At 45.7% G+C, this 576,716-nt stretch overlaps 2 protein-coding genes across 9 annotated transcripts; both read right to left on the bottom strand.

The window, feature by feature from the left end:
- Positions 1-143,374: 143,374 nt before the first annotated feature.
- LOC138299052 (zinc finger protein 419-like) lies at positions 143,375-377,161 on the bottom strand. Of its 5 annotated transcripts, none has more exons than XM_069237005.1 (7): positions 376,933-377,161; positions 345,596-345,716; positions 268,386-268,496; positions 219,956-220,066; positions 179,063-179,176; positions 174,206-174,313; positions 143,375-148,935 (listed from the first exon to the last, which is right to left on the bottom strand). In XM_069237005.1, exons 1-7 carry the CDS (start codon positions 376,972-376,974, stop codon positions 148,193-148,195), a joined length of 1,350 nt encoding a protein of 449 aa, XP_069093106.1. In that variant the 5' UTR covers positions 376,975-377,161; the 3' UTR covers positions 143,375-148,192. The 5 variants fall into 5 exon arrangements, with proteins under 5 accessions (XP_069093106.1, XP_069093124.1, XP_069093143.1 ...); XM_069237023.1 differs by lacking the exon at positions 376,933-377,161 and adding an exon at positions 370,926-371,036; XM_069237042.1 differs by lacking the exons at positions 345,596-345,716; positions 376,933-377,161 and adding exons at positions 246,441-249,557; positions 249,774-249,937 and having other exon boundaries at positions 268,386-268,467.
- A 111,312-nt stretch (positions 377,162-488,473) lies between these two features.
- LOC138299037 (zinc finger protein 436-like) lies at positions 488,474-576,450 on the bottom strand. 4 transcript variants are annotated; one of them, XM_069236992.1, is made up of 9 exons: positions 576,372-576,450; positions 531,891-532,017; positions 526,389-526,499; positions 515,087-515,200; positions 514,642-514,755; positions 506,240-506,353; positions 505,840-505,944; positions 505,467-505,562; positions 488,474-492,173 (listed from the first exon to the last, which is right to left on the bottom strand). In XM_069236992.1, exons 2-9 carry the CDS (start codon positions 531,922-531,924, stop codon positions 491,425-491,427), a joined length of 1,437 nt encoding a protein of 478 aa, XP_069093093.1. In that variant the 5' UTR covers positions 531,925-532,017; positions 576,372-576,450; the 3' UTR covers positions 488,474-491,424. The 4 variants fall into 4 exon arrangements, with proteins under 4 accessions (XP_069093093.1, XP_069093065.1, XP_069093073.1 ...); XM_069236964.1 differs by lacking the exon at positions 576,372-576,450 and adding an exon at positions 575,555-575,751; XM_069236972.1 differs by lacking the exon at positions 576,372-576,450 and adding an exon at positions 575,555-575,751 and having other exon boundaries at positions 505,840-505,938.
- Positions 576,451-576,716: the final 266 nt, after the last annotated feature.

The following is a 576,716-nucleotide window of genomic DNA, read 5'->3' as shown; positions in this document are numbered from 1 at the left end:
CATGCACTACATCTACATCCACTATTAGCATCACTACACCAAACAAAACACACACCACACTGGCAGACACCCCCACAACATCCATGCATGCATCCCCTGTGTCCTCTCCCACCATGTCTGTCCCACCCCTCCTAAAGGACACAAACGCAAGCAGTCAGACACCCAACAGCAATCCACCTCACATCAGCATACAGCCCATGCACCTGCACCCAAATCCAGCAGACTTACACCTCCAACAACCACTCCCTCAAACTCAACTCCTATTACTCCTCCCTCCTCCCGCCCCAACGTCCCTAAAAAGCTTTACCTTGCCCAACTTGACCTCTTCCCTACCTCTACACCCCCATCCTGCATGTATGGGCAGGGTCCCAAGGACACAGCCCAGCACCTCAGCCAAACAGTCCACAAGGACAGTGGTAGCACCCCCTACTTGTGCTGGTAAGGATACCAGACCTACGACACTGAAGGGGGGGATCCACTACACTCAGGAATGATAGGGAAGAGTCCTGCACCAGCTATGAGGAAGGGGAAGGGACCTGCACCAGCTGTGAGGAAGGGGAAGGAGCCAGCACCAGCTATGAGGAAGGGGAAGGAGCCAGCACCAGCTGTGAGGAAGGGGAAGAAGCCTGCACCACCAGGCAGAGAAGGAAAGAGCCCATCCACCCCTGCCAGGAAGGGTAAGGAATCCCTGACCCATGAACAGGAGGAGATGAGGCACTCTACGCCAGAGGAAGCCGTCAGGCAAACACTGCCACCACCAGCTGTCACGGGGCCCCCACCACCAGCTGTGGAAGTGCAGCCATCAGTGAGTGCAGGGGCTGCCTAGGAGCCTCTTTCAACAACCATCACCATGCAGCCATCAGTGTGTGCAGGGACTGCCCAGGAGCCTCCTCCAACCACCACCACAGTGCAGCCATCACCGCCGGCGGACGCCATGTAGTCCACCCTCCAGGGGCTACTGTGTGGTCTGCCCTCTCCAGAACCAGTGGGCAAGTCACCCACTCGAGACACTATGGGCTTACACTCCCCAGGACAAAGCAATGGGCATGTTGCCCCCTCCAGAACCAGTGGGAAAGACACCCACTCAAGAGACTGTGGCCTTGCACTCCCCAGGACAAAGCAATGGGCATGTTGCCCCCTCCAGAACCAGTGGAAAAGATACCCACTCCAGAGACTGTGACCATGCACTCACCAGGACAAAGCAATGGGTGTGTTGCCCCCTCCGGAACCAGTGGGCTTGTTCCTGCATCCAGCTGAGGTGCACCCCCTCCCCCTGAGGTGCTTGCCTATTTACAAACTGATGCCCCTGCAATGTACTATCTGGATGTGGTCAAGACTCGAGTTGGGCCTTAGACTGTGCCCTGTGGCCATGTGGCCCTTTGAAAATTGGACTGGGCAGTGAACCTTTGTGTACATGTGTACATATCTGTTTCATTGACAAATCGAATTATTAATTTTGATGTTGATCTGTTTACAATCACTTTGGTCAATTCCTGTTGTCCTTGCAATATTCTGCCATTTTTTGGGACAAATTGATTTTCTTATGTAGCTGGTTGTGTGTATGATATGTGTGTGTGTCGCGTGTGTGTGGTGCATGTGTGTGTCACTGTTGTTTTCCTCCCACCCTCCCTTGTGTGCTAGGCGGCCGAACTTACCGTCGTCGTCTTCGTCAGCGTTGGTGTTCCAGGTGGAGCACAACGGTGAAGATCATCGGAAAAACATGATGTTCAGGTTCGTGGTTCTTCCCTGTGTCTTCAGTGGTGAGTCCTTTCACTTCTCAGCTCTGTTTTCGCCAAGCTTTTGTTGGTGTTGGTACCGCCCCAGAAAAGGTTGCGGATTCCTGTGTCAAAATATGGTGGGCGGTACTTTGTCTTCCGCCTGGCTGTTGGTGGATACTGCTGTGGTGGCTGTTGTTTCCGCCGTGGCGGTTGGTGTGGTACATTGGCTGTCTATGGGAGTTATCACTGCCATGGTCATAATTTGGCAGATTTACCGCCAGCCTGTTGGCGGTATTACCGCCACTTTTTCACCCACCGCCAGGGTCGTAATGAGAGCCATAGTGTGCACAGAGTCCAGGGGTTCCCCAAGAGGCTTGACAGAGGAAATAATAGATAACACTGATGCTATATTTGTGGTAGTGTGGTTGAGAAGTTAGACTTATCAGAGGGTGGTGTTAAGCATTTGTTGTACACAGACAGACAAAAGTGGAAACACACACTCAATGACAACTCCAGACCAATAGGATTTTTATGTAGAAAAATATTCTTTCTTAATTTATTTCTAGAACCACAAGGTTTAATTATCAGGTAAGTACATTAAATGAAATGTACTTTGCATAGTTATACTCAGGACTTTGAATGGAATCAACAATGTACACGTTTTTTCTTAAAATGGCAAAAGCTTTTTTTTAAAGTGGACACTGCAATTTTCAAAAGTTCCTTGGGGAAGAAAGTACAGTACAGTTTTGGAGGTAAGTAATCAACTTACAGGTTCAGTCTCCAGGGCATAGGTAGCCCACAGTTGGGGGTTCAAGATTACCCCAAACACCCAGCACCAGCAGCACAGAGCCAGTTAGGTGCAGAAGTCAAACAGGGGCCAGAATAATGTGGGCCCCTATGGAGACAGGGGTACTCTGGTTCCAGTCTGCTTGTCCCTGTGTTGTCGGAGGGCAGACCAGGGGGGTTTAGAGGAGCACTGGGAGGCCCCAAGTAGGCACCAAACATGCACCCTCAGCGGCAGGGGGAGGTCAGGTGCAGGGTGCAAACAGGGCATTGGGTTCCCAATGGAACTCAATGGGTGGACCCTGGGGGTCCCCTAGGTGCTGCAGGCAAGGCACAGGGGGGCTTCTCAGGCAAGCCACCGGAGGAGGGCTGCCTGCTGGTCACTGCTGCAACAGTGGTCAGTTTCTCGCTAGTCTGGGGGCTGCGGGTGCAGTGTTTCTCTAGGTGTGGGAAAATCTTCGTCCCGGGCAGTCGTGGTCAGGGGGGTCCTCGGGATTCCCTCTGCAGGCATAGCATGGAGGGGTGGAGAGGTCATCCCAGGGTGGACACTTGATCAGAATTGCCTGGTGATCCTGTCCGGATAGTTGGGCCACCTGGACACGGGTCATAAGAGTCGGGTACAGAGTGGTTTTGGACTCACGCTTCTAGAGTGAGGTGGGAGTCCCTTAGAAGTAGTTTCCTCTTCTTCTTGTTGGACAGGTCTGCTGTCCATGGGAGATTCTTGGTCCTCGGTGATGCAGGCAGTACCTTGGAGGCTTTTAAGGGGGTCACTGGTACTGTAGAACGCGTTGCTTTTCTTGTGCAGGGTCTTTGAAGCAGGAGACGGGCCAGTAGGGCTGACTCCGAGTCAGATGTTGTCTCCTTCTCTTCTTTGCTGGGTTTTCAGCTCAGCAGTCCTTCTTCTTTTCTTAAGGTCATCAGGAATCTGACTAGCTTGGTTCAGGGAGCCCTTAAATACAAGATTTAGGGGCGTTTGTAGGGGTCAGAGAGCATAGCCAATGGCTACTGTCCCTGAGGGTGGCTAAACCTTTCCTGTGCCTGCTCCCTTTGGGCAGGGGGGCACATTCCTAACCCTATTGGTCCCTGTCCCCCAAACCAAGATGGAGGATTCTGCAAGGAGGGGGTCACTTCAGCTCTGGACACCTTAGGGATGGTCCTGGCTGAGGTGGTGACTCTTCCTTGTTTTTCCTAATTATCCCTCTGGACTTGCTGCTAAAAGTGGGGCTTTGTCCAGGTGCTCGCTGCCCTGGCGCATTGTAACACGAATGGAAATCTTAAATTCAAATATACAACATACAATATATTTCAATTTAGATATTTATTATAGCTAATTAAACATTCAGTTCGCACATAATATAATCAACATAGAATCAACCAAAAAAATATATAATACAACCCCCTTCCCTAAATGAAACATACATATATGAAAACATAAATAACATAACAGTAAATACGCAAAAATAAACAAATAACACAGAACCAACAAAATCACAAAATAGTATACATACAAATTTACAACCGCCTCATACATGAGAGGATATTTAAACAGCACAATAAAGTTACTGCTTTGATGCTACAATTATGCGTTGTAGTTTGGATTGTATAAAATTCAACATAATAACAGCCAATTCTAGGTTATAATTTCCTGATTCAAATTCTCGTGTTACAGGCCTGATGGTAGCCAATCCTGGTCAGGGCTTCAAATTTGCCAATTTCAAACACTTCATGCCAATGTTCAAGACATGCCAATTTACAAGCCGACGCGCGTTTCGGTGAGTGAAGAAAAATATAAATACACCTTCATCAGGACTTTATGATTCAGTATAATTGGCATACGTACATCTTGTAACCTGCCTTAGATATGAAAGAACTTAGATATCCCTTACAGGCTGGATTAAACACTCTTCAACTTCAAATTTGTAGTCCAAAATGAAGGACCAACACATGGATATAGCTAAATGAAGCTATGCTTTCTCACTCTACAAGTTCACATGGTTTAAAAAACGTAATCCACAGGGGAAACCCACAAGGATACCAAACTGGTAGGGAACAACTTGCTAACAGTATCAGCAGGATCCAGGACATATGACCAGCACGATGATCTCTCGAGGACCAATTTTTTGGTTGATTCTATGTTGATTATATTATGTGCGAACTGAATGTTTAATTAGCTATAATAAATATCTAATTTGAAATATATTGTATGTTGTATATTTGAATTTAAGATTTCCATTCCTATGTTTGCTATGTTAATGGAGAGTAAACTACGTTATACTCATAGTATTGCTTCCCTGTGTGTTACTCTCTGTATCTAGCTCAGGGACCCTGTTTAGATACGAGGCATTGTAACACAAAGCCTGAGCCTTTGAGGCTCACCACTAGGTGTTACACTTCCTGCAGGGGGAGGTGTGAAGCACCTCCACTCAGTACAGGCTTTGTTTCTGGCCCCAGAGAGCACAAAGGCCCTCACCCCATCGGGTCAGAAACTTGGCTCTCAGTGGCAGGCTGGCACAGACCAGTCAGTCCTACACTTAAGGATTGGGTAAAATACAGGGTCCCTCTGTGTGCATTTTTTAATACATTTCACACAGGCATCAGTGGGGGTTTATTGTTCTGAGAAGTCTGATACCAAACTTCCCAGTATTCAGTGTAGCCATTATGGAACTTTGGAGTTTGTTTTGACAAAATCCCAGACCATATACTTAATATGGCCACACTGCACTCACAGTATCTAAGAATGGACTTAGACACTGTAGGGGCATATTGCTCATATAGCTATGCCCTCACCTGTGGTATAGTGCACCCTGCTTTAGGGCAGGAAGGTCTGCTAGAGAGGTGAATTATCTATGGGACAGGCAGTATTTTGTGGGCATGGCACCCTGAAGGGGATGCCATGTCGACTTTGCCTTTTTCTCCCCACCAAAACATACAATCTGCAGTGGCGGTGTGCAAGTGTTAGGTGAGGGGTCCCTTAGGGTGGCACAACACATGCTGCAGCCCTTAGGGACCTTCCCTGGTCACAGGGCACTTGGTACCGCTGGTACCTTTTACAAGGGACTTATATGTATGCCGGAGGTGTGCCAATTGTGGAAACAATGGTACATTTTTAGGGAAAGAACACTGATGATGGGGTCTGGTTAGCAGGATCCCAGCACACTTTGAGTCAAGTCAGCATCAATATCACGCAAAAAGTGTGTGTGGGGGGTGTAGGTGCAACAAGGGCCATTTTCCTACAATGACAAATTCACAATGACCAGAAAAATGACTGCCGTAACCTATTTGAGCTTCCTCATCCTACATGGGCTCTGCAAGATATTCAAATGGCTCCCCACAAAAACCAGACGCAAGGCCACCAAGGCCCTCATCACCAGCAGACTGGACTGAAGCAACAAATTCTATGCCGCTGTCTTGATCCAACTCATACAAAGACTGTAGACTACTCAGAGCACCGTCACCAGACTCATCCTCAACATGTACCACAGTGCACACACCATGTCCCACCTCTGAACATTACAATGGCATTCCATCCAGAGGTGCTGGGAATTCAAACTGCTCATTCACGCCTACAAAGATCTCCACAATGCTGGACCTGCCTAGCTCAACCACTGCCTTAATGTCCACCATCCAATTAGACAACTGCACTCAGCCACACTCGGCCTCGCATAGATACCACGGTTCCGCCAAAGTAAAATAGGAAGACACCATTTTTCCTACATTGCCGCCAAAACCTGGAACAGCCATCTCCATCACTCAGGATCTCCCCATCTCTACTCAAGTTCCACAAGAAACTGAAAACCTGGCTGTTCACCTTAGAGCTCCGATTGGCATACACATCTGCTCTAGCGCCTTGATACTCCCTAAGGTGATAAGTACGCTATACACATCCTCATTCCATACCATAACATATGGGCATAAGGTATCTTATAGCCTGGGTTTGACAGAATTCCGAGGCAGTTCAATGCATAAGTTGCATCACATAAAATGTGCAACTCATCTCCACTTTCCAGCCCTGGACAATCTCTGCCAGAGTCAGGGGCTTGCCCTTTTGTTATAGATCTGCCAAAGTAGCTATTTCAATCTGAAACCATCTACCAAACCCTTTATCTGCTAAACCTGGAAGAAAATCTGGGCTGTTCAACTCAGATGACATAGTAAAGGTCTGATTTCACCTTGGATATTCTAATACTAGCTGACTTTTGATTTCACAATCATGGTAGGTACCAGGGGAATATGTGGATTTGCTTGGCAACAAATTCCGTTTCGACCTGGACCCCGAGTTTGGTTATGATGATTTGTGAGAGCTATCACAGGATGAAGTTGGGTGCCTGGACATAACGATCGATCAGTGGAAAAAGAGACCCCCCCCTTAATTTTGTTTTTACTAAAAAGAATTCCCTTAGCGCCGCATTTGCGTCATGTTTTAACGCAAAAGCGGCGCAAACTCACAAAATACAATTGGCCCGTATTTATACTTCGTTTGCGCCGAATTTGCGTCGTTTTTTTTGACACAAATTCGGCGCAAAACTAACGCCATATTTATACTTTGGCGTTAGACGCGTCTAGCGCCAAAGTATGGGCAAATTGCGTCATTTTTTGGCGTGAACGCCTTCCTTGCGTTAATGAGATGCAAGGAAGGCGTTCCCGTCTAAAAACAGACGCACATAGCGTTGCGTGGTATTTATGCTCCAGGGCAAAAATCACTCCCGCGCGGCAGGCGGCGCAAAAAAATGGCGCAAAGCACGAATAACGTGAAATTTTAACGCCTGGGTCAGGGCAGGCGTTAAAATGGGGCAAACACACCTGTACTTAATCAGAACACACAGAACAAACAACAGAGCAGCAGAGCAGCAGAGCAGCAACAGGGAGACATGGAGGTGCTTTTTCTTCAACGTGCACGTAGACGCAGAGCCCTGCAGCAACAACAGCAGCCACAACAACAACAGCAGGGACCCCAAAGACAGCGCAGAAGGCAGGAGAGGATATTCCGCCCAAGAACAACCCTGCATGGCCTCAGGGAACGAGACATCATCCAGAGGTACCGGTTGAACTGGCAGGCCATTCAGCAGCTGCTGACAAATATTGAACAGCAATTGGCCCCCACTTTAGTGACTCCACGCACTATCCCAACAGAAACAAAGCTGCTTGCCGTACTTCACATGCTGGCAAGTGGCTCCTTTCAGACAACTGGTGCCCTGGTTGGTGGAATCTCACAACCATCTTTCTCCGCATTCCTGCCTAAAGTACTGGATGCCATCATTGGACTGACACCCCGCCACATCTGCTTCCCTAACACACTGCAGAAGCAGCAGGAAACAAAACAGGGGTTCTACGCCATCAGTGGCTTTCCGCACGTCCTTGGTGCAATCGACTGCACACACGTACGCCTTGTGCCACCTGCTGCGAGTGAACACCTCTACCGCAACAGGAAGCACACACATTCCATCAACGTGCAGGCCATAGTCGATCACCAAGGACTGATCAGCAACATTGTGGCCAAATATCCTGGGAGTGTACATGACGCATTCATCTTCCGTCACTGCACCATCAACCAACACTTCCAGGATGGACGGTATGGCAATGGACTACTTGTTGGTAAGGAGTAAAATCTACTTATATACTCACTGCACAGAAACCCTCTAGGATAAACAACACATACACCACAATAGCAACACCTAGACAGGGACACACTGAGGTACTCACATCACTAGCCATGTGTCACAAGTCACCATTGAACCTCTCACACATTTGAATTTACTCCACAGCTGAGTGTGAAGACATTCATGACTGTGGTTGCCTAAATGTCACCTTGCAAATTGGAAGTCTCACAATAACCTGTACACTAATACAATGCATAACTTTTAAGGGATGGGATGGCCTGGCTATGTTCATATGGACGTTTCTAATACCCTTTCATGTTTCAACTCTGCATGGAACTATCATCACACCCCCAGTGAGGACACACGGACACCTGTGTCACAAGTCACAATGCAAGGGAGGGCACACTGTACTTGAGAAACCAATACATCCTGCTGACAAACAGTTAGACAACAAACACTTGCTCAGCCAAGGAAAAAAAACAATGCCAAAGTTTCCACCAACAACCATAGGTTGTCACATTAGTACACAAAATAGTCACAGACAACACAACTACTGCCATCAAAGATACGTACAACAGTGCCTCCTACGTCTAATTGATACCATTCTGTGTTTCTCTTTCAGCTGATCAGGGGTATGGCATCCAGCCTTGGCTAATGACACCATATGGGAACCCAAATACTGCTGCTGAGCGGGCATACAATGACGCCCACAAGAGGACACGCAGCATTGTGGAGAGGACCTTTGGGATCCTAAAGTCAAGGTTCCGCTGCCTTGACATCACTGGCGGAAGCCTACTATACTCCCCAGAGATGGTATGCAAAATCATACTCACTTGTGCCATATTACACAATATTTGTGTACAAAGGAACATTCCCCTCCTTGAACCGGACCCAGACATGCCTGAGGATGATGATGAGGAGGATGCTGGCCTGCAACAGGAGGGGGAACAACCTAACACCGCAGCAGGAGTGCGTAGGCGCCAACAGCTTGTGAACAATTTTTTTACTTAAGTCATTATAATCACTTGTATTCCACACTTGTAAATAAACACAGATCACAAACACCACATCATGCTTTGGCCTATTCATTTCTGACCACCTTTAGTTTGAAATAGCTGAAGATGAATGTCGTCTCATTGATCAAGAATGCCATTAAAATTCATCACACCAAAAATAAACATCACAACTGTATGCACAGAGGGTAGGATGTGACATGTTACATTACCATACACAGAGCCCAACAAGAGTACAAATGTGACAATTAGACATGCCGGATCCAAACAACTGAAACAGTCTCTCATCCAGCCCAAAATTGGAGATCATTTGAAAGTCACATCACACGTGTTCAGAGACAGGGTGGGACCATCCATGTGTACGTGAACATGTCATCAATGGCTTCTCTCAAGTGTATGATGTGAGCAATACACAATTGGAACAACATCAGCTGACACTAACTCAGGAGGAGACCTTGAAGTTACAGTGACAACATACACACAGACAGGTCATACTGGATCCACATTCCCACACACATGTACACATATGTCATACAACCAACCTAATATTTGAAAGTAGACCATCACAGTTGTGTCCCAGTTTGAACCGAGCAGGAAGATTGTAACATGACACTAAACCAGTTTATGCAGAAAGGGACACAGACAAGCAAAACAATCTTCGCATTATCACATCGTGAACGCTGAGAGTCTTGCAAACTTAGGGGGTCATTCTGACCCTGGCGGTAATTCCCGCCATGGCGGAGGTCGGCGGTAGCACCGCCAACAGGCTGGCGGTGCACCGATGGGCATCCTGACCGCGGCGGTTCAGCCGCGGCCAGAAACGGACTTCCCGCTGCCCTTGAGAATCCGCCATGGCGGCGGAGCGCGCTCCGCCGCCATGGGGATTCTGACACCCCCTACCGCCATCCTGTTCCTGGCGGGTCTTCCGCCAGGAACAGGATGGCGGTAGGGGGTGCTGCGGGGCCCCTGGGGGCCCCTGCAGTGCCCATGCCAGTGACATGGGCACTGCAGGGGCCCCCGTACGAGGGACCCACAAAGAATTTCAGTGTCTGCTTTGCAGACACATAAATTTGCGACGGGTGCAACTGCACCCGTCGCACCTTCCCACTCCGCCGGCTCCATTCTGAGCCGGCGTCCTCGTGGGAAGGGTGTTTCCCGCTGGGCTGGCGGGCGGACTTTTGGCGGTTGCCCGCCAGCCCAGTGGGAAAGCCAGAATGACCGCCGCGGTCTTTCGGCGGGAACCGCTTGGCGGGCGGCGACCGCCGCCCGCCAAGCGGTCAGAATGACCCCCTTAGTCATATGACAATGGTATGCAACTTAGCTCCAAATCATCAATACTGCAAACGTCAAATGGGCTAATGAGATGAATGAATGGTCAACAGTCATTCATACCATATGGCTTTACATTCGCCCGCTGCTGCAGGTTTGCCAGGATATGATAAAAATACTCCATGGATACAGTAGCTATTCTGGATGGTCAAATCCTAGGGTGCTGGGGGCCTAACTCCACCTCTACCACCCCCAAAACATACAGGAATCATGTACTTGTGAACTAAACACATGCATAAGGCACATATGTGGCCTCCATGTCACAAGTCCTACACAAATATGAAACACAAAATCATAATGGGACATGGTCAGCCCCCTAAAAACTGAAAGTGACTCTCCCACTCCCTGTTAGGACTACAGATAAAAGCATCCCCATCATAAAGGTGGGGACATTTTGGAGACGGAATACATAATGGTATCAAAAACCTCATTTCAAAATAGCCATCAGCAATTACACCAAATATGTTGTCAAATATGGTCAATACATTAGTTAACGTATCCCAAACATCACAGTGTGAAGGCCGTCTATACATAAAAGTAGGGACATTTGTCATATACAAACACAAATGTGTCTCACATCACACCGTTTTACCATGACAAATCACCTTTCCAAAGCTAAACACATGAAGACATTTGGATAAATTTGCTCCATATTCGACGCATACAGCATGGCCGTCATAATTTGTTCATGTACATGAGTGCACACAATGCAGAGTCAGATACAAATGTATCCAAAAGTGTCTTGATATTTCACCTTCAAATTATTATTTACATCCACAATATTTTTGACTCTGCATCATGTGCACTACTGTACGTGTAATAAAAACCACACACATGATGTATGCGTGGTCAAAATGACGCTATATGCACAATATATTCCTCATTTCATGTACAGTATTAATTATTAATATTCATACCATTTTTTTTCACTCCGCATCATGTGCACCACTGTACGTGTAAAAAAAGTGACGCCCATGATGTATGCGTGGTCAAAATGACGCTATATGCACAATATATTGCTCATTTCATGTACAGTATTAATTATTAATATTCATACCATTTTTTTTCACTCCGCATCATGTGCACCACTGTACGTGTAAAAAAAACGACGCCCATGATGTATGTGTGGTCAAAATGACGCTATATGCACAATATATTGCTAATTTCATGTACAGTATTAATTATTAATATTCATACCATTTTTTTTCACTCCGCATCATGTGCACCACTGTACGTGTAAAAAAAATGACGCCCATGATGTATGCGTGGTCAAAATGACGCTACATGGACAATATGTTGGTCATCTCATGTACATTATTAATTATTAATATTCATATCATATTTTTTGACTCCGCATCAGGTGCACCACTGTACGTGTAAAAAAAACGACGCCCATGATGTATGCGTGGTCAAAATGACGCTATATGCACAATATATTGCTCATTTCATGTACAGTATTAATTATTAATATTCATACCATTTTTTTTCACTCCGCATCATGTGCACCACTGTACGTGTAAAAAAAACGACGCCCATGATGTATGCGTGGTGAAATTGACGCTACATGCACAATATGTTGGTCATCTCATGTACAATTTGAAATATTAATATTCATAGCATATTTTTACACTCCGCATCATGTGCACTGTAATGCGTCAAAAAAATATGACGCACATCTGTGTATGCGTGAAAATATGACGCATTACGCGAAAATAAAAACGGCGGCCATTTTATGCAGGAAGTGATGTAATAGGATATCCTGTTTACCAAATCTGTACTGGGAGTTGACTTTCACTTTCACTTTGCAGTCTCAGAGTTATCTAGACTGTGTGGTTGTGTGAAAGGTGTTGTCCTGTGTTTTACTGCTTTAGTGTCCTGTGTGCCTTGTATTTTGTCTTTGTGTCAATCTTTTATTGTTGTCAAACATTGTCTCAGTCTGTTTAGTGTTGTTTTGTCTATACCTGTGAGAGTTTGTATTGTCTGTGGGAGTCTGTTGTGGGTAGCATAGTTTGGGGGGTTAGTTGGGCTATTTTTCTCCTTCTTCTTTTTCTTTCACACCTCTACCTTTCCCCATTTCCCACTTTTTCTTTCATTTTTCTTTGGTACTTTTTTTACACCTCGCATCATGTCAGGTAGGCCTCGCCTGTCCAGGATGGGTGAGGACGAATTGGGGGGCTTCATATGGCTCGTAAGCCATTTCCTCCCACTGATGCTGGAGGCTGGGGGCCGTGTGATACAGGGGTATCACACGGAGGCGAGGAAAATCCGTTGGGAGAAGGTGCGCCATCACCTGGTCCGGGTCTACGGGATTCTGAGGAATATCCATCAACTCAAGCACCGCTGGGCAGATCTGATCAGCAGGGAACAGGACCTGCTGGACCACCTGGGACTCCGGATTGGTGGCTATGTTGGTGAGTAATAATCAATTACATGGGAATAATAGGAATGTGTGCGTGAACATGTGATGATTGGTAGCCAATCTGCAAAATAAGTAGCTGACTGCGTGTTATACTAGGGAAACCTAGGCCCATGGGCATACACATAAATCCCCATTTTTGCTACACATGTACACCCAATAACAGCAGTAAAATGCAACATCTATTTGTATTTTGCTAAGTAGCCCCCTCTCTGCGTCACAAAATGATGCAAATGCTGCGCTACAAAGGTATACATATGTGTCCAAATGTGTATTTGTTGCCGGGTGTGTATGAAGACCTATGCTACCAGGCCGATGACTCATTTTTGCAACACATACCAGATGGCTGTAGCTGCATGGAATGTAGTGTTGCATTTGTGTCTGAAAAGCAACACGTGAACTGCTCTATTTGTACTCTACTGGTCATAATGGCCAGTGAGTACGTCATATAGAAACAACATACCTACATATGTAGACGCCATAGCTAGACCGAAAATTGCAAACACATGATGATGCAACACCTGTGTGTTGCCTTCACGTCACATGAAGTTAGTCATGTTGTCCACACATATGTCACATGTGTGTCTGGTTGCTGTGTGTTGAACCTGTCCACATAGCCTGTTTGATTGTGAGTGGTCATGCAGTCCTCAGGGAACCAGTTGTGGAATGTTTCTCTCTGGGATGCACATGCTGAGATGTATGGATCACATGATTGTTCGGGCCTACTAATGGAGGAGTAACTTGGACGACACATGACTGTCCTGGCCACTGCATGAGTGTAGTAGGGTGTGTCACTGGAGCAGGAGACTCATCCAATGATAATCTAGAATACAAAGTCAGCCAGGCAGGATGAGCATGTGTGAAAGTGTATCATTACCATGTAATATTCACACACTGTCATTGTAACAGAAATTATTTGTCTGTTCACCCAGTCTGAGAATAATCTTCCTTTCATGCTTTACAGGTGGACCAGCCCTGTACACCGTTGGTGAGGTAGCCCATTTTGACGACCCCGATACCTACAGTGAGTGTTGCCTAAGTGCTATTTACATTGTTTGGAAATGAAGCAGGATGGATTACTGTGTCTTCAGGACAATTCATGATATGATGTGCTGGCCGTTCATTGGCTTTGTTGTTTTGGTGTGATATCAAATTGGAATAATGTTTTGGTAAAGCAATACCTAGTCATCTCTCAGATTGAGGGGCAGTAGGTCATTCAATTAGTGCGACAATTGGGAATAGCATGACTCATTTTGAATACACTGGTCAATGTTAGACTTGGTCAGGAACTTGCCATTAACTGAGTCAGCATATCAGACTGACAGTCTCCCAGATAGCTTAGGCACATGGCTTCGATGACAAGTGCTTCTTCCTAGTTGAGGATGGACTGTGTACACTGTAGGTCGGATCTTCCGGGGGCATGTACTTCCACAAGGTGACCTCGAAGTGTGTGTGACTTGAGTGCAATGGCCTAGGTGTTCTGTTGAATCATGTGAATGGGTGTTCTACCTCCTCTGTGTGTGTTGTAAAACATGCCTCACTAATAGTATGTTATGTTGGGCTAAGTCATATCATTTTGACATGTGTGGACCTGGGATGTGACAAGGTTGGGCTGACTCCAACGTGTTGCTAGCCCTTCATAGGTGTTGTGTGTGAAGGCACATGCTTGTTGAACTTTCTGTACACTCCTGGTTGTGCATTGATCATGGGATTGTTGTTTGTTCTTCCCACACCACCCACAAAGACTGGGATGTTACTGTGAAACAGGGTACCTAGGACTGTAGCAAACAGTATGTTACACGTACTTAACACCTTTTGTGACTTGAGTTTGTACCTAGGTCCAGATGTAGCAAAATGTCTCCACATTGCAAATAGCATAATTTGATGTTAGTGAGTTGCAAACGTCTGTTTCCTAATCCAAAATGTTTTTGGTGGTCATGTACATATTCGCAAAATGCTTTTCTAAAGTAAAAAAATAAAGGAGTTTACCAGCCCTACTTGCAAATCACAGTGTTAGGCAATCCCATTTGCTAACGAGTACGTGGTTGCAAAGTGAGTAGCTGTTATCATCCACTTGAAGTGGCTGCTAACCAACTTGCTGACTGGAAGGGGTCCTCATTGTGAACCTTCACCTTTGTGAGTGGACCAAAATACTCCTGCACAAAACAGCCAGTGGTCTAGGGGAGCAATAATTATTGTGTAAATTACGAACAATCAATTGTTGTGAATTTAAACAAATCGCAGCTCATTTTCCTTTCAGATAAAGGGCCTACACTTGGTGAAAAATAACTTGCTTCATTTAAAAGCAGTCACGTCTATGGAGTTCTGCTGTTCCCAGCAGGCCTCCATCCCCGTGAGTGCCCATAGTTGCTAAGGTGGTGCAAGTTGGAACCCACATCATTGATGTTCATGAGGTGGGATTTAGGGACCCCATAGTGACTCGCAGACGGTGTCAGAGACACCGTTCAGCTTTGCAATTTGCTAGTTGATTTCCCATCAATTCCTACATCTGGCCCATAGTGTCGACATATGATTCATGGCCAGGGGTTCAATCTTAGCACACAACTCTTTCGAAATGCCATTGAGTGAGGAGTGTGATTCTTATCACATAGAATGACATATGTAGTGAAGTCAGTATGCGGACGAGCTGGTGCCATAATGTATAATGGCTTAGGTATGAATTGTAGGAGTAGTTTAGGGTGATGTCATCCATCATGTAGAGACATGGATATGCTATATGTGATATGCCCTTCAGTATGCATGATTCACATGTACTTCCTCTGAGCCTTCCCGTGAACTATGTTGTAACAATTGCTGCAACCAATACCTTGCTAGTAATGGACAAATTACCCATTGTGGTATTCAACCCACTGTAAATTCTATGCTCAATATTTGCCTTTTCCCTTCACAGCTGCAAACCTGAGTGCCGCAGCTCGCAACCAGTTTGAGCGCCGGGCAATGAGGTACAGACACATCCTGCAGGTGGAGTGTGGGTTTCGGAGGATGGCCCGCAGGTACAATTCGGAACGGGCCTCCGGGGCGTGGTATGCCACACCACAGGCTCCCCCAACAGTGCCCCCAACAACCCCCGCCACTACATCCACCAGGTCTGGCCAAGTGGACTCAGCAACGGACCAGGCATCCTCATCCAGACCTGGACCCAGCCGTGTGGTGGGAGCAGGGCAGTCCCGTGCCCACACCACTCCACCAACACAATCCACCTCCACCGGCACCCAGACCTGCACTGACCCGCCGATCAACCCAGCGGACTTCCACGCATTGTCAAGGAAATTGGACAGGTTGATTGCAAAAGTTGACACCCTGACGGAGGACATGGCTGAGGTGAAAAAGAAGGTGCGCTCCATCCGGCGAACAGTACGGAGGCAAAATCCGTAGACATTTTGCCCTCCAGAACTTTTACCCCTCCCCTCTCACCTCTTTCCTATTTCATACTGTTAGTTGGGTTTGGGGGGTTAGTTATAGGATAAGTGTAGGTAATTAGCTTAGTTAGTGTTAGGTAAGAGGGTGGGGGGTCCTTCTTCTTTATATCTTATCTTTTTGTGTGGGTGGGTGGGTGGGGGGCAATGTTGGGATTCCTGTTTAAAAAATAAAAAATAAAAAAAAAGTATAAAAACAAAAAAAATACAAAAAAATATATGTTTGTTTAGGATAGTGTAGTATGTGTGTAGGTTAGTAAGTGTTGTCCTGCATGTGTCTTGTCTCATAATGGTGGGTGGGGGGTTGATGTTTAGATCGTTTCGTTACATGTGTAGAGTAAGTTTAGCTTAGGTTAGTTAGGGACAGTTGTGGGTTAGTAGTAGTCAGGTTAGATTAGTGTAGGTTTATCTTTCCCTTAGTTGCCTCTTTTCTTACTTATTGTAAATAAAAAATTTGTTAACCCTTTACCTGATGCGTTAGGTGCTACCTTTTCATGGCCTTGACATCAGTGTAGCAGAAAGTTTTAGTATGACATTTGTGTCCTATGCTCGCTATCCCCAGGCTATTGAGGTTTAACATGCCAGCTACCCGTGTGCTAACTTGGTAAGTATCCACCGTTTGGGAGAGCCACCATTGGTAGTGTGCATAGATCATCAAGATTTGGGGTTGGTATGTATCCTACTTCACAAAGAGTGCTTCCAGAGTTGATTTTGTAGGTAAATAGATAGGTCGGACAGCATTGTGAAGTTCAGGGAGAGCTTTGTAGATGAGTATTTGTTCACACTCTTGTCTTGTTGCTGTCATTGCTGACCTACATCATGTGTGTACTGCTTGAGCATGACTTTCCTTCATGGTAGTATACGCTGTAAGGGTGATTGATGCAGTGTAATTTGGTTATCATTCCTTTCATTTTACAGCATAATGTATTGTTTTAGTATCGCAAGGTGCCTACATTTCTCATCCACCATTAGTTGTCTCGAATGGCTATGGATGGGGCCTCATTCTGTCCAACACAGCATGATTGTGTGTGCTTAGTCCCTACATCAGTTATTTTCCTCAGTCTAGTAAAGCTATGATGCAATCCTGGCCACTGCACAGATGTTTCAGTATACATGAAATCAGGACAGTAGTATAGAGAATCAACATGGTTGCCACACAGCCACTTTGGAGTTATGTACTGCACAGTTGAAGTGTGAAATGACACAGAGACACAATAGGTGTGCAAGTGATATTTATTTTTAGGTGGAGTAGTGCAAAAAGTCCATTGACAATGTTAGGTGAGTCCGTTCTGGTGCATTCTTAAATGGTGATCCTATTTACAGGGTGTGGATGATGCTCCTGACATGCTGGGGTGATGTCACAGACGGTGCAGAGGAACAGGAATTGCCAAATGGTAGGAGAGAAACATTTACAGCCAATGTGGACAAGTTAAACAGTAGATTACCGAACAGTCATTGAGGGTAGTTGGAGTGAGGCTGGCATGTGTCAAAACGTAGGACCTTGGTCAGAGTGGGGCATGGTGCAGGGACTAGGGCTTCCGGGTACTCTTGCGAGTGAATGTTATCTGTTCCATGTCTTCTTCTTCTGATGTGTGTGTTGCCTGGTGTGTCCTTGTTGTTGTTGGTTTTGAAGGGGCAACACACACCTCAGTGTCAGAAGACATGGAGGCAGACATCCCGGGGGCTGATCCCTGTCCAGTTATGAAGGGCAGTACTGCAGCAAGGAGAGCGTGCTGGTTTTTCAGAATGGCAGCCACATCCCGATGGTAGGCAGCCAGGTCTGCCCTGAGGGGTTCGATGTTGCATTCGTGCACACGCTGACTGGCTTGCTGTTGGAGTTGTTTGGTCAACTGGATGACAGCTGTGCAGATTGCCTTCTGTGTTACTAAAAGTTCCTCCAACAGCGATGTTCTGGCTTGCATTGCAGCTGCCTGATCAGCAGTTGACAGCATGCACGAACGCACCCCCTCAAGGCTGGCTGCCATAGTTTGCATCCCCACCCGCACCTCCTTGGCCAGCTCCCGCTGGACCCCAACGACTGTTCTTTCGAAGCTGGTGCCAGTGTCGTCAGAGTCCTCAGCTGTGTTGGAGCTGGCAGGTCTTACAATTGGGGTGGCGGGTGGTTCTACTGTGGTGGCTGCTTCTTCTTGGCTCCTCCTTGTTACTGAAGGGGGGGTTTGGAGGCTTTCGAGGACCATGTCAATGGTCTCTTGTGTGAGGTTGATGTTCTCGTCATCCATGTCATCAGGGAACTCATGGACAGGCATATCGGCAGGAGATACGTGTTCCTCTGCAAAGAAACAGGGTACAATTAGTGTGTCTGTGTTGAGATCATTTAGCACTAAGATACAAGCCTTTGGATGCCTTAACTTTGTACTCTGATTTTGTCTTGGTATCTGCTGTCTGTCATAGGACATTGTTGTAGGCCTATGGCCCACCTGTGTGTCACATACATGATATGGAGCTATCAGACATGCCTGCCAGGTCATCTCTAGGTGTTGATTTGTAATTATTTCGGAATATGCATTTTTTTGTCCTACTCCTCCCTCGGTGTTTCACTATTGTTAGGGAGGGACATTTGTTTGGGTGGGCTCTCATTATCCTACATGTGATTCTTGGCTTTCTAGGCAGCAGGATAGCTAATGGTGTGGGGGACTAAGTTTGACCCACTTGTAAATAACTCGGTCACCCAGATATTCTATTTAGCTCAGACAGACTAGCAGTGCCTCTGGTCTCCCACAACAGAGGAATGTTTAGAAGTCCAAGCCCATGACATCTTTGGAACTTCTCAGGGAAGTGGTGGTCACTCAGGTCCTACACATTTCTATCTTTTCCGGTATGTTCCCATACACAAATGACACAGACAGTATTTGTTTGATATGAGGTTTCATTGTACAACTGACTTGTAGGAATTTAGGTGTGAGCCCCAATAACCAAAACAATACACACAGTTAGAACTGAAATAGTCCGCAGGAGAGTAATACATTGGTACACAGCTATCATGGTGCCTAACAGTCTCTACTCTCCCTCTGCTTGTTCTATATATAGCACAGCATGTTAAGTTTGGAGCTTGGCTGTCTGAATCACAGGGGAGACATCATCCCTCATATCAGAGGAATGGGCTGGGATCTGGTTGTGCATCAGCAGCAAGGCAGGCAGCATCTAGATGTGATTTTCTGTTTGTAAACTCCCCCATGCGTGTCTTGGGACGAGGAAGTGAATTTAAAAGACATATGTCATTGTGATGACAAAGTTTCCCTACGCAGGAATGGCAAACCTTAACCCCTACCACATCTATCATCAACGAACCAGACGGTATCCTTGACTGGGGCACAGAGTGAATATGTTCTGGCAAACTCCAGTGCAGAAGTAGGCAAAACAGGGTGATTTGACTAATTGCCAACAGCTTAGGACTGACTATTTGCTACATTAACTGATAGGAAGGGCAATGAGATTCATTTAGTGCAAAGTGCTCTGAGGCACTTAGATGTGAGCAAATGAGTATCAGTACATTCAGGGTAAGATGCACAAAGGCCTCCAGCCTGAGGCTATTGCGCAAAGTATACGTTTCACTTGCCACGCTACACTTTGACTGACTGTGGGTGTTGTGACTGCCCTGCCAGCACACTTGCCTCACAGGCCCTGCACCATACACTTTTTATTCACATTGCATGATCTGTACATGTTAGGGGGCATGACCTATGTATGTCAATGTTAGGATGTGGTATGGATGTAAACATTGTTGATGTTTGTATCTGATGGGGTCTCATGTGTGTCTTACTGGATTGGCCTGTTTATCGTATGAATGTCCTATTTTTTGGTTAGACTGTGCAGATGTGTTTCATTGACCAGTTGCCTGTGTCCCCTTGTCAATGTTGTTGTCTGAGTAGTATGACATTTGTGATGTAGCATTGTTAGGCAGGCACGTGAGGGACCCTGACGTATGCAGCATGTGTGTGTCGTTAGTGCTGTGTGGCTCCTATTGCTGTTTACTTAGGCTTATGTATTTGTCAGTTATGGACATTCGGCATTTAAGTGTACTGGTACCTTTGTCTTATTTCTAGGAGTAGTTGCAGATGTCATCCTCACCCCCTAATTTAGGAATGTATGTTCCAGGGTGGGGTTCCTGCCATTTGGTACTATAGCTGCCCAGAGATGAGAAGTGTTATTGTCAACTGTGGTGGCAGTTAAGTTGCAGTTGTTGTATTTGCTACTGCATTACAGGTAGGGACCTAGTTGATGGGGAATAGTTTGTGCAAAACAAGTGCCTGGATGTGGATTCAGGGTAGTGTCCTTCCCACCTGTCACTGGTTTCCCTTGGCTCTCTTGTTGTAATTACAGGATGTCCCCATGGGACTGTAGTGGTGGCAGTATTTTGTCGTGCCCCGGCTATGGTCAGTACTGGGCATTCCCCCCTGCCGTGCCCCTTTCCCCATGCCACTTCATATATGTGCTAAGTTACATGCATTGTGTAGTAGGTATCCCCCCCCTGCTTACAGTCCCCATTATTGCATTGTAATTCCCCATGCGACTTACCCTGCATGTGCGTTGTGTCGTGGTAGTCTGCGCTGTCCAGTCCTTGTATCCCTGTGACGATCTCCTCCGGGATGACGGCTGCGACCATCTCCTCCATGTGGTCCAGAGCCTCCTGTTGTGCTGGACTCCCCCCTCCAGTCTGCATTGCTGCCTTCCTGTTCCTGGCCATTTTCTCTTTGGTCCTACGTTTACAGTCATGCCAGCGTTTCTTACACTCTGTGACTGTCCGGCGTTCTTCAGCCACACTGTTTATCTTGTCCACAATTTCTTTCCAGATGGCCTCTCTCCTACTGAGTGGCAATTTTGAGGATATGAAAAGTTGGTGCTGGTGTTCCGTCACCTCTTTCACCAGGATTTCCTGCTCCTCTGCACTGAAGCGACACTTTCTTTTTTTCTTTAACATGTCCTGGTTCCTGTATGCTTCCTCCTGGCTGGGTCCTGGTCTGCTCTCATCCTCCTGGGGTCTGTTGGGGCATCTGGGATCCATTTTGGGTCTCCTCTCCTGCAAGTGCAGTTTTCGCGCTAAAATGTCACGCAATAGCGTGAAAAAAACGGCGTTTTCACGATTGCGCTGTCGTAAATCGACCCACAGTGATTTGCGTCCCTTTTACGTGGGTTTCCCTTACGACAGACTGACGCTGTTTGCGTCACGAAATAATGACTCCCACCTGTTGGTTGCGCCGCCGTACGTCAAAGTATAAATTTGACGCCCGAATGGCGCATCCAAATGGCGTTAGACGGCGCAAATTTTTTTGACGCAAAACTGCGATAGCGCAGTTTTGCGTCAATTGTATTTTGTGAGTTTGCGCCGCTTTTGCGTCAAAAAGCGGCGCTAATGCGGCGCTAAAAAAGTATAAATACGGGTGTTTTCCCACTCAAGTAAACAAGATAACTTTATTTTTTATGTTATTTATTACTGTCTTGGGTATTAACACTGGCAGGGTTTAGACAATGTATAGTTAGTTATCTGGGCAGGAAGTACCTCTTTATGTAAACAATCCTACTGAATCATGATATTTCCATCCATCCCCGCTTACAGAGTACTTTGAAGAGGATGTCAAGTACGGGGGTTAAAATGGCAGAATACAAGTTATTGGATCAAGTGATTTATCAGAACCAACTTTGTGACCCCCTCTCCCCACAAAACTAGGATTAAAATAATAATTGTAATTTTTGCTAAAATTAACCTTTGAAGGAGCAAGCACCAGGGTTGTCTACTGTCTCATAACAGCTTTGCCTGGGGATTGGAACCTCTAGTCCAGAAAATTAACAGTAATACACATATCACACATCTAAAGATTGTTAGAGTCTATAATTAGGAATTATGTGCTGATGGTATTTATCACCAATTCAGAAATTTCGATTCCTGCCCTTATCAAGGAATTAGATTGCTTTTCTAAAGTCTCATGATTCATATTTAACTACTCCAAATCATCGGCAATGGAATTGCTGCTCAAGAAAGATACATGAACATCACATTTGTCGGACTTCAAATTTCAGGAAGCATCTTGTTCCTCAGATTATTTTAGAGTCACCATCACCACCCACAGAGACGACTTGTACTCATTGTACATCCTATTATAATAGAAAAATGATGCGATATTTTGTGAGCTTGTGTGACTTTACTTCCATTGTTTACATTGGATTTTATTTCTGTTTTAAGTGAATTTGATTATGTAGGCTAATATTATGCCGGCTTTATTTCCCTTATCGTAATATATAGCATATGTCCTGCTCTCTCCTCCGTTAAGAGTTGTTCTAATTATCCCCTGGCTTTATGTAAAGCTCTGTAAGCTTTAGGCGTTCCCAAGGCCTCTTGTTTATTTTTTAATTAAAGTATTTTTAATTCCAGCTCTAACTTTTTAGCTTTATTTCGACTGAAAAACCTGAGTGTGAAATAAGTTCTCTCCGTATGGCGGCTTTCCAGCGAATTGTCAGAGACTGAAGATTCATCGTTTACCGTGAAGGAGTGATCTAAAGCTTCCCTATCCACCGGGTGTCTAAAAGGAATTTCATTCATGAGCCAGGTTTTCTGTGATGGAGGAGTCGCAATCTCTATGTCCCAGGTTACTGCTACCGGGGCATGCACTGATAAGATTTTTGGATCAATCCGACTATGTGATCAAATCTGCAGAACTCCCTGTTGTGTGTAAAACTTGCTGAGTCTCGAAGAAGTTCTACCTACATTAGAGAAAAAGTGTAGTCACTATCATTGTGATGATGTGGCCTCCAAATGTTAGATAAATTCAACTCTTGGAAACCTTCATGGAAGAGTCAACAAGCTGCTCCCTATCTATGAGGCCTATCTTTTTGTAGAACAAGCACCACATTGTAATCGGCTCCCATTAGCAGTATTCCCTCAGTAGGCGTAGCTATATATTTAAAAAGATCTTTCAAGAATTTAGATTTCCCTCCACTAACCAACATTACCATAACTCCCCCAACCTACCCCCGAGTATAGGCAATTGCCCATCCTTGTCCTTGTGAGTGGAAATTACCTAAAGATGAATTCTTTCAAAAACAACATTGGCAAACTTCTAGTTTTTCCCTGACCCAGGGAGTGATAATGTGGGAGATGTCCCTTGACACTAGATGAGTTTCCTGAACGAAAGCAATCGCAGTACACTTAGGCCCAGATTTATAATTTTTTTGTGCCCCGTTTGAGGCATTTTTGGACGCAGAAGCGGCGCAAACTCAAAGAATACAATTATATTTTGGAAGTTTGCTCTGATTTTGCATCACAAAATGACACAAATGTGGCGCAAGAAAAGTATAAATCTGGGCCTTAGTATACAGCCATTTCAGTAGTGTTTTCTTCCCGCCGGTTTTCCGCTGCCCCTGTGAATCCTCCATGGCGGCGGAGCGCGCTCCGCCGCCATGGGGTTTCTGACACCCCCTACCGCCATCCTGTTCCTGGCGGGTCTCCCGCCAGGAACAGGATGGCGGTAGGGGTTGCCGCAGGGGCCCCCGTAAGAGGGCCCCACTTTGTATTTCAGTGTCTGCTTTGCAGACACTGAAATACGCGACGGGTGCCACTGCACCCGTCGCATCTTCCCACTACGCCAGCTCAATTCTGAGCCGGCGTCATCGTGGGAAGGTTGATTTGCCCTGGGCTGGCGGGCGGCCTTTTGCCGGTCGCCCGCCAGCCCAGGGCAAATCCCAAAATACCCTCAGCGGTCTTTCGACCGCGGAGCGGTATTTTGGTGGGGGAAGTCTGGCGGGCGGCCTCCGCCGCCCGCCAGACTTAGAATCACCCCCATAGTGGCATATTTACAAGCCCCTAGCGCCACTGCAGCATCACTTTTTGTGACGATCAGGTGGCCCTGTGCAATGCGCCGTATTTACAAGGCAGTGTTAAGTCACTTTTTGTGTCTTCATGCCACCTTGTAAATACGGCCCCTTAACACGCAGCACTTTGTGTGTAAAGGGCGTGCAATGGGTGTTGCTGTGGGCAACACCCATTGCATTTTGACTCTGCCCAGATTTATGAGATTTCATAAACCTGAAGCAGCGCCAAAATATAACTCCACCCCAGGCGTGGTGTTAGCATGGCGCAACAAGGAGAAATACTTTAATTTCGCCTCGTTTTTTGCTCTTCCTATGTGTGCTGCATTCTGTAGCACACAAAGAAGGAGCAAATCGCCATTAATGATTGTTTTTGTGCAGGAAGGTAGGCCTTCCTGCACAAAAACAATCTCCTCCCCAACGCAGCCATCCTTTCACCATGGCGCAAGGGGGGCTGCGTTGGCACTCTGCAGGTAATTTAGCGCCAGCGCAGGGAGAAACACAGGCATGCGCCGTATTCTTTTAAATATGGCGCATCTCTGCAATTTAGAAGTGAGGCAGCGCAGCACTGCCAATTTTGGCGCAGCGCTGCACCACCTCTAGTAAATATGCCCCTTAGGGTGTTTGATCATTTTATAAAGGATTTTCTAAGGAACCAATTGTTATGCCTCAACATTCCAGCAAGTGGCAATCTTTGGGCAGACAGTGAAATTTGCCTTGAGCCTTCTTTGAAATATCCTCTTCATCTAAAAACCCCATCTCTAGCATGGAAGGTCCTATTTTTTTTATCATTGTCCGACCCTACCGTGCCCTGTCTATCCTAACCTTGTATGCAAGTTTTATTTTTTCTCTATGGACTAATGTTTTAGCTTTGAAGAACAAGTTACTTACCTTTGGTAATACCTTATCTGTTAGAGACCATATCTAGCTGCAGATTCCTTACCTTTGAATTCTCCACAGGCATCACAGTGGATCCGGAAGATTTTTTGTGAGCAGTACCCGTGCACGCCGGTAAGTAGGGTTGATCGGTTCTCTGTCTGTCGGTGTCCGTGCTAGAAATTATATTGTGGTACTTATATAAGCAGGTGGCTGAGGTCAGTTTCTTTTCACAACTTTCCACACCAGAAGCACTTGGCCATAAAGAACACTGACCACTTGTGTGTCAGACTAGGGCCCTGAAAGGGTAAACCCTGTCCCTGAAAAAATGTTTGCAGAGCAGGGAGGATGGGTGGGTCGGTAAGGAATCTGTGGCTAGATATAGGGGGTTATTACAACTTTGGAGGAGGTGTTAATCCTTCCCAAAAGTGACGGTAAAGTGACGGATATACCACAAGCCGTATTACGAGTTCCATAGGATATAATGGACTCGTAAGGGTTATTCTAACTTTGGAGGAGGTGTTAATCCGTCCCAAAAGTGACGGAAAAGTGACGGATTTACCACCAGCCGTATTACGAGTCCATTATATCCTATGGAACTCGTAATACGGCTGGTGGTATATCCGTCACTTTACCGTCACTTTTGGGACGGATTAACACTCCTCCAAAGTTAGAATAACCCCCATAGTCTCTACCAGACAAGGCGTTACCAAAGGTAACTTGTTCATCTGATAGGAACTTCTACCTGCAGATTCCTTACCTTTGAATAGGTACTCAAGCAATACCATCTCCTGGAGGTGGGTCTGCGAACCAATTTCAAACCATGAAGTTCTGGTGACCAAACTGGTAAAGTGCCCATCCCTAAGGACCTGACTGTCCAGGCAGTAATGTTTAGTAAAAGTGTGCGGAGGTACACACGTCGTTGGCTGGCAGAGGTTGAGGATCGGAACTCTGCGTGATAACACAGTGGTCGCAGCTTTAGTTCTGGGGGAATGACCTCATAAACCATCAGGAGGTTGCTTCTTGGCCAGTGCGTAGCAGATCTTGATGCAGAGTAAGACCAAAGAGAGATGATGATTTGCTTCTGCACTACCTGACCTTTCTTTGCACCCACATACCCCACAAAGAGTTATTCATCCACCTGAAAATCACAGGTACTGTCAAGGTAGAACACCAAAGCTCTTTTTGGGTCCAGGCGGTGGAGTCTCTCTTCTTCCTTATAAGTGTTAGACCATGTGCGTGCTCTTGTGGTGACAATACCAAACATTGGTGGTCATTCTGACCTCGGCGGTAAAAGGCGCCTACCGCCGGTCAGAAATCCTCCATAATTCCGCCGCGGTCACGGTAACCCGCCACGGTCATTCTGACCCGCAGCAGCCAAACCTCCGAAAATCCGACAGCCACAACAGACCGCCAGACCAGCGGTCGGCGGAAAAGTGGAGGTGACCAAACCTCCACCGTCACGCCAACAGAAATACGCCCATGCCATTACGACCCACGAATCCACGCGGCGGTCTTTCAAACGCGGTTTTCCATTGGCGGTACACCCCACCGCGGTCAGAATATACACAAACGAACAAAACTCAGCCACATTGGCCGATTTGAATTCCACACACCTGATACACATACACACACCACTCCCACACACACAATACAATATAAAACACACACCCACATCACCCACAAACCCCTACGACCAAAAATTCAGAAAGAAGCACTGAGAGACACATCAGCGATCACAGAATACCATCACACAGAGGCACACTACACCATCACCCACACAATATCCACACACAAAACAACACACACCACCACACTCAACACACTTAACTACACATACTCCACCCCACACATCATACACACCACTCCATGGCACCCCAAAGACACCCCCGCTTCTCAGACGAAGAACTCAGGGTCATGGTGGAGGAAATCGTTCGGGTAGAGCCCCAGCTCTTCGGCACACAGGTCCAATACACCAGCATTGCCCGGAGGACGGAGCTATGGCAGAGGATTGTCGACAGGGTCAACGCTGTGGGACAGCACCCCAGAAATCGGGAAGACATCAGGAAGCGATGGAACGACCTACGGGGGAAGGTGCGTTCCATGGTATCCAGGCACAACATCGCCGTGCAGAAGACTGGCGGAGGACCCCCACCTCAACCCCACAATTTACAACATGGGAGGAGGAAGTCTTGAACATCCTGCATCCTGACGGCCTCGCAGGAGTCGGCGGAGGAATGGATACTGGTAAGTTGAAGCTTCACTACTGCTTCCCCCCCACCTGCATGCCAAATCATACCCCAACCCTCACCCCCATCCTCGAACCCCACCCTCACCCCCACCCCCATCCTCACCCCCACCCTCACCCCCACCACCATCCTCACCCCCACCCCCAGCACACCTATTCCCTGCCAATGTCTCACCATCACAACCCACACATCCCAAAACCTAGGCCTGCATGCGTCCACTAAGCATGGACACCCATCACCAAAGCATGCCCAATGCATATACACATCCCCCCCACAAGCCACCCTCACCAAAGCCCCCACACACGAATGCCAGCACTTGGGGACACGGGAACCCACAGATACACCCATATGCCACACATTGAAACTATAACCATACCTCTATACCCCTGCAGGACCCGACTGTCAACACACCGCCACGGAGGGCCCAGAATTCTCCACCCCCCCCACCCAAGAGGCCGTCAGCGATGACAGCAGCTCTGTCGACCTGGACACTGATGACCAGCCCGGACCATCGGGGACCTCTGGACAGTCGGTTCCCCTCACACAGGCACAGGCCACTACAGACCCAAACCCCTCTGGGAACACCAGCACAGCTCCCACCCAGCGGGCCCATGCCTCTGTCTCCAGGGCGCGTCAATCTGCGGTGTGTCTACCACTACAGGGCACCCAGGATAACCCACCACCCCAACAACAACAGGGACCTGGGGGCAGTGGTAGTGGGCACACCGGCCAGGGGGCAGAGGCCCAGGGAAACAGGGCAACTCGGAGGGCAGCTGTGCGACAGGGGGGGGGCGGGCCCAGGGAACCCACTCTCCACGAGGCCCTCACCACCATCATGGGAGCATACAACCGCTCCCAGGAGACGATGGCGACGGTACTGGCCCGGTTCCAGGAGATCCAGGTACTGCAGGAGGAACACTATCGGGGGTACAGGGAGGACATCAGAGCCCTCACCTCCACCCTGGTTACCATGGTAGGGCTGCTGCAGGACCTCATCAACACCAGGACGGACACTCAACAACAACAAAGGGCCCCTGCCACTAGCCTGGACCAAGAACAGCCAACCACCTCCGCCGGCGCTAGTGGACAGGAGGCCCCCGCACAACAGCAGCCCACCAGACCCCCACCTCCTGCAGGAGAAGAACCACCCCGCAAGAGGGCCCTGAGATCTCGCAAGAAGACAGAGTAGGATGTCAAGACCCCCGCCAGCAAAGGATACCACCTGATGTCATCCCACTGTCCCACATTGTCACCCTGTCCATCCTTGAACTGCCCATGCTCCATCTCTCCACAGGCCTCTGGACAATGCACCTGTGTGACTGTTACTCTGGACTCTGCCATGGACATTCCTTCACCATAGCCCCCACCCACTTGAAACCACCCATCCCATTTTGAGCACTGAAATAAACACCTATTTTGCACAAAACTATCTGGAGTCTGGCTGTGATTTCAAAATATTGTAATTGACATGACAGTGCAAATATGTCCTTGTACATAGTGAAGTCAACAAACAGCTGCCACAAAGCTGTAGTCCATGGGGAAACGAAGCACAGGACTCGTAGTGGGGACCCCAGATCTGAAATAGGGAGGGAAAAGCCACAACTCAGTCATCATACACTGGGGCAAATAGACAGGCAGCAGAGATGCAGGAGAGTAGTTCACATTTACTAAATTATGTTTGAATTGTTACCTGTGTCCTATTGGAAGTACTGTTCAATGATTCTGTCCCTGTTGTCTGTTTCAGCCCCGTCGTCTTCCTCCTCGTCACTCTCCACAGGTTCCACAGCTGCCACAACACCACCGTCTCGACCATCCTCCTGCAGGAAAGGCACCTGGCGGCGCAAAGCCAGGTTGTGAAGCATGCAGCAGGCCACGATGATGTGACACACCTTCTTAGGTGAGTACATTAGGGATCCACCTGTCATATGCAGGCACCTAAACCTGGCCTTTAGGAGGCCAAAGGTGCGTTCGATCACCCTCCTAGTACGCCCATGGGCCTCATTGTACCGTTCCTCTGCCCTGGTCCGGGGATTCCTTACTGGGGTCAGTAGCCACGACAGGTTGGGGTACCCAGAGTCCCCCAATAGCCATACACGGTGTCTCTCTAGCTGTTCCATCACGTAAGGGATGCTGCTATTCCTCAGGATGTAGGCGTCATGCACTGACCCTGGAAATTTGGCATTTACATGCGAGATGTACTGGTCAGCCAAACACACCACCTGGATGTTCATGGAATGGTAACTTTTTCTGTTCCTGTACACCTGCTCCCTGTCTCTTGGGGGAACCAAAGCCACATGGGTCCCATCAATGGCACCAATGACGTTGGGAATATGTCCAAGGGCGTAGAAATCACCCTTCACTGTAGCCAATTCGCCCACCTCAGGGAAAATGATGTAGCTCCTCACGTATTTCATCAGGGCAGACAACACTCTGGATAACACCTTCGAAAACATGGGCTGAGACATCCCAGAAGCAATTCCCACTGTTGTCTGAAATGACCCACTTGCCAAGAAATGGAGTACTGACAGGACCTGCACCAGAGGGGGAATCCCTGTGGATTGGCGGATGGGGGACATCAGGTCGGGCTCCAGCTGGGCACACAGTTCATGTATAGTGGCACGGTCAAGCCGGTAGGTCAGGATAATGTGGCGTTCTTCCATTGTCGACAGGTCCACCAGCGGTCGGTACACGCGAGGATTCATCCGTCTCCTCGCCAAACCCAGCGGACGGTGCCTAGGAAGGACAACATGGAGCACACAGTCAAGCAACCCACAGGTACGTACTCACAGCTTGCACAGTAAACGATTCTCTATGCAGTGAATGGCGTGTCTGAGTGGCTATGCAAGGCCTAGGCCTGTGTGACGCAGTTGAAATTGAGCCATGTGGACCCTCGAAATGGCGGCTGCCTGACCTGTGAAGTGTGACAATGGGATGTGAGGTCAATGCGCTGGCGTGGCACACCGCGGCGGTCGGCGGTCGAAGACCGCGGCGCGAAGCCGCATTGGTTAACATTGAAGCCTATGGGTTTCAGGAGCCAATGGCGAAGGGCGCCGGCGGTGGCGGTACGCACCGCCGCGGTACGCACCGCCGCGGACGTATCTACTTATCCACTTGCGACTTGAACTTTCACAGGAGAGGACCTATACTGCAAGTGTTGCTGTGACCTCGGTCTGGAAGGGACAATGGCTGCTGCGACTGGGGAAAGGGCCCCTGCCTTCACTGGAGAGGAGTTGGAGAAACTTGTGGATGGGGTCCTCCCCCAGTATGCGCTACTCTACGGTCCTCCAGACCAACAAGTGAGTTTAATTCAATATGGATTTGGGGCCACTGGCTGGCTTGGGGGCCTGGCGGGGGGCCTGGCGGGGATGGGGGGCATGTTGGGGCTGGCGGGGGGCCTGGAGGGGATGGGGGGCATGTTGGGCCTGGCGGGGGCCTGGAGGGGGGCCTGGCGGGAATGGGGGGCATGTTGGGCCTGGCGGGGGGCCTGGAGGGGGGCCTGGCGGGGATGGGGGGCATGTTGGGCCTGGCGGGGGGCCTGGCGGGGATGGGGGGCATGTTGGGCCTGGCGGGGGGCCTGGAGGGGGGCCTGGCGGGGATGGGGGGCGTTGGGCCACTGGCAACGAAAATGCAGACAAACTTGAACGTGGTATTTCTCCCTCCCTGTACGTGTCACATAGGTCCGCGCCCATGACAAGATCGGGATTTGGCGTGCCATCGCCAAGGAAGTCCGGACCCTGGGGGACCACCATCGACGGGGCACCCACTGCCGCAAGAGGTGGGAGGACATCCGCCGCGGGACCAAGAAGACCGCCGAGTCTCTGCTGGGGATGGCCTCCCAACGTAGGCGGGGTGCCTGCCGTCAACTGACCCCCCTGATGTTCCGGATCCTGGCGGTGGCCTACCCTGATTTGGATAGGCGCGTGAGGGCAGCACAGCAGACACAAGGGGGTGAGTACAAGCATTATCTACTCTGTTGTCGCGCAGTGGAGGTGTCTGGGTGGGGGAGGAGGGCTGGGGGTCCCCCTAGGCCAGGGCGATATCTGTAGGCTGGGCACCCCCGTAAGCCCCTGTGTCCCCAGCCACCACCCTCAGTAGTGTGTCAGTACAGCCATCCCTGGGCCGTGTCATCCATGGGTGCAGTTGTCAACTCTAGGCGTGTAGGGCATGTTCCACGGAATGCGTAGCGGACCCCAAGTGCGCAACTTAGTGCAGGGGGCATCTGTGTCTGTCATGTCCGCTAACTGTACCGGTGATCCATGTATTCAAAATCTCTTTATTTCTCTCTCTCCCCCCCTTTTTGTTTGTCTTTCTGTGCTTGTGTGCATCAGCATCATCAGGCGGAGGAGAAGTGGCATCGGGGCAGGAGGGAGCTGCATCTCACATGGCCCAGGAGGGCCATGCCACAGAGTCTGACTGGACCAGTGAGACGGAGGGCGAGGGGAGCTCCACAACGGGGACGACTGGACCCTGCAGCGACACGGACACGTCCTCGGAAGGGAGCTCCCTTGCGGGGGTGGCACCATCCGTGCCCCCGCCATTACAGGTACAGCCGCCACCCAGCGCACCATCTCCGCCCTCCCAGCAGCCCCTCAGCGTTCGCCCCGTGCCAGCTCTGCCAGGAAGCCGGGCATCTCCTTCGCCCCAGGCACCTCAGGCCCTGCCCCTGTTACCCCCGCTGCCCTCAGTGAGGAGGTCATTGACCTCCTCCGAACGCTCATTGTTGGGCAGACTACCCTTTTGAATGCCATCCAGGGGGTGGAGAGGGAGGTTCATCGCAGCAATGCGTACCTGGAGGGCATTCATTCGGGTCAGGCTGCCCATCAGCGATCGTTCCAGGCTCTGGCCTCAGCACTGACGGCAGCCATTGTCCCTGTCTCCTGCCTCCCTCTACTAACTCCCTTCTCCCAGTCTCCTGTTCCTCTGCCTGTCCCACCCACACCATCAGACCAGCCTGCACACACCTCAACACCCAAGAGCAGCTCATCCAAACATAAGCACCACAGATCACGCAGACATTCACACAAGCAACATTCCGATGCAGACATGCCAACAGTCACTACCACCTCTGTGACCCCCACCTCCTCGTCTCCCTCCTCCCTCCCTGTGACGTCTACACTCACACCTTCATTCACCTCACCATCAGCCAGTGTTTCCATCACCAGCATACCCTCCACTACAGTCCGCACACGTGCAGTCACCACCCCCACTGCCATTTACACGTCCCCTGTGTCCTCTCCCACTGTGTCTGTCACCCCCTCTTCCACACCACACAAACGCAGCCACCCACCCACCCAACAGCCATCCACCTCACGACAGCCTCCCACTCCTGCACCTGCACCCAAAGACAGCAAACTTGTCTCGCCTACAACCACATCCTCTCCCTCCACTCCCATACCCAATGTACCTACCACTATCCATTGTCCCAAGAAAATCTATCTCTCTACTGCTACCTTCTTTCCTGACCCTGAGCCCCCCCCTCCTTCTCGTCGGGGTAAAAAGAGCACCTCAGCCACCACCAGCCCTGCAGCCCCCTTGACAAGGGTGCAGGGGTATTGGAGCCCACCAGCCCGCAGGTCTGGATCTTCGCCCAGCAGCAAGGGGACAGCCAGCCCACCCCCTGGGAAGAGGAGCAGAAGGCGGAAGGGCCGCCGCCGGAGCCCGGATTCGATATCCCCCCAGGACACTAGCCAGCCACCGTCAACAGCCACAGCTCCAAAGGGAGGAAAGGGCCACAGACTCCCGACTAAGGAGGGCAAGGGCAGCAAGGCGGAGAAGTCAGGCAGCAGGCCTGCTGCCCATGGAGGACCCGTCACAGCTGCCCAGGAGGAGCCCGCAACCCCCATAGCCGCTGCCCCGGGAGGAACCGGCACAGCTGCCCCGGGAGAGCCCACCACCCCCATAGCCGCTGCCCAGGGAGGACCCAGCCCAGCTGGCCAGGAGGGCCCCACCACCCACAGCCCAGGTGGGCATTGAAGGAGCACCATCCCCGCTGCCCAGGAGGGCACCACCAGGCAATGAGCAGTTGGCCATAGAATGTCCGCCGTCTCCAGCACCGCTCCGCCGGGGACCGCCGTCTCAAGAACCGCTGAACTGGGCCCTTCAAGGCAAGAACCGCTGAACTGGGCCCTTCAAGGCAAGAACCGCTGAACTGGGCCCCGCCGTCTCCAGCACCGCTCCACTGGGGACCGCCGTCTCAAGAACCGCTGAACTGGGCCCTTCAAGGCAAGAACCGCTGAACTGGGCCCTTCAAGGCAAGAACCGCTGAACTGGGCCCCGCCGTCTCCAGCACCGCCCCGCTGGGGACCGCCGTCTCAAGAACCGCTGAACTGGGCCCTTCAAGGCAAGAACCGCTGAACTGGGCCCTTCAAGGCAAGAACCGCTGAACTGGGCCCGCCGTCTCCAGCACCGCTCCGCTGGGGACCGCCGTCTCAAGAACCGCTGAACTGGGCCCTTCAAGGCAAGAACCGCTGAACTGGGCCCTTCAAGGCAAGAACCGCTGAACTGGGCCCGCCGTCTCCAGCACCGCTCCGCTGGGGACCGCCGTCTCAAGAACCGCTGAACTGGGCCCTTCAAGGCAAGAACCGCTGAACTGGGCCCGCCGTCTCCAGCACCGCCCCGCTGGGGACCGCCGTCTCAAGAACTGCTGAACTGGGCCCTTCAAGGCAAGAACCGCTGAACTGGGCCCCGCCGTCTCCAGCACCGCTCCGCTGGGGACCGCCGTCTCAAGAACCGCTGAACTGGGCCCTTCAAGGCAAGAACCGCTGAACTGGGCCCTTCAAGGCAAGAACCGCTGAACTGGGCCCCACCGTCTCCAGCACCGCTCCGCTGGGGACCGCCGTCTCAAGAACCGCTGAACTGGGCCCTTCAAGGCAAGAACCGCTGAACTGGGCCCCGCCGTCTCCAGCACCGCTCCGCTGGGGACCGCCGTCTCAAGAACCGCTGAACTGGGCCCTTCAAGGCAAGAACCGCTGAACTGGGCCCTTCCAGGCAGGAACCGCTGGCCCTTTGGCAGACGTGGCAGGGCAGGATCTGTCTCGGGCAGGGCTGCAGGATGTCCTCTGGCCAACATGCCTCCTCCAGTGGCAGTGGAGTCTGTTATGGACTGTTTGGACTGTGGCTTTGCTCTCCCCAGGATGGCCCAGTGGGCAGGCCACCCACTGTATGGACTGTTTGGACTGTGGCTTTGCTCTCCCCAGGATGGCCCAGTGGGCAGGCCACCCACTGTATGGACTGTATGGACTGTGGCTTTGCACTCCCCAGGATGGCCCAGTGGGCAGGCCACCCACTGTATGGACTGTTTGGACTGTGGCTTTGCTCTCCCCAGGATGGCCCAGTGGGCAGGCCACCCACTGTATGGACTGTTTGGACTGTGGCTTTGCTCTCCCCAGGATGGCCCAGTGGTCATGGAGTCCCCTCGTGGATCTGGCGTCGTGTACTCAAGTGGCTGAGGTGCCCCCCCTTCCCTTCCCCATGAGGTGCCTGTCCTTTTTTCTTTCTGATGCCCCTGCAGTGTTCTCTCCGTGGAGTTCTTGTCGTGGGACTGGGCCTTGCCCCTTTGCTCAGGACCCCTGTGGTCCACGGACAGTGGTTGGACTACATTTAGTAGCTGTATATATTTTGTACATAGTTTATTTATTTATTGGGATTACTGCTGTCCATTTTTCAATATATCTGCCCATTTAAGATCTCTTCTTTTGGTCTTTGCATTATTTCGGAAGGGGGGGGTTTGTGGGTTGTGACAGTGATCTGTGGGAATGCATTGATGTGTGTGTTGTAGTGGGTGTGGGTGGGTGGGTGTGTGCCGGTAATCTTTTCCCTCCCCTGTGTCGTTGGTGCAGTACTCACCGATGTCTTCCGCGCCGCCGGGCGTGCTCCTGGTACAGGAGCAGGTATAGGAGTGCGGGGATGACCTGCAACTCGGGTTCCATACTGCCGGAATCTCGCGTGGAGTATGTGGAGGTGAGCGTTTTCCCGTTCGTAGTCTGTTTCCGCCGTGTTTTTATCGGCGGTGCTCCCGCCCCAGAAAAGGTGGCGGATTGGTGGGTCGTGATAGGGTGGGCGGTACATTGTCTGCCGTCTGGCTGTTGGCGGGGACCGCCGCGCTGTTTGTTTGTTCCGCCGTGGCGGGCGGAGTGTTAATGCGGCGGGCTGTGTTGGCGGTTCCCGCAGGGTCAGAATTGCATATTGTGGACCGCCGGCCTGTTGGCGGGTTGGCCGCCGCTTTATCACCGACCGCCAGGGTCAGAATGAGGGCCATTATCTTCTGTCGGGCTCGTACTGTTCCCTGTCAACCTTGGGTCAGGACATGGTGAAAAACTTTGTGCATAATAATAATAATAACAACATTCTCTCACAGAATAGCAGCTGATTAAGACAAATTAAATATCCTAGCTGAAAAGTAAGCTATTCTAAAATGAATAAATGAGAATAGACCATATTATCTAGGTAAAAAGGGCACAGGCTGCAGGCGTGAGTTAGGGTAAAGTATATGTGCCCCAGCAAGGTACTAAAATTAACCCACAACACCCTCCCCATTGTCGGAACAAGAGTGCCAGTCCAAAGACAAAACTAAAAAAAATTCTAAACTAAAAAGATTATGCCTTTAAAAAATATATATATAAAAGAGATAAAATGTCGAAATTGACAAGCCAGGCAGGCCATCAGACAAACCAAATTTAAAGACAAATTTGGAAACACATTTGTGATTTTGAAAAAATTCCAATGGTCGAATGTCAACAATAATTGTGATCCTGCAGAAACGTTCAATGCCAGCAATGGAAATGGAAGCCTGGAAAGATTCCACTTTGGCAGGCGATAAGATGACCAGCACATTAGTCACAGAGCAATAGTGTGCAGAAGCCTCAGACGAGGATGAGGAGGCAACATCCCTCATTGCACCAGATGTTGATGGAGCCAGCAGATCCACAAGTGGTGGCTCATAAGATGCCTCGCGTATCAACCGCAGTCTCAAAGGGCATGTTCGTGAATGAACCCTCATCGAGAACATTAAGAGATCTGTGCCCAAAGAAGGCACAAGCTGTACTACAAGACACACTTTTGCGGTACCCTCGTAGAAGCACCATATGCAATGGAAATTAGGTTGCACACAAGTCAGAACCGGTCAAAATGTCAGTGACCAAGTCAGCTCCAGTTCCTCCAGCAAGGAAGCTCCGAAATACTGCATCATGCAATAACGACACAGCTGGCCTGGTGCTAGCTCCATCCCTCCGCTTTGCTGAGATAGGCCAGCCACCGCGTATCAAAAATAGCAGTAGCAGGATACCGCCAATCAATGCCAAAGGTATTTGATATCCACCAAAGACACTCGAAAATAGTGAATGAATGGCTGAAGGAATAACTCCAAATTCTGTCTGGAATGTGCTGACAAATCCAGACCTAACAGCCTTAAAAAAGTGTACAATTCCTGCAGTGTTAGATGCATTATAAATCCTGTTAACCAATTCTCCAAAGTGTTTGGAGAAGTTGTTATTTAATAGGGACTTTATCTCTGCTGATCACTTTGCTAGATGCAGGTCATATGCCTCTCTGGCTGATGTCAGAGCCACATATTTTTGAAACAATAGCACCTTTGGTCTGCTCAGCTTGTCAAACTATACATTGGAAGTAGTAATGTGCGGCCACAATTCTGTTACTTTTATCTCTCGTGTGGGGGGAATAACACATAGCAGCAGCAAGTTACAATGTGGAAAACCGAAATTACATAGGCAATTTCAGGTTTCATTCCGCAGCAACTTTGATCATTCAGCATAACACACCTTCCATTGGAAAGTACCTGGAATGCTGGGTGAACCAAAGAGACAGAGTACCCTTCAGATGACAGGCCAAATTTGATATGGCTGCATTTCAAGTGCTCTGCAAGGACACCGGCTTATAAATCATAAAAAAACTAACAGTAGTCTCACATTCACTTCCGCTAAGAAAGACCTCTGTTTCGCCATTCAGACATTTGTAATCGAAAGGCAACTCCCACATCTTGTGGATATAACTGTACCCTAAACGCTCAGATCTGCCAACTGCAAAATGTTTTAAGCAATCTGTAAACCGAAAAGTTGAAATGGGCAGATTTATCCCTCCATGTATGAGCCATACTGCTGAGGGAATTTCTGCCACCGTGAAAGGTGACTTTTCCAAATTCTCGATATTAAGCATGTTGTAACTCACTGCTTTTTTAGCCATTTGTTGTTGTTGCCTGATCAGGTTAAATCTGGCAAATAACTCAGTAGAGGTAACCTGCTGCCATGGCACACGGCCACTTTTAAGAACCTGTAAAGCCCAACCTAACTGTATGATGGACCTCTGTTGACTTTGTCCAGGATGTAAAAAGGACATGTCATTCTGAATAATGTCTATTGCAGAAGGCACAATGGTATTTAGGGTGTATATGTGGCTTGACATGGTATTCATACCATTATCAACAACTGCTAAAGCCTTTTACATGATTTCTTTGTCAATCTGCATTAAACGTTCAGCTGGAGGATCATAGCCATTGTTGGCAAAGCTTACCCACACTATATATTGTTATGATACCCGAATGTCGAGCTGTGACGTAGCAAGGGTTTGGTTGGCTTGCTCTGAAACCCCCTTGGGAATTAACAAAACCTGTCTAACAGCCTTTTGTGTCCACTGGTCACAATAACCACCTGCTGGGATGTGAAGGTGAGGAATCAGGGGCCAGGTAGCTAAAAAATTGCGACTCGGAAATAGCGACTCCATGCGAATCGCTATTTCCGACTCGCAAAACCAAATGCCAGAAAGACTCGCCATTCCAAATTGCGAGTCGCAGACGTGTCGCACCACAATTTGCGACCTCCGTTTTTAGCGAGGTCGCAATTTGCGTGAAGGGTGTGATCCGGTGTCGCAAATTGCGACTGACTCGCAAATTGCCTGCAGGTGGAACAAAACAGTTGGAATACCCACTTCCTGGCTCTCGGTGATGACATCAGAACCAGGAAGTCACAAAATAGAACAGAGAGAAGGGAGGAGCACACCCAGCCCAAACTGCAGAGCCACACCCAGGTGAGAGGAGCAGCAGCAACAATGGAGAAGTAGACACCCAGTGCTAGCAGGAAGAGAAAAATCAAGTTCTCTGACAATTTGTTGGAGGTACTAACTGAGGAGTGCTGCCTGCACCATGAGCAGCTCTTTGCAAGACCGCAATGAGTGTCCCTGACCCCCCAAAAATAAATGATGGCAAGACATCCAGGACAAAATAAATGCCATTGGGGTAAGCCACCGCACCCTGGATAAAATTAGGAAAAGGTGGTATGACCTTCGCTCCAGGACCAAGGAGAGGGTTGCAGCGCACATGAGGGAGATGCAGGGCACTGGAGGAGGCCCATCCACCGTTCCACCACCTAAAGCACTGGAAACCATGGTGGAGACAACACTGGAGCTGGAGGCTGTACTGGGCATAGGAGATGTGGACAGTTCGGCGCCTGGAACATCAAAAAGTAAGTACCAAAATATATGCTCTGACACCCACAAATGCACTATACACACAATCCCAGAACACAGCAGCAGGCACCTCCAGACTAGCTCCATTCCAGTCTAGCAACCTCTAGAATAGTGCATTATCGGCAATGTAGTACAGTAGTCCAAATATAGGCAAATGTTTATTATGAGGCAAAACACAGATGTGCGAGACTGACAGTGTATCCCCTATGTTCCACAGGTCTCCCACAAAGCCCCCCATCAGTGCAAACGTGCAGGGAGAGGAACATGGGCCAAACCCACAGGAGGAGGCTGCCACTGACACAGCAGGGCACTGCAGGACACCACCACCCATGGAAATGCCACCGGAGTCGGACGATCCAGCGCTGAATATGGAGGTAGCAGTGGTAGCACCAGGGCCAATGCCTACGGAGAGGCACACACAGCCATCAGCAAGCGCAGTGCGCAGATGCCGCCGCAGACTGCAGTCTGTGCACAGTGAGGATGTCGCAGATGTTGAGTTTGCGGGGCTTGAGGCATCCTTGGTACAGGATCAGGGCCTGCAAAATAGACAGTTGAGGTCAATTAACCGGAACCAAACAAGACTGCAGACCACTGTGACCCATGGGCTGGCTAATGTGGACAATCAGTTCCAAACAATGAATACACATCTGGGGAACCTGACACAATCCATTGACTTATTGGTCAGGGAACTGGTGGCTGACAGGGCACAGACACGGCACAGGAAGCGCAACACTGCAGCCCGTTTCGACAGACTTGCAGCATCCATTGGGTGCCTGGCAGCGAACACAACCTGCCTGTCAAGGCGCACAGTCAGCCTGCAGATAGAACTGGGTCATTTTGCTGGTGATGTGGCACGGGGACTTGGCCGCATCAGCCATGCGGTTGATATCATGGAGATCAGACAGGCTACAAGGGGCACAGGGGATACCTCGCAGGACAGCGAGGAGGGCTCTACAATCAGCAGTGTGTCTGCCACTGATGCGTGTGTGCTGCGGAGTAGCAGTGCACGGCAGGGCTCAGGGGACCCACCTGGAGTGAGCCATGGTGGCTGCAGTCGGAGGAAGCTGTGAGCCACTGACGTGTTATAGTACTGAGGCACATGAAAATAATGTGTCCAATTCAACTGTTTATAATACCAGACTGTTGCATACTGCACATTTCAAACAACATTATAGTTTAGCAATAAAAAGGTTTTGTTTGTTTGACTACACAACTGGGCTATGTGTGTCTGACATTAGTGAATGTGTTCACGGTTGCCACGTGCCTGCCAAAGTATTGGGTTGCAATGTGGTTCAGTCTCTGTCTGCCCTCATTTGCGATGCTTCTATCCCCAGGCTGTCGGTGTGGTAGCTCTTGCTCCTCATCCTCCGTGTCTGTGTCTTCAGGGGTGAGATGTAGCTCACGTCTGGTAGCAATGTTGTGTAGGATGGAACAGGCAGCAACTATCTTGCATGCTGTTTCTGGGTCATACTGAAGTGCTCCTCCACTTTTGTGGAGGCATTCGAATCTTGCCTTTAACAAGCCAAAGGTCCTCCCGACTACAGTTCTGGTCCGCTGATGTGCAATGTTGTATCGCCTCTCGTTCTGATTGCCAGGTGTTAGGTATGGGGTGAGTATCCATGGTCTCAGGGCATATGCACTGTCACCTGTTTGACAAAAGAGGCAAATTTAGCAGGGCATCACAGGGTTACACAGTGACCTGTATGTAAGACTTCAGAGTGTAGTCACCAATACCTAATAAATATCCTTCTACAAACTCCCTACGTGCTAGGCGTTGGTGTATCCCACTGTGCCTGAATATGTATGAGTCATGTGTACTCCATGGATATTTAGCTACAATGTCAGGAATGACATTATGGTCGTCACATACCACCTGGATGTTTAGTGAGTGGGTACATTTCCTTTTGCGGAACACATATTCCAGAGGGGCAAATTTGTATATGTGTCCCGTCCACACACCCTATTACATGGGTGAAGTTGGCAATTCTGTGGAAGTCCAACTTGCTGCTGTTCATTTCTGCCTCATTCCTGGGAAGGTATATGTATCTGGACATGTGTGCGGGTATGGCATCTAGGAAACGTCTGAAGAATCCTGAGAGGGCACTTTGGGATACCCCACCTGCCACTGCAATCACCCCCTGATAGCTACCCGAGGCCAAGAGGTGCAGTGAGCATTGCACTTGCACATGTGTGGGATGGCGCTGCCGCGCATTGTATGTTGTTCAAGCTGAGGTTTCAGCAGTTCAATAATCTCTAAGATAACAGCACTGCTCATTCTATATTTGTCATAAATATCCTCCTCGGTTTGTTGAAATAGTGTCTGCCTGGTTCGGTATATCCTCTCCTGTCTCTGCCTCCTCCTCCTCTGCTGGGCAGCCTGGACTCTCCTCCGTGCAATCACGTACAGTTCAGCCATTTTGAGTAGCCCAGATGCCTTCTGGGTCTCTTTTTATACTCTGGTTCTGGTTACCACCTGCTCTGAATCAGTGGTAATCTGGGTGTGCAAAACTGGCTTTTTGCGACTAGTCGCAAATTACGACTGCCTTTTGCATATGGACTGCGACTTGCAATTTGCGACTTCCTGATTGCAGGTCGCAAAATCAGGTCGCAATTTTTGCGAGTCGGTGCTGGGTCGCATAGCTATTTGGTGATCGGAAATGGGATTTTTGCATCCCATTTCGGATTTTGCGGGGTCGCAAATAGCAATTCAGGCAATTTGCGACTCGCAAAAACTTGCTACATCTGGCCCCAGAGGTACTATTCTAAACCCAAGTAGTGAGCCGTTCTTCAGTGACATTTAAAAATGTTTGCCAATTGTTAAATGTATCCGGTGTAGGGACACTGGGCACATTTAGGGGCAAATTTACCACTATAGTGTCATTTTGTTTACGCTAATGTGGCCCAATGAGGCCAAAATCCTTGCACCACATTTACAAAGTGGCGCAATGCATGCATTGCTCCACTCTGTAACCCTTTGCGCTATATTATGCTTCCGCCAAGCATAATGTATGCAAAGGGGGTGTTCCCCCGCTAGGGGGGGGCCAAAAAATGGCACAAGGAAATCTACCAGATTTCCTTGCGTCGTTTTTTATGGGACTTTTAACGCCTGCTCAGAGCAGGTGTTAAAAGGGGGCTTCCCTTGTGCATAATGCGCCCCTATGTACTCTGCAGGAGTAGTGCCAATATTTTGGCACTACTACTGCAGAGCACATCATTAGTGTTATGAAAAATGACACTATTGCCCCCTACCCTGCGCCATGGTGAGCTGTATTTTATAAATACGACCCATACATGGTGGCAGTAGGGGTGCAGTTAAGAGTGCAAGAAACGTGGTGCTGCACACAGTGCAGCACCACTGATCTCAGATATGCCCCCAGTCCTTTTAGCTTTGTAACCCCAGGCAAGTTGTTTGCTGGATAGTTTCATTCATAAATATAATTTGCTCAGGAATAAGGCATGCTCTAAATAAAGCTTCCCTACCCTGTATTTGCCAGTCGTTCATTCCCTATACACTTTTTAAATCAATCTTGCCAAAGTTCCTAGCCTTCAACAGCAAGCTGGGAAATGATGGAATCTGAATAAATCAATTTTGTATTGGTTAGCAACATCTTTCTCACTTTCTAGGGAGGCAATTTAAAATAGTAGATTGTGACCAGTAAAATATGCAAACTTTTCTACATATGTTTTAGAACTTCCCACTGGTGGAGTCGAACAATGCTCCCATTGCGTGCCTATAATTACAAACTGATCTAGGGGCACTAGCTCGATGCAGAAAGTAATGTCCGTAATGGCGTTAACAGTACATTTCCCCATAATTTGCTGTGTTCATATAAACATCTCTAATTTCAGATACAGTGTAAAATTCAAGCTCAGAAAGCATAGAATCAACTGTTTTAACATCCCAATCATCAGAAACAACCCCAGGTGTAACTACATCACTCATAGAAACTTGAAACACATATGGGATTTGAATGACCGCTGTCGGGCCAAATATATTGAATCCTAAACAATCCCATCTGAAATCGAAACAGCTGAAATGTTCACTATGGAGAAGTCTCTTCGAACCTTATGGGAAGAAAGGTAAGGTGTCAGAACCTCATCCACCTGTTCAACCGCAGAACATTCAGGAAGATAATGACTATTTAGCAGTAGAAAGAAAACAATGACAAAACCAATCCAGAGCAGAAAGTCAAGCAATGTCAGTAATATCCATAGATAATACCATGCACAGACACAAATGGTTATTTTTAAGCCAGTCATATAGCTTACGTGTCTTTGATACTGGGGAAGTTGCAGAAGCAGGGGAATTTTATGAAAAGGCACCTATGTAAACAAAGTAACCAGAAGCAGTCTGTGCAAAAACAAGAGCCGGTGCTGAACTCATAGATCGTTCATAATAAACAATGCCACCTGATTGTGTTGAATTTGAATTGTAGAGATCTACAGTTTGAACATTTCTTGTCGTTGAAGTGGTGTTTTGGGTACACCAGCATATCCTAGAGTTCGATTACAGTAAGATGCTGTTGTTTCAACATTCAGACTTATTTGGGTATATTCATGACACCCTTGAATCTCAGGTTTTCAATAGCTAATGCTTGCTAAATGTCTCATTTATTATAACCCATGCTTGTTGATTATGCACATTGTATCCCACCTGCTAAAACTGTGACTGCCAAAACACGCTCTTCACAATGTAATCTGTATTGAACATGTGCCACAATCAGGAGGCTAATTGCTCATTTCATTAACAAGCAGCCAACTGCCTTTCCACCTGCTTCAACTGTAAATGCCAAAACATGTGCTCTTCGCATTCTGATCTGTATTTCTGTATTGAACATGTGCCACAATCTAGAGGATAATTGCTCATTTCCTTAACAAGCAATCAACTACCAAAAGGCACATGGGCATATTTGATTATTTAAGGATGCTTGTGAGTCTGAGGCCTTGCTTGGCTTTATACCTATTGCTCTGCTCACCTGTTTCTAGTCAAGTCTAGTTCTTTGTTCTCCAGCCTGCCTCCAGTCGAGTTCCAGTGTTCCTCGTTCTCCGACCAGCTTCCAGTCGAGTTTCAGCATTTCTCGTCCTCTGCACAGCCTCCAGTCGAGCTCCGGCGATCCTCACCCTCTGGTCGGCTTCCTGCGGAATGCCAGCTCTCCTCTGTTCTGGCTTCTGCTGACGATCCCATATTTCTTGTAAAAGAGAGAAAATAGGAAACAATGTGCGTTCTTCTGAAATTTTCAAGAAAGTAACTTAGGCCCATATTTATACCTTGTTTGTTCTGCATTTGCGTCATTTTTTGACGCAAAAGCTGCGCAAACTTACAAATATAATAGTATATTAGACCGTGGATTCATCCCCTAACAAGTCCAAAATGCGCTTGCGTATGATGTTCATGAATGAATAGCCTAGGAGTGGGACAGGAGGATTTCTTATTGTGATTGTTTTCATGTTTCATCTCAAGTTTTCGTTGTCATCCTGCGTTGCCTCATCCTGTTCAGATTGGACGTACTGTCTTCTTCATGTGGTCTCCCCCCTCACCTACATCATTGTATTGTGGGTTTTCTCTATGCAGCATATTACTCTTGAATCTTGGGGACATCTTGAACTTGCCTTACCTTGGCCCTCGGGGGACGCCGTGACTGCCGGACCAGGGGGGCGGAGCCTGCCCCTGTAAGCGTGTATAGCGTGTTGTTCTTTCCTGCTACGCGGGACACGCCTGGACCAAGGGTGGGCCCGTCTTACACCCTTCATCGCCCGTTAGAGGCAGGGCTGGGCCACCCCTGGAGTTCCACTGTGGGTGAAACTGTGTTTTAAATTGTGTTCTTTTTTTACTCTTAGTTGTGACTCTCGTTGCTCTTTTTGAGTGAGGTTCCACTATTGCATAATGCGTAGGAAAAGGGGTCAGTTAACTGGCGCTTTGAGTGGTGGCGGTGGTAGACAGGGTAGTGGAACCACCACACTGGACTCCTTCCTCGCAAGAGCTGTTGGGGTTGTGACTAAGGAAATTGATCTGGCGGAGAGGAGGTTATCCATGGAGATGGAGGACTGGTGTCATGTCCCAGTAGTTTGTGATCCTCCAGAGGGCTTGGATGAGGAGGTGGCCTATCTTGGGGGCGACCAATGTGCTGCTGCTGAGCACGCCCATGCTGAGACAATAGAGGGTTCTGGTGGTCCAGGACCTTCGAGAAGAAGTAAAAGGCTTTTGCTGTCCTCTCCCCTGGTTTGCCCCTTGGACAAATGTAGTCCTCCCCCGAGGAAGAAAAAGGTACTGAAGAAAACGGTGCCGAAAACTAAAACATCTCTCTTGGAACTCCCTAAGGGGAGTTCCAAGAGTGGCCCTGAACTTTGCCAGCCTATGGGTTGCGATGTAACCAATCTACTGTTAAATTTTAAGGAAATGATTCAGGGTACTTTGTCCCTTGTTGTGGCGAAATTATTGGCTATAGAAAAAGCAGTTTCTCGGCTATGTGAGCAAGGAAGTCAAGGAAGCCAGTGTTCAGGTGGATGTGTGGCCCGACCTGTCGATCCCAACCAAGTGAGGAGATGATCTTGCAGGAGGAAGCTGCGGGGACCTTGGGGCTTCTGGGGAAAATGCGACAGCAATTGGTTAATCCTGTAAATATTGGGGCTCAAGGTGCTTGTGTCGAGATTGCACTGGCTCCATCTACTGCCCTACCAATGGGCGGGAGGGCCGTAATTAGATCTAACTGTAGCAGGCAACCTGATTCTGAATCTGTGGCAGTTGGAGGGATCTGCCAACAGCTGGATGGGAAGTATGATCAGAACCTGCCAAAAGACAGGTCTCCGTTGGTTTGTTTGGATCTCCCCCCGGCTTGTGCCCCTTATGTGGTGGTGTTGACGTATGCCCCTGCCCTTGCCCCTTGGGCAATTGAGTCTATGGCCAATTAATAAATAAGACTGGATATTGGTTGAGCAAAAATTGCGATTTCGATTGTAAGGGTTTTAAGGACATATTGTTTGCTGGAGGAATTTCCTGGGTCGGGCCCAAAAAAAAGGAGGGGAATGAAGATTGTATTATTATAAATGTTAGATCTCCTGGGCTGACACAACAGCTTCTCTCTACTTATAGCCCTGCTTCTTCAAGAGTAGTAACAATAGGTATGGCCCCCCTGGGTTCTTTCTGTAATCATATGCAACTGGGTGCTGAGTTTTCTCTTGAACTTGGCAGGAATCCCCCCCCAGGTCAGAATGCCTTGCGGGCAACCAGCAGAAGAGCTGTTAACAATAGAAATCTAGACTTGGAAAGGGTGGATTGACAATGCACCAAGACCCTGATCACGCAGGAGGGGGCGTTTCTGCAGTGCGATCTTATTTCATGGAATATTGCGGGGTATGATGCCAAGTTATCTGACCAGGCTTGGGTTAGGTGTCTGGCTAACTACGATATTATTATGCTCCAGGAAACCTGGTCGGATGGGTTGGCTGCGTGGGATGGGTATGATAGATTTGCAGTTCCGGCTGTGCAGTCCTTTGGTGACCACTCGAAAGGTGGCCTGGTTACCCTAATTCGCTTTTCTAAGATAGTGGGTGCATTCCAAATTAATTGCAACCACCAGGGTATATTGCCTGTATCGGTAATTTTTTCTAACAATTTTAATGTTCTGTTGGTAAATTTCTACAATGCTGTTTGGGATGTGGGGTGTCAAATTGGGGCCCTCTTCTCCGTTCTTCAGGTATGTAAGTGTAGAATGGAGGAGGTGGGGCTGGAATTCTGTGCTATTGTGTCAGGAGATTTTAATGCAAAGTTGGGATGTCTTGGTACAGTGGCAAATCCCTTCAAGTGAGACTGCGAGGATTACTCGGCGGATGGTATGCAGGATTCTAGAGGCAGGGTCCTGATTAAGGAACTTAGGAAGATGGGCCTTCAGAATTTCTGTGACATGGAAGTAGTAGATACTTATCAATTCCCAACTTATGTGGGTAGAGGGTGTGGCACCACAATTGATTATATCTTCGTGTCTTCACCTATGGAAGATCTGGTGATCGGAGGAGAGGTGCTAGGGGAGTGTATTAGTGATCATAATCCTCTTACAGTCTGCTTTAAACTCCCAGGGGCTTTACGTAAATCAGGACGGGGTGGGCCAGCATCAGTGGAGATAAGGGATCAGGGCAGGTGGCTTAGTTGGACACAAGTAGATCCCTAAAAAGTTGTAGGAAGGGTGGTGGGGGAAAGCCTACATTTGTTTATGGAAATACTTCTGATAGAGGCTCCTAGTCCTAAGGCAGTTATGGATGCAATAACAGTAGTAAATATAACCGTAAGAGACTGTTTATTTTCAATAGGCAGCCGCCCCAGTAGGCGCAGATGTGGGTGGTTTGACAAGGCCTGTTACGATGCTAGGGCAAACATGAATACGGCCCTCAAGAAACATCCCGGAGATAAGGTCCTTGTGAAAGAAGCAAGGATTAAGTATAAAAGGGCTTTGAGGGATAGTAAGATAAAACATAAAGAAAAAGCTTGGGAAGAGTTGGAGCGCGCCATAGTCCTGAAGGAACCTGGTTTGTTTTGGAAGGTGGTAAATAGAGGTTGTTTTGGAACAGAGACATACGAGGGTCTTGGCTGCAATATTGCCCCGGAGGCCTGGGTAAATTACTTCTGTGGAATTTTTGAGGGAATCCCCCTAAGAAATAATGAGTATGAAATGGCTCCCAATCTAGCAATCAGGTTTTCACTCCAGGAGGTTATTGATGCAATCTAGGGTAGTGTTAGTAATAAAGCCCAGGGTCCGGATTCGGTCCCTATGGATTTGTATAAATCCAGTCCCTAGCTATGGGCACCTATTCTTTTAAATGTTCTTAATGCAGCAGTTACTGTGGGTATTCCTGCCTCGTGGAGATTGGCCTATGTTATCCCAGTATTAAAAAAGGGTGATCAGAATGATCCTAAGTCTTATCGCCCCATCTCCCTCCTTGAATCTTCTGTGACGATTCGATTCTGGGACGGATCATCTTAAGGCGTATTGAGGCCTGGATGATAGAAAATGAAATTTTAAGCCTGGGCCAGTACAGATTTAGGGAAGGTCTTGGCACGCGAGAACAATGCCTTAACCTATTGATGATGATTGGGAAATATACACAAGCTAGGAAGGGCACCCTCTACCTTGCCTTTATGGACCTTAGTTGTGCCTTTGATAATGTAAATCGGTCTATACTGTGGGAGAGGCTAAATCAGTTAGGGATGGATCCTAACATTATAGAGTTGCTCCGGTATCTCCACTCAGGAACAGTTGCAAATGTGAGGGTGGGGACTAATGGGGAATACTCAGAGGCTTTTAAGCTCACAAGGGGCGTTCGCCAGGGGTGTGTTTTGGCTCCCACTCTGTTCCTTTTATATACAAATGCATTGTTGGATTTTCTGATGGAACACTGTAGGGATTTCCCTAAGGCGAATGGTATTAATGTCCCTGTGTTGACGTACGGGGATGATGCGGCCTCATGGCCTGCACTATGAATGGTCTCCATGAAGTAGTTAGAGCTTATGCCTCCTTCATGTCAGTTTTGGGCCTAGAGATTAATTAAAAGAAATCAAATTTTATGGTTTGTGGCAGACCCTTGAGTAGGGTGGGGGAGCTAAGGATTGATGATCAAATCATCAGCAGGGTTCATGAATTCCCATATTTGGGGGTCATCTTTGATGATAAAGGTTCTTGGAAACCCGTTATTACCGGAAGGGATGTGCTTTTCCATGCTACAGTTGGTGCTACATTTGATTTTGCTGTAAGGGTAGGAAGTAAACCTATTAAGCCTTTGCTTGAAATTTACAGGCGGAAATGTCTCCCTGTCCTGTTGTATGGTGCAGGACTTTGGGGATATATGGATACCCGAGCCCCTATTGTAGAAGAAAATTGTTTCTGTAGAAGGCTATTGGGAGTTGGCCAGAATACTTCTGGCTTTTGCCTTCACTCAGAATTAGATCTCGAGTTTGTGCAAGACAACATCCAGCTGGCTCCCCTTTTGTTATGGAGTTCTATTTGGAGTAATGAACATGCCACTTTTAATAGGGAGATTTTAAGGGATTGTGACAATGTAAAGAATATTCCCTGGCTGATGTATATAAGAAAGATGGCCCATTATTTGGGGCGGCCTGATTTGTTTGATAATCCTGAGGGCCTGACTAGTTGTGATAAAAATTGGGTTAAGGATAACTTGTTGAGAATCCAGGGGACCAAAAGAGAGGGGGAGGTTTTAGGGAAAAAATCGGTCGGGGATTTTATTATGTTAAGGATGGGGGTGGGCCCTGAGCGTTATCTTTTAGAGATAATTGATGTGAAGGAAAGGTCTCTCATTACTAGATTTCGTTTGGGGATCATTAGAAGTAATCTATGTTTCCCGTTAGGCCAGTATGGGGACAAATCTATTAGTCCTTGCCCCTGTGACGGGGTGTCCCTGCAGATCTTGCCCCATTTTACATTATTTTGTGTTTTTTATGCACCTTAGAACTGTTTTTTTATTACCTTTGTTGAGGCCCAAGGGTTTTGTGCAATATCGCCCTGCTTTTATGTGGCTGCAAATGGCTTCAGATGCATTGGTGTGGAGGGGGCTGGGATCATTCTTGAAGGGGGCTATTACTTGGCGTAACAATGTAGAGATTTTCTAATGAATTTTTTTTATTTAAATTTTTTTATAATGAGGTTTTATCTGTTTGTATTTTTGATGGATATTTTTATTATATATTGTCTTATTGCTATTTTGACTAATGTATTGTTGTTTATTTGTTTTAATGGTTGAATTATTTCATACCGAATAAAGTCTTCTTCTTCTAGTATTTTGTAAGTTTGTGCACTTTTGCATCACAAAATGACACAAATGCGGCGCAAAAAAAGTATAAATATGGGCCATAATTTCAAGGTAAAGAAAGAGTAATCGCTTAAATGAAACAAAAAGAGCTCTGTCTTTTAAATCATTTATGACAATAAGAACTAACGTGATTTATCGTTTGGGTGGGAATCCAAGATACACCTGCACAGACATTAAGGAAAGACGTATTTCCTGTAACAAACGCTCCTCTGAGAATTAGGAGATTGGAAATAGAGAAAGTTTATCAGAACTAATATTGGCAAGAGATTTGTCAGAACACAAAGAAGCCCTTTAGTCAAGTTGATTGTTTTTGAGTTTGGACTTTGCTTCAGAGACTCTGAAAGTATTGTAAAAACAGGAAGAGACATGTTCAGCCTTATTGAAACATATGCACAATGTGTCAACAATAACTGACATCATATAGTTTTACAATAGTTTATGCAATTTCAATGTATTAATGAGGTAATTCTTTTGCAGCCTAGAATCCTAAAAAAACAAGAACCCAGTATTTTGAGAAACCAGAGGTTCTGACGCCCAGGGTCCAGCAGTCCGCTTCTGCAGTCCACGAAGCAGAAGCTGTTTTTTGTTCTTTTTCTCTTCCCAAAAACCCCTTCCCCCTGAGGACTTGCGAGAGGACAATGTATCTTCATCGCGTTCACATTAGTCCTCAGTGGGATTGGGAAATTGTCACCTCCCCATCAGAATGCCTGGAATTCAGGTGAGTGGCTCACACAGAACAAGTGATGACAGGAATTAACAGAAGCTATTTCTCTGCCCACCCCAAGCTCAGGGCGACAATTGTACCATGGGTACCCGCAGAAGCATTGTTGAGTGCCTGCAGAGGCATTTCCTGTGGGGTAGTGAGAGGGGGGACTACCCAGGAATTCACATGGTCTACTGTGCAGGATTGGCCACATGGTGCAATTTGACATTGTCAATTGAACAAAGCATTTTTCTGTGGAACCAGGCAGCTGTGGTAGAATTGCAATTCTGGTACCGTGTATTCCCAGGTCTGGAACTGGTGCACTATAGCATGGGCCGAACTCTTTTTTTGACAGCAATTTTTTCCTTGAACCAGATCCCCATCTTTAGGAATCCAGCCCATTGATGTTGTCGGCAAATACCTCATTCCCAAGGTAGTGGCATAGGCAGAAGAGCTATCATCAAGGAATTACTGTATTTCCTGTAAAACAGAGACACGGTTATTTATGTCAAAAGGCGTTTCTGTCACGACCGCACCAGGGCCATCAGGATCTGGGACATGCATAGGTATCCCAAATAGGACCTCATGAGGGGTGTGTCCTTCAAAGGACATTCTGGGCAGATTATTTAATGCTCTCTGCACCCCATTTAGGTGATGAAGCCAACTACGGCCAGACCTAATACCCTGGCTGTTAAGGATTGCTTTATCTCTCGGTTCTTCCTCTCCACAACAGAATTTCCCTTGGGATGATACAGGAGGAGTAATGGAGTTAAACACCCATCATTCCCATGGTGTCCCTGAATGCCTGGAAAAAAAGGCAGGGCCATGGTCTAAGTGAAATGCTGCAACCACATATGTTCCAAAAAAGACTTGCAAATCTTTAATAACTGTTTAGGCGTCAGCCGACCATTGTGGCCACACTCACAGGAATCTAGAACATGAGTCAATAGCAACTAAAATATACTTGCATGCACCATCAGGTTGTAAGGGACCGCAATGATCCAGATACACAGATTGTAGTGTTTTGTTGGACAGTAGGAGGTGTGTCTGCGGTGGGCGTTTGATAGAGAACCCTTTAGTTTGTTGGCAAATGTCACAGTAAAGAGCATACTGTTTGGTCTGCTTGTATGGACCTGGCCATCAATAGTGTTTCTATAGCAAGGAAATATTAGCTGCCAGACCTTTATGGACAGATGCAACATCCTCAAGCATTGCTTTAATAAGATCTGGTCTCTGATCTTGGTTGGGGATCAGACAATCACCCACACTTAGAATTTTTGCAAATGTAATGCTTTAGCCACACAGGCGGTAGGTATATTTAGCCGGGTACGCTTTTGGTAGGGGCTTGCCTTCAGCCGAGCCTTTCATTGTAGCCAATGCCTCATAGTCCTCTCTTGTGTGAGAACTAATAATTGAAGCCATAGCCACTACAGATTTAGCAGTTTTGTCAGCCAAAGTGTTTCATGTTCTACATGTTGGTAGCCCAATGTTTGTACTACATGAGCTCTGGGTAGTCTGTCCTTAAGATCTGCTACCCTCCCCCACAAGTTCTGGTGTTTGATGGTGTTCCCTTTGGAATCCCTGAACCCGCTCAGATGCCAATGATTTAAATAATCAGGATATAAGGACTGGCCACAGTAATACGAATCACACACAATCAGTGTTGGATGTGCAGGATGCTCCGGTGCCATGATCAGAGCTATAAGCTCAGCAAGCTGGGCCACGCAGTCCTCTAAGGTCCGCATGTAGGTGTTTTGAGAGTGGAATGTACTATCCCTCATTACTCTGCAAACAGCTGTGCAAGCAATGGAGTATTGGTGTTTGGTACCTACAGCTGGCTGTGCTGAACCATCAGTATAAATGATGATGGTATGATTTTAGTGAGTGAGGGTTATTGAAGCTCAAATTGGAGGAATTATTGTAGTTTGGGTCGAAAACATAATCAACATCAGTGGCAGTCAGTAAGGCTATCTATTGAATCCAGGATGGATGTAATTCTTTAGCGTTTGGAACGCTAGCTTTGGTGACCGCAACAAAGGCAGGCACCGGGGTAATGACAATAATGCATTTCCCCTGGGCAAGTGGTCCCTCCTTAGTGACAGCCATCTGAGCAGCAGTTAGTATTTTTTCTGTTGGTGCAAAACAATGTCCTGCATTGGAGTAAAAATGTGATTTGTATGCTATTGGTACTGTGTCACCCTCGTTAAAAGTGACATAGGTAAACCCAGTGGCACCAGCAATTATTCTGATGACCAAATTTGTTTTATTATCACGTGTGTGTGTGTAAGGGTTGTGCTTCTAATATGTCGTTGCAGTTCTCTGAGAATGCGTGTGTGATCCGGTGTCCAATGTTTATTTGAAAAGTCAGGACGAATCATAAAGAACACTTTTGTGTTGTGCACAATCTGGAATGTATTTTCTGACAAAGTTGAAGAAACCCAGCTATGACTGCAGTTTCTTGATAGTGTTAGGAAGTTGTAGTTGAGTGCATTGTTCTAGAAAGTGTGGGACCAGGCTCTTGCCTTCATCTGATAATTTGTATCCTAGAATTAAGACACTGGAAAAAGCAATTTTTGTTTTTTTTAATTAAATTTGTAGCCTTGGGCGATGGATCCTAAGACAATGTTATCCACCCTGGCTAATTGTAGATTGAGGTCATCATCTGTGAGATAGATGTCATCCACATAATAAGATTGCTGTTACAACCCAAGGCTGTTCTTATACCCTTGAACCAAACAGCAAAAGCACCTCTGAAAGTCAAGTGCACTAAAGGCACTAAGATCCTGACTTTCAGGTGCCAGATTTTGGCAGAAAAAAACATTGGAAATATCCAAGGTTGCTTTGTATTTTTTCAGCACTATATTGTTTATCAGTGCTGTACTGTGTGCATTTTGTGTTGTAAATGTGCGTGTGATTATTTAAATGTCTGTAATCTAAGACTATTCTATATGAATGGTCTGGTGTTGCTATGGGGAATAATGGGTTATTCATTGCAGAGACACAGGGTTTGATTACACCATGATACTCCAGTTCTGTGAGAATTTCTCTCACAGGTGCTTTAGCTTCATGTTTAAAGGGATATTGAGGCTGTATCAGTGGTGTAGATTTGTGGTGTAGATCTGATTGGAATAACATGGCAAGGGGAATCTTTATCTCACCTTATGTGATTGCGGTATAGCGCTGTAGCCTGTGCCAATGTCCGATCAGCAGCATAGGCCTCCTTTACAATGTCTGGAACTAGGACTGAGAAAGAAGGCAAAATGACATCTTCCCCTTGTGGGAGCTTGCGGACGAATTCAGCTGGTCAATCTTTTTCTACCAAGAGTATGTCATACTTTATTGTTAATCTTCCCCAGAATATTACTTTAATAATGCATTATATGTCTCCCTCAAATTGAATTTTCAATTTATAGACCCTGTCAGGTGGGGAGACACGCTTGTCCTCTGTCTCGACTTCAAGAAAGTAATTAGTTGCTGTCACAGTGAGAAGATCTTTAAGATTCTCACAACATATCGTGACCTCTGCCACGCTGTCAAGCAGTAATCGCCCACGACCTGTTCTTCAACAACGTTCTCAATGTGTGTAGCATCATTGATTGATGTCGCTGACACCTTCTTTTAAATTGTAGCTTTTGTTGAGGATTTTTTTCCTCCTTTTCAATGTAAGTTTCTGAAGAATGTTGTGAGTAATTTTTTAGGTTCACGTAGATGCTTTGGTGCTCTTACCATCCTACTCTGTCACTCGGTTTATCCGGTGTGTCCTGAAAGGAACAAGATGGGCGATTGTGAGTACATTGGTATCTGTCTGGAGTTTTTAAAGTGTCTCTATTTCTGAGATTATGGGGGTCATTACAACATTGGCGGTAAAAGCCGCTTACCGCCGTGCAGAAGACCGCCAACACACCGCCGTGGCCGCGGAATTCCGCCACGGTCATTATGACCCACAGCTCGGAATCCGCCAAAATTTAGACACCCACACAAGTCCGCCACACCAAAGGTCAGTGATAAACTGACAATAAGAAATCCTCCACCATCACGCCAACAGGAATACGCCCACACTATCACGACCCACGAATCCACGCGGCGGTCTTTCAACCGCGGTATTCCATTGGTGGTACACAGCGCTGCGCTCAAAATACACACACATTTACAAAACACATCCACATTGGACAATTCAAAATACACACACCTGATACACATACACACACCACTCCCACACACCCAATACAATATAAAACACCCACCCACATCACCCACAAACCCCTAATACGAAAAATTCCGAAAGAAGGCCAAAGAGAGACACCACAATCTACAAACAAGCATCCACAGGCACTCAACAACATCACCCACATAACATCCACGCACCTCACACAACACACCACTAAATATCACCCCACACATCACAACACACACCAACCCACACATCACCCACATCACCCCATGGCACGGCAAAGACACCCCAGGTTTTCTGAGGAGGAACTCAGGGTCATGGTGGAGGAAATCATCCGGGTAGAGCCACAGCTATTCGGAGCACAGGTGCGGACAGTGTTGCCAGATTTTAGAAGCCTTCTATAGCCCAAAGCTGTTGAATGACCAGCCCAAAGTAAGCCCAAATGAACCGGTCCCAGCCCAAAAAGTAGTCCAAACTTTTAACACTGAACTAATGCAATCGTAGGCTGAAGCAAACATTTTAAAGCATAAATCAAATTTGTATTGTAAGGAAATATGTGAAACACACAGGGCCTCATTATGACCCTGGCGGGCGGCGGAGGCCGCCCGCCAGGATCCCGCCCTCCAAATTACCGCGCCGCGGTCAAAAGACCGCGGCGGGTATTACGAGTTTTCCCCTGGGCTGGCGGGCGGTTCCAGTTAAACCGCCCGCCAGCCCAGGGGAAAACGACCTTCCCACGAGGATGCCGGCTCGTAATCGAGCCGGCGGAGTGGGAAGGTGCGACGGGTGCTACTGCACCCGTCGCGTATTTCACTGTCTGCAAGGCAGACAGTGAAATACATTTTGGGGCCCTCTTACGGGGGCCCCTGCCGTGCCCATGCCATTGGCATGGGCACGGCAGGGGCCCCCAGGGGCCCCGCGACCCCCCCTACCGCCATCCTGTTCATGGCGGCTTTCCCGCCATGAACTGGATGGCGGTAGGGGGGGTCAGAATCCTCATGGCTGCGGAGCGCGCTCCGCAGCCATGGAGGATTCCAATGAGCAGCGGAAAGTCAGCGGGAGACCGCTGACTTTCCGCTTCTGACCGCGGCTGAACCGCCGCGGTCAGAATGCTCATTGGAGCACCGCCAGCCTGTTGGCGGTGCTCCCGTGGTCGGTGGCCCTGGCGGCCACCGGCCGCCAGGGTCAGAATGACCCTCACAGTGCCTAGATTATTCATTGCATTACACACTAAAAATGGAAATAAACATGGAAAAATGGTCACTCACTTCTTATGATGAGCAGTAAATTGGAACAAGTAGTAAATCTGGACTTGGTGAGAGACGTAAATCTTTGATTATGTGCACAGCAGTCCTTCTTTGACAAACTTTTTGACATTGAAGGCTGTAGCAGCTACTTTATTTTCTTTTGTTTGGAGACAGAAAGATGAACATCGCTTTGATTAAGTTCACAGCAGTCCTTTTGACACCAGTTTTGTCATTGGAGCCCTTTGTAGCAGGCAGATCATTTTCCTTTGGTTGCAGACAGAAAGAAGGGCAGTAGCCACTTCCTAGGCCGCAAGATGCTTGTTTCAGAGTGTGAGGCATGCACTGCTAAGTAAACATGGCTGGTAAAGTGAAACTGCGAATGGTTTATTCAATCACATACGGTTTGATCCTTTCTAGGATTCACAGCTTTTGGTTGAACATCGCTTTCATCAGCTTCACAGCAGTCCTTTTGACACCAGTTTTGGCATTGGAGCCCTTTGTAGCAGGCAGATCATTTTCCTTTGGTTGCAGACAGAAAGCAAGGGCAGTAGCCACTTCCTAGGCCGCAAGATGCTTGTTTCAGAGTGCGAGGCATGCACCGGTAAGTAAACATGGCTGGTAAAGTGAAACTGCGAATGGTTCATTCAATCACATACGGTTTGATCCTTTTTAGAATTCACTGCTTTTGGCTGAACATCGCTTTCATCAACTTCACAGCAGTCCTTTTGACACCAGTTTTGGAATTGGAGCCCTTTGTAGCAGGCAGATCATTTTCCTTTGGTTGCAGACAGAAAGCAAGGGCAGTAGCCACTTCCTAGGCCGCAAGATGCTTGTTTCAGAGTGCGAGGCATGCACTGGTAAGTTAACATGGCTGGTAAAGTGAAACTGCGAATGATTCATTCAATCACATACGGTTTGATCCTTTCTAGGATTCACAGCTTTTGGCTGAACATCGCTTTCTTCAAATTCACAGCAGTCCTTTTGACACCAGTTTTGGCATTGAAGCCCTTTGTAGCAGGCAGATCATTTTCCTTTGGTTGCAGACAGAAAGCAAGGGCAGTAGCCACTTCCTATGCCGCTAGATGCTTGTTTCAGACTGCGAGGCATGCACCGGTAAGTAAACATGGCTGGCACAGTGAAACTGCAAATGGTTAATTGTAAGGAAATGCCTCCTTGGCATGGTTACCCCCTGACTTTTTGCCTTTGCTGATGCTAAGTTTTGATTTGAAAGTGTGCTGAAGCCTGCTAACCAGGCCCCAGCACCAGTGTTCTTTCCCTAACCTGTACTTTTGTTTCTACAATTGGCACACCCTGGCATCCAGGTAAGTCCCTTGTAACTGGTACCCCTGGTACCAAGGGCCCTGATGCCAGGGAAGGTCTCTAAGGGCTGCATCATATCTTATGCCACCCTGGGGACCCCTCACTCAGCACAGACACACTGCTTGTCAGCTTGTGTGTGCTAGTGGGGATAAAAAGACTAAGTCGACATGGCACTCCCCTCAGGGTGCCATGCCAACCTCACACTGCCTACAGGTATAGATAAGTCACCCCTCTAGCAGGCCTTACAGCCCTAAGGTAGGGTGCACTATACCATAGGTGAGGGCATAAGTGCATGAGCACTATGCCCCTACAGTGTCTAAGCAAAACCTTAGACATTGTAAATGCAGGGTAGCCATAAGAGTATATGGTCTGGGAGTCTGTCATGCACGAACTCCACAGCACCACAATGGCTACACTGAAAACTGGGAAGTATGGTATCAAACTTCTCAGCACAATAAATGCACACTGATGCCAGTGTACGTTTTATTGTAACATACACCCCAAAGGGCACCTTAGAGGTGCCCCCTGAAACCTTAACCGACTATCCGTGTAGGCTGACTAGTTTTAGCAGCCTGCCACACACCAGACATGTTGCTGGCCACATGGGGAGAGTGCCTTTGTCACTCTGTGGCTAGTAACAAAGCCTGTACTGGGTGGAGATGCTTATCACCTCCCCCTGCAGGAACTGTAACACCTGGCGGTGAGCCTCAAAGGCTCATCCCCTTTGTTACAGCACCCCAGGGCATTCCAGCTAGTGGAGTTGCCCGCCCCCTCCGGCCACGGCCCCACTTTTGGCGGCAAGGCCGGAGGAGATAATGAGAAAAACAAGGAGGAGTCACTGGCCAGTCAGGACAGCCCCTAAGGCATCCTGAGCTGAGGTGACTCTGACTTTTAGAAATCCTCCATCTTGCAGATGGAGGATTCCCCCAATAGGGATAGGAATGTGCCCCCCTCCCCTCGGGAGGAGGTACAAAGAGGGTGTAGCCACCCTCAGGGCTAGTAGCCATTGGCTACTAACCCCCCAGACCTAAACACACCCCTAAATTCTGTATTTAGGGGCTCCCCAGATCCTAGGAACTCAGATTCCTGCCACCTAAGAAGAAGAGGACTGCTGAACTGAAAACCTGCAGAGAAGACGGAGACACAAACTGCTTTGGCCCCAGCTCTACCGGCCTGTCTCCCCACTTCTAAAGACACTGCTCCAGCGACACTTTCCACAGGGACCAGCGACCTCTGAAGCCTCAGAGGACTGCCCTGCATCTAGAAGGACCAAGAACTCGAGAGGACAGTAGCTCTATTCACCAAAGACTGCAACTTTGCAACAAAGAAGCAACTTTGAAACAACATGCGTTTCCCGCCGGAAGCGTGAGACTTGGCACTCTGCACCCGACGCCCCCGGCTCAACTTGTGGAGAACAGTCACTTCAGGGAGGACTCCCCGGCGACTGCGAGACCGTGAGTAGCCAGAGTTGACCCCCCTGAGCCCCCACAGCGACGCCTGCAGAGGGAATCCCGAGGCTCCCCCTGACCGCGACTGCCTGCTTCAAAGACCCAACACCTGATAAAGGCACTGCATCCGCAGTCCCCAGGACCTGAAGGATTCGACCTCCAGTGCAGGAGCGACCCCCAGGTGGCCCTTTCCCTTGCCCATGTGGTGGCTACCCCGAGGAGCCCCCCCCTTGCCTGCCTGCATCGCTGAAGAGACCCCTTGGTTTCCCATTGCTTTCTATTGAAAACCCAACGCTTGTTTGCACACTGCACCCGGCCGCCCCCGTGCCGCTGAGGGTGTACTTTCTGTGTGGACTTGTGTCCCCCCCGGTGCCCTACAAAACCGCCCTGGTCTGCCCTCCGAAGACGCGGGTACTTACCTGCTGGCAGACTGTAACCGGGGCACCCCCTTCTCCATTGAAGCCTATCCGTTTTGGGCACCACTTTGACCTCTGCACCTGACCGGCCCTGAGCTGCTGGTGTGGTAACTTTGGGGTTGCCCTGAACCCCCAACGGTGGGCTACCTTGGACCCAAACTTGAACCCCGTAGGTGGTTTACTTACCTGCAAAAACTAACAAACTCTTACTTCCCCCAGGAACTGTTGAAAATTGCACTGTGTCTAGTTTTAAAATAGCTATATGTCATTTATGTGGAAACTGTATATGCTATTTTGCTAATTCAAAGTTCCTAAGGTACCTACCTGCAATACCTTTCATTTGAAGTATTACATGTAAATCTTGAACCTGTGGTTCTTAAAATAAAAGAAAATATATTTTTCTATACAAAAACCTATTGGCCTGGAATTGTCTCTGAGTGTGTGTTCCTCATTTATTGCCTGTGTGTGTACAACAAATGCTTAACACTACTCCTTTGATAAGCCTACTGCTCGACCACACAACCACAACCACACTACCACAAAATAGAGCATTAGAATTATCTCTTTTTGCCACTATCTTACCTCTAAGGGGAACCCTTGGACTCTGTGCATACTATTCCTTACTTTGAAATAGTGCATACAGAGCCAACTTCCTACATTCATTCAGTCACCTACTCTGTTTGCTGCAGGTTGTTTCAAATCATTGGAATGGGCATGCAATTTTTTATGGCAGTACTTGAATGCAGCCTTGATATCAGCTCATTTTACAGGACATTCAGTCCTTTAAATTCAGAAACTGCTACTACTCCTTTTATTATATTGAGCCCACTTGCCCATGTTGCAATAATTAACCTGCAACTGTTTGGCAGCTGGGATAACCTGCTCAATGAATAACTGTCTTGTTGAGGCGACCGGGGACTACCTGAAACTGCAAGAGAAAGTGACCATCTCTACATCTGTACTGGCATAACTGTGGTAGTCCTAGAGCTAATACATGGCAATTGCACTGTCTTCATCGAAGTAAGGAAAGATAGGTTTTCCTGCTCTTGATACGTTTCATAGAGCATTCTTGATGCATACCAGTGGTACACATAGGACATCACAGAAAAGTGTAACTTTTAAGACATCATATATTGCTTGAAAAACATACTTGGCTGATGGTAAAGGGAAACTACAAATGGTTCATTAAATCAGGTTCTGATGCAATTCTGATTTCTCTCCTTTTCTAGCCATTTGATATCGTTTGAAGTGGCAGCAAAAAGGATCACAGACACACTAGGTGCATTGGAATGTGAATGCTGGCGTGTTCGATAATTGTAAATCTCAATCACGAAGGTTGCAAGGAGATGTGGCTGTAAAAGGGTCCATGCGAATAGTTATTCTCTTTCACCTTTAGATAGGAAGCAAGTCCAACATCCATATTAAGACATGTACTTTTAAGTAGACAAAGCTGGTAACGGGAAACTGCGAATGACTCTTGGCATCACTCAAGGGTTGCAAGAACGTTAAGTACCAGATTTGCTCCATTTTCGGTACAGGGCAGCTTTAATCCCATAAAGCTAAGGTAGCCGCTTACAACTGTGTGATGGTATTGACTATAGTTCTTTAGGCACAAGAGCATGGGTTTTCTCCCCCGCCTACTTCCACAGAGCCACCGGTCAATAAAGAGATATCCAGATGTTCCCAAATCTTGTTGCAGCCTTTCTTAAAAATAGGGGTGTCAACCTCTACATCTCTTACTGGCATAACTGTGGTGATCCTAGAGTTAATACATGACAGTGGCAGAGGATCCATTAAAGTAAGCTCATGGAAAGAATGGGTGCCCGCAGCATCAGTGTAGTTATATACTTCCATTCATAAATTTACCAGGTCTGATGTCTTAGCAAATGAGCATAAATTGTTTTGGGACTTCAACCGTAGATAATCTCTACATCTGTACTGGTATAACTGTGGTAGTCCTAGAGCTAATACATGGCAATGGCACGGTCTTCATCAAAGTAAGGAAAAATAAGTTTGTCTGCTCATGATAAATTTTATTACGCATTCTTGTTGCATACCAGTGCTAGACATAGGACACCATACAAAAGTGTAATTTTCAGATATGATGACACATTTCCGGAGCATCTCTCCTGCAGGATATTGTGCTAAAGTGTAATTTTAAGGCATCATTGTTCTATCAAATGCTCTACACAATCTGCCATCACTAGTTCTGCGTTTCGCAAGGCGAAATTAATGTCAGAGACAGGCCTCCATCCAATGTCAGATACAAATACCTGTAGTAGGCCCGGCGTTTTGGTGAGTGGAAAAACCAGTTGTAACTTTCTCTGATCATCAATTCTATATTACTTGGAATGCTCCTTATTGCTTTCTTAGCAATGATCTTAAAGAACTGGTAAATGCAGCACACAAGTTGCAAGGAAGGTTGCTTATCTTTCAACAAGGTGAATGCTGAGTGATGCTTTCCGCACAGGATGGCTGCCCCATCTATGCCTATTAAATTTCCAATCTCAAGGCTACAAGCTTCAAGCAAGTTCTTTACTTCAATGTCTGTAGCTTAAAGTAGGAGAAACTGGAGTATGGTGCTCTTCTAGGCTTGGCGCCACCAGCAGGATTGCCATGCAGTGCTCTGGGATTGACAGTGGCAAGAGCAGGTCTGAGAAAGTGTTCTTCTGGTCCTATCACTAGAGCACTGGCAGGCATGGCTCCTTCTGCAGCTAACAGTGGTGAGGGCAGGTCTGAGAAAATATTCTTCTGGTCCTGTCACTAGAGGGCTGGTAGGCAGGGCTCCTTCTGTAGCTAACAGTGGTGAGGGAAGGTCTGAGAAAGTATTCTTCTGGTCCTGTCACTAGAGGGCTGGCTGTCATGGCTCCTTCTGCAGCTGACAGTGGTCGAGGACAGGTCTGAGAAAGTGTTCTTCTGGTCCTGTCTCTAGAGGGCTGGCAGGCATGGCTCCGTCTGCAGCCAACAGTGGCAAGAGCAGGTCCGAGCTGCATGCATTCTTTGGGGGAGGGCTGAATTTCGCAACTTTAATCATACATACTGCTGTTAAATTTTGCAAGCAATTGCGGGGGGGGGCACAAACTAATAGGACTCAATTACAATGCGTTTCAGTCCAAACTTTCTGTAGAGAATATTTGATAGTAGTTTTAGGCCCATTCTATATCGTCTATCATTTTTCAGCAGCATCATTTGGGAAAATACCCTTTCAACATGAGCATTGGATATCGGGAGTGTCAGCATTTTTATTACCTATTGCAAGCTTGTGAAAGCAATGTTTGCCAGCAGCATCAGTGTAGTTATACACTTCCATCCAGAAGGATTCCATGTTAGAAGTCTCAGAAAATGAACATGGGGATATAATTCTCCACTGAGACTCTAGTACTTCCAATGGGTATGTGAAAAAGGTATGCGGTAAGTCAGTTACAGGAGGTTTGCAATCTGCAAGCACTTTTTGGGGACTCAAAACTTCTAACTTTTTAAGCATGCTTAGTGACTCTGGAAGGTGAAATTGATGTTCACATGCCAATACTTTCAAGAACTCAAGGCACCTTTTCACAATGCCATCCTTTGAAACAGAGGTGAGTTTACTTTCGTCCAGCTTCTTACCGAAAGCAAGTCCTAGATCCACATCCTCTTGAGAAAGATAAATGGCAGAACTTTGTACATCTAGGCTCTGCAACTGTTGCTTTCTTTGCAATGATGTCCAGGGAGTGACAAATGCAGTGCACAAGTTGCAAGGAAGGTTGTTTATCTCGCAACAAGGTGAATGCTGAGTGATGCTTTCCGCACATGACGCTTGCTCCATCTGTGCATATGCCTATTAAATTTTCAGTCTTAAGGTTACAACTTTCAAGCAAGCTTAGCACTGCATTTGCTATATCTTCGGCACAGGCCTGCTTTAATTCTAGCATTCCAAGGAAGGTGCTTACTAATATTTTATGCTTTATGCTGAAATACTTCACACAAATGCAAAGCAGTTTTTTTACTTCAATGTCTGTTGATTCATCAATTAATAAGGAGTAAGGTGATGTTCCAATATCTTTCAGCATTTCGTCTTTGAAGTATGGGCCCAACACAGAAGTAATTAGTGCTGTACATTTGGTACGGTGCATTCGGAAGGCAGGGAATTCATCTTTAAAAAATTTACCATATCCATCTATATTATTTATGGATGAGCAACAAGCAGTTTGTATGGCAAACCTAATTTCTCTTCTTTTCTGGTCATTAGACATTGAAGGAATGGGTTGTACAAAGGATGCCATGGAAGCACTTGCAGAATTACAGCGAGAGCGGTGTTTTGTGGTTGCTGCATGTTGCTTCAAATCATTATAATGGGCACGCAGGTCTATATGGCAGTACTTGCAGGCTGCTTTGGAATTATCCGATCTGACAGGGGCAATCCATCTTTTTAATTCAGGATCCAACTCCACCTCTTTTCTGTATATTTTTTTCATATTGTGCCCACTTGCCCATGGTGCAACAATTAAACTGCCAGGTCAGCTGGGAGCTGATCAATGATGAACTTTGTCAAGATGAGATCACAGGGGACGACCTGAAACTGCAAAAGAAATTGCAATCATTGTCCCTAGTTCACTGATAATCATGTGCAAAGCAATAAAAAAAACACTATCTCGAATTGCCAATGGTTATTGAACATACCTCTACTTTAAGTGTCCAAGGATGTCATGTACTTACTTTGGGGTACAACACCAGTGAATTCAATGGAGATTTTAAGTGGTGTTGTCTCTGCACTGGGGCAAGTGATTTGTTTCAGGGCAGACAATTGACTCTTTGGATTTGTCATGTTTTGAAATGGAGAATGAACCAAAGGATGGCAACTCCCACGTATTCAAGGTTAAATAAGAGGTATGTTCTAGCTTTCAAACTGGTTTTATAATAAAGCAACAACTCACCGATAACAGCAAAAAGTAATACATCTTAATGGACTACCCCTCCTACCTACTCAACTTTTCATGCCGAACTCAAGTTTGTGGAAACCAGACCCAATCATGTTTTCCCTTTGCATTTTACAGTTCAAGTCGTGTTAATCCCAATATAATGTCAGCCCCAACATGCAAAGATAACATTTGCTACATTAGCTCCGTCATTAACCTATGATAATCAACACCCCCCAAATGGATTCAAAGCACAACCTTTGTTCTTTTCACTGTCTTTCAGATGCACATGATAGATAAAGGTGAAATGCAAGTAGCCATCTAGCATTCCCAGTGTGTATCTGTAGTCTGCTCTACTGCTATTCTACTTTCTGGACTTTTCATTAAATGGGCAGCAGACCAGAATTTCACTAATTTCCTGCCTCCTTCAGAAGTACTCAGGGCTACCTCTACCCTGGACAGTGGAGGTCAACAGGGCCCGGCAGAAAAATACATCCTTGTGTGAGGTGAAAAAGGCTGTTTGTGTAAGGCAATAGACACCCTTCTGCATATTGCTACCAGAGGCCAGAACACAGTGACCCAAACTCTGTGAACTTGAACTTACATTATTGGTAAAGGCTAGTGTTTTGTGTCAAATGCAAGCAATGGCTACGCTAAGCAGAGCATGACTACAAGTGATGTCAATAATTTAGGCACTAAGATCATGAACAGAACCATACAGTGAGGCTGAGCACTGACCATGTACCCTCATTTCGCTTAGCTTAGCCAATGAGACCACATTTGTGCTTGCACTGCCTGCAACTGGAGTGAAATAAATGAATAAATCAGCTGAGCACACAGCTCAAAGTGCATTAAAAAAAGTATGGGAACAGTGATGATGCATGCAATGGGGCGGGGTTAAACGTGTGGCTAAAAAATATATATATATATATTCTGTTTCAGGCAGCCACATACATAACTCATGCCTTAAAATAAAAAAGTTAAGTTAATCACTGTATATTATGAAACCTTTATTAGTTAATGCACTGAAAGGTCTGTGTGTAACCAAAAAGCCACAGAATGAAATCTTCACTGCTGCAATGGAGAATTGTGTGTTGTGCAAATGTAAGTCATTAGGTTAAACTTGCATTACTGGCAGTATAAGATAGACTGCTACCAAACGAGCAAAAAGGTTTCAGATAAAATGGTTTAAGTAATACCCAAACTGAATGATTTATTTGTATTTAAATGCCCTGCAAAGCATGCACTGCGCAGCTGGTAACCCCCTTGCATTACGAGTCGAAAACAATAACTCTTTGTCATCACCAACCTTCATGTGATTCCATCCAGTGCTTAATTTGTGCTTGTTGTTTCCGGTGTAGAGCACCAGGACTTATTTTTGAAGACGGCACTCTTTTTTCCTGCCTCAAGCATTTAGTGCGAGCAAAAGACACAGATGGGAAAGACGGAGGAATGCAAAAATGAAAAAGTGCGTCAGAAAGGGAGAGAGCAGAAAGCTGCAGGAGTGAGGTGAAATTGCTTAAATTGGACTAAAAAGGCCCAACATGGCTTCAGGATTACGCTGCCCTAGCATTCCTTGTTTGCAAATTTAATTGCAGCAGCCGCTTGTTTTTAGAGGAGAGCTTTGGACACCAGCACGTTTTTATTTACAAATTAAGCACTGGCTATGCCACTCATTCTTATTCAATCCTTCCATGCTTTAGATCATATGCACTCTCAATCCACAATTAGCCCCTGAATATTAAAAATAAGGAATACATCTACTTACAACAAGTCACAAAGGCAGAAATTGAAGGACACTTACCTTGTCTTCCGCAGCTGCGCACCAACCGGCCGCACGTCAGTGTAGGTATGGGCTGTAGGTAGCACCTACACAACAGGAAGGGGCTAGGGGGTGTCTCCCCTCTCCCGGGTCCCAATCTTGCACTCTGAAGCTGGCTTTAATTCGGGATCCACTCCAAGAGCACAACAGAAGAGACTTTTCCTGGGGGGGGGGGCACCACCACCACACCTGTGCAGGCTGAGGCTTGCGGCGGGGCCCAAGAGAAGAGCCACACACACACCAGACACCACCACGTGCGCAGCAGCCAGTGAGTAATAGACAGTGCACAGTGCACTGCACAGTCACTGACGGCTGACTGACTGTGACGCTCGCAGTGCACGCACGCAGGCATTTTAAATAATGCTGTGGGGGCAGGCCAATAATTTTTAGCTGGGCCATCAATTGGTAGCGCTTTCGCGAGCTACTAGATTGACGGCCCTCTGCCCCAACAATTATTCCCACCATCATCATGATCGTACTCACTGTTTGTGCCACTCTGTGTGGCTCAGAGGCTCTGTGTGCACGGTGCACAGTCGCAGACTAGAGGCAGTAGCCCGCGCTGCCGCACAGGCAGGCAGGCTCAGCCTCAGTGATGATGTCACAAACTAGTGTGACGAGAGCGAGAGCCAAGCCCATCCTCTAAACTCTCACTGGGGGGTGGGGCGGGCGAACGGCGGGCCTGGGGCAGTGCATGTCCGCTGCTGCTGTGGCGGCAGCGCCGCCCCGCAAACATTTTTCCGCACAGTGGGCTAATAATAGCCCAACAATTAGCCTCCCGCAATTGTTTTTTTCCCACACAAATGGGAAAAATATCGCCCATTTGTGCAGGAAATCGCCCAATCTGGCAACACTGGGCTCAACTAGGTTCAAGTGCTGCTTGCGTTCACGGGCGAGCTACTGCCCCCTAGTGCATCTGCTACAGATTCTACCCATACTCAACACAGCAAGAAGTCATAGCTGCCAAGATTTCAGATTGCTTATGTGTGACATTTATATAATCATGAGTGACATGCAACGACTATGAGTGACACTTCAGTTTGATTCTCCCCAATGAGACAAGGAGTGCAGACTCATGTTTCACACGCACTGTAGTGCACAAGATTCAAACAACACAGGCAGCTCTTGGTGCTGCTCTTTCTGCCTCTCGCTCCTTATGTGGCTACATTAATTTGGGTCAGCTAAGGCAGGATCTGTTAAAAAAATTTGGGTTACACATTTGTTTAGTGCCTTTCCATGTCTAGTGTTTTGCAGCAGTTTTAAGATCTTATTAGAGTTTCTCGTTGCTCAAATGGGTGTAATTTCTGATATTTATGTTTCCCTCGTCTTCATTGCTTGAGTTTTGCTCGCGAGAGAGTGTCACTCATAGTTGTTGAATGTCACTCATAATTAACTGAAATTATGAAAATGTCACACATAAGCAATCTGAAACCTTGACTAATATATGCTAATATATGCTAATCTAGAGTGTGTGCAGAGACCTTGCCTGGTACTATTAGGTCCCGGACTTGTCCTGTGACCAGGAAGAGCATGTGAAGCATAACTTAATACTTTGAAAGGGGACTACTGTTCCTGTCAAGGGTTTAGCAATTAGATTAGTGATGACAAGATACTGTGTTTTAAGAATCAACAGTGTGACCTGTCCTTTTCAACTAAATCTCAGAAGGGCACTTTTGATGGCCCATATCTGTAATATTCCACTTCTGTTTCACTTAGCCAGTCTTTTGTGCTAACATCCAGAGTGCTAACTATGCGTTTTAATGTGTGTAGCCTGCCTGGTACATGCATGATGTGTGTGAGTCACTAAGAGTAATGGAGGCCACTGTGATCCTTTTTGGATTAACCTGGCATGGGCTTGCACAAGATTGAGGTGGGGACTGTGCTCCCAGACAGTGGAAGCGTGTTGCACACATTCCTATAACTGGAAGGAAGTGACCTAGACACCTAAGCGGAAGCAACAAACCTAGTCTTTAGATATTTTCTGAAGACTTTTGTTAGCCTGTAGCAGGGAGCTGCTGATCATTCTTCCTAAACACTGCTAGTTAGATGATGGTAATGGTAAGGGATGGGACTGCACACTGTTGTGAAAGGTGGATAAAACTTGAGAGGAGGCTTGCTGTTTTCTCTCCCCCCCCCATTGCTCCTTCAGTTAGGGCAATGGCATTCCAGTGCACAAATCTACATCTGTTAGTGCTGCTTTTGTGGGTGCTCCAGAATGGAGACAACTCTATTGTGAGGATCACTCTACACATTGGTTGAGTCTGGAGAACAGCCTGAAAAACACACATAAAAGGTGAACCACACAAAATTTGTTTTTATAGTTTTAGTGAATGGATCCATGTCTCCTGCATACAATTTTGGTGTAAAAGTAGGACTCGCTCCGCAATTTTGTTGTTCCAGTGCCAAGGCCCTGTGGCCAAGGAAGGGAGTGGTCTGTGGACTACTCAGAAGATCTCCAAGAGGTGACAGGACATCACCTGAAGTGGGGACCTCTTGCTGGATAAGTTATGTACCTGTCCAGAAGCACGTGGAAGACAGAGGGAAAAAACCTGCCAACCCCGGAGGTGGAGAAACTGTCCACAAAGGAGTGAGGTGCAGCACGTCCTTGGTCGCTATGGGGCACCCAGTAGAGCAGAGTGCTGGAGAGTGTGAGGTCTTGATCGTGAGAGGCCCCCCCCCACAAGACTCTCCTGTTGGTTCCGGGCTAGAACCAAGACTTTGCAATGATGTGATTGCCTGGGCTCAGTCGGTGCTCTGATTGTGTAGGACAGCTGCATCTCCTCTAATGTGTCCAGCCCATCTGGGCCCGCAACTGCCAAAGTTGTGACTAACCCAGCACAGGGCTGCAACTGCAGAAGATGGGACCAATGTATTGTAGGACTACAACTGCCAAGTGTTGCAGGACCCTTTTAAGAGCTTCGTTTGTGGCCCAGCCAGCCCAACGTGGACCTACCAGGTTCACAACATTCAACTAACTTGTCCGAGACTTCTAGCTACAGATTCCTTACTTGTGAATTCTCTCCTGGCATCAGTCTGGAGCCCGAAGATTGTTCGTGAGCAGTACCCCTGTGCACCTGAAGGTAGCATCGATCAGCTCTGCGGCCATTGTCGGCATCATCTGTGCCGGAAATGACATTGCAGTTCCTATATAGGCACAACTGAGGTAGGTCAGTTTTTTTATTTCCACGCCAGCCAGTGCTGATCCGAGAGAAGAGCTTCCCCACAGTTGTTTTTTGACAGGCCTTTTTGTAAAGCCTTTCTACGACAGTGCCTCCGGGTGTGTTGAGATGTTGTCACGTAAGATAGGTTTTAAACCCTGCGGATCTTGTCATTGGGCACTGTTGATGACTGATCCACACCTCCTCTGTTTGTGATGTTTGGAGCACAACCATGACCCGAAGTTTGGCTTCGAGTGAGAGGCCATGCATCTGAAGGCTTTGAGGGAGCGGCTCCTAAAGCTGATGGCAGCCCAGCACATAACTTTGCGCAGGTCAATGTCCTGGTCGAGAGGGAGGTCCTGTGACAGACTGTGGAGTCCAAAGTCGTTGTCCTACTCCAAGTCCTCGGGCGATTGGGTAAGTCGAGGCACAAGAAGAAGAGCAAGAAGTCAAACATATTTTTGACTTCTTGCCTGTCGGGATGAGGAACCTTGTCATTCCAGGCCTCGTTCTTCGGATCCTGCGCCTGGGCCGATTCTGCGCCTCCCCGAGCTTCCGGTTCCAGGAGCTAGAGGGACCCCTGCCCAAGTAAAAGAATTTTATGAGGCCATGCGACTCATTTTTGTGCAGTCTGACCCTCTCAGTGCACCTTTGGGCCCTCCATAGTCAGATGGGACCTCATTGGGTTCCGGTCCAGTGCTTCAGCATTGGCAAGATGGGCTCCCAGTGACCCCCTCCTGTATCTAGACTGGTGCTGGTCGTACCACCTCGAACTTCCCCAGCGTCGGACCTGATGCAGACGCTCCCGGGGGCGCCATCTCCATTGTCATCACCGACTCTAGAGTCGGATGGGCCTTACCAGATTCCGATTCCGATGCCGGCAGCAGCTTTGCCTCTTAGATCGGATTCTGAACCCTGCTCTGCTGGGTTAGACCTCGAGGAAGACTTGGAGGGGTGGCTGGAACCTTTAGAATGCCACCCTTCTGAGGAGGAAATGAACTGGCATAAGAATTTGGGTGAAGCCAGTGGACTGGACACATCTCCAGATACTGGTATGCTTTCTCCCTCTAACATGGCTATGGAGGAGGGAGCCTCTTACACAGTGGTCTTGAGAAGGCAGCTGAGGTCCTGTACCTTCAGCTACCCTTGGTGGCAGATAAAATCAGTCTCTTGAGAGAGGTGCTGCAACTAGGAGCTTCTAAATTCGATCACCTGCTCCAGTTCAATGATGGCCTCATGGGCGTCTTTGGGGTACCTGGTCCAAACCCAGCACAGGGGCTCCTGTGAATAGTATGATTGCCTGCCCCCATCGCCCAACACCTGGGAACCCAAGTGCAGACCCAAGTTCTTTATGCAACATCCCACCCCTGACAGCTTGGTGGGTCAAACCTCGACTTTCCATTGCACGTTCCCTATGGCTCCCAGGAATAGGAATCAAAGAGGCTGGACTCATTTGGGAAGAATATGTTCTCATCTGCCAGCCTGACATTGTGGTCTGTAAACACTGCGGGGCATATTTATACTCTGTTTGCGCCGGATTTGCATCGTTTTTTTTTCCGCAAATTCAACGCAAAACGAACTCCATATTTATACTCTGGCGTTAGACGCATCTAGCGCCAAAGTCCATGGAGTTTGCGTAATTTTTTAGCGTGGACACCTACTTTGCGTTAATGATATGCAAGGTAGGCGTTCCCGTCTAAAAAATTGACTCCGAGGCATGTGCGCCGTATTTATACTCCCGGGCAAAAATCACGCCCGGGAGTGGGCGGGTCAAAAAAAATGACGTCCAGCCGCTTTTGCGTCGTTTTTTTGCACCTGGTCAGGGCAGGCGTTAAGGGACCTGTGGGCTCGGAAGGAGCCCAGAGGTGCCCTCCCATGCCCCCAGGGACACCCCCTGTCACCCTTGCCCACCCCAGGAGGACGCCTAAGGATGGAGGGACCCATCCCAGGGAACATAAGGTAAGTTCAGGTAAGTGATTTTTTATTTTATTTTTTTGTGGCATAGGGGGTCCTGATTTGTGCCCCCCTACATGCCACTATGCCCAATGACCAGGCCCAGGGGAGAGAAGTCCCCTGGGCCTGGCCATTGGGCAAGGGGGCATGACTCCTGTCTTTGCTAAGACAGGAGTCATTTCAATGGGGGTTGGGAGCCAAAAACAATGGCGCAAATCGGGTTGAGGCGAAAATTTTGCCTCAGCCTGACTTGCCCCATTTTTTGGCACCCAAGCTCCATATTCCCCTATGCCGGCGCTGCCTGGTGTACGTCATTTCTTTTCACGCACACCAGGCAGCTCCGCCGGCTAACGCCGGCTAACGTCATTGAATAAATACGGCGCCCGCATGGCGCTTCAGAATGGCGTTAGATTTTTTGACGCACAACTGCGTTGGCGCAGTTGTGCGTCGAAAAGTATAAATATGGCCCTGCATGTCTTTTGGGCTGTTATTCCCACACTCTGTAGGACACAGTTGTGCAAGTGCTGCCACAGGTCCCGGAAGAGGCCCAGGCTGTAAACTCTCGGGCTGTTGCCGAAGGGAGAGATGCATACCTCGTGGATCAGGTTGCCATCTTCTGCCCCACTGGCCGTCCATTACCTCAGACAGGTGGGTTTTGCAGATTGTCCAAAGGGGCTATTCCCTCCCCTTTGACAGTACCCCTTCCTCCATGCCACAATCTTACGACCCGATGGCCGAGGATCATCTGTCCCTTCTCCGTGAAGAAATTACGGCTCTTGTGGCCAAGGGATCCATAGAGAGGGTTCTGGTGCCACAAGTAGGCTGTGGTTGTTACCACTGCCTTCTGGTTCCCAAAAAGGACAACGGTCTTCAACCCTATTTTAGACCTGCAGGCCCTCAATCTCTTCCTCAAGAAGAAGAAATTCAAAATGCTCATGTTGGCTCAGGTCTTGTCGGCCCTGGACCCAGGAAACTGGTTGGTAGCTTTGGACTTGCAAGACGCTTACTTCCACATTCAGACGTTACCTGTGGTTTATGTTAGGCCATGAGAAGTTTCATTTCACCGTACTTCCCTTTGGCTTTACCAGTGCCTCTCGGGTGTTCACCAAGGTGATCGCAATGGTTGCAGCTCATCTGCGGAGATCAGGGGTGTCAGTTTTTCCCTATCTCCATGACTGGCTCACCCTAGGCTGTCACATCCCACCTCCAGGCTATAGCGAACCTCCTGCATTTGCTGGGGTTCACTATAAATGTTCAAAAGTCACACCTGACTCCCTCTCAGATGCCCCCTTTCATAGGAACTATTCTGGACACAGTGCAGTTTCTGGCTTATCCTCCTGAGTGGCGAGTCTAGGAAATTTAGGCTATGGTACCGATGTTTCAGCCTCTATCCTAGATTTTGGTGGCACTGACTTTGAGGCTGTTGGGGATCATGGCCTCTTGCATCCTGCTGATGACACGTGTCAGATAGCATATGATGACCAGTGGGTGCAGCATCAGGGGAATCTCTCTAACAAGGTCCAGATCTCAGAAGGAACTGCAAAAGATCTGCAGTGATAGTTAACAAACTGAGATTTGGTCAGAGGCAGATCCCTTTCCCTTCCCCAACCAGATCTGACAGTAGTGACAGATGCATCACTCCTGTGATGGGGCAGCCATCTGGATCTGCGAGAGGTGGAGATCAGAAGAATCTGGTCTGGGGTGGAAGAGGGACTCCACATCAACATGCTGGGGCTCTGAGAGATACGACTGTCATTGAAAGCCTTTCTATCCTCCATCCAGGGAAGGCTTCTGCAGGTGTTCACAGACAACACTACTGCCATGTGATACTGCAACAAACACAGTGAGGTGAGGTTGTGGACCCTTTGCCAAGAGGCTGTATGTCACTGCACATGGCTGGAACAGCAGGGCAAATCCCTGGTGGTTCAACATCTGGTGGGCTCTCTGAATGCCAGAGTAGACAAACTCAGCCGAAAATGCCAAGTGGATCAGGAATGTCATCTCCACCCAGAGGTGACGCAAGATTTCTTTCAGCAGTGGGGAGAGCCTTGGTTAGATCTATTCGCCTACGCCGAGAACGCACAATGTCAGCAGATTTAAGTGTGCAAGTTTTCAAGGCAGCTCTCGCTCGGAGACGCTTTTCATCTCAAGTGGAATTCAGGCCTCCTGTACCCCTTTCCACTCATACCACTCATGCCCAGAGGTCTCAAGAAGATCAGGAACGACAGGGCCCACGTAATCCTTGTGGTTCTGGACTGGGCATGGATAGTCTGATATCTCGAGCTGATGAACATGTCCATTGATCCCCAGATCAGACTGATCTTTTGGGAAGATCTTCTGTTGTAGCAGCATGGGATGGTTCTTCACCTGAACATGCCCACTCTCATTCTTCTTGCATTGAGATTGAGCAACCACAGTTGACTGCTTTTGACCTTCCTCCCAAAGTCTGTAACATAATCTTTGCAGCCAGGCGTCCCTCCACCAAAATGGTATATGCCTTTCGTTGGAAGAAATGTGTGGAATGGTGCACAGACAAGCCTGTTGATCTCCTTTCTGTCCCTCTCTCTCAGATTGTACTTTAAATTATTTTCTTTGCCCAACAGACCTCTGCCTTGGGCACTTTTAAGGGTTACTTATCTACCATTTCTGCTTTCTTGCAGTTGCCTCATCATCCATCCTTGTTTAAATATCCTATTGTACATAGGTTCCTCAAAGTTCTTACTCCTCCATTCCCTCCTCCATTCATTATGTCCCAGAGGGATCTTAATTTCATTCTGACCTTTTTGATGTGCACTCCTGTGACCCTCTTCAAAACTGACCACTTAGGCTTTTCACATTGAAAATAGCCTTCCTTGTGGCAATTACATCGTCCACAGAGTGAGTGAGCTGCAGGCCTTATTATCTAAGCCATCCTACCTCTCTGTCTATCCTGAAAAAGTAGTGCGTTGCACTAGGGCCTGATTTCCGCCAAAGTGGTCACACCTAGACCAATCTATCCCCGTTTATGCACCCCCCCCCACATCCTTCTAAGGAAGAGGAGAGACTCCAGCGCCTGGATCCAAAGAGTGTTGACATTCTAGCTTGATTGTACAAAAGAGCTCTGGTGGACAAGCAATTCTTTGTGGGAAATGTGGGTGCGAAGAAAGGTCGGGCGTTGCAGAAGCAAACCATCTCTCATTAGGTCGTTCTCTGCATCAAGATCTGCTGCGCATTGGCCAAAAAGCAACCTCCTCAGGCTTGCAAACTCATTCTAATCGAACCAAAGATGTGACCACTGCATTAGCATGTGGGGTTCCGGTTCTGGACATCTGTCAGGCAGCAGCGTGTCTACTAAACATTACTTCCTGGACAGTCAGATATGTAGGGATGGAGAAGTTAATTACCTGCAGTACACTTTATCTGGTAGTGACCCCAACCACTATGGTTAGGGCTCAGTAGCTTCTGTTAGCCCCTTTTGCCCCCATTAGGGTCTGATAATTCGCAAGATGCAAGACAATTTTTACATATATAGATTATGTCACAGGTGTGCACTCACATTTTGTATGTATCAACATTTATTTAAAAATAAAAACGAATTTACCATGATTAACGCTATTTTGGTTCCTGTGTATTGTTTCAGGCCATCTATGCGGATTGATTAATAAGTAAGTACAATGATTTTAAATAATAACACAATAAACTCAAACCTAATAACTAACCATAATAAACTTGCCTCAAAGTTAATAATTTTTAAATGGCCAGTGGCTTTTTGTTAAGGCCATAACCTCTATTTTAACACCAAGATCAAAATCACTGACACCAAATACGTTGGGTAGCTGCAGATGAACAACAGTGAAAAATCTAAAAATAGTGAGAAAGAACTGTGAATATAAAAATAGTGAGAAAGAGTGAGAAACGTCTTTCATTAGTAAGATTATCACAGGGAACTAGACCCATTTCGATTGCCCATAAAAAATACTACTACTGTGGTAGATTTGTCATAATAGTAAAAGTGCCAGGGTTGACATGGTTAAACGTTACACTAGATAACACACATATTGTTTGGTTAATGCAGAAGCAACAATGATGTCCCACTGAAGAGACTGGCCAATTCTTGCTTCAACTTGTGCCCAAAAATGTCTAGGCACTGGGCATGAAAAAATATGTGTGAGTGGTGAGCATCATTGGAGTTGCAGGTAAGACTTTTGATATCCGTTCCAACCAAACAATTGGGTTAGTTAGTTATGTAGGCATGAGGATAGTTAGAAAACAAAAACTTCTTATATATATATATATATATATATATATATATATATATATATATATATATATATATATATATATATATATATATATATTTTTTTTTGGTACACAGAAAATAAAAAGTAAATAAGACATAGGAAGCGCAACTTCAGTACAAAGCAAAAAAATATACAACAACCGTACCTGTCAACAAGCAACCCACTCCACCCCCACCCCCCCCCACCCCAACATCTGCTAGCCAATGCATTTGTATTGTATCAAAAGTATTTAGAGTCAATTGCCACGGTTCACAGTATCGTTGTATATCGACGCCCATCATGTCAGGTCTCGGCCCCGTCCTCCGGCGGCTCTAGGGAGTAGAAATGTATACATCTGTTCCCTTTTATATTTTTTACATTAGTGAATGCTTTAGTAATAAGTAAGGGGTGACTGTCCAAAATTCTACCTCCTCAACACATGCACTTTACCCCATCTGTCGGCAAGCTCCTGACCCTGCTTGGCTTTTTTAGATTCTAGGCTCTTCCTCCAGCTTTAAAATGGGGGAAAACATTTATGACATCCCCCTATCACGGGATTCAGAACTATCTGCTGCGAGGAAGATGGGATCCAAATCTCCAAGGTTACCTTGAACGTCCCATAAATCAGAAAGGCCAAAAATATTTGACATTGTGGATACAGTAGATCAGATTCTTAGGGTAGACACATCAGAATATGACCAAATATGGGTGTATTTTGTAGCGCTAGCCCATCACATATAATTTTGGACATTTTACCAAATTAATAATAATGCTCAGTATATTTTTATAAACAAAATTTGGATTGTTAGGTTTCGCCGGGTAACCATCGAGCTGTATTGTAAAATCAGAGTAGCAGCAAACCTAAACTCCGGTTACAAGCATCTAATCCGAGCGATCGAGAAATGAATACGGTGAAACCTCGCGGACCTTATTATTCCAAATAAAGGAGTCAATTCTGGATTTTGAACTTGCATGTTGGACAGTGCTTTAAATGGACCGGTACTGTCCGGTACTGAGTACCAGCACTTTTTTACTTTGAGAAGAAGAGTGCCTGCACGTCTCAGGAAAAACGTAATACTTTTTTATTGGAGAGTATCGGCACTTTTCAGAAACAAGCAGGTACTCTGGTTGCATCTCAAACACTGATGTTGGACTGTTAGAGTGCATTGTTTAAAGTGGCCTTTAAGGGGGAGTTGTGTTATGGGTGAGGTCCTGAGGGCTGCTTAGAAATAGCTGCTGTGAAGTGACCAAGAATTATTGTGTATTTGCGTCATAAAGAAAACGGTAAACAGAGTGGCTCATTTCTTTTATTTGTCAAGCATATTTTCTTGATTTGCAACATTCACAGCCCTGAAAATTCTGTGACTAGCTAAATGCATTGATGGATGTGGTTTGTCGCAGTTATAGAGAATAGTAATCATTTCAGTTGTTGCACGTTTCGATATGTAAAGTAGGGTGCATCTGCGTGCTAGTACAACATACTTCAAACATATCAGAGGTTCCGGGGTCTATAATACATATACATTGCACAAGGTCAGATTTTTGTAACGCCACTGGCAAATTGAATGATTTGCCCATGTTGAATCGAAGCCAGGACTCGAACCTGGTTCATTTTTTTTCAATGTCTGTAGCTTCGGCCACTAGGCCACATCTCCTCTAATGTTCTTTCATAGGCGGTTTTGTTCTCGAGGGCGGGGGAACATCGCCCCCTCCCGCTGTGAGCTGATGCACATGCAAAAATAAAATGACAATGAAAACATTTAATTGTCATTTTATTTTTACCGGCGCAGCACGCACCAGCCCAGTAGTGTCATGTTTCGCGTGAGCACTGGCTTGACTGGACGCGCCAAAGTGCGCATGTCAATTTGGCCACCTGTTTTGCACAGGCCAAAGTGACATGCGCACTTTGAAGCTCTCCACTCAGTTGTCTTAAGACAGCTGGGTGGAGACCCAGCACAGGCCTCTAGGGCCAGGCCATCCAATCCTCATGAGGCTTTCATGCTGGTTAACAGCATGAAAGCAGCGTCTGGTTTGCTTAGGGCAGCTCTTCCAGCATCGATGGAGAAGAGCACCGAGGAGGATGCCCGTGGGTAAGTGCCGTTTTTTTATTTTAAATGTGTAGTGCATGTGTGTGTAATGCATGCAAGTGTAGTTGTTGTGTTTATTTTGTACTTAGTGTTATGGATTAGGGTTTTGGAGGGAGGGGTGGTTTACTTTGGGGTTTTGGAGGGAAAGGGTTTTTTATTATTATTATTTTTTTTGGAAGTGGTGGGTGCACTTCACTTGTCCCATAACTTTCAAAGGGTACCAGCCGCAGCTAGCGTGTGTTTATCAGACACTATCTCTGGCATGGTTTGTGACCTCCCCACTGAAGGGCATTAATACCTCAGTAATACCGCAAACCCTTTTCTGGGTGCACACTGTTTTTGGGCCATGCATTACCGGATGCGACCTAGTGTGGTCTCATTGTGGTGTGGTTTCTCTTCTTAGTGGTGCCAAACGTTCTTCCCACAGTTGTTCAATTCTGAAACTTTCACCTTTCCATCAGCAGTATGATGTTTTGGATCTCGGCTAACATCTTTACTTCACCTATCCAGATGCACGGTCCAGCAAATTAGTCCAGCATAAATGCAAAATCTGCTCACCTACAACTAGATCTATTTTTCTTGGGCCAGGGCATTGGACCCAGTAAACCTATTACCCCAGCTCTCCCTCTCAATTCAATGAGGATGCTTGTATCCCACTCCCAGTATTACACAATAGTAGGACAAGTCTAGGTGTTACATGTATTTTGCAAACAAATAAATTACAATAATGTATAGATTTAATTCTTGGACACTTAGATCCACCTTATTGCTAGCTTCCATCCCATCCTTTCTGAATGTTATGCTCATATTACTGGACCATTTCGCCCTTAGGTCTTCTGAAGTACACTACGACATTTCAAGTATTTCTTGATATAGTAGTGTTACTTTCTTCCTCTCACCCTCACTGCGAGCAATAGGTAAAGTACCCAATGCTTTGGTGTTTCATTTTGACCACATTTACTGGTTAGTCATATGGTTTTACTAATCAACCCACGTGCCAGAAACTACCCACTGGTATGTCATAAACATTCATAATTTGTGGAAATATATTAAGCGTTCCTGATTCGAAGAGCATGCCCACAGTCTCGACACATGTTTTAGACCTGATCACTGCCTGGTGAGACAAATGTATCTCGTCCAACTTGAAAAGACCCTGTATTGGTATGCCTGGTTGTATGTCGCGTTTCTAGCTGGCCTGTTTAAACACCTATCCCTGCGGTATCACACAACCCATAGTAAAGTATGTACTTTCCCTCCCGTGCCCTTTGGTTCAAAGAGTAGTCCAGGTAATATTTCCCCATGTGTTTCCGTCCTGAATGCTCTGGTTTCTGCAGGCAGGGTCCCTGACGGGCACGTAGCTGCCCTGTGAAGCTGTGCCCCCCTCTAGCACTCCCAGCCCTCCCTCACCTAAGGGCAGGCAGAGCTTGTGCAAAGCCTCATTGCATTGGTCCGAGTCCCACATATTTTCAAGCAGCATGGGGCCTTACTCTGCAACATCACAGACAAAATGAAAAGTAATACAGTAATTTGGGTAGCACAGCCATTTATGTTTACGCTGTACCATCACATTAACTGATAAATGAAGCTTCTTCCAGAAGGAGAGGCTACCCCAAAGTGACAACAGTACCATTAGCAAATAGCCCGCAATAACATCTCTTTCTGTTTAAGATCTTGCACATCCAGTTACTGAAACAAAGTATGCTCCCACTTGGGGGCCAGGGGAAGCTTTCTTCTATTGATTATGTCTTCATTTGCCAAACCGGATATACATGATTTGTACCACTTGAATAAATGAATGAATGAAACTTTATTGTCTGATTAGTTAAAATCATCACAAAGTAATACATTAGAGTACATTTACAAGCATATTAGCATATATATTTCCTATAAATTCCACGAATCCTCGAAATTTTTCTTAAGACAAATACACATGAAACTCATCCAGTTTAAAAATAAAACATTTGTCCAAGCCCCCGGAAAACTTGGTGGGTTACTTCAAAAGTACCAAGTGATAATAACCATTAAATGTGTAAGAAGAATCCATCAGGATTCAATTATGTGTCAAAGCGCCATGAGAAATCATTCAGCAATCCAACTAAAACTAATACATGTAAAGTTTATCAGGAAAATAACAAACTGCATTGATCCTATCCCACACAAAACCATACAGGCTGCTTCAAAGTGCCAAGTGCTTGTAAACATGATATACATAAAATCCATCAGTAGAATATGTAGCAAAGTGCCATGTGGTTCAATACAATGTATGCACTTAATTGACAAAACCCATGACCTATTGGGCAGAGACAAATGTATTTTCGGAAAACTGCTGAATGCATTATCCTGAGAAAGTACCTCAACCCAACCAAACTTAGAATAAAAATATTTTCAAAAGGTGTATAACGTATCACAGAAAAACTTTATGATGGTAAAGATACAAACATCCTTTCTACCATGGTCAAAAACGTAATCAACTGACAAATCAGTATGATTGAGGCGCCACTCCCACCCAACCTTCAACGTGAGTAAAATATACACTGCCAGTTGTTGAAATTCCACTGCACAAAACTCTCTTTCATTGTATAGCTTCTAGTGGATTGGATTTTGATGATTGACTGTCTGTCCATGCAGTTTATAATGTTCACACTTTCTTTATAGCAACTGTTTTCTATTTTAGTTCCATCTTTCACTTCACAAACGTATTGGTAATCTTATTTATATTCTGTTGTGTGTTGCTCAGTGTGAATTATTGCAATCTCTTCTTTTAAACTGGGATTGCTCGCTAACAATTTCTCCGGAATATGGAGAATTGTTTTTGCATCTCGGCAGTTGGTCTCGTATGAGAGTATCTCTAAACTCACCTACTTTGCTTGCGTTAGATAATCTTAACACAACAATAAAGCTCGACACTTTCTTGTTCTTCCCATCGAACTCCCCACAAAAATCATGTTCTCCCATAACTACATTCTTTTTTCACCGAAGTTAAATGTTATTTAAAACTGTTTTATGGGTTCTCCACCACCCTCTTCTTCTAGAGGTTAATGAAAACTTTCATAAACTTTCCTTCCCTCCACCCGTATGTTCTGTATCAGTTTGTGTTCAGGTAAAAACAAAATCTCTTCTGACAGCATAAAAGTAGGAATCAAATCATGTCATCCATTGTTTCCAAGGTAGTATTCGTTATTCATCACAACTTAAGAAGAGCGGTGGGCGGGACACTCTTGCTGCACCATTTCGGGCATAAATATAGCAAATTCCTAAAACAAACGGTTGTACGACAGAACAACGCAGGTAAACATATTGCATGCCTTTATAACACATTTTTTACCCCGCAAATGTTTAGCACGCACATGCTTTTACCTCGCATGCCATTGCTACACATTATTAGTCTAAGTATTTGTATGGTAAGTGTAAATATACATATGTTTTTATATACTTAATTTTATCTGTTTGAGGGGTGGCCCCCAAACTCCCATGCTTACCTTAACCACTTCGCTGCCAGGCCTTTTCCCCCTCCTGTGCCGAGCCTTTTTTTGGCTATTTGGAGCAGTTTGCGCTTAGGCCCTCATAACGTTTTGTTCACATAAGCTACCAACGCCAAATTTGCGTCCTTTTTTTCCAACATCCTAGGGATTCTAGAGGTACCCAGACTTTGTGGGTTCCCCTGAAGGAGACCAAGAAATTAACCAAAATACAGTGGGAATGTTGTTTTTATCAAAACATGGGAAAAAAGGGCTGCAGAAGGCAGCTCGTGTTTTTTCCCCTGAAAATGCCACCAACAAAGGGTTTGCGGTGGCAAGATCACCATCTTCCCAGCTTTCAGGAACAGGCAGACTTGAATTGGAAAACCCAATTTTTCAATACAATTTTGACATTTTAGTGGGACATACCCCATTAAAAAAAAAAATTGTGCTTTCAACCTCCTTCCAGTTAGTGACCAAAATGGGTAAGAAACTAATGCTGGATCCCAGAAAGCTAAACATTTCTGAAAAGTAGACACAATTCTGAATTCAGCAAGGGGTCATTTGTGTAGATCCTACAAGCGTTTCCTACAGAAAATAACAGCTGAAATAAACAAATATTGAAATAAGGTGAAAAAACAGCCATTTTTCTACACGTTTTACTCTGTAACTTTTTCCTGCGATGTCAGATTTTTGAAAGCAATATACCGTTACGTCAGCTGGACACTTCTGGTTGCGGGGATATATAGGGCTTGTAGGTTCATCAAGAACTCTAGGTACCCAGAGCCAATAAATGAGCTGCACCTTGCAATGGGTTTTTATTCTATACCGGGTATACAGCAATTCATTTGCTGAAATATAAAAAGTGAAAAATAGGTATCAAGAAAACCTTTGTATTTCCAAAATGGCCACAAGATAAGGTGTTGAGAAACAGTGGTTATTTGCACATCTCTGAATTCCGGCGTGCCCATACTAGCATGTGAATTACAGGGCATTTCTCAAATAGATGTCTTTTTTACACACTGCCTTACATTTGGAAGGAAAAAATGTAGAGAACGACAAGGGGCAATAACACTTGTTTTGCTATTCTGTGTTCTCCCAAGTCTCCCGATAAAAATGGTACCTCACTTGTGTGGGTAGGCCTAGCGCCCACGAAATGAAATGGCTCAAAACACAACGTGGACACATCAAATTGTTTCACAGCAAACAGAAGTGTTTTTAACAAAGTGCCTACTGGTGGATTTTGGCCTCTAGCTCAGCCGGCACCTGGTAAAACCTAGCAAACCAGTGCATTTTTTAAAACTAGACACCTAGGGGAATCCAGTATGGGGTGACTTGTGGGGATCTGACCAGGTTCTGTTACCCAGAATCCTTTGCAAACCTCAAAATTTGACCGAAAAAACACTTTTTCCTCTCATTTCGGGGACAGAAAGTTCTGGAATCTGAAAGGAGCCACAAATTTCCCTCAACCCAGCGTTCCCCCAAGTCTCCCGATAAAAATGGTACCTCATTTGTGTGGGTAGGCCTAGCGCCCACGAAAGGAAATGGCCCAAAACACAACATGGACACATCACATTTTTTCACAGGAAACAGAGGTGTTTTTTACAAAGTGCCTACCTGTGGATTTTGGCCTCTAGCTCAGCCGGCACCTGGGGAAACCTAGCAAACCAGCGCATTTTTTAAAACTAGACACCTAGGGGAATCCAAGATGGGGAGACTTGTGGGGCTCTGACCAGGTGCTGTTACCCAGAATCCTTTGCAAACCTCAAAATGTGACCAAATAAAACACTTTTTCCTCTCATTTCAGTGACAGAAAGTTCTGGAATCTGAGAGGAGCCACTAGTTTCCTTCCACCCAGCGTTCCCCCAAGTCTCCCGATAAAAATGGTACCTCACTTGTGTGGGTAGGCCTAGCGCCCACGAAAGGAAATGGCCCAAAACACAACGTGGACACATCAAATTTTTTCACAGAAAACAGAGGTGTTTTTTTACAAAGTGCCTACCTGTGGATTTTGGCCTCTAGCTCAGCCGGCACCTAGGGAAACCTAGCAAACCGGCGCATTTTTTAGAACTAGACACGTAGGGGAATCCAAGATGGGGTGACTTGTGGGGCTCTGACCAGGTTCTGTTACCCAGAATCCTTTGCAAACCTCAAAATTCGACCAAAAAAACACTTTTTCCTCTCATTTCGGTGACAGAAAGTTCTGGAATCTGAGAGGAGCCACAAATTTCCTTCCAACCAGCGTTCCCCCAAGTCTCCCAATAAAAATGGTACCTCCCTTGTGTGGGTAGGCCTAGCGCCCACGAAAGGAAATGGCCCAAAACACAACGTGGACACATCACATTTTTTCACAGAAAACAGAGGTGTTTTTTGAAAAGTGCCTACCTGTGGATTTTGGCCTCTAGATCAGCCGGCCCCAGGGGGGGCAGAAATGGCCTAAAATAAATTTGCCCCCCTAACCCCCCCAGGGAGCGACCCTTACCTACGGGGTCCCTCCCCCTGCGTGACATTGGCGCCAAAAAAAATTGCCCTGGCACCTAGAGGTTTCTGCACCCCCTGGGGGCAGATCGGCCTAATAACAATAGGCCGATCTGCCCGCGGGGGCAGAAATGGCCTAAAATAAATTTGCCCCCTCACCCCCCAACCTCCCCGGGGAGCGACCCTTGCCTACGGGGTCGCTCCCCTTGCGTGACATTGGCGCAAAAAAAAAATCCCCGGTGCCTAGTTGTTTCTACCCTCCTTGGGGGCAGATTGACCTAAAATCGGGCAGAAATGGCCTAAATACAATTTGCCCCTCCAGGGGAGCGACCCTTGCCTAAGGGGTCGCTCCCTATCTGTAAGACAACAACAACAACAAAATCCCTGGTGCCTAGAGGTCTCTGTCCCCCCTGGGGGCAGATCGGCCTAATTATAGGCCGATCTGCCCCCAGGAGGGGCATAAAAGGCCTTTTTAAAAAATGCCCTCCGGGAGCGACCCTTGCCCAAGGGGTCGCGCCCTTATGACAATTTCATTTTTAAAAACAAACATCCCTGGTGTCTAGTGGACGTTTTTGACAGCCGGATTGCTTTCAATCCGGCTTCCAAAATGCTGAGAGAGACTTCAAAGGGAAGGAAATAACTTTCCTTCCCTTTGAAGCCTCTCTCGGCCTCCCACACGTGATCGGAAGAGAAATGCAAAAGCGCGATGGGAGGAGGCCTTGTGACAATCAGCGCGCGCTCTGTGCCCAGGACGTAATGGTTACGTCCTGGGCACAGCAGCACTGTGCCTCAGGACGTAACCATTACGTCCTGGGCACAGAAGGGGTTATATGCATGGTAAAGGCATGCGTGGTAAAGTCTATACGTGGTAAAAACTTGCATGGTAAAGGCTCTGCGATGTAAAAATCGCATTGTAAATACTGTTTCCCATTCGTTACAGGGAAACATCTCTGTGCTAAAGGTAGAATGTAGCCTGACCCTTGTGATCCCTCTGGAATATATAATCAGCATTGATTGTGCAAAAGCGTTTTTTAAGCTGATGGATCAAGGGAAGTCATTAAAAAGCTAAAAAAAACAAAAAACAAAGCAGTAACAGTGACTAGTAACTTTCCCTGTAAAGAAACAGAGAAGGTTACCATTCATTCTTTTGGGTGAAGAGTAACCTCTGAAGGGCTGATTTACCTACCAAGATTAAACTTGTACTGGACCTGTTTCCGGTTTAATTTGACTTTGCGTTCCCTGTTAAATGCAGACTCTGTGGGGGATGCATTCAGCTATCACATATCAAGACCAAAGTGTCTATTTAGTTCCGAAATTACAAAGCTATAAAGCCTAAACAATTATATTAAGTTGTTTGGCTATTTTGTCTCTCTGTCTTTTTTTAGGTCTCAAGTCTAGGCAAATATTGCCAAACATAATCACAATTCATGGTTTTACCAATGACTGAACATTAGAGTGTAGGCACAGTTAAACATAAGAATTTACAGTAGATGTATGCTGTACATAAAAAACCCACATATTAAAAACACAAGCAAAATCTCTCTACTCTTCAACACAGAAGGCCTGTGTTAGCCACCCAAATACAGTTCTTAAAGTCAGGACCTAGCTCATTGTAGAAATCTCAATGCAGAGTCGGACATCGTTCCCCATAATGTGACTTTTTCAGTAAGGCCTACAAAACAAATTAAGAAACCAATATGAATAGAGGTGTTAAAAGTACTTCCTATTGATTATTAACATCAAGCACAGTTTATTCAGTAGTAATTGTTAGCAGCAGTTCAGTTGACTTCAGTACTTGTCTAGGCATTTTTGTCCTTCAACAATCTTAATACCATAAAGCTCCTCCAAGAGCTGAACACCACAAATATCGATTGTAGTGTTGCCTGACTAACTGGGTTTCTTCTTGCACAAATTGGCTATATTTTTCTTATTTGTGAGAGGAAAAAGATTTACTAGTTGGTTTGCTAATCTTGAACTTATATTTGCCCTGTGTCCTCCCTTTTTTGTGGTGCAGCACTGCCCACAGAAATGTAATGAATGCTGCTCAACAGATGTAAAATGCAGTAGTAAGTGCTCATCATGTGATGCTCAGCCTTCTGCCCACCTCCTCCCGTGTTGTAGGGGTGTCAATCATGCATAGCAGCAAAAGCACTACCTATGACGGCCCTGCTTGAAGCTTGCAGCCTACTCTAGAGCAACTTATGTGTGCATCCTCGTAGCCCATACCTTACTTTTATACTTAAGTCTTTCTTGGACCATCATTGGCACATGACCACCTATGCCAGGCCCATTGACCACTTACTAGTGACACATGGGACCTCATTTACGAGGACTGTGGCGGAGGGCAGCGTAGCAAGTGCCTTGCTGTGCCACTCTGTGCCACCAGGAAAGGGCAGAAATGTGCCATATCTACAATATATGGCACATTTGTGTCCTATTCCCCTGCACTGGTGCACAAATTGCTGCCTGGTGCCAATGCAGGCACCCTTGCACCATGGTGCAAGGATGCCTGTGTTGCGAGATGATTGTTTTTGTGCAGGAAGGGGTACCTTCCTGCACAAAAACAATTGCAAGAGGTGTTTTCCTCTTTCTACGTGTGTTGCAGAATTTGAAAATAGGAACAAATGGGGAGAAATAAAGACATTTTTCCCTGTTGCATCATTCTTATGCCACCCCTGACATGGCGTAGGAATCTGCTGCATTCCCAGACTTATAAATCGGGGAATGTGTAGGATTCCTTCAGGTTCTATGGGTGTTGCTTGGGAACACACCTAGTAACACCCATAGAACGCCCTTTCATGCAGTGTTATGTGTGAAAGGGGTCCATATTTACAAGGCCATGAAAAGCCACACAAGGTGGCTTTGCGTGGCCTTGTAAATATGGGCTGGCTGGACACTCCGGTGGCCCGGTGTGCCACTAGGGCCTCGTAAATGAGGCGCATGGTATCTAGGCTGCGCCAGCGGGACAAAAGTCACACTCTGCTTGTCCCACCTAGCTACGCTGATAGAGTCTTACTGAGACCACACAATGCCCAGCCCCTTGCCTGCACAAAGGAGCTGTTCACATCTTGCACTAATGTGTCTGAGCCCCTTAGCTCCAGGCCTGAGCTAAAAGTTTTAGGATGGGCTCAGAAAATCAAATGCACTTGCTCCGTCCCCTCTGCTGGCTGTGGCAGCTAAGGCAATCAACTTTGTGATGTGCTGTAGGGAGCAGCTCAGTGTCAGAGGAGGCAGGGGCAGATTTTGTTTTATTCTACTTTTGTTACCAGTCATTAACTTCCTTGAGAATTGCAATCTTGAAATCAATAGCTTAATTGGAATAGATATGGATGGGGCAAGTGTGATTTGTGGGAAGAAACATTAAGCATCCACTTGTTCTTGGAGAAGCATCCTTTATTGCAGTTCGTACAGTGCATCTGTCACTCCCTTAATACCATTGCTAAGAAAGCATTAAGGGACAACCCTTGCAATGCGAACTTCATGGTAAGGGAAACGTACTACTGGATGTCCACTCACTAAAGCATCTTGCTTAGTATAATTGTTTTGATCTCATACTCGATGAAAGTCTGCCCGTGAAATGAATTTTCCCATATGAAACATGCGGGTCAGTAATGGCTGCTACATCAATATGATGATTTAAAATTTCACTTTTCTCAGAAACCCCTGTTGGCCTTGGGATGTAGGCAGGTATTGTATTAAAATTAATAAACAAAGTTGATCAAAAATTTGCACTTTTGCACCGCATCCTATGTGGAACATTGCAATGTGGCAAGGTTGCTCGAAGAAATGTATTAGAATGAAACTAACTTACTGCACTTATTTTCTTTAAGGCAGTGCTCTAAGAAAATAAAGATACAATTTTTTTGCAGGAATCTGCAGATGTTCTCCACATATTCTAAGATTTACACACTATATAGCTTATTCACAAACTTCACTTTGTAGTATGTTTTGAAGTAATACAACAGTACTACTCACTTACTACAAAATGCTATTCACAAACCTACACGCGGCGACTTCCACCTCCAATCTTTTCTATATGGAGATTTCTCGACATGTAAGCTTATACTTCAAAAGGGGAGGAACAGGGGAAAGTGGCAGGAAGATGGGGAATACTCATTACCAAATGGGAGGGGATTAGGACGGAATAAGGATGAATTTAGGCGGACGAAGGAGAGGTTTAGGGAGGGACAGACACCCACTTCTTCTGCGCTGCATTTGCGTCATTTTATTTTACACAAAAGTGGCGCAAACTTGCAAAATGCAATTGTATTTTGTAAATTTGTGCCATTTTTGCGTCAAAAAGCGATGCAAATGTGGCGCTAAAAAGTATAAATATGGGCCTAAGTCCCTTCCTATTCACAGACTGCACTTCTAAAACTACTGCAGCCCAAACAGTCCTAAATCATTTGTAAATATATTCCACATCAGACCTGGAGTAACCCCAGCACCACATGTGGCTAACCATTGAAACTGCAACACCTTTCTGTAGAAAATGATACAGGCAGAGACTTAAAATGAAACTCCATATAAAATAATGTTAAAATAAATTTACTTCTTTTTTAAAAAACTTTTTTTCACTTTTAAAAAACATATAGAAACTTGTGTTTCATGTAAAAATATACATCTGATCAAAATATAAATATTTTATTATACTTTTTAATAAACATTTTTAAATAAAATTTAATTATAAATGTAACATAATATTTTGTAAAAAAAAAAAAAACAATTGTTGATAAACTGTTCAGTAAACTCTTTTACTTTTCCCTATACTTTACCATGGGAAGACCTCCGATCTGGTGTTGGAGACCTCTGACTATCTGTGAAAAATGTAAACTTGTAAGTTTTGTTTTACCCCTCTAGCTACAAGGGCAGTGCGAAGTAGAAGTCTACACTTTGGAGTAACTTTATACTCAGAAACGGTGAATAGGCCAAAGTAGCAAGGTTGCATTAAAATGTAAAGTGTGAGGGTACATTTACAAATAAAGCAAATCCACATATGTAGATTTACATTTGTGAATAGGGCCTGAAAAACGTGGTGATGCTCAAAAGGAATGATAAAGGTAGTACTTTCAGCAGCAGTAATTAACAGCATTTGCAGGGCCTTGATTTACTCAGCAATTTATCTTGTGCAAAAGGAAGTGTATTTTGTATTACCTTCCTGTCAAGAGCTAGAATAGAATAAAACTCCCTACTACTACAAAGGCCTGCAGTGAGGAATGGTCTCTGTACTTCAATAACGTTTTGGTAGCTGAGTATCAGGCACTCCTACCATATTAAAAAAATTGGAACTTTTGAGCTCCGGAAAAGTACAGGCAGATCTAAAACCTCCTGTTACTAACTTGCCAAATACATTTTTCACATGTCCATCAGAATTGTTGGAATCACAGTGGAGACCTGAGTCTTCAAACATATTTGCAGACACTTCGGGGCATATTTATACTCTGTTTGCGCCGGATTTGCGTAGTTTTTTTTTACGCAAATCCGACGCAAAGCTAACTCCATATTTATACTTTGGCGTTAGACCCGTCTAGCGCCAAAGATCTTGGAGTTTGCGTCATTTTTTAGCGTGGACACCTACCTTGCGTTAATGATATGCAAGGTAGGCGTTCCCTTCTAAAAAATGACTCTAAGGCATGTGCGCCTTATTTAAACTCCCGTGCAAAAATGACGCACGGGAGTGGGTGGGCCTTAAAGAATGACGCCCAGCCGCTTTTGCGTCATTTTTTAACGCCTGGTCAGGGCAGGCGTTAAGGGACCTGTGGGCTCGGAAGGAGCCCAGAGGTGCCCTCCCATGCCCCCAGGGACACCCCCTGCCACCCTTGCCCACCCCAGGAGGACGCCCAAGGATGGAGGGACCCATCCCAGGGAACTTAAGGTAAGTTCAGGTAAGTATTTTTTGGGTTTTTTTTTTGTGGCATAGGGGGGCCTGATTTGTGCCCCCCTACATGCCACTATGCCCAATAACCATGCCCAGGGGACATAAGTCCCCTGGGCATGGCAATTGGGCAAGGGGGCATGATTCCTGTCTGTGCTAAGACAGGAGTCATTTCAATGGGGGTTGGGCGTAAAAAAAAATGGCGCAAATCGGGTTGAGGTCAAACTTTTGCCTCAGACCTGACTTGCCCCATTTTTTGACGCCCAAGCTCCATTTTCCCCTACGCCGGCGCTGCCTGGTGTGAGTCATTTTTTTTGACGCACACTAGTCAGCTGCGCCGGCTAACGTCATTCAATAAATAAGGCGCCCGCATGGCGCTTTGGAATGGCGTTAGCCGGCGTTACATTTTTTGACGCACAACTGCGTCAAAAAGTATAAATATGGCCCTTCAAGTCTTGAATCCTTCTGGATTGAAGTGTATGATTACACTGATGTAGTTGGAACCCATCACTTTCAGGAACTGGCAATGGGTGCAATTAAAACTTTACCTTTGCCAGTTCACAAATTGAAAGGTTACACTACCAAATTATCCTGCAGAACTTGACAAACGAAACAGAATGAGAATGAATCTACTTGCAGATATAATTGCAAAAAGGTCTAAAGCATATTGGACTTAAGTCTTATTCATTTGTGCCTCTGCAATTCCTGGCAACGTTTAACAGCTGTGTATACAATAAACTTGCCCCAGTCAGACACAGAAGGACGCATTCCCCTCCTGACAGAAGCAAGTCCAGAACACGTTCTCACACCAGGAGACACCACTGTCGGCCCCAGAAGGATGAAATGTGCTTCTGCTAGTCCCAGTCAGAAGAACAGTATCTTTTTATTGAAGAAAAAGACTGTGTCTAAGAACAAAAATACTTGTAAGGGGGAAATAGTAGAAGAGAAATAACTATATAGGCTGAAGTTGAGCCAGTCTACAGAGAAACAACACTTCAAAGCAAAACATGTCAAAGGCCTCTTGTTGGTGAAAATGCACAAGTCGCGCTTGTCAAACAGCAGGTCAGCCCGGACACACTGGATAGCTCCCGTTGGCCAAAACTCTCACATTATGCTTAAGAACAATTCTTATGGCAGGGATGATAAAAGCAGGCAATGTGGGTTTCTAACTGTAGTTGCAGTTATAAATGACTACCTAACAGGATCGCAAGATGATCAGTCCAGTCAGGTATTGTGGTGTGATAAGCCATCTTCTGTAGAGTTGGTTTGGATCCTCTTCACCTGATATAATGTCCTTCCACACTGAAATGAAGCTGTCCCAGAACTGCGTAGTACGTTATTGAGCATTTATTGTAGAAGAGTAACAGTGCCATCACACACCTGGGGCCCGATTACCAGTGTGGTGGTCTCTAGACTGCCACACTTGCTGTGGAAGTCTTGACCGCCTTCAATGCGGCGGGCGGACCGCCACATTACAACCCTGGCAATCGGGCCACCAGGGAACCGCCAGCTCAGCCAGGATCTCAGATTGCGGCGGTCTGGAGGTTGGTGGCGGTCCTAATCTGGGGATTACAATCCCCTTCTCCCCCAGCAGTTTTATGGCGGTAGCGCTGCCATAAAAAGGCTGGCGGAGAACAGATGCATAGGGCCCTTTGTGTCTTCACTGCCTCTGCTCTTGCTGACATATATATATATATATATATATATATATATATATATATATATATATATATATATATATATATGACCTAAAGGTAGGAATTGTGGCATATCCTGATGTTTCTGATGTAAGAAGGACTGGAAGATGTAGCCAGGAATAGTTAAGTATGTAAAGGGCTTTAAGAAAAATATGTACAATTTGTTTGAGAACTGTAGGAACACATTTTACAATGAACCTTTGCATGGTACAGGGAGACTCTTTAGCTTGAACCTATAGCATGTGAAAAATGTCCTATTTAAAGCTTACTGTATTCCATGGAAATGTTGATGGTATAAGTGATTATTTTATAAAGGGATGTGGCCAAGTGGCTCTTCTCTGTTTACTCTGAAAACCGGTCCTCTTATTACCTCATCTGTGTTTTCATTAAAAGCTAACGAAAAGGAAAATCTGTGTTTCATGGACCAAGAAGATTCCTAGAGACAAGCTGCTATCAAAGAGCACCCAAGTGAGTGAGATGTGCTTAAGCAAGGCTCTTACAGTAGTGCTTCAGACCATAACATCGCCCTGCTCGACAGTGGAGAATCCACCGCCCTCCTCCACCTTGACCTGTCCGATGCCTTCGACACAGTTTCCCACCTCACACTCAGCCATCACCTGCACCTAATAGGAATAACTAGTGATGCACTCAGATGGATAGAATCTTTCATCATAGGATGCACCCAGAAAGTTCGCCTCCCCCTTCACATCTTACACCAAGCATAACAACAGCTGCGTGCCCCCAGTGCTCATCCCTCAGCCTCACACTCTTTAACATCTACATGATGCCCCTTGTCAACATAGTTAGATTGCATGACCTCAACATCATCTCCTATGCCGACAACACCCAGCTTATCCTTTCACTCTCCTCCGACACAACTTCAACCAAAAGGAGTTTCCACAATTGAATGAAGAGTGTTGCAGCATGGATGAAGGACAACTGCCTAAAGTTGAACAAAGACAAGACCGAAGCTCTCATCTTCGGCAAATACTTCACCCTCTGGAACAATTCCTGGTGGCCAGAGGATCTCGGCTCCAACCCCCACACCGAAATGCCAATGCCACAACCTCAGCATCATCCTAGACAGTGAGCTCTCCATGAGACATCAGGTCAACTCGGTCATCTTAGCCTGCTTCCACACAAGTCGCATTCTCAGAAAATGTTTCAAGTGGCTCTGCATCAACACAAGAAAGACAGTTACTCATTCACTCATCACCAACCCGCTCGACTACAGAAATGCACTCTATGCTGGCACCTCCACCGAACTCATGCATAGGATCCAATCAGTACAGAACGCTGCTGCCAGACTGATCTCGACCTGCTCAAAAGAGCCCACATCTGCCAGCACCTGAAAGACCTCCACTGGCTCCAGGACCAGAAGTGATGCCACTTCAGGCTCCTCGCCCTTGCCTACAAAGCCCTCCAAGACCAAGGACCCCCCTATCTAAACCAGCACCTGCACTTCCACTACTCCATCAGGAACCTCCGCTCCACACACCAAGCCCTTGCAAAGATCCCTCGCACCTGTTGCTGCCGCGCTGGAGGACGCTCCTTCTCCTATCTCACCGTCAAAGCCTGGACACCCTCCCCTTCCACCTCCGCACCACCCCTTCACTCAGAGACCTCAAGAAAAGGCTCAAAACCTAGATTTTTGATTGAGACCATCCTCAGTGCCTGGATACAGGTGACAAGTCACGCTTTACAAATACTTGATTGATTGATCTGTTGGTAGGTTCTTAATATCCATTTATTTTGTGTTATGTTTTTATCTGCTGTGGGCTGTGTTTGTGATTCTTTTCAAGTTGCATGAGTTTTTTCATAATAAAAGGAAAAACTGATTACGTTAAATCTCATCTAAAAGTATGAATTCATTTGTCCAATACAATCTAACATTAGAAGGTACAAGCGAAGAGTCACTCAAGTGCATCAAGCAAAATGGCTGCCTCCCGGTTAACGTTTTATTTATCCACCAGAACAATACCCTTCTACAGTTGGGCAGGGGTCAGCTATATACATAAATCAAATTAAGTGTGGGCCTTCGTCTACTCTGCAGGATCTCCCCACTCAAAAACACTGCCTCCTCCCTCACAACCAAAGATGTTTTCATTGTAAGGACACTTTTAAGTTACAAATTAGCTGATATGCTGATTCTGTAAAGCATAATGTATAACATATGAATGCAAAATTCCTTGATGTGCACCTATGTACACAAAATACCTCGTGATTCAGCCACCAACCATCAAAATATCCTTGTCAGTGTATATAGAAGTTTGAGTCCTTCTATATATACTGCAAGGACACTGGAGAGAACAAATAATCCCAAATGTCAATTATTTGGCATCAGCCCCTAAACTATTGATCATGTAAACAAAAGAGCTTGATGAAGGAATTCTGCCTGTGTCTACTACAGAGGCCATATTAGTGGTGTTGCCTAAACTGCAAGGAACCTATTCAATGTGAAATCCTACAGAACACTCTCCATGCTGAATTCAAAATATAAAATATTAGGGAATGTCACAGCTAACAGGTTAATGCCACTAACGTAGACACTTGTTCACCTCACCAATGTGACTTTATCATAGGCCACAGCACTCACACCAATTTACACCATCTGTTCTGTGTACTTGTTAAGACCCCACAAGACTCTAAAGATGCAGTAGTTGTCTCCATAGGTATTGGGAAGGCATTTGATACTTTAGTGTGGCAGTTGCTGTTTGAGATTTTACACAAAATTGGATTTTGTCCCGATCTTTCTCAGGTGCATTAAGTTCTATGCCTGCTCACTGGTTAGAGTCTGAGCTGGAAAGTTAATTTCAGCTCAGCTGCAGTACATAGAGGTTTGGACATGGAACTTTTAGCATATATATTGTATGAGAAAGCACAGGAATAAGAGGTGCTACTCAACATTGTATGCACATAGTTTTGTTACACGAAGCTCCCACCAAACAGCCCAATTGAAATCCTAAGGGTGCTGGACACATTTGGTAATATTTGAGAACTGAAAATTAATTAGGCTAAATCCTGCTTCTTCCTGTCACCAACGTGTGGATCATATGATGGAATCATACTGATCCCGACTATTCTGGGAATCGGTTTCATTCACATATTTAGGCATTCAAATCTACCAGTCAGATGCCCAACTGCTAAGAGGTAACCTGAACAGAGTGGTGAAAACAATCTATCCCATTTTACCACGGACTGCCTCCTTCGCCACTTGGCTGAAAGGCAATAAAAGTAGGCTGATATTGCCCAGACTGCTCTACCATTTCTTTGCAATGCCTGTGATATTGCGCAGGTGCTTTTCTAAGGAATGACATAAACTGCAGACTGGCCTGTTGTGGGAACTTTCTGAAAAAGACTTGCAATAGGAAGGGCAATGTGTTCCTGAAGTGTCTAAAACAGATGGACGCACCAAAAAAAGGAAAATATACATATAACTACAGCATTTTGGCTTCTGTCGTCTGGGTGGGTAGTTGGGGTAGGTGCTGTTTTCGGTGCCAGCATGGGCCCCGGAGGCCTTGTGGTAATTCAATGGCCCCCAACATTTCCAAAAGGTGTTGGTGTCCTGGGTGGGTACTGGGGCACCCATAGTAAAATAAAAATGCCAGTCTCAGGCCAGGCACCCAAGTTGGGTGCTGGCTGGGGAGCCAGCGGGGGCTGCTGGGTTCCCCTTGAGACTCCCAAAATTAGCTCTACTAACTATAACTGGTGAATTTCTGTGTGTGCATGTGTTTTTTTTTAGGTCAAAACGTTAATGTGGTCACTGACATATTCACCTAACTATAAAGTTACTTTAACCTTCGATTTTTTCAGTGAATATCTAGTTTTTTTTTCTGTAAAGTAATATTTTATTGCCATAGGTAAAGCCAACACTTCCGCCGCCTATGGCCTTTGGGCATGCGTGGTGGGAGATAAGCCGCAGGGCCTGGCCTGTGACCAGGCCCTGAGGCAGACCTCCGACAGGCAGCCAACCCCATGCTGCACACAGCCTTTGGCTGTGGACATCAGAGATTTAGCTACACGGCCAGGTCTGCAGTCAGGCCCTGTGGCTAACCCACTCAGAAGCAGCCAACCTCAAGCTCTGCAAGGCCTCTCACTGTGCGTGGCATGAGGTTGGCTGCAGGTAGTCACCCTTAGGCAGCTAATGTCGCGGTTTTCAATGGTCTTACCGTCGCAGCTGAGAGGTGTAGGGGAACGGTCCTTGTTCCGACAGGTTCTGCTCTGGCCGAGGTAGGGGCGACCCCTTCCGGTAGCCACGGTGCTGTTTGGTATGAGCGAACCACTACAGTCCGTGCCCTCCAGAAGGAGTCCCAGAGGAAAAACTCCAGTAGGGTAAAAAACCTCCACAGGAACTCCCTGAAATGAAAGGAGGACACCAGGGCGTTAGGATCGAGGATCAGGAAGACTGGAAAACAAGGCAGGACAGGAACAGACAGGATTCGCAGGAGGAGATCAATCGGAGCGTGACTACCACCAAGGAGTGTTGCAACGCAATGGACAAGCAGTTGGAATCCCCTTATATACCCCTGGACAGGAAATAGAATACAGGAAGTAGAACACCACCATCTTGGATTGGGAAAAAGAAAACAATAAAGAATTAGGTATGTGTGTTTAACAATGCATGCTGGGCAGAGAGGAAGTGGTAAGCATGCTGGGAAGAGAAAAAGGCGAGTATAAAGAACCCCAAGTGTAAGGGTTCGGTTTGTCCTAGGAACATTGGTAAGTGGTGGGCAGGAATGACATGCAGGAAAAGTAAATGTTAAGCGCATGATGCGCTCTGTGCAGCCATGCCTGAAACCCCCTCGGGGTTTCAGGCTCTGCCGCGTCTGCCTTTATGGCAGAATTTGAAAGAAGGGAAGCGGCGAGCGCCGCAGCCCCCAGACCGGCTCCCTGGAGCCTCCATGGCTCTCGCCGGAGCCGCGGCAACCCCCGCGACCTGGGCGTTCGCCGCGGCGTCTACCGCGACCCGGCCGCGGCAGAATTAACGTGCCGCGCCGCGGCAACCTGAGCCCGCGGCGAGCGCCGTGGCATGACAGCTAATCCCAGGTCGTGCGTGGCATGGGAGTAGCCGCAGGGCCTGTCTTGCAGCCATTCTCTGCTTGCAACTCCACGCAGGCAGAAAGCCCCACACCGTGCACGCCTTTGGTGTGCGCAGCATAGGGTTGGCCTTTCAGCCCGGGAACCCTATCCCCAAAACATATATTAAGGGGAGAGAGCATGAAGCCCTCTCCTCAACCCTAATTGCCCTCAGGGACCCCAATCTCCCTGCTTTTACACTTGCATATTAAATCACTCATGACACACTCATTGACTAAATTTATAATATACCTAATAAAATTTGAAATGCCATCAATTTTCACCATACTGTGCATGCTGGGGGCGCAAGTTATAGTTACTTTACGTCATAAGTTATAGTTACCTGAGATAACTATAATTTGTGAACGTCAGTGGTTTTCATAGTTTAAAATGGCATGTTCTATGTACCATATTCACCTAATTATAACATCCTTTTAACCTATTTTTGTCAGTGAATTTCTAAGGTTTTATTTTAATGTAGTTATTTTTACAATTCACAACTATAACGCCTCTTCCATATTTGTTATTTTCAGTGAATTTCTAGTTTTTTTTAACATGAAGTAAGATGCCCATCACGATGCACTGTGGGGGTGGGGGGAGTTGAACGCGCGGCCTGGTCTGGCATTGTCTATTGTGCTGTCCCTGTTAAAGCTTGCTGCCCTTGCTTCCCTCCTCCTTCCCTTCATTGTCAAAGTCAGTGTCCCTGCCCTCTCATTCCAGCCATGTTTGTCCGTTATTCTGCAACTGCCCTTCCCGTCTGCCACGCATGTTTAGTTTACTGCCTGTACCAACCTCCTCCCTGCCTTTTGTTGTCGGAGTCCATGCACCTTCCCCCCTCCCACCTGCCGTGCATGGTCCAATATGCGGCCACTGCCCTCCAGTTAGCTTGCGATCCCTGCAGACTCCTCCTGCCCTCCGTTGCCCGAGCCTATGCCCTTATCACTGCCATTCTGCTTGGCCTCTGTGCTTAGCTTGTTGCCCCTACCCTACATCTCCCTGCCCTCCGATGTCTGTGTGCATGCCCCTGCTCCCTCCCTTTTCCCACCATGTTCCATGGAGCTGCAGCTGCCCTTCCTGTCTACTCTTAGTATTCAGTTGAGCTGCCGCTGCCCCTCCTACCTGCCCAGCATGGTCAGATGGTGCTGCCCACACCCTGCCCTCCTTGGTCCATTTTGCTGCCACTCCCTTCTGCCCTACATGCTCAGTTGTGTTGCAACTGCTCCTACAGCCTGCCCTGTGTGTCTGTTATGAAGCCCCTACCCTGTTCTGCCTCCCTCTGATGTCTGTGTCCAGCCCCTACTCCTCCCTTCTGCTCTCCATAGTCCTTTGTGCATGTCCCTGCCCCCTCCCTCTTGCCCACCATGACCGTTGTGCTGCCACTAACCTTCCTACCTTCCATGCATGGTCTTTTGTGCTGCCACTGCCCCTCCTACCTGCCATGTGTGGTCAGCTTGCTGCCCCCAACGCCCTCCCACCTTTCCTGTGGTGCCAGTATGTGTGCCCTTATAGGCTCCCTGTTGTCCTCCATGGTGGATGTGTACTTCCAGTGCCCATCCTGCCTGTTCTACATGGTCAGCTTGTTGCTCCCACCATGCCCCCTTCCACCTGCCTTGTCCATGTGCGGGCCCCTATCCTCTCCCTCCTGTCTTCAACGGTCCCTTGTCATGCCCCTGCTCTCTTCCTCCTGTGCTCCATGGTCCGTTGTGCTGAACTAACCCCCATCCCTGCCTGCCCTGTATGGTCAGCTGCTGTCATTCTCTCCCTCCCTCTGTTGTCTGAGTGCATGGTCTTGTTCCCGGCCTATTGCTTACCATGGTCCCTTGTGCTGCACTGCCCCCGTTTGCCCTGTGTAATGTATTGTGCTGCCACAACCCCTGGTGTTTGCCCTGTAAAGTCAGGTTGGTGCCCCTGCCATCTCCCTCCTGCCCTCTATTGTCCAAGCCGATGTTCCTACACCATTCATCCTGCCCTCCATGGTCCATTGTTCCATACATGCCAACATTTCAAATTTGGTAAGAGGGAGATTTTGAAAAGAAAATCGGGGGCAATTGATTTTCCCCATTGACTTACATTGAAACAGAAGAGATTTTAGTGGGAAGATAGCTAAAATAAAGCCCTTTTAGGCTTAAAAACGTGAGTTTCCTGCCTGAATTGGGTCTGTTGGTATGCATGGTAGTACTGCCACTACCTCTCATTTCTGCCCTCTATGGTCATTTGTGTTACCCCAGCCTCTCTTGCCTGTCCTGCATAGTTTGGTTTACAGCCCTTGCCCCCATTCTCTCACCCTCTACAGTCCGTTGTGCTACCACTCCCTCTCCTGGCTACCCAACATGGTCAACTTGCTGTCTATGCCCCCTCCTTATTACCCTCTACTGTCTTAGTCCATGTCCTTAACATCTGCCTCCCATAGTTTTCTAAAACATTTCCTTTAGAAATGATACAAATGAGGGGGTATTTTTCCATGGGACTTCTGGCTAGTACTCTAAAAAAAAAAGTAAAATGAGGACACATTTTCTTAATTCTCAAATAGCGACAAAGCACTTTTAAATTATTTGCTACCTTTATGTTTTTTAATCCAGTTGATCACTTGATTATTTGCTGTACGTATGGGAGAGGAGGTGGTGTTATGGCCAGAGCTGCTGACTTTGTAACTGGGAAACAAGGTTGGAGTTTTGCCGTAGAGTTTGACCATTGGCTTAACATCCTGTGATTATGGGCAAATAACTTAGGGCCTCATTTAGAACTTGCCAGACAGGTTATTCTGTTGAAATCTAAATCCCATAAGACATAATGGAATTTAGATTTCAGCGGAAGGGATATTCATCACTGTTTTGACAGGGTAACCCATCCACCATGTTCTGAATCAGGCCCTGAATCTCCCTATGCCTAAAACCAAAATGAATGTGTTCTCATATAAAGGATCTCAATACCTTTTGGTCATGTCTGATCTATATAAAACTGCAAAAAATGTAAATAAAATAATTAAGCATTTTGCACACTTCTGTTATTAGCCTATACTTGGGCTACATTTGGGTTGTGTTGGGGCTACATGTGAGCTTGTTTTCCCTGGTGACCATCTCGGGAGACTTTTTTGTTCTGAAGCTCCCTAATTTTCTTATTTACTGCAGTATCCCCAAAAGAAAATTTGTTCAGTTTTCCACTACTATTCCATCAAGATGGCATTCAGATCTGCCACACTTTTGTCATAAATTCAGAAATTTAGCACTTTAGTTGCTCTTTAGAACACTGTGGTAAAGCTGCAGTTGATCAGCAAGGAGTTAAATGGAGGTCTGCTGCTGGTGTTGAAAGTGCTGGAGTGTTTTAATTAAATAGGCGAGGAAGATTTTGGAGAACTCATTTAAATGTGTTCTAATTTTGCTTTCTGCATCACCAACCATAATTTCTATGACAAAAATGAAGCCCCTCATTTTGTTCCTTTCTAACTGAGGTTTTAAGTTTTGTCAATGTATTAGCAGAGTCTGTACAGTTTTAACTTGTTTGCATTAGCGTAAGTGAGGGCTGCTAGGCCCTTTATTTCGTGACTGCACAGAAAATGCTAAATCTTTCCATGAACATTAAGTTTCCTTTCAGACTTCGTTTCCATGAGAAGACTAGTTTGGTGATAGGCTTCCATTGTTTTACACATAGAGCTGTACAAATTCGACCTTGGATGTACACCATCCTGGACAAAGGACTAGCAATTTAAACACTTGTCCAGCAAGCAGCAATGACATTTCAAAGTTCAGCTCCACCGCAATTTTGAAATAAAGAATAATGAATTGGGTTGGAACTGTTAAAGCAAAAGATTGCAAATTCCTTCCTCCACTGATTTGCAGCAAAATATGTCCATTCAGGTGCTGAGTATCTTCGGCTTGGTACTCTCTTTCTCTTTGATCTTCTGTTTACTTGATCTTCAGCATCACTGTCACTTTGACTTGACTCTTCAGTCTCCTCAGCAATAGTCTGAAGCTGTTCTAAAGGTGGCACTGACTGCTCTTTAAGCCAAATTTCTCCTAGTATAGCTCTTTTCTTACATCAACTGGTGCTTCATCAGTATCCGACCTCGCATGAGTCAACTGATTCTGTCTTGACCCATCTGTATCATCCTCTGTTGTTGACTCGCTCTGACCCCCTTTAGAACGCATTTGTGCTGTAGCAGCCATGTTCCAGCCCCAAATGCTTGATTAACAGGTGTTGTATCATCTAGGGGACCTTGATCTTTGAGAGTGTGGCTAGCATGTACTCAGTTTGGGAGACCAGCACACTTCACAGCTGTACTGGTTACCAAAGTCACCAATTTTGCAGGCAGCTGTAATGCATTTAACAGATTGTAAATCTTATCACCATTTTGGATAGGGGATCCAAAGGAGGTAATAAACCCTCTCTGGGACACAACTGTCTGAAATCATGAACAACACCAAACCCATACTGACTATCAGTAAAGACTGTCACTATGAACTGTTCAGAAACACAGCATGCTCTGGTAAGAGCAACCAATTTGGCTACTTGGACAAAAGACTCCTCAAAGCCAGGAGGCTTCAACAACACCTGAGACCATGCAGACTGCATAACCAGTTCTCCGGGTACCATCTTTATCTCTTAAACAGGAGCCATTAACAAACATGGCATAGTCACTTTAAGTTAAGGGGATATAGTCATTTTCAGTTAAGGGGACATCTTGAATGTCAGGTTTTGGTTTGGTGTGCAAGTCAGTCAGATCGAGACCGTCCACACAATCATCAACATTTTTAACAGGATTTGGCAATAATGTAGCAGGGTTCAAAACAGTATATCTCTTGATATTATTATGTGGGGAAGCAAGGGTGATTTGCTCATAGCGGGTCAAAAGTACACTGGTCAAGTACTGGGACTTGGTTTGAGTCAAAAGAATTTCCACTGAGTGGGGAATAAAAACCTTCAAGGTATGAGCCATGACAATGCCTTCGCACTGTTCAGTGCTGATGCTCAGGGTGGCGACTTCCTTTAAACAAGCAGGCAGCAATGAAGCCACAGGATCAAGTGTAGCAGAAATATGAGCCAGTGGCTTGTTCGCATTTCCATGCAGCTGTGTTAAAACTGAGAGAACTCAACCATCCGTCTTAGGGCAAAACAAAGAAAAACATTTGTTATAATCAGGCATTCCCAGAGCTGGGGCTCGGCATAGGCTTTCTCTCAGCTCTGTGAAAGCACATATGCAGTTTTCATCTGATGGTACCAGATCAGAGAAAGCTTTGTGCGTCAACCACTGCAGAGGCTTGGCCAGAAGGGAAACGTTTGGAATCCACGGGCAACAGTAGCCAACCATTCCCAGAAACATTTAGACTTCTTTCTGTGTGGCAGTGGCATTAATTTTCAATCAGGGGGATTTCTTTTCATTATTGCTGAGATTCTTTCATGTGACACTTTCCGTACACCTTTCTCAATGTGGTGACCTAAGTACAGGACTTCTTTCTTTCAATACTGTAATTTTGCTGGGGAAACCTTATGTCCATTCTTTCCTAAATGATTAAGAAGAACAATAGTGTCTCTCCTGCATGCTTCCTGAGTGTTTGGTGGAACAAATAGGTTGTCTATGTATTGCACTAAGACTGAGTGATAGGGCATTTGAAGGGATTCTAGATTATTTTTCAAGATCTGGTTGAAAACTGAAGGACTCTCACTATACTCTTGAGTTTGGCACCATGCCAAAACACGACTGCTGAATTTGAACATGAAGAGGCATTGACTTTCCTCATGCAATGGGATCAAGAAAAAAGAATGACATAAATCAATCACTGTGAACCATTCTGTTTCACATGCAATTTGGAATAAAATCACTGCAGGCTTCGGTACATGAAGACAACACAGAACAACAATCTGATTTACCTTTTTCTGGTCCTGGACTATGCAGTACTTTCCATTGGGCTTCCACAGTCCTAGAATGGGAGAGTTACATGGACTTCCCATTATCTCTTTCAGGATTCCTTGTTTGAGTAAACTATTAATCAGAGGAGTGATTCCTGCAATTGTTTCGGTGTAATGTTATATGGGGGTGTTTTTGCATAAACTTCATTTGGCCTCACTGCTATTTTGATGGGCTCAATTTCTTTGATCAGTCCTGTTTCCTTTCCTGAAAAATCCCAAATCTCAGGTGGCACTGCAGCCCTCATTACAACATTGACTGTAAATCCCGCTTACCACCGTGCAGAAGACCGCCAACACACCGCTGCTGCGGCGGAATTCCGCGACAGCTATTACGACCCACAGCTCGGAATCTGCCATAATCCAGACACCCACACAAGTCCGCCACACCAAAGGTCAGTGATAAACTGGCGATAACAAAACCGACACCGTCACGCCAACAGGAATACGCCCACACTATCACGACCCACCAATCCACGCGGCGCTCTTTCAACCGCGGTATTCCGTTGGCCGTACACACCGCCGCGCTCAAAATACACACACATTTACAAAACACAACTACATTGGACAATTCGAAATACACACACCTGATACACATACACACACCACACACCCAATCCAATATAAAACACACACCCACATCACCCACAAACCGTTACTACCAAAATCTCGAAAGAAGGCCAGAGAAAGACACCACCAGAAACAACACTACCATCCACAGACACATAACATCATCACTCACACAACATCCACGCACCTCAAACAACACATCCCCTCACACATCACAACACACACCACCTCACACATCACCCACACCACATCATGGCACCTCAACGACACACCACGTTCTCTGAGGAGGAGCTCAGGGTCATGGTGGAGGAAATCGTCTGGGTAGAGCCGCAGCTATTCGGATCACAGGGGCAGCACACCTTCATTGCTAGGAAGATGGAGCTATGGCACAGAATTGTCGACAGGGTCAACGCAGTGGGACAGCATCCAAGAACACGGGATGACATCAGGAAGAGGTGGAATGACCTACGGGGGAAGGTGCGTTCCGTGGTCTCCATACACCAGATTGCTGTACAGAGGACTGGCGGTGGACCCCCACCTCCTACCCCACAACTAACAACATGGGAGGAGCAAGTCTTGGCAATACTGCATCCTGAGGGCCTCGCAGGAGTAGCAGGAGGAATGGACTCTGGTAAGTTAACTCTTAACTATTATATCCCCCACCCTACCTGCATGTCATCACATACCCCCGCCCTCACCCTCAACCCCATCACTCCAACACCTCACATATGTCCCACTATCACAACCCACCCATCCCAACACCAAGCCCTGCATGCAACAACAATGCATTGACACCCATCACCATATCATGTCCACTACAGATACCCACACAGACCCCAAACCAAATATCACACAAGGACCTAGACAAGAATGCAAGCACTGGAGTACAGGGTCACTCACCCATTGTACACGATGGCACACACAGATGCAATAATCATGCCTTTACACCCCTGCAGGATCCCTACCCAACATCACCGGACAGGAGGTTCCAGACATATCCAGTCCCCCCACAGAAAAGGCCCACAGTGATGACAGCAGCTCTGCACAACTGGATCAAGATGACCAGCCTGGCCCATCAGGGACCTCGGGACAGTCGGTTCCCCTGACACTAGCACAAGCCACCACAGAGCCTCCCCCCTCAGGAAACACCAGCACAGCACCCACCCAGCGGGCCCATCCCTCTGTCCCCAGGACACGTCAAGCAGCAGTGTGTCCTCCACTACAGGGAACCCAGGCAAACCCACAAACCCAAGAAAATCAGGGCCCTGAGGTCAGTGGCAGTTGGCACACGGTTCAGGGGACAGAGGAATAGGAAAACAGGGGAACTGGGGGAACTGCTGTGCGACGGGGGAGGACAGGCCCAGGGAACCCACTCTCCACGAGGCCCTCTCCAACATCATGGGAGCGTACCATCATTCCCAGGAGGCGATGGCAACGGTACTGGCCAACTTTCAGGAGACCCAGCGGCTGCAGGAGGAACACTAGCTGGGGATCAGGGAGGAACTGAAGTCCATTAACACCACCCTGGTCACCATTGTAGGGGTGCTGCAGGACCTTGTCAACACCAGGAGGGACACTGTGGCACAACAAGGCTGGATGATGAACAGCCCTTCACCTCCACCGGCGCTAGTGGACAGGAGGCACCGCCACAGGACCACGACACCAGCACCACACCCCCTGCAGATGGAGAGCCACCCCGCAAACGGTCCCTGAGATCCAGGAATAAGACAGAGAACATTGCCAAGACCCCTGCCAGGAAATTAGACCCCCTGAATGTCACCCTTCTGTCCCACTTTGTCACCCTGTCCATCCTTCAACTGCCCTTGCTCCTCTTCCTATGCCCCTTTGGACAATGCACCTGTGAAACAAATAGACTGGACTCTGCCTTGGACATTCCGCCAACATCACCCCTCCCCATTTTACAACTCCCTCCACTTATTTGCACAGAAATAAACAAACTTCAATCACAAAACAATCTGGAGTCATTCTGTGCTTTCACTAATGTGTCATTGCAATAACTATGGAATATAGCAATGACAATTTAATTGTCCACATACCGATGAAACACAGCTGTAGGGCAGGAGGAAATATAGCATAGGTCACAAAGTGGGACCCACATCTGTTAAATGGAAAGGCAAAGTGACAAGTCAGGGTCCATACACTGAGTGAAAATGACAGACTTATCATAGCTCAAACAATAGTATGAGATTTGTGAGGCAGTGACATCTTCTTACCTGTGTCTCACTGGAAGTATTGCTGGAAAATGTTGTTTCTGTTGTCGATCTCCTCTTCTTCTGCCTCCTCTTCTTCACTGTCCACATGCTCCACAGCTGCCACAAGACCTCCAGCTGGACCATCCTCCTGCAGAAAAGGCACCTGTCGTCGCAAAGCCAGGTTGTGCAGCATACAGCAGGCCACAATGATCTGGCACACTTTCCTTGGTGAGTAGTAGAGAGAACCACCTGTCATATGGAGGCACCGGAACCTGGCCTTCGGGAGGCCGAAGGTCTGTTCGATCACCCTCCAAGTTCGGCCATGTGCCTCATTATAGCGTTCCTCTGCCATTGTCCTGGTATTTCTCACTGGGGTCAGTAGCCATGACAGGTTGGGGTACCCACAGTCACCTGCAAATTTCGAGGGACAACTGTTAGGAACACACTAACCCATTGGGACAACCCCATACCCAGACAACTATTCACACTGTATAGGGTCCTTGTCCTCACCTATTAGCCACACACAGTGCCTCTGGAGTTGCCCCATCACATAAGGGATGCTGCTATTCCTCGAAATTGTAAGCGTCATGCTCTGAGCGAGTAAATTTGGAATTCACATGGGAGATGTACTGGTCGGCCAAACACACCATCTGCACATTCATCGAATGGTAGCTCTTCCGGTTTCTGTACACCTGTTCACTCCTGAGGGGGGTACCAAGGCCACTTGTGTCCCATCAATGGCACCTATGATGTTGGGGATATGACCCAGGGCATAGAAGTCACCTTTCACTGTAGGCAAATCCTCCACCTGAGGGAAAACGATGTAGCTGCGCATGTGTTTCAGCAGGGCAGACAACACTCTGGACAGCACGTTAGAGAACATTGGCTGGGACATCCCTGGTGCAATGGCCACTGTTGTTTGAAAAGACCCACTTGCCAGGAAATGGAGTACTGACAGGACCTGCACTAGAGGGGGGATCCCTGTGGGATGGCGGATAGCTGACATCAGGTCTAGCTCCAACTGGGCAGACAGTTCATGGAGTGTTGCACGATCAAGTCTGTAGGTGACTATTACGTGTCTCTCTTCCATTGTCGACAGGTCCACCAGCAGTCTGTACACCGGAGGATGCCGCCATCTCATCACCTGCCCAACGGAACATGCCCTATGGACGAGAACAGCAAGCAGAGAGTCAGCCAACATTGAGGTATCCCAAAATGTCATTTGCACACATTTATTAATCCGCAATGTGCCTGTTACTGTGTGTATGCACGGCCTAGATAGGTGTGACACAGTTATGAATAATGCCATGTGGCCCCCTGAAATGGCTGCTGCCTGACCTGTAAGGTGGGACAAGGGGATATGAGTAACTGTGCTGGCGTTCTACACCTTTGCGGTAGGCGGTCGAAGACTGCGGCGCAATCCTGCATTGGTTAACATTGGACCCTATGGGTCCCAGGAGCCAATGACGAAGTACGCCAGTGGTGACGGTACGCACTGCCACGGATGTGATCGCCATTTTCTGTCCGTTCACTCACTTGATACCTGACTTTCAACAGGAGAGGACCTACACTGCAAGTGCTGCTGTGACCTCAGTCTGGAAGCGACAATGGCTCATGTGTTTGGGGAAAGGGCCCCTGCCTTCACTTCGGAGGAGTTGGCGAAACTAGTGGATGGGGTCCTCCCCCAGTACACACAACTGTACGGTCCTCCAGACAAACAGGTAAGTACACTGTGAGCATGCTGCATGGGCAATGCCTGTTTGGAGTGGAGTGGATGGAAGATACATGGGTGGGGGGGGACTGAGGCCTGCATAAGCTGACTGTGAGTGTATGTGCGTCAGGGCAAGGGTGGGAACGTGGGCCAATGAGTATGACGGTCCGGACGGGTAAACATTTTCCTTTTCCCCTGTACTATTCCTCTAGGTCAGCGCCCACCAAAAGAAGGATATTTGGCGTGTCATCGCCAAGGACGTCTGGACCTTTGGGGTCCACCACAGACAGAGCACCCACTGCCGGAAAAGATGGGAGGACCTTCGCCGGCTGGAGCAAGAAGATGGCGGAGGCCCAGCTGGGGATGGCCTCCCAACGTGGGAGGGGTGCCCGTTGCACCATGACCCCCCTGATGTTCCGGATCCTGGCGGTGGCGTATCCGGAGTTGGATGGGCGCTTAATGCCATCACAGCAGCCACAAGGGGGTGAGTACAGTCACATTCAACTGACTGTGCGCGCATTACAAAGTGTCTGGGTGGGGGAGGTGGGCAGTGGGTTCTCCTAGGCCAGGGCGAGCTTGGTAGGCAGGGTCCCTTGTAAGGCAGGTTCAGTGGAACCCCAACCCCACTAGTGGTTAGCGCCATCTACACCTAGTCAGGCTCCTGTGACTTCCATGTGTGCAGCAATTGGGCTTAGGCCTCATACCTCAATGGGTATTTGTTTATTGTAGGAACAATAAGTGCATGGAGTAGTGCAGAGGGCATGCGGTGTCTGTAGTGTCCGCCAACGGTAGTGGTGTTGCATGCACTGAACATGTCTTTCTTCTGTCTCCCCCCCCCTTTTTTGTGGTCTCCCTGTTCTTGTGTGCAATAGTATCATCAGGCGGAGGAGCAGTGGCACCGGAGCAGGAGGGAGCTGCATCCCACTCGGCCCTGGAGGGCGAAACAACGGAGTCTGAAGCCACCAGTGGGACGGAGGGCGAGGGGAGCTCCACGGCGCGGACAGGAGGTGACAGCAGTGACAGCGACTCCTCCTCTGATGGGAGCTCCCTTGCGGTGGCGGGCCCCTCTGTGCCCCCTGCATCAACAGGTACAGCCACCACCCCCCCCTACCAGCACCCCCCTCCCAGCAGCCCCTCAGCGTGTGTCCTGTGCCTGCTCACCCAGGAGGGTGGGCATCTAATTTGCCCTAGGCACCTCAGGTCCTGCCCCAGTCAGCCCTGCTGCCCTCAGTGAGGAGGCTATTGACCTCCTGAGATCCCTCACAGTTGGGCAGTCTACCATTCTGAATGCCATCCAGGGTGTTGAGAGGCATTTGCAACAAACAAATGCATACCTGGAGGGCATTCATTCTGGCCAGGCAGCCCAACAGAAAGCATTTCAGGCTCTGGCCTCAGCACTAATGGCAGCCATTGTCCCTGTGTCCAGCCTCCCCCCTCCAACGTTCTCCACCCAGACCCAATCCCATGTACCTCAGCCTATCCCAAGCACACCATCAGACCAGCATGCACACACCTCAACACAAAAGTGGCTCAGGCAAACATAAGCACCACACATCCCACAGGCACTCACACAAGCATCATACCCATGCAGACATACCAACATCCACTGCCTCCACTGTGTCCCCCTCCTCCACATCTCCCTCCTCCCTCCCAGTCTTGTCTCCACTCACACCTGCATGCACTACATTTTCAGCCACTACCTCCGTCACCAGCACACCCATCACCACACACTGCTCATGTGCACTCACTACCCCACTACCATTCACACATCCCCTGTGTCCTCTCCCAGTGTGTCAGTGAGCCCTCCTACCAAAGTACACAAACGCAGGCACACACCCACCCAAAAGCCATTCACCTCACAACAGCCTCTGGCCCATGCACCTTCACCCAAATTCAGCAGACGTACACCTCCTACAACCACTACCTCTTCCTCCACTCCCAAACACCCTCCATCTACCCGTCCCAGTGTTTCTAAAAAACTTTTCCTGGCTAATATTGACCTCTTCCCTACACCTCCCCCCCGTCCGTCCCCTAGGGCCAGGCTTTCCAGGTCCCAACCCAGCACCTCAGCCACCACATCCCCAGCCACAGTGGTGGCAGCAACTGCAGGCTATTGGAGTACGCCAACCATCAGGGCTTCCAGTGTGCCACAGAGCGAGGGCAAGGACATTCCGCCACCTGCCAAGCTAAAAACGTTGCCCACATCCCGGAGGGAGAAGCAGAAAACACCTGCCAACAAGGGGTCAGGGAAAATGAAAGGGGATAGTGGCAAGACAGCTGCGCCACAATCAAAGGTGGGGAAGGGCCAGAAACTGAAGGGCAGGTCATGAGAGGGCATGGAGGCACCGACTGAGGGACCAGTGTCACACCTTCTTTCCACGTCGACGCCAACCTGTACGGTGGAGAAGACCGCCACCTGCACTGCCACAGACCCCGCCGCCAGCACCCCCTCCACAGAGCCCGCCACCAGCACCGCTGCCACAGAGCCCACCGCAAGCACCGCCGCGACTGACACCGCCGCAAGCACCGCCAGCGGCCCTGCGACATCCTAAGCCAGTGGCACCACCACAGACATGGCTGCCATCTCCAGTGGTCAGTCGTCCGAGGCTGGTGGTGAGTTCCAGGAGCCTGGGCAGCTTCCATGAAGCATCACTTTCAGTGGAGAAAGGCATCCACTACCTAAGTCCTTGGCAGGATGAAGCACTCTGGGCACCAAGCCCCCTCCAGAACCAGTGGAGAGATACATCCACTACCTCAGTCCTTGGCAGGATGAAGCTCTCGGGGCACAAAGCCCCCTCCAGAACCAGTGGAGAGATACATCCACTAGCTCAGTCCTTGGCAGGATGAAGCACTCGGGGCACAAAGCCCCCTCCAGAACCAGTGGAGAAAGGCATCCACTACCTCAGTCCTTGGCAAGATGAAGCACTCTGGGAACAAAGCCCCCTCCCGAACCAGTGGAGAGATACATCCACTACCTCAGTCCTTGGCAGGATGAAGCACTCTGGGCACAAAGCCCCCTCCAGAACCAGTGGCGACTATTATCCACTTGAGAGACTGTGGCTTTGCACTCCCCAGGATAAAGCAGTAGGGAAACTACCCACTGTAAAGACTTGAGAGACTGTGGCTTTGCACTCCCCAGGATAAAGCAGTGGGCAAACCACCCACTGAAGAGACTTGAGAGACTGTGGCTTTGCACGCCCCAGGATACATCAATGGGCATGGAGCCCCCTCGTGGAGCAGTGGCGTTGTGCGTTCATCAGGCTGATGTGCCCCCTTCCTCCTCCCCCTGAGGTGCCTGTATATTTTCTATGTGATGCCCCTCCAGTGTTCTCTCCGTTTGGAGTCAGGTATCTAGTGTGGGCCTCGCCCATACATTTTGGACCGAGTGGTCCACGGACAATGATTGGTGCACTATCCGGACTTTCTGTAGTTGGTGTACATAATAGTATATACTGGATTTTGAGTTTTGACTGATAGATTTTTTTTATTACTATCGTTCAAATCATTTCCTTTTGTCCTTGCATTATTCAAGGGGAGGTGGGGGGTGTATATGTAATGTTGCAGCATATATTTGTGTGTATGGTGTTGTGGGTGAGGGTGGGGGTGTTGCGTGTGTGTGTCACTCTCTTTTCCCTCCCCTCCCCTGTGTTGTAGATGCAGTACTCACCGTGGTCATCGCCGCCGTCGTTGGAGCTCTTGATAGAGGAGCAGGAAGACCTTTGCGGGCAGGATCTGCAGTTCTGGCTCCAAGGCGTCCTGGTTCCTTGTGGGATGTGGAGAGGTGAGTGTTTTCCCTTCTGTGTACTGTTTCCGCCGTGTTTTTATTTGAGTTGGTTCCGCCCCGGAAAAGGTGGCAGATAGCCGCGTTGTGATAGGGTGGGCGGTACATTGTCTTCCCCCTGTCTGTTGGCGGTGTCCGCCGCACTGTTTGTTTCTACCGCCGTGGCGGTCGGAGTGTTAAAGTGTCTGTCTATGTTGGCGGTTTCCGCCACGGTTGTAATCCCATTTTATTTTCAGCCGGCCTGTTTGCGGTATTACCGCCGCTTTAACACTGACCACCAGGGTTGTAATGAGGGCCTGTATCTTTTAAATCTTCAGGCAAATCATTACATGTCAGCATCGGGTAATATGTGACACTCAGGTGCTGCTTCACAATTTTAAAGGGTACATCTTTTTAATTTGTTTGGATTGCAATTCCTCAGGGTGTGCAGTTAATAGAGCAGTTTAGCTTACACAGTAGGTCCTGTTCAAGTAAACTTACAAGACTTGAATCACAGACCACAAATTGCTGCTTATCTTTTAATTAACCATTTTTTTACAGGGACATATTCTGTTACAGGGTTGGTCAGCTGTTTGTTTGCCACTCCCACAATCTGGATTCTCTTTCCAAAAAAGGGGCGAGTTGGTACTTCTGCTGTTCTGACAGTGGAACATGTAGCTCCAGTGTCAACCAAGAATGACACATAGCCCACAACGTTGGCATTTACATAAGGACCACGTTGATCTACTTCTAGGGATGCACTAAAATGCAATCCTCATCATCTAAACTATCAGCTTGGATAATCTCTGAAAATTCCTCATCACTCAAGCCCATTAGGAGAAACTGTGATGCTATCTGATTCACATTTGTGTTTGCAGTTTGATTTAAATTCTGTCAGGGAACAACCATTTGCTGTTGAGTCATCAGGGCTTGTGGTAGCTGCAACTGTTGTTTTGAAGAAATATTCACAGTTTGTACTTGTGATCTTTGAACTCTTTGGAATTGAACTTGAGTATTGCCTTATACTTGAGCAACTGGTGTATTCTATAACTGGTTATTCACATTATGAAAGGGACAGTCCCTCTGCCAATGACCAAACTTCTGCACACGTGACACAGATTAGTTCTCGTCAAAGCCAGGACATCAACCACAACTTAACTCTGATCTACCTGAACACCATGTCCTCTACCTCTAGGATGGACAACATTCATTACCTGCTGTGGCACTCCTTGAATACCACCAGTGTTCACCATCATCTGCAGGCTCTGAGTAACTTTCTGTGCAGCTTTCAATTGCATAACCATCACCTTCTCTTTCAACATTTTCTGTTTCAATTCCAATTTGTTGCTACAATACTTTGCATACCGCAGGATTTCAGCAATCGGTTAGTTCTGCAAACAAATCAAGTGCTGCTGAATTATTTCACTTCTACCTGGCTTCAATCCCTGCACTTATCTGATCACAAAATGAGACATATCTGTAGCTTCTATTGTTTCTCTACCACTATGCTATTTGAAAGTTTGCAGCAATCTTTCATAATAAGTATGAATCGACTCCTTCGACTCCTGGGCTGTCCTGGCAATCCATTGGCAATCAATATCTTTCAGTGACACCTTGTTTTTCAAAAACTCAAGCACATTGTAATACTTTTTCATTACGTCTGCAGATGGTGCACCCGTTACTGGATCTCTTTAAGGTTCACAATCAGGGCAATCAACATTCACCTTGCATTCAGTCCGCAAATCAGTCGGAATCACAATGTCAAAGAATGAGTTCAAATACTCCCACAGGCATTTTGAAAGTTTCGCAAATCTCACTGTCTGCTTGTACCACTCAACTGTTTCTCTCTCAATCTCGGGTAATCATTTGGGAATGACAAAATCTCACTCCTATTCCAGGTTACATGAACATAGCCTCCACCTGGTATTTCTCTCATGGGCATCATTTTTACATTGTCTTCGGCTTGGTTTGCTCCTGCTGAAGGCTCATTTAGCTTGGCTTTCTTCAGATCTATTTTCTTTGCCTATTTATCTTCCCACTTATCTATAGCTCCCCAGGTCTGAATGTACGTGATCAATTCTCTAATATGCATTATCATTCCAGGAAATCTCATTTTGACTATATCCTTTGTGCTGAGCTCCAATCTTTAACTTCTCTTTAGGGGCTTTGATTTCTCCAAATCAACATCATATTTCTCGGCTACTTCAGCTAATCTCTCATAAACCTGTCCTGCACATTGGGTAATATCTCTACATACAAACCTCAGTTCGTCTTCTGTGTAAGTTTCCAATTGGGCCAAGTCTAATGTTCCTAAAATTATTTTATTTAATTCCAATGCCAATCTGGGCACATTCACTAATCTATCGCTCTCTGGGGTCTCTTCTGTCCTTTCACTGCAGTTTGTTACACATGTCGCACCTTGAGGATTCAAATTGTTTAACCACTTATTCAGATGCTGTGCAGTGTAACCTTGTAAGCTGATTTTGTTATTTTGTGATACCTGTGCTCTTAAAGGCCCTACATTCTTCTGCCTCAGGGTATTAAAGTTTGACATGTTCTCTGGTGTGTGTTAAAGGGTACTTCTCCTGGTGTCGCAAGTTACATTCTGCGTCGGGTCAGATCTGGGCACAAACTAAATTGGGGTCCCCTGATGAAACCTCGCATCAGGAGTAAATCACGTCTGACCTGTCATCAGGTTTGGATCTGCAATTCATGTAGGTTTTAACAGTCTAACAAGAGAAGCTGTTAGAATACAGTGATCTCTGCATGGACACCCTTTTTCCTCTCTCTTGTGTACTGGTGACTTATAGTAAGCATCTTGGTCTGTATAGTTGAACTTACCGGTCACTATCAGAGTAGCACAGTTTAAAGCCCCCTTATCGGTGTGCCCACCAGGCATTGTAGTGCCGGCCTGGCGAGGAGCATTTCCCGATGATGATGCTAGTCATCCATTGTGATGCGTGAGGGCTCTTGCTCCTGAGACCATTGGTCTTCTAGGTTGACAGCCTTTTTGGAACAGTGTATTCTGTATTTATTCACTACTGTTGGGAGACTGTACACTGGACCACTTAATCTCCCGGTCCCTCCCCCCCTTTTTTTGTTTAGACTCGAGTTTCTGTACATTCACCTCTAGACACAATGTGGCTTTTCACTGTAGCTTAGGAGAAGTATTTTTTTGTGTTTGGTCCTGATGAAGGGCCACTTGATCTGTATGGACTTCTTAGGTGCGAAACACGTTAACCTGTTGTACGGTTTGAAGGCAGTTCCTTCAACCATCTCTTTGTTTTCTGGGAGAGTGGTTGAGCATTATCTCTTTTACACTCCTGAGTATTTTTTTAGTCTTGACTGGGACACTTCCTTGATCAATAAATTGTAGGTTTTTGGAGGGTCTTGGCCAATTGTATCCTTTTTTCTCTCCTGCTCTCTCCTTATCTGTAGGTTTGACTTCATCCCTACTTTCTTTAAACCACGGTATGGATTACCAGTAAAGATCTCCAGAAAAGAGCCCCTCTGCAGGGCCCGTCAGACATTGCAGCGCCAGTCTGACGAGGAGCAAGCCCTATGATAAAGCATGACATCCAATCGATGTGTGAGGGCATTTGCTTCTATATATAGAAATGCCTAGTGGATTTCTGACCTTTTTTTTTTTAACAGTGTACTTTTGTGTGTTTGTATCATTACTAGGGAGGCTGTACACTGGATCATTCAATCTCCCTGTCCCTCCAAAGATTGTATATGTCAACTAGAGACCCCATTTCTAACATTGGTGATCAGCGGTGAGGATAGGACTTGAGTTTGTACAATACCAAATGATAACTTAGTGGCCACTACAAACCCTTTTCCATTCTCCCTAACTGTCTTTTTGATTTTTTCGCTAAAACCATGGCTCACTCTGGAGAAGCAGCACCTGCAGTAATAGATTTTCAGCTGGCTAGGTCTAAGTGTGACACTGTGCCCAAGTGTAAATTATTTCTGTAAGGATTGTCAAGTGTCTAATAGGGGCTGCACCAGTAAGGTGGAGCTGCAGAATGCCTTGAGAGCCTGGGCAGAGACCCAGGTGGCAGGAGATGACAACCCAGGAGAGAAAGAGCAGGAAATTCCTGAGGAGGACGATGACCTGATTCTGGATGCCAATGTGGATTTTGAACTACCTGAAAAGGGGGCTGACAACTTGCTGGAAGCAGTAGTGTTTCTCAGAGCAGGGATCTGTGTCTCCTCCAAGAACCTGTCCCCAGCAGAGCCGGCAGACAGGAGGGAGGAAAGTAAGTTCAAGTTGGAGCTCACAAAGATGAAACTGGCTCTTGAGGAGAAGAAACTGGCCCATGAATTCAGATTGAAAAAGCTGAATATACGAGCCCCTGCAGCAGGGTCCAGCAACATCACTGGTGGCAGCATACCTGCATTGTCCACTGGTGAGTCAAAAGTCCGGATACCCAAGGATTTGGTGCCCAGTTATGTGGTGGGGGTGACATAGACAAATGGTTTGCAGCATATTAGTGGCTGTAAGAGTGCACAAGGTCCCAGAGGAGTTCTGAGGTGGTGGTTTGTAAAAGTGCATGCCCACAGTGGGGAGGGATAAACTTCTCACAGTAGAGGTAAGGGACCAGACACACTACACTGCTATGAAGACCATACTAATCATCAAGTCTCTGGGCTGACACCTCAGAAATACAGACAAAGGCTGAAGGCCAGTAAGAAGATTGCATCACAGAGCTGAGTGGACTGATTAGACTATGATAGCAAGCCACTGAAGGGCTGGGTGAGAGGCAACAAAGTAGATGATTATTCAGGGCTGTACAACTTAATTTTGAAGGAACACGTGCTTGATCTTTGTTTTACAGAGGTGCACCAACACCTGGTTAATAGTAAGCTTTCTGACCCCAGGAAGCTTGCTGAGGGGGTAGATATCTGGGTCAGCACAAGAGTGTCCAAAAAGGTATCTTGGAGTGACCCCAAGAAGAGTGGGTCAGGTTCCCACCACAGAGTGGGGGAAGGCAAGGGAGACCCAGACAAGTATCAGGTTAAGGGGAAAGGAAAGGATTCCCATGTCCCTTCTGGGAAGAAGGAGGGAGGTTCTTGTGTGTGGTGGCCGAGGGTGCCCCATTTCCAACCCGCTGCTTTGATTGCTCCCAGCTAAGACAGAAGCAGGGGGCTTTGTCTAAACAAACCACCTACTGGTGGGAACTCAACAGGGTTGGCCCAGGTGGCCTGAGGGGAAGGTAGTCCCCAGAGGCAGGAGATAGAACATGTCCTTATGTCTAATACCTGGGAGATAGACTCAGAGGGTGAGCTGGTGATCCTTGAGGGTGGGAGTCGTCACTTCCACCAGGTGGGAGTGAATGGGGTCCCAGTCAGTGCTCTGAGGGACACTGGGGCTAGCCACACCAAGACAGTGGAAGGACTAGTTTCCCCAGAGCGGGACACCGGCTAGGTGCGTAGGGTGACCCCAGCCAATGGGCAGGTTTTTTCTGTCCTATAGCCCTGGTATCCCTGGAGCGGGTGGGAAGGTGACCCAGAGGAGGGTTATAGTTAGTCCCCAGATGCCCATAGACGGCATTCTGGGGAATGAGTTACCCCCGTTGGTAGGAGAACTGGGAGGGGTGGCCCCAAGGGAAGTGCCACTCCTGAGAGGAGGGTACTGGAGCTCAGATGCAGTTGCAGGGTGAGGGAGGACTCACCACTGTCCCATGTTCAGTGTAAGGGTATAGTCAAGGGTTGATAGACCAGTTACATGATACCACTCCTTAACTGGTGGGAAGGAGAGTAGGGAAAGAGTGCAAAACACCTGGGGCTACTGCCCCTCATTCTGAGAAACCACAGAGGTCACAGACCACTGGATGGCCTGGCTCTTGACACTGACTGCTGTCAGTAGCATCTGTTGGTTGCCGTCCTTGTGGACAGTTTTCCTTGGGTTGGGGACAGAAGTCTGATCCAAGGGGTGTAATAGGCCACATCACTTTGTTGGCCATGGTAGTACTGTGTGCCTACTGGGATGCATCTGTGAGCAAGTTAAGGTAGGTGCTGCACAGATGAGGTCCACAAGTTAGGAGAAGGGTTCCCTATGGGTCAGCTCAGTGGCCCCAGGTTATAGACAGAGAGCTCCAACTAGGTTCAGAGAGGCATAGAACTAGCAAGTGCCCATGCAGTAGTGGAACATTGTCTAGCTCTATTGTCCTAAGCAGGGAGGTCCATTAAGGTATTGATTAGTCTACACTGCGTTAGGCTGGAGGGGTGACATGTTGGAAAATGGCCCTCTCTGAACTGTCACCCCAACATTTTGCTTTCCTCCCCTTTTTCTGACCTCGTTTTTATAGGCTATAGGACTCTATGCACTTTATCACTGCTAATGAGTGCTAAGGTGCTTGCACATTCTCCTTAAAATGTGGAAACATTGGCTTATCCACAGTTGACATGTTTAATTTACTTATACGTCTATAGTAACTTACACTATATGTGCCCAGGGCATGTAAATTAAATGATACTAGTGGGCTTGCAGCACTGCCTCTGCAACCCCTTCAAGTAGCCCTTTAAACAGGTCTCAGGCCTGCCACTGGAAAGCCTGTGTGTACAACTTGACTGCCACTCGACTTGGCATTTAAAATCCTTTGACAAGCCTTAAACTCCAATTTTATTACATATAAGTCACCCCTAAAGTAGTCCCTAGGTCGCCTATTGGGCAGGGTGCTATGTAACTAAAAGGTAGGACATGTACTTTTAAGTTTTGCATCTCTTGGTAGTGAAAAACTCCCAAAGTTGTTTTTCACTACTGAGGCCTACTCCTCTCATAGGTTGATATTGGGAATTCCTTAATACAGTTTTAAGCTGTAATTACTGATAGAAAGGAGTATATGTTAGGTCTTATATCTTTGGAATGGTAGTGATAAATCATCTTTCCTTGTAATGTTGGATTTAACATTACTATTTTAGAAAAGCCACTTCGCTGTGCTTACAGCTCAGTGAGCCTGCAGCCTGTCTCCAATACACATCAGAGTTATATGACAGCTACACATTGTGCATTCTCTCTAGACAGCCACACACAAAGGAAGGTTAGGTGTGTCTGAGCACTCATCTGCATTCTGATAGCTATTCCTGGGCAGGAAGGATGGCAGGGGCTGACACACCTGAATAGGCAGTGCCCCTCCCAACACAAAGGGCTGATTACCTCGTACTGATAGACTGAAGTCAGAGCTAGGAAGAAAGGACCTCAGTGCACTTCAAAGACCCTTCTTTGAAGTCATTCCCACTTCAAAAGCATAGCTAGGTGTAAGTACTGGGTCCCTGCTGAGGAAGAGATGGACTCTGCCTTGCACCCCAAAGTGATCTCCAAGGACTTGTTGGCTTGCCAACTGTTGCTAGAGACTTAGGGATATATGTCTCTGCCCCTGCCCCTGGTTCACTGACAGTGGACCCAGACACTTGCACCAGCGAAATTGAACTATCTCCTGCCTGCTGGAAGCAGCAACCAACGCTTCAACACTGTTGTGGGAGTAAAACTGATGCAACACACTTGGAGCCCATGCAGCACCTACAGAACGCCTCATCGACCAATGCATCCCCTGCCTGCTGGAAGCAGCACCCAGCGCATCGAAGAAGCACTAAAACCACTGCATCACCGGCAATATTGAAGGAAAATTGAAGCATCCCTTAAACTGCCTGGAGAAAACTCGCCATCAGCTTCGGGCTCAATGCATCACAGCTCGCCTTCAGAAACCAACGCATTGCCATCAATACATGGGAAAATCAACACATTCCTCAATGGCAGAAGTGTCATAGACGGATCTATGGATGCATCGTCCCTGCATCTCATGCTGGTGACCAGGATCAAGGTACTCTGTTCCCTGGGCCTGCGTGGTTCCTGTACCCGGGCTGCGCTACATCTCAGTAGTCTTGAACTGTTGACTTTCCCCACAGTCGAGCACGACCTCAAGTAACCCCTAAAACGCTATTTGCTTCTAGGATCTATTTTTACACTCATTCTTCTGAAAAATTCATAACTCAACTTCTACTCATTGGATTTTTGTTGTTTTGGTCTTGAGTTATTTTCTAAAATGATTGCCTATTTTTCTAAATCTGGGAGGAGTCTTTTTGTGGTGTTTTAATTGTGTTAACGTGTGTGTGTGTGTTGCACAAATACATTACACATTGCCTCTTTAGATAAGCCCGACTGCTCTGTGCCAAGCTACCAGAGAGTGAGCACAGGTTATCTTTTATTGTGTACCTGACTTACCCTGACTAGAGTGGTGGTCCCTCCCTGGACTGGGTAAATACCCCTGCCAACTAGAGACCACATTTCTTGTTCGTATGCACCCTTGAGAGCCATGGGAATGTTAAGGGTTTTACAGAAGGAGGTAATCAGAAGGAAAAAAAAGCATTGTGCCACCACTTTAAAAGTTATTGGTTATGCATTTCTGTCAGTATTGTAATCAGTTATGAAGACTGCATCTGCAGTAATAAGTCAGGTTGTGAGGGTTACATCTGAAGTATTGAGTTAATTTCTGGAGGAAAAAAAATGATGACACTAGAACAAAGCCATTCCAGAAGAGACCTAACAAGATAGTAGTGAAAGGTGGACTTCAGAATTTGTATTTTAGAGTTGCATGGACCTAATTGTCCTCAATGTGAATTGTGATGAGTGATAAAATGACAACCTTTGCATACTAAAACTAAAATGGGTCTGATCATATTGTGTAGCTGGATGTCGAGCCGGGGCCACTCACCTGAAAAGCAGGATGTCTGCAGGGGAGATGGCATGCCCCCCGACCTCCTGGAAAACCTCTCTGCACTTCTTGGTGGACACAGAAACCCCGGCAGGTGTCCCAAAAGGAAAGGGGAAGTGGAAGAGAAAAAGACAAAACACTGCCATGTCTTGCCGGTCGGCCAGACACCCTGTTTCTTTGGGGGGGGGGCAGGTTGTTATTGACAGAGTGATAGTAGAGTTAGTGCACTCAACATCCTTGAGTCTGAATCACTCTTTCTGACATGGGCACGGGAGCGGTAGAAGAACACCAGGATGCTCCAGCACTTTTCTTGGATAATAATACCTGTTGGCACAATTACTAACACTGCATTACCAAAAACCCAAACTGAGTACCATAACAATAAGTACTGTGACACTAGGACTGGCTTCACCGAGATTCACTGTTGCACACTTCAATTAGAACTGTGGTTGCACTTATCATGCACAAGAAAGACAAACAAGGGCATTCATTATATCACATATAGCTTTCCTGCATGCATAGGGTTAAACTAAAAGGAAACAATCCAACAAAATACAAATGTCCACTCTGGGTTTAAACAGTTAGGGTGGTACAGTTTGGTTTGGTTTCACTGAGTGTGTGAAAAACCCTTCAAAAGGAAATTCCTCAAACCTGAAACACAGGCATGAATGACACAATTTAAATCCAAGAGTTATGCCATTAGACAAAGAAAAGTCACGTAAATGCTCTTTTAAAATTGCACTGTCACTTTTTGTAGTACTTGAGCTCAAGCAGATTTCCTGAAGCACATTTAGGCAAGTAACTACAATAATAATGTAGAATGTTCAGAAATGCATTTGTCTCTTCAAGATTAGCACTCTTCCAAAATACAAGGTCTGAAATACACCAGCTGTTCTAGGAAAGCCCAGCGCTCAAAGAACAAACTCCCTGGAGAATACTAGTCACTTAGCTGCAGTCTTTTACGGAGTGCTAGAGGAATGCCTGGTGTCAGCTGGTACAGGAACAAAGAAAAGAATTGCCTCAAAAGTCCTGAATACAAGGATGACAGCAGAGACTGGACTGCCAAATCAGATGCTGAGATCAGGAAGCAAAACAAAGCCAAGCAGGGAGGCATGCTTCACTCTGCTATTTATAGCCAATCAGGAAAGCAGTTGAGTTTCCACATGTGGATGAGTCACCACACCCAATTAGAAGCACATGTCTATACCTGCTCACATTAGCAAACAAGCATTGGTAAAACAAGCATTGATAAAACCAATTGTGTACCACAGCACATTATGTTTACTTAGAAACATGAAGGTTTAACCAAGAACAGAGATATGATTTAACCCTAATCCCTGGGGATGCTGACAGATAACACAAGAGGCACCTTGGGGATTCCTGACACTGGAGCTTGAGAACTAGAGGTCACGAGATCAGACATGCCGAGGAGACTTAAGAAGTAACATAAACCCTTTTCACAGAAAGGTTAAACGCACAGACTGCTTCAAACCAATAAGATAATTAAAGCAGTTCTAAACGAGACATTGGTTAGGACTCTGGAGACAAGGCGGGCCCCACAGGCAACCCGCTGGCAGCAGGCACAGGAGTCTCAGTGAGGCCCACTTAGCAGACCTGAAGAGGAGTCCCACGGCGCTGGAGCAGCAGGCAGGAGACTGTGCTTTGCAGGTGGGAGTACTGGGGTCGGGGCTACACAGACCCTGAAGATCCCTTGGAGGAGGAACAAACAAGCTTTGGTAACTGCAAGAGTTGCAGTGCACAAGAATATTGTCCTGCAAAGAAAGGCAAGGGCTTACCGTCTCCCAAGTTGAGCAGCTGGTAGAAAGGACGAAGGGGGATCACCCCAGACCGCTATCTTTGATGCAGGATCCACGCAGCTCCCGAGTTGAGAAGATCCATGCAGCCGATCGTCGTTGCAGTTGGTCACTCCAAGGGAGATTTTATCTTACTTCTTGTGCGGGCTGAAGACTCGTCGCCCTCAGAGAATGCACAGCCAGGGAAATGTTGCAGTTGCTGGAAGGGTCCGAGGAAACGATGTTGCAGAGCGGAGTAGTTGCTGAAGTTGCAGATTGTTCTTTCCTGGAGGGTCTAGTTGCAGTCCCAGTAGCCAGAAGATTAAGTAAATGACCAGAGAAGGCCTGCTGAAATCGTGCATGTCAAATATGAGGACCCACCCAAGGGGGAAGACCCTAAATAACCCAAGAAGGGGGACTGGTCACCTAGCAGGGTGACTACCTATCAGGAGGGGGCTGTGATGTCGCCTACCTGATCTGGCCACTCAGATGCTCCCAGGGGCCTCTGCTCATTTTGGATTCAAGATGGCACAATCAAGCGGCCACCTGGAGGAGCTCTGGGCACCACACCTGGGATGGTGATGGACAGGGGAGTAGTCACTCCCCGTTCCATTGTCCAGTTTCGCGCCAGAGCAAGGATTGGGGGTCCCTGGGCTGGTGCAAACCAGGTTATGCAAGGATGGCACCAAATGTTCCCTTCAAAGCATACTAGTGGCTTGGGGAGGCTACCCCTTTCAAGCCATGTAACCCCTATTTCCAAGGGAGAGGGTAATAACCTCCTTCTCCCACAGGAAATCCTTTGTTCTGCCTTCCTCTGCCTGAGCTGGTGAAGCAGCGGGAGGGCAGAAACCTGTCTGAGGGGTGGCAGCAGCGGTGGCTGCCCGGAAACCCCCGAAGACTAGTGGGAGCAATAATGGGGGTTGTAGGAGGCTGGACTGACTTGTAGTGGGTACCAAGGGGTACTTACATCTTGCACCAGGCCCAGGTATCCCTTATTAGTGTAGAGGGGTGTCTAGCAGCTTAGGCTGATAGAAAAGGTAGCTTAGCAGAGCAGCTTAGGCTGAACTAGGAGACGAGTGAAGCTCCTACAGTACCACTAGTGTCATATGCACAATATCATAAGAAAACACAATACACAGATATACTAAAAATAAAGGTACTTTATTTTTATGACAATATGCCAAAAGTATCTCAGTGAGTACCCTCAGTATGAGGATAGCAAATATACACAAGATATATGTACACATTACCAAAATATGCAGTAATAGCAATAGAAAACAGTGCAAACAATGTATAGTCACAATAGAATGCAATGGGGGCACATAGGGATAGGGGCAACACAAACCATATACTCTAGAAGTGGAATGCGAACCACGAATGGACCCCAAACCTATGTGACCTTGTAGAGGGTCGCTGGGACTGTAAGAAAACAGTGAGGGTTAGAAAAATAGCCCACTCCAAGACCCTGAAAAGTGGGTGCAAAGTGCACCTAAGTTCCCCAGAGAGCACAGAAGTCGTGATAGGGGAATTCTGCAAGGAAGACCAACACCAGCAATGCAACAACGATGGATTTCCTGACGAGAGTACCTGTGAAACAAGGGGACCAAGTCCAAAAGTCACGATCAAGTCGGGAGTGGGCAGATGCCCAGGAAATACCAGCTGTGGGTGCAAAGAAGCTGCCACCGGATGGTAGAAGCTGTGGATTCTGCAAGAACGACAAGGGCTAGAAACTTCCCCTTTGGAGGATGGATGTCCCACGTCGTGAAGAGTCGTGCAGAGGTGTTTCCGTGCAGAAAGACTGCAAACAAGCCTTGCTAGCTGCAAGGGTCGCGGTTAGGGTTTTTGGATGCTGCTGTGGCCCAGGAGGGACCAGGATGTCGCCAGTTGCGTGAGGAGACAGAGGGGGCGTCCAGCAAGACAAGGAGCCCTCTCAGAAGCAGGCAGCACCTGCAGAAGTGCCGGAACAGGCACTACGAATTGGAGTGCCCCGGAGCTCACCCGAAGTCACAAAAGAGGGTCCCACGACGCCGGAGGACAACTCAAGAGGTCGTGCGCTGCAGGTTAGAGTGCCGGGGACGCAGGCTTGGCTGTGCACAAAGGAAATCCTGGAAGAGTGCACAGGAGCCGGAGTAGCTGCAAAACACGCGGTTCCCAGCAATGCAGTCTAGCGTGGGAAGGCAAGGACTTACCTCCACCAAACTTGGACTGAAGAGTCACTGGACTGTGGGAGTCACTTGGACAGAGTTGCTGAGTTCAAGGGACCTCGCTCGTCGTGCTGAGAGGAGACCCAGAGGACCGGTGATGCAGTTCTTTGGTGCCTGCGGTTGCAGGGGGAAGATTCCGTCGACCCACGGGAGATTTCTTCGGAGCTTCTAGTGCAGAGAGGAGGCAGACTACCCCCACAGCATGCACCATCAGGAAAACAGTCGAGAAGGCGGCAGGATCAGCGTTACAAGGTCGCAGTAGTCGTCTTTGCTACTTTGTTGCAGTTTTGCAGGCTTCCAGCGCAGTCAGCAGTCGATTCCTTGGCAGTAGGTGAAGAGAGAGATGCAGAGGACCTCTGATGAGTTCTTGCATTCGTTATCTAAGGAATTCCCCAAAGCAGAGACCCTAAACAGCCAGAAAAGGAGGTTTGGCTACTTAGGAGAGAGGATAGGCTAGCAACACCTGAAGGAGCCCAGGAGGGCAGAAACCTGTCTGAGGGGTTGGCAGCATCAGCAGCTGCAGTGAAACCCCGGGAAAGGTAGTTTGGCAGTAACCAGGTCTGAGCTAGAGACTCGGGGGATCATGGAATTGTCTCCCCAATGCCAGAATGTCATTGGGGTGACAATTCCATGATCCTAGACATGTTACATGGCCATGTTCGGGGTTACCATTGTGACGCTATACATATGTCATAACATATGTATAGTGCACGCGTGTAATGGTGTCCCCGCACTCACAAAGTCTGGGGAATTTGCCCTGAACAATGTGGGAGCACCTTGGCTAGTGCCAGGGTGCCCACACACTAAGTAACTTAGCACCCAACCTTTACCAGGTAAAGGTTAGACATATAGGTGACTTATAAGTTACTTAAGTGCAGTGGTAAATGGCTGTGAAATAACGTGGACGTTATTTCACTCAGGCTGCACTGGCAGGCCTGTGTAAGAATTGTCAGATCTCCCTATGGGTGGCACAAGAAATGCTGCAACCCATAGGGGTCTCCTGGAACCCCAATACCATGGGTACCTCAGTACCATATACTAGGGAATTATAAGGGTGTTCCAGTATGCCAATGTAAATTGGTGAAATTGGTCACTAGCCTGTTAGTGACAATTTGGAAAGAAATGAGAGAGCATAACCACTGAGGTTCTGGATAGCAGAGCCTCAGTGAGACGGTTGGGCATCACACAGGGAACACATAAATAGAGGTCACAAACTTATGAGCACTGGGGTCCTGACTAGCAGGGTCCCAGTGACACATAACAAACATACTGAAAACATAGGGTTTTCACTATGAGCACTGGGCCCTGGCTGGCAGGATCCCAGTGAGACAGTGAAAACACCCTGACATACACTCACAAACAGGCCAAAAGTGGGGGTAACAAGGCTAGAAAGAGGCTACTTTCTCACAGGGGTCCTCTAAGGAGCCCCCAGAATGCATGGAATCATACGATCAATACTGGCAATAGTATTGGGGTATGATTCCGACATGTTTGATACCAAACATGCCCAGGTTCGGAGTTAACATTATGTACCTGTGTCCAGTACACGGGTAAAATGCCGTCCTTGCACTTACGAAGTCCAGTGTAATGGAGCTGGAGTTCGTAGGGGTACCTCAGCTAATGTAGGGGTGCCCTCAGACACAGGTACCTGCACCCTGCCCTCTAGGCTAGGAGGACCTACCATAGGGGTAACTTACAGTGACCTGGTGCAGTGACCCGTAGTGAAAGGGTGCATGCACCTTTTCACGCAGGCTGCAGTGGCAGTCCTGCAGACACATTTTGCATGGATTCCATGGGTGGGACAATACATGCTGCAGCCCCTGGTGCCCCAATGCCCTGGGTACCCAAGTACCATATACTAGGGACTTACATGGAGGCACCAGTATGGCAATTGTGGGGTGTGCAAAATCGTTAGCAACCAAACTGAGAGGGAGAGATCACAATCACTGGGGTCCTGGTTAGCAGGATCCCAGTAAAACCAGTCAAAATATGCTGACAGCAGGCAAAACGTGGGGGTACTCATGCCAAAAAGAGGGTACTTTCCTACATATCCCAAGATTGGGAAGCACATATTTGAGACCAAAGTGTGTGTATTTTCAGAATTCATAAGTTGATGTTTGGAAAAAAGTGATTTCCAAAATATATGTGACGCTGAAGTTGGAGTGCTAAATCATGCAATATTGATGATGTTGTTGCCTTGGTGCTGTGAGCATTGTAGTTATGGCTCATTGGCATAACACAAAATAATGCCCCCCCCCCCCTGCAGAATGTGATGAGGGGACCGTTCCTCCCATATCTGAGATATGCATTGGCCTTGGGCTGAATGCCCCCCCCCCCCTGAATGGTTGGGGCCTCTTAGATGGTGAAAGGTCCCTCTACGCCACAGGCCTGTGTTACGCCCTTGCTATGACTGCCATGTATTACCCATGTGGGGGCCTTTCAAATTGGAAAAAAGCATTTTAAGTTGCTGCTGGCAACCTGCCTGATGGATGTTTGCTGCTGGTGTTCTTGAATGAGGTGGGCACTGGTGTAGTCTTGTATGAAGTGATCACTGTTGCAACACTAGAAATATTGGTAGCTCAAGATGCTTTCGTAGAGGACGAGTGGGTCTTGTTACGGAAAGGTTGGAGATCCCAGAAGTGTAGCCAGTCAGAGAGCTTGACAATCCATACGGTACCCCAAGAAAGTTTGAAGGCAGTTGCTGCTTTCAGGAGCGTAAAGGCTGAGAGATATTCAGGCCGTCCAGAACTGAACGCAGTCCAGACAGCAGCATAGGTTTCTTATAGGCACATTTTAGATATGCTGTTGCAGAAAAAAGATGTTGCTGGTTATTGTGGCAAATACTGGACTATTTCGAGGACTTCTCTTAAATATTCTATAAAACGTTTGGCCTTCTAACCTATAGGTTTCTTAAAACGTATCATTAGACCCCGTTTTTGGTTTTTAACCGCTTAGGTGCGGCCGTCGGCCACTGGCCGACGCCCACACACCCTCCCTGGTGCGGGTCACGACCAGTGGCCGACACCAGGAAGGGTATCAATAAATCCTCGGGTGCGTTGCACCCGAGGAATTTTTTTTTTTTAAACCCCCCCCGGGAGACACGGAAGCTTCCGTGTCTCCCCCCGCCCGCCCCTTTGTGACGTCAGCGCGCCTCGCGGCGCGCTGACGTTGCAAAGGTGTTTTCCCCATCAAAGCAGGAAGCAGCCTTGCGGCCGCTTCCTGCTTTGATGGGGAAAACGGCCTTTCTCATGTTCGGGAAGGCCTCGTAAGAAAGGGGAGTGTCTCCCCTTTCTTACGAGGCCTTCCTGAAAGTGTTTCCTGGCCCCCGATCGCAGCACAGCTGCGATCGGGGGCCAGGAAACACTTTCAGGAAGGCCTCGTAAGAAAGGGGAGACACTCCCCTTTCTTACGAGGCCTTCCTGAAAGTGTTTCCTGGCCCCCCGGTCGCAGCACAGCTGCGATCGGGGGGCCAGGAAACACTTTCAGGTTTCCTGGCCCCCCGATCGCAGCACAGCTGCGATCGGGGGGCCAGGAAACACTTTGAAAAGGCCTCGTAAGAAAGGGGAGACTCTCCCCTTTCTTACGAGGCCTTCTCAAACTGTTTCTGGCCCCGGATCGCAGCACAGCTGCGATCGGGGGCCAGGAAACACCACTAGACGCCAGGGATTTCACTTTGGGGGGGCGGCCCCCTCGGAAAACGGGCCGCCCCCCCCCGGGGGCATAATTAATAAAAAAAAAAAAGGTAGGTGCCCCCTGGGGGGGGGGGGGGGGCGCAATCGCGCCCCCCCCCCCCAGGGGATTGTTTAAAAAAAATAATAATAATAATAATAAAAAAAAAAAATGACAGGGGGTCGCCCGTGGGCAGGGTGACCCCCTGTGGGGGCAATTTTTTTTTTAGATGTTGTAGGGTTTCCCTGGGGGCCATTTTGGACCCCAAGGAAACCATACAACAACTAAAAAAAATAGATGTATATATAGATCTATATTTATATATCTATGTAGATAGATATATCTATGTACATGGATATATCTATAGATATATCCATGTACATAGATATATATATATATATAGAGGTAGATCTATATATACCAAAGAGATTTATAAAGTGTGCTACTCACCTGTGAGGGTCTCAAGGCGCTTGGGGGGGGGGGGCGGGGGGAGGGAAAGGGGCTGGGAGGTTCACTGTTCGAAAAGCCAGGTTTTGAGGCCCTTCCTGAAAAGAAGTAGGTTTTGGGTCTTGCGAAGGTGGGTTGTGGGGGCGTTCCAGGTTTTGGGTGCAAGGTAGGAGAAGGATCTGCCCCCGGTGGTGGTGTGTTTGATGCGGGGGACAGAGGCGAGAGAGAGGTCAGCTGAGCGGACGTTTCGTGTGGGGGTGTGGAAGGTGACTCTCGTTGAGGTAGGCAGGGCCTGTGTTGTGGAGTGATTTGTGTGCGAGGATGAGGATCTTGAAGGTAATCCTTTTGTCAATGGGGAGCCAGTGGAGGGATTTGAGGTGTGGAGAGATGTGTTCGTGTCGGCGGAGGTCGAGGATGAGTCGTGCTGCTGAGTTCTAGATGCGTGTAGTTTGCGCTTGAGTTTTAGAGTGGTGCCGGCGTAGAGGGCGTTTCCGTAATCAAGCCTGCTGCTGATGTGTGCGTGAGTGACAGTTTTTCTGGTCTCTGTGGGGATCCATTTGAATGTTTTTCAGTATACGGAGTGTGTTGAAGCATGAGGAGGTGAGAGCGTTGATTTGTTGGGTCATCGAGAGAGAGGAGTCTAGGATGATGCTGAGGTTGCGTGCGTGGTTGGCGGGGGTGGGTGCAGGGCCTAGCGTGGTGGGCCACCATGAGGGGTCCCAGGTGTTTTAGTGTGGGCCAAAGAGGATTATTTCGGTTTTGCTTGAGTTGAGTTTCAGGTGATTGGCTGTCATATATATATCACTTTTGTCAATATGTGTGTGGTTTCCCTGGGGGGAAAAGGGTCCGACTTGTCTAGTGGCAGTTTTAGTGCCATAAAGAAGCGCAGAAGGTTTATATGCCTACTGCAAAGAGCAAATCTGTATTTTATGTAAATAGCTGAGTACATTAGCAAAGTCTATGGAGAGATGAAGGGCACTTTTGCTGGGTGGTAATGAGGGAATCCGAGGAGGAGGGAGTGGGAGCACCAATAATGATTGTTGGACTGGGCGCAGGAGGTGCTAAAGACTGTGACGAATGGTATGTGACAAGGTGTTTTTTGAGTGTCTTGAAAGTACGTGCTTATTGAGGGAAGAAGCGCAGGTAAGGTGGCCTCTACTGTTGCACGTATCTCACACACCATTGATTTTGTGACTGTCTACGTAGGCTAGTGTTTTAGAGCAACAGTTTAGCCAATAGCAGAGATGGCATCTTGATGGATGACTGCTGCCTACACTCGGGTTATAGAGGACCGCTCTGACATAGGATCAGAGACTGAGACATCAGATACTGAGACAGCATCTGAGGGATAGGACAATGGCGCAGACTCTGGGAGTGATTTTTCAGTCAGAGGAGTCCCATTCGATAACTCCTCTTCCAGTACATTATGAGGGAGGTGATGAGGACAGTCCTGCTGTCCCTTCGCAAGCTGTTTGTGCAACTGGGTAATAGTGGGTTAGGCCAACCCAGAGAGCAGGTGAATGCGGCGGCAAGCAGAGAGAGAGTGCTCTCTTGGGAGCTCCCCAATTTAGTTCAGCCCCAAATTCCACCACCCAAATCATATTGTGGAGACATCAAAATTATCCATGGCAAAACAAACTGGTTTTGTAAGGCAGGCACCTGTGTTTTTGGTCCTGGATTCGGCGGCCATATAGAGAAACACACTAAACCCAAACATTTCTGGAAACTAGACATTCGGGGGAGTCCACAGAGGTGTGACTTGTGTGGCTTCCCCAAAGTTTTCTTACCCAGAATACCCTGCAAAGCTGAAATGTTGAAAAAAAACTCAATTTTTCTCGCATTTCTGTCACACAAACTACAGGAATATGCTGGGATCCACAATATTCCTACCACCCAGTGACTCCTCACCTGTCCTGATAAAAACACTATCCCACTTGAGTGCCTACACCTAGTGTCTGTGTCAGGAATGGATCACCCCAGGGTCAACAGCTGCCTCACGTAAGGACCAACATTGACCGTTGTGTGATCTATTCCTGTCGCAGGCACCAGGCCTAACCACACAAGTGAGGTATCATTTTTATCGGGAGGCTTGGGGGAACGCTGGGTGGAAGGAAATTTGTGGCTCCTCTCAGATTCCAGAACTTTCTGTCACCGAAATGTGAGGAAAACTTGTTTTTTTAGCCACTTTTTGAGGTTTGCAAAGGATTCTGGGTAACAGAACCTGGTCCGAGCCCCGCAAGTCACCCCTCCTTGGATTCCCCTAGGTCTCTAGTTTTCAGAAATGCACAGGTTTGGTAGGTTTCCCTAGGTGCCGGCTGAGCTAGAGGCCAAAATCTACAGGTAGGCACTTTGCAAAAAACAGCTCTGTTTTCTGTGATGTGTCCACGTTGTGTTTTGGGGCATTTCCTGTCGCGGGCGCTAGGCCTACCCACACAAGTGAGGTATCATTTTTATCGGGAGACTTGGGGGGACGCTGGGTGGAAGGAAATTTGAGGCTCCTCTCCGATTCCAGAACTTTCTGTCACCGAAATGTGAGGAAAACTTGTTTTTTTAGCCACTTTTTGAGGTTTGCAAAGGATTCTGGGTAACAGAACCTGGTCAGAGCCCCGCGAGTCACCCCATCTTGGATTCCCCTAGGTCTCTAGTTTTCAAAAATGTACAGGTTTGGTAGGTTTCCCTAGGTGCCGGCTGAGCTAGAGGCCATAATCTACAGGTAGGCACTTTGCAAAAAAACAGCTCTGTATTTTGTGAAAAAATGGGATGTGTCCACGTTGTGTTTTGGGGCATTTCCTGTCGCGGGCGCTAGGCCTACCCACACAAGTGAGGTATCATTTTTATCGGGAGACTTGGGGGAACATAGAATAGCAAAACAAGTGTTATTGCCCCTTATCTTTCTCTACATTTTTTCCTTCCAAATATAAGAGAGTGTGTAAAAAAGACGTCTATTTGAGAAATGCCCTGCAATTCACATGCTAGTATGGGCACCTCGGAATTCAAAGATGTGCAAATAACCACTGCTCCTCAAAACCTTATCTTGATCCCATTTTGGAAATGCAAAGGTTTTCTTGATACCTCTTTTTCACTCCTCATATTTCAGCAAATGAATTGCTGTATACCCAGTATAGAATGAAAACCAACTGCAGGGTGCACCTCATTTATTGGCTCTGGGTACCTAGGGTTCTTGATGAACCTATAAGCCCTTTATATCCCCGCAACCAGAAGAGTCCAGCAGACAAAACGGTATATTGCTTTCAGAAATCTGACATCGCAGGAAAAAGTTACAGAGTAAAACATAAAGAAAAATGGCTGTTGTTTTTAGCTCAATTTCAATATTTTTTTATTTCAGCTGTTATTTTCTGTAGGAAAACCTTGTAGGATCTACACAAATGACCCCTTGCTGAATTCAGAATTTTGTCTAGTTTTCAGAAATGTTTAGCTTTCCGGGATCCAGCATTGGTTTCACACCCATTCCTGTCACTAACTGGAAGGAGGTTGAAAGCACCAAAAATAGTAAAAATGGGGTCCCAGTAAAATGCCAAATTTGTGTTGGAAAATGTGGTTTTCTGATTCAAGTCTGCCCGTTCCTGAAAGGTGGGAAGATAGTGATTTCAGCACCAGAAACCCTTTGTTGATGGCATTTTCAGGGAAAAAACCACAAGCCTTCTTCGGCGGCCCTTTTTTCCCATTTTTTTGGAAAAAAATAAATTTTCACTGTATTTTGGCTATTTTCTTGGTCTCCTCCAGGGTAAACCACAAACTCTGGGTACCATTAGAATCCCTAGGATGTTGGAAAAAAAGGACGCAAATTTGGCGTGGTTAGCTTATGTGGACAAAAAGTTATGAAGCCCTAAGCGCAAACTACCCCAAATAGCCAAAAAAGGGCTCAGCACTGGGGGGGAAAAGGCCCAGCAGCTAAGGGGTTAAATGTTTTAGGTGAACCTCCACAACGCTTACTGGATGGTACCTGCCTTAGTTGCTGCACTAGGTAGCTTGGCCCAGTATGGGTCTCATATCTATATAATGTCCAGGGATTCTTTTAGGCCTGGTGTAAGAGTTTAGAAGCAGTTAAGGGATGTGCGATTATAAGGATTGGTGGTGTTATTTGCCATCAATATTTTGCTGCATCTGTTCAATAAAGGGCCGATTGTGGTGCCCCAGAGGTGGTATAAACTAATTTTTAAGGGTGTAGATTTGCTTGTGTGTGAGGACAGGTCGAGAGTGGACAAACGTCAACCTACAAAATTGACTTGCACCAGTTTTTCCGCATCTATGCTATGTTTTCGTTGTAACATCTGCAAAACTAATCTTGGGATGTGTCCCTTTTCAGAAAATTTAGCGAGGAATTTGATACAAAACGTTTACTAAAAACACCCTTTTACAAGCCACAAGTTCACAACGCAACACAAATTGTACTGTCGCTTGCAAATCTACTGTTAAAAAAATCTAAGAGGCATAGAGTCCACCCATTATTTATCATTGGTACTTTTTTCTTAAAAAAGAGAAAAAGTAGTCCACAAACCGGACGGAAAACAGCGAGTCTCGTATGTTTTCAGTACTTTGTCACTGCGCTGGAGGAGGGCTAACCACCGGAAAAGGCATGAAGTATGCATGCCTTCCACTAATGAAGGCAAGCAGATTTTAAAAGGCAAGCCCACAAACCAATGAAAGACACTGATGTGACATGGGTGGCGCTCCAAGCCCTTTTCTAGCTACTAAAGCGTCTCGCAAGCGATACGCATGACCTATCGCAGGCTCGACCCTAACAAGCGATACACATGCGCTAGCACATGCTATCGCAGGCTCGACCCTAAAAAGAAAGTTAATAGGTCACGCCTATGCAAGACCTGTTGTCATTGTCAATGTTTTTTTTGCCATCCACCCTTGCAGAGAAGGGGAATGGTTATCGGTAATCAGTACACCTACACTCAGTTGTGCAGGCAGAAGACAGCCTAACACCTTCAGGAAACAAATATATATTTGCTAGTGCCAGAACAATCTTTCATTCTTTCTAGTAATTGCAGCTGGGACCTTCAACCTGTAATCAGCACCAAGCCATAATCCAACAATCCGAATTTGGCGTGCACCAAGCCATAGTTCCAGCACAGAGACTCTCACATTGGCTCTGCCAATGCACCTCATGTGTGATGTGCTGCTGATCTTCTGTTCCAGTGCCAAGACTCCCACACAGATCTACTGATAGATGTATTTTGTGATATGTAGCACATCTTCTGTTCTTGTGCTGAGACTCACACAGCGCCGCTGGTGCACCTTATGTGTGATGTACAACTCGTTTTCTGTTACAGCACTGAGATTCTCACACAGCTCCTCCGATGCATGTCATGTGTTATGTGCAGCTTGTCTTCTTATCTGCTGCAGAGATTCTCACACATCTCCGCTGATGCACCTCGTGTGTGATAAACTGCTCATCTTCTGCTCCAGCGCTAAGACTCTCACATAGCTCTTAAAAAACAAAAAAAAGAAGATGGCGGGCGCACTTTCAAAGTGCTCTGGATCCCTCCGTCATCCGCCCTAAGTAATCGCCGCACCTAGACAACCTTCGATGGCCACAATCCTCCCTGTGGATGCACCGACCGGCGCTGAAAGGGACGCAGCGTTTGCGACGTCTGTAGCGGCTGCGGAGAATCCCGTGGGGGCGGTCCTGGCAGCAGCGACTGGCATAGCGGCAAGAGGAGGCCTGGGTGATTTAAGGGCGCTCCCCCGCCGGGGATGCTGAATGAAGAATAGCACCAAAGTGAAGGGCGCGTGCAGCCTCTCTGCCGGCGCGCTCCAACAGAACCCGGTGAGAGAGGAACCGAGCGGAGGGATCCCCGGACCGGCCCCCAGAGGGTGGGGCCAACACCCAACAACCCAGAGGCGGATGGCGGCTCGACTACACTGAAAGCGGCCCGGCTTGCGAGGGGCTCTCTGGCCCGTCTGGGGCCCACGACGCGACGCCATCGGGCGGCCCCAGTGGGGAGGTGCACGGGCCCGCGCGAGGTGCCCCCGGGCATGGGCCTGATGGGAGAGCCCCGACACACACGAGAGGAGGTGGGGGCTGGGCGGACCCGCAGGACACTGGAAGAAGGGGGAGGCAATCGGCCACCCCCCTGAAACAACAACGCAAAGCTCCTTGCAGATGGGGCGCCCAGGGGAGTTACGCCCCTCTCCTGGGTTGGGGCCCGACTCGGCGGGCTTCGGCTGTGGGGTCCCTGGGGCTGGGGCCTCCTTCTACAGGGTCCGCCCTATGTGAGACAACTGGGGGTTCCCCCCCCTTGGATTAGAAAAAGATACCAGGGCAGCAGAGATAGGCGAAGACAGGGCGACGTGCCCTGGGGCAGCGAGAGGAACGGAGCCACCTACCTGAACCTGTGGGCCAGGCTTGTGGATTGCTGGCCCGGATTCTTGGCTGGGCCCAGTCTCAGAGTGAAAGGGTGTGATAGCCCCTATTGAATCCAGGGTTTTGGCCCGGGACGGACTGAGGTGGACTTCTTGGGCTGAATACGAGACCCGTTTCACACCCTGGGGCCCGCCGGTCCCCCCTGGTGACGGCGGAGCGGTATGTCTTGTTGCACTACCTGGCGCCCCCTGCCCGGGTGGCCTGAATATTTGCCCTCCTGGCCCAATTGAGGCCCTGGAAATCAGTGGAGAAAGAACTTCAGGAGCGGAACCGCGCGAGGCACCGGTGCAGCGCAGAGGGCCCCCCCATTGAACCATGGGCAAAGATAAAGCATCAAAACACCCATCACCCTCCCAACCAAAGATTGACCAGTTCACAGCGCCAGCCACCACGCGGAGATGCCCCCGTTGGGGATCCCGCCTCGCCAGACGGGGTAAACCCCATCCTACAAGCGATCCAGACCTCGCAACTCGCCGTCGAGACTAAAATTGGTGAGGTCAGAGAGGACGTCGGCCTTATTAGACAGGACCTCAGGAACGCTGTGGGTCGCATCACCACTGTGGAGGCCCGCGTTTCACAGACTGAAATCGACCTGGCCAACCTCCGGACTAAAGTAACCCAGCTGCTGTCCCGAACTGGAGAACTGCACCGACGTGCAGAAGATGGGGAAAATTACACCCGCCGCAACAACCTCCGATTCATAGGATTTCCAGAAGGCGCTGAAGAAAACAAAACATCCGAGTTCTTGGAACAATGGATCAAAACCTGGATGACGGAGCACGTACTTTCACCATGGTTCGCCATCGAACGGGCCCACAGGGCCCTGGCCCCACGACCTCCTCTCCTGGAGGCCCCAGAAGACCCATTATCGCCTGTTTTTTTAACTTTAAAAACCGAGACAACATCCCGAAAGAGACCAGATGGGTCACCAACCTCTGCTGGAACAATGATAGGATCTTAGTATTTCCCGACTACACCAGAGAGGTCCAGGCCCGTCGCCGGTCCTTTGAGCAAGTCAAACAGAAGCTACGGGCGATGCAACTTTCATACATGCTCCTCTTTCCTGCACACCTAAAGGTCATCATGGCCGGCAAAACATTCTTCTTCGACTCGCCTGAGGAGGCATGGGACTGGTTGACGAAGGAGGGGGTCGGGAGCCGGAGGGGCCCGCCGAGGTCGGGCGCCGCTGCCCGGGAGGACCCTGGTCCCCGACTAGCCCCGTGGAGAGGTCGCAAGCGTACCAGGTCCAGAAAGGGGGAGAAGAGGGAGTCCGGGAGCGGGCCGGACGGGATCCTGGAGTAGAGACGGGCCCCCAGTCAGAGGTGTAGGGGGCGGGAGCTCTGGGCTCTCGTTCCCTGGTGCAGACATCAGCCGGTGACAGCCTGAGCCAATCCCCCATACTTGGATAATAATTAATGTCTCTTCGCGGGAGCCTGCTAGGACAGGGCTTCACATGAGGCCACCAGACATACATTGAAACATATAACAGGGGCCGGCCACCGCCCAGCTCTCTGGCCACTGGGCCACAACTAACATTCGTTGTCTAACGGTCAAATAATCCGTCTGCATGGAGGGGTCCATCACTTCTATAGTAACAATCTAACTGGCTGCGTTACTCAGGTTGGGTAGTTGGGTGACAGATGCTTCCAGGGTTGAAGTATGGGGTGGGGGGGAGTTGGGGAGTGTGAAGTTAACAAAGAGACTTAGAGAGATTACTTTATTAAGTTTCCTTTTGCATGTTGTTGCTATTGTTTTTGCTTTTTCTATTATTTTTTGCCTGGGACAACCGAACTCGGTCCCCTTACCGGGTTCCCAATCTCCTGATGCGTTGACAGAATGGAGAATTGGCCTACACTAACTCAAGTACTGTTGTGGAACGTTAATGGTCTGCTGGACAAAATTAAGAGGTCCGCAGTGTTTAACACTCTCTGTAGATATGCCCAGTCAGTGGTCCTGCTGCAGGAGACGCACCTCCTTGGCACTCACTGCCCCATGCTAGCGAGAGGGGGTTATGATAAAGTCTACCATTCAGGCTTTACACGCGGATCAAGGGGGGGTGGCCATTCTTCTCTACCGTTCATTGCCCATAGTTGTCACCTCTACGAAATCCGACCCACAAGTGAGATTCGTGGCGGTGTCTGGACTGCTTCACGGATCTCCCTGCAATTTTGTTTGTGCTTATATGCCCCTGGGCGGTTTCAACAGATTCCTCTGGGAGCTCCGCCCGGTCCTGGCGAACCTCCTCCAGGGTGCCACCCTCGTGGGTGGAGACTTTAACTCCGTCCTGGACCCTTCAATGGATGTCTCAGGGAAGGTCTTGGCCTTTCGAACCGCGAAGCCAACCGCCCTGCGTGGGTGGGCAGAAAGCCTTAGTATGTGTGACGTGTGGAGAACTTGGTACCCAAGCAGTATACGCACACCTCGGCGGCTCACCATTCACAGGCTAGAATAGATATTGTATTTATGCCAGCCCACGATGTGCTTAGCGTCACAGGCACCGAGATTTTGCCACGAGATGTCTCCGACCACTCACCTGTCCGTGTCAGAATGGGAGGGCTGGACCCGACCCGACGCCCAATGTGGCACCTGAATGCCTGGCACCTACAAGAGGACCAATATACCCAAGAAATCAGAGAACACCTCTCCCAATATTATGAACATAACTTGGGTTCTGTGCAATCCCCGGGCACGATATGGACGGCGGGCAAGGCCACCCTTCGGGGATATGCCAAACATCTTGTACGTATCCGGGAACGCGCCCGTGACAAAAAGTTATCAGCCCTGGAAGCCAGGGCATTACGACTCGAACGCCAGGGCTCAGGAGTTTTGCATGCCTCCACACTGAGACGACTCACCAAGATTAGGGAAGAGCTCAAACACCTAGCACTTGAATCTGCAAAACATATCTGGAGAGCAAAGGCTGCCCGTATATATGGCTGAGGAGACAAGAACGGGAAGCTCATACACTGGTTGGCCACAAGACCCCTAGCCAACAGGGTCATCCCGGAAATCCTGGACGAGTCAGGGACATTGGTCAGATCCCCAGAAGACATTGCACATGCATTTGCCGCATACTATGCGCAACTGTACGCGGAACGTCCCAGACCCTTGGCAGAGATGGACTCTCCCCTTCTGATGGATGTTGTGCTTCCTCGGAAGTCTCAGGTAACTAAAGAGGTCTTAGACGCAAACTTAACCCTTGCAGATATAGCAGAGGCAATAACCAAATTATCCTCAGGCAAGACCCCTGGCCCAGGCGGCTTCCTGTCAGAACTTTACCATCGATGTAGCGACATATTATGCCCCCACCTCCTTAACATGTATAAGGAGGCTGAAAGGGTGGGCCACTTCCCATCTGTGATTGACCAAGCCATCATAGTGGTAATTCCAAAAACTCAGCCTCCGTTTCGCAACTGCTCGGCATACCTGCCCATTTCCCTACTCAACACTGAAATCAAAGTGCTGGCAATAGTACTCGCCACTAGACTGAAGCCCGTTCTCTCCTCGTTAATACACTCTGACCAATGTGGGTTCATGCCTTCGTGAGGCATGAGACACTGAATTAGGCGACTGCACTCAGCTCTAGCACACCGCTGGCCCTTCTTCTCTTAAAAAGGCCTTTGATACAGTGGACTGGTCCTACCTGAAACAAGTCCTCTGACGTAACGGGATTAGACCAAAGTTCTGAGGTCTCGTCAAACTACTCTACTCCAACCCGACGGTATCCGGCAGGGCTGCCCCCTGTCCCTGCTGCTCTTTGCTCTTGTGATAGAACCCCTTGCGAAGCTGTTGCACGAAGATCCCCTGATGGGGGGTTGGGCATGGTCAGAGGGCCCTGAAGACAGAGTGGCACTATAAGCAGACGACGTGCTTGTCTATGTCTCAAACCTGGACACAAGCGGTCCCCGGATCCTGGAACTCCTGGGCCTTTTGTCTCAGGCCTCGGGTCTGACACTGAACCCCAGTAAGTCTCTCCTGATTCCCTTACATCCTTCTAGAGAGTGCATCGATTGGCAAAGTGATATCCCGATCCGTAAGAACAACTTCAAATATTTAGGCATACACATAGCCTTGCTGCCCGAACAGACATGGGAACTAAACATCACGGCCGCTCACCAAAAAAGTTAGAGCTGATCTGCAGAGATGGACGAGCCTGCCCCTCAATCTGTTGGGAAGAATAGCTCTCTACAAAATGATGATACTCTGCAGATTCCTATACCTCCTACAGAACTTTCCACACCCAATCCTCCGAAAGTGGTTTGTCGAGGCTGACACAGTGGCTCGTCGGTTTCTGTGGCACGGCTCCCGACCTAGACTGGCCTTAGCCACATGCCAAAGGGACACCTGTGAGGGAGGGCTAAGCATGTCAAATATATACCTCTACTACCTAGCCTCGCACCTCCTAGTGATCAACGTCTGGTTGGGAGGAGGCTGGTCCGACCCTGCCTATAGATGTGAACTCCAGTCACTTGGTCTCTCTGGGGTCTTTGACGCCCTATATGGGGGTTGTGTTCCCCGCGACACTCACAGATGTCACGAAGATAGTACTGTTGGGTTGGCGCGTGGCCCAAAGGGTGACGGGTTGGTGGGGACGCCTTACCCAGCAGACTCCCCTGTGGCGGGGGACCCACCTGAGTGAGGTCTCAAAATTAGAGGGATTCCGAAAGTGGGACATAATAGGGATATCTACCCTTGGGGACTTCTGGGGGGGATTCACACAAGAGATCCTTTCGCAGAACTCCGGGAATCATACTCCCTAAATAACACTCAATTCCACAAATACCTACAGCTAAGACATGCACTCTTGGTACATTCCAAACCAGGGGAAACCATCCCAGAACACAGCCCTATGGAGGCGAGAACCATGATGGGAGACCTAGGTAGGGGAGGGATCTCCCAGCCTTACCGTGCCTTACTCGCTAACACAGCCCCCCCTCTTATGGGTCTTCTGTGGAGATGAGAGGAATGGGTGGGCCCGATTGAGGATTCAGACTGGACAGACGCATTGATGGCCCCTAAGACACTAGCGATATTGTCCTGATTTCGAGTACTCCAGGCACTCTTCCTACACACAGCTTACCTCTCGCCGGTGAGGCTCTTCAGGGCGGGCCTACGACACACCTCCGCCTGCCCCCCGATGCTCCAGCCCGACGCTGACTTCTTCCACATGATTTGGGACTGTCCCGTCATATCGACATACTGGAGGACAATCATGAGACAGATCTCCGGGGTTCTACAGACGGAAGTGGAGGCAGCCCCACTCCCACTCCTTCTGGGGGCTATGGGAGATCTGGACTTAGGGAGAGCGGACCGTAGCGTTGTGGGTGTGGCGTGTCTGGTGGCAAAGAGGGACATCATGACGGACTGGAAGGCGGGAGTAGCTCCCACACTGTCCAAATGGAAGAGAGGGGTTGACTGGTGTGCGATGTGTGAGAAACCCGTATATGAGGCCAGAGGATGCCCAAACAAATATAACAAGATATGGGGGAAGTGGGAGGGCACGTGGGAGGCGGAGACTGCTGCAGAGGAGGGTTCACCTCAGACGAACCCCAGACGGGTCCACGGAGAGGGGGCAACCCCCAGACAGAGGCTCCCTCCGACCCCCTCTATCTCACTTGCGCTAACCCACAGGGCGGGGCAGAGCTTTCCAAACTCAAAACCACACGACACATTGGTCCACGCATACTTTGCATCCACAAAACTTAAACCCGAAAGAATCAGGTCCCTGGTCACACCTCGGTTGTCCCAATCACTATTATATCTTATGCTCCTCACACTTTATAATTCGTACTTGACACTTTTCCATTATATATTGTTTTACGTTAGGTTTATCGTTTAGTGTTAAAGAAGGAGTTCATTTCACAATGCTTTTATCAATTGTAAGTTTCATTGTCTGTTACTTTGGCTTGGTGGTTGTGCATATTTAGGTTTTGTACCTGTTTGAAATCAATAAAAATATCTTTATAAAAAAAAAACTTTTGCCATTACGAATGATGTAAATCGAGGATCAAGAAGAGTTCCATGCCTATCCAAGAAGCACTTAAGCAGAAAAGGTTTATCACAACAGCCGATCAGGTGACTGGAGCAACATTTTTGCTAGCTGGAAAACTGATTAACTTAAGGAAAGAAAATGTTTAATATTAGCTCCATTAAATCAAGTGCTATGGGTGGATACTAATGTTCAGTACTTGGCTCTTGAATCTATGTACTTGTGTGGGGTTTATGATTCTCATTATCTGGCCCACTTGCATATATAGCGCAGGGCTACTGATAATTCCACCTCTTACTGGGCCTTATATAAGGCTACTGATACTCGTAACAAGGCCCCTTTATGCATTTACAGAATTTAACAACAGATACACTTTACTACTCCAATTGATGAATAAACTGTGTGGAGCCACAGGCTTAGGACCTAGTTAAAAAGGTAAAGTATATTATATACTATTTCAATCAGAGTACACCCTATCAAGATAGGGTCAAAGTACATAACTAATTTAAATTTTAATGCAAAAGAACCCAGGTCCCTTCTTCAATCTATTCCTGTAGAATTAGGCTTTGGCAGTGACTATAACAGAGTATAAGCACTTAAAACCTAGAAGACCATTGGCACACACTAAGCATAAAAGGTAAGTAAAAAAGAGAACTGCTTAATCTTCAGATCATCTACAAAGACTCAACTATTCCATGAAGTATTTAAGTCCATTCCTAATGTATTCCCGCAGGGCAAAGCTATGGCACCTAACACAATCACATCTTTCGCTAGATCTGGCTATCTAACCTGGCACACAGACCAATTAATTTAATTAAAAACGTTCTTAAGTTCAGAAACCCTCACCTCCTCGGGAGCTCAATATGGTTATATCAAAATTGATGTAATCCCTTTTGAGCTCACGAATAAAGCTTCCTCTCAGCATCTAGAAATATATTTTAGTAACTTCATCAATTTTAAACCCCTATCCTGGTCACACAGTAGGTATATTAGATCCTATAAAAAACAAACAAGAGTGACAACACATTTTACCAAAATGCAGAACAATAAAAAATGTTGTAACATGGCTGCAGTCATTCAGAATTATTCTACATTACTTTTCCAACCCCTTCTTCATTTAACTAACCTAATCTTCGAACTAGACGGAGTCTATTGAGTTTCTTAGATGGTACACCTTGTGCTAGCATACCATTGAAACACCAGAAGCAGTGATTCCAATATCGATACAGCAGTCTTAAAACTGGTTCTACTGTCCCCGACAGGCTGATAAGCTTGCCAGGAGACAGAATGTGCATTCTGTCACAGCCTTTGACGCAAAAAGATGTTTATCGCTAAGGTCTCGACTGCGTGACCCTCGTTGTTTGGTCTGGTCTGAAGTCTCTAGAACAAAATAACTCTCTAGATAACAATGCATTCCCAAAAATGATATACTTTTGATTGAGCATTGTTCAATTTTGTAAAAAAAATGTTTTAAACAAATCACCGTATGAGCTCCTCTAGGCTTTTACTTACTTATTATCCATGAAACATTATTTCTACGTCAGGGCCAGAGGCGAGGATTATACTTTTCTCTCTTCACTTTTATTAACCAGCAGCCAAGCAGAGAAACAAACTACATTTCTCATAGGCATTTGGGAAAGGAAGAATAACAGTCAACATTCTAAACTTTCCAGCCAATGAGCAATCCGACAGCTCCACAAAGTCCACCCTCGCTGTCAGCGTCCCCTCGTTCTTCCTGAGATGTGACTCCGCTGAATTCCTCTTCATTCTTGTTTAGAGTCCTCAGATCCACACCAATGCAGGCACTACATTTTCAATCTCTGGGAAAGCTGCCCTCACCTTCCATCTTGTGCAATTTTAAACTAGAGACATTTAAAATGCAGACCACTTTGCTTTGTAATTGATGAGGGGAGCCAGACACAAGGATGAACGTCAGAAGATAGCCTCTACAACATTTGAAAAATTTCCTTTTCAATGTTTGTGTCATTAACGCATACACTTTCTCACATTGCTTTGATATTCAGGTTACTGTTTCCTTCGAGTGCAGCCTAATGCTCTTGATATTTTTCTATATATGCATTTAGCCATTATTTTACACTTCAAACCCCTGAACTGATCAGCTGTCTTTGCTGAAGAGGTGGTATAGTGGTAACCTAGCCTAGCAGTGTACAGAGTATTCACCTGATTCTAGTGCCTTTGACTGCACTATCTTCACATGCACGTAATGTTTCTTTCTACAGTGCAGCACCATCACAAATGCATAGAATCTCAAAAAACATCCTCTATATTATTAAAATCCAACATGATGAGTGACCTTTACTTAAGATTTGATTATCATTACTTCTTTTTTCTCTCAAATGGTCATCCCTCCCATCTTTTGCATGTTTCCTCTGACCATAACCTTCTCCAAGTCACATGAATGTTTGCTTTAATCTCTATTTATATATTTCTGCAAACTGCCCACAACTTGTTTCAACCCCCTGCAACCTAACAACACCTACTCTCCTCTCGCTCAGCTATTACGCCCACCAATCATATGCATAAACTGACATACCGACCACTAATGATCACACCAAACTTCTATTCTATGAATTTAATCTACCACAAAGGAACTGGAGTTAATACATGGAATGTTGTTGCTTCAGCATACAAGACTCATCTTAATAACCAGCAATACTGATCACCAATGGACTAACCGCTGACTAAACACTAACCTTGGGTTCCCGAGCAGTGTGCTGCCCAGCATAAAGCACTTCAACACCTCAGAAGGGGTTGTAAGGACTATACAAGTGTAATCGCCACTTTGGTGCATAAGATTAGGGAGATGCAAGCCATTCCTGCCCAAGAATCTCATATGGTTTTCATCCTGCAAGAGTAACCATAACAACTCGTCCTTCTTTTCATCCAAAAGTGGTTCCAGATTTCCTGTTAAATCAGTCTATCACGCTACTGGTAGTTTAAACAAAATTCATTTTCACAGCAAAAAGGACTTTTCTTTTTTTTTTTTTTTTAGATATAAGAGTCCTAAAATGTTTATGTAGACAAGACTAACAACATTAGGAAGACTTCTCAGTTATTCATCAACTGGGGTCATATATGCCTGGCTGTGGCAGTTTCCAAGCAATCTATATCCCCATAGATTGTCTATTTGCATAGTTTTATAGTTTTAGGTTATAAGTTAGCTAACCAGTTATTGCTAGCTAAAACCAGAGCTCATTCAACAAGGCTTAAAGAACCTAAAACTGCGGAGTTATGTAATGTTCTCATATCAGAAACTTGCAAGACTGCAATACAGAAGTGTGTTCATACTTTCACAAGACCTAACTCAGTAGGCTCAGATTCCAGAAAGGCTTCAACTATGGGGCAGTCTACCATGAAAAAGCTATTCGTGTATGGTAGCAATTGACTTTCCACTACATTATCAATATTTGCTGATCTTATCTCAGTTGTTCTGTTACCTTCTAGTCGCAGAGATCTGGCATGAGCTTGATATTCCAATTATATGGTTAGAACTATCAATGAAGATATTAGGGTGCAGAAGGAAATGCTACTAGAAATCCTCCTTTCTTCCTGGCTTTAAGCTACCAGAAGGGGCACTATGGGAAAACTGTCACTAAGCCACGAGGAAACTGGGATGCTGCTGGCACCTTCAAGGAACAGTTAACTAATTTTCAGTATATCAAGGGTCAGCTTATATGGCTGTTTTCCCATTAAAAAAAATTCAGGATGCCTTGGGCAGTATGATGCTCATAATGCGGCAAGGCTGATTTATTTACTCATTTTTTCCATTTGATTACATTTTAAAGAAAGAAAGACACCGGAAATTCGGTAAACACAGCCTTACATAGGTTGCAGTACATGGGTATGCTTGTAAAGTTGTGAGAATTTTACCGTTTATTGTAACTGTTATATATGTGTGATATAAACGTGGTCCGAAATCCCACAAGTGGTTGCTATAATTCTAATGTTAATGACTATCGACAAAGATCCTGCGATGCAAAAGAGGGCGTACCCTGAACTCGAATTCTTTGAATGACAGGGGAATTGATCATGTCACCATTAGAGCACTAAGCCCTTCTGAGGCTCAGTTTATAAAGCACCTACGATACCAAAAGGAACAAATTTGTAGATAGAGAATCTTTTTGGTAAAAGCTAAATGTGGAATAATATTTCCACTATGCTGAGAACCATAGAAGGTCATCTACCCTTTTGGGAGGCTCAGAAAATATTTCCAAATTTACTTACATGCAATCCAGGTGGGTGAAGAACTTAGGCTTTCATTAGTGCTATGGCTGTTTCTAGGGTGATTAGGCAACAGAATGGTTCATGTAGTCTAGGACTATACCACATAATAACAAAACAACTCATTGAAAATTTAAAGTTAAGGTGTTTAGTAATGCCAAAACGTATATAAAAGGCACAAAGCAATTTGTGTAAATTTTATTTCTCGTTTAGATCCTGGGAAGGTTGATGAGAAACAAATTAACCTTGAATTTAATCTGCAGTTCAATAAGTAACCAATTGAATTCACTTTAACATGAGGTGGATGAATTCACAAGGTATTCATTAGGTATTATTTTATTTATACAGTTTTATAAAACTGCATTAGCAACCTGCATGGTTGTACAGCGCTGTGCAATGCAACAAATGTAACAGATAAACACTGGGAACAAAACTAGTATAGACTGTCCAAACAAATGCAGGATACAAACAGAATTAGATTGTAAAGGCAGGAAAAATATCATTGTATTCAAACCTGATAGGAAGGAGTGCTCAAATAGTAAAGTAACGATCGGAGACTTTCAAACTGGAGTAACTAGGGCTCTACGGCATTTTGTGAGTGTTTTACCTTGTTTCAGAGCTAGTGTCTTATCGGAGAAAAAAACTAAATTCCAGTAAATCTCTGAAATAGGCTACAAAAATCAAGAGACCTATAACTAAAAATGCAGTCTTCCATCTAACAGATACCAAGGAAGGCCATAGAGAGTAGTGGTGGTGCGGTGATGCCTTCTAATTCCACATACAGTCTGAGTTGTAGGAAATATTCATGTCTCAAGTGGAAGAAATGAGAGCAGAAGACAGCGTTTTGTAAGCTCAGGACAGACTACAAGAAGGGTTAAGTCACTGAGAGATTGTGTAATGCTGTCATCAAATATTTCATCAATCTATTTTCTTTTCAATAGCCTCACATAGTATGTGTGTATCGGCCAGGCATCTACCATTGAAGGTGAAACATAGACACCTCGTCTTGCCAGCCAAGACTGGGCACTCAATGCGCCATCATCCTGTACACATTTGCTAAGCCAAGATTAAGTAGGCAAGTGAGCAGGAGTGCAGTCTTGCTTGGACTGAGCATCAACGCTGGTCGAGTCAGTCCTCCATAGCCCCTAGATAACATGCATAAATGTAGAGGTGCATGATCCAATTACACTGTAGCATGGAGATGACTACTAACTAATCAGTTCCATACAGGCTCCATTTGAATGCTACACTGCAAACTTGAAAGAATAAATTACTGAAGGACATGTGCAAAAAGAAACACAGACAGGGCTACACTCCACCTAATTCGTTTTCAACAACTGATGTAAACAGATAATCAGGTCACAGCCCTACTCCTGAAATCCATCTAGGCTCCCATTAGTTTAACAAATGACTCACCATAAACTTTATCAAATACCAATACCGTAGAGTATTATTATAACCTGAAACTGCACCTCCTTTATCAAACTGCGGCCTCCTTCTCTGTGAAAACGGCAAATATCACCTGCCATACAGGAATAAAAGGGAATCCTGAAAGTATGAGGTACCATGCACCAAGTAATGCCCACACTTTTGCTCCAACGTCCCTTCTGCATCTCTTTTCTGCAGTGGCGGGAACTGGAAGCGCCATTCAGACTCTTATTAAGGTACCGAAACAGTGCAAGTGTAACAAAGGTTGCTCACTTTGCTTTCACCTTGAATTAGAACGCTAACAATAATTATTATTACAGTGTTTAAAGTCTTGGGCACAGATACTCCATAAATTCACACACATGCTTGTAAGTTGTATGCTCATCTTGCAAGTAACATCTACTACAACAAACAACAAAGTGATGAAAGGAATACTTGAAGTAGCCTTAGCCACTGGTGATCACTCTGGGCAACATTCCAGTCCATGTTTTTTTTTTTACCCACTGTACCATTCTAGACAGAGACTACCCTTATGCAAATCAGTCTTCTTTCTGCTCCACTCGGAACCGTCCAGCAGGAACTGCCAGGTGCCATCCATATGAGAAAACAAGCACCTCACGACGGTTTTAGGCTTACTTAGGCCTGGTGAGCGAAGTATCTTGAGTGCTATGGCACAGTACGGATGGGACCCATGTCTAGGCATACCTGTCACACCCAGGGCATCTACTGCAACAAACAAGAAAGGGATGGAAGGAATACTTAATCTTAGCCACTGGTGATCGCTCAGAGCAGCATTCCGCTGCTTGTGGGAAAGGCACTTAAGAACTGTCTGCTCTGGTGGCAAGATGGACTGGGATTTTACGCTACCAGGATTTTATCAACAGGAAGGAAATGGCTGAGTTATTCTTTTTTGTAATCTCCTGTTGTTGGTGATCTGTTTTCAATAGCCACTGTTGCAGTAGGGGATTTCAAATAAGAGGGCTTGCAGTGTCATGTTTGCTTCACCAAAGACAACCCTGGGGTACCAGAATAGTTAGGTCACGAACAATAAGTAGCCATCTTTGGGTTTTACACTGGTCTCAGAGACATCACTGTGACCTACACTGTCACAATGTCATGTTCAATGGAACGCAGTAGCGAGTATACTGGTGCTGCTGTAGCACATATATTTATATGGGCAACATACACAGAGCACGACATAGCAGTGAAAGGAACTGGGTTATTGTTATGTAACCCATTCTGAAATAATTAATTCAAATCAGATGTTTTTCAGATGTTTTGGTACTGTTACCTTAATCTTTGTAAAATACATAGATTCTAGATTTGACTCCTCCTTAACCACAATCCTGCAACAATCAGTTAATCTCTAAATATAATCCCAGGACTTTGATGGGATGGTCTCCATATTCATGACTTAAACCTTAGATGAGGACCCTCCAAATATGTCACCTTGGGGACATGGACACTGGGCTATTTAGACTTTTGAGAGCAGGATACAGGTCCCTGCACTGAGAATGGAAGGGATGAAGATCCCTTAAGAACATGCAAGCGCTTTTTATCTCAGTATAAGATCACGTATTGGTAACAGCTCGTCCAATTTGGGAAAAGTACAGCCCTTCTTTGGTGGTGCTTTATAGGTCCTCTTGGGACAAAAGCTTGCATGAAAACCTGTTCCCTAGCCCAATCATACATGGTGACACTGAACTAATATAGGAGAAAATATTAGTCTGCTTTCTACTCTCTTCCTTGTACAAGGAGGCTAAATTCAAGGAGTCAGCCAGTGACAGTCTACCAATATGTTTTCCTCCTTCATCCACACTAACGCAAACTCCCAGGGTGTGGGGGTAATTTGTGTTTTTATTTTTCTGAAACAAACTCCTGCTTTAACAGTTTGTTTGTAAAAAAAAAAAAAAAAAAAAAAGTGAAAGTTTAGTGGATGCCCTCAAAACTGACAGCGGGCACCCAGAAAATGTTTTGTAGACTGAAAGGCACTGCCAGGACTGTGGTTCCTTTCACTATACAGAGATGACAGCTGGGCAGGCTTTCATTTTCAAATCTGATGAACGGTAGTCTGTGAAGATGGCAGAAGTACTGTCCTCTGCTACCCTGACAAGAAAGGAGTACTCTGTTAAATTTGAAATCAGGCTCTAAGTTTCTTTTTCTTTTGAGTTTCTGCAATTGAACCGTAAGTTTGAAAAAAGGAGGGGAAAAATCTGGAAACTGTGGCAAGTATCAGAAACAATTGTGTATATGACTTTATATGGCATTCTGGATGTCAGGTTTGTTTAGATTTTAAAAGACATCTTTTGTTAACTTAGCAGCAACTGTAAAAAAAGCGGAAAAATAAATCTTTAATGAGTAGAAAAGATTTGGAGAGGACATAAAATGATAGGACTCCTGAGATGGGAGATCAGACGGAGGTAAAGCACAGGACATCAGGTGGTAACAGAAATGTGAAAAGTAAGGTTGAACTCAGCCACCAGTACAATCCTGCAAGAATGCGCCCCGTTGGTCTGTTCATATATTCAAACTGTTAGGCAGGCAGCCAACGTCCTGTGATTGTATGAAATTGGTATAATACTAGAATGAGATCATGAAAGACAATTCAATGTTGGGTTTCTGTCTAAAAAAAGTGATGCATATAATTTAATTAATAACTTCCCAATAACACTTTTACACAGCTGTCAAACAAACAAAAGCTGCAACACTGAGATTTAACAGAGGCTAAGAAGCAGAAGCCACATGTTTAGAAAACCAAAAGGTTCTGGTTGTTCAATCTAAGTAGGAGGGTTGTATGTGTAAAAGGAAAGATGGCTAAAATGGCTATGGGACTGTCTGATGTGAGCTCAATCACCTGTGTGGTTAGTCATGTATCAGGAAGCTGTATCATGTCCCATTTGAGATGTGGACAGTTTTTGTTGCTGTTTATTATGACTATTTTATTCTCTCATCTTTTTCTATTTAGAGAATACCAGTAACGTCTCTTGAGGGCGTCTGTAGTACCTTAAGTACAAGGACTGTCTCATGGTTCTCTACAAACAAGCTATGTATGCAACAATATATACTACTCCGTTGTTCTACCTGAAAGCTGTACCTCAGTAGAACTACTTTACAAAAGATATGGACAAACCTGAAATATATTCTAGGGTACCAGCATTTATATATTACATTTAAAAAAGAAAACTCTATGGAAACACTATAGGTCTTCGACTTAGTGAGTAGGTCAAAGGTACAATACTTATTTTTGCTTGGTTCCTGAGGTGATGGGCTTGCAGCACATTACATTTTCCGATCCTGCTTTTTGTTCTTACCACACCATCCAAGGGTAAGAGCAAATATGTTTCATTTAGGTACATTTTCACTTCTGTTTTTTCTTATGTTGCTCACAGGCATTTTATGGAACTATTTAGAAAGTACTATATATAGTTTTTCCTATCCAATGTTTACGATCTTTTATTTTTCATAAGAGTCTGTGTATTTTTCATATACATTGAAAATAAATATATTTTAAAACTTTATTTTATGTTCTGCACTGCTCATAGCAGAGCATCCATTCCTATTAACCTTCTGTTGCCCAGGTTACACTTTCAAGCTCTCTGATATGTATCTGTTCATGTCTCTTTAGGTTTGAGGAATCAATGAATCGTCTCTCACATACATTACATACATAAGGTTTCTCTCCTGTGTGCAGTCGTTGATGCTTAACAAGGTGTGGCAACTGTCTGAAATCCTTCCCACACTGACTACATGTATACGGCTTTTCTCCTGTATGTACTCGCTGATGAATGATCAGCGACTGTGACTTTCTAAAATTCTTCCCACATTCTCTACATATGTATGGTCTCCCTGCAACATATTTTTCCTGTTCTTTGTGCAAGTTTGTTGATTCAAGGAACTTCTTTTGGCATTCACTGCATATAGTTTGTCGCTCTCCCTTGCTAGTTCGAAGATGTTCGCTGTTACTTAGTGACCGGCTAAAACAATTTCCACACTGACTACAAATATACATTTCCAATTCAGTGTCCATTTCCTTATGTGCTAAATCTTTAGAACTCTTGCCATATTCCGTCTTAGTATCTGGTCTATGTTCTTGTTTGGCAGCCACAGAGCTTGACCCTTGAGTCATGCCGCTGCGGTATCCAACACATGCATTTAAGGCCTCTTCTTCTTTGATTCTGGGATGGCTGTTGACATCGGCTTTATAACTGCATCTTCTTCCGTGTTCACTGCTCATGGATGTGGCATTGTTCACCCTGCTGCCTTTTCGCTGCTGATCAATGGAGGGTAACGTCTGGGCAACAGCTAAAGAAGGGACAATAAAAACATTCCAACTCACCACAAAATATTCTGATGTAAATAAATCACATAGATGTATTAACTACAGGGCAAGTCAACAATAGCTTTATTCGATTAACGCCAATAAACCATAAAAGCATCACATCATTACATAATAAAAATTGCATAAAAAGTTAAACATCCATATTCAGGTTGTTCAATAATTTAGTTAAAAAAACCGGAATCTGTATGTTAAAATACCATTGCTAAAAAAAACCTGTTAAGGCTCCTTTTTCCTTCAATACATTGTCAAAACCTTATTTCAGCAAAAAAACAAATAGTATACATAGTGAGTGCTTATCACACAGTGCTCAAGGGTTGAGTGAATTCACTTTCCATCACATTCAAATGGTCCCTGGTGCGAAGTACCTTAGGTAAAAACACAGCACCCCAATGGCATCCTGTTAGATCTTTCAAATCATACAAATACTGGAAGGTCTCCTGATGATAAAAAATGCTTTGTTTTAAAAAGAGTTATTTAAGATAGAATTCTCGATGTGCCAAGTAGAAACCACAAAAAAGTGTGTTGTGCTTAGTTGACTGCTCCCACTTCCTATCACAAGAGCATTTCTGATTGAGCGCAACCCACCCTTCCTTCCTAGGAAGTGAATCCATATTATGGAGGATGAGGAGGAGACAAAAACGTGTCAGGAGATACCTGTGATAGGTATTGTTTGTTAACTTGAGATGTAGTTTACATCCGGGCTTCTCATCAAGTGAAATATATCTTCTCACTGACCTCTTATAAGTATCTGGCTGGGCCCTAATCTCATGACGGGCTTTGAATTTATATATTCCCTTAGATCTTTTTTGGAGTACCCAGTGATGATCTCCAGGTGCACCCAAGGGTCCCTTCTATGTGTGTCCTAGACCCCTCAGCTTATACTTGGCGTGTCTAAACCAAGGAAGTTTGGTGGTGTGATCAAGACCCATACAGTCCATGATGATTGATCTAGTGAAGTGTCTCTCTTCCTTGGACCATAGCGAATGGCGTAATAAAAAGGGGTCACATTCCAGAATATCCGTTCGAAAATCAACTCCCAGTGAATAATGGAGTCTAGCATTGACTGAGAAACAGCTAAGAGCCTTCTAAGGAACTTGTTCTCTTGCTTCTGAATAGTTACATTATCACCCACCCCTCAAATGCTTGCTCCATATGTAGCTGGTGAGATGGATTTAGCACTATATAAAGTTAACATTTCTTTAACTGGTTTGGAGTCTAACTTGGTAGCAAATCTAAATATACCTTCGTTATTTCTAATCATGTTAGATATGCAAACCTCCGTATGTTGTTTTCAGTCTGAGCTTGAGCAAAACTGTATTCCTAAACAACAGTTTTAGTGCTTTGCACCTTACTCCCCTCAATATTAAAATATCGGTCTTGCCCCTTATTTGACCACAACTCATAGTAAAGTTTTTTGCTATGTTGATTTTCAAATCGCTCTCTTCCATAAAGTCAGTAAAGTAATTTATCAAGTTCTGCAGAGGAGAATGGGGTCATAACAATAAAGTACAGCACCAGGTTGTGAGACACAGAAAGTGTGGCTACAGTTGATAATGTTGCATTCAGTTATAAACATGGCTTGGAGCTTCTACTCGCAAAGCACTTATAACAAGTCTACTAAATTCTTCCTCACTTATCTCACCTTTGACTCATCCAAAACCCCTTCTACTACTACCATGATCTCCCTAACCTCTTTGTACAGATTCTTTCCTCGTCCATCTCGCCTTTACTTATCCCAAGCTTCATCCAATTACTATAAACTCCCAATTAACACTTCTGGATTCTTCCCTCCTCTATCCCTCCATTAATCTATTCAAACCTACTAACAAACTCACATTTCCGCTCAAATTAACTCATACTAATACTGTACTCATATTTCCCTATACTAATCCACCACTAATTCTTTTGGGTTCCGGAGTAGCGTGCTACTCGCAGAAAAGTGCTTCGACGCCTCATCAGGGGTAGTAAGCGATGTATAAATACACTTACAAATAACCTACAAACCACTCACCAAGTAGTCTTGAAACTCCACACCCCTAACCATGTTCACTTACATCAATATCTATACTTAATGCATCCACGAAACGAGCAAACCAGTGAATCCCAGCATCTAAGGAAGTAGCTGCATACATACGGACATTGGTGCTGTAGCGTGGTTATATGAGAGGGATTCACTTTCCAAAAGAGCTTGCCTAGTAGTTTCACTTTTCGATGCCTAGCCCCAGTATGCACAGAACATGCAACCGGGCAACCATGACAGTGCTGGTACTCAGCTTCACTGAAGTATCTGAAGTCTGTACAAAGTACTGGCAATTGCCTTTTAATTAGTGTTCCAATTCAGGCCCGTGACCGCATAGCCAACTTCTTCTGACCAGCTCGTTTGCCCCCTGGCCAATCAGCCTCTATTTTAGCTTTAGAGCATAGTACAAGGGCCCAATATAATTGATGACACAATGCTGGTTCTTTTGCTTCAGCCCTGGAAGAAGTAGCTATTCCTTCAGTGAGAGTCCATGAATGGAGCCACTACCCGTCACACTGCCGGCACAAGACCTACCACTTCTGTGGCTGGCACTTTTACTGCAGAAACCAATAAAACATCTTTGCCACACTGCCAATGATTTAATCACTCCTTTTCTCTCTGTTTGTTATACCCTCCCCTTGTGCCTCACTTCGTCACCTGAATCCTCCAAGACTCTAGAAGATGATGAACCTTCAGTTTATTACCGGTGTTGGGACAGAAAAGTTCTCTGCATGGTAAAAGACGTGTATTTCTGCCCTGAGTGCCCCACTGTACTGTTGTCTGGATCTCTAATGCTGATTTGTGTTGTCATGGGCAAAAACGGATTGTGTGTGTGTGCCATGACACAGGCATGTCTTACGGCCAGGGTATTGTTGGACCAGGAGGGGTGCCCAAAGCGCTACTCTCATAGTGGTGGAAGGTTACTGCCTTTCCCAACAAGAGTTAAGCAGCAGAAGATCCTTGGAAGCACACTATATAGTGATGAGTAGGAGTGAACTGGTCTCCTGTTTAACCTATGTCTTTAGAAGCCCACAGGCTCTCTCACCTTTTTTAAGTTCAGCTGCTTCGTGCTTAACTCACCCTTGGCACACATCAGTCAGATGCAGAGTGTTGCACAGGAGTTTCTACGCTGGATGTATGAGTGCCTGGTAGATGTACCGAAGATGGATAGAGCAGCGCATGTACTGAGTGTATATTAACCAGGGATTAATATATCACATGACAGATGTAGTGCTGTGTAGTGCGTGCGCAATGAAAGCATGTGCTGGGTGTATGTGTGCTTGCAAAAAATACAATACATGAAGGGTGAAGAATTGTGCAGCCCACATGGTGAGGGTGTGGGTGTGTGCTAGCAGTGTGTGTTTGTAAGTAGAACGCAATGGCACAATATAGAAAGGATAAAGTACTGAGTAGTTTGCAGAGAATGATGAATGTGGGGCTGAATGTAGGTGTGTGTGTGTGTGTGAGGACACAATCCATGGATGTGAAAGTACTGGACAATATGCTTGATGTGTATGTACACTGAGTGAAAGTCTGCCTGCAATGGTACATTACGTGGAAGACCCCGGGTTCAATTTTGAGAAGCCCAGGCCTGCCTGGTAAAAGATATGCAAAGTAGAGAAATCATCCCCCCAGCCAGATTTGTATATTGGTGCATTCATGTGAGCTAGGTGGGACACACTGGAGGAAGGTAGGAAGACGACTCCTGTAACCTTCAAAAGTGTGCTCTTTGAGCCAGCAAAGAATCACAAGTTAAGTGCCCAGGCATCTCAGGAAGGAGATGGGGCTGATAAGGGAATCATAAAGAGTAGCAATGGGAGCCCAGGATTAAGGTTTTGATGCACATATCACTGTTAATGCCCATGGCCTGTGTTGTGGCACTATCAAAAGAACAAACACACACTTCAAAAGAAGGACCCTGAACATAAAACTTCAAAGACCCTGACCCTAAATCACATTTGATAACTAGAAATGGACTAAGGGGGGCCCCAAAATCTATAATCTGCCAGACAGCTAGATGAGCTCTGTGAGGAGGGTAAGCTATACAAGACTACAGCCTGTGACCAGGACTGGGGGCCAAGTCATAATAGTCCCACTGCTGGGTGAAGTAACATCACCCAATGAAACCAAAAACCACCTGCTCTGGAGCAGGGAGCACCAGTGCCTTCCTGCTTACCAAGACTAGTGTGCCCTGTGAGGAAGAGGACAGCGCTGGAGGAAGTGAAGTCCAGTGGGAAGCCCAGCTGAGTGGGCTCTGATTGCAAGGTGTGAGGAGACGGCTGCTGCATGGATCAGGTTGTAGCCCATGTGCAGATTCCAGTTAGAGCCCCTGTATGCCAGGAGGGGGCCGCCATGAAGGTAGCCAGGAGCAGGAGTAGCATGGGGACAAGTGAAGCTGTGTGACACCTGTGAAGGTGTCCGGGTATGCCAGAAGGGGCCACCATAAAGGATATTGCTAGTTCAGAACAGCCGACGCCTCTACTGGGCCTAGTGGCGACCACGTATGCCAGGAGGGACCACTGTGGTACAGACTACAATGTGGTGAGGGGTGACGCTTTGGTCAATGAAGTTAAGGCAAACCCATATGCCAGGAGGGGCTGCCGATACTTAAGTGCTTGCAAGGATCAGGCCGTCGCCCTAGAAATCTGAGCCATGACTCATGGCTCACTATGAAGCAACAAAGATTTGAGCTGAAATTTCCCCCGTGAAAACCGAGGAAGAAGCCATGCTGGTATCGCTGCATCACCGAGCCCCCAGCCAGGAGCACAGGAATCCGATCCTCCACAGTGTGGAAAGCACAAGACTTCCCATGCAAGAGGAGCACCAGATTACCTCCTATCACTGCTGGAGTCAGCTACATACGCTAAGGAGAAAGCCACGTGCAGTCAACTCTCTGCACATGACCAGAGCCATATGAGTGTCCTGGTCCGGGCAGTCGCTGGGACACTGCAAGCATCCTGGCTGATAGAGTGGGTAAGACTGGTTATGGCCCTATCAGGTCACGGGGGGACTCAGTGCTGAGGGTACTGTGGCGCTATTTTCTGAAGAGCAGGAGTGGGCTCTTGACTTAAGGCCTATTACCTCCCGTCCCTCCCTCGCCTTCCTTAGTATCCAATGAGGCCCCTTTGCCTCACTTTTTAAAAGGTCCCCCCCACCCCACCCCAGTCCACTCCAGTTTCTTTTTGTCTATCCCTAGACTTACCTTTCTCTTCTCCTTGGCATTGCCTGGGGAGGGGGGGCTTCGTTTTTCCTCATTGCCAGTTGCGGGGCTTCTGGTGTCGATTACCTGGCTGGGTGGCTGCGATGTGAGGTGTGCGTGGCTGCCACGGTCGGTGTTGCTGCAGCGTCGTCTGATGTAGTTGGTCGGCTCTGTCACGGCTGTGGCTGTGCTTCGGGTCAGCGTCTCGCGGAGAAGGACGGGCAGCCTGATGCATGGATTTCACCTTCTGAGGGGTAAGGCGGGCTTTTGGGCCTGCGTTTTTTGTATCTTTTGGGTTTTTTCCCCGATTGGGGGTCTCATTCTGATGCAATTTGATTGGTGTGTGGGGGTGGTGTTTTCTACCTTTTTAAGTCGTTTGATGGTGGATTTGAGCATTTCTTTTGTTCCATGATGTTGGGCAGAAGGGTGCTAAACGGAGACGTGTTCTCTCTTCCTCTTCATCCCTGAGGAGGGGGGGGGGGGGTCCCTGTTCCATTGCAGCCAGCACGGGTGGACAGGGGTGCTGTAGCCGGAACGGCTCCTATTTATGTCTCAGGAGGAGGTACAAGATATGATTGAGGTGGAGGTATCAATAGCTCTCCAGGCTGGTGCTGTCCGGTCCAGTCCAATCGTCCCTCTGCTGCTCATGCCTCCGTGGAGGCTGCTGGCTCCTCTTCATCAGAGGGGGATGTTCCTTCTACCTCTTCTGGGGGCAAATATGTGTCTCGTGAGGAGATGTGGAACGTCTTGGCTCATGTACGTGACAATCTGGGATTTCCTGCTTTTCAGCCTGCAGGGGAGGAATCTACCTTATTTCCTCAGTATGTTACCCCTTCTCGTTTTGCTATGCCTTTCCAGAGGCCGGTAAAAGACATGGTTTTCTGTGAGTGGAAGGAGGTTGACAAGGCCCAGGTTCTGTGTTTTCTCCAGAAGTTGTATTTGCTGGAAGGGGAAGATGCTCTACTCTCCCTCTGTGCGTTTGGATTCCATGCTTGCTACTTTGATTGGTAAAACCGCTGTCAATCCTGAAGACTGTACTCTTTCTGATGCCACTGACCGGAAGGTTGACTCTGGTATGAAACTGGCTTTTTTGTGCAGGGAATTTGACTCTTCGGGCCGGTATATTTTCTGCTTATTCTGCGCAGTCCTTGGTTCAGGACTTTGACAGTCTTGCTGTGGCTGTGCAGGATGGATCAGAATGTTCTGAATTACTGTCAGTTATGGAACAACAGGCCCGTTTGTTGGCGGATATTTCTTCTGATGTTATCCGCTCCTCGGCTATGGCTTCTGGGGCCGTGTTTGGAGCCCGGAGATCACTGTGGTTGCGACAATGGAAGGCTGATCCTAGGGAGAAGGCGGCTCTCCTGAGACTTCCTTTTGAGGGACAGGCTCTGTTTGGTGATCAGTTACCAGCCATGATTTCTAAGGTCTTTCAGGGCCGGAAGCATGCCTTGCCTTATAAGAGGGGTTCTGCGTCTGGCAAGGAGTGGAAGTCGCATTCTAGGTCCTCTCCCAAGTTTGTTCCTCGGTCCTCTTCTTCCAGGAAGCGCAGGCTTCAGCCTAGATTTTCTCCTAAGAGGTCTGTTCTCTCAGCGAAGGGTGCTCCCAAGAAGGGCTCCTGACAATCAATGTTATGGAGATTGGCCGGGTGGAGGAAGACTGTGGCATTTCCTGTCCGACTGGCAAAGGGATGTCACCGATCGTTGGGTCCTGAACGTTGTGGAGAATGGATACTCCATAGAGTTCGATCTTGTTTCTCCGGATACTGGGATTCGTCCAACCTTTGCCTGTGGAAGAAGGCAGAAGGGGGGCCTTGGTCAAGGGAGTCCGGGATGTGCTGTTGAGAGGAGCCATTTCCAGGGTGCCGGTGGAGGAACAGGGGAAGGGGGCTTATTCTGTTCTGTTCCTTGTTCCGATAATAACTGGGGGTTTTCGTCCTGTCTTGAATCTCACTTCAGGATATTGACCATTCAGGCAATTCTTCCTTTGATTGCTCCACGGGATTTTTTGGGATCTCTGGATCGTCAGGATACTTACCTCCACGTGCCTGTCATGGAATCCTCTCGGAGGTTTCTGCGTTTTGAAATCGGTCCAGACCATTTCCAGTTCTGTGTTCTTCCCTTTTGCCTAAAGTCCTCTCCCAATGTGTTCACGAAAGTACTAGCTCCTCTCAAGGCTCTTTTGCATTCAGAAGGGGTATTTGTGCAACCTTACCTGGACGATCTTTTGATACAGGCTCCAAACGCCGATCTCATGAGGATTCATGTGGTACGTGTCTTACAGGTCCTTGAGGGTCACAGTTTCTTGATCGATTGGGGGAAATCAGATTTGGTACCTTCCCAGGACCTGGTGTTTATCGGGGCTCGATTTCTAACTCTGCGAGGGTTGGTGACTGTATCGGAGAGGAGGTTGCTGGGCCTTCAGGAACAAGTGAACACTGTGCTGTCTCAGGTGGCTCCCAGGGCACTTCAGTGGTTGCAGCTCCTAGGTCACTTGGCTTCGATGATATTCCTGGTTCCTTGGGCCAGGTTTCATCTCCTTTGTCTGGTCAACTGTTTGCTCTGGATCCTTGCAATCTTCTGGCATGCATTCCTGTGTCGGATTCCATTCGCAGGGAGTTGGGTTGGTGGATGGTACCAGCTCATATCCAGTTAGGGGTACTTTTGTCTCCTCCGGTGCCTGTGGTGGTGACGACCGATGCCAGCCTCTCGGGGTGGGGGGCTTGGCTGGGGTCGGAACAGGTTCAGTGTTTTTAGTCTCTCCGAGAGGCGGAGAGGTCATCGAATTGGAGGGAGTTGACTGCTGTTCGGCTGGCTCTGGTGCATTTCCAAGTGATCTTGCGGGCGGCAGCTGTGAAGGTCCAAACAGACAACTTGGTTGCCAAGTCGTATATCAACAGACGGGGGGGACCAGGCCCGATCGCTGAATCTAGTTGCTAGGGACATTATCTTATGAGCTCAGCATTCTGTTCTGTCTCTTCAGGCCGCATACATTCAGGGGTCGGACAATTTTCTGGCGGATCGGTTAAGCAGAATTATTCCTTCCTCCTGGGATTTCTCCCTTCAGTTGTCTCTGTTCCGTTGTCTGGTGAGGAGGTGGGGTCGTCCGGTTGTGGACTTGTTTGCCTCCCCGGGGAATGCAAAAGTGGGGAGGTTCTGCTCCCAGTTTTGGTGTCCTCAGGCGTGGGCATTGGACGGTCGGACTTGTCAGTGGCAGCAGGGTCTTCTTTATGAGTTTCCCACTTTTCAGTTGATCAGATCCTTTCTTGTCAGGGTCAGAAAGGTATGGGCTAGGGTGATTTTGATCACTCCCTGTTGGCTTGGTGCGAATTGGTTTCCTCTGCTTCGGCGGTTGGCCTCCGGGACGGAGTGGGTTCTTCTTCTCCACCCCTCTCCTCTTGTGTTTCCTTGCCTCACCCGGGGATCCTTGCAGAGGCTGTACTTGACAGCTTGGAGGTTGAACGGCGGGTTTGACTGGGCTGGGGGGTTCCTGGTCCTTTGGCTGTGACCTTGCAGGCTGCTAGGCGTAAGTCCACGTTTTATTCCTATGGTCGTCAGTGGAAGGTTTTTTCCTCTTGGGTGTTTGCGGCAGAAGATTGACCCTACGGTAGCTTCTCTGTGATCATGCAGTTTTTGCAGGATGGGGCACGTATGAGGCTGTCTGTAGCTTGGTTGCGTGTGCAGTGGGTGGCAATCCAAGCCTTTAGGGGTCCTTGCCGTAATTTGGAGGATGATGGTCGTTTTATGCCCAATTTTTTTCAGGGTCTGGTGAACTTGTTTCCGAGGCCTGTACGTTCCTTCCCTGTCTGGAATCTCCAGTTGGTGTTGGATGTCTTGCTGGACTCCCCTTTCGAGCCTTTGGGGGACACTGATTTGAAGCATTTGACTTTGAAGACTTGTTTTTAGGTGGCTATTACTTCGGCCAGGCATTTGGGGGAGTTGGGTGCGTTATCCTGCTCTTTTCCTTTTTGCAAACTTTTTCCGGATCAGGTTGTTCTGGTTCTGGTTCCCTCCTTTGGGCCCAAGGTGGATTTGGCTTTTCATGGATGGCAGGAAGTGATCCTCCCTGCCTTTAGTTCTGACCCTTCCTTGGATGAGGAGGTCCAGTTGCATGCTTTGGATGTGTGGCAGTCCTTGTTGTTTAACTTGAAGGTGGTTGCTGCATTTCGAAGAGGGGATTCTTTGTCTGTTAATTTTGGTCCTGCGTGGAAAAGGGAGAAGCCATCTACTGCTTCCCTAAGTCGCTGGATCCGGTCTATGGTGCTGTTGGCTTTTAAAAAAAGAGGGGAGGGGTCTAGGTGAGGCAAAGGGGCCTCATTGGTTACTAAGGAAGGCGAGGGAGTAGGACTAGGAGTAATGCCATTAACGATAAGTAATGGACGCACTAGTTATCATTCCCTGGAGATGGCCACTTAATACTCCCACGTTACGTAGAGCAGGTGGGAGAGGGATTTGTTAAAGAGACACTAGAGCCCCGACCTCAAGGGGAAATGTCTTATTGTTTACATATATATATATATATGTCATAATATTGCTTTGAATGCGTGGAGTTAGAAATAAAATAGTTATTTTTACTGTAAAAATAAGTCAGGGATGTGGAATTCCTATCGCCCGACGCCCGGGACATCTTGTTTGGGGTCAAGGGCAACAAGTTTTTATGTTTACTTTGTCCTTGGGACAAGTAGGCCCAACCCTCTGCAGCACAAACCCTTTGGCTGCCTGTTTACAGAGAGTGAAACTCTCGGCAGTTGAGGTAATGTGTTTCCAAAAGGTAATGCTGTTCGAACTTGTATTTATGGTTCCTTATTTGAAAGCCTTCATTATTAGGGTGAGTGCTGTAAATAAATGTTTTAAGGTCACACTTCACTACTGACGTTGGTTCCAGAACAAAAATAAAAACGTGTATACACATGTTTGAAATGTTTAGGCTATGAGGCTAAGTATAATGCTCCCAGAATGCTCTCTGATTAGATGCAAATGAAGTGTCATTTAGTAAAATGTGTTGATGCATGCTAGTATTTCCCAAAAATATTTCTAATGGAAAATCAGTGTAACCATTTTCAAAACGAATATGGGAAGCATGAAAATAAACAAACACTGACAAAGCCAACTGGTTTGACATATTTTTATAAGTCTTTTAGTTTCATCAATGCGTGTCTTGTTTTGACATGGCTTTTGTAACATTTTATTGTTGTGGGAGCTACCAGGCCCTCAACATTGTAACAAACACTGGCAAACCCCCCCCCCAAAAGTTTTTGAACTCTAAAAGCACACGTTGCCACCAGTGGCATAACAAAGGCCCCGCAGCCGCCCTCCAGGGGGCCCCTTCAGCACAGCACCTGCCTTGAGTGAGTCTGGAGAGGAAGTTCCTCCATGTTCTTTGCAAAGGGGCACCCTCCAGTTTCGTTACGTCACTGATTGCCACTGTAGTTCCTGACACTGAACAAAACTACTTTGTGTGCCAATATGCTCCTTGTGGAAGAGCAGAATGCGATCACTCACAGTAAAGCCAGCCGAAAGAGAGAGAAATAGAAGTTTAATACAAACAAAATGTCTTTGTTAACACCAGACCTAATTAGGGACCAAGACCCACATGTAGGTAGCTGTTTGCAAGTCGCAAACAGCGACTTTCGCTGTTTGAGACGTGCAAAAAGCACATTGCAATGCACAAACCCAGTTTTGCGATTCAGTAACTTGGTTACCGAATCGCAAAACGGGTTTGCGACTCGCAATTAGGAAGGGGTGTTCCCTTCCTAATTGCGACTCGCAGTGCAATGTGAGATTGTTTTGTGACCGCGAACGCGGGCGCAAACCAATCGCAGTTTGCACCCATTTCAAATGGGTACTAACACTTTCGCAAAAGGGAAGGAGTCCCTATGGGACCCCTTCCCCATTGTGAATGTCACTGTAAACATTTTTTCAGAGCAGGCAGTGGTCCTGCGGACCACTGCCTGCTCTGAAAAGATGAAACGAAAACGTTTAATTTTTGTTTCTGTAATGCATCTCGTTTTCCTTTAAGGAAGGAGTCACAGACATGGTGGTCTGCTGTCTCCAGCAGGCCACCATCCCTGTGAGGGCCGCTATTCGCAAGGGGGTCGCAAATTGCGACCCACCTCATGATTATTCACTAGGTGGGCATTTGCGAAGCCCTTGCGAATCACAGATGGTGGCAGGGACACCATCCTACATTCGGATTTGTGACTCGCAAATTGCGAGTCGCTCTGACTCGCAATTTGCGGGTCGCAAATCTGAACCTACCTACATGTGGCCCCAAATTCTTAAAGAAAGTCACAAAAGTGCACCCATGGTATATGTCGTACCCCTATAAAATATTTGTGAACTGTATTTTAGCATGGGTAAATACGCATGTGTAGATTTGCTCATGTGAAAATCTATTGAGCATTTGCAAGTTAATTTTCCCTCCGGCTACTTTCTTCCCAACCCTGGAAGAAGTTCTAATTCTGCCATTGTCAGGAGTAAATGTCCAACCTTTCTTATTATGGGAAAATATTAGAGAGAAGCTGGTGAAAATCTTTAAAACATGCAGGTTAGTAGGTTTGCAGACTCAAAGGCATTCCAGCCCTGGAACTATTGTTTACTGCTTCCTCCAGCCCCAGTATGCAGATCTGCAGAAAGGTGGCAAAATAAGGAAATTGCTACAGTAGGGATTGAAACTGCAAGTATTCAAGCCCTACTATGGTAGTAGCCCTGGCATAATCAGAGAGGCTATTATCAGAGCTCATACATAATGAGATTGCTGCCATAATTCTTCGCCACACTACATGGCACCAAAGGGACAAGTAGATCTTTTTACAGGACAAGTAGATTTGAGAAGCAACCTGTCCCCTGGACAAGTAGATATTTTAATAAATTCCACACCCCTGTAAGTATTTGACTGGACATTAATTTTAGTGACTTTGCTCTGTGCTCTTTGAGTTGTGAGTCGTGTTCACTGACCCGTATTCATGCCCCCGCACCTCCCCTTGAAGGGAGCCTTGCTCTGCTTGACCATTGCTACCACTGACAGTTAAGTGCAGAAGGGGTACTTGGCCCAGTTGCACAGGATCCATAGTATGTCAGGCCCCAGGATATCAGGAGTAAAAGGCCTCAACCCCCACGGTTGGGCTATTTAACACCTGCATGCCCCGTGGCCCTCTGAAAGGGGTTTTCACAACTGGTTATAAGAGTAATACAGATAAACTGCAGAAATGTATCACCAAATTATCCTGCTACACCCCCAGAGCCATGGAACCTTTCTTGAGTCCTCCTTTTTCAGATGCTTTGAGTCATTGGTGTACTTGTGTTAAATATGGTGTGAAAGTGGATTGTGGCCTAGCAGCTACCTTCTAACACATTTCTGTCAGAGGAGCACTTCAGAGCTAGAGCAATGGAGGGTTTCCTTATGGCACACTTGGGCTCATATGAACATTAGAATATGATCCTCACAAATAGGTAATTTACCCTACGATGGAGGAAAATTAAATGCTCTAACCTACAGCACAGCAATTCTGGAGGAAAAAGAAATCAGACTGAAACAGGGGATGGACTATCAAAGTATAGATAGAAGAGGACGCAACTGAGAACAGCTATTGTGTTTATAGATTTAACAATAGTGAAGTGGCAGGAGAATGAGAGCCGGGGAACATCTCCTTCTTGACTGCAAGATTCCTTGATGTAAGGGACATATACAAAACATTAAAGGAACTGAGTAGGAAGATAGATCACCATGGCAAACATGTGTGAGTGGTGCATGGAGGAAGAGTAATGATTTCCTTGCTCATCATAACTGGCAAATTGCTGCCAATTTTAGGTTTTGCATCACAAACATAACATTCCTTTAACTGCTCAGAGAGCTCATCTGGGGCAACAAGTGCCATATTTTAACACTACAGAAACTACAGCTACCTGTGGAGAAGCACTGCCTCAGCACACTCATTTGAGGCTTGCTTCCTGGCAGCCCAACTTCAAAAGGTTTCGTGGTGTCTGGTGCAGGGTTATCTGGCTGTATCCTGTGTGGGCATGGACTCCTTCACCCCCACAGATCTCCAGAGTTTACTGTTAACCAAAGCGACCCCCCTTAGCTGGCAACCACCACTATTAGTGGCTATTGCATACAAATGCATTCGGCGGGCACTAACCCTTACTCACCATGTGGTCCTGTACACTCCTGTTTCCCCCCTGCAGGGTCTCCCACACCCTCCCAACTCTCAATCATCCAGAGAACATACAGCCTACAATGGCTCTCTTACCACTGTGGGCAATTTACTCTAAGACGGCCAACTTCTCACCATTGATCACCTAATTGATGACTTTGCCCTCGTTAGGGGCCAATACTTGCAGTTTCACCAGATGCAGTACATACTTCACGCCCACAATGGGTATACCAATGTACCACCCCTCCCAAACAGATTGCGGTTATTACACATGATCTGTCCCATACAAGATGGCCAGAAAGCCCACTACTCACCAGGGATATGTTTATGGGCATGTCAGGGAGTGGCCCCATAGACAAGGGTCGCTCACCTTTTTTTTGGGGCGCACATTTTGATTGTTTCTGCCCCCTTTGGGGCAGATCAACGATATTTTAGGCTCATCTGTCCCCAAGGGGGCAAAAAAACACTAGATACCAGGGAATGTTTCTGTGTGTGTGTGAACTGGAGTTCGGCTGATGGTCTGCATGTACTGGCCCTTGGCTGGCTTTGTGTGTACTGGCATTTTGCTGGCAGTGTGTGAGGCTTTGTGCTTGGCTGGCGGTGTGTGTGGACTGGCGCTTGGCTGGTGGTGTTGCTTGCGTGGATCCCCCAGCGTTTTCTTATCCAGAATCCCCTGCAAACCTTAAATTTAGATAAAAAGTTACATTTTCATCACATTTCTGTGTGGGAAAGTTGTAGGATCACTGCGCCGGCACAAATTTCCTACCACTTAGTGTTCCCCTCGGTCACCCGGTGCAATTGATACCTCACTTCTTGTGTGAGTGCCCAAAGCAGAGCCAGCCTAAAATGTATAAAAATTGAAAACCTGAGGTGGAACCAAAGTGGGTCCAAAAGAGCACGCTACACGTTTTTGGCCATTCCCTGTTGCAGGCACTTGATTTACCCACACAAGCGTGGGTGGGCCAACACTTTGGTTCCCCCTCAGTTTTTCATTTTATACGTTTTTAGGCTGACTTCACTTTAGGCACACGCATAAGTGTGGGTGGGCCAAGCACATGCGACAGGGATGGCCCAAAAACATATAGATTGTCCTTTTCAACCCACTTTGGTTCCACCCTCAGTTTTTCAGAGTCCGGGACAAAAAACGCAGGTGGCCCAGTATCTAATAACAAAAAGACTGTTTTTTGCAAAGGGGGGGAGTGTAGCTGTGTTTTTGGTCCTGGGCTCAGCGGGCATCCAGGGAAACCTACCAAACCCAGACATTTCTGGAAACTAGACACTTGGGGGAGTCCAGAGAGGTGTGGTTTGCATGGATCCCCCAACATCTTCTTATCCAGAATCCCCTACAAACCTCAACTTTAGCTAAAAAAATAAAAATAAAACACACATTTTCCTCACATTTCTTTGTGGGATCACTGCGTCGGCCCAAATTTCCTAACACCTCTTGACCTCCAGATACAAATGTTGTGGACATTAGGCCCCCCACCCAAGTAAAATACTATTTTTATCGGGAGACCTGGGAGAATGCTGGGTGGAAGGAACTTTGTGGCTCCCCTCAGATTCCAGTACTTTGCATCACTGAAATGTGAAGAAAATGTGCTTTTTAGACACATTGAGGTTTGCAAAGGATTCTGAGTGACAGAACCTGGTGAGAGCCCCACAAATCACCCTATCCTTGTTTCCCCTAGCTGTCTAGTTTTCAAAAATTTACAGGTTTGCTAGTTTTCCCTAGGTGCTGGCTGAGCTAGAGCCCAAAATCCATAGCTATGCACTTTGCTAAAAAAACGTTTTTTTTCAGTGGAAAAATGTCCATGTTGCGTTTTAGGGCATTTCCTATCACAGGTAATAGGCCTAACTAACCAAGTGAGGTACCATTTTTATCGAGAGATGTGGGGGAACACAGAACAAGTGTTATTACCAACTGTCCTTCTCTGCATTTGCGTCTTCCAAATGTAAGACAGTGTGTAAGAAAGATGTAATTTTGAGAAATGTCCCGTAGGCTAGTATGGGTACCCCCAAATTCAGAGATGTGCAAATAAGCACTGCTTCTAAACTTTACATCTTGTGCCCATTTCGGAAATATATAAGTTTCCTTGATACCTATTTTTCACTCTCTGTATTTTTTCAAATGAATAGCTGCATACCCTATACACAATGAAAACCCATTGCAAGGTGCAGGTCATATATTGGCACTGGGTACCTTGGGTACTTGGTGAACCTACAAGCCCTATATATCCATCAACTGGAAGGGTGGAGCTCATGTCACAATTTATTGCTTTTGAAAATCTGCCATAGCTGCCTAGGCAGAAATGGCTGGGTTTTTTTCAACTCAATTTCAATATTTTTGAACTGTTCCTTTCTATAGAAAAATCTTGAAGGATCGACACAAATGACCCTTTGCTGAATTCAACATGTGTCTATTTTTCAGATCTGTATAGCTGTATGGGTCCACCATTGGTTTCATACCCATAATTATTTCACTAGCCAGATGGAGGCTGAAAGCACAAAAAAAGGAAAAATACGGTATGTCCTAGTAAAATGCCAAAACTGAGTTGAAAATTTAGTTTTCTGATTCTAGCCTGACTGTTCCTGAAAGCTGGGAAGATGGTGATTTTAGCACCAGAAGCCCTTTGTTGATGCCATTTGCAAGAAAAAAACACAGATACTTTCTTCTGCAGCACTTTTTTCCTCAAACCCCTAAATTTTAATTTAGTATTTTGGTGAATTTCTTGGTCCCCACCAGGGGACTCCAAAAACGCTGGGTACCTTTAGAATTCTCAGGATGTTGTGAAAAAAGGACACCAATTTGGCATGGATAGCTTTTGTGGACAAAACGTTCTAGGAGCCTAAGTGTATACGGGGGGAAGGGTTGTGATTGGGGTGGGGCAGTTATAGCAGCAGCGGGGTTAAAAAACCCTAAAACACTATATTACCTCTTCTCTTAGAGGCCAGTGAACCTATCCCAGAGCAATGTAACACACCAGAGTCCCTGAAAGTCTACCTTGAGGGCAATGCATGAAGCACCTGACATCATTCAGTCTGGGAAAACGTCTGTTCCAAACACTGGCTAAAGGACAGTCTACTGATGTCTTCTGGTGTTCTCAAAGTATGGAGGCTACAACCTCTAGCTGGAGGCATCCTTCTTCGACCCGCACCTCTGCCAACTAAGAAGTTGCTGCCAGAGACTAGTCTTTCAGCTCAGGGTCTGTACCAAGAGACTGATACCTTGCCTACGAGTCTAGCGCACAGTTCACATTAACCATGCTTGAGTCTGCCTTAATCAGATATTCTGTTACCTGTCTCTCTGATAGCACGTCCAGAGAAGTGGTCTCTACAGATAATCCCAAGGACCTCTTGTGGCACTGAGGTTTTTTTTTTTTCAAGATTTTTAGTGATTTTAGTGAGGAAGGGAAAAAATTTAATATCATTACATTAGTCCATAAGGATAAGTTACTTACCTGTAAATCCTAGTTCTCTTCCAGGGGTATCCTCATCAAAGTCATAAACATTGAATAGTACCGCCTTTGTGCGGGGACCCCGGAGCATATATAAAATACACACATATAAAGTAGGAAATATGCACGAAAAATATATATAGCATTTTTAGTAGACAAATTTTCATACTAAACTCATATATACATGTGTAAAACAGCAATGCAGGCTATAATCATAAACAGGCTAAAATGCTTTATTTCTATGGAGTTTTTTTTTTTTTATTCTTTACAAAATTACAATAAGAGAAAAAATATTTCAACCAAAACCCCCAAACTGGGCCTAGGGGAATAAGCAGTAGTAATCATCAGAGAAAAAGAGAAAAAACTACATTGAAAAACAATGGAGCATTCTTAGCCAATAGGCTGCATGCAGGTTAACACAGGAGAACCATAAAAACTTTGGCACCGTGCCTTTAAGACCCTGAGCACCTCCAGTATCCCACCATGCCTCAGGGGTGAAGGAGAGGTGACAGTTGGTTCACAGTTAGGTCAGTACTTGGTGACAATCTGTGTAGCCGATTCAAAAGATAGTCTGTCCTGCACTTCTAGGAGACGTGCGTCCGGGGAGGAGGGTGGGTTGTTTATGACTTTGATGAGGATACCCCTGGAAGAGAACTAGGATTTACAGGCAAGTAACTTATCCTTCTCTTCCAGGGGATCCTCATCAATAGTCAAACACTGAATAGATTAGCAAGCCCATCCCTTGACTCTGCGGACTGTCTAATAGAAATGCAGGAATAGATATGCATCATGCAAACAAATTTCTCAGAGAGGCCTGCCCAACTTGGGCGTCTGCTCTTGCATCTGAGTCCAAACAGTAATGTCTAGTAAATGTATGTACAGACTTCCATGAAGCAGCCTTACAGATTTCAGAGATTGGAACATTATTAAGGAGGGCAGCAGTAGCCGCCTTTCCTCAAGTGGAATGCGCTTTAGGTCTAGCAAGTAGTTGTTTGTTAGCCAACTGGTATGCATTAACAATAAAATAAACTATCCATCTTGATATGGTTCGTTTAGATGCTGCCTCTCCTGTTCTCAAATGACCATAATTTATAAACAAGTGGTTGGAATGTCTAATCAGCTTAGTTTTATCCAAATAGAATTTTAGCACTCTTTTCAGATCTAGGGAGTGCAACGCTTTCTCCGGCGGAGTCTCCGGATTGGGGAAAAAAGTTGGTAGAGAAATAGTCTGATTGATGTGGAATTCTGACACCACCTTCGGTAGGAATGATGGGTGAGTTCGCAGAACTACTCTATTGTCGTGGAAGACTGAATTTCACTGACCCTCCTTGCGGAAGTAATGGCTACCAAAAAAGCCGTCTTCCACGTAAGGTGTTGCAAAGAGGCTTTGTGTATAGGTTCGAAAGGAGGGCCCATAAGTTTTGATAGTACTATGTTCAGCTCCCATGGAGGGGAGGGCTTCCGAATGGGCGGAAAACCTTTTTCAAACCTTCTAAGAAATCCTTGACTACTGGTTTCGTAAAGAAGGATTCCTGAGAAGGTGACTTACAATTAGCTGTAATGGCAGATAAATGTACCTTAATAGATGATACCTGTAGACCGGATTTTGCTAAATGGAGTAAGTACGACAGTATGACCTCCTCCTGAGCCCGTATGGGATTCTGACCTTGCTGACAGCACCATATGTAGAACCTCTTCCACTTGAACGCATAAGAACGCAGCGTGGAAGGTCATCTGGACTCCTTCAAGATGTTCATGCACTCCTGCGAGAGCCCTAAGTGCCCATACTGCAAGAATTCAGGAGCCATGCTGTCAAGCTCAGAGAGGGTAGGTTGGGGTGCAGTACCCTGCCCTCCATCCTGCTCAGAAGATCCGATCTGCACGGCAGCCTCCTGTGAGGTTGTTCCGATAGGTTGAGGAGATCTGTGTACCAGAACTGACGGGGTCATTGCGGAGCTATGAGAATCATTCTGGTGCTGGATCTGTAAAGTTTGTTGATCACTGCCGGTATGAGGGGGATCGGTGGAAAAGCGTAGAGAAATATCCCTGACCAGTCGATCAACAGGGCATTCCCTCGAGATCCCGGACAGTAGAACCTGGACGCGAAGTCTGGGCATTTCCTGTTTACCTCGTCTGCAAAGAGATCCAATTGAGGCCGACCCCATTGAGCGAAGATGTCTTCGACGACTTCATCGGTCAGGACCCAATCGTGGGCGTCCTCTAGGTGTCTGCTCAGGAAATCTGCTTCCACGTTTTGTTGACCTGGTAGGTGAACCGCTGTAAGCGACATTCCTCTCGCTAGGAGCCAATGCCAGATTGTTTGGGACTCCCGAGATAGGGGTAGGGATCTCGTTCCCCCTTGTCTGTTCAAATAATACATTGTGGTTGTATTGTCCGTTTGTATTAGGAGAGATTTCCCCTGAATCGATGGAGCAAAAGACTTGAGAGCCAGATGGACCACTCTGAGCTCCAGCAGATTGATGTGGTACTTCCTTTCGTTGTCGGACCACAGGCCCTGAGCTTGAAAAGGACCCAGATGAGCCCCCCATCCCTCAAGAGACGCATCCTTTACCAGAGTGTCGGATGGAATTACCTGGTGAAACGGAGCTCCTACTGACAGGTGAGGTCTGTGCATCCACCATTGTAATGACTGACGTGCTGCTATCGGCAGCCGCACTCTGTCCTCCCAGCGACCTGTCCTTTGGTTCCAGTTGTTTTCCAACGCCTCTTGGAGGGGCCTCATATGTAGCCTGGCATTCGGGACAATGAAAATGCATGATGCCATGGAGCCCAGCAGAGATGTCACCTGACGGGCCGTAGGTGCGTCGGATTTTAACAGGTCTTGACACTTTTTCTTTATTGATAATAGTCGTTCCTCCGAAGGATACACTCTTTGGAGCTCTGTGTCTAGTATTGCTCCCAGGTAGTGGAGGTTCTGCGTTGGAATCAAGGTGGACTTTTGGTAGTTGACTTGAAGACCTAGAGACTCGAAAACCTTGAGCACAATGTCCCGATGGGTTCTCGCCTGCTCCGGAGAGGAGGCTTTCAGTAGCCAGTCATCTAGGTATGGGTAAATGAAGATTTTTTGTTTTCATAGATGTGCCGCTACCACTGCCACGCATTTCGAGAAAACGCGGGGGCAGATTTCAGGCCGAATGGTAGTACCTTGAACTGATAGTGCTGTGAGGCTATCTGGAAGCGCAGGAATTTCCGATGCTTGGGAACTATCGGGATGTGAAAGTATGCATCCTGCAGGTCGATGGAGCACATCCAGTCTCCCCGATGTAGCTGAGGGAAAATCTGGTGAAGAGCCAGCATCCTGAACTTTTGCTTTTTTATGTACGTGTTCAGTAGCCGTAAGTCCAGAATTGGTATGAAAACGCCCTCTCTGCCTTTTTTCGCTACCAGAAAATAACGGGAGTAAACCCCCTTCCCTCTGTGCGCGAGTGGAACCTTTTCTATTGCCTTCTTTCGTAAAAGGGCGAGAGCCTCTTTGCGCAATAGGCTGATGTGAGACGGATTGCATTTGGCTGGTGGCAAGTGCGGTGGAGGTTGCTGGAAAAGAAGAGAGTAGCCATTCTCGACAATGTTGAGCACCCATTTGTCTTTTGTTATAGCACGCCACTCGTGAATAAAGTCTGTGATACTTCCCCCCACCGAAGTGGTGCACAGTGCTAAGGGAAGTGAGTCCTCATTGTTTGGCCGGCGCTTTGGGTGTGGACTGTTGTGGTCTACTTGACCCTCGTTCCCTCGTGGCCTTACGAGACTGAAAAAGCGGGCGTCCTTGCCTCTGCTGTGGCTTTGAACCCTCTGCTGGAAAGGGCGCCTTTCATAAGGCCTATACCTTCGCCTGAAGTCCTTCTTCCTCTCCAGGCCTACTGCCCTCATGGTGTCCACTTCTGTCTTCATGCGCGCCATTTCTTCGTCCGTATGGGTACCAAACAGCGAGTTCCCGTTGAACGGAAGATTTAGGATACGCTGTTGTGCTTCCTGTTTTAATCCAGTCAGTCTCAACCAGGAAGACCTTCTTGCACAAATCCCATGTGCGTATCCATGAGCAGCTAAGTCTGCCCCATCTGCCGCTGCGCTGATGCCCTGGTTGGAGACCAGACATCCCTCTTGAAGGATCTCTTGGAAGTCCTGCCTGTCTTCTCTAGGTAATTTTTCTGTGAACCTGGTCAGAGAGTCCCACAGTGAACGGTCATATCTGCCTAGGAGTGCAGAAGCGCTGGAGACCTTCATCAAAGATGCCGCCGTGCCGCACATTTTTCTCCCCAGAGAGTCTAGATGTCTGCTCTCCTTGTCCGGTGGAACCGTGGAGGATGATGCCACTGAGTGAGTTTTCCGGGCTGCGGCCAATATGACTGAGTCCTGCGGCAGATCCGTTCTGAGAAATAAAGGATCTTGTTCAGGCGCTTTATATTTTTTTAAAATCCTAGCAGGAGCCGATTTGAGGGTGGCTGGCGCTAAAAAGGTGTCCATGGCTGGTTGCAACAGACCAGGCACTAGCGGCAGTAGCTTTTTCGAAACCACTCTATGCTGTAGAGTCTCAAAAATGACGGATGAGGAGGTTGATGGTTCTGGAACCTCTATGTTTAGCTTCTGTGCTCCCCTGACAAGCACCTCATTAAAAGTAGTGATGTTGTCCACCAGTGAAACCCTAGCTGGTGGAGAATCTGTTAAGGTGGGGGAGTATCGTCTGACGGATGACCCTGACGATGACCAAGAGGGCGACCTTCTGTGTCTTGATCGTGACCTAGATCGTCGCTGGGAACGTGACCTGCTGCGAGATGCTGTAGCAGAGCGCCCAGGCCTCGTGGGCGGCTGGCGAGAAGCAGAACGAGCCCGTCCTGCCCGTCGGTGATGGTGTTGTCGGGAGGGAGGCAGTAGGTGAGTACATCCGTGAATACTGCGAGTCCAGGAAGGCCGTTGGTCTATTAAGGCTCTCCAACCATCTTGGTGACAGATTGATGGGTGAGACATGCCCCGACGATGCCGCTCTCGACCGAGATGAACCACTTCTTATGGAGACCACTGGAGATGGAGTGGTCTTATCTGCTGGCGGAAGCCGATGCTCTGCTCCCTGCAAGACAGGTAAAACCTGCATCGACAGCCGTAATGACGTTGAAGGGAGCGCCGCCGGTTGTTCCTGTCTCGACATTGAGTGTCTTGACGTCGAACTGCGATCTCTGGACCGAGGCCTGCTCGCCGTCGTGTGCCTCGACGCCGAGCGATGGGCAGCCGACGGCGGATGTCCTCGCTCTCGCCGTTGGGGCGATTTCGACGTCGTCTTTCTTGACGTCGAGGGGTGCGAGGCCTTCAGCGGCGAATAGGCACGCCGGTGATGGCTCGACGTCGATCGGTGGGTTGCCGTCGACGGAGATCTACCCCTGCGGTGGCCATGTTCCCTCGACGTCGTATCCTTCGACGTCGGTCGTGTCGCCGTCATCGGCGATCTATGGCGGTGAGATGGTGGCAGCGACGACGTAGACGGGGAACAAACAGGTATCTTCCTACCTGCTGACGTCGATCTAGCCTGTCTCTCCTGAGAGTGGCTTGTTGGCTGCCTGGGAAGCGAAGAGGATGATGTTTTCTGCCTCTCGTGAAGCCCATGAAGCCTGATCTTTTCCCTGTCCTTCAGAGTCCTCTTTGACATGTTCTTGCAGTGTTTGCAAGTGTCAGGGCAGTGCCTCTGAGGCAAGCAGACAATACAGAGAGTGTGTGGATCTGACTGGGCCTTCTTCTTCCCACAGGAAGGGCATTTCACAAAATGTGAAGGCATTTTTCAGTCAGGAAAAAACTTCCAGACTCAGACAATGATGTTAGATGTCGAGTAAAGTAGGAAAAAACGCTTTTCTATAGTATTTTTCTAAGAAAAACTCAGAAAGACTGAGAGCTCAATGCTCCAGGATCCTTTCAGAAGAAGCCGGAAAAAAGAACTGACCTAACTGTGAACCAACTGTCACCTCTCCTTCACCTCTGAGGCATGGTGGGATACTGGAGGTGCTCAGGGTCTTAAAGGCACGGTGCCAAAGTTTTTATGGTTCTCCTGTGTTAACCTTCATGCAGCCTATTGGCTAAGAATGCTCCATTGTTTTTCAATGTAGTTTTTTCTCTTTTTCTCTGATGATTACTACTGCTTATTCCCCTAGGCCCAGTTTTGGGGTTTTGGTTGAAATATCTTTTCTCTTATTGTAATTTTGTAAAGAATAAAAAAAAAAAAACTATATATCTTTTTCGTGCATATTTCATACTTTATATGTGTGTATTTTATATATGCTCCGGGGTCCCCGCACAAAGGCGGGAATATTCAGTGTTTATGACTATTGATGAGGATCCACTGGAAGAGAACAGACATTTTCAGGTGTTACATCATCCTTTCCACTGCAATGTTAGCATTTCAAGTTCAGTAACATTGGTTAAACATTAACAAATAACAGACCGCAGGAGGGCAGGGAAGGGCGGTGAATGAGCCATACAGTAGGAACTGCCCACATGGTGTCAATGTTAGGCAGAAGTCGTCTTCATCACTGAGGGTTGAACCCACATTGTACCTTTAACTCTTCTCTTGGGCCTCTTCACCTTAATTTAAGGGTCAGTTTTTAACGGAGATATGAGGTTGGTAAACCTCGTGATCACACCCCCATGTTCCCCTTTGGCCTGTGGCAACTCACTATCACAGATGTAATTTACAGGTAACTGTAAGGAAACAGCTAAATTTTCCAGCCAACCGACCCGCTTCAGTCAAAGGTAACCATGACCATTAAGTGGTTCTTCTGCCATCCTATGGACATTCATTATGCTGCAGGTTGTACCTTCCAGATATTGCACTGTGAAAAGTAAATGTTCTATTATCAGTGTCTTTTGGCACAGGTATCCCAGAGTGCAGACACTGGTACCATCTTCACTAAGGCATCCTAGAAGTACTTTTTAGAACCCGCATGAACCAACTTCTGAATTGCAAGTCACCTCCCAACTAAGGGACACAACGGAAAACTACCCCTTCCTCTTCTGGTCCAGAGAAGCCCTAACTCTAGCCTTTATATCCCTCTTTGTTCTTTATACCCCGAAGCTACTGGAGGCCAGTTGGTCTGATTAGAAGAATCTTTTCCTGCCATTCAATACAAGTTGCTAGAAAAAAAAAGGCCGAAGTCCTCTCCTTTAAGAGACAGCGGATTCCTCTGCTTCTGATCTTCACCAAGTCCAGCTGAGTCCTAAGCTAAGAAGCTGGCTGTGGGAAGATTTTTTAACAGTTGTAATGTGTCAGTAACTGGTGCTAAGTCACAACCCATTCCAAAGAAAATTCCCACAATCCTGACAGGTCAGATTTGCTTTTACTGCAAATAATCACAGAACACCCTGCCATGGTGATGTCTTAAGAAGGCAAAATCCCTATGTCAGTGTGCAGAACACTGAATTCTCTCCCAGTGCCATTTTTGTGTAATGAAGCTACCTCGGAAAACCAACCTGGGCTGATTCTGAGCTGGTGTCCCCTCCTGTGGTGTGCAGAGAGATACTGACCAAGAACAGAGAAGCTTTAAAGGCAACACTAACATCACAACACTTTTTACCATACACATGCTAATCTGGAAGGCTCCTAGTCGTTCTCTGTAATGGCCATAAATTGCCTCTCCGACATTCAAGGTTACGCAGCCAGTAATTACATCTCTCTGCCTTCCTGCCAACAGGCTAATGCCGTTTCTACCTTCCCGGAAAGATAGTTCACAATTGTTCAAAGATTTAATTACTGTCTGGGGAGAAGTGAGAACCTGGCAGAGTTTCATTAACTGCTGCCCTTGTTGTCAGCAAGACACAAATCAGTTTTCCTAAAATTATCTTTGCAGTATATGTAGCAAGATATGCATTCAGATACGTATTGCAACAGTGTGTAGATGATTTTTGTAAGAGTTTTCTAATCTGATTTATGGACATGATAACATCTGTCCAAAGGTAGGCTTTTACTATAAGAAAGAGCTATCACAGTATCGCTGCAAAATAGCAGGTGTATCCTGTCAAAGCGGCTATACATCAGACTCAATATTTACCACGTCCCGGTTTTGCATAATATGCACCCAGTCTAGTCGTTTCAATGTTGCAGAGGAGTGACTCAGCTAAAGTTAAAAGTTGGCTGGTAGGCCAGAACTTCTTTGTTGAGGGCTGATGCTGTTTTTAGGCTAAAGCTATTTGGCACCTTACCCACATGCAGCACTGTGAGGGACAACAACCCAGCAAGAAATAGCGAGGGACATGATGCAGGACTACGAGACGTTTACAGAAACGTGTGATAGTAAGTAAATGTCTAAACATGGCCATTTGCAGCGGACTGAAAGAGGTAAACATACCAGATGCTGCTGAAAGAAGACACGCGTGCTGACCAAGTGTTTTACTAAAGTGACTGTTAACTCACCAGGCAACCTCTTGTTTTCTCTTCTTTCAAAGCATCGCAAGCCCAAACCATGATTCTCTTCCTCTTTATTTAGTTCAAATGAAACAGCTGCTTCGATGGTCTCATGTTCTGTGTTTAAGGAAACAATTAAAAAAATAAACAACATTCAAGATGGCAGTGGCATCTGAAGTTTCACCATTCTAAATAAACCTGAATATTGTTATGTATGATATTTATGACCCTGAAGAATAAACCAAGTTAGGAATGAATGGAGTCACTCATGTGCCATGATCACTCCACCGCATGCGTTCACCCCTCCTCTTTTCTGCTGAATGTTTTACTCATATACTTATCTGATATTTTCAGCCACTCTGTGTAGAACAAACTAAATGAAATACCGTAAATTCTTGTAGCCCGGGAACATCTTGGCTTATGTGCAATAAAGTAATTAACTGAACAGAAGGAAACATTTCTGAAAAAATACATCATCCCATTATAGTCGTATTTACATCAAGAAAATTCGTTTACATGATTATGGGATAATGCTAGCTCGACAACTTGACCCTGGTAAAAGATTAAGGCTGTACCACATGGTAAGCTAATAAGTAAACTGGGACAAATAAACTAGGAAGTAGAAATGAAGTCATGAATAAATGTGATTAGCCCATCTTTAAATGGTAAATATAGACAGGGAGAAAGTTCCAAAGGAAGCCATTACGTACTTGAAACATTCTTCTGAATTAACAAAAGTATATTGCGTTAAAAATGTGTAATTCGTAAACCTTCAAAGTATCATTGGCTACTTCTTCAGATTACGACTGATTTAGAGGGAGTAATCCAAAGGTATATTGTACAGGCTGTATATGTTACAAAATAAGATAAAGGCCAAGGAACAAAGGAAAACAGAAAAGACAGGCAAAATAAATTCAGACACATACCAAGATGGGCTGGTTTAAACAGTTTAAGATTAAACTTGCATTAAATCACGTACGTAGGTTGGAACTATACAGAAGCAATTTGATTAGACCAGTTGATAACAGTACCCATTTGTTTACATCACCCAAGCATATCACCTGCATAGGGACCCTTAGTCGACGTAGAGTCTCCAAGGGACCCTTTCAGATACCACCAGCATTGCAGAGAGACCCATACACATTCACTTTGCCTGAACCTTGCCTAGAGGTCAAAGATGCCATAACACGACTGAAACACAGCACACACTGAACGTAATGGGATAAACACAGCATTAACACGTGAAGTCGTTTCAATCATTTAAAAATACAATTTACAGAAAGGCGATTATGAGATTATAGCAAAAAAATAATAAGTGTGTAAGTACTTTAGGCAAAAGGTTGTAGGAAGAAAGACAACTGTTTGAGAAAAAATAACATAATATGGACCTTAAACCTTAAAGCCCCAAATATAGAGCAAGAAAGTGTCAAGAAAAAGAATTGCTAGGAACGCTAGCATCGTAAAACACCCGGGGAGATCAACGAGTTACAAACCCAAACTGTAGGTAGGCAACATGTAGCACTATAAATATTGACTGGGTTAGGCTAATTTATTTTTTTACACATATCAATAAATACACATCTCTGAGCATGGCTGTGAAATAACACAGCATTTTATAGGCTATATTCAGAGACATGTAGCAATGTAAACAAAACCACTAATTAATAATGGAAGACAAAGCAATCTACTGCTGGAAATGAGGAGTGACCAACACTTAAATGAACGTAATAATAATAATGACTTTCTTTTAAATTGTGTTAATCACTGCACTTTTGTAATTGTGTAGCACTGTACATAATGGAAGTAAATAATACTCTTTTGCACGGGCTTGAGTTCAACCTTGGAAGGAACCAAGGCGGTCTCGGCCCTGCTCGATCATGTGACCCGCAGACCACATACAGAACTCCGCACATTAACGAGCAATAAAGACCAGAAAAGCCTTGCATACCTAAGCAGGGTAAACATGTGCAGTGTGCATAAAAAACCGGACAAAATGTTTCCCCAAAAAAAAAGCGAAGCCAGCTGGAACATAACTACACTCAGCTGAGATTGCCTGTTGTTCTCCAGTTCTCATTCTTCTAGGAGCTACATTATACACAACTAGCACCGCGGCACCACGCCATGGTTCATCCATACTTGAGGGGTCGGGGTCAGTGATGTTCCCCTGCCGGTTAACTGAAATTGTCTTTCTCGCATCCTTTCAGTGTGAATGCGCTGGCGCTGAAGGGAGGCATAATGAAGGCTGCCTGGCCGCAAACCGGTGCAGCTCACTGCAATGGTGCTGGGGCACTGTTCAGAGTGGGGGTGCCGCCATCAACGTTACATCACTTAAATCACAGGGACTGTGAAAAATCCAAGCGCCACAGTGTAGTACGGGAATGGTATTAGCCAGTGGTACATTTTGGAGCACACTGTTAAACATACATTACTAAAGCATGCTGTGTATAGGACACTTTCATTTACAGGAAGCACATTTTACATTGAAATGGCCACAGATGCAGTTTTACTAGCTGAATTATGTAATACACACTCTCATGGAAATCTGCATCACTACTGCGAACGATACACTTTCTTTGGAAACTGTCCCCCGAGGAAGGGATAAGCCTGGTGACTCGAGAAGTATCTAGGCAACTTGCATCTTAAAACTCATCATACCAGCTGTCATCGGTATTTGTTTAAGCAAGTTTTCTCCCTTGTCATAATGCTCACTACCGGAATCTGTGCCCCAATGACTGTGGATGATCTGGGCCCTTCCTTGAGGCAAAGGTTGTGTATCAAAGTCCAAAGGGTTGTCGGAAACCTGCGGCCCAGTGGGATCGGAGTACAGCCTCGGACGAAGAGGAACCGGCGTCAGCCCGGAACTGGAGAACGTATTTGTTAGCCTTCGTGGTCCAGCATAGTCATCGAGGTTGATGCTCCAGGGTCTGGTGCGGGTTGTGCTGTCAAAACCAATATCATCATTGAAGCTAATGCGGGGCCTCAAAAGGATCCAGAGGTTCGAGTACGAACTCAGAGCTTTCCAGGTCGAGGTTCTTGTGGTTCCCTGGGGCTCAGATGCGTGCTAGAGAGAGACATCATGCAGAAGAAACGCAGCAGAGCTTTGCTGAACACATGGGTCTGCTCAAAGGCACGTCGAGGGACACAGAAATGTGGGTTTTCCGGGCAAAAGTCGAAATCTGTTCGTTAAGGATCAAGTTCGGGAGAGAGACACGTTTACGTGCTCACTCCTTCTCCGGAGTTCAAAAGTTAGGGACTTGGACTTCCAGTGCTTTTTTTTGGACTTACCCGAGGACCTCACTCACAATGAAGATCTGCTGTGGGAAAGGGACAGTAACTTGGGCCCTCGGATTCATCAAACAGCAGTTGCTAAAGGTCTTCGAGTCGCGTTCCCACTCCAAGCACCGAAGACAAATCTAACCGGGATCTGTCACAGACGTTTGTTTGCAATGAGCCAAACAAAGTTTGAACCCTGTGGTTTCAGGGGGTGACATTTCCACTGCACAATTTGTAGGAAACTATCTTGTGAAGGATGTAGAGTAATGAAAGACAAATTCTTCACAGGCGAAGCGTGATAAATAATTCCAGTGCAAGGTTTAATGAGGGATCCAACACAGGCAAAGAAGCGACTGAACAAGATGAAAGTCAGCCTCCAACTGCTCCACAACAGAATACAGAACCTTAACATAGGAGTTCTGTTAATGGAACGGAATGGAACTAACAGAGTTAAATACTAACAAAAGGTAAAAGAGAAAAGAGGCAATAAGCACAGGCAAATACAAATAATACATGAATACAAATAAATAGCAAATAATAATAAATATCAATGCTACAAAGGAACAAGAGGTAGCTCCTTGTCTGCATCTGGAGACACGAAAAGGAAGGAACTGATGTCCGCGTGCATGGGAGACGCACATACGCTGCTCCACACGTCACTTCAGGAGTGGAACGTCGGCGGGGAGCCGCAGGACGACGCCTACTGGCAAGCGGGGGTAATGTTAACTATTTTCCAGATTCAATCTGAAGGCCTGGGCAATCTACAGCTATCAAGGCAATTAAAGGGCCGGAACAGCTGCTGAATTTGCACTTGGGGGACTTTCTCTACAAAGCTACAGAGAAATGCCAAGTTAAATATCAAATGGTAATTAGTATAAACCGCAAGTTCATTTTTAAACTGCCCCCTACACACTCTCTTCCTCGGTGCTCTTCCAACCAAGGCTAAGGTTGCATTCTGCCTTCAATGACAGTGGATAAAGCGGATACTTTGTTTTCTTGTACTTTACTCCGTAATTGCGTCAATGTGTACAATGTATTAAACTGAATAATAACGGGCAGTTAAAAACTCAGAATAATCTCTCCCACAGGAAATGGTGCATCACTGACAAATAAAAAAAAATCAACCCAACTCTACAGTATGTTCAATTTATTTAACATGGGGATAGCTAGACATTGTAGTGGCTGTCCCCAGTTCGCTGTGTGGAACTTTTGTGATTTAATTAATATGATTATCTGGATGTTAAAAGAAAGTATGCTTTGGTTAGGTTTAGAAAATGCACATCTGTGACTACTCTGCTAATTCAGATTTGGAAGCTATTTCCTTTCCTTTTACATGTAGTATACAATATATTTTTAGAAACTTTGTAAATCTACCAGAATCTAAAGGCCAGTGGTGCCATTTTCTTTGATGTCCGTGGGTCAAAACTCATGTGAAGTCACTTGCTGTAATACAACAGAGACGTCAAAGGTCCGACAATCATCTTCTGCTGCACTAGCTACTTTACTGAAATGGCTCCAGTATATCTAAGCTGAGATGAATAAACTATTAATTCCTAACAACAACATAATAATACAAAGGTTTGGTTAATGTACCTGAGTGCAAACCAATACTCCTTTCATCACTTCGTGAGTCTTGATCATCCATAAATATGTCTTCTTGTTCATGCTCCCTCTTTGAAATGATGCCAGTCCCAACAGACGATAATCCTGTTGGATAAAGCAAAAATGGTTGATTGAATTTTAAATACTGACTTTAGTTTTAAAGTAACAAAGGCATTTCTTCTATGATGAGCAATACATTAAAAAGTATGTGTTGACTACTATAGTAATCAATTAGCTCTTTGGTGGATAAAGGTTTTGAGCCTAGCCAGGAGTTATGTTTTTAATTGGTCTTTATTGAATTTCTTGTTATATCATCTTACATACCGACCCACGTCTCACTGCACTCATAGTACATCACATATAAACATCAGATTACAAAGTTGTATAAGTCTAGCATATGCGGTCCATGCAATCACTGCATTGTCAGACCAGACACAACTAGCTATGCATATCCGAAACCAAATTAACAAACCCCAAGTAACATAAATGGAACACATTCACACGTTTTCCAGTCATTTATTAGTGCATACTGCAGGGTTGGAACTTTTACCAAAATGTTAACTATTCATGGGCAGTATGAGATCATATCCAATACCCTTAGGTATGATGTCTTCACCTATTCATATCAAAATACGTAACAAGTCAATCTAGGGCAGTTTTTCGTCCAAACTGTGTGCCTTAGCCTTTATTGAACTGTCCCTGCTCAGCCCTACTGCCAACCTGTTAACCAGTGTGCATATGTGCTCTTGCCTGTGCTTGTGCATATTTATGTACTTCAGCACGCCATCTCCTGCAATTCTGTACCTGTGGTGATCTCCATCTCATGGATTTGACTCTCTTCACAAGGGCCACAGCTTTGGAACGGACTGAGAATCTGCCTACCAATCCAGTTGCTGATGTGCTCTACTTTTGTATCCCAATAACACTGTCTCCTATGATATGCCCACACCATGTGGGCCCATTCTTTATCTAACAAACCCTTACTCAGGTCAACTTTCAATTTGGATTTCAGGGCGGTAAGGTCTGTTCTGGCTTCTTCTGATGGTTTAGTACAATCTGACTATTATTTGGTGATGTTTACCCCCATATAATGAGCATATCCAATGGTTTATCTGCATCAAGCTCCAATATTCTAATCCCTGAAGTGCTTAACCGCTTTCGCTTGGAGTGCATATATAAGGAACTGATTTACTGGGATGATATATGCCTTATTTAACTCAACAAGCTACTTGGGTGTGTCCTTGTCAAATATGTGTCCCACTGTACTGACCCATCTTTCCACCACCTGCTAGAAACAGTGCAATTCCAAAAGTGGCATCTCTGGACCATAAGGCACATTGCCTGCACCCTTCCTTAGGCAGCAATTCCAGCAATACTTTGCTATCTTAAGAAGAACAGAAGCCGACCTCAGCGATGTATATGTGTGTTAATTAAATACTCGCTAATGTCCAAAAGTGTAAGTTCCTCTTATATGTCTACCAGTTCTGATTCTGCCCGGAGCTCAAACAGGACACCAAGCATTGTAACTGTGCTATCATTTAGTGGTATTCAAAATCAGGAGTGGCTAGCGAGTTTGCATCTATAGGCAGGTATAGGTTATTTAATTCCACCTGTTGTCACCTTGCACCCTAGATTAGATCCGTCTGTATCATTATCAGATACTTGAAGAAAGCCCTCTGAAGTTGCAAATGTAGAGGAACCTTGGATTCAGTACCATCTTAGACAATGATATGCGTCCTATCTCCGACAGGGGAAGCTTGATCCAGAATGCCATAGTTGGTTGCTAGATATGAGCACTCTTCCAAAGTTCCCAAGGGTAGTGTAGTCTGCCTATAACTAAAGCACTTCCATGTACCTTCTTCCTCTATGTCCAGCATAAAATGAAAATGTTGCCATTTAGCATCCTAATTTAAGGCTGCGGTGCTAATTACAATAGAATGCAACTTGCACCGTCCCACCATTAGAGTTTCTGGCTAACACAATTCCCCCCAAAAAGATACAATACAGCCATGGAGGAGTAACGAGTCCGGGTGCATTGAAGGAGTTGGAAACTGTCAAGAGAGTGCATGAGCTACAGTGGTCAGATATTGCCTGAGGGAGCTTAACCCGCCGAACAAGCTTCATACTTTACTCCCGAGCTCTGTAAATTACAGGTGCTGTTATTATGCAATCTTACTGATACTCAGTTTGTCTCCTTTCACCTAGATGAAGTAAAACTCGAGACATGAAATTCACAGCAAGTTTCGGCGGTGAGCGTTCAACTCATCAAGCCAGCCTACAGCCAAGCGTATGCACCTCTTTGTAGGATGTTTTGTAATGCTCAACTTTGCTGTTTGGGGTGCTTACAAAAACCTAGACTAAATGAGCCACTCACTGACAGACCTAGGAAATTTGTGGGCCCGGGCAAAATGTGTTCTGACTTGCAGTGTCTTTGCTTTTTGAAGTGGAGGACGATCTTGCCACTCCAGACTTAAACAGCACAAAACAAAGACCTCTGTGGGTCAGAAATTGGGTTACAATATGAGTCCATGCCACAAGGACAATTTGTTTCTAGTCTTGAGATTTCATAAGCCACAGGAGTGCATTCTGGGTCTTGTAGTTGGGAGTTAGTTGTTCTGTTGGACCCATTGAAAGATCACACGTAGAACAAGGATATGTAAAATGAAAATTCAAGGTTTGGAAAATGTGGTTCTCACAACATGACTCATATAGTTACTCAGGCGCAAAGAACTAAAGGAAAAAGAGTGAAAGGGGTGTAAATGCCATATATACCTGAACTACTTGGAATCAATACCTCACGGCACATTATTTGCAGCATGTTTCGTTATCTTCCGGTACCCCTGAGGCGCATAGAGTAGAATTGTAACAACTGTAAGCGATTCTTTAGTCACAAGTCACTCTGCCCTGTAAACAGTGTCACGTAAACTTTAAAAATACAAACGGCCTCGTTCGGGGTCATCGGGCAGCTGTAGTGAACTGCTTTATTCCTGCTGGTGGCTGACAGGTGACCAGATACAACCTGTCTGTGGCTCACAGCTCGAGCACGGGTGAGGATTCCCTGCAATGACATCCACACTGCAAACAAAAATCAACAGCAGCTCTGGAAAGGCAAAGCGCAATGGGGCCTGTCCTTGACATCTCTAAATGCACAACAACATCGACCAGAGAACTCACACTGGGCGCCTCGGCAACACCAGCCCACAGAAGAGCACAGCGTGCATTGCGGCCAACCGCTACCAGAGGGCAAGGTGGCACTGAAACACCGAATGATTGTAACCTGGGACACATCCACCACATATGCAAAACATCACCATATTGACCACAACCTCTCCAACACAGCCCATCTGCTGTTTCATAGACTGACTTATAGCTGTATCACCTGTCTCAGTAATAGAGAACACAAAAAATGTAACTCTGTCCAATTCGCTAAATAGCAATGAAGGCCCTCCCTTGCATTACCCGTTTACTGGAGCATGTCATCTGAGTATAGCGAGATTGCATGTATGTAACCACTCACCTCTGTCCCAAACTGCTCACCTGACACGCCAAGGGTTCCTTTGCCAACACAAATAGCAGCTGTGACAGTAGGCAGGCCTGTCTTGTCCTCTGCTGCAAAAGCTGAGGTCAGGTCAGATATCGTTTTATCAGAGGTGAGCTGTGGGAGCCACGTATAGCGACTGCACCCACTTCAACTTGTTTTTACTGAAACCAGTGTTTCACAGCACTGCTTTGAGAAATCCCCAGTCTAGGGCATCAAATGTTTTCTCTATATTAACGGAGGCCACTGATGCCCATTTTGCCTACTGTGGGATATGCCTTTTAGCATCCTCAGCTAGATAGATCAGAAGTGTAATCCTCAGTATATCTGCACCATCAATTTTCATTTTCAACTAATTAAGGGACACGATCAGCTACATCAGGCACCATTTGGGACATCCTTATTGCAGGTTTTTTTATGATCAGCTCTTAACAAGCTTAAGTCCAATGCAGCCGAGTTGATCTGTTTTTCCAGGACTGACTTGGTGCCTGTAATGGCCTGTGGAATTTAAATAGAGTTTGTCTACACTGTCTGTACGTGTTGGGATGGTACTCGAGTGAACTAGCTCCCATCTCGGCTTGTCAGGCTGCAAACCTAGTGCAATCTGGCACATTTTGACCTTGGACTTTTTTAAACATAGTTTGCTGAGGCTTAGTTGACAGTGTATCTAACTCTGGAAGTCAGTCCATTGGTATGTTCTGTTCACATCGCTCAGGTGTGTTTTTGCACTTCACTTTTCACCTCTTGTGCCTCTATATTCCAGCATGTCATTTTTTGTTTGCTTCTGAATGAACTGTTTATTAGAGTTAGCCACCCAGAAAGGCAATCGACATACACAGCTTTTGACCACAGCCACAGGCCGTTCGTGTACGGGAAAGCAAGCAAACAGCATAAACCAATGTATCCCTATAAAACAGCCGCTCCCTCCAACCCCCTGCATAAGATACTACTCTACAAATCCGCTGCCTTCCAGCAATCCTTTCGGGGCTGATGGAGAGGTTCATGAGCCCTACACCCTAGTGCCAGGCGTCGGTAGCCAATTCAGTAGGTGAGGGCGAAGGTGGGATCAAATGCAACTGCCGAAGATATTTCGGGCAAGCCAACTCACTGATTTCAGTAGCGAGAATGTTAATGAAGGAAGCCCACAGCTCTTGGTGGGTTATCTTGTTTTGACTCTGTTGCCAAAGGCAGTTTCTCCATTCCCAAAATGTACCACAACTTATGCAACCAAGCTGTATACTCAGGAGCTTTGTCGCAGGCCCATATGGAAAGTTCAGCCTGGTGAGCGGCGCAGAAAGCCAGTGCCATATGTCTCCCTCTCATCTACTTTAATGCGTTTGACAACTTGTTAGAGAGCCCGAGAACGGTATATGCGGTAAATCTCGGGACTTGGGAGTTAAAAGCCTTGCCTAAATCAGCCAGTACTTCCCCCAGCACCTGCCCAACTTTGGGAAGTGCCAAAGTAGATGCAGTAAAGTACCCGTCCCTCCACAGTCCCTCTCCGGCACCACTTCTGAATGCGGGCAGGAATGAGGTACCAACATGAGTCTATTTTGTAGGCCACTTTCGTGCTAACCATATTATGTACAGTGTGCTTTGTTCTATAATAGATCTCTTCCCAGTCTTTGAGGGTGAATGTTTGGCCTAGTTCAACTTCTCACCTCTTCTGTCCCTAAATTTTGTCATGTAAGGGCACTTGAGCAAGCAGCGTGAAAATCTCTGTGATGAGGAGCTTGTCATCGCACTGAAGAAATAGCCACCTCTCGAAAAGCGTCAAGGGCCATTCAGCATGCGGTTAAACCAAAGGGCGCATTACCCTGTGCTAAACTTTTAAGTATTAGCCAAAGTGAGGGGGGCTTGGTCCAATAAAGAGCAACACACACAACTGCAACAAGAGTTTGCAATGTGGGGGAGGATAGGTAGTAATTAATACAGGTATACGTTGTGTGGGCTGCGGAGGAGAATGCGTAACCCTTAGGAGCAGGATGGAGTTAGCTCCATACTTCATTTAAGCCACAATCTTGTAACCCCCTTAGCTTTCCTGCAGAGAGTGCCCCTGTTTGGTCAAAACATTGGCCTGACCTGTAGATGTCATTGTGCATAACAAGGTTTAGGTCCCCCCACCAGTATGGCTGCATCAGGTGATTGCAATATCTGTGTTAAAGATCCTTCGATAAATTGTTCCCGCTGATCGTTCGAGGCATAAAGGGAGGCAATCGTTGCTAGAAGATACCCCAATAGCATCTGACGGGGGATCGATCTCTGCCAACTTACTCACCACCTCCCCCAGAAAGGTGGTTGAAAGCACTAATGCCACTCGCCCTTTATTGCGGGCCCGAGGACCAATACTCTCGGGGGAACCAAAGGGACCTCATCCTTTATTCATCCCTGGTTAGCAGGCGTGTCTCCTGAAGAAGGCAGACGTCAGTGCCTCTTTGCTCCATAAGGGATAAAACTGCAACTCACTTGGTCTGGTTATTTTAGCCCCTCTCACTAAGGTGGATGAGTTTGACATCCATACCGTGAGCTCATAAAGGCAGTGGTAAGGATAACCCAGCTAGGAACCCTCCCACTGCAGGGAACAGGGAAAGTCAGGGAGTGGCATCTCTGGAGCCCCTACAGGTAGATGCATTGCAGTGCAGGTGCTGGCCATAAGAGGAGGGAGTAACACATATACTCCAAACAAAACAAACAAACAATGCTAAACAAAGGTCCATTAACAATGTTGAACAGCAGACCATGCGTGAGCCGAATTGGCAAGTGATGAGTAGCATCCTGGAAGCAAGAGAGCAAGGACATTCCCCTGCAGCCGCGGTTCATGTCTTTAGAGGAAGGACCCCCCCCCCTCCACAGCTGAGCAATATAAATGAGCCGGGTGTCAGAAGTTCTGTAAAGTCATATAGAGACATTGCTTGTTTTGGAAGACAACTTATCCAACACAGCTAGGCACTCCTGTGTGGTTTCTTTTGGGCCAGGGAAGGAATGCCTTTTTCAGTTTCGACACTTTCTATCAAGGGGACTGATGTGGGGGGGAGCCCAAGGGGATCCTGCCGAAGAGTGAGAGAGAGACTCTCCCTGCATACCCAGGAGATGGCAGGCCTCATCAAGCCTTTTGAGTTGGTGATGTTGGCCCTCCAATCGGAAAACGAGCCGAAAAGGATGCCCCCATCCGCACAAGATCTCATTGGATCATAGGAATTCGGTGACAGGTTTAAAGTCTCTGCATCATTTGAGGGTGAGCACTGCAATGTCTTTGTCTTGGAAAAGCGACAATTTATGTCCCTTAAATTGGAGGGGATGCAAGCTTCTGGCTTTTTTTAAAGGATTTCTTCCTTTACCTGAAAGTCATAAATAAATGGCAGGATATCCAGGGGTCTTGCAGTGCCCCCTGTCCCGGATAGACCCTGTCAAGCTGCAAGATGGTGTCTTCTGTGCAGCCAAGGGTGAAGTGAAACAGCACCTGGATGTCGCTCTGGATGTCTGCTCCCTCAGCATCCACCGGGACCCCTCGCAGGCAGATGTTACTGCGTCGAGATGTGTTTTCTAGGTCCTCTACATGGGGCTGGAGTACAGCCTAATGTTCCTGTAGGCAGAGAACCACCTGCTGCAGCATCTCCACCTCCTTACCCCTGACCTGTTCACTGTCTACTAATGGAGACACTCTATCTCCCATGGAACTCAGATCCTGTTGTACCTCCTTCAGGTCTTGAGACAAGTCCCACTGGAGCTCCTGTATGCCTGCCTTAAGGGAATCAATCAGGGAGGCGAGAAATGCTTGTGTCACTGAAGGGGGTGGGGGATGGGGGGGGGCGAGTCCTGGTCCGCCCCATTTGTCAAAGTCGCCTGTTGGGGTGTCTGCGTGCCCGGCGCAGGCTCCCTGGTAGTGAGGGGAGTGAAGCGCGGAAGCATGTTATGCACTGAAGCCTCTCTCCTACCTGTGGTGGCCACCATGTTGGGATGAGGTGGGAGCAAGCACACCAACATCAAGCCAGACCGTATATGTGCCAGTGAAAAGAAGGGGCTAGGAGCCAATCCCAAACTGATCCCAAGGTGGATGCGTTCGCAGGCACCGTGTGATGGGGGTAATAAATCAGCGTCTACCCACTTTAACGGCTGTAAGGGTGTCAAAGGTGCACAAGGAGAGGCGGGGCGAGTCACACAAGGGGCACCAGACGCAATGTTCAAGCAGGGATGGTGGAGCACCCCATGAGGTATGTCCACTGAGGCCCTCCCAATCCTCGTACTCCCAATTGCAACATGTGCCCCTTTGCCCACCTTACGATAGCGAACCAGTGCCATCAGGGTCAAGCCAGTCGGTCCCTCAGTATTATGCTATCCATTGATGAAAGCCATAGGAAAATGTATTGGAGGATTGAGGTCATAGGGCTCAGCTCATCCCAGAGTGAGCAGCCGACGTGGCATGGGGCAGCCCACTCACAATTACAGACCTCAGCAAGTTACACTGTCCCAGGTGGAGGCAATGGTGGTGACACAGGTAGGCCCAAAGTTCAGAGACCTAAGGGGGAGCAGCCTTGTGACAAAGGGTCACTCAATTTCACTCCACACCCCCGCACAGTGCCTTGGTTCTCAGGGGGGTGCTCTCATATCAGCAGTGGCGTCGGCAATCGAAAGAGAGGCCTGCCATGAAAGGCACCGGTCCAGGTGCGCCCAGCGGAGGTGGGTCACCAGGCCCTAAAGTATGCTAGCCCCCTGCAGAAGGCAGCTGCTGGACTGGAGAGCGCCCAAGGGCTGAGGCAGATTTCAGTTTGGGATGCGCAAGCCACTGCGTCTAAGAACTGCCGGTCTCCCCCAGCACAAATCTGGACACCAACCATACAGGTACAACAAGAAAGTGCTAGGCCCAACAGTATACTGCCCATTCTCGATAACTGCCTCATGGCCACCATTACAATAGTTCACGCCAGCCGTTAAGTCAGAAGTCTGCTACCAACCTGAATGGCCTTGTCGACAACAATGTACTGACAAGGGGTTTCAGAACTCTGCTTAATATTGCATTTGACACACCCGGGGGCGAGCTCATGGAGCGTGTTACCAAGCTGCCATATTGCCCAGCCCCATCACCCCCTTGTCTCCTTTCCTTATCTGAAACCCTCGGTCATCTTCAGAAGGAGGTCGTTGTGCCACAGGTGACAAAGCTCACCGGACAGCTTACCATTGGGGTTTGGAGCTAGTTAGGTAGTTGCAACCTCATATACACCCTATGTCTGTTCACCCTGTTGGCTTATTTCTTTAAAATACTGAGGTAACACTTTCTTGTCCAACCTCAGCCGCTCCTCTGCTGTGTGCAGCACCTTGTCTCTCATGTGGGCCCTGCTGCGCAGTGCACAGATTTCTTACTGATGGACTCAGTATATCAATTTATCATCATTATAGGGCTCAACCCATGTTTCTGAGCTGCTGGATAGTGTTATGCCAGTCGGGACACTCTTCCACTGTTTCAAAGACAGGGAATGGTGCCCACTCCCAGGGCTTATCTCTGGTTGCATGATGTGTCCTACAAAGCATCTTGCTGACTCCCGCTGGTAAGGGCTCAACTGAGTTTCCACGAGAGACTATTTTCTCTTCCTGCTGCTGTCATCACCATATTTCTCTGGGCCTTTTATGGGTAACTTTTTAAATGCTTTGTTAATAGCTGCCACTATTTGTTGTCTGGCCTGCAGCATTCCTTTCTCTCCTATGCGGTACCAAAAGGGCTTTGGGAGCAGCTGACTAGGAGTGTGCAGGGTTTGGGCTACAGTTGGGCTGTACCATGGGGTGCCTTTGGGCAATTTGGGCTACCTGCAGCCATTTTGTGTTAGATAACCTGATGGCTGGTAGGTGCTAGGGAAGGAATACATTTGAACTAAAAATGTTTTTTGAGGCAAGGAGGTAGTTGGGAGGACTCATTGAAGATCAGAAGGTGATGTAGATGGAGCGCTTACTGCGTGAGGCAGGCACCTAGATTTACGGGTGGAGGGCAGGCTGGAGGGCTTTGGCTGTCCGGTTCATTGAGCCTCTGACAGGGTGGCGGCGGTAGTATGGGCCTGTTCCCCACAGTGAAACAGCACAAAAAAGGTGGCAGCAAGTAAGAGGCCTCCAAGGGGCCGCTTATGAGTGCCGTGAGTGGCACTGACAGCACTTATAGGCAGGAAGGGCAGCTCATGAACTGGTGTAACCTCTGGCAGTTGAGTGACGCCTGACAGTGGGGTCATGGTGGGGCCTGCAACAGTGCATGGCCAAAGCGCAATGGTGTGCGGTGGCATCTGCATGGCAGAAGCCCACGGAGTGAGGAACATGACAAAACACGTTAGTGTGGAGAGAGTATGGGCGCTCCCAATTTCAGCAGAGGCAGAGTTAAAGGTGAAGGCTGGTGGAGGCATGCATGCCTAGGTGGCAGCACACGTCTTCTTGAGAGGACGGCGGAGGGGGGTAAAGAACAGGAGGTGGGGTGTGGGGGATGGCGCTTGGATTGCTGACCACATAGAGGGTGGTGGGGAAGATGAGCTTCCGGAGGGGTGAGGCATGGTTGGCAGTTGAGTGGAGTAAGGCACGAGGGAGTTATTGGAGTCTAAGGGAGGTCATACTGAGAAGGGATCATTAGCGGGAGATGTAGGCAGTGTTTTTTCAGGGAGGCTATCATTCAGGGGGAGGCATCCCAGGCAGAGCTGAGGTTCCTGATGGACAAGGGTTCAGAGAGGGTCACTTTGGAGGTCAGAAGTAAGATCGAGTATTAGGACAGGGGTTAAAGTGGCCACTGAACCAGACCTATCCTCTCCTGTTCAAGCTGCAAGGGAAAACGAGGTGGCTGATGGGAGAGCACAGTGTGGCCCAGGTACCTCGAGGGGAAGAGAAGACAGGGTACGGTGCGGCCAGACAGACGAGTTTGTGGGCCATGGTGCTTGCTGACTGAAGACGGTCCAGTAAGGCCTCGTCAGTACATCAGACGTGAAGGTTAAGACCAGCGTCATGCAAACAATTGTACAGGTCAAGACTGCCTGCTCCAGATGAGCAACCAAGTTGGACTGCAGTGCCTGTAAGGGACCATATCGGCCTTACCGCTGCAACCCTACATAAAGGGAGTCAACAGTGGCATGAGCGAGCGAAGCACAGCTTGACGATGGAAGATGAGGATACTGAACATACAATGATAGACTATGTGGAAGATGGCTTGGAGGAAGGGGAGATAGTGGATGGTGCTGTGCCTTTGGAGGCGGAAGCAAGATGCTGCCATCCAAATATGAAAGGGGTGGGTGGGTAACCTTTTTGTGCATATTGTGTTGGAGGTTATGGCAGACAAGCAGGTGGTTTCCAGCAGCACGGAATCACAGAGGTGTGACGGATGCAGGGGTTGGCACAGACATACTGATGCAGGAAGGTAAAATAAAGGGTGGTGTACAGAAGGGGACAAGATGAAAAGAGGGAATGGAGTCAAGTGTGGGTAGAGGTGAAGGTGAGATGGTTGTGGAAGAGTAGCAGGCACCCTCAGAACAGGCGAAGGGGTTTAGGCTAGCTGTAGCACGTTGGAGGGAGGACAAAGAGGCAAGGCAGACAAAGCCTTTGTGGGCACATATGATGCTCTTAGTGAAAGAAAAGACATGGAAGAGGGAAAATGTAGAAAGGTTCACATTGCAGCATCGGGAACTGTGGGCTACTGAGGTGTCGAAAGAAGAGGAATAAAAGTTGTCTAAGAGCCCCTGGGTTGCCAATGACAATCAAGAGTTTGATGGCCGCATTCTTGATAGATGCAAGTGTGTACTGTGAGAAGTTTGCGCAGTGGAGCGTCCCTTTGGAGGTATGCATGGGTGCAGTATGACAACGAGTGACAAGCCAGTAGAGCACTGGACTGGGAGGTAAAGTAGGGATGGCAACACACTATGGGGCCACAGGAATGAGGGAAAGCCATTTTTACGGCTAGCCGTTTGCATATAGTGTATCAGGCCTTTCATGGCTGTCCCACGAGATGGGAGTTGGCGATAACAACAAAGAGCCAAGAGGGCGGGGGTATGCTGGGACTTTATCAAAGGGCTCTGCACAATGGGGTACTGCAAGTTCAAGCATGAATGCTCACAATGTGCCAGAAGATGCGCTCATTTACTGCAAGGTACACATGCACAGCCTGCGCAACAGTCAGGTTACAGAGGGGGATGAAGGGCACAAAGATCTGAGGGGTGGGGGGGATACAGCTCATACACCGGTTCGTCTGCAAAGCTTGGAGAACTGGCTGCAGGTATAAGACCAGGAAGAAGCCAAGGTATTGCAGGACAGGATTCATTGAGGTTTTAAACTGGGGTGTGAAGAGCCTTGCGTAAGAACGGTGGGTGGATAACGTAAAATCCGCAAGGGAGCACAAACAGGTGGTGCATGACAAATTACAAAAAGAAATGGAGGCAGGCAGGATGGTAGGGCTAGTTGCACTTAGCCTAATGATGATTTAGTCCTGTTATCAACTATTGGGATTGTGCCTAAGAAGGAGAAGGGGCAAATTCACCCACAATGTTGTGATTAACTTTTCTTTGTATATCGGCTGCTGGTAAGTTTTCAGGAGCTCATGGGAAACATGGTGGTCCCACTGATACCGCATAAGACAGTGGGTACCGGTACAATCCAGTACAATGCTGAAGTTTTTGGGGATCAAAGTTGATTCGGTGGCAATGGAAGTGCAGCTATCAACAGACAAAACGTTGACACTGCAGTTGCTGTGGGATGCCACGCTGATGAACGACAAAGTACAAGTAAAGGAAGTGCAAGTGCTACTAGGTCATTTTAATTTTGCTTGTACAATGGGGCGGGCGGGTAGAATGTTTTTGGAGGAGGCTAGGTTTACCAGTGTTAGGCCTGAAGCTATCTTATCATTACTTGCTTTTGACTGCAATAGTAAAAGAGGACTGAAGGGTGCGATGATTTTCTTTGGACTCTCTTAATGGCTTTCAGTTGCTCGGTCTCAACGAGACAGAAAGGGATGTGAAGATTTTCTCGAATGCTGCAGGAGGCATAGGTTTCATTTTGTACTTGGGGGATGGTGGTGTGGAGAAGAGTGGCTGGCAGATTAGATGCAGAGGGTAGGAGTATTGCATTTTTTGAATTTTTTCTACTGGTGGTAGTGAACAACTTATGGGAGGGTCGGAATTGGCTTACAAGTAGGGCTGTTTTGCATCAATCATATGTCAGTGGTGTGAAGTGTGAACAGGCACTCGGTCAGGGATGCTCATGTGCTTAAGTTGTCACATGCTTTTGAGCTGAACTGCTTGCGGCATGATGTACTGTTTTAAGCATGGCACCTTCCGGGAGTGGACAATGACATCAGAGAAGCTTTGCCTCATTCACAGTGAGAACGATTGCATGGGCCGGCCACAGAGATGGACATAGTCCACACACCAGTGCCAGAGGAGCTTTGGACCATACGCAACAGGGGGTGGTACAACTGATGGTAGGGTCACTGGGGGAGCGGATGAGGAGGTCTTATATACAGGCTGTGGGGGGGAACACCTGGAATCAGGGGCTTGGGTAGAGCACCGGGTGGCAGAGAACAGAGGATGTGGTACAGTTTATTTTGGCTCTGAAGGAGAAAGGGCTATAGAGGGTTACCATTGCAGGCTAGGTGGCAGGCATAGCGTTTATGGGTAAGTTGCCGTGGGACTATACCCCTTATGCAGGAGAGCTGGGTAGGCGGATCTTGAAAGGGCAGGTCAAGGAAGTGGACATGGCAGATGTTTTCCCAGGGTGATTCAGATTCTCTCAGCAGTTTGCAGGGTTACCTATGAGCCAGATTTATTTACCACTCTGATGGTATGGACGTTCTTGGGGCCCTTCAGGTGTCTGAATTGTTGGGAGGGAGGGGATGTCATGGAGTGACCTGGCCAATGTTGCAAGAAGCAAAGTGTGTTGGTGATCTTGTTACATGAGTCTAAGACAGACGGGGGGCTTTGAGTAAGAGGGTGATGTTGCAAGCTTATCCTCTAAAATCTTTCTGCATGGTATACTGGAGGGACTGGCTGCGAGCTATTACAGAGGAGAGTACCAGAGGAGGTATTTTTGCACAAAGTTGGTCTAGGTGACAAGATTTTCAGCTGCTAGCGGCCTTTAAGGAAGTGATCAAGCGATTAAGGGAAGCCAGCAAAGGAAATATAGTGACACGTTTATTCTGATTTGGGGCAGCTACAGAAGTGAGGAGGGCGGACTGGAGCTGGGCTGATATCATGAACTTGAGACGGTGGTAAACTTATTGTTACAAGAGCTATGTGAATTGCGTCTTAGACAATGTGAAGCCTGCTGGATTATGCGTTTATATTCTGTTGAATGGGGCTTTGGTTGTGATCATGAACTACAATATTTCTTGGGTACATAACATACGCTCGTTCTGGTCCTATCCAGTTTTAGCTGGACAGGATCACCTATTTAGCAATTGTATCGAAATTGTTGCTGTGATGATTATCCAAAGTTTGCATGACAGCCTGTACCAATGGAAAATTGTTCTGCAGAATCAATTTTCATAACTTTAGCTTCTATTTAATGGAATAGACTGATTTCACTCTTTGTTTCGCTCCTACATATGATCCTTTGGAACAACGGGCGGTGCTCTTTTCTATTGCCAATGTGCAACTATGTTTTGAATTGAAAGGGCTAAATAATGGTATATAGACATGGGAATATCAATTTGGCTGCCACTTCTCATGGCTAAACTCATGGTTGGGTATACTTAAGTCCGCCGTCTCATTCTGGCGGAAGACATGGAACAGGTTGTCTGTGGTCCTATGTGGTAGCCAGGTTGATATAATTAATAGAAACAAGATGGCGCTGGGCTAACACATCGATGGGAAACTACAAAGGAGTGCCTCCTCTCTACATTTACGTGTGAGGTATGGACTCACTGTTGTGGGATTTTTGCAATCTTACAGGTAGTAAACGGGTGAGGATATAGTGATTTCATGACTACATTTCAGATTAATGTGATAATATTATTGAAAGGGACGGGGGCATGGTAATAGCGTTGAAACAAATACAACCTTTATTCTAGGTCTTTTAACTGGAAGACGTTATACATGCGTTTACCACACAGGATGGAGTCAGAATTTCCCCTAAATTTGAACTGCTGTGATTTTCAGTAGGAATATAATGGAGTGGGTCTTGACACTTGGTTATTTTTCTATGGGACCTCTTGTGCTCATGGCTATGTTGTTTTTCTCGTAGAAGCTGAACTCGGCATCAGTTTATGGTTTTAGATTCCCACATACTTTACTGATTTTACAGAGGAACTGGTAAGAAAATAACCGCTCATGTTGAGGTGTAGACCTAGATTACTCGAGGTTTAATTCACACATTTACGCATATGCGGCATGAGGACTTTCACAGTTGGTGACAGAAGACTTCTCTCTTTTTATCCCTTTCCTCTTCCACTTCAAGATCTTCACTTCCTGGATATTTCAGATATTTCATGTTTTCTTGGTGTATGTTACGATAATTTGGGGCACTATAAGGAAGTCATGAGACAGAAGTTACAAATGTGTTGTGGATTTTGAGTTAATGGTTTATATATCATGTGTTTGTTATAGCCCTGACAAAGTCCTCATCACATTGCAATTACAACGAAACACGTGTTGGCTACATGATCTGTATGAAGTTAAGGAGCACATGACCTATATGGCTATGTGAGTCACATTTTGGATGCCTTTGGATCAAATCTGAAGAGGACGAATAAAGTCTTATGGAATACTTGGACACCTGATACATATTACATTGGAGTACTAAGATCTGAGACTGGATTTATTTATGATACTTGAAGGGGTAGCTTCGGTGGGGAGGAACTAGGTTACTTGTATGTTAACAGATCTATTGGTAAGCAGTAGAGGAGGTTAAATGCAGAAATTCATTTACAGTAGGATGTAGATGGTTACGGGGTTAGGTTATGTGAGGGGGACATTTGGGGGTTGGTGGTAGGATGACTTATCAGTGACGCATTTTCTATAGTGAGGCTTCAGTTTTATAAGGCAGAATGCCTAGGAAAAGGTGTGATGTGTGCCTGTATCAATAGAAGTGGCCTTTTTCACGCAAAATCCTGTCTGTGCTGTGCCCTCTCACCCAATGCCCTCTCTGTCTTCCCGGCCTTGTCTCTGTCCAGTTGGAGTGTGTTCAAGTATTTTTCAGCACTAAGGCTTTGATTACCACTTTGTTGATGGAGGCCCTGTTGTGCTCTGTGATGCTGCCCATTCTTGCCTTGCATCTGTCCCAAATTGTTAAATTAGGGCTCTGCCACTTCCTGCACAGGAACGCCCTCTCTCTGCTTGCTCAACCAGTATTTCACCACCCACAGCCTCTGTCAGCCAGACCTTCAGTCTGCCGCTGCAGGCTCCTTGCAGACGAGAGCCATATGGGGGAACGCCACTGGCTACCACTCACCAGTAAACCCATCCAGTGCCCCTCCATGCGTATTGGCTTTGGTAGTGTCCTAATGCTCTAATTTCAGCATCATTGGTGCATTCATATTCTTACCATGCTGTTATCATCAGCCTGGGGCCTGAAGGCTACCATCTTGTTTCTAGGCCTGGGTACCCTAATTGTTCAACTACCAGTGGGAAGAAAGCTGAGGTGTTGCTGTAACCGCTCATTTTCCTTGAGGATTATGTCTGAAGCAGGGTGTCTCTAGCAGGAAACTTTAGAGAGCATGTCTCCTTCCACTGGCTCCAAATCTCAACCCTGCCTAGGCTAGAATGATAAAAGGCCGCTGGTATCTGGGGCATAACAATTAAATAATTTCACCAGCAACCAGTACTGAGAGTGAATTAAGAACATTGACCAGGCACAGTTCCTACACACAGTTCTGGACGTGTTTTTAGGTTTCTCCTGCACAGTGCTTGTGCTGTGCTTGAGAAATTTTTTGTTAAAAAATAAAGAAATCTTGAAACGGGCTTAGAACCCGCCCAATACTTACCTGAACTTAAGATTTGTTGATTTCAATGTCACTAATTTGATTGCTTCTCCTTGGCCAGCATGTCGTCTGCTTTCACTTCCTACTCTGCTTTGCCATTCATGCCATGGAGCATGGACCAAGTGTCCTTCCACTAGCTACTCACTCTGCAAGTACTTTTTTTTCATTTACGAACAAACACTCCACAAGAGTGCATCTGCAGGCCGGCTTCTCTTCTCCCCATAGTCTTGCTTCCCTCCTTTGGGGCGTTGTTTGCTGTGGCACACCCAAGCCCCATGCAGTAATTACATTTTATTGCATGGTTCTATGCTACAGTTTTCAGTCTGCAGCAATGGAATCATGCCTGCGAGCCGCTCTCTGCAGCAACTGAATTGTGTGCATGCAGCCAGGCATCCAGCAGTGCAATTACGCATATGACTCTGAGAGGCACTGCAGTCAGGTCGATGGCCCTCACTGTGCAGCAGCGGCAATGTATGCATGTCAGTCTGTTGTACTGTTGTGTGTGCACTTGCATTAGTGTGCAGCAATGCAATTACAAGTACATACAGTCGTTTTTCTGCAATAGAATTACATATTCTTGGTCCTCAGTTTAGGTGCGGGCATTTTTATGGTATAGCACCTTAATCATCCCGTGCATGAGTGCATCAACATATGCATTGTATATGCACAAGCCTTGGTGTTTAGGAATGGAAATCCTCCTCTGTGTCGAGAACGGCAGTTGTTGCTTGTGCATGAACCTGTGTTCTTAACAATCAGCGTATAATGGACCACAAATATGTACTTGAACCTCTTTTGTAATCAGCAAACATCATGTGTTCATACATACCTATGTTCATTACTCCAGTCGCACATGATTCTCCTGCTTAACGGTGCACCCATACACGACTTGTTGGACACTACTTGTTACTTTACAGTCTCTCTGCAGTTACACTCATGTGGCTCGATGTTCAATTATCGCCACATATAATAGGCTTCACCTATGCAAATTCTATTAACATTGTCAATGTTTTATTTCCATATGGCAGAACAGTTGAACTGCTGTGCATTATGGCTTAAACTAAAATAAAAGGGCTATGACATGGACAATATTGGCCATGTCATTGCGATTTTCTTTTAAGCTATGTTGCACAGCAACTCAACTGCTGTGCGATGTGTAAAAAACATTGAAAAAGCCAATAGATTTTGCAGAGATGAAACTTACTGACGTTGCCAATGTTTGTTTTTTATTTACTGCTGCCTAAGTCAGAACACCAAAGATGAAAGCAAATTGAGAAGTCAAATGAAAGGACAGACTTTAGGTAGGTTTAATATTTTGGTCAGCACAGCCACATGGGTAAGGTGAGTGATGTTTGGATGTCTTTGTAAGGCACATTTTATAGAACCAGTTTTATGTTCAAACAAATATTGGGATGTGAGGTGGGTGAATAAAGAGTCCACTCCCAGACCCATCGCTAAACGCGCAGAGAATAGACCCAGAGAAGTAAAGCATCATTAGTCCTGTACATTGAAAGGAGACTTGTGGCTGAACAACAGGTGTGGGAGATTTCTACGAAATCCATAGTCTGCCTTTTTTTTTTTTTAACCAAAGTCAAGGGAAAGCATAAGTAGTATTTGAAATATGTAGATAAACACTAGGGGCCATATGTACAAACACTTTTTCCCATAGACACAGAATGGGGAAAAACCTTTACTACATCTGGCCCTAGATTTTCAGCAGGCAATCAGAATGTGAGAAGTAACTGGTGATAAATGGCTGCACTACAATCAGTTTTGAGTATGCCAGGGTAGTTTCTTATATTCCTGCTTTGTGTGCAGTTGCTGCTTTCTGGTTAGGGTTGACACTTTTTACAGACTGCTGTGTGCCCTCCGCATCAAATGGCAGGGGTCTGGTATGGCCTTGGCTCATTCACACCAACCACTGCATCAATTTGTGATGCTAACAATGATTTTGGGAGAGTCCAGCATGCTCAGCTTTAAATAGCTCTAAAGCAAGTATGCTGCTGGGGCATGGTTTCACTTGTATTCCACCCTGTTACATTAATTATTCATAATTTGGGTGTTATCAATGCATAACTTGCTGTCAAACTTGTTAAGGTCCCCAGAGTTGAGAAAATGCCCAACCCCTGCTTAATTTCTATCATGTGGAATCCTGCAATGGCCAGCCTTCAAATCACTATCCCCCCCACATCTGGTTGACATAATGAACTCCCTCAAAGCATACTCCTTTTGTGGCCTATGTTTTGTTTTGTAAGTGTAGGAGATATTATGTCGATAGTACAATTCGACCTTTAAAAGTAAGAATTGGAGAACATGCTAGAGCCTTGGCTCAGCAGGATATTAGATACCCAGTGGTAGTGCATATGATATATTTTATGTTTTTATGATGACTTTTGGGTTCCAGAAAAGCTTATTAAGAGAAGCGACTATATTCCAGCCCTGAGGAAGTCAAGTGACGAAACACGTGTTGGCTGCGAGGTCGTTGCACGGAATTTGGACATTTTGACTCACTATGGATCTCTACTCGAACTAGAGGTGATGAACGAGTTACTTACCTTCGGTAACGACTTTTCTGGTGGATACATTAGCTACCTGTGGATTCCTCACCTAATGAATACTCCCATGGCGCCAGCATTCGACGGAAATCTTCTTCCTAGTCTCTGCACGTCGACGAGGACGTCACTCTAGCCCACGCGACGCCGTCTGACGTCATACAGGCAATAAGAGGTCCTCGACGACGTGCCGACGTCAGTACCAACATTTTTTACGTGCATGAGAACAACAACCCAATGCAATGAAAGAGCAAGGCAACATCCCACAACATTGTAAAATACACAACATTGCAATAAAATGGCTGTAAATTTAATATAACTCTCTCCTTTTTTTTTTTTTTTTTTAAAACCAACAAATATATGCAAATCATGTATATACACAAAGATATATACATATATATATACATATAAATATACACAAGTATCCATATACACAACATCTATTGCAACCTTGAATACCAAAAGGAGCGCACTCAAGGATTACTTGGTAAGACCAGAAAGGCAACGGGGAGGCGGGTGGGACCGTGAGGAATCCACAGGTAGCTAATGTATCCACCAGAAAAGTCGTTACCGAAGGTAAGTAACTCGTTCTTCTGATGGATACAACTACCTGTGGATTCCTCACCTAATGAATAGAGTCCCAAAGCAGTACCACTCCCGGTGGAGGGTGCCTGTATGGTCAAACCAAGAAATCCTGCAGCACTGACCGTGCAAAATGGCCGTCCCTTCTGACCTCAGAGTCCAAACAGTAATGTTTCGCAAAAGTGTGAAGGGACGACCAAGTTGCGGCCTTGCAGATGTCGACCACAGGAACACCTCTGGCCAAGGCCGTAGTGGCCGACTTAGCTCTGGTGGAATGAGCTCTAATGCCATCAGGAGGATCCTTCTTTGCCAAAGAGTAACAGATTTTAATGCAAAGAACAACCCACCTGGAGAGTGTTCTCTTGTGGACTGCCTTTCCTCTCCTCTTGCCCACGTATCCGATGAACAGCTGATCCTCCAGTCTGAAATCCTTTGTTCTATCAATGAAGAAGCTTAACGCCCTCTTTGGGTCCAATCGATGTAGTCTCTCTTCCTCCTTTGAAGGATGAGGCGGAGGATAGAACGTGGACAAAGTAATTGTCTGGGCCAAATGGAAGGGTGAAACAACCTTCGGGAGGAAAGCAGCCTTGGTCCTCAACACCACCTTATCCGCATAAAAAGTTGTATAAGGGGGTTTTACCGATAAGGCCTGCAACTCACTCACTCTCCTTGCAGATGTTATAGCCACCAGGAAGACTGTTTTAATAACCAAATACCTTAATGGGCAAGAATGCATAGGCTCAAAAGGGGACCCCATAAGGAAAGTGAGGACCAAGGACAAATCCCATTGAGGCATCAAAAATGGTTTTGGAGGATATTTATTTAGAAGACCTTTCAAGAATCTGAGAACAATAGGGGATTTAAATAACAATGGTTGATCTGGAAGACAAATGAAGGCTGACAGGACAGACAAATAACCTTTAATGGTAGCCACTGCACAACCTTTCTGCGCTAGAGACAGAGCAAAAGACAAAACATCTGACAGATGAGCATGTAAGGGATCAATCTGTCTCTCTCCACACCAGATAACAAATTTAGACCACCTATTAGCGTAGATAGATTTAGTGGAGTGTCGCCTGGCCGCTAATATAACATCCACTACATCAGGCGGGAGAGAGAAGGAACTCAGGTTGCCCCGTTCAATCTCCAGGCATGTAGGTGTAGACTCTGGAGGTTGGGGTGTAAAACCTGCCCCTGCGACTGCGAGAGGAGGTCTGCCCTGAGAGGGAGACGGAGTGGAGGGCACAGCGAGAGTTGGAGAAGGTCGGAGTACCACACCCTCCTTGGCCAATCCGGAGCTATTAAGATGACTTGGGCCCGGTCTTGGCGAATCTTCCTCAACACTCGAGGAATCAAGGGTATGGGGGAAACGCGTAAAGCAACTGGTCGCACCAGGTTATCAGAAACGCGTCCCCCAATGCTCCCTGCACCGGATACTGGAGGCTGCAGAATAACGGACAATGCGCGTTCTCCCGAGTGGCAAACAGATCTATCCGAGGAAACCCCCACATCTGGAAGATTAAACGGACTTGATCTGGATGGAGACGCCACTCGTGGTCGGCCGAGAATTGGCGACTGAGACTGTCCGCACGTACATTCAAGACCCCGGCCAGATGATTTGCTACCAAGCAAATCTGATGGTCCTTTGCCCAGGACCATAGTCGAAGAGCTTCTCTGCAGAGAAGGTACGACCCTACTCCTCCCTGTTTGTTTATGTACCACATCGTGGTAGTATTGTCCGTCAGGACCTGTACCGACTGACCACGAAGGGAAGGGAGGAAGGCCTTGAGAGCCAGACGTACAGCCCGTAACTCTAACAGATTGATATGAAACCTCTGTTCCTCTGGAGACCAAAGTCCTTTGATCTCCAGATCCCCCAGATGAGCTCCCCACCCTAGAGTGGAAGCATCCGTTATGACCGTGGCCACTGGTGGCGACTGCAAGAACGGCTTTCCTTGTGAAAGATTGTTGCTCGCAATCCACCACTTCAAGTCCACAGCAGCATCTCTGGAGATCTTGACCGCACCTTCTAGATCTCCCTTGTGTTGAGACCACTGCCTTCGGAGGCACCACTGAAGAGCCCTCATGTGCCAGCGAGCATGCGTGACCAACAGTATGCAGGAGGCAAACAGACCGAGCAGACGAAGGACCTTGAGGACTGGAACTACCGCTCCATTTCGAAACATTGGAACCAATTCCTGAATATCTTGAACCCGCTGAGGCGGAGGAAAGGCTCGATTCAATGTTGTATCCAGTACTGCCCCTATGAACAGGAGGCGCTGAGAGGGCTCCAGGTGAGATTTGGGCACGTTCACCGAAAAGCCCAGGTCGAACAACAACTGGGTTGTTGACTGCAGATGATACGACACAAGCTCCGGGGACTTGGCTTTGATCAACCAGTCGTCCAAGTAAGGGAATACTGCTATCCCCTTCCTTCTGAGCTCTGCCGCAACCACTGACATCACCTTCGTGAAGACTCCAGGTGCTGAAGTAAGACCAAACGGGAGGACCGCAAACTGATAGTGCTGCAACCCTACCACAAACCGGATATACTTCCTGTGCGACTTGAGTATCGGGATATGAAAATAAGCATCCTGCAAGTCGACAGACACCATCCAATCTTCTTTGTTCAACGCCAAAAGCACCTGTGCTAGGGTCAGCATCTTGAACTTTTCCTGATTGAGGAACCAATTCAAGATTCTCAGATCCAGGATCGGTCTCAACCGACCATCTTTCTTGGGAATCAGGAAGTACCTTGAGTAACAACCTTGACCCCTTTCCTGCTCTGGAACCAACTCCACTGCGCCCTTTGAAAGGAGGACTTGAACCTCCTGTTCTAGCAACAGGAGGTGTTCTTCTGAACAATAAGATGGGCGGGGCGGGAGGGGGGGCGGAAACTCCCGAAAGGGAAGGGTGTAGCCTTTCTCCACAATACTGATGGTCCGTTGTAATAGTCTCCCACTTGTGGAGAAAATGCCGTAATCTTCCCCCTACAGGAGAGGAGTGAGTGGGAAATGGTGGAAGCCTAAGGCTGCTTTCCCTGCTGCACCCCTCCAGAGGACGAGGAAGAGGCAGAGTGCTGTTGAGAGGCTCCTCTGGTGCGGACCCTACCTCTCCCTCTAAATGATCTATAGGGGTGAGAAGAGGCGGCTTGCTGGAACCTCCCCCGAAAGGAAGAGGAGGAAGAGCCACGCCCAAATCCACGAAACCTCCTGAAAAATCTGGAAGAGGCAGAGGAAGAAGGAGCTTGCAGCCCTAACGATTTGGCTGTGGCCCTGCTCTCTTTAAATCGCTCCAAGGCCGAATCTGCCTTTGCTCCAAACAGTTTGTCCCCATCAAACGGGAGGTCTAATAGGGTCGACTGTACATCCGCAGAAAACCCTGAATTACGGAGCCAGGCCTGTCTCCTTGCCACCACAGCCGTGCCCATCGCCCTAGCCACCGAGTCGGTCGTGTCCAGTCCAGACTGGATAATCTGGGTTGCGGCAGCCTGGGCGTCTGAGACAAAATCCAAGAGTCCCTGGGGAAGCTCCGTAAAAGAAGATGAAATATCATCCATAAGAGCATGGACATATCTCCCCAGAATGCAAGTTGCGTTGGTGGCCTTCAACGCCAAACTGCAAGAAGAAAATATTTTCTTGGATTGCGCATCCAGTTTTTTGGAGTCCCTGTCTCCTGGCACCGTCGGGAAGGATCCAGGCGCTGATTTTGAAGAACAGGAGGCTTGTACCACCAAGCTCTCCGACGTAGGGTGTCTTGAAAGAAAGCCAGGGTCAGATGGTGCAGTCCGATATCTCCTGGCCACAGCCCTATGAACTGCCGAGGAAGATACAGGCTTCTTCCACACCTCCAACACCGGATCAAGCAAAGCCTCATTAAACGGCAAGAGAGGCTCCGCTGCAGCAGAGGCCGGATGCAGCACCTCCGTTAATAAATTCTGCTTCGCCTCTGCCACCGGCAAAGGCAGGCCCAGAAAATTAGCCGCCTTCCTCACCACCGCGTGAAAGGAAGCAGCCTCCTCCGTATACTCCCCTGGAGATGAAAGGTCCCACTCAGGGGAAGTATCCAGCCCACTGGCCGTATCCAGACCATGCAGTCCATCACCCGAGTCCTCAACCTCTCCTTCCTCCAGGACTCGCTGGTACTCCTGCTCTTCCAACAGACGGAGAGCACGCCTCCTTGAATGTAGTCTCTGCTCAATGCGTGGAGTCAACATGGCCTCTGCCGAAGTCGAAGATCGGCGCAGATCTCCAGAAGCATCCGACGCCGCATCCGGCGCCGCAGACAGCTTCGGCGCCGATGAAGGAACAGGACAAAGGGATCTTGGAGCCGATGGACCCACCGGAGTCACAGGACGAAATCCCGACGTCGACGGGATGGAAACATCCGGAGCCAATCCCTCTGAAGCCACTGGAGCGGCCACCGGTGCCGACACCGGCGCCGAGCCCACATTCCCAAAAGGGAGAAAGGGCATAAAGGGTGCCGGCCGAAGAGGCGCAGGATCACCCAATGAAAAGGCCAAAGGCCCCGAAGGACCAGCCGGAGCACCTCCTGGAGCCATCTGCTGAAAGATGGTATACATCGCATTCAGAAATGCAGTACTATCGGCTCCAGGGGCTGGAAAAGCCGGATACTGGGGTGCCTGGGGTGCCTGGATCGAAGGCGACCCCGACGCCGGCCTCGACGTCCGCGACGCCAGAGACATCACAAGAGGCTGCATCACCTCAACCACAGACGCTTGTCCAGGTGAAGTTGGTGACGCCGGAGAGGGCAACGGCGTCGATGGATGCGGCGTGACCGTGGGACTGACCTCCCAAGTCCTCCGACGTCGAGCCAAAGGCGACCTCGAACGAGTCTCCTTGCTTGAATGACACCGTGAATCTCTACGGCGCCGGGAGTCTCGATGACGCCGATGAGACCTTGGCGAGGAAGACTTCTTGTGATGTTTTTCCTTTCTCTTCGACTTCGCCAGGAATAATTTAGCCTCACGTTCCTTGAGGGCCTTCGGATTCATGTGCTGACATGAATCGCAAGTCACAACGTCGTGATCGGAGCTCAAGCACCAGAGACAGTCGGAATGAGGATCTGTAACGGACATCTTGCCCCCACACTCTCGACAGGGCTTGAAACCCGACTTTCTCTGAGACATTGTTACCGCAGAGAAGAACTACGCAGCAGAAAACACACTGTAACCACTAAAGTAACAGTAGCTCCCTCGAAGATAACCGTTTCTAATGCACGGAAAAAAGGGAACTGACGTCGGCACGTCGTCGAGGACCTCTTATTGCCTGTATGACGTCAGACGGCGTCGCGTGGGCTAGAGTGACGTCCTCGTCGACGTGCAGAGACTAGGAAGAAGATTTCCGTCGAATGCTGGCGCCATGGGAGTATTCATTAGGTGAGGAATCCACAGGTAGTTGTATCCATCAGAAAATAAGGATTACAGGAACACTTGTGTTTGAATTAAATGGACTTTGGAAATCAATAGAACAACTCTAGTTCATCCAGTTTACTTGGAAGGAGATGGACTGATGATTTTGGACTTTTGAAATAACCAATTGACATGTAGGGGGAATTTTTAATGGTGGATTAAATGTTAAAATTAGAAATTTGAAATAACAGGAATTCAAGATTTATGGTATTTCTATGATGTGTATATCAAATAATTACTAATTCAAGTGAGTGTTTGCTCTGTGCACATTTATAGTGACACATCCAAGTAACAGAAATAAGAGTCCTTACTTTAGGGAGTTTACTCTAGGTCAACGGGTGCCACAGTAGGTACATACTAAAACAATATGGTTGCCTTTTTATTCTCTAAAAACAGACATTACCCAATTATATATTGAGTTGTCATCACCACGTACAACGGTATACTGCAAAGTTATCACAGTATACCATGGCCCAAAACATAACTAAGGCCTAGCTTTTCTGTTAGTCTGCACACCATAATCTGCAATGCTGTTAAATTTTGGTAAATGCTGTTAAATTTCACAGACATCCATATGCCATGCCTCCGTAGCCACTCCATTATACGCTATTCCACTTAATGCCTCTACTGTATGAAACTACTCTACTCCACGATTTTACACTATACACAACACCACTGTACCTCACTCCAGTCTACATCACCCCACTCTACGCCACTTCACTATACACTATGCCACTCTATGCCATTCAACTGTATGCCTGTCCACTCTAATTTATTCCACTGTATGCCACTCCACACTACAACACTCCACTGTACACTATTCCACTGTATGCCACTCAACTGCGTACTACCCCACTCTATGGCTCTTCATTCTACGCTATTCAATTGGACACCACTCCAATGTATGCCACTCCACTGTATGCTATTACACTCTACACCACTCCATTATACAGCATCACTGTTCGCTATTCCACTATACACTATTACACTCTACACCCCTCGACTGTACAACACTCAACTCTATGTTATTACAATGTACAAGGCTCCACTCTATGTCAGCACTCTCCACACTATTACACCAAATGCAACTCCACCCTATGTCACCTCTGTGTACGCCACTCCACTGCATGCCACTCTCGTAAATGCCAATCCAGTATATGCTATTCTACTGTACCCAATTCCACTGTATGCCACTCCACTCTATGCTATTCAACTGTGGCCACTCCACTCTAGGCTACTCCAGTGTATGCCACTCCACTGTACTCCAATCAAAGTGCTGGGAGGCAGCGGGCATGGGGGACAGAACCATCAAACCTGAAACAACATCAAGCACACTGACTCTTTAACTGGAAACTAAGTTGAAAAGAGCCAGGTTCTCACTTGCTAATGGCCAAGCAAGTGCAAGCTCAAACACCTAATATGACCAGGAAGGGATTTCCACAATCTAGCTGCTACTACAATAAAGGCACGATCAGCCCATCTCACTTACGTGCATAGTAGCACTATCACCCTAAACTGCCCTGTATACCAATTCAGGGCAGACCTAAGATATTGAGACCCATGCAAATAAAAGGCTTTAAGCATCAAAGTGCTTTTAAGACAATGCGCTTTTTAACTGGCAGCCAGTGCAAATATCTCAGACCATCCCTCACAAACCAATGTCTGGGGAGTCCCAGGACCAAACAAGTGGTAATATTCTGTACGATTTAGCATTTATTCAAGATAGTTGGTTGGCATTAAAGGCAGGGTGTTGCAGTAATCTAAACATGAAGTGACAAGAGCCAAAACCACTGCCGCCCTGAGCACTTTAGGAAGAAATCCCAATATTTTCTTTAAAAATCTGATCATTGAGAAACAGCAACTCACTGTTCTTTTAACCACGGTGTCAAATGTCAGCCTATTTTCAAACATCGCACCCAGGTTTTTGGCCGAAGTCTCTGGGACAGGTAATTTGCCATAGTTTTCTGGCCATCAATGATTATTCCAGATAGAGCCATCCATTTCGAACAGCATGATCTCTGTTTTCACCCGTTCATTTTCCCTTTCATCCATCTTCTGACTTCTCCCACACCCCTTTTAAACCTGTAGGCTACCTTCTCACCGTCATCTAAGACAGGCACAATGATCTGGGCATCATCTGCATAGGATGAAACTTGGAAGCCAAAAAAGCATACCAATTTCACCAGTTGGGCGACATACAGATTGAATAAGGTAGGGCTTAAGGGCGATCCTTGGGGAACCACACACGAAAGCGGAAAGGGGCCTGCTCTGTAGTCACCGCAGCTAACTGTAATGGTCCTGTCCACTAAAAATGACTTCATCAGTTTAAGGGCCCTATCCATCAGCCCAGCCTGCCGAAGCCTTCGCCCCAACACAGATAGAGAAATGGTGTTGAAGGCTGCCAACAGGTCTAACAGGACCGGAATAGCTGACCCTCCCTGATCTACTTGCCTACGAATAAAATTGGCAGTGGAAATTAGGGTAGATTCTGTGCTGTAGTTCTCCCAGAACCCATTCTGCGATGGGTCCAAGAGCTCCAACTCACAAAAATATTCAGCCAAATATTTATTGATTTGCTTTCCAGGATCTTGGCTGGGATCGGTAGCAATGATTTTTCAAATCACTGGGATCTCCACCTAACTTCTCCTTCAAAGGGATGACCACTGCCTTCTTCCACTCCTGCGGATACATCTCTGACTGTAGGACCTCAGCAAAGATCTTCTCTAAGGCCACGGCCATATGGTCCGGGACCAACTGCAAGACCCTGGGAGCACATGGGTCATCTGGAGAGTCTGAAGTTGTGCCAAGTAATAAGGTCTTAATCTTAGAGGCAGGCAGCGGGAGAAACTATCTAAGCACCTTGAGCTAATTCATCTAAAGCCCTCCCCTTCCTCACTCTCTGGCAACTGATATCTGGCTACATCAGAACCATCAAACGGGACTTCAAATTCGTCTTGGATAGTCAAGATCTTTTCTTTGAAAAACTCTGCCATTTTGTCACGAAAAATCGAGAATTCTCAATCTCCTGTTGCATTGGGACTGTCCTAAGGGTGGACACTGTTTTAAACAATTCTTTGGGGGCATTTATAGCCGACCTTATCCTCTGGGTAAAAAGTCAGATTTAGCTGTAAAAATTGCATATTTGTACTTATGAGTGGGCTCCCCGAGTTTTATTTTCTCTTCCTGATTTGGGTACAGTTTCCATCTCTGCTCCTGCCTCCTAAAATGCCTTTGGAGCTCCTTGAGCTCCTTAGAGAACCAGATGAGCCAAGGGCTTCTTCCAGTTTTTAGAGATAATTCTCATTAAGGGGGAAACCTGTTCCACCACTGAACTGACCCAGTTATTAAAGTTCTTTACCAGAGGGCCTGTGCCCAGAGGATCTTTCCGCTTGCTATTTTCCAAGTATGCCAATATATTCCACTATATACTACTCTACATTATACAGATCCAGCACCACTCCGCACCACTCCATTCTACTAAAGTTCTTGGACGCCAATCCACTCTACACCATTCCACTATATGCTACTTCACTCTAACTTACTCCACTGTACACTACTCCAGTATACACCACTCCATTCAACGCTATTCTACTCTATGCCACATCTCTGAATCCCACTCTACGCTGTTCCACTGTACGCCACTCCATCCTACGCTATTACACTGTATGCAACTTCAATCTTTGCCCATTTGCTGTATGGTATTCCACTTTACCACACTCCACTGTATGCTATTACACTCTATCCCACCCCACAACAGACCACTCCAGTCTAAACTACTTCGCTGTATGCTACAACAGTACAGGCTATTACATTATCCTCCACTCCACAGTACGCTACTACAATCTACGTCATTACACTGTACACCACGCCACTCTACGCTATTCCACTTTATGCTACTCGACTGTACACCACTCCACTGTACTCTCCTCCACTATATCGCCATACACTCCACTGTTCAAATTTGCACTCAACTCTATGTCCATACACTCTATTGTACAACACTCTAATTCACTCTATGACAGTTTCCAACACTATGAAAAAGCACTCCACTCTACTGTATGAGATGCCACTCCAATTTATAACTGTTACCTCACGCTACGCCATGTCAATGTAACCCACCCCCACTGTACACTAATCCAGCCTATGCCACTCCACTGTACACCACTCCACTCTACGCCATTGCACTCAACGCCATTCCACTCTTCTACAGTCCACTGTACACTATTCCACGGTATTCTACTCCACTTTACCATAATCCACTTTACGCCACTACAGTGTACGTCACTCCACACTACGCCGCTCCACTGTATGACCCTCTCCTCCACTCTACATAACTCCACTCTCTAAAAGTCTACCGCACTTCATGGCACTCTATGATAGTCTACTCTACGCCAGCCCCGCACACTCCACTGTCTAACTCTATATTCCACTCTAAATCTGTACACTTGAATGTGCAACACTCTATTCCACTATACAACACTTCATGCTACTGTATGAGACCCCACTCCGACTTACAACAGTTTGCAACCTATGCTACACCAGTACCCTCCACTCAATTCCACTTTACTCTAGGACACACCAATACATTCTAGTGTACTTTACTCCACCCTACGTTACACCACTCCACTCAACTCTATCAGACTTTACCTCACTCTATACTACTATGCAACAATCCACTCTACGCAGCTTCACTGCCTCACACACTACTGTACTCTACGTAACTTCACTCTACTACAACGTATGCCATTCTCCAACACTTTACCTTTCTATACTCCATCACTGCACTGTGCAGCATGGTACTATACTGTATGTCACTCTACTCCATCATACAATACTCTAGTTCACTATACAGCACAGATTGCAACTCTTTGCATGCCACTGCACCTCCACCTTAAACCACGCTGACACAGTACTGCACTCTACTCCACGGTATGCCAATCTACTCTACACCACTCAATGCTACTCTACTCTTTAACAATTTATACCAATCCACTGTTCTGCACTCTACAACACTGTACTGTACACCACTTCACAAAACTCAATTAGACTGTATGCCACGATACTCTGGTCTACATCACTTTCCAATAAAAATGTAAATGTAGATTTATATAGCGCAGCTTACCCATGTGCATCTCATGGCGATGTCTGCGGGGACAGGGAGATTGTGGGGGTCATTACAACATTGGCGCTCAAAATACAGACACAGCTCCAAAACACCACCACATTGGACAAATCCAAATACACACACCTGATACACGTACACACACCACTCCCACACACCCAACACAATATAAAACACACACCCACATCACACACAAACCCCTATGACCAAAAATTAGAGACGAAGGCCAGAGAGAGACGGCACAGAATAGAGAACACCATCACACAGAGACACACTACACCATCACCCACACAACATCCACGCACAAAACACCACATACCACTACACTCACCACACTCATCAACACACACCACACCACACATCACCTACACCACCCCATGTCACGCCAAAGACACCCCCGCTTCTCTGAGGAGGAGCTCAGGGTCATGGTGGAGGAAATCATCAGGGTAGAGCCACAGCTATTTGGCTCACAGGTACAGTACACATCCATAGCCAGGAAGATGGAGCTATGGCAAAGAATAGTGGACAGGGTCAACGCTGTGGGACAGCACCGAAGAAATAGGGAGGACATCAGGAAGAGGTGGAGCGACCTACGGGGGAAGGTGCGTTCAACGGTATCCAGGCACCACATCGCGGTACAGCGGACTGGCGACGGACCCCCACCTCCTCCCCCACAACTAACAACATGGGAGGAGCAAGTCCTGACCATCTTGCATCCTGAGGGCCTCGCAGGAGTCGTTGGAGGAACAGACACTGGTAAGTCAAATCTTCACTATCATATCCCCCACCCTACCTGCATGACATCACACACCCCCACCCTCACACCCTCCCCTATCACCCTAACTCCTCAGTAATCTACCCATAACACCAACCACCCATCCCAACCCCAAGACCTGCATGACACAACTAAGCATGGATACCCATCACTAAAGCATGCCCACTGCACAGACCCAGAACACCCCCCCAACCATCACCACACAAGCTCCCACACAGGAATGCTAGCACTGGGGTACACGCACACCCAAACATTGCACACCATAAAACACACACATGCAATAATCATGTACTTATACCCCCGCAGGAACCCGAAGGAACGTCACCACACCAGAGGGTCCAGAGAACACCACTCCACCCCCAGAAGAGGCCCACAGTGACGAGAGCAGCTCTGCCCTACTGGATCTTGATGACCAGCCCGGACCATCGTGGGCCTCAGGACAGTCCCCTTGCCCAGCCACAGCCCAACACCGACCTTCCACCCTCTGGGAACACCAGCACAGCACCCACCCAGCGGGCCCATACCTCCCTACCCAGGACAGGTCAATCAGCGGTGTGTCCACCACTACAGGGCACCCAGGCTAACCCACCACCCCAACAACAACAGGGACCTGGGGGCAGTGGTAGTGGGCACACGGTCCAGGGGACGGAGGCACAGGAAAATAGGGGAACTGGGAGGGCTGCTGTGCGACAGAGGGAGGACAGGCCAAGGGAACCTACTCTCAACGAGGCCCTCTCCTCCATCATGGGAGCATACCACCACTCCCAGGAGATGATGGCAACGGTCCTGGACAAGTTGCAGGAGACCCAGCGTCTGCAGGAGGAGCTGTATTTGGGGTTCAGGGAGGAGCTCAGGACCATAGGCTCCGCCCTGGGCACCATCGTAGGGGTGCTGACGGACATTCAAAAGACCTTGAGGGACACCGTGGCACTCCAAGGGGCCCCTGACACTAGCCTGGACAAAGAAATGCCCACCACCTCCGCCGGCGCTAGTGGACAGGACGCCCCGCCACAGGACCAAACACACCAGCAACCCACCACCTGCAGATGGAGAACCACCAAGAAAGCAGTCCCTGAGATCCAGGAACAGGACAGAGCAAGATGGCAAGACCCCCGCCAGGAAATAATACTACCCTGATTGTCCCCCCACTGCCCCACTTTGTTACCCTGTCCATACTTAAACTGCCCCAGCTCCACTTCCTATGCCCATATGGGCAGTGCACCTGTGAGACTAATAGACTGGACTCTGCCATGGACATTCTTCCATCATGACCTATCCCCATTTCACAACCCCCCTACATTTTTATGCACTTCAATAAACACCCTTGAAACCTCAATAATATTGGAGTCAGTCAATGATTGTGAACTTTGTATTGTCAATTACAGTGTTAAAAAAGGTTACCCATTGGAAGGCCAACATACCAATGTCACACATCACAAGCCTTTCAAGGGTGCAAGCTGTTGACACGTAGGTTACCACATTACTGAAACTGAAATGGAAGGGGACAACTCAGTTAACAAATAGGGAGTGAAATGTAGGTACAGGATAGAGGTAGACGTGTGAAATGTAATATTATGTGATACATGAAATTGTACTCACCTGTGTCTCATTGAAAATATTGCTGTATGACTGACTCCCTGTTGTCGTTTTCATCTTCATCAGCTTCATCCTCATCACTGTCCACAGGCTCCACAGGCTCACCCGCTGCAACAACACCGTAATCTGGATCATCCTCCTGCAGAAAAGGCACCTGGCGTCGCAATGCCAAGTTATGGAGCATGGAGCAGGCGATGATGATGTCGCACGCCTTCTTCGGTGAGTATAGGGACCCACCTGTCATATGGAGGCACCTGAACCTGGCCTTCAGGAGGCCGAAGGTCCGCTCGATCACCCTCCTAGTCCGCCCATGGGCCTCATTGTACCGCTCCTCTGCCCTGGTCCCGGGATTCCTCACTGGGGTCAGTAGCCATGACAGGTTGGGGTAACCTGAGTCCCCCAATAGCCATACAAGGTGCCTCTGGAGTTCACCCATCATATCAGGGATGCTGCTATTCCGCAGGATGTAGTCGTCATGCACTGAGCCAGGGAACATTGCATTTACCTGCGAGATGTACTGGTCTGCCAAACAGACCATCTGGACATTCATCGAATGATAACTCTTCCTGTTCCTGTACACCTGTTCATTCCTGCGGGGGGGACCAGAGCTACATAGGTCCCATCAATGGCACCTATGACGTTGGGGATATGTCCAAGGGCATAGAAGTCACCTTTCACTGTAGGCAAATCCGCCACCTCAGGGAAAATAATGTATCTCCTTACGTGTTTCAGCAGGGCAGACAACACTCTGGACAAGACGTTGGAAAACATAGGCTGGGACATCCCTGATGCCATGGCCACTGTTGTCTGAAAAGAGCCACTTGCAAGGAAATGGAGCACTGACAGCACCTGCACGTCAGGGGGGATTCCAGTCGGATGGCGGATTGGTGACATCAGGTCTGGCTCCAACTGGGTACATAGTTCCTGGATTGTGGCACGGTCAAACCGGTAGGTCACGATGACATGTCGCTCTTCCATTGTCAACAGGTCCACCAGCGGTCGGTACACCGGCGGATTCCGCCATCTTCCAATATGTCCCAACTGACGATGCCTAAGAAGGACAACAGCGAAGAAACTGTCAGCATTCCTCCAGGTATGTACCCACAGTTACACACAAGACTACAACAGACAATTAACCCATCCGGGAAAGGTTTTGAGTGTAGGCCTCGGTATGTGTGACGCAGTAGTAATTGAAGCCATGTGGGCCCCTGAAATGGTGGTTGCCTGACCTCTAAACTGGGACAATGGAATTGTGGGGTAACTGCGCTGGCGTTGGACACCGTCGCGGTAGGCGGTCGTAGAGCGCGGCGCAATGCTGCATTGGTTAACATTGGACCCTATGGGTCCCAGGAGCCAATGAACAGGTGCGCTGGCGGTGATGATGCGCACCGCCGCGGACGTCACCACCATTTTCTATCTCTTCAATCACTAGATACCTGACCTTCGACAGGAGAGGACCTACACTGCTAGTGCTGCTGTGACCTCGGTCTGGAAGCGACGATGGCTGCTGCGTCTGGGGAAAGGGCCCCTGCCTTCACTGCACAGGAGTTGGAGAAACTTGTGGATGGGGTCCTCCCCCAGTATACGCTACTCTACGGTCCTCCAGACCAACAGGTTAGTACACAGGGAGCACGTTGTATGGGCTAGGCCTGGGTGGAGAGGGCTGGGTGGATGAGGGAAGGGGGCAGAGTACATAGAACAGTCATGCATGGGGATGAATGGGCCACAGGGATAGAGTTGGGAGGGGGCCAATTACAACGATGGTGCAGTAGGTAATGACTGTTCCTCTTTCCTTGTGCATGTCATGTAGGTCAGCGCCCACCAGAAGAAGGATATTTGGCGTGCCATCGCCAAGGAGGTCCGGACCCTGTGGGCCCACCAGAGACGGGGCACCCACTGCCGGAAGAGATGGGAGGACATTTGCCGCTGCAGCAAGAAGACGGCGGAGGCTCAGCTGGGGATGGCCTCCCAACGTGGGAGGGGTGCCTGTCGCACCATGACCCCTCTGATGTTCCGGATCCTGGCGGTGGCCTACCCGGAGTTGGATGGGCGCTTAAGGACATCACAGCAGACACAAGGGGGTGAGTACAACCTCATCCTATGGACTTTGCGTGCAGTGGAGCTGTCTGGGTGGGGGTGGTGGGCTGTGGGTGTCCCTAGGCCAGGGTGAGTTAGGTAGGCAAGGCCCCTCCGTTATGTAGGCCATGTGGCACTCTACCCCAGCTCAAAAATAAGCCAAATTGATGTATAGTTGCCCCTTTGCCATCCATGTGGGCAGATTTCTACCATTGCCATGTAGGCCATATCCCAGAAATTGCATGTGCAGAGGGCAGGAGCACGGCGTAATGCAGGGGGCTGCTGCGTTTGTCTTTTCCGCCAACGGTAGCGGTATGCCATGCACTAAAACTCTCTTTCTTCTGTCTCCCCCCTTTTCCTGCTCTCCCTGTCCTTCTGTACATCAGCATCAACAGGCGGAGGTACAGTGGCACCGGAGCACGAGGGAGCTGCATCCCACATGGCCATGGAGGGCCACACCACAGACTCGGAATTCACCAGTGGGACAGAGGGCGAGGGGAGCTTCACGTCGGCCACAGGATCACCAAACAGCGACACAGACTCGTCCGCCGATGGGAGCTTTCCTGTGGTGGTGGCACCATCTGTGCGCCCCACTTCTACAGGTACAGCCGCCACCTCCCTTACCAGCACCGCCCTCCCAGCAGCCCCTCAGCGTTCGCCCCGTGCCCGCTCACCCAGGAGGGTGGGCATCACCTTCGCCCCAGGCACCTCAGGCCCTGCCCCAGTCACCCCTGCTGCCCTCAGTGAGGAGGCCATTGACCTCCTCAGGTCACTCACTGTTGGGCAGTCTACCATTGTGAATGCCATCCAGGGTGTAGAACGAGAGTTGAAACACAGTAATGCATTCCTGGAAAGCATTCATTCTGGTCAGGCTGTCCTTCAGCGAACCCTGCAATCTCTGGCCTCAGCACTGATGGCAGCCATTGTCCCTGTGTCCAGCCTCCCCCCTCCAACTTCCTCCACCCAGACCCAATCCCCTGTACCCCAGCCCATCCCAAGCACACCTACAGACCAGCATGCACACAAGTCAACACACACAAGTAGCTCAAGTAAACATAGGCACCACACACACCACAGGCACTCACACAAGCATCACATACAGATACAGCAACATCCACTGTCTCCACTGTGTCCCCCTCCTCCTCTTCTCCCTCCTCCCTCCCAGTGTCGTCTACACACACACCTGCATGCACCACATCTACAGGCACTAGGACTCGCACCAGGACACCCAGCACCACAAGCCGCTCACCTGCACTCACCACCTCCACTGCCATATACACGTCCCCTGTGTCCCCTCCCAGTGTGTCTGTGACACCCCCTCCCAAAGTACACAAACGCCGGCAATCACTCACCCAACATCCATCCACCTCACGACAGCCTCCACTACCTGCACCTGCACCCAAAACACCTAAAGTGACACCTCCTACAACCACCTCCTATTCCTCCACTCCCAGAGCCCCTCCAGCTACCCATCCCAGTGTCCGTCAGAAACTGTCCCTCTGTCAAATTGACCTTTTTGCCCCCCCACCACCTCCAGTTCATCAGTCCTGTCGTAGCGCCTCAGCCAAAAAGTCTCCAGTACCAGTGGTGCGTGTTCCAGGTTTTTGGAGTGCCCTGTCCATCAGGGCAGGCAGTAGGACCCGGAGCCAAGGCACTGTCAGCCCACCCCCTGTAAAGGCTCTGAAATTGGAGAGTGGACGACGGGACCGTGTCAAGACTCCTGGTGGGACAAAAAGTGAAATGGGATCCAAGGCGATTGGTGAGTCATCTGTAACTCCAAAGAAGGTGGGGAAGGTCCCGAGGAAGTCTCCCCAACCTGTTGTGAGTGTCACGGCGGAGAAGTGCGCCATCATTTCCGGCGGTCCAGACACAACCGCCAGCACCGTCGTTACTGGTCCAGAGACCACCGCCAGGGTCACAGCCCAGGAGGGCCCAAGTATCGTTACTGGTCCAGAAACCACCGCCAGAGTCATAGTCCAGGAGGGCCCAAGTATCGTCACTGGTCCAGAGACCACCGCCAGTGTCATAGTCCAGGAGGGCCCAAGTATCGTCACTGGTCCAGAGACCACCGCCAGAGTCATAGCCCAGGAGGGCCCAAGTATCGTCACTGGTCCAGAGACCACCGCCAGAGTCATAGCCCAGGAGGGCCCAAGTATCGTCACTGGTCCAGAAACCACCACCAGAGTCATAGCCCAGGAGGGCCCAAGTATCGTTACTGGTCCAGAAACCACCGCCAGAGTCATAGCCCAGGAGGGCCCAGGTATCGTCACTGGTCCAGAGACCACCGCCAGAGTCATAGCCCAGGAGGGCCCAAGTATCGTTACTGGTCAGGAGACCACCGCCACCGCCGGAGTCACAGCCCAGGAGGGCCCAAGTATCGGTACTGGTCCAGAAACCACCGCCAGAGTCATAGCCCAGGAGGGCCCAAGTATTGTCACTGGTCCAGAGACCACCGCCAGAGTCATAGCCCAGGAGGGCCCAAGTATCGTTACTGGTCAGGAGACCACCGCCACCACCAAAGTCACAGCCCAGGAGGGCCCAAGTATCGTTACTGGTCCAGAAACCACCGCCAGAGTCATAGCCCAGGAGGGCCCAAGTATCGTCACTGGTCCAGAGACCACCGCCAGAGTCATAGCCCAGGAGGGCCCAAGTATTGTTACTGGTCAGGAGACCACCGCCACCGCCGGAGTCACAGCCCAGGAGGGCCCAAGTATCGTTACTGGTCCAGAAACCACCGCCAGAGTCATAGCCCAGGAGGGCCCAAGTATCGTCACTGGTTCAGAGACCACCGCCAGAGTCATAGCCCAGGAGGGCCCAAGTATCGTTACTGGTCAGGAGACCACCGCCACCGTCGGAGTCACAGCCCAGGAGGGTCCAGAATCCCACAGTCCCGCTGGGCAATGATGGAACGTCAAGCCACACACCAACGTCCAGTGTGGAGTTCGTCATGCCACACACCAATGTCCAGTGTGGAGTTCGTCAAGCCACACACCAATGTCCAGTGTGGAGATCGTCATGCCACACACCAATGTCCAGTGTGGAGTTCGTCATGCCACACACCAACGTTCAGTGTGGAGTTCGTCATGCCACACACCAATGTCCAGTATGGAGATCGTCATGCCACACACCAACGTCCAGTGTGGAGATCGTCATGCCACACACCAACGTCCAGTATGGAGATCGTCATGCCACACACCAATGTCCAGTGTGGAGTTCGTCATGCCACACACCAACGTCCAGTGTGGAGTTCGTCATGCCACACACCAACGTCCAGTGTGGAGTTCGTCATGCCACACACCAATATCCGTACCAGAACCACCATGGCAAAGCACCCCTGAACAGGGCAAAGACCGCCATGGTGAAGACCGCTGAACAGGCCAAAGACTGCCATGGTGAAGACCGCTGAACAAGGCCAAGACCGCCATGGTGAAGACCGCTGAACAGGCCAAAGACTGCCATGGTGAAGACCGCTGAACAGGGCAAAGACCGCCATGGTGAAGACCGCTGAACAGGCCAAAGACTGCCATGGTGAAGACCGCTGAACAAGGCCAAGACCGTGTGGGTATGAATAGTCCGGCACATCAGGCATCGTTCTCCCATGTGCAGCTGGGACTGTGACAGGACATGTACTTTCACGGGGAGACTCATCCAGTCTGGGCACCAGACCAACCCAGTACCAGTAGAGAACTGCATCTACTTGCGAAGATGTGTCTTTGCACTCCCCAGGATGGCACAGTGGGCAACCCACCCACTGTAGAGACTTGAGAGACTGTGGCTTTGCACTCCCCAGGATGGCACAGTGGGCAACCCACCCACTGTAGACACTTGAGAGACTGTGGCTTTGCACTCCCCAGGATGGCACAGTGGGCAACCCACCCACTGTAGAGACTTGAGAGACTGTGGCTTTGCACTCCTCAGGATGGCACAGTGGGCAACCCACCCACTGTAGAGACTTGAGAGACTGTGGCTTTGCACTCCCCAGGATGACACAGTTGGCAAGCCACCCACTATAGAGACTTGAGAGACTGTGGCTTTGCACTCCCCATGATGGCACAGTGGGCAACCCACCCACTGTAGAGACTTGAGAGACTGTGGTTTTGCACTCCCCAGGATGTTACAGTGGGCAACCCACCCACTGTAGAGACTTGAGAGACTGTGGCTTTGCACTCCCCAGGATGGCACAGTGGGCAACCCACCCACTGTAGAGACTTGAGAGACTGTGGCTTTGCACTCCCCAGGATGGCACAGTGGGCAAGCCACCCACTGTAGAGACTTGAGAGACTGTGGCTTTGCACTCCCCAGGATACATCAATGGACATGGAGCCCCGTCGTGGATCTGGCTTCGCATTCATCTGGCTGAGGTGCCCCCTCTTCCCTTCCCCCTGAGGTGGCTGTATTGTTTCAATCTGATGCCCCGGCAGTGTTCCCTCGGATTTTGGTCAGGTATCTATTATGGGCCTCGCCCATGCATTTTTGGACTGTTTGTGCACGGACATTGTTGTGTACATATCTGCACTACTTCTTGTATTGTACATTTATTTTTGACAGATTTCGTGATATATATATCAGTATATTTTTTTATGAGTAGTATATTGGCACAATACAAAGTTTGACCGCAATTCACTTTGTCTTTGAATTCTTCCGGGGGGATTGTGGGTTGTTACTGTGATTTTTGTGACTGCATTGGTGTGTACGTTGTGATATGCGAGTGTGGGGGTGGGGGTGTTTGGTGGGTGTCCCCCTAACTTTTGCCTCCCCCGTGTCGTAGGTGCAGTACTCACCGGTATCTTCTGCGCCTATGTCGCTGTTGGTCGTAGATGAGCAGGAATGCAAGGGCTGGGGGTATTTGTAGTTCCGGCTCCATGGTGTCCTCGTTCCTCGTGGGATGTGTTGAGGTGAGCGTTTTCCCATAGCAAAAGCTGTTTCCGCCGTGTTTTTTTCCACGGTGAATCCGCCCCAGAAAAGGTGGCGGATTGGTGTGTTGTGATAGTGTGGGTGGTACATTATCTCCCGCCTGTCTGTTGGCGCTGTCCGCCGCGTTGTTTGTCTGTACCGCCGTGGCGGGCGGTGTGTTAAAGTGGCTGTCTTAGTTGGCGGTTTCTGCCAGGGTCGTAATTCCCTTTTTTTGTCCGCCGGCCTGTTTGCGGTATTACCGCAGCTTTAACACCGTCCGCCAGGGTTGTAATGACCACCTAAGTGATTTGCCCAGAATCACGGGATGTTGCGCCGATGCTCTAACCTGTATCTCCAGCTCCCGAGGAGGTTGCTCTGACCGCTGTGCTACATCCTCTCCCAACAATGTACAACACCCCACTACACTCTACTGTACAATATGTTACTCCAATTTATGATACTTTACTCAACTATATGCTGTACCACTCCACACCATTATAATCCACTCTATAACACTGTACTACACTCTATGCCACTCTACTCCACTCGATGCTCATTCACTCTACGCCACTGTACTACACTGTATGACACTCAACAACAAGCCACTAAACCTTTCTCTACGATACGTCCACTAAATGAAATGGCACGCCACTCCATAACACACTCCTCCACTGTATTCTACGAAACTCCGCTTGACTCCACTCTATGGCACTCTACCTTACCCTACTCCACTCTAAATTCCTCTAATCCACTCTATGGCAGTCTATGACACCCTACTCTACTGTTGGACATGCTATTCCACTGTACAACTCGCTGCCCCAGTCTATGATGCTTGAATTCACTATATGAGACACCATGCCACTACACTGTATAACACTTTACTACACTGTACAATACGCTACTACACTGTACTCCACTAGATTCCAAATCTATAATACTCCTGTCTATGTCAATAGACTTTACAACACTCTCCTCCACTGTAGAACACTCATCATAACAACGCTCCACTTGTAACAATGGACTCTACGATTTGAAACACATTTTTTTATTAAAAGTTTTAAAAAATTTAAATTAAATTACAAAAACAAAAGGTTAAAGCTGAGTTACAGTTAGGAAAACGTATGTTCCCTATACAAACCAAATTTAAACTACACAAACCTCACAAATTATAAAGTTACAGTTATAAATTTAATTTATAATGTATCCCCCACCTTCAAAATGTTATAAGTAACCAACCAGATCATTTTTCCTGAATTAACTTTATCATCAGAATGGCAGCGGGAATTAGGAATAAGAATATTTAAAGCCTTCTCTACAGATAATTAAATGGAAGCTTTCAGGCATCTGGTTCTTCTGAATACAATTTCAATAGATAACACATTCATTTAGTTCTTCCTAACCTGTTGTTTGGTGGGTGGTGCTTTCCCTCAGGTCTACGTCCTGAAGATCCTTCAAGCACTGCTTTTTTTCTTTGCTTTTTTTGCCCACATCAGGATGGGAAGTTTCTGCACCTGAAAAAGTAAACAAAGTTGCCCAATGTACACTCTCACACGGACAGCTTCCCTCTGGCTTTGTTTCTATGTTAAACCATGAACATCTTCCTTCTTCCCTTTTGAAGTTTCAATATTTCTCTTTCTGATAGATTGAACGCTGCACTTTTACCATACGTTAGTCAACTTCAGACCATCAATTATGTTCTTCTGGTTTTGAGTTTACTGTTTTAAATATGCTTCATCTCTATTCACAGGGTAAATTAATCTACCAACTTCATTAGTTAAAAGTATACATAGTGTGTAACTGAGTGACCTCATTGAGGTTATTCTTTAATCTTTAAAATTACAGAAGATCAGAATTAATGTCTGAAAATAAATGGTGATAGAGGCACTTTGCTCACTAGGACATTTACTGTATAATTAATTTTCCATTTAAGTAAAGAATCAACCCCCTCCCAATGTCTTAACATTTTCAAAATTAATTAAATGTCATATTTTTAAAGTAGTCCTGGCAAATTTGCAAGAGTATGATTTTTTTCGATACAGGTAAAAAATGGATTTGGAGTTTCCTTTTAGGGAGGCCCAAAGCAACCACAAATTAAAACAAGCATTTGCAATGCAATATGTCTTGCATTTGCTTGCGTTAGAGCTTGTAAATGCATAACTGGTCTTTTCTTGCCATATAAATTGGTTGACCCTACCGCATGATTTGGTCCTCTCTGCCACAAAATTCTAGTGGCCCTGCATATAACTAAAGCTGTTCAATTTACCTTTTTCTTCTATCTGCAGCAAAAAATGAAAATATTGTAATTATTTATTACGGGGCGAGTTTCTGAGTGCAGCAAATATTGTAGTGTCTTGACTATAATGCTTAAAACAGCCCCTCGTGGACACCTTAATAAAAATAGCATTTGTAAGAAACATGATCATGTAAACCTATAGTCAGCCCCCAGGGGGCACAACGACATGAAAACAAAATAGCAGAAAGTAATGCAGTGTAACTGTATGTAGCCTCTAGAGAGGGTAGTGCCTTACACGTTTTGAGGCCTAACAGGCATACTGCAAAACTATTACAAAGAAGGGCCTTAAAATACAAACTACCCCCGGCTGTAAAACATAAGTTCCAGCCATGCAAGAGCTTATAAAGATATTGAACGGGGGGAGAGGTTACTATGTTGGGGTACCCCCCCCCGCCTAGCATGAGGACACAGAGATGACCTAGAGAGAAAGAGTGCATTGTGCTGAAGGTTTTGATGATGGTCCTATTGTCCTAGGACCACCATAGGTTGAGTTATGGGCAAAAATATTTTCACAACGAAATGTTTGTAAAGCATTATGGGGCGAGTTTCCCAGTGTGCAGTGATTATTGTAGTATTGGCTCTCCCTGTTCTGCAGGGAGAGCCGCGTTGAGGATTTCTGTGTTTTTTACTGTTGTAACTGCTCCAGTTTGTATATTTGCAACTGCTAAACTTGTGATAGTCATGTAAAGCGCTCCACTGATTGAGTTCACGCTATATACAAAACTTCACTGTTATATAAAGCGTGCCTCCAATCGAGTTTGCGCTATATGAAACTCCACAAACTCATGTAAAGCGCTTCTCCGATTGAGTTCACGCTCTATGAACCTTTAAAAAAAAAAAATGAAATAAATGTGAAATAAATAAAAAAGAAACAGCGGCATGCCCAAAATAAGGAAAAGTAAGAAACAACAGCGTGAAGCTGTGAAGCAAAAGTTAAAAAAAATTGTGCTCCACACTAAGGTATCTCTCCGAATGTGCAATAATCCATGTGATAGGGTCAGTCTCCAAGGTGGTAACAAACCAATCTCAAGGTGGGGCAAACGTAAAGCATTTCCCTACAAAATCAAGGGAATTTTGAAAGGCAGGCCCAGGAACGAATGAAAGTGATGGGCGTGAGATGGGCATAGTTAAAGCCCACAGAATAGATTAAGACAGATCGAAAAGACCAGTGCCTGTGCGCTTCTATATTCGACTTAAAATTTTAATTCAGGCTGTCCACACACGGAAACAGAACTGTGCAAGATGTGCAATTTAGTAAAATTTCTAAGGTCGCACAGTCAAGAGGAGCCTCAAAACATGCATGTTTCAACAAATAAGGAGACGGAGGTGGGATGGGGAGGAATCAGATGTACAACAGTGCTAATGTCAACAGTGGTTGATTTATGTATGCAGCTTTAAAAAAAATAGATGCTAAAAACCATGAATGTTTGACATGAAAAGCTTCTGCCTGCAAAGTCTTGCAAGGTTTTAAAACAATACCTGGAAACACACCAGCTCCTTTAAAACAAAGAATGTCACGGCTCCCTGCATTTCCTGTGATCTGTTAATAGCAATTTCACATTGACCTTTCATACCTTTATTTACTATGCAAAGAGGAAGGAATCCTGACAGTGCAGTACATAGCATTGTTAGCGGAAAGAATGCTATACATTTTCATCACTAGTGAATGTTCTTCAAACCTGGAATATAATACATTAATGAATACGTCTCATTTTAGGCAATGGCTTTTGGCCCTAATTTTTCTATATAGGATCTTTGGAAAAAAAAATACATTCTTGGTGTGCCACAATAATGTTTCCTCGTGGCACAGCAATAAATGTTTTATGAACACCTAATAAAGGTAAAAGTATGCCCTTGTGGATCGGCCAGGGAGAACTTACCCACTGAATAAGGGACACCATCATTCCACAGGCACTAGTGATCTGCTTAGGTCTGGTGAGTCTGTCAGTGTTTTTAGCCCTGTTCTGGCTCCCTAACAGTAGTTGAGGTATCATTAGAAATTGATGAGGGCTATGAAGGAAAGTATGGCACACAAGATAGAGCAGTTTGGAACATCCCATGCATAATGGTAAAATACACCTCAATGAGAGGACAGGGAACTTTCAACTATGTTTTGACTGAATACTGTGATGGAGTTGGATATGTATTAGATCACGCACTCACAAACAATTTCTCAGGGGGGAGGGGTATGTGGTGTGACCAAGGGTTGCGCTGGTGCCAAGAGGGTGGAGGCGTGGATGCATGGTGGGCGTAGTGGAAGTGAAGTATGTATATGGCGTGGACAGTGAGTTGTTTGAGTGTTTCATTCCATACTGTCCTGTAAATTAAGTTGGTAGTATCTGGAAGAGTCACTGATTTGACAATCCTGTGTTATGCTGTATCTTGGTTGCTATAACTCTACTGCACTCTAAAGTAAACCCTCTCTGTCTGCTATCGCTACTTTTGGTGACTCAAGTGTACAAACCTTATTAGTTAATTGGGTGAAACAGATCTCCTTATGTCCATAGTCTTCTATCTGTAAACATTAAGAACACTTTGAACCAGGCTTTAATAAAGTATTGAGCGATATAAAAATATATCCGTGACACAGACCCTCCGACAATGTGTACAATCTACGGAGGTGGGCAGGCACAAACACCCAACCTCCCCTACTAGAAATAAGCCAGTGGGAAAGTTTTAGCCATGGCACTATGAGCTTAACATTTAATCCTAGCCTTACCACGTTGATAAAATATGCCAGTTGTGAACTCTGTATTCAAGGTAAGGGCAGGTTTCACAGCACAGTGACATTTCTTAGGTGAGAGTAGCCCCACAGGCTCAACATCGAACTACTCACATCCTGGCTGTATAATGAGCAAAATGGAAACTAAGGAACCAGAAAGCATGTTTTTCTTTATTAATCTCGGTCACCCTGTGTGACAAAATATGCACTCTTTGGTAATCACTTTCCAAATATATTTCACTGTTCCTTTTTTAAAAAGAAGTAGGAAAAACTTAAATATAACTAAACGTTGACATTAAGTATGTGATAAGAAAACTGAACTGTAGCCCAACAATCACTTGATCATACCCATGGAGAAAAGAACACCCGGTTTCATAGTCTACTCACTAAAATATGGTGTATTTGAAAGCTTTAAATCTTGAAACAAGGGGTCCTGCACTGTGGTGTTCGAATTTTTGCTTCACCAAATGTTTGATGATAGTCAACCCATATCCTTATCTGAACCTTTGTCACCTTAATTGCTATTGTGTAACAGAGGTGGGCGAGCCACTGAAAGCTTGAAACAAGATCAACCCAGATTCCTGGCTGTTGCTTAGCTTGAGGTTTTCTAGGCTCCTCAAGCCCAAAATGAGTGGAGCGTTCATGTGGCTTCTGTCTGCTACCCAGAGCTCTAACATCCCACATCATGATTTAAAGATGAAGCATAAACGTTTGAAGTAAAATTAAAGAGAACCAGAAATATCCATCTAGTGGCTGAATTGCATAATATGAAATCAGAAAAAATGGATTCTCTACTTCACCAAATAGTGTGGTTTTAGGTAATTATTATATTTCACTTATTCTCCTTCATGTTCATTATCACATATAAGAACACCCTGACATACATCAGTTCAGGATGTGTGTAGTACAAAATCTTCTCTTGTGTTTGGTTAAATAAACTATAATGCTGTTCCAGTATAACAACTACCTAAGTCACCCAGATGGTGTAAATGACAAATAACCTGTCTCTTGGTTCACTAATAGCATCGTTGTCAAGGATGGAGGAGGAATGAATGTTTTAAAGTGTATGTTTTAAAACAATCATTTTTGAAAAACGCATCTCAATGCAGCGATATGGGGGGTCATTACGACCCTGGCGGATGGCGGAGAAGTGGCGGTAAGACCGCCAACAGGCTGGCGGTCATTTTTTTGCAATTATGACCACGGCGGTTACCGCCATGGTCATCCGCCGCTTCTCCTGGCGGGCGGAGACGACCGCTGGGCTGCAGACCTGGGTCTCCAGCCCGGCGGTCGTCACTATACCGCCGGCGGTATTTGGACCCGGCTGACCGCCATGGATTTCATGCGGTTTGGAACCTATCAGTGCCAGGGAATTTCTTCCCCGGCACTGATAGGGGTCTCCCCCACCCCCTACCCCGACTCCCTCCCCTACACCCCCCACCACCCCTGCCACCCCCCAAAGGTGGCAGGACCCCCCTCCCCACCCCCAACATCACATCACTCATTCACACACAACACGCATGCAGGCACCACCAACACACATACACACACACACCGACATACATGTCAACATCCACACACAGTCAGACACGCACACCCACATTCAAACATACACGCACACAACCATATAGACATACCTACAGACATACACGCACTCATTCCCAAACTCACAACACCCCGCAAGCATACACGCACTCACACCCCCCCACTACATACACAGACGCACACCCCCATGCACGCACACAACACCCACCCACCCCCCTCCCCTAACGGACGATTGACTTACCTGGTCCGTCGATCCTCCGGGAGGGGACGTGATCCATGGGGGCTGCTCCGCCGACACCACACCGTCAACAGAACACTGCCACGCCGAATCACAGGACGTGATTCGGTGGGCGGTGTTCTGTTGACGTGGCGGTGGAGCAACCTCCACTTCCCCGCCGACCGCCAGTATGGATGTTGGAGGCTCTCCGTCCATAAAAGGACGGAGAGCTGCCAACAGTCATAATACGCCGAGCGGAAAACCGCCACCACTGGCGGTCTTCAGAACGGCGGTACGTCGGCAGACTTGAAAAAAGACCGCTGAGGTCAAAATGAACCCCATAATCCGATGTAGTAATGTGAAACAATTCCATATGTTGGAGGAATACCCCTTTTTCAATTTTGAAAAGATTAACACGTTTTTACATATTTGTTGCACAATGTCTTTAAAAATGAAGGTGTTCCTAAAGATAAGTGGTGCAGAACGTCTTAGCTTCTTTTCCTTTAATTCAATTAAAGTGAAATAAATGTTGCTTCTGTGTATTTTGGAGGTCAGACCAGAGCTGCTTTTCCCCAGGGGACTGAATGTAAAAGTCAGGAGGGCCGCAAGCAGCTCTCGGCCTGCATTTTGTGTAACCCAGCATTAGATGAAGATCTGATGAAGTATGTTGAGGGTACTGCTTTCCCCATTGATTCAGCTGCGTTATCGCCCCCACTCTCTTTAATTTATACACAGCTGACCTGGGTGCTGAGTTGCTCAGAGGAAATACGTTTCCTCTGAGGCTGGGGCAATTGGTGCTACCCATATTACAATACGCGGACGATACGGTCTTGCTTGCCCAAACTCGGATTGGGCTCATAAGGGGCCTGGACATACTGCATGACTACAATGAAAGAAATGTTTTAAAAGCAAATGCAGGAAAAATAAAAGTCCTGGTTTTCAGCCGTCAGTCAAAAAATTTGCATAGAACATGGAAACTCGGACCTCTAAGCGTAGAGCTGGAAGATTAATATCACGACTTGGGGGTCTGGCTATCAAATACGGGGAGAACAACACACCTGGCAGCAGCATTGACTTCCAAAGCAGTAAAATTCTCCCACACTTCAGCAAAACTCCATCAACGGCTTAAGGCACCCACATTTGAGCCTCTAGGGAGGTTGATAAGAGCAAAATTGCTTCCCTCAATCACTTACAGCCATTTGGCTTTCCCGGGCAAATTGACAGCCACTCTAGAGAATGCCCAGATGAGAGCCTACAAAAGGATTCTCAAGATCCATAGATCAACGAGGCATGCAGCGATACGTTTGGAACTAGATATAATATGCATGGACCTGATGTGCAAAATGGATATGATAACGGTTTATCAAAGTGTCAGCAGAGCAGTGGCATGCAGCCACAGGGGGGCTTTGAAAGTAATTTTCAAAAATAAAACAAGTAGTTGGGACACCTATCTGACAAAGGCTGAGGAACAATTCAGTTTGGCCCCTTCTTATTCTACAGACCCTGCCATCACGAAAGCGGTATTGAAGAAAAAACTGAAAGAGCTTGGGGTGCAAGCTTCTAGAGCCAAAGATATTTTAATAGTTAGGGATATCCGTGGAGCTGATGGCCTGTGTGAATCGTATGCAACCACCAAAGGCCAGCCCTATCTAAAAGCGCCTCTAGGAGAGCGAGCGTTCCAGAACATTCTGAAGATGCGCCTTTTAACCTTACCTGCTTGGGAATACCGATGGAAGTGGAAATCGTACAAGGGCACATGCATGGATGCACGTTGTGTAAACACCATACTGAATCGATAAAACATGTTGTATGCTGCTGCCCTTGCTTGGTGACTGAACGGCACCTCCTGTTAAAACCTCTGTTCTTGAAACACGGGGTGAGAACATGTAAGAAAAGCTCTAAGCCTTATTTTCACCGCAGTGGTCCCCATGGAACTAGCCCGTTTTGGAAAATTCTTTTGTAAGCTGTGTTTAGCCTTACGCCAGGCAAGGAGTCAAACTAGCATGGATATCCGTGGAGGGAGGGGGGCCCTCAAAGAAACGGCTTTGACGAGATGGCTTCTGCCACCCACACCATCCCTCTCTGTCATCCAACGGCCCTGGATGACGAGCTGAGAGAGGTTCTTCATGCACAGCAGTCCCTTGGCTAATGCATATCTTGTTGCGCTGGTCCCGGGGTTTGTTGGAAACGGGCCTGGGTCAACAGGCGAACAATCAGTTGGTACCCGCAGAAGGTTGTATTACAGGTACCTACTTGTGTAACAGCTGGTGATTAACATTTTAGGACCCCAAGGTGGGCGATTTCCTGGGCTTTATAGTATTTTAATGTGTTTAGCTAAAAGATGCTACGAATAGGCATCCGCTTTGGCATCTGAAGGGTAACCTTTGCTGTTTATTTTATATATATATATATATATATATATATATATATATATATATATATATATATATATTTTCTCGCTTTCATTATTTTAATATGTTGTAATGATTTAAATTAATCAGGCAATAAAGATTCATTCATTCATTCATTGATCCAGCTAACAACAATCGCCTGGACTCTGGTGGAACCTGGGCTAAACTGAGTGTGGGCGCTAAGGAATTCTTTACTGCTCTGACACAGCAGGATCTCTGTCCAGGGAGGATAGGCTTTGTTGTGATTGGTAGTTTTGTTTTACATTGAGGTTTTTTGGTTTGTTTTGTTTGTTTTATTACATGGGGTTTTGGAGAGAGGGCGAGAACATGGACTACCCTGCATTCATTTGACAGATTCTCTTTGAAGAGAGAAGGCAATCTAGCCCCTAATGTATTGGTTGTGGTCAGTAGGGATTACCACGAGATGTCATCTGGCTCAATTTAAAGAGGAGAAGTACAAATCCCTAACATTTATATATGGTGAGGATCACCTACTTTAATGTGCCTTAGTGTTCCGGTGAAAAGTTAAATAGTTTGAAAATCTCTCGGAGCCTCCCAGCCCCATACTATTTCTTTACAGGAAACACATCTGCTGAGAAAGAGATGGAGGGCATTCCCAACAACTTACTATTCATTGACCATGTCAAAACACAAGGGATTGGCCATCAGTCCTTGTTGTCTTTCTGCAGTGGGATAGGCTATGCTGGATGTGGTGCCCAGGTTTGCGCCCAAAAAGGTTGTAGTCCGTGAGGGCGGAGGACTGGACTTTATCCATTTGAGAGTAAGGCCAAGCTCATTGAACAGTGAAATAGATGCCTTTCTGATAAGACTTAGCCTTGACAAGCCAATTACCCAAGCGCGGGAAGACTTGGTGCTTCTGGTTGCTTAAGAATGCGGCCACAGGTGCGAGGCACTTTATTAATATCCTGGGGATGATTTCAGACCAAAGGGTAGACCCCGAAACTGGTAGTGGCTGCCGGCTACTGTGAATCAGAGCAACTGCCTGTGAGAAGGGTGGATAGGGATATGAAAGTACGCGTCCTGCAGATCAAGAGTGGACATATAATCCCTGTGGTTTAGGCCAAGGAGGATATCTTGTAGTGTTATAATGCGGAACAATTGTTTCTTGAGACAGATGTTAAGAGATCTGAGGTCAAAGATAGGCCACAATTCCTTCCGCTTTTTGCGAATTAGGAAGAAACACAAGTAGAATCCTTTTCCTTGCTGGGAAAGAGGGACCCTCTTTATCACTCCTTTTTGAATCATGAACTTCACCTCCAATTTAAGTTGATGAAGATGTTTGGGAACGGGTAAGTGAGGAGTGTTAAGAGGTGGAATCTGGACAAACTTCATAGTGTGTCCAAACTGAACCAGGTCCAGGACCCATTGGTCCGATGTTATCTCCTGCCACCGATGGAGGAATGAGGATATTCTGCCCCCTAGTCTAAAATTTGATGGGAGAGGGATAGGGTTAATGGCGGCGAGTGGAGCCCTTTACCTGATGGGCTGTTCACCCCCTGGGTGCAGGTCTGTTGTATGCCACTTGTGGAGGTTGTCGTTGGGTGTAATGTGGACGAAACTGCTGGGAGGCAGACGTGTAAGAGGGGTATCTGTATTGTTGATAGCCTCCCCTACATGAAGACATTCCAATTCCTCTGGCTCCACGAAAGGAAGACTTCCTGAACTGCAGTGTGCCAAGTGATTTCATTGTTTCACTGTCAGTTTTAATTGCCTGTAGAGCATCATTAACATGCTTGTGAAACAAGGCTTGTCCGTCAAAGGGGAGATATAGGATCTTATTTTGTACTTCCAGGTGAAAGGAAGTAGCCTTTAACCAGTCTTGTCTCCTGAGCCCAGCAGAACCCGCAAGCTGCTGAATTGCTGGAGGTGGTGATGTCCATGGTGCAGTAGAAAATTTCTGCTGATGTCCTCTCTCTCCCTCTTGCAAAAGCTTCTATCTTGGCCTCTTCTGGAAGCTGATCTATGTATGGGGCGATATCAACCCATAGCTCTCTATTATATCTGTCCGACACCGCCAGAGTGTTGGCTGCCCTCACGGTGAGGCCTGACATAGGTGAAAAAAGTTTGCTGATATTGTCTAAATGTCTGCATTACTTGTCAGGAAGTGCAGAAATCGGGGTGGAGGGGTTTTTAAATCGTCTTTGAGCTGCTTGAGCAATAACTGAATTCAGGTGTGGATGACTAGTTAGGAAGGCCGGAGCATCCTCCGGGCTTTATATTTCTTATCAAGGCGTGGGAGAACTGCAGTGACTATAGCAGGATTAGGCATTACCTTCAAACATTCCTCCCATATGTAGTTGACAATAGGCATGAAGCACACACTTTTCTGGAACGGCTCATTAAAGTCATATGAGTAAAAGCCCATTTGCTTGGATGGCATTGGGAATACAAATCTTTTAGCAGCCCTCTCAAGTAAATTATGGAAACCTCCAATATCTTCTGGAGGCGAGTCGACCTTCATGGGCGAAGGAGATAATGGGAGAGGGATTACTTGTCATCCTATTCCGTATGAGCCTCATGGAGCTCTCCTTCCTCCTGTTCTTCCTCTGACATATCTGGGTCGTGGAGCAGAGCTGTGGATGATGTATAAAGTGCTGTGAGAGGTAAAGATGTAGGCCTCTGGAGCAGAGTGGTTGATTGAGGCACTGGGGATCTAGCAGGCGCAGGTGGTTGAAGAGGCATCTCCCCAGTGGGTGGAAACATTTTTTTGTAATACGAAAGCATGAATTGCAAGTCAGAGACTACAGAACTTGGCAGACTCACCATCTACTCCTGCAATGGCTGTTCCTGGGAAGCATAATATTGTGCATCATAGACCTCATTATATTCCTCCTCCTCCTCCTGACATTTTACATTTAACTGGGAGGGACTGTGCGCGATCTTATAGGGCCCTCTGTTATCCAAGTCCTCTTCCTCCTCTAGCAAATAGTTGGTATGAGGGGAGTCACCTTACTAGGAGAGGCATGTTTCAAGGGTCACAGCAACGATTCCTGATGTTTGAGTCTTTTTCGAGTAGTTGACGGGACAGACAACAAGGTCGCTGATGGGGTTGTCGTCAGAGTGATGGAGGATGTATCCATCTTAGGCGGAGTTGTCATCAATGGGTGCGTGGACTGAAGCACTGTGAGTAGCATCGACACAAGAGATTTTGCCAGCGCGAGAAGAGGCAATCTTGAGCATTGATCGCTTAGTCAGGATGTCATCATTGAGAAAGAGGTAGACGTGGACAAAGAAGAAATGGTTGACCGTCATCTTCATCAATGATACTGCTGTATACGTCTTGACCATCAACACTCTCGTCAACAGTGGGGTGCTGTCGACAATCTGTCAGCAGCCGGTGCTGAGGAAGATTTTTTGAAAGTATGGGAGAGCTTACGAGGTGGTGTAGGTGGCTCAGAGAAGGAGTTTTAGACCTTTTATAGGAGGTAGAGTGTTGTTTTCTCTCTTTACTGATGAATGCGACCTGGAACTGTGAAGAGACGTGTAAGGGCTGCTGTCTTTGTAAGACCTTGAGGCGGTCTTTTTGAGGCTTTTTTGGGCTGGTCTTAGGAGGATCTAGCAAGGGATGATCTCTCTATTTCTTGTGGGATCTCCTGGAAGACGGAAAGGAGTCCTCAATGTCAGAGTTTGAAACTAGCTCTTTCCTGGTTTTGAGCTTTTGTAGTCAGATAAACAGCCTTTGTACTCTGTCCTATAACGTTTTTGTAGAAAAGATACAACATACCTTACAGTCCTTCGCAGAGTAATCCGGGTAAAGGCAAAAAATGCACTCCTGGTGCAGGTGCTCAGAGTGTAACCTCTTTTTGCCGCAAGTATTACAGGGTCTAAAGCAGTGGAAAGAAATTAATCATCGGGCCCCCCTCATAATTTTTTATAATTATTATTAATTCATTTTAAGTTGACAATGCTTAAATATGTCTATACTTAGTTAAACATTGCATTTGAGTTCTGTTACCTTTTTAAAAATACAATACATTTTTTCTGCTTAAAACAAAGCATTTTATCTGCATAATGCTTCTTTTGACCAGAGCCTGCCACACCCACTGGGATCACTTGAGGCCCCCCTAGGGGGGCCCGCCCCTCAGTTGGAAGACCCCTGATCTGAAGAGATTTTTCATTTCCACGTCAGACATGACGTTAGCAGTCTGATAAGGTGAACTGTGAGTACTGAAGGTGAAAACATTTACAGCAATAAAGAACAAGCATTTGCAATGCAATGAGTCTCGCGTTTGCTCGAGTTAGAGCTTTTAACTGGACTTTTCTTGCCACACAAATTGAAAATGAAAAGTACAACAGTTGACATAAGCAAGCCAATTCAAAGCGCCACACCCGTGAGCGCGAAGGAGAGATACAACAGGAAAAAGAAGTTAGCTCACAGTCAAACGTATCTGTAAATCTGCAATTATCCATGTAAAAGGGTCGATGTCCACGGCGGTAATAAAACTGCCCCAAGGAGGGACAAGCATAAAACATTTGCCAATTACAACAAAGGATTTCTGAAAGGTAAGCCCATGACAAGTGATAGTGATGGGCATGCCGTGGGCAAAAGCCCACATAAATAGCAAAACGTCGGAAAAGCAGTGCTTGCGCCCTGCTATGCTCGACCTAAAAATGAGACTATAGTCTTATCAAGTATCCAAATATTGAGAAGCTGAGCAGTGCTCAGTGGATACTCCCTAGCATGAAGTGCACTAGAAAATCTGAGGGACTGGAGCTTCTCTTAGGAGTGTTCTTAAGGACACTGCATCCCGATTGGTTGAAGGATAGGTTTGGTCTCTTTTTTCAAATTGACTATGACAGACTGCAAAATTGAAGGGTCTAGGGCCTTCTTGCACTATCTTTAGCATGGTATTACTATTACATGGGACCAGAGACTTCCATTTTGACGACGGGGCAAGATTCAAGCATGTTAATCTATGAAAGTTCCAGTACTGGTGTACATCAGAAATAACCTTTTGGAAGAATGTGTGTATCCTAATTACTACCCTGTTACAGTGGAACACTGTGTAAGGCTTGATGGTCTGAGCAGATGTGATAGCTCCTAAAAATGCTGCTTTGCAGACAAGGTGCTTACATGTAGCCTTGTGAATAGGCTCAAAAGTCATAGAAAATCTTCTGACCAAGCCCTTAAAAGGGCATTGATGCTCGATCCCTGTTGTGGTTGTCTGGATGCAAAATCTTGGCATTTTCTGTTTTGTGTTGTTATGAAGATGTTTAAAGAGGGTGTTCTCCCTTCTTAGAAGACATATTCTAAAAACTGGTCACCCAGGACCCATTCATGGTTCGCATCATAATAGCTGCTGAGAACATTTGCTTACATGGTCATCACTCCTGGGATATGGATCACTTATGTACAGATCCCTGGCTTAAGTCCAAAGCCAAATCGATTGAGCTTCCATTGACAAGGGTCGAGACAAGGTGCCTCATTGCTTGTTAATATAGCGCATGGTGGTAGGGCGTCTTTCTGAATCCTGATTGTTGTCTTCTTGACCTGGGATGGGATGAATTGTTTAGGAACTAGATAAACTGTTCTCAGCTCGAGATTTATGTGAGATGTTCTCTCCCTATTGATCTACTATACTTGAACCAACAGATGATTTAAGTGCGCACCGATCCTATCAGAGATACATCTGTAACAACTGCTTGTAAATGATATTCTTTCTGAAAGGGGACTCCTTGAAGAACACACTGGACCCGATTCACAAAGGTAAACTTAGACCTTAAGTCTTTGGGTCTAAACTAAGACTTCGGGTCCAAACTTAGACTTCAGTTCTAAGTTTATCTGTGGGAATCAGGTCCTTTGACTATTTCACCGCCATGCTATAGACTGAACTGACGCAGAAGTTAACATCAAATGGTCTTCCTCATTGTTCATCTTTTGACACCATTGTTCCCTCAGAATACCATTCCAAGGATCTCATTAGTTGACATGCATGTGGGACAATGTAAACACTAGATGCCATAGAACATAGGAGCAACGAGATTTGTCTGACTTCTAGACAGTTGTTTTTCATTCACAGATGGCATCTGTTCCATATGTAAGATAGGCTCCTTGCCGAAATAAACACTTTTCATTTTATGGTATTTATAATTGCCTATAGGTAGGGTACCCACTGTGGAAGAATGAGGGTTGCAGACATATTTGAATCTTTAATTTGCATAATACAGGACGAATGATACAGAGGTCTTGGTTTGTCTTTTGCAGAATGTTGGCCTACTGAAGCCAGTCATTCAGGTAGGGATAAATGAAGATAATCTTACACCTGAAATGGGTTACTATCACTGCCATAGTTTTCAAGAAGGAGCTGATTTAAAACCAAGCGGCAGAACTCTCATTTGGTAGTGATCTCTTCTACCACTAATCCTAAGTATTTTCTGTACTATGGAGCTACTGATGTATGAAAGTACACATTTTAAAGTCTTTCTCAAACATTCAGTTGCTTTGTATTAGATGCAGATTAATTCAATGAAAGTCCAACCTTCAGAATATCTGTCTTTTAATATATTTGTTTGTGAACCGAAGTTCTAAAATTGGTCTGAGCTCTTCCAATGAACCAGTCTTTTGTACTAGAAAATAACTGAAGTATATACCTAGGCAGATGATTTTTTTAAAATCAGAACTAAAATTTGATACTCAGATAACAGTTTTGTAGGAACTGGTAGTGGAATGGACTTGAAAAGTAGAAAGTATCCATGAGATAAAATTGACCACATATTTGTCTCCTGTAATTGTTACAGTTCCCTCTTCCCAATACCACCAAACCACTGCTCCCACTGGAGTAGGAAACAAAAGGGGGGGGTCAGGGTCAGAAGGATGTCATTGTATGCCCCCTGAAGAATTACTTTTTTACAGGTTGTCGATTTTGAGGGTGTCTTGGGTATGGATAATTGTCTTTGATATGGATATCTCCGTCCCTACGGATATTGTTGTGGCTAAAATGGCCAACTATGAGACTGAACCCACTGCTTCAAGAATTTGTGGTTATTAGTTTTATTCTGCTACCTGAAACATTTTTCTTTCATCATTGGTGCAATGAAAAAAAAGGAGAAGCCCCTGGAAAAGAAAGAAGAATCATCCACTTGGGCTTCAGACTTAAAAATATTAAAACTGAGCCAAGAAATACTTCTGATTGCTATTCCTTTGCATCAGGCACTAGAGCTAATTCAGCAGAATCAGGAGCTAGAAGTGAGTTACTTGGATGGCAATCACTGAGTTTTCCTAAGAAGCCTTGTTGCCAATTTTTGGGCAAATTGTACATGAAGAGCCCTGGGTTGTCCATGTTTTCTGGCTGCTAACTGCCTAGGAGAGCAGTTGCGCTAACGATCTTAAGATATGTCACAGATGTTTCACAGACCTTTCTGCCAGCATCATCCCACCGTTTACTCTTTCCCTGGTGCTGCAGTAGTTTCTAGCCCTGAGGTGTGTCTAAGTCTCACTGATGTTACTATGCTCAAGCCTGGTTTTGGAGAGGACCTTAGACATTCAGAATCCTGTTGAGGAGCCTTATATTTTACCAAAGAAGTAGAGTTGCTGCTTTTACCATAGCAGGCGTAAATAATTTTTCTTCTGCTATGTCTGAGAGGCCAGGGACAAGCAAAAGAAGATGTGTTGTGCCGCCCTTGGTTGTAAAGTTTCCACAATACTCAACATTGTAGAATGAGGAGTTTCTTGGAAGTATCAATAAGAGGGAGTGAGAAGCAGAACAAAAAAGATATTTGCTCAGGTTCCCAAGCAATAAAGAGAGTGAAACCACACCACTCTCGAGACTGGCTCTAACAAAATGGCATCACCCTGGGAGAAGAGGTAATTTTATTCCAATGGACTCTTTCACAGATCTCACCACAGCAAGAGACTCTTCCTCCGGGTGAAAGTAGGATCCGATAATGATGCTACCATCTGTTAGAACATCAGTGGCTAACAACTTACCACTGATGAGGGTCAAAATACAATTTTTAAGAGATATCTGGTCCAGAGATTACTTTGGTTTAACTCCCTTCTAATATTTCTCAATGAGGGATTTGTACAGGCATTTTGAGTGTTTATGAATCTTTGGACAAGACTTCATAAAAAGTTGAGATTTGTCTACAGGTGATACAAGAGAATGGGACACTGCTGAAGATGTGTGTGTGTGTACGAAGGATGAGACTCATTTGTATCAGAACACAGAAATGAATGAGTTGTGTGCCTTTTATTCTTCTCTGGGGTGTGTACTGTATCCCTTGATGAAGACGGAGGACACAAAGTACGTGAGGATGTCTCTTGCTCCTTCCTACCAGAGATACAGATGTGGTTCTGGAACCATACTTGGTAGCGAAAGTTGTAAAGGCTCCAGAAATCCTTGAATGAGATCCTTAAATGGAATTATGGGTTTCAATGGCATTAGTGGAAGAGGATGAGAAGCTGAGCGACAGGCAGTGGTAAGGACTGAGGAGTTCTAGATATGTCTTCTGCTGTTTTTGCTTCTTTGGTGTTTGAGAGACAGAAGACAGAGAAAATCTTGGAGTTGGAATCTGTGGAGGTAATATCAGCCACTACACCGGGCCGGGGGTGACTGAACTGCTATTTTAAACTTTTTCCTTTTTAAATGTTTTAACACAGTTTGGATTGCTGTCACTGCTAAAACTGTTGGGTCACATTTTTAAATAAGGGGAATTATCATTTAGGCACGCTCACTTTCACACCTTTGGAGCCACAATTTTTGCTCCTGACTCGCTCTAGTGTTCTGGCTGGTCCCCTATTAATGAAGGATGCAGTGCGGATGCGGGGTCAGGCACTACACTGGTGGTGTTGAACTGTTATTTTTAACTTTTTCCTTTTGAAATGTTTTTACATTGTCTGGATTGCTGTCGATGCTAAAACTGTTTTCAAAATAAGGGGAATTTTCATTTAGGCATGCTCTTTTTACACATTTGAAGCCGCCATTGTTGTCCCTGATGCACTCTAGTGTTTCCAGCTGGCCCCCTATTAATGAAGGATGCAAACCAGATGGGCAGTCAGGTCAGCCACTACATCGGGGTGATCGAACTGTTATTTTAAACTTTTTCCTTTTTTAAAATTTTATACTGTTGGATTGCTGTCGCTGCTAAAACTGTTGGGTCGTATTTTTAAAATAAGGGGAATTATCATTTAGGCACATGCACTGTCGCACATTTTGGCACATTCTGAGCTGCCATTTTTGCTCCTTACGTCCTTTAGTTTTTCTGGCTGGTCCCCTATTAATGAAGGGCACAGAAGATGCACCACTGATGCGCCAAAGGCAAGTCCATCTGCGCCCACCTGGGGCTAGGGGTTATGCCCCTTTGGTACAAACCAAAGTAAATTACACTGCTTCTCAGCTTCAAGCTCCTTAAACTCTGAGTAATTCTTGTTTACAATCTATCGACCCTAGTCATGATGAAGTAATGTGTGAGCACTGCAGTTTTCATTTCCAATGTGAGATGGGCCAATTCCATGTATCCCCAATTCCCTCAGTATGGCACATGTGCTTAGTAAACTGTCATTCTCTGGCCGCTCACAAATTGGAAATGTTTTGTCTTTTGATGGAGCTATCCCCTGAAGTACTTTTTCTCACTGAAACACGGCTACATGAGAGCTGTGCCCCAGATGTGGTCCAAGCATTGCCTCCAGGTTATTGTATTGCTAGACTAGATAGGCAAGACAAAGAAGGTGGTTGGAGAGCCATTATCTATAAGGAAACTATAAAAGGTACACTTTCCCAGCTTGAAATTAAGAACAGGGAAAGCATTCTTTTTACTTTAACACTCAGTCCAACCTTTACCATCTTTGGTATTTTATTGTATACAACACCACGATCACACATCCATTTTGTGCAATCTCTTCGTGACATGGTCGTGGGGTTATACATAAACTGACCCAGTTTGACTGAACTTGGTGATTTTATGGTTTAAATCTATTTTATTGTTTATAATCAAGGTGTATTACAACATACTTCCACCTACAACCAAAGGCCGGTGTGATTTAAAGGAACAAGATGCAATAACCAGGAAGAGATAAGGAGGAAGGTAGCTGGTACTTGAAGGGGGGAGGGACGGGAAAGAATAGAAGGAGAGGGAGATAGAGGTAAGGGGGGGGGAGGATTCCTCAGCAGCTCATTATAGATGAAAACGGAATACCACTAGTATAATAGGTTATGAGGGCTTAGTAGCAGATGTCCCCAATGCTCATGGAGTTGTATGGACTAGGTGGGTGAGTCCAAGGACTTGTAAGTAGGCCAAGCACGTAACTCTCAAAATTCATCATACAGGAAGCTCACACATCTCACCCAGGTTTTCTCAAAGCACAGTAGCGTATGAGATGCAGTGGCTGTTAATTTATCCACTCCCAGGAGATCCCACAACTTGTGGAGCCAATTCAAGAGTGACAGCTCTGAACCCCAGTGTGCCAGCAGGACCTGTTTTGCCACCCCACGTGCCAGAGTCCCCCTTCGGTGACTTCAATGGGTAAGTGAGCGGATTAGGGTGTACTAAGAGTATGTAGCTGGGGATGTCTGTTTCACATATCTTGTCAATGTCAGTCAGTATTTGCCCAGAATGGTTGCATCTTGGGACAGTGCCAGAGCAAATGTGTTAGTGTGCTTAAATGTACACAGTGTATCCAACAAGTTGCGTCACTGTTCTGTTTCCACTTAGCCACTTAACTGGCATGTAAAACCAGTAATACGCAATCTTAAGCATCATTTTTGCACACGTAACACCACAGGCAGCGGTGTGGGCCCTGTGCCAGATGTCCCCCTATTCCTTGGTGGTGAATGTAAGTTTGCACTCAAGTTTCCAGCGTTTTTGCACTGGGAATTTGTTGGTGGGGGCTCTTGGGGAGCAATGAGGAATTTATAGATGTCAGAGAGTATGTGTTTGTCAGATGATCGGTGATAAGCCACTTTTCAAATGAGGTCAGATGACAGCTCACGTGGGGGCAAACGTGGGGTTGCAGAAGCCAGTGCCTAAGGGCCATGTATTGCCAGGGAACACTGGAGGGAAGGTCATCTTGATTCTGGTGTTGTGAAAAATCCATAATGCCCTTAGTCTCAGATACATCACCCAACCTCTTGCAGCCCGCTAGCAGGAAGTCGGGGTTGCCTATAAAGTGGTCAGGGGCGATATGCATGAGGACTGCTTATGCCGGGTTTGTACTGCGTCCCAGACTCCTATTGTGGCACGTGTCAATGTATACACTGGGGGGCGATGGGGTTTAGGCAGCCATGGTATTTTCCAGGTGTGGATGCCCGCAACCACTTGGTCTATAAAGCACCAGTGTTTCTGCGCATAAGGACTAGCCCATTTCACCATGTAGTCGAGCTTGGCAGCCTCATAATATCTCATTAAGTGTGGGATGCCCAGTCCGCCCTCTAAAGAGGCCATATAAGCTTGCTTTTTCGCAATGTGCACCTTTTTCCCGTCCTAAAGTAATTGATGAGATGCTGTGACTTGCTGAGGGCAAAGGGAGGGAGCTGCAGTGGTAAAGTTTGCATGACATACAGCAGCTTTGGTAGAAGTGTCATCTTGACCACCAGCAGCTGCCCCAGCCACAAGAGTGTCTTTCTTCCAGGAAGAGAGATCAGACCTGGTAGTGGTCATTAGCTTGGCATAGTTGCTGTTGGCAGTTCGGCCTGGTGTCGGAAGTAACTGCAGGCCCAGATAGGTTACCCCACTGGGGTGCCCTGGTGAAGGGGAAAAGACACTCCAGATTAGTCTGGTCGGCCTTAAGCTGGGTGAGGTTAACAATATTGGACTTCGGAAAGTTGATTTTAAAACCGGAGACTGTCTTCAGTATGATCATCACAACATCAGCATAAAGTGACTACAAGCCCCCCAATGCCATTGTTTAGGCATATCTGTTCGGCAAAGGGTTCCATATAGAGGGCAATAAGCAGGGGTGCAGAGGAAAGCCCTGACAAGTACCCCTAGTGATTTCAAATGGCAGAGACATCAGGCAGTTGACCCAGACGGCTGCCCGAAGGCGCCTGCAGCTGAACCATACCCATCTGCAGAACCACCGGCCCAAGCTCATTTTAGTGAGTACCAGTTCGAGATACGGCCAATGTGCCAAGTCGAATAGCTTTTTGGCGCCAACAGAGTAGAAAGGCGAGGGCCTGGGTCCGATAGGCCTTGTCAAGAAGGTGGCACAAATGCTTAGTGTTATTGCTACAGTTGCGTTCTGGTATGAACCCTGCTTGATCAGAGTCTAGATGTTGCATGTCTGGGGCCAGGCGGGAGGGTAATATGCTTGTAAAAATCTTGGCTTCGACATTTAACAGTGAGATAGAGTGGTATGAGGACCAGTGGGTGGGATTCTTGCCCAGCATAGGGCTAACTGTGATGGTTGCCAGTTGCATAGTATCAGTGAGTGTACCAGTCGTGCTAAAAGAGTTATACAGCCGAGTAAAGATGGGTGGTAGGTCAGGAGCCAAGGTCTTAAAGAAAACACCCATGTAGCCGTCCAGACCGAGAGCTTTGCCAGATGGCAGCCGCTGTATAGCCATCAACTCTTCTGTGACTTGGATGTCCTTATCTAATCCTAAGGAGTCAGTCAGGGGAAGGCAGTTCAGGGGTAGTTGTGCCAGATATGATTCAGCGTCCCCTAGAGCCTGGGTTTTGGCAGTGTAGAGCGTGGTGTAAAAGTGTTCCAACGCCTGAACTGTGTGTCCATCTTGGACGGCCATGTGGCCCTGCGAGTCCTCAACCACTAATATTTGCTGTTAAAGGGTCTGGGCCCGGAGCCTATGTGCCAACAGGCGCCCCGCTTTATTAACATCAACATAGTATTTCTGCTTTAGGCGCAGGATAGCGTACTCAGCTTTGCCAATATCAAGAGCTTTGAGTTGCTTGCAGACAGTCGTAAGGTGCCTCCTCACATTGTACGTTTATGTTCTTCTTCTAAGTCCCTCACCTTAGTCTCCAACTGTGACCGCTTATCGCTCCTGTCCTTGTTCATCCGAGCTGCCACTGCTATAAAGCGACCTCGGAGTACTGCCTTTAAAGAACCCCAAAGTAATGCTATGATGGTCTCTGGGGTTTTGTTAGTATGCAGGAAGTCTCTAATGGTGAATGTTATTTCATTGACTGTGTCTTGGTTAAGACACCAAGGCCCTCATTCTGACCCTGGCGGTTTGAAACCGCCAGGGCAGAGGGCCGCGGAAGCACCGCCAACAGGCTGGCGGTGCTTCATGGGCAATTCTGACCGCGGCGGTAAAGCCGCGGTCAGAAAAGGGCAACCGGCGGTTTCCCGCCGGTTTACCCCTGGCCCAGGGAATCCTCCATGGCGGCGCTGCTTGCAGCGCCGCCATGGGGATTCCGACCCCCTTCCCGCCAGCCTGTTCCTGGCGGTTTACACCGCCAGGAAGAGGCTGGCGGGAACGGGTGTCGTGGGACCCCTGGGGGCCCCTGCACTGCCCATGCCACTGGCATGGGCAGTGCAGGGGCCCCCTAACAGGGCCCCATAATGATTTTCAGTGTCTGCTTTGCAGACACTGAAAATCGCGACGGGTGCAACTGCACCCGTCGCACCCCTGCAAATCCGCCGGCTCCATTCGGAGCCGGCTTCCTCTTTGCAGGGGCTTTCCCGCTGGGCCGGCGGGCGATCTTCTTGAGATCGCCCGCCGGCCCAGCGGGAAAGTTAGAATCACCGCCGCGGTCATTTGACCGCGGTGCGGTGTTTGGGCGGTTTCCGCCCGCCGCCCGCTGGGGTCGGAATGACCCCCCAAGTGCGGTGTTGTGAGGTGGGACCCGGGAGGTGCCAAGTGATGGATATGGGAGAGTGGCCGGAGAGTGCAGCCACTCCAATGTCAACTGCCTTAGTTACTGCGGTCAAGCACTGGGGATGAGAAAATATGCTAACACAGGACTGGTGTGCCTCTGAAAAAAACGTATATCTCTTCTCAGGACGGTGGCCCTGTGACCAGATATCTACCAGGCTGATCACTGTCAACACGCCTCAGATCGCGCTCCTGCATGGCCTGACTTCTGTGTGGACCTGCCATGGAAGCATCTGGGACAACATTAAACTCGAGGAAGATCATAATGTCCACGTCCAGAGTAGCTAATATCTGCCCTACTGCCTCCTCAAGGAAGGCCTCCTGACGGTTGTAGGGTGCATTTATGTTGGCTAATGTGAACGTGTAACCCTTTGTGTCAATGTGTATGAACAACAATCTACCTAGAATTGCTACATCTGCTTTCTTTCCCTGCCCGATGGAAAGTACTGGCTGTTGGACCAACTGGAGCATAGAGGCTTCCAGTGTTCCTTAAGGAGGTGTGTCTCTTGCATGAGGCAGACATCGCAATGCGAGTCTCTAAGTAGGGAGAGAAGTCCAAGTCAATTCACCGGGGAGTTCAGTCCACGAACATTAGAAGTTGAAATCTTAATCATTTGGCAGTAGGTGTGTGGAGCTGACATGAGGGTAGGCAAGGGACCCCGTTGGAGCTAGTGAAGTATTTGACTGACTGCGTGGCAGCGATTAGCATCTGACCTGGTATGCGCTGTGAGTGTGAGAAGAACAGGGACAGACAATACAGCTGGGTGGTTTCCTGCCTCAGAAAATTCTTGTGGAGTGAAGTTCAAGGGTCTGGGTTGTCGGCAAAACTCATCTTAAGCCCCCAAAAGGTGAAGCAAAGGGGGCTCTTCCGCCATTGGCAAGAGTCCGTAAATAAAGGAGTGAAGCTAAGCAGAGGGGGTGGGAACAGTCTCTTTGTATGGGGTGAGGGAAAAGAATTTCCAATGAAAAAAGCAGAGCCTCCACTAGTCATTATCTGGATCGGAGGCGCTGTCCCCCCTCTTGAGCTGCTGCAATAGGGTAGCCCGTTACTGCTGATGTTCTCAGGCTGCAGGTTTGTGGGGTGGTTTCTTCTTCGAGCAGGGGATGTATCTGTTATAGATGGGGACAGAGAGTGATCGAGTTGAGTTTCAGAAAGGTCAGCGAGCTGCAAGCTGTCCCCTCCCAATAGTGTGCGAGTTTCCTTTAGAGTACGCAGGCTGTTTTTTTCCTTATTCTAAATTGAATGGGTGTCCCGGTTTATATCTGATCTCTTTCTCACAAAGGATGCTGGTGAGGGTCTGAAGGGCCCTTCTGAGCTGCAGGGTAATAAAGGATAGGTCTTGATACAGCCACACCTTAATACCTTCAAAGTCAATAACGTTTTGTCTAGCACCGCAGCCATGATGGCTTCTTTCTGTTTGTAGTAGTGAACGACCCGCTCTATGTGTGCGATCTAGAATAATTTCCTAATCAGTTAGTGCCGGTGCCACCTGATGGAATAGGCAGAGACACAATCTTCCTACTTCCTGGAATTTGCCTACAGTGGGACACCTTTAAAGCATATATTGCAGCGCTTCGACCTGTTCTCTAAATCCTCCAGTTGGTAGTTGAGGTCAGCCTCCCGTTTTATCCCTGAGAGTGAGAATTTCGTGGCGGTGTTCCTCCAATTCTTCATTGCGTGAGCCGCAAGCTTGTCCCAAGGAATCGACCCTCTGTCCCAGTTCATCCATATTCCTTTTAAGGTCTTTAAAGTCGGCTTCCAGTTCCTGTTTCAGGGCTTCTATGTCGTACCTTAGGGTACTGAGAGGCTTTCAAGGAATGTCCACATGGCTGGAACATACTCATACTGGAGCACCCCCTGAGACGGCAGAAGGAGCAGGCACCTCTGTCGATCCATACCCGCTTGGTTGCTTTTCTTCATAGAGGGCTTGTAAGCAGGTCTTTAATGGAAGAGTCCCTCCGAGTCTGGAGGGCTGTTGACATAATGGCTAGGAAATAAGCTCAGGCCCCGGAAAGCGCAAAGCATGGGCCTTGCTGGGTCGTTCCTCCCGTTGTTAGTTTATGGGCCTGACGTTCCGTACCCAGAGACCTTCTCCCCACTCCCTGTGCTTCAGCCCAAGGAGCATGCAGCAGCAAGGGGAAGGCACCTGATCCAACAGGGCCCAGCAGGACGCCACAGTGCGCTACGGCCCAAAGAGAACCCAGTACTTCACGCCTCTTTCTGGGGGCACCACACCCCAGGTCTACTCCAGGGCGGGTATTTGCCTCACACCCCTGTCCGCTGTGATCAGAAACTCAGTTAATGGAGGGCACAAATGTGGCCACCTCGCATTCAATTAGTAGCCTGTAGTTAGTTCGTAGCCGATGAACAGTGGGGTTTAAGCTGCACTCCGCCATCAGGAGTCTTCTGCTAATTGTTCATGCCCTAGGCAAGCCAGATGTCAGCCGGGGCTGCTGGTGAGTCTCTGCACTATCGATGCAGGTGGTGGGGAATTGTAGGGGGTTAAAATCGGAGCCACACAACACAGCAAACCCGTCAAGGCCCATTCATGGCTGCCATCTTGCCTGCCGCTGCGCTCCACCTCTCACTGAGGGAATTCACACCGTCCGCATCTATCTGTCAGCGAAGCCGTTCCCTTCGCTTCCCCGTGTGCTCAGGAGATGTCCCCAAGTGTTGCGGCGGGGTAGGGAGCCCTTTGCGGAGCCGGGACCGCAGCTGCCAAGGATAACGGTGGCGGAGCTCCGTTAGACATGCCCCCTCTCTGTGCTTGGTGATTTTAACATACATATAGATGATGTTAAAAATGGCATGTCTACTACATGTCATCTGCTACAGGACTTAACCTCGTTGGACCTCGTGCAACTAGTGGGGGGACCTACCGATGACAAAAGCCACACTATTGATCTAGTGTTTAGTAATATTAATAATCTTCAGATGTCCAATCCCTCTCCCCTTACTTGGTCCCACCATTTTCTAATATCATTTACTGTCCCCATCCTATTCTCTTCATCTGCTAGGGAGTCAGTTAGACTGTGAGAACGCCCTTGGACCACGTTAAAGCTGTAGGAGTGGTCAATCTCTCTCTCAACAACCAGACCCTTCCTACCCAATGCCATTAACTCATCTACCAGCCATTTTAATGTCTATTACTGATTCATTAGACACTGTTTTACCTGCAAGGTGGCACAAGACTGCCCACGGAAAAATAATCTCCTTGGTTTAATATGCATTTACTTGCTCTAAAAAAGGACTGCAAGTGTTTGGAAAAAAGCTGGAGAACCTATGATGAAAATAGCAAATTGATCTATAGGAAGGCGATTAGGGGTTATAATGCTGAAATAATAATAGCTCAATCAGTGTATTACTCAGCTAAAATTGAGCAGTCCACCAACAATCCCAAAGAGATTTTTCAGATTCTCAAAACTATTATAGAGCCCAAGTCTGTGGATTATTCCCCAGAAGCTTCAACTCAGCATAGTAATGACTGGCTATCTTCTTTCAAAAGATGATTTTCGATATTTATTCTGCTTTACCGGTGGCTCAAACAAAGAATCATCAGAAATCATTTCCCTCCCAGTACAACCAGAGGGCTCTCTTGAGGCTTTCCAGCACTTCCGGTAAGCCATGTGACAGATTTATTGAAGAAAGTGAAGTCAGGTTCTCCCCTTTACCCCGCTCCACCCTATATTCTTAGTCAAGGGTCTGACAGCATTGCTCCAGTTCTGATTAATCTGGTCAACCTTTCCTTGAATAGTGGGCAGGTCATACGACAATGGAAACACGCTGTGATCAAACCCCTCTTAATCAAATAAAAAAGGGGTTTGATCCTCTCTGTTTGAATAATTACCAACCTATTACCCTATAACTAGGTCCTTCACAGCACCTGGAGAAATATGTTAATATACATATTTCTGCCTTTCTTGAATCAAATTACATCCTTCATCCCGCACAAATGGGATTTAGACCCCCGAACAGGACAGAAACAACCTTGCTGGGGGCAGCTGAGGAACTCGGATATTTGTTGAATCAAGGAGAATCAGAAGCTGTTATCCTCCAGGACCTCAGCGCAGCCTTCAATATTGTAGACCATGCTACGCAAATTCATAGAATTTCAAAAGCATGCATCGTAGGCCATGCCCAGAAATAGATTTCTTCCTTTTTGGTGAACAGAACATTTAAGATCCTAGACTGTTCATGCTTCTCTGAAAGTCTCTCAGTGGGCTGTGGGGTTCTGCAGGCAACCTCTTTGATCCCACTCTTTTTAATATATATGTGTGTGTGTGTACCCCCTGGCCGAAATTGTACATTCCTTTGGGTTGTCTCTTGTCTGTTCTGCCGAGTACACCTAGTTAATGATGTCTATTTCCCCGGATCCCAGGTCTAGTCATTATAATCTATCCCCCTTCCTTCAGGAAGCAGCCAGATGGATGACTAAGGGCAAAATCAAGCTCAATGAAAACAAGACGGAGATCATGTTATTGAGCAATAATTGTATCCAGGAAGTCCCTTCTCCTGTGCCTGATTGCCTGGGAAGGCTTCCTAGCTCTAAACAAGTGATAAAGAGCCTTGGAATGTGGAATGAGTCTAGTCTCACCATGGAGTGATTACCAAGAAAGGTTTTTAAGTCACTTCCCTTAGCTAGGGGACTAAGGTGGTCATTATGACATTGGCGGTGACAGTTAAAGTGGTGGTAATACCGCCAACAGGCTGGCGGTAATTACTGCCAAATTAAGACCATGGCGGTGAGAACTCCCATAGACAGCCAATTTACCACACCATCCGCCAACAGCCAGGTGGAAGACAAGGTACCGCCCACAATATCAAGACACTGCAATCCGCCACGGGCGGTACCAACGCCATCAAAAGCCTGGCAGAAACACTGAACAGAAGACGAAAGACTCACCATCAGTAACACCAGAGAAGAACAACGCCGCCATGGAACTGTAAGTCTTCCCGATGCTCTTCTACGCATGCTCCACCTGGAATACCAACGCTGATGAAGACAACGACGTGAGTACAGCCACCTAGCACACAAAGGAGGGAGAGAGCAAAAGGAGAGTGACCCACACACGCACAACACACACCAGACACACACACCATACACACAACCAGCTGTAGACAAAAAACAATGGCACAGGACACACAACATAATAACGCAAGGACAACAGTAAGGAAGTACTGAGAATGTATTGAATGGGAACAACCACCAAATGAACCAATTGGATAACAAAGAGATATGTACAATTGTCCAGAAAGGGCCAACACCCAGTCCAAAGTACACACATGGCCACAGAGCACAGTCCGAGGCCCAACTTGTTTCCTGACAACATCGGCACAGAACTGTGCAGGGGCATCATTTTGGAAGTGGGCAGGCATCTCAGGGGTAAGTGGGGTGTGGGGCACCTCAGCTGAAGTCGGGAACTTGCCCACTGGTTCTGGAGGGGGCTCCATGGCCATTACTCATTGCTGGGGAGTGCGAGGTCACAGTCTCTCAGGTGGGGTACTTGCCCACTGGTTCTGGAGGGGGCTCCATGCCCATTATCCTTTGCTGAGGAGTGCAAGGACACAGTCTCTCAGGTGGGGTACTTGCCCACTGGTTCTGGAGGTGGCTCCATGCCCATTATCCTTTGTGGGGGGGTGCAAGGTCACAGTTTCTCAGGTGCTGTACTTGCCCACTGGCTCTGGAGGGGGCTTCATGCCCATTATCCTTTGCTGGGGAGTGCAAGGCTACAGTCTTTCAGGAGGGGGCTCCTTGTACAGCAGTCCCTGGAGGGTGGCCTACATGCCCTCTGCTGGGGGTGAGGGCTGCATTGTCTCAGCTGGAGGTGAGGGCTCCATGACCACTGGTGGTGGTGGTGTTGGTACCCTGCCAGCCTCTGCTGGAGATGAGGGCTACAGTATCTCAGCTGGAGAAGGTGGCTCCTGGGCAGCCTCTGCAGGAGGTGATGGCTGCTGTGTCTCAGCTGGGGAAGGTGAGTCCTGGGCAGCCTCTGCTGGAGGAGAGGGCTGCAGTGTCTCTGAAGGGGACAAGGGGCCGGTGCCCACTGGTGGTGGTGGTGTTCGTACCCTGCCAGCCTCTGCAGTAGGTGAGGGCTGCTGAGTCTCAGCAGGGGAAGGGGCCTCCTGGGCAGCCTCTGTTGGAGACGAGGGCTGCTGTGTCTCAGCTGGAGCAGAGGGCTTATTTCTTTTCATGGCAGGAGGTGAGGGCTTCTTCCCTTTCCTGGCTGGAGGTGAGGGTGTCTTCCCCTTCCTGGCTGGTGGAGGGGGTTCCTTCCCCTTCCTGGCTGGTGGAGTGGGATCCTTACCTTTCCTGCATTGTGGAGTGGGATCCTTACCCTTCCTGTCTGGTGGAGAAGGAATGGGAGTGGAGGTTGAGGGAGTGGTTGTTGGAGGAGCACGTCTGCTGGACTTGGGTGCAGGTGCATGGGGAGTGTGCTGATGTGAGGTGGATGGCTGTTGGGTGTCTGAGTGCCTGCATTTGTGTCCTTTAGGAGGGAGGGGACAGACAGGGTGGGAGATGACACAGGGGGCTCGTGGATGGATATTGTGGATGTGTCTGCTAGTGAGGTGTGTGTGCTGCTGGGTATGGTGATGCTGGTGGTGGATGTTGAAGCAGTGCATGCAGGTGTGAGTGTGGACATGACTGTGAGGAAGAAGGAGGAGGGGGAGACAGTGGAAGCAGTGGATGTGGTTGTGTGTGCAACTGTCTGGTGTTTGCGTGAGTGCTTGCGGCCTGAAGTGTGGTGCCTTTGTTTGACTATGCCACTCTTGTGTGGTGTCTTGTGTGCATGCTCGTCTGTATGTGTGCAGGAGATGGGTTGGGGTTGAGGACACTGGGACTGGGAAGTGGGAGTTTGGAGGGGGGACGGTAGGAACAAGGACAATGGCTGCCATAAGAGAGGAGGCCAGAGCCTGAATCGATCTCTGTTGGGCCGCCAATCCACTGTGGATACCCTCCAGGAATGCACTGCATTGTTGCATCTGGGTCACCAGCCCCTGGACGGTATTCACAATGGTTGACTGCCCTACAGGGATGATCTCAGGAGGTCAATAGCCTCCTCACTCTGGGCAGCAGGGCTCACTGGGGCAGGGCCTGAGGTGCCTGGGGCGAAGGAGATGCCCACACTCCTGGAGGAGCGGGCACGGGCAACTCGCTGAGGGGCTGCTGGGAGGGCGGTGCTGGTACAGGGGTGGCGGTTGTACCTGCAGCTAGGGTGGTCACAAAGGTGTCTGTCACCACCAGGGAGCTTCCATCGGAGGAGGTATCTGAGTCACTGTTGTCACCTCCTATCTCCGCCGTGGTGCTCCCCTCATCCTCCGTCCCACAGGTTCCCTCTGTGTCAGAGGACTCTGCCTCCTGGGTCCTGGAGGATGCAGCTCCCTCTGTCGCTGGTGCCCCTGCTCCTCTGCCAGATAATGCTAATGCACACATGGGCATGATGACAGAAGGAGAAATTGAGGGAGGGAGAGAAAAGGAGCACTGGGGCAATTACAGCACCAACACCACAGCTAGCATACACAGTACCTTCACACACAGGGATCAGGACTGAGCACTGCACTGGCATTCAACTGCCTAGATGCCACAGCAACATGAGGGCCAACCACCACCAACTGCACCCCTCCTGGGACCCACTAAGCCCTGTCTGACATTGAATGCAACCTAGCTAGGTTACCTGGATTTGCTATACACCCATTACCCTTGAGCTGGATCACACTGCAATGTCTGACCTGGCATTAAGGGGCACCCACTGACTCACATCCACCACCCGGATCCCATGCCACCTACCAATTATTGTTGTAACGCCCACTGTACTCACCCCCTTGTGGCTGCTGTGATGCCCTTAAGCACCCATCCAGATCTGGGTAGGCCACTGCCAGTATGTGGGCCATGGGCGGGGTCAGGTTCTGACGGGCACTCCTTCCTGGTTGGGAAGTGGGTGCTCCTTCTGCTGTAGACCCCCAGGGTCCGCATGTCCTTGGCGATGCCATACCACAATCCCTTCTTTTGATGGGTGCTGACCTGCAGAGGCGATACAGATGGGAGGACACCATTACACATACAATCCAGCCTGTCACACATATGACCCACCAATCCTGTTTCCATCTCCATTGGCACACACATCGCCCGGTGCCCTCCATGTACACTACCACCAGACATTCCCCCCCGATGACACAATGCTTGCACACACATCTCCATGCATCCTTCCCACATGCATCGTGCCTAGGGTGTACTCACCTGTTGGTCTGGAGGCCCATACAGCAGTCCATACTGGGGTAGGACCCCCATCCACCAGTCGCTCCAACTTCTCTGAAGTGAAGGCGGGGTCCTTTCCCCGGTCACACAGGTCATGGTAGGCTCCAGACACAGGTCACAGCAGCACACGCAGGGTAGGTGTTCTCCTGTGTAAAGTCAGGAAACAAGTGGGGATTTAGATAGAAAATGGCAGTCACGTCCGCGGCGGTGTACACCGTCACTGCCGGCGCTGATCCCCCATTGGCCACTGTACTCCATAGAGCCCCATATTAGCCAATGAGGAATTGCACGGCGGTGCAAGACCGCCTTCTGCCACGATGCCCAACGTCGTCGGAGTTACCTCACTTCCACCTGTCCCAAAATACAGGACAGGCAGTCATCATTTCATGGTGGTGGACAATGATCAGATTATCCATAACTGAGTCACTGCCCAGATTTGCACATACATTGCCATTCCCACTGTCCATCACATTGATGCTGTATGTACACTGAGGTGGTGGTTCCATTGTTCGAATTGTGACAGCCTACTCACTCTTGTGTCCCTTAGATACCTACCGCTGCAGATGAATAGGAGGAGGAGACAACCCCAGTGTACAGACCCTGTGTGGATTTAGATACACTGGAGGACAGGCACATTATACTCATCTATAGACTGGACAGGACAGGACCACAATCGCAGAACTGTGTGCCCAATTGGAGTCCTCCCAGTGTCCCTGTTCCCCTGTCCCCTGAACGGTGTGCCCACTGCCACTGTCCCCAGGCCCTTGATTGTCTTGGGGGTGAGGTGTGGACAGGGGTCCCTGTAGAGGTGGACACACTGCTGATTGACGTGTCCTAGGGACAGAAGTGTGGGGACGCTGGGTAGGTGCTGTGGTGTTGGATACTGATGGGGATGCTCTGTGGTGTACTGTGAGTGGGCTGGGGTGACCGACTGTCCAGTGGTCCCTGATGGGCCAGGTTGTTGATCCAAATCCTAAAGACTACACTGTGATATCATCTTTGATAGGACCCTAGAGGGTGCTGATCTTCATGTGGACAAATGAACACTGGCATCCAGAGTTTATATCTGAATATATACATATCTACACACACGCGTGCACGCACACACACACACACACACACACACACACTCTCTCTTTCTCTGGTGTCTAATTATGCGGAGCAGAACTATTCAATCATTTATGACTATCATTGAATAGCCTGTGATTCTGAAACATCTGATTGGGTAAAATGGGTCTTTTAGACTCCCACACACAGTACAACTATTAAAGAAAAAATCCCTTCAGGATGGCAAAGAGAAATGGTAAATACTTGAGGTCTAAAATTACACCAAGAATCCTGGTGTCAAGTGCTGAAATTCTGATCAAATTTAGCTTCCTTATTTTCATCAGCCAGAGGTAGGGTTGAGCCCTTTCAATAGCCACAATGTCTCTGATGCCCAAAACAATACAACAAGCATCTTGTGTCTTCCAAAAAGGAGGAAAATGCTGAAAGACCAAAACCTCCCAGGAAGAAGAGCAAGGAAAGGCAGCTGTCTGTAGCTGAAGACCAGCACTGAAATTGAGAAGGGAACTTGAAGCAAGCAGAGTATTCTGGAGCAAAGAAAACCCCGAGCTGAAAATCCAGGAACAAGGGACAAAAATAAAATCAGGAGCAAAGATTGCAGTGAAAAATAACTTCCAAATGTAATACAAAGCACCTTCTTTTATAGTGTCAACACAGGAATTATCCCATAAACCTCAAGTGATGCCCAACTGAGGGCAGCCTTCTTCCACTTGGATCAGTCTCCCAACAAACTATGCCCCTTGGCCTTCTGGGGTACTAGGAAATTCATACCAGAGAGATGGACAGCCAATGCAGCCTGACCCACAAACCCAGGTAGTGTGACAAATGTTGGCAGCTAAGTGTTTTCTGAAGTGTGCAACGTCACCACAATACGGCAACACAATCCCACACTAGGAAGCCCACATGTGGAGAGTTTGGTGACTGCAGATTAGGCTACCTGGGAGGGTGGGCAGGGAAGGAAGGGTGAGATGGGTGCCTCAGACAACATGTAAAGATTTCAAAGGTTAACATCCCTGCCTTTTTAGAGGACATTCAGACAGTTTTCGCCATATGGACCCTTTTTTATTTCATAGTCTAGGAGAACAAAATGCCATGTAAAGTAACATATTATTCAGACTTATGTACTTATTTCAAGCCCTTTCAGTACATATAGACAATTACATTTTTAAAATGTACAGAAATATGTGACAAAGCTTATCTGGAATGGATTCCGACCAAAATCTTGTAGTGCTTAATGCACCAGATTAGAAAAAAAGAATGGCACTGCAGGTTATGCACATGTAATAGGCTGTGGAGTAATTGCAAACAGTGGCCAAGTTGTCTAGGCCAGAAAAGGACAAAACACTGGTATACACAGAACATGATTTTGTTGGCAGGTCACCTTAGGACCTAATTTGGTGTGACCTAGACTGAGGTTCCTTAAGGTGTCCCCAAATACCCCTGTTAGCAGTGCCTTTAGCTAATGGGATAAATCAGCAGAGTTGTAAACTGAAAGCAATATCCTCGCCCTACACCCCACCCCCATTTCAATGAGATATGTACACCAGCATCAAGAGCCCTTTTCAAAAATGGACAGGGGAGGTGTAGAATGGTTAAAGACTTGTTTAAAGGGGACAAACTAATGTATACAACATAAGCTACAAAATCCCTTATAACAACAGGAGAGGCTCTGATATTCCCAGCTAAGACACTGAGGCCCTCATTACGAACATGGCGGTTCAGAACGCCATGCCGGCGGTGGTGGAAAATACCGCCACCGGCATGGCGGTCTGAACTGCCATATTCTGAACAAGGGAGGCCGTCAGGCAGCCTGACGATGGCGGATTACTTTATCCGACAGGGCAGCGCTGCTCTGCGGATAAAGAACCCTTGTTCCTCCAGCCTTTCCCTGGTGGGTTCCCCCACCAGGGAAAGGCTGGCAGAAGGGGTGCACTGGGGCCCACTGCACTGCCCATGCACTTGGCATGGACAGTGCAGGGGTCCCCGTGCAGTGCCCCGTTGCACAGGTCACTGCCCGTAAATCGGCCAGAGAAAGTCACAGAAAACACATCAATCTTTGAGCTGCTGAAAAAACAGTGTTTGGTGTCTGGGGGACGTGGGGGGGACAAGGTGGAATTGAGTCAGTACCCATACGCATTGTTGATTAAGGGAGGATTCACACAACACTTTGTGACTCAAAGCTTCTTTGCAGAAAAATAAATTGTAAGGTCCAGGCCAAACATTAGATGCCAGGAGTATGCAAAACATGTGTCTCTACAGCCACACATGGAACAAGCATACGATTTATCAGGATTCCACAGCGCAGGAGTTTCAGAAAGCAAAGGGCATACTTTTAGCAGTACAAAAATACTAATGAGGATACTTCAGTTTGATTACATCCATCTCTCCATCAGGCACTTCGGGACATTGCACAGCAGCCTAGAAAAGCACTGTATAGCTTTAACACTTCAAAAAATAACATGTATCAATTATTAGTTCAAAATAAATACTTGGAACAAGGAACATTTCCTAGAGTATGTATTCCCAAAATGTATTGATGGGGCACTGTGATAAGGGTTTATGAATAAAGGAATGGTGTATAGGGGTTAATGCTATAGGGTTTATAGACTGAGGTACAGTTTTAAGTGTTTGAGGTATGCAGGCTAGGCTTTAAGGAGTTAGGGATTAAGGCGCATGAGTTAAAGGTTAGGGGTATAGGCTTGAAACAGTGTTCCCAAAGTTTGAGGCATGGCACCATGGTGCGCCATCAGAACTCACCAGGGGCACCACACACTTCTAGGGAACACTGAACTGCTTTCATTTTCACACTACCGTACGGCCCCATTCTAAAAATACATCACATTTAGAATGGAGCTGTACAGTAGTATGAAAAAGAACAAATCACAGTGGAAATAAATCGAACTTGTTAGGGTTTGGCAATGTTATGTTGTAAGTTGTAAAACCCATCAAGTTTGATTTGTTTCCGCTGTGAGTCTCTCTTTCATAGTACTGTTCAACTAACAAAGCTGCATGGTAGTATAAGAGAAAGACTTGCAGTGGAAACAAATCAAAATGGATGGATTTTACAATAGATATCGTAACATTGCAAAAACCTAACAAGTTTGATTTATCTGCACTGCGATTCTTTCTGTTTCATACTACTGTATGGCTCCATTCTAAAGACAAGTTACGTTTAGAACGGAGCCGAACAGTTGTATGAAAAAGAAAGAATCACAGTGGAAATAAATCAAGCTTGTTAGGATTTTGTAATGTTACATAGTAAATTGTAAAACCCATCAAGTTTGATTTGTTTCCACTCAGTGTTTAATAATTTATAAATAAAAACATACCTGAAAGCTGTCCTCTAAAAAACACGCAGCTGCTGCAGTTAAATATGCATGCACAGAACACTGAGGCAGCGGTAATCCTAAAGCCATCTTGGGCCTCTTCAATCCATTTACAGCCTCTCCCTGCCCCTTCAGTTCACTCCTGCAGCTTTCTCCCAATGTGAAGCTTTTCCGTCCTTCTCTTCCTTCGTCTTTCCCATATGAATAAGTTACTTACCTTCGGTAACGCTTTTTCTGGTGGATACAGTAACTACCTGTGGATTCCTCACCTAAAGAATTCTCCCCTCGCGCCAGCCTTCGACGGAAATTTCTTCTAGCTCTGCACGTCGACGATGACGTCACAATCGCCCAACTCCACGCGACGCCACATGACGTCATCCAGGCAATAAGAAGCCCACGTCGACGTGCAGATATCAGTTTTCACCATTTTTTACGTGCCATAGAGGCGAACAGGTTAACCTGAAGAGCACACATTCATCCAGAATAGATGAAAATAAAACATTTAATATAAAACTCAATATAAATCACAGTTCTGAATGCTCAATTCGAGATAGAAATAAATATATATATGTATAATTCCAGTCCAAAATGTCCTTTTCACTATCTTAATTTGGAAAGGAAAAGTATATACAATGAATACAACTATATGCATGAAAAAGCTATATACATATATATATATATATACAAGATCAAGGATGCGCACCCAAAGAGATCTTGGTTTGACCAGTCAGGCAACGGGGAGGTGGGTGGGACCGTGAGGAATCCACAGGTAGTTACTGTATCCACCAGAAAAAGCGTTACCGAAGGTAAGTAACTTATTCTTCTGATGGATACACATACCTGTGGATTCCTCACCTAAAGAATAGAGTCCCCAAGCAGTATAACCTCCGGAGGTGGGTGCTCGAATGGTCAAACCAAGAAATCTTGCAGCACCGAGCGAGCAAAATGGCCATCCCTCCTGACCTCAGAGTCCAAACAGTAATGCTTGGCAAAAGTATGGAGGGATGCCCAGGTCGCTGCCCTGCAGATGTCAGCCACAGGAACACCTCTAGCCAAAGCAGATGAAGCCGCTTTGGCCCTGGTGGAATGGGCACGAAGCCCCACAGGTGGATCTCTCTTCGCCAAAGAATAGCAGATCTTAATACATAGAATGACCCACCTGGATAGCGTTCTCTTGTGGACCGCTCTACCTTTCCTCTTCCCCACGTATCCAACGAAGAGCTGTTCATCCTGTCTGAACTCTTTCGTCCTGGCGACGTAGAAGCTCAGTGCTCTTTGCGGATCCAGCCGGTGGAGCCTCTCTTCCTCCTTGGATGGGTGAGGTGGAGGGTAAAAGGAAGAGAGAGTAATTGACTGCCCCAGGTGAAAGGGTGTAACAACCTTCGGTAGGAAAGCAGCCTTGGTCCTCAACACCACTTTATCCTTGAAGAAGGAAAGGAATGGGGTTTCTACAGTTAGAGCCTGAAGCTCACTAACCCTTCTGGCAGATGTTATTGCCACCAGGAAAACAGTTTTAAATACTAGGAACCGTAAAGAACAAGAGTGCATGGGTTCAAACGGGGCCCCCATAAGAAAAGTTAAAACCAAGTTAAGGTCCCACTGAGGCATAACAAATGGCGTGGGCGGATACTTATTAGTGAGTCCCTTTAGAAACTTTAAAACAATTGGTGATTTAAAGAAGGATGGTTGATCAGGAAGGCACAAAAAAGCAGATAGTGCAGATAGATAACCCTTAACAGTGGCAACTGAAAAACCTTTCTGTGCCAAATAGAGCGCAAATGACAAAATGTCAGTAAACCAGCTCTTAAAGGACCTAAACTATTCTCTCCACACCAGCTTGTAAACTTAGCCCAACGATTTGCATAGATTGACTTGGTGGAGTGTCGCCTGGCCGATAGAATAACTTCCACCACATCTGGATGGAGAGAAAAGGAACTCAGATTGCCCCGTTCAATCTCCAGGCATGAAGGTGCAGGCTCTGGAGGTGGGGTGCAGAATCTGCCCCTGCGACTGCGAGAGGAGGTCCACCCTGCAAGGGAGAAGGAGCGGAGGGCACTGAGAGAGTTGGAGTAGGTCCGAATACCACACCCTTCTCGGCCAATCTGGAGCTATTAAGATGATTTGAGCTCGGTCTTGGCGGATTTTCCTGAGAACTTGAGGAATCAAGGGTATGGGGGAAACGCGTAAAGCATCTGACCCTTCCAGGACATCTGAAACGCGTCCCCCAGAGCTCCTTGCACCGGATACTGGAGGCTGCAAAACAGTGGGCACTGTGCATTCTCTTGAGTTGCAAACAGATCTATTTGTGGATATCCCCACATCTGTAAGATATACAGAACTAGATCTGGATGAAGACGCCACTCGTGGTCGACCGAGCTGCGTCGGCTGAGAAGGTCTGCACGCACATTCAGGACTCCGGCTAAATGATGTGCAATCAAGCAGATCTTGTGGTCCGAAGCCAGGACCAAAGTCGAAGAGCTTCTCTGCAGAGAAGATACGACCCCACTCCTCCCTGTTTGTTTATATAGCACATCGCGGTCGTGTTGTCCGTTAGAACCTGGACTGACTGACCGCGAATGGAAGGGAGGAAGCCTGGAGTGTCAGCCGTACTGCCCGCAATTCTAACAGATTGATGTGTAATTTCTGTTCTACTGGAGACCAAAGGCCTTTGATCTCCAGGTCCCCCAGATGAGCTCCCCACCCTAAAGTGGAAGCATCTGTTACCACTGAGGCCACTGGTGGGGGTAGCGAGAACGGCCTTCCTTGAGACAGGTTGTCGACCGCTGCCCACCATTGAAGATCCACTGCAGTGTCTCTGGAGATCTTTATCGAGTCTTCGAGATCCCCTTTGTGCTGAAACCACTGCCTGCGGACGCACCACTGGAGAGCCCTCACGTGCCAGCGTGCATGAGTGACCAACAGTATGCAAGAAGCAAACAGACCGAGCAGACGAAGGACTTTGAGGATTGGAACTACCGCTCCATTTCGAAACATTGGAATCAAAGCCTGTATGTCCTGAACCCGATGTGGCGGAGGAAAGGCCCGATTCAATGTCGTGTCCAATACTGCCCCTATGAACAGGAGGCGTTGAGAGGGCTCCAGGTGAGACTTGGGTACATTGACTGAAAACCCCAGGTCGTACAACAATTGAGTCGTCGACTGGAGATGGCACCGCACGAGCTCTGGAGTACTGGCTTTGATCAACCAATCGTCCAGATAGGGAAACACAGCGATCCCTTTTCTTCTGAGCTCTGCTGCTACCACCGTCATCACCTTCGTGAAGACTCGAGGTGCTGAAGTAAGACCAAATGGGAGGACCGCAAACTGATAATTTTGTGATCCCACCACAAAAGGAGGTACTTCCTGTGCGATCTGAGGATCGGAATATGAAAATACGCGTCCTGCAAATCGACCGACACCATCCAGTCTCCTTCGTTCAACGCCAAAAGAACCTGTGAGAGGGACCAATTCAAAATCCTCAAGTCCAAAATCGGTCTCAGCCGACCATCCTTCTTGGGAATCAGAAAGTATCTTGAATAGCACCCCTGACCCCTCTCTTGCTCGGGAACCAACTCTATTGCACCTTTTTGTAATAGGGATAATACCTACTGCTGTAACAGGAGAAAATGGTCTTCCGAACAGAAGGATGGGCGGGGAGGGAGGGCGGGAGGAAATTCCCGAAAGGGAAGAGCGTACCCCCTCTTCACAATGTCGATGACCCAGGAGTCTGATGTTATGACCTCCCACATTGGAAGAAAAAGGGTAAGTCTCCCCCCTACTGGAGACAAATGGACAGGGAATGGTGGAGGACTACGGCTGCTTTCCTTGCTACACCCCTCCCGAGGAAGAGGAAGAGGCAGAGTGCTGCAAGGTGGCTCCTCTCGTACGGACTCTGCCCCTGCCCCTGAAGGATCTGTAAGGCAGGGTAGAAGCAGTTTGTTGTGGTCCTTGCAGTCTTCCTCGAAAGGAACCACGACCAAATCCTTTAAACTTCCGAAAGCCTCTAAAGGTGGATGAGGCCGACGACTGGATTCCCAAGGATCTAGCTGTCGCTCTGCTCTCTTTAAAACGTTCTAAGGCTGAGTCAGCCTTAGAACCGAAGAGCTTTTCCCCATCAAACGGAAGATCAAGGAGTGTAGCCTGCACGTCCGTCGAGAAGCCCGAGGATCTAAGCCAAGACTGCCTCCTAGAAACTATGGTCGTGCCCATAGCCCTAGCCACTGAGTCCGAAGTGTCCAAACCAGACTGGATCACTTGCGTCACAGCCACTTGAGCATCCGAAAAGAGTTGCAGCATCTCCTGTGACACATTAGGATGGCCCTTTGCCTCTTCCATAAGGGCATGTATGTAACGTCCCAGTATGCATGTGGCATTGGAAGATTTCAGAGCCATACTGCACGATGAAAATGTCTTTTTAGCAGTATGGTCCATCTTTTTAGACTCTCTATCAGCAGGAACCCCAGGAAACGAGCCAGGAGAGGATCTGGAGGAACATGAAGCTTAGACCACAAGGCTCTCCGGAGTTGGTTGCTTGGAAAGAAACACTGGATCCCCAGGCGCCGACCTGTAACGCCGAGCCACCGCTCTGTTGACCGCAGCGGTGGATACAGGTTTCATCCAAATATCCTTCATAGGGTCCAGCAGACCCTCATTGAATGGAAGAAGAGGCTCAGCAGAAGCAGATGTCGGATGGAGGACCTCTGTCAATAAATTTCTCTTAACCTCCGAGGTAGGAAGAGTAATATCCAAAAAGTCCACAGCCTTACGAATGACCTTATGGAAAGAAGCTGCTTCCTCTGTGATCTCTCCAGGAGAAGCTAGATCCCATTCCGGGGTAGTGTCAAGGCCACTAGCTGAGTCCAGACCCTAGAAGTCACCTGAGGGTTCTACAACTTCTTCTTCCTCCAGGTGTTGCCTCGCGTACTCCTCCTCTTCCAAGAGACGAAGGGCCAGGCGCCTTGATCTAAGTCTGGACTCCAAGCCTGGAGTTGACAAGGCGTCAGCCGACGCCGAAGATCTCCGTCGGCGCCGAACCTCGAATTCGTCTGACACCGGAGGCTCCGGCTCCACAGCGTTCTTGGACGTCGATGGGATCCGAGGCGAATCCGACGGAGCCGTAACAGGTGTAGCCATCCTGATCGACGTCGTAGGCATTGGCGTCGCTTCAGACGCAGCAGACATAAACGGGGTGAACGGCGCCGACTTGAAAGACGCCGGAAAACCCAAGTCGTAGGCCAAAGGACCAGGCGGACCTGCATGACTTCCACCCGGCGTTATGGAAGCAAAGATGTTAAACATAGCGTTCAAAAACGCGGCAGGATCCGATCCCGGAGTCGGGAAAGCCGGGTACTGTTGCTGCTGCACCGGCGCCGGCAAAGCTGCTGAAGAGGGTCCAGGTAACTCCTGGCCAGGAGAACCTTCAGGCCTCTGGGGAGGCTCGACCTCAAAGACCGACCCAGGTGACGTCGGGGTCGCCGGAGGTGGAGGGGTGACGGTCGGGCTTATCTCCCACGTCGGACGACGCCGAGTCGACGGAGAGGGCGTTCTAGACCTGGACCGTCCTTTGCTCGATCGGCACCGAGATCCATGACGGCGCCGAGAGCTACTATGGTGATGACGAGACCTAGAGGATCTCGACAAAGACTCCCTCCTATGACGCCTCTCTTTCTTCTTCTTGGACCGGGCCAAGAATAACTTCGCCTCTCTTTCTTTGAGTGCCTTAGGGTTCATGCGCTGGCACGAACCGCATGCCTCGACCTCATGATCAGAACTAAGGCACCAGAGGCAGTTTTCGTGGGGGTCGGTAACCGACATCCGACCCCCGCATTGGTTACAAGGTTTAAAGCCGGATTTTCTAGGCTGCGACATCGTAACCGTCCGTTGGTAACAGTAGCTCCCTGTGAGCCTCGAAGAAACAACTGTTATTCGGGCACGGAAAAAAGGGAACTGGCGTCTGCACGTCGACGAGGGCTTCTTATTGCCTGGATGACGTCATGTGGCGTCACGTGGAGTCAGGCGATTGTGACATCATCGTCGACGTGCAGAGCTAGAAGAAATTTCCGTTGAAGGCTGGCGCAAGGGGAGAATTCTTTAGGTGAGGAATCCACAGGTAGGTGTATCCATCAGAAGTGCCTTTGCTCGCAGTAAATGCCTGATGCAGAAAACTATGGCCCATATTTATGAAAAGTTTGCGATGCATTTGCATAATTTTTTTATGTAAAAGTGGCGCAAATGTACAAAATATAATTATATTTTGTAAGTTTGTGCCAATTTTGTGTCAAAAAATAATGCAAACAGGGCGCAAACTTTTCATAAATATGGGCCTAAGTGCCAGTCCTTAAAAATAAGTGCCGGTGCCCCCCACTGGGATCCCAGGGCCAGATGTATCAAAGCTTTTTGCATTCGCAAACGGCGCGAACGGCCGTTTGCGAATGCAAAAATGCCTTTCAGCATGTATGAAAGGCATTCGCTATGCAATTTGAAGGAATCGTTAAAATAGCGATCCCTTAAAATTGCGACCCCGCTTACAGAATCGCAAATTGCGATTCTCTAAATAAGAAATCGCAAATAAGGAATCCTTATTCGCGATTCCTTAAGCACGTGTATCAAGCCTTTCCCTAATGCGAATTGGGCATCAAGGAATCACAATTACCACCAAATAAAACTTGCTAGTAACCATGTGCAAATTTTAAAAATGCATTTTTAAAATTGACATGTAACGCACACATGCCCCTTTGGCATGTGTGCGCCTTACATGTCCTTAAATAATGTTTTGGGGTGCAGCAGAGGAGGTCTTAGGCCCCCAGCACCCTGGGGTTTTGCATTTCCCAAATTGCTAATTCCAGTTAGGAATTCGCAATTTGGGAAATGCAAAAAATTGGCAAATATGGGCCTACAGGCCCATAGGTGCGAATGGCCTCAGAATCGCTATTTGCGATTCGGTAATAGCATTTGCGATATTTAAGAAATCGCTATTACCGAATCGCAAATATGATACATACCATTTTGCGACTCAGAAATAGCGATTTCTTAAAATTCACTATTAGAGAATCGCAAATCGTTTTTTTGATACATCTGGCCCCCAGTGCTTAATTTGTAAATAAAAATGTGCTAGTGCTCAAAGCTCTCTTTTGAAACAAGGGGATGCTGCATTTAAATGTGCGAGCCTTCTCGGGCCTCTTTAGTCGATTTACAGCCACTCCCTACTCCTTCCTCCCACTCATGAAGCTTTCTATTCTACTTTCTCCGTTTGTGATGCTTTTTAGTTTTTCTCTTCCTCCACGTTTCCCATACATATCTTTTGCTCTTACTAAATGTATGATGCAGAAAACCAGAAAACACCTGCTCAAATTAAGCCCTGCGGAAAGCACTGGCTCAAATTAAGCACTGTTTGCACTGCAATACTTTCTCTTTCATACTACCATACAGCTCCATTCTAAAGATGTTATGTTTGGAGCAGAGCCGTACGGTAGTATGAAAAAGAAAGCATCACGGTGCAAAAATCAAACTTGTTAGGGTTTTGTAATGTGCATTTGCAGCCCTCAGTAACCCATGTGGGAATGCCACAGCTGTCAGCGTCTGGAATCGTTTGGACCAGCGCGTGACATCTTGTCTAATAAACAAAGAGCGTGTCCGTTTAGGCAGGGTCAGGTACAATCAGGACCGTGATGAAGTATTACTTCTGTCCGTGTTCTGCAGCTACTCAGGAAAAGAGGGTAATCATGAAATTATAAAAATGTCAACATTTAAGAGGAAAGTGGGAGATTAAAAAGAATCAGGAGAATGTATTTCTCCCCTTGAGGCCTGAATCAGGTCTATTGTCATATGTGGGACTTCTAAGTGTGGTGCTGCAGGATCTGAGACCAAAAATGCTAATGTGCTTTTTTTTTTTTTTTACTTGCCAGGAACAAGGAGAAAGCGCTATGGCAGGCTGAAAGAGCGTGACAAAAATGGTGTGCACACTATATGCAGCCGCAGATTACTGGCAGTGCATACTCCAAGTCACTAAAGACAAGCCCCTATCGCAGAAGCCCTTTATCGGCTTCATCCCAATTATTTTTTAGGGAGAAAAATGGAAGTGCTCCTGAGTCCTGGCTTACATCCCCCCCACCCGTCAAAGAAAGTGACATAACAGGAGCCCCAGCCAATGGCCAGTAGGTCAAGGGAGCCACGGGTCGAAAACGTTTGGCAACCACTGGTTTAGGGTATAGGGCTTTGTGGTTCAGTGTTAGAGATGAAGTTAAGTGTATAGGGATAGAGATTTGGGATATAAGGTTACAGGTTTAGGGTACAGAGTGAAGTGTTATGCTATAGGGTACAGAGTTAACTATTACTATTGCATTGTTGAGATCACAATCAGATTCTGGAACATATGGACTATGCATGACACAGGAAAGCTGGTTCAAGTAACATCTGAGATGAGACGTGGGAAACCTTCACAGCTTGGGATCAGCAAAAGTAGGTGGACAAAATCTGAATGAAAACCACCACAGGAGAGTTGGTACTGTACTTGGGGGGTTGGTACAATAAGCATCATCATGAAGGAGTAACCATCATCCTGACAAGGGGACAGAGAAATGCCTGAGTGGAAGCCAGTTAACAGCAAACTCATGACAGCCAGGTTAAAAGACAGACACATCAACACCACCATTATCCAGTGCTATGCTCCAAAAAATGACGAACAGGAAACTGTCAAGGACATAGTTTACCAACAGGTGTAAGTTGAGATTGAAGCCATGTGGGACCAAGACCTGAAGATTATAATGGGAGACTTGAATGTTAAAGGGGGAAATGACAACACGAAACATGATCGAGCCATGATAAAGGAAGATTGTTGAACAATGAATGAAAATGGAGGAAGACTTTTGAATTTTGCACCACAACTGATCTGAACTTTTCTCTACCATGAATATTCATAAACTAACTTGGTGCTCACCCAATGGAAGAGAGAGAAAACAGATGGACCACTTGATAAGCAGCACCTGAAGACGCTCAAGGAAAGATGTCAGATTGAGGAGGGGAGCGAACGTTGGAAGTGATCATCATCTAGTGATTGCTTTTGTGAAGCTGAAGCTCAGACAAACTTAACGAAAAACATAAGGACAATAGCTTTTTGATGTGGCACAATTACAGGATCCCAAACTGAGAAGGCATTTATCTTACAAATTAAAAGCTGGTTCCAACTCCTGACAGTATGTGAAGAGCAGCAAGCCATGTCTTGGGATCGAGACAAGGAAGAGGAAAAAACGGATCAGACAAGACACATGGCAAGCTATTGAAGACAGGAGGGCAGAAAAAAAGAATGACAAGAGAAGACATGATGGGCAAGCAGTGACATTAAGAGCAGATTGAATAAGGCCAGGAATGCATTCTGTGGAAGTCATCTAAGTACAGCACCAACACCAAGCAGAGGCCTTGCCAGAGCAACATTCTGTCCACACTCTTGTATGGATCAGAATGCTGATGGATGTCTAAAAGCGACATCACCAAACTGCCAGCCTTCCACACCAGTAACCTGAGAAGAATCTTGCCATTTTTTGGCTGCGAACCATCTCCGACCAGGAACTGCTCACCAGCGCATGGACAACATAAATATGAGAAAGAAAATTAGTTACTTACCTGTAACTGCAGTTCTCCAGTATTGGTATCTTTCATAGATTCACATGCTTGAATCATCCCCGTCGTCGAGGTGGGAGCCTCACGGTAAATTTAAATACATAAAGCAGTAAGTCAGTAAAAGCAAAACCAGTAGGCCCCAGTAGGCCTCATGGGGTATTTTACAGTCTATCCACTTTGTTTTGTGAAAAGACCCAAACTTCCGTATCAACCAATCAGGATTCAGCCCCTCCCAAACACTCCCAACAGAGGCTGAATTCCCTCAGATTTTCTAGTAGGAGTGTGAAGTTTAATATCTGTATAATAGGGGAGCCTCTGAGGGGAGGTGGGTGGGTTGCATGTGAATCTATGAAAGATACCAATACTGGAGAACTGCAGTTACAGGTAAGTAACTAATTTTCTTCTCCAGTATTGGATCTTTCATAGATTCACATGCTTGAATCAGAATAACGAGCAGTTATGTCTTCTTAATTAGTAAATTACATTGACTGTAATTTTATTGTAATTTTATAAGTGATGTGACTCACATTAGTTCAGCTTTATACATCCACGTAAATATCTATATATAAAGACATATATATACATACATATACATATCTATATATATATCCATAGATATCTGAATAGAAGAGCAATAAAAGCTGTGTGGCAGAAAGTCCTGACACAATCTGTTTTGTTATTATTTTGAAGTCTACGACAAGTGAACACAATATAACAAAGCGAATAATCTGAAGCACATAATTAGAGTAAAACACACTGTGATATAAAATTAGATATTAACGAGACTAAGAACCAATATCGAACATACCTCGAGTGTGGTGGTGGGATGTGTAAGAGGCTCACCTTAACGAAATAGATGCCTCAGCACTGCCTGTCCCACTGCTGTATCAACGTTGTTAGTTTCCTCGAGACAGTAATGCCTGGTAAATGTATGCTGGCTGGACCATGTTGCTGCTCTACAGATGCTATGTAGTGGTACACCTGCAAAGAGTGCAGCTGAAGCGGCTACCGATCTTGTAGAGTGGGCTCTCACCTTGGTGTGGAGCGGTTTTCCTGCTTTTGAATGGCAGAATTGAATTGCTAGGCCAATCCATCTTGCTATAGTCTGTTTGGACACCGCGTGCCCCTTTCTTGTTCCGCCAAATGCTACAAATAATTGATCAGACTGGCGGATGGCTTGAGTCTTCTGTAGATAAAACTTTAAACATCTTTTAATATCAAGGGAATGTAATGTTTTGTCGGCTACTGTTTGTGGATTTGGAAAAAAGGTTTTTAAGATGACTGGTTCATTCAAGTGAAACGTTGAGGGAACTTTCGGGATGAATTTAGGATTTGTTCGCAGGATCACACCTGAGTTTGTGAATTGGAGGAAAGGCTGTTTGACAGTGAAAGCCTGAATGTCACTGACTCTTTTGGCTGAAGTAAGAGCTAGCAGTAACGCTGTTTTCCATGAAATGAATTTTAGATCAGCTTTGTGGATCGGCTCAAAAGGAGCTTTCATGAGCTGCATCAACACAACATTCAGGGACCATAGTGGTGGAGGCTTTCTAACTGGCGGGAAGACCCAAAAAAGGCCCTTCATGAATTGCTTGACAATTCTTGTGGAACACAATGAGACTCTGCCTGGTGATCTACGGTATCTGGAGATTGCTGCCAGATGTACCTGAATGGAGGAATATGCAAGTCCTGATTTTGCCAGGAGCAGGAGATATGGATGTATCTGTTCCGGAGTAGAGGACAAAGGATGTATATCTTCTGCTGCACACCATATACAAAAACGTTTCCATTTAAGTTTATAGGTTTTGTTGGTAGTGTCAGCTCTAGCTTTTGCCAAGATGTCTCTACACTCTGGGGAAATGTTGAGATTCAAGTATTCACTGTATTCAGGAGCCAAGCTGACAAATGAAAAGACGACAGATCTGGGTGTCTGACTTGTCCCTGGTGCATCGTTAAAAGAGTCGGACTCTGTCTGAGTCGTAGATGTGGCCGTTCGGAGAGCATGAGGAGCTCTGTTTACCAGACTTGTCTGGGACATCTGGGAGCTATGAGCAGAAGGCGACACCCCTCCGACTTCAGTTTGTTGATGACTCTCGGAATGAGCGGGATCGGAGGAAAAGCGTAGGCATAAACTACGGACCATCTCATCGAAAACGCATTCCCCCACAAATCTTTTTGGGGAAGCCAACTTGCGTAGAACTGGCATTTCTTGTTCTCGAGAGTGGCAAATAGGTCTAGGTTCGGTTTGCCCCATAACAGAAAAAGGCTGTCGAGAGTTTTTTGGTCTAGCTCTCACTCGTGATAAGGAATCACTGTCCTGCTCAGGGTGTCTGCTAGAACATTGGTTTGTCCTGGCACATGCTCCGCTTTGAGTGAAATATTGTGCTTGATGGCCCATGTCCAAATTTGCTGTGCTAGCTGCAAGAGTTGTAGGGATCTCGTGCCTCCTTGCTTGTTTAGATAAAACATGCTGGTTGTGTTGTCTGTCCTGATTAAGACGCTTGAATTTTGTATCTTTGGCAAGAAAGCTTTTGGAGCTAAGTGTATTGCCTTGAGTTCTAGATAATTGATGTGGAGCTGACTCTCTTTCGCATTCCAGGTTCCGCTGATTTGCAGGTCCTGGCAGTGTGCACCCCATCCTTCGAGAGAGGCATCCGTTGTTACTATGTAACTTGGTGTTTGAAGAAGAAATGACAGTCCGTTTGACAAATTGGTTAGAGTCGCCCACCACCTCATGGTGTTCTTCATTAGAGGCGTTATGCGAATCTTGTCTTCGAAGGAACCGTTGACCTGGGTCCATTGTATGTCCAATTGCTCTTGCAGAGGTCGCATATGGAGCCTGCAATCTGGGACTAGCGGAATGCATGATGATATCATCCCGAGCAATGATTTGTAGATGCGGACTGAAACGAACTTTTTTCTGGAGAGCCTGTCTGCCAAGGAGGTTAACTTTTGTTTCCTCTCATGAGATGGGTACGCTTTGTTGCGGACTGTGTCTAGTATTGCTCCCAAGAAACTTAATACCTGTTTGGGGTAGAGCTGAGATTTCTGGTAGTTGACTACAAACCCCAGGCTGTGTAACAATTGAAGGCAATAGGAGATATGACTTGTTACTTGCGACTTTGAGGGTGCCTTTATAAGCCAGTCGTCCAGGTAAGGGAAGACCTGGATACCTGACTGGCGGAGATGTGCTGCCACCGGAGCCAACATTTTTGTGAAGATTTTGGGGGCTGATTTGAGACCGAATGGGAGAACCCGGAATTGGAGGTGCATACTTCCCACTCTGAACCTTAGGAATCTGCGATGGTTGCGATATATGGGGATATGAAAATAAGCATCCTGGAGGTCTAGGGATGCCATCCGATCTCCGATATTTAACAGACGCAGGACATCTTGCAGTGTTACCATCCTGAACGACTGTTTCTTTAGAAACTTGTTTAGTGCTCTCAAGTCCAGGATGGGGTGCCAGTTTCCTGAGGGTTCATCAGACCCTCTACTTCTCTCACCTGTTCTTTTCTGAGGGAGAGAAGTCTGTGATGACGCTTCGCTGTCGTCTGAGGAAGGATGTTCTATGGCTTTCTGTTTTTGCAGCCATAAGAGAAGTCTACCCTCACGGTCTTTGAGGGTTTTTTGACTAAAGGTGCGACAGATTTTGCAGTCTCTCACCTTGTGGTCTGGATGGAGGCAGTAGATACACTTCTTGTGGGGGTCATCAACATGCAGTCTCTTCTTCCCACAATTGTCACAGTCTCTGAACAGACCCTTCTTTGTCTTTTCAGACATGGTAAAGCTGTGGAGCTAGTTTCCTGAGAGAAAACAATCTTCAGTCAGAAATAAGGAAAAAACTGAGCAGAGCTCAGGGAGACTCCCTTCACACGACGTGCGGTAGAAAATCTGAGGGAATTCAGCCTCTGTTGGGAGTGTTTGGGAGGGGCTGAATCCTGATTGGTTGATACGGAAGTTTGGGTCTTTTCACAAAACAAAGTGGATAGACTGTAAAATACCCTATGAGGCCTACTGGTTTTACTTTTACTGACTTACTGCTTTATGTATTTAAATTTACCGTGAGGCTCCCACCTCGACGACGGGGAGGATTCAAGCATGTGAATCTATGAAAGATCCAATACTGGAGAAAATATGGTGATGAATAGGACACACCATCAGAAGAGAATAATACTCATCAAAATAGCAGTTCTCTATTAGACCCTAGAGGCTAAACGGAAAAGAGTGAGGGCAAATATCACCTTGAGGAGAACTGTGGAAACCGAAATCAAAAGCCTAAACCAGAGCTGGGGCACTGTACAGAAAGGTGCCCGAGACAGACAGAAGGGGAGGTTCTTTGTTGCTTCCTTAATACCAGTCAGCATAACAGGCAGTAAGTAAGTAACTTTTGAAACGGGGTTAAGATCAGCCACATCACCATCCTAATACTCTAAAGGGAAGTAGCATGCATTTTGAATGTGTCAGTGCTTGGGTGTCATTTTATGCATACAAAACTCTACATATGTGCAGATGTGGTATTATGGGTTTTTGTCTGTGAAATTTTTGGCTGAAAAAATTACTATAAGATTACTGGTAAATCACAACTCACTTATTGAATAGTTGGTTCTGTGCTTTCTTTCGGTCTCCTGGTGGTTGCAGGAAATGAGTTGTTCCTTTCCTTTAGCTCTTAATGAAAATACAGATGTTGCGATCATTGGACCTGTATTCCATTTGAAAAAGAAATTTTTAGGTTATGTATAACTCCTTAATAATTATCAAATCGACATATATATATATATATATGTAGTACTATAGAAAAGTGGAGAGCTGGAAAATACAGCAAAATGTCTTCTGTACTGTCTGGAATTCACAAGAAACACTGAAATTATATAATTTATTCCAAATATCGTTTCTGTGTGACAAGAGATACCAGGGAGGTCAGATGCAACATAGATGGTTCACAGCTAACATTGCAGTGTGCTATGCCTATGCCCGCTTACCATACCGGATAAGGAAAAACAGTATTGTGAAAAGAGCAAATTCTTTATGGCACTCACAAACCCTGCTCTCTGTGTAGGTTACCTGGAGTTGCTTTATTGGGCTGCTATGCACATCTATGTTTTCCAGAAAACAGGGGTCTCCGACATAGGTATAGTAAGAATAACTATATACTAGATCTTCACAAATTCCAACTAAGTTACATTTGTATAAAATTAGTTCACACAGTAACTCACTGGCATAGTGGTCATCATGAAAATCTGGAAGGACAGGACTGTGGTCCATGGTACTCCCAAGATGTATACCATGAATAAACCATAAATATATAAAACAAAATAACAAAAATATTGCCCCTTTCAAGATGTGTACTTTCACATAGAACGATATGTTCCACAGGAAACACAAAAAAGTACTTACAAAGCTAAAGTGTCTGGCTATAGTGTGCCAATGTTTACAAACAGCATTTGTGATAGCATGTCGGGCCCACCAAGCCAGGCTACTGGTTTTATCGAGTGTCCCATTTTAAGAGCAAGTGTCCCAATTTTACACACTATCTCTATTGCATATGTATTTATCCAAACACATTTCAACTCTAAATCCATTTACCTCGGGGTACAATATAATACACGTGCAAAAACACTAACACTTTACCTTAGCAAACGATATTCAGCTATAGGCTGAGGAGAATTTCCATTCTGCAGTAAATCGTAATATGATGTCCCAAAATGCAATATAACAACGTGCAATTACATGGAAGACAAACCTCTGAAGCTGTGAGGTGGACTTATCGTGAAATAAATAAAGTAGCTCTTGTTGATAGAAGGTGGGCTCGAGTGGTGCTATAGATCAAAGTTGGCGAGGCTTGAATGCCCTCCAGGGGATCATCAAGGAAAATGATGACTCCCAGTCATTGGGATCGGAGTGTGAGGGACCAGTGCAAAGCCTGGGCAGAAACAATAGAACGAGCTGAGTCACATTGTTGTGGCCGGATGGGTTAACGTGCAACAAACCAATTGGAGGACTGTTGGCAGGCTGGCTGAATCATGAGGGGCAGCATTACCCTGGAGGTTGCTGATCACTGTAGGAGCAATGTAAGCCAACATCAGAGTGGGGACCCAAAAGAAATGAAGTTCTTATCTGGAGAAAGCAGAGCCTTTGAATTGGCTCCTGCATGTACAGGATGAAAATTCCTCTGCCTCTTGGACAGGGCACACAATAATTTGTAGATCCCAGTGGAGGAAACACCTACACAGAGAGATTCTGGTCAACACCAACAACACACATGCTGTATCAGTATTACCACATTTGACATTAAAGGCTCTAATGACAATCTAGCTCTATGGCAGAGCCCACAATAAACAGCTGAATCACAAGATAATGCACTGTCACAGGAGTTTAAAAAAAGAAAAGATTGGATAGCTGCGCAAGTCTATATCCCTGTCAACGACCAGTGCATCCTCCGCTGATAATGCAGGCTCCGCTTTAATATGAGTTAGTTGAAAGCACAAGGATGGCTGCACCACAGGGAGTAAAATGTAGAGTGAGCAACTACTACAACCTCACTGTCATCCTGGGACCACACCTCTGAAATAAAAGACTAAATCTATCTGATAATACTCTTGTAAATTAAATCATGAAAACATTATATCTTGGGACCAGACTGGCCATAGTGGGCATTAGGCGTTTTCCCGGAAGGCTAGAGGCTGGTTTTGTTACTGGGGACCTGTTTTGAAATGGTGCTGCAATATCGGCCCCACAAAAGCATCAATCCAGCATAATCCACTCTTGTTTCCAGCCTCTGTGCAGGCGTTGCTCTGACAAAATTGCCAGGGCTGCTTTAGGTTCCCAATCCAGCCCTGCTTGGGCCGTGAGTACCCAAACCTTGGAGGTATAACAGATAATTCAGGGAGCTGACAGACACAAATAACTATCTACTAGAGCCCGAGAAGGACTCTAGGGCTGGTACACCATCAAGAACTCACCAATACATATGGCACTGGATAAGCATTTCTGATGCTATACAGAAACACTGCCTATAAGAATCAGAATACTGTGGCACCCAAATTGAATATACAATGGAAAAACTGAAATCTGCAAGTGGCCAGTACCCATCAAATGGAGAATACTCAGGAACCATAGGTGCCCACACAGAGAATCTCACTAGAACCAAGGGGGCAATACACCACTGATTAGATACTGAGCACTATAACAGAAACTAAAGAGGCACAATAGCAAAATTAATAAAAATAGTCTTTTCAGTACTTGATATACAAGATACTTACCTTTGGTAACGATATACCTAATAGACACATATTCTAGTTGCAGATTCCTTACCTTAGAATTTTCCCCCAGGCGTCATACTAGATCCAGAGATTTTTTCTTCGAGCAATGCCCTTGCGTCGTTAGGTGGCGTTGGTCAACTTCGCAGACGTCGTAGTCGCTGTGATAATGTGGGGAATAGTACATAGATGCCGCCTCAGTGCAGAGATGTCAGTTTCTTTTCACGACTTTACACACCAAAGCGCAGAGGCGTTAAGAACACTGAAATTGGTGCGCCAGAGCTAAGGCCCTAAACGGGAAAGCCCTGTCCCTAGAAATCAGTTTGCAAGCGGGAAGGATGGGTAGGCGGTAAGGAATCGTGGGCAGTAAGGAATCTGCAACTAGAATATGTCTCTACCAGATATATCATTACCGAAGGTAAGCAACTGTGCATCTGATAGAGACTTCTAGTTGCAGATTCCTTACCTTAGAATAGATACCCAAGCAGTGTCATCCTGGGAGGTGGACTGTGAACCAAGATCATACTAGAAAGTTCTGCAGGACCGAACGACTGAAGTAGCCGTCCCTACGAACCTGACTGTCCAGGCAGTAATGTTTAGTAAACGTGTGCAAGGATGCCCATGTAGCTGCCTTGCAGATATCCTGGACAGGAACTCCGCGTGCTTACGCAGTGGAAGCAGCAGATGCTCTGGTGCAATGAGCGCGCAAGCCCTCAGGCGGTCGCTTCTTCGCCAAAGCATAGCACATCTTGATGCAAAGAATTACTCATCGAGAGATGGTACGTTTTTGCACCACCTTCCCTTTCTTCGCACTCACTTTTCCAACAAAGAATTGATCGTCCACCCGGAAATCTTTAGTACGATTGAGATAGAACGCCAACGCTCTTTTTGGATCGAGGCGGTGGAGTCTCACTTCTTCATAAGAAGGATGTGAAGGTGCGTAAAAGGTAGGCAAAGTAATGGACTGGCCTACATGTCTTTGTGCAGGAAGGAAGCTTACTGTGTAACACCACTTTGTCAGAGTGCACAAACAAAAATGTGGGCTTAGAAGATAGAGCCTGAAGCTCACTCACTTTGCAAGCAGAAGTGATGGCAACAAGAAAAACAGTTTTGAAAGTAAGGAGCCATAAGGGACAGTTGTGCATCCGCTCAAAAGGAGCACACATTAAGTGAGGACAAGATTGAGGTCCCACTGAGGCAAGATAAACTGAGATAAACGGATTGGAAGGAAACAAATGGGTGAGGCCCTGAAGAAACCTACTAACAATAGGAGACTTAAAGAGTGAAGGCTGATCAGGCAACCTAAGAAAGGCTGAGATAGCTGATAAATAGCATGAAGGGTGCCCAAAGCAGAGCCCAGCTGGGACAAAGACATTGGGGGTTATTCTAACTTTGGAGGAGGTGTTAATCCGTCCCAAAAGTGACGGAAAAGTGACGGATTTACCACCAGCCGTATTACGAGTCCATTATATCCTATGGAACTCGTAATACGGCTGGTGGTATATCCGTCACTTTACCGTCACTTTTGGGACGGATTAACACTCCTCCAAAGTTAGAATAACCCCCATAATGAACAAAAAAACCTCAGAAAGAGGAGCAGAGAGGAGATCAACAGATTTGTTGGTACACCATGCCACAAATGTATGCCAACCACAGACATATACCGTTTTGGTGGAGGGATACCTGGCTGCCAAAATTATATCACAGACTTCGGATGAAAGGGGAAAAGCTGTCAACTGCCACTGCTCAATCTCCACGCATGAAGGCAGAGATTGGACAGGTGCGGTGGAGAACCGTCCCCTGTTGCTGTGAGAGAAGATCCTCCCAAAGGGGCATTCTGAGTGGAGGATCAGTGGCCATGGTCAGTAGTTCTGGATACCATACTCTCCATGCCCAGTCCGGAGCCACCAAGATTACTTGGGCCCATTCATTCTTGATCTTCTTGAGAACTCTGAACAAAAGTGGTATAGGCAGAAAGGCAGAAAGGAGGCTGGAATTCCACTCGAGATGAAAAGCGTCTCCGAGCGAGTGCCACCTTGGAAACTCCACTGTGCAAAACAGCTGACATTGCGCGTTCTCTGTGTAGGCGAACAGATCTAACCAAGGCTTTCCCCACTACTGAAAGAGACCTTGCGCCACCTCCGGATTGAGACACCATTTGTGATTGGCTATGCATCGACGGCTGAGTTTGTCTGCTCTGGCGTTCAGAGAGCCCGCCAGATGTTGAACCACCAGGGTGATGTCCTGATGTGCCAGCCATGTCCAGAGGCGCAGCGCCTCCTGACAAAAGATCCAGGATCCTACTCTGTCCTGTTTGTTGCAGTACCACATGGTGGTAGTGTTGTGCGTTAACACTTACACTACTTTCCCTTTGAGAGAGGGAGAAAATCCTTTCAATACAAGCCTGATCACCTGGAGTTCCAGAAGATTGATATCGAGCCCAGACCATAGGTGCCCACACAGAGAATCTCACTAGAACCAAGGGGGCAATATACCACAGAAACAGAGGCCTCTGCTCTCCGCCTCTCCCATATGGCCGCCCTATCCCAGAAGTGACACGTCCATCATTATGGATAGATCTGGTTGGGGAAGGAGGAGAGATCTGCCGTTGACCCAATGCCGATTCGAAAGCCATCACTGCAGGTCTTTCACAGTCCCCTCCAAGATCTGGGCCATGTCGGAGAGATTTCCCTGATGCTGCGCACACTGGAACTTCAAGTCCCACTGCAGAGCTAGCATGTGCCATATGGCATGTCACTAGCAAGATGCAGGAAGCAATGAGGCCCTGCAGCCTCAAAGTCATTCTTACTGAAACCCAAGATAGAGGCTGAAAGATCAGAAGTGAATATCCTGGACTCGCTTTTTGGGAGGACAGGCTGGAAACTGAACTGTGTCCAGAACAGCTCAAATGAGAGGGAGTCAGGTGTGACTTTGGAACGTTTGTAGTGATCCCCAGCATGTGCAGGAGGTTCGACGTAGTCTGAAGGTGGTAGATGACTTTCTGGGGCGAGTCGACCTTCAACAGCCAGTCATCGAGGTAGGGGAAGACTGAAACCCCGAACCTGCGCAGATGAGCTGCAACCACCGCTATCACTTTCATGAACACCCGAGGGGCACTGGTAAGGCCGAAGGGGAGCACGGTAAATTGAAAGTGCTTGTGACCTATCACGAATCGTAGGTAACATCCGTGGGAAGGCAGGATGTGAATATGGAAATTAGCGTCCTGCAAGTCCAATGCTGCTATCCAGCCTCTTGGGTCCAAGGCAAACAGGACCTGAGCCAGGGTGAGCATTCTGAATTTCTCCTTCTTGAGGAAGAGATTGGGGGCCCAAAGGTCTGGGACAGGACGTGTTAGCTCTTGTCTTTTTTGGGCATGAGAAAGTAGCAGGAATAACAACCACAACCTACTTCTGGAGCAGGGACCCTCTCAGGCTCCCTTGGCCAAGAGATCCGCGACTTCCTGGCGGAGAAGTGACAAATGATCCTCCGGTATACAGCTGAATGAGGGAGGAATGGCTGGGCGGGATAGACTCAAAGGAGAGGGAGTAGCCCCTTTGAACGATCTGCATAACTCACCTGTCCATAGTGATGGATTCCCAGTGGGGCAGGTGATGGCGAATCCTGCTGCCAACTGGACGAGAGTTAGGGGACAGACTAGGAGGGTTTGGACTGCGCAGACCTCTGGTTCTCTGTCTCACAACCACGTGGGATTCCGCGTCCCTGGCCACGCAGGGGCTGAACAGCATGGGTGACACAGTGGTTTGGAAAGGGACACGACAGGAATCCCCTTTCAGTGGCCACGAAAGGGGCAAAAGGTGGACTCTTGGGGAGGAGGGGCAGTGGAAAGACTGAGGGACCAAGCCGTAGCCTGGGAGTCCTTGAACCTCTCCAGTGCCGAGTCCACCTTGTCTCCAAAGAGACGGGAGCCATCAAAGGGTATGTTCATAAGGTTCTGTTTGACATCCCCTGAAAAACCAGATGCTCGTAACCAGGCTTGGCTCCTCAAGGCCACCGGTGTCACAACCAATATACCCAGAGGGTCGGTCGTGTCTAGCCCACATCGGATAGTGAACTTTGCAGCGTCTCTCCCATCGGTGACAGCTTGGGAGACGTTAGCCCGGGCCTCCTCCAGTAGCCGCGGCAATACTTGAGCGACCGTATACCACATAGAGTGAGCATAACGGGCCAAATGACATACAATGTTCACTGATCGCAGCGCTAGACTGGAGGAAGAAAACTAATTTTTCCCAAATTGTTCCAGCCTTTTTGATTCCCTATCCGGTGGTGCAGAAGGGAATGCGCCAGAGGAAAAGGTTGCCTGGATAACAAGACTCTCAGGCGAGGGGTGTTGGGACAGGAATTTAGTGTTGTTCGGGGTGGGCCGATGGGGGCGTGCGATTGTCCTGTTCACAGGAGCCCCTGTGTTGGGTCTGGACCAAGTACACAAATGTCATCGGTGAGGGCTTCATTGAATGGAAGAAGAGACTCAGAGGTGGAAGCCCCTGGTTGAAACACCTCCGTCAGGAGAGTACACCTGACCTGAACAGTAGGCAGCTCAAGGCCGAGGACCTCAGCCGCCCTACTGACCACCATGGAGTAAGTAGCTCCCTCTGCTGTAGCCACAGTAAGAGGAGACAGCATGCCAGCGCCTGGAGAGGTATCCAGACCACTGGCCTCGCCCAACTTCTGTACCCAGTCCAAGTTAGGGTCATCCTGGTATTCATAAGGGTCCAGGGACCCCTCTAATCCTTACCCGCATTCGAACCCATAAGAATAAGGGTCAGAATCCAACCTGAGGTGAATAGGCCCCATCAAAGAAGGAGATGACACAGGCTGACGCTGGTTCGACTCCGAGTTGTCGGGGATCGGTTCGACATCGATGGTGGAGACCACTGACGTCGGGAGCATCTACAATCGAACCAGTGCTGGGGACGATCTTGATGGTATAACCGGCGTTGGTGTGGATCCAAGAGCGGATCCAGAGGGGACTTCGGTGGCCAGACCGGCTCGGAACCCGAAGAACCTCCAACCGAACCCTTTGTGCCCGAAGGCGCCGTAGCGGGGTCGGACTGCCCAAAAATGAGGAGCATGGCCTCATACAATCCCTTTAATTGGGAAGGCGTCACCCCGGCTCCTGGAAACTCGGGAAGGTGCGGGACGGACCCAAAAGTAGGCACTGAAGACGGAGACCTCGAGCATCGACGCTCTTCCCGCGTCACATCAGCCGAGCGACGGGTTGAAGTCAAAGGATGATGGCATTTCAGTGACTTCTTCTTCTTCTTCTTACCTTGACCTGAAGACTTCTAGGAAGACGAGTGGTGGTGGTTCCGCGACTGGTCTCAAGACCTTCCTCTCGAGCGATAATGGGACCTATGCGAAGTTGTGCGCCGGACCGCCTTAAGCTTGAGGGACTGCTCCCTCAAGGCCTTCGGGTGCATGGCCCGGCACTCAGAGCACGACTTCGGGTCGTGGTCGCACTCAGGCACCACAAACGGACCCAATGCGGATTCATCACTGACATCATGCGGTGACAGTCCTCGCAAGATTTGAAGCTGGTCTTAGGAGACATCCTCAACGCACCAAAAACTTCACAAAAACACGACGAAAGAGTCAAAGTCGGACAAAAATTGACCTAGGGTAGCTCTTGCCAGATCAGCGCGTGGTGCAGAAAGAAAAGAACTGACATCACTATGCTGAGGCGGCGTGTATGTACTACTCCCGCTGTCATCATGGCGACTACGACGCCAACGATACCAGCAGAGTCAACCGACACCACCGAACAACGCACAAGGGTATTGCTCGAAGAAAAAATCTCTGGATCCAGTCTGACACCTGGGGAAAAATTCTAAGGTAAAGAATCTGCACCTAGAAGACTCTACAAGGCTGCTACGAGATGATTTAAGGAAGATAGCAGGGGGTGTTAAGAACACTCAGGAAGTGCTGACCAAGCTACAACCATCATAGGAATAATTGCATAAACAGATGAAAGATATCACGGAGAGAGTATGCTTCCTTGAATGTGGGGGGGTATGCAGAGGCCACTTTTGGCGAAAAAGCAATCAAGCAGTGGGTTTACCAGAATATACCAAAGGTTCATAATATGGTATATTTCATGAAGTGATGACAAAAACAAACAAAGATAGCCCAGGGTCTCTCCAATTAGTGGAATTGTTGAATGAGCACCTAGAGCCCCACACACCCACCACCACTGAGGTCCACTCCAAGACCTATACTGGCCACATTTTGATTATCGTGCTAGAGTCCTGATTTTACAAAAAGCAAGGAAGGGGTCAATGTTATGGTTGAAAATAACAAAGTGATGATACTTTCAGGTTATACAGTGAGGTGCAGACTCAATCTTCCAACTTTTTAGCACAGAAACATAGGTGTAGGGAACCAGGGCTGCATACATGTTCCTGTTACTTGCAAGATTAAAAGTACTGGAGGATTGGAAGTTGTTGTACTTTACTGACCCCAAAGAATCCTGGGAGTAGACAGAACAGCACAGAGAAGGCCCACCTAAGTAATGCGCAGGCAACTGCAAGAGGCCATATTACAGAAGATATTACAGGTCCAAACCTACACAAGCCAAAATAGAATCAGCTACAGAGGCAGCCATAGCGGCACTGAGTACAATTCAAGAAAAACGACCAACCGAGGAGGCAAGAGAGACAAACATGAATTTAAAGTCTTCGGACACTAAAAAGTCACCGGATGTGGGGGATAAATTATCAGATGTCATGCACTGGACTGCTGATTACCTATTATGTATGCTCACCATGAACTTGATAAACACTAAGACTGTGGGCCTCTATAACTCACTATGAGAACTGTACAGAGAGATAATGGAAAGAAGTAAGTCGTTTGAATACATGTAAAAAGTTAGTAAGGTAGCTTCATGGTGGCAACCACTTCCACAGCTCCTATCTCAGAATGCAAAAGATTAAGACAGTATTCAATACTACTGTTTTCTGTTATTGGATGAGAGGTCATTGCCTCATCGCTCTTCAGGCTATAGCTGGGTTTGTACTTGTAGTAGTAGGAGATCCAGAGTATGTGTGCTATATTTCATACATTTAAAAAATTGAAGAACTTTGGACATACAAGCATTTCAATGATTGTGAGACTCCTCAAAGGTGGAGAATATGCCTTGAAAGTAAAGAGGAAATGACTACTATACAGAAATACATCTTTATGACATGGAACGCAATAGGCCTGAATATCATTGCTAAACAGCACAAAGAACGAGTTACTTACCTTCGGTAACGACTTTTCTGGTGGATACATTAGCTACCTGTGGATTCCTCACCTAATGAATACTCCCATGGCGCCAGCATTCGACGGAAATCTTCTTACTAGTCTCTGCACGTCGACGAGGACGTCACTCTAGCCCACGCAACGCCGTCTGACGTCATACAGGCAATAAGAGGTCCTCGACGACGTGCGGACGTCAGTACCAATCATTTTTTACGTGCATGAGAACAACCAGGCAATGCAATGAAAGAGCAAGGCAACATCCCATTACATTGTAAAAATACACAACATTGCATGAATAACTGTAAATCTTTTATATATATATATAACTCTCTCTTTTTAAAATATATATACACATCAAGTATATACACAAAGATATATACATATATACATATATATAAATATAATATATACAACATCTTTTGCACCCTCAAAGACCAAGAGGAGCGTACTCAAGGATTACTTGGTAAGACCAGAAAGGCAACGGGGAGGCGGGTGGGACCGTGAGGAATCCACAGGTAGCTAATGTATCCACCAGAAAAGTCGTTACCGAAGGTAAGTAACTCGTTCTTCTGATGGATACAACTACCTGTGGATTCCTCACCTAATGAATAGAGTCCCAAAGCAGTACCACGCCCGGCGGTGGGTGCCTAAATGGTCAAACCAAGAAATCCTGCAGCACTGACCGTGCAAAATGGCCGTCCCTTCTAACCTCAGAATCCAAACAGTAATGTTTTGCAAAAGTGTGAAGGGACGACCAAGTTGCGGCCTTGCAGATGTCGACCACAGGAACACCTCTGGCCAAGGCCGAAGTGGCCGACTTAGCTCTGGTGGAATGAGCTCTAATGCCCTCAGGAGGATCCTTCTTTGCCAAAGAGTAACAGATTTTAATGCAAAGAACAACCCACCTGGATAGTGTTCTCTTGTGGACTGCCTTTCCTCTCCTCTTGCCCACGTATCCAATAAACAGCTGATCCTCCAGCCTGAAATCATTTGTTCTATCAATAAAGAAGGTCAAGGCTCTCTTTGGGTCCAGACGGTGCAGTCTTTCTTCCTCTTTGGAAGGATGAGGCGGAGGATAGAACGTGGACAAAGTAATTGCCTGAGCCAAATGGAAGGGTGAAACAACCTTCGGGAGGAAAGCAGCCTTGGTCCTCAACACCACCTTATCCCCATAAAAAGTTGTATAAGGGGGCTTTACTGATAAGGCCTGCAACTCACTCACTCTCCTTGCTGATGTTATAGCTATCAGGAAGACTGTTTTTAAAACCAAATACCTTAAGGGGCAAGAATGCATAGGTTCAAAAGGGGACCCCATAAGGAAAGTCAGGACCAAGGACAAATCCCATTGCGGCATAACGAATTTCTTTGGAGGATATTTATTTAGAAGACCTTTCAAGAATCTGATAACAATAGGGGATTTAAATAAAGATGGTTGGTCTGGAAGACATATGAAGGCTGACAAGGCCGATAAATAACCCTTAATGGTAGCCACTGCACAACCTTTCTGCGCTAGAGACAGAGCAAAAGACAAAACGTCCGATAGATGAGCATGCAAAGGATCAATCTGCCTCTCTCCACACCACGCAACAAATTTAGACCATCTATTAGCGTAGATAGATTTAGTGGAGTGTCGCCTGGCCGCTAATATAACATCCACTACCTCAGGTGGGAGAGAGAAGGAACTCAGGTTGCCCCGTTCAATCTCCAGGCATGTAGGTGCAGACTCTGGAGGTTGGGGTGTAGAACCTGCCCCTGCGACTGCGAGAGGAGGTCTGCCCTGAAAGGGAGACAGAGCGGAGGGCACATTGAGAGTTGGAGAAGGTCGGAGTACCATACCCTCCTTGGCCAATCCGGAGCTATTAGGATGACTAGAGCTCGGTCCTGGCGAATCTTCCTCAATACTCGAGGAATCAAGGGTATGGGAGGAAACGCGTAAAGTAACTGGCCGCACCAGGTTATTTGAAACGCGTCCCCCAACGCTCCCTGCATCGGATACTGGAGGCTGCAGAATAACGGACAATGCGCGTTCTCTCGAGTGGCAAACAGATCTACCCGAGGAAACCCCCACCTCTGGAAGATTAAACGGACTTGATCTGGATGGAGACGCCACTCGTGGTCTGCCGAGAAATGGCGACTGAGACTGTCCCACGCACGTTCAAGACTCCGGCCAGATGGTTTGCTATCAAGCAAATCTGATGGTCCTTTGCCCAGGACCATAGTCGAAGAGCTTCTCTGCAGAGAAGGTACGACCCCACTCCTCCCTGCTTGTTTATGTACCACATCGTGGTAGTATTGTCCGTTAGGACCTGTACCGACTGACCACGAAGGGAAGGGAGGAAGGCCTTGAGAGCCAGACGTACAGCCCGTAACTCTAACAGATTGATGTGAAACATCTGTTCCTCTGGAGACCAAAGACCTTTGATCTCCAGATCCCCCAGATGAGCTCCCCACCCTAGAGTGGAAGCATCCGTTATGACTGTGGCCACTGGTGGCGACTGCTGGAACGGCTTTCCTTGTGAAAGATTGTTGCTTGCAATCCACCACTTCAAATCCACAGCAGCATCTCTGGAGATCTTGACAGTACCCTCTAGATCCCCTTTGTGTTGAGACCACTGCCTTCGGAGGCACCACTGAAGAGCCCTCATGTGCCAGCGAGCATGCGTGACCAACAGAATGCAGGAGGCAAACAGACCGAGCAGACGAAGGACCTTGAGGACTGGAACTACCGCTCCATTTCGAAACATTGGAACCAAATCCTGAATATCTTGAATCCGCTGAGGCGGAGGAAAGGCCCGACCCAATGTTGTATCCGGTACTGCCCCTATGAACAGGAGGCGCTGAGAGGGCTCTAGGTGAGATTTGGGCTCGTTCACCGAAAAACCCAGGTCGAACAACAACTGGGTTGTTGACTGCAGATGATGCGACACAAGCTCCGGGGACTTGGCTTTGATCAACCAGTCGTCCAAATAAGGGAATACTGCTATCCCCTTCCTTCTGAGTTCTGCCGCAACCACCGACATCACCTTCGTGAAGACTCGAGGTGCTGAAGTAAGACCAAACGGAAGGACCGCAAACTGATAGTGTTGCGATCCCACCACAAACCGGAGATACTTCCTGTGTGACTTGAGTATCGGGATATGAAAGTAAGCATCCTGCAAGTCGACAGACACCATCCAGTCTTCCTTGTTCAACGCCAAAAGCACCTGTGCTAGGGTCAGCATCTTGAACTTTTCCTGCTTGAGGAACCAATTCAAGATCCTCAGGTCCAGAATTGGTCTCAAACGACCATCCTTCTTGGGAATCAGGAAATACCTTGAGTAACATCCTCGACCCCTTTCCTGCTCTGGGACCAACTCCACCGCGCCCTTGGAAAGGAGGGCTTGTACCTCCTGTTCTAGCAACAGGAGGTGTTCTTCTGAACAATAAGAAGGGCGGGGCGGGATGAGGGGCGGGAACTCCCGAAAGGGAAGGGTGTAGCCTTTTCCCACAATACTGAGAACCCAAGTGTCCGTTGTAACAGTCTTCCATTTGGTGAGAAAATGCTGTAATCTTCCCCCTACAGGAGAGGAGTGAGTGGGAAATGGTGGAAGCCTAAGGCTGCTTCCCCTGCTGCACCCCACCAGAGGATGAGGAAGAGGCAGAGTGCTGCTGAGAGGCTCCTCTGGTGCGGACCCTACCTCTCCCCCTAAAAGATCTATAGGGATGGGAAGAGGCAGGTTGTTGATATCTTCCCCGAAAGGAAGAGGAGGAAGAGCCACGCCCAAATCCACGAAACCTCCTGAAAAATCTGGAAGAGGCCGTGGAAGAAGGAGCTTGGAGCCCTAACGACTTAGCCGTGGCCCTGCTTTCCTTAAAACGTTCCAAGGCCGAATCAGCCTTGGCTCCAAACAGTTTGTCCCCATCAAACGGGAGATCCAACAATGTGGAGTGTACATCTGCAGAAAAGTCCGAGTTACGGAGCCAGGCCTGTCTCCTTGCCACCACAGTTGTGCCCATTGCTCTGGCTACCGAGTCGGTGGTATCCAGTCCCGTCTGGATAATCTGGGTCGCAGCAGCCTGGGCATTTGAAACAAGATCCAAAAGACCCTGGGGAAGCTCTGTAAACGATGAGGAAATGTCATCCATCAGAGCATGAATATACCTCCCCAGGATACAGGTTGCATTGGTGGCTTTTAACGCCAGACTGCAGGACGAAAAAATCTTCTTGGACTGCGCCTCTAGCTTCTTTGAATCTCTGTCCCCAGGCACCGTCGGGAAAGAACCAGGCGCTGACTTGGATGAACAGGAGGCCTGCACCACCAAGCTCTCCGGCGTAGGGTGCCTAGATAGAAAACCAGGGTCAGTCGGAGCCGCCCGATACCTCCTGGCCACAGCTCTGTGAACTGCTGGGGAAGATGCCGGCCTCTTCCACACCTCTAACACCGGATCCAGCAGAGCGTCATTAAATGGCAACAGAGGCTCCGCCGCAGCTGAGGCCGGATGTAGCACCTCTGTTAAAAGGTTTTGTTTAGCCTCCACCACCGGCAAAGGCAGGTCCAAAAAACTAGCTGCCTTCCGTACCACTGCATGAAAGGAAGCAGCCTCCTCAGTATATTCCCCCGGGGACGAAAGATCCCACTCAGGGGAAGTGTCCAGCCCACTGGCCGACTCCAGTCCACGCAGCCCATCACCCGAGTCCTCTAGCTCTCCTTCCTCCAGGGCTCGTTGGTACTCCTGCTCTTCTAATACACGGAGAGCACGTCTCCTGGAATGAAGTCGTTGTTCAATACGCGGAGTCGACAATGCCTCCGCCGAAGTCGAAGATCAGCGCCGATCTTCAGAAGCCACCGACGCCGCGTCCGGCGCTACAGGTAACTTCGGCGCCGACGAAAGAGCAGCTGAAGCAGATGGACCCACCGGAGTCACAGGCCGAAATCACGACGTCGACGTCGACGGGATGGAAATCCCCGGGGCCAATCCTTCTGAAGCCACCGGAGCGGCCACCGGTGCCGACACTGGCGCCGAGCCCACGTTCCCAAAAGGGAGAAAGGGCATAAAGGGTGCCGGCCGAAGAGGCGCAGGATCACCCAAAGAAAAGGCCAAAGGCCCAGCCGGAGCACCCCCTGGAGCCATCTGTTGGAAGATGGCATACATCGCATTCAAGAATGCGGAACTATCGGCTCCAGGGGTGGGAAAAGCCGGATACTGAGGTGCCTGTCTCGGAGGCGACCCCGACGCCGGCCTCGACGTCTGCGCCGGAGAAAACACCTGAGGCTCCAATACCTCAATCACCGACGCCTGTCCAGGTGAAGTTGGAGACGCCGGAGAGGGCAACAGCGTCGAAGGATGCGGCGTAACCGTGGGACTGATCTCCCATGTCCTTCGGCGCCAATCCGAAGACCTGGAACGAGTCTCCTTCGAATGACGCCGAGATTCTCTACGGCGCCGGGAGTCTCGATGACGCCGATGTCTTGGAGAAGAAGACTTCTTGTGATGCTTCTCCTTCGATTTTGCCATAAACAGCTTCGCCTCACGTTCCTTGAGGGCCTTTGGATTCATGTGCTGGCATGAATCACAAGTCGAGACGTCGTGGTCGGAGCTCAAACACCAAAGGCAATCGGAATGAGGATCCGTCACCGACATCTTGCCTCCACACTCACGACAAGGCTTAAATCCAGACTTTCTCTGCGACATTATTACCACAGCGAAAGACTACGCAGCCAAAATACACTGTAACCAAAAAAGTAACAGTTGCTCCCTCGAAGATAACCGTTTCGAATGCACGGAAAAAAGGGAACTGACGTCCGCACGTCGTCGAGGACCTCTTATTGCCTGTATGACGTCAGACGGCGTCGCGTGGGCTAGAGTGACGTCCTCGTCGACGTGCAGAGACTAGTAAGAAGATTTCCGTCGAATGCTGGCGCCATGGGAGTATTCATTAGGTGAGGAATCCACAGGTAGTTGTATCCATCAGAAATATTCTCATTTGTTAGGAGGAGGAAAACTTGTCCTGTATTTCTATGAGAGAGACAAATAACTAGGTCAGAATGCACCAAATAAAATGTGATGAAAAGGTGAGATATTCTGCATAACCTACTCCACTTAACATGAGCTGTGCACTAATATGGCTTAGACCTGAGGTACCATTTGTGATGTATAAAATCCACACCAATCAAGATGGAACATATGTAGAGGAGGTGGTGGAGGAACTGGATGAAGTAGATCTATTACTGACATGCGTGTATGCCTCCAATGTTGATCAACCACAAAGGTTTGATTCCCTGTCAATTGTTTAGCAGAATACACTCACCTGCTAAAATTAATATTTGTAAATAGGAATAGATCCCACAAACCCCTCCTGCCTGTCTCGTCAGCACTGCCAGATGCTCGAGCCCTTGAGGGATGGTTTTATAATTAAGATGTTGTGAATTCTTGAAGGCTATATAAAACAAATACTAAAGGCTACTCATACCTTGGACAGAATCTATTATTCGAGACAGCTACACCAGTCAGTTATACAAGCAGAAAATATGTGCAAAACCACATCTGATCACAATCCATTAAGAGTGGGGATCTGGTAGGCATTCTGTTGGACAGCAATACACAGCTACAACTCACTGCCAGAGAAAACCCAGCATTGCTTGACACAATAAGGGAAGAGATTAAGCACTACTTTAAAGAGAACAAAGAGTCTGCGTCAGACCCAACTGAAGGATGCGAGTCTTTTAAACTAGTCATCAGAGGTATCTGTATTAGGATATCTTACGGGGCTAGAGAAAAATAAAAATATCATTAGATTGAAGAATGAGGGATTTAGAGCTGATAATGCCCACTGACCCCCATCGCAGTAGACAGAATCAAGACAGAAGAGAATGCATATGCAGATGATGGTAGGTATGAGATACCTAGATTATAAGACTTAGATGACCAAGAACCACAATGAAGGAGAACAAGCAGATAGGCTTATACAGTGGGTGATATGATCTGAAAATAGGGAAGCACTAATTATTAGTGTTAGCAAACAAGGAACGGAATGAGATGCACAAACACATTAGGACAGCATTCAAAGCTAGTGTGACTGAGCTGCTGATCATGGCGGCCACAGGTTCGGGGAGCCCCAGACGCAGTCCACTTTATACTGTTGTCACTTCGCCAATGGGGACCCGCTGACCCCTCAAACAGCTGGATTGCCTCTGGGGCAGTGGCCTGAGGCTTCGGGCTATCTGTGATCTCAGCCCTGTTCCCGGTTGGGTGCGGGACCTGTTGCGGTGAATCGTGCAGTGCAGCCTTGTGGCCGGTGACAACTCAGGGGACGATTCAGGGAGTGTTGTGGTCACTAGGCAGGCATCCTCCTGGGAGAGGAGCAGTACTTGGTTTTAATACATACCTTAAGCTTTTCACTAAAGATCCCCCAGCCTTCCTTCCTAGCTCCCCACTCTGCTCTCCAAAGCCTTATATTGAATCCAATGCTCGCAAGCCCTCCACAAAAATAGATATCTCTATGCCCATGCGGTCCCTCTTGAGGGGGGCAGCGGCCTTCAACAGCACTATACCCCTGTCTCACTTAGAAGAATGGGCTGAAAAAGGCATTATCACCCTTGCCAATTTATTTTCCAATGGTGGTCAGTATGGCATTCCTAGTCCAAGACACAGAGCCCCCAATCAATGCAGCTACACAGGCACTTTACAACTTAGGAGATGCCATGCGCCTGGTTCACTAGTTACATACCAAGCTCACCTCCAACATGGGGACCAGGCCCGAACTCCCCTCTGGAAGAAATGGGAGAGAGATATAGACCACCCACTGCACGATTCAGAACGATGCTGCGTCTTGCCCTATCCCATGTGGTATCTCGTAATTCACACTTGAGATATATTCAGTTCATTATTCTGAACAGGGCCATCTTACCCCCATTGTATTTCCAAGATTTATCCAGGGTTCTCCTTAGTTTCCCCCCCTCCTGTCATTCCCTCAACACAGAGCTCCCCATTTGATATGGACATGCATGCTGCTGACAGCTTTCTGGACCGGAATCACTGCCATATTCCACAAAGTCACTGGGCAATCCTTTAGAGATGCTCACGTTAGGCCTCTTCCCTCGTCCGAATTCGGACAGGGTCTCAACTAAATTACTCAATCTGGCTCTATTATTGACAAAACACCACATTACAATGAGGTGGAAGAACCTCAGCAGCATAGACAATACAGTCCTGGGGTGAAGCGACTCCCCGCGGGTTGATATCCGTAAGTGTCCAACTACATAGAGAGAAGGGAGGCGGTTTACATAAACACACCATTGTCCAAGACTGGGATTCTCTGGCTGAGAAATTTTCACATCCGGCCAAAGACAATACACATTGACCTAAGCACTCCACTACAGTCACACTATCTCATCGGTTTATCATCCTTTTGGAAATAGACTGAACCCAAACTGCTTATAGTGAGTTCACAAATAGATTAGATAAGAGTCCAATGCCACTATTGGTTTTGCCTGGGAGAAAGTTGATACTTGTATGGACAGCTAACATTAGCATTCGCAATGGGCAGTTATGTTTATTAATGTGTACTATGTAACATATCAGTATATGATTTACGGATTGTTAGAGCTTGCTTCTGTCTTAAGATAGCAAATAAAAGAAATTTTAAAAGAAAACAAGTGTTTTATACATACTGCTTCAAGCTATATAAGAAAAAAGTATAACATTGAAGAACAATAAATAATTATGTAAATAGGGCAGATGTAGCCTCCTACGTTTGAATAAATTGACCTGTTAGGAACCCAGTTGATGATTCAAGATATTAGGAACATAGTAACTGAACTAGCCCAAGGAGCATCCCAGGATATGGATGGCCTACCAAAAGAGTTGTATGCAACATACACAGAAGTGATAGCGCCCAAATTGTTGAAAATACATTCAACTGTGTGTAATGTAGGAAAGGCCCGATATTCGGTACTCCATTAGGGGATGGTTAATAGTGTACCTACATAAATCTGGCAGAGATGTACAGAACCTAAAATCCTAAAGATCATTATCAATGATAAATACTCAGAAAAGTTATCATTGCTTGCTCCATTCACTACCCAAACTGTTCACACCAATCAGAGTTGATTTGTGTAGGACATAACACTTCTCCTAATATTAGGCGACTCTTCTGAATGATGGAACAAACTGAACTCAGCAGCATACCGGCAGTAATAGTAACTGACATAGAGAAAGCCTTTTACTAAATTGGAAATATATGTTTGATTTAATAAGGAGAATACCTGTGGGAGAGATCGCTTTAAAGTGGCTAGAACTCCAAATTAGTAATCTAACAGCCATAATGCACAGTGGCAAAGAAAAATATTGGATCCTTATTGGATGGAAGAAGGGACGCACAAATGACATCAACTCTCCCTGCGGATCTTCACTCAGATTACAGAGCCACTTGTGAAAATCGTCTGCAGAGATATTGGAATTATAAGGTTAAGTGTGACACATGTGATAACGTAGATTGATTATCTTCTTCATGAATGTGATATTAACTAAGGGATAACACTGCTTGTAGATGAACTGGAACAATGTGCGGCAGTGTCATAAATTGGGAGAAATTGTGGGTATTTTTGATAGGACTGGAAAAGCTTGCTAGACCCTCATTTCTATTACAGTTTTATTAGGAAGGAACAGCATACCTTTGGTTATCTTGGAATACAAATATAGGAAGCGAATCTTAATACACTTTAGGACGGTGAAGATAGAGTTCTGGCCGCACTGAAAGGCATAACCCTTTTGGAAATCACTCCCACTGTCTGCACTGGGATGCGTTCCTCTCGCAAAAATGTTTTTACTACTTCACTTTCTACATCTAACAAACATACCAGTGCAATTACCACTTTGTTCAATGAACTAGACTGTATTGGTGTCTCGGTGATGTGTACCTCTGACAGGCACCGAGTTGTGCCTCATAAAGTCAGAATCCCACTAAAGAAGGGCTGGCGTGGACTACCTGGCTTTTACGTTTATTACCTGAGAGCACTATTTCAGTGGTTTGCTAGGTGGCTAATTGACAACTGTCACCAGAAATGTGGTATGTTTTAGATGACAACCACGAAGAATGGCAATTAGCCATATTTCTAAAGAAAGAGAGGTCTGTAAGGAAAATAAATAGAGTGGTATAAACTGTCAAACACTACTGAAGGAGATGCTTAAAAAAGGTTAGATATGAAAATGACATATGTCCCAAACATACAGATAAGGGATGTGCCAAGGGTAGTGATGCTTGCGAGTAGCCCTGATATACAGATTTCAAAACACGAGTTGAGACCAAGCAGGACTGGTATGTATAGGAGGCAAGCTTATACCGTTTCATGATCTCACATGTTCACATAATATCCTAAAAGTACATTTTTTAATGAATGGCAACCTACCAATGGCCACATGGAAACTATGGGACACAGAAATTGCAGAACTAAGTATAAACTTGATAATCCAAAAAAACGGCATTAGGGAATGGAATAAAAAATATCACCAGATTATATGAATACTGAAAGACTACAAGAAAGATTTCGAAAGGTTATGAATGACAACACAGAAATTTAGGAAAAATCTGGGAGCGAGAGCATGGAAATTAACACTGAACTATACAGCCAATATATCCCGGAATGTAAGGTTTTAATATGTACAATTGTGTATTGCAAAGAACACAGTTCACTCTTAAGGGCGTAGGAAAAATCTACCATAGTGCAAACAGCTGTTGCCCAAGATGTGGTATAGAACAAGTGGAATCATATGACGAGGTCGGGCTCACATTTAGCTAAATACTGTGAGGAGGCAGTAATGGTTATGTAAGATGTAAATGGAAGAACAGGTATGTTAAAGCCAGAGAAATGTCAAATAGGCCTGTTCTCTGTAAACAATAACGTGAAAGCAACCATTATGTTTGTAGATCTGGTGTTAGCCCTGGCTAAGAGAGGTACAGCGCAAATGTATTATGAGGCAGATGTCCCAGTGATAAGAAACGGAAAAAGAGAAGTGGGATACTGGGTAGAACTTTAAAGAATGACAGGATATGGAAAGTAAGAAATGAAATATAGACAGGGTTTGTTCAAACTTGGTAGGAACGATGCAGTCCTTGAAGAAGAGGAATAGTTGTAAAATGCCTAAATAGATTTTTAATTGGTGGGTGACTCGAATAACACTTGCTGGTTTCAGAATGTTTTTCTTTACTGCAGACAATAATGTCCCCCTACTCTTCTTTCTGTTGACTATATAATGTGCACTTTGAAATTACATTACCAATTTATGAATATACCCTATTTGATTATATTGACTGCTGGTACCTGTTGACAGACTTTGTTTCTACCACCAATATTTAGCCTGTGGCACTACTTACTGTTTAACCTCTTCAGCCTAGTGCGGCCGATGCTAGGGAGGCTTTCAAAGGAAAGGCTTGTTTTTTTTTTTAGCTAATGGAAGAGGCCCAAGCAGAAACCTTTCTGCTTCAGCCCCACCCCTCTCTGCCAACCTGTGACGCGTGTGTGCCATATGGGGCACTGACATCACAGCTAGAAAGTGAAACCAGTAAGTGCCATTAGCACCCACTGGTTAGGTCAAGAATGCTTTTCTGACGTGTTTGCATGTATCTGGGCTCTTAACCACACCCACCACACGCCCATCACATTCACTTGTTCATGTGCTTGCTTTTCAAAAATATTTTGTTTTCGTTGGTAACTGCTTTAGGTTTGTCCCTCCTTAGAGCGTTTTTTTTTACCGCCTTGGCCATCAACCCTGTTACATGGATAATTGCACTTTTGCCGATAGCTCTAACTGCGAGCGAATTTCTTTTTCCTTTTGTCTCTGTTCGCGCTCACGGCGGCGCTTTGAATCTGCTCGCTTATGTCAACTGTTTTACTTTTTATTTTCAGTTTCAGGGGCAAAAAAAGTCCAGCTAGGAATTTACAATGCTAATAGCTCTACCTCGAGCAAACGTAAGTCCCACTGCATACAAAATGCCTGTTTTTTTGTTTTTTGATTGGTTCTGGCAAGCATAACTCTGGCTCCCCGTGTCCTATCAGGGTACTAACACCGCGTGTACACAAACTAGAACATTGTGGGGCAGTGTTGTGCCTCTGAGTAAGTTGGGAGAAATTGTGTGCATTTTTGATAAGGCTGGAACGGATTGCGAGACGCTCATGTCTATTACAGTTTTATTAGGACAGAACAGCATACATTTTGTTATCTCGGAATACAAATATATAATGCAAATATTGATATAGTCGGGGGAAATGCAGGTAGATTTCCTGGCAGCGTTGTTTGGAAATCACTCAGACAGTCTGCAATGAGTTCCAAAAGTGGTGGTACCAATTCGCTTTTTATATCTCACAAACACAGCAGTGCGATTCTCACTTTGTTCCATGAACTCGACAGTATTGGTGTCTCTTTGATGTGTGTCCTGACAGCCGCAGAGTTGTGCTATGTGAACTCAGAATCCCACTAAATGAGGGCTGGCAAGGACTACCTGGTTTTAAAGTCTATTACCTGGAAGCACTACTACAATGGGTTGCTGGGTGGGTCTCAGTCTCCCATCACCAGAAATGACGAATAACCCGGAATACACCGGTGTAGAAAGTGAAACCACTGGGTGACATTGGTATCTACTGGTTTCCCTTCCTGATTGCTTCCTGCGAGCATAACTGTGCCTCCTCTTCTCCAATCAGGAAGAGACAGGCAGCGTTGGAAACAGGCCTGTGTCCCCTTTCCAATGCTCTATCTCACTCCTGGATCCCAGAAAGGGTAATTCCCAAGCAGGGTCGCACTGCCTAGACACCAGGAATGTCTTTGAGGTGAGGAAGCAGACCCCAGGACACGAGCCATTGCTTCTCACACTCCTCCTCAGCAATATCAGTCTTTCTGCTGCTCTAAGGGGTGCTTAGGGGTACATACCACCTATTTGTCTAACTGGGGAGGGGACAAAAAGCCCACTACACACTAGGGGAATTATTTAGAAGAAGATGGGGCGGACCACCCTAGGATAGTGCCATGCTCCCACCCTAAATGGGCAAAACAGTCTTTCTACCCACCCTGGGAGGACGTCTGTCTCCCCACTGTCCCCGTGAAAGGGTGGAGGGAGAAAGAATAAAAATACCCACCAGAGACCTAGGAAATTAAAAAAGGGGCCTATCCAAAAGGGGGAACACAGTCTTTCAGCACTCCCAGGGGGATGGGCAGGGGTACATATGCCTAGACTGGACCCCAAGGTGGAGAAGAAAGTCCACTAGACACCAGGGAATTTATTCGGAAGAGTGGGGATGGCTACCCATCACTTAACCATTCCCAACACCCTCAAAGGGGCAAAACAATCTTTCTGTCACTCCCGACGGAGGCAGGTTGGATGGCTTGCCCACATTCGACACATCAGGGATTTTTAGTGTGAACTATCTGGAAGAGGAAGTGGCATCTCTCAACCCAAAAGGGGCAAAAGATTCTTTCTGCCCCACAGTGTGTAAGTCAGTTAATTTGACCCTCAGTGGGTAGAGAGTCCTTCCCCCCGGATCCAGAACAGCCCTCCAATCTTTCTGACTTAAAGGCTGACTGGGGATATACACCAGGGATATTTTTTTGTTTCAGGAAAAAAATATGGGTGTGAGCAAGCCACCCTCGCACTGGGCCTATTCCCCTTCCCTAAAGCTCCCAAACCGTCTTTTTGCCCAACTGGGGTGCAAAACATACCTGTAAGGAAATGCCTCCTTGGCATGGTTACCCCCTAACTTTTTGCCTTTACTGATGCTAAGTTATGATTTGAAAGTGTGCTGGGACTCTGCTAACCAGGCCCCAGTACCAGTGTTATTTTCCTAAACTGTACCTTTGTCTCCACAATTGACACAACCCTGGCACTCAGGTAAGTCCCTTGTAACTGGTACCCCTGGTACCAAGGGCCCTGATGCCAGGGAAGGTCTCTAAGGGCTGCAGCATGTCTTATGCCACCCTAGGGACCCCTCATCAGCACATGCACACTGCTTCATAGCTTGTGTGTGCTGGTGGGGAGAAAATGAGTACGTCGACATGGCACTCCCCTCAGAGTGCCATGCCAACCTCACACTGCCTGTGGCATAGGTAAGTCACCCCTCTAGCAGGCCTTACAGCCCTTAGGCAGGGTGCACTATCCCACAGGTGAGGGAATATGTGCATGAGCACTATGCCCCTACAGTGTCTACGCAAAACCTTAGACATTGTAAGTGCAGGGTAGCCATAAGAGTATATGGTCTGGGAGTTTGTCAAACACGAACTCCACAGTTCCATAATGGCTACACTGAAAACTGGGAAGTTTGGTATCAAACTTCTCAGCACAATAAATGCACACTGATGCCAGTGTGCAATTTATTGTAAAATACACCCAGAGGGCATCTTAGAGATGCCCCCTGAAAACATACCCGTCTTCTAGTGTAGGCTGACCAGTTCCTGCCAGCCTGCCACACACCAGACATGTTGCTGGTCACATGGGGAGAGTGCCTTTGTCACTCTGGGGCCAGGAACAAAGCAAGCCTGTACTGGGTGGAGGTACTTCTCACCTCCCCCTGCAGGAACTGTAACACCTGCTCACCCCCTTTGTTACAGCGCCCCAGGGCATCCCAGCTAGTGGAGATGCCCGCTCCTCCGGCCACTGCCCAACTTTTGGTGGAAAGGCTGGAAGAGATAATGAGAAAAACAAGGAGGAGTCACCCACCAGTCAGGACAGCCCCTTAGGTGTCCTGATCTGAGGTGACCCCTGCCTTGAGAAATCCTCCATCTTGAGCTTGGAGGATTCCCCCAATAGGATTAGGGATGTGCCCCCCTTCCCACAGGGAGGAGGCACAAAGAGGGTGTAGCCACCCTCAAGGACAGTTGCCATTGGATACTGCCCTCCCAGACCTAAACACACCCCTAAATTCAGTATTTAGGGGCTCCCCAGATCCCAGGAAATCAGATTCCTGCAACCTGAAGAAAGAAGAAGGACTGCTAACCAACAAGCCTGCAGAGAAGGAGGAAGACGACAACTGATTTGGCTCCAGCCCTACCGGCCTGTCTCCAACTTCGAAAATCTGCTCCAGTGACGCATCCGACAGGGACCAGCAACCTCTAAAGCCTCAGAGGACTGCCCTGGACTACAGCACCAAGAAACTTCTGTGAACACCGGCACTGTTCAAAACCTGCAACTTCTTTGCAACAAAGAAGCAGCTTCCAAAGACACGTTTCCCAGCCGGAAGCGTGAGACTTCACACTCTGCACCTGACGCCCCCAGATCGACCTGCAGAAAACCAACACCTCAGGGAAGACTCCCCGGCGACTGCGAGCCCGTGAGTAACCAGAGACGACCCCCCTAAGTCCCCAAAGCGACGCCTGCAGAGAGAATCCAGAGGCTCCCCCTGACCGCGACTGCCTGTAACAAGGGACTCGACGCCTGGAACCAACACTGCACCCGCAGCCCCCAGGACCTGTAGGAACCGAACTTCAGTGCAAGAGCGACCCCCAGGCGACCCCCTGCCTAGCCCAGGTGGTGGCTGTCCTGAGAAGCCCCCCCTGTGCCTGCCTGCAACTCTAGAGTGACTCCCGGGTCCCTCCATTGTTTTCAATCTAAAACCCAACGCCTGCTTTGCTCAGTGCACCCGGCCGCCCCTGTGCCGCTGAGGGTGTACCTTGTGTGCCTACTCGTGTCCCCCCGGTCCTCTACAAAACCCCCCTGGTTTGCCCCCCAAGTACGCAGGTACTTACCTGCTGGCAGACTGGAACTGGGGCACCCCTTTTCCCCACAGGCGCCTATGTGTTTTGGGCACCTCTTTGACCTCTGCACCTGACCGGCCCTGAGCTGCTGGTGTGGTAACTTTGGGGTTGCCTTGAACCCCCAACGGTGGGCTGCCTATGCCCCAAACTTGAGACTTGTAAGTGTTTTACTTACCTTCAAAACTAACCTTTACTTACCTCCCCCAGGAACTGTTGATTTTTGCAGTGTCCACTTTGAAAATAGCTTATTGCCATTTTTATAAAGACTGTATGTGATATTGCTTTCATTCAAAGTTCCTAAAGTATCTAAGTGACATACCTTCCTTTTAAAGTATTAACTGTAAATCTTGAACCTGTGGTTCTTAAAATAAATTAAGAATAGATATTTTTTCAACATAAAAACCTATTGGCCTGAAGTATGTCTTTGAGTGTGTGTTCCTCATTTATTGCCTCTGTGTGTATAACAAATGCTTAACACTACCCTCTGATAAGCCTACTGCTCGGCCACACTACCACAAAATAGAGCATTGGAATTATCTACTTTTGCCACTATCTTACCTCTAAGGTGAACCCTTGGACTCTGTGCACACTATTTCTTACTTTGAAATAGTATATACAGAGCCAACTTCCTACAATACCCATCTACACTGCAAGCAAAAGGAAATTTAGATTGTTTAGAATATAGTTTTGACATGTGGACTGGCAGAGTAGGGTTAAATCCAAATTTTCTCCCACTGGACATCGTGAATAGCTGCTCTATTTGGGCCCGTGCTCGCCTCCATCTAGGGAACCCTACTAAACCAAGAAATGTCTGTTAACTAGACACCCAGGGAGTCCAGACTGGTGTGCCTTGTGCGGATCCCACAATATTGTCTTATCAACAATGTCATGCAAACCTCAAAATTTGCCAAAATTACTCACTTTGCTTATATTTCTGACAGAACCTTGGTCTTAATTCTTCCACACCACCCAGGGTCCCCACTTCACCTAATAAAAACTGTACCCATACCCTGGATGGCCTACAGACTGACTAGGCCGGTGAGGGGACAGAGGATGTCGCCCCATAATAAGCACCTCAACGAGCTGCGGCAAGTCTGATCAGTGAGCCTCCCTTACCTGTTAGGGGAGTTGTGGACTGTCAGCCTGTGACAGCATCTGGTCACTGCACTCTTTACACCACTGAGAGTGCGATCTCACAAGGCCCAAGCGGCCTGCATAGAAGAACACTTGCCTGTCCAGGGTAAGAACCATCTCTTGCTGCGTGCTAACTCCAAGCCCTGCGGCCCTTCTAGACCTGTGACATTTGCTCTCCTCAGCCCAACTTGCATGGTCCAAGCTGCTGAACCCTAATGACTAGACACTGCCCACATGCTGGGAGAGCATACCCTCCTCCGAGAACTCAGAGCATAAAAACTAGTGTGGACATATGAGAGGCTCAAACTGCTTCACGTTCCTGCGTGGGGTCCCCTTAGGTGGTAAACACATCTGCTATAGGCCACCAGACTCACCAGGAGCCTTCCGAGAGACTTATGCTGCTCCCCAACACCTGGATTCACAACATATAACTATGAGACTGAGACTGCACACGCCCTAGAAGAGGGAGATTCCTACTTCCATATCACACTTGGGCCCAGTCTTCCAGACAGACAACACCTACCTCGACAACTTCTTGTCTACCAGTGTGAGGGGGCTTATCCACCAGGTGACTACAGTCAGCACCGCCTGGCAGCCCTAGTGAGTGGCCACCCTAGCTGTTCTCTTTGACCCAATCTCAGCATCATGCCCCGCAACAAAGCTGCCAAGGAGATAGCTATCTCCTCCCTACGGCAGAATTCTGCAAATGTGGACATAGAGAAGCCTAATGGGCCACTGGACCTGCAAAATGACGCTCCAACCCCGGAGACTATCCCGCAGGACTTCCTGTCGCACTTCCTACAAGAAATACGCTCTGAAATAGGATCACTCAAAGATGACCTCAAATCCTGTATTAAAGATGTCCACCGAGAAGGTGCGGAGATTGGGGGCTGTGTGGACGATCTTGAGGGCACAGTTGACGCCAGATCGGAGGACCAGGAACTGCTTTGGCGACGGGTAAATGCCCTGGAACAATAGAATATTGCACTGCAATCCAAACAGGAGGATTTGGAAAACCAGACCAAACTTAACACTCGAGGAATCCCAAGGGGACAGATATAGTGGCTTTCAAAGCAGCCCCTCTCCACTATATCAAAGGTGACCCTGAGGCCCAGATACACTCTCTTGACCGGGACCACAGAGTGTAATTTACTCCAGGAGGACCCAATGCCCCCCCTGACATCCTCACGAGGGTCCATTATTTCACTGAAAAGGAGGCAATACTCACTGCGGCACGCAAGCTATCTACCCTTACATTTCAGAGGTACACCTTTAAACTGTACCAGGACCATTCCCCTCTAACTCCTCACCGCAGAAGAGAGTTTAAGCCAATCATGGACTATCTACGTACCTGGGGCGTCTGCTACCAATGGGGACACTCATTTGCGCTCATCTTTGACTGGGAAGGGAAAAGGGTTTCTTAAGATCCCTCACTGAGGCATGAAAACTCCTTAACCTCACTAAACCGGGGAACGATGCCTGCTCTGAAGGGGAAGGCAACTCAACCACAAAACCCCTGAAACACTTCTGGGAAACAGCTGGCCTCTGCCGGAAGAAGTCTCGTGAGGCAGAGGCCTCTCAGCAGAAAGCAAAGAGCGATATTATCCAGCATTTGCAAAACTCGGACCACACGCATTCCCCCCTATTGAGCTGCTGGTTCCCCCTGACTTGCACTCCCTGAACCTGTGGGAGAGTTGAGTGATCTAAAACTTACTTCCCTGTGCCCTCGGCCTGAAGTTTTCTACAAAGACCCAGGCTCGAGGCTCGGAGAGCCCCTACGGTAACTAGTACCCAATTTATCGTATCCTTGATGCCATGACCTGGCCCCCATGCTCATTCTTCCTTGAGGGTAACTCCTATGGAGGGGTGTGGGCACTTTTCCACCGATCTCCAAGGGAAGGGAGAAAAGCTATGCTGTGGTGCCATATTGGCCATTGTTTACTGTTGGTTTGTTTCTTTCTCACAGTCTTCTTTTGCAGGTGTATTCCTGCAGCACTAACACACAGATTTGGGGGTTCATACGACATCCTATGACGCTTCCCTTGATTGTGGGGTTACACGCCTCCTATTTACACTACCCTGTCCTACAGGTCCTGACACTGGTGCTCTCTGCATCATTATGCGCCCCCCACCCCTCTGATACATGCTATGATGTCACTTCTTCAGGGAGCCCAACAGCTTGCCATTAACATACGAGGCCTAAACTGCCCTAACAAATGCAAACAGGTATGGGGTACATACTCCGGCACAACCCTGGCCTTATTGCACTGCAAGAGAGTCATCTCCGGGGAGTTGATAGATTTCGCATGGTACACCCACGATACCCTGTCCACCACTGGGCCTACACGGACACTAAAACAGCTGAGGTGGGCATTCTTTGTATGGTACCTTTTCGGCCCCACATAATCCAAGAAGGCCACTATCTCACCCTGCATCTTTCCATGAAACAACATAAGTTCACACTCCTGAACATATACACCCCAAACACTGGGCAGGATACCTATATTCACAACATCCTCTGAGACCAGTAAAGTGGAGTCACAGGTGATATTGTGGTAGGAGGAGGAGTTAATTTAGTCTGGACCCTAGGCTGGATCGATAGGCAGCTGCCTATCAGGGGGCTGGTGCAATGTCGGCCTACTTGAAGAAGGAGATCCAGGACCTTGGTTTAGTAGATAAATGGCGGTAACAAGAATCTCAAGACTACTCCTTCTTTTCACATGTACATGCTACATACTCCCGCACTGGCTATGTCTTCCTCACTCCTGCCCTTCTTCGTCACTTGGATCGCACAGAGATATCAGACATCTCAATTCCAGACCACACCCATATAGCTCTGACGTGGACCCCTTTGCCGGACTCCGAATGTTGAATGAACTGGCACCTTCCACAGCTCTTTTACGAGACCCAGCTGACATCAAGGATATTGGTAAAGTTATACAGGATTATTTTGCCCATAACATGCAAGACAGCACTTCTCTCCACACCATATGGGACGGGTTCAAAGCTACGATACATAGAGTGTTCACAATGATAGCTATAGCCAGACAAAGGGAGACCCAACTAGTAGAGGACACACTTACTGTAGACATTCGCTTGCTAGAGCAAGACGAGGTGCATTCCAATTGCGCTCACCAGAGGGGGATTCAGTGACCAAGGAATGTGATAAATGCAGAGCATTCCACACTTTTTATCAACACCTATACACAGGCAAGGAAGTTCCACACACAGTAATAGATGAGTATCTGACTGCCTGTGAATGGGAGCCTCTCCACACCTGCCATGCAGCTAAACTAGATGCCCCCATCTCACTTGCCAAGATTGCTAAAGCCTTGCGGGCCTTAATGTAATGATATGTGTTTAACCACTGACTCCATTTTGTGCTTAACTTAGCTTCAAACACCGTTACATTGTGCATGCAGGTATTTTTCCGTGCACAAGTTTTGCAACTTTATTTTTTGCTCACGTTTTCACTTTTCGTGCTCTTTCTCACCAAGGGTAAGATAAGGATGTACCAGGAGAACGTATATGGTATAGCAAGGAACAGTTTGGTCTTGAGAGCGCTCCTTGGGATGTGGCCAGTCTCTGAAGGTGCTCTTTCAACACTGATCTGATTTGAACAACTCACTGAATGGGAGGGGGGATTTCTAGAATTCTCCTCTCCACCTTGTTAAAAGTATATTAGAGGAGGAAACTAGACGACTGTGAGTTTGCCCGCCTTCACTCCCATTGTGGGCAGTTCTCTCTTTAAGGTTGACTGGGTTCACGACCTGTTGCTGGCAAAGTGATGAAGGAAACAAGTCCCATGGTGATTTTTTTTTAATTCTTATTTTCTGCTTTGCATTGTGCATGAATTGATATATATATATATATATATATATATATATATATATATTTATATATATGTATATATATATGGAAAATGTCACTTACCAGTGAACATCTGTTCGTGGCATGTTCCGCTGCAGATTCACATGCTCTGCATTATACTTCTGCCATCTAGTGTTGGGCTCGGAGTGTTACAAGTTGTTTTTCTTCGAAGAAGTGTTTTCAAGTCACGGGATCGAGTGACTCCTCCTCTTCGGTTCCATTGCGCATGGGCGTCGACTCCATGTTAGATTGTTTTCCCGCAGAGGGTAAGGTAGGAGTGATAGAGTATATAGGTGAAAAGTAAAGAGATGTCCATGCTAATGCAAATCTATATATGTATATACATATGTACAAGTGTTGTTAACTTAAACGACTACAGGCTACCGGGGAGGTGGGAAGGTGCATGTGAATCTGCAGCGGAACATGCCACGAACAGATGTACACTGGGTAAGTGACGTTTTCCGTTCTGTGGCATGTGTAGCTGCAGATACACATGCTGTGCATAGACTACAAAGCAGTTTGCCCTCCAATAAAAGCGGTGGTTAGCCTGTAGGAGTTGAAGTTGTTTGTAATAATGTTCTGAGTACAGCTTGACCTACTGTGGCTTGCTGTGTTGCTAAAACATCTACACAGTAGTGTTTAGTGAATGTATGTGTTGACCAAGTAGCTGCTTTACATATTTCAGCCATTGGTATATTTCCTAAAAGAAAGCCATCGTAGCACCTTTTTTCCTTGTAGAATGTGTTTTAGGAGTAACTAAGAGTTGTCTCTTGGCTTTAGTGTAGCATGTTTGGATGCATCTTACAATCCATCTAGCTAATCCTTGTTTTTAAATGGGGTTACCTGTATGAGGTTTTTGAAAAGCTACAAACAACTGTTTAGTTCTTCTGAATGGTTTTGTTCTATCAATATAGTATATTAGTGTTCTTATAATGTCTTATGTATGTAGAGCTCTTTCTGGCAAAGAATCTGGCTGTGGGAAGAAGACTGGTAGTTCCACTGTTTGATGTATATGAAAAGCTGATACTACTTTTGGAAGAAATTTGGGATTTGTTCTTAGTACAACTTTATGTTTGTGTACTTGTATGAACGGTTCTTCAATAGTGAAGGCTTGAACTTCACTGACTCTTTGCAATTATGTAATTCCGACTAGGAAGGCAACCTTTCATGTTAAGAATTGAATTTGACATGAGTGCATAGGTTCAAATGGTGGGCCCATAAGTCGCGTAAGCACTATGTTTAAATTCCAAGAGGGAACTGGAGGTGTCCTGGGTGGAATGATGTGTTTTATGCCTTCCACGAAAGCTTTAATAACAGGAACTCTAAATAAAGAGCTGTGCTGTATATTTTGTAAATATGCTGAAATTGCCGTAAGATGTATTTTTATGGAAGAGAATGCTAAATTTGATTTCCGTAAATGAAGTAAATAGCATACAATATCTTGTATTGATGCTGTAAGAGGGGCAATCTGTTTAGATTGACAGTAATATACAAATATTTTCTATTTGTTAGAATAGCACTGTCTAGTAGTGGGTTTTCTTGCTTGCTTAATCACGTCCATACATTCTGATGGTAGTTGTAAATATCCAAACTCTATGACCTCAGGAGCCAAATCGCCAGATTGAGTGTCTGGGGTTTGGGTGCTTGATCTGCCCTTTGTTTTGTGTCAACAGGTCTGGTCTGTTTGGGAGTATATAGTGTGGTACTACTGACAGGTCTAACAATGTTGTGTACCACGGTTGACGGGCCCACATTGGTGCTATGAGTATCATATTGAGTGTGTTTTGTTGACTACAAATGGAATGAGTGGGAGAGCGGGAAAAGAGTAAGCAAATATCCCTGACCAACTGATCCATAGAGCATTGCCCCTGGATAGGGGATGTGGGTGTCTGGATGAAAAGTTTTGGCATTTTGCGTTTTCACTTGTGGCGAACAGATCTATGTTTGGTGTTCCCCATTGTTGAAAGTACTTTTTAAGTACTTGACGGTGAATCTCCCACTCGTGTGTTTGTTGATGATTTCTGCTGGGAACATCTGCCAATTGGTTGTGTATCCCTGGAATGTATTGTGCTACCAGGTGAATTTGGTTGTGAAATGCCCATTTCCAAATTTTTGGGGCTAGGAGGGAGAGTTGGGACAAATGTGTCCCTCCTTGTTTGTTTAGGTAATACATGGTTGTCATGTTGTCTGTTTTGAAAAGGACATTCTTCTGAGTGAGAAGAGGCTGAAAAGCTTTGAGTGCTAGTAAGACAGCTAAAAACTCTAAGTGATTTATGTGTAGCTGTTTGTGTTCGGCATCCCATTGTCCTTGAATGTTGTGATTGTTGAGGTGAGCTCCCCAACCAACCATTGATGTATCTGTTGTAATTATGGTCTGAGGCACAGGGTCTTGAAATGGCCACCCTTTGTTTAGATTTATGGAATTCCACCACTGAAGGGACATGCATGTTTGGCGGTCTGTCAACATTAGATCTTGAAGTTAACCATGTACCTGTGACCATTGTTGTGCAAGGCACTGTTGTAAGGGCTGCATGTTTAGTCTTGCGTGTGGATCAATTGCAATACATGATGCCATCATCCCTAAAATCTTCATGACAAATCTGACAGTGTACTGTAGATTTGTCTGTATCTGTGTGATTATGTTTTGGAATGCTTGTATTCTTTGCGTATTTGGACATGCTAGCGCCTTTTGAGTATTTAGTATTGCACCCAGATACGGTTGTATTTGTGAAGGTTGTAGGTGCGACTTTTGGTAATTTATTAAGAACCCTAGCGTGTGCAGGGTTTGTATCACGTAATGCGTATGGTTTTGACACTGCGTATGACTGTTTGATTTTATTAGCCAATCGTCTAGATATGGAAACACATGTATATGTTGTCTTCTTAGGTAGGCTGCGACTACCGCTAGGCACTTTGTGAATACCCTTGGAGCTGTTGTTATTCCGAAGGGTAACACTTTGAACTGATAGTGTTTTCCTTGAATGACAAACCTGAGATATTTTCTGTGCGCTGGATGGATGGGTATATGAAAATATGCATCCTTGAGGACTAATGTTGCCATAAAATCGTGTTTTTGGAGTAGTGGGATAACATCTTGAAGAGTTACCATGTGAAAATGTTCTGACAGGGTGTAAAGATTGAGGGTCCTGAAATTTAATATTGGTCTTAGGGGGCCATCTTTTTGGGGAATCAGGAAACATAGTGAATAAACTCCCGCCCCTACTTGATCTTTTGGCATGGGTTCTATTGCTTGTTTGAGTAATAGAGATTTGACTTCTTCCTGGAACAGACTGATGTGTTCTGTGGATAGCTTGTGTGGTTTTGGTGAAATGATTGGGGTAGTCTGTATCAGTTCTAGGCAATAACCATTGCAGATAATTGATAGTACCCAACTGTCTGTGGTAATGTTTTGCCAATTTGTGTGGAACTGTTGTAGTCTTCCCCCCCACAGGAGAGGTGTGGAGTGGAAGGGGATGAAGCAAGTCACTGCTTAGAGCGCTGTGGAGTTTGCTTAGAGGTTTGAAACTTCCCTCTATTTCTGGGATACTGCCCCCTATATGTACCTATAAAACCACCTCGTTGATATTGTGGTTGATAGGTTGGTTTTGCCTGCGATGTGGATGCCTCTGCTGTTTGTGTTCTAAATCTACCTCTAAACTGAGTTGTCCGAAAGGATCCCCTGTATGGTGTGGAGTATAGTGCACCCATTGCTTTTGCGGTATCAGAATCTTTACGCAATTTCTGAATAGCTGTTTCAACTTCTGGGCCACAATGTTGTTTTTTTATTGAACAGCATGTTTAACACCGCTTGCTGTATTTCAGGTTTAAAGCCCAAGGACCTGAGCCATGCATGCCTTCTTATGGTTACTGCAGTGTTGACACTTCTCGCAGCTGTGTCTGCTGCGTCTAGGGCAGATCTAATTTGATGATTGGTGATGCTTGCCCTTCGTCCACTATTTGCTGTGCCCTCTTCTGATGTTATTTGTGGAGATGCTGAATTATGTCTTGCATCTCATCCCAATGGACCCTATCGTATCTAGGTAACTGTGCCTGTGAGTTAGCTATCCTCCACTGATTCGCTGCTTGGGATGCAACTCTCTTCCCTTCAGCATCAAACTTTCTGCTTTCTTTGTCTGGTGGGGGTGCATCACCTGATGACTGTGAGTTTGCCCTTTTTCTGGCTGCGCTTACTACTACCGAATCAGGAGGAACTTGTTGAGTTATGTAATCAGGATCAGAGTGAGGTGGTTTGTATTTTTTCTCCATCCTGGGCGTAATTATTCTTGCTTTAACTGGCTCATTAAGTATTTGAGCAGCGTGTTTTAGCATGCCTGGTAACATGGGGAGGGACTGATATTTTGAATGTGCGGAGGAGAGTGTATTAAACAAAAAATCCTCTTCCAGCAGTTCAGTGTACATGGTGGCACTATGGTATGCTGCAGCCCTAGCTAAAACCTGATTGTACACAGTGCTAACCTCAGGTGGTGAAGGCTTAGAGGGATAGCAGTCAGGGTCATTGCTGGGAATGGGATCTGGATCATAAAGATCCTATGGCTCTACATTGTCCTGTTGTGAGTCAAAAGAGTGTGATGGTGACTGCACTTGTGTAGGACTGGTAGGAGGAGAGGTATGCAGGTGTGGAGAGTGAGGAGGAGAATGAGGAGGAGAAAAATGAAGAGGTGGTGGTTTCTCTTTCAGCTTTGGCACTTTAGCTGAAGGCTTCATAGTGTCCAATTCCTCCTGAAAGGCTAGCTTCCTCTTAGGTTTTAGAGGAGGTGGTGTTAGGATTCTGCTGGTTTCTTTGGGGATATGAATCCTGGCTTGCCTCTTATCCATTACTTCAAGTATTGGCTGTACTTGAGTCTCCTCTTCAGAGGATTTGTGGCTTTCTTTTAGTCTTTTTGAAAGTCCATGTTCCTCTGTGTATTCTGCTCTTTTCAGTTCCAAAGCCGGCTTTTTCCGTTTCGAAAAAGATGGTGTAGTGGATGTTCTCGGCTCCGAAAGGGATTTCAGAATTTTCGATTCCAAAGAATTGTGTTTGCTCGAGTCGGACACGGAGCCTTTTTATCGACTCCAATGGTTTCGGAGGAGTGGCCTTTTTCGGTGCTGAACTGGCAGTTTGGTCACGGATGTCTTTTTTCGGGTCGAGACATGGCCTTCCGGCAGTGGCGTACCCAAGGCCTTATGTTTCGGTCTTTGTGATGGTACAGGGGCAGGCGTACTCACATGTTGTCCTGCCGTGAACGGTCTGTCTTCCTCGGATTCCTGGTAGGAATGGGAAACTCGGACGGCGACTGCTGTCTGCATGATCTCTTCCTCTTCGACGTCGAGTTGTTCGGAGCTTCTGGACGCCATCTCGAGTCTTCGTGCCCTCGTGTCTCGAAGCGTCTTTTTGGACCGGAAGGATCGGCAGGCCTCACAATTTTCTTCCTGATGATCTGGGGAAAGGCAAAGATTAGAGACGAGATGTTGGTCTGTATAAGGGAATTTCGTGTGGCATCGAGGACAGAATCGGAATGGAGTCCGAACCATGATGCTTCCACGCGGTCAGCCCGACTAGGCCTGAGTTGGGCGTGCGCGCCCCGTAGAGTGAGTAAAGTTTTCTTCTCCGACGGTACCTATGTGTCGATGGAAGATGTAAACCCGATCGATACAATACCGACGAAAAGAAGGCGTTTTTTAAGTTTTCCGAATCGAACTTTCAGAGCGAAAGGAAGCACGTCCGAACCCGACGGCAGAAAGAAAACAATCTAACATGGAGTCGATGCCCATGCGCAATGGAACCGAAGAGAAGGAGTCACTCGATCCCGTGACTCGAAAACACTTCTTCTAACAAAAACAACTTGTAACACTCCTAGCCCAACACTAGATGGCAGAAGTATAATGCACAGCATGTGTATCTGCAGATACACATGCCACCGAACATATATATATATACACACTTATAACCACTGTCGACAGATATACATATATTATCCAATGTTGAAGTAGTGTGATTTCCTTACTATCTTCAAATGTGCACTCGTGTTGTACATAATTGACTTCCTTCTTCGAAGCTTGCAAAGTGCCTTAATAAATGCATTTTTCAGACTGAGAGTGTTGCACACCAGAAATTCCTTTCAGGAATTGTGTTTCTCCTCTTAGTCTGCAGTGAAGCAAAACACTTACCACTTGAGAAGACTCCAAGGCCAGACGGCCTTCCGATCACCTTCTACACGATGTTCTTCCCCGAGCTTGGGGATTTCCTCCTCTGTCTTTTCAAATCCTTCACCCAAGACGTACGCTTTACCCCTAATTATGCCAATGGCTGAGATTGTGCTAATTCTCAAGCCGGGCAAGGACCCCACCTCTATCATATCGCCCAACAGCCCTGCTCCACACTGACACAAAGCTTTTTACCAAAATATTAGCTCAGCAATTGGAGTGCTTTCTCCCCAGCCTCACAGATCCGGATCACACAATAGGCAAGGAGCAGACAATGTCAGAAGGGTTCCACATCTTGTGGAAAAGGCCAATGCCACCAGTTCCCGACCTTTCTCCTGTCATTGGACAGAGAGAAGGCCTTTGACAGGGTCAACTGGTCCTTCCTAAGATCAGTCCTCCTTGAGATTGGATGGGGTCCTAACTTGCTCATCAAGATAATGGCATCTTATGCTGTCCCTTCAGCCACAGTCCGGGTTAATGGCCACCACACAGTCTCTATTCGCATTGGAAGGGGCACTAGGCAAGGGTGCCCTCTCTCACCGTTGCTATATGCTTTAGCTGTGGAACCCCTAGTCCCACACTGTGCATTACAAAAGAGGTTGTGTGTATCCCTTTTGGACGGTGAGACCACAAAGTTGGCCTCTTTGCGGATGACCTGCTTCTCACCCTCACACAATCAACTGTTTCCCCACCAGAGGTTTGTTAAGGCTCTGTTACATTTGCAGCCGTCTCTGGCTTCAAAGTCAATTTGTCCAAATCCTCTGCCCTAAACCCTACGATTTCAAAGCAAGACATATCCCACTTGCAAAGCTTGGCACCATTTAACTGGGAGCCGGACATGATCCAAAACTTAGGCCTTAAGCTTAAGGCTACCCTCGATACATGGACAGCTGCAAATTGGCCCCGCTCTGGAAGGGCATCCTAGAAGATCTCAGTCATTGGCGGTCCCTATACATCTTGTGGTGGATCAACATAATTAATGGGAGCGTCCTGCGGAGGGTCCTTCCTATACATATTCCAAACCCTGCCTACACCCATCCCACAGGAGGATATTAACAGACTGCAGGGGGATACTAGTTCCTTTATTTGGAATGCCTATAGCCTCAACTACACTTCTAATGCAGCCACGCGAGTGAGGGGGCCTAGTGCACCCCAACCTCTTACAGTATTACTGGGTGGCTCATCTCCATTACATCTCTACCTGGGTGGCACGCGAAAGTGAATGCCACTGATTCCACATGGACTGGGCAGTGGCCTGCAGACCCCTATGGGACCTAGTGTGGCACCCAAAACATGCTAGGCCACGAAGTGCATACTTAGCCACCCCAACTAAGACAGTAGTGGACATTTGGGATAGAGTGGCAGTGAGTCACATCCTCACCTCCTTCCCCTATTCAAACACCCAGATAGCTTGTAATACGGAATTTATCCACGCCCTCTCCACACAAGCATTCAGAGACTGGACTGAAGAGGACTCCAGGACAACACAAGATCTCTTTACGGGTCCTACTATGAAGACCTATGCCTAATGTAGGGAAGAATTTGGCCTCCAGTGCTCGGCTCGACTACAGTATCTACAATTAAGGCACTGGGTGCTATACCGATCTGTCTACCCGGCAGCCATGCACTCTTTTACCTTGTTCGAAATGCTAGTAAGCACTTATACAGGATTGAAAGGCCTTATTTCTAACACCTACTGGGTGCTCCAATGCTCTACCCCTTTTGAGCCCCAACCATATCAAATAGCATGTTCTTCTAAAGCGGACGAGATCTCCCTTAAGCAATGGGAGACGCTTTGGCATGACAACCCCAAAATATTTTGCAGCCTCTCCCTCCTTGAAACTGCTTATAAATTAATGTATCAATGGCATTATACTCCTTCTCGGCTGGTGCGAATCTACCCGGGGACCTCAGTCCTGTGCAGGCGATGTAAATCTGGCCAGAGCAAATTCTGCTATATTTGGTGGTCTTGCTCCTTGATCACGACGTTTTGGAAATAAGTCCTTAGCCACATCAAGGAGGTGGGGGATACCCCCTCACAGCCACGTCACATTGTAATATTGGATCTTCGCCTGACTTCACTGGCTGGCATGACATATGCAGACTGGACACGAAGTACAAGTTACTTACCTTCGATAACGAAATATCTGGTAGAGACATATTCTAGTTGCAGATGCCTTATCTTAGAATTTCCCTCAGGCGTCAGACTGGATCCGGAGACTTTTCTTTGAGCAATACCCTTGTGCATCGGTAGGTGGCGTCGGTCGACTCCGCGGGCGTCGTTGGCTCCATAGTCGCCATGATAACATCGGGAGTAGTATATAGACGCTGCCTTCGCGCAGTGATGTCACACGACTTTCCACGCTAACACACAGAGCCGCTAAGAACACTGAGATTGGTGCGCCAGAGCTAAGGACCTGAAGGGGGAATCCCTGTCCCTAGAAATCAGTTTGCAAGTGGGGAGGATGGGTGGGTCAGTAAGGAATCTGCAACTAGAATATGTCTCTACCAGATATTTCGTTACCGAAGGTAAGTAACTTGTAAACTTCTAGTTGCAGATTCCTTACCTTGGAATAGATACCGAAGCAATGCCACCCTCGGTGGTGGGCTGCGAACCAAGATCATACGAGAAGTCCTGCAGGATCGAATGACCAAAGTAGCCATCCCGACGGACCTGACTTTTCAGGCAGTAGTGTTTAGCAAACGTGTGCAGTGATGCCCACTTAGCTGCCTGGCAGATATCCAGGACAGGAACTCTGCGTGTCAACGCAGTGGAAGCAGCCGTTGCTCTGGTGGAATGAGCACGCAAGCCCTCAGGGGGTTGCTTCTTGGCCAAAGCGTAGCACATTTTGATGCAAAGAAGTACCCATCAAGAGATGGTACGTTTTTGCACTGCCTTCCTTTTTTTCACACCCACATACCCTACAAAGAGCTGATCGTCCACCTGGAAATCTTTAGTACGATTAAGATAGAACGCTAACACTCTTTTTGGGTCCAGACGGTGGAGTATCTCCTTCTCATGAGAAGGATGTGGGGGTGTGTAGAAAGTAGGCAGGGTGATGGACTGGTCTACATGAAAAGGTGAAATCACTTTTGGAAGGAAGGAAGCCTTAGTCCGCAACACCACTTTGTCAGGGTGCACAAACAAGTATGGAGGTTTGGAGGAAAGGGTTTGAAGCTCACTCACCCTGGGAGCAGAGGTGATGGCAACAAGAAAGGCTGTTTTGAAAATGAGGAGCCGTAAGGGACAATTGTGCATCAGCTCAAAAGAGTACACATTAAATAAGTAAGGACCAGACTGAGGTCCCACTGAGGCATGATAAATGGAGTGGGAGGAAATAAATGGGCGAAGCTTTTCAGGAATCTACTCACAATAGGAGATTTAAAAAGTGAGGGCTGATCAGGTAACCTAAGGAAGGCCAAAATGTCAGATAAATACCCTTTAAGGGTGCCCAAAGCAGAGCCCTGCTGGGCCAAAGAAAGAATTAACAAAAGAACCTCGGATAGAGGGGCAGAGAGAGGATCAGCAGATTTGTTGGTGAACCATGCCACAAATTTATTCCAACGACAGGTGTATACAGTTTTGGTGGAGGGACGCCTGGCTGCCAAGATAACATTGCAGACTTCAAGTGGAAGATCAAAAGTCTTCAATTGTCACAGCTTAATCTCCACGCATGAAGGAGGAGGTTGGACAGGTCTGGGTGAAGAACCGTCCCTTGTTGCTGCGACAGAAGATCTGCCCGAAGAGGCAGTCTGAGTGGAGGATCGATGGACATGCTCAATAGCTCTGGATACCAGACTCTCCATGCCCAGTCCGGAGCCACAAAGATTACTTGGGCCCGGTCGTTCCTGATCTTCTTGAGAACTCTGGGCAGAAGTGGTATAGGTGTAAAGGAGGCCGGAGTTCCACTCCAGACAAAAAGCGTAGCCGAGCGAGTGCCGCCTGGGAAATTCCAACACACAGAACAGCTGACATATCTAACCAAGGCTCTCCCCACTGCTGAAAGAGACCTTGCATCACCTCCCGATGGAGACACCATTTGTGATTGGTTATGTATCGACGGCTGAGTTTGTCCGCTCTGGCATTGAGAGAACCTGCCAGATCTTGAACCACCAGGGTAATGCCCTGATGTGCCAGCCATGTCCAGAGGCGTAGCGCCTCCTGACAAAGGGTCCAGGACCCTACTCCGCCCTGTTTGCTGCAGTACCACATGGCAGTAGTATTGTCCGTGAACACCTGCACTACTTTCCCTTTGAGAGAGGGAAGAAATGCCTTCAACCCAAGCCTGAACGCCCAGAGCTCCAGAAGATTGATATGGAGCCCAGACTCCACCAGAGACCAGAGGCCTCTAATCTCCGTCTCTCCCATGTGGCCGTCCCAACCCAGAAGTGACGCATCTGTCACTATAGATAGATCTGTTTGGTAAGGAAGAGGGGTCTGCCGTAGACCCAATGCAGATTCGAAAGCTACCACTGCAGGTTTTCGCAGTCCTCTCCAAGATCTGGACCATGTCAGAGAGATTTCCTTGATGCTGCGCCCACTGGAAATTCAAGTCCCACTGCAGAGCCCACATATGCCATCTGGCATGTGTCACTAGCAGGATGCAGGAGGTCATGAGGCCCAGCAGCCTCAGTGTCAGTCTCACTGGAACCCAAGACAGAAGCTGAAAGATCAGAATCATAGCCTGAATATCTTGGACTCGCTTTTGGCAGGATAATCCCGAAACTGCACTGTGTCCAGAACAGCTCCGTTGAAGGGGAGCGTCTGAGAGGGAGTCAGGTGTGATTTCAGCATGTTTATAGTGAACCCCAGCGGATGCAGGAGGTTTGCCGTAGTCTGAAGGTGGGAGACGACTTTCTGGGGCGAGTCCGCATTCAACAGCCAGTTGTCGAGGTAAAGGAAGACTGATAACCCTAACCTGAGCAGATGAGCTGCAACCACTGTCATCACTTTCGCGAACACCCGAGGGGCGCTGGTAAGACCAAAGGGGAGCACGGTAAACTGAAAGTGCTTATGACCTACCACGAATCATAGGTAACGTCTGTGGGCAGGCAGGATGGGGATGTGGAAATAAGCGTCATGCAAGTCCAATGCTACCGTCCAAGGCAGACAGAACCTGAGCCAGGGTGAGCATTTTGAATTTCTCCTACTTGCGGAAGTAGTTTAGGCCCCAAAGATCTAGGAAAGGACGTAAGCCCTTGTCCTTTTTTGGCACTAGAAAGTTGCAGGAATAAGAACCATGACCTACTTTGCGCACAGGGATCTTCTCTATAGCTCCCTTGACCAAGAGAGCTGCGACTTCCTGGCAGAGAAGTGCCAAATGATCCTCTGGGAGGTGGCTGATTGATGGAGGCATGGTTGGTAGAGCAGATTCGAAAGGGAGGGAGTAGCCCTTGCGAACAATCTGCAAAACCCACCTGTCCGTAGTGATGGATTCCCAGTGGGCCAGATGATGTTGAATCCTGCCACCAAATGAATGGGAGTGAGGGGGCGGACTAGGAGGGTTTGGAGGCTGCAACGGGGGCAGAGGTGGTTCCCTGTCCCACGCCCATGTGGGATTCCACGTCCCCGGCCACGCAGCGGCTGGACTTCAAGGGTGGCACAGTGGCAAGCGGAGGACGCAACAGGGAGCCCCTTCCGTGGCCACAAAAGGGGCAAAAAGCGGACTGCGGGGGCGAGGGGCAGAGGAAAGACCAAGGGACCGAGCCGTAGCCCGGGAATCCTTGAATCTCTCCAAGCAACCGATCTGCCCAGAGAGTCAGTCGTGTCCAGCTCACAACGGATTGTGAACTTCGCCGCATCTTTCCCATCACTGACAACTTGGGAGACGATAGCAAGGGCCTCCTCCGGTATCTGCAGCAGGACTAGCGCAACCGTATCGCACAAAGAGTGGGTATAGAGGCCCAAAATGCATGCGGTGTTCACAGACCGCAACATGAGACTGGAGGAAGAAAACAACTTCTTACCAAATTGTTCCAGCCTTTTTGATTCCTTATCTGGGGGTGTGGAAGGGAATGCACCTGTAGAAGGGGAAGCCTGGATGACAAGGCTCTCAGGCATGGGGTGCTGGGGCAGGAATTTAGGGTCATTCGGAACGGGCCGATGGTGGCGTGCAATAGTCCTATTCACAGTAGCCTCTGTGTTGGGTTTGGACCAAGTACCCAAAAGGACATCGGTGAGGGCTTCATTGAACGGCAAAAAGGGTTCGGATGCGGAAGCCTCTGGCTGAAGCACCTCTGTCAGGAGATTGGACCTGACCTCTACAGTAGGAAGCTCAAGGCCAAGGACCTCAGCTGCCCAACTGACCACCATACCATAAGTTGCTCCCCCCGTCGTAGCCACGGTAGGAGGAGACAGCATGCCAGCGTCTGGAGAAGTATCCAGACCACTGGCGTCGCCCAATTCCTGTGCCCAGTCCAAAGGTGGGTCATCCTGGTATTCATAAGGGTCCAGGGAACCCTCGAATCCTTCCCCGAATTCGCACCCATAGGAAAAAAGGTTTATATCCGACCTGGGGTGAATAGGCCCCATCGAAGATAAAGGCACCGTCGGCCGACGCTGCTCCAAATCAGAGTCGTCGGGGATAAGGATCGGGTCGAAGTCGATAGTGGCCACTACCGACGTCGGAAGTGTTGACAATCGACCCGGTGCAGGGGAAGGACTTAATGGTGCAGATCTGCGAGTGGATCCGGAGGGGACCTCGGTGGCCGGAGCCAAAGCCACTAGTGCGTAACCCGATGGCCCCTCAACCGAACCCCTTGGGCTCGAAAGTGCCGTATCGGGGTCGGTCCGCCCAAAGATGAGGCGCATGGCCTCATAGAATTCTTTAAGTTGGCCGGGGGTCACTTCGGCTCCTGGAAACTCGGGGAAGCGCAGAGCGGACCCAGACGCAGACTCCAAGGACAGAGGCCTTGAGCATCAATGCTCTTCCTACGTCACGTCAGCAAAGGCGACGGGGCGAAGTCAAGAGCAATGGGACTTCTTCGACTTCTTCTCTTTCTTACCTGCACCCTCAGATTTTGAAGACAAAAAGTGGTGATGGCTCTGCGAACGGTCTTGAGACCTTCCTCTCGATCAAGACCGGGACTTATGCAGAGTCGAGTGCCAGGCCGCCATGAGTTTGAGGGATCGCTCCCTCAAGGCCTTCGGGTGCATGGCCCGGCACTCGGAGCACGACTTCGGGTCATGGGCACACGCAAGACAGCATAAACAAACCCAATGCAGATCCGTCACCGACATCATGCAGTGACAGTCCTCGCACGGCTTGAAACCGGTCTTTGGGGACATCCTTGACGCACCAAATATCTCACTAAAAAAGTTGACAAAACTGTTGAATACCGTCAAAAAGAGACCAGGGTAGCTCTCCCCGGATCAGCACGTGGCATGGAAAGAAAAGAACTGACGTCACTGCACGATGGCGGTGTCTATGTACTACTCCCAACATCATCACGGTGACTACGACGCCAACGACGCCCGCGGAGGCGACAGACGCCACCTACCGACGTGCAAGGGTATTGCTCGAAGAAAAATCTCCGGATCCAGTCTGAATCATGCGGGAAATTCTAAGGTAAGGAATCTGCAACTAGAAGTCTCTATCAGATTTAGCTATATGCTCCATGCAGCCAGACAACTAATTGCTGTGGCATAGAAGCAGACACCTTGTCCATCCATCGCGCCGTGGTTCGTACGACTATGGCATATGTTAGCCATGGAAAATCGTTCCTACACTCTGTCTCACATGAAGTACAAGATCCAACTGATTTGACGCCCGCTGACTCTATGCCTGTCTTGAATGGAGTTCTCTTTCTTCAACTAACCCAGACTGCGAGCAATACAGCTGTTCATCTAACCACCCTAATCCTGCCACTACTCAAAGGACCCAACACCCACCCATCCTTCAGCTCCCTGAAGAGATCTACCCCATTACCGACACTACTGGCACTTATGGCCCCCCTCCACTTTTGTGAACATTTCTGAGTGAGATCTGCACTCCTGCCCCAGTCCCTCATTACCCCCTCAGTCTTTACAACTTCACTTACTTATTCGTTCGTCCAGTCTGGAGGTACACTTACAGTTATATGATGTTGGTTATTTACATTCACTTCTTATGAAACACTTACTACTGTCCAGGAGCACGGCCTGAGCGATCACCAGTTGATTTCAGTTGTTTATTTCCAATAGTGATACGTGATATACTTACCACATGTTCCTAATTGTCTACTTTTGTAAGGCAGACCACTCCGAGCTGATACTGCATGTATCTATTATTTGACTGCACATTGTTGTCACTTATTTACTGTAAAACCCAATAAAGAGAGTTCCCACAAAAACGGTACCCCACTCGTGTGGCTTGGCCAACCACCAGTGACAAAAGAGGCCTCAAAACAAAACATGGATTCATCGGAAAGAGGAGTACCTGCAGTAAGGAGGCCCAGGCTCAGCTGCCACCTAGTGACACCTACAGACCCAGGCATTTATGAAAACTGGGCACCCGGGAGAGTCCAGTGTGGTGGGCCCTGCGTGGCTCCTATGAGGTTTTCTTAACCATCATGCCCTGCAAAGCTCAAACTTTGCCTAAAATGAACCATTTTCATCACATTTCTGTGACAGAAACTACTATATCTACAGGGATCCATACAATTTTAACCACCCAAAGCTTGTTCCTGAAAGTTTGAAAGATGGTGATCTTAACACAGAAAACCTTTGATTGAGTCCATTTTTAGATAAAAAACAAATACTTTCTCGTGCAGCACTTTTTTATCATTTTTCAGACAATACACAAAACTTAGCTATACTGTCACTGCTTACTAGGCTCACTCCAAGAAAATCCCCAGGATGTTGGAAAAAAGGATACAAATTTGGGGTGGATGCCTTATGTAGAAAAAAGTTCTGAAGACTTAGTGCAAAGTACCCTAAATATAAAACAGGGCTCTGTGCAGCGGGCAGATACACCTCAGCAGCAAATAGATTAACATTTTCACTTTCCAGAGCTTTTGTAGTTAAACAACTTTGACTGCAGATTTATGGTAATTTGTATGTCAAGATGTTGATATATATATAGAAGCATAAAAACCATTGTCATTTATTACATTTGGTAAAAAATACAATAAAAATGTTTTGAAAATATTGCTACACCAGTGTTTCACATTCAACAGTGGATCAGACAGACCATCCAATACTTATGGCACCATCCACTAAACCGGTTTCCTTTTTACATCTTCCACACTTTGTCTCAAGTCTGAGTTTCTTTTTGGGTCTTGCATAAGACCGTGCATGTGCTGACTGTTGGAAAACACACTGTCAGCTTATAGCAGGCTTAAAGCCTGCCCACTGCTTATCACTGGTTGGCTTTATTGTCACTCTCATGTGCTTGCTTCTTAATTGTCATTTTCCCTTCGATTTCCTTCCTCCTCTGGTGTTTGTCCCTCCCCTGTAGCAAGGGTGCCTTACTTGCATCCTTTCACTGCTCCATTTTTAGGGACTACTTTTTAATATTCTTTTTGTTTAGGAACTCTGTAAGAATACATGTGTTTTTGAGCTGGTTCCCTTGTGTACTTTGTGTTCCTCTTTCTTACCTTTGTGGTTCTCCCCTCACCCTCCCTCTCTCAGTTGCCCTTCTTAATTCTTCTCCACCTACCCACCTTTCGGTTGGCATTCTTGCCTGTCCAACCCTCTCTGTTGTTCACTGCCTTCCCCATATGTTGTCTGTGTGCTTCCTCACCTCCACTCGCCCACCATCAGTTGTCAATGTGCTTCCCCCAACTCCGCCAGCTCACCCTCTATTCTCTGTGTACTTCCCAATCAACACCCTCCCACTCTCCATTTTCCGCAGGCTCCCCCGTCCGCCTGCTGTTTGGACGCTTCCCCATCATGAACAATCTGCATGCTTGTCCATTGTTGTCTCCTGCTTGTCCTTTTCTCTCCTCATCAGCAGCCTTCTCTTCCTCAGCACTGCAACCTACATCTGTTTTTTTTCCTTAAATTAAGAGCTCATACATCAAAAAATCTAAATGTGTGTAAGTTTATTTACTAATTCATGATGGATTGCTAAATAAAAAGAAAAAAAATGCTCAACTCATTTTGTAGGGCACATCTGTGTTGGAGCGCTCCTACTAAATGATATGGGGAAGGCGTCATTGAGCTATTTTGTGAAATAATTTTTTGGTCATGTGAAAAGATGTCACTGGATCCAGGCAGGTGACTCTAACTCTTTAATTCATCTGTCAACATCAAATAGAGTCCACACAGTGTTCCACGCAGGGAACTATCTGAGTTATCTAATCCCCACCATTCCATAAGCGTGCCCCAAACACCAACACTCATCCCATCAAACCCCTCTTCTTTCGCAAAATTGCTAAAAGAACTATGAATAATAAAAAAATGAACAAATAAAAACAAAGGGATAGCTGAAAGAAAACATAATACATTAATGGGGAAGCATGCACCCAAGGACAAAAGGGGACAAGAATACAATATATGTACACAATGTATTCAAAACGTAGAAAAAACAAGCATTTGCAATGCAACTGGGCTCGCGTTTGCTTGAGCTAGCGCAATTAGCATTGTAAACTCCTAACCGGACTTTTCTTGCCACATAAATTGAAAATGAAAATAAAACAGTTTCACATAACTAACAGGACTTTTCTTGCCATATAAACTGAAAAGTAAAAGTTTCACTTAAGCGAGCTGACGCCCGCCATCAGTGCAAAGCAGACACACAAAGGGAAATATAAGTTCACTCGTAGAGAAACCTATTGGTAAAAGTGCAATTATCCATGTAACCGGCAAAAGTGCAATTAGCTACGTAACCGGCAAAAGTGCAATTAACTATGTAACAGGGTCGAGGTCATGCAAAGCGCTCGACTTCTGCCCAGCGATATCGAGCTGCGAAAAAGAGAAAAAGTAGTCCGTCCAGAAACCGGACAGAAAACGTGGAGCCTTGTAGGTTTTCAGTACTTGGTCACTGCGCTCAAGGAGGGCTAAACATCGGAAAAGGCATGACTTATGCATGCCTTTCACTAAAAAAAGCAAGCAGATTTTAAAAGGCAAGCTCACGAACCAATGAAAGAAACTGACGTGACATGGGCGTGGTTTGAAGCTCAAAGAGAGATTACAACACGGAACGGAACGCTTTGCGCTCGCCCGTAAAAATTACATGCTAGTACATACATCTTTGAACTTTTACTGGACTCGATTTCACGCTGCACGGAAACCTCCTATTGCAACACTTTTCATCTGGCTTAGCACTGGTTTGCACCCCCATTTCCTCATGCCCATGCTCAGACTTGGATTCTGGTACAACTGAGACACAACACTTATTCCACATTTTATCATTTTCCAGCACAGCCACATGATCTTTTACCTTCTTCACATGGACAGGTGCAGAAAAAGGTGCAACACTCTTGCAAACAAAACCTGGTTTCTTGTTTCTTACCCAACCCCCAACACAAACTGTCATGATTCTGTGTTGTTTGTCTGCTGTACTATACTTTTTCTGTACTGCAGCTCTCACATCCATCATACCCGACATTCTTTCTAAATCAACAGCTTTTCTGCACATCTATTGTTTGTTCAATTTGGACTCTGCAACTCCACCTCTGAGTAGTGTAAAAGGAGACATACCTGAACTAATTTGGGGGTTGTTCTCATAGACCACAGCGTGTCATCAATCACCAAATTCCATTGTAATCCATTTAACGATGCAAGCTGGAACTGGTCCTTGATAACATGGTTTACTCTCTTGACTAAACCATTGCTGAGAGGATGGTGAAAGGAAGTTTGTATGTGCTTTATGCCTGACTTCTCTAGAAAATAATTTGTTTCCTTGGACACTACCTGGGTGCCATTATCAGTCACCAGTTCTTCCGGAAACTCTTCCCTTATAAACATCTCCCTGAAGAATTTAATGACCACTTGAGAATATGCATTCTCCATGAACTACTGTTCAGGCCACTTAGTCATGTAATGTATCAAAACTAAAGCATAGTTTGGGTTACTGTCTATGACTCCGAAAGATCCTGATACATTGAATGCCACCTTATACCAAGGTGAACTTTTGTTAACAGGAGAGGCGGGAGAAAGGCATGTCACTTTGGATTTCTCACCGAGGACACATGCACAACATTTGCAAACATAATGTTCTTCATCATTATCCACACAGAGCCAACAAAAATCCTCTTTCACTCTTTGCTTCATGGCACGGACACCAATGTGACCTGTGTGGGCCAAATTTATAACTGTTCTATGAAGGCACCCCGAGACCACTAACTGTCCACCTCTGCGCATAATGTCGCCAACTGTGGATAACTCTTCAGAAACTCTCCTATAAGGAATTTATGCTGCAGGAATATCTTTGTTGACTGGCCAACCATTGGCAACAAAATCTGCCACATTCAGAATTTCTTAATCATCAGATAGCAGCTCCAACCTCTCTTGTTTAGATAGAGTCCATTTCACAGTGCCAACAATCAAACTTACTGCACACACTATCTCCAGATTATCTTTTGCTTCCTGTAGATCTTCTCTTCCCTCCAGCGACGATCTGGACAGACAATCAGCCACAAAGTTTCTACATGCTCCAATCTGTAACTGAACTCTTGCAGTCTGTATTGCAATTTGGCAACACAAACGGTAGCTCTTCCCCGCCCCCTTTATGGTGAACAAATCCACCAACATTTGTGATCTGTCAATCCAAATTCATTGTCCCAAAGGAAGTTCTTAAAATATTGGACAACCCTCACAAACCTAAAGCTTCTTTTTCTATAGTTAAATGTGGAACCTCAGCCCCTTTCAAGGTTCTGGAAGCTAATGCAATGATTTCCTCACATCTGTTTTTTTGCATGAGTATGGCACCAAGACCCACATTACTTGCGTCAGTGGAAATGATTCACGTAATTAATGTCAAAAGGTTTAAGGGGTCGAGCCTGCACAGGTTCTCTTTTGATCAACTCAAAATTAGTCTCACATTCCTCATTCCGTATGTACTTCACACTTTTTTTGAAAGCTTGCATTAACATGTATTCTTGATAGCAAAGTTATAACCAAACTTAGCATAATACTCCACTAAGCCTGGAAATGAACAAAGCTGATCCTTCTCTTAAGTTTTAGCACACTAAGAATCGCTTTTAGAATGTTCAATTTCGAATCAACGCTTCTGCTAGATATATGGGGCCAGATGTACAAAGGCCTTTTGCATTTCCTAACGGGCTGAATCACAATTTTTCCCCGATAAGAAATGCAAACCAGCATTTTCCTATGTACAAAGGCAGTTAAATAGGAAATCACAAACAGGGATTTCCTATTTGCAATTTCTTGGCACATGTACAAAGCATTTCCTAAATGCAAAATGAGCATTTAGGAAATGCAATTAGCAATAACTTCAAGTTGATGGTAACCATGTGCAATTTAAAAAAAGCACCCGAAAATGTTTTTTGAAGTGCAATAAAGCACACACATACCCCAAGGGCATGTGTGTGCTTTAAATGTGCACCACTTTTTTTAGGGTGCAGCAAGGGGGGCCTTTTGCCCATAACCATCCTTGGTTTTGAATTTCCCAAATAGCGATTTCCTAATAGGAAATCATTCTTTGGGAAATGCAAAACCGGAACATTGTCTCAAATGTCATAGGATTTCTTATTTGCGATCTTCTAATAGCGATTGCTACTTTGTAGGAATCGCTATTAGGATATCGTTATCACTGTGCATAGCATTTTGCATTTCCTAAATAGTGATTTCTATGAAGTCACTATTTAGGAAATGCAAAACTACATTTTAGTACATCTGGCCAAGGTGCCCTAATTAGTCCACCCCCTCCAGAAAGAATTTGGACTTATCTTTCTTCAATGTTAACCCACTAGATTTGATAATTTCCAAAACACATCTCACTCAGTAATCAAGCTCAGTCTCGGTCTTTCCAAATAATAAAATATCATTCTGGAAAAATGTGACCCCTGTAGTGTTTTTTAAAGAAAATGTTCATTAACTGTTGAAACACAGCTGACGCTGATGCCAAATGTCAAGCGGACATAGCGATATGCTCCTTCAGGTATTAGGACTGATACAAGATGTCTCAAATCAATGCTTAATTCAACATGAATATAGGTTGAAGAAATGTCCAAAGAAGTGAAGAAAACAGTCTCCTCCCAATGTCCCAAGCTTTTCGTTAATATTGGGTAGGGGTTGGTGATCAATCCAAAAACTGGAATTTAGATCCCTCAAATCTTCGCAAAGCCTTAAGGACTTATCAGCCTTGTGCGCCAGAACTATGGGGGCAAGCCACTCCAACCCTACAATGGGTTCAATGATACCCATGGAATATAACCTTTCCAACTCAAGTCTCTATTCATTTCACAAACTCAATGGCACTTTGCAGACTTTTTGGACTACGGCTTTTAGAACTGTGCAGGGCTGGAAACCTCTGAGTTTTTCCAATCTTTTATTCAAACCCTCACAATACTCACCAACCCACTCATCGGCATTCATGTGGCAAATCTTATTGCACGTGATGTTATACACTATCAGTTGGGCACAATAGGTACTTTAACTTTCTTTCTGGATAATACCATATCAGAGTGTCTTGGGTCTAAAACAATCCCCAGTTCCCCTTGTTCATCCCAATCCAACAAATTGGCACCACCCTTAACTATGTATACTGGACCCCAAACAGACTTCCCTTCAAATTTTAAACTGGCATCAAATCTACCCATGATTTCCAACCTTTCCCCTCATACGCAAAGATTTTGATGCAAGGCGCGTACACTTTAATGTCTAAAATCCTTCATGTTAATAAATGTGAAAGGAGACCCAGAGTCCGCGATGAATTTTTTTCAAAGTAATTGCTCATGACAGGATTTTCTTTTTGCATAACCCAATCATGGATGATATTTCCACCATACCACTCCAACTCATGTTCTGAAGAAGATAACCTTAACACAACATTATTTTCCTCATCCGAAATTACCACAGCTTCATCAATGGTTTTAAACGTTTGCACGGGGATAGGTTTTAGTCCCAAGCAGGCTCTATAGACACGTGCAAAATGACTTATCTTGCCACACTTAAAACAAGTTTGATTGATAGCAGAGCAAAATTTGGCATTTCTCAGGTGTGACTTGCTGCCAAAGCGAAAACATGAAATCTCACTTCTTTCTCCCCTTGCTTTAGAAGGAATAATCTAAAAACTGCACAAAACATTAGCATTCACCCCTCCCTCTGGTTGTTTTGTATTCTGTTCCAAGCCTCATTTCACAAGATTTAGGACAGTCATTGATTTCTTTTATACAGAAATAAGAATGTTCAATACTCCTTGCTAGACTTAATGCTGTTTCTAAAGGAGGGTCCTCTGCGGATAAAAGTTTGTCTTGAACTTTCTTATTGTGCATTCTCTCAATCAGCTGATCCCGGAAAATGTAGTCTTAAAGTTCCTTATAGTTGCACGTTCGGGCAAGTGTTCTGAGACCAGCAACAAAATCATCAACTGACTCTCCAGGGATTTGGGCATGTTGAAGAAACTTAAGATATTCCAATACACTATTTTTCCTAGGATCAAATCTTTTATCCAGCGTTTTAAAGATGGATGCATAGTCATCAACTACAACTGCGGAACCACAGACTTCTCCACCCCTAGTGTGAACATTACTTCTAAGGGTAGAATTTTTAAAATGGCACTTCCTTCATAACCTAGATTGCATATTAAAAGTGCTTTTTCTTTCTTTTTTAGGGTCGAGCCTGCAATAGCATGCGCATGGCTAGCAAGAGGCTGTTGTAGTTAGAACAGGTCTTGGAGCCCTCCTGCCGCTTACCATTTTTGGCTTGCGTGGCACTCTTCTTTACAGCCTCATTATTAGTGACTAGAGGCCATATCATAATTTCCATTCCCATCCGTGGAGCAGGTACAAAGCACTGCTTGATTTAACTTAATCAGTGCCTGTCCGCTGCTCTCGCCATGACTGAGATACTATTTTCTTTTAACTTCTATTGCCCTGCAAAAAGAAGGCATGTAACTGGCAAAAACGTGCCCAGCAGGACAAACAAAATTGTGAAGTTGTATTTTCTGTAGTCAACTTTTTTTTGTTTTGCCATTTCTTCTTTTCCCACTCTGCACTCATGTATTTTTTTTTTTACTTCTAGTGCCTTGCAAATTGAAGTTGCATGCGTGGCAAAAATTTGCACAACAGGACAAACAAAATTGAAAAGTTTTATTTTCTATAGGTCATTTTTATTTATTTTACCAAGCTTTTTTTTCTTACCTTGCATTCATATTTTGTTTTTGCTCGTTGGCGCTGTTCTCAAAAGATGACTATTATCTTGTTCTAAATATTTTAAAAGAACATTGTTTCTTTCTTATGTGTACATTTTGAAGCTATACTTTAACACATAATCGTGCAGTACGCCCCATCCATCCTGCTCTAATCCAAACTAAACCACTTACCCAAATCCACTCCAGCCTACCACACTACAAGTCTCCCAACCCACCTGTTAGAAATGGGGTCTCTAATTAGCAGAGGTCTAATTATACAATGTTGTCCAAGTAGGGATCACAATCCTAGTCAAGGTAGGTCGCACCTAATCCAAATTATCCTGTGCCCATCCTCTGGTAGCTTGGCACTGAGCAGTCAAGCTTAAATTAGAAGGCAATGTGTAAAGTATTTGTGTATTAAATCATACAGTAACACAGTGAAAACACCACAAAAATACATCACACATGATCAAAAAAATAGATAACATTTATCTAGTTAAAGTAAGTTCAAAATGATAAACATTCAATAAGCACAAGTTGATTTTGGAGAATTAAAAATAGTCTCAAATCTTAGAAATCAACAGTTGTCCCCTGATTACACAAAGTACACAAAGCAGAGGAGGAGATGCATGGAAAACTAAGCTCTGTGTCGGATTTTTGGTCACAGCACAGACGTTGCATTATTACTTTCAACGCTGCAAGGGGCTTGTGTCATTTTTCAGCACACATTCTTGATTCCTCACTGCGATGCGGGGATCTTTTTGAAGCCCAGGGATGATGCGGGGAAATCCTGGGTGCGCTGGAAGAAGTCATAGGCATTGCTTTGATCCAGGAGGGCGATGCATCAAATTTTCTGTCGCACAGCAGGTGCTCCGTCGATTTTACACTCTGGGAATTGGCTGTGCCATTCCGGTTCGGCTGTGCATCGATCCAGCAGGGCGGTGCGTCGAATTTTCTGTTGCAAGGTAGGCGATTCGTCGAATTTCCACTCGGGAAGTCAGGCTGCGTCATTCCGGTTCGGCTGTGTGCAGATTTCTCGGTCGCAGGGCAGGGTGTGCATTGTTTCCGGCAACCTGTGCGTCGATTTTCGGCGCACAAGGAGTATCCCAAAGAGATTAAGGGGGTTATTACGACCCCGGCGGTTGGTGCAATAGTGGAGGTATTAACGCCAACAGGCTGGCGGTACATACCTCTGCTATTATGACATTGGCGGTTTGGCTTTAACACACCGACCGCCACGGCGGTAACGACCGCCAATTCATTATGACCCCACCCACCGCCATGGTTTCGGTGGTTTCTGTACCGCCACGGAAACCATGATGGTAGGCACTATGAGTGCCAGGGAATTCCTTCCCTGGCACTGATAGGGGTCTCCCCCACCCCACTTACCCTCCCCAGAGTCCTCCCCCCCACATATACACACATACATGCACACCCATACACACACGCATACACACATTCACCCACGCAGGAATACATTCATACACACTCACACCAACACTCACACCAACACTCACGCACATACATCCAGGCACACACGCAATCACACGACAACATGCACGTACACACACACCCACTCATGCACAAACGCATTACACATGCATGCACGCATTCACACACAGTCACACCCCCCCAACACACGCACACAACACCCCCTACCCCCTTCTCCTGTCGGAGAACCCGACTTACCTGCTTGCAGGGGGTCCTCCAGCAGGAAACGGGGCGCGGCACTGCTGCCAGCAGCAGCGTCTGCCAGCAAAACACAGCCAGGCCGTATCATGGAACATGATACGGTAGGCGGTGTTTTGCTGGCATGGCGTCACCTTACCACTGTTCGCCGCCATGACCGTCGCTGGAATTCCGCCAGCCTTCTGAACCTTGGAAGGAAAGTCTGGCTAACATGTTCAAAATAAAGGTGTTGACCCACACGTAGGCCATCTTTGGAGTAATACTACCTTAAATGATCCTGACACTATAAGAGCGGTTAAGGAACAGTATTAGGACTATAAATTGGGAAATATTTGTAGTGTCAGAGCCAGTATCTTGGCAGTGATCTACATAGATTACCACATAGATGCAGGGTTTGAACACTACCTTGATTTGATTCAGCCTGAAAAGAGGTGTACCTTATATATCAAGTTCAGTTTAGGGACTGTTCCAACTACAGTACAACAAATGGTAAGTTACCACTGGTACACGAATACTCTAACTGTAAAATTGGGGGAAAGATAAAGCAATGCGCTTTATGCTTCTCTACACAAAGACACTATTTGTAAAAGATGGCTTTTAACAATATTCACAACTCTTGGTCTAAACATATCTGGAGGCTCTAGAACTTTGCTACAGATCACATATACCATTAATTTACTGTAAAGATGTTTCATAATCGAGATAAAGCTTGCCCAGTTTTAATAGTGGGATGGATAGATTTTATGCCATTACTTTATCTAGATGGGTTGAACTGAAATGTTAATTACTGTATTGTTTTAGACAAAAGTATTTTATTGAATATATTATAAAGCATGTTACTGGTTTTGGTACGCCCAATGTGTCAGTCTCAGAAGAGTACACTGAGACATGAATTCAGAGAATAAGAACAGTGCATGTTACAAGCTGAAGAGGGAACAGAAAGGAAAGTTGAAACACAGAAGCAGAAGGTCATTGATCTAGGAAGACAGAATTACTACAGCCATATGGTCTGTACAAAGAGTGAGGGGGAGGTGAGACTAAAGGGTGCAGAGGTAGATTAAGAAGAAGGGTAACCATTGCATGAGAGACCGGAAGAAATAGATAGGAGGAGCGAGAAGAAGGTGGAAGGAGGACAGGGCTTGAGAGACTGTGGAGACACAGGAAGGCTAAGAAAGACTGGAGGAAAACAGAGGTAAAAAACATAATGCAGGAGTATTTCAAACATTATGCCATGGAATGTTCGGGAAGTGAATTCCCCAGTCAAAAGGCATAAGATATGGAGAGAGGTAAAGCAAATTCTAACAGATGTGGTGTGTCTTCAGGAGACACACCTTTGTTCCACAAACGTTGGCTTTACGAGACAACTGTTTCCCATGCAATTCTTAGCAACCACTAATAAGAAAAGAGGGGGAGGAGTCATGATTGGCTTGCCCAGGGTCTTCCTACTATACAAGCTCAAAATAGTTCAAGACACAAAAGAGGAGCAGTTTCTTTATTTGGAAGGACAGAAGCCGGATGGGTACTTTCATATTCTTAAAGTATACGCTCTAAATATAGCTCAGGTATCTTTTTTTTAGTCTAGATGCTACATAAAATTAAACGTTGGAGCCCCCACAAGCTATTGTGGGTTGGCGACTCTATTGTTGTACCGAATGCACATCTAGATCAACATCCACAAGACTGGTACTATCAAGGAGCCATGTTCCATTATTTACTGGGTGAATTTAAGGGAGGTGGCCTAACAGATCTGTAGCATGACAAGTTCTTTACAGCATAGGAATATACACACTTCTCTCATCTGCACAGATCATACTCATGCATAGACTTTGTTTGAGACACAAACAGATGGGTTAAGCGTATACAAACACACACACACACACAGGATATCACTTACAGCAATTATGGATCACTCCAGTGTTCTAGAAGGAGGACAGAGTGGACAGCCCACAAAAATGCAAAATTAGAGGTACCGTAGCTGCTCAATCTATTTTGGAAATAGTAAAAAAAACTTTTTTTCGGAAGAATGAAAACAGAGAGGTCTTTATAGGCACGCTTTGGGATGCCACATAGGCAGTTGTTAGAGGCCAGCATATCTCAGAAAGCACCACATAACACTGTGCACAAAAACTGCTCCGAAGTAAACTAGAAATTGAGTTGCAGCCGGGGAAGACTTCTTCAAGATGTCGGAGACCTTAAAATCACTGCGCATCGTGACTCAAACAAGAGGGTATCTGGAATCGATGGCCACAGAGGAGACAGAAAAGGCCTTATTGTGCCTATGGCAAAAATGTTATGAAAAAAAAACAAATAAAATGCATTCTCTCTAGGCCCACAAGCTCAGGTGTGCAAAGACAATCATGAGACTCTCTAACATGAGGGGACCCAGAGGTGAGCCCATCAGCGGGGAAGAAGGAAAAACTTTGATAATTCAGAAAATATTATTAATCATTCTATGCAGTGGATCCCATGGACCATCAGTAGGTGGGCAACTTTGCTAGATCAACAGGCATACCAAGATTATCAGAGGAGAATAGGACACCAATAGACTTCATGAACTCAGATTTACACCCCATTAAATCCCTTAGACCTGATTGGTTGACAAACGCATTCTATAAGCACTTCCACACAGAAATGATGCCATGATTAGTTTCGGTGTTCAATTCTTTTTAGAAACTGGCACGGTAATACCTGCGATGACTGAGGCACATATCATATTCATTATAAACGGGGTAAACCCCCTGAATACTGCGACATAAAGGATATTGTCAAGGGGACCAAAAACAAAACGATCCACTTGTTCACAGATGACATGCTATTGGCAGTCAAAGTTCCATCCACATTGCTAGCAATCGCTATAGATCTGATAAAAATACTATGGTGCGCTATCTGGTTTCAAAGTTAACAAAACAAATTTGGAACTAATGGGAATGAGGTTGCTCATGGCTGAAGGGAGGATTTAAACAGGCAACTTCTGTTCAGATGGGCTAAATACAAGGTAAAATATCTGAAGGGCCTATGTCAGTCCCAAGTTGCAGGACTAATATACAGCTAATTCTCAGAGGATGTTCAATGTAGTCACTGAAGATTTGTAAAAATGGTTAAATCTTTATATCTTGTGGCTTTGCCAGGTGGGTGACCGTATGCACTACTGGCAGTTAAGACATTGGACCTTCCACCCGACTAATGAAATGGCAGCCACTAGAACTCTCACTAACCAGGAGAAGCTTTTCCTACGTATCTCCTAGGGGACATGTATCAAAAATGTACTTGTTGCTGATGGCCAGCTACAGAGTAGGGCAATGGTTTTATATAAAGAGATGGTCACACATCCTGCAGCGTAAAATCCCGCTGTGCCGGCTCTTCGAAACAGGCCCTTAATAAACTTCAGATAGTCCAGCATGCAGCTGCAAGGGCAGTGCTTAAATTACCGACGAAAGACTCTGCTTCTGCGGCTCTAAAGTTTCAACACTCCATCCATCATACTTTTGTGTTGCTAAAGTTGCCCTAAGTGGGAAGGGTATGCCCAGGTGTGGGTCCCTTGCTCACTGTGCCAAAGGATTCAAGCTAGCCTGACTGATGAAGGTTGTTACCCTGAAACCGTCCCCAGGATGCTTATTTCTGGTCCAGGGAGGACTTGGTCTGGCAGTTTGGGCTGGACTGTTCCTACGGGGAACAGGGTCAAGACTGATTTGTATATGGCTGAGTCCAAACTGGGGTGCCATGGTGAGCAAAAGAACAATGGATTAAACCCAGAACTGTGACTGGGAGTGAGTGTTTGAAAAGTTTCAACATTCCGTCATACATTTGTGCTCTAAAGACTCTATGTTGGCTGCTCATCCACAAGAGAGTCTTGTTTAAAATTCTGTTGTTTACTTTTAGAGCCTACAAGGGAATCAGTCCAAAATTTCTCTCTGCAAGGTTTAAACATTACCTTATTATTAGACCATTGAAATCCTTGCATGCCAACCTACTCAAACTTTTCTATTTCAGGTTAAAAACTAAAGGAGGCAAATCATTTACAGCGCCAGGAGCAAAGGCTTGGAACTCCTTTCCTAGTCAACTAAGGTCTATTGAGGCCAAATCGGTATTCAGAGAACACCTGAAGACCTGGGTGTATGGGATCTCAAACTCTCTCTTTTATTCTTATATCTTGTAAGTTGGCCTAGGTCGCCCCTTCTAGGAAGGTTACAGACAAGATCTATCTCAGCTTTACCGTACCAGCTCCGTTTTTAGCCCCAAGATACTCCCTAGGGAGCGACAGTGTGCTCTATAAGCATCAAATCAAATCCCAAAGAAACAATGGAAGAAACTTTGGTCAGGCATCCCTTCTATGAGCAGACGTGTGCAAAACAGAGAATCTTTTGACAAGTATACGACACTGTGGTATTTAACCCTGATGAAACTAAAAGGAAAGTATCCACAGACTTCTGGGTTGTGTCAGGGGATGAAGTCAAGAGGGAGATGACACGCACATATGGTGGTCTTACTCTCAGATGGAAATGTTTTGGAAAGAGATACTGATTCATATGAAAGGGCTGTTAGGCTACCCACTTCGGCCAAATCCAGCTATTATTTTGCTGCATTTATGACCCACAGACTACAAGATGCTTACTAATGCAGACTGGAGGATAGCCATTACATGTTTCTGACAGCAAAACAAACTACTGCACAGCAATGGAAATCAACCTCGACCCGGCAGTATGGCCATGAAAAAACATAATTGGAATCTACTTGATATGCACAATTGTTAAACCTGACAGCCTTAGGGTGGTCTTCCCCCAACTTCTTTTTTGCCTACCTGGCCTTTTTTGCTGATATTAGTACTCAGTGCACTTTACCACTGCTAAACAATGCTAAAGTGCTTATGCTTTCTCAAATGGCATATTTAATTTACTTGCGTGTACCCAGTAAAGGACACTACATGTGCACAGGGCCTGTAAATTAAATGCTGCTTATGGGCCTGCAGCACTGATTGTTCCACTCACTTAAATAGCCCCTTAATGATGTCACAGGCCTGCCATTGCAGAACCTGTATGTGCAATTTTACACTGCCATGACAACCTGGCAAAATAACCTGCTTGCCAGGCCCAAACCTTCTCTTTTTATACGTATGTCACCCTTAAGGTAGGCCCTGGACAACCCAGAGAGCAGGGTGCAAAGGAATATGTGACAGAACAACTAGGTCCTAAACAACTATAGCCTAACCACTACTGCTAAACAAGTAAAACATCTCTACAACTAAGTACTGAACAACTACTGTCTAAACAACTATTGGTCCTGAATAACAATTGCCTGAACAACTAATATATATATATATATATATATATATATATATATATATATATATATATATATATAATAACAATTGCCTGAACAACTAATATATATATTAGAAATTTGAAATCCAGAAGGGCTAGTTTATTAATAACAACTTGGGTTACAGTGCTGATCAATGCTGAGTTATGAGCATATATATTGAACACTTGTCTTTCAGGGAACAATCAAGTTGACCTTTTACAAAAGATAAAATTTGATATAAGGAATATATTTCCCTAGGACTATGTGCTCTTTTCAGAGATTCAAATACGCTGTTACAGTTGAGAGGGAGTAAGACATATAGATTTATTTTGGTTATACTCACCTTGGCTAGCATCTTATAATATTGTTGGGATATTAGTGGTAGGACATGGCGTCTGCTTTGAAGGTACGAAGAAAGGAAAAATCTAATAAACTTTTTTTCTCCTCTGCCAACAATGAGAATACACGTAGCAATGATAATGGAAGTATCAATCTGGGCATGAAATCACAACTATTATGCGAAAAGCTGGAAAAATTACATATAAAAGAACTCTCCAAATGGTGGAAAGCAGAATCCCTACAAAGATATTGTGATGTTGAGAGAGTTCCAAGGGGTCTCAGGATTTTTACTATACCTACTTATGACGAACCAGATCCGATGATGTTAGAAGAGTGGGCAAGTAATTTGAACTGCTGCTCACTAAACATGATGAAAATTCTGATTAAATATGCCATTAAAGACAGAGAGAAAATCTTGGACGAGATTGAAAAACTTACAACAGAATTAGTAGCCACAGTATCAAAAGAAGTATATGAAGACTTTATGAAGAAATTGGAGATTAGATTGGCAAAATTAGAAGAAGAAATCACCTTGAAGAAACAACGCAAATTTATACGTGATTTTAAAGATTATAACTCAGGAAGAATTTTGACTTTCCATTGTATATTTGACCATATGTATAATGAAGATTCTAATTTACAGAGAGAAGTGCAAGTGGGTCATAAAGTTGTGGTCTCACATGATACTAGTGAGAGTGATGTCTCGGACAGTAATCTATCAGATGTGTTTGAAACTACGCTATCTGCCATCAATCAAGGAGGACAATATATGGATAAATCTATTTTTTTTTAACAATTTCAAGTATTACACAAAGGCAGGACAGAACAACGAGGGTCTCAGCCCTCACAAAGAGGAAGGGGGAGGGGAATGAGAGGAAGAGGGAGAGGAACAGACAAGCAAAGGCGAGACGTAAGAAAAGAAGAACAAAAGCCAATGGGAATGACAACCAGAGCCAAAAAGACAACATTATGAATGTAGTAAATCTGTCTAAAAGGGCGTTAACTGTTACTGAGCACAAACTTCTCTCTTTAAGCCTCTCTTTCTGTCCCTCGAGCAATTTTGGCTATACGCAGACGAGAATGGATTTATTAAAATTTGTGAGAAAATTAAAACTAAAAAAATGGTTTAGCAACACAACTCAATCAAGTAAGCCTGAGAGTATCTTTAAACCTAGCAATTTATGTATCAGTGATGTTGAAATTTTACATACTTTGGCCGAGCTAGATGATGACATAACAGCTCATCAAGATCCTTTGATCAACCTTGATGTTTTGGGGGTAGAGGTAGATAGATCATGCTCTGGACCTTTCAAAGCAAAATCTCGATTTTTACCTACAATTCAATGTGATTCAATAGAAGTATTTGAAAAGGATGTCATTAAACAACTGAGACAGTTGAAGGGTAAACAAGATGGCAGTAGAAAGAACAATTTGAATACAGCAGAGTTTCAAGCATTGCAGGAATTGAAAATGGACAACAACATTGTTATCAGACAGTCTGATAAAGGAGGCAATGTCGTTGTCATGGATAAAAATTGGTATATTAAGGAAGGCTTAAGACAACAGGGGGATCCCAATTGTTATATAAGATCGAATTACGAGTCGGTAAGACAGTCCGACAATACCATTAGAGATAAATTACAAAATTGGAGAGAGCAAGGGCTTTTGGAATGGGACGAATATTGTTTTCTTTTATGCGAACATCCCAAAATTCCGGTTCTTTATCTACTGCCGAAGCTGCACAAGGATAAGAACAATCCCCCTGGAAGACCAATTGTGTCTGCTTTAGGATCATTGTTGGAAAATACGTCCAAATATATCGACTTCTTTATTCGTATCTTTGTGGAGGGATTACCCTCCTATATAAAAGATACAACACATATTCTTAAAATCATAGATGGAATTCACTGGGAACAAGATTTTTTATTAATGACACTAGATGTGACCAGCCTCTATACGTGTATTAAACATGATGTGGGTCTGGCTGCTATAAGACATCACATGAGGGCAAGACCAATTTCCTACTTGCTACATAGTGAAATGATATTAGATATGATTGACTTCTGTCTAAAGAATAATTTCTTTTTGTTTGACAATAACGTGTATAGACAACTACAGGGGACCGCGATGGGCACCTGCTTTGCCCCCAGCTACGCGAACTTGTTCATGGGCTGGTGGGAGGAGCAGATGTCCGTCAGTTTGCCTGAGTTTGAGAAACATGTAGTGCTATGGTGTAGGAATATTGACGATATATTTGTCATCTGGAGGGGTGACAGGATTTCAGGACATGATTTTATATCTAAATTGAATGTGAACAATTGCAATCTGGTTTTCAGTGGAGCAGTCAGCAATATTGGTATTGAATTTTTGGATTTAATGATCACTGTAGAGGAAGAGAGACTTACCACGAAGCTGTATAGGAAAAAAACAGCAGGGAATAGTCTCCTCAGTGCACAGAGTGCGCATCCGGGTAGTCTTATACGCACCATCCCTTATGGGGAACTACTTCGGGCAAAACGAATATGGAGTACTGCCCTAGACTTTGAACATGAACAGAGAAGTATGTGTAAAAGATTTAAAGAATGAGGTTATAGCGAACATCTGGTTGCTCAAGCAATAGATAAAGTCAGTGGAATCACAAGAGAAATCCTGCTCTTTGACACCCGTAATACCAAATCCATGGAGGAAGAAAGTATAAGATTTATTACTACTTTTTCTAAACAATCAAAGAAAGTTAGATCCATATTAAGCAGAAGCTGGCATATTTTACACACAGATTCTGTGTTGACACAATACGTACATGAGACACCACAAATTACTTTTAGGAAGAGTAAGTCCTTGCGAGATAATTTGAGTCACAATATGATTACAACTAATACCTATGCTAGTGGTAATGACAGTATAGGTTTTGTGTGCTGTCTGAACTGCAAAGCATGTGGTAAAAGTGAAAATTCTAACACCCTTATGATAGGAGATAGACATTTTAAAATCAGAGGTCTTTTCAACTGCAACACTGATTATTGTGTCTACTGCCTAATTTGCCCTTGTGGTAAGTTGTATATTGGCAGTACAATCCATCGAGCAAAAAAGAGGGTTCTCGAACATATGAGAGCCATTAGACACAATGATCAGAAGTACCCGGTGGCAAGACATTTTCAGATTATGCACAATGGAGATGACAATAAGCTGAAATTCCTAGTGATTGATCAGGTGAAAAAGGATCCACGTGGGGGTGATAGAGTTGTAAAATTGAGGATTTTTGAGTCAAAATATATTATTGATTTTGAAACCCTTGCCCCACAAGGATTAAACCTGAGTGAGGAATTAGCTGTGCACTTGAGAGGAAACTGAATTCATGTTCCGATTTTGATACGATTTTAGATCAACAAACTATCAATTGCATACAAGTTTACGTTTGTATCTCATTGCTGGGATGGTGGGGTCAGCAATGAATATGTGTTTTGTGGAAATATGTATAGCACTGGTGTTTTATGATTTACCAATTTGTAGATTTATTTATTCCTAGACTTTTTAATATATTTAATATTTATATATTTAAATATATTTATTCATGTATTGATATTTATAAACAGCTTGGATATTATATCAGGAGTAGTTTTTTAAGACATTATTTTTAAATAATGGAACAATATGATGATAAGATGGATTGGATAAAGACATATGGGTTGGTATTTAGTAAGTTTTGTCTAAGGGTTGTAACTAAAATATTCTGGCAATTAAACTTGTATTCTTTGGGGTTTTCGTATTTTTGGAAATTTTTCTTTAAATTGTTTTTTTTTTTTCTTTTGGGATCTGTTCTTATAAGTGTAAATAAGATTTTAGATAAGAGTAGACGCTTTGTGACTCAAACAGCAGTTCAGGTGAGAAAATTGGAAAAGCAGGTATAGTGGATGAGCTGGCAGTTTTGCTATTAATGAATTAAGGGAATCAGAATATTTTCAATTTAAGATTTAGAAAGGGTATTGATTTCACAACATTGTATTTAGATATTAAAAGTCAATAATTCGAAGTTAATGAATTGATATGAATATAATGGTTAATACCTTAGGATAAGTTGCGGTAAACATCATGTTATTTTCGAATATTATGCTATGTGAATAGCTACACTCCAAAATGGCTGCCACATTAGCCCATCCTGGTGAACCTGTCTTCGAAATTGGTCCTTTGACCATGTTCTTTGATTTAGGTTTATATGTGATTAGAATGTATTCGAATGGTATTGTGAGCAAGGCTACGGCCGAAATCGTCAATAAAAATAAGATTGCATGGCAAAAAAATAAAAAAAATAAGATTGCATGGCCATGGTGTCCGGTTTTCCTTTTCTGGATTGAGGAAATTGCTCTAAATTGATATATATATATATATATATATTTTCTAAACAACTGATAAACCATAAAACCAAAAAGAAAACCTTACCTTAAAATTAGTTGTTCAGGCAATTGTTATTCAGGCGCAATTGTTGTTTAGACAGTAGTTGTTCAGTACTTAGTTGTAGAGACTTTTTAGTTGTTTAGCAGTAGTGGTTCAGGCATGTAGTGGTTTAGACCTAGTTGTTCAGGATGTTTCCCAGGTGCAATGTATTTAACAGGCAGGGCATGAACTTTAGAGTTTCACATGCCCTGGTAGTGAAAAACTCTCATAGTCGTTTTTGACTATTGCAAAACCTATCTTGCCTTTAGAATAACATTGGGATTACATTATTACATCTTATAAATGTAATCCACAATCTGAAATAGATAAATCATTTGAGTTTCATGTCTCTGGAATCACAATTTAAAATCATAACTCATGGTGAAGTCGGATTTTAAATTGCAATTCTGAAAAAGCCACTTAAAAAAAGTTGGAATTTTCTTACCTCAGCCATTTGGTACCTGCTGCCTGTCTCTGACCACTTGTCTGGGGTGGATGACAGCTGGGCTTTATGTATTCCCCCTAGGCAGCTACACACAACGGGAGTTTAGATGTGATCCGATGGGCCATCCTAGGAGGATGGGAGGGAGGAGCTGGGCACAGCTTCACTTACACCTGAATAGGTTGTGTCCTGCCTCACATTGCATTACCCCCTGTTGTGAGCCTGGAGCCAGGGCAGAAAGAGCAAGACCTCTACACACTTAAAAGGCCTCTCTCTGAAGTCTCCCCACTTCAAAGACTCAGCTGTGTATACATACTGCACCTCTGACACCACCACTTCAGTACAATTCTGGACCTGTGAATACTCTGCCAGGAGGAAGCACTGCTGTGCCACAAATACTGTCACTCTGCTGCTTTGCTGGACTCTTGCCCTGCTGTGCTGCCCTGCTGCCTGCTATTTCCCTGCCTGCATGAGAAGAACGGAACCTGCATCACTTGAAACCAGAGTGACCACAAGGACTAGCTGGCTGGCCTCCTGATCTGAAGTTGCAGGGACATAAAAGACTTCCAACCATCCTGCTTCTGCACCTCGATTCTGTCTACCCTGCCAAGTGGTGCCACCCCAGTCCTAGACGCATGGAAGTGGGCACAAGGTTCTTTATAAGCTGAACTAATGCATCTTCACTGAGACGCATCTCTGAGCAGAACTGATGCATCTTCTTGGCTGAATGGTGCATCTTTGAGCAGAATCAAAACATCACCACTGTTGCAAGGACTGGACCTCTCGCAACAGACTCACATTTCTGCAGCAACCTCATCTGGGCTCAATGCATCAGCTTCAGAACTGCCAGTGCGCAACACCTTTCCCGGTGCAAGCTACTCGCATCTCTGCTTGGCAGCAGCCTCAACGATGAGACTCCGCATCATAGCTTCACCGCTCATCAGAACCGACACATCAGCTCGAATGTACACCACCTCCTCAACACCGGCCTTCGCATTGTAAGCCCCGTCGACATGATACTCGACGTCAACGCAACAGGACTTAACATCACAGCCTTGCCGCATCTCACAACGGACACATCACCTTGACTGCGCAACAGCTTCAACAAGGATCCACACAACACTCTGTAACCATGATTGAAGGTACTTTGGTTTAGTGGGCCTAATTAGGTCCCTGTAGCTAGCCCGCGCTTCATCGCTGTCGGACCGAACTTTTGACTTTGTCCTGGTCCGGCGCAAGCAGAAATCCCCACTCACCCTTTCTGCTTCTAAGCACTATTCTTACTTAAAAATTTGAAATTCGCTATCTCCAGTTCTACTAATTGGACTTTTGTTGTTTTGGTCTGGTTTTATTTATTAAATTCAGATCTGTTTTTCTAATCTTGTATGGAATCATTTGTCTGGTGTTTTTCACTGTTTTACTGTTTGAAGTGTTGCACAAATACTTTACCAATTGCCTCTTAGTTGAGCCTGACTGCTTTGTGCTGAGCTACTAGAGGGTGAGCACAGGTTAATTTATGGTTTGCTTGTGCCTTACCCTGACTAGAATTGTGGTTGCTGCTTGTCCAGGACTTGCATCCCAGTAAACCAACAACCCAATTTCTAACAACAATATCTATGAAACAACATGGGGACCCTAGTGGACTGTCTGTCTACCCAAATGACAAATATGGGATGTCCATTATTCCTGAAATCCTTGAGAATGGTCAATAGATATGATTTACAGGAGGAATGTGAATCTACAAGTTAAGCATAAAAAGGGTGCGCTTTCAGCTGACGGAAATTTTTTTCTTAAGACGCAATGGACTGGGGGAGAGCTGGTCCTGTTTAAAACCCAGCATAATATATATATTACAGTTGTTAGAAATGGGGTCTCTAGTTGGCAGTCGGTTTGCATCCTGTCCAAGTAGGGATCCTCACTCTAGTTAGGATAAGGGAGATACCCGCTCAGATAACCCCTGCTCACCCCCTTGGTAGCTTGGCACGAGCAGTCAGGCTTATCTCAGAAGCAATGTGTAAAGCATTTGCACATAACACATAGTAATAAGTGAAAACACTACAAAAGGACACCACACCAGTTTTAGAAAAATAGCCAATATTTATCTATATAAAACAAGACCAAATACGATAAGAATCCAACATACAGTAAGAAAAATATGAATTATGCAAGATTTACTCAAAACTACAGTTCTTTGAAGTCGATAGCTCCGCCTGGGGCTAACATGGTGTCGTGATCAACAAAAACAACAGTTCAGGCCGGCCGCGGCGTTGCAGGCCAGCTACGGTGTCGGGAAGACCCGCAAACAGTACCGTGGATTTGCAGGGCATCGTGATCCTCGCAGTGAGCTCCGGAGGGCGGCGTCACTGACGTCGAGGTGTCGGGTCCGGAGTCGGTGCAGGAGTCGTCAGGCCCTTGAGGTCACACGCGTTGCAGATCGAACTCCAGGCTGATGAAGTCAGGTGCGCCGGCGTGGATGGCGTCGGGGCTGCGGTGCGAAGTGGGACGATGCGACGTGCGGTGCCCACAGGTCACGGTGCAGGCAGCAGCTCGGTGACAGCATCCAGCGGCGTCGGTGAAACCAGGGCTGCGGTGTGAAGCGGGGTGGTGCGACATGCGGTGTCCACAGGTCACAGTGCAGGCAGCGGCGTCGTTGCCGAAGCGCTGTCGTCGGTAGGCCCAAGCCAGCAGTGTGGGACGGGACGGTGCTTTGTGACCCTCACGAGCGGTGTCCACAGGCCACAGTGCAGGCAGGATGTCTGGTGACGACACAGTCGATGGTGCTGGCGTCGGTGGACCGGGGCTGCGGCCCGGGTCGGGACGGTGCCTTGTGTACCTCACGAGCGGTGTCCACAGGCTACGGCGCAGGCAGCGGTGTCAGCAGGGGCGGCGTCGTCGGGATGCCCAGGCTGCGGTGTGAGCAGGCGATGCCGGAATGCGGGACCCACAGGTCACGGTGCGAGCAGTGGCTCGGTGAAGTCGTCCGATGACGGCGTCGGGGAGACCAGGGTCGCAGTGCGAAGCGGGGCAATGCGACTCCGTGTGGCGTCGGCAGGTCATGGTGCAAGCCAGCGGCATCGTTGGCGGCGTCGCGGTGGGTTCTCCTCTTGAACAACACAAAACACACAGTTCCCAGTGATGCAGGTCGAGGAAACTGAAGTCTTTGGTGTCCCTGATACTTCCAACAGGAGGCAAGCTCTACTCCAAGCCCTCGGAGAATTTTCTGAAACAGCAAGGTTCACCTTTTGCACTCTTTTCAGGCAGAAGCAGCAACTGCAGGCCAGTCCAGCAAAGCAGCACAGCAAAGGGACAGTACTCCTCCTTCAGCTGTTCTCCTGGGCAGAGGTTCCTCTTGATTCCAGAAAGATTCTAAAGTCTGTGGTTTTGGGCGCCCTTCTTATACCCAATTTATCCTTTGAAGTAGGCCTCCTTCAAAGTAAAGTCTCTTTTGAATTTGAAATACTGCCTTGCCCAGGCCAGGCCCCAGACATTCACCAGGGGGTCGGAGATTGCATTGTGTGAGGACAGGCACAGCCCTTTCAGGTGTAAGTGACCACTCTTCCCCTCCCTCCTAGCACAGATGGCTCATCAGAAAATGCAGACTACACCCCAGCTCCTTTTGTGTCACTGTCTAGTGTGAGGTGCAACCAGCCCAACTGTCAAACTGACCCAGACAGAGAATCCACAAACAGGCAGAGTCACAGAAATGGTATAAGCAAGAAAATGCTCACTTTCTAAAAGTGGCATTTTCAAATGCACTATATCAAAATCAACTTTACTGAAAGATGTATTTTTAAATTGTGAGCTCAAGAGACCCCAAACTCCACATGTCCATCCGCTCCCAAAGGGAATTTACACTTTAATCAGATTTAAAGGTAGCCCTCATGTTAACCTATGAGAGGGACAGGCGTTGCAACAGTGAAAAACGAATTTAGCAATATTTCACTGTCAGGACATATGAAACACATTACTATATGTCCTACCCTAACCATACACTGCACCCTGCCCTTGGGGCTACCTAGGGCCTACCTTAGGGGTGTCTTACATGTAAGAAAAGGGAAGGTTTAGGCCTGGCAAGTGGGTACCCTTGCCAAGTCGAATTTACAGTCAATACTGCACATACAGACTGCAGTGGCAGGTCTGAGACATGATTACAGAGCTACTTATGTGGGTGGCACAACCAGTGCTGCAGGCCCACTAGTAGCATTTGATTCACAGGCCCTGGGCACCTCTAGGGCATGTTACTAGGGACTTATTAGTAAATCAAATATGCCAATTATGGATAAACCAATCCACAGTACAATTTATATGGGGAGGACTTGCACTTTAGCACTGATTAGCAGTGGTAAAGTGTGCAGAGACAATAAACCAGCAAAAACAGAGTCCAAAACCAGGAGTGCAGAAGGCAAAAAGTCAGGGGAGACATGCCAAAAAGCTGCCAGGTCTAACAACAGTTAACTGCAGATCACATTGCAAATAATGAGACAAGTGCTGAGCTATAGCTCTCCAATACAGATCTATATGTATGCAGCAGGCGAACATGTGGCCTATGTACACCACATGTAGCCCACATCTTAGACAGCTACTCTTGTTACTAAATTTGTTAGTATCGCAGTTCCCCATTCTTTCTGGAGTATAACAGAGCATACAGAAGGCTCTAAATTGTTTTAACTTCAGGTTGACCGAAATGACCGAAAAGTATATTATTTCACAAACATATTTAACATCCAGTGATCTTCGAGATCAATTTGCAAGCTAAACTAGTTAAATCATTCTCCCTTTGCTCTGTTATTATTCAGTAGATATTACACATAGTTAATTTTCAATCACCTGAGTACAAGCATGACAGCAGCTCCACTTTATCACTAATAGTAATACTAGAAATATAATGATGAAAATAATCCTGTACCTTTAAATGATCAAAAAAGCTATTTTGAGGAAGTTACTAAGCTAAATTGTAACATACCAAAAGTGCAAAACCTTTCCGATTATATAACTGACCTGCCGATTTAAGTACCAAGAATATCATAACTTGGCTACTGTGTCATGAAATATATATAGATTATAAAAATGGATCTCCCAGAAGTGTTTGGAAATGCAAAGATGAAATATGAAAGGCTGAAAAGCTAGCTCCCTGAATTCTATGTATACCAGGGATGAGCTTAAAACAAACCCTTTTAAAATATTTAGAGTCAGACTGCCTAACAATAGAAACTTTGGACCAGATGTAGGAAAACTCCTGCACTGCGACTCGCAAATTGCGAGTCTGAGCGACTTGCAATTTGTGAGTCGCAATGCAGGATGCAGGATGGTGTCCCTGACACCATCTGCGAGTCGCAAGGGGGTTGCAAAGGCCCACCTCATTAATATTAATGAGGTGGGTCGCAATTTGCGACCCCCTTGCGAATCGCAGCACTCACAGGGATGGTGGCCTGCTGGAGACAGCAGACCACCATGTCTGTGACTGCTTTTAAATAAAGCAGCTTTTTTTTGTAATGCAGCCCGTTTTCCTTAAAGGAAAACGAGATGCATTACAAAAGGAAAAAATGAAACGTGTCAGTTTCATTTTTTCAGAGCAGGCAGTGGTCCATAGGACCACTGCCTGCTCTGAAAAAATGTTTTCAAGGCCATTCACAAAGAGGAAGAGGTCCCATGGGGAACCCTTCCCTTTTATGAAAGGGTTGGTGGTAACTGCGATTGCTGTGCGATCGCGCTCACAAAGCAATCCTGCATCGCGCTGCGACTCGCAAATAGGAAGGGGAACACCCCTTCCTATTTGCGACTTGCAGTCACATTTTGCGAGTCGGTAACCAGGTTACCGACTCGCAAAATGGGAAACGCGAAGTGGGTTTTGCACCTCGCAAACAGCGATTTTTGCTGTTTGCGACGAGTAAAACCCTTTCTATATCTGGCCCTTTTACTCTTCCAGCCACTATTTGAAAATCAAGGGTATTACAGTATGGATCATAATCTGTGATTAGGCACTGAATACGAGTTTTAAAGCAAGCCCAGAAATAGAATTTACAATCTGGAAGTGTCTACCCCCACCCCCTTGATGCAAAGATTTTCAAAAATGGAATAGGCTACATAGCCCTCTTATATTCCCATTTAAAGCCACACACTGCGCCTTCAAGTCGCCTAAAAATAATAATCAGGTACTCGCAAAAGAATGACCTGAAAAAGGTAAAGAAAAGCATGGAAAATCTTAATCTTTGCAATATTAAAGTGGCCACTGATATTTACTGGTTGCCAATTCCATAGCCGCATCTTAGAAACAGACCTAGATAGCAGTTCACATTTCAAATCAATAATAGGATTAACAGAAGAGCTGATCTTAATTACCAAATAAATTGCACCTAAAACAACACTTGGCTCTTTTACAATACATACAAGGCTCAAAATTGAGTTTTCAGTAAATTAAGACGATACCCAGAGAAGACACCCAAACCACTGGCGATTAATTGCAAAGCTTTGATTGGGTTAGACGAACCCACAGCCACATCATTCGTAAACGCACTAATCTTAATCTCCATTTCATTTACCACAGTTGTTGCTATCCCTAAATTAACAGTAAGAAACAGCAACAGTAAGAAACAGCAAAAGAGAAAATAGGAGCAGGAACAGTGGGCATCCCTGGCAAGTATTACGATTGACACTGCAATAACATTTAACCATTTCAAGTTGTATCTATGATTTATTAGGGTCTCTCTCTAGTACTGCATGGGCAAGTGTCTGTTCTCTCACTTTTGACTCAGAGTACAAATAACTGTGCTCGCTCCTTATGTGATTTATTCTGCTCAGAAATAGACTGTGCAGTGGCTCCCCACTCAGGCGCCTTCACTATATCCCAAACAATATTAGGAGCAGCAAAACCCAGGTTAACAATAATTAATTCCATTATATGGGTGTTCATCCTTTTTATATACTAAGAACTTAATAATAATGATCTAGGAAAGCCATTTTTTGCAGATCCTTTAGGGAATTAGAGATCTGAATTGTTAACAATAAAGGGTTATGATCTGAAGTAACTTTTCAGCAGAGTTCAATTCTTGATTCACTAATCAGATCATGTGAAACAAAATCATATTAAAATGAAATAATGACCGTGGAGTGCCGGACAGAACTTATATTGGCGCATGGTTGGGGGGGGGGGGGGGATGCAGCTTCTCCATAGGTCTACCTGCTTATAGCTCACGATGCAATTAAAGTCACCAAGAATCAATAATTCCCCAGTCCAGCATGCCAACTCGAAATGTAACATTTCTAACAACTCCGGATCATCTGTATTGGGGCATAGACAGTGCAGATGGTAAAATCTTTACTAGCCACACTAATCTGTGAGACTGCCCTACTACCATGCAAATCAGATGCAGTTCGATTAACTCTGAATTCATAACAGTGAATGCTTAATATAGGAACCCCCGTAAATTGAGACCTGCTGAGCTGTGCAAGCAATTGCCGAAACAGTACTCTGTCTTTATATGTCAAATTAGACTCAACAAGACACAAAATATGAGGTTTGTAAGTACCGCTCCCATTTTTCAGTTTTTACTGATTTTTACAGATAAATGCAGACAGAAAACTGTTTATTTTCCTGTCCGTATTTATTTTTAAATATGAATAAAAACGGAAATTAGGTTGCTTTTTGAATGATTGTAAATGCTGACTGCCAGGTCAATAACTGTACGGATGGACATGAAAGGGAGTCAGAAAAAGAGAGAAAGTTTCCTAATGAGGCTTAAACAGATGCAAATGCAGATGTACATGTTTTCACACAAGTGTATTGGTTTATCATTTATGACTAGTCATGCCAATTAAATGTACATTTATTAAATACTATAAAACCGGGAGCCTTATTTATAAGCCATTACCTCTTCTTTAACCAACTGTCCTTTGAGGGTTACATTCAAACTCATTATCTTAAGCTGTTGTATGAATAGTAAAAGTGTGCCTTGAGAGCAAATTTTCATTGTCAGACATAACAGCCTAACTGTTAACACGACAATTACCTTTCCTAAACACCCACCCACCGTTACTCCACACACCATGAAAAGAAATACAACCTAGTGACCACACCAATTAATTTTTGAGATTTTTACCTTCATGCCCTATATTTACACCATGGCTTACTGACAAACATTTTTTGAATCAGAGAAAAAAGTTTTGTACCAAGTTGATTTTAGAGAATTATACTAATGTTTTCTATCAAAAACTGGAAGCCATTTCAGAGGACAGAAGTCTAAGATCTGTTTTGATGTTTTTGGGGAAAAAAAACAAAAAAAACAGCTATTTTGAAAAAAATTCTGTATTTGGAAATTATGATTGTTTCTTGATTATTGATAGTTTTGAGACAAGTAATTCTATGGTAGGACCAGGGGCGAGGATTACGCTTTATCTTTTTTGGTTTTATTATCAGTAGCCACACTTAAAACTTCAACACACTTCGTTTACCATAAACCCAGGGGAAAAAGTCAACATCCAATCAGATAATACCAGGATTCCTCCACAGTCCCACAACGCTGTTGCTGCCTCCTCTTTCTTTGCTGCTCAGCAGCTAAGTTAAGTCCCTCCGGCCACTTGGCCTTCTTAACTTCTGTGTTTATTGAGGATTTGTGAAGGTTATGGCTTGATAAGTTTGTAAGATCTCTTTGCTTTAAAGATATATTTGTGTGGAGAATTACAAACGTGTTGCCTTCAGTGTGCGGCCACGGCAACGCTTGTTGTTCCTCCGCCGCCTCTGTTAACTTCCTTGACCGGCTGCGGTGCCTGGGGCCAGAGCTGTGTTGGCCTCCAGCCACCAGGAGGAGCCACATTCAAACTGCGCTCTGCACGTCTCGCTAACCTGTGACAGGGCGCTCATAAGCACGTAATCTGACAGAACAACCATCCAGGTGTGGTAATTAGCCTTTCCTCTCATGCGTAGAGCCTCTATGTCCCCATGGGGGGTCTGTATAATTACGCACTTTGCACGTTTTGGCCGCCAATGATCGCGGATACATGCACAGGTGAGTACAGTCCCTGCAGGGAAATAATTTGTAAATTACATACTCGCCCAATGAATATACATACAGAATCAAGCCAGAAGACATTGTGGCAACTTCCTCCTGTATTAAGACATCATCCATGTGGGGTTTGCAATGTATGTGCACTAACTAGACGGGGAGGGTAGACTGTCTCGATTTAGAACCCACTGGTAGTTGGCATAACTGCATCTACATTATTACGTGTCCCTGCAGTTTACACTATATTGGAATGACAACCCACCCAGTTTGCTGAAAACCATACTCCGAATGATGTGTGGTGGGTTGTTCTCGATACACCCAATTACCTGCCCAACAGTTCTAAAACTTTTTTAGAAAAAGAACAGTGCTGGTTATTTAGACTCTGGACTCATTTACATGGACTCAATGATGGCATTCCATGGATAAGCTTCTCCCTACCTCTTGAGGCTCTATCCTAGCACCCTGATCCTGCTAACTGAATCACCGAGGGAGTTATTCACTTGAAAGGCAGAGACTTTGACATATGCTACTTGTCGACCTGTTTTTCATGTCATTCCTTTAGCCTATATATGTGTCCTGACGCATCTTTGGTGTTAAAACCTCTTTGTATATTTCCACATGCCACATTTTTTGATAATTTTGGGCATTTTCTTCTGGAGCCTTATTAACGTAGTTTGCAATTACAGGTTACTGTCACTCTATATTTGCAAACTTATTGTGCCTCTTTTAGAGGGTCTCATGGGACATGGGTATTGTTCTACATACAGATACACCGCAAGGTCAAGTTTGGTCCTCTGTCTAATTTAATGTATTGCTATTCAGCCCGAGGTCTTGGTCCGTCCTTTGTGTTGATGACACCACTGCTCTAGTACGAGGTCCTTCCTATGTTCTTTTTGCAGCGTAATGGGCGATACACGGACCAGTCGTTTGTTTGGTTCTTTGTGACATTATGGTTGTCACTTTATTCACCACTCACGTGACCTCAACGGTTCTAGTGAGACACAGTGTTGTTATGTGCCTTTGATGTGACCCCTATCTATTTGAGCTCAACCCTTTCCATTCATTAATACATTTTACTCCTACTTTTGCCAGTTACTGATTCATTAATTGACCATGACTTTGAGTATAGGGTCGTCTTTGGGGCACTACATGAGTTCTGACCACCCAGCAACCACATGATTAACTGTTTCTGAGGTCTGTGTCACAAGATATGTAGAGTTCCTTTCAAATGTTGACTGTGCATAAGACATTACCTTTCAGTAGCTATATCCTTACTACTGATTTTTACTGTATGGTTCCTAATGGGCTTTTTGTGTCTATACAGAGGTGACGATAGTCCTCATGTACATGATCCCATGGAGCACCAACCTCAGTCAAGGATGGTAAGCAGTCGCTATTTAGAGTGTACCTCATACTTGGAATTGCCGCACGTCATCACTGAGTGCCACGACACCTCCTTGTGAGTTTATTTGTATATGCATTTGTATCATATCGTTACTTTGTTATGTTTTTCTCTCTTCACAGGCGCCCATCTACCTATATTGTTAGGTGTGTAGCTTTTTGAATAAATTGACACATTGTCTTACACACCTGCATTACACCCTTTGATATGTAGTGTAGAGTAGGAGACCTTTGTTGTTTTTGGTCCTGATGAAATGCCATTAGATCCGTAGGGACTGGTTAGGCGTGAAACATGTTGACCTAGACTAGTGATTGTGAGAAGCCCTCTCTTTCACTCCTTATATCTTGGTTGAGTGATGGAACATTACGTCCACCTCACTCCTGAGTGTGTTTTAACCTTGACCGAGACCCCCTTAGCTCAACAAAATGTAGATGTTCTGAGGGTCTTGAGCCAATTTTATCCCTCTTTTTTCTGTAGCTCCTCTCTGATCATAGGTTTGAATTCATCCCCACGTTTATTTACTACTGCATGCACTATTGGTCAAGCTCTCCGACAAAGAACCCCCCGAGGGGCCCGTCAGATACTGCAGCGCCAGTCTGACGAGGAGCATGCCCTATGATGAAGCATGACATCCAATTGGATGTGTGAGGGCTCTTGCTTCTATACTGCAGTGTGCCTAGTGAAGTGCTGTATACTCCTGCGGAACAGTGTACCTGTATGATTTACATGTATCGCAAGTACAACAGCATACCAAGAGAGACATGCTAAGTCTCCAGAGCTGCAAACCACAAAAGGAGGCACAGGCTCGCGTTTCAACAAGCTGGGAAATGAATTTCCTGGAAGGAAGGTCAGATAGTCCTGCTTGGCACCCTTACATGGCTAGCATACACAAAGAATTGTGACTAATATAGAACACTGTCCAGCTCAGCGTAGGCTAGAGCTACGTGAGAAAAATCAATGAATAACATTTTATAATGAACTCAGTGCAAACAATAAAACAAAAAAATAAATAAAAAGAGAAGAGCTGTAGGGTTATTATTGTTATTGCATATATCAATAAGAGCAATGTTTTGTACACTGTGAAGAGGCTGAGCTTCTCCCCATGGAGTACTGCCCACATTCGTAATGATCATACCAATAAATAGGGATGAAATGGGAGAGTATAACTTCCTCTATAATGTTTCTTGGCTGCTCACTGCTAAATTTAGGTGCCAAATTTCGCTACCAGCTCAGGTGTAGAAAATAAGGAAAACACTGTGGCCGTTCATAAGCACACAAGAACTATCCCAGTACATATATCTGAGAGGTCTGTATTTATTACCACTAACTTTCGTTTTGAAACTTGCCATGACTAATTAAATAGCTTCTGAATTTACGAGCAGTACGTGGACATATATTAATGTATGCTGAACATTCCCACATGTGGTTAGATCATTACCAATTAAGTGAAATTATTATTTATTTAGGGTGGACTTGCCATGCATTATGTAACATTTAAAGGTGAAATGTTGTGATATGTTACCTAGTAAGGTCAAGGCCTGGTGAATTTCCTTCATTACATTTGTATACAGCTCCTTCTGCCACTCGTATAACAACCTCCACTCCTCTTCAGAGAAACAGGCAGCAACATCCTCGAATGTTACCTGTGCAAGGAAGAACACATTACAGTTGACAAAGTCATTTACTTCACTATGTGAAAACCTGACTCTATGGCAATGTTTTCACATCACATAAAACAGAACGTACTTAATTAGAGAGGGCAAAGGAGACCAACAAAAAGAGAGACACAGAGACACCAGAGAGAAAAGAGCAAAAAAAGAGAAGGAGACAGAGTGGCAGTGAGGGTGCATGTTTTGCTCATACGAAGAACAAATACAGGATAGGCATCACTAGTGCAAGGTCTCCATATATACAAATAAGATAAAGCGCAGGCAGTAGCAGAACATCATCCTCTTTAACACTTATTACTGGTCCAGCATTGACAACAGGATGCACGTTTTGTTCAGATTAGAGGCAGCTGCAGTGCCCATAAGGGTAGCAGAAGTGCAAGTTTTGTTGAAACGCATATTATTTGTAACAGAGGCACAAGCAATACAGGCTTCCCTCACATACAGAATATATGATGGCATCACTAATCTCTCATATGGAGCACATGCCTTCAGTGCAGGCTTTCCTCAAACAGTATTTGTACAGGACAGGAAAGGTGAGGCACACATACAGAGAACAGTCGTAGCATAAGCAACAGCAATGAATGCCTCTCACATGGGGAACAAGTCAATTTTCAAAGCATTAACCCACACCTGAATGTTGACTTTCACACAGGCAGTTGAAATATAATCTTAATTCTTGTAAATCTTCAGTGGTGTTAATAACCTGGTCACACCTTGTGCATAAAATGTAAATAGCACATTGTTTTGTTGTTTCAGCCTGACAACAAAACAATACAGTTTAACATTACAGTCTGATGATGCAGGCTACAGTGCATAAATGTCCTTGTCTGACACTTTTCAGTAATTCACTTATTAACATAATTTACCTTCTCCTTCAACCTGAACTTCCCCTTAAAAAAGCAGGGAACTCTATGATTACAATGATATACCACTGCCTCTCCTCAGACTGCCTGGATTAAATACGGAAGTGGCTAACACTCCTTGCAAAGGTGTCCCGAAGAGAAAGAGTTTGAGGGATGCAGCAGACCTTCAGGACTCGCAACCAGGCAGGCGATGGTGAGATTCTTGCTCTTGTGTGGATATGCGAGGTGAAGCAGGCACATCAAGCTCCAGGAGGTCCACACCTGGCACTTTCTCCACCCTACACCTTAGAGGGCCTCACGATGAGGTTTACAAGTGCAGACAGGCTAGGTGGTTACTAAGCACCATGGACCTGACTTAGATCAAATGGATATTGTGCCAACTTTGCTTGTGACTAAGGAAATACTTATTTACTGCCACAGCCCAAACAGTGACACATGTTGTGATGGAGTGACAGCCCACCCCCCCCTTCTCCCGCTGTGACGCATCAGGAAAAACACACCGATAGGGGCAGAGGGGAACCAGGGCCTGATATCAAAGAAGGCTCAGTTTATCATTTCAGCTGAGCAATCGTTTCAGTGGTGCACATTTTCTCTGGCACCCAACCTGTGGTAAGAAGGAAAATTTATCAGCATGGCCAAAGGGGAGCAGATTGTTATGGCTTCTATAGAGGGGATACAGAATAAGCTCCATAGTATGCAAGAGTAACTGATTACTTATGAGGCTAAAATGCAGCAGGTGTAAGACATGGGTTGCAAAGACTTCCGTGATCCAGTTATTATTCCCTGACCTCTATTGTTTGTCTAAAAGATGTGGTGACAACTTAACGAACTATAAATACCAGGAAGTGTTGAGATGGCCCCCTAAATAAGAAAGGTCTAATCTTGTGGAAGTCCTCAAATACGTTTTCTGCCATGAACTGTTCATGGACCTTGAGGAACCTTCCTAAGAGTGAAGAAAGTGAACAGAATATCAACAAGTGGCTCCAGCGACAGTGAAGAGTATAAAGCTACAATCTTACTGATTCAGGATGGAGATAGACACTTGCAAAAAGATCCCTAAGATGGTGAATGCTATAAGCTTCTTCACCCACAACAGAGACTGTCTACTCTAGCAGTCAGTATGATGAGTGTTACGAGACAGCAGAAATTGCAATCAGATTAAACACTGAAGGCTGAGAAAACCCTGACGACGAGTCACATTGAATCATTATGTTTATTAATGTGGTGGTGGTGGAGAAACAAGGTAAATCAGAGCCACTCAAGTGTGCTTTTAGTTTATGGTGGTGATTTTTTACCCCACCACACCAGTCTTCTCGGGCTTTGCTACAGGCCTTGTAACCTGTGGAGTGAAATGGTGGCAATGTACAGACCATATTATCATCTTGCTTTCTCTGCAACATCTGCCAACCATACTTAGATGTGGGTCACGACCCACAGACTCAGGCACCTCTTCAGCTTCCTGAAATATTCCCTTTTATTTTAGTTTCCCTGCAATTGGACTAATGTTCGTTTTCATCAACCCTCTCCTACACAAAATGTGTTGTCAACGTACCAACACGGCATGGGTGGCAGTCAGATCGATCCTTTGTAGAGGTTGGAAGCCTGGGCTCTCATACTCATTCAGCTCTTTCGAATGGTACCCTATGGCAGTTCAATGGAGATACACATAATTATATGTAGCATAAAATACCATGGTAATTTCTCGTAATTTTAATCTGCGAGAACACCATGGGTGACAATACTGTGCCTATGCTACTGAGTAATTTTGAGATCTGTGTACCAAGGCAGCAATAACGTAGGGAAAAAAATAAGTAAGCATCGGCAAACCCAATAGGTTCTATCTTTGGTACCTATTGGGTTTGCAATTTTTTTTTTTTTTGCAATACGGTTCCTCACCACTGATCATGTGCAGCACGGCTAGAGATTAGTAAAGAAAAATAAAAAAATACCTAGAAGACGACTGAATGCTTCATTTTGCAGGAGCACTACCGCTCATGTGCCTGATTTCAACAGAAAGCAACAGAGTACATGATTGCTGGAGGGAGCAACACAGATGGCAGGGGACAGCAACATGAAGCGGGCATGTGTCTGGGGCAGTCTAACTTTATCTAACAGTCCCAGTTAGTCCCAAGTCTGGCATGTATTAGGCAGACCTTAAAGAGGTAGAAGCCTGCCAAGAAAAAAAAGCAAATTTTCAAAAAAAACTGGTAGCCTTTTTTACGTGAGCCATTCATGGCAATCACTTTTTATTGTATTCTTCAGATCCATTTTTGGAAAGATTGGGGTTGTATAGAATCAATGTAAAGGCTGCTAGTAGGTGCAGGTAAAAAAACAAGAACTGGATCTTATCATCAGAGGAGTAGCGAAGTACCCAGTCTTGTGGTATAATTATCAAAATACAACATGATGGTAAATGTATAGCCTTTGCATCGAAGTGCAATCGATCTACTTCGATAACAAACTGTTTGATCCTGAGCAAATCACACTCTCCTTATGCTTATGTCCACTGATCTGACAGTATACGTAAGTATTTTAAAATATGTTTATTGGAAGAAATAAAAACCAAGGGCATATTCTCAGTACAGGATTGCCTGGGACCGTTATGGATGTCGTCCTTGATGAAAGTGGGCTTCTAACTGTTTTTCCAACAGCCAGTTGCATCATAGTACCCACCCCCCTATTGTTCCCCTAACAGGGAGAAATATTTTACTTGGGGGATGGCTCAAGAATCGGCTCAAGCACAGTAAAAGGTGGATAGCCTATCAGAGGCATCCAAAGTTCTCCAGAATTTATGGGATTTCTTTCAGCCTTCATGATTGGTTGTGTGCTCCACAGTGCCACAGCTCTTAAACCGTTGACTGTAATTTAATGTCTAGGTGTCCCGCTGACAAAATAGACATTAAGCCCGGATTACGACTATGGCGATGTCCCGACAGGTATGTTGCCGACAGTGCTGCTGCCTTCCCGTCAGCCCCATTACGAGGTTCCCGCTGGCCCAGCGGGAAACAGCCTACGTCATTGTCGCCGGCTCGTAATAGAGCCGGCGGCAATGCTGTAGTGCGTAGGGTGCACCAGCACCTATCTCAAAGTTCACTTGCAATGGGGATGGCCGGTGGGGCCCCTGCACTGCTCATGCCAGGTGCATGGGAAGTGCTACCGCCTTGAAACCGCAGGCAGAGAAGGGAGTCGTAATCCCCAGGGCAGCGCTGTTGGCATAGAGTATCACTAAAAAGAAACAATTAGTGACTGATCCGTAAGCAGCAGTAGTACACTAGTAATATGACCATGCTCCAGGAAAGGGACAAAACAAGAAGAGGAAGAATGAATAAGAAGCAAACAAATCAGAGTCAATAAAGCCCACTGTAAGCTACAACAGGGGTTTCACAAACAGACAGATTACACTATCTGGTAGGCAAGATTAAAACAAAAAAGTAAAACAAACAGCTACCCTATTTTGGATAGGAAACAGCTCACAGTCACGCAATTATGTTAGGACAATGCGCACTTAATATCTCTGTAAAGTACATTTCACTGGCACTGGAGCAACTTTGTGTTGGGGTTCTAGAACTGGTAGACCCAGGAAGCTGTATATCAGGCCAAAGATGCAAACCATAAAGCTTTTGTGTACAAATGGTTAGAATAACAGGTTTGCTGTCTGAGAAAATGCAAAGAGACAAATGGTCCTGTTAGAGCAGAATGGCCATTTCACATAGAATTATTTAGTAAAAAAAAAAAATATATATATATAGGGTATGAATCCCCTCACAAACAAATGCATATGGGAAAAAACATTTGAAAACAAAAATATGAAAAAAACACACAAGGAACTGTTTAAGTTACAGTTTTTGCATATATTCAAACAACTATAAATTAAGATATTTACACAGAAATTGATTGAGGTTACTCCATAAGTGAAAAGTGAAGGTGCTCATGCAGTGCATCCAGTGAAAGAATGTGAGAATAAAAGCACTGATTGAGATTCAATACAACAGTCTCCTACAAACAGCCTTAAAAAAAATGCCTGTACTAAATCCATATCCCCAAAGGGCAGCCAAGAAAAGGTACATCTCGCCCTGGACACCTGAGACTCAAAAATCATACCATTTAAGACAGGCTGTTTGTTTGCTTATTGATATGCATGTGTGTCCAACAGGCTTAAAAACACAATTTCCTAAATATTTTCCAAATATGAATTCACCTGCTCCTTGTACATTTAAGCTGCTAGAGTAATCAGCAAGAGTATTCACCCAACCTTCTTAAGGATCAGAAATTTCCAGTTAAATGTGAAGTGCTCTTCAAAATACATCCCTTTTCCAAGATTTCCACCATGGTCGCGTACTCTTATGACTCTGTAAGGCTGTACAATTATTACTCTCATTTCAATTCTGAAAAGGTGACAGGTGTGTTGTGTAAGAATAGAAACTGGGAAGTAGTTAAACCTACCCTGTGCAAAACAGAGCAGTACACATCCCACTCTTCTCTCCAACAACAAATGTTTTACCCTGGATCCTATTAATGCATGTTGCATCTTCATGCAGAGATGAAAAAAGAGGCCAACCAAAATGGAAAAAACCTGCTACAGTGAACATGTTATGCACAATCCTGCTTTGCATATATTTCTTTATTAACCTATTTTTGTAGGCAATAGTAGATAAACAATTACTAAGCAAACCGGCACCAGCATAGTGCCTGTGGGAAATGTTTACATAAGAACATCACCCACATATACACATATCTACTAACTCTCAATGGTGCATCTACTTATATTAGCCAACAAAGATAGCAACTCCAAGATTAAACAATAACAGTGGCCAACTTTCCATTATTACTTCGCAGTACGCTTAGCTTATGCTGAGACACTTTAAGTGCACAGAGATAGAAGGCAATTGTTGGGGGGCAGAGGAGGTTACAAGTCATGTTGCACATTTCTTAGGTTTGTATTTTGGGGGTTTTATTCTAAATCATTCTTTCTTAGATCAGGCCATCTTAAAATATATATTCAGTCGGAAATCGTGCTTATTGATTGTGATTACTATTCATGCCTCAAGTGCGGAAGAGTTTGCAAAAGAAATAAATGATAGTGATTTGAACCTTAGATTTACAGCAAACATAAATACTAGAGAACTAGAATTTTTAGATGTGAAGATTTCCATAGAAAATGCTAGGTTGCAAACTACGTTATATAGGAAACCAACGGCAGGCAACAGTTTGCTGCATGCAAGAAGTCATCATCCTGTACCTTTAAAAAGAGTATTCCCTATGGAGAACTGTTAAGAGCAAAACGGATCTGTAGTACTGAGCATAAATTTGACGAAGTTGAAAAGGAAATGGTATCACGGTTTAGGGAAAGGGGATATTCCATCAATACTATCTCTAAGGCCAATAAGAAGGTGGATATGCACATTAGAGACAGAATTCTATTTGATACATGCAAGAATAAGAATAACAATAACAGCATGCAGTGTGAGAAGCAAGCTATGGTGAGATTTATAACTACATATAATGAGGCTCATTCAAGAATTCAAATGATTTTACAGAAACATTGGCATTTACTAAGAAGCGATCCTGTTATAAGCAAGGACCTTAGGAAAAATCCACAGATAACATTTAGATGAGGGAAATCTATGCGAGATGCACTAGTGAGAAGTGATATCAGACAAGGTGGGACCGAACCAATGTGGTTAACACCAATTGATGGCTTTGTCAGATGTACGAAATGCAAGGCCTGCAGAAATGGAGAGAGCATCAAATCAGTAGTGATTAATGACAAAATTATACATAAAATTAAGGGACTGTATACATGCAAAAGTGAATATGTCATCTACACACTTAAATGTAGCTGTCTCAAGATGTATATAGGCAGCACAAAATTACAGGTACATAAACGTGTTTTACAACATCTTAGAGCGGTGCAAAATCAGAACGATTCATACCCGGTAGCTAAACACATTCGGAAGTTCATGGAGGAGACATCACTAACTTAAAATATAGTGTGATAGATGGGATACCTAAGGATCCCAGAGGAGGTGATAGAGAAAAAAAGCTAAGAACACTGGAGTCTAGATATATTTTGTTGTTTGATAGTAAAGAACCTAATAGATTGAACAAAAGGGAAGAGTTACACATGCATTTGAAGACTTAAATTAGGGATTGCAGTTTTAGAATGACAGTTTTGTAGACCCTGCAGTTGTTTTTTATCACATTAGGAAAATAATTCTACACAAACTATACAGTAATGAGATGGAAAGGTAATAGATTGTGTAATAATGATGCAGCAGTGGTCAATGTGGCAAGGTTATATTTTAAACTTTTTTTTCTGCTCTCAGGGAAATTTTGTAAAGATGGTTTAGGTCATGGTCAAGATTAATTAATGATGCGGAGTAATATGAGTTAAAATATAGATTTGTATAATGTTTATAAATTTTTCGCACATATGCCTTTATAGGCAGTGTAAGTGTATTTAATGTCATATGTTATACAGTAGTAAGAATTTTGCACTATTCAAGTGTGTTAAATTATCATAAGAAATCCAGTAATGTCAAAAACTGAAAATTATTGTAGAACTATCGGCATCGTTATGGTGATTATTTTGGGTGGATATACGGCATTAAGTGTATGGTGTGCCATTTCAGTATAATTTTGTTTGTTAAATAATGTATCGACATTAATGCGCAATAATGAATTTAATAGTTATAATGTAAGCATCCTTAAGTTTTGATCATGACGTTGATAAAAAGTGAAGAAAGACGATCCGATGTGTATAAACAGCAAATTAAGATGGCGGCCAACAGGCCGATGAAGGCAGTTGTGCCGAAACGCGTTCCTGTTGGGACCATAAATTAAATTGATGAATACTCGCTCTGGAGTGCTGCTTCTTCTTGTATTCACTGGAGGAAAGTGTGGATATATATAGTTTGCTCTGTTGCAGCCAAATCTACTTCCAGGGCGGCCAGGCGCTGCAAAGGCAGAGCACCTTTGCTTAACCCCTTCTGTGCCCAGGACGTAATGGTTACGTCCTGAGGCACAGTGCTGCTGTGCCCAGGACGTAACCATTACGTCCTGTGCACAGAGCCCAGAGGGAGTGCTAGCGCTCCCTCTGTGGGGTTCCCCCCACCCCCCCAAGTCAGGGATGGAAGGGGAAGCCCTTCCCCTCCCACCCCCGACCCCCCCAACTCCACCTGTGACGTCAGCGGGCGAGCGCGTGCTGATTAGTCACAGGGTCTCCCCCATTGCGCTGGAAGCTCTTGAAAGAGAAATGCTTTTGCATTTCTCTTTCAATGCCATGGGGGAGGCCCCGAGAGGCTTCAAACGGAAGGAAATGTATTTCCTTCCCTTTGAAGTCTCTCACAGGTTTCAAAAGCCGGATTGCTTGCAATCCGGCTTTTGAAACCCCACTAGACACCAGGGATTTTTTTTTTTTCAATGAAATTGGCAAAAGGGAGCGACCCCTTGGGCAAGGGTCGCTCCCAGGGGGGGCATTTTTTTAGGAAGGCCTTTTCTGCCCCCCCTGGGGGCAGATTGGCCTATTATTAGGCCGATCTGCCCCCAGGGGGGGCAGAAACCTCTAGGCACCAGGGACCTTTTTTTTTATTTTTTATTTTTGTGAAGTTTTCTTTTTTTTTTTGGTGGGGAGCGACCCCTTAGGCAAGGGTCGCTCCCCTAGGGGGCAAATTATATTTAGGCCATTTCTGCCCCCCTTGGGGGCAGATTGGCCTATTTTGATGAGGCCAATCTGCCCCCAAGGGGGGCAGAAACCATTAGACACCAGGGAGTTTTTTTTTGCACGCGAATTTCACGCAACGGGAGCGACCCCTTGGGCAAGGGTCGCTCCCAGGGGGGGCATTTTTTTGGGAAGGCCCCAAGGGGGGCAGAAACCACTAGGCACCAGGGATTTTTTTATTTTTTTGTTTTTTGTTTTACAGATGGGGAGCGACCCCATTGGACTATTGGTATTAGGCCGATCTACCCCCGGGGGGGGCAGAAACCTCTAGGCGCCAGGGCAAATTTATTTTGTGTGTTTTTTTTTTTTGTTTGTTTGGTTTTTTTTAGAGATGGGGAGCGACCCATCAGGCAAGGGTCGCTCCCCTGGGGGGCAAACTGTATTTAGAGCATTTCTTCCCCCCTTGGGGGCAGATTGGTCGATTTTACGTCAATCTGCCCCCAAAGGGGCAGAAACCACTAGGCACCGGGGATTTGTTTTTTGGCGCCAATGTCACGCAGGGGGAGCGACCCCGTAGGCAAGGGTCGCTCCTGGTGGGGGGGTGGGGGTTGGAGGGGCAAATTTATTTTAGGCCATTTCTGCCCCCCCTGGGGGCAGATCGGCCGTGGCAGAAACCTCTTGTTGCCAGGGCAAAATAAAAATTGTGTTTTTTTTTTTGTTTGTTTGTTTTTTTAGAGATGGGGAGCGACCCATCAGACAAGGGTCGCTCCCCTGGGGGGCAAACTGAATTTAGAGCATTTCTGCCCCCCTTGGGGGCAGAAGTGGTCGATTTTAGGTCAATCTGCCCCCAAGGGGGCAGAAACCACTAGGCACCGGGGATTTGTTTTTTGGCGCCAATGTCATGCAGGGGGAGCGACCCCGTAGGCAAGGGTCGCTCCTGGTGGGGGCGTGGGGGTTGGGGGGGCAAATTTATTTTAGGCCATTTCTGCCCCCAGGGGGGGCAGAAACCTCTTGTTGTCAGGGCAAATTTTTTTGGGGTGGTTTTTTTTTTTTGTTTGTTTGTTTTTTTAGAGATGGGGAGCGACCCATCAGACAAGGGTCGCTCCCCTGGCGGGCAAACTGTATTTAGAGCATTTCTGCCCCCCTTGAGGGCAGAAGTGGTTGATTTTAGGTCAATCTGCCCCCAAGGGGGAAGAAACCACTAGGCACCGGGGATTTGTTTTTTGGCGCCAATGTCACGCAGGGGGAGCGACCCCGTAGGCATGGGTTGCTCCTGGTGGGGGGGTGGGGGTTTGGGGAGCAAATTTATTTTAGGCCATTTCTGGCCCCCCTGGGGGCAGAAACCTCTTGTTGCCAGGGCAAATTTCTTTTTTGGTGTTTTTTTTTCTTTGTTTGTTTGTTTTTTTAGAGATGGGGCGCGACCCATCAGACAAGGGTCGCTCCCCTGGGGGGCAAACTGTATTTAGAGCATTTCTGCCCCCTTTGGGGGCAGAAGTGGTCGATTTTAGGTCAATCTGCCCCCAAGGGGGCAGAAACCACTAGGCACCGGGGATTTGTTTTTTGGCGCCAATGTCACGCAGGGGGAGCGACCCCGTAGGCAAGGGTCGCTCCTGGTGGGGGTGTGGGGGTTGGGGGGGCAAATTTATTTTAGGCCATTTCTGCCCTCCCTGGGGGCAGATCGGCCGGGGCAGAAACCTCTTGTTGCCAGGGCAAAAAAAAAATTGTGTTTTTTTTTTTGTTTGTTTGTTTTTTTAGAGATGGGGAGCGACCCATCAGACAAGGGTCGCTCCCCTGGGGGGCAAACTGTATTTAGAGCATTTCTGCCCCCCTTGGGGGCAGAAGTGGTCGATTTTAGGTCAATCTGCCCCCAAGGGGGCAGAAACCACTAGGCACCGTGGATTTGTTTTTTGGCGCCAATGTCATGCAGGGGGAGCGACCCCGTAGGCAAGGGTCGCTCCTGGTGAGGGGTGGGGGGCAAATTTATTTTAGGCCATTTCTGCCCCCAGGGGGGGCAGAAACCTCTTGTTGCCAGGGCAAATTTTTTTTGGGTGTTTTTTTTTTTTGTTTTTGTTTTTTTAGAGATGGGGAGCGACCCATCAGACAAGGGTCGCTCCCCTGGGGGGCAAACTGTATTTAGAGCATTTCTGCCCCCATTGGGGGCAGAAGTGGTTGATTTTAGGTCAATCTGCCTCCAAGGGGGCAGAAACCACTAGGCACCGGGGATTTGTTTTTTGGCGCCAATGTCACGCAGGGGGAGCGACCCCGTAGGCAAGGGTTGCTCCTGGTGGGGGGGTGGGGGTTTGGGGAGCAAATTTATTTTAGGCCATTCCTGGCCCCCCAGGGGGCAGATCGGCCTATTATTAGGCCGATCTGCCCCCGGGGGGCAGAAACCTCTTGTTGCCAGGGCACATTTCTTTTTTGGTGTTTTTTTTTTTTGTTTGTTTGTTTTTTTTAGAGATGGGGAGCCACCCATCAGACAAGGGTCGCTCCCCTGGGGGGCAAACTGTATTTAGAGCATTTCTGCCCCCCTTGGGGGCAGAAGTGGTCGATTTTAGGTCAATCTGCCCCCAAGGGGGCAGAAACCACTAGGCACCGGGGATTTGTTTTTTGGCGCCAAAGTCACGCAGGGGGAGCGACCCCGTAGGCAAGGGTCGCTCCTGGTGGGGGGGTTGGGGTTGGGGGGGCAAATTTATTTTAGGCCATTTCTGCCCCCCCTGGGGGCAGATCGGCCAGGGCAGAAACCTCTTGTTGCCAGGGCAAATTTTTTTTGTGTGTTTTATTTTTGTTTGTTTGTTTTTATAGAGATGGGGAGCGACCCATCAGACAAGGGTCGCTCCTCTGGGGGGCAAACTGTATTTAGAGCATTTCTGCCCCCCTTGGGGGCAGAAGTGGTCGATTTTAGGTCGATCTGCCCCCAAGGGGGCAGAAACCACTAGGCACCGGGGATTTGTTTTTTGGCGCCAATGTCACGCAGGGGGAGCGACCCCGTAGGCAAGGGTCGCTCCTGGTGGGGGGGTGGGGGTTGGGGGGGCAAATTTATTTTAGGCCATTTCTGCCCCCGGGGGGACAGAAACCTCTTGTTGCCAAGACAAATTTTTTTTTGTGTTTTTTTTTTTTGTTTGTTTGTTTTTTTAGAGATGGGGAGCGACCCATCAGACAAGGGTCGCTCCCCTGGGGGACAAACTGTATTTAGAGCATTTCTGCCCCCCTTGGGGGCAGATGGGTCGATTTTAGGTCAATCTGCCCCCAAGGGGGCAGAAACCACTAGGCACCGGGGATTTGTTTTTTGGCGCCAATGTCACGCAGGGGGAGCGACCCCGTAGCCAAGGGTCGCTCCTGGTGGGGGGTGGGGGTTGGGGATGCTAATTTATTTTAGGCCATTTCTGCCCCCCCTGGGGGAAGATCGGCCTATTATTAGGCCGATCTGCCCCCAGGGGGGGCAGAAACCTGTAGGCGCCAGGGCTCATTTTTTTTGTGTGGTTTTTTACAGATGGGGAGCGACCCATCAGACAAGGGTCGCTCCCCTGGGGGGCAAACTGTATTTAGAGCATTTCTGCCCCCCTTGGGGGCAGAAGTGGTCGATTTTAGGTCAATCTGCCCCCAAGGGGGCAGAAACCACTAGGCACCGTGGATTTGTTTTTTGGCGCCAATGTCATGCAGGGGGAGCGACCCCATAGGCAAGGGTCGCTCCTGGTGGGGGGGTGGTGGTTGGGGGGCAAATTTATTTTAGGCCATTTCTGCCCCCAGGGGTGGCAGAAACCTCTTGTTGCCAGGGCAAATTTTTTTGGGGTGTTTTTTTTTTTTTTTTTTTTTTGTTTTTTTAGAGATGGGGAGCGACCCATCAGACAAGGGTCGCTCCCCTGGGGGGCAAACTGTATTTAGAGCATTTCTGCCCCCCTTGGGGGCAGAAGTGGTTGATTTTAGGTCAATCTGCCTCCAAGGGGGCAGAAACCACTAGGCACCGGGGATTTGTTTTTTGGCGCCAATGTCACGCAGGGGGAGCGACCCCGTAGGCAAGGGTTGCTCCTGGTGGGGGGGTGGGGGTTTGGGGAGCAAATTTATTTTAGGCCATTCCTGGCCCCCCTGGGGGCAGATCGGCCTATTATTAGGCCGATCTGCCCCCGGGGGGCAGAAACCTCTTGTTGCCAGGGCAAATTTCTTTTTTGGTGTTTTTTTTTTTTGTTTGTTTGTTTTTTTAGAGATGGGGAGCGACCCATCAGACAAGGGTCGCTCCCCTGGGGGGCAAACTGTATTTAGAGCATTTCTGCCCCCCTTGGGGGCAGAAGTGGTCGATTTTAGGTCAATCTGCCCCCAAGGGGGCAGAAACCACTAGGCACCGGGGATTTGTTTTTTGGCGCCAATGTCACGCAGGAGGAGCGACCCCGTAGGCAAGGGTCGCTCCTGGTGGGGGGGTTGGGGTTGGGGGGGCAAATTTATTTTAGGCCATTTCTGCCCCCCCTGGGGGCAGATCGGCCAGGGCAGAAACCTCTTGTTGCCAGGGCAAATTTTTTTTGTGTGTTTTTTTTTGTTTGTTTGTTTTTATAGAGATGGGGAGCGACCCATCAGACAAGGGTCGCTCCTCTGGGGGGCAAACTGTGGTCGATTTTAGGTCAATCTGCCCCCAAGGGGGCAGAAACCACTAGGCACCGGGGATTTGTTTTTTGGCGCCAATGTCACGCAGGGGGAGCGACCCCGTAGGCAAGGGTCGCTCCTGGTGGGGGGGGTGGGGGTTGGGGGGGGCAAATTTATTTTAGGCCATTTCTGCCCCCCCTGGGGGCAGAAACCTCTTGTTGCCAAGGCAAATTTTTTTTTTGTGTTTTTTTTTTTGTTTGTTTGTTTTTTTAGAGATGGGGAGCGACCCATCAGACAAGGGTCGCTCCCCTGGGGGACAAACTGTATTTAGAGCATTTCTGCCTCCCTTGGGGGCAGATGGGTCGATTTTAGGTCAATCTGCCCCCAAGGGGGCAGAAACCACTAGGCACCGTGGATTTGTTTTTTGGCGCCAATGTCACGCAGGGGGAGCGACCCAGTAGGCAAGGGTCGCTCCTGGTGGGGGGGTGGGGGTTGGGGATGCAATTTTATTTTTAGGCCATTTCTGCCCCCCCTGGGGGAAGATCGGCCTATTATTAGACTGATCTGCCCCCAGGGGTGGCAGAAACCTCTAGGCGCCAGGGCAATTTTTTTTTTGTTTTTTGTTTGTTTGTTTTTTTAGAGATGGGGAGCGACCCATCAGACAAGGGTCGCTCCCCTGGGGGACAAACTGTATTTAGAGCATTTCTGCCCCCCTTGGGGGCAGATGGGTCGATTTTAGGTCAATCTGCCCCCAAGGGGGCAGAAACCACTAGGCACCGGGGATTTGTTTTTTGGCACCAATGTCACGCAGGGGGAGCGACCCCGTAGGCAAGGGTCGCTCCTGGTGGGGGGTGGGGGTTGGGGATGCAAATTTATTTTAGGCCATTTCTGCCCCCCCTGGGGGAAGATCGGCCTATGGGCACATTTTTTTTGTGTGGTTTTTTAGAGATGGGGAGCGACCCATCAGACAAGGGTCGCTTCCCTGGGGGACAAACTGTATTTAGAGCATTTCTGCCCCCCTTGGGGGCAGATGGGTCGATTTTAGGTCAATCTGCCCCCAAGGGGGCAGAAACCACTAGGCACCGGGGATTTGTTTTTTGGCGCCAATGTCACGCAGGGGGAGCGACCCCGTAGGCAAGGGTCGCTCCTGGGGGTGGGGGGGTGGAGGTTCGGGGGGCAAATTTATTTTAGGCCATTTCTGGCCCCCCTGGGGGAAGATCGGCCTATTATTAGACTGATCTGCCCCCAGGGGTGGCAGAAACCTCTAGGCGCCAGGGCAATTTTTTGTTTGTTTTTTGTTTGTTTGTTTTTTTAGAGATGGGGAGCGACCCATCAGACAAGGGTCGCTCCCCTGGGGGACAAACTGTATTTAGAGCATTTCTGCCCCCCTTGGGGGCAGATGGGTCGATTTTAGGTCAATCTGCCCCCAAGGGGGCAGAAACCACTAGGCACCGGGGATTTGTTTTTTGGCGCCAATGTCACGCAGGGGGAGCGACCCCGTAGGCAAGGGTCGCTCCTGGTGGGGGGTGGGGGTTGGGGATGCAAATTTATTTTAGGCCATTTCTGCCCCCCCTGGGGGAAGATCGGCCTATTATTAGGCCGATCTGCCCCCAGGGGGGGCAGAAACCTGTAGGCGCCAGGGCACATTTTTTTTGTGTGGTTTTTTAGAGATGGGGAGCGACCCATCAGACAAGGGTCGCTTCCCTGGGGGACAAACTGTATTTAGAGCATTTCTGCCCCCCTTGGGGGCAGATGGGTCGATTTTAGGTCAATCTGCCACCAAGGGGGCAGAAACCACTAGGCACCGGGGATTTGTTTTTTGGCGCCAATGTCACGCAGGGGGAGCGACCCCGTAGGCAAGGGTCGCTCCTGGGGGGGTGGGGGGTGGTGGAGGTTCGGGGGGCAAATTTATTTTAGGCCATTTCTGCCCCCCCTGGGGGAAGATCGGCCTATTATTAGGCCGATCTGCCCCCAGGGGGGGCAGAAACCTGTAGGCGCCAGGGCAAATTCGTTTTTTGTGTTTTTTTGTTTGTTTGTTTGTTTGTTTGTTTGTTTTTTTAGAGATGGGGAGCGACCCATCAGACAAGGGTCGCTCCCCTGGGGGGCAAACTGTGTTTAGACCATTTCTGCCCCCCTTGGAGGCAGATTGGTCAATTTTAGGGCAATCTGCCCCCAAGGGGGCAGAAACCACTAGGCACCTGGGATTTGTTGTTTGGCGCCAATGTCACGCAGGGGGAGCGACCCCATAGGCAAGGGTCGCTCCTGGGCAGGGGGGGTTTGGGGGGGGTGGGGGTCAAATTTATTTTAGGGCATTCCCCCCCCCCCTGGGGCCGGCTGAGCTAGAGGTCAAAATCCACAGGTAGGCACTTTGCAAAAAAACCCTCTGTTTTCTGTGAAAAAATATGTTGTGTCCACGTTGTGTTTTGGGCCATTTCCTTTCGTGGGCGCTAGGCCTACCCACACAAGTGAGGTACCATTTTTATGGAGAGACGAACGAGTTACTTACCTTCGGTAACGACTTTTCTGGTGGATACATTAGCTACCTGTGGATTCCTCACCTCATGAATACTCCCATGGCGCCAGCATTCTACGGAAATCTTCTTACTAGTCTCTGCACGTCGACGAGGACGTCACTGTCTCGCACGCGACGCCGTCTGACGTCATACAGGCAATAAGAGGTCCTCGACGACGTGCGGACGTCAGTACCAATCATTTTTTACGTGCATGAGAACAACCAGGCAATGCAATGAAAGAACAAAGCAACATCCATTATATTGTAAAAATACACCACATTGTATGAATAACTGTAAATCTTTTTTATGTACATATATATATATATATATATATATAAAACTCTTTCTTTTAAAAATATATACACACACCAAGTATATACATAAAGATATATACACATATACCTATATATATATAAATATATTATATATATACATCTATTGCACCCTCAAAGATCAAGAGGAGCGCACTCAAGGATTACTTGGCAAGACCATAAAGGCAACGGGGAGGCGGGTGGGACCGTGAGGAATCCACAGGTAGCTAATGTATCCACCAGAAAAGTCGTTACCGAAGGTAAGTAACTCGTTCTTCTGATGGATACAACTACCTGTGGATTCCTCACCTCATGAATAGAGTCCCAAAGCAGTACCACGCCCGGCGGTGGGTGCCTAAATGGTCAAACCAAGAAATCCTGCAGCACTGACCGTGCAAAATGGCCGTCCCTTCTAACCTCAGAATCTAAACAGTAATGTTTTGCAAAAGTGTGAAGGGACGACCAAGTTGCGGCCTTGCAGATGTCGACCACAGGAACACCTCTGGCTAAGGCCGAAGTGGCCGACTTAGCTCTGGTGGAATGAGCTCTAATGCCCTCAGGAGGATCCTTCTTTGCCAAAGAGTAACATATTTTAATGCAAAGAACAACCCACCTGGATAGTGTTCTCTTGTGGACTGCCTTTCCTCTCCTCTTGCCCACGTATCCAATAAACAGCTGATCCTCCAGCCTGAAATCCTTTGTTCTATCGATAAAGAAGCTCAACGCTCTCTTTGGATCCAGACGGTGCAGTCTTTCTTCCTCTTTGGAAGGATGAGGCGGAGGATAGAACGTGGACAAAGTAATTGCCTGAGCCAAATGGAAGGGTGAAACAACCTTCGGGAGGAAAGCAGCCTTGGTCCTCAACACCACCTTATCCCCATAAAAAGTTGTATAAGGGGGTTTTACTGATAAGGCCTGCAACTCACTCACTCTCCTTGCTGATGTTATAGCTATCAGGAAGACTGTTTTTAAAAACAAATACCTCAAGGGGCAAGAATGCATAGGTTCAAAAGGGGACCCCATAAGGAAAGTCAGGACTAAGGACAAATCCCATTGCGGCATAACGAATGGCTTTGGAGGATATTGATTTAGAAGACCTTTCAAGAATCTGATAACAATAGGGGATTTAAATAAAGATGGTTGGTCTGGAAGACATATGAAGGCTGACAAGGCCGATAAATAACCTTTAATGGTAGCCACTGCACAACCTTTCTGCGCCAGAGATAGAGCAAAAGACAAAACGTCCGATAGATGAGCTTGTAAAGGATCAATCTGCCTCTCTCCACACCACGCAACAAATTTAGACCACCTATTAGCGTAGATAGATTTAGTGGAGTGTCGCCTGGCCGCTAATATAACATCCACTACCTCAGGCGGGAGAGAGAAGGAACTCAGGTTGCCCCGTTCAATCTCCAGGCATGTAGGTGCAGACTCTGGAGGTTGGGGTGTAGAACCTGCCCCTGCGACTGCGAGAGGAGGTCTGCCCTGAAAGGGAGACGGAGCGGCGGGCACGTGGAGAGTTGGAGAAGGTCGGAGTACCACACCCTCCTTGGCCAATCCGGAGCTATTACGATTACTAGAGCCCGGTCTTGGCGAATCTTCCTCAATACTCGAGGAATCAAGGGTATGGGAGGAAACGCGTAAAGCAACTGGCCGCACCAGGTCATTTGAAACGCGTCCCCCAACGCTTCCTGCATCGGATACTGAAGGCTGCAGAACAACGGACAATGCGCGTTCTCTCGAGTGGCGAACAGATCTACCCGAGGAAACCCCCACTTCTGGAAGATTAAACGGACTTGATCTGGATGGAGACGCCACTCGTGGTCTGCCGAGAAGTGGCGACTGAGACTGTCCGCACGCACGTTCAAGACTCCGGCCAGATGGTTTGCTATCAAGCAAATCCGATGGTCCTTTGCCCAGGACCATAGTCGAAGAGCTTCTCTGCAGAGAAGGTACGACCCCACTCCTCCCTGCTTGTTTATGTACCACATCGTGGTAGTATTGTCCGTTAGGACCTGTACCGACTGACCACGAAGGGAAGGGAGGAAGGCCTTGAGAGCTAGACGTACAGCCCGTAACTCTAACAGATTGATGTGAAAAATCTGTTCCTCTGGAGACCAAAGACCTTTGATCTCCAGATCCCCCAGATGAGCTCCCCACCCTAGAGTGGAAGCATCCGTTATGACTGTGGCCACTGGTGGCGACTGCTGGAACGGTTTTCCTTGTGAAAGATTGTTGCTTGCAATCCACCACTTCAAATCCACAGCAGCATCTCTGGAGATCTTGACAGCACCCTCTAGATCCCCTCTGTGTTGAGACCACTGCCTTCGGAGGCACCACTGAAGAGCCCTCATGTGCCAGCGAGCATGCGTGACCAACAGAATGCAGGAGGCAAAAAGACCGAGCAGACGAAGGACCTTGAGGACTGGAACTACCACTCCATTTCGAAACATTGGAACCAAATCCTGAATATCTTGAATCCGCTGAGGCGGAGGAAAGGCCCGACCCAATGTCGTATCCAGTACTGCCCCTATGAACAGGAGGCGCTGAGAGGGCTCCAGGTGAGATTTGGGCTCGTTCACCGAAAAGCCCAGGTCGAACAACAACTGGGTTGTTGACTGCAGATGACGCAACACAAGCTCCGGGGACTTGGCTTTGATCAACCAATCGTCCAAGTAAGGGAATACTGCTATCCCCTTCCTTCTGAGCTCTGCCGCAACCACCGACATCACCTTCGTGAAGACTCGAGGTGCTGAAGTAAGACCAAACGGAAGGACCGCAAACTGGTAGTGATGCGATCCCACCACAAACCGGAGATACTTCCTGTGTGACTTGAGTATCGGGATATGAAAGTAAGCATCCTGCAAGTCGACAGACACCATCCAGTCTTCCATGTTCAACGCCAAAAGCACCTGTGCTAGGGTCAGCATCTTGAACTTTTCCTGCTTGAGGAACCAATTCAAGATCCTCAGGTCCAGAATTGGTCTCAAACGACCATCCTTCTTGGGAATCAGGAAATACCTTGAGTAAACTCCTTGACCCCTTTCCTGCTCCGGGACCAACTCCACCGCGCCCTTTAAAAGGAGGACTTCTACCTCCTGTTCTAGCAACAGGAGGTGTTCTTGTGAACAATACGAAGGGCGGGGCGGGATGAGGGGCGGAAACTCCCGAAAGGGAAGGGTGTAGCCTTTTCCCACAACACTGAGAACCCAAGTGTCCGACGTAACAGTCTCCCATTTGGTGAGAAAATGCTGTAATCTTCCCCCTACAGGAGAGGAGTGAGTGGGAAATGGTGGAAGCCTAAGGCTGCTTCCCCTGCTGCACCCCGCCAGAGGATGAGGAAGAGGCAGAGTGCTGCTGAGAGGCTCCCCTGGTGCGGACCCTACCCCTCCCCCTAAAAGATCTATAGGGATGGGAAGAGGCAGGTTGCTGATATCTTCCCCGAAAGGAAGAGGAGGAAGAGCCACGCCCAAATCCACGAAACCTCCTGAAGAATCTGGAAGAGGCCGTGGAAGAAGGAGCTTGGAGTCCCAACGACTTAGCCGTGGCCCTGCTCTCCTTAAAACGTTCCAAGGCCGAATCAGCCTTAGCCCCAAACAGTTTGTCCCCATCAAACGGGAGATCCAACAATGTGGACTGTACATCTGCCGAAAAGCCCGAGTTACGTAGCCAGGCCTGTCTCCTTTCCACCACAGTTGTGCCCATTGCTCTGGCTACCGAGTCGGTGGTATCCAGTCCCGTCTGGATAATTTGGGTCGCAGCAGCCTGGGCATCAGAGACAAGATCCAAAAGACCCTGGGGAAGCTCTGTAAACGAAGAGGAGATGTCATCCATCAGAGCATGAATATACCTCCCCAGGATACAGGTCGCATTAGTGGCTTTTAACGCCAGACTGCAGGACGAAAAAATCTTCTTCGACTGCGCCTCTAGCTTTTTTGAGTCTCTGTCCCCAGGCACCGTCGGGAAAGAACCAGGCGCTGATTTGGACGAACAGGAGGCCTGCACAACCAAGCTCTCCGGCGTAGGGTGCCTAGATAGGAAACCAGGATCAGTTGGAGCCGTCCGATACCTCCTGGCCACGGCTCTGTGAACTGCTGGGGAAGATGCCGGCTTCTTCCACACCTCTAAAACCGGATCCAGCAGAGCGTCATTAAAAGGTAATAGAGGCTCCGCCGCGGCTGAGGCCGGATGCAACACCTCTGTCAAAAGGTTTTGTTTCGCCTCCACCACCGGCAAAGGCAGGTCCAAAAAACTAGCTGCCTTCCGTACCACTGTATGAAAGGAAGCAGCTTCCTCGGTATATTCCCCCGGGGACGAAAGGTCCCACTCAGGGGAAGTGTCCAGCCCACTGGCCGACTCCAGTCCACGCAGCCCATCACCCGAGTCCTCTAGCTCTCCTTCCTCTAGGGCTCGTTGATACTCCTGCTCCTCTAGTACCCGGAGAGCACGCCTCCTTGAATGCAGTCGTTGCTCAATCCGCGGAGTCGACAACACCTCCACCGAAGTCGGAGATCGGCGCCGATCTTCCGAAGCCACCGACGCCGCATCCGGCGCCACAGGTAACTTCGGCGCCGACTGAAGAGCAGATGAAACGGATGGACCCACCGGAGTCACAGGCCGAAATCTCGACGTCGACGGGATGGAAATCCCTGGGGCCAATCCCTCCGAAGCCATCGGAGCGGCCACCGGCACTGGCGCCGAGCCCACGTTCCCAAACGGGAGAAAGGGCATAAAGGGTGCCGGCCGAAGAGGCGCAGGATCACCCAAAGAAAAGGCCAAAGGCCCAGCCGGAGCACCCCCTGGAGCCATCTGTAGGAAGATGGCATACATCGCATTCAAGAATGCGGAACTATCGGCTCCAGGGGTGGGAAAAGCCGGATACTGGGGTGCCTGACTCGGAGGCGACCCCGACGCCGGCCTCGGCGTCTGCGCCGGAGAAAACACCTGAGGCTCCAATACCTCAATCACCGACGCCTGTCCAGGCGAAGTTGGAGACGTCGGAGAGAGCAACGGCGTCGAAGGATGCGGCGTCACCGTGGGGCTGACCTCCCATGTCCTCCGGCGCCGATCCGGAGACCTGGAACGAGCCTCCCTTGAATGACGCCGAGATTCTCTACGGCGCCGGGAGTCTCGATGACGCCGATGTCTTGGAGAAGACTTTTTCTTGTGATGCTTCTCCTTTGACTTGGCCATAAACAGCTTCGCCTCGCGTTCTTTAATGGCCTTCGGATTCATGTGCTGACACGAATCACAAGTCGAGACGTCGTGGTCGGAGCTCAAACACCAAAGGCAATCGGAATGAGGATCCGTCACCGACATCTTGCCTCCACACTCACGACAAGGCTTAAATCCAGACTTTCTCTGCAACATTATTTCCACAGAGAAAGAGTACGCAGCAAGATATACACTGTAACCGCAAGAGTAACAGTTGCTCCCTCGAAGATAACCGTTTCGAATGCACGGAAAAAAGGGAACTGACGTCCGCACGTCGTCGAGGACCTCTTATTGCCTGTATGACGTCAGACGGCGTCGCGTGCGAGACAGTGACGTCCTCGTCGACGTGCAGAGACTAGTAAGAAGATTTCCGTAGAATGCTGGCGCCATGGGAGTATTCATGAGGTGAGGAATCCACAGGTAGTTGTATCCATCAGAATTAGGGGAACGCTGGGTGGAAGGAAATTTGTGGCTCCTCTCAGATTCCAGAACTTTCTGTCACCGAAATGAGAGGAATAAGTGTTTTTGGGCCAAATTTTGATGTTTGCAAAGGATTCTGGGTAACAGATCCTGGTCAGAGCCCCGCAAATCACCCCATCTTGGATTCCCCTAGGTCTCTAGTTTTCAAAAATGCGCTGGTTTGCTAGGTTTCCCCAGGTGCCGGCTGAGCTATAGGCCAAAATCCACAGGTAAGCACTGTTTTCTATGAAAAAATTTGATGTGTCCACGTTGTGTTTTGGGCCGTTTCCTGTCGCGAGCGCTAGGCCTACCCACACAAGTGAGGTATCATTTTTATCGGGAGAAGTGGGGGAACGCTGGGTGGAAGGAAATTTGTGGCTCCTCTCAGATTCCAGAACTTTCTGCCACAGAAATGTGAGGAACATGTGTTTTTTTAGCCAAATTTTGAGGTTTGCAAAGGATTCTGGGTAACAGAACCTGGTCCGAGCCACACAAGTTACCCCATCTTGGATTCCCCTAGGTCTCTAGTTTTCAGAAATGCACAGGTTTGGTAGGTTTCCCTAGGTGGCGGCTGAGCTACAGGCCAAAATCTACAGGTAGGCACTTTGCAGAAAACACCTCTGTTTTCCTTCAAAAATTTGGGTGTGTCCACGTTGCACTTTGGGGCGTTTCCTGTCGCGGGCGCTAGGCCTACCCACACAAGTGAGGTATCATTTTCATCGGGAGACGTGAGGGAACGCTGGGTGGAAGGAAATTTGTGGCTCCTCTCAGATTCCAGAACTTTCTGCCACAGAAATGTGAGGAACATGTGTTTTTTTAGCCACATTTTGAGGTTTGCAAAGGATTCTGGGTAACAGAACCTGGTCCGAGCCACACAAGTCACCCCATCTTGGATTCCCCTAGGTCTCTAGTTTTCAGAAATGCACAGGTTTGGTAGGTTTCCCTAGGTGGCGGCTGAGCTACAGGCCAAAATCTACAGGTAGGCACTTTGCAAAAAACACCTCTGTTTTCCTTCAAAAATGTGGCTGTGTCCACGTTGCGCTTTGGGGCGTTTCCTGTCGCGGGCGCTAGGCCTACCCACACAAGTGAGGTATCATTTTTATCGGGAGACGTGGGGGAACGCTGGGTGGAAGGAAATTTGTGGCTCCTCTCAGATTCCAGAACTTTCTGCCACAGAAATGTGAGGAACATGTGTTTTTTTAGCCACATTTTGAGGTTTGCAAAGGATTCTGGGTAACAGAACCTGGTCCGAGCCACACAAGTCACCCCATCTTGGATTCCCCTAGGTCTCTAGTTTTCAGAAATGCACAGGTTTGGTAGGTTTCCCTAGGTGGCGGCTGAGCTAGAGGCCAAAATCTACAGGTAGGCACTTTGCAAAAAAAACCTCTGTTTTCCTTCAAAAATTTGGCTGTGTCCACGTTGCGCTTTGGGGCGTTTCCTGTCGCGGGCGCTAGGGCTACCCACACAAGTGAGGTATCATTTTTATCGGGAGACGTGGGGGAACGCTGGGTGGAAGGAAATTTGTGGCTCCTCTCAGATTCCAGAACTTTCTGCCACAGAAATGTGAGGAACATGTGTTTTTTTAGCCACATTTTGAGGTTTGCAAAGGATTCTGGGTAACAAAACCTGGTCCGAGCCACACAAGTCACCCCATCTTGGATTCCCCTAGGTCTCTAGTTTTCAGAAATGCACAGGTTTGGTAGGTTTCCCTAGGTGGCGGCTGAGCTAGAGGCCAAAATCTACAGGTAGGCACTTTGCTAAAAACAGCTCTGTTTTCTGTGATGTGTCCACGTTGTGTTTTGGGGCATATCCTGTCGCGGGCGCTAGGCCTACCCACACAAGTGAGGTATCATTTTTATCGGGAGACTTGGGGGAACATAGAATAGCAAAACAAGTGTTATTGCCCCTTGTCTTTCTCTACATTTTTCCCCTCCAAATGTAAGACAGTGTGTAAAAAAGACGTCTATTTGAGAAATGCCCTGTAATTCACATGCTAGTATGGGCACCCCGGAATTCAGAGATGTGCAAATAACCACTGCTTCTCAACACCTTATCTTGTGCCCATTTTGGAAATACAAAGGTTTTCTTGATAGCTATTTTTTACTCTTTATATTTCAGCAAATGAATTGCTGTATACCCGGCATAGAATGAAAACCCACTGCAGGGTGCAGGTCATTTATTGGCTCTGGGTACCTAGAGTTCTTGATGAACCTACAAGCCCTATATATCCCCGCAACCAGAAGAGTCCAGCAGACGTAACGGTATATTGCTTTCAAAAATCTGACATTGCAGGTAAAAGTTACAGAGTAAAACGTAGAGAAAAAGTGATGTTTTTTTCACCTCAATTTCAATATTTTTCTTTTTCAGTTGTTATTTTCTGTAGGAAACCCTTGTAGGATCTACACAAATTACCCCTTGCTGAATTCAGAATTTTGTCTACTTTTCAGAAATGTTGCGGTTTCTGGGATCCAGCGTTGGTTTCATGCCCATTTCTGTCACTGACTGGAAGGAGGCTGAAAGCACAAACATTTTTAAAAATGGGGTATGTCCCAGTAAAATGCCAAAATTGTGTTGGAAAATTGGGTTTTCTGATTCAAGTCTGCCTGTTCCTGAAAGCTGGGAAGCTGGTGATTTTAGCACCGCAAACCCTTTGTTGATGCCCTTTTCGGGGGAAATACCACAAGCCTTCTTCTGCAGCCCATTTTTCCCATTTTTTTGAAAAAAACTAAATTTTCACTGTTTTTTGGCTAATTTCTTGGCCTCCTTCTGGGGAACCCTCAAAGTCTGGGTACCTCTAGAATCCCTAGGACGTTGGAAAAAAAGGACGCAAATTTGGCGTGGGTAGCTTATGTGAACAAAAAGTTATGAGGGCCTAAGCACAAACTGCTCCAAATAGCCAAAAAAAGGCTCGGCACAGGAGGGGGAAAAGGCCTGGCAGTGAAGGGGTTAAACATCAGAAAAAGTTTCCCCCAAAGAGAAAAGCGCCATACGCCATAGTTCACTGTTGAAAGAGGCACTTTATTCGCCACTCGTAATTCAAAGAAGGCAGTAATTCCTGACGCGTTTTTGCTGATACCAATTCCTTATTCATAGGTTCATGGCTCTCGAGTTAACATTCATCACGTGGTGAAACCAATCATCCATTTATACTGTGGTCTTAAAGTCATAGCGCTACTTAAAATCATTAATCATGCATTTGAGTGCTGTAAGTCACTTTTGTACGCAGTGTTTATTCTTCATTTCAGAAATACACTGTTCATTATTTCAAACCTTGCTATTGCCACTTATTCATTTTTCGAGATACACTGCTGCGTTTCCGGAACAGATTCATTCTCATAATTTCCAAAATGCCCAATAGACACTTTACGGTATTTCTCAAAAACAGTGTTTCAAAATTTGTCATCTACACACTGCTAATTTTCTTTTCCTTCCAGCCTCCTTTAAATGCGTCCTTGTATTTATGTTATTGTTTCACTGAATGCAGCTTACAAACTGTAGAACAAAGAATGAGATTGGATTCTTATCTCATTCATATCCCTTGCCCGAATTCACTTGCGTTGGTAATTAAATATCGGTTGGTGTATCCATACCTATTATCCATCTCCTCGCAGTCATGACGGGCGGACTCGGCTCCATTATTGAAATAAATCACCAAGTTTGCTCTGTTGCAGCCAAATCTACTTCCAGGGCGGCCAGGCGCTGTGAAGGCAGAGCACCTTTGCTTAAACATCAGAAAAAGTTTCCCCCAAAGAGAAAAGCGTCATACGCCATAGTTCACTGTTGAAAGAGGCACTTTATTTGCCACTCGTAATTCAAAGAAGCCAGTAATTCCTGACGCGTTTCGGCTGATACCAACAGCCTTATTCATAGGTTCATGGCTCTCGAGTTAACATTCATCACGTGGTCAGGAATTACTGGCTTCTTTGAATTACTCATCATGACCAGTGCCCAGTACATGTCCTTAAAATGGCTGCCGGGTCACTTGCAGTCTCTAGGAATAGAACTAGTCATCACAGGGGCATGTCTCCTCATGCAGATATCTCCTCACATAAAATATAATGCACCCTGACTTAAAGCTTCAAGGCCTGCTATAGGGGTGAATTATCATATCTTGTATGCAGTGACTTTGGCATGGCACATAGTGAGTGTGCCATACCGTGTTTTCACTCATGATTTCCACCATGACACGCAATCTGCAAAGGCAGGGTGAGTACAATTTGTATGGGGGTTACATATGGTAGGGCCATACATGCTGCAGCCCTTAGAGACTCTCTTTAGTGCCCATGCTCTAGGTACCAGGGGTACCATTTACTAGGGACTTACAGAGGTGCTAAAGGGTGTGCCAATTGGGTTACAAGTAGACCACTGTACCTTGTTTTTAAGGAAAGAGCACTGGCACTGTGGTCTGGTTAGCAGGGACCTAGTGCACATCAGCTGAAAAACATCAGTACGAGTGGCAAATAGTGGGGGTGACCATGACAAAAAACTCTGCTTTCCAACAAGTAGTTTTACTCATAAAACTATATAGAGCCCAAACGATAATGTGTGGAAATCAGGTTTCCGCAAATATTTATTATTTACACATCACCAAGTAAAGTATTCTGATTTGTTTTGAACCTAATAAAATATCTGTTTCCATCTCACTTCAGAATTACAAAATAAGTGCTTTCCTTACTACTAAAATATATTTTAAAAATGCTTGTACAGTTCCTTTGCACGCTATATAACTTTTGTGTGCCCAACAGCATAGTCAGACTGTTCGTTTTACAAAACACTCTAACTTTGCCATCAGAGAAACAAAAGTAAAAACACATCTGCATGATAAAATAAGCAGCAATTTGTAAGAAGACATAAATTGCCATTTGACCTCTGTCATCTAACACACAGCAAATGTGGCAAGATCAAAACAAGATTTTAAGGCCTCTCTTTTGCTCATTCACTTAATCAATGAACATAACAGCCAGATAGAGCTTACTGCCAGAAAGGGCTCGTAGGACCCAAAAGTAGCTCGCCCTGATAAAATCTGACTCGTCATAGCAAGTGGATTTATTGAGGCCTGCTTTACCACCTCATGGAGGATGTCTAGACTGTTTGTGATTGCAACTTGTGAGAGAAAAGTTTAGAAAATGAACAACTCTTGTATCCAAATGGAATTACATAGACCCAAGTTTCGATATAGCAATAGTAAATATAAGCATGTATCAATCATACTGCCCAGTAACCACCTATTGACACAGGACCTAGTCCATGTGCCAAGGCCAAGCCCCCTACCCACCTACCTGTGACTGGTTCTCCGAACAGTCCTAGGCTCTTTTGAAGTCTGCTCCTCACCTCAGGACTCCAACCTTATTCCCTCTACTCTCATCCAGCTGATCCTCTCCCCTCTCTCCCTCACCCATCTACTCTCTCTCTTTCCATCTGTTTGCCACTTTCTCTCCACTCTTGTGGCTTTTCTTGTTTGTGCCTATTTGCTTTTCTCTTTTTTACACACTCTTTTGTGCCTTTGTTGTTTGTGCTTTGACGTTTTTCACTTTTGTGCATTTCTCTTGTTCGTGCATTTTTCTTTTCTACATTTTCTTGTTTGTGCCCCCTTCATCACGCTCCCCACAGCCCCAGTGCATTTTTCCACCCTACTGCTTCTTCTTCCTACTGCTCTGAAGCCATGCCCTTCCCAGGACCAACTTAATGGCAGCCACAAAGCAGACATGCCAAAGGCAAGCCCTTCTGCACCTGGATACTCTGCAGCCCTCCTTCAGGCGCTCGACCTGGGACACCCTTTGCCCTGCTTCTGCTGAAACATGCCGTACAACACGGTAGGAGCCTTCACCTGCAACCACTGCTGGTTCTCCGGCAGCCTCACATGTCCCACATATAAACCAATCAAACCACCTAGACCCCCACCCAATGCCACACACAACAGCAAACCAACAAGACAACACTCACTTGCATGCATGGTACTCAACACATGATCACTTAGCAAACCCCGACCTAAATTTGGGACCTAATGAGCAGCGACACATCGGACCTCTTCTGCATCACGAAAACCTGTCTCAACTCCACATCAGCACCTGACATGGTTGCAGCAATCCCAGCAGTCTACAAAATCGCACAACTGGACCACATCCACATGCACGGAGGACTTGCAATTATATTTAAGCATTCCATCACATGAAACATCTGCACTTCAGACCACAAATCTCTGCTAACTTAACCCCGAAAGGGACCCTCGCCTACTGACTACCTGGACCGCAAGCTACCTTCACCAACCTGATCACCAATTTTGTCGCCCCACTCACCATCCTCTCCAGAACCTACATATTGCTCTGCAACCTTAACTTCCACCAGGAAGACAGAGCCAACCATTGCTCCACAGCAGTCTTTGAAAGCTTATGAAATGTAGGTTTCACCCAGCACATCCCAGGACCCACACACACTGCAGGACATACACCGGACCCCATTGACACCATCAGCGACAGCATCTAATACTATGCCACCACGCCACTCAAATGGACCAACCACTCCATCACCCACTTCCAGATCAACACACCACAAGTAAACACTTCCACCAGCAACACAGCTTGGGCAAAATCTCTGAAAAAGGCTGGCTCAGCACCATATCAATGGATCAACCTAATCTGACAAACGACCTTAACCAGGATATCACAAATATCAACACCTGGATCAAGAACTTCCCAGACTACCTCGCACCCATCAAACCTTACAAGAAAAGAAGATCCAACAAGCAAGCAAGCTGGTACACAGACAACCACTGAGAATCAAAACAACACTGTAAACAGCTAGAAAGTAAAATGGCGAACCACCCATAAAACCTCCAACAGATCCACCCACTAGGCTGTTCTCAGATGCTACCACCAGCAGTTATGAAACGCCAATAAACGTACACTAGCCAAATCCATCGAAGGAAGCTCAAACTGCACCAAGGAGATCTTCTCGATCATAAAGGATTCACCACACCTTCCGCAACAGTTAACAACATCTCCTCCTCCCAAGCACTCTGTAATGACCTATCAAACTTCTTCCACAGCAAAATGACTAACATCTACAGCAACTTCCCACACCAACTGAACCCTGGTTACCTCACTGCCAATCTTCCCACCACCACCTGAGACATCCACCTGACCGAATGGATACTCCTCACCTGAGACAGCAGAGCTACAGTCATGAAGACCATCTACTCAGGGGCCCCACGGACCCATGCCCCACCACATCGACAACCTGGGAACATCACCTATCAACACTGCCGTCTCCCACTTCATCAACAACTCCATTGCGTCAGCCACATTTCCTGACAATTGGAAACATGCAGAGCTCAACGCCCTCCTCAGAAAACATCAGTCGACCTGAACCAACTGTGCAACTACCATTCAATACCCCTGCTTCGGTACCCAGCCAAGAGTGATGGAGAAGGCCTTCAACAAGCAACTTTCAACGTACCTTGGGATTCACCACCTACGGGAGAAGGCTCAATTAAGTTTCAGAAAGTACTACAGCACTTGTCACAGCCACTGACAACATGAAGACCATTCTGGACCATGGAGAAACAGCAGCCCTCATCCTACTCGACCTGTCCCCAGCCTTCAACAATGATCCCCAAAACACTGTGATCAGAAGACTTCAAGGCATAGGTATCCAAGGGCCCACACTCCAATTGATCTACTCCTTCCTCAGGGGAAGAAGCCAGAGAGTTAGAATGCCACCATTCACATCAGAGTCCAAGAGAATGAACTGCAGAGTCCCTCAGGGATCATCTCTCAGCCCCACCCTGTCCAACATTTTCTTGACCCTGTTAGCCAACATCCATGACCAAGGCATCTCTATCATCTCATATGCTGGAGACACCTAACTCATCCTCTCCCTGACGGACAAGACAACCACCTCCAGGTCCAACTTCACAAACTGCATGACCATGGTGTCTGACTGGATATGAACAAACTGCCTGAAGCTCAACGCTGATAAGATAGACACGCTGATCTTCGGAACCAAAACCTCCCAGTGGGACTCCACCTGGTGGCCATCAAAGCTAGGACAATCAGCCACCGACCACGCACGAAACCTAGGGCTCATCCTAGATGACAAACTCTCCATAACAACGTAAGTTAATTAGGTAAGCACCTCTTAATTCCACATCCTATGCAAGATCTTCAAGTGGCTGCATCAAAACAATAGAACCATCATCACCCAAGCACTCATCACAACCAGGCTTGGCTACTGCAACAAGTTCATTGCCGGAATCTCCTAGCGACTACTACAAAGACTCCAGTCCATCCAGAACATTGCTGCTAAACTCTCACTGGACCTCCCATGCCACACCCACTGTACCTCAAAGAGCTCCACTAGCTCCCCATTCACAAATGCAGCCAAATCAAACTCCTCACTCACACAAAGCCCTAAACAACATTGAACCAATATACCTCAACAACGTCACACACTTTCATCAGCCAACCAGACACCTACTCTCTACCTACTTCTTGTTCACACACAACACCTGCATTCACAAAAACAGAGCAGGAGGTCGCTTGTTCTCCTACATCACACTGAAAACATGGAACAACCTCCACCAGCACATTAGAATCTCCTCCTCCCTTCTTGAGTTCTGCAAGAAGGTGAAAACCTGACTTTTTGAATACCCTGGGGGTGACTATATGCCCACTCACTTGCCCAAGTGCTTGGATGCCCTCACAGATGATTAGACGCTCTCTACAAATCGACATAACAGTAGGGACCATTCAGCCATGAAACTAGGCTTCTAGACATCTAACCTTAGCTTTACCACATCACCTAAATATGCTGGAAATAAATCTTGTTTTCTACACCTGGGCAGAGCTCACAACACTGTGACACTCCACTGTGAAGGGTAGCCCCTTGGCCTCGCCATCAGAATCACTGCCACCTTAGTTGTGGTTTAATGAACTAGTTGGAAACGTAGCACAAGGAGACACATTTTTTAATCCCATCCTCCCATTTCGACAAAATGTGTGATTTTGAGCAATCATGTTTTGAACTTACTCTTCTGCTCCATTTTTGGCAATATGTTGACAAATACATAGCCTTTGAGGCAACGCTGGGCTTGCTACTTTCTCGGATCTACTAAATTGTCGGAGGCTGGCAAGATCATACCCTTCATGTACCAATATAAACCAATCTGACAATATGCCAGCAATCTGAAATAGGCTCAGCTGACTAAACATCATAAACATACTCCAGTGACAGACCCCCAGCATTCTATTTATTAACATATTCATTGTTGTTTATAAACCGGTGAGTGAGTGGATTTTAATCTCATTAGAAAGAACGTACCACTGAGGTTATATTGTTAAGAAACCCTCGTGTGCTTCATTTCCCTCCCAGAAACAGAAAGACATCTCTTGTGTATCTGATGAAGGGATGAAAGAATGACGGTGGCATGTTTCTGTGCGGGTAAAAGTGGCGGGGATCCGAAATGCGAGACATTCCTTGGCGTCCCGCAGTGCCTCTGTGCAAGTAAACCTGCAAAATGCGGCAAGGTTGGCCACCGTAAAAACGAGAGGTCTTTTACTTCACACATTGCAGATTATAGACGTGAGGGACGTTACTCACCTTTCCTGAAGTCTGCTGGAAGACATCTTCTTTGGTTTTCATTTTAATTTGATCTGATTAATTTAACGTCTGTGCTGAAGCTGAACTGTAGCAACTCAATTGTAGATGCTTCGGGACATAAACACGACAAGCAAACACGCACAAAGTGCCACCCTCACTAAATCCTAAAACGGACTGACTTTAGATTACTTCAGAATCATGCTTTTCATAGGGCGACTAACCAACGGACGACTGCGCATGTGCACTAGAGAGAACCCGTTCGCGCACGCATGCGCAGCAGGAGAGACGACACGCCATAGGTGCGTGCGCCCCGTGTTTGCTTGGTTTTGAGATGCAGAAATAACAATAGAAGTGACCACCCCAGCGGACGTGATAAAAAGCTCTTCAGCGTATGGAGAAAGATTCAGTTTAGCCTGTTTAGCGAAAAAACCAAACCGTCTAAAAGCGATGGGAGGGTCTTGTACGCATTTCGTATACTGGTATACGGATCTGCAATCATGTAATCAGTGCTTTAAATGGGCCGGTACTGTTCGGGACTGAGTACCGGCACTTTTTTATTTTGAGAGGAGTACCTGTAGTTCTTATGAAAACCGTAATACTTTTAATTAGAGAGTATGGGCAGTTTTCAGAAACACTTCTATTTTTCAGTTTCAAGCACTGGTCATATTGTAGAGGTGCTTGAGGGCTCGGAAGACAAGCCAACGAAAAATAATGCAAGTAATCTAATTGCATATAAATAGTGCTTTCTAACCAAGACAATTGTTGGAATGCATAACTAATTGATCTCTAATCAGATCATCATGTGGTGCTCCAAATTTGCAATTTATAGCCAACTTCTTAGGTGTTGCTACATAGTCCTCCACAGGTTCTAATTTCCTTTGTTTCCTGTTAAAAAATGAGAACCTATCTATAGCTGTACAAACTGTAGGTTATCAATATGAATTCAGATCCTCCAATGCATTTTCAAATTCATTCCTATCATCTGGTTGTTTGATCTTATTTTCCATCTGGTTGTAAACGCGTAAACCATCTGGTCCCAAACTATGTAATAAGATTTTCTTCTTCTTCGATGGCGTAAAGGTTTCCTCGTTTTCTTCCTCCAACGCTGAAATATAAATAGTAAAATAATCTTTCCAGTCCACTCATTTTAATGATGGTTCACCTGGACGTGGGAGGAAAGGTACTGGTGGTGGAAGACCATAATTTTGAAATGCCATAATGATGATTATCTGTGACAATATTTGCTAAGGTAAATTATTTCAACAGTGCCATTAATATGTCACACTAAAAATACATGTAATTGAATTTACATTCTTGTTAAAATGGTGTGCGCATCACCGAAACGTGTTCAAGTTTCAAGTTGCAAGTGCGTTCCGTATTTGGAATAAGTCAAGTCATTTCTAATATGTGACCCACTCAAAATGGCGGTTACTGCTGTTCACCCGTACGTCTCACATACAAGGGTTGAATGCATGTGTGTCACAGCATGACTTCTTCCTGTTCCTGTGCTTGACAATACGTGCAATAATTTCCTCACCTGTGCTTCAGTAGCGCTTGTGGACAAGTTCAATTGCCAGCACACACAGCAATTTTCCTCATCCATGCTTCAGTTGCGCTCATGTACAATTTCAATTTCCAACAAGAGGGGAGTTTCTTTTACATTGTTCCTGTCTCTAAATAAAACTAACACTATCAATGTCACCTGGCAATGTCGAAGGCAGGGTTAGACTTCCATTACCCTGACACGCTGACCTGCTCTGCCTGCTCTCCACCGTTGGGAGAGCTCCAATCGATGACAACTTAGAGGCACAGCTCCTCAATGAATCTGTAGTACTTCTCTCGTCGGTAAATTGTAGAAGCAACTTCACCTTCACACATGTTGATAAGTATACGATTTATTGGAGAGCAGGCACAACATACATCTCATCTACATCTCCTATGCCAACTCTCACCACCCACTCCTCCACCTCCCTCCGTTCCCGAATCCCATATCCAGTATTCTAACGTACCTAGGATACCGCACAAAGCGCTAAAGCGTTTTACTAGTATGGGGAAATAGGTAATGGTTAGATTTAGTGGGGTAAATTGTGTGCTCACAGGGGTAAATTAAATATATTGAAGTCTAATGTGATCATTAGTGATGGCTCTATAAATTTGGAAGTATTGTGGCATGTATAGACATGATAGAGGAGATTAGGTATTGTTAGGATGCAGGGATGTGGTTTCAAAGAAGGAAATGCGATCCATGAAAAAAGGCGTGCAGAATTTGCAAAAATACAATAAGAGATTAAGATTAAGGCAGACTGTTGTGCGTTTGAGAGAACTATACTCAAGCAGAGAGTGCAAGCAGTGTATAGTCGATAAGGTGAGGGTCATTCTAAAGACAAAAAGAAAAAGAAGTAATCAAATATTTTAGCTCAACATCAATTTTTATGAAGGGTTTTAGCAATGTAGAGGGAGGAGGCTTTAGGATAGCATATAAACTGAAGTGAAGTGAATTAGTACCATAGTAAGAAAACATGCAGGATCAACAATGCAAACTTTTAATGTGTCCATCAACAACATCGGTTATTTTGTCATTCTGAAAGCATAATCATATAAAAAACAGAAATAAAGAAAACATTTGACTTTGCTTTGGGGGCAGTATGCCCTCGTAATCCGCAATTCATATTTTGGAAGCATTTACTATGACTGGGAATATACTCCCTTCTTTGATTAATAAAGACCACATTTTGTCCACCATCATACAGGAAATAAATTGCAAGCTGGTGATCAGTCAAACATGTACTTGCAAGAAAAACTGGCAGCTTCCTGAAAGTTATCCATAGTCATGGCAACCGATGGTTATTCATTTACAGCTTTATGATTTATGTTAAGCCCCTGTGAGGCATCATAGTGGCCTAGCCAGAAAACAATGTGAGCATGAACAAAACATAAATTTTAAAGAATTCGTTCTAGGGGTGTTAGAGTGCATACTCGGGTAGAAATCTCACCTTAAACATGAAATACATGTTATTGTTCTTCAGTTAAATATATGCTTATTGCCGCATGTCTGACGACAGAGACACACACTGCTAAATGCACCCTTATTATATGCCATGCGCTCAACTGGAACTCTAAATCGCGCTGTATCCACTTAGTCTACTGAGCAGTTATGAAATGCTAGCATAAGTTCTAATGGTCTGGGATAAGGAGATAATATCCAGACACCTCCAGCACCAAACCCCAGTGGTGTTTTATGCAATTTTATTACAAGACCAGAGGATGAGGATAAGCTCAACTTTTTTGCATTTATTAAACAGCAGCCAAGAGAAGAAAAAAACTATCATAGACTGTCATCATCAAGAACTTTATTTCGGTTTCAAAAAAATATAGAAAAAGCACAACAGCAGGACTTCAAAAGTAAAATACAAATATTGTGCAAAAATCTATAAAAAAACTTTCGGTATGTTATAATACAAGTGAATTTAAGTGACCAGATTTCGTCAGGGTGCATTAAAAGGAGAAAAGCACATGAAACGTCTCTATACAAAAGCAATTTCCAGAGTGACAAAAAGCGCAATACATTACAAAATACCAAAATTTAAAAGGATTAAAACTGCTATGAAATAAAAGCAAAAAAATCCACAATGCAGAATTCTCTCAAGGTATATTAAATAAACTATACAAAAAAATAATTCCTGTCAATCATGGATCAGTCAGCACACATCGTTCCTGGCCTTAATTGAAGCACCAATAAAACTAATGGCGGCGTGGTAAACATATTCAGACAATAAACATTGTAAAACATGTAGGACTCTGTTTCGCAGATCGACAACAAAAAGAGTGTAAAATAGGACTTCAAATTTTTTCTTAGGAACAGAACAAAAAATACACCAAAAAAAAATGTAAACACAATTGCTTACTGATATCGTTACAAGGACAACAAGGTAAGAATGCAAATCAGCTACCCCGTAAGGGATGAGCATCTAAAAAATGAACAAGGTTTTAACCTAAAATGTGAAAAAAACAATGCGTGGGATTAGGTATCCATTCCAGATAAGAGCCAGATCCAACTGGAAGGGCAATCTCCATATGATAACTCACTGTTGCCATTTCCACACATTTTTTGGAACTGTTTAAATGACTGTTATCAAGAAACAGAAAAGGGATTAAAGCCTTCAAATTACTGTCAATCTTGTCAGGGGAATACAAAAAAAATTGTGGTATCCCCAAATCTATACACGATTTCCTGATGTATTCAAGGCAAGGAAGTAATCTAGGGCAATACAATCAGAGGGAAAAAGAGGGACAAAGATAAGAAAAATAGGTAAAAGATGAGTTCCAAATTTTTACCCAAAGTAAAAGAGAGGGTTAATTTGATTATGTCCTCAAAATACTGCAAATTTACCTAGGCATGCATGATAAATTTCGAGGTGCTCATGGATACTGAGGCGGGTAGAATTAGCATACTCCCACGTGCTCACCAAAGGTGCCCACAGAAATACACCTGGCCTTATTTAAGGTAATTAAGTCCCTTATCGGTTTTAGTTGAAATTGTCTGGCAAATAGAAAAATTGTGTCAGACACATTTCCCATTTTGAGATCTCGTTGGGTCAATAATTTATCCCATTTAAAGTTTGCATCCATTAGTATCCTTAGGTAATTAAAATTTGAGATTTTTACAATTGGAATATTATCTATTTCAGATCTACCTGATCGAGTGTTCCTTGTGCCACAGGTCATGATGAAGGATTTAGCGTGATTAACCTTCAAACCTAAATTAATCATAAAGTAATTAAAGGCATCCAGTAAAAATTGCAACCCGTAAAAACAATAATACTGGCACTAGCCAATCACCTATTTTAGGTAGGTCCTGTGTGACTGTAAAACCCCCTCCTGGGAATTAATGTAAAAAATAAATAAAAAAGGGGCCAAAATGTACCTCTGCCCCACTCCCTTAGTAAACTTAGAAGCAGAAGTAAACTCCCCACAAGGACTATCAAACCTGTACCAAGGTGTCCTAATGTAAATATTTTAATAATTCAATTATGCCTATGTCAAATCTGCATCAGTCATCAGAAACCACAACCTGCCCCTGTTAATGAGGTCAAAGACACTAGAGAAGTCCATAAAGGCGTAGTGCAGAGCACTGCCCCTGGCCCTTACGTACCTCCCCATGATCAAGAGAAGGTTGAGTGACTGCCTGACCGTGCCCACCCCTGAAGAAAACCATACACTATCATAATTATTCTGATTGAGAGCAACAAATCCTCTCTTCTTGCTGCTCGCAGTCAAGATAAGTACTTGAAATTTCCTTACTTTATTAAATTTTATCATAATTATTGTCTTTATTATTATTATTTGTTCCTCTTATATTGTTAGTGAGTTGTATTTATAAAATCTATTTTGCGAGTTCGCACTTGCTACAGTGCTCAGCGATTGCCTGGACCGTACAAGCTAATGGCTTACTGTTTCCCTGTTGAATGCGCTGTTCACTCTTCTCACCGTGTCTTCTCACCGCTGGCTGCTTTGCTCAGCGCTCAGCTCGGGACACCCTGCTGATATTTCTTCTAACATTGCAACCTTGTTTGAGCAGTGCAGTTCCTCATTTTAGGCTGATTTTGTCCAATGAGGGCTTTCCCCGGCTTGCGGCCCCTCCTCTTACCATGCCTCTATTTTAATACAGCTCTTCCCCTTAAAAGCTCTCTCATCTTCAATTCTCCTTTAATCCTTGCAGGCCCCTTTTTTCTTTGGTTTTTCCCCTTAGAATTCGTTCTAATAATTCATTAATTAGATTTGACAATGTCTGAGGATGAAGAAGTACAAGTTATGAAGGATAATTTTAAATCCTTTATCAAGGATTTTGTGCAACAGACAGTTTGCGTCTCCATGGTATATGTCTTAAAGACCCTTGAGGCTTCTATTTCTAAAATGCTTAATTGTCCTCTTGAGGTTCCCTCCAAGAAGGGAAAGAATGTGTGGCACCTCAGAATGTACTCTTTAAGGATGTTTCTCATAAACCTGGTCCTCCTACCTGGGAGGTTTCTTTTTCGGGGCTGCCTTTCTTCCCCCTCGATATTACTCATTAAAATCCGAATGCCCTCGTCCTTCCCTTCCCAATAAGATTGCTCATCTCCTGTCATAGATCCTAACTTTATTGTTTTGCACCAGATTTAGCAAGGGTCAACCTTGGTACCCAACACTGTTGAAACTAGCCTTGGACTTTTCTGTTTAAATTCCTCCCTTTCCCGACTTGTTTCTCAACAGGGAGTTTGTCACAACCTCATTCTAGAGCAGTCTCTTTCCCTCATCACTTGGAAGATTTCGGGGCTTCTTGGAGAACCCCAGTAATTTCAGAGGAAGCTATCCACCTCATTCAATAATCCTGGTTCCCCGGCATGGCAAAACTCTACAAGTCTGCCGAGTCGGTCAGGTGTAGATGGTGTATAGATTTAAATTCAGATCCCCTTTCAGCAAATGTAACCTTGGTTGTTAACTTCTTATCTTCTTTAGCATCGCCAGGAAAAGCCTACCATACTATTAATACCTACAGATTGGCGGTCTCAGCCAAACACATCAGAGTGGATGGAAGATCCATCGCAAAACATCCTTTGGTCTGTCATCTGTTAAAGGGAGCACATCTTGCTCATACTCCTGTTCCCAAATATAATATCATGTGGGATGCTAAATTGGTTTTAAAAATGCTTATTTCATGGCCAGATAATGCAGATCTTTTTCTCAAACATTTGTCTTCAAAGTTAACTATGCTTTTGTATTTCATTTCTTTAAAATGTGTTTCCGATGTCAAAGCACCAGGTGTGTCTTTTTTTTCATCACTGTTCCCTGGGTGTTTATTTTCAGTTTAATAGATACACTAAAACTAATTTAATGTCTGTAGGAAAGTACCATCTTTCTTGGCATGTCACCCCCATTTTTACCTGTATGTCAGTATGTTTTTGCCTGTCTCACTGGGATCCTGCTGGTCAGGACCACAGTGCTCATAGTTTCTGGCCTAATGTGTGTGTTGTCAGTAGTGCTTAACTGTGTCACTGAGGCTCTCCTTACCAGAACCTCAGTGCTTATACTCTCTCTGCTTTCACATTTGTCACTATACGCTAGTGACTTCATTTTCCAATTTCAATTGGCACACTAGACCCCCCCTTATAAGTCCCTAGTATATGGTACCTAGTTACCGAGGGCATTGGGGTTCCAGGAGATCCTTATGGGCTGCAGTATTTCTTTTGCCACCCATAAGGAGCTCAGACAAACCCTATCACAGGACTGCCACTGCAGCTTGTGTGAAATAGTGCACACGCTATTTCACAGCCATTTTCACTGCACTTAAGTAACATAAGTCACTTATGTGTCTAATCTTCATTTACTGAAAGCTAGGTGCAAAGTCACTAGTGTGAGGGCACCCTTGCACTAGCAAAGGTGACCCCACGCAGTCCAGGGCCAATTCCCTGGACTTTGTGAGTGCGGGGACGCCATTGCACTCGTTCACTACATATAGGCGAATACCTATATGTAGCTTCACAATGGTAACCCTGAATATGGCCATGTAAGGTGTCTTCATGGAATTGTCCCCCCATTCCAAATCTGGTTTTGGGGAGCCAATTCCGTGCATCCTGGGGGCTCCACCATGGACCCCCAGTACTGCCAAACCAGCTCTCTGAGGCTTGCACTGCAGCTACAGCTGCTGCCACCTCACAGACAGGGTTCTGCCCTCCTGGGGTCTGAGCAGCTAAGTCCCAGGAAGGCAGAATGTTAGAAATGTGGTCTCTAGTTGGCAGTCGGTTTGCATCCTGTCCAAGTAGGGGCCTTCACTCTAGTCAGGATAAGGGAGATACCCGCTCAGATAACCCCTGCTCACCCCCTTGGTAGCTTGGCACGAGTAGTCAGGCTAGGGGCATCTGGGGACTGACTATGACACGCCTCTGGGTCACCTCCCCACCCCACTCTAGGGATACCAGGGCCATAGGATTGAAGAAGTCCTGCCCAAGGGCTGGTGTCACCCTACACACCTGGCCGGTGTACTGTTCTGGGGAGACAAGCCTTTCCACCATCATTGTATGGCTAGCCCCACTGTCCCTCAAAGCAGTGACTGGGACCCCATTCACTGTTACCTGATGGAAGTGATGACTCCCACCCTCAGGGATCACCAACTCACCCTCTGAGTCAACCTCCCAACTAAGGGATATCATGGCATGGTCCATGACCTGCCCCTGGGGGCTACCTCCCCCTAATGCCACAGTAGCCACTTCGGTAGGGGGGCCACCAATGTGGGTTGTCTTATGACAGAGTCCCCTTTCATGTGTCCTAACTGGGAACACTCAAAGCACCGGGGTTGAAAATGGGGTGCCCTGGGCCACCGCCTACCAGAACCTCCCTCCTTCCTGTCAGAAGGGGCCTGAGACTCTTTTTCTCCCTCCTTATCCTGGGACCTGTCTGCGTCTCCCTTGACTTCCCTCTCCTTCTTCTGGGAACCCTGCTCACCTTTGGCTAAGTCTCCCCCATAAACCTTCTTGTGGACCCTGGTACTCACCCAGCGGTCTGCCTCTATAGCAAGCTTCCTGGGGTCAGTCATCTTACTATCAGTCAGGTGCTGGCACAGCTCTGCAAAAGACAGACTAGACAAGTGCTCCCACACAATTAAGTTGGACAGCTCCTGAAAATCTGTCACATTACTGCCCTTCACCCAACCATCCAGTGCTCTGCAAAATTAATCTACATACTCTAACCAGGTCTGGGACTCAGTTTTCTTACTCTGCCTAAACTGATCCCTGTACTTGTAAGGAGTGAGACCATACCGAGTGAGAAGGGCCTCCTTCATGTCAGCGTAGGTGAGGTTGTACCCCTTACCCAAAGCTCGCAAGTGTCCCTCCCCTCCTCTGTGAAGTGGTTCCACAATCCTGATCCCCAGTTCTTCTCAGGGACCCAATTCATGTGGATGGACGCCTCATATCCCTGAAACCACCTCTGTGTGTCAACTCCCTTCTTGTACTCTATCCCTGCGTTTTTAGGAATGTGCACAATTCCGTCTGACTGCACTGAGGAATTGCTGCCACCATCCTGGCTGGACCTGCTCCTCACATCCAGCTCTTTTACTTTAAGCTCATGGTCCAAAAGTATCTTTCTTTCCTCCGTGGCTCGCTGCTCCCTCTGATCCTCCATTTTTTATCTCTCCAACTCAATCTGGTGCCTCCTGGCTTCTCTCCTGTCCTCCAGCTCCTCTGGAGTCAGGGCTTTTGATCCACCACTGCTGCTTGGCACAGGGGGTACCTCCCCACCCCCCCCAGGCAGCTCCTGCACCCTCAGTACATCTTCCCTAGAATTTGTGTCAGCAGACTCTCCATTTGGATCCTCAGACTGCCCACTGGCAGTTCTGGCTGCTACCCAGGCCCTCAGCGCCTTCTGTAGCTCCTCCTTTTTGGTGAGGCCTCTGGTGTGAACTTTGAGGTTTTTACAAACTGCCTTCAGTTCCTTCATGGAATAGGTTTCCAACATATCCTCCTCAAAAACCAAATCCTGGGATGCAACTGAAGATGCTCTTGATTGAGATGATGTTGTTGGGGTTCACTTGAACTCAAGATCAAAAATAGGTCAAAGAGAAAAAAATCAAAAACAAAAAACTATATGTTGCATGTAATGGTCTGCGATATGGTAGTAGTGTACACCAATCACTGTAAGTCAAGTGCAAATGCAAGTCCTATCCTCACCGCTGACAACCAGTGTTAGAAAGGGGTCTCTAGTTGGCAGTCGGTTTGCACCCTGTCCAAGTAGGGACCCTCACTCTAGTCAGGATAAGGGAGATACCCGCTCAGATAACCCCTGCTCACCCCCTTGGTAGCTTGGCACGAGCAGTCAGGCTTATCTCAGAAGCAATGTGTAAAGCATTTGCACATAACACACAGTAATTAGTGAAAACACTACAAAAGGACACCACACCAGTCTTAGAAAAATAGCCAATATTTATCTATATAAAACAAGACCAAATACGATAAGAATCCAACATACAGTAAGAAAAATATTAATTATGCAAGATTTACTCAAAACTACAGTTCCTTGAAGTCGATAGCTCCACCTGAGGCTATCACGGCATCGTGATCAACAAAACCAACAGTTCAGGCCGGCCGCGGCGTTGCAGGCCAGCTATGGTGTCGCGAAGGCCCGCAAACAGTACCTTAGATTTGCAGGGCATTGTGATCCTCGCGGTGAACTCCAGAGGCCGCATCACTGACGTCGCGGTGTCGGGTCCGGAGTCGGTGCAGGAGTCGTCGGGCTCTTGAGGTAACATGCGTTGCAGATCAAACTCCAGGCTGATGAAGTCAGGTGCGCCGGCGTGGATGGCGTCGGGGCTACGGTGCAAAGTGGGACGATGTGACGTGAGGTGCCCACAGGGCACGGTGCAGGCAGTGGCTCGGTGACGGCGTCCAGTGGCATTGGTGAGACCAGGGCTGGGGTGTGAAGCAGGGCAGTGCAACATACGGTGTCCACAGGTCACGGTGCAGGCAGCGTCGTCGTCGTTGCTGAAGCGCTGTCGTTGGTAGGCCCAAGCCAGCGGTGCAGGACGGGACGGTGCTTCGTGACCCTTACGAACGGTGTCCACAGGCCACAGTGCAGGCAGGATGCCTGGGGACAACACCGGAGTCGATGGTGCTGGTGCTGGTGTCGGTGGACCGGGGCTTCGGTGCGGGATGGGACGGTGCTTTGTGTACCTCACGAGTGGTGTCCACAGGCCACGGTGCAGGCAGCGGCGCCGGTGTCAGCAGGAGCGTTGTCGTCGGGGATGCTCAGGCTGCGGTGTGAGCAGGCAATGCTGGAGTGCGGGGCCCGCAGGTCACGGTGCGAGCAGTGGCTCGGTGAAGTCGTCCGATGACGGCGTCAGTGAGACCAGAGTCACGGTGTGAAGCGGAGCAATGCGACTCCGTGTTGCATCGGCAGGTCACGGTGCAGGCCAGTGGCGTCGTTGGGGCTTCGCAGTGGTTTCTCCTCTTGAACAGCACAAAACACACAGTTCTTAGTGCTGCAGGTCGAGGAAACTGAAGTCTTTGGTGTCCCTGAGACTTCCAACAGGAGCCAATCCCTTGGAGAATTTTCTCAAGCAGGACACACAGCAAAGTTCACCCTTTGCACTCTTTTCAGGCAGAAGCAGCAACTGCAGGCCAGTCCAGCAAAGCAACACAGCAAAGGGACAGTACTCCTCCTTCAGCTCTTCAGCTCTTCTCTTGGGTAGAGTCCAGAAAGATTCTAAAAGTCTGGGGTTTTGGGTCTTCTTCTTATACCCAGTTCTGCCTTTGAAGTTGGCAAACTTCAAAGCAAAGTCTCAAGTGTTTGCAAGATCCTTCCTTGTCAAGGCCATGCCCCAGACACTCACCCAGGGGTCGGAGACGGCATTGTGTGAGGGCAGGCACAGCCCTTTCAGGTGTGAGTGACCACTCCTCCCCTCCCCTCCAGCGCAGATGTCTAATCAAGATATGCAGGCTACACCCCAGCCCCCTTTGTGTCACTGTCTATAGGAGAGGTGTGAGCAGCCCAAATGTCAACCTGACCCAGACGGGGAATCCACAAACAGGCAGAGACACAGAATGGATTAAGCAAGAAAATGCCTACTTTCTAAAAGTGGCATTTTCAAACATCACAATCTAAAAAACAACTTCACTAAAAGATGTATTTTTAAATTGTGAGCTCAGAGACCCTAAACTCCAACTTTTTATCTGCTCTCAAAGAGAATCTGCGCTTTAAGGATATTTAAAGGCAGCCCCCATGTTAACCTATGAGAGAGATAGGCCTTGCACAGTGAAAACCGAATTTGGCAGTATTTCTCTGTTAGGACATATAAAACACACTAGTATATGTCCTACCTTAAACATACACTGCACCCTGCCCATAGGGCTACCTAGGGCCTAACGTAGGGGTGCCTTACATGTAGTAAAAAGGAAGGTTGAGGCCTGGTAACTGGGTACACTTGCCAAGTCGAATTGGCAGTTTAAAACTGCACACACAGACACTGCAATTGCAGGTCTGAGTCATGTTTACAGGGCTACTAATGTGGGTGGCACAACCAGTGCTGCAGGCCCACTAGTACCATTTGATTTACAGGCCCTGGGCACCTCTAGTGCACTTTATTAGTAAATCAAATATGCCAATCATGGATAAACCAATCAACAGTACAATTTCTATAGGGAGCACTTGCACTTTAGCACTGATTAGCAGTGGTAAAGTGCACAGAGACAATAAACCAGCAAAAACAGACCTAAAAAAATAGGAGGAAGGCGGCAAAAAGTTTGAGGATAACCCTGCAAAAATGGCCATTTCCAACACAGAACAAAGTATTTCCTTTGGGAGGAAGGTGTTACACCCTCTCCCTTTGGAAATAGGTGTTACAGGCTAGGGAGGGGTAGCCTCCCACAGCCTCTGGAAATGCTTTGAAGGGCACAGATGGTGCCCTCCTTGCATAAGCCAGTCTACACTATTTCAGGGCCCCCCAGTCCCTGTTCTGGCGCAAACTGGACAAAGGAAAGGGGAGTGACCACTCCCCTGTCCATCACCACCCCAGGGGTTGTGCCCAGAGCTCCTCCAGTGTGTCCCATACTTCAGCCATCTTGTTTCCCAAGGTGTGGGGACACTCTGGAGGCCTCCGAGTGGCCAGTGCCAGCAGGTGATGTCAGAGGCCTCTCCTGATAGGTCCATACCTGATAAGGTAGCCAATCCCCCTCTCAGGGCTATTTAGGGTCTCTTCTGTGGGTTTCTCTTCAGATTCTACTTGCAAGTTTCCAGCAGGAATCCTCTGCAACTACTATTTCATCCTCTGACATCGGATCAACCGCAGACTGCTCCAGGAACTGCTGTAACAGCAACAAAGTATCCAGAAGGACTACTTTTCCTCTGCAACTTCAGCTCAAGCCAGCAACTGCAACAGTTTCTACGGTGTGCACGCTCTGGGGACTCCCTGTCTTCACCCTGCACCAGAAGGACCAAAGAAATCTCCAGTGAAGTGACAGAGTCACTTCCCTACTCATGCAGACACCTTCTAAGATGACAACCAGTTCTCTTGGACTCCTCTCCTGGCGACGAGTGTGCTCCTTGGAACACAGGTGGTGGACCCCTGTGACAAAGACTGTCCTAAGGTCCTGCTGTCCAAATTTGGAGGAGGTAAGATCTTGCCTTCCCCATTGGCGACAGTACCCCTGTGCACTGCATCATCTTCACCTCCTGTGGCCTCTGTGCACTATGTGCAAGAATCCTTCGTGCACAGCATGGCCCAGGTCCCCAGCACTCTATCCTGCGATGCTCAACTCGCTGAGTTGTCCTCCGGCGGCGTGGGACCTTCGTTTGTAGTGTTGCACCACCGCAATTTGTACCTTCATTGCCCCCATGTCCTGGGACCTCCATGGGTGCTGCCTGGTCATCTGTGGGTTCCTCCAGTGTTGGGAGTCCCCTCTCCCTCCTCAGTCCGAGTTGAGGCCCCCAGGTCCCTCCTGAGTCCAGGTAGCGCCACTTTGACGCAATCTGCGACATTGCTTGAACCAAGGCTTGTTGGACGAATCAAGCATCGAAACTCGCCTGCATCCAACATCTCCACGTGGGACATCCGTTGCACCATGCAGGAACCCGCAGCCATCTTTCCTTGGTGCATTTCTACAGTCTTCCTCCAAACGGAGACTCTTCTTTTGCAACCTCTTCTAGGTTGGCAGGGGCGCCAGTCCTTCCTGGAATCTTCTGTGACTTCTGGACTTGGTCCCCTTTCTTTACAGGTCTTCAGGTCCAGGAATCCACCATTTGTTGCTTGCAGTCTTGTTTGTTCTTGCAATAACTCTAATCATGACATGTAGTGTGTCCTAAGGAAACTTGCAGTACTTTACTCCTACTTTTCTGGGCTCTGGGGTGGGGTATTTTACTCACCATTGTAGTTTTCTTTCTCTCCCAGCGATTCTCTACACACTGCACTTGTCTAGGGGGGAATTCATGATTCGCATTCCACTTTCTTAGTATATGGTTTGTGTTGCCTCTAGACCTATTTTCTCCTATTACATTCTATAGCATTCCCTATTGTTTGCACTATCCTATGTCTAATAACTTACCTTATTTTGGTGTCTAGTGTATATATTGGATATAATAATTACCTTCAGAAGGAGTATTGCCTCTAAGATATTTTAGGCCTTGTGTCAATCAAATAAACTACCTTTATTTTTGTAACACTGAGTATTGTCTTTACTTGTGTATAATTACTGTGTAACTATAATGGTATTGCAGGAGCTTTGCATGTCTCCTAGTTCAGCGTGGGTTGCTCTGCTACAGCTACCTCTATCAGCCTAAGCTGCTAGAACACTACTACATTTCACAAATAAGGGATAACTGGACCTGGTATAAGGTGTAAGTACCTAAGGTACCCACTACAAACCAGGCCAGCCTCCTACAATGTCTAGCCATTATCCTTCTATTCTCTTCTTAACCTAAGTTATATGTTGGAAATTGCTCAAATGCTTAAGTTTCAAGAACTGCAGATCTTAGAATGCCCTGGATGTGAACTTCTCATTTCCTTTCAGAAACCCAACAAGCATATCTCCACTTCAACTTTGGCCCATCTGGTGAGATAGATCATGTGTTGGGCTACCCTTAATACTGATTTCTTTGGTACCCATTGTGAGAAGGTAGCCTCTTTCTAGCCTTGTTACCCCCACTTTTGGCCTGTTTGTGAGTGTATGTCAGGGTGTTTGTCACTGTTTTCACTGTCTCACTGGGATCCTGATAGCCAGGCCTCAGTGCTCATAGTGAAAACACTATGTTTTCAGTATGTTTGTTATGTGTCACTGGGATCCTGCTGGTCAGGACCCCAGTGCTCATAGGTTTGTGGCCTATATGTATGTGTCACTAGGACCCTGTCACACAGGGCCCCAGTGCTCATAGGTGTGCATGTATATGTTCCCTGTGTGGTGCCTAACTGTCTCACTGAGGCTCTGCTAACCAGAACCTCAGTGGTTATGCTCTCTCATTTCTTTCCAAATTGTCACTGACAGGCTAGTGACCATTTTTACCAATTTACATTGGCTTACTGGAACACCCTTATAATTCCCTAGTATATGGTACTGAGGTACCCAGGGTATTGGGGTTCCAGGAGATCCCTATGGGCTGCAGCATTTCTTTTGCCACCCATAGGGAGCTCTGACAATTCTTACACAGGCCTGCCACTGCAGCCTGAGTGAAATAACGTCCACGTTATTTCACAGCCATTTTACACTGCACTTAAGTAACTTATAAGTCACCTATATGTCTAACCTTTACCTGGTAAAGGTTAGGTGCAAAGTTACTTAGTGTGAGGGCACCCTGGCACTAGCCAAGGTGCCCCCACATTGTTCAGAGCCAATTCCCTGAACTTTGTGAGTGCGGGGACACCATTACACGCGTGCACTACATATAGGTCACTACCTATATGTAGCTTCACCATGGTAACTCCGAATATGGCCATGTAACATGTCTATGATCATGGAATTGCCCCCTCTATGCCATCCTGGCATTGTTGGTACTATTCCATGATCCCAGTGGTCTGTAGCACAGACCCTGGTACTGCCAAACTGCCCTTCCTGGGGTTTCACTGCAGCTGCTGCTGCTGCCAACCCCTCAGACAGGCATCTGCCCTCCTGGGGTCCAGCCAGGCCTGGCCCAGGATGGCAGAACAAAGAACTTCCTCTGAGAGAGGGTGTGACACCCTCTCCCTTTGGAAAATGGTGTGAAGGCAGGGGAGGAGTAGCCTCCCCCAGCCTCTGGAAATGCTTTCTTGGGCACAGATGTGCCCAATTCTGCATAAGCCAGTCTACACCGGTTCAGGGACCCCTTAGCCCCTGCTCTGGCGCGAAACTGGACAAAGGAAAGGGGAGTGACCACTCCCCTGACCTGCACCTCCCCTGGGAGGTGTCCAGAGCTCCTCCAGTGTGCTCCAGACCTCTGCCATCTTGGAAACAGAGGTGCTGCTGGCACACTGGACTGCTCTGAGTGGCCAGTGCCACCAGGTGACGTCAGAGACTCCTGCTGATAGGCTCCTTCAGGTGTTAGTAGCCTATCCTCTCTCCTAGGTAGCCAAACCCTCTTTTCTGGCTATTTAGGGTCTCTGTCTCTGGGGAAACTTTAGATAACGAATGCAAGAGCTCATCCGAGTTCCTCTGCATCTCTCTCTTCACCTTCTGATAAGGAATCGACTGCTGACCGCGCTGGAAGCCTGCAAACCTGCAACATAGTAGCAAAGACGACTACTGCAACTCTGTAACGCTGATCCTGCCGCCTTCTCGACTGTTTTCCTGCTTGTGCATGCTGTGGGGGTAGTCTGCCTCCTCTCTGCACCAGAAGCTCCGAAGAAATCTCCCGTGGGTCGACGGAATCTTCCCCCTGCAACCGCAGGCACCAAAAAGCTGCATTACCGGTCCCTTGGGTCTCCTCTCAGCACGACGAGCGAGGTCCCTCGAATCCAGCGACTCTGTCCAAGTGACCCCCACAGTCCAGTGACTCTTCAGTCCAAGTTTGGTGGAGGTAAGTCCTTGCCTCACCTCGCTGGGCTGCATTGCTGGGAACCGCGACTTTGCAGCTACTCCGGCCCCTGTGCACTTCCGGTGGAAATCCTTTGTGCACAGCCAAGCCTGGGTCCACGGCACTCTAACCTGCATTGCACGACTTTCTAAGTTGGTCTCCGGCGACGTGGGACTCCTTTGTGCAACTTCGGCGAGCACCGTTTCACGCATCCTCGTAGTGCCTGTTTCTGGCACTTCTCCGGGTGCTACCTGCTTCAGTGAGGGCTCTTTGTCTTGCTCGACGTCCCCTCTCTCTTCAGGTCCAATTTGCGACCTCCTGGTCCCCCCTGGGCCCCAGCAGCGTCCAAAAACGTTAAACGCACGATTTGCAGCTAGCAAGGCTTGTTGGCGTTCTTTCGGCGGGAAAACACTTCTGCACGACTCTCCACGGCGAGAGGGATCCGTCCACCAAAGGCGAAGTCTCTAGCCCTTTTCGTTCTTGCAGAAACCTCAGCTTCTTCTGTCCAGTAGAAGCTTCTTTGCACCCGTAGCTGGCATTTCCTGGGCATCTGCCCATCTCCGACTTGCTTGTGACTTTTGGACTTGGTCCCCTTGTTCCACAGGTACCCTAGATTGGAAATCCACAGTTGTTGCATTGCTGGTTTGTGTCTTTCCTGCATTTTTCCTCTAACACGACTTCTTTGTCCTTAGGGGAACTTTAGTGCACTTTGCACTCACTTTTCAGGGTCTTGGGGAGGGTTATTTTTCTAACTCTCACTATTTTCTAATAGTCCCAGCGACCCTCTACAAGGTCACATAGGTTTGGGGTCCATTCGTGGTTCGCATTCCACTTTTGGAGTATATGGTTTGTGTTGCCCCTATCCCTATGTTTCCCCATTGCATCCTATTGTAACTATACATTGTTTGCACTGTTTTCTAAGACTATACTGCATATTTTTGCTATTGTGTATATATATCTTGTGTATATTTCCTATCCTCTCACTGAGGGTACACTCTAAGATACTTTGGCATATTGTCATAAAAATAAAGTACCTTTATTTTTAGTATAACTGTGTATTGTGTTTTCTTATGATATTGTGCATATGACACTAAGTGGTACTGTAGTAGCTTCACACGTCTCCTAGTTCAGCCTAAGCTGCTCTGCTAAGCTACCATTATCTATCAGCCTAAGCTGCTAGACACCCTATACACTAATAAGGGATAACTGGGCCTGGTGCAAGGTGCAAGTACCCCTTGGTACTCACTACAAGCCAGTCCAGCCTCCTACACCCATTCAGCCATAGGGGCTGTGGCCTCTAGGGCTTTCTGGGAAGGTGCTGGTTTACATGATTTTCTCAAATCTACAGATTGGTCAAACGTTAATATGTTCAGAACTTTTTACTGTAAACCCCTTACTCAACCATCTGACTCTGTACTTTCAATGTTTTGAACAAGCAAACTATGTAATAAAATTGAGTTTTTCCTAACATTGGTGCTAGAAAGGCTGGGTTTTATTAAAGGTATAGAGGTGAGTATTATTATGCTTATCTTTTCTTGCATTTATTAAACAGCAGCAAAGAGAAGAAAAGACTACCTTACCCAGAAACCCTGTGAAAAGAACTTCAAACATTACATAACAATAGAACTACCAAACAGACATTGTACACTGTCATAATTAGTCTGACTGAGAGCAACAAATCTTTTTTAGCTAAGAGTCAATCAAGCAGACTTCCAGAGAGCAATAACAGTATAGAACCAAAAGTTAGTAGAACAGTCACCAAACCCTCGGGCAAATCCAGCAGGAATAGAGGAACCACACTCTGAAAGGATGATCTAGGCATGCAAATCTGAAAAGAGGAATCCAAACGAGGAGGGGAACAGACCTAGCTAAGCTGATGTAGCCTTACTGGTTGAGTGCACAGGGACTGCAAAAAATAAAACCAGAGAGGGTTAATGAAACAATGGTGGGATAATACTTGCCTCTGTCTCTTTATTAAAATCTAGCCTTTCTAACACCAAGTCTAGGAAAATCTAAATTATATCTTCCTTAAAGAAAGTGACTTGTTATCACTCTAGAATGCATTCTGTCATCAATAAACCATTTGATATATGATTCAGCCTCAGTGCAGCAATTATAAAGTGGCCTCTGGTCATGTTATAAGAACATTTGTGAATGAATACTAATAATATATCAGATAGCTCATGTTGGACATACAAAGCCAGGGTTTGATTCTTGAGCGAAACTCAGTGAGTTATTAGGTATATATATATATATATATATATATATATATATATATATATATATGTATATATATATATATATATATATATATATATATATATACACACACACACACACATTTATTTTTCAAATTGAGGATTATGCTATTTCTTGAGTGAAAATTTTGAAGGGTGGTAAATCATTTCAACATCAGATTTTTGATATTTTGGTGTGGATGGAGGTTTTTTCAGTTAAGTTTATCTGATGGTCGCGATAATATGAGAGTAATTGTGGTTAGATCTCATTAATATGTCCCATAGCTCATGCGGAAAGTCTGCTAACGGTGATTAGGGAAGACCAGGGCTTGAATTGTGGGGAAAACTGTCGGAGGAATGAACAATATACGTTTGAACTAAAAATCATGGTATCTTTGTATTGTTTAAGTTGTGTGTGGTTTGTTATCTTATCAGTACGAGAATACAATTATCTGAAGGCCAGAAAATGGATGAGATCTAAAATAAATAATTAAGAGGTGAAGTGCGTTGTTTGGTCCGCTTAGTAGGACCACGGTTTCCACTTCTGGGTTAAACCGCGTGGCAGGCTTTTTTAAAATTGACTATAAATGGAAGGAACAACATGGCAGTCATTTTCCTACTGAATTATCTGCTGTGAGCCATCCAACGAATACATGTAATAAGGAATAAACTCCTGGCGAGTGGCTGTGGTGCACGGTTAATTCTTGATATTAAATTGTTGCTTAGGTGATATATTTAGGATTGATAGTCAAGACTGAAGTTGTTGTATGTATATATATATATATATACATATATATATATATATATATTAAATACCGCACATGAGGAGAAGAAAACTCTATTGAGGTGTAGATAATTGTATGAGGGGACTGGAGGCTGCAGATTATGCAGACTCCTCTTTGCTTTATTTACTCAGCAGCCAAAACACTAAGCACCTTAGCACAGGATATTCATGAAAAAAACTACAATACCTATGAATACATAAAACTACAATGCCCGAAAGGCCAAAGAAAACTAATCAATCAGCATCAATCTAGTCATATACAGCATAACATCCAAAGTAATCTCCCTCAACTCTGCTGCTTAGTGGCTCAGATAAGTATTTACATTCCCTACTATTATCTTTATTAAAATTAATACAAACTTTCATGTCATTTGTATGTTTATTTACCTAATCAATTAATCGTGCGTACCTCTTCTGCAATTTGTATACTTCTACATTGCCCTTCTGCTTGGTCTCATTGATGCTTATGGCTACTCGGGCCACCACCATTTTAAGTTTGTTATTCTCTCACAAACATGGGCGGTTGTCTCTTTATCAATAAGCCCCTTTATAAAATAAGAGGTATTTTCTCACCTTGCTTTTTCCATTTATTCAAGCCTCTTTTCTCTTCTATTTTTGAAGCCCCTTCTCATTCCCTCAGTGTGTCTCTCATGCGCTGCAGCACGACCCTTGTCTCCCTCAGCCCTACACAAGGCCAGCCCCTTTTCCTTGTCTGTCGCCGCTTTGGTTGCTGCTTCTTTCTCCTTCCAAGGCCAGAAGCCTTCTTGAGAGACATATTAGCTAATTACTCATTGACTACAACCAATAACGATTCCCTGTTTAAATTAAATACAAGGCTGTAATAATTATTGATTCAAGTCACAAAGACTTTTGGTATTATAAACATCACACCAAGACAGCTTAAGCTTGCAAGTGACATCAAAACAGATTTTTTATGAGGCAGTTAATGAGCTTTTTTCCCTATACCTTTAAGGAAGATTGTTTTATTGGGGCTTCAGTTGATACTGCCTGATAAGTCTTAAAATAGACTTGGGATGTCACTTAAAAAAAATCCCTCAAATTTTCATGAAGGCCTGAATATAAATGATGCCACAGATTTTATTTTTGGGAATGAGAAATGTATAGTTGATGGCACTCTAAAAACAATATGTACAAAAAAAATTCAACCTGAGGTCCTGTGGGTCAACAATTAAAAACATTATTTTTTAACATGCCAGAATTTGATGAAAACTCAAATTTTACTGCCCATAAAAAAATAGGAACTCCGCATCCAAACAAAATGCCATAGAAAACCTGAAAAGAGCATACTTAGAGGCCTTTCCTAATGATTATAATGTTGATAACAATAATGATTTTGAAGTCAACACAAGTTCTGAAAAAAAAATAATGGTCCTGGGACTTCTGAATTTCGGCCCGGGGACTGTTTTCTAATAAAACAAAATGGCTGCCGCAACGGGTCTGAAATGTGGGGTGCAGTGGAGATGATGGAGTCAGTGTAGAGGTTCCCCAACCCCATTATATTGATAGACATGTATAAAAACAGTAAGTAATGTACTGAAAATGCTGATAAGCTTTGTCTTTTTGACGTTTCCCGAAATCCGCAGATTCACCCACGGACCTCAAAACGGCCTCCAGTGGAAATCCGCAGGTGGATCTGCAAATTTCGGGAAACGTCAAAAATATATATATACTCACACACCCACTCAGGCCCCCATAGAGACACTTTCACACCCTGTCATAGACCCAGAAAGACACTCACACCCAGACTCATATACAGACAGGCACTCTCACACTTAGCCTCACACTCAGACAGACTCTCTAACAGCCACTCTAACTCCCAGACAGACCCTCTCACAGCCACTCTAACACCCACGGTGATTCTCACACCCACTTTCACACTGAGAAAGACACTCTCACACCAAGACGCTCACACACACACTGTGACACGCTGAGTGACACTCACACACTCATACAGACACTCTGTACACACACTCTCACACCCATACAGACACTCCACCACCCACTCTCATACCCATACAGACACTCTCACACCCATTCTCACACCCATACACTCTCACACCTGCTGTGACATCCTGGCTAAGACTCCCACACCCAGTCACACACTCATACAGACCCTTCCATGCCCGCTCTCACACCCACACAGACACACCCACTCTCTTACCCACACAGACACTCTCACACTTACTCTCATACTGACACTGTCACACCCAGTTACACACCCATACAGAACCTCACACCCACTTTCACACAGAAACTCTATCACCCACTTTCACACCCAGGGAGAGACTCTCACATCCAGACAGACACTCTCACACCCACTCTCACACCCAGACTTACACCAGACATACACTCTCACACCCACTCTCACACCCACTGGTACACCCTGGGTAAGATTCTCACAGCAAGTCATACACCCATACATGCCCTGGCATGCACACTCTCACACCCACACAAACACTCACACCCGCTCTCATGCCCACACAGAAACTGTCACATCCAGTTACACACCCATGCAGCCCCTCACACCCACTCTCACACCCAGACGGACAGACACTCTCCACTCACTTTCACACCCAGACTGACACTCTCGCACGCAATCTTGCACCCAGAGAAATATCTCAGTGCCACTCTCACACCCAGATAGACACACTCACACCCACTCTCATATCCAGACAGACACACTGACACTCTTACACCCATTGTTACACGCAGACACTCTTATACCTGCTCTCACACCCATTGAGATACTTTCAGACCCTCTCTCACATCCATACACTCTCACGCCCACTGTAACATCCAGACATGGTCACACCCAGTCTCACACCAAGATAGACAGTCTCACACCCATACAGACACTCGTATACCCACTCTCATACCCACACAGACACTCTCACACCCAGTCTCACACTCTCAAACCTACTCACACCCAGACAGACACACTCACATCCACTCTCACGCCCAGGGCGAGAGTCAGGAATAAGGCTGTGCGTGGTCCAGGTCCTGCCCGAAACTCCGCTGCGCGTATTTGCGGCGCTTCATGCGCACCTCTTGTCATCCCCTCCTGTTCTAGAAGTGGTCATCAGCATCGCTTGCCCTGTGGTAAAGCTCATGTAGCTGCAGAGTCAGGACATTGGTGGGCAAGATGCACTTATCAGTGCTATTCTATGAAGGGACTACATTTCCCATGTTTCTAGAAGCAGCGGCCATCTTGGGGTGTGGCAGCCCTATAAAGCCCAGCCACTCCCAAGCACATTGCTCACTATTTTGAAGACCTCGATGCAGTCAGACCTCGTGGAGGTTCCTCTGAGGAAAAGCAGATTCCTGAATGGCAGAATGGCAGCAAACCAGAGCATCCTTGTTCCATGGTGAATTCAGATACGAGTAGGTCATACTCGTAGCGGTAAGGTCTTGATGAGCCAAATCTTGAAGGGGGTTGTTACTTCCAAAGGTTAAGCTCCCCTTTAGCACAACGAGCCAGGCGTCTTCGGTCCACACGAGTGGAGCGCCCTTGGCAGGACAATCAAAGCGTTTCAAGCCACATGAGTAAAGCGCCCCCTTATCACAAAAAGCAAAGCGCTTCAAAGCACGAAGGCCAAGGTATTTCAGACATTAAGAGAAAGCATTTCACACACGGAAAGCAAAGAGCTTCAAAGCACGAAGGTCAAGGTATTTCAGACATTACGGGAAAGCGTTACACACACGAAAAGCAAAGCTCTTCAAAGCACGAAGGCCAAAAGCATTTCAGACGTTAAGAGAGAGCGTTTCAAATACGGAAAGCAAAACGCTTCATAGCACGAAGGCCAAAGCATTTTAGGCATTAAGAGAGAGCGTTTCAAACAAGGAAAGCAAAGTGTTTCAAAGCATGAAGATCAAAGCATTTTTGGGATTAGAGAAAGCATTTCAAAGCATGAAGGTCAAAGCATTTCTGGGATTAGAAAAAGCATTTCAAACACGAGGAGGAAAGCGCTTAAGGCCTTGAAGTGAAAAGCGTTTTCAGTTACCAAAAGGAAGGCGCTTTATTCACAAATAGAAAGCAAGCTGTAGTTCATTTCTTTTGGAAGTGTGATATGCGAAATACATGTTTAAGCCTTGTTGAAACCCCAATACAGAGGCTTGATGTTCTTGGGGTGAAAAGTATAATTGTTGCTCGATCATTGTTCTTGATTTTACCAATTGTTCTTGTTCTATGATTCAGAGAAGGGCCACGCCCAGTTTTGCCTATACCTCGTGCCATCCTGAAGTATCATTATTTTACCAATTGTTCTTGTTCTATGATTCAGAGAAGGGCCACGCCCAGTTTTGCCTAAACCTCGTGCCATCCTGAAGTATCATGATTTTACCAATTGTTCTTGTTCTATGATTCAGAGAAGGGCCACGCCCAGTTTTGCCTAAAGCTCGTGCCATCCTGAGGTATCATGATTTTACCAATTGTTCTTGTTCCATGATTCAAAGAAGGGCCACAGCCTATCCATAAGGGTCTCAACTTGCTGTTGCACAGACGCCTTTGTCCATAGATATGTTGTGAGTTCATGTTCTTGTCTCATGATTCAAAGAAGGGCCACGCCCTATCCTTAAGGGTCTCAACTTGCTATTGCAGAAACGCCTTTGTCCATAGGTATATTGTGAGTTCATGTTCTTGCCTCATGATTCAAAGAAGGGCCACACCCTATCCATAAGGGTCTCAACTTGCTGTTGCAGGGACGCCTTTGTCCATAGGTATAATTGTGAGTTAATGTTCTTGCTTTATGATTCAAAGAAGTTCCACGCCCTATCCATAAGGGTCTCAACTTGCCATTGCAGGGACGCCTTTGTCCATAGGTATATTTGTGAGTTAATGTTCTTGCTTTATGATTCAAAGAAGGGCCACGCCCTATCCATAAGGGTCTCAACTTGCTATCGCAGGGACGCCTTTGTCCATATATATATTTGTGAGTTAATGTTCTTGCTTTAGGATTCAAAGAATGGCCACGTCCTATCCATAAGGGTCTCAACTTGCTATTGCAGGGACGCCTTTGTCCATAGGTATAATTGTGAGTTAATGTTCTTGCTTTATGATTAAAAGAAGGGCCACGCTCAGTCCTTAATGGTCTCGACTCGCAACCACGGAGATGCCTTTGTCTAAGAGTATGATTACACGTTAATGCTGTTATAAATGAGTAATACATATCTGTTTTAACCATTTTCCTTTTCAGATCTCTCTCCCTGCCGTTCCCTATCCTAATTTCCCTTCACCCCGCTTTGCTTCATCAATACTCAGTGTTCTAATAACTTTCTGAGTTGGTGACGCCAGGAGGTGGGCCATTTGCTCGGCGGAGCACAGATCCTGAGAAAAGGGCACTGTGACAGCGAGTCTCTCACACCCACTCTCACACCCAGACAGAGACTCTCACACCATTCTCACACCGACTGTGACATTCTGGGTAAGACTCTCACAACCAGTCACACACCCATACAGACCCTCTCACACCCACTCTCACACCCACACAGACACTCACACCCACTTTCATACCAACACAGACACTCTCACACCCACACAGACACTATCACACCCACTCTCACACCCACACAGACACTCACACCCACTTTCATACCAACTTAAACACTCTCACATCCACACAGACACTATCACACTGAGTCACACACCCATACAGACACTCTCACACGCACACAGACACTCTAACACCCACTCTCATACCAAGGGTGAGACTCTCACACCCACTCTCATACCCAGACAAATACTCTCACATCCACTCTCACAGACAGTCTCACACATAGACAGACACTCTCACACCCATTCTTACACCAAGACAGACACTCTCACACACAGTCTCACACCCAGAGAGATATCTCACTGCCACATTCACACCCAGTCTCACACCCAGAGAGATATCTCACTGCCACTTTCAGACCCACTCTCACATCCATACAGACACACTCACACCCACTTTTACACCCACTCTTACACAGACACTCTCACACCCACTCTTACATGCAGACACTGTCACAGTGCCCTTTCCTCAGGATCTGCACGCTGCTGAACAAAAGGCCCACCTCCCGGCGTCACCAACTCAGAAGGTTATTATAGCACAGAGTTAAGATGAAGCCATGCGTGGTGAAGGGAATTAGGGTAGGGAACTGCAGGGAGAGAGATCTGAAAAGAAAAGGTTAGAACAAATATGCACATACTCCTTCATAACAGTATAACTTACCAATAGACTCTTGAATAAAGGCGTCTCTGTGATATCAGATTGAGACCCTTTGTGAATTGGGCGTAGCCCCTTCTTGGAATCATGGAACAAGAACAAACTGCAACCTCTGAACCTAGAGATGGCAAGAGCCTTGGACTATGAACATACTCTGAATATCAATCATGTAACCATTATATATTCATAAACATAAACGTTTGATCTCAGCCTAGAAATTCTCAAAAACTTAAATATGTATCTCACATATTCTCAAAGACTTAAATATGTATCTCATATATTATGCTTTCCAAGAAACAATCAAACTATAATTTGCTTATCTCCGAAACGTTTTCACATTGACTACCTAGGCCTGAAAGTTTTACTCATTGAACTTGAAGCGCCTGGTTCGTTGGGCGGAAGCACCTTGCTTGTTATACATGAAGCGCTTTGTTCAGTATGCCAGAAAGTGCTTTTACTTGCTTTGTCTGAAGCGCTACGCTCGTTATGCTAAGGGGCGCTTTACTTATGTGGCCTGAAGAGCTTTGATTGCCGTGCCAAGGGCGCTTTACTCATGTAGACTGAAGCACTTTGATTCCCGTGCCAAGGGAGCTCTACTCTTGTGGACTGAATCGCTTTGATTGCTGTGCCAATGGCGCTTTACTCATGCGGACAGAAGCGCTTTGATTCCCGTGCCAAGGGTGCTTTACTCATGTGGACTGAAGCGCTTTGATTGCCGTGCCCAGGGCGCTTTACTCATGTGGACTGAAGCGCTTTGATTGCCGTGCCAAGGGCGCTTCACTCATCTTGACTGAAGCGTTTTGATTGCAGTGCCAAGGGCGCTTTACTCAGTGGACTGAAGCGCTTTGATTGCCGTGCCGAGGGCACTTTACTCATGTGGACTGAAGCACTTTGATTGCCGTACCAAGGTCGCTTTACTCATGTGAATTGAAGCGCTTTGATAGCTGTGCCCAGGGCGCTTTACTCATGTGAACTGAAGCGCTTTGATTGCCGTGCTAAGGGTGCTTTACAAGTGTGGCCTGAAGCGCTTTGCTCGTTGTGCTAAGGGGCACTTTACTCATGTGATCCGAAGCGCTTTGATTGTCGTGCCAAGGCCGCTTTACTCTTTGAACTGAAAACGCTTTGCTCGTTGTGCTAAGGGGCGCTTTACTTTTGGAAGTAACAACCCCCTTCAAGTTTGGGCTCATCAAGACCTTACCGTATCTGAATTCACCATGGAAACAAGGATACTCCGTTTTACTGTCAATCTGCCATGCAGGAAATCTGATCTTCTTCAGAGGAACCCCCACGAGGTCTGACTGCATCGAAGTCTTCAAAATAGTGAGCAATGTGCTTCGGTGTGGCTGGGCTTTATATGCCTGCCACACCCCAAGATGGCTGCTGCCTCTAGAAACCTGGGAATTGTAGTCCATTCCTAAAATAGCACTGATAAGTGCATCTTGTCACGGTTTCGGGCGGGTCTGATCAGGACTTTGATTGGGACACCCCTTGAGGTCACAGAATATCCTAAAGAGGTAGTATACTGGGGCAGAAGAGCAGCTAAAGGCATACATGGAAAGGACAGCTATGGACAGGCACAGGAAAACAAAAGCAGAGCAACCCTTGTGTGAACAAACAGGAAACAGATTACTAATGGACAAACATGCTGGGGTTGTACACAGAATAAGGTGCAGAACCTCCCACAGTGACAGGGAATGTCAATGCCTCTGTGCAGTTTGCTCTTACAGATAGTCACCCTGCCAGCCCCATAGAAAGGAGGCAGCAGAAGTAGTTCTGTCTCTGGACCCTAGAGCACAAACAAGGATAGTACTTACATACACAAGACACACTCTTGTGGGTCCAGCTGGAAACACAGTGGTGATTCCTGAGAAAAACAGCAATAGCACACTGTCACTGTTAGGCACGAAAGACAACCTATAACACTAGACAAGGATAGAATTGCCTCCTGGAAACCAGGAGCCAACCCCAGTACAAAGGAGGACACTTACACACTGGTGAAGACTGATAGAACACTTACCAGACACAAATAACCAAGAAGAAACGGAAACAGAAGGAAACAAACTAAGAGGCAGAGGCAAGAACTGGGAACAGGCTCAGGCTGAAGCAAAGGCAGGACTAGGACTGGAAAACAGGGTGCAAACTTCTGGCTGGGACAAACAGAGACAGGACTGGGAACTGAGAGCAGGCTCTGGCTGGAACAGGCAAGGACACGGCTGGTATACAGGGAGTAAGAAAAAGCAGTTAACAGGACTGAGAAACAGAGAGCAGGTTCAGGCTGAAACAAGGCAGGAGCAGGACAGAGAAACAGGGAGCAGGCTCTGGAGGAAACAAACAGGTACAAGGCTAAGCGATAGGGAGCAGACATTGGCTGGAACAATCAGGAGCAGGGCAGAGAAACAGGAAACAGGTTCAAGCTGGAACAGATCAGGAACAGGAACAAAACTGGAACACCATCCGATAAAGGGTCTGTAACACAAAGGAATTGAACTCCAATTCACGACGGGGATCTTGAGTAAATGGCTGCTTATAAGCAGTTCCAAGCTGCACAGGAGAGGTCTCAGGTGTGTGTAGTTTCAGACACTTGCAAGTCCTGGAGGAGAGGATCCAATGAAAAGTAGCAACTGGACTTCTCCCATAGAAAACAATGGGAAACAGAATCCGGGCTTTCCTGACTACCTGGCTGTGCATTATAGGATTTGCAGTCCCAGGAAGCAAATGTAGTACTACACAAGTGTACCATGGAGAAAGGAGAAACGAACAGGAGTCAGCAAGGGACTCTAGATAAGTGTTTAAGGTGATTCCCAGGCTTCCGACAGTCCCCTTACAGCGCCCCCTAGAAATGGGACAACAGAGTCGTAACACATCTTGTCCACCAATGTCCTGACCCTGCAGCTACATGAGCTTCACCACAGGGCAGGCGACGCTGATGACCACTTTTAGAACAAGAAGGGATGACAAGTGGTGTGCATGAAGTGCAGCAAATACACTCAGTGGAGTTTCGGGCGGGACCTGGACCACGCACAGCTTTATTCCTGACATTACACCCCTCTCCCAAGCGCGGTCCAGGGCCCGGCTTATCAGGATGGAGAAGATGAAAGTGTTGTACCAAGGGTGGTGCATGGACATGTCTTGCAGGTTCCCATGAGTCGTTTTCCGGTCTGTATCCCTTCCAGGACACTAAGTACCAAAGGGAAGATCCACGATATCTGGAGTCTAAGATAGATCACACCTCATACTCCCAATGACCTTGGACTAATACAGAAGCAGGTTGTGTGACACTTGAGGGCGAAGCAGGTTTAAGAAGTGAAGTGTGAAACACCGGATGAATTTTCAATGACGATGGCAATTTTAGATTATATGTTACAGGGTTCACTTTTCTCAGAACTTCATAGGGCCCTATGAATTTTGGATGAAAATTATTTTTATTTTTTAATACAAAGTTTTTCTAGGATAACCAAACTCTATCTTTGTCTGTATACTGAGGACCAGGCGGGTGTTTCTTGTCATATTGCATTTTATATTTTGTCTCTGCTTGGTGCAGATTTGTTTGCAATTGTGAATGTACCTTGTTCATGTGTGTTAACATGTCCATGACTGCTGGAGTGGTTTGAGTAGAAGCAGGTAGCGTAACTGTCAAAATGTGCGGATGATGCCCATATAAACCATAGAAAGGAGTTGAGTTTATTGAAGAGTGGTGAGAGTTGTTATAAGCCAGTTCTGAAAGCCACAAGAGATCCAGGCAGGTTTTAGGAGACTTAGTTGCATAACATCGTAAGTATTGTTTTAGAGTTTGGTTTAGTCTCTCTGTTTGACCATCTGTTTGTGGATGATAACAAGTGGATAAAGTCGAATCAATTCGTAAAGCATTGCACCATTGCTGCCAAAAACGTGCAGAAAATTGTGTTCCTCTATCAGAGAGGATGACTCTTGGAAGTCCATGAAGGCGAACAATGTTTTCAAAGATGATAGTTGCTAAGGTGTCAGAGTTTGGAAGACCTTTACATGCAATGAAATGAGCATATTTGGTAAGACTATCCACCACCACTAAAATAGTTGTACATTGCTTTACTTGAGTAAGACCAGTAATTAAATCCATAGCGATATCTTCCCATGGATGATTGGGAACGGGTAGAGGTATCAATAGTCCTTTAGGCTTGCTATGTTCCCTTTGCATCTTGCACATACTTCACATGATTGTAGCTTTTGTTTTAAGTCATGAACAAATGTAGGCCACCAAAAATACCTTTTCATGAGTTCTAGTGTTTTTTGAGGACCTTGATGACCTGCCAGAGGATGACTATGCAACCAATGAAAAGCTGTCTCTCTTAACTCTTCAGTAGGCAGGAATACTCGAGATTCGTGTAGAGGTAGGCCTTGTTGAATGGACCTTTTGGTGTCTTGTTGTAACCACTCTTGCCACTTGGTGATGTGAAAATGATTACGAATGAGATCAAAGAAATTCTCAGCTGCTATTAAAAACAACACTTTTGAAGGCGTTGTAATAGGCATGGGTTTTTGTTCAGTATGTGTGATCGAAGAATCTTGTCCAGACTATGGGGGTGATTCTAATCCTGGCGGGCGGCGGAGGCCGCCCGCCAGAATTCCGCCCCCATAATACCGCTCCGCAGTCAGAAGACCGCGGAGGGTATTATGAGTTTTTCCCTGGGCTGGCGGGCGGTCTCCAAAAGACCGCCCGCCAGCCCAGGGAAAAACTCCCTTCCCATGAGGATGCCGGCTCGTAATCGAGCCGGCGGAGTGGGAAGGTGCGACGGGTGCAGTAGCACCCGTCGCGTATTTCAGTGTCTGCAAGGCAGACACTGAAATACCTTGCGGGGCCCTCTTACGGGGGCCCCTGCCGTGCCCATGCCATTGGCATGGGCACGGCAGGGGCCCCCAGGGGCCCCGCGACCCCCCCTACCGCCATCCTGTTCATGGCGGCTTTCCCGCCATGAACAGGATGGCGGTAGGGGGGGTCAGAATCCCCCATGGCGGCGCAGCAAGCTGCGCCGCCATGGGGGATTCTGAGGGCAGCGGTAAACCGGCGGGAGACCGCCGGTTTACCCTTTCTGACCGCGGCCAAAGCGCCGCGGTCAGAATGCCCTGCGGGGCACCGCCGGCCTGTCGGCGGTGCTCCCGCCGACCCTCGCCCCGGCGGTCGAAGACCGCTGGGGTTAGAATCAGGGCCTATGTGTCGGCCTTACGATTATCTACTTCTGGTCTAAAAGTCACTATGAAATCAAATTCTGCAATGAATAGCATCCATCTCAGTTGCCTGGGAGTTAGTAGTCTGGCAGAGCTCATAAATTGTAAGTTTCTATGGTCAGAGTATAAAGTTATGGTGTGTTTTGCTCCCAAAAGATAAAGTCTCCATTCTTTGAAAGCATTGCGAATTGCTATTAATTATTTTCTGCTATGGTGTAATTCTGTTCTGCTTCATTCAGTTTTCTTGACACATATGCTATGGGGGTGCAACTGTCCAGTTTCTCGGTGACGTTGGGATAAGATGGCCCCAATAGCGACATCGGATGCATGGGCTTCCACAATGAATGGTTCCTCCACATTGGGATGAGCTAGAATGGGTGCTGAAGTAAAGGCCTTTTTTAGGTCTTGAAATGCTTCCTCTGTCTCTTGGGACCAGTCGAAGATGGCCTTTTTCCTTAGCAGTTTGGTAATTGGTGCTACTTTTTGGGAGAAGTGATGGATGAAGCGTCGATAAAAATTAGCAAAACCCAAAAAACATTGGAAGTCACGTACTGATTTTGGTGTGGGCCATTCAGATACAGCTTGAATTTTTCTTTCAGTCATTTGCATGCCGTCAGGTGTTAAAATGACTCACAAAAATTAAACTTCTTTGTTATGGAATTCGCATTTACTTAATTTGAAAAACAAATTATGTTTTTGTAGAGTTTGTAATACCTTTTTTTACATGTTCTTCATGTATTTCTTCAGAGTTTGAATAAATCAATATATCGTCAATATAAACGATGACAAAGATGTCAAGGTATTCTCTCAGAACATCGTTTAGGAAGTATTGGAAAGCTGCTGGGGCATTACAGAGACCAAACGGCATCACTAGATACTCAAAGAGACCATAACGAGTCTTAAAAGCCGTTTTCCACTCATCTCCCTCTCAAATTCGAACTAGGTAAGCACCTCGTAAGTCAAGTTTGGTGTAAATAATGCCGGATTTTACCTGGTCTAACAAGTCTGGTATGAGAGGTAGTGGATATTTATTTTTAACAATGATCTTGTTTATCGCTCTAAAGTCAATGCAAGGTCTCAATTCGCCATTAGCTTTGGGTACGAAAAACAGCTGAGAATCCGCTGGAGATCGTGATGGCCGAATTAGCTCGTTGTCTAAGCATTGATCAAGGTATTCTCGTAGGACTTGATTTTCTTTCTCTGATAATGCATAGATTCTACAATTTGGTATATTGGCGCCGGGTACAAGGTCGAACTCACAGTCGTACGGCCTGTAAGGTAGTAAGGAGCTCGCTTTCTTTTCGCAGAAAACGTCAGTATATTCTGAATACTGTGGTGGCAGATCAATTTCTTTCTCGACTGCAGTAGCAATAGAGTGCTGAATATTTCCTTCTTTGTCTCGTCTTGGTTGAAGACATTTTTTACACAAGAGGAAGAAGAAAAACGCACAACCTGGTTGCGCCAGTCTATGCATGGATTGTGTAACATTAACCACGGCATTCCTAAAATAAAACCATATTGGTGTGCTTGGATTATATCGAAGCAAATTATCTGACAGTGGTTCTGATTCTCATCATCTTTGCAAATCATTTGTATTTGTGAGGTTTGTTGAGTAACGGGGCCTCCTGCCAATTCGCTACCATCAACTGCATAAACAACTTCAGGAATCTTTTTCTTGACACTGGGTATATGCAAGTCTAGTGCAGATTGTCAGTCCACAAAATTTCCTGTTGCCCCCGAATCAATTAGAACTTGTACATTATGGGGGTCATTCTGACCCTGGCGGTCGGTGACCGCCAGGGCCACCGACCACGGGAGCACCGCCAACAGGCTGGCGGTGCTCCGTCGAGCATTCTGACTGCGGCGGTTCAGCCGCGGTCAGAAACGGAAAGTCGGCGGTCTCCCGCCGACTTTCCGCTGCTTGGGAGAATCCTCCATGGCGGCGGAGCGCACTCGGCCGCCATGGGGATTCTGACACCCCCTACCGCCATCCTGTTCCTGGCGGGTCTCCCGCCAGGAACAGGATGGCGGTAGGGGGTGCCGCGGGGCCCCTGGGAGCCCTGCAGTGCCCATGCCAATGGCATGGGCACTGCAGGGCCCCCCGTAAGAGGGCCCCACAAAGTATTTCAGTGTCTGCAAAGCAGACACTGAAATACGCGACGGGTGCAACTGCACCCGTCGCACCTTCCCACTACGCCGGCTCCATTCGGAGCCGGCGTCCTCGTGGGAAGGTAGATTTGCCCTGGGCTGGCGGGCGGCCTTTTGGCGGCCGCCCGCCAGCCCAGGGCAAATCTCAAAATACCCTCAGCGGTCTTGCGACCGCGGAGCGGTATTTTGTCGGGGGAAGACTGGCGGGCGGCCTCCGCCGCCCGCCAGTCTCAGAATCACCCCCTATGTCTTTTTCCCTGTACAGTCAGTTGTACTAAAATTCGAAAATGTTTGACATAAAGATTTGTGCAAGAACACACTCAAGAGATTGTCAATTTGCCCAAGAGGCCCCCTTAATTTTTTCTTGGGAACTTTAGTTTTCCTGTGACTTTTCCAAAGCAATCGCTATCTTTTTCTTTGTCACAAATGTTTGATCAATTTTACCTTTGGGTTTCTTTTGTCATTCTTTTACGAAATTACACTTTTTTCCACAATACAGACACTGTCCATTTCTTCGTCGCATGTCTTTCTCCTCTTTGGTCAATGATGGGCGAACAGTTCCGATATCCATCGGTTCTATAATAGGATTTGAGGACAACTGAAGGAGTCTAGACCTTTCCATTCACCAGTTGGTTTTTTCCCATTTAGTCCCATTTTTTCCTTACTCCTTTTCTCTCTGAGAGTCTATGATCTATCCTCAGGGTTAGATTAATTAGATCAGTACAAGTTTCCCGTTGTGGTTCAACTTGGGCCAATATGTCTTTCAGTTCGTCTTTTAGCCCTTGATAAAATACTGCTGACCTTTTTTACTCTGGCCAAGCGGTTTCCACTACTAACCGGTTGAAGTGTGACAAATATGTTATCAAGTCTTTGTTTCCTTGGCGTACTTCTAGTAACTCTTTGTCTGCAGACATAGTTATTGTGCGCCTGTCAAATACCTTTACAAATTCTTCTACAAAATGATGGCAATTATACAAAAGGGGACTGTCTAATTGGACTAATGGCACTGCCCAATTAGCTGCATCACCATTCAGATATGATATAAGGAATGCAATTCTAGATTGTGCGTCCGGAAAGGCACTGGGACAACACGTAAAATGTAGTTCCACCTGTGTGAGAAAAATTTTACCCTTATTGGGGTCCCCTGAAAACCTTTCTGGTGCAGCTAGAGGAATCTGTGTTGGCACGTTCACAGCTATGTTAATAGGTGTGGAAAGCGTAGGACGAGACTCAGATTCAGAACCATCCACCTTACTCTGTAACTGGCTTACTTCATTAACTAAATCAGCTGTAACATTTTTTGAGTCTGTCAAATCCCTTTGCATTTTGAGGGACTGCTTGCATAAGGGTGTCTAAGGTGGCCATTTTGCGCGTCTCACATACAGACCAAGAGGAAAGTATAAACTTGTGGGTTCACTATTCTGTCACAGTGCCCTTTCCTCAGGATCTGCATGCTGCTGAACAAAAGGCCCAACTCCTGGCGTCACCAACTCAGAAAGCTATTATAGCACAGAGTTATACCCACTTGCACACCCAGGCAGACACTCTGACACCCATAGAGATACTTTCACACCCTCTCTCATATCCAGACAGACACTCTCACATCCACTGTGGCATCCAAACAGACACTGTCACACCCAGTCTCACACCAAGGCATACACTCTCACACCCACTCCACACCCCCACAGACGCTCTCACACCCACTGTCATACCTACACAAAATCTCTCACACCCAGACACTCGCACACCCGTCACAACCAAACAGTCTCACATCCACTGTGACACCCTGGGTAAGGCTCTCACACCCAGACACACACCCATACAGATCCTCCCACGTCCATTCTCACCCCTGACAGACACTCTCACAGCCACTCTCACACCCAAGGTGAGACTCTCACACCCACTCCCACACCCATACAGACACTCTCTCACCCACTGTCACTCCTAGACAGTCTCACAACCCCTGTCACACCCTGGGTAAGACTCACGCACCCAGTCACACACCCATACAGATCCTCCCATGCCCACTCTCACACCCAGACACTCCCACAGCCACTCTCACACTCAGGGTGAGACTCTCACACCCACTCTCACACTGAGACAGACACTCTCACACCCACTCACACCCACTGTGACAACCGGGATGAGATTCTCAAACCCAGTCACACACTCATACAGAAACTCTACACGCACACTCCACACCCACACAGACACTCTCACACCAATTCTCATACCCACACAGACACTCTCACACCCAGACAGACACACTCACACCGTCTCACACCCAGACATACAGTCTCACACTCAGACATACACTCTCACACCCAGGCAGACACTGTCACATCCACTATCACACCCAGGATGAGACTCTCACACCAACTCTCACACCCAGAATGATACTCCCACCCACTCTCAGACCCAGACACTTTCACACCCACTGTGACACCCCGAGTAAGACTTTCACACCTGGTCACACTCTCATAAAGACCCTCCCACACCCACTCTCACACTCAGACAGACACTCACAACCCACTCCCATACCCACACACTCTTACACCCACAAAGACACTGTTATATCCAGTCACACACTCCCACACAGACACACTAACACCCAATCCCACACCCAGGGTAAGACTCTCACATCCACTCTCACACTAAGATAGAAACTCTCACACCTACTCTCACAACCAGACACTCTCACACCAAGTCTCATATCTAGATAGACACTCTCACACGCACTCTTACACCCAAACAGACACTCTCGCACCCAGCTCACACCCAGAGAGATATCTCACTGCCATTCTCACACCCACTTTCACACCCAGACAGACACACTCACACCCACTCTTACACCGAGGCAGACACTATTATAACCACTCTCACACCCAGACACACTCTCTCACACCCGTAGGGATACTTTCACACCCTCTCTGACATCCACGACAGACACTTTCACACCCACTGTGACACCCAGACACTGTCACACCCAGTCTCACACCAAGACAGACACTTTCACACCCACTCTGACACAGAGACAACCACTCTCACTCCCACTCTCACACCCAGACAGTCACTCTCACTCCTAGACACTCTCACTCCCACAGTGAGGTTACAGGGACATTATAGTTAGGAATTAGCATTTAAAAAACCTTAGAAATTTGCTGACAAAATCAAAGGTTACAGGGACGTTATAGTTAGGCTCACATTTCAAATGTACAAAGCCATAGAAATTCAGTAGTTATAGTTAAAGTTATTTCAAGTAACAATAACTAGTGCTCTAATGTAACTATAACTCGCGCCCTCGCCATGCACTGTTAGTTATCCAACATATTACATGAGTCATGACATCGTCTATGGCATCATTTAAATTATCACTGCAACATTTCCAATAAAATTATAAATGATAAAATTACTGATGTATTGCATTCTATCTCTTGTCAGGTCACAGAGGCAATGACACCAAGTAGGCAGGTGCAGTGCCACTATCTCAACCCTGTGGATAGGGTTTTGGTTAAAAAAGCATGTTCGCAACATTTGTTTGGAGGCTTGCTGGAAGGAACAGCATCAAGTGATCTTTGTGACCAACACTGCTGGGAAATGTGCCTGCTTCCCACAGTGGAGTCACACGTCACATACAAAGAGGGTTTGATGATTTGATGAAAAAGTGGTCACAGCAGCCACTGGTTCACCAAATTAAAGACCAGGCCATTATGAGGACTCAAAAGGAGAAGAAGCAGGAAACAAATCGTTCCCGAATGTGTATCTGCAAAGTCACCCAGACCAAGCCCTAGAATCACAGGGACAAGACCAAGGAGAAGGTACTCAAGACTCCTGAAATCAAAGAAAGGAGCAGAGACCAATATTAAGGTTCTGCATCTTCAGAACCCCGAGTGAGTCTTGGTCGGACATGAGAGGTGAAGCTGATTGATTTGCAACTTGTCCTCAACCTGTGGCAGATGCAGTAACAGTATCAGAAGTGGTTGAAAACGGATCTTAGGATGGCAGTGAGCACTGTGGGCCAAATTTATGAGTATTTAACAAGGGCAGAGCAGCAAGTCATCTTGCTGCGCTGCCCTGTGTCAAAAGGAAAGGACAGGAATGCGGTGTATCTATGTTGTATGGTGCATTTCTGTTCCTTCCAACTGCTCTGGCACAGTTTTAGCTGCCTACGCCAACGCAATCACCCTTGCATCATGGTGCAAGAGTGTCTGCATTGTTGACAGGGGTATCTTCCTGCACAAAAACAATCCCAGGAGGTTTTTTCCTCTTTTATATGTGCTGCAGAATGCAGCACACATAGAAAGAGAAAAAAACTAGGAGCAATAAAGATATATATATCTCTTTGTTGTGCCTCCCCTGGTGCAGCAATTCGTTCTGGTGCATCTCCAGGTTTACAGGCTCTTGTAAATCTGGGCATGTGTCAAAATTCATGGGTGTTGTGTGGGAAAACCCAGTGCAACACCCATGGAATGCCTCCCTGGCAGAGAATAAGGCAACTCAGCGATATGTGCTACCTTACCTTACTCCATATCTATGAGGCCAATAAAAGCCATGCAGAGGAGCTTTGCTTGGCCTCACAGATATCGTTGAGAGGTTTGTGCCACCTCTGCGTCACTAAAAGTGATGCAACTGCAGCACAAGCCTCATAAATATGGGCCTATGAATCACAACCAGTCATAAACACTTCATTTGGAATAGTGCATTGTGAAGAAAGGTGGCCAAAAGATACAGAATAAAAGCAAATCAACACTGAAGACAGAACAAATGCCTGAGGCAATCAAAGAAGAAACCACATACAATAAGATAACAGTGATAGTGAACAGCTGAAAGCCAAAAGATCAAGGAGACTTAGAGTACCTAACAGAAAGTATGCATCTTCTGACTAGTCGTATCTAGTTCATATCCAGGAAGCCGAACAATCAGATAAAGACATTGATTTCACAGGCTATCCCATAATTTTGAAGAACTTCCATAAGTATGAACTGATCAAAAAGTTTCACTTAGTCATTTCCTGGTGAAATATTTAACTAAATATTGAACCCTGCAACATTTTTAGAGTCTGTCTTGCTTGTACCGTAGGTATCAAGTTAGAAATACTAGATTTCCTTTCTTAAAAGACATAGAATACATGAATTAATTGTGCTACTTTATTGATTGTGCACCATACATTTAGTTAGAATTGAATTTTCCTTTTTTAAATTTCTCATAGAAGGCACATGGCCAACAGCAAGAAAGATTGCTGCGGGTAGTTGGTTTTTTAGTGGGACTCATAATTTCAGCAAGACATGCCTCACCTAAGCCCAAAAGTAACCACACCTTAATGAATATTATGAATGACAGAATTAACAAAATGATGTATAGAGATGATTTGGTTGACGATCTTAGGAAGATTGTATATTTTAGTTTATTAGAAGAGTATTCAACTTATTATAAATGTTGGTTATTGGAAAATATGTATTTTCCTGCTTTCATTATCACCTGAAGGTGTGACCTATCAGCAGCTTCCTATTATGTTTCCATTCTCCTGTATTATAATATATTTTTAACTGTGTTTCGTCGACGGGAACTATTATTATGTTCACTAGGACTCCGATTTTCATTACAGAGATAAAAAGTTTGTGGACTAGGGCAAAATATGTAAAGTCAACCACACAACCTGAAAATATTAACCTAACTAACAATTTTGTTTATAGATTAATAATGGTTGAAAAGAAGATTATGACAGAGTTTAATGAAAGAAGGGTCAAAATAAGCAGAAACTGGAAGGAGGCAAGAGAACATTAATTGGAAAAGGAAGAGAAAAAAGGGTTGGAAATATTAGGGTGCATTCAAAATTTAGGGCCTGATTTAGAACTCAGCGGATGGGTTACTCCGTCACAGTGGTGACAGATATCCCATCCTCCGAAATCTAAATCCTATAGGAAATGATGGAATTTAGATTTTGGCACAGTGGATATCTGTCACTGTTGTGATGGAGTAACCCATTCTCTGAGTTCTAGATCAGGCCTTAAGTCTCAATCAGGCAAAGAAGGGAATAAAGTGTGTGATACATAAGCAAAGTAGTAGTGGAGAAATAACAGAAGTCTTAAGATGGAGTAAGTATAAATAGAGTTATTCCGTTACTAATGAGATGTTAACTGGGAGTGAACCTATTCTTAAAAGGATTTATTAAAAGTAAGGCAAGAATGCCTATTTTAAACTCCCACATTATTGGGTGTGAAGTTGCTATTTAGCACTAATATTTCCCTGCGCTAATGATGTAAATCAGATTAGTAATAAGGTTGACAAAAACTTGAGGAAGGAGAAACATGTTTCTGGTTAAGTGTTGAGAGAAATATTGGGTGCTAGAAATATTGGGTGCTATGTTTTCTTTTAGGAGTTTTGAATGACATTAATATGAGAATATTGTCCACATTAGTAGATCAATTGGCTACAAATATAGCAGATACTCTGGCAAACATTAACGTGGAACTAATGGCTGTACCTGTTGTGGTTATGCAAAATAGGCTTGCTTTAGCTATATAATTAGCAAAAGAAGGCGGAGTCTGTAACATGTTGCAAGCACAGCTATGTTGTAACATGTACTTGATAACAGTAAATAAAGTGATAATTATGAAATGATATTGCTAACATTATGCTTGAAGAAAAGGTTTTGGAAAATTTCGGAGCATGGGAGACAGTTAATTCATGGGCTGGTGAGATTGGAGAAGACATTTCAAAGTTTGGTGGATGATTAGAAAGTAAAGGTGGAAGTGTTCTTAAAAAATAATATTGCCTATTATACTTATTTTAATTTGTGTAATGGGTGCTATTCTTTTAATTGAATGGTTGGGATTTAATTAAATGGTTGGGATTTCAGTGTGGGTGGAAAAAGAAGCAGTCAGCAACGAGCGGAAGAGCCAAAAGGAAAAGAGAACACAAAATGGAAAGTAAAAGATAGTGTGTAGGACAGAATTAAGGAGTTGGAAGAAGCAAGAAGTTGGAATCAGACAAAACTCTAGTCTAAAGGACTCTAGTTAATGAAGTATGGACTGTGATTATTTAAAAATAATTGCAGGATTAATAGAATTTAAAACAATATATAGTAGACAGAGGATTTTTGTATATGTAGTTACATGCATTTATTAATGTAGGCCTCGATTTCAAAATGGGTGACTTTACTTGTAGGCACCTTTCAGTACACAGTCATCTTTTCAGTTCTGTTTCACAGAGCATACAGAGTGTTTACAAAGTTGCTTGTGCATGAAAAATGTTTGAGGTGCAATGTCACACTACCAGGTACAGAATTCCTTCTGATGAGAGTCCTGTAGTGCACTGTTCCCCAGAGAGTGAATTTCCCAAGGTCTTATCTATTGAGAACTTGTCATTGTATACTAAGTAACAACTTTTGTACTAACTATTGAGGTGTCCGAAGAGCACCAGGAATGGGAACTGTATTATGTGAATCTGTGGGCTAATGATGAAAATATGAACTCAGAAACTGTATTGTATCTTTAATGTGAATGGTTAAAACAGTGTGAGTCTTGTGCATTTATATTGAATGTATGACTTCCATTGTAAAACACATAATAAAAGAATCCCCTTTTGGGGTGCTGGGCTCATTCTCTTTTGGCTTTCAGGAGGGAGCACCACCTCGGTCTGACCTCTGATTTGTAACTTTGGTTTATTCTTTAGAGCTGAACTTTATCTAGTTCTACTTATTAATTTCCTGCATTTTAGTCCAAACTTGTGCTACTTTTTGATTCAAAAGACAAACTGGCTGTTTTTTTTAATCAATTTTGTGCGTTCTGTTATGATTTAAGCCTTTAATAAATCACCATTGTTTTTCCATATTACTGTTGTCCTGTTTTCATTGTAAAAACATAATATGCTTTACAGATTGCATTGTAATTTAGTTGACCAGATCCAGTTGAGGAGCAACGACGTCCTTGTGGGATTAACATTGTGCGCATCCTTGAGAAGCTTTATAAAATGACATATAAGAAAAAACATCACCAGCAAGTAGGGTGATCGGAAGTAAAAGCACACCTTTTTGAAAGAATAGTATCTAGGTGCCACAGCTGATGACCAGGTGCTCTTACAATGCTGATAATTGAGAAGGGCCATTTCAAAATATATACTAATTACTGTCATCAGTCTTATGTGTTGTGCTAACGACAGAGATACAACTAAATTAAAATTAACATGAATCAGAATGCTTTCTACATATTACCCGAAATAATATCTGTTAGGTTCATAACATGCTTTAATTAATGATATACAACCACTGCAAGATGGTAGACACCTAACCATAAATCCAAACTTAAAATGGCTGCACCCAGGATACACCGTTTCTGGCTGCATTCTGTGCAACGCAGTGTGTTGGCATAATCATATAGAATGGAGTGCCCTCTCAAAGAGCCTGCTATGCAACCCGATTCTCCTGCAATAAATAGATACAAACTAGACGAATGGAACTAGCTAACTGGGCGTACATAGCTCGGATTGGGCCCTAACCCCGGAGGAGGCAACTATGTGGGTAATGCATGTAAAAAGGTCAGTTGTGACTATCAGAAGTAAAATACTAGGATCTGTGAGTACATGGCCAGAGCAGCTATAGTCCCTTCAATCAATTCAGAGACAGACTCATGCACCTCTTCCTGCTCTCGGGGTCACTCACCTTATACACTTTGTCCATATACTCCAGCGCTGCAGGATCAACAGCTTCCATTGGTGAGCTGAAGACAATCCGTTTTTGGGGCTCTGGCTCCCCATCTACAGCTGCCCTTCCCGAAGATGGCCAATCGCTGCTTGTCACGTTGGGTCTCAACCTGGATTTCAGTGTGGACAACATATTGGCTGCACAATTCCTGAAATCAGTTGAACTTCTAATGAGGCCAGATGTGACCCTAGAGCACCTAAATCGATAGTCAAAGGACCTTGTGTATTACTGCCACCCGGACAGCTCATGTATTCACCGCAGCTGTGGAAGCCCTTGAGTGTGCAGTGCAGAGTTTCCCATGCCTAAGCCATCAAAAAAGTTGACATTTTATAATTGTTTTCAAGAACATTAGTTTTAATTTTTTAAGTTAATTTCTTAGTATCAATATTATTATTATCTCAACTTTATGTACTGAGTGTTATAAATCAACTAAAGTAGTTATGGGAATAGTTTGTATAAAGCTTTCGTTTTACTAAAAAATAATATATCCTCAAACTTATGATGAAGAATCATTTGTGCCATTATCAAATGTAATTGTTATTTGGAATTTCGGAATTGGGGCCTCATCTTATGGTAAATAATGGACTTAGCTACGAAACCCATTCCAGATGTTTCAGTATTTTATTCCTGTATCCCTCCTTATACTTGTTCATCTACTTCTGGGCGACCTTGTCTCTCCCGTACTTTCTCTATACTGTCCTGGGTCTGATGGGCTCATTCAGAGTCCCCTAGTATCACTAAAATCAGTTCAACACAAACTGGGTTTGACCCTGTGATTTTGCCTTATGAAAATTCTTCCAGGTAGCACCTTAGATAGCAAGGATTGTCATTATACCTTGAAATGTCCCTTTTTAACGCATGTGTAATGACTGTTGGCCTTTTTCTGTCAGCCTTCTGCAATGGCAGGCTTGAGTAGCACAAGTCCAACTCGCTTTTTTATTTTTATCTTATAAGTATTCAGTCCATCATTCCTACGCTAGATTCCTCTGATGATCCCTTTTTCTCATTTCAGCCGGATCGGACTTCCCTGTCTCTTTTTCAAGCGACAGTCTTGTGTAGCTTAGCAGTTATATGTCCAATGCTTGCCTTAGAATGAGTGATGCTGGGCACCGACCCACTGTGTTCCTTCAAGGGCTTTGCTATGCTCTCTCCAGGATCAGCACCAGCTAGATAGTTCTGCTTGCAGTACAGTCTTCTTTGCAGAGGACATGGTTTCACTGCTGGAGCATTGTGAACCCCCTTAGGTAGCACCCCTTGCAAGTGTATCTGGTTGGCGCTAGACTCTATTGTTTACAAATATAATAATGCCAACTACGCTCTCAGGGAAGACTGTGTGCAAACCTAGGGCATGATTTAGATCCTGGTGGATGGAATACTCTGTCATAAATGTGACAGATATTCCGTTCACAGTATTACGTTCTCCAGAGGGCAGGGGTCTTCAAATTGGGGGCGGGCCCCCTAAGGGGGGCCTCAAAGGATCCTGGGGGAGGCACCAGGCTGTTGGCAAAAGAAGTATGATGCACATAACAGTGCTTTGTTTTAAGCAGAAAAAGGTTATTGCATTTTTAAAAAGGTGACAGAACTTAATTGCAATGTTTAAATAAATCTAGACATATTTGAACATTGACAACTTAATAGAAGAATTGTGAAAAAGTCTGAGGGGGGCCAGGTGAGTATTTTTTTCCACTAGGGGGCGGGGGCAGCATTAGAAAGTTTGAAAACCCCTGCCATAGGTTATATTAGAACATTGGAATGCTGGAAGCTCCATTGAAAACAATGGAGTGCTGCAGGCTTTTACTGGCCGGTAAAAGCCTGCAGCGCCAACATTCCAATGTTCGCTTTGTTCACAGCAACAGCTGTGAACAAAGCCTCACAAATCCCCTCGGGCTCCGTGATTTTTTTTTTTTTAATAGAACATTCTGCCCTGAGTGGCAGAATGTTCTAATAGCCTTAGAACCCGCCGTAGCGGGCTCTACCGGCTATTAAAGTCCCTCTCCCTTGTTAAATGCCCTCGCCTTCAGCTCGGGCATTTAACACGGGGAGCGGGCCTTTAATAGCCGGTAGAGCCCGCTATGGCGGGTTCTAAGGCTATAATAGGATCATAATACTGTGGACGGGATATCCATCACGTTGTGACGGAGTAACCCCCATCCACCAAGATCGTAATCAGGCCCTTAAATGCAGTATAGACACATGTTCATCCAGCTTCTATATGTATAGACCCTTGTGGTTTGTGCGCAATAGTAAAGTAACATCTGCCTTTCCACTCCATCTTGAGCAAAGGCACCTCTTACCCACCTGAGTGGTGGTAACATTTCCAGAGAGGTCAGCATCTTCTCAGGTGACTTTATGCTCCCTAGAAAAAGACACAGAGGCATAACAACTGGCACAGTTTCTAAGAAACAACATTATCTAACAATTATACTTCTTACCAACCCATGAAAGAGGATCAATGCCTGATTTCGAGTTTGGTGGTCAGATTACCTCATCACAAACATGACAGCTATACTGTCCACCTTATTACAAGCCCATTATATCCTATGGCACTTGTCATAAAGCAGAACTAATATCTGTCACAACATAGTACTGCCCTCCAAACTCTAGATCAGGCACATATGCAGAACCTTTTTATGGCCAAAAACGACTGAGTAGAAAGTAAAAGTCTACTTACTGTGGCCTGGTCTGACCACTTGGTCCTTGCGTTCATCCTTTTCCACACCTAATACTATGCCATGAGTAAAACTAAAGAAACAAGCATTTTGGTTTAGAGGTTTCAGAGAGCTTTGTTTTGGAAAGTAAAATTGCCACTAAATTACTGCTTCCCGGTTCTGAATCTGATGCACCCAGTATTACAGGCCATACATTTCAATCATGAAAGAAGTAACAGAGGAGTTAGAGCCACTCAAACACACAAAAATTAAGATGAACACTTCTTCACAATGGCTCTTTAAAGAACTACCTGAAGAGAAGGAAATGTCTTAAAAAACTGACAAAATAGGGTGACAAAACTTCCACTCACATTTAGGGGCGTTCAAAAATTATGTATCTTGCTTTTGTGTGATTATGCAAACTTTAAAAAAAATGATGCTGACCATTAAGTGAAATGCAAAATCGACATTTGGTGCTACATTTTAAATGCATCAATTTTGAATGCGAGGACACATTTCACAGAAAAAAGGTGCTCAAGACACAAGCACCGCAAACAGCAGCTACTTGGAGTCTGGTAATTTGCATTGTTCCCATGCATTTTTGCCAATTTTTTTTACCACAAACAACACATAGTTACACAACAACAGCATAGTTTTGGGAATTTTGCAGTGTGCAAAAGATGAAAGTACGCAACATTTACCTGTGTCACAGAAATGTCCTACTTCTAACATTTTTTTGATCATTTCAAAGACAAGCAAATGAAGCACAACGGGTACAAGTTATCCTCTGTGTCATGTGATGCAAACAAGAGTTTACAAGTATCATATATCAAGTCAATGTTGAAGTGTAACATATTTAGAGGTGATACTAGGTATGCACATACTGTCCATTCAGTCCATTTCTCCAACAGTAGAACATCAACTATTCAACCATAAGGCCCACCACACCTTTAATTCTACATTACTTCGGAACCCACCCCCAGACCTTGTCCAAAGCAATGAGTTGTCCTGCTCAGCGACGTGAGCAGGAGCTACTTGGCGGCATCGGGGTCAGGGGCATATCTGTCTCTGTGCCTATTTCCCCGGACGCCGGTGTCCTGTTACCTTATGTCCATTGAGGAGCACAAATATCCCTGGGTTGTGAGGTGACTGGAAGTATCAATGTATAGGTTTCAGTCCAGTTTTTACAAATAGTCAAATCTCAAAGCCAATCCATAGCCCTAGGAGCACTATGGCTCCCCCAGTGCATGCCACTGTACGTTTTACCAACAGTAATGCCATTGCCATGAAGAGTCTTACCCCTGTAGGGATGTCTTTAACAGGACCCAGATATGTCCTGAGAGGACGGGCTGAAGGATGATGGTCTATCATTTGAGGCAACTGGGTCAGCACCGCCACCCAATAGACCCAGAGCAGGGGGCAGTCCGATGCCAAATGTAATAATTCTGCATGTTCAGCCCCTCACCCAATACAATTATGAGGTTGTGATGGACCTAAACGGTGTTGACATGCTGGCATACTGTATGCTGTATGCAAGTACTAAAAATGTAAATGTTTGTGCAATGGGCCCCTGAGCTCCAGGGGACCCCCTTAGAAGAGTACCCAGGTCTGAGAGCTCCTGAGTAAGTCCGGGGGAGGGGGGCACTGTATATACTTTGACTTTGCTGGGGGTAAATTATGCTAATTACATTTTTTAAACATTGTAGCCCAAGTGGGCATAATGCAATACCCAAAGTATTTCAATTTACAGGGAATGGCCCCAAGCGTGCAACAAAAAGTATACGTGACCATACCTCATTATAAAGTATGTTTCTCTGAAATGTAACGTGTTTAATATGATCATAACCTCACCGAAGATGATGCATGGATATTCTTTTGTATGACCTAAAGTTTAGGTCTCTATAAATACCAAAACAATACACAGTGTCATAAGTCATGTAAATATAACAGTATCATTGAATTAACTTGAGAAAAAAGAAATAGATTTCTCTGCCTCATGAAGTAATTTGTGAAAACATGCAGAGTTTTCATGCGCATGCCATGCCACAACATGCCAATACAATTACACAATCATGCCCAAGTGGGCAATTCATGCATGCACGGCTCATAAAGCATTATTTGAAAAAAGTCTGTCAAAAGCATGCTTGATCAACATGATTACTAAATAAATAGAAAACAATTAATTTCTTAGCTCCAACTGCTCCAAGATCTAATATGCAGAGTTTCCAATGCACCTGTGTAAATAAAACATAAAAGAAGTTCTTAAAAAACATTAAAAAGAATGTCAAACCTATGTGAAGCACTAAGGAGAAACCTTATTTGTAATCAAATCCGATACATATATTTACACTGCAGATTCAACCAAAATGCGCAACCATTTCTTCACCAGAATTCAAGCCACTGAGAAACAGTATCAACGTTAATGATGTATCTAGATTCTAATATACACAAGTTGCTGGTCCTATTGTCTCCCCTGATATTCTTCTCAATTCTTTCAATCACAAAAAATTCCAAAAGCTCATAATTTTGATAATGTAAATCATGATAATGTCTGGCAACCAGGTACTACTTGTCGTTCTGTTGACTTGCTCTCATGCTCAAGAATGCACATTTTAGCCCTGTGTATCCTGCTCCCTATATATAATTTACTGTAAGGGAATTTAATGCAATAAACACAGGACTAATAATTGCATGTCAAGTATTTTCTGATCACAAAATCTCTAGTCTATTCATGTTGGGGACTCTAAACCTTACACCATTTTTGCTATTTTAGCAGGCTTTACAATTTAGAGATCAGAAGAATTCCTTGATTGTTTCTATGGTACTGCTAGCTGTTTTGTCCTGGATAAGATTTTAACACATAGGCCTTCTTTATGACCCTGGCAGTCTTAAGACCTCCAGGGTTGCGGTGCCCGGGGTGGTAGCACCATGGTCGGGCCGCTAGCACCGCCTGTTTTCCTCCACAGGAGGTTCTGGCGATGCTGGCGGTCCTGGGGATTACACCCCCCTCTCCACCAGCGGTTATTTGGCAGTAACCCTGCCATGTAAAGGCTGGCAGAGACGGGATGCAGGGTCCCGCAGGGGGGCCCCTGCACTGCCCATGCACTTAGCATGGGCAGTGCAGAGGCCCCCCTGGCCAGTCACATTGCAAAGTTCACTGTCTGCTTTGCACTACAGCATTGCTGCTGGCTCTATTACGAGCCGGAAACAATGCTGTAGGCCATTACCTGCTGGGCCAGCGGGCGAAAACTCTGTTTCTGCCTGCTGACCCAGAGGGAAACCCGTAATGGGGCTGGAGGGAAGGCAGCCGCACTGACGGCAACCTACCTGTCGGGACTTCAGCAGACGGGCTTTTTCATCGGCCGAAGTCATAATGACCCCCTAAGTATCTTTCAATGATTTACTTTTGCGAAAAGTCATCTTGGGATGTTCCCCACATATTTGAAAAATATGATGTTAAGTACATGTTAATGTTTTCTTAGGATGCCTCTTACCTGTTAAGCCTGGTTCAAGAATTTTGTTAAAAATCTTCATTTTTATCCTGCTCATCGATCTTTTTTTCACTTTTGAGTAGAGCATTCCTCTTGATACTTTGGACCTTATTAAGGCGTTTCAATAGTCTTATGGCTAGTGTTAGTCTTGTCTTGTTAATGAGCTGTATAGAGTGCATAACAAAGTCGACTACTTATAATAATTTGAAAGTGGTGGATACATTGTAAATTAAAGTTATAACTATAACTTGATAACTTTTAAAGTTTGTGTAGTTTACACTTGGTTTACACAGGGAAATAAGTTTTCTTAACTATAACTGAGCTTTACCCTTTGTTTTTTTCATTAAATGTCAATGTTTTTTATTTTATTTTTATAAAATCGTTTTTCAAATCCTAGAGTCCATTGTCACAAGTGGAGAGTTTTTATGTGAAATGTCGTTCAGTACAGTGGAGGAGAGTGTTGTAAAGTATATAGTCAAGTCTATTGTAGATTAATTGTAGATTAGAATCGAGCAGAGTAGAGCAGTGGTTCCCAGCGTGTCATCTGGGGACCCCTGGGCGTCCGTGAAGCCTCCGCAGGGTGTCCATGGCTGCTTAGAAAATGAAATAATATTAACAGATTACATCCCCAGCTGTCAGTAATGACTAAGTGGGGGGTCCCTGGATTCCAGTGATGATTCAGTGGGGGTCCCCAGGTTTCAGTAATGATAAAGTGGGGGTCCACAGAAGTCATAAGGTTGTGAACCACTGGAGTAGAGTGTAGTAGCGTATCATACAGTGTAACAAAGTGTTATATATTGTAGTGGCATTGTGTCTCATATAGTGGAGTCAAGTATCATAGACTGGATCAGCAAGTTGTACAGTGGAGTGGCATGCGGAACAGTAGAGTAGAGTGTCCTAGACTGTCATAGAGTGGAGTAGAGTGTTTTAAAGTGGAGTAGAGTGAAGTAGAGGGTCATGGACTGAAGTATCATCAAGTGAAGGTCATAGAAAGAAGTTGAGTAGTGTGTCTTCGAGACATACAGTGCAGTACAGTGGCATTGAGTGGATGAGCATAGAATGGAGTAGAGTGGCATAGAGTGTAGTTCAGTGTTGTAGAGTGGAGTTGTATACAATGGAGTGGAGTGTCAGACAGTGGAGCGGCATAGAACGGAGTATACTACAGTGGCGCAGAGTGGGATAAAGTGTAGGAGAGTGGAGTATGGTGCAGTGGAGTACACTGGAGCGCAGTAGTGTAGAGTGGAGTAAAGTGTCATAAAGTGGAGTGGCGTGTCGTAGACTATAGTGCATGGAGTGCAGTAAAGGTGGAGTGCCATAGTATGGTGTTGAGTAACGTGTCATAAATTGGAAAACCCTGTTGTACAGTAGAGTATAGTGGGGTGTTGTACAGTATTGGAAAGTGATGTAGACTACAGTATAGTAGAGTGGCAGTCACTCCAGTTGATTTTTGCAGAGGGGAGTTTAATACCCGTACACTTAGATGGCTTTCAGTCACTTGGCATTCAATTTGGGTATGTGGTATGTGGACAAGGCTCCCCAAGGATTGCCTTTTTTCTTGTGCTCTATTTGACCATTTCAGCACTTTTCTGCAATGATTGTTCATGCAAGGTTCGGGGCATGTGAAGGTTACACACTATCTTGATGACTTTTTTATGGTCATGGACTCCGGTTCCGTGGACTGCTAGCGGTTACTGGTAAGTTTTCAGGAGCTCATGGAGAACGTTGGTGTTCCATTGCCCCGGGAAAAGACTGTGGGACTGGTGAGAAGGATGTCTTTTTTGGGAATTGAGCTGGATTAGGACACAATGACGTCTCAACTTCCAGTAGAGAAAAAGCTGAGGATGCAAGTTTTGTTAGACACGATGCTGGCAAAAATGAAAGCCATGGTTTGAGAAGTACAAGTTCTCTTGTGACACTTGGATTATGCATGTAGGGCTGGCACGGGCTGGAAGGACCTTTTGCAGAAGACTGGGCTTAGCTCTCTAGCAGATGTCCTGCCACACAGGAGTTTGACTGGGGTGTTCAGATCTACTCGAACACTCAGATGGCATGGGCTTTGGATTATATTTGCAGAGACACTGGAGTGCGGAGGAATGGCTGGAAAAGAGGGTACGAAGTATAGCATTTCTTGAGTTTCTTTCCTTTGCTGGTAGCCGTCACCTTGTGGGACAGGTTGTTACAGCACTGGAAGGTACTCTTTAGAGTAGAAATATGGCTGTGGACCAAGTGGTTAACAGGCAGTCAGCAAAAGACATTCAGGTTCTCAAGTTGCTGAGGGTGTTTGTGCTTAAATGTTTGCTGCAGGATGTTTTGTTTAGAGCCAAGCATGCACTGGGTGTGAACAATGACATTGCAGGTGCTTTGTCTCGTTCACAGTGGGAGTGATTCCATGGACTGACCATGGAGGCAGATAGGGTCATGGCTCGCATTCCACCGGAGTTATGGAAAGTCGGAGAAAGAGGATGTGTCAGCTGGTAGTGGAGTCCCAGGCTGTGTCCAGCCATAAGGCATATTGGCAGGCTTGGGGGCACATTTCTCAGCTTAGGAGCGTGTCCCCATTCAGGGGAACGGAAGAGAGTTGTCACACTATCAATTGTGACGTACTAGTTACACAGGAGCAGAATGATGATTGGTCCCAATGCCCCTCCCAAGACCCTTCCTGCCTTCCAAGATGCACTGGCAAACAAGGATGTCTCATTGGGGGTAAGGGGAATGGGAGAAAAGAAGAAACAGCCCTCATCTTGTCTTCTGGTCTTTCTTCTCTAGCTGTTAATGTACTATTCGCTGTACTATGCACCTTTTACTGCTTATTTGGCAAGTTGTGTAAACCCAATGAGTTGAAATTGGGGAGCGTTGATAAGATTAAACTGAATAAGCTCTTGATTCGCTTCCTTAAAGATTAACTCCACTTGTTCTGTGTGACTCACAATTGGGCCTGAAAATAGATTTGTTCCATCGACTGCTCATACAGCTTCATTCCTCTGTTTTCATGTAGCTCTCAGCCAGTGCTTAATTTGTAAATAAAAAGGTGCCGGTGCTAAAAGCTCTCCTCTTAAACATGCGGCTGCTGCAATTAAAAGTGCAAGCGCATAATACTGAGGTAGAGTAATCCTGAAGCCACCTCGGGCCTCTTCAATCCATTAACAGCCACTCCCCACCCCTTCAGCTCTCTCTTGCAGCTTCCTGTTTTTCCCTTTTCTGACGCTTCTTCTTTTTTCTCTTCCTCCTTCTTTTCCACATGTCTTTTGCTCACAGTAAATGCTTGAGACACAAAACTAAGCGCCGGCCCTCAGAAATAAGTGCCGGTGCTCAGCACAGGAAACAACAAGCACAAATTAAGCACTGCTCTCAGCCCAACTCTTTATGCAATTGTCAGATAGCAAAAGTTTCGGGTTACTCCTGAGTCTATCATCACGGAAGTTTCTGACAGCATTACGTTTCCAAATTTTATTTAATTGACAAAATCAGGTTAGAAGAAGTGGATTGTAAGGTGTTAGACAATTGCTAGGTTTCTGGAGTTGTGTCTTTGCCACTCATCAGTCTAACTCCTCCTACTGATGGTGCCGCCATTTTTCCTTCTGTGGTGTCCATGGCTTCTTTGGACAAAACCTCACACAATGCCCGTTGGCTCCACAATATAAGCACCAATGGTTCCGTCTTCTCTTCTCTTTTTCTTCCTTAGTTAGGGGACCCCGAATGACCCCTATCTGCATGGGTTCTGCTCTTTGTTGATTGTGTACAATCTTACAATTTTGTGTTCTAGTGCTATTAAATCTTGCCACACTGGATCGCAGATCTCTTTTTCTCTCCTCTTTTCTTTCACTTTGACAAAAATCTATTTCCAAAACTAGATCCACCAATGCTGAGACTTTCGTTGGCCTTTTTGGAATTTGTGCAAGAGCGTCTTTTAACTCGCTCTTCAGGCCTCAATAGAAAACTGCTGCTCTTTTACTTTCAAGCCATTCCGTTTGTACTTATTAAACTGAGCCAAGTAGGCTACCAATTCTCTGTTTCCTTGCTTTAGCTCCAATAACTCATTGTCTGTAGCTTGGGAAACCTTTCTCCCATCAAAGATTCAGAGGAACTCTTTTTAAATTCTTCGAAGTTGTACAGAATTAGGTCATCTAGTGAGACTAATGGCATTGACTATGACGCTGCATCTTCGCTGAGGTAAGAGAGTATAAAGGTCAATTGTGCCACTTGTGCATCTTGAAAAATTGAAGGACGGAACATGGGGAACGTTGAGTTAAAAAGACTTAAGCCTTCTCAGGATACCCACTGAAATGTTTGTGGGGGACTAAAGTTATTACGGGGACAGAATATCTACTACTTTTATAGCATATATTCTTATTCTAATTTCTACTGGAGACCCAGATTACTCAGGGCTATTGCTCCCCTTCTGTTGGTGAGGTAAGTATTGTGTTTCTCTTGTATTTTCATTCAACCTTTGTATTTCTTGCAAGAACTAATAACTTCACAGTTCTTAGTAATATTCTTATAAATATTCTATTACATGTTAAGTATGAACAATAATAATATTTACAGTACTTTTCTTTATTTTTTAGCTTTGTACTTGTGTGAACCAATATGATGACTTCCTGCACAGCAAGTTTCTTGGGAGTGATTTGTGATGAGTATCTTCTACTAAGTTGTTTTACTTAGTGTTGTCAGAAAATTCACTGCGGTTGAATTTTTAATCTACTGGAAAATAAGAATTATTCTTGAACGCTAATCACTTTTTGCTTCCAAGCGATTACGTGAGGTAATTGTATCCTAAAGGAAAGAGCAGGCTATTTCCGGAGACGCCACTCCAATTGCTTTGAAGGGTTTTAACGAGACACTAACATGCCTCTACTTCATGCACAAAAACAGAGACAGTGACAGACTGATTTAACATTACAATGGGCCAAAAGAAGCTGGCGCAACAGAGAGATGCCGCTTTCTGTATGCCTGAGAAAATTAAATGTTGAGACAATATAAGCTCCACAACTCCGCCCTCTATTTCCTTCTGAGAAATTGCCTGAACCCTAAAAAAGGAGAACTAAAACAAGGCTCAGGTAACGACTTTACCCTAGTCTAACTTTTACAACACGAATTCTGGTAAACAGTCCTGTTGAATCTCATCATTGAAGTGTGCCTTTCTGGAGAACGCATGCACTCCAAATTCTATTCACAGATTCAGTCAACAACTAGTTTGTGTTGAAAAGGATATTTGGTAGCCATCTTGCGATTCCTTCAGGACCATTCAGTTCTCCAGCCGTTTGGTGTTGTTTTCTCTGCCGGCTGAAATCTTTTATTAATAACAGCCACACTGACATTGTGTGAACTGTTCTTTGGGGTTTTTCTCTGGATCCTGACAAGAGTAGAGGATGTGGCGCAGTTGATCTTAAGGCTGACAGAAAAGGGTTTATCTAGAATCACGATTGCAGGAAAACTGGCGGGCATTGGCTTTAAGGGGAAACTGTGGTGGGGGTATGCACCATCGTCAGGGGAGTTGGGTAAGAGGATGTTAGAAGGTTGGGATAGGGAACGAGGTAGGGTGGGACGAAGGAGAGGCCCCTTATCTGGCAGGTTTTGTAGAGTGATTACATTTTGTAGAGTAATTAGAGTTTTCCAGAAGTTTGTTTTTCTCAGGGTGAAACTGTTCTGTTTTCATCATGGATGACGGATGTTTGTTAGGGCTTTTCGGGTGTCTGAGCTGCTGGGGTGAAAAAGGCCTGCAATGGGAAGAGATTAGCTTTAGGCTAGAAGGTTTGGAGATCCGCCTGCATAAGTCCAAAACTGACTAGCGGTCAAAAGGAGCAGTAGTAATACTCCACGTACAAAATGAGGCTGTCTGTCCAGTAGCATGGGGCAAAATATTATGAACGCAGGCATGGGGACATACTTGGGTAGTTTTCATCCACCAACAAGTGGATCGTGTCACTGTCTTCCTTATTAGCAGTTCTGAGGAAAATGGTAATGACGTTGGCTTCAGATTCAGTTACGGGTCTGTTGGCTGCTGGGTTGTCGGTGTGGATTGCTGGTCACTCCTTCATAAGAGTGCATGAGGAAGAAATCTCGGTTTCTGTGTCATATTGTCAGTAGCGTGGTATGGTAAAAGAGGCAAGAGGTGGAGAGTACTGTTGCCCAAAATCAATGAGATCATGCTTAGGGCTTTTTGCCCAGACTTTATTTTGATACATTTAGGGGAGAATGACATGGTAGTCGAGAAAGGGTTGGTGCTATTAACAACCATGAAACATAATCTGAGAGAGATTAAATCCCAAAGGTCAGGGTGTTATGTATCCCCGACGGAGTTTATTCACAGGCGGTGTTGAAGAGGCGTGGCCAAGCCATCAGCCAGAGACAAAGCCAGGAGGCAAGGTGAATATAGAAATGAGACGTTTCTGTAAGGATGGGGGAATAGGCAGAGTGGAGCATATTGACTTGCAGTATGAGGAGGTTAAGTTTTTCAGGGATGATGGACCACATCTATCTCAGTACAGGATGGAATTTTACCTGCAGGATTTGAGTGAGTTTTTGATTATGACTTTGAGGAGCCAAGTGTGAATTGTTTAGGGGGAGCAAAACAGGTTGGTGCCTTTTTCTGGTGGTGGTTGGCCCACAGGTTTGCAGGCTTTTACTTAAGGTTATTTTGGTTAACATAGGATAATCAGGCTGAAAGTGAAGGTGTCAATAAGCCCACACCGGAAGACCTGGAGTAAACGGTTATGCCATATGAATATCAAGTTGAATACATGTTAATTGGTTAACTGCAGTAGAGGAAGTTTAAAGTGATACAATCATAGAAGTTCAATAAGTCAGGATGTCAATTTTTGAGGGGTATGTGGGGGGGGTGGGATTTAGGGGTGGGTGTATGGAGTGTAGGTTATTAAATGCATAGTGACGTTTTAGTTCTGAAAGGCTCTAGACCGAGGATGTTTTTATGTGATAGGCATCTGTTTTAATAAATCGCCTTTTCCATACATACAAGGAATCAGTGGCCTGCGATGTGCCCCATTTCACCCAATTTTATTTTGTGAGACAAAGAGCATGCACAGAAAATGTTTGTAGATTAAGATGTATTCCATTTATTATGTATTTGTTTATAGGTTTCCATTAGCATGTGATTTTAAATGGGTCTTTCAGTTGTTCATGTATTAAATCTGAAACTTTATATTTGCAGTCTAGATTATTTTTTGGGCTTCCTTGCTACTTTTAGTAGTATTGTGCTACAAGATATCACTAACTTGAAAAACTTTATAATTTAACATTCACTTTCTCTACTTAACTGCAGTGCCCCACAAAATAATCTGTGCCCCCTAATATGTAATACTACCAAATTTCATAAAAATCCAGCTGACGGTTTTTGCGCCGTGAGAAATGCAAAAGTCTATAGAAAATGCATTTGATTTTAAGCCCTTTTGGGACATGCCTTTTTTCTCTGCACCCCATTGACCAAACGCAGCAAAACATTCAGTCCTCCCAAAATGAAACAGGGACTAGAGGTCTGCAAAGTTTCACGCACATTTGCCAAATGGGTGCAAAGTTATAAAGAGACAAATATCTGAAAAATCCGTATCTCTAGTCACGCTAACTATAACTTTGGAGTGGCTACTTCAAATCTGTAATACATATAGTGGGGGCGAGAAAAAGGTGGGGGGGAGTCACAAGGCACATTTTCGCCATGGGGATTTTGAACATCACTACAGCCCGAACCCATGAACAGAAATGCACCAAATTTGCCAGAAAGGTAGATCTTGGTGCAGATCTTTTTGTGATTTGGTGTAAATCCGTTCAGTACTTTTGGAGTTATTAAGAAGAATGAAATCTGTATATATAATGGGATGTAGCTCCTCCGCAGATTTGACCAATCTTATGCTGAGAAGGGTCCAGGGTAGGATTACCCCAACCCCTTGGTTTGATGGTGGGGTCCCTCAGGGATCCCAAATGGGGCCAAAAACATTTTTTTTAAATTTGAAATTGCAGTGGATCTGTGAATCCGCAGCCAATTGTTTTTAAAAAAAGACCCAGCTCTCCCAATGCTTCTGCATAACTCTTACTCCTGTCTTTTCCTTGAATTATGTGTGCCCTCCCTTTGCTTTTCCCTCATTTTCACTGCTTTCTCCTTGCTTTTTCCCATTTTATTTATGTGCTTTCTCCTTGCTTTTCCCTCATTTTCACTGCTTTCACTTTTTTCCCAAATTTTTGTGCACCTTCTCCTTGCTTTTCTCTCGTTCTCACAGCTTTCTCTTTGCTTTCCCCCCATTTTTTCTGTACCCTCTCCTTGCTTTTGCCTCGTTTCACTACTTTCTCCTTGTTTTTCTCTCGCCATCACTGCTTGTCTGTGTGCCTTCTCCTTGCTTTTCTCTCGCTATCACTGCTTGTCTTTCCCTTTTCATCTGTTTTTGGTTTGCTTTCTCCTTGCTTTTACCTCGTTTTTGTTGCACTCTCCTTGCCTTTTCCTTCGTTTTTTGTGTGTCTTCTCCTTGCTTTTTCCTAGTTCTCTCTACTTTCGTTTTGTTTTTTTTCTCACGTTTTTTGTGTGCCTTTTTGCTTTTTCTTAGTTTTCACTGCATTGTCCTTGCTTTTTCACCTGTTTTTTTGCGTGCCCTCTCCTTGCTTTTCCATTGTTTTCACTGCTTTCTCCTTGCTTTTTATGTCATTTTTTGTGTGCCATCTCCTTGCTTTTCCCTCGTGGTATGGGATTAGATGCACGGGGGGTTGGTCTCAGGGCCTGGTTGCAGACCAGGCTCTACAGCCACCCCTTGCTGCATTAAAACAAATATAGAAATTCGCTGAAAAAAACAAAGGTCGCATGGACGTTATAATTAGGAATTAGCATTTAAAAAACCTTAGCGAGTCACTAAAAAAACAAAGGTCACAGGGACTCTATAGTTAGTATCAGAATTTACATGCATAAAACCATAGAAATGTAGCTGTTATAGAGTTCTTTCAAGTAACTATAACTTGTGCCCTAAGATAACAATACCTCGCACTCTCGCCATGCACAGCTACTTACAACACATATTACATCACTCATGACATCTACTGTGACATCATTGATAACATCACTGTAACATTCCCAGTGAAATTATTGATGAGAAAACTGTGCATGGCTGGGGCACAAATTATAGTTATCTTCCGGCATGAGTTATAGTTACTTGAAGTTAGTTGAAATAACTCTAAATATAAGAGCTGAATATATATATACATATATATATATATATATATATATATATATATATATATATATATATATATATCACTTAAAAACACAAAGGTTACAGTTAGGCTCACATTTTAAATGTACCAAACCATGGAAATTCACCAGTTATAGTGAGAGTTACCTCAAGTAAATATACCTTGTGCCCTAAGGTAACTATAACGCACACCCTCGCCATGCACAGTCTTTTCGTCAAAAATGTTACTGCAAATATTACACTGATATTATCAATGATGTTATGAAAGATGAGATGATTGCCATAATTTATAGGGTAATTAGCAGTGCATGGCGAGATAGAGAAAGATAGATCTTGGTCCAGAAATATCTCTTTTTGTTATTTGGTGTAAATCTGTTCAGTAGTTTGGAAGGCAGTGCACAGTGTGGGGTTGTGTGCATGTGGAGGGTTTGACTGGAGGGCCTGGCTGCAAGTCAGGCTCTTCAGCCAACTCCTACCACACATGGCCAAAGGCCGTGCGCGGCGGTTGTTGTATTAACATAATTATATATTACTTTAAGTTAATAAAAACGTAGAAATTCACTGAGAAAACTAAAGATTGTTACCTTTGTTTTTTTGTATATATATATATATATATATGTGTGTGTGTGTATATTTATATATTACCCAGTGGCGGGCGCCACTAGGTAGTTATAGTTAGGACCATGTTTCCATAGAAAAAGCATTTTGGCACAGTTTGGCAGATCTTCACGAAAGTGTCCCAAAAAAGTGTTGCGTGATTCTTGTTGCACATGGAAAGTTTCAGGGAGATCTGTCAAGCGGGGGCCAAGAAAAAGGGGTCTCAAAAAACATTCCATTTGCCATGTCAATTCCTATAGGATTCTTTAGACACGACTACAGGCCGAACCACTGGACGGAATTACACCTAATTTGGCAGAAAGCTAGCTGTTGGTACGCAGATTGTGCTTTCGCTTATTTGGTGTGAATCTGTTCAGTAGTTTTTCAGATATTAAAGGGAAAATAAATTTGTATATCTGTGACTACAAATAATTCACGAATAATTCACAAAGTTCACAATTTATTTGCGAATACATGTGCGCAAAGAAGCGTTGCAATTGGCTGACCACAACCTGAATACAGAGTTGTGCCTTCCATTTTATTTCACGTGTCACGGTCCCCTTGGTTGAAAATCCAAATTAAAAGTGGCATAAGGGGTCACAGTGAAGGTACCCTGACCCCTGGGTTTAAAATAGTTTTGCCTCACCATGCGTGATATTCGTGACAATTCGCAAGTATGGAAAAATTTGAAAGAAAAACCACAGGCTCATTCATTCACTCATACATGCTCATACATGCACTCAGAGGCTTATGTGTCCACTCACACACCCACTCAGGCACTGACGCACCCCTTCACACCCACTCAGACGCACACACCCCCTTTCAGACCCACTCAAACATTCACGCACAGATCCACTTGACAGAGACAGGCCCTGTGGCCAACTTGCACTGCCCACAGCCAAAGGACGTGTGTGGCGTGGGGTTGGGAGGTTATAAGGGCTTGGCTGCAAGGCCTGGCTGCAGGCCAGACCTTGCGACCAATTCCGGCTGAGCACGGCCGAATTAATTTAAATAAATAAAATTTGCTTTATGGTAAAAAAAACATTGAAATTCACTGAAAAAAACAAAGGTTACAGGGACGGTATAGTTAGGTTCTAAATTTACTTGTACAAAACCATAGAAATTCAGCAGTTATAGTTTTTTAAGTAACTATAACTCACGCCCGAAGGTAACTATAACTTGCACCTTTGTCATGCAAAGCTAATTACTCCACATACTATATCACTGATGAGATCTTGTATGGCATCTTTGATTTTATCACTGCAACATTTCCAATAAAATTATTGATTAGAAAACTGTGCATGGCAAGAGCGCAAGTTATAGTTACTTTAGGGTGCAATGTGACCCTCTTCATATGGCTGCCTCTAGAGTACGTATCTCGTAGACCTTGTTGCAATGTTCATATAAGAAGCTCTAGAATGTTTCATCTCTCCCCTGCCCCCGAGCATGGCCCTGTACATGGTTCACTCTTTAAAGAGTTAACATGACACCTTATTCAGGAGGCAGAGAGGAAATCTCTAATGAAAAGTCATTCCAAATGATTCACAACATTCAAATGGCCATCAGTGACATTTCACAGGCCTTTAGAAATTGTTGCAGTCTAAACCCTGTCTGCATACTCAGTAAAACTGATGTGATTTGGGTGGGGAACTGGCATTGTTTTTCTGTGTCTCTGATCTGAAATCTATCAGTGTTACTAGGCTGTGCATTAAATATTACATATCGACATTTCAGTCACTATAAAGTGCAAGAGTAATAAATACCATCCCAAAGAACAGGGCTGAAGTTCAGTATAAGATTACTTGAGGACACATACCCCTTTTTGTCCAGAGCAACTGAAAAAGTAATGTTCAATGGTGGACAAGCAAATTTAGACACCTACAGTGTCTGGGAAAACAGTGTCCTTCCCATCTAAAACAAAACAGAGTCCTTCCCATCTAAAAGATACAATCTGGCCATGAATATAGGAGCAGCAGTTTTCTCAAAACCCCACTACTCATGCTGGGTTGCATCCTCCATGGCATGATACACTTGAGATTTCAGGGTAGAAAGACCTCTAGAGTGATTAAATAAGTTCCTGTCTGTACCACTTCTCTGATTTGACTATGTAAAATCCTGGAGGGAAGAATAGCGGACTACTCCCTGGTCCAACTAGATCTTGACCGCTACATGCGCTGTGGAGAATGGAAGCTAATAATTATAAACCTACAAAAGAGAAAAATGCCTTCAGATCATGTGCAGTGAGCAGTCAGCAAGGAGATTTGGAAAAGCCTCACAATGCAAGATTCGTTAATCACAAAAAGGGAAGAAATAGTAGAACAATGTTGCCTAAATCAGTCAATCAGAACTTTGACCGATATAATTCCAACTCCTCTCCCACTTTTCAGGTCCAACTAGAGCCTGAAAAAATATGTCAATGCTTTCAAGTCCACTGAAGCTGAAAAAGCTTTTGTAGACTTCAAACGGGTGCATTATGAACAAGGAGAAAAGGTGGGCAGGCTCATAGCTGTCCAATTACAGCAAAAACATGCAGAACTGTCTATGTAAGCTATTTGTGATGGTAACATTAAGCTTCTGATTCTGAATTGCTCTAGTGTGATATCAGAGCCATTCAAATCATACTTTGAGAATCTTCATAATTTGAACATGACAGATATGACTATGGCAGAGGAACACTTTGTAGAATCTCTCGGCTCAAGAAGGGCATGCTGTGCTGGAGGAAGACATTACTGTAGATGAGAGCTTAAAAGTGATTAGTGATCTGTCTGCCTCTAAATCACCTGGAGAAGATGAGCTCCTCACCAGTTTCTATACATGCAGTAAGGTACTTTTAATCCCTCTACTGCATGTGTTATTTACAGAAGTGGAGTCTATGGGATTGTTGGTTCTCATATCGCTCAAAGCTGCCAGATCACTTAGGTCCAAGGAAAAGAAAGATACTCTTGAGTCTGGCATTTACCAGCTTATATTGTTGGTCAATTGCAATATGATGGTCTTTGCCAAGATCGTGGCCACAAGGCTTTGCCGCGTCATTCCTTCCCTAATACACTCATCTCAGTGGCTTTTGTGCTGAGTCTGGCCTCCTGGAAACATTTGAGGATGTTATCTCACTTGTTATTGGAGTTTAAATAGCTCCCCATTGATGTGTTCACTATATCATTTGAGGTAGAAAATGCCTTCCATCGTTTGAGTGGGGATATCTTTTTCTGAATGCTTGAAAGAATGAGGTTGGGCTTTATCAGCAAAGGTAAATGGTTCTATAATTGCCTGACTGCTCAGTTCTACTGGGGATGTCTTTTGTTGCAACTAATAATCATAAAAAGAGAATTCACCAGGGATGTCTGTTGCTTTCTCTTCTCTTCCTTCCTTCCTTTGAGACTTTATCAGCAGAGATAAGGATATAAAGAGGATGCCTACAGGTAAAGAACCTGTTAAATGATCCCTCTTTGCTAATGATATCTTGTTTAAGATCTCTGATGCAATAATTTTCGCTGGTCTTCGGTTACATAGTGAACTGGTGTCATGGTCTACCTGCAAGTCTAGCCTAGTTGGGCATGAAATGACATGATTTATGAAAGGTCCAAGGTATCTTGAAGTACTTGCCAACAGGGGACTAAATGGTAGAAGTTAATAAATATCCCATGAAGGCCAAGGGGCATAGTGATTTTGCAAAATGGATGCACCTCAATCTCTCCATGTGAGGTAAAATCCAAATAGTCCAGATAGTTTAGGCTCCACAAAACAACTACCTTTCTCTAATGTTCCCCTTAATGATGCACAAATCCAGAATTTCACAAATCAATGTTGTCAAACTGTATGAGGGACACACACAAGGCTAAAACCTTGTAAAATGCACACACACACACACACTGGTGTGTACCCTTTCTGCACATGGACACTTATCAAATTCACCAACTGTCACCGTCAACCTATTTTCTACCTTTCTGTGGGTTAGCCTTTAAAGACATGCATTATGATGTGCCTGAGGCTTCTCACCATTATCAAATATTACTGACCTTATTGCAAATTTTGGCAGTCCCAACGCGGGACCACCAAACTCAGAGGGAGGACACCACCACCATGGGGGTTCTCCCCCCCCTCCCCCCCACCCTATTACAATGTTCTTGCCGGTCTTGCCAGTCCGATTGGCAGAAACATTGTAATAGAGCATTCCCGCCAGTCAGAAACGAGCTGAGTGCTATCTCGTAGCACAGAGGGGGCCGACCAGCATCCTCGGAATACACAGTGTCTACAAAGCAGATAGTGAGCATTCCGAGGGTGCTGGGCAGGGAGAGGCCCCTATGGCCTCCAGAACACCCTTACCGCTGGCCTTTCCATGCCAGTGAAACCACCATGGAAAGGCTATTGATGAGGGGAGTTGTAACAACTCAGACCGCCGTCACCACTTTGGAAACTATGTTCCCGGTGAGGACGGCAGTCCCCTGGCGTGTCAGGCTGCCAAGTTTGTAATTGGGTGGTTAAACCACCTGGAGTGCAGCGGTCTGACCGTCAACATGAGTGTGGCAGTCCTTGGACTGCCACACTCGTAATGAAGCCCCAAGTCTTCGCACCTTACAGAGATGACCTTGGGAAAGAGCAATGCTGCTCAACTGGAAATCTTTTTTAAGATACTCAAGGCTGCCCTCTAGATTCACACCTAAGCATCTGCATGGCACAATGCATCCTCTCAAATAGTTCCTTTCTCTTTTCAATCAATGTATTCTGAACATTGTTCCCTTGATTCACTCATTTATTGAATATTTGAATTTCATCTTCCAACCTGGTCAGTGTTCAAAAGGTCCCATTCCACGTCTAAAATGGCATCGATGCACATACCCAATATTGTTACCTTTTAAAACTTTCCCATAACACTCAGCTATGTGAAACTGAATTATTGTTAAATGGAAAATATTTTGTGGTTGCTTGGATAGCGTATTCAGCAAAGTGCTGGCCTGTAGCCGGTGTGTAGGCATAGGTGCTCTACCACTTGGCGGATCCAAGTCAGTTGCAGTGGCATATGATCTGATAAAGATCTATCTAGGCAGTCTGTTTTATTAAACCTATTAATTTGTTCAGTAGTCACCAGTGAAAAATGTATTCAGGAGGAAGTCCGGCGGTTGTGTGGTTGGAGGGTGACATAGGCATGTTGATAAATAAAATGAAAACACCTTCGATGACAATGGGTTCTCAGCAGTTCAATTAAGTTCAGTCTCCCTACAACATCTAAGGGAGTGGCAGATATTCACCTCATTCTAACACTCACGTCATCACTCTATGGAGTCTTTCAGGAGCCAAAAGGGTTCTGTTATTCACACTCACATGACATTACAAGTAGGACTGCCATGCCAAAATCTATCCCAACAAAAGTGTAGCCCTTGTGTTTGGGCCAGGCCTTGTAATCTGGGTTTTTGGGTTGGTCATCCTAATGAGCAGGTGAATACAATCACATAATCTTTATTTTATTTATAACAAACCATACAAGTTAAAACATTAAAAACTGTGAAAACATACCCCATGTTACAAGACATAATTCATTATATAACTAGGTAGTTATAGTTAAGACCTAGTTTCTATAGAAAAAGCGTTTTTTACTTGCCTATAACTTTGGTGCAACAAAAAAAAATACGACCCTCACATCAGCTGCTGTCTGGAAGGTTTCGGGGTGATCCATCAAGCAGCAGCCAAAAAAAGGGGGGTGCCGCAAATCGTGTTTTCTCAATGGTAATTCCCATAGAGTGTTTGACCAGGAATGGAGCCCAAACCGTTAGACGGAATTACACAAAATTTGGCAGAAAGCACCCTTTTTGTTATTTGGTGTAAATCCGTTCAGTAGTTTTTGAGAAATTAAAGAAAATTCAAATTTGTATATATATTGACGTGAAAGCTCCGCAAACCACCCTGATCTCGTGCAGAGATCTGATTGGCTGCGAACACTTCAACCAGGAAGTGCTGGCAGCCATCTTGGGACTCGGCTTTTGCTGAGAGTCACAGCAGATCTGCGGATTTGGCGAAAATAATAAAAGAAAAAGAAAAAAAAAAGCACAGGCTCCCCCGCTTGTGTTGAAAAAAAGCCCCCGGGTGGGCCAGGTCCCGGGGGCAATGTAAGGAGTGGGGAATCGCACAGGGCCACGCTCCTAGGACTTATCATAGGCCTGGGGATGGCATGTTTTATATATACACACACATACACACACAATAAAAATATAAAAGGTAAAAATATTCCTACACTAACTATATTAGTTATCATACTTTTTCTGTATCCTTACTGCCCGATTAAAAAAGTTTACAATAGCCAAACTAATTGGTAAAGTGTCCAAAAATTGTAAGTATAAAAATGCCGGCTTCCATTGATTAAAATTTAATAAACATGGTTTCAAAAAAGTAACATAGGAATTTTATAAAATGTATAAAAAAGAATGAAGTGCTTGATACAATGACCATTAAAATGGCAGACTCTTCTTCCTGGAACCATTTGCTCAAATTGGGAAAACCTACCAAGTAATTGATAATATTTCACCTTAAACGGGTCAGGACAAAGCTGAGTTGCTGGTTAAGTACCTGTCCTAAATACGTCTGAATCCCCTCTGTCGGAGCCAGTGAGAGGTAGGTTGTAACTATTGGTTTAACAACTTATTCCCCTACTCTGGCCCTCATTATAAATGATGGCATTTGATGGCAATCACCGCCGACCGCCGTGCTGACGGTGAACAAAAGACTGCCAGTGGCGGTGAACTGCATACCACCGTATAATGATGCCAAAAAGACAAACCTCCAAAAATCTTGCAACCTTCACCCACCGCCAAGGCCAACGACGGCAGAAAGGCAGTACACACCTCACCCCGCCACCGGCATGCAGACAAATCCCCCGCCCACCAAATAATGATGCACAAATCAGCTTGGCGGATAGTGAATGTCGAAAGCCATTGGCGGTACAGACCGCCACGGCTAGCAATGGGACCCGCCAACAACAAATGCACACATTGGCAAGTTCGAAAAGCACACACCCGACACACATCCACAACACTTTAAAACACACACATAGCCACCTGGCAATCCTTTGCAACACCAATAGCATGACAGATATTGACAACACAACACGCATACACTGAACTCACCATCACACAAGTCACACACACAAATATACCACCAAAACACATATATTGCACAACCACCATTACAAGCTACACACCCAGCCACACAACAGCACCCTCACCAATACACCTACAACACACCACCCACAACACACACCATGGCACCCCCTAAGCACCCCCGCTTCACAGACCGGGAGCTAAGGACCATGGTGGACGAAATACTCCGGGTTGAGCCACACCTATTCCCGGGCACAGGTGCAGCAGACACCCTTGGCCAGGAAGAAGGAGCTATGGCAGAGGATAGTCAACAAGGTCAGCGCAGTGGTAAACCATCCACGCACAAGGGATGACTTCAGGAAGAGATGGAACGACCTGCACGGGAAGGTTTGTTCCATGGCATCCAGGCACAACATTGCTGTATAGAAGACTGGTGGTGGTCCCCCGCATACACCAACTGGGAGGAGAAGGTCCTGGCTATCCTGCACCCGGAGGGCCTCACTGGACTCACTGGAGGACTGGATTCGGGTAAGTCAACTATAATACCTTAACAGTCACCACACCTAAAATGCATGTATCACCCCATCCCTCTCACTACCATCAGGACCCCATCCCCTACCCAGTCCACAACACCCACACACTCACATCCAAGTCACCTGCATGCCCACAATTCCCAATGCAAATCAACATCCAGCCCCCTGTGCACAGTCACCAACCCATGCATGGAATCCCAGTAGCACTACAACACCCACAATGCATCACCACCCCTCAATAAATGCATCAAAATGTACACGAAGGGACCTTGCATGCCAGTACATGGGAATTCAACCACCAATTACTGCTGACCCGTGCTGCAATTGACAAGAAAGTGCAGGACACCCATATCTCTATTCTCTCACACACAGGCACCACCACCCATGCCACCAGGACGGAGACGTCAGTCCTCCACCTGAAGACGGAGGCCCCACTCAAGAGAGTGCAGGGGGATGTCAGTACTCAGAGAAAAACCCGGGCCCATGCCATCGCCTGGACAGTCACCTTCCATAAGCCCCACCCAGGACACCACTGACACCCCTACCACTCAGCCATCACCATCAGCTCTGGCCAAATGACCCCACACCAGTGTTACCAGGCCACGGACTGGCTGCCAACATGTATAGAGGCCAGAGTCTCCACCCACCACCAGGCAGGATGATGAAGTGCCAACTGCAAGTGGGACTGCCAGACCTGTGCAGGGGACACAGGCACAGGGGGCTAGGGCCAGTGGGAGGGTATCAGTGGCCCAGGGGGGTGACCCAAGGCTGCCCGAGAGTTGCTTTCTGAGGTACTGGGAACATACCACCATTCCCAGGACAGGATGGGCCAGATCCTGGCAACCTTGGAGCAGAATCAGAGGCTGCAGGTAGCACACCACCAGGAGGCCATGCAGCAATGGAAACAGCTCAATGCCACCATGGCTCCATTGCAGGGGTGCTGCAGTGCCAGACAAAGATCCAGCCTGAGTCCTCCACCCACCTGCAGGCCCCTACCACTAGCCAGGATACTGCCCTGCCATCTACATCTGCAGCATCCACTGGCCTGGTGGCACTGCCAGAGGACTCACAGGACACCAGCACCTCTACCCCTGCAGCCCAGCTTCACCTTCGCAAACGTGCCCTCAGACCCAGACATCCCACTGAAACACCAGCCAAGACCAAGCCCAGCGCCAGGAAGTGATTCTGCCCTGAACTGTCTCCCTTGTGTGCCACTGAGCTACCTCATTGACATGCCACTGCCATCTCACCATCTTCCAATGGCCCCATGGACGATACACCTGTGCAACCAACAGTAGAGCATTTGTACCTGAGTATGTTGTTTACCATGTGCCCACTCCCTTCTACTGTCCTAAAACTCATGGATGTTTTGACTTTGAATAAATACACCTGTGCACTCAAAATATCTGTTCTTAATCAATATGAGCTGTCAATTGTGAATGTGAATGCATTGGCCAGTTACCATCATAATGCCACTTTTATTGCGGGAGGAGGGTCTAACAGACTGTAGTGTCTGAAGTATGTTACACTGTACATTCCATTGCGTGCACTGGCATCTGCCACTTCAGTCATGATTTTGCATTATCACTGGTAAAGGACACCACACTACTTACTACATGAGTTAGCCTGAAACAATGCAGGGAAGCCATCAGCATCATAGGAAATGTACCTGAGAGTCACTGTAAGTATAGCCGGATTAGCTGGGTCCTGGAGTTGATATCTTCCCCCTCTTCTTCACCATCACTCTCATCCCTCCTCTGAGGTGGCAGGGCTAGTTGGACAGCATCCTCCTCTTCCAGAAGTGGGATAGCTTTCCTCACAGCCAAGTTGTGGAGGCATGCAGCAGGTCAAATTTATCTTACACACCTTGTGAGGGGCATAGCACAGGGATCCTCCAGAGAGATGGAGGCAACAAAATCTTGCTTTGAGGAGTCCTATGGTGCGCTCAATCACCCTCCTAGTACGACCATGTGCCTCATGATAATTCCTCTCTGCATCTGTCCTCGTATTACGCACAGTTGTCAGGAGCCATTGCATGTTGGAGTAGCCAGAATCCCCTGCAAAAGTAGGCGAAAGAGGGTTGAAACACACACATTTTACTTACATACAGCCTGGCTGTCAGCTATGTAACTGATCCAGTGTCAGACACACTCACCTATGAGCCAAGCTCTGTCCCCCTGTAGCTGTCCCATCACGTATGGCACACTGTTGTTTCTCAGGACAAATGAACATGGACTGATCCTGGGAACCTTGCATTGACATGTGATCAGCAGTGCACACCAACTGGACATTCATGGAGTGATAGTTTTTATGATTCCGATACACCTGTTCATTCACTGTTGGGGGTATGAGGGCTATGTGGGTATCATCAATGGCACCTAACACATGGGGGATATTTCCAACGGCATAAAATCCTGATTTGATGGCGGTGAGATTAGCCCTTTGGGGAAACTGGACATAACTTTTCAAGCGTTGAACAAATGCATTCAGGAAATTGGACAGGATGTGGCTGAACATTGGCTGAGATAGCCCTACAGCCATGCCCACTGTCACTTGAAATGAGCCTGTGGCCAGAAAATGTAGCACAGATAGTACCTGCACAGTTGTAGGTATGGCATGGTGATTCCTATTAGGCGGCTTCAGAACAGGATCCATTTCTGCACAGAGGTCAAGGATTGTAGCTCGATTAAGTCGGTAAGTTATGATGATGTGACATTCCTCCATGGTAGCCAGATCTACCAGGGGTCTGTAAACAGGTGGGGCTCTCACTTGCCACATGGGACCGTACCTATGGGTGATGAAGGAACACATCTTGAGTTTGGACATACACTTGCATCACATGGTGACACAATTAATTTTTTCAATGCGACATATGTGTAAAGCACACAAACACAAAGAACGAGGTAGTCCTATCAGGCTAATGTGTGGTGAGGTGTATCAGTCCTAATGGCATCACAGTGTAGACACACTTCCAACCAAGATTACATGTGGGGGACCGGTACTCATGTCAGTACTCGACGAAGGGGAGAGGGAATGGGGCCAGACTATGGAAACGTGGTGGATGCAAAATGACAGCCTCCTGCCATCCAGGTATTGTAGTGTCGAAATGTGACTTTGTTCCGCTGGTGTAACTCGTCATGGCGTTAGGCGGTGTTCACCGCCGTGCACCTGACCATTGGATTACATGGTTGTCAAAGGGGAACCTGGGCCAATCATGATCGCCGCCGGCGGTGACGGTGCACACTGCTGCGGTATCTACCGCCATTTTGACAGGCCCTTGACACTTGACTCCTGCACTACGAGAAGGGAAGAACTCCACTGCGTGTGCTGCTGTGATCTGACTCTGGTCCCTGAGATGGCGCGTGTTACAGGGGAACGGGCCCCGGCCTTCAGTGCGGAGAAGGTGGAGAAGCTGGTGGACGGGGTCCTACCCTTGTATGCCAAGTTGTGTGGGCGACCAGAGGAGCAGGTGAGTATCTATTTGTTCCCCTTAGATGTGTGTGAATGTTTCGGATGCCTGTATGCGTTTTTGTTCGTTGTATGACTGCTCACCTGTAGTGTGTCTAGCAGTTTTTGGCTTGAAATTTGTCCATATGCATGTCTCCATGGGCCATATCAGTTTGAACATGCATGGGATTTGTGTATGGGGCACCCAAACGGACGTCTGTTTCTTTACTCTGTGTGTCCCATGCAGGTCAGCGCCCATCAGAAGAGGGGAATATGGCAAGCCTTCACCAAGGAAGTGCGGACCCTGGGAGTCTACAACCGGCGGAGCACCCACTGCAGGATGTGGTGGGAGGACCTGAGGTGCTGGGCCAGGAAGTCCGGAGAGGCCAGCTGGGGAAGGCCTCTCAACGAGGGAGGGGTGCCCGTCGGACCCTGACCCCGCTAATGGCCCGCATTCTGGCGGTGGCCTATCCGGATTTGGATGGATGCTTGAAGGTATCACAGCAGCCACAAGGGGGTGAGTGCCAACACTGTTGTGATGCCACTATGATGAGTGTAGTTAGGTGCTAAGGGGTCCATGCTTAGTAGAGCCAAGCACATAGATAGGTGTCTCCCTGCAGTCCTGCCCCCTAAACGTCCATGGGATAGTGTCATAACTAGTTTTGGCAAGGTCTGTAGGCCTGTGAGAAGTCCCCTGTTAAGACCATTGTATTCAATGTAGCATCATGAACTTGTAGATGTGTTGGCTTGGCATCGTCTCTCATTGGTTCACTTCACAAAGTGTATCAGAGTAGTGGGTCAGGATGGGAATGTAGTGTATGGTAGGGTCATGCCTACCAGTCAGGGGCACAGTCATAACATGTGTTGTGTCTGATGAGGGTTTGTGCCTGAGCTGTGTGGGAGTGTATGTGTCCCAACATGTACATATTTCCTGGAACTGACATACTTCTTTCTTGTTTTGTTTCCCCACCCCTGTACTCTTGTGTCCCTGTGTACATTAGCATCATTTGGCGAGGGAGCTGTGGCACCGGCAAGTGAGGATGCTGCAGCTCACGGTTCCCAGGAGGCAGAGTCGACCGATGCCAAGGGGACCAGTGGGTTGGAGGGCGAGGGGAGTACCACAGGGGAGGCAACTACCACTGAGGTAGTGACTGATACCTCCTCTGATGACAGCTCCCTGGTGGTGGCGGACCCTACTGGGCCCACCCATTCTTTGTCATCTTCCGCCACTCCCTATACCAGTGGTTCCCAATCTGTGCGCCACGGCTCCCTGGTGCGCCATCTAAACTAGCCAGGGGCGCCACACACAGTCTGGGAACCACTGCATTAGTCCAAATATAGCGAGGAGCCAGCTACAAAGTTCAAATAATAATTACTTAGGCACGTTTGTTGGTAATTGCTTAACAATTTCTGCCATCAAGCCACATACTTCACAGTGAAAGATCTTCGCAAAGTATTTACCTGGATGAATGAAATGCCTTTTTTTCTAGGGCCCCAATCACCTTTTGATGTTTGTTTTGTTCTGCACAGCAGCAGTTCACATTAACGCTATACTAGCTCAGTAAACAAGATATGTCTCAAACTGATAAGAAAATAAAGTATTGTTTATATATATTTTGCTACTCAGCAGGAAGGCCTTCCTTTCTAGCTGTATCAAAGAATGTCACTAACACACGTCTCTCTAGATTTTTCCAGTCCTGCATTGAAGGCGTGAGAGGGATGGCTATGGAGTGCGGGGTCAGACAGACAAGTGATCTCCTCTCTGGGAAGAATGCAACATCGAAATCTTCATGGTGCATCGTAGCAGGGAGGCTTCTCCTTCACCTACTCACTCAACCAAAGGGTCACGGGGTGGATTGCTGTAGTGTTTCACACTGACTCTTTGATTACTAAGTAAAATAGAAAACAGTTGCAACAAAGTACACGCATTACAGTGAAATTTCTCAATGCAAAGTAATGTCTTTTTGAGGCAGTAGCAGTTATACTCTGCAATTATATTTGTGAATTTCTTAAAAGAATTCTTTGTACTCTGTAATGCAGATGCAGGTGTAATCAGTCTTCACTAAAGACCTCTCCATTTACTGCTGGATGGAAAGGAAAATGTGTTCGGTGACAGTCAGTGGAAGTTCATCATTCTGTCGGTCTACCTAACACTGATCTTTGAAGCCATCAATAGTGATGGCATGCTATAATAACATTAAAACAAAATCTGACATACCCTCCTTCTTGAATGCAGAAGGATGGCACAATGTCATTGTAAGTATGATCCTTATAAAGGACAGGTGAATGTCTTTTCAGCCTTCAATGCAATAATAAAATCGCCAGAGAAAGCCTTTTTAACTGGTGATGATTTCGTTCAGCATCATATACACATCACACAAATACTATTGGTCATAATCTTAATGGAGATTGTTATGTTATGCAACAGTGGTGGCAAAACAAAGAAGAAAATATTGGCAGAAAGCGGGTTAAAAAATCTTCAAAGTGCAAGAAAAGACTTGCCATTCCAATCAATTATTTATTTCATTATTCACTACAGAACACAACACAACAGAATGTTTTGACATAACAGTAGTAACAGTGGGTAGGGGTGGCAGTTATTTAAAAAGGGGAGGCCTCCTGCAAATTGCATACTATATGGCGCACCAAAAGCATTTTTTCAAAAGAAAAAATAGTTACAAAAAATTCCATATGGCATGCAAACCCCAGTGCTGAAGAGGATTGTTTCTGACTCGGCCAACAAAAGTTTTCTATTAAACAACTGTTACATTTTTATTTGGTTATATCTATAATTACAATACCTTCATCGGCTTCATCCCAATTATTTTCAGGGAGAAAAATGGAAGTACTACCTAGGCCGGGCTTACATCCCCCACCAGCCAAAAAAAAAGTAACATAAAGGGAGCCGTAACCATCGGCCAATAGGTCAAGGGAGCCGCGCCTTGAAAATGTTTGGGAACCACTGCCCTATACCATCACCGCCCTCCCAGTTGCTTCCCACCGAGTTGCCAGTGTCCACTCACCCAGGAGGGTGGGCTTTTCCTTCACCCCAGGCACCTCATCCCCTGCCCCAGTCAGCCCTGCTGCCCTCAAGGAGGAGGCTATTGACCACCTGAGAACCATCTCTGTAGGGCAGACAACCATTGTGAATGCCATCCAGGGGCTAGCAACCCAGATGCAGTAATGCAATGCATACCTGGAAGGCCTTCATGGTGCCATGCCTGGCCTACAGAGATCTTTTCAGGCTCTGGCCTCCTCTTTGACGGCAGCCAGTGTCCCTGGTCTTTCCGACCCCCCTCCCACCACCTCTACTCCTTCGAGCACCCCACTCCCTTCCCCCATCCCAAGCACACAGACAGCCATGCACACAGATCAACACACAGGAAGCACATAGAGAAACACAAGCACAACACTTCCCACCACAGGCAAGCACACACCCAACATACCAAAGCACACATAACAACATCCACCTCCCCCACTGTGTCAGCCTCCCCCGCCTCCCTGTCTGTCACCTCACCAAGCACACCCACATGCACTGCACCCTCAGTCACTGCTGCTTCCCCCATTTCTTGCAGTACCACAACAGCTGACATCCAGTCATGCATCCCAGACACCACACCTGCACTCACCATGACTACATTCACATACACTTGCAGGACACTCACCAGACCTGCAGACACCCACACAACATCCATATACACTGGCAGACTGTCTTCTCCCACTGTGCCCACCCCCCCTCCCAAAACACTCAAACGCTCACACTTATCCACACCACACACATCCACCATACATAAGCAGACTAAACCACCTGCATCCACGTCCAGCACACCTACACCTCATACCACCACTCCCTCAACCTCCACTCCCAGACCTGGCACCAAAACCCTTCCAACTGCACCTAAGAAGCTTTTCCTCTCCCGTGTTGACCTGTTTGAACCCACTGGCCCACCCCGTCTTGTCCCTAAATGTTCTGATGCCCTAGCCCAGTCCACTCCTTTCTCGTCAAAGTCCACCCCAGTCTGCCCTTCCCATTCCTGTGCCCTTTCTTCAGGGAGGAAGAAGCCCCATGTTGCCCCAAGTCCCTCTGCCACCCCCGGTCCAGGCCCACTCCCCCTCCTTCCTAGGGCAAGCCCAAACCCTCTCCACCTCCTAAACCTAAGTCCAAGACCCCCCTTCAAGACCTGACTCGCCACCCCCAGCCCCTGTTCCCTGAGGTCCCTTCTCAGTGGAGTTTCCTTTACCATCGTAGGAGTCAAGTGTAGCCTATATTTGCCCTTACAGGACTTGTTTATGGACTGGCTTATGGCCTTGTTTGGACATTAATAATTATTTGTTTACAATAAATTTTAGTGCCCAGCAGACATGTTGGTGCAATATTGAGCCGTTGTGCACCCTTTCACTGTGGGGGTGTGGTGTGCACAGGTGTGTGCATTGGTGCAGATATTTGTTGGCTTGTGAATAGTAAAGCACACTGTTCCACAAGATCAGAAAATGAAAAGAAACACAACTAATCTACAAGGAAACAAAAATAATCAGGAGCAGAATAGCCCTCACACATCCAATAGGATGTCAAGCTTCATCACTGGGCAAGCTCCTCATCAGACCGGCACTGCAATGTCTGATGGGCCTCGCCTTTCAGAGAAGGAGGTAGCACTTAGCTGGGGATTATACTCCCAATGGTGAGTGTGCGAGCACAGCGGTCATTTAACATTAGCTATATGTCACCACTAATCACTTTTCGAAACACAGCTTGTTTATTAGCATATGTACTATTGATTTTTATATTCTACAGAGCGACTTGCTGACTAAGACTGACGTTGACGAGCAGTTGGTATGAGTAAGTGACCAGTTATTATCTACTCCACTGTATCCTAATTGGGTCTGGGCAATTTTATTAGGAGAAGTTGTGTTTTTGGTCCAGAAGAAGTGTCACTGGATCCTTCGTGGCCACTTAGACGCGAAACATGTCGACCTAGTATTATAGGAATTTGGAGAGTATTCATCTTCCTTACATATATTGAGTGTGAGTGCGGCTGAGCATTACCTCTATAAGCACTCCCCACCTCTTTTTTTAACCTTGGCCTGGACCATCTTCTGAATTATTAAATGTGATGGTCATGGTTCAGAGCCAATTTTATGTTTCACTTTCTTTTCTCTCCTGTACACATCTATAGTCTGTGTCTATTACGGGCACACTCACCATTGGGAGTATAATACCCAGCTAAGTGCTAACTCCTCCTCTGAAAGGGGTGGCCCATCAGACATTGCAGTGCCGGTCTGATGAGGAGCTTGCCCAGAGATGAAGCTTGACATCCTATTGGATGTGTGAGGGCTGTTCTGCTCCTGACTATTTTCGTTTCCTTGTAGATCAGTTGTGTTTCTTTTCATTTTCTGATCTTGTGGAACAATGTACTTTACTATTCACTATGAGTTATACTAGGGAGAGTGTACACTGGACCATTAATCTCCCCGTTCCCTCCTTCCTTATTTATATATTTGTTGGCTTGTGTCTGGTAAGTACATCTTGTTATGGTATGTATGGCTTGGAATGGTGGGAGGGGTTGGGAGTGCGTTGCAGTGTGGGTGGGGTGGGTGGGTGTGTAACTGTGCCCTTTCTTCTCATGTGTACTAGACTGAAGTACTTACGGTCATCGTCTTCGTCATCGGTCACGGTCCTGGAGAAATATGGCAAGGAGAAGCACTGTGATTATTTCCAACTCTCGCTCCATGTCTGCGCCGGTGTGTTCTTTGTGCCTCGGGTGAGTGTTTCCCTTTATATGTATTGTTTCCGCCATGCTTTGCCTGGAGGTGGTTCCCGCTCTGGAACTGATGGCGGTGTGGTGTTTCATAATTTGGTGGGCGGGTATGGCCTTTCCCCCGGCCTGTGGGTGACCTCCTCCGTCGTCTGTGGGACCACGGTGGGTGGATGGCCTGCTGCTTGTTTCTCATGTGCATCATTATTTGGTAGTTACCGCCACCGCCGGCGGTGCTGTATTTCCCACCATGTTCATAATGACCACCTCTGTGTCTGTTATATTCATAGTTTAACCAGTATTTTGTTTCCTCTTTTGACAATGCTAAGGAAGAACTTACATCAGAGTTTGTTTTTGGTACAGGAATCATCCTTTCAGTTCCCTTATATAATTGAGCCATGGAATCTTAAAAGCAAAGTCAAGCGATCAAATATAAGTGCCCCGTTAAAATGAGTCTCACTTCTCATCCATATTGAGTGCTAAAGCTGCACAGGTCGCATCTTAATCACATCCTCAACACAGAAAACCCCTGATTCAGTGTGAGACATAAAAGAGAAGATACTGTAAGAGTCCACGAGTATTCTTCTAACAAAATAATTCATTTTTTGCAGTTGCTGGCAGAAAGTATATCTCCTGACTCCTGTGTCAAACGTAACTGTGGAAATGTATTTACTATTATAAATGGTCATCGTTTACATAATTGGTTGGTAACCCCTTTTTTTGGCAACGTGGAACACAACCTCAGTGGCCTTAATACATTTTTGTTCTTTTAACCTTTTAATGTGCCCCTAATTGCCAAGGTTATCACACTGGATCACTAGGAAACAGTATTAATTCTTGGCATATCTACTCCTTTGATTGAGAAGCAGTAGATCTTTGGCCTACCCTTACCACTCTGTAGAGTCAAATTGTATCATGAAATTCTCTTAAATACACTCACAAACAATACACACAGCCCATAGAAGTCAGGGCTCTAGTGTTTCATAGGCAGGTCCCAGAGTCCTACTCCCCTTAACCTACTGGTAGTGGTTATCCCCCATTCATTATAGGCGACATTCAAGATTGATCCCCACTAGTAGTCCGAGTCTCAGGAGACCCACTCTTGATTATAGTCAAAAGTGTTCCAGTTCTGCAGCGCAATCTGACAAGCAAGATTCCCTAGGGCCACGTGGGCCGAAAATCAGATTTGCCCGAACCAGCAGAATCCGAGCGACTGAAGTTTCTGCGTGCACCTCCTTCACAGGTGCTCAAGCTACAGCAGCTGCCTCTGATAAGTTTTTCACACACAGCCCAGAAGGACTGCGGTCAAGTGTCCTTGAGTTCTTTAAAGGCAGTCTTGCAGCTGCCGGGGGATTTGGATGCCTGGTATGTTTCTTGGGCCCCTTCACATGGATAGGGAGGAGGTGTGAAGATCCTGATGCCAATCCTTAGTTGTGACTTGGGGCCGTTCGGTCACCCCTGAGGCCTCCTTTCTGCATCATTGTGGTCTCAACCAGATCATGCTTTTTGCTTTGTCCCTGTGGCCGCCCATGGCATACAGGGTCACTGTTTCTTCGGGAAGCAGTTTGTTACAGCCGGAGCAAATCCATATATAATAGCCCCACAACACGGAAGGGGAGTGACTTCAGGTTCACAACAGAATGTCAGCCACAGTGATGGTGTAGCAAAAGGGTAGCCCAGGGTTTCAGCCCTACTCTTTATCATTCTCTTATCAGCCCCTTCTCCTTCTTAAGATGTGTCCAGGCCCCTTCCCTGTGACTTTTCTCTGAATCAAGGAACACCTTTTGAAGTGTACGAACAGCATGGCTCTCCCTTCCTCCAGTGTGTCTCACCCATCTTCCAGGAATGCAGTAATACACACATCTTCCTGGGGGATTCCTCTACCTCCTCTCCTCATGTTCCTTCAGTCAACCCTAGGTCTCTCAAACTGGAACTCAGAGTCTTCCATGTACTGCACCATTCACAGGCAAACATACACCCAGCCACATGTATATAATATACACACACTGCCCACCTCTGCATTATATCTATATTGTACCATTCAAAGGCGCAAATACACCCAGCACATTATACCACACACACTGCACAGCACTACACACCAACCTGATGTTGGCCAAGGCTGAGTTAAGCACACTGCAACATAACTTTAAATAAGTGAGCCTGCAGACCTCACTCAAGTGACACAGGTAAAAAGGACCTGTTTAGTCCTACTGATCAGTTCACATTATGCAACTAGCATAGTGCATGTGCTTATTAACTCCTGGCAAAGGCAGTAGCCTTTCACCACTATGAAGGTAGTACTTTGGGTGCCCCTCTCGGGTCCAAAAAGACTGCAACCCTCGATACAGCCTGTAGGGAAGTCACTCTTTTTGGAATGGATACTCCCCTTTTTGCCTGTTGTCAGTGTGATTAGACTGTTTTCACTGGGACCTCAGTTACTGTGCTCTCTCCTCTAAATTTGGTTGCCATGGTACCCTTTACGCCCCACAATTGGCATACTTGTGTACCACTGTAAGTCCCTAGTATATGGGTCTTAGGTACCCAGGGCATTCGTACACTAAGGGTCCCCCATACACTGCAGCATGTATTATGCCACCCATGGGAGCCCATGCAAACTGTGTATGCGGGCCTGCCATTTGCAGCCTGCATGAAAAGGTGCATGCACCCTTTCACTGCTAGTCACCCCAAAGGTAGGCCCTTCCAGCCCTTAGGGCAGGGTGCAGGTCCCTGTGTGTATGGGCATCCCTGCAAGAGCAAAGGTGCCACTACAAACTCCAGTTCCAATTCCCTGGACTTTGCAAGTGCGGGGAAGTCATTTTAGCTATGTACTGCGATAGGTCACTACCTATGGTCCAGATACATAATGTTAACTTTGAACCTAGGCATGTTTGGTATCAAACATGTCAGAATCATACTCCAATACTGATGCCAGTATAGGTGGCATGATTCCATGCACTTTGGGGGCTCCTTATAGAACCCCCCCAGTATTGTTTCTACCAGTCTTTCAGTGTCTGCGAGCAGCCAACGCTGCTGCAGCCTCCCAGACAGGGTTCTGCCTTCCTGCTGGTTGACCAGCTCATGCAGGGAAAGACAGAACAAAGGATTTCCTGTGGGTTAGGGGTGCAACCTCCTCTCCCTTGGATATATGTGTTACAAAGCTGGGGAGGGGTAGCCTTCCCACGCCACCGGCTTACTTTGAAGGCACATTTGGTGCCCTCCTTGCATAATCCGGTTTGCACCAGTCCAGGGACCCTGGGTCCCTGCTCTGGCGTGAAACAACACAAAGGAAAGGGGAGTGACCACTCCCCTACCACCGCAGGCGTGGTGTTAAGAGCTCCTCCAAGTGGCCACTTGATTTTGCCATCTTGAAACCAAGGTGGGCAGAGGCCCCTGGGAGCATCTGAGTGGTCAGGTTAGTCAGATGACGTCAGTGGCTCCCTCTGATAGGCAGTCATCTTGCAAAGTGACCAAGCCCCTTTTTGGGCTATTTAGGGACTCTCTTGTAGGTGGACCCCCAGACTCGACGTGCAGGACTCCTCTGCCATGACATTTTCTACTCCGGGCCTCCTGAACCGCTACTGGACTTCACAGGAACCAAACAAGACTGCAACACCAAGACGACCTCTCCCTACATTGTTTCCGAGGCTTCTATCAGCACTTTGCAATATTTCCATGGCTGTGCATCCCCTGGGATCAGCAAGACTTCAGCTGCACTAAAGAAGCAAGAAGGAATTTCCCTTGGAGCATCTGCAGGCACCTAAGGCAACGATGTCCGGCTGCAGAGATCTGGTGTTCTCTGGATCTGCGAAGATTCTTAAACACAGGTAGTAGTTCTGAGGGGCCCTTTGGGTCCTCTTTGCCTTCTATCCAACTTAGGAGATGGTGAGCCCTTGCGTCTTTCTCCAGGACGGAATCCATGTGCATTGGACTGTTGCAGCAACCAAGGCTTGTTGATTCCTGCTCAGAGGGATCATCAGGCTCCAAGTAGCCCCGGCCCCCAGCACGCTACCTCTGCAAGGACAGTCTCCTCTCTGCTGCTGCAGCCATGTGGGACTTCTCTTCAGGTGTGCTGCCTGGACCTTACTGCGACTTACCGTGCCTGCTGCCAGTGGGTTGCTCGAGGGGGCTCCAACTGCTTCTGCTGGCTCTCCTGTCTTCTGAGGGTCTGCCCGGACTGCCTGCCAACGGTCGAGCTCCAGGACCTTGCTGGTCCTCTCCAGCCCTGCAAATCTTTTCCAGCTCCAACTTGCATTTGCTTGTGCTTGTTGGTGGTCCTCCAGACCACAGACCCGTCTGCAATCCGGCGACCATCGAGGGATAGCTCTTAGATGACTTCAGGCACTCCTCTGCAACTCCTGGACTCCACAGCTGGCCTTCACCCATCACTGTCGTCCCAGATGTTCACCCACAGAAGGGTGGGCATTGCCCCCTGCCCCACCTGGGCACTCCTGCGTGGATTGGACTCTTATTTTACAGGTCCTCTTCATCTGGAATCCACCATTGGTTTCCACCGGTCTGGTCCTGTTCTTGCATTACTCCAATTTTAAGTCCCCATGTTAGCCTACACAGCCTACGTCACAACACATACACATAATCGGAGTTTATGTCAAAGCCCAGCTCACCTGAGTTCTTGTTCAGTTCTGATGGAGGTTGAAGACAATCCGACCCCACCCTGAAACTGCTTGTTCCAGCACACTAGTTTTTAAAACAGTGCACTAAGAACAGAAGCTCAAGGGAAGGGGGGAAGTGGATAAAATAAAAAAGAGAGACAACACCGTTCTTGCGTTTCCACTGTTGAAGTGCTGCACAAATCTGCGGCCCTTTCTGACTTCTGTAGAAACTGGTGCCTAATGAAACATAAACAAAGAACAGATAAGTGCAACCTATTCCTAAATGGGTTCCGGACTATCCCTTTATTTATTAGAAATTCTCTTCTAAAAGTACCTCTTGGATCCTGGTCTCTAGTTTCCAGGTTTGGAATATGCTACTGCTCTGGGATGTGTTTTCTATTACTGTAAAGCTTCTAAAACATTAAACAAATACCGTTATCAGAATTACCAATATCAAACATTCATCATCATATAACTAAAGCCTAAATTCCCAATAGCAGACTCACTTTTCCCATATTTCCAGAATCTTTTATAAAACAAATACTGTACTTTTACATCAAAATACAGCATGTAATTTGTGCATGTCCTTGATTTACTGTTTGCCTTGCTGTTAATGGTTTCCACTGTTCGATTCTTAAAAGTTCCATGAGAAAAAACAATATTTGCTTCACAAAGTTCTGCAAAATATTCTTGTAACAAAGAGTTTGAATCACAATGTTCGTGGAAGGTATTTCGTTTCGAATTGTCTATACACGAATCCAGAAATTGTTGTCAAAGTTCTTTCAGGTAGTAAAAAGTTTTGCACTTACTTGTTGCTGGCAAGAGATACTGATCAGTCTAACCTTTTCTTCTTTCTCTTTTGCAGGTTACTCATAGGAGAGAGGCTGAAGCAAGGAGGAACCGGAAACCGGAAGAAGGAAGAGCCAGAAGCTGCGCCAATTGAAGTCAATGAAAGTCTGTAAAGAGCAGGAGTGCCAGCGCCGAGGGATCTGTTCTCAGGTAAGCGGGAGGTAGACGAGCACAAGCACTGGGTGAGGCTCGGGGGATGCCTTTTATAGACAGGGCTGGGTGTGGTTTGAAGGGCTGGGTGTGGTCCTCACATGCTGCACATGTTCTTGGAAGGTGTGCAAAGCTGGGTGTGGTCCTCACATGCTGCACATGTTCTTGAAAGGTGTGCAGAGTTTCAGTTATTATGCAAATGAGTTGGATTAACACATGGCCTAGGGAGGAGTGTTTTAAAGAAGCCTTGATAAAAGCAAGGCCCAATGTGTAAACAAAACAGCACATTAAACAACATACACAGAAGCCAAGGGGGGGGGGAAGGTGAGATAACAAGAAAGGCTTTCAATAGTAAGTTTAAAAGGGAGCTATTACAGAACCCACTAGTGCAGTGAGAGGGGACATGCTCTTTGCTGTGTACAAACCCTAACAGTTTACCCAGAACAACAAAAATCACCAATAGGGATCCAGACATCATTACAGTTGGGACACTTAGGGCAGGGGTGCACTTCTATCACTATGAAAGATACTTTTCTGTCCCAACGCCATCATATCTTATAGCTTCATTAAAGTTCTCACAGTGACTGGGCAAACAGACTGAAAAAGAGGCAGTAGCTGCTGAAATGCAATGTCCTCTGCTGGTTGGGGTGTGCTTGTGATAGCATTTTAGACTGAGCCGAATATAGACTGGATCTTTTGGGGTTGCCAGTGGGCTTTCTTGACGTTTATGGTGAACCCTGGGTTGTGGAGTAGTGATACAGCTATCTGTGAGTGTGCTAGGCATTGTCTACTGCTGCTCTTGATTAATCAGTCATTGCGGTGTCTATAGACATTAATGCTGCCTCTGCATAGGTCTGCGGCCACTACTCCCAGGAACTTTGCTATCACCCTAGAAGTGGCAGTGACTCCAAATGTACTATGAATTGGTGGTGTTGTTCACTAACCATAAACTGAAAGTACTGGTGATAGTCAGGGTGGGTGGGGATATGGAAGTATGCGTCCTTGAGATCTAGTTCTGTCAAAGCCCATTTGGTGGAGCAGGGAGATTATAGCCTGCAGGGTTGCCATATGAAAGTGCACTGGCAGGATCCACTGGTATAACTGCCTTAGGTCTAAAATTGGCCGGGGAAGTCACTGTCATTTGGAATCAGGAAGACTAGCAAGTAGCATCTTTGCCTATGGTGGCAAAAGCTGTTTTGTGTACTTCTGGATCAGTGCTTGAACCTCTTCTTCAATGTGTGGGAGGTGGTCTTGGCTGAGGGTGTGGCACCAAGGTGGTATGGGGGGGGGAGGATTCTCAGCAGCAGCCATGTTTATCTACTGTTAAAATCCATTAGTCTGAGGTAATTTTTTCCCAGTGAGGATGGAAATCATTCAGTCTCGGCTCAACAGGTGTTGAGTTACTGGCTGGGGGTGGCAGGAGAATAACGGACTGTGAGCAAATCAGTGTTTGGAAACAGAGGCTACCTTCCCAGAGCTGCCTCCACCCTTGCCTCTGCTGTTATTGTCCCAGTAGCTGCTTTTGTATACCTCTTTGATTGTCAGTGAATCATGAAAGGCCTGCTGTTGGGGCTGGTAGCTTTGCACCTGGTCAGAAATTGCGCTCTTTGTCCTGCCCCTGGGTTTTTGCCTGCACAAAGTCCACCTCCGACTGGCAGACTGCAATGCAACCATGGCATTTGCTATCTTGGTGTCCTTTACCTTTTCCAAAATCTCTTCCACTTGCAGCACAAAGAGATGTTCCTCATCAAATGAAGCGTTGAGGCGCTTCTTGTACATCTGACTTGAACCCTGATATGCTTAGCCGTGGATGACAAGCAGCAAGATGCTGGTATTAACACTATGGGAGGCAGTATCAACAGCATCTAGTATACAATCAATATTTGAACTAGAGATGATGTTTCCCTCAGCCACCGGCTCTTCCTCCCTCTTCCTGCAGGTCTCAGGGAGGCACTGCATGAGTGCCTTCAACCTGTCATTGCTCGATAGCAAATCAACTGAATTGACAATAGGCCAATGGGTGGCTCCTCTGACACCCACATGCTAGCAGTGGCATCAAGGCGTTCACTCTCCTTGTCTGGCGAGGGCAAGGCATCATCTGTGACTTGAGCAGTGCCACACATCTGTGCTGTATGTACTACAAAGGTGTCTGGTGGGACCTGGGAGAAGGTTTGAACTTCTTCTCGATTTGTGGTGTGACTTCCCTCGCTTTGACAGGGTCCTTGAAAATATCTGGGGCTGAATTAAACATGTCCTTGAACATGTGGAGGAACTGAACAGTGAGTTCAGTCATAGAGAAGGTTTCTACTATGAAGTTGTCCTCCTCTGCAGGACATTAATGTCTACTTTATTTGAGTTTCTTCAACAATTAACAACCAGGGCCCGCTAGACACTATCTCAGAGAACATAACGGTAAATCAGAAACACTGAGAATCACTGGACAAGCTAGCATGGGGGAGGGGACACAGTGATGAAAATCAGATAAACTAAATCTAATTATATATTGGATTCAAGGCAAAGGGCCCTTCTGGACATCATCTGGAAGAGGAACTTTTCAATCTCCCTTAAACAAGATTATTACCCAAAATACCTATGTGCAGGATCAAATGATCAAAGAATTGTGAAGGAAATCTGCATTTGGGCACACCTATCTTTCAGGGGTTAAAGTGGAATGTGTGAATCATATATGGTCAGTAGTAACCTACATTTCTTTTAACAGACAGAAAGCCCACTAGAGGGTGATATACATGTGGATTAAGTATATGAATGACATTACAAGACTGACATATGAGGCAAGAAACCATTTATATACAGCCACTAGATGAAAGTTAATAGCGCAACAACTATTACTGATAGGCAGACACTCCAGAGTCTTGATTCACAAGGAAACTTTCCCACAACAGTAGTAGGAAGTGATGGTCGGTTATGCATGTCTGTATCCTGTATTCAAATACTGTTGATGTGGATATTGAAAGTTAGACTAAAATGCTGGATGGTTTATAGTGTTTTTATGAAGTCATGTTATAAACTAGATGTCCCAGATGTGTATAGAGAAAGATATATATGATAAACAATGTATGAATTTGAGCTAGATATCCCAGAAGTCACGAGAGTGAGTCAAGATATATATATATATATATATATATATATAATAATAATGGGCCATATACGTGACCTGTTAAATGCACAGTAAAATGGGAAATGTTCTATTTTCTGAAATGCTGCCTCTCCTTGTTTAATATTTTATTCAGGATCAGGACATCCTTTGATGCCTTGCACTGTACAAAGTAGCAGAGTGTACGAGTAGAACCATGTTGTTCAGAGAACTACACAGGCCTGTTTCCAAACCTGAGGACTTAACCCTGCTCATGAAGCACATACATGCCAACCACGCTACTAAGAGAGTGAACCCCAACCTATGTAGTGGCACTAACACTTACCAGTTGTGTACCCTAAATGACCACTTGAGAGGCAGGAGAATACGAATTTTATTACTCTTTTACACACAGTTCATTACCAGAAGTACTTTGTTGAAACATGAGTTATCCCACACATGATAAGCTTCTACCTTAATCTAATAATTTCTAATTATCTGTTTCCTGAAGTTCCTGTACACCACAAAGTTTTCGTATGTGGAATCTATCTTGAACAGAGCCGTAAGTCCTCACTCTGTAAGATTACTAATGTGCTTTTAATGTAATTTTCAATGGTCTCCAATTCAGTTTATTCATAATTACATTTTGCATGTCGTAGAAAGTGAAGACAAACATCTTCATTGGCAAGCAGTACCATTATGAACTTCCTTATGAATTTTTCTTCAATTTGATATTAGGTCAACATTTAATTTTAAGAGAAATACTTTTAGCAGCTTGTTGTGGTACGTATACATATTTGCTTTAACTATTTATTTTTAGACACAATTGTTTTTCCATTTTGAAAAATGTATACTTTTACAGTTTCTGACACTGCTTTTCGAATTTTCTGTAATCAGTCACTATGAAATCAGCAAAACATCCATTTCCAATATTGAATGGCAATCTCCAGGTGTGGATAGCAATACCTAAATGTGTCTCTTCCGTTCACTTCTGCTTATAGCATCATACGTCATGTCGGGCTACCAAGAGCAATCATTAATCTTCTGCTTTTAATTCTTTGCTTGCCTACAATCTTCTTAGCAACATCAGGCTTTTGTAAGTAAATTTTATGGCAGGACCCGAGGCTCACATTATGCTGTTCTAACCATGCTTTATTCAATAGCAGCAGTCAAGGGAAATGAACAAACTAAAATCCCATGATGCCAGGGAACATAGGCCAAGGGGACAGATAAAAATACAGTATAGTGAACCAATCAGAGACCAGGTGTAAGGTCTTGTACCTAACTTGACTGCAAGCGTGCCCTTTTTCCTTGAGCGAGAAGTAAGATTAAATAGAAAACATTGGAAAAATTGAACATATAATAGCCAAGACTAGAATCTAAGTAAAACTGTCTTGGAGAATGTCTATCCAAAGGAAAAGAGAGGTATCATCCTTTGTCCTAGAAGACATGGAGCAGGACGGTGAAGTCATCTCATAAGTAGGTGATGTTGCAGGCTCTTGGGAGACAATTTCTTCCTATGTGGATGTAGAAGCCGGTCTAGTAGAAACTGTGGGTCAGGAAAAAAAACACAGAATTAGCATTAGTTTGTGAAGGGATAATACTCGTCTCAGTGTCTTTAATAAAATTAAGAATTTCCGTCATAAATTACTAGGAAAATCTACATTTTATGGCAAGACCGGAGGCTCATATTATGCTTGTTTAAAGCATATCAAATACAACAGACGAAGCAGTTACAATAGGTTTACAATAAAAAGTTCTAAACATAGTATCATTAGACCAATCAGCAAATCTCAGAATGTCCTCTAAACGGGAACCTGACCAAAAGATTTTTTAAGCCATAGCACAGCAGGTAGAATGGGCCCCAAAAATGGAAGTGTCAATACTATCTAGGGACATGACCCATTTGGCCCGCCGGGCAGGGGTAAGGGGGGAGACTGGAGCATGGGGTCTTCAAAAAGAGATGAGGGGTTGTGATTGAGAGGACGTTATGAGATGTGTAGTTGCATGGGATTTATAGTTTGCTCAATTCCCTTGACCGCTGCCATTGAATAAAGCACACACCTTTGTGTCTTTAATAAAATGAAGACTTTCCGTCATAAATTAGTAGGAAAATCTACATTGTATTTCTGAATTTAATTTCTTTTTCTCTTCAAATTCAAAGCTGTACAATCATTATTGTACCGGTCGGAATACACATAGAAGCAGAAACAAAGAGAAAATGTACAATAGGAGTTACTTTTATTGGGAAATAACTAGTTCTCAAATTGTACAATTTCAGTTGCTGCTGTATATCAAATTCAGTTTAGTTGTGTTTTCGATCTCACAGATCTTTCTGTGCATATGGGAACTTAATGTTGAGAAGGTGGTCTATGGATCTATGCACTCAAACCTGTGACTTTTAATTTGAATCTGTGCACTTGTTTTTTTCAGTTTGGAGATAGAAATAGGTTATGGGCATTTGTATAAAATTAATGAGTTTGTACAGACCGTTTTAATTGTTTTGACATATGTTTGTTCCATGTCACTGTTTGATACCAGTCTAACAAATACCACGGCAATGCTAATACTAACCGATAATATTTCCTCTTGTATTGCCCATTGTGAATTTCCAGCAATTTACACAATTATCCCGACTCAAGTTCTTTCTTTTGTAAGCCTGTAATAAATCAAAATGTAAAAAATCCAGCAATCATTTTGTCATGGCAAAATATGAATTTCCATAATTTTAACAGTTGTAAACAGTGAATATTTAACAGATTGCGGTTGTTTCATCCGATGTTGCTTGACATACCTCAATATGTATTAAATTACCCTTATGGTTACTTTATTACTAATTCTCTTCAAGATTCTATATTAATCTCATATCAAGAGTTAGTGGGCCCTAAGTACTATATCAACGTGGTGGGACAAAATCTGACACCAAGAAGTTTAAAAGGGTCAAGGGCAAAATTTAAACAGCTGGTTTTTGTGAAGGAACCCTTGCTAGACACTTTTCCTTGGTAATGGTGATAGAATAGTTTCTGCATCCTCAAGGAGACCACCACTGTGGCCAGCAGTTTTGTAAACATGTGAGGAGCTGTCCTCACACCAAGCAGCATTATTTTGTGCTAAAAATATGACTCACTCCTTCGGGCGCCAGTCAAAGCAGGGAAGTGCCTCTGGTCCAGACACATACCAATGTGAAAGTATGAGTCCTTTAAAACCATACAGCACAACCAGTTCCATGCCAAACTGCTGACAGAGCCCATGCCAACGTCGGCACCTCACTGCAGGGGAGAGACTTGTTCAAAATTGAACAGATCCATCATGGGTAAGATACTGCCTCATTTTTTTTTCACAAAAAAGTAGTGTGAATATTAGTATTTCTGCTATTGGAGAACAATGCACAGTCTCTCGGGCCAGCCAGGTGCTCTTTATGTGCACACTGAGGTGTTGGTGGTGTTCACGGTGGGAACAGCTTTAGAGGTTGACTGTTGTGGACCACTGAGAGTAACTAGGAGGCATGAATGATTTAGGTCCTTGGATGGAAATGCAAAGAAAGCTTTCCCCCGAAGCCTAGTGGAGCAACATCAGTCTCCTGAAGTGGGACTTTGGATGACATACTGGTTATGAGCAAGCCGCTGGGACAATTCTGTCTCAGCAATTAATGGGGTGTCAGTGTCACTCTAATCTGTGACATGCTGAATTTTGGCATGGGAAGAAGTGAAGGTGAAGAAAGGGAAAGTGTCAGCTTGAGGATGAAACAAAGTCTATTCTTACAAGGAAAAGAAGGAATTTAGGGTCTGGCCAGAATTTGCTGTTATGGAACTCAACCTATACCTAGTCCTGACATATCTGCTCAAGCTGTTAATTTATCATATAGGACACTTCCCTTGAAATGGCAATTAATTAACTATTCCAGATTCTCCTGCCTCAAGAGCCTGCCACCGAAGTCTATACTGGCATGGTGAGGTTGGCCTTCACAGGCTGTGCGGCAGTGTTTAAGAGTATTTCTACTTATCCATTTCTTGGCCAAGATTGAGCAAGTAACAAGATCAAACTAATACCACAGGTACAGACTGCAGCCAGTGATGGCTACATTGGCACTGCCTTACATCATTGAGAGACCTCTGTACTCAAATATTCGCAGCGTTTAATGTGTTAAAAATAATAATTGCTGGGTTCCAAAGTTCTGCTCAGAAGCCTGTGGCAGGTGCTATCCAATGTCAGGGCTGCTGAATATTAAGGCTGTCTAGGCTGGAGTTCACCTGATGGCTCTTTCATCCACAACCAGCCACTCCCTACCTCTTTATCTCACTCTTGCAGGTTCTTTTTCATCCCTGCTGGTCTCTCTTTGTGACTTCTTTTACACTTGATCCTGAAAATTAGTGCCAGAGAGCCCCATCAGCTCAAATTAAGCACTGAATATTCGCAAAAGTCTTGGTCTCCTTGTCCATGTGGGTAGGCAAGACTTGTATTTAAAGAAGGCCATCATTATCACCCTACACTGAGCCGGACGATTTCCAGTCACAAAGATTAAGTTGTCCTTGAAAGCTGTATGCCTTTTCCAGCTAGACTCTAGGCGCTCGGAATGGCTTGCTAAGAGTTAGGTTTTCTCCAAAACTCATGTGCCCTCTTGAAGACATGGGGCTCCTAGTGTAAAGAAGGATTTGGTGGCAAGCGTAGATGGCCAACAAAGCACAAATGTCCACATTCTGCCACATGAGAGTAAAGGTCTGTATGGACACAACACAGAGTGCCTTTGCCAGGACTGGAAAGTACTTTTTTTTTTTTAAATATTTTTTATTAACATTTTATCATTCAATAAACAGTATTATGTTTACAGCACCATCTTGTTTGCTTCGTGTTAGTGCATAACAGTGTTAATATCACTACTGTCTACATTGTTTGAATGTTCTACTTCATTAAATATTCGATAACCTTTATACTTTAAACGTATGCAAGAGTAGAACATCAGTGGCGCTTCTTCTCGTATGGGTTGCCCAATTGGCCTAGTGTAGCAGAGTCATGTTTTTCTAGCTATTATACAACACCTTTAACTCGTTTCAAACATTAATTAACTTAAACTTAAACACGATGGCAAAGTAGTGGGTGGAGGCTGCTAATGCAGGGGGATGCCATTTCTTGGCTTTTCCAGTATGTATGGTGTCATTACTCATAGACTTGTCTGGTTTCAGGTGGGTGGGGCGTCTACCGGGTCCAGCCTGTCTGTTAATCAATGTCATGGGCTCTGTCCCCTGTTGTCCGCCTTTTGTTTAATCTCGGCCTTATCGTGTCTTCCCTTATCATGTCCTAGAGGGCGAGGCAACATTTCCTCCCTTCCTATGTTTATCCAGTCTCCACTCCTGTTGGAGTGTCTGCGTCCGCTGTTCTCAATATATTGTCCCAGCTTGTCATTGCTACTTCCCATTTCTGTGCTATAGGGTGGCGACGCAGTCCCCTCCCCTCCTCGCTCTTCAGGACCTGGAGTTCGGCTCTAGCCCATGTTGTAACGTCTTGTCTCCACCCAACCCGGGGGGGCCGAAACTGTGCCTTCCAGTTCTTTGTGATCTGTCTCCTATATAATACCAGTGCCAGATTCAGAAATCGGGTCTCCACTCTTCCCCGCGGCAACCCATTCCCAAAGCCCATCAAACATCTGTCAGGGGTCGGAGTCAGGTTCATATTAAGGAGTCTCGATAGGTCGAACATCACCTCTTCCCACCCCAGCTGGATCTCTGGACAGGTCCATACCATGTGGTCAAAATTTGCGTCTACATTTTTACATCTGGGGCACACCCTAGGAACTCCCCCATAGATTACTGTTAGCCGATGTGGGGTGAGGTACGTTCTGTGGAGGTAATTATATTGTATATATCTCAGGCGTGTGCTGCGAGCGACGGACCGGGGGTAAGCCAAAGCTCTGTTCCATTCCGCATCTGACGGTTCCCTACCGACTGTCCTCCCCCATCTCTCTCTCAGTGGCCGCAGGGAATCTAGTGCATCCTCAACTTGAACTCGGTATAATTTAGATATCAGATGGGACTCATCTCCTGATGTCAATAGGAGATGCAGCACCCTGTGGGTGGCTGGTTCCGCGTTGACCGTGATCCAGTGCGTTTTCAGCACATGTATCAGTTTATGATACATAAGGAACTGACCCGGGGAGACTCCACTGTCAACAAGATTAGTAAAGGACCTCAACACTCCCTCCTGAAACAGGTCTCCCACCGTTTCTATTCCTGCTCTCCTCCAGGTTCCGAGGCTCATGCCTCCCAGGTTCCTCTCACCAGCCTCGATCGTAAGTACCGCCAGGGGTAGGGCCGGAGAGTACGGGGGGACAGTGCCATCCCTTTTCACGCACCTCTTCCAACATGCTGACGCCACTTTTGTCATCGGGCTGTGCATGTGGGAATTAAGCTTCCTATTTGTCATTCGAGCAATGAACTGATTTATGTCCTCCACTACTTGGTCGGCGTACCTCTCCAGGTGACCCTTACCTGTGAGCCACCCGGCAACCCATTGCAGCTGGGATGCCAGGTAGTAGGCTTCAAAATCTGGTGCTCCTAGACCCCCCTTGTTAGTTGGCCTGCATAGTATCTGGAGCGAGGTGCGTCTACGGCCATCATCCCATATAAGTTCCCTGAGTAGGGTGTTTAGTTCACGAAACCACGCTGTTGGAATCAGAAGGGGCAGGTTAGCGAAGTAGTATAGAAGCCGGGGCAGCATTACCATTTTGGACAATGCTACTCTGGCCATTATCGTCAATTTCAGCGATCGCCAGAACCCCACTGAGGACTTCAGAGATCGTAGAGCTCTGCCCAGGTTACCCTCGCGCAAGTCTGCCCTGTCGTGAAACACCTGTATGCCCAAGTACTTAAAGGTTCGAGGGGCCCAAATCATATCCCCAGGGCATGTTGTCGGGCGTTTGCCGCCCGGAGCCATAGGGAACACGCATGTCTTGCTACGGTTGAGGCAAAGTCCAGATATGTTCCCATAGTTCTCCAGCACTCCCAGCGCCCATGGGAGATCCTTCTCTCCGTCCCTAAGGTAGACAAGTATATCGTCAGCATATAGCGAGATGATATGTTCTTGGTGTCCCCATTCCACTCCTCTACCCACGCCCTCCCGCCGCATCTGGGACGCCAGCGGCTCGATGGCCAGGGCGAATAACAGTGGGGACAATGGGCAACCTTGTCTGGTTCCCCTGTGAATTGGGTAAGTTCCGGATACTGTTTTACCTGTTCTCACTCTTGCCAACGGTGACGTGTACAACAAGTCCACCCATTTGACCCAATCTTCACCCATTCCCATACGGAGCATCACTGCTCTCAAGTAGTCCCATCTGATCGAGTCAAATGCCTTCTCAAAATCCACCGCGAGCAACACCCCTGCTGCAGGTTTCATGTCGCTAGGCATATTCAGGACCGCAAAGAGACGTCTCAGGTTTAAGGAGGTGCTGCGATTCGGGACGAAACCATTCTGGTCTACATGTACCAGAGTTGGTACAAGAGGGAGTAAACGGTTGGCCAAGATCTTGCTTAGTATTTTAAAATCACTGTTTAGCATTGACAGGGGGCAGAAGTCAGTCACCGAGGGTTGCCTAGATTTTGTCTTAGGGAGTGGGACTACCATTGCCTCTCTCATGGTGCACAGCATTATCCCATTCTGTAGCGATTCTGCATACATCTCTACCAACTAGGGGGTCAGTTGCTTCTCGAATTTTTTATAAAAGTCCATGGGGAGGCCGTCTGTTCCCGGGGTCTTCCCTGAGGCTAATTGAGCTATAGCTTCACTGACCTCCGCCACCGTCACTGGGCCCCCCAGCCTATCCCTGTCTCCGGCCATCAGGCTCGTTATAGGTATATGTTGTAGGTAATTATCAAAGACCTCCGTACTGATTTCAGCCGGTTTTCCATATAAAAAGGTGTAATATTCCTTGAATGCATCATTTACAGGGCCTGGTCTACTTCTGCATGACCCTTCCTTATCCAGCACATTTGTGATGGGCTCAGCATCTCCACCCGGCTTCACCAACCAGGCAAACATTTTCCCAGACCTACCCTCTTCAGATTGTAGGGAGGCAAAGTATTTTTGTGTGCTGTGGCATCTAAGTTGTTCTTCGATCTGGGAATGGTCTCTCTTTGCCTGAGTATATTTCTCATTTACTAGTGTGCCAGTCCCCTGAGTAAGTTCTCCCTCATGTATTATCTTCTCTAGCGTAGTCAGCTCCCTTTCAAGTGTGCGTCTCACTCCGGCCGATTGTCCAAGACAAAAACCCCTTGTCACCACCTTGAGGGCCTCCCATTCCGTAGATCTAGAGGTGGTGGATCCACTGTTAAATTGAATATGGTCAGTCAGATGCTGTCTCAGGGCGTCTCTATATGCTGGGTCCTCAAGTGCTGTAGGGGACAATCTCCAGGTCGGAATGGGGGGCCTAATCTCTGCTGCCCTCCATGTTACCAATAGGGGGCTGTGGTCGGACAGTGTACGGCCCAGATATTCTGAGTGAACCATCCCACGTGCAAGGTCTGCCGTACACGCCACCCTGTCGATTCTGGTGTGGAGTCGGTGAAGGCCCGAATAATATGATTAATCCCTGTCGTGTAAGTGTTGTTCCCGCCATATATCCACTAGCCCCCAGTAGCTCATCCATTCACTAAGTTTCCCAGCTATCTTACTTGACATTGCACCCTGTAGTGGGGGGGAGGATCTATCCAAGTCTACATCTAATATACTATTGAAGTCCCCTCCAACCAAAAGCTCTCCTCTCCTCTGGCGGGTGAGGTGGCTCGATAATCTCGTCAAAAAGGGGATCTGGTCCTGATTTGGGGCATACACGCAGCACAGGACAATCGGTGTGCCGCATAACTGTCCCTCCAGAACCACGAACCTCCCCTCACGATCTATGTTGGAAGCTTCTATCTCTAGGGGAACCCCTGCACGGATCCAGATCATTACTCCCCTTGCGTACGCTGAGTACTCTGTTGCGAACACCCGCCCCCTCCACCTACGTCTCAATCTCTCAGGTTCACCAGCCGCCAGGTGGGTCTCCTGTAGCATTGCTACCTGTATATTCCTCCTTTTTAAATAAGCCAGTATTTTGTGTCGCTTGGCCGGTGACCCCATCCCTCTAACGTTCCACGTTAAGAAATTGTATTCTGCCATGTTGGTGATTTTTAAATTTACATTGGCTACTCTTTGCTACTTTTACCATCTGCTGTCCCCTGATCCTTAGTGAAGCACTGTTGTTACGCAACCATTCACCACCCCTTGCCATCCTAACTAGTAACTGCTTATCCCAACTCCCCCTCCCCAGGGCACCTCTCAAACAGTAGGCTGCCCAAAAACAGAAAAAACACCCGTGCAACAGTGCAGCATGTTTCATCTTTTAGTTGCGGTTCTCGCCAGTCCACCTGTACAGGCGAGATTCCAGTAGGGGGGTGGCCCTGCACGGAGGGGCCATTAGTGCACCATTTGCGCCCGCCCCGGGGTATCCGGTAAGCCTCTGGGCCTCAGAGGTCATCTGCAGTTTGTGGGGTCACTACCGGGACCTGCACCGAGCTGCTCGAGCCCCCCGCCGATGACATCACAGTCTCGTCAGATTCACCGCCAGAGTTCTCCCGGGGGGTCCCCTCTCCGTTCACACGGGCCGCTGCCTCCAGTGCCGCTCTTCTGCCACTTTCTTTTTGGTTCCGGGATGGTGCCAAGCGTGGGCGACTTCGGGTCCGTCTTTCCCTGGGGGGCCGGCGCGGTCCACCCCCGGTCGGGCCCCCCCTCCCGAGCCGCTCTGTCTGGGTCCCATGAGTTTCCAGCCATTCCCATGCCTCCTCCGGGGATTGAAGAAATTTTGTTTTACCGTCAAGCATTACTTTCAGCTTAGCCGGGTACAGCAACGCATATTGTATACCTTCGTCCCTTAGGGCCCTTTTGACTGCCATGTATGAGGCACGCTTACTCTGTACCTCTACTGTAAAGTCCGGGAACAGCGTGACTTCGCCATTTGCTACCTTAAATGGGCCCTCTTCTCGCGCCCTTTGTAGCAAGATGTCCCTGTCTCTATAGTGTAGTAATCTTGCGATCACCACTCGGGGGGGCCTGCCCGGCGCCAGGGGCCTCGCAGGCACGCGGTGCGCTCTTTCCAGAGTGTAGAATGAAGTCAGCCGGCCCGGTGCCACCACTGTGCTCAACCATTTTTCCAGGAATTCTACCATATTTGATCCTTCTGCCCCCTCCGGGAGGCCCACCACTCGCACGTTATTCCGCCGGCTTCTCCCCTCTGCGTCCTCAGCTCTTCGCTCTAGTCGCATCACTCTATCTCTGAGATGCGACATTTCGGCCTGCAGGTCTTTTTGTTTTGGTGCGATGTCGGCCAGTGTGGTTTCTTTTTTTTTGACTCTGTCCGATAATTTGTGATGGTCAGCCCTCAAGAGGCCCAGTTCAACCGCGACCTGATTGATGTCGTGTTGCAGTGTTAACTTAGTGTCTTCTATCGCACCCAATATTTTGTCCAGGGTGTCCTGTACATCGACCTGCAATGGACCCCGCACGCCCCCCCCCCGCGCCTGGGGGTCGCTGTGCCGTCCATGACTTTAGCCCTGTGGCGGTTCTTAGGGGACATCGATTACGTAGGAGATCGTCCCCCCCCAGTGGCGAATCCGACCACGGTGCGTTAGCTCAGGGGATCCCCCATCTAGGACTTCCGTCTCAGGCGCAGTTCAAGGCCCGCAGGGGCCGCCAGGTAGAATCCCATCAGCACCAGAGACCCGTGTTTTCTCGCTCAGGATCTCCGTGGACTCGGGGCGCGTTGCACCAGGACACGAGGCACCACACCAGTTCGATCACAGTAGTCGCTACTTCAGGGGCCGGGCCGGTCCGGTCAGGCAGGCCCGTTTCGCAGGAGTGTGCCGGTGCTCAAAGTGGGTGTCCGCTACACCAGAGGCCCCCTCCGCCAGACACAGCGTGCCGCACGCAGGGTCGGCGCCACAGCAAGGCCCCCGGCAGCCGGGCCCCCCGCCAGGGGCTCCGGTCATTTCTCCTTACTTACGAGGGTGGGGCCGGAGGGCCCGCACGCACCCCCGGTCGCCGTCACACCGTCCTCCGCGGTCTCTGGAACACAAGGCCCTCCACGAGCAGCCCTGCAGCAACCCCCAGGCAGGAGGGGGGCCGCCCCGTCTCCCCAGCCGCGGTCGGCTGGCTCCCCCTCAAACGGCGCGCGGTCCCACGCCCAGCCGCGTATCCGCTCACTCGCTCAGTCCGGCTCCCGACATTAACGCGGCGACAGGCCCAAGGCCGAGGGGCTCGCCGGCCGCCTCCGACGGGCTCCGCCAGGCTCGCTCTGGGCTCCACCGGTGCTCGGGTCGCCCACACGGGTCCCTGCACTCGCTCCCCGTCAATTTGCCCCGGGGAGAGGCCCAGGATAACAGGAGAAGTTTAGGCCCCTCCGGAGCAGACGGATCAAGCGTGCGCCATCTTTGGCTTCGTGGCCACGCCCCGACTGGAAAGTACTTCTATGTGTTCTAGAAGTATTCCAGCTCACTACTGCTGGCATTGCAGCTGAGGTTGAGAACTCTTCCGAGGCCAGCATAGGTTGAGGCATTAGCAGTTTGGGAGCTTATAGCGAGACAGCAGCAAGAGATCAAATTCCAGAGGAGAATAAGGAAGGTAGAAAAGTCCCTAGCAGAAGCAAGATGGGATTGGGCACAGAAAAGGTGGAGAACAGTGACACTGCAAGATGTTAAGTTGTTTCCTGCTATCACAGAGGAAGATGAGTCAGAAGGGAAAGAGTTTACTAGCAAAAGTGATAAGAGTTCGTCAGGGAGTAAAAAGAAGAAAAAGTCTTATGTAGAAGGAGAAGATTCAGATGTCGAGGATCTTATTACTCAGATGCTGAGGGACCGACCACCATATGCGGTGCATGAAGGAGGTCCAGGTATTAGTTCTGCTCCAACTGCCCCAGCTCAAGTGACGGGACGGCGGAACCAGTGCAAGCAGATAATGGACAAGTACAAGGGGTGGTGCAGAGTACTCCTAATGCAGTAACTACTTCGGTAGTCCAAGCTCAGATGCACCCGCCACCGGTACATAGAAATTATCCAGAGATACCGACTCATGAGACAACCTTGAACTTTGTGGTTCCTATGGAGCAAGTGGTTCCGAGGCCGATGCTAGTTCAGACTGAGCAGACTCCAATGTTGTTGCCTGAGGCACAGCCACAGGGTTTACCGAAGTTCACACCAATGACCAGAACACAGTCAGATGTAACACCAGTGATGAATCAGAGCATGGGAGTAGCCCTTCCACAAAAATGCGGGTGTCAGAGCAGCACCAGATGCAATATCGCTGCCAATTACTGTTGGTCCAGCTGTACCATTACTTGCGCAGAAAAAGACGATTACAGGAGAACAGGGTGAAATGTCACAAAGCCTCGTGAGGAGGGGGGTGAGAGACCACGTGCAGGTAATATCATCTATGGGGCAGACCTTTGATGGATCTAGGCTCTTAATGGAACTTAGTCCACTTGTTGCGCTTCAAGATGCCATAAATGGTCCAGGTGTAAGTCAGAGTTTGAAGCTTTTGATGCCGCAAACTCCAGGTGCTGTGGTACAACAGGTGCCATTGCGGAACGCTAGTAATGTTTCATTACAGGGATTGACAGCACAGCAGTTAAATGAGTGGTTAGACAGTCTGAATACTGCACGAAATACGTCCAAGGGTAAAGAGCAGATTGATTGTGTAAGACTGGCTACAGAAATAACTGAACTAGTCGAGGGATCAAAGGGAGTGAATAGGTTAGAATCCTATACAGAAGGAGAGCTGAGAAATTTGTGTCCAAGAATTACGAGAGAAGTGGGCAAGATACATCAGAAATTGGTAGATCTGGCAGATAAACATAACATAGAAATTGAGAAAACAAAGCACTTGAAAAGGAGTTACAGACTAAATTTTGAGGCAAAAGATATTGAACACATGAGATCAGCAGGGATGAAAGCTCATCTCAAAGATTTATTGCAGAGTGCTGAAATTTGGGGAGCATTAGAGAAGTGGGAAGGCAGATGGGCAAAGAAGAAGGATAAACGGAAATTAGATTCATAAGAAGGGTCTGAAAGGGTTCAGAAGGAAAAGGATCCAGTACAAATTTTACCAATGAGGGAAATTCCAGGAGGGCAATTTGTTCATGTTCCCTGGCACAGGAGTGATATTCTGTCATTCACAAATGATTATCCAAAACTGAGAGAGAAACCGGTTGAATGGTATCAGCAGACAGATAGATTTGTGAAGCTTTCGAAATGTCTGTGGGAAGGCCCAAATACTCTGTTGGAGATAGTAGTGCCAGCTGATTTGTGGGTTGAATGCAAGAGGGCAGTGGATTGGCCAACGAGTGAACAAGAAAGAGATAGAGTTACAAGTGCACCATCACCCGAAGTAATGAAACATTATTATAAGGTAATTGAGTTCCTGAAGATGAGAATTTCGCCTAAAAATATTGATTGTCAGAGAATTGACAGGACAGTGCAGGAAGTAAAGGAGTCGCTACATACCTACTATGAGAGATTGTTGAAGGCGTTCAAGGAGTACAGTGGTAAGGAAGCAATCAAGTTGAAAGACATGTTGCACTTTGTGTTCAGGTTTGTGGAAGGATTAAGCAAAGCAAACACAAATGATGGACGGAATGCGGAACCAATCAAACATTCACCCCCAGTCACAGATCTGGGTTTAATCCATCAATTCTTTTGCTCACCATGCTACCCCAGTTCAAACCCAGCCATATGCAAATCAGTCTTGACCCTGTTCCCCAGGGGAACAGTCCAGCCCGAACTGCCAAGCCAGGTTCTCCCTGGACCGGAAACAAGCATCCTGGGACCGGTTTCAGGGTATCACCCTTCATCAGCCAGGCTAGCTTGAATCCAGTGGCACAGTGAGCCCGGGACCCACGTCTGGGCATACCCGGCACACATATGGCGACAAAAGCAAAGCAAACACAAATGATGGACGGAATGCGGAACCAATCAAACATTCACCCCCAGTCACAGATCTGGGTTTAATCCATCAATTCTTTTGCTCACCATGCCACCCCAGTTCAAACCCAGCCATATGCAAATCAGCCTTGACCCTGTTCCCCATGGGAACAGTCCAGCCCGAACTCCCAGGCCAGGTTCCTCCTGGATCGGAAACAAGCATCCTGGGACCGGTTTCAGGGTATCACCCTTCATCAGCCAGGCTAGCTTGAATCCAGTGGCACAGTGAGCCCGGGACCCACGTCTGGGCATACCCGGCACACATATGGCGACAAAAGCAAAGCAAACACAAATGATGGACGGAATGCAGAACCAATCAAACATTCACCCCCAGTCACAGATCTGGGTTTAATCCATCAATTCTTTTGCTCACCATGCCACCCCAGTTCAAACCCAGCCATATGCAAATCAGTCTTGACCATGTTCCCCATGGGAACAGTCCAGCCCGAACTGCCAGGCCTGGTTCTCCCTGGACCGGAAACAAGCATCCTGGGACCGGTTTCAGGGTATCACCCTTCATCAGCCAGGCTAGCTTGAATCCAGTGGCACAGTGAGCCCGGGACCCACGTCTGGGCATACCCGGCACACATATGGCGACAAAAGCAAAGCAAACACAAATGATGGACGGAATGCAGAACCAATCAAACATTCACCCCCAGTCACAGATCTGGGTTTAATCCATCAATTATTTTGCTCACTATGCCACCCCAGTACAAACCCAGCCTTATGCAAATCAGTCCTGACCCTGTTCCCCATGGGAACAGTCCAGCCCGAACTGCCAGGCCAGGTTCTCCCTGGACCGGAAACAAGCATCCTGGGACCGGTTTCAGGGTATCACCCTTCATCAGCCAGGCTAGCTTGAATCCAGTGGCACAGTGAGCCCGGGACCCACGTCTGGGCATACCCGGCACACATATGGCGACAAAAGCAAAGCAAACACAAATGATTAATGGTCATTAGATTTGTTGGCAAGCGAAGCCAATTGATGAGGTACTGCAGTATGCGAAATACTGTAGAGATGAGAATGAGTTGAAGAAGAAGAAGCTGAAGGAGAAGGCGATGCAAATTAAGGCAGCTCAAACAGGAGTGCAGGGAGCTTTAGTGCAGCGGATACCGCAGCAGCAGGAAACTGTTATGTTCCAACCTCAGGTGAGAGGTAGGGATCGGGGAATCAATATGAATCGTGGTCCGGATTTGAGTACTGTAGTGGTAGAGAATGATGTGCAAGGGATGAAAAAGATGTTACTGTGTCATCTTTGTGGAAACATTGGACACTGGAAGCGGGAGTGTCCGTTAATGGTGCAGGATGGTGTTGTTCAGCAAAGTGGTGATGTCAATACATTTCAAACTGTGAAAGTCACTAGAATGAGAGGACTTAATCTGAATTTCCAAAATAACATGAGTCAAGTGCAGAATTTTCAACCCATGAAGCAGGTGCAAATGCCTCGTGCACAAATGACACAGTTGCAACCAATGCAGCAGCAGGTTCCTATGGTACCTAGACAGCAAATGCAGATACGTCAAGCCCTGATGAAACAGCAACAGATGATGCTTACTCAGCAGATCACAGGTCAGAGACAAGACAGAAGTAGTGACAAGGTGCACCAATTCCCATTACATAGTGAGAATGAAATAAACGATGAAGGGATGTGAAATAGTTTGGATGAGGAGCCATGTAGGCTTACAGCCTCATTAGAAGTAGATCAACGAGGACCCTTTGTGAAAGGGAAGGTTATCGGTCATAGGGTCTCATTTCTAGTGGACACAGGAGCTACATACTCTACAGTGAGAAGTGCAGAAGTTCTGAACTTACCTCTTTCAGGCAGAACATTTCAGGTTGTAGGGGTAGCGAATAGACAGTTCATAAATCCAATCACGGATCCCAGTACAGGTGGAGATTGGCAACTTCCATGGACCGCATAAGTTTGTAGTCTGTGACACAAGTCCAGTATCCTTACTGGGAAGGGACTTGTTATGTAAGACCAGATGTTCGATTAGTTGTTCTACTGCTGGAGAAGAAGTTCAGCTGAATAGTGATGAAGGGGATGAACAAACTCCTGAAATTGAGAATTAAATCACTAATGAAGAATACGCGTTGATTGAGTTTTTCCCAATGTTTACTGTGAAAGAATTGCATGCAGACTTGCAAGGAACAGTACAGCAGAATGTGTGGGGCTTGACAGGTAAAGAAGTGGGTTTGATCAAGGGAGTAGAGCCGATTAAGATCACTTTGAAGCCGAATGTAGTGTTCCCACAGCTTCCACAGTATAACATGTCACAGGATGTTCTGATGAAAGTGGTGCAGATAATTGGATATTTTCTGAAACAAGGGGCTTTGAAAGACGTATTGAGCAGTCCATGTAATTCACCAATAATGGGCTTGAAAAAACCTTGTGGGAAAGTACGCATTGTACAAGGCTTGCGAAAAGTGAATGACTTTGTGGTCAAGTGTTGCCCTGTAGTGCCAAACCCAGAGGTAATATTGTTTCAGATTCCGTCCGATGCAGAATGATTCACAGTGGTTGACTTGTCACAAGCTTTCTTTTCTGTTCCTCTTCATGAGGATAGTCAGTTTCTCTTTTGTTTCAAATTCCTAGACAGAGTCTAGAGCTGGTGCAGGCTTCCTCAAGCGTACACAGAGTCACCGTCTCTGTTCAATCAGATATTGAAAAGGAATCTGGAGTCATTGGAACTACTGTATCAATCGACTCTGGTGCAGTACATTGGTGACTTACTGATTGCATCCAAAACGAGGGACAAGTGTACGTACGACTCGATTGCTCTGTTGAATCATTTGGGAAAATTTGGACATAAAGTGTCACCTTTGAAATTGCAGTATTGTCAGAAGTCAGTAAAATATTTGGGTCACCAAATTGAGAAAGGGTCAAGGAGACTTTCCAGAGAAAGGATTACAATGATATTGCAGAGAAGTCCCCCAACTTCACATAGAGATGCCAGAATGTTTCTGTGAATGGTAGGTTATTGTCAGTGGATTCCAAATTTTGCTGAGATTGCCAAACCATTGCAGCAGCTGACACATAAAGAGGTTACAGATCCCATTACACTAGACCAGGATCAGATGAAAGCGTTTACTGAGTTGAGAGAGAGTTTGTGCAGGGCTCCAGCACTGGGAATGCCTGACTACACTAAGCCATTCACATTGTTTTGTCATGAATGTGATGCTTGTTCTTTGTCTATCTTGACACAGGTCCATGGAGATGCTTACTGCCCAGTAGCCTATTTTTCAGCTACCTTGGACCCAGTTGCAGCAGCCTTACCAGGTTGTTTGTGTGCAGTTGCCACAGTTGGTCAAAGCATTTCTCAATGTGAGAGAGTAGTGATGTGATACCCTCTGACGATATTAGTGCCTCACTCTGTTGAGATTTTACTGACAAGAACAAAAATGAAGTATTTAACTAGTGCCAGACTGACAAGGTATGAGACGAGCATTAAAGGTGCTCCAAATGTAACATTGAAAAGATGTACAGTGCTGAACCCGGCAACATTACTTCCAAGTGATACTGTTGAAATTGAAAAAGAAGAAGACATTGAGCATGATTGTTTTGAGGTAACCGAGTTGTGCACAAAACCAAGACCTGATATCAGAGATACAAGATTGGAAGAAAATGATCAAATTGTCTTTGTTGATGGCTCATGTCACAGAGTTGGTGCAGGAACATTGAGAGCAGGATATGCTGAGTGTACAATTACAGGTACATTAGAAGCTTCTTGGCTTTGAGGTGTATATTCTGCACAAGTAGCAGAATTGGTAGCTCTTACTAGGGCATGCCATGTATCTGCTAGATTGAGAGCCACTATCTATACAGATAGCCAATATGGATTTGGAATTGTTCATGATTTTGGTCAATTGTGGTAGCAAAGATTTTTCCTGACCACTACTGGTTCGCCAATAAGAAATGGTGACAGAATAAAAGAATTGCTGCATGCAATACAGTTACATGAAGAAATTGCCGTGGTGAAATGCAGTGCACATCTAAAGTCACAGGACTATATCTTGCTAGGAAATGGATATGCGGATCAAGTTGCAAGGTTTTGCGCATTGAACTGTATATCATTCAAAGACAAGTGGGAATTGATGTCAGAAGAAGATAACACATGTACAAGTTTTGCATTGAAAGTGATTGATACTTTAGAAGAGTTGAAAACACTGCAGAGTAATGTTGACAAGGAAGAGAAACAACCTTGGTCCAAATTAAAATGTGTTCAAAGGTCTGATGAAATATGGGTTTCCGAGGAAGGTCAGATGGTCCTGCCAAATAGTTTATTTACACAAATGGCCAGGCATTATCATGGCCAGGCACACATTGGGAGGGATGCCATGGTTCTTTTGTTTAAAATAGACTGGTTCAATCCCAAGTTTAGGCGGGCAGCAGAGGCAGTATGTCATCGCTGTATAATTTGTCAGCAGCTAAATGTGGCAAAAGGGACAGTGATGAATTTGAGCCACATTGTAAGAGCAGGAGGCCCATTCAGCAGAATTCAATTGGATTTCATTGAGTTGCCTGCGGGTGGAGGTTTGAAGTATGTGTTGGTGATTGTATGCATTTTTAGTCACTGGATTGAAGCGTACCCCACAAGAAGGAATGACAGTCTCCCAGTAGCAAAGTTGTTACTTAGGAAGTTGATACCACGTTTCGGGTTTCCGATCTCTTTAGAATCAGATAGGGGAACTCACTTCAACAACGAGGTGATTAAACTCTTGTGTGCAGCACTAAACATTGAGCAGAAGTTGCATTGTAGCTATCAACCTGAAGCATCAGGACTAATGGAACATATGAATGGTACCTTGAAGTCAAGAATTGCTACGATGTGTGCAGCTACAAATCTGAAATGGCCAGATGCATTGCCTTTGGTGTTGATGTTGATGAGAAATACACCTGATAGGAAGACAGGGCTGTCACCCTATGAGATCCTCATGGGCAGAGCAATGAGATTACCAGCAGTTCCAGCCAATGCACTTGTAAATATTACAGATGATATGGTGTTGGACTACTGCAAGGGTCTGGCTAATGTGGTTCACTACTTCTCGCAGCAGGTGCAGGCCGCTACCCTGCCACCCATCCACGATCCAGGGCACAATCTGAGAGCCGGCGACTGGGTTGTTGTCCGAAAACATGTTCGCAAGACGTGTTTAGAGCCACGTTGGAGGGTGCCTTACCACGTGGTCTTAACGACTACGACAGCTGTGAAGTGTGCAGGACTCCTGAACTGGATTCACGCGAGTCATACGAAGAAAGTGGCATGTCCACTGGATCATGAAGAAGCGTTGTTGAGAGCACCAACAACAGTGAATCAGGTTGCCGCACCTGAACCAGAAAAAGAACCAAGAGAGCCTGAAATTGAACAAGAGCTTGTGGAAGATGGATCTGTTACCCCTGTAAGAGACCAAAGTGAAGAATTACAGGAGGGTGCGGAAGAATCAATCTTAATGGATATAACAGGAGAGCCTAGCTCAGCAGGGGTTCTCCCAGAAGCAGACGGTGCTGAGAAGCAAACAGAGCAAGTGCCAGACCAAGAGGGGGAAAGAGTTGAGACGGATCAAAGTCAAAGTGATCAACTCCTCCTGAGCCCGCTGCAGGTCCATCAAGAGAAAACACCATAGAGAAAGAGAAGGAGAAGAATATCAACAGAAGGATAGAGAAAAGGAAATAATTGGCCTGAATCGCAGGTAGGGAAAAGAAAGGACGGGGTCATAAATGAAACAATAGAGGAAGAAATAGATACTACGTTGAAAGAAGAATTGAGTGAAGGAGAACTAAGTGGTGATCGAAGGTTGAAAAGAAAGAGTATAGCAAGTCGGTGTTACACAGGTCCTGAATGGGCGTATGCAACTACTAATGAATGGCAACACAAGTTTATGTCCTTTTGTTTTGATAGAGAGGTTCCGAGTCAGTATTTGATGTAACCTGAAGGTGAACAAGAAGCTGAATTGTTGAACCAATCTGAAAAACCTTAAAGAGACTGTAAAAAAATAAACCGGAAGATACTTTGATAACCTGATTTGACAAAAACCCAGATGTGACAAGCTGCTAATCGATTTTTGACAAAGGAAAAGGGTTCCTGAATGTGGGACTGAACTGCGAGAGAAGACTTTTTCTTTATTTTTGATTTTTTACTGCACTTTATATAAGAGTTACTTCTGCTTTCTGATTCTCTACAGATCATGGCTGAGTTGAATAATCAAGTTAGGAATGCTAGGCACTTTAGATATAGGAGTATTGGATTGGCGATTATGTGTGAAATTTTATTTATAGTAGCGATTGTGGGAATAACTGTTCTTGATGTGAAAGGAGGCAATCGTATTTCTGTTCCTGAGACTACTACACTAACGGATTTAGAGAGGTTTAAGTTAGAGGAGAAATATTTGCATGACTATACTAATGCTCAAGGAAAGCTTTCTTTTAACGTCTTTTATCGCTTGTTGAGTGAATATGTTGAGACAATGGATGCAAGAGATTGTCTTGTGTGTACGCAAATTCCTTCGTCAGTAGAGGAAGGAGTTATGTACCTGTGGGGGATTGGTGTGTGATCTGGGCTACAGAGAACACGGACGCGGATTTATAACCCTTAACAGGGATTTTCTTGATTTATTTTAAGTTCTAGGAAAGGTGGAACAAATAATAGAATGGTAGCTCTTGTTTTCCTTCTTTTGTTTCTCTTCCGCAAGTCTGTGGAACCTCCAAGGTCTTTAATGGTTTCCTTTTGTTTTCTCCCAGGTGGCAATCTCCGGGTGTCCTCTCCTTGGTATCACGATTTCCCTCGGAAGAACAAAAAAGGATACAGCAGGTAAGTGGGACGGTTTTTCTTGATCTCCTGATTTGGGGTTTAGTGAGGGGAGGGGAGGAGGTGTGAGGGGAATAGGAAGTGAACAGTCAAGCAAATAACTAATACGAGTTATGGTGTTTTTATTTTTTTAGTGGGGTGGTTTGGGGTTTGTGAGGGAAGGTGGTTCAGGGCTCTCTAGAGGTTAAAGGTCGAGTGGTAGGGTGCCCTGGGAGTTTCCCCAGTCCTTAACCTCCTGTATCTTACCACCCTCTCTCCCCCTCTCTCCTTCCCCTTCTCCCTCCTTATTGTGGTTGCCCTTAAAAAGGGCACGTACCTTGTGCAGCCATGACCCTCCTGGGCCGTGGCAGGCTATCTCGTGTCCTCTCCGTCTTTCTGCTCCGGCCGTCTTCTTCGGGTCGGGGTCTGTCCTCGTCTCCGGGTCTCCTCGCGCTGGGGATCTTTGGCGTTTTCCTTGCTCCGTCTTCCGCTCGTCGCGCTCGATCGCGGCGTCTTCACTTTTTAAATCTCCGGCAACCCGGAAGTCCGGGGCCGATTGCCATCTCCGCCCCCACGCGTCTCCATGGCGACGTGGGCGGAAGCCGGGGAAGGCGTCTGGCGAACGCCAATATTGATTCTCAGTAGGCTAGGCGAGCGACGCCCGCCTACAGTACCACAGTCTTCCGCTAACCTACAGAGTAAGTTGTAGTCTGCTACTAACAAGGTTCTATAACCTAGAGTATATACAGTATTTTTACTCTAACTATGATTTGGTGTTTTTGTTTGTTCCTATTATTAGGTATTTGAGTAGAGTAGCTGAGGATCATGATATAGTATTAGTTAGAGGATTCTTTGAGCCTACACTAACATTTGGAACTGCATATGCACATAAAAACAATCTCACATGCTTGTTTACACCTATAGAAAAGAGCTTCATAGGGCATACTGATGACAGGAGAAAGGCATTAAAAGAAAAATTAGAAAAAGGCTTAGAGAAAAGGACTTATAAGAATGAATATGCTTACACCGCAGTTAAAACGCAAGGAAAATTAGCACTAGATGCATTAAAGGTAGGGACGCTTTGTATATAATGGCCAAAATCATGCACTGACACTTTGTTTGTGTGAACGAGAGAATGTAGGCATGTGTTTTTGTTTCAGAGTAAATGGACCATTATGTTGAATGGTCAGGACCCTGGTATCTAATATATTTGTGGACTTCATGCTTATTATTGTCTTGCAAGAGGATGGTATGGGACATGTTATTTGGGGATAGTTTTCCCAAAGATTTATCAGATAGATGACTTAAAGAAGTTTCCGAAATTGACTGAATTACATCATAAGCGACAGAGGAGGGAAACCTCTCCTGCAGTTGTGGGAGATATCTTTGGTGCAGTGATTCCTTTATTGGGAGTCATCCTGAATTTGATCAAGATACAAAAGTTGTCTACTATTGTGGATAACATGCTGACAAATTTTACAGGGGCAATACTCCTGATAGATACTGAATTAGCTGCGGATAGAGCTATGAGGCTTCAAAATCGCCTTGCTTTAGACATCCTTTTAGCAAAGGATGGTGGAATGTGTAAAATGATTAACTCTAGGCATTGCTGCTCTTATTGTACCAGGTAACAGTAAGGAGATAAGAGACTTACTCACTAACCTGACTAACTCAAGTAAGGATTTAAAAGAATTGAAGGAACCAGGTGTTTGGGAAATGGTTTGAAAGGGATTTGCTTCAGTGGGAAATTGGCTTAGTAACATTTGGAATGGGGTATTATTAAAAATCATACAGGGAATATTAATTGTGATTGCTTGCATATTAGGATTATGGGGTTTGTGTAAATTGTGTCAAAAGATTAAATTGAAAAGGTCTAAAAATAATCAGAGGAGGGAAGAACAAAACGGGGAAAGAATTTATAGAGAAGATTTGATAAGGAGACAAATTACTGAAGAAATTGAGCTGTAAAAAAGTTGATGGTAAAAGTAGTGTGATGACATATTTAGTCATCAGATGAGGGATTGCTGAAGCAGATATGGTAATTAGAAATATTAATGAGTGTTTATGAATTCTGAATAAGAAAATTGTAGAAATAAATGACATAGAGAATTAATGTGCACATGTGAAAATGTGCCCACTGAGTGATCATAAAGATTCACAAATTATATTTAAAATGACAAAAAAATATGTGAAATGTTGATGTAGTAATATGTCATATTGAGATATTTAACATATGTTTTGCATTATATTGTAGCGCTAACTTAGCCGAAGTTGTGGCCTAGTTTCGCCAGGCCTCATGCAGGAGCTGAATAAGAAAGCAATGTAGAAAAGCTAATGTGCTGAACTGACCCTGAACTGCTCGTTGTTTAATAAAGTCTGCTTAGCTAGAATTTTCTCAGATGAACCAATGAACAGGAGATGAGGGAATCAAAATTGTATCAAGGACTGTGTAAAGCAGACTGGATGTACTTTCCCAGGACTCGAACAATAGAGACACTGACTGGAGAAGAAGATGCAACATTTTCGATACCCGATGAGCCAGAGGATGAGGACATTGTACAGTGGACCAATCGACACCATGAGAACTGTGTAATACTAGAATTCATAGATTTGAAGAACTGAAATTACTGGATAGAGTCATAACTGGAGATTAACTGACCAATTGGAAACTGGGGGATAGTCTGGGTGACTTTGATATAATGGTGTGACAAAGGGGGAAAACTTCAGATGCAGAACTAAAGGAAGAGATGTTAGGGACAGATGTCGGAGGACAGACATTATTCCGAAATTATTGCGATATTGGGGAGAAGAGATTCAAGATTCTGTAATTGGGCCCAAGCTCGAGAGCCAGATGAGATGCTGCTCGATTGATGACTTGAAGACGAAGACTGACTTTGTGGCTGATCTATTCCGTGGATAGGTAGCCATGACAATGTGACTGATTGACTTTATGTGTCTTTTCTTTCTAGGTACCAACTATGCTGTTTTTATAAAGTTTCTCTTAGCTAGATGTTTTTCCAAATTCACATACTAAACTGTTTTTGCATGAAGTCCCACATGCTAATGCTAATCTGGGCTAGGTAAGGTTCCTATTCTGAGACGTTGGCATATATAGTGACGATTGATGGACTAATTTGCTGAACCCTGCTACTCATGTTGATCTTTGATTCATATGTTGGCTTATGCTGAAGCATTAGAATGTATGTTTTCTCAAGTTCTGATTAGATTATGTTATTGGTGGTCACTAATTAATTAATCTTGAGTTGATTTGAATAAAGTCTGAATTAATCTTATGACTTAGTATTGTAACCAATAGGGAAATAAAATTGCTAAAACGTATATTGAGTTGTGGTCATTCATGAATGTTGATCTTTATGACTTCTGATTAATGTTTTGATTAATGGTTACTGATTTGTGTATTCTTTATTTATGGTCATCCATTACTAAAAAGCTAGGATACTCCATGCGAATCAAAAGGTTCATCGACCTACACGCGTCCCCTTGTAAGTTTACTTACTAAGGACTGGGCGCGCTAGCAGCAGCTTTCTGATCCTTCTGATGGGCCTCAATATGAAGACTGAATCCACCACCAGAAAGGATAATGCCACTTTTGACACCAGGAAGAATCTGATTCTGCCAATCCTGATCAGCTGCATGAACAAGGTAATAAGATGGATCAGAGATTTCTTGCATAGTTGTGGAACTGTCCAGAAAAACAAACCGCTCCTAAAAACCGATGGAGGCAGACTACTGGTGTCATTATGGTGCTGCAATACAGCCGCCATAAGGTTAAAAAGAAGATTCAGTGGAAAAAATGTAACTCTTCAAGATCTTTTTGGGAGAGAAAGAGTAGAAGGTAGGAATCATAGTCAGACTCTTTGGTCTGTGGTATTGAGCTTTTGCAAAGAGCCATTGACCAATAGGACCAATAAAGAAAATGAACAGTGGGAGTAGGATCGGCTGAAGCAAGACTTTTGTGCTTCCTTGGCTTCTTCCTATGGTTCCTCAGCACCAGTAAATTGGGAGGATCTACTGGGAGTGTGGCAGATATGGAACTCTGATTCTTCTTGTGGCAAGGCACTTGACTCACCAAACAACTAGTGACCTCCTCCTCAATCCTGATATGTAATAGGGATGAATTACTTTTCATGAGCATAAGAGGGACTAAAGTGATTGACAGAAAGAGGAATTCATAGTAGGGTAGAAATTGTAAGGTGGGACTGACAGGCGGGATATACTTGGAGTAGCCTAGCCTTGACTCCCCAGTACAAACCTTCAGAAGGTCAAGAGCAGTAAGACCATTTTGGCATAATTTATATTTTAACAGTCTATCTGCCAAACTCCTGTTGTAGTGGAGGTAGTCCCTCCACTTAGCTGGCCCTGAATGCCACACTGGACCCTGCCAACCTCACAATCTACTGCCTCATTACTTACCTCAACTTCATCATCAAGATCACTGATGAAGCAGTCTTTTTTTCAACTTGCAGATCACGACACCAATAGAGTTACAGACCTCAGTCATCGTCAGCATCTACATCAAGACCCTTTGATCTTTAATCACTGAGAACAGCACAAAGATTCTCTAAAATAATGACAATACATAAATCTACTTGAAGGCATTCTCCGTTCCATACATCCAATACCTCAAACTGCTGCAAGCTCATTAAGACCTGGTAGTCCTCCACTAACGTGAAGCTCAACCATGCCAAGACAAAATTTATGTTACTTGCCAAGAACAACTAGTTCAAACCTGGCTGGATGACAAGAAACTTGATGGCTTTATTTATTTAAAACATCTGAAAAGCGCACTATCACCATACTGGTACCCTGGTGCGACAAGCCTCTAGTGGGGCAAAACAGCTGCAACTATGAACAATGAAATGTAATGTGAGGTTACTTCGGGGAAAAGCCAAGTTTTCAAGGCTTTTCTAAAGTTCCATAAATCAACTGAAGATCTGAGGAAGGTGGGTAGTCTATTCCAGAGCTGGGCTGCTCTGTCTATTAAGGCTAGCCCACCTTGTCTTATCTTACAGAATTTAGCAATCCAGATAAGGTTTGCAGTTGTGGAACAGAAGCATCTCCCAAGGGATAATCCTTTTAACCTGTTTTGCAAGGGCAATGGGCTCTTGCCCTGAAGTGCTTTAAAAACTATGCACACAAATTTAAAGACTAGTCTCTGTTTCAACGGTAATCAGTGAAACTCCTTCTTCGCATTTCAATGCAGATGATCTCCTGGGTCTGCTCATACAGGCTTGGACTCTGTATATTCTGTTTATCAGAAACTCCTGTGCTCCTAGTAGAAGGGAGCCTAAAGGCAGAAATGTAATTCTATAACAATTCACTTGGATTCACCCTGGATACAAACCTTACCCTCAAGAAACTCTCTCTTAAGAATACAAAGATGGCAGTCTATCAGCTTTTTCTACTAAAGAAAGTGAAAGCGTACCTCCCACAGAGCGACTTCAGAATTGCTGTTCAAACTCTTGTACTTTTGCATCTGGATGCAGCAACACCCTAATTCATGGTCTATTAAACTCCAGAACGCCCACCCATAAAGGCATCCTACATGCACTTCTCATACAGAGGCTGAAGAAATATGACCTCATCACCTCCAACATGACAGAATTCCAAAGGCCTCCTTTGCCAGCCTGCAATCATTTACAAACCCATCAAAACCAGTATACCTGCTTATATTGCTGACAAACTTACAATCGCTGGTGGCTTTCAGAACATCTGCAGCCAGGGCACTATCAGATTGAAGGGAAAGAATTGGACATACCAATACAACAGGTCTTTCTCATCTATACTCCAGGATTTGGAACAAAATGGCTGTATCCACCAGGACTGCTCCTTCCATGCTGCAAATTAAGAAAGAACTGAAAATGCACTTCTTTAAAAATGCAATGTCATGATGCAGTGAAAGTATACTTTTGCTCCCAAAACCCAAGTAACTCTTCAGTCCTTTGTACAACCCTGTACATCACTCTAGAACCTGGCTAGGATCTCTATATATAAATACCACACACATATGTCCAATGTAAGAGCCATTTGAGGAAGAAAATATGTTATGGAAGGTCTATCATGCCATGCTGACATGATTGGAACTGTCATCACTTATGTTACGACAAGAGGCATACCTCTAAGGTGGATTCTATTTACTGAGCTAACTAACCTGCAATGTATTGCTAAAGATCTCACATATTATATCACTTATGACATATTAACATTAAAAAAGGGAGAATGGTGGTTGGACATTAGTGGAGGCATGTGTGCAGGGCCTCGCCAAAAGCCAGTGCATGATGGGGGTGAAAGTTCTACTTAGCTCAGTAAACTGTAACATTTAAATAGCTTCAGGGACAATGGTGGTCCCTGCTGTCTTTCACACTAAAGCAAAGCCTGTTACTTTCTAAAAAGAGAGGGCTAGTTTGACCAATTTAGAGCAGTTAAGGAGAAAAGAGTGCAAACAGTTAATGGTCTCTGATGAGGCCTTCACCGCAGTGGGTAAACACTGCATCAAGATATAGTGATCGACTGCCAAAGATCAACAGATGTCCAGTCTAGACATCTGCTGGTTATTGGTATGTGTCCTACTACCTCACATGCAAATTAAGACTTCTGACTTCAGAAAGCAAAATAAGGAGAAAGACGTTTTTACTCTAATGCAAATAAGTGGTTTCACCCTACACATAAGCAAATATTCCCTTGACAATACGGTGCAAAGACTGACTGTACCAGCATTTCCAGACAGAGTCTTACTCCAAACAACAGTGCACTGATATCTCAGAACGAAGTGCAAGTTTGGTCAAAAAGGGTCTCCAGGTCCTGGGCACTGAATTTCCTCTTCCTGAGTTTCCAGACTGAATCCATCTAGTACAGGTATATGTAACCAGTGGGTTTCACCCTCTCAGGATTTTTACTAACTCTTGTTTTGGTCTTTGAGGGTGATTTCCAAGAGGAAACAGTGCCAAAATGTCTGCCTTGATGCACTCCTGGCTTGACTCTTCCTCTTTAAAATAAAATCCAATGTCTCACACTATGTGGGGTCAACCTTGTTCTGCAAATATTGTTACAGTACAGTCTAAGATGAAAAAGAGAAAAACGGTTGAATGAAGAATCACCAAACCTCAGAGAAGCAGATTTTAGTCGATACTAAATGAAAGAAAACAGTTAACTGTCAAGAGTGAACATGCACACAGGACAAAGATTCATGTTTTGATTATACTCCACATGGCTGTGGTCTTAACAGCTTTGTTAAACTGCTGTTGGTGACACCACTCCATGTCATGTAGGATATTTTTAGATACTGGTTCTCTAGTTGGCAGAGGTATGCACACTGTCTAAGTAGGAACCACAATCATAGTCATTTACACTCTCTAAATTAACCTGTGCTCACCCTCTTGTAACTTTGCACAGAGCAGTCAGGCTTAACTTAAGATGCAATATGTAAAGTATTTGTGCAACACTTAAATTACAGTAACACAGTGAAAACACCACAAAAAGGACTCCACACCAGGTTAGAAAAATAGAGAATATTTATCTGGGAAAAAACAAGACCAAAACAACAAAAATCCAATAAGTAGAACTCAAGATATGAATTTGTAAAGAATAAACTGTAATATTTGTGCTTTAATGTCAATAGTGATAAAAGGTTACTTGAGGTCGCGCTAGACCAGGGTAAATCCAAAGTTTAGGCCAACCACGATTGAGGGGAGTCTAAGAGACTCATGCAAGGCCCGCTGAATAAGTACCTTGGATGGAGCAAGTGTCCGCATTGAAGACTCGATGTGTTGGTTCCGATACACACAGTCAAGTACATGCATCGTTGTCGAGCCTCGCAGTCAGGTCCTGCATCGGCGAACACCTTTCGATGCAGATGCTGAGTCGACCCACGCAGCAATGTCTTCGGATCAGTACTGTTTTGTAGTCGAAGCTCGCAGTCTGGTCCTACGTCGTCAAATCAGCACTGCGTTGAAGGGCACTGCATCCATTCTGAGCAGTGCAATGGTCTAGATGCATCTAATTTTGGAGAAAAACTGCGGAAAAGTCCACTCGCAAATCTCAGGACAGGATCAGTACTTCTTGGCAGGGCAGGACTCACAGTGGGCAGAGTCCAGCAGCTGAAGCAGAGTTGAGCGAAGTCTTTGATGGCCCTCAGATTTCCAGAACAGAAGGCTAGCTCTAGGATTCACTTGGTTCTGGGGATGAAGAGATGCAGCTCCAGTTCTTAACACTCCGAGGAAAGGAGGGCAGCAGGGCAGGCCCAGCAAAGCCAGAGTCCAGCAAAGTCCAGCAGAGTTTCACCACTGTGGCATTCCTTTTAGCAGCACATCACCCCTTCTTCCTGGCACAGTATCCTCAAGTCTAGAAGTGTATTGATTTAATAGGGTCAGAAGTCCAGTTCTTTTACCCAGTGGTGCCTTTGAAGTGGGAGTGACTTCAAAGAAAAGCTTTGAAGTGCATTCAGGCATTCAGGTTCTCCCTTTTCTGCCCTGGCTCCAGACACACTACAGGGAGTTATGCAGGTGTTTGTGTGGGGACAGGCACATCCCTATTCAGGTGCAAAATTAGCTCCTCCCTCCCATCTAGCTCAAGAAGTCCCATCAATCTGGCCTCATAGTAGTGAAACACAAATCTGGGAGTTTTTCACTACTAGGACATGTAAAACTAAAAAAAGTTATGTCCTGCATTTTACTTACACTACATCCTGCTGTATGGGCTAGATATGGGCCTACCTTAGGTGTGCCTTATGTGGAATAAAAGGGGGGTTTAAGGCTTGGCAAGGAGTTTCAAATGCCAAATTGACATGGCACTGAAACTGCACGTGGAGGATTTGTAGTGCCATGCCTGAGACGTGTTTAAAGGGCTACTTAAGTGGATGGCACAATCAGTGCTGCAGGCCCATTAGTAGCATTTAATTTACAAGCCCAGGGCACATATAGTGCACTTTACTAGGGACTTATAAATAAATTAAATATGCCAATTTTGGATACACCAGTGTTACCATGTTTTAGGGAAGTGAGCAAATGCACATTGGCACTGGTTAGAAATGGTAAAGTGCCCAGAGTCTTAAAGCCAACAAAACCAGATCAGTAAAAAGTGGAGGGAAAAAGGCAAAAAGTTTGGGGATGACTCTGCAGAGAGGACCATTTCGAACAGATATGAAAAGAAGACAAGGTGAACACAGGAGAATTTGAATTATTTATAGGAAGCGTCGAGGGTCTAATCTGTACCCAGCACTGTAATATAACCTATTAGCATGTAGATAAAGTTATTATTCAAGCTTCTTAGTGAATTGTCCCAGTTAGTAGCAATGACTTTCATATGAACAATGCTCATTAGAGCCCACAACTAAGTTCAAATGAAGAACTGTTTATCTGCATTTGATGACTTATGATCCACTGCATAAATCTAAACATGAAAGATGTGTAATATTGTCAAGTGCTTTTATTTAATGTTAGAGCTATGTCATGCTTAAGGTCTTTCGTGCAGCTGTACATGACTGTACATGACTGATTTAGTATTGGATGAACTTGACTTCACAGAATCTTCTCTTCCTACATTTTTATTCTGTTGCTAAGATGTTAGACTGTACATGTTCATATGAATACCAGTACTTATTTTCTTTCACAATGGCTGTGTTGTACGTAATTATATTTTATCTGCTTTGATCAAGCAACAAATTCTGTATCAGAAAAGAGGATGTTAACAGGGAGAACAACATCAGTCAGGTTTTTCATACATTTGGCTGGTACAATGTTTTAATAAGTCTTTTTTTGCACAGCTTCAACCATAAAGAGATGACATCTCTGCCTGGGGTGTATATTTACATTTCCTTGGATTGCCTTACAAATGTATGTATGCCGCTGATAGAGCAACTTGAGTCCAAAGTTGTTGTATTAGTTGATTTTCCTGCAGGGACTCAACCTAGATTTGGTTTTTTTCTAGGCTACTGTTAATATTTTTGGGATATTCTTAGGACAATTGTTTTTTATTTACTTATTGGTTATTTTAATATCTCATGTCTTTGAAATTTTGAAAAAATAAGATTGTTAAAACTGTAGCCAAGGTTCACTCCTTGCTTTTGAAAGCCGTTGTTTGTTTTCTGGGTATAGGCCTACTTCAGTTTCTGGTTCATTTTTGTCCCTTGGAATATCTTTTCAAATCTTGATACTTCTGCCTTTTGCTTCTTAATGTACTATGCAATCCATAGTTCCAAGAAATGTTCTGTAGGTATCCTCTGGTGCGTAAATTTGGCCCATCTAATTAAAAATGCTCTGACATTCAATACAATGACAAGGCCTTTACGTAGAGGAAAACTGGGCTAAACTGTCAGAATACAGCAGATGAAAACCTTATTCTTGACTAAAGTCTTATTAGGATGTTTTGAATTTCAAGATGTGGAAAACTAGGTAAGTTACCCTTGTAGTGGTCCACTTTAAAGTGTTCTGTTCAGCTTGCATGCAAGTCATGACTTGTGAACCTTCTTGAAGTGCCTAATAAGCTGTTTCTTCTCTCGGAACCTGGTCTCACATTGAGTGCAGTGATATGGCCGCTCTCCTGAATGTATTCTCTGATGTATAGTAAGAGTTCCCTTCTGGGTAAAGCTTTTTTCACACTCATCACACTGATACGGCTTTTCTCCAGTATGCTTTGTCTGATGCCTAATGAGGTTATTTTTCCAGCTGAAGCTTTGATCACAGACATTGCACTGATAAGGCCTGTGCCGTGTATGTATCTTTTGGTTCCTGATGAGATGGCCAGATCCACCGAGGCTTTTCAAGCTTTCAATACTTCGATAAGGAGTGTTTTTTGCACGTGCTCTCAAGTGTCGTATGGAATCACCTTTGTGATAGGCCTGCTTGCGTTGAGCAAATGTATACGTATTCCAGTGCAGTTGTGGGCTTGGTTCGCAGGCAATAATGTCTGCATTGTCCAACTCCTTTTCATGCTCCTTGTACATGTCTGAATGTTGTTTTTGTAGGATCTCTTGATGGACATTTGTGGTAGACAGATTACTTAAACCACTTTCACCTTGAATGTTTATCAGTCCTTCAAGTTCTTGACTCCTTTCTGATTGCAGGCGGCTTCTAGGTTTCTTTATAGTCTCTGAATTTTGCAAAAACTTTGCTTTTGGTGATGTAGCTTTGCATGGTGTGTTTTCAGTACAATTCACATAACTTTGATTGCTCATGTTCCTGTTTATGAATCTATCCCCTATTGGAAAAAAGAAATTGCTTTTGTTAGTGCTTTATATGAAAAGCATATTTGTCACAGAGGTATTGTAACAAATAAATGTTTTTGGAAAATAAATGGAAAGCACACAAACTTATCTAGTTAGTCAGGTTGGTACAATTTTTTTTAGACATTTGTATTTAGACATTTATATGCAGCAGTGCAAAACACTTGAAATATAAAGTATGTTATACAGAGTTATCGCCAAATAAAGTGTGATCTTTTCAACTGCTTTAATATTCTTGCCATCAATAAATGGTATGCTTCTCAAAAAGTCTTTATGGACACAATACTGCCTCATCTAGACTGGTAAAGTAATTGGCTATGGGGTATATTAACAGTCAGCATTTAACAAAACAATAGTAGTGTTCTAAAAGAGCAGAAACTCTGGAGCACAACACTTTGAAGTGTGAGCTAAGTCAGAAACATGTTAACACGTTAACAAATTATTTTAGAAACCAATGTGGCTCCTTCAAGTACCATAGCACACTAAGAGACTAGTAATGTGCACCGAAATCATAAGCACTTGTCATCTATTAAATTGGGTATGTTAGGTAACAGAGCAAAGTTAATATTATGAAAGTGGATAGTGCGGCAAAAGAAATGTCAGCATTAATTAACCTCTGTGCTGACAGTTGTTAAAATCTGTCCATTTGCAACATGTGAAAATACTACCACATTATGGGAGTAAGAAAATATTCTAGGCAGAGAAAAGTTAAACACGTTTGTGTGCCCCAGGCAATGCCTTTAAGGTGAAACTGCATTTCCTCTTTGTGTCTCATCCCTCAGCAACTGAAAACTGATGTCAAGCATGTATGGCTTTCCTACGTATTACTAAAAGCCTAATGTAGCGGGTTAAATGGTGGGCCTAAGAGTGCCCCTCTGTGCTATCAAAAGAATAAAGGCAACCAAGCTTGCTGATATGTTTGTAAAGGACTGTGTCTGAAGTTATAAAGCCCTTCCACAATCAAAGTAAATCTTAAGAAACTTCTACCCTCATCTGCACAAAACATACATTGTCAGTCTACATTTATTTTCAGAGAAAGCGATATATATGTTGCAAAAATATGTAGTACAAGAACAATAACATATTTTCCTTTGGCTATGGATCATTGTGCCTTGATGTGAGTGTAAATAACACTTCTTTTAATCTCCCACTTACCCACTTGGGGCTCCATCTGAAGTAGATAAACAAAGTATAGCTGCCTTTCTTATATCCATATCAGTAATGGTAAACACTATTTTCCCTTCACACAACATTATACTCTACACTCAAAAGACAAACAATGTAGGAAAAGTAAACAAAATTGTAAACTATATTACTTCTAAGCTAATGGAATCATGGCAACAAGCAATTTATTTGTCCGTTTTACCATATGGTGTAACCAAGTTATCATTACATGAGGGGCTGGCAGAGAGTTTTGGGGCTCTGCCAGCTGCGACCTAAATTTGTCATTTATCTGAGCCATTATCACCCTTTCTCTTCTTGACTGTGCGGCTGGGGCCCTTTGGGGAAAGATGCAGATAACCTGGGGTTTACAGATGGACACAGAGACCCGCATTTTACCGCCTACAGGGACATGGGACATGCAGCTGCGATGAGAGAGGATCCTGTAGTGGGCAGGGGTGGCAACTTGGATATCCAGAGCAACGAGGAATGCCTGCACGGAGAACAGAGGCTGATGGAGCAGCAGACAGGTGAACTGTGAGTGCGGGCTAAGGTGACCACTTGGTATTGATTGAGTCGGGAGTAAAGATGAAGAAGACAAGTGGCGTAATAACATTGTCATGGCCCTGAAGTAAGAAAGGAAAATGGTTCACTGCAATTTTAGTACGAAAATACAGCAGTAATTAGAGTTGAGTGAGGTCCATAGGTCTCTGGGACCAGTGCCACTGCACCTGTTGCTCCATTGATAACTAGGTCTCAGGAGAGAAAGCAGATATGGCATAAAAAGAGAAGCAAAAGAAAAACAATAGACAAAAGACAAAAGGAAGAAAGAGAGGGGGCACAATGAAATAAAGGAAAGAAGGGAAAGAAAGAACGAGAAAAAACACAACTAAGGGAAGAAATAGAGCAAACGTGAGACAAAAGAAAACAGGGAAGGAAGCTAGCAGACAAAACATAAAGAGGAAAAAATAATGAAAGTAGTGTGAAAAGAACGAGAGAAATTAACATTGGAGAAAAAAGGGAGATGGTGAGAGAAACAAGCAGCGAAAGAACCATGGCATGTATGTACTGGCACATTTCCCACAGATACAGAATGGGAAAACCACTTTGACACTTCGGGTCCCGACGAGTAACTTGTGGCTTCCACATACAGACAGGAAATAGAGGGATTTATAGTAAAACGTGAATTGACAGATAAAGATAAGAAAAACACCAAAGAAAGGAAGGAAGAAAGATCCAAATAAAAAACATTTAAAGGACTCATACCGAGTCAAAGGAAGGAGCAAATAAAAAAGACACAGAATGAATGAAGGGAAGAGAAAAAATAGTGAAAGAATGAATGCCTGATAAAGAAAAAAAGAGAGGAATGAAACAAGGAAAGAAATAACCAAGTTTTTGCTAGTTTGAAAGAGGAGGTAGCAAGAGAAAGAGGAAATTTATAGAGGAGTAGAAATAAACAGGTGAAAGAAAGAGCAAAACTGTCAACCTGTGGATTTTAAGAGCTGGAAAGAGAAAAGTGGGGGGAAAAGAAAACACAGAGTAAAGGAAAGAACAGAGTGAGATAGGTGAAACAGACCCTCCCAAATAAAGATGGCAGCTAAGAATAGATTTAATTGGCTTCCCCACGTCCTCAAACAGAATACAGAGTGTGGAACAGCAGGGGATACTGCAGATCAGCAGGAGGTGCATTAGCAGAGTTGTATGTGAACCCCAATACAGCAATATTGGGACTTTAGAACAGAATTGGGAGTATAGACAGAGTTGTGTCCCGGCCCAGTCCTGGAATAGTAGAAAGGCAGCGGGTGAGGAATGAAAAACGGAGTGCTGTGTAAATTCGTGGTATTGAAATAATGGGGCGCTGCAGGTTAGGGTTGAGGTGCACTGACAGAGTTGTATATGGGCTACAGTACCTGAATAGTAACAGGCACAAAAGGTCAGACAAGAGTTATGTTAATGGAGCTATGTGTGGAACCTACTATTGGCGTGCCAGTGTTGCCGAGTGTTAACCTGGAGTTGCCCTAGTGAAACTGCAAGTGGGGCCCTGTATGGGAGTGGCATTACCTCTGAGCCACAGAGGTAGCGAAGAGTCCTGAAGGGCGTGTGTGAGCCTTAGTACAGAGAAGAAATGTTCACTTAATGTTAGAATTGACGGATTCTGGTGGAGCTGTGGTGGTTCCCATCAACAGTGGTGTTGGATTTTAGACTTGAGATGCAGTGGCTGAGCTGTGTTTTGCTCTTTTGGCTTGCCAGTGGGACTGAATATTAGAATTGAGACCTGTGATGTAACTGTATGCGAGCGGGGGCCCAATATGGGAAAGGAAGTGACCTTGCCGGGGTAGAACTGAGGTGCATTGCTAGAGCTGTGCCTGAGGTCCTAATACTGGAACAGCTGAGTGTACTGACTGTAAGAACTGAGGTGCTATGGCAAACAGCATGTGTGGGGTTTCTGGTCCTGGCACGGCTGAGGTCTTGGAGTGTGTGAACTGCGGTGCACTGATTGAGTTGCGCCTGAGGCCCCAGTACTGGAGCAGCAGAGTGTACTGACTGCAAGAACTGAGGTGCTATGGCAGACAGCATGTGTGGGGTTCCTGGCCCTTGAACGGCTGAGGGCTTGGAGTGTGTGCACTGTGGTACACTGATAGAGCTGCACAGAGGCCCCAGTACTAGAGCAGCAGAGTGCATGAACTAAGGTGCTCTAGAAGACGGCATGTGTGGGGTTCCTAGCACTGGCACAGCTGAGGGCTTAGGGTGTGTGAACTGGGGTGCACTGATGGAGCTGCGCCTGAGGCCCCAGTACTGGAGCAGCAGAGTGTTCTGACTGCAAGAACTGAGGTGCTATGGTAGACAGCATGTGTGGGGTTCCTGGCCCTTGAACGGCTGAGGGCTTGGAGTGTGTGCACTGTGGTACACTGATAGAGCTGCACAAAGGCCCCAGTACTAGAGCAGCAGAGTGCATGAACTGAGATGCTCTAGAAGACGGCATGTGTGGGGTTCCTAGCACTGGCACAGCTGAGGGCTTAGGGTGTGTGAACTGGGGTGCACTGATGGAGCTGCGCCTGAGGTCCCAGTACTGGAGAGCAGAGTGTATTGGCTGCAAGAACTGAGGTGCTCTGGCAGACAGCATGTGTGGGGTTCCTGGCACTGGCACGGCTGAGGACCTGGAGTGTGTGAACTGCGGTGTACTGATGGAGCTGCGCTCGAGGTCCCTGTACTGGAGCAAAAGGGTGTACTGACAGCGAGAACTGAGGTGCTCTAGCAGACAGAGTGTGGCACTGGCACGGCTGATGGCTTGGAGTGTGTGAACTGAAGTGCACTGATGGAGTTGCAAGTGGGATCCCAGTAAGGCAGAGAGGTGGGCACTGTCTCTAAGGTTTGTGGAGCCCTGGCAGAGCTGGGTGCCTAGATTCTAAGCAATTACAAACAATCCTTTGCCCTTGCTCTTAGCACACAGGAGGCACACTTGGTAAAGAAAATCCAAGCCAAGTAAAGGTGGGAGCCAGGCAGCTGAGAGAGGATGCAGAGTGCCCACAAATACCAAATGTGACCAAGATAACAGCCTGATTCATAACCTTGTTTACAGATAAGCTCATAGGAATAATCTTCTGCAAATGAAAAGAGAAGCTTCCCTGAACAGGAGCAAGAACGGACGCCTGAGCTTGGTCATGTCATAACTCCATCTTGTGCCCTCTGTGCTGTGAGTTTTACTTGTAGGGCTCATGTCACCCTCCCCTGGTGGCACCCCCCGTCTTGAGCACTCCAATTTATCCTTCCCTTGTAGCACCTTCCTATCTCAAGCACTCTGCCATTCCCCTCCCAGGAAGCCTGAATCATTGACCCTCCTGTTCTGTTGCCAAGCAAGTTTAGTCTGTTTGCACCTGCAGATTATGATATGCCTGTTTAAGATAAGTTACACTTCCATTGTGACCCACTGAACTGTACCATCATGCACTTGGGGGTTCCGTTATATTTGTTAATTGTTTCAAATTACCGTTTGCACGTGCCACCTGCAAGGCCTCATATCCGTTGTATGACATGATTTTCTTCAGGTTCATTGGAATATTCTACAGTTCCACATGGGACATGTGTCTTCTGGAACACTCTTTTCTGCCAGTATAAATACCCCTCTGAGCCTGCATCAGTGCGTGTCCTTGTTCCAGTCCTGTACAAGCATCGTTCCTGTACTCACCTCTAGAGTCACCTGGAACTTCCAACGCTCTAGTCGTCCAAGCCTTCCTGATGATACTGTGATCCTGGATTCTGCAACGCTTCCAATGTCTTCTTTCATGAGCCACAAATCCGCCTCCTCTTTAGCTTCTTGCACCGAGTCTCCTGTTGTCTTCGGATTCCAGTTCAAGTACTAGACAAGGCTAAGTACTTTCCCATTAGGTTAGTGCACACTAATCCATAGGTTAGCGAATAATTCAAAGAGTGATTCCTATGAAAGTATGAGCACATTTTCAGACACTGGACACTGAGTATTAATTGTCTTGCGGCCCGGTGCTCAGAACTCTCATTTCAGCACTCCTACCTCTATTATTCCAGAACTGAAAGTTTGTCTCTGTGTTTCTTGACAAGTTGTATCTAATATTTTGGGAGAAACCTGTAGAGCTTGAAGTTGTATTTGAGTTTGAATATGAACCCCGTATGTTCCGGAGTGTCAGAAAATCTACAGTTTAATCTTGAAATGGTTTCTGCTCTCTCTTATGCAATAGTTATGATGAAGTCTGTAAGTGTACATATAGTGTAAACAAATTATAGATTAATTGGAGTTGTGAACATATGGGTAACTTTGCTTCTTCTTGTTTTTAGTGTTCCACACCTGCATAAGGATAGCGAGGTCCAGGTAGTCCAGATTCTATTAGGCAGTGCACAAGGAAGCAAAACAGTCCCCTTTAGTGCCGCTAGTTCATCCTTTCTTGTTTATCCCTTCTTGTTTATCCCTTTCCCCTATACCCCCTGGAGGCAGTGGGTGAATAAGTGTGATCTTTCCTTTGTTCAGTCCCTGTCACAGGTGGGTTTGGAGGTCTAGCATTGTCTCTGTGGTTGGAATCAGGTGAGTGCGTGACAGCTCACAAGTTCTGCTGAGGCCTTATCAACAATTCGCCAGAGCGAGGAACAGTCTCTGATGTCCATCATCAGTGGTCCTATTGGGATGCATCAAGGATGTCTTTCAGCATCTGTCACCATCTTCTTTTCCACTTGCCTTCTTTTGGCATCTTCTTCCAGGATCTCAACATCTGATCCTCCATGAGCTGTCTCTGCTTCTTTGACGTTTTCGTCATCGTCGCTGGATAGTCTCAGATCTTTGACCGACATCTGTGGCTTCTGCTGCTGGTCATGGTCATATAATGTTCCAGCCTCTGTTTTTCGTCGTGCCTTGAAGGTCTTAGTTACAAACGCAGTGCAGGCCTCGAAGTCCTTGTCCCAGTGGTCTTTAGGCAGACAGAGGTTGCAGATTTCATGTGGATCTTGATGCGTAAACTTGTGGTGGCAATTTGGGAAAAATTTAAAGGGGGAATTTTCCATGGCCCCACCTTGCCTCACTCTCCCACCATGTGCTGACTCCGGCGGGGTTCCCTGTCGGACGGGCGAGTGAGGGGTCCCCTTCTCTCTCTTGTTTTTTTTCTGCTTCCAGCTAGACGATTCAGTGTTTTTCTCTAAAAGTGTGGTTTTTCCACAAATTTCTCAGAGCTCCTCCTTTGCTACCAGACCCAACGGCGCAAAAAAGAATCTGAAGATGGTTAACACACACAGGAACATCTGAGGCTCCGTCCCAAATGGGACGGATTTACTGGGGAAAAAAAATACATAAAATTAAAAAAAATAGAAGAAAAAGGAAGAAAAGTATTATAACACAGACAATCCCGAACAAAACCACTAGATAGCGGAATAATGCACTGCATGTGAATCCAGAAATGGATTCATGCTGCAAATCTATTTTTATTGTTTTTTTTCAACAGCAACACAACTGATGATAGAGGACCATCAACAAATGACATTATATCGGACAGTTTCAGGTACACTATACTGCCACAGTGACACGAATGGCCATCAGTTTCAAATTACCGTTGCATATAATCTCTCCTGGGGTCACTCCCAACTGTGTCATCTTTGTTAGTTGATACCCCTGCAATGTGATCATTATCTTCACATAGCTTAGCCCTCTCCCAACAGCTACCTCTCCCTTTCTTCAGAGTCCCATACAGTCATCTTATATATTCCTCCATTTAGACCATATATTATCAAACTTCCTGGGACACCCTCTCGCCTTGTATACAGTGGAATCGTCCTGCGTGCACCAGTTCATAGTATTGACCCAAATGGCCAAGCTTATGCCATTTTAACTCCCTGCAGCTGAGCAACATACCTTTTGGCCACCAACAGAGCCGTCTTGCAAAACAGTAGTTCATATTGGGATAGTGTGATATTTACCCACAATTCCAGAAGTGTCAAAGGCATTGTGAGTGTTATCTTGTCCTCTACCACCTCTGACAAGTGCTGTTCCCCCCATCCCATAATATTCATAATTAGGGCAGCTTCACAGCATGTGACTAAAGTGCCTGGCTCACCACCCTCCCTGAGGTACCAACATCACTGGCTCTACCTATTCGGAATAGCCTTATTCTACTGTAACAGGCCCTCTGTAAAATCTTGAGTTGTACCAGGCGAAATTCACTTTTATCGCAATCTCCCTTGAGTAGGGACATGCATTGGGCCAGTCAGCATCCTCCAAAGTTCCCATGTCTAATTCCCACTGAGTTTTCAGTTTGTCTAGGGGGAGTTGACAATTCGTCACAAGTGTTCGATAGATGTGTGGGATTGCATGTTTGTGTAATGGTGCAGCCAAGATCCAAAACTCCAATGTCTCTTCTGCTTCGTTCAACAATAAGTCTGTGTAGTCATTTAATGTCTGTTGTACTTGTAGGTGTCTCATAAATTGTCTGTCGGCAGGTCGTATTCTGACTGCAGTTCCACGAATGGCACCATCTTGCCCTCTTCCAATATATCCTCCACCTTAGGTCCGGTTTATCATTTCCCACTGGCGTGCCCTTTCAGATCATGCATCTTCGCTATTATGCGAGTCTCCCATAGTGGAGTTTCTAGTGTCAGCCTTGACCCACATCCCATTGCTCTTGTGGCTGCTCTCTACACCCTAGAGGTCTTAACTGTTGGAGATGGGAGTTCTTGGGTATCAAGCCCTCCCGCACAGCAGACTGGGGTAACTTAAATCGCCATTGCCTCTCTGTTGGCCATTAATGCCAACTCCGTCTGAGAAGCAACAATCCATTCATTTGCCACTAGCAGCTGAGTACAGTAGTAGTATTTTATAAGTGGAATAGAGAAATCTCCCCCCCATGCATATGTATGTATGTATATATATACATATATATATATATATATATATATATATATATATATATGCTTAAGCATCAGAAATCACCAGAAGGTTGCACCGCCAGGACCTCAATCCACTCTGATCCCCTCCAGGGGGTGGCCGGGTGCATCACCCACTTCTGCCAGTTCGTATGAATACCCGTGTGTTTTCCAAATATAGTGAGAAGCTGCAGCACCCTGTGGTGGGAACTGTTCGAATCCATCAAGTATAAGGAGGATGTCATCCGCATATAAGGATATTACAACCCTCCATTTGGAGGTCCAGCAGATTCCTCTCATCAGTGCATCCCTTCTAACACATTCTGCTAGCGGCTCAAGGAACAGGGAGAGCAGGCAACCCATGCTAGTTCTCCATCCCTTTGGAAAATCTACCGAACGAGGGCCATTGACCTTCATGCTAGCCACTGGATCTGTATAGAGCAACCGCTCCCAAGCCATAAACTCTGTGCCGAACCCCATTTTACACAGAATGGCCTGCAATTATGGCGACTGCAGAGAGTGAAATGACTTTTCAGCATTGAGTGCAAACAGGATAGAGGGTTCTTTGGCTTTTCACTTTTGTGGACGACCACTATTTTTGCTGTCCTGAGATCATCCTGGGGACGCTCCACTCGCATGGCATCTTTGAACATCGTTAGCATAGGCTTTGTGATTTTCCCCTTCAGGCCTTTAAAGAATTCAGGTGGAAACCCATTCGGCCCTAGGGTCTCTTCCTACTCCTCATTTCCACAACTGCCTGTCCCAACTCTTTTCCTGTATCTCTCTCCAGTTGTACCTTGTCCTCCATGTCAAGGCATGGCGTAGGAACGTCCCTGATGAACCCCCATATTTCCATGGGGTCAATTTGCAGCATGAAGTTGTACAGGGTGCTAAGGTGTCTCCCAAACTCCTCCTTTATCTCCTTCACTCTGTGTACTACCTCCCCCGTGTCCCGGCGAATGTTGTGCACCCACCTTTGAATCTCTTCCCAGCTACCCAGCCAGAAAAGCATCTTCCCTGTCTTATTGCAGAATTCATAAATTTGGTGTTGCTGGGCTCAGGGATATTTCCATGCTTTGACTTCTACCAATTGCCGGTATTGTTCTTTTGTGAGTTCTATTTGCTCCAACAGTGCGGGGTCAGGCATCTCTATATATTCCATCTCCAGTCTCACCTAATTCAGTTTCTGAGCTGTTTGCGTTTATTATTATTCTTACCCTGGATGTGGGAGATCAATTGTCCTCTCATGGTGCTTTGTAAGTTTCCCACACTATCGTGTCAGAAGTTACTGGGGTCTTTTTCTCTTTATAGTATGAACGCATAGCCTCAGCGATGTGCCATCATGTGTCCCAGCAAGTGACTTTTCACAGGCCCAGTTTCCATTCCCTTGACCCTCATGTGTCTGGGATAGTGGGACTCCTCATAACTGGTGAGCGATCCCATATCCCCAGCCTAGACCTGGACTTCATATAGTGGGCTGCATACAAGTATTGCTTATCTGCTGGGTGTCCGTCCCTCCAGATATCCAGCAGCCCCATTGTGGAGATAAAGTTTGCTAGCCTCTTGTCCTTTTCTCATGCCAGCACTGTGCATGACCATGTCCAGAGCAGTGTTCAGTGGCTAGTTGAAATTCCCTCCTATCAGTAGTAGGGAATGTGGAGTTAGTGCAAGCCACCCGCACAGGGTCTCCCATCTTTCCTTTTGTAGTCCTGGTGGGAGATACAATGATGTACCTATCAGTTTGTGGGCATTCCAATTCTACTAGATTGCGGCATAACACCCACTCAGGTGCGTCCGTTCAGTCTCTAGCAAGAGTGCGAGGGAAGGATCACCTGACCAGGATTGCAGTTCCACCGAATCCTGACGAGAAACCAGAGTGCACCAGGACCTTGTATTGCACCCTATTCAGGAGTCTACAATTAACCCTGCTAGGTGTTTCTCTTGCAGGACTACGAAGTCAGGGTTTTGCCCTGCCAGGTTTTTTGTTCGCCAATCTTCTCTTCAGACGGCTGTTTAGGCCATTCACATTGTACTAAATCAGAGAGAATGTCTGCCCCGGTTCACTATCCCATGTCATACCAGTAAACTGTAATACTCATCCCCATGGTGTAATCTTTCAGCCATTGTGTGTCAGAAACCTCAGCTGTACCCACTGTTGGCAGCCCTTTGTTCCCCACCCCAAGCAACAACCTCCCTGCATGTTTCAAACTACTTTCTCATCAACTGCCTGAGGTGCCGGTTGCCCCTCCCCACAACCATCAAGCCTGCGTTGCAAGTCCTGTTGGACCGGTATCTGCTGTCAGCAGTTGAACCAGCCAACGAGTCAGGACCTTATAAAGGTTAGGGGATAACATCCAGCCAATGACTGTTGACCAGCTGCATTGAGTGTTCTTTTCAATGTCCCCTCTGCAAATGCACCATCAGTGTATGGCTTCACTGTCTGTCTCTCAGGGTTCCCCTTTTGCACCTGCTAATTCCAGGTTGTGCACTGCCTCCTCCCATGCACGATGGGAGTCATTGCCACATCTTCTTGGGAAATTCCTCGCCACTTTCGCCAACCTTTTCGTTCCACTGGTTGCTAGCTACCCAACCAGTCCTCGGCTTTGTCGGGGGTCGAAAAGAACCATGATTTGCTGTTCATGATCAGTCTCAGTTTTGCAGGGAAAATCATAGCATATTGTAAGGTTCTCTTTCGGAATTCCGCTTTGACCCTGTTGAATGTGTGTCTCTGAGTTTGCACCTCTTGCATGTAGTCAGGGAATTCCATTATGGTCTTTTTCTCCACTTTTTGTGGGACATGCAGCCATGCTGCCTGTAGAATGGAATCCCCTTCTTTGTAATTGATCACCCTGGCTTTTTTGGGTTGTGGTCACGTTCCCACCCTCGGAGGGATGTCTGGCACTCTGTGTGCCCTTTTGATTGCAAAGTGTTGGGACAGATCAGTGGGACACACAAACTCTTGGATAAATCACTTTACATATGACTCAACATCAGCACCCTCCATCTTTTTGGGGACTCCCACCAAATGCACATTATTTCTACGGGACATCCCTTCAGCATCCTCTGCAGCCTGAGCTGAGGCCTTAAAAAGCCCGACCTCTACCTGCAGCGACTCGATCAGGTTAGTGTGTTCTCTGAGTGTGCCTTCTGTGGATGTAACTCCACCATTTCTTCACTTCTGCATGAATCAGGGAAATGCCCACTGCCATAGTGTGAATCCTAGTTTCAAGTGCTTACCACGTGTCATTGATTGCCAACAGTAGGACTGCAAGCAATGGTTCCTGGCCCTGAGCCATTTCTGCCTGTGGTGTCTTCCATATTGTCCCCTGGTGCTCCTTGGCGAAAGGTTCATTTTTCCAACTTCGCCACGGAAAGCGTTCTGGGCTCTTTTCCTTTCGCCATTTCTGCACTCATCAGGACTGTTAATGCATTTAAAGTAGGCTTGTCAAGTGCCCTGGTGCATGTTCTTGCCTTATATGACAGCCGTTATCTAAGGGATCCCAGATTTCTCCCCCACCGAATTCTCCAGGGCCCCAGGAGTAGCCCAGTTGTTATTGTCCTGCTGGCTCTACCGACCGCCCCCCTTGGTGTCTCCAGCTCCTCTCTTTCGGGAGGCAGAAACTGACATTGGTCTAATAAATATTTATGGTCTATTTTCAGCACAGTGTCGGGCTCTTGGGTACCCTACCCCCGTACAATGAGGCCTACCTCAGGGATGCTTCCAAATATCCGGAAGCAGAGCTTCATGGACATCGGGCTGTTTGACACCTTCTCCATAGCCACCACCTTCAGGGCATCTGGCATCTCTCTTTTCTGCGAACTCGTTCTCATTACTGCCTCCAATCAACCGCAGTCTGTGTGGTGTCGGTCACTCTTCGTGCCGGATCCTAGCTTCCGGACCCTCACGACTCCTGATCTGGTGCGCCTCCCTTCTGCCACTGTTACTGTCCACAGAGTCCTCACTCTGAGCACCCACGTTGATTAGGGGCAGCTGGGAGGCATCCTAGAGGCAGTGCCACTGCTTCTTACTCACCCCCGATGCAGACCCAGAAAGGATTTTCTCCCCCGTCCTTCCACCTCCTAAGCCCTCCAACCTTGCCCTGTGGGGCCTCAGAGGTCGGAATGGAGGTGAAAACATGCTGGCAACTGTCTTCACTGGCCGGCGCGCCAGCTAGTCACGCCACAATGAATGGCCGTCTTCTACATTTTCATTATTGAGTTGTGTCCTGGTGAGAATGAAGAGCGAGAATTATAGGATCTTAATCGGAGCTTGAGTGGATATCCTGGAAAAGTAAGTTTGTAACTTACGTTTGAAAAGACCAGCGTTAGCAAGTTCAACAAAATGCAGTAAAATGTTATAGCAGGTTAGTAGCATTGGCTTGTAATGCTAAATGCAGGATATCTATATTGTGTTCTACTACAATCCATCCTATAATATTTTATGAGTAACGTGCTTTAGATAGGTGCAAGAGACCCATGGAGTCATATTAATTCTCTATGACATTAGCATTAGACTGGTAATATGTGAGGCCAAACTAGGGCCCTGTTGTGTATTTCTAATTTAAACCATCCAAGTATAAAGATACCATTAATTCGATTAACTTCCATAGTGGTGCAGTGATTGTTTTTTTTTTTTTAAAGTTTACCTCCAAGTAACGTTTACTTCTGGTATACATGTCACTCAAATGCTTTCATTCTTTTTTTCTCTCATCTCACATATGGATTTTGCTCACCTGAATTTTTTTGTTGTACTTCTGGGCGTTTCGGTAAGCGCATCCTCTCCGTTCGTTTGTTATTCAGAGAATATACCGCAGTGATAACTGGATCCGCTTTTATTAGAAAACAACCAAATGGTGGATTTATAATGGTGTTCTTAATTACCAAAATTATTCAGAAACAGCACGTGTAATCATGCACATCTTTTCCATCCAAAAATATTTTTTCTCTCACTGTGTCACAGTTTAAACAGAAGAGCCAGTTTTGGAATTTTCCTCATCAAAATCTAAGGTTGACTGAAATGACACTGTTATAAAAAACAAGAATGGAGTGCATTAGGACAGACTGGAAAGAGGTTCAATCACAATCATGAAGGACCTGCTTATTTACCTGTAGAGTTATTGATGTTTTCCCGAGTCACAACATCCCGGTGGTCCATGCAGTTGGCTTCTTCCTCTTCTTTTATAATGAATGAAATAACCTCTTGTCCTGTTGCTAAAAACAATGTTAGTATAGTGAACTGTAATACATACAAATACATTATGCACAAGTTTGTTTCTCTTTCACAGAAGGCAGTGTTAAAGTTGTTAAACTTTGTCTGTTAAAAACTTGTTCGGTGTGGACAAGAACTGGGAAAAGATCTGATGACAAGTTAACAAGATGTTCAGGGCTATATTTTCATCTGAAAGGTCCTGAGGAGCAAGTGGAATAAAGTAAATTTAGGAAAAGATGGACTTAAGAATGTGACTGCTGGAATATTTAAAAAAGAATCGTAATATTTTTAACTTGCCTCTGCGGGGATTGCGGATGTTTTGCCCTGCCTGTTTTTCACACTGAGACATCGAAAAAGTATTTGACTCTTGCTCCTTTCTCCAAGAAATATCATCACTGAGACGTGGAAATCCTGTTACAAAAAAAAATACAATTTTATGTAGTTTAATAAAGAGGTGCCTGTTATTGGACTTCAGCAAACTTATGTAAATTGCCACCAAACTACCTGATGAAACAGTGATGCACACATGCCACTTTGACTTACTGCCTGCCAGGTTAGGGTATTCAATGGAGAAATCTTGACTGGAGATCCCAGTTTTCACAAAATATCTTCCCAATATTTTCTGTAGCTTTAAACCCAAACGCATTGTATTTGTGTTATCCTTCCCAGCATCAAAGCCCTTGCCAGAGAAAGTAATCCAGGTGTGCCCCGTTCTCTCATTTCCACCCTCTCAAATGTAGTGAGATCTTCACGGTGCCTCCACGGCTCTTTTACTCCAGTTTGGCATGTCTAAGTGAGTGGGTAAAGAAGGAAATGGCTTTCCTAAGGTGTAGGCATTTGTAATGATGATGCAACAGAGCGGGACAGAAGTTACACTTCGACATACAGTATTCGGGTAAACAGTATAGGAATACACATCTGCAGAAAGTAGGATTCTGAATTTGTGAAAATATCAACCAGGAATTTGTGTGCACGCAACCTAATAAATACAGAATGCCTGACACTTGCTGTATGTACTAAAAAAAAAAAAATAAGTTCGAAAAATTTAAATTCTTATGTGTGGTAAATTAAATCATCAGACAAAAGTACAAGTGTGTGCCTTCAGCAATTAAAGTCAGTAATTTGATAATCCAAATAGAGTGCACTACATAGTCGTCCTGGAATATCATGGGTAAGCAACAATACCCCAAAACAGGATTTTGCCTTGAAACCACTGGCTGTTTCAGAAACCAAAGAAAAAAGCTTCATATTGATGGGCAAGCAGTGGGATGTCTTGATCACAGAACTCTAGCTGGATAGGGACCTATTGAGATGATGTACAAATTAAGAGATGAGCCTGAAACGAGGGCCCGGAATGTAGTATGCATGAAAAGGAATTATAAGACAAGGCAGCGTTAATAATTTGACTCAAATAATGATCCATTGCTGGTTGTCAGTCTGGTCTTGCAGTCTAGTTGGGCTGGATCTGCTCAGCCAAAAACGAATGCAAGAGTAGAGAACTCAGAGTATTGGAGTACTAGCAAATAATCCTAGGTTTGATTTCACCAGTACATGTTCACAAGCGCAGGCTCCCCAGTTGTTTCCCCATCCTTGTTTCAATCCTATGCCAACTATGCCCACAGAGGAATTGAGTTTTAGTGGATCCACTTCTAATGATCACAAGTTTATAAGATGGCAAAGCATGAAATATAGGTAGAGAAGGAGCAGAACTGGGCAGAGAAAGAGGAACAGCGTCCTGGAAGTTAGTGCATGACCCTAAGGAGCTAGGTTAAAATCTGGTTGGTTACCTATATCCACTTTGCAGCCCTTTTGTAATTTGAAACCAGACTCCCCTTTTCAATGTACTACAGGAAAATGTATCCTTCTACACCACTTGTGCGAATGAGTTGTCTAGAATGGAAACATTTGAGCTGTTATGTGTGTCTGGTCTCGAAAAATCATAATTTTTTTTATAGACCTGCAGGTCGAGGAACTTAAATAATTAACTCGACCTAACTATAATGTACTTGACCCGTAAACGGGTCTCAAATTGTGTGATCCTAGGTAAATATTTTATTTTAAAGTCACCTTTTCCTTCATTCTCACATATGAGTGCACCTTCAAATATGTGAGTTCAGCATTTCTGCTGTGCAAAAAAACTCTTGTTTGGTTAAATAGACTAATGCCCAGATTTACCCTCTGCGCCACCTCACTTTACTTCGGGGAGGTGTTTCCATGGGTGTTGCGTGGGTGTTACCATGCAACACACAAGGATTTTCAGATTTACAAGGTTTTGTAAACCTGGGAATGCACCAAAACCCTATGCCACTCCAGGGTGGCGCAGATGTGACGCAACTGGGAGAAATATCTTTACTGCTCCCCGTTTTTTCCTCTGTGTGCTGCACTTTGCAGCACACATAGAAAGAGGAAAACTCCTCTTGGGATTGTTTTGCTGCTAGAAGGTGCCCCTTCCTGCACAAAAACATCATCTCTGCAATGCTTGCACCATGGTGTAAGGGGCCCTGCGCTGACGCACAGCAGCAATTTGTGCACCAGTGCAGGGGAAAAGGACAGGAATGCATTGTATCTCAGAGATATGGCGCATTCCTGCCCTTTTGTTTTGAAGCAGCACCGCAAAAAGGTCTGCGGCGCTGCCCTGCGCAAAAACATTGTAAATCTGGCCCTAAATGTTTGCTCCATGTATAATAGGAATCTAGCCTACATGTAGGGTACACATGATACTTGACTTGCCTTACGTATTAATAGCATTGCCCTCAGGGCAGAAGTATTTCCCAATTTATGTTTAAACACTCACTTTCAATACATATTTTACTAAAGCATAGTGTGGTAGCTCACTGTCATTTACAGACAGTTACATTTCCAAGAAATGTCCACAAAATTTCCCACTGACTTGCAGCGTTACTGATAAAACTATGTAGTGTATTAATAATCTGTGAAAACTGGGTTTTGAAAAACAAATTTCTCATTTGCACATCACCAAGTAAAGTGTTCTTGTTTGAAATGGTGCATCTAAAGTTTAAGAGCAATAAGTGCTGATTGGGTGACATAGGCGGACTCAGCTCAATATCACAGTAAGAAAGTTTGAGTCCCCTCTGTTAGCTGGCTGAATGCGACAAACTGGTATGACAGTGAAAGGTAATAAGGTAATGTATTTTAATTCCTTGACCAATCTTTCATTGGCTGAGCTACTTATAGAAGAGTGTTCTCCTTGGCTGAGTTGACAGAGACAGATCCCCAGCAATTAGCCACAGCTGCTGAGAAACTGACTGGCAACAGGGTTTAGTATAAGGGGTAGGATACCATCAATGCAAGTGCATGGGGTTAAGCACCACTAGCTGCGTGAGAGAAATGGCAGTGGCCGATTGAAGGTCTCCACGGGTGGGAAAGAAGACCATGAGAAGGGGTTCATTAACTACGGCCACACAGGAAATAGGGCACAAACATTCTCACCTTTAAAGGTAGGTTAGAAGTGGTAAGAAGGGTCATTAGAAACTGTTTCAACAAAGATGCTCTGGTGCTAATAGCCAGCCTCTGTTTTTATACCGAGGTTCACACCTGTGGCCCAGAAAAGGTGGCAGTGATTTCTCTGGACTGGTTAGAGTTAGGTTATATAACAATCAAGTCCCTCCGAACACAGATTACTCTCCAAACACATATGGGGACGGGAACAAACTGACTGTTCTCGTAGATACTGCAGCAAGCATGGCCCTGGCGGAAGAACAATTTATAGTAACAAGAAATGTGCCCAAGGTTGTCAGAGCATGGCCAGGACATCCACAGGAGAGATCTAACTTATCTGGTAGTGCATGTATTGCTCAAGACGAAGGACAAGATCGAGAGGGTCCTAGAAAGAGGTTAGGAACTATGTAAGCATGAACTGCTGACAGCACAACATTGCACCTGCTTATCAAAAGTTACAAGTGTATTCTTAAAGCCGTTGAATTGATATTGAGACTTGGATGGCTCAATGCTCTCAAACCCAGGGCATGATTTGGAGTTTGGCAGATGGTTACTCCATCACAATCATGATAGATATCCCAGCCACCTTATTACAAGTGGCCTAGGATATAATGCACTTGTAATAAGGCAGACAGGATATCCGGCACACTTTTGACGGTGTAACCCATCTGTCAAACTCTAATCTGGCCCTTAATCCTTAATTATTTTAACTGATAATTCAAGATTTTGGCAGTTTGGTTGAACTCAGAACTGAATGAAATACAAGTTTGACATTTGTATCTTCCCTCCACTGGCATACACAATACATAACAAAAATATACCACACACAAAGCGAACACATTTACCCCTTTCTGATTATGATATGGTGTATATTGTTAGACACAATGCAATAGTGTGCATTTTGCATTTAGGCTCTAGTATGTTCTTGCCATGAATTCAAGAGAATTCTGACATTTGTTAACTGGTTCTGTGCCGCGGACGTAATGGTTACGTCCAGCGGCACAGTACTCCTGTGCTGAGGACTTAACCGTTACATAATGGCACCGGAGCTTTGTAGGGAGCGCTTGTGCGCCCTCCGTGGGCTTCCCCCCACCTCCCCATGGCAGGGTTGGAAGGGGAATTGCTTCCAGAACTTTCTGTCAACGAAATGTGAGGAAAAAGTGTTTTTTGGCCAACTTTTGAGGTTTGCAAAGGATTCTGGGTAACAGAACCTGGTGAGAGCCCCACAAGTCTCCCCATCCTGGATTCCCCAGGGTGTCTAGTTTTAAAAAATGCACAGGTTTCGGTAGTTCCCTAGGTGCCGGCTGAGTTAGAGGCCAAAACCTACAGCTAGGCACTTCGCAAAAAACATGTCAGATTTCAATGTAAAAATGTGATGTGTCCATGTAGCATTTCCTATTGCAAGCATTAGGCCTACCCATGCAAGTGAGGTACCATTTTTATCGGGAGACTTGGGGGAACACAGAATAGCAAAACAAGTGTTATTGCCCCTTGTCTTTCTCTACATTTTTTCCTTTCAAATGTAAGACAGTGTGTAAAAAAGACGTCTATTTGAGCAATGCCCTGTAATTCACATGCTAGTATGGGCACCCCGGAATTCAGAGATGTGCAAATAACCACTGCTTCTCAACACCTTATCTGATGCCCATTTTGGAAATACAAAGGTTTTCTTGAAACCTATTTTTCACTTTTTATATTTCAGCAAATTAATTGCTGTATACCCGGTATAGAATGAAAACCCATTGCAAGGTGCAACTCATTTATTGACTCTGGGTACCTAGGGTTCTTGATGAACCTACAGGCCCTACATATCCACAGAACCAGGAGAGTCCAGCAAACGTAACAGTATATTGCTTTAAAAGAAATCGGACATCGCAGGAAAAAGTTACAGAGTAAAACATGGAGAAAAATGGCTGTTTTTTTGCACCTCAATTTCAATATTTTTTATTTCAGCTATTATTTTCTTTAGGAAAACCTTGTAGGATCTACACAAATTACCCCTTGCTCAATTCAGAATTTTGTCTATTTTTCAGAAATGTTTGGCTGTCCAGGATCCAGCATTGGTTTCACACCCATTTCTGTCAGTAACTGGAAGGAGAAAGAAAGCACAAAAAAATTTAAAAATGGGGTATGTCCCAGTAAAATGCCAAAATTGTGTCGAAAAAATGTGGTTTTCTGATTCAAGTATGCCTGTTCCTTCCTGAAAGCTGGGAAGATGGTGATTTTAGCACAACAAACCCTTTGCTGATGTCATTTTCAGGGGAAAAAACAGATCCCTTCTTCTGCAGCCCTTTTTTTCCATTTTATTTTTTTTTTAAACGAAATCTTTGCTGTATTTTGACTAATTTCTTGGTCTCCTTCAGGGGAACCCACAAACTCTGGGTACCTCTAGAATCCCTAGGGTGTTGAAAAAGGACGCAAATTTGGCATGGATAGTTTATGTGGACAAAAAGTTATGAGGGCCTAAGCGCGAACTGCCCCAAATGGCCAAAAAAAGGCTCGGCACAGGAGGGGAAAAGGCCTGGCAGTAAAGGGATTAAAGCCTTTTGGGGTTTATGAGCTGGGACACTGGTAGTGTATTTGTGGTTCTACTCTTGTTATAACAGGTGTGTTTTTTTAAACAAATGCTTTTATTTAGTTTTTTCAAATTATCATACAACCCCATCGGCTGTACATAGCATCACATAAATCCACGGCCTTTCAACCTCCCACACACAGAACCTGTGACACTATTTCTTAACTTGTGTGTATTACATTAGTAGGATGGTCGTAAGCAAGGTTTCTCTCTTCCCCACTGTCCATGTCATAGTATGATCTCCATCTCCCCCGCACCTTAGAAAACGTTTTAAGGCAACTTGTAGACACCAGACATATATCCATGATTGACAGCTGATTGAAAGATGCGGAAGACATTGTAATGCGAAGGGCTAATTAGCTTGAACAGTGTAGATGAGCGTGATGCCTGCCGAAGCCAGAACAACGTGAAAGAAATTCACGATGTTCGCTTTCAAGCTTGTTTTCTTTTGACATTCCGTAGATAAACTTATTCGCAGCTGCATGTGTGAGAAACAGGCTGTAAAGAAGAGTCAGTCTCAACCTTGAGAACGAGACCACAGTAAAAGATGGAATGAAAACAATGGCCAGGGAATGGCAAGGCAGCCAAGAGACATGTACTGATAACATAGCTAGAAAATACTGGAAGGGGGTAGAATTCAAGCTTCAGGTTATTTAAACACTGAAAGGTGGGTGAGGGAATTTTGAAGCTCGCAGATGGAGTTATGAAACTGTCATCTTCAGACCCAGAGCTGCCTCCCTGTTTTGCTGTTCCAAGACCGTGACGCTCGAGGGGGAGAGAGGTTCAAGCGGGCGGTAGAGGGCTTCCCAGCACTCGTGGACTAAGTGACTAAGTTAAGTTCCACCCAGGGATGAAAGGCTTTTCGTTTCTCTGCTCTATTATTATGATTGATTATTATATTTGCACTGTGTTTATAATCTGAGAAATTCAGCTCGTTTATAGTTTTTTCCTGCTTTACTGAACATCATAGTGTAAGTCTGCCACAGTAATTGAAATGTGCATTTTAGTGTGCAGTAAATCAAAGCTTATCTGAAGTATTCAACTCGTTAATATTCTGCTCCCTGAACATCATAGTGTATCGCATGTTGGTATACAGTTATTCCAAGTTTATATCTGTCAATGAACTCTTTACTCAGATGTATGCATAGATGCTCTTTGTAGTGTACTTATATATAAACATTTATATAGATATTTTTTTATTTACTATTCTTACTCTGTCAATGAACTCTTTGCCCATTCGTATACATAGATACTATCTGTAGTGTACATATATATGAATAGATGCTTTTCATTGCCATTCTTATTTCACTATTGTTAATGTGCTAAATGCCTGCATTTATCTGAAATTATAGTAAAGCTAAATTTATTCATAATTGGCGTGTGGTCCTTCATTGAGCGTCCTTATTGACTTATACCGAACAGGTGTCAACCAGCCACCTGGATAGAACAACAGCCAACAGGTGAGTTTTAATATTTGATAGTTTTAAATGTTAATGAGTTTAGTAGGCGTGGGTTGCCAGGCAATTTCATAAGTATATTAACAAGAGTCAGTAGTGGTGATGGACAGGCACAATATCTATTTACTCCCCTATACATATTCTATTGGGTGGGTGTAAGGAGGCCTCTTTAACTATAGTTTAGGGGGGCAGTATGGAGTAGGAAACATACTGATACTCAAATATATGGCATAAATGTTCTGCGTTGGAGATGTTGGAGGTGTTCTGCCCTGTGAAATGTGTTAGATGTTTTTTATGCATAGTTTTAAGTGGTACATGCTGTTGTTATATTACATTATTCACATTTGTAAAATGCCAATCATCAATATTGATGATTGACACTTTACATTCATTTTGCATTCTCTAACTATGCACCCCTTTGTTTATATATGGGAAGGTCATTAATCCAAGTGGAATAGCCACCATTTGATAGTATTGTGATCTTACATATTTCAAGCTTTGGGCCATAATACATGTGTACCAGCTTTACCGGATCTCAATTTCATCACAGGTAAATACAGACACTGCAGAGTGCAGTAATTCCTGTAGCAAAATCCCAATAGGAATCCTTGTTAAGGAGGTAAGAATGAAAGACAGCATGAAGTATTATTGTTTGTAAAAACTCATGTTTCTCACCAAAACATCACAGGGCTCGTAGTGAGGCTGTGCTATGTTGGATTCGTGTTTTGAGTGTAGTGACAAGTGATGTTGTGAACATATTGGAATCCAAGTGCATGGCGTATCTGCTCAGTGCTGGATGCCACTGCAGTTGTTTTGGAGGAAAATCCAAAACAATTTAAGATTCCAGAATCTATCTTTCCACGTGTTTCTTAAATACATGATTCCTATAGCTAGGGCTCTCCCTCTGCAATATAGAAAAAAACAAACTCGCAGTATATGCATAACTCCAGCAGTATATACAGCACAGTTAAACAGGATTTTTTCTAGACACCACCAGGGGACCTGATGTGTGAAGTGAGGCTTTCCTTGGGGATGTTAACATGGGCAACTCATGGAATTCAAGAACTAAATTCACTTGCAGCGCTTACACGCAGGTTTACAATTTAAAAGTCTCAGGATATTTTTATGCTTCAAAGAGGAGTCCACAGAGCCATGGCTTGATTCATATTTGACATGACTACTCTACATTTCAAGGACCTTTAGTTCACCTTTGCTGCGATGTTTATTAATTCCGGATCCTTCCGACTTAGACCAATCTCGAAGGTGCAACTCTTCTTGTTGAATCTGAAGTAAAACATCAGAGCGTATGGCAGGATAACAGTCTGCGAAGGGAACATAAAAGGACAGTGCAATATAGTGTGCTTTACTTCTTAAGACTAACACATATGAATACATAATTTGATAATAAGCTCCAATACAATGCAAAGGATCTTTAAGAGCATGGTGTCTCAAGCCATTAATCGAGGCAGCCCCAATAACCCTTCAGCAAACAGAACTGGATGGTGCTGCGATCCTGCTAGCTCCATATTCAACATCACACTCTGGTCATGATATAAATAATTTATTTGGACTCACTGAGGCCGTGTCCTATTGGCTGGTTGAACATTACCAAGAGTAAGATCTACATCAAAGCTTCTAGGCAAAGGTACATACCTGAGGGGTGTTCACTGAGATCTGTTCTACAGTTTGGTTCCTGTTGATCCCAAATGTTGACGTCTTCCCTGTTATTAATCCAGCCTGAAGTGTCAGGATCGACAACATGACAACCTATCAGTGTAATGACATAATCGCACAATATATTAGTGTTAAAGGTGAAATGTGTCTACTTTGCTCCCTTTTACATTGATTTGCTTAATTCAAAGCACCTCACAAATAAGATGTTTTAAATCACTATTAAGAAAAAACTGCTCTCACTGCAACAATGGGGATTAGCTGCCCAAGAGTAAGATAACTTAAAGTGCAATAAATTAGGGTGCTGAATGTGAACTTTAAACAGAAATACATTCAATGGGTTGTCTGTGACGCAGCTGGCTTAAAGTGTCAATCAATGAGATACCTTCCATATGTTGATTTTATTAAAATTTTAGCAGTCGGTTCTCCATCACAAATGTGAAGTGTGTCCTGTTTGCCAATCACTAAAATGTACTAATAATACTTTGAGCTTGCCACCTGCCATGTTTGTGACAGAGTATCTGGTTCACCAAACTCTAAATAATACCCTATGTCTTTAGGAAATCCATAAAGTAAGACTGGCTGAGGTGGCTTCATAACATTACGTGGTCTGCGATTGTGATTAATACGGTCTCAATGTTTGTTTTTGATGTTTTATTTGCCTTTGTTTGTAGGATGGTTTACTGTGCATTAAAACCTCTTTGGAAGTACTCTAAATAAAAAGTAAATCAAAAAACAAAGCGAGCAAGACAATGGAATGTCAGGAGTACAGAATGGGGGAAAGGCATAGCCCTGGAAAAGGGAGCAGACCAAGAGAAACGACTGCCTAGGCTTCCAGGTCTTGAAACCAGGTCCCCAAAAGATCTAGTTCACAGTTGAAATGGGAGGTGTAGAGGTCCACTTCTGAAGGCCCGGGAGAAACCCAGTTGAAATATGACCTGCCTTGCAACACAGCAGATCCAAACCTCTTTTTCTTGGGCTGCCAAGTTTTTTGATCTGGCCTTTCCCATATTGTTGATATGGCATCTTGGGGCAGTTGATTTGCGAGGGGTAAGGAAACTTTCCATTGACATCAGTGTTATGTTTTCTTTATCTGTTGTACTCTCGTATTTTTTTAATAGTTTACAATGTACTAATTTCTTTATAGAAGCATTGTAAACAAAAACTAAAATACCGGGCCAGATGTACAAAGGTATTTTGAGGTAGTAAAACTGCGATTCACTATGTGACAGGATTTGCCCAACCTCAAAATACCTTTCAACAATGTACTAAAGCCATTTTAACAGTCAGAACAATCTTTCAGACTCCAAAAAGGGCCATTAACACCCTTTTTGAATCCCAAATGGCAGGGGGTGTGAAAGGGCCTCCCAATCTTCCCTGGGAGTCCAAAGGTATGTATTGATGATTTGTGAGCTCAATTGCGGTTTCAAATTATTGATCAGTTACTGACCCAGAGTTGGGGTGGTGTCTGGTTTGCAAAGAGGAAGCTGTTCAATTTGTCCTAGAAAAGTTTTGCCTAATGGAAATGTGGTGAGTAGATTCCTAGGGAGCAAGCAGGGCTACAGAGGCTCACTGCCTGCTCCTTCCTGAAGTCTTTCCAAACAGAAACATTTTTTTAACCATGTTATTTTTATTCGTCTTCAGAACTGTGAAGCATTACAGATATTCACTTACCGCATGAACTAATTTCCTGTTTTCTCTTTATTCTACCTAACCTATCCACAACTCTTCACACCAAGATTGAAACTGTATTTCAATCTAGAGTATATTCAATGTATAAATCCCCTTCAAATTTGCTTCCAGGTAGGGATAAACCAATTTCAATAATAAACACGAATAAAATACGCTATTAGTTTGTTAGAAAGGAGTCAGATACTCGCTCTCAGTTTTAATGCAAAAGAGGTTCACAGCCAGTAATCTTGGTAGAAAAGGTAAGGCTGGTAGCTGTTCTGATAGGTAAGTAAGTAATCATTCGATCCAAACTCCTTCAAAATCTTTTGTCGTGTTCTTGTAGGTCTCCTGAACGTTTTTAAATTGTCATGATGTCCATAATCTAATATAGCAGCTTGCAATAGGAGGGGTATCTTTCTTTTTCCAAAAGGAAGTGTCAGGAATAAGGCCAGGTGTGGTCCAGGTCTCGCCCAAAACTCCGCTGCGCAACTCTGCGGCGCTTTATGCGCACCACTTGTCATCCCCGCTTGTTCCAAGAATGGCCATCAGCGTCGCCTGCCCTGTGGTAAAGCTCATGTAGCTGCAGGTTCAAGGCATTGGTGGTCAAGATGCACTTATCAGTGCTATCCTATGAAGGGACTACATTTTCCATGTTTTTAGAGGCAGCGGCCATCTTGGGGTGTAGCAAGCCTATAAAGCCCAGCCACACCCAAGCACGTTGCTCACTATTTTGAAGACTTCGATGCAGCCAGACCTCGTGGAGGTTTCTCTGGAAAAGTCCAGAGTTTCTGAATGGCAGAGTATCGTCTAACCAGAGTCCATGGTGCATCCAAAAACGAGTAGGTCGTACTCGTAGCGGTAAGACCTTGCTGAATCCAAGTTTGGAGGAAGTTAATACTTCCAAGAAGTAATGCGCTTTGTGCGCACGTGATTCATGGTTTTTCAGTTCATATATGTAAAGCGCTCTTTTGGCTCAGTGAATTCAAAGCGTTTCAGTTCACAGAGATAACACGCATAGTGCACATGTAATTCTTGGTCTTTCGGTTCACAGAACTAAAGCGCTCTTTTGGCTCAGTGACTCAAAGCGATTCAGTTGACAGAGATAACGCGCATAGTGCACATGTAATTCATGGTGTTTCCGTTCACAGATGTAAAGCGCTCTATTGGCTCAGTGATTCAAAGCGATTCAGTTCACAGAGATAACACGCATAGTGCACGAGTAATTTATGGTGTTTCCATTCACAGATGTAAAGCGCTCTTTTGGCTCAGTGATTCAAAGCGATTCAGTTCACAGAGAACGCGCTTAGTGCACATGTAATTCATGGTGCTTCCGTTCACACGTGTAAAGCGCTTTTTTGGCTCAGTGATTCAAAGCGTTTCAGTTCACAGAGATAACGAGCTTAGTGCACATGTAATTCATGGTGCTTTCAGTTCACAGATGTAGAACGCTCTTTTGGCTTAGTAATTCAAAGCGTTTCAGTTCACAGAGAAAACGTGTTATGTGCACAAGTAATTCAAGGTGTTTCAGTTCCCAGATAAAAAGCGCTTCCTGGTGTTATTGAGTAAGGCGCTTTAGTAAAACCTTTTTGTCAGTTATTATTATGAATGTGAAAGTATTTTGCAGATATTATTATGAATGTGAAAGTATTTTGCAGATAAAACTAATCAAAGTTTTCATTGATCTTTGACTAACTAAAGATATAAAAAAACATTTAAGTCTTTGAGATTTTCTAAGTCATGATCAAAGGTTTATGGTGTGAATACATAAATGTTACAGGATTGATATTCTGTGTAAAAATATTAGTTCAATGTTCTTGCCATCTCTTGAATCTGAGGTTGTGTTTTCACAAGGAGCTTTGCCCCCATTTTAGAAGAAGTCTCCACCTGATATCTTGGAGACACATTTAGGCAAGACTCTATAAACGATTTACATTTTTCTATGAATGAGTAAAAGCATATTGTTCTAAACTTCCTTTTCAGATCTCTCTCCCTGCTGTTCCCTACCCTAAATTCCCTTCCCCGACTGGCTTCACCATAACTCTGTGCTATAATAGCTTTCTGAGTTGGTGACGCCGGGAGGTGGACCTTTTGTTCAGCAACATGCAGATCCAGAGGAAAGGACCCCGTGACAGGAAGCTACCAGGACTTTCAATACCTATAAGCAATTCTGTTCACCTTAGGTTGGTGTTCTAGCTAGCTAGTGGCAGTGCTTAATTTGTAAATAAAAATGTGCCAGTGCCCAAAGCTCTCCTCTGAAACATGCAGCTGCTGCAATTAAATGTGCAAGCATGAAATACTGGGGCAGCATAATCCTGAAGACATCTTTGGCCTCTGTAATCCATTTATAGCCACTCCTTTCCCCCTCATCTCACTCTTGCAGCTTTCTCCCTTTGTGGCGATTTTTCTTTTTTCTATTCCTCTGCCTTTCCCATGTGTGTCTCTTGCTCGCAGTAAATGCTTGTGGCAGAAAACTAAGTGCCAGTCCTAAAAAAATAAGTGCCGGTGCCCAGGACCAGAAACCACCAGCTCACATTAAGCACTGGTTAGTCGGCAAATGTAGTACACCAAAAGTGAACTTGCATGGCAACCGGCACCCAAGTAGTGTTTTCATGGCTACAAGGATTTCTTTCCAATAGGGTTTGATATAAGGAAAGTCACACTATGTGACATGAATCTCCTTCCACAGCACATTCCCTCAGAAGTGTGCTCTAATTTGTGGGTGCATTGTATTGCTATTTAAGGGGTAGCAGTGCCGGGTGAAAATCTTATATATATATACACACACACACACAAACATACCCCTCACAACAAAACCATCTCAGAGTTACAATGACACATTAATTATGCAAAAAAGAAGAGAAAACTCTGATTAGTTCCCAAGTTTAGGTGGAGAGCAGCTCCAGTATGGAACATCCTGCAACACTCTAGATTTGCTCACTTCAAATGTCTGGTCTTTTAGCAAAGTTTTAAAGTGTAGAATTAGCACAGTGCCATCCACACTGACATAGAAAGGGACACCATCCTTTGTCATTTGTACAGCAAAATCTTTAAGCATAGGTTTGGCATAGTGCCACCTGTGCCGTGCTGTACAATGACAAAAGTCTTTCACCACTCCAGTCACATTATTATAACTTTGGATTGATACCATCCAAGCCAAACTGGAATGAGCAAAAGCAACCCCTGACACATATTTTGCTATCATTATAGCTTATCAGAGAGGTTTAGCTTTGTCCAGACACAAGGGAACATCCAATATAAGTCAAACAAAAACATTTCAGTGATGCATAAATTATGCAAAAAGTAGAGAGAACTCTGTAGTTCCCAAGTTTAGGTGGAGAGAATCTATATATATATATATATATATATATATATATATATATATATATATATATATATATATATATATATATATATATATATATATCTCTATCTATCTATCTATCTGTCTATCTATCTATCTATCTATCTATTTATTTCTATCCACTGCCTTCTCTCCCTACTATTCATTGCCTACAGGAGTTTGGTTTCTTAGATACTGTATCAACCAATATGCTGCAAAGTGTACTTGTGGTCCATCTAGTGCCCTTCACTAGTTTGACAAATTTCTCTGATGGAAATGTGGTAATCTAATTGCTCGTCATAAGTGTGTTCCACTGAGGTTGTTCCTGCTCGTGTGTGGAGGTCAGGATTTAGGATTTTGTGGGTGGTGCCCTTTAGATTTCCATACCGGGTCTCAAGGCTTGGACCAAATAGGGTACTTGTGGTAGGAAATATATTTTAACATTAATCCTATCTATCCATGATAAATTGGTGTCCATCTACAGAAATTGTCTCACAAGGATATAAGGCACACCAGGCAATTCGCTTTATAGAGATCAGCTGGTTTTTGTGTAATGTGTACCTCCAAATATTTGATTACATGTGATGTCCAGTGGTATTAGAATTAGTCTTTCTATTCTTCAACCTCATCTGATGGTAGTGTCAGGTTGAGCACTTGTTTAGTTGAGTTTATATATTGGGGAAGGAGATCATTGGATTTACTACTCCTCTTTACACAGTCCTTTACTTCTCTGTATATGTCTGGAAAAAATAAATTACTTTAGTGAGTTCCTAAGTGTTTCCAAGACAGGAAGGATCAGACCCTGAGGCAGGCAACATTGACTGTGTGACTAGTTTGCCTGCGGCATTTTTACCTAAACAATATTGGAAAGATGAGATTGGAAGAACCACATTTTCCAATAGCTGACGGTGGTGCGTTTTACTCTATGTTCTTATTTTATAAAACACAAAATTGTCATGCATGGTTTCCTAGAACTAAACGTTCAGCACAACAGTTTTCAAGAGCATGTGAGAGATATGGTCTCCTTCTAGGTTTGATCGGGGTGGATGGCACTGCACTCCCATTCTGATTCCATCCACTGCTTTGATCTTTATTTCGAAATGCAAGTCATCAGATTACCTTGTCAGCTGAAAGCTGTTGATGATCTGGTATGTACCACAGGAGTAAGGCTAGGAGTAAAGACAAGATGCCATCAGGCAGCATATTTTGGACAATGCAAAGAGCGTCAAACTGCTCTTTGAATCAAGCAAATATGGCAGTGATGTGGGCTTGCCTTTATTTGCCTGACAGGAATAGTGCTGCTATGTTCTTGAAGCACTACAGATGTGTCAGCAGTTTGTGTGTCAGGCCCAAATGGTAATGCACCATTACACTTCTCCACACAAAAGAACAAGACATGTTACCAACTGTTTTGCCTCACATGCAGGTGGGACTATAATATAAACTTTGAAATGTCTATTTAAATGTCAGGTTTGCACTGTAGATACAGAAGAACAACTTCCAGTTGTCGCTAAGCTAGACCATAGTCCTGACAGCCAGCGGTGAATGGGATCAAAATCAGGATCCACCAAACACCTGTTTATGGCGAATGAGGGTGCCAGCGACCATTGAAAGCACAATATGAGACCAACAGAAAGGTCATAGATTTTGGGCACATCATTTGGTCCCTACTAGACTGTACACAAGCTTAGATGGACAGAAGGATAATATGTAAATTTCATATCAACAACAAAGTGAGTGGTAAGTCAATAAAAAAACATGACGATTATTTTAATATTTATATTTTAATAAAAGTGTTTTGTAGACAACTAAAAAAATTAAAAATATATGATGCTTGCATTCCATCCACTCCAAGAAAGCCACCTTCAACATGGAACTAATGTAATTATATTGTTTCTCCTTGTACACTGAAACCACTGATGGTAGTGACATGATGACAAGTCAGGGAAAGCACTGTTACTTTCCCTGTCTAGTTTTAGACAGGCAACAACTCTTTTGTCTATTCCGGGAATCAGATAAAAACAAAAGTAAGAGTAAGAGAAATAATTATTATTTTTCGTAAATTGTTTTTTCCTCCCAGTCAAGCACAGAAGTGATATAGCTGCCGTTCTGACTCTCATTCAACTCACTCACCGACACCCGTCAAGTTTCCTAAGTTCCATTTTTCTTGTCATCAAGAAAAACAAAAAAATTAGACAGGTCATAAACTTAAAACAATTCAACAAATTTGTAGTTTATCGTCACTTCAAAATGGGAACTATATTGCATCTCAGGGATGCTTTACTACAAAACGATTGGATGGTTCGTCTCAACCTCCAAGACGCTTACCTTACGGTGCCTATTCGCCACACACACAGGAAATGTCTTCAATTCCAATGGCAAAATCAAACGTATCAATTTTCTTGCCTTCCATTTGGTCTCTCTTCAGCCCCTTGGTCTTTTACAAAACTTATGAAACTGGTAGACGAACATCTCAGAGCCCAAAGTGTCAGGTTAATTATTTATCTAGACGATATCCTTCTTAAGAACCAAAATCTCCAATCTCTAGTCAAACAAATCTCCTACACTGCTTCTCTTCTATCAGGTTTGGACTTTATAGTAAACAAAGAAAAATCTATCCTAATCCCTTCCCAAACCATGGAGTTTCTTGGGTTTCTCATAAATTCCACTCAAGCCTCCCTTCATTTGCCTGAATCAAAAATAAACTTAATAAAATCAGAAATAACCCACTGTTTACACCTGACTTCTCTCTCCCTGAGGTCACTTGCAAGACTTGTAGGTCTACTATCCTCTTCGATTCCAGTGATTTTTCACAGACCTCTTTATTATCGGGCCCTTCAAAGGTCAAGAATCCAACATTTACGCATGGGTCTTGCTTTTTCAGAATCTATCCCCCTAGATCAAGAATCCCGTACAGAGTTTCAATGGTGGCTAGATCACCTAGACGCTTGGAATGGCAAGACCATTTCTGCCTCAGCCCCAGATTTAGTATTAGAATCCGATGCAAGCCTAACAGGCTGGGGTGCAAGGTGTGGTCAAATATCGGCTGGAGGCACATGGTCTCCTCAGGAGTCTTCATTGCACATCAGTTGTTCAGAGATGCTTGCAGGTTCCTTTGCAATCAGAAGCTTTACAAAAAACAAGGTCCAATGTTCAGTACTTCTGCAAATGGACAAGCTCACTGCCATAAAATACATCAATTGTCTCAGCTGTACCAGATCAAAACCACTGGCAGAACTAGCCAAAAGTGTCTGGGAATTTAGCCTCAGACAAAAAAACTAGATTCAATCAGAATATCTTCCAGGAACGCTCAATTCTGTAGCAGATTGGTACTCTCATAACCAACGTGACTACAGTGATTGGAAACTCCATCCATCAATCTTCAACTCAACTTACCACATATGGGGTCCTCTCCGTATCGATCTCTTTGCGTCCCAACCAAATTCCCAACGTCCTCATTTTTCGGATGGAGACCGGATCCGCAGGCACTAGCAACAGATGCCTTCTTTCAAGACTGGTCTTTCTCAACCAATTATGCCTTCCCTCCTTTCCTGATGACCAACAGAATCCTCGGCCAGATGAGTCGACAGAAGGCCACGTTAGTTCTAATAGTTCCCTTTTGCAATCTCAGGTCTGGTATCCTCCCCTCATAGAGTTAGCAATGGATTTCCCAATACTTCTCCCTTTGTTTCCCGACCTCCTCCGCAACCCTCAAGGTTTCTCTCACGACCTAGTTCTAAACAGCTACCTTCATCTTTCAGCCTGGAAAGTAACAGGCCTACCCTATCTTATCCAGGAATTTCGATCAAAGCTTCTTCCTATATCAACAAATCATGGGCCCCAGGCACAACAAAGGCATACATATCTGCCTGGTCAATTTGGTCTAACTGGTGTTTGGGAAAATCTGGCAATTCTTTTTCAGCAGATATCACTCTAATCGCTAACTTTCTTGCCTCCCACGCTAGTTCAGGCAAATCTTAGAGAACTATCAATCTCTATCGTTCAGCTATTTCTATAAATCATCCTTTCATTAATGGTAAACCTGTTTGCGAACACCACCTCATCTGCCGTTTGTTAAAGGGAGTAACATTTTCTAATCCTCCTATTCCCAAATATAGTGAATTATGGGATGTTAATCTCGTATTACAGTTGTTTTTGTCCTGGCCGGATAATGACTTGCTATCACTTAAAATGCTCTCTGCTAAACTAACTATGTTATTATGCCTAATTTCTATAAAGCGTCTCTCAGATGTCAAGGCCCTTGATATCACGTCCCGTCATTTCACTCCTAATGGTGTTCTTTTTAATGTTTTAAGACGTACCAAAACTAACATTTCTACTGTTTTCTACCCTTTCTTCCCCAATGAACCAAAATTGTGTGTAGGTAAATGTCTAAAATCTCATGATCAAAGATCTATCCATCTCAGAATGTTCTCGGTCACCCAACTCCTAATTTCTTTCAGGAAACCACATAAACCAGTTTCTTCCCCAACGCTGGCCCGTTGAGTTAAATGGGTCGTGTCCCTAGTTGGAATTGTTACATCTAAATTTGGGGCCCACTCTACCCAAGGAGCTATGGCTTCCAAAGCTTTTTGGGCTGATTCCCGCCTAGAGAACATTCTGAGATCAGCAGATTGGTCTAATATTGTTGTTCTTCACACTTTTTATTGCAAACCTATCATTACAGCATCTTGTCTAGTAATTGATATGCTTTAAACAATCATAATAAGAGCCTACGGTCTTGACATAAAATGTAGATTTCCCAAATAAATTATGAAGGAAAGTCTTAATTTTATTAAAGACACAGAGGTGAGTATTATCCCACCACATCATTTTATTAACTGTGTTTTTTCTCTTTCCCGCCCTAGTTTCAACAAATGCTACATCAACTTCCTCATAACAAGCTTCTTCGTTCCTCCTCCTCTCCAAGATGGAACTTGATTGCTCCGTCTGTGATTTTCAAGGATCCTTTTCTTGCACCTCATAATGTGACCACAGATACCTTTTGTTTGGACTACATTCGAGACTTCTTGGTATTAATTTTAGCCATTTGTATTACCTCATGTATATTTCCAATATTTCAATCTTATTCATGACTTTCTCACACAAGAAAAGAGGACTGCTTGCCGTCAGGATAGGTATACCATACACACCGCACATGTATTTGATTGGTTCACTATATATTATTTTTTCCCATTGGCAGCATGTTCGCTACCTTCTGGGATTGGTGAATTTTTTCTTGACTGTGCTGCTATTGAATTAAAGCAGGAAAAGAAAGCATACTTGCCTCTGTGTCTTTGATTAAATTAAAAGTTTCCTTCATAATTTATTTGGAAAATCTACATTATATGACAATCGTGAGCCAGTTTATGTTGCAGGGTTGACAAAATGTCATCATTTTGTCATCTCAACGCCTAATAATACTTTCTGGGCAAAGGTATACCTCATTAGTACCTGTTTTACACCTGCATAAAGCAATGAGCAACCGAAAGTCCAACAGTTAACCTGTTAACAGTTAAAGGAGTGCCATTGCTTTGAATTAAGTTTTGCACTTTTTAAGCAACTTTTGATATATTTAAGCAAGCAACACTTTTTTGGTGAATTTTGTAAATTATGCTTCATGTTGTGGATTAGGTGGCAAATGCATAATTATGCAAAAAACGCACACTGGAAATTGCAAAATTCCAGTGGTCTTGACCGTTGATACTGTCCTGCATTGATATATAGTGCTTCTAAAAGAAAGCCAAAGGAGACACATATCACTCAACCCCTGTTCCTATCCCTATCTCAACATCAGTAATATAGTCAACCAGAGATGTTGGATTTATTTACTCTATGACATACAATTTGCATTCAAGCTCCACAGCACTTCTTTTGGACTGGGATAATCGTGCACCACTGGTATTCTAAAAAGGAACGGAGTAAATCTCGCCAATAACTACATTTTTCAGAAATGAAGGCGACGCACCCAAGTCATGTGTCTGTTCAAACATAGTCAATAATTTTTCATGAGTGGGCGGTGGGACAGGTTACAAGCACTTTTAAATGATAACTTTTGATATAGTGCTTCATATCACACTTGTCCAATTTTTTAAGTGAACTAAAATAAAAACAATCATGATTACCCAGTTCAAAGTACTGCCCTTAAAAAGATGGAATTCTCAGTTGGCATTGCTGGAATTAGACACAAGAACCTGAAGTCACAGTATATGTCAGGAGCAAATGATAAGTCATTTAGCCATCATGCTGGTGTTTTAATCACGTGTTACTCACCTGGGGAATTACTATCACTCGGCCTTCTCCCAGAGTACTGGCTGTTCACAGAATAGATCTCTTCCTTTTCTTTAGCTCTTAATGAAAAGACCGATGTGGCAATAAGAGGGCCTATTATTTAAAAAAATAGAAAGCATGGATTAACGAGTGCCTCCTATTTTTTGTGCACTTATATATTTGCATTGGATTAACATGCAAAACCTGTATATGGAAAATGGAAAAAAAGTTGTTTTTTATGGTCACAACTCATCAATTCCTTTTTCACCTCAGACACATAATACAACAAAATTGATAACTCTGTAAAAGCTGCAGCCTGGGTCATTCCCAAGCCACTACTCTTTTGACTGGTTGTATCAACACACATTCAACATTAGACTAGACATTTTTTTGAGTTACCCAGTAATTAATCTTAGCAGGTGTTTGCGTAGAGCCAGAGGCCTTATTTAATTGCTTTCATCAGTTACACTCATTGTGTAATTGTAGCATAGGTGTCGCTCCCTAAGATAATTATAACTCGCACCCCCGCCATGCACAGTCTTCTCATCAATAATTTTATTATAAATGTTGCCGTGATAATATCAATGATGCCATAGAAAGGGTAATCAATGATGTAATATGTGGAGTAAATAACTGTGCATTGTGAAGGCGCACGTTATAGTTACCTTAGGGCACGTGTTAGTTACTTGAGTTAACCATAACTATAACTGCTGAATTTCTATGATTTTGTGTGAGTAATTCCAGAACCTAACTATAGTGTCTCTGTAACCTTTGCTTTTTACAGTGAATTTCTATTTTTGTGTAGCACGCACACACGTAAATATAACCAGCGCCATGTACATTTGAAGCCCGGCGGCCAACCCTTCTGTGCGCATCAAAACCTAAATCCAAATGCCGTACACAGCATGAGGTTGAATAGAGTGTTTTTTTTTCAATTTTTCTCTTGACCCAGGGATCAGACAAACAAACAATTGGCCTATTTTTGGTCCACAAGGGGTGCCTAAGGGATTCCTCTTGGTGTCCGAGGGGGTCAGGATACCTGTATCCTGACCCCTATGTGTTTATGCACTCTTCTTTTCCCACCCTCCAGTCGATGCGACAAATAATATGGCGATCCCAACTTTTCTGTCAGGATGCGGCCAGCCAATCAGGGCCTTGTTTTTCCCTCAGATCTGAGTACAGAACGGATCCGCAGAAGATCCAGGTCTCTATATTTCTATATTTTTTTAACTCTAATATCTCAGAAACTAGTAAACGGATTTACACCAAATCACAAAAAGCACGCTTTCTCGACCAAGAGCTAACTTCCTGCCAAATATGTTGTAATTCAGTCCAGCGGTTCGGGCTGTAGTCGTGTTCAAAATATCTAAAGAAAAATTAATGGGGAAAACGCATTTTGGGACACCCCCTTTTTCTCAGCCCCCGCTTGACAGATCATCTTGAAACTTTCAGGACAGCAGCTGAACTGACTGGCGTACTAGTTTTAAAATGTTTGTGAAGATTCATCACGCGGCGCAAAAGTTACTGGCAAAACAAAAAACGCTCTTCCTGTGGAAACTTGGTCCTAACTATAACTACCTACTGGCAACTGCCAGTAGGGGATATATATATATATATATATACACACACATACATACATATATATACACACACACACACACACACACACATACACAGAACGATTGTATTTATCTCACTGTCTCTCCAGATGTTTATTTTACAATTGTTTCACTTCTTCACCAGACCTCTTCAAGGCTATCCTCACAAAGCTATTATGTATATAGGTAACATTTCACTACATTCCAGGCACACCAACAGTTATCTTATTGGCTAAAAGCTGCAGAATTAATCATGCTGCTCCATTAGGACATAGGACCACTATTAGGCTCTGGGGAGGTACCAAAGAGAGGCAGGTCCAAAGGGTCAATTTACAAATATCTTGTTTTACGTTATTTTATATTTATTAAATATAGTATTCACTAAAACAGGACTTTGTGCGCTAACTGACCATGTAACTAAACAGAAATAGTTATACACTGAACTAAGTAATTTCCTTAATCTGAGGCACTCAGGTGTTTTCTTAATTCTCAGTGAAAGCATTTGTCATAGGCAGGCTTGCTACACTGAGCAAGAACAACACTTCTATCTATTCCTGGGGACATTTACGCCCTCTTTATGAGTGGCCCAGGCTAGTGTACCCTCTTGGCTATTCTTATCTGTTTCGGTGTTCTTGGGAATTACATAGTCTGCAAACCCCAGATGATAATTGCATACCTGGACCTTTGCATGGCGCTGCAGGGGCTGGAGGCAGCTGCTGAGCCTAGCCTCCATCTGCACTTTAAGGAAAGCATGAAGGGAGCCGCAAATGATCTCCCTCCAGTAGATCTGCCATCCCACATTACACCCGCTCGTCCCTGTCCCTGGCATCAAGGGCCTGAAAAGAGCCCCTGCACACATTTTTACCAACTGCTTCAAACAGATATGAACAGATTTGGCTGCATTATTCTCCCCAGAAGAGGGGAAGAACAAGGAGAACTGGGCTCCCTATATTACCTGGTCCATGCATTATTCCCATTCTAGGGGAAATACCATGTAATCCCTGGATTTAGTTCAGGGGATACTTTCCAGAACCGTATATTCCGTCCCTCCAGTATTTGTAACATAACCTACCTTTGTGTGGAGCTGCAGCAGCGGTGGGCGAGTGCAGCCCCCACACGTACGCTACAGGGAGTATGAGGTGAGTAGTAAATACTCTCCCCTTCACTGGCTCATCCTGCTCTTCTCCCAACTCCTACTACTGCTACTCGTACCAAGAGCTTAAAAGCAGCCCCTACACACCCATTTATCACCTGCTCAAAGCAACTGGTATACATTCTGAAAGAAACATAAAGCTGTGCCTTTCGGCCTACAGACCCATGTTTCTGTATCACCCCCAGGCTTATCATTACTTATGCAGTGGTCAACAGCAAAAAACAGCAGGGACTGTTCTGTATCTTTAAGCATATGCATGGGAGCTGCATGTTCTATATTCACAGACTGTCTTTGCACCATAGATAAATGATGGTAATGATACACGTAGTCCAGGCCAGGTCTCTAGAAAAATATGCAAACATTTGCAAACTATTTTCAAATGTCTGGAAAAAAAATAGGTAATTTGCAGATGTAATGGCGGAAAATCATATTAATTTTTTTGTATATGACAGAAAACTGAATGAGGTCTGTAAATCAAATGGCACTCACTGCATTTATTTTCAACATTCTTAATTGTTTAGATAAAAAAGCTAACTGAAATATGGATGTTCTCTGTCTTTCTTCCTGCACATCTCTATTCAGCCACAATTTGTGAGGTCTCAGGTCAATTTCTGTCTATCTTTCAGCAGCCCTACTATGTCCTGAGTCTAATGTATCAGCACCTTTACACCATTCCTCAAGCAAAACGTTCACCCCAAACAATGCACACATGCCTTCTGCATTACATTCAAGAAAAGTTAGTGTTATGAGCAACCGGTTCTCTCAAGTCTCTTCATTCATCTATGCACTGTGTGTGTGGATGCCCGTGATCCTCTGACAAAATATTATTTTTTATTCGTTGTCACTGTATGGTATCAAACAATATGTAGGGTAACATTCTCCCAGAAACGTGTCAGATGTTTGGTCGACCTGAATCTTTAGAATTTGATAATGCATATTGATCTCTAAACTGTAATGATATTAATTTGTTAAGCAGGATGTCATCAAGAATGAAACACTGAACTTTAAATTACATGTTGTCTACACTTTGTCTATTGAAACATAGTTTATGGGATTTGTATGTCCATTCTATGGAAGACAGGCACAGATATTTCAGCATACAGGGTGTGTAGCAGGCTCTTCTACCAGTAATAAACAACTACCCACGTAATCTGTTTAGGTGTAAAACATTATTTTGATTATTTTACTTCTAACAGGCAACCTAAATACACAGGTCGAACAATCTGCTTGCCATCACAATTACAATTCTAAATGTCTTCCTCCTCCTGAATCATATACATGAAAACCTGCGTGGGCTAACATAATGGAATGAAAACTGAGCTTGAGTATATTGCAAACATTGAATGTGGTCTTATACATAGTCATGCACTATGTGCTTTTGAAATAAACCTCCTGACTTTACATAAACATCTTCTGGAGTGTGGTAGTGAGTATATGTTGTTAATGTATCAACAGGTTGTCTGCCCTGGGCTCCTTTCTGACAAGGTTTCTACTCTTTTTCTCCTTTACAAACTCTCCCATCACTTTAAGACAGCCATACTTATCATCCTTGGAACTTGTTCAGGCATTCCAGCGAAAGGGTTAGGGAAAGGCTGTGGTACCTTAATGTTGCTACAACTGCGCAATCTGAGCAAGGTCCACCTCTCATCCGGCACCTCTACTACAAGGTCAAGATCTCATCTAGGATCAGTTTCATTCCAGAAAGATGTCTGTTTCACCGAAGCACATCTATAGTTTCGGACACATTTAATATCTCTCAAGATAACCCTGAGAGAGACCCAAAAAAAACACTAAATATGAGCTACCCCAATGCCTAGCTGTATAAAAATGGCCCTTATCAACCATGGTTTCCTGCATCAATCTGTGGACCCTGGCCTCTATCCATTCTCTTATCAATGCCTGACTCTCTCTCCTGTTCTCACATGCTCCTCACTCTATTTCACAAGAGAAACAACTCCACCATCCCTTAGATGGCATTCAAGGCACCTTAGCTCTGGCTGGCACTGGAACACTCTGCACAATGGCATCCATAGTCCACCAGTCATACAGATGAATACATGGTGAAAAACCTGCAACGCAGTAAATAAAACAAATGATGCTGTGAAAATTGTATAGATAAGTAATACTGAGTTACTAAGACCTGTAAGCGTATCTCTAGCTGAAAAAGTCAATTCAGTACCTAGAATGATCATCCTCATGTATCCTTACCCATGCAGATAGTATTCAAGTTGCAACTGACATATACAAAGTTAAGGGGCACAAAATGACACATTACTATACATTTTAGAGAGAGCGAGGGTTCCAAGTGATAAAACCGGTGTAAGAAGGCTGCCAAGAGTACAAATGACAGTTCATGTCAAACAGCAAGATATTTAATATAGCCGCAGAAGGGCTAGACTAAAAGACAGTTTGCATGGTGTATACTGTGAGAATTATAGCAAATTGCGTGAAATCTCAAATCAAGGCATAATTTATGAAGATATTTTTTTTAATAAAGAATGCCACTGAAGCACATATGAAAGCATATGTTAAGAATAGGCTGGTTTTCGGATTTCCATGTCAATGATTAGGCACTGTTTTAGACACAAGGTTCACCTATTTGGAATAAATAGTACAAAATGAAAGTGAGACTCACTCTATGCTCTTATTAGCAGCAAGCTAAGCAGCATAACTCAGAATCAGACAATGTTCGGAAATTGTTCATGGAGCTTTTGTAGATTGCAAAGGCCTCATGGACCCAGAGTACTACCTTACCTAGGGAAACCAAAGCCTGGTGAATGTCATTCATCACATTCTTATAAAGCTCCTTCTGCCACTCATGCAATAGCTTCCACTCTTCTTCGGAGAAGCAGGCAGCCACATCCTGGAACGTAACCTGTGGCTTGAAAAGGAAATATTGCAGAAATGAACTGTATTTAAATGTGATGTTTTCATGAAGATATATACATTAAAATAACAAATCATTCAAAATGTTTGCAGTCACAAACCTTTTTTTTCCTGTAACTAGATGTGAATCCTGTAAATTCAGGAATAAGAGACACCTAAAACCCCCAAAATACTTGTCAATCCGAACCCAACGTGGCCCAGATAACACACTGCAAAAGGCAGTTTTCCAGTAATACAAATTTCTTCAGTTTAATTTTATCTGGAAAGACACAAAGAATGCCAAGGCTTTTTCAATCTTTCTCACTTTTTCCTTTTCGTGATCCTGAACCTGCTCAATGGTCTACTTCATACCAATTAATCTTTCCTAAACCTCTAAATGTAAATTCACAACAGAATTCACCTCAAATCACAGAATGTGAATTCCCACCATGAGCAGACATCCCATGCATGTGTTCTTCTACGACAAGCAGCAAATCTCCTTACAAATTGTCCTGTCTGTAAGAAGCTGGCCTGGTGTGTGGTGAGCACCTATGGTGTTATCACCTTTTACCAGGTCCAGGTATCCATGTAAATAAGGTGTAGTCAGTGTTATCTAGGAGACATGCAGAGCTTACACAATACCACTTATTGTCACACAGCACTTACACACTTGAAAGAACCACACAGTGTTACAAAAATAAAGGTACTTTATTCTAGTAACACAAATACTAAAATACTGCATAGGCAATACTCTACTAGCAGGTGAGTAAAAACACTACTATGTACACCTTTGTAATCAGGAATGGGCATAGAAAGCAATAGAAAACAGTGAAATGGCAGTAAACAATAGAGACCCTGGGGGAGACCAAACCATATACTAAAAAATGGAATGCGAAAGGCAAACCCCCTCCCAGGTACGTGGAATCTGTAGAGGGGAGAAGGAGGAACTAGGAACCCCAAAAGGTGAGTACCAGAGTGCCTCCCAGCGACCAAGAGAGAAGAGGTAAATACCTGATTTTCCCCAAACCCACAGGTAAACTTCGTAAAAGGACTGTGCAAGACCCAAGCAAGACTGGAAGAAACAGACTATAGATCCCAACAGAAGAGGATCTGCAAATGAAGGGAACCAAGTCCAGTTCCAGTTGAAGAGTCCGGTTGGGGCAGGAGCCACTATCCACCCTTCTGGAGATGAAGGACCAGGTCGACGGTGAAGACCAGTAGTTGTCTATGCAGCACAGGAGCAGAAGAAGAGTACTGATGTAGTCAATGTCCCACGTCGGAAGACGAGTTTCAGTCAGTGGTGTGGAAAAACAACTAACAAGCCTTGGCAAAGGCAAAAGTTGTAGAAGAAGAGTTGCAGAGCTACTGGGGGCCAGGAAGGTCCTAGGGGACTCAATCCACAGAGGGGAGTCCCAGGTGACCCTCAGCAGTGAGGAGAGCCAGAATTCGGGAATTGAGCCCCCACAGGCAACTCACAGGCAGCAGGCACAGGAGTCACAGTGAGGCCCACTCAGCACACCTGGAAAGGACTTCCACATCACTGGAGCAGCAGGCAGGAGACTACGCATTACAGAGAAGAGTGCTGGAGGCGGGGACTACGCAGAGCCTGAAGATCCCGTGGAGGAAGAACCAACAAGCCTTGGTAGCTGCAAGAGTCACGGTGCACAGGGGTACTGTTCTGCAGGGAGAGGCAAAGACTCACCACCTCCCAAGTTGGAGATGGTAGAGGGGACAACTCAAGACCATCACCGGTGTTGCAGGATCCTCACAGAGTTGCAGGGGAGATAATTCACGTGGCCAGTTGTCGGTGCGTTTGGCGCCTGCGGATGCAGGGGAGTGACTCCTTCACTCCAAGGGAGATTCCTTCTTGCATCTTGGTGCAGACTAAAGACCTGCCGCCCTCAGAGGATGTACAGCAGGGGAAATGTTGCAGTTGCTGGAAGGAGACAGAGAAACAATGTTGCAGAGCGAAGTTGTAGCTGGAGCTACAGATTGTTGGTTCCTCTGAAGTCCTGTTGCGGTTCCAGTGGGCAGAAGTCAAAGTAAACATTGCAGAGGAGTCCTGCTGGAATCTTGCACGTCAACTCTGAGGACCCACCCAAGAGGGAGACCCTATATAGCCCTAAATGGGGAACTGGTCGCCTAGCAGGGTGACCACCTATCAGGAGGGGGCTGTGACGTCACCTGCCCACTCAGATGCTCCCAGAGGTCTCTGCCCATCTTGGATTCAAGATGGCAGAATGAAGTGCCACCTGGAGGAGCTCTGGGCATCACGCCTGTGGTGGTGATGGACAGGGGAGTGGTAACTCCCCTTTCCACTGTTCAGTTTCGCGCTACAGCAGGGACCGAGGGTCCCATGGTCCCTGCACTGGTGCAAGCTAGTTTATGCAAGGATAGGACCAAATGTGCCCTTCAAAGCATAACAGTGGCTTGGGGAGGCTACCACTCCCAAGCCATGTGACACATATCTCCAAAGAGAGAGGGTGTTCCCTCCCTCTTCCAAAGAAAATCCTTTGTTCTGCCTTCCTGGGTTTGATCTGTTCAAGCAGCAAGAGGGTAGAAACCTGCCTGTAGGATGGCAGCAGTGTGAGCTGCCAGGGAAACCCCTGAAAACTGGTAGGAGCAAAGCTGGGGTCCTCTAAGAAGCCCTCAGAGTGCAACCATCACTGGCAACAGTATTGGGGTATGATTCCGACATGTTTGATGCCAAACATGCCTAGACTCGGAGTTACCATTATGTAGCTGGACACAGGTAGTGACCTATGTTCAGTACACGTGCAAAATGGCTTCCCCGCACTCACGAAGTCCTGGAAAATTGAGCTGGAGTTTGTGGGGGCAGCTCTGCACATGCACTCACAGGCACGTGCAACCTGCCCTCTGGGCTAGGAAGGCCTGCCACAGAAGTGATTTATAGTGACCTGGTGCAGTGACCTGTAGTGAAAGGGTGCATGCAATTTTTCACACAGGCTGCAATGACAGGCCTGCAGACACATTTTGCAGGTGATCCCATGGGTAGCATAATACATGCAGCAGCCCATGGGGAACCCCAATCCCTATACTATATACGTACCATATACTAGGGACTTACATAGGGGCACCAGTATGCCAATTGTGGGGTGCACAAAGTCAGGAACAACCAAATTTAGATGGAGAAAGCACAGTCACTGGGGTCCTGGTTAGCAGGATCCCAGTGAACACAGTCAAAAACACACTGACAGCAGGCAAAAGGTGGGTAGCCATGCCAAAAAAAAGGGTACTTTCCTACACTGTCAATTTCAGTTTCTTACATTTCTGTCCTCTACCAACATCAAGGAATCATTTGTATAAAATAATCTGCCTTATTCAGTTGAAGACAGCATGTTAGTTTCTCTGGACACTATTACCAACCTAGGAATGTCTAGCAATTCTTCTGATTGCCTCTGATGGCTACAGCATTAACATGATAAACAAAACGTATCCATTGGTGGGCTCTTCACTAGATCAATTGGTTCAATGGCATCTTTCACACAGACTGAATACCTTTAATTTGAAAAGGAATAGTTGTAATTCAGACTCTAATACTTATTGCTGTCTTTCAATGAGTATAACCCTATCGTAGCTATTGGCTAAAATATTACTATAGATCCAATGGACTGAGTCAAGATCAGGTGACTTGAATAAAGAAGGTTGGTCTGGGAGGTCAACTGCACAACCTTGTTGAGCGAAGAACAACAAACTGGAAGAGTTTAGTCATAGTCACTTTCAAGGGGTCAATGTGTTTGTATGCGCACCCAGCTACAAACTTATCCAATCTCCCAGATTGGCCAAACTTAGTCAAGGGGTGATGGGCTGACAGGACCATGTCAGCCACTACTACTGTAAGTTGAAAAGTCCACTCTGAGCAGGAGATAAAGCAGAGATGACGGACCAATGTAATAGGTCTGCATACCACATCCTTCTAAGTCAGCCTTATGCGCTGAGAATTACTTGGCCCGTTCTGTAGAATCTTCCTCAGTACATGAAGGAATCAAGGGTATGGGGACGGGAATTCATAAGAAACCCACTTGATGGACACGCAACGCAATAGCCTACGGTGGGGCAAGTACAGAGTGGCACCCTTTCATCAGCTTTATTCGATCAATTGACCATAAAAGCAACATAAAAACAAAACTGATAGATAGTACATGAATAAATAGTCATTTTTTTGTTTAAATACAGCATCTACACATCTATAAATTAATTTAAAATCATTAAAACAATAGAAAGCTCAAATTACACATGAAGCTCTAAAAAAAAAAAGAAACCTTAGGTTGCTTTTTGGAGATGGCAGCGTGTGCGCCATGCTGTCGCTAGATACTTGCTTACTGGAAGAATTACATCGACTGAATTGTGACTTTTTAGTACCCGTAGAGCCAAGGAACAGTTCTTAAATCCCATTGCCCTACAAGTATTGCGAATCCATTTTGATCGCGGAATTGCATAGGCTGGACAGAAAGACATAAAATGTTCGATGGTTTCAAAGGTACTGCCACAAGCAGGGCATATATCGGGAAGACTGATCGGCCCCCACCTATGAATCAATGACATCAGGGGCAAAGAGCCGAAACGAAACCTTGCATGTAGACTTTTGCCCTGCAAGTCCGGTATGATGTCCAGATAAGGTTCAAACTTTGGGGACCATTTAAGATCAATAAAAGATTTGGTTAAACAACTGTGAGATTTACAGGTTATATTGTTATCCCTAACATAAGACCAATAAGTTAGCTTTAAAACATTTTTATACTGTCTCTCTAGTTTGTGGGGATTTTCCCAATAATCGCCCAAACCCAACAAACAAAACCAATGGGACACATGACAAATCCAGGGGAGAGTATTAGCATTTTGACATTTTAATAGGTCGAGTAATGAGGTCTTATATATATCTAATTCAGGGGTAATCCATAGCCTGATCCAATAAAGGAGGGGTCTTAAAATAACTAGATCTGCTACTCGACTTAACCCCAAATCTAAAAATAATGGAAGCAGGGGTGTAGAGCGTGGACACGCTATCAAAGCCCTTGCAAAGTTGTTTTACCCCACTGAGATCTTGTTACAGTTGGAGAAACCCCATACTTCCGCTCCATACAGGGCTGCACCTTGTGCCTTAGCTATATAGATTTTTAATGCTGGGGAAACAGCTTTGGTAAAGGAACTTTGATAAAAGCGAAGTCTGGATGAAGCTCTGTGTTGTAACAACCCTGCGCTTTTTATGATCTGCTCTTCCCATGATAGTTTACTAGTTAGCCTGACTCCCAGATAGTCTATAGAACTAACTTCCTTCAAGGGGGGTCCATCAATGTGAATGGAACATCTTTTGCTAGGCCCTTTGGATAACACCATCAGTTTAGTTTTATTAATGTTAACCTCCAACCCGTGATCGCTACAAAATAGATTGAACCGGTCAGCAAGGATTTGCAACCCCATCGGTGTCTTGGAAATGAGAAGCGAATCGTCTGCGAAAAGCAGGATGGGGATTTTTTGTGTATTCAAGGAGGGAGCATCATTCTGGCATGTGGACACAGCCTTCACTACTTCATTAATAAATAATGTAAATAGTGAGGGGGCTAGCACACAACCTTGGCGAACTCCCCTTCTAATTGGAATCTGTTCTGTCAGTTCGCCTTGTTCACCCCACCTCACTTGGGCATAAGTGTTTTCATGTAATCGTTTTAGCAGGTGTAATAAGTCCTCTGGAACTCCCAATCTGCCCAGCACTTCCCACAGTTTAGCTCTTGGGACCAGGTCAAAAGCAGATCACAAGTCTATAAATACTACATATAGGGACTCATTATGACCCTGGCGGTAGAGAACCGGGCCAACGGGGGCGGGAGCACCGCCGACAGGCCGGCGGTGCTCCCTTGGGCATTCTGACCGCGGCGCTTTGGCCGCGGTCAGAAAGGGAAAACCGGCGGTCTCCCGCCGGTTTTCCACTGCCCCTAAGAATCCTCCAAGGCGGCGCAGCTCGCTGCGCCGCCGAGGGGATTCTGACAATCCTTACCGCCATCCTGTTCCTGGCGGCTCGCCCTCCAGGAACAGGATGGCGGTAAGGATTGTCGTGGGGCCCCTGGGGGCCCCTGCAGTGCCCATGCCAATGGCATGGGCACTGCAGGGGCCCCCGTAAGAGGGCCCCGCTAGTATTTCACTGTCTGCGTAGCAGACAGTGAAATACACGACGGGTGCAGTAGCACCCGTCGCATCTTCCCACTCCGCCGGCTCGATTACGAGCCGGCATCCTCGTGGGAAGGGAGTTTTTCCCTGGGCTGGCGGGCGGTCTTTTGGAGACCGCCCGCCAGCCCAGGGAAAAACTCATAATACCCTCCGCGGTCTTCTGACCGCGGAGCGGTATTATGGAGGGCGGCATCCTGGCGGGCGGCCTCTGCCGCCCGCCAGGGTCGTAATGAGGCCCATAGACATTGCTTGGCGATAAGAACATATTTCCAGTACAATATGGCCAATCGAAAGACCTGGTCTACCGTGCTGGTTTTAGCACGGAACCCTGCCTGTAGTTGGGAAAGAATTTGGTGCTCCTCGACCCAGCTAGTTAGCCTCTGTAGAATTTGTATAGCGAAAATCTTTTGTAAGTTGTCTATAAGGCTAATTGGCCTGTAATTGGCTAGAAGGTTAGCATTTCCTTTTTTATAGATGGGTATAATTTCGGCCCACTTCCATGTACCTGGGATTTGTCCCCCTGCAGCTATACTATTTGAAATGGCATTAATATACCAGGACCAGATATTTGGTTCCGATCTATAAAGATCTCCAGGAAGTTTGTCCGGTCCGGGTGCTTTGCCAAGTTTCAGACTGTTTATAGCCTCAAGGTTTTCTTCTACTTTAAAAATGAAGTGACCCTTAGGGATACACTGGGCCCCCACTTGGAGGGGCGTACTGGGGTTCAAATCCAATAGCATTGGTGGGGAGTGGACTACAATAATGTCCGTTGTGCCCTCTGGTAGGGCATAAAGGGTGGAAAAATGCTCTACCCAGCTTTCTGGTTGTATGTGGTTGCTGGGGCAACTCCTACCTCCATTTTCTCTTTTAGACAGAAGTTCCCAAAAACGCTTGTTATTCTTCTCTCTAGAGGCATTTAATAATTCCTGCCACAGGGAATCCTCCCACCGCTTTTTTGCATTGGACAGGGTTCCTTTATATAGGGACCTAGCTTGTTTAATCTCCCCCTGGGAACCAGACATTACTACTGCTTTTAGCCCAGACTTGGCCTTTAAGCACCTCTCATCAAACCATCCCTTACGTGCCCCTTTCCCTTCACATGGCTTTGACCGCCTTGCTTTGTAAAAGAACCCCCGTAGCTGAATGGCCATGCTATCATGTATTTTAAGAATCGGAATATTCCCCACAGCCTGGTCTTCGTACTTAGCCAGACTATTTAGAAAAATTTGGTATATTGCTCTAATATGATGTGGGTTGGACATCACTTTTGGCCAAGTAATCTTAGTGAATTTATTGTTCCAGCATGGTGGCGGGATTGTTGTAACATGATTATTAAGTGTTTTCCTGAACATTTCTCCGGAGAAGGTAAGAAGCAGGGGGAAGTGATCACTATCGCTTCTCACTTCTACTTTCATGTCTTCCAAGAGGGGCCACAACCTGACATCAACTAAAAAATAATCAATAGTGCTTGTGGACTTGCCCCTTTTAAAAGTTGGTGCGATATTCATATCAGATGGTGTTCTACCATTGCAAGCCCTAAGGCAGTGTTTTAAATATAGTGTAGCTAATTGCATGGCCACCCGAGATTTTTTACAGGACAGAGTAGTAGATAATTGTGGGATCCCCCACAGCTCATCCTCTTTGTCGGTTAGGCCACTAATAAGGGTGGAAGGTTCGAAGGTACAATTAAAATCTCCAGCTACAATTAAAATAGTCGAGGGGTGGAGGCTTTCAACAAATTCGGACAAAATGGCCAAGGTGTGAGACTCAGAGCTGCATGAGACCGATCGTAAATAAACATTAACAATAACAATTGATAAGCTTCTTTTGAACGTAATGCACATAGCTTTTATATCTACAGAATCAATTTCCAGAAGCTTGTAGTCACACTGCAGGTTCTTGTTTACAAGTAGTAACAGCCCACCTTTCGCCCGGCCCGACCCCTTCTCTGAAGGTATAGCAGGAACACTAAAAGAAAGAAATCCATCTATATTGATAGCATCCTCTACCCAAGTTTCCTGAAACAGACAAATATCTATATCTTTAATAAAAAGGCCCCATTCGCTATCATCTAATTTCTTTGCCAAGCCAGCAATATTCCAAGACATAAGTTCTAACGTGCATTTGCCTTGGTTTGTCACCATAGTTGAGCAGCCAGCGTCCCCCGGGCCCAAGTCATTACTACAGATGTCTAATGATGGTACTTTATTATTCCCCTTTGAATGTAAGACCTTGGAACAGGCCATCACATGAGTCACTGGTTCAGAAGTCAGTCATACAGGAGTGGCATCCTATGCACAGCATACCTCGGGCTCAATAAGCGCAGCACTTTTAATTAGGAAGTCACTGCATTTCATGTCCTTGGTACATGGTCAGATTTGAAAGGGTGTTATACGCTCTAGTGGAGGAATGGGAGGGTGAGACATTGGTTCTTCTTAATGTATACGTCCCACCCGGGCTCCAATTGCTGACATTACATAAATGGGGTCAGCTCTTTGCCGGGTTTCCCAGGGCTCTCACTATTAACGGGGGAGATTTTAATTTAGAGCACGGCACCCAGTTGGACAGAATGAGGACTAAGCCAGAAGGGGAAGCTATGGTCGGAAAACTGGAGGAGTTTATACAGGCGCTTGGACTAGCCGATATATGGTGGACCCTTCATGGACTGAAAAGGGAATCCTCCTTCTACTCACACTTGCATGCCATGTCCTCCAGATTGGACTATTTTCTGACAACTAGAGATACATTGTGCAGGTTCTCTCAGGCCAAGTATATAGCGTGAGGGATCTTTGATCACTCTCCTTTGCAGGTCACCCTAACCACAACTAGGGGAAAAGAACCCCAGGGCTGGTGGATGGCTACATGGCAATAGGCCAATGAACAGGTGGTAAAGGCACTCAATAGGGCTACTGAGCTCTATCTTTGAGAGAATGAGGGCACTGTAACAAGTGCTAGCATAATCTGGGAGGCATATAAGGCAACAATAAGGGGTGTACTTATAGCGGGAGAAGTGGGAAACAAGAGGGAATGACTCAAACATTTGGAGACACTAGAACACAAGCTAAAGGCGTTAGAGAGGGAACATAACACTCATCCTACGACGCCCCTTAAATAAAACTTAGACTGCACACGCACAGGGTACTGGTAGGTGGCGCGCCATGAGGTGAAAATGTCCTTCCTTGCTAAGCAGAAGCGTATATATGAAGCCAGTGACAAGGTTGGTAAACTGCTGGCTTGTATAGATAGCAGGAGTGGGAAAGCATGCATGTCCAAGAGCTTCAACTGGACACCGGGAGATTGTTAGGGCAGTATGCAAATTGCAGCAGCGTTTGCAACCTGTATGCGTGCCTTTTATAACACAAGGTGGGGGCCTCGGATGAGGAGTCTAGAAGATTTGTGCATGACTTCCCAGCTAAAACTCTGAGCCCAGACCAGAAACACTGGAGGCCGACCTCAGAGAGTCAGAAAACAAGGATGGCACTGACTCAGATGGAGATGGAGACGGCCCGTGGTCTGAGTGGCCTGCCTGTAGAATTCTTCTTCAAAGTGGCTAAAAGAGTGGCTAAACCGCTGCTCTCAACGTATCAAGATCCCTCCTCATCGGTACACTTCCGACAGACTCGCACACGGCAACAATTGTCCTCACAAGTGTGATTCTTATAGACCAATTTCAGTACTAAATGTGGACACCAAAATCCTTGCAAAAGTGCTGGACAACATATTACGTGATGTGGTGACAGTTCTGATCCATGAAGATCAGACAGGCTTTCTAACATATCGCTCAACAAAGCTAAACTTATGACTCCTTCATAGCAACACTGCATAGACAGACGTGGAGAGGAAGCCCTGGGCCATTTTGTTGTTAGAAGCCAATAAGGCATTCGTTGCGGTGGGGTGGCCTTTTCTGTTCATGCTTCTTGAAAGAATGGAGCTTGGGCCCCGCTATATTAACTGGATCAAGTTGCTATACAGGGGGCCGCAACCCAGGATAAACGTAAATGGCTTCCTCTAAGGTGAGTTTCCCACAGGGAGAGGCATTAGGCAGGGTTGCTCCCTCTCGCCGATGCTCTTCGCGTTGGTGGTGGAGCCTCTGCAGAACTTATGAGGATAGACGCTTAAGTCTAGGGTATGATGGGAGTCTCAGGATGGGAAGAAAGAATATCAATATATGCAGACGATATATTAACTTATCTGATAAACACTGAACAGTCTGACTCGCATCCGCAAACTGTTCCAAGTGTTTGGTGAATTCTCAAGCTTGGCGATTAATTGGGAGAAGTCCCTCCTCTTCCCACTTGGGGATTGAAGGCTGCACGCTCCACTACCATTATCCCTGTGAGTGGAACCCCACAGGCTCAAGTATTTGGGTAGATGGATCACCAGGGATGCCACATCATTCGTCCAGGTAAACCTCAACCCAGTGAGACTGGAAAGAGATGTTAAAAACTGGTGTATGTTACCACTGTCGCTATTAGGCAAGGCAGCCATGTTTAAAATGATCACTCTCTCTCAGCTGTTATATGTTTTGCAAAACAGTTCCTATGTGATTCCAAAGACATTCTTTGCTCAGGTGGATGCCCTGGTAAGGACATTACTTTGGATGGGAGGACAACCCTGAATAGCAATGTTCCAAATTTGAAGGTGACATAGCGCTCCACAATGTTAGGAAATACTATGAGGTGGAGCATGTCAGTTTGGTGAATGAATGTGTGTATGCAGATAGAAAAGACCAGGCGGTGTGAGTGGACAGATGGGAACTGGGAGACAAATGAGCAATCGCCATTCTGGCAGTAAGGAGTCTGCTTCAGGAGAGGCAATCGGATGTGAGACTCACAACCCGCACGCCACTGTGGGAAGGCACAAGGCTGAGACAAGAGGCCAGTCTGAAGGTCTTTCAAGGTTGGGATGTGATAGGTATCTCCACACTGGCAGTTGTGTGGGACGCTAATGGAATGGTTCCTTTGATTGTCTCAAAAGGGAATACCGATGCTAACCACTCAACGGCTGAAGTACAGACAGTTAATGTATAAACTCACCAGGAGTGTAGGCAAAGAGGAGGAGATCCAGGAGGATTCCCATTGGAGAGGAGGATGCCAGATGGGCGAGTCTGACAAAAATTTATATCCCTGACATAAGGCATGCTAATGTGGGATACACAGCGGACACTAGCACACCTTAAAGACTGAAGGGAACAGGATATCAGGGAAAATCGATCATGATGACTGGCAGGAGGCATTGGTTTTCCCAACAGAAGTGGCCATCAAGGCCAGCTACCAGCTAATTCAGCTGAAGCTCCTCTACAGGACGTACTACACTGGAACATTTAAATTGGGAAGGCAGGGGACACTCTTTGTCACCAGAAGTGTGGTAGAGAACGAACATTTATTCATACCTGGTGGCACTGCCTTGGGATACACCGCTTTTGGGAACAAGTAATGAAATCCATTGAGGGGGCAGTTGGAGCTGTCATTTAGCTGGCAACTGAGACGGTCCTATGGGGACCTTCAGACCTTAAGAGATACCAGAAGATTCCAGTGAAAATTGGATATGGTGTCAAAAGAGCTATCGCAGAGAAATAGGGATATGAGGCGGCCCCATTGCTCGGAGAATGGGAAGTAGGGAAGGGATGCTGTAAAATCCTGGAGCAGGAGGTATAAAGGGCAGAGGTTGCGAAAAAAGTTTGAGAGGATCTGGGGCCCTGGAATCCCAGAGATACAGGCTAGCTACCGGGAAGATAGAAGGGCACAACGCTGGGGGAAGCAAAAGGGGTCACAGGAGGGAGGGGACCATAAGTAGATGCGATTACATACACAAAGAGGATCATAACACAATTGTTTCTGTCTTGGACGGTTACATATGTGGGACTGAGGATATATAGTGAGAAGGATGGGTGGGAAGGATGTTAGAAGACCTGTACTATACTGTTCGAATGGTAAGGTGTAGCTGTGTCAGTATGGTGTTTATGTAGCCATGTTGCTGTACTATAATGAAAATAAATAAAAAATAATTGAAAAAAAATACTTGGAGAGCCAAATGTCTCAACCTCAGGGTTGAGGACAGGAGCTCCAGATCCGCATTGAAAGGCACAGAAAAAACTGAACTGCTGTAATGGAGGATTCTATATAGTCACCACAAATCAGTCTCTGCTGTCGGATCACAGCTAGGGCCCCCTATACGTGCTGGTGAACTAGGTCAAATGTTTCCAGGTCCAGACTGGCACCTGGGACGTTAAAAGTTGAGGAATCTGTGGGTGGATATATTTGTCAGAAACTAAGTTTTAATGTGGTGCACACGTGTACCAGGGACACTCAATGTGTTGCATTTGTTTATGTATCTGTGCTAACATTTGTTATTTTTGAACAAATATTTGAAAATGTTATGTTACATGTAAATTGCTACTTGGGCCTAGCTAATGCACAGCACTAATTACCATCAGCTTCTGTGTGCTGTTAACATAATCAAAATGTTTCATAACCTTTCGGTTCTGGTGCATGAATTGAGTTGATCATTTTCCACTTACTATATCATCCTGGAGTCATGTTTAGGCCTCAATCCCATATTTGGTTACTCAGAGTATTCAAACTGTCATATCACAAATGGAAAATGGGAGCTTGGGTATCTCTGATCTTAGATCTTGAGCCAGAGGCTATTTACAAAGCAATGTACATTTCCACCATCCCTAAAAAATTGGTCTCATTTCACCAGCTATAAAGGAAAGCTCCCAACAACCAAGTTCTTGGAAAGCTATGACTAATAACCAGCCTCACTTTAATTGAGAAAATGAACAAGAAAGTTATCTTCTACCAACTACAACTCCACACTTAAATGTTTAATTTTCTTAGAATGTATCAAACTGGTTTTCTTTCAAGTCACTGTAGATCACTGTCCAGGTGTTTGATGGCATACTTAAGAGTGGCTCATGGAAGACATGCCTGCTTGCTCCCACAGCTAGCTTTCATTGTGAAATCTGATACTGTGAGTCAACGGGATCTCCCATCTATACTTTTAATGTATATAGGTGGGAAGATCCTAGAGTGAGTTACATTATATCCCACAAACTGCTCTTAATGTATTCTATTGAGCTCTTCTGTGTTTCAACACGCAGTTATATCTTAGAGTCATCTCAACCCAATGCAATAAATTAGGATAGTTGTCTATCAAACCCAGGGCCCTGGGGGTCAAACACCTATTTAAATTCAACCCTAATAAGACAGAGTTACCTTTCTTCTCTTCAGGTCAAGTCACACTGCTAACCAAACCACGACTGTCTGTCCTGCCCAGAAAGAACAGTATGCCTTATACTTGCTGATCCCAGTAAAGTCCTGTGGTTTCTGTTTGACTCTTAGCTGCCTGTGAGGTCTCACTTTGCTATAAAAGCTCACAGAGTCCACGTTCAGCCCTCTTTGCTAATTTGTGTCTAAAATCCAATCTTTGCGTCCCTGCCTTTCAGACAGCAATCTGATCACCAGAGCTACTACATGTGGATGGTGTGAATGCGCTACTGACCAGACTCCGAAACTGTGTCCTCCTTCTGTTGAGAGCAGTAATGCGCTTAGTCAAGAGGCCCATCACTGTAATCAGAAAATACCACCATATTACATTTGCACCTCAATCATTAAATTGGCTGTCTATGGAGGGACGTGCTACATGGACGATGGCTTGATGCACTCATAAGGCCTTTACCCTATAACAGCTTTCCAGTCTTACCAATAAGCTGCGTACATCTGGTGAACTTCATAACACCTACAGCAAATTTACTGCTGTTCTGAGCAGTCCCTTAACCAGGAAGGCTTGTACCTCCAAAAATAACTTTTCTATTGTTGCTCCCAATGTTCGGACTACCTTTCCACAGACTTACACTTGCACACACAATTTGAGTTTTAATAAAAACATTGAAGACTTTTCTGTTTGAGCAATGCTTGGCCAAAATTATAGCTTTTTTATTGCAAATGTCCCCCCGGAGCGATTACATCTGGTGACCTGTCAGATCAGATCCGGATTCCCCTGTGCGCCCCCACTGGAGCAGACAGGTGCAGATCTGTCCCAAAGTTCCAGCCGTTCCCAAACTTATTCCGGGTGGTCAAAGAAGGGTGCCTTCCCCTGAAAGATGACCTTCAGTTTCAAGGGGTATAGAAGCTTGTACAGTTACAGCACCCTTAGCTTTTGTTACACACTCAGGAAGGATTTACGTTGCTCCAGCACCTCTTTGGTATAGTCTGTATAAATGGCTATTCAACAGTTCTCAAAGAGGGAAACCATCCGTTCACATACGGCACTGAGGATGCAGTCTCTGTCACAATAATTCAGAATATTTTTGATGAATGCCCCAGGCGGGCCTCCAGGTGGAAGGGGGAGACACCAGAGCACTCAGTGCCTACTTCACCACAAAGATGTCCAACAGTCCCCGCGGTCAGAGCTCACTCAATTTTCAAGGAAAGTCTCAGCTGAGGTCCCCTCTACTCATTCAGGGAACTCCAGTACGCAAATGTTGCTGCATCGAGAACGACCCTCAGCATACTCCACACAGCACTCAACCTCACCAAAGGCAGTGAACATTTGGGCCATATGATGCTTAAGAGCTGCAACCTCTGCCTGCAGCACCTCGATGTTGCCTTCAGCTGTTGTGACTTTGTCTGCTACTTTCCGAAGATCGGCTCAAAGGAGTTTAAGGTCTATGGACACAGTCTCTATTTTTTGCTTGAGTGCAGCCTGAGAACCATGTATGGCCACCAACAGCTCAGCCTGAGTGGGCTCCAGATCCCTCTGTGGGAGTGCCTCTGTGTTGTCCATCCCACTCTGCCTCGTGAGTCCCTGGGGCTGCTGACGCGGCGTTGTGTACTGTGTGATGAAGGTCGCAGGATGTGAATGTGCAGACCTGTCCTTGCCCATGGTCTTCGCGCAGGAACACCAATGAGTGCCCACCAGCTCGCTCCGGTGCAAGCAGCTACAGCCAGTACCCGCTGCGCCTCAAAGCCGCAGCTTACAATCCTCTGGCCACACTCGTGGTGGCCACCCACAGAGTGCACCCTGCCCCACGCCCCCAGGATTCATTGCAGGAGCCAGCGTCCACAACCACTGCGTTCCAAATCCAGCTGGAGTCCCTCCAATGTTCCACTCTGCTGTTCCGCAGTGAGGGGAAATATATTTTAAAAAATTAAAATAGATGATGTGCCCCAGGGGCACCAGCTGCCAGACACAACCCCAGGCTGGTCCACTAAGCCCACTATGGTGCTCGCTGTGGGCTGCACCCCCCCCACCATCCAGCATCTTTCACTGGTACCAGTGCATCCAGCACCGCAATTTACTCCTGGGGGCTCTTCCTTGACACCCAAGGGTCCCTGCATCTAGCAGTCAAGAAGGGAGTAAAGTGGGGCCAAGCTGCAGCACCCTTTGGCAGTTCTCAGCCCCCGCCCCTAGCCACACCGCTGTCATGCAAGGGAATGATTTGGGCCACCCGCCGCCAGCGGACCGTAGGATCCAAAGCCCCAGCTTCTGCTCACACCTGGCACACCCAGCTCACAGATTCGGCGGCCGCAGGGCCAGCACTGACAGAGGATAGCATCACAGCTATCCGGTGAGTGCAGCCCGCCCTGATCTGCGCTGGCGGCAGCACCCCTCCTCGTAGCCTCACCAGGCCTCTGTCAGGCAGTCGGGCTCTGGAGCGTCACAGCGAGTCTAGAAACAGCTGCAATCACACCCCACGTATGGCCTCTATTCCTGAGGTGCTTTTAGCTGGTTAATCATGCTGCTTGTAGGAGGATGTTGAAGGATTTATTGTGGGTCGGCTGGGAGCTCAGAGGCTCATGTCCTGTCAGCCATGTTGCTTAGCCACACCCCCAGCTGACGAAACTATTGACATGTCTTCATCCACAGAGAATCTAGTTATGTGTATAGTATGTTATTGATGGTATTTTAGTTTGAATTTATTACAGTGTTTCTGAGCTAGGAACTACAGGAAAGGCACCATCCCAAAATGTTAGATTTCAATCAATCAAACTGTATTTACATAGCGCGGCTTCTTACCCGAGCAGGTATCCAGGTGCTGTGCTGCTGGGTCAGTTCAAAAGCCAGGTCTTGAGCCCCTTTTTGAAGTGGGTCAGTGAGGGAGAAGTGCTGAGTTCGAGGGTGTTCCATGACTTGGCAGCAAGGTAGAAGAAGGAGCAACCTCTGGTGCGGCAGCGCCTGATGCAGGGTGTCTGAGCAAGGATTAGGTGGGCAGAGTGGAGGTTCCTGAGAGGTAAGTGGAACCTCAGGCAGCGGTTCAAGTAGGAGGATCCTTGGTTGTGGAGGGCCTTGTAGGCACTTGTCAGAAGCTTGAACTGGCTTGTACTGAAATGTCATATTACATGTACATTATGGGTACAGTCTATGTATATGTTATTTGTGTCCCTTATATTAGAAGAATTACTGATGCAGATAGGGATTTTGGCTGCAAAAATCGAACTAAAATACTAATGTTACATATGTAGTGTGTCTTTATTGTGTGATGAGAGTTGAAAATGTCGAATGACCATTTTGTACTGGGTTTTAACTTGAGAATCAATTTTCCATCTACGTTAACTTGCTGGTGCTGCCAGAATACATTTTTAACATGGAGTGGGATTTTATTTACTTTTCTATTCTTCCAGTGCAAACACTGTCCGTCTGAAACCAGTAGCGTTCACCTCTACAACTCAAGTATGACTTTCATGCCACAAATGCCCCATTCAGTGCCTCTCAGCCACAACAAATCCAGTCTCCATGCTCTCAATCTACTCTCTCACCAAGGACTATGCACTCCTAGTATTCATCTAACTAACAGAACTCTTAGCATTGCACTTATATGTAAGGAACAGGAGGCATTCTAAATCATACTCTGAGCTCTCCAAACATCAACCTGAGCCTCACAATAAAGTTTTACTCTTTGTTATATGAACATTGCAATAACTCTTAAACAAACAGAGACATTCCTAGCCTTCTACAAATACCGAAACTATTCTGTGAATTTCCCTTTGATTCCGTAAATAGGTAACGGTGGCGGTGGAGAGTACGGTTTGAAATATAATGTCTCTACTAATGCTTTTTGTTCTCACTACATAAACTGCTCTGTGGCTAGTGACGTACAGTGAGACATACAACAGCATGGATCCTGCATTGTATGTTAAGGTGCTGAAGAACAGAGGGCACTATTTAAAATACAAATGCCACAAACATCATACAGGTTTTATAGGAGCCCCTCTTTGTCAAAGGTTTCTTTTGAAAACAGCATACATACTGGTGAGGCAACTCTTGATTCTACACTGTAAAATTGTCTGTGGAAAAGGTCATGGGAAAGCAATCTAAATTGTCAGATACACAAATTATCCATGCTCACAGAGCACAAGCAATTATAAGTGAAATTATTTGCATACAATAAAGCAATGATAAAAATCATATTGTTAAAAGTAAAAAAAATGTTTACGATTGCATAGCTTCAACCTGCAATTTGTGCAAAAGCAACATCATTGTAGCCTATTCCAGTGGCTCATATCACATCGACCACACCTGTGTTTCTACAGCTTACGTATTTTGCTTTTCATCCATGTTTTCAAGACATAGAATGTGGCAGTAAAACAAGTTGAAAGAGGAAGCATGGCCATAGACATCCTGAAGTACCAAATTATTTAAGAAGATATCATGGTCTTGGAGTTTTCCTTTCAAAATACTACACTGCAAGCCCACATGTGCAATCTGTTTTTGTCCAGCCATCGGGGTAGCTCCTCCATTAGGGTGGAGGAGTGTCGCTGCCCCACCAGCAGCGGCAGCTGCAAAACCTTTCAAAGAAAAGGAAAATAAACTTCATTTATTATCCTTTTCTTTTAAAGTGGTGGGGCCACGGGGGGGGGGGGGTAAAGAGCAGAGAGGGGGAGTGCTCAGCACTCCCCCTCACTGCACATGTATGTTTGGCCGGCCACTGCTGGCCAAAAACACATGAGCAGTAGGCTCTCTGTTGCCGGTTTCAGAGAGCCTGTACAGGCTCCCAGTCTACCTGGGAGCGCCCTGACTAGGCACTCCCGGCCAATCATGACACTGCTTTGAGCAGCATCATGACTGGCCGCAGGGCAGGCTGGGAGCCTGTGCCTGCAGCGATGAGGGGAAGAGGAGCGGTGCACACACACAGTGGAGGAGTTAAGTGTTTTTCTTTTTCCTTTGATTTTTATTTACAACTCCCCCGCGCGCCGCCCCGCCCTTTCCCAGTGTCATGAGCTGCGACTGCCAACCATATTCATTTTCGGTATGTCTCTTTATTATGATTGGTTCTTTTCAGTGAGTGCCACTATCAGGAATAAAATAGTCTAAATCTGGTTATTCACTGTCACAACATAGCTTCTCTCTTGTTATCTCTTCAAAGCTACTCCGAACCCCATGGTGAAAAACATCTTCATTATTTACTGTTACCAATTTATAATGATATAGAGAAATATATATTTTTTTATGATTCATGGACAAGATGGTGTAACATCATTTTCAGATGATGAAGTCATCACTGTGAATCTTGATGTTCAGAATATAAAGAATTAACAAAGAAGGGCACACTGGATCACAGCTGATTTATTCTAGATACAGAACCAAAAAGGGAATGAGGGGGTTTATTATACGTCCCAGCAGAACTGGATTCCGAGTTCAGTTCCCTATAAAACACATGCTTCAATTGATCCAAAATATCTAAACCATAACATGTAAAACCATGATATGGATTTTTAAAGGAGAAAGGGTTTGAGGGGATGGGTTCACACACTCTCCTTTTTTTTTTAAAGTACCCTTCCCATTCGCTGCTCAAAGCAGTGCCAGGATTGCTGGGAGCCTCTCTCCAGCCCAGCAGCTGTGTTGCTGGCCTGGAGAGTCTACTGTGCATGTGTGTTTGGACGGCCCGAGACGGGCGGCCAAACATATATGCGCACGGAGGGTGAGTGGTGTGCACTCCCCTTCAGTGCTCGTCACAGCCTGTGCCCGCCCCTTTTATCAAAAATGATAATAAACAGAGTTTATTATTGTTTTTTGGTAAAAAAAGGGTTGCAGCTACCACTACTGGTAGGGGGCGACACTCCTCCGCCTTTAATGGAGATACCGCCCCTGATCCTTCCCCTTATTCTCCAAACGCCTCCATCCATCCTCTTCAATCAGTTACTGAAATGAAAAAAGCACTTTGTTTGGCTAACCATGACTGTGGGCCTGATAATGACCTTAGCGGAGGGGATTACTCCATCCCAAAAGTGATGGATATCCCGTCTGCCATTTTACATGTTTCATAGGATATAATAGAACTTCTAATACGGTAGGCGGGATATCCGTCACGTTTGGGATGGAATAATCCCCCTCCGCCATGGTCGTAATCAGGCCCTATATGTCTTTTAGAATACGAAATTAAACAAGCATTTGCAAAGTGAATGGGTTTCCCCTATGCCAGACCTATTAGCTTTGCCAATGTTTTTTAGACATGTAGCACAGCAGAGCGGGCTGCTGTGCAACGTGGCTTAAAGTCAAGGAAAAAGCAACATGATGCAGTTGCCCATGTAGTAGTGCTATTTTGTTTACTTTCCGCCATGCTGCACAGCAGCATGCTCACTATTATGCAGCATGGCTCAAAACTAGAAAAAACAACTAAAAAGAATATGCACATGCATGCTGCAAAGTGGCGTTGGGCAGGGCTCCAGGGTCATCGATAAAGGACGTCAGACTTGACTAGATTGTCTCTCTGCCGTGCTGAGCAGCGACTGCACATTCTCCTCATGAAATGTGATGGTGGCAGTTAAGAAGCTTATTTTGGCAATTGGTACACTGCTGTACCATTTAAAAGAATCACAGCTACGTAGTAATGCAATACCGTGGATAGCACTCTGAAGTAACGTGAAGCTGTCATGCCAGAGCTTTCAAAACTCATTAAATATTACAATCATGAACACAGTTTTAGGCTGAATAAGTCTCACATATCTTGGTGGCTCGTTTTTGACAACAAATACCCACAATTCACTGAAAAAGGCTTTACGTTGTAAGAGCTGAATTTAGTCAAAAGCTATTCAAAACTCAGAACGCAATATGTGCTGAACTGAACAGCAGGCATAAAATGTGCTGCATTATTTCTCTAATATGATCTCCTGAAAGAAACGTGTGTTGAAATACAATCTTATGGTGTCCTACATTAAAATAGAAAAGTACTTCTGCAAGTCCACGGCCAGTGGAAGAACACTGGCCGCAGCCAGAAAACTGAGACTGGTCCATGCTCCACTGCAGTGACAAACTCAAAGCCCAAGAGGAAGCAGCTGGCCAACAGGGAGCAAGGAAACAAGAGCAACCTGCAAGCCAACCAATGATAAGTAATTGTAGAATGGGGCTCTAAGATCCTTTTTGGTATATTTTTCTATACAAGAGATTTTGCAAGGACAGCACATGGCCTGCATGAACTGTTCAGGCGAAACCTAAAACAAATGGAAGGTAGAAAAATAAGGGCTTCAACAAGGACCTCCATTCTGCTAGGAAGTTTGCTGAACTTCAGGAAGGAGGAATATCGTTCCACATCTGGACATCTGAAGAGAACACACACCAGTAGAAGACACGTTTAGCTCCTTAACTGCTGGGACTCCCCTTGCCCCCCCACAAATTTACCTAGGGTTTATGGATTCCCCTGTAGGGGTTGTGGAAATAGGCAAACTATTGCTTCATTTTGAGTTTTGGGAGGAAAATAGGAAATAAATGTGTTTTTGTCTAAAGATGGCATCAACAAACGGTTTGCTGTGCTAAAGTCACCATCTTCCCAGCTTTCAGGAACATGCAAAGCTGAATACATTTTTTTTTTTTTTTTTTAATCGGATTTTGTACCTAAGTTTAGCATTTTTCAAAGCGGTAGCCCAGGTATTTCCACTTAATATGCTCTCAGCCTACTTTCAGTTTGTGGTGGGAACCAATGTGAAACATAGGTGATGCTGGAAAGCTACAGATTTCTGAAAAGTAGACAAAATTCCAACTTCAGCAAAGGGTCATATGTATAGATCCCTTAAAGTTTTCCCAAAGAAATTAACTGTTAAATAAAGAAATATTGAAAATTAGTAGCAAACAACTGCCATCTGTAACAACGTTTTCAACTGTAACTTTTTGTCACAATAGCCGACAAAAATACACCATTATGTCCGAAAGACCCTCCTGGTTGTGGGATGATATATGGATTGTACCCAAGAACCCAACATACCCAGAGCCTACAACTGAGCTGCATTGTACAATGCTTTTTTCATTGTGTACAGAGTATAGCCAATTCACATGCTGAAATGTGTAGAGCAAACAAGCACTGGCAAAGTCAAAATGTCTCACTTATGCAAGAGTTACTGGCTTTGGTAATATGTTTTATCCACGTTGTTCACCAGCATGGCTACTGTTCAGCATGGCTAAAAGTTAGTGGCATGGGGGGAAGGGAGGAGAAAAGCATGGAGTGTCACAGAGTGGAATGCCGAAGAGTGGAGTAAAGTGTTGTATTGTTGAGTGGCATAGTGTGGAGTCGGTTATATGTTGAAACCACAAGTGCTTCAAGCACACATGGCTCAACAACTAGTTCGGAACAACAAACTTGTTGGTATCACTAATGCCTTTACCATGAAGGCCTTTACAACGATTTTTCGTTGTAAAGGCATTCCTGGTAAAGGCATTAGTGATCAGCATGCACGGTTCCAGCATGCTTCCCCTCTAGCCCCCACCCCTAAAAATTACTGCGACCCCCCACCCCCTCAACCACCCCAACCCTCCACAACCCCAACCCACTCCCCTAAAACCTAAAGCACCCCAACCCCTCAACCCACCCCTTAAACCTAAACCCTAGCCCCCCAATATCCCCCCAAACCCTAATCACCCCAAGCCCCTCACCCCACCCCCAAAAACTAAAAATACCCGAGTCCCCACCTGCCCCTAAAACCTAAAGCACCCCAACCCCCCAACCCACCCCTAAAACCTAAACCCCCAAAAAAACAGCCCCAGTCCCAACACAACTTACCTCCTCCTTCACTGCGTCGACTCCCTTCTTCTGTGCCTTAACCACACATGTACGTGGTTCACACATGCGTGGTTAAGGCACGAAAAAGAGGAAGTCGTGGAAAACAAAACCGTTGTTTCACTTTAGTTTTCCACGACTTTGTGGTTTAGAAGTCCTTGTTCCAGGTGTTTCCCTGTGGAGTCATGTACAGTGACATACAGTGGAGTGGCAAAGAGTAGAGTGGACTGGCATTGAGTGTTGCAGAGTATAGTGGTGTAGACTGCAGTGGCATTGAATTCAGTGGCGTACAATGCAGGATTGTAGAATGCAGTGGCATAAACGAGAGTGGTGCATAGCAGAGTGGAGCAGAGCAGAATCGAGTGGTGCAGTGCAGTGACGTAGAGTGGCACAGAGTGGTGCAGAGTAGAGTGGCGTAGAGTTGAGTGATACAGAAGGCAGAGAGCAGTGGCCTACAGTGCAGAGTGCAGTTCAGTGGCATAGAGTGCAGAGACACAGAGTGGTGCAGAGTCGAGTAGCATAAAGGGTGCAGAGTACAGTAAAGTGCCATAGAGTGCAGGGGCATAGAGTGGAGTAGTGCAGGCTAAAGTGGCGGTGCAGAGCATTTTCTTTTGTCGTTCATGCACAGAGTAGGAGGAGCCGCAGAGTAGAGCCGTAGGAGAAGAGGCTAACACAGCTCAAACTGAAACTCTGAAACTGCAGTCCCCGCTGCTTGAAAGATTTCAAAGCCTAATAGTGAGTCGTTAGTGGATAACTGTGACAGCTGTAGCAGCTTGGGACTTGATGCTAGCATTTGCCACCACCCGCCAGCCCAGTTTGTCCTGAACCCTGGCTGGCGACAACACAAGAAGTGTGACGGCAGCAACAACAAAGTGGAGAGCAGTGCCAGAGCAGTGTGAGCCTCGGCTGGAATAGTGGCAGGAGAGTGAGGCACAGTTAAGCAGGAGGTACAGAAGATGGGGGGGAGAAGGGTGGTGAGGAGCCGGGAACCCCCACCTGCCTCGTCTGGAACACCAGTCATTGGAGGTAAACAGCCCTTCGATACCTGTCCCTCTTTGCCCCCTTGCTCCCCACCACAACAACAGGGGCAGCAAGGCAGTGCGGCATCCTGGTGCTGGTTGTGCCCTTGGCTGCCGGCTTCGTACCAAGCTGTCCCCTCTGCCGTACAGCCTGCCCGCCAGCAGCGTCAGTCCCTCCTGTGGACCCAGCCACCAGGCCTTTGGTACACCGGTGCATTGGTAATGTATGTTAAATGCAGCTTATTGCCTCAGTTTCTCCACGACTCGAATAACCTGGACGCCTTTGTCTTTAATGACTTTGGTGACCCAAGCATGCTTGTGCCCCTCCACTCCCCAGGAACGTAAGTTAAATCACCATCTTTACCCCTGAAACTACAAAATATCACATTGGGTGCATGGCAGCGCTCAGGGGGAAGCTGTCACCAGCCAAAGTAGAATCTTGAGCTTTAAAAATAATAAAGGTCCAAGATGTATCTAGCACTCGAACTGCCACAAGTCTGTTTGGAGTGTCCTACAGTAAGGAAAACATAGGACACAGGACAGTGGGCCCTGACCAGAACAACAGCTAACAGCTAACCACATCAACATGCCACACACCAAATGAAAAGGGAGTTAAAGTAATACGCCATTAGGGGACATATATATTTATAATAATCATCTACAGCTATAGTCCATCATGAGGTTGGGGAGACATAGAAACCTACCGCAGCACAAAGGCAAACCCAAGAAATCCAATGTAGGGGCATTACACTTAGTAAACATAAGCAAAACTGGGGGCTTAGACAGCCAGCTAAAAATCACCACCAAGTTTTAACTTCTGAAAGACTCTAGGGGTGCTATCTATTCTACAACTGCCCCAGTCACAGGGCTGCAAGTCCAACTCACTCTGATTATTATTACTGAAATGAAAGATCAATCCCCTAACCAGATCTTGTGTTGAAACACTACAACAGCTGCAGCTCTTTCACTAAGCCTTCCACCTAACTCGCCACATGAGACCCCCCAACCAAACGACAAGGAACTCCAAATTCAAACCCAGACTGCCCAGTTAAAATAATCAGGGGAAGCCCTCAGAGCCAAAATCCAACAAAGGATTTTAGGAGTAAGAATGTGAATGAAACTAGAGAAAAGTTCAAAAGAATATTCAGATGGGTGGTAACTGGGCACGAGTCTTCAACCCAAGCAAACATACAGGCAATTGCTAACTCAGAGGATAACATCACAACCTCTTGGGAGCATGAAAATCAGCCAGAGGGTGACACAGCTGCAATCTCTTCAGGAGGAACTCCTCCAAACTTCATTGGAAAGTAAATCAAGCATGTGGTGGAGGGAGGCCAAAGGCAGTCAAATAGCAATGCAATAATCAACACGGCCCTCCTTCCAGTAAGCAAGGCACTAAAAACAGACTCGGAGTCCAAATGATTCACATAACACTTGATGACAATGGGCCAAACCCTCCTTCACAAACTAGAGCATCTGGGACTGCGGGTTTTAAACAGCCATTTTAGTGGGACACCTCACAAATGAATTTGTTCCACTCAATACACTAAAATTAATTAATAGACTACTGGTATCTCTTCCCCTGCTAGGCTTGTTGCCTCCTTCACAAAGAGTTCAATATCTGAAAGTGACCATTTCCCTCATGAATTGAAACTTTCCTTCAAACCGACCATGCATAACCCAGCACCGATTTAAAAAGGGTTAAATTTGTCCTCTGAAACAATAGACCCCTGGCCCGAGAGACTGTACTTCATCTGCTTAAGGCCCAACAACTTGAACACTCTGCACAACAACAATAGGAGGCCTTCACAGAAAGCTTTACGACACAGTTTCCCTCCAAAATTACACCTTCAAGGGTCCAATATCAACCTATCCTTCTGACTACTATAAAACCCCACAAGGTAGGAGCACTGAAACAATTAAAGTAGAAAGTTAATAAGGCCCTACAGACAGTTTGTTAGTTTCCATCCAATGAAGAACACATTAGCAACTTGAGAAATGCGAAGAAGGAATATAAACATGCTATCTGGGCAATAAAGAGGCAAAACATTGAGACCTAGGCCATACTTATTTGGGATCTTAAGCATCACAATTCCAACAGGTTCTGGAAAACGGTGAACGTCCTAAAAAACAATGCTATTTGCAAGGTGGAATCCAGTATCACTTAAGAAGTTTGGGTCGCCCATCTATATGCCAAATTCAACCTGCAGACCAATCCAAAGGGAGCTCCGCAACCCCTAACAGTAGCATACCAGGAGAGTAATGGATCAGTTGGGGAGTCATCGATGGACTCCAGCAGCAGCGATCTTATTGCTAAGGAGGTTCATCAGCAGATAGCCAAAGGGCTGACCTATCCCAAGCCCAGTCATTGGTAAATTCGCATCCTCCAAAACTAGGGTCAACACACTTGTTAAATCTTCTATACGCTGACAACCTGGCGCTACTTAGTCATACCAGGGTTGGCACGCAACACCTTTTGGGTGTGACTGAAGAACACTCCCTGGCTAATGGCAAGAAAATAAACAGCAAAAACAAAAAAAAAACAAGATCATGACCTTAGCCGGATGCAGTCAAAAAGGCAAAGCCAGCTAGAATCTTGATCGACATAAGCTTGAGGAGACAAAAGACTACAAATACCCAGGCCTTTTTAACAACAATGATTCTTTTAAATCGCAGAAGGAGGAAATTAAATGAAGGGGGATTTCTCTTGTAGCTGAGCTTACTACAATGCTCAAGAACTTAAAAGGGGCATTCATTCTGCCCCACATTGGAAATTGCCAGGGCTCAAGTAGTAGCAACCCAAGCATATGACTCTGAGGCCCTCTAGGGGAGAGATGCAACAATGTTGAAGACAACGGCAATGCGTATATACAGACAAAACTTTCAGCTACCAGGTTACGCATCACCAGCACAGATTAGGCGCGAGTTTGGGCTAGCAAAACAGTCCCATGCGAGCCTGCAGCATTTGTCCTTTTCTGTTACAAGCTCAAACTCGGCAGGCTCACACTAAATTACTACATATGAAAGGATATCATGAAAAGGCCACGTTAAGCAGCGTGGGCCTACCTTGAGGAAACAATTACTCTATTTGAGTTGGCCAATTTGTGGCCGGTTTCTGAGAGCCATGATACCTTAAAAAAAGCGGTCAATAAAACCATAAAAATAATTTCTTCACTAGACGATAGGGCAGCTTTAAAAAAAGCGCTTGCATGCCTGGGTTACATTAAATAGCTACAGAGCCTTAAAACTGCAGGAATATCTTGGTATAGCCTTAAACGGCAGAGCCAAGAGCAGATATTTGAACTATCGATAAGGGATCCTGCAATTATACAGTATATGCACAATGGCCTGGGCTGAGGACAGAAGGGGCAAAAAACTGCAGATTATGCAGCTCTGGAACTGAAGACTTGATGCACACCATCTGCCTCTGTAGTTCTTCTTTAGACCTCCGTTGGAAATGGCTGCGCCCCATCTGGAACCAGTTAGGGACGCGCTCTGTCAGACAAGCCATTCTGGCATACCTCAACTCAGTTGACCTGAGATGAATCTCTTTACATGATAAATACCTCCTGGGAGTAGAGAGATCCTTAAAGCAAGAAAAAATAAATTACCTAAATAGTAGAAAATGAATTACGTTTTCTCTCCTCCTGTGGAGTCAGTGCACTCTCAGAACTCTTTAGTCTTATTTTAACCATCTTTTTAAGGTCCGCTCATTTTAAACTGTTTGCTTTTATTTTATTTAAAACATATATACACTTCACTCACACTTTGTTTATCTATGTTACACTTGTACTACTGAGCTCTCTTCTGAATATGTCCTTGTATATACTGTAATGATTGTAATAGATCTAAACAATAACGATTTATTATACTATACCATTTTCTGTGCCAGTGTTGCAGAGTAGAGTGGCAGAGTGCAGTGGTGTAGAGAGGAGTTGAGTGGCTTAGAGAGCAGTGGTGTAGAGTGCAGTTGTGTATAGTGCATTAGGGTATAGTGCAGTGGTTAAAAGAAGAGTGGCACAGAGTGCAGTGGAATAGAGTGGAATGGTGCAGACTGGAGTAGAGTGGCATTGAGTACAGTGCTAAAGAGTAGATTGTTTGAGAGTAGAGTGGAGTGGTGCAGGGTAGAGTGCAGTTGAGTAGAGTGGCAGAGTGTGATGGCATAGTGTAAAGTGGTGTAGAATGCAGTTGGCGTAGAGTGGATTGAGGTACTTTGCAGGGGCATAGAGGTGATCGTTACAGAGTAAAGTGCATTGGCACAGTGTGTAGTGGTGTACAGTGCAGTGTTGCAGAGTGGCGAACAGTACAGTGGCATAGAGTGGAGTTTTACAGAGTAGATTGGTGTGGCTTAGACTGGGGTGGTGTACAGTGCAGGGATAATAATTACAGTGGAATAGAGTGAAGTGGCGAAGAGTGATTTGGCACAGAGTAGAGTGGTACAGGGTAGAGTAGAGGTGTAGTGTGAAGTGGCATAGAGCGCAGTGGCATACAATGGAGTGGTGCAGAGTATAATGGCATGTAGTGGTATAAAGTGGAGTGGTGCAGAGTAGAGTGCAGTGGTGTGGACTGGTGCAGAGTGGAGTGGCATAGAGTTGCGTATTCATGGGGTGGCAGCAAACTGCCATGAGAGACAACACATTTTCAAATGAAATTACCATTAGATTTGCACAGACTTACAATTTTACTAATAAAACTATGCAGTACACAGACAAAAATATGTAGAAATTGCATCACCTAGTCTAATGATTCATTTTGATCACTTTAAAGCACTTGTTTCCCACACACTTCAGAACTAACAAACAAATGAGCTTCATTTGCAAGTTCATAATTCTGATACATTCTGAAATACTTGCACAGTTCATTTAAATGTTGTCCTGTGCTAGAAAACTCTTTCCTTTCCTCAGTATCCAGCAACATTGTCACATAAATCCTCCTACTTTGAAGCCAGAGAAAGAAAAGTAAACAAGCGCCCTTGGAAGACAGTGCCTGACATTTGACCTCAGTCTCTGAATGCACAGCAACAATGATGAGATAAGAACAATATTTGAAGGCCTGATAACAAAAAGCGAGTTTGTGGAGTACAGAAAAAACAGTTTAAGCAACAGGTCAGACAAACTGAACCTGGAGGCTCTAAAGCAAATAAAGCCAGCAAAAAGAAAGCCAGAAAGTGTGAGCTACAAACCACAAAACCAATGGTAATCAATGAGCAGAATGCATCCATAGGCCCCAGGATGTCCCAAAGATGTCTTTAGCAAACTAGACAGCGGCGCTGTCTGGTAGGCTGCAACCTAAAAACAGGTATCACAAAACCTATGTATTTCTGAAATGGGCACAAAATTTGGAGTTTAAGAGCAGTGGTTATTTGTACATCCCTGAATTTGTAGATACCCATACAAACATATGATTTAGAAGCTATTCTTTTAACATGCTCTATCCCATGTGCTGGCTTACATTTTGAAGGCACAAATAAAGCAAAATCTAATTTGTAATAACTAATGTTTGACTATTCTATGTTCCCACGTCTTCCAGTAAAAATGGTACCTCACTTCTGTAGGAAGGCCTAGTGCCCCAACAGGAAACATGCCAAAACACAACATGGACGCATCACATTTTTCCACTGAAAGCTGCCTTTTTTCCCCAATGTGGGTACCTGTGGATTTTGGACCCTAGCTCAGCTGGCACCTAAGAAAATCTAACAAACCTGTACATTTCTGAAAAGTAGACACCTAGGGGAATTCATGGTGGGGTGACTTGCGTGGCTCTCACCAATTTTGTAATACCCAGAATCCCTTGCATCCTCAAACTCTGGCTAAAAAAATAAATATATATATATTTTTTTTAAAACACATTTTCCTCTCATTTCTGTGTCTGGAATGTTCTGGAACCTGCGGCAAGTCGCAAACCTTTTTTCACCTAGCATTCCCCTAAGTATCTTGATAGATATGGGACATCACTTGTGAGGACTGGCTTAGTGCCCTTGACAGGAAACAGCCCCAAACACAACATGGATACATCACATCCTGCACTCAAAACTGACCCCTAATTTCGCAAAGTGAGTAGCTGTGGATTTTGAGCCGCTGCTCAGCTGGCACCAAGGGATACCCAGCAAACCTGTACATTTTATAAAACTAGATACCTAGGGGAATCATAGCTCTCACCAGATTTGTTTCACCCAGAACCCTTTGCAAACCTCATTCTTTGGTGGGGGTTAGAGGTTAGATAGAATCAGGATGAAACCAGTCTATGGTTGCTTGTGTTCCAGTTCAGAGAGGGTCTGGCTTGGCAGATCTGGTTGGACTTTTCCTATTGGAGCAGGGTCAAGACTGACTTACATTTAGCTGGGTCTAATCTGATGTGGCACAGTGGACAAAAGAATGATGGCTCGGAATGCTAAGTGAGCAATTGTCATAGGCTAGGCTAACTGCAAGCTTTCTCCCATCACTTTTGTGTTTTTCATAGATAGAATCAACTCCATTAGGAGAGAATGGAGAAGCAAGGATCAGATGGGAGTAAGAGTGTCTCTATAAATACCAGCCAGTTCCTCTACTTTCCAGGAATCTTATTCTTACCATGAAGATTGTTCAGAATAATGAGAGAAGTCGACTGAGGGAGAAACACTTTACGTAAACACTGACGGAAGGGAAAATACTATTTGGGAATCTCAACCCCTCCAAAGAATAATTGAATTGTCTTTATGAACTTTCATTGTTCTTGCCTGATATATCGTAATATCCATGGTGAATATTTGTACACATTAGTGGCAGAAGTAGATCTGAAGAACAATCTTTAAAAGACTGACTGGGGGCAGCAGCAGCTAAGTCCAGTTCTCCAACGCCTCCAACAGCAGTCACGTACCAATCACCTGCACCCTCAACAAGCCATCCAATTGCAGGGGCCTCTCACTAGTGTCTAATGAAAACAGGCACTGGCAAAGCCAATTGGTCTTCGCAATCTGAGTTGTACTGGTGTTGTCAATGGTATTGTCTTTTATCAAGGAGTAGGGAAGCTGAGTTCAATGTTCAAGGTAGGCCCAAGAAAGTGTGCATAGTGTTCGCAGTGTGCACTGTATTTAAAGTGTGTAAGTTGAGTGTACAAGTACGTGTGAACAGTGTGCAAGATGTCCACTGCAGTGATTGAGAACTGATTTTAGTATATGAATGGGTAGAGTAGCAGCCCACATTGTGAAAAGGACAGTGTGTACAATGGATACAGCATTTCTAGTGGGTGCATTGTATGCAGTGCATAACATTCTTGTGATGCAGTGTGTACTGTATTTACAGTGTGCATACTGGACACAGTGATCACCTTGTGAAGTGGGTGGTTAGAAATTATACAGTGTGTGCAAAGCGCAAAGACGGTGCAGGGTGCACAGATGGAGATGGAGGCACAGAGGGTGAAAAGTGCAGCCCATATAAATGATACAATGTATAGTGCTTTCATGTTCTACAGTACATTCAGTGAGTGAATAATATGCGAAAGCGGGTCGGTTTTACAAAGGTGCGCATTGCTGTGAGTACAATATAGACCTTCCAGTAAATTTCCAGGGTGCCATGAACACTATGCACCATTAAAAATGTATTTAGTATTGTACTCGCAGGCTACAGCATGCAATTTATTCAGATACTTTGTAGTTGTGCCTATGAGGATAAACGTAACCAGTTTAAGCAGTGATTTTAGCACAGAATACATCAGGCGCAATGTAATGTGTGAAAGTTCTGTTGATATAGACCACGTACAGCATGTGTACATTTATCTTTATATGTGATTGTATTTTAAAGCAAGGAAATCACCAACCAGCCACTGGGTGTGTACACCGATTCTGAAAACAGGTTTTAAAGAAAAGTAGTCAAACATCATTCCTTAAGGAACCTTTTAACACTGACTAGTACTTATAAAATATAGAGGCCACAAGAACACACAATACAAAAAAGGAACTAATTAGATGTGCAAATATCACAACACCCATTTTCTATGTACTGCTGTAGTGCCTCATGCAGTGGGACAACTCATCAGGGCAAGAAAATATTACAAAGTTAATCTGAATGTGTGCATATGATCTATATGTATTTGGATCTGATGTCGACTACTGCAGGTGTTGTATAGCAGGCGCACTGCTGGGCAGAATCCATAGTGGTTTTATCATATACAGTGCAATGAGTAGTGTCGTACAGAGAGTGCACTGTTCTTCAATTTACATATCAGGAGACAGCAGACAAAGCAAAAGTGCAGTGCAGCATCTGCAGATATTGCTATGAGTGTGCACATTGAACTCTTCCCTCCCCTGCGCTCCTTACCCTTAGGGCAGCTCTGCAGCCCTGCACGAAATGCTCCATGCTCAGCCTCTAGCAGCTACCACTCTGCCAAGAAGGCAGCACCCAGCACAGTGCACCAGGGAACAAATGGCATCGTAAGATAAGACAACTAAAGCCTGACCCTGGAAAGTGACAGTCATGGAAATTAAAGAAAGAACAAGACAACTGAGGACGCCTGGGGAAAACTAAGTGTGAAATACAGTTGGCAAAGGACAAGGCATGTAGCAACATAGCAGCCATATTGGAGCGGTGTTACCAAGCTAGAGTATCAACAGGTGACAGTGACCACCTGACTTCCAAAATCTGTTTCCTATGTACAAGTGGCAATGTTTATATAGCTCATTCTGAACAATGACCCCCCCACACGACAAAATTCTTCTCTTTTACATCATACGTTCTAGAAATGTTAACGCCCCCTTGCCGGATGGTCACTTCATCAAGGGACCACATGCGAAATCAGCTTCACAGGGAGAAGCGATTAAGGAAGTAAATATACTCAAAATAGTGCAAACTGGAGGCTGGCTAAATACCCAATTATTCGGGTATATATATATCTGCACTCCAACATCGCCATGAGTACAGTGATAGTTTTAACAACAAATAAGCTGGCTTGTCAACATTAAGCATGCAAGCTCTTGACCTCGGCATTGGAATGCTCAGCAAATGTGACAAGACAAGAACAAGATTTACCGACCTGTTTACAGAGAAGCTCGAATGGAGTGAAAACAAGACAGATTATATGAACTGCTTTTCAACAAAAAAAAGTAGCTCCTAAAACAGATGCTAAAATGGTGACCAGTGGATTTATATAGTACTTGGTCATTGCTCTCGGGGAGGGCTAAACACAGCACAAGGCATGACAAATGCATGTCATGGAGAAAGAGTAGGAGAGCGACGATGGAGCCAGTAAATGGGAAGCCTATGGGTGGGCTGAAGCCCACAAAGCATATACAACATGTCTCGAAGAGACAGCACAAGTACTGTTTATCCGAGACCTAAACATCAGTGCCATCATCCCTTTTGCAGAAGAAAGAGCAACCATTAGAGTCCTTCCTAATGTACAATTGTCTGTTTAACAAAAATATACTACTGGGGAGGAACCAGAATATTTTTACGACCTTTGAAATAATAGCCCATAACATCACCTGGCCCTGTGAACATTAAGCCATTGCAAAGTCCCTTTTTTGGCCATGCCTCTGTACCCACCTAATGGATTGTCATGCCTTTAGGCATGGCCCTGCTCCCATCCCAGTGTCCAGAGAACCCCCAGTGCGAAGCCTATGGCCATGTGAAATGAAGGTTGAGACAGAGCAAGGCAACTGCTCAGCACACAGCACAAGCACCCATACTCACAACTCTTGTGCATAGCTTTTGACCAAGCACAATGAAAACACTGCTTACTTTATTTTTAGGTCAGGCATTAGCCAGGAACTCTTGATTTTACTAAAGCAATGTATAATATACTTAATTAAAAGGGCTTTCAGCAACCTCTCTTCATCCATTAGTTTGTTATTGTGTTAGTCACATTTTGCTTTCACCCACTACAGTATAGGGCAATGGGTCAGTCTACTTCTGCCACTGGTTAACTTCACTTTGAGTAACTGCATTTTGCTCTTTCACAGTGAGCACATTTGCATACAAGGTAGTTTCCTTCAGTGCCAATCTTTTTGTTTTGACTTCATAATTACTTTAGGTTGCCTTTGTGATTAGACCCTCTAAGGAAAGCAGGACCTTTCTAACAGATGTTAACACAGGCCACATTACACACTTTTTTAAGTTCCAGTCTCCTGGCAATGGTGTTTTAAATTCCTTTTGAAGGGTTCTTTGCTTATCTGACTGCTGGTATTTCACAGCAAAACAGAGTAAGTCCATTTGAAACTGTTCTGCATTATTATCCTCTTTTTACTATTCATGCATTACGCAAGGCGAAAGCTTCAATTTTAAACATGTGAATTCATAAGTGGACAAATCTTCAGAACACGTTTATTCTTGGCTCAATTACACCAATGGTTCTTTAATAAACTTTGCCGAGGGAAGAAAGTCAGCTTTGATCATGTTTAACGTGCACCACTTGTAATACTTTTATTTCATTTTTTTTCCCGCCTTCTGTCAATCTTTTTTATTTTCTCTTCTTTCCTTTTGCTCTCTTTAATTTGTTATTTCCGTTTTGCTTTCTTTCCTTTCTTTTTGTTCTTTCTGTTTGCTTTCCTTCACTCTTTGTTTCCTTTTTAGATTTCACTTATAGCACGCAGGCGCTGTAAGCGAAATATATTGTTTTTTAAAATAAAGAAAAACTTAAATGAGGGTTAGAGCTTGCCCATTACTTACCTTTACTTACTACTGGTTGGCTCCCATGTCACTCTCGCTTTCTAGCTTACTATTAGTCAATGCCTCTGGTTTCCTTCTGGGCTTCAATCTTCACTGCTGTGGAGCATGGACCAAGTACTGCTTCTTATGGCCAGTGTTCTTCCACTGGACACAGGCTGCTTCAGTTACTCTTTTTTGCTTTTTGGCTCCTCCTGCGCCTGTGATCTCAAAGCCACCTCTCTGCCTTTGTTTACCACTCTCCTCCCTCTTGTTGTTTTCTTTTTAAATTGTTCTTTTTTTTTTGCAGATTTATGTAGCGCAAACTCCACCAAAGGTATTGGAGCGCTTTACATGAGCACTGGTAACATTACGCAAGCGCACATTTATTTTTGTTTTATTATACAATAGCACATTTTTTTAGTTTTTTAGGCATAGGGAGATATGGAGCCAAATGCATCATGCATTTTTGTGGTCGTAAACATCCCGATCTGGCCGTTTGCGACCACAAAAATGCATTTTGGTACGTATGAATTCCAATTTTCGATTTGGTAACATGTTACGGAATCACATTTTGGTATTGTGACTACATACCAATTCGGTATTAGGAAGGGGTGTGTCAAGGGTGTCCCTTTCTCATACCGATCGCAAAGGTATGAAGGAATGTTTTGTGACCAAAATGCAGTCAGAAAACATTTGCATTTTTGTGGTAACCCTTCCGCAAATGTGAAAGGGACCCCTTCCCCTTTGTGAATACATGTGAAAAAGTTTTTTTTTTTTTTTTTTATAAGAGGAGGGGCCCCACGGATCGCTGCCTACTCCTAAAAAATGAAAAGAAAACTTTTCATTTTTCTTTTTAAAACACATCCCGTTTCCTTTAAGGACAACGGGCTGCATTTAAAAAAAAAAATTGCTTCATTTAAAAGCAATCACAGATATGGTGACCTGCTCAAACCAGAAGGCCACCATCCTCGTCATTTTAGCGTTTCCTAATGCGTCGCAAATTGCTACCTACCTCACGGATTTTAATGAGGTAGGTCGATTTGCGAGCCACTGGGAAGCTCTAAATGAAATTCCTGAAGTTTCATACATTCAAATAGCGATTACCTAATTGCCATTTGCAAAAAATCACAATTAGGTAATCGCTATTCCAAATATTGATACATGTGGCCCTAAGTGATTTACCCAGAATCACAGGAGTTTGAGCCAACACCAAGACTTGAACCTGGTTCCCCAATCAGCAGTTCTGTCTGTAAAGTCACATCCACTCCCCAGAGGAGCGGGTTGCTTGCCACTCCCCCACCCCTTACCCAATCTGTTGTAAGGCATACTGCACAGCAGTACAGGTTGCCGTGCAACATGTCTTAAAGTTTTTAAAGTAAATAAAGTCGATTTTACACTTTGATTTGCTGTAGCAAGTTTTAGCAAAGGAGCAGACCTACACTGGTGTACAAAAGGGCACGTGTGAGATATTTGACAAGTGTATTTTCCAGCTACTCCAACACGTGCAGGCTCGGAGTGGCCCATTAGACATCTTGCTTGCAAGTTGGGTGACTTTACTGGCTTTGTTAGGCCTAGGTTTTGGCTTAGTGTGTGGATTTTTTCCTTTTTAGTGAAAATGCACTGGCAGGGGAAGCAGTCCGCTAGGTGGGCTGTGAAGCTGATGTAATTTACTTACATCAATTTACTATCAGCGCAACTGACACTTCATCTGAGACTGGTGCCTTTTTGACTGAAGACAAGAAGACCATGAAACAAAACAGGAATTGGCAACATGTCTTAACCCCTTCGGTGCACATGACAGAATAGTTTCATCATGCGCACCGGCGCTCATGTGCGAAGGACGGAACCATTCCTTCCTCATTACACGAGCGCCAAATCCCTCTGTTGTAAAAAGCTGAGGGATTTTCTTCTTTTTTTTTTTTAACCTCTGGAGCCGCCCAAGGCATTTTTTTCCCAATGTAATGATGACCACGCATGTCGTTAAAGTGAAAATAAAATTTGCCAATTGGCTCATTTCACTTTCTCTGCTTTGGTGCTTGCTGAACTATCTCAGCCCCTCGAGCAACAAAGCACACAGGAGAGGTATCATTGAAAAGTGGAGAATCTCCTCTTTCCAATGGTACCTGTCACAAGTGGATCCCTGCTTGGGATCCTCCCCACTAGACACCAGGGATGTTTTTTGAGAACAGGGAGTAGCCCCTTAGGCAAGGGCTGTTCCCAATATTTGGGAATTCATTTTGGCTGTAATATGTCCCTGTGGGGGCAGATTGGCCTAAATTGGGGAGTGGCCCCTTGGGCAAGGGCCGCTCCCCACTACGAGGTAATTATTGATTGACCTTATTTTTAGGATAGAAGAATATTCACTCCTGTTATACAGCCATTATTTAGTGAATCAAGACTGCAAAGACATCATCAATATACATTGTATGGACATTATAATACTGTTATGGGGAATTCCCATTGTGATTATAACATTGGATAGCGTGTTTCACTGGGGAGTGGTTTGTAATTAAGGGAAATATATAGGGATGGTACTCTTGTCTTGTGTATCAGTTGTCTGGGTTATTCTTTTTAACTTGTATGACTGTTTGGTGTGATCGTATACTGTTTTTTTTTATGTGTTTTTCCCAGGATATATATAAATTCGTTTCATATTATCTTTATAGATTAAATGTTAATACACATGAAGGAAATTTGAAATAAATATCTAATTGTTTATATTATTGTTGAGTTACGAACGATTGGGTTTGTTGGCTTCTCTTGTTTTGTATTAGCGGTATATTTTCACTCTTTTATGTATCTATTTTTGTGTTCCCTTGTTTTTCTTTGTTCTGTCTTTTTTCTTTTTTTTCTTATACTCTGTTAATCAATGGGATTCCTTATTTTAGGAAACTTTTTCTGAAGTAGCATTGTTTTTCAGTACTTTCAGGGTGTGGAAGCAACCCGATGAGACTGCGCTCACCTGTTGGTCCATTGAGAGCGATGAGTCTAAGAGGTTGCGGGCGTGGTCAGTGGGTGTGGGGGCGTTTCCAAGGGCAGTGGGCCACCAGGACTCGTCCCAGGCGGAGGGTGTGGAGCCGAGGATGAGGACTTCTGTTTTGTCCGAGTTTAGCTTGAGGTAACTTTCTTTCATCCGAAAGCGACTGCTTTCATTCCTTCGTGGAAATTGTTCTTGGTGGTGGTCGGGTTGTTTGTGAGGGAGACTATCAGTTAGCTGTCGTCGGCGTAGGAGACGATGGTGGCCAGTGGGGTCATGTAGAGGTTGAAGAGTTTGGGACTCAGCGAGAATCCTTGGGGGATGCAGCAGCTGATCTTGGTGGCTTCGGAGAGAAAGGAGGGGAGTCGGACCTTCAGTGTTCTGCAGGTGAGGTACTAGGAAAGCCATTAAAGTGCTGAGTCTCGGATGGCGGCGTCGGAGAAACAGGTGCGCAGCGTGTCGTGTGAGACTGTGTCAAAGATGGCAGAAAGGTCCAGGAGGATGAGGGCGACGGTCTTGCCTCGGTCGAGGAGGGTGCGGATGTCATCTGTAGCGGCAAGGAGGGTAGTCTTGGTGCTATGGTTGCTTCTGAATCCTGACTGAGAGGGGTACAGGATGTTGTTGGCTTCCAGGAAGGCGGTGAGTTGTTTGTTGACTGCTTCTTCAATGACTTTGGCCAGAAAGTGGAGCAGGGAAATGGGCCGGTAGCTCTTGAGGTCTGTCGGGTTGGCGGTGGGTTTCTTCAGTGCAGGTTTGATCTTGGCGTGTTTCCAACTCTCTGGGAAGGTGGCAGTTTCGAAGAAGCGGTTGATGGTATGCCGGAGTTTTGGTGCGATGATGTTGCTGGCTTTGTTGAAGATGTGGTGAGGGCAGGGGTTGGTGGGTGCTCCTGAGTGGATGGCTGCATGGTGTTGCGGGTCTCATTGTCGGTGATGTTGTTCCAGCGGAGGAGGGTGGGGGGCGGGCAAGGTGACGCTTCGGTCGACGGGCTGGTGGCGAGTGTTGTGGGGGGTCCCTGGGTGGTGAAGCTGTTGTAAATGTCTGCGATCTTCTGATGGAAGTAGTTGGCAAAGCTTTGGCAGAGTTCTTGCGACGGGGGGGATGTCGGTGGAGTTGGAGTTGGGGTTGGTGTTCTCTGAGGACGGTGAAAAGTTCCTTGCTGTTGTGGGTGTTTTTATTGATGTGTTGTTGCAGGGCAAGTTTTTTGGTGGTCCTAATGAGCTGGTGGTGGTGTTTGACAGAGTTTTTGAAGGTTTCGTTATTTGCGGGGATCTTGTTGGTGCGCCATTTCCTTTCTAGACGTCTGCAGACCTGCTTCAATTCTTTGAGTGCGGGTGGAACCAGTTTGCTTTCTTGGCTGCGCTTCTGTGGTGGGGTGTCTTGAGGGGGTGAGGATGTTGACGCAGTCAGTGATCCATTCGTGGAGGTTGTGCGTGGCAGTGTTGATGTGGTCGTCGGCTTAGGAGGGTGTTGCGTTGAGGCTGGCGCTGAGCTGGGCTTCAGTGACCTTGTTCCAATTTCTGCAGGGAAGTTGGGGAGCGGGGTAGTGACCGATGGGTTTGTTGATGGTGAAGTGAATGCAGCAGTAGTCAGTCCATTGGAGTTTGGTGGTGTGGCTGACGGAAACGTGGTTGCTGGCAGAGAAAATGGGGTCCAGTGTGTGACCGGCCGAGTGAGTGGGTGCAGTGACTAGTTGCTTGAGTCCGAGGTTGGCGAGGTTTTCGATCAGGGTGGTGGAGTTGTTGTCATATGGGTTTTCCAGGTGGAAGTTGAGGTCCCCCAATAGGATGCAGTCCTTAGATGTAAGAGTGTGGCAGGTGGCTAAGTCAGTGATGGCATCGCAGAATGGGAGGCGGGGGGCTGCGGCCTGTAGATGAGGGTGCCCCGCAGAGTGGTGTTAGGGTTGGTTCCAATCTAGAAGTGGAGGAGTTCAATGTTGGTTGTGGAGTCTTCAGTGCTGGTGGATAGGCGTAGGGACTCTTTGTGGATGATGGCGATGCCTCCCCCGAGGCGGTTTGTGCGGTCTTTACAGATGATCTTGTAGCCTTCTGGGAAGGCGATGCGATGTCTGGAGCCGAGGAGTGGTTAAGCCAAATTTCTGTGAGGAAGGCGACGTCCGTGGATGTGGTGTTGATGAGTTTCCAGAGTTCAATGGCATGCCTGTGGATGGAGCGAGTGTTGATCAGGATACATCTGAGGCTGTGTTCTGCTTTGTGGGTCCTCAGGGGTGAGCTTGAGTGACGGAGGCTGGTGAATTTGCAGTGGCAACAGGTGAAGGGTACCTTGGTGTTGCTTGGAGATGCCTGCTTACAGTTGTTGTCGTGTACTGGGTTGAATGCGATGAGTGCTGCTGGCGTGTAGTGGTGGTGGGTGAGAGGTCCAGGGGTCCTGGCGCTGGTCGCAGACCGGCTTGCCTTAGGTGCACCCGCTGTGAGCGGTCGCACAGCGGACACCATTAGGTAGGGAGGGAGGGAGGAGAGGACTGCTGGGAGGCGGGAACAGCACGAAAAAAGAGGGGTGGGGCCGCAGGGGCAGCAGCAGCGGGGAGAATGAGAGAAGTGAGGAGAAAAATGAGGAAAAGAAGCACAGAAAGCGAAAAAGGCACAGAGACAGCGCACTAAAAGAAAAAGGAGGAAAAAAGGGAAAGAGGCAGAAAAAAAGAGAAAAGCGCTGAAGCAAAAGGCACAAAAACACCACACTGAATAAAAAGGAAGAGAAAAAGAGAAAAGAGGCAGAGGGCAGCCCAGCAGAAGAGCAGAGCCCTCCCACTAGGCACCAGGTTTGATATGTTCTGTCACTGGCACTAGGCCCAGCCACACATGTGGGGTACCATTTTTATCAGAAGACTTAGGAGAATGCTGGGTGGAAGGAAGGTTGTCGCTTTGAGCAGATTCCAGAACTTTCCATCACAGAAATGTCAGGAAAATGTTTTTTAGTCCAGTTTTGAGGTTTGCAAGGCATTCTGGGTAACACAAACTGGTGAGAGCCACGCAACTCAACCCATCCTGGATTCCCTTAAATATCTAGTTTTCAAAAATGTACAGGTTTGCTAGATTTCACTAGGTGTCAGATGAGCTAGGGCCCCAAAAAACAATCACAGCTATCCACTTTGCAAAAAACATGTCAGTTTTGCATGGAAAAATGTGATGTGACCATGCTGCGTTTTTTTACATTTCCTGCTGCGCGCACTAGGCCCACCCAAACAAGTGAGGACCCATTTTTATCAGGAGATTAACAATTACACTGGGTAGAAGGAAGTTTGTGGCTCCGTACAGAATCCAGAACTTTTCATCACAGAAATTTGAGGAAAATCTGTTTTATTTAGATACATTATGGGGTTTGCAAGTGATTCTGGTTAATAGAACCTGGTTCGGGCCACTTAAGTCACACCATCCTGGATTCTCCTAGGTGTCTCGTTTTCAAAAATGTGCAGCTTTGCTAGGTTTCCCTAGATGCCGGCTAAGCTACAGCCCAAAATATTCTGCTAGGCACACTGCAAAAAAAGGGGTCAGTTTACAGTATAAAAATGTGATGTGTCCATGTTTTAGGCCATTTACTGCTGCAAGCACTAGGCCTACCCACACAAGCGAGGTACCATTTTTATCAGGAGACTTATGAAAATGCTGGGTGGAAGGGAGTTTGTGGCTCCCTTCAGATCCCAGAAATTTCCATCACAGAAATGTGAGGAAAATATGTTTTTTAGACACATTTTGAGGTTCGCAAGGGATTCTGGGTAACAGAACCTGGTGAGAGCCATACAAGTCCCCCCATCCTGGAATCCCCTGGGCATCTAGTTTTAAAAAATGTACAGGTTTGCTAGGTTTCCCTCAGTACCTGCTGTGCTAGGGCAATAAATCCACAGGTAGGCACTTTGCAAGAGACAAGCCATTTTCAGAGGAAACATGTGATGTGTCCATGTTGCATTTTGGGTCATTTCCTGTTGTGGGCACTTGGCCTACCAACATAAGTGAGGTACCAATCTTATTGGGAGACTTGGGGGGAACAGAATAGTAGAACAAGTGTTATTTCCAATGGTCTTTCTCTGCATTTGTACCTTCCAAATGTAAGAAAGAAGTCATTTTGAGAAATGCCCTCTAATTCACATGCTAGTATGGGTACCTACTAATTCAGAGATGTGCAAATACCCTCTACTTCTAAACTTCATATTCTGTGCCCATTTTGGAAATACATAAGTTTCCTTAACACCTATTTTTCACTATATATATTTTACCAAATGAATTGCTGTATACCCGGATCACAATGAAAAAACATTGCAAGGTGCAGCTTAGAAACTGGCTCTTGGTCCCTCAGGTTCTTGGTGAACCTACAAGCGCTATATATCCACGCAACCAGAAAGGTCCAGCGGACATAACAGTATATTGTTTTTTTAAATCTGTCATAGTAAGAAAGAGATACAGATGAAACTTTAGACACAAATGGCTGTTTTTGTCACTCAAATTCATTATTTTTTTATTTCAACTGTTACTTTCTATAGGAAAACCGTGAAGGATTCCACACAAATGACCCCTTTGCTGAATTCAGAATTTTGTCTACTTTTCAGAAATATATAGCTTTCTGGGATCCACCATTGGTTTCAAGCCATTTCTACCACTCATTGGAAGGAGGTTGAAAGCACAAAAAAATGGGGAATATGGGTTGTGTCCCAGTAAAATGCCAAAACTGTGTCGAAAAATGTGGTTTTCTGATTCAAGTCTGCCTGATCCTGAAAGCTGAAAAGATGGTGATTTTAGCACAGCAAACCCTTTGTTGATGCAATTTGCAGGGGAAAAAAACAGATGCTTTCTTCTGCGCCACTTTTTCCCAAAAACCCTTAAAATTGTACTTTATTTTGGCCATTTTCTCGGTCCTTTCCAGGGGAATCGACAAACGCTAAGTACCTTTAGAATCCCCAGGACGCAAATTTGGACTGGATACCTTATCTGGACAAAAAGTTATAGGGGCGTAAGCATGACCCTCTCCAAATAGCCAAAAAAGCCTTAGTACATTGGGAAAAGGCATAGCAGCCATGGCAGTAAAGTAAATAAAAACAAAGCACCACAGTGCTTTGTTTTTATTTACTTTGAGTCATGTTGCACAGCAGCTTGTACTGCTGTGTAATATCTTTAAAATACTTTAACAGAGCCAAAGAGTTCCCCTATGATGCGATAAATGCAGGCCATGCCTTATAGCTTTGCTTCTATTTGCTTTCAGCCATGTTGCAACTTCAGCCCGTGTGGCTGTGTAACATCTTTAAAATAGTTGACAACGCCAATAGGTCTTGCAAGGGCGAAATCTATTGATTTTCCCAGGTTTTGTTGCGTTCTTCTTTCCTTTTTAGGTCGAACCTGCAACAGCCTATGCGCTGTATGTGTTCTTGCTTGTGAGACACTATTGTTTACATTAAAGGGCTTTGAGCCTGCCCATTGCTTACCATTTTTGCTGTTGACATCTGTTTCACTGCTCTTTTCAGCCTCCTAATTGGCCAGTGCAATTCAAATGTCACTTCCAATCCTTTCTGTGGAGCAGGGACCAAGCACAGATTGATTCAACTTAATCCATGCCCGTCAGCTGCACCCAATGTGATTGAGATACTATTTCTTCTTTCTCCCTCCCACTCCCCCTGCACCGTCTGCTGCTCCCTCCCTCCTTTCCATATCTCCCTCATTTTGCTTTCTAAACTCTCTTCAGTCATTGATTCCCCTTGCTTTTCCATGCTTCCGATCCAGACTTGCAGCAGGGTGAGAGGGTGGGGAGAGTTCAGTGCTTCTCCTTGGGGTCCAGATCGGTGGGCGTGCAAAGCATACTCGCTAAAGTATTCTGTACGGAGTGCCAGTATTTGGTCCTAACAGGGCATGTCCAGATCATATGGTAGAAAGTTCCTTCTGGATTGTGGGAACGCATACATACTATGCTAGGGATCTGCCCATTTTTCATAATTGCTTGAGGCAAAAGTAAATCCTGTGAAAGTAACAAATTTTTATCAGTCTTAAATTAGAGGGGGTGGGTAACATCCAAGCTTCCATTTTGGTCTCCCACCACTAATCATTATCTATCTTCCTCACGCCCCACTCCCAGGCAGCTTGCACAGTGTGTAAGGGATTAGGAGTGTTAAGGAGGAGCCTAAAATGCCTCCTGGCCCAGGGGTCCCAGGATGAGTTTAGCCTCAAGAGTATTATGGTGTGGTGCCGCCATCAATACCCTTTAGTATGTAGTCAGCACATGTCAGATTTGGAGGTATGGAAGAACTGGGATTTATGAAGATCAAATTAATCAGCAAGCTGAGCAAAGGATAGAAAATGGATATGGCCCGTGTGATCAAGAAGGAGAGGACTCGGCGCAGAGCCTTTGGAGATGCCAGCTCATTGAGTGGGGAGTGGCAGGAGGGTGAAGAACCAAGCGACAAGAGTTAAGAGGAGAATCAGTCAGTGTCGTTTGCAATAACACCAAGGGAGGCAAGAGACCAGCAGTCTGGAAGAGTTGTCAGCAGTGATTTGTGGTGCGGAGAGGTACTTCAGCACCCCTATTCTGACTTAAAAGTTTTTCTACATTGCAACATTTAGCTTTGCGATTATGCAGGGTATTTATAATTTATGTCCTCTCACACCCTTGTTACATTTCGATGATACAAACCTGCACCGATACTCCAAGGTCACCGAAGATGTGGTCAGAAATAACAAATGCTCTAAATATCTAAACAGACCTATAAATTCAATGTGTAACTACAGATTGTGCATCTTCAGTGTACAGTGCGCTTCGCTTACCTTATCTGGGCCCTGCAGGGACATTTCACTCCTGTTTTTTTCCTGTATTTCCCGGGCGTAAAAGCGGTCTCTAAAGCCCTCACTAAGCAACGAGTGAGACTAGGGAGTCAGATTCCGGACGCAACACCCCCCTTCCTGGGACAGGACTAAACAGGTCAAGAAGGTCTCATTCAATCTACTGCGCATCTGCATTCAATGGGATACTAATCACACGTACATCACCGTGACGCATGCTCACAAAAGTAGTGCATCAAAACATATCCCTTCCTGCATGCTCCGGTGGGGAAACACTTGCCTGCAAAAGTCAGGTTGACAGGTTTTTAGGTTGCGGTTGTGGGACTCCCGCCCCCCAGTGCCACCCCACCCCCTGTGCCCCCAAAAGAGTGGTAATGTGCGAATGTTGCTTCGTGACAGAAAAACGGTAAATAAATGCACCAGGCAAACGAAACTCATGCATGGCAAGGACATTGTATACTGGCAATTATTAAAATGTATTTTGTTGGTAAGTAAGATAAGTATTATTTATCAAACCCCGGTAGGTTTCTGCACGACATTTACCTTTAGGTGCTATACTGATCGTTTCTTATGCTTTATAAACGCCTTTGTCCTGCATACTATGTCACAGGACTGAACGGAAATGACGCCATCCCCACATGGCTACTTCTCTGAACACACAGTGCAGAACAAACAGCTAGCTGTTACTATTATCCCGGTATCAGTCTCCGTCCAGTAACACACGACATATTATTCTTATTAGACTTTTGTTTCCCCTCCCTCTGAAATTTACAGACAATGTGCTAGTATTAAAAAGACGTACCACTCTTTGAACTTCCCCGGTGATTCATCCCGAGCCTGCTCCGAAGAGCCTCGGTCTTCTGTGAGTAGGAGGATGCTCAGTCGTTCTTCGAGTGATTTCCGGTTCACGTCCCGCACAGCGATAACTCTGCTGGGAGCTTCAAGGACCTGTTTGCGAACCTGATCTCCAACTGGATTCTCCAAAGTCCCAACAAAGACACATAGCTGTAGCCATAGGCTGAACTGATGCAATCATCTAGTCCCCCATAAAACCACGAAGAATGAGAAATTTCCTAGCTATCGAGAAGGAAAGTTTCAATTCTATTAAGGACATGGAGGCTAGGATTATGTTTATCTTTGTTCACTC

The sequence above is a fragment of the Pleurodeles waltl genome, chromosome 1_2 (genome assembly GCF_031143425.1).
Source record: "Pleurodeles waltl isolate 20211129_DDA chromosome 1_2, aPleWal1.hap1.20221129, whole genome shotgun sequence".
NCBI classification, from domain to species: Eukaryota; Metazoa; Chordata; class Amphibia; order Caudata; family Salamandridae; genus Pleurodeles; species Pleurodeles waltl.
The sequence above is the reverse complement of the archived record's forward strand: the minus strand, read 5'-3'. Positions and strand labels throughout refer to the sequence as shown.

Excerpts from the sequence above, each read along its gene's own strand:
- LOC138299052 (XM_069237005.1), bottom strand. The coding sequence starts at position 376,974 with ATGAAAACCAAAGAAGATGTCTTCCAGCAGACTTCAGGAAAG. Across the intron at positions 345,717-376,932 it reads TCCAGCAGACTTCAGGAAAG|GTAACATTCGAGGATGTTGC; the intron begins GTGAGTAACGTC and ends TTCCTTGCACAG. Across the intron at positions 268,497-345,595 it reads CCAGGCCTTGACCTTACTAG|GTCCAATGATCGCAACATCT; the intron begins GTAACATATCAC and ends AATGGAATACAG.
- LOC138299037 (XM_069236964.1), bottom strand. The coding sequence starts at position 575,578 with ATGTCCCTGCAGGGCCCAGATAAG. Across the intron at positions 515,201-526,388 it reads GAGTGATAGTAATTCCCCAG|GTTGTCATGTTGTCGATCCT; the intron begins GTGAGTAACACG and ends TTACACTGATAG. Across the intron at positions 505,945-506,239 it reads CATCCGCAATCCCCGCAGAG|CAACAGGACAAGAGGTTATT; the intron begins GCAAGTTAAAAA and ends CATTGTTTTTAG.